This window comes from Mustelus asterias, chromosome 14 (genome assembly GCF_964213995.1).
Source record: "Mustelus asterias chromosome 14, sMusAst1.hap1.1, whole genome shotgun sequence".
NCBI lineage: Eukaryota > Metazoa > Chordata > Chondrichthyes > Carcharhiniformes > Triakidae > Mustelus > Mustelus asterias.
Window position 1 is genome coordinate 81,757,148 of NC_135814.1, and position 509,041 is coordinate 82,266,188.

The 509,041-nt window shown below is 43.7% G+C and overlaps 1 protein-coding gene across 1 annotated transcript; it reads right to left on the reverse strand.

Moving 5' to 3' along the window:
• Window positions 1-443: 443 nt before the first annotated feature.
• On the reverse strand, window positions 444-358,636 carry LOC144503408 (microtubule-associated protein 2-like). The gene is made up of 22 exons (XM_078227719.1): window positions 358,587-358,636; window positions 296,691-296,773; window positions 224,209-224,257; window positions 100,448-100,724; window positions 87,480-87,524; window positions 77,976-78,043; window positions 54,891-54,909; window positions 49,873-49,947; window positions 46,263-46,505; window positions 42,342-42,590; window positions 36,307-40,671; window positions 35,903-36,106; window positions 35,503-35,634; window positions 34,839-34,915; window positions 22,652-22,825; window positions 20,347-20,494; window positions 15,537-15,608; window positions 14,648-14,976; window positions 10,995-11,087; window positions 3,800-3,881; window positions 3,584-3,696; window positions 444-2,708 (listed from the first exon to the last, which is right to left on the reverse strand). The coding sequence occupies exons 4-22, from the start codon at window positions 100,701-100,703 to the stop codon at window positions 2,493-2,495; spliced, it is 6,960 nt and encodes a 2,319-aa protein (XP_078083845.1). The 5' UTR covers window positions 100,704-100,724; window positions 224,209-224,257; window positions 296,691-296,773; window positions 358,587-358,636; the 3' UTR covers window positions 444-2,492.
• Between the last annotated feature and the right edge of the window lie 150,405 nt (window positions 358,637-509,041).

Here is a 509,041-nt window from a genome sequence, read left to right on the forward strand (position 1 = left end):
CAGAATGTAGTGTTAAAGTCATAGCTAGGGTGTCTGTTGTCTCCTGTCTGTTTATAAATGCAAGGAGTGCCAGAGTGTGCAAGTTAACGCTTTGCAATACCTGGGAGGAAGAGAAGCTAGAATGCAAATATGAAATGAAAAATCTCATTATAAAGTCACCAACGTACTGTAAGCAACTTTGACTTATTTATTTAACTGAACTTTGATTCAATTATCTCTCATAAAAAAATACATTTTGTCAAATGTATTTGTGAAAGTAAACTCTAATCTTGGCCTTATAATTTTTTTCTGGATGGAACATTCTGAACTAGTTTGAACTGCTGGATGTTTGAGATGAACCTGCGACCGGCTGCCTGATTTCAAGCAATATCCACAAATTCCCCAGTTTCAAAATAAGCAACACAGAATTTTATTAGTGTCAGATGAGAAGCAGTTTATTCTAGAATCACTCTACAGCAACAAACACAAGTGCAAATTTGACTTAAAAACATTTACAAGCTAACACTAGCCAATCCCAAAATATCATTCTGTTTTAACAGACTCCAGAATGACAGGACATGAAACACCTTCTCTAAAGCACATTAAAATTCCACAGCATATACCAGGACATAGTATCTTATTTTGCCCTATTTTTCCCTCGTCTATTGTAAAAAGTTGAAGTAATTTTTTTTTCAAAACTTTGTTGGAGTTTTGTGGCAGGAAATTAAAATCATAACCTCAGACCTTCATTTAATACCTGACTTTCACAAAGTTCCCACTAATTCCTGTTACACAGTATCCTGTATTGTTCATTACAAGTTGTATTTTTAAAATAAAAAAATATGTTTTCAACATATTCAGATAATCTTAAAATACATAATTGTTTTCTACAGCAAAAGATTAATTTACTTTCCAATGCATTTTTACAGGCTAGTGAAAAAGATGATCTAATTTGTTTAATATTTTGTTAACAACATTGTCCAGTTTGAGTATATTAATAAACATCTGCATATGCCCTTGGCAGCAGACTGCAACATTGACCATTATTGCAGATACAAATTTTGTCAGCTTTGATATAGTTTATTCAGCTCTGTGAAACAAGGTACTGCCTCTCTACAACCTTAGATTGTATTCTAAACTTCTATCATTCCGTCTTCATTTAAATATGATTTTTTAGATATTAATTTTAACTAAAAACTGAGGATAAAATCCATTGAGATGACTTGAGTTCAGAGAAATATCCTGTATGACTACAGTAATTCTGAACTGAAGTCAACAAATCTGAACAAAAAATACTCCAACTATATGTTATATGACATATATATTATAATATACAAATATATATTATAATATATATTTTTAAAAAAGAACTTTCTTTCATATGCCCCTATTACTTAAATAGGCTTGCCAAATGAAGTAAACAGAAAACAGCGCACACCAAATGCTATTGTGACCCCCTCAGTACATCAAAACTCTACTAAGCGATTGTTTGAAATCTTTTACCTAGCAATACATCAACAAACTTGCATGTGGCACTAAAACAAGGTCATAGCTTTTGGATGTTACAGTAAGCTCTTCATGCTAAATCTTTTGAGAGATAAATCTAACAAGTATAACTGCTAACAGCTACCGTATCCTAAACAGTAACACCAAGAGGTGCAGAAACACAGATACTGTGAATAAAAGCAGAACTTTCAAGTATATAAGGGATAACACAACTTGCCACATAGGATATCTATTATACTGTATCAAACAGCTGGTAAAACAGAATATGAAAAGTAGGCATATATAGAAATCTAGCAATGAACTGACACATTCTAATCAGATGCAAATCCTCAGCATAGGAAATGCATCCTATTTAAAGTAGCTGCATGATAGTTTTGAGCAACCTCATTCCCATTTTTGTTGCAACTTATACTGTAAAAATGCCAACCACCACGACCTTGTGAACGGGCACAATAACATTGTGTTCATACCACGTTTTGACATTAATACTTCTGCTGCTCAACTTACTAGACTGCTTCTTTCCCGAACTTGAAATCCAGGGATTCTTTACATATATTATTAGTTTCTGGACTTAAATTTTATTCCCATGTAACACAAGTATGCAATAATTTATTCATCCTGCAATAAATATTAAGAATAGATGCCTTCCCTCACCTACGAGGAAAAAGACGCTCAATATTGAATGAGTAACTGGGAATAAAGCATTTCAACTGCTTTCAGAGTACCGATTCATTTCAACAGTGCCTTTAGGCATTAAACATTGTATTTATCATCAGTCCATGCAAGCAGAGCTGAGAAACAACATTTGCTATGTGTGATGTACAGCAGTTGTACCCATTTAAAGCCAGAAACCTGGCATCAATGGAAACAAGATTTTGTTTTTATTCACTACAGTCTCAGGACATGATCAATATTTAATTGAAAGGAATAAACACAATCCCTCTTTGAGCTTGTGATGGCTCAAAGCACATGCTACGAACAAACAGTTAAAATTCTTGACAGCAAAATCACAATCCTTGCTTGGCTAATGCAGCAGTAACATCATCAGCAAGTGTGGCAAGTTGTGGCGATTCCATTAAATTGATGCTTCCAGAAGATGAGACATTGCTCAGCCTATGAGGAGTTGTGGCACCAGATCGTCCAGGAGACTGAGTGACTATATCTGCTCCATGGTCCACACGAGCCTTGGCATTCTCACGGAAGCTAAGCTTATGACTTTCAATCTGGTTAGAAAATAAAGAGAATATGCAGATGACTGGTGGAGACAATGGTAGCCAATTATAACTGGTGATAATCCATGATATCATAGAATCCCTGCAGTGCAGAAGGAGGCCATTCGGCCCTTCAAGCCTCCTCCACCCTATCACCATAACCCATGCATTTACCATGGCCTGCACATCTTTGGACTGTGGGAGGAAACTGGAGCACCCGGAGCAAACCCATGCAGACACAGGGAGAATGTGCAAACTACACACAGTCACCTAAGGCCAGGATCAAAGCTGGGTCTCTGGCGCTGTGAGGCAGCAGTGCTAACCACTGTGCCGCCCTGGTATGTTATATATTCAAGTTTTTCATTTCAGTATAATACACCATCACCACAGGATAAAGTTATTTTCCAGGTTTCCCACAGATCATCACATGTTGGGGGTGCAGTTCAATTACCCAGGTGGATCCCTGGCATGCATTAAAGATTAGGATGTATGCCCATGTTTGAATATCAATGCACCAGAGTTCCATCAAGGAATTAGAAGAAACAGTATGACAGCTAATGACTTTGGATATTGCTATGCTCACTTTGTGGACCTCAAGTTTCAAGTGACAGCCAATAATATATAGAGAAACATAATGTATTATCTGATGTTACATATACTTTTACCAGAGGTTGACCAAAGCACGTTCTGGTGGATGTAAAGTAGTGGGAGAAAACTGGGGTGCTTTACATTCACAGAAGATAAATGAAAGAAAATATGAAGTTGCTCGGGACAGAAGTAGGCAGAAGAAACTAACCGACTGAAGCCATTTTATAAAATATTAATTCCATCGAGCAATAATTGAATTGTCTTTGAGTATATTCTTGTTTGCCCATTTCCATTCATACCTTTATATTTCCACCTCCTGGAGTGTGACGTGTATTGTCAAATGAGCCAACCTTTGATTGAGCCTTTTCTTTAAAATCCAGTTTCTGACTTTCAATTCGAATGTGTCCTCCACCTACACAGTTAATAGATCATATTTTGAAATGCATTTTAAATAAACAGAAGGGTAATGCTTGTATCCAAGGTCAGACAAGTAGTAACATGCAATGGCACTGTACCTGGTCTATAGTGGATATTACTGAAAGAGCCACATTTTGATGTGATGTGACTCACATCTATTTTCTTAGTAACTATTTGTACCTGAAGAACATGAGAGCAATGTTTTAGTATCAACAGAAAACCATAAATTAATCTTAGAAGACGGCAATCAAATTTTGAAATATAAGATGACCATCTTTTTGATTTATTGAAAAATCCTTTTAAAAAAAATTCTGCAGTTACTTATACTTTAGTTGCATTTGATAATTTATGTGGTTATAAAATTTGATTCTTGTACTTTTAAAGGCACAGGACTTTCAGTACTTAACAGGATAATACATGATCAAAACAGTTCTGTCAGGTTAAAACATATATTTTTGTCATAGTTATTTCTCAAAAATGAAGATATTTCTGATTATTGTTTGGTAGTACAGAACTTGAAATATTGCTTAAGAGATATGGGCCAGAATTCTTGCCCACCACAAGAATCAGAGTGGACGAGGGGTGGAGCATGGAAAGGTCTGTTGACCTCGGCTGGGATTTTACAGTTTTGGGATGAGCAAGGCCGTAAAATCTCGCCCATGCTGTCAAAACTTTTCATTTTGCACTCATCAGGACAGATGCAAGAATACCAAATTTCAAAGGGAGCAATGCAATATACTGCTCAAGAAAACAATGCTAATTCATTGACAAGTTGACTCTGGTTGAGCTGCTGCCATGAATTATTTTTAAATCACTTTTTTGTGAGAGAAAACAGTTTGGCAACATTCTGTACAGTTGCCATGCCAAACATTCTGAGAATGGGCATTATTCAAATTAAAAGCAATGCTGGGCTCTCTACATTGCTTCAATAAGAATGTCCTTGAACCAAGTGATATATTCTCTCCATTCAATTTGCAGCTTCTCAATGTGGTCAAATTTAAAAAAATCATGTGCTTAAGCACCATATTGTAACAGCTAAATATATATTTTTTAACAACCAGTGATCTACAGTAGGGAGGGGAAATCGTCTTTGTGAGATAGATTAGCTTCACTGTTCAGATGAAAAGAACAGTAAAATTCTAAGGAATTTGTGCGAATCTCTCATTACTTCAAAGAAAAATAATTGATGGTGCTACATACAGTTAAAACACAAATTGTAAAGGAGTTTAGAATTAAATTGTATTAACAGCACAAGACAAAACAATAGTGTGGATTAGTTATTTATCTTCTGTGCGAGTGTGTAGAGTGTGGAAAGAGGGTAGATGATGTTTTGGACACATTTAAGATTGCTGTAATTCAACAATTTAAGGTATTGTTTTAGTCCAATTTTGAAAATCTAGGCGAGAATTTTCCCGTTCCAGCGCCACGGGAATCACAGCTGGCGAGGGGTGGACCATTGAAAGGTCCGTTGACCTCAGGCAGTATTTTCCAGTTTTGGGGTAAATCTGGCTGGAAAATCCTGCCCCGAGAATTGTTATTTCATTCTATATGCATTAAAAGTAATATATTCCTGATATTACACTCCCTAACTCCTGAAATTCTTTCTCGGACATCTAAAATAAAAAAAGGACAGATTACAATCACCATCGCTTTATTTTCGGATTAATATTTTTATCAGCTAGTTTAAATAGTCAGTAAATTTAAAAAACAAAATCAGCATTTTTGATTCATTACATGTTTTGTTGACTGATTCTGATTTCTGACCATTTGGCATGCAATGGAGACAGAAAAGCTAATTTCTCTGTTAAAACAAAACTTAATTATTCATTTAAAGATTTGGCTCATTGATACTGCAACCAGCCTTCTGTTTTGTCCTGACAGATTCAACATTCAGCATTTGGCTTTTATAGTATTCAATAAACATCTGATCTCGACAAAACTCATTAAACGATCATGTTTTGTTGAAAGGACTAATAGGGTGATGTTATAGTTAAATAACAAGGTCAGTTATTGAGTTTTCCCACAGCAAATGTGTAGCTACACAATAATTTCATAAGGATGGGACTAATGGAGGTGCTTACACCGACTGTAAGATTACTTGCTGAGATTATTAGCATCTTCAGGAAAGAGATTCGCTATTTCTGGAAAGTACATTTTCATTTGTCACAATGTTAAATGCAGTTAAGGTCCGTTGACCTCAGGCAGTATTTTCCAGTTTTGGGGTAAATATGGCTGGAAAATCCTGCCCCTAGCATTGTTATTTCATTCTATACGCATTAAAAGTAATATATTCCTGATATTACACTCCCTAACTAATTTTTTGAGGAGGTAACTAAGTGTGTTGATGAAGGTAGGGCAGTTGATGTCATATACATGGATTTTAGTAAGGCGTTTGATAAGGTCCCCCATGGTCGGCTTATAATGAAAGTGAGGAGGTGTGGGATAGAGGGAAAGTTGGCCGATTGGATAGGTAACTGGCTGTCTGATCGAAGACAGAGTGTGGTGGTGGATGGAAAATTTTTGGATTGGAGGCAGGTTGCTAGCAGAGTGCCACAGGGATCAGTGCTTGGTCCTCTGCTCTTTGTGATTTTTATTAATGACTTAGAGGAGGGGGCTAAAGGGTGGATCAGTAAATTTGCTGATGACACCAAGATTGGTGGAGTAGTGGATGAGGTGGAGGGCTGTTGTAGGCTACAAAGAGACATAGATAGGATGCAAAGCTGGGCTGAAAAATGGCAAATGGAGTTTAACCCTGATAAATGTGAGGTGATTCATTTCGGTAGGAGTAATTTAAATGTGGATTACAGGGTCAAAGGTAGGGTTCTGAAGACTGTGGAGGAACAGAGAGATCTTGGGGTCCATATCCACAGATCTCTAAAGGTTGCCACTCAAGTGGATAGAGCTGTGAAGAAGGCCTATAGTGTGTTAGCTTTTATTAACAGGGGGTTGGAGTTTAAGAGCCGTGGGGTTATGCTGCAACTGTACAGGACCTTGGTGAGACCACATTTGGAATATTGTGTGCAGTTCTGGTCACCTCACTATAAGAAGGATGTGGAAGCGCTGGAAAGGGTGCAGAGGAGATTTACCAGGATGCTGCCTGGTTTGGAAGGTAGATCTTATGAGGAAAGGTTGAGAGAGCTAGGGCTGTTCTCTCTGGAGCGGAGGAGGCTGAGGGGAGACTTAGAACATAGAACGGTACAGCACAGAATAGGCCCTTCGGCCCACGATGTTGTGCCGAGCTTTATCTGAAACCAAGATCAAGCTATCCCACTCCCTATCATCCTGGTGTGCTCCATGTGCCTATCCAATAACCGCTTAAATGTTCCTAAAGTGTCTGACTCCACTATCACTGCAGGCAGTCCATTCCACACCCCAACCACTCTCTGCGTAAAGAACCTACCTCTGATATCCTTCCTGTATCTCCCACCACGAACCCTATAGTTATGCCCCCTTGTAATAGCTCCATCCACCCGAGGAAATAGTCTTAATAGAGGTTTATAAAATGATGAAGGGGATAGATAGAGTGAACGTTCAAAGACTATTTCCTCGGGTGGATGGAGCTATTACAAGGGGGCATAACTAAAGGGTTCGTGGTGGGAGATATAGGAAGGATATCAGAGGTAGGTTCTTTACTCAGAGAGTGGCTGGGGTGTGGAATGGACTGCCTGCAGTGATAGTGGAGTCAGACACTTTAGGAACATTTAAGCAGTTATTGGATAGGCACATGGAGCACACCAGGATGATAGGGAGTGGGATAGCTTGATCTTGGTTTCAGATAAAGCTCGGCACAACATCGTGGGCCGAAGGGCCTGTTCTGTGCTGTACCGTTCTATGTTCTATATGTTCTATGTAACTCCTGAAATTCTTTCTCGGACATCTAAAATAAAAAAAGGACAGATTACAATCACCATCGCTTTATTTTCGGATTAATATTTTTATCAGCTAGTTTAAATATTGTTTAATGAGTTTTGTCGAGATCAGATGTTTATTGAATACTATAAAAGCCAAATGCTGAATGTTGAATCTGTCAGGCCAAAACAGAAGGCTGGTTGCAGTATCAATGAGCCAAATCTTTAAATGAATAATGAAAATTAGAGACAAACTCATGTTTAAGCGGCAGTTATTTCAACACTGCAATCCCTATGATTTATTTTAGAGAAACAATTTTTTTTGCATGCCCTCTACATCACATATCAAGGAGGAAAGGTAGGCAATTCTCTCAATGCTACTGGAAGCCACACCATCCCTTTCACTTAGGATGGGTATACCTATGATTAGCAATGAAGCATGTAGAAAATTGTGACCATTAAACCTTGTCCTACCACTAGATGTTACAGGAGATATCAACAGGACCCACATTCAAAATCTACACCTGGAACACTGGAGGCCATTTGGCCCATTCATTTTGTACTGGCTGTTTTGAAGAACAATCTAATTAGTCCCACTTGCCAGCTCATTCTGTGAACTTTCTTTTTCAGGCATTTATCTGATTCCCTATTAAATCCTTACCCATCACCGTATCAGGTAATGCATTTCAAATCCTAACCAAGGCACTAACCAAGTGCCATCAATAATTGCATGATGAGTTTTCTTCCTCACATCACTTCCAGTCCTTCTGCCGTAACCCAAAATCTCAGCCTTCTCATCATCAACACTTCCGACATTGGAAACAGATTTTCTTTATTTGCCATATCTAAACCTTCAAGATCTTAAACATAATGCATCATTATTCAGCTTACGGAAAGGATGATGAACTCCCCAGAGCCAATATTAATAGCATTTTATTACAGGTCGTTGGGAGACACAATCCAAATAAGGTGGATTTGTTAACTCCTCCATCTGCCTTGATGTGCAAAAGGTCTACTAAGGACTGCCTAGCTAATGCAACTGACATGAGAATAATATGCAGAGTGGAGCCTTAAACATCTGACGATAGTCATGGACCTGAAATCTAATGTTATTTATCTCTCCGCATATGCTGGACTTTTTTCCACCATTTTCTATCTTCTTCCTAATCTCCCTCCTTCATTACTCAAAATGAGTTTTTTTTTTAACCTATCCTTCCCTCCATTTCAGCAGAACCTTTTTTTCCCCTTTCTTCCAATGGTTGTTGCTCAACCCGGTCTGGTCCTTCCACCCACCTCAGTAGGTTTTATTCTGCTTGTTCAGCATCTGTATTCTTCCCTTCAATTTGGTCATCGTAAGAAACCAACTCCTTCCTTTACTATGGTGGTCTAAATGTTCCAATCAGTGGCAATGCTGGCCACATTGCTACTGTCCATGTCTCAAGTCTTTCAATAAGCAAGCAGTTGAGTGGGTGACTGAGTGAGTGGGTGATCAGGTTGTGGATGATTAGATTGGGGATGGGGTAGTTGGGTTGGAGGGGGCAGCCAGGCCAGGAGCGTTTTGGGGGAGGGGTGGGGGGGTGTCACTGGGTTAGGTCAGGGAAGATCGCGAGGTTGAGTTACAGGAGGCCTTGTAGGGTCAAGTTGTGGGTGGGGGGAGGGGGATTATTGGCTCAAATTGGGGAGGGAAGGGGCTGGGTACGAGTTATGGTGTCAGCTCAGTTTGGCTGATTAGTCTCAGAGTTGTACCTGAAATTAAACCGTGTCACATTTCCAGGATAAGTATCCAGGTAAGTCCTGTGTAACTGGCCCAAGTCTCTGACTCTTGAGTTTAATGTCTTGCATCTTGTGCACCAGGATCTCTGCAGGGTCCTGATGCAGAACACAGACTTAAGTCCAGACTTCATCTCGCTGGACGTTGGAAGATTCAAGCCATAGTGTCTTTCTCTCTCTCTCCTCATGTTCTGGCATTGTTATAATATGCTGCCTGATATTCAGGATGCTTTCAGTTATACCTTTAAAGTCATTTATTAAAAGTAGCCAAATGTAATTCAGCCATTCATTTTAGTAATTAATATCAGATACATTATGTCATGTGTTACTTAAGGAAAGAAACTTGATTTAACTGTGGTCTTATTCTGATGTTATTCTATTTTCTAATTTTTGTAATAGTTTCTCTCGGATTCCCATGTCCTGTGATTTATATTTTCTTTCCTTCCTCCTTCTCCATTTCGATCATTATATAATTCTTGCCCTGTTTTTCTCCAATGCATCAGATTTATTTTATTTCTATCCTCTCTCTGCGCTTTCGGGAATATTTTCTTCCTCAGGGTCTCTCGTTCTGGATCTTAATCTCTCTCTTCCTGCAGTTTGTTATAATTCCTGTCTCCCATTTCTCTGCTTTTGTTAATCTTTAAAGCCAAGAATCAAGATTATTTATCCCTGTTTCCATTTCTCCTCTGTTTAATCTTGGTTCTGCCAGACTCCAATGCTCAGGTGCATATTAGAATCAAACAGGAAAACCTCATGGTGCCAACTATATGTCCAACTGACACTGTTCCAGGTGAATGGATAGATTTTCAGTCAACTATCCAAGGCTCTGTCCATCATCCACCTGAAACAAAACTGGCAGGTCTTTCATTGAAGATGAGGATGTTTAGAAATAAGTGATGCTTGGGGGAAATTCTCACTTAGTGGATTTATGGAAGATGTTAAAAGAAAAAACCCACAAAACTGAACTTTTTAAATGGGTTCAAGAGAAATCCATGGATTCTAGAAAAAAAAGTTGAGTGACTTGATGTACAAATCTGTAAAGAAAAAAAAAATCCCTTTTTAAAATTCTGATGTACTGAGAATTTATACTGCCACTTCTGAAGAATCAATAAAGAAATTGGAAATGAGGCTATGGGTGACTAAACTATGCAAGTCTAAAGTGTGCAAAACATTTTTAACCCATTCTTGTGTATATTATACCTAATCAGATATATGTCTCATAAATACAGTTTAATGCCATCTTTTTGAAAATTATAAGCATTTACAATATCGGATCTGCTAACAGGGAAATAATAAATAGAGTGGATAATGCAAAAGCAGGTCGAAGTTGCTATCGCTGCTGAAAACAAACATTCCTTTCCGAGCATTGCTTCTGCAAATGTCGATCTCTTTTGTTACTGCCTCTTAAAATAAAACAATCAGAATGTAATTAAACACAGCTACATTCAATGTGGACAACATAAAATACATGGGCACCCATCTATTGTTTTTAATAGTCAAATAATAGCCCACAGTAACATCTCAAGTATGAAATGATGCAAAGAAAAAAGGCATTTTTTTGATCAAAAAAGCAAGCAAGCAATATCATATTTGTTGTCTTAAGCATTTTATACAGTAATTACAGAATGTATTTGTCAAATAAATTGCTAATTTTAAAAGTAAGGAAGTGACTCACGTTTCCAACCAGGGGAGAATAACGTACGTTGTCCAGCGAGCCACATTTTGGCTGAATATGGCTAAAATCAGGTTTTACATTTGCTATATGTACCTGGAAATGATAGGCACTTTACCAATCAATATCTACACACTGGTCATTCAGTGAGAAGATGCCCACTGCATATTATTATTAGAAACACACTGTTAAACATTGCTTATAAAAAGGAATTTTATTTCCAATTTTCTATTAAAGGCTTGAATCTGAATTGGGCTGAGAAAATGAAAAGCCATCAGTAATTGGCAAGTGTCTTTGATTGATGGTTTCTGTAGTTCAAACAAAAACCTTTATTGGAATAAAATTATTTCAAGGTGGTGAAATTACCATTCCTCAAATATGGTTTGAGTCAAAATTCCTGTTTAAAGATCACTACGTATATAATGAATTTGTTCACATTTACACTGCAATGAATTTTCTGATAAATGAGATGATAAATTAGCAGTACAGATTTTTAAATATCTCACCTTGATTTTCAACATACATTTCTGCAAGTAATTGGTTTTAGCCATGAAACCGACATAAACAGCTTGTTCATTGGTGTTGTAAAAGTCAAATTAAAATATAAAATAAAAAATGCAGCATAACAAGCTTCATGTGCAAATATAACACAGCAATTAAGCCATCAAATAGATATACATAAACATACATACACATACATACTTATACCATGTCAAACTGTGTCATAGAACATAGAACATTACAGCGCAGTACAGTCCCTTCGGCCCTCGATGTTGTGCCGACCAGTGAAACCAATCTAAAGCCCCTCTAATCTACGCTATTCCAATATCATCCATATGTTTATCCAATAACCATTTGAATGCTCTTAAGTCTCACTTAAGCCTCACCTCTGTCTTAAACGAGTTACCCTTAATTTTTAAACAGTGATCCCTCGTTCTAGATTCTTCCACAAGAGTAAATGCCATAATTTATTTGCAACATGGAAACAGGGTATTTATAAAATCATAATATGATGCATTGTCAACATGGATTTATAAGGGTAAATGGTTTTAATTAAATTTGTTTTCTGAGCTTGTAACTACCAGGGTAGCTAAAGGATAACCAATAGATGTAGTGTATGTTTATTTCCAAAAAGCATTCGGTAAAGTACTACACAAGGGGTTATCACACAAAATTATATCATCATGGGTTAGGGATTGGTTAATGGACAAAAAAGTGAGAATAGGAAACATTGGGTCATTTGCAAGTTTGTGAGCTTTTCTGAGCCTCAGCTATTTATGATTTATATCAATGACTTAAATGAGGTAACCAAGTGTAATGTATCCAAGTTTACTAATTATACAAAGCTATGTGGGAAATTAAGCTTTGAGGACGATAAAGGAGGTTGAAAAAGGGATATAAACAGGTTAAGTGTATGGACTAGAATGCAGCAGTTCGAATATTATATAGAGAAATGTGAAGTTATCCACTTTGAGGGGAAAAATAGAATTGAAATGGTGTTTCATTTTGAAAATGGTGAGATAGTGGGAAATGTTGGTATTCAGAACAACCTTGGGGGCCTCATACACAATTAACAGTTAACGGGGCAGGATCCTCCAATTTTGTCTGTGTCTGCCCCGCTGCAAGTGAGAACGGAGAATTTGGCGTTCCAGCCAAAACTCCATTCACCTTCAGTGGCGCCGGAGAATCCTAGCCGCAAACGAGGACACAAACTAATGGTATATTAATAAATACAAGGTGATTGGGGAAGAGTAGTAAATAAGTATTGCTGCAATTTATAGAGCATTGCTGATCACAGGATTACTGTGTACATTTTATCTAAGATGGAATATACTTGTTTTAGAGGGTATGCAACAAAGGTTCACTAGACTGATTCCTGGGATAAGGGGATTGTCCTATGAGGGTTTGCCAGACAAGGCCAAAATTCCCCAGAGTTGAGAAGAATATGAGGTGATCTCACTGAAACATGAAATTCTTAAGAGGCTTGACAGGCTAAATGCTGGGAGGGTGTTTTCCTTGGTTTAAGCTTCAGGTTGTGAATCTTTGGAAATTTCTATCGCAGAGAGCAGTAAATGCTCAGTTATTGAGCATGTTTAACACAAAGATTCATAGATGTTTGGATACTGAAGGAATCAAGAGATATTGAGATAGCAAGGAAAGATAGTTGAGATAGATTAGCCACGATCTTGTTGAATGACTGAGCAGGCTCAAACAGGCAGATGGTTTACTCCTGTTCCTATTTCTTATGCCCTTATGAAATCCATCTCCCACAGTTTCACCCACTCACTTAATCTATCAATGTCTCTTTATAATTTTATGCTTCCATCGATGGTACCTATACTATCAATTTTGCTGATGTCAGTAAACTATAATGCATGGTACTTATCTAAGTCATTAACAAATGTAGTGAATAGAGATTCCAGTACAGATTCTGTGGAATGTTGATTTGAGTACTGCCTAACCAATCTCCTTACCATAATTTGCCTTCAATTTCATGATCTTTAATTTTAGCTAACAGTCTCTTGCACAAAACTTTAATGAATGCCTTCTGGAAGTTCATATAAATGACATCCATAGATATTCATCAGACATGACCTACACTTTGCAATAAATACTGGCTCTCTCTCATCCGCTTAGCATTGATACCAAGGTTTGTAAGCTACAGCTTGAATAAATGTTCTGAGGTGCTACAAAAGAGCTGTTGGTTTTCAAGGGCTTACTGTGAGTCAACACTAAAAATGCAATGTGGTTGATTGGTGACAATTATGGTATGTCACCTTGATCCATGGCACTATTGGGCCATCTTACCAGTATCTGGTCCTTGGAGACCTCTTCACCATGTTCCCAGATCCTGCAGGAACCTAATGCAGAGCTAAGCACAGCTACTGTTTCCTTCTAGTAATGGTTTAGTTATCTTGTATGGAGGGTACTCTGAAGTAGCAAGCAGCCCTTGTATCCACCTCACAAAGCAGGATATTAATTTCTCAAACAATAAAACAAAAAGTTGGGAGCCATACAAATCTGCCACTTATCCATAGGTTCTCTTTTGTACCTCCATATTGGGCTAGCTTACGCTTAATTTTCACCCACAACTTCTTGTCTCCTCTCATCCATGCAGATTTTAGAAAAGTAACAAATATTAAGGAACTATTTTGATTTCTTCTAAGGTTCCAAAATATTGCTTCTCTATGTGGCTACTTATTTTATTACATGTTAATTACATTCCATGAACTATAGTGTTGCAATACTGACTGACTGCAGAATCTCCATGTGTCATGCACTTAAAGAAGTCACAATTTTAAACCAAGGCATTGCAACACTAAATTAAACTGCAGCAAATTACGAGGTCCCTTTGTTTTACTTATCATGAGGGTCTTAAGCTACACGTTCAGCTTCAAAACTCAAAAGTTCAATTCCAGTTCAACCTCTTCCCCCATCTCATATCTAGATATGTAATGGTGAGTCCAGTACTAATATTATAATGTACAACTATTTAAAATTAAAGGATACAGATATTAGAAATAGAAACAATGTAGTGTTGTCAATTTAAAGTTCATATTCTGATATACTTTTTTTCAAATAAAGCTTTGTATGGATACTGCCATAATTTCTATCAAATGACACAGCTTTATGGAAGTAATATTCTCGGCTCATACCTGCCCTCCTCTGGGTTGATGCTTTAGGTTGTCAATAGATCCAATTTTCGATTTGATATTTTTCAGATCTGGCATTGGTTGGTTGATCACTCGGAGCTGCTTTGGAGTAAGGGGAGATTTTGGAGGAGTGCGGATAATTGCCACTTTCCGTTCTGTGGGTACAAGAATGGGAGATTTGTGTGTACCGGGAGTGCCGGGTGTGCGAGGGGTCCTGGTACCTGGCGTGCGGGAATAGCTGGGAGGTGTGCCAGGTGTGACTGCAGTTGATCCAGGAGTTGATGGTGTGGCAGTGCCACTTCTTGCTGACCTGGTGCGAGTTGATTCAGATCCTTTAAACATATATAAAATGTTTTTTTTATTTAAGGAAATAGTATAGTCTTTATATATACCCAAATATTTTTATATATACCTAACACTACATTCTGTACCCTCTCCTTTCCTTCTCCCCAATGTACTCTATGAATGGTATATTTTGTCTGTCTCGTGCGCAAGAAACAATACTTTTCACTGTATCCAAATACATGTGACAAATCAAATCAGATCATATCTTTGCTTCATTCTTTTACATATGCTGGATAATATTTATGTATATAGGTTTGTAACTCATAATGCAACAGAATTTATTTTGGAACATTGTCTGATTAATTGAATAAGCATTTTCCACTCCCACATATAGCTTGAAATAGAAAAACACTTTTAGTCCACAAGATATTTGTGGCTCAATTATTGAAAGTCTTCCCATGCTTTGCCAAATTTGAACTTTTATTATCCATCTAATCATTATTCCAAATGTTCCACTTGAGCTACATCAACTTTGTCATGCAGAAAATGGTTAATAAATTTTATGAAGCATTCAATAGGAGCAGAGCCACCATTGACTGCAGGCTACCTGTACTAGTATGTCCTCGTGATCTGGTCATTCCTTGGCTCCTTTGATCATTTCTTGGTTCAGTCCTTATAGCTGCAGGGGAGACAGAGGAGATACACAGGGTATGGATAAGGATATTCATTTGAGGTAAGCCAGTGAAAAAAAAGTATTAGATTTTCAAAATATTTTGATGAAAATGGTCTTTACGCTTGTAAGATGTGTACCATGTGTTATTTGCAATACATTTTTTGAACTAAAGTAAAAAAGACACAAACATTGTGTTAAAAATATGTTTAACGTACAATATACTTTTTCAGTTAATTCAAATTAAGTATCCATTAATTTACTGGAAATAGCACCATCATTTAAATATAAATTGGAGGGTCACAATAAATCTTAATACATGGCAACAATGATATACTGAATCATGTCTCTGAACTGTATTACCTACCGTTTTACCCCTAACAAAATTCAATATCAATGAGTGAAAATCAGATTAATATGTTCTAGCTCTATAAGAGTGCAGGAACTAGAGTAGTACTATTCAGTTTAGCACTAGTTTGAGCCTACTCTGACTTCATGGCAACTGCTTACAGTAAAATTCAAAACAACATAGGTATTTAAAGGAACTCATATTACAAAAACAAAACTAACATTCATTATCAGGTTTTAATTCTACGCTTTTATAGGCCATCCCATGTGTTGGCTGCTTGAGCAATCCAGATTTTACTCACCCATATTCCCTACATTTCTCTGCCTTTTAAGACATCGTTTAAAACCTACTTTCTTGACCAAACATTTATTCATCTAGTCTATAAAATTGCCTATTTGGCTCAGTGTCATACCTTGTTTCATAATGCTCATGTGAAGCTCTTTGGGATTTTTATTATGTTAAAGGTGCTGATTAAATATAAATCGGTGTTTTTTTTAAAACTGTAAAAATGCTTTGTATGCATTTGTGTGACCTGAAATGATGTGCTTCACATACATCTTTGTTTCTGTACAATCCAGGTTATATGCCTCAAATTGTTTATAATGCATATAAACATCTTGAAAAATTAACATTTTAAAAATAGCAAAAGCTGTTGACTCTGCAAAATGTTTGAATCTGGGCCATGAAATCTACCTGATAATAGTCTTGGAGTAGTTGAAACAAAAAATAAATCACGCCTGCACTCTAGCCTGCAGTAACTTCTGCAAATCATTTTGTATGCGTCTATTTCTCTAATTGAGATCAATGATGGTCTAATTATCATTGATGTGAGTTGACTCCTGAACAATTGGTGGCCGCTAAAACCGAAGTCTTGATTTTACACACAGGGCTTTTCCTAGATGGAAAATCACCATGTCAACCCAGAAGAGGTTCATTGGGTTAGTGCAATGGCTTTCTGACATTATTCAGGTACAACATTAGGCAAATTCACAAAATAATTATCTGCTGTTTAGGAGGTTGTCACAAAAAATTTTACAAAAATTCCTTTGCCTGATTTGAATAAGCTATTGGCACATCGAAACAGAGGGGGCAATCTTACCAAAAAAGTACCAAACAAGCATGAAAACAGGAGAAATTCACCTCTTTTTTTTGGGCAACTTAAAAATCGAATCTTACCTGACTCTGGCAAAAGAAATCAGGCAAAACTTGAAATCCGCCAGTAGGGGGAGTGGGTGGGGCCTAAATCACCAGAAAGCTGGCTGATAGCGGCAGAGGGCACAATTGCGCATGTGCAGGTTTCTGTGCTCTGATAGCAGGGCTCCGTGGCCGATCGCGCACGAAGCTGATCTCGCCAGATATCTGATGCAGGTAAGATCGTGAGAGTCAAAAAATTGGGTGCGAACCTAATTTTCCCGCTCTCACACTCTTACCGGCTCGCCCTGCCCATCGGCAATGGTAAGATCACGGTCAGAGAGTTTTAATTGAAGGAGCACAGTGGTTAGCACTGCTGCTTCACAGCTCCAGGGTCCCGGGTTCGATTCCCGGCTCGGGTCACTGTCTGTGTAGAGTTTGCACATTCTCCTCGTGTCTGCGTGGGTTTCCTCCGGGTGCTCCGGTTTCCTCCCACAGTCCAAAGATGTGCGGGTTAGGATGATTGGCTAGGTTAAAAATTGTCCCTTAGAGTCCTGGGATGCGTAGGTTAGAGGGATTAGCGGGTAAAATATGTGGGGGTAGGGCCTGGGTGGGATTGTGGTTGGTGCAGACTCGATGGGCCGAATGGCCTCCTTCTGCACTGTAGGGTTTCTATGATATAAAACCTAACGTGAAAGAATTTTGTATAGATTGTAGTTAAATTGGCCTGTCAATATTGAAGAGAAATAAATAATTGTTCATCGCGATTTAGCAGAAACATATGGACAACTCTGTTCGTTTTGATGCTGAAGAGGTGGAAGTCCTGCTGCAGGGAATGTACTGGATTAGTATAGTCATACCTGGGGCTTAAGACCCCCCAAACAAGAAAAGCAAAAATGCTAGATGGAAAGAAGCTCTAGAGTAAACCAATGCAATTACTTGGAACTTTCATACCTGGTTACAAATGAGGAAGAAGTTGGTCATCAGCAGCAGCAAGAAAAGGGCCTCAACTGTTAAACACATTTTCTTTGAAACCATCAAACATGATGTGGTTCTTAGATGGAAACTTTATCATCCTCGTAATAATAATCACTGTCCTTTTGCATACAAGCTCAAGCTAAAAAGCAAGACAGTCGACTGGAAATGATGGAGACCAAACAGATTGTGAGGCTTCCATCCCAAGGTTGTTAAGGGGCTTCTCAGTGAGGAGAGCAACCATCAATACAGAAATTAGGCCTCGTCTCTCCAGGACCATCCCACCTGCTGTTTTGTCCTCTTCAAAATTTCAGGCACTGTTGGATAATAAAAGCATCATAGCCGCTTCTAGGCAATGATCTCTGACATGGATAATAAATTTGGGGGAGGAACTGAAAGTCTAAAAATACCAGGCTATGATGCAATAAAAAACACACAGCTTAAAAAACAGCAATTACTGAAAGCAAAAGGTGGCAGGCAGTGGCATAGTGGTATTGTCACTAGACTGGTAAATTGTCACTAGACCAGGGCAAGATCTGGGGACCCGGGTTCAAATTCCACCACGGCAGATGGTGGAATTTGAATTCAAAATCTGGAATTAAAGGTTTAATAATGATCATGAAACTACTGTTGATTATCGTAGAAACCCATCTGGTTCACCAATGTCCTTTAGGGAAGGTAATCTGCCATCCTTACCTGGTCTGGCCTACATGTGGCTCCAGATCCACAGCAATGTGTGTAGTTGACTCTCAAATGCTCCGAAACGGAGAGCAGTTAGGGACGGGCAATAAATACTGGTCCAACCAGCAACACCCACATCCCGTGAATGAATTAAAAAAATTAAATACTTTTACCTACTTTAAAAATCATACATGGGCCAGTCCGAATCCAGGATTTTCAACGTGCCACCAAGGTACATGTCAGTGAGGTTTCACTGAAGTCGAATATTCATGTTAATAAGGCCCTCATAGTCTTATGCCTTGATATAGCATTGATATTAACTGCCACAATGGATGGGAAAAGGTATATTAAAATTTCAAATGAACTGCTGATTCCACAAGGAAAGTGCCTTTCCCAGAAACTCCATGTGGGGTAGGAGGGCAGCAAGGTATTCTTTTTAACCCTTCCTGCATCCTGTCGTGGTCTCCAATCCTCCTCCTATTTCCCACCCACCAGAATGTCCTCTCTTCTCCACCCCAATCACCTACCTTCCCCCTCTCCCCCCACCAAATTGCTGGGTTCCATCCCCAAGCGTCCCTAGTTGCATGATCCTGCCACCTGGTTTCTGGCAGGCTACTGGTCAGCTGCTAGGTGGAAAACTGGTCTAAAAATGATAATGAGATTCTACTGTTCAATTCAACCTTGTGCCCAACCGCAACTCCTCCCTTCCAAAATTCACCCTCATATCCATCAATGTAAATATTGAAGTCTGTGTGTCCCCTAAATCACTTTAAAAATGTGTTTTGCAGTCAAATATTCTGACTTAATTTGAACTTGATTTGCTATTGCAATGATCAAATTCCACCATAGCTAAGCTAAAGATTAGCACATTCTACTGATGAAATCACACCAACATGAAAACCCATTTTTAAGCAACATTTAGCAAATAGTAATATTTCCCGGCGGCACGGTAGCACAGTGGTTAGCACTGCTGCTTCACAGCTCCAGGGTCCCGGGTTCGATTCCCGGCTCGGATCACTGTCTGTGTGGAGTTTGCACATTCTCCTCGTGTCTGCGTGGGTTTCCTCCGGGTGCTCCGGTTTCCTCCCACAGTCCAAAGATGTGCGGGTTAGGTTGATTGGCTAGGTTAAAAATTGTCCCTGAGATGCGTAGTTAGAGGGATTAGCGGGTAAATATGTGGGTGGGATTGTGGTTGGTGCAGACTCGATGGGCCGAATGGCCTCCTTCTGCACTGTAGGGTTTCTATGATGATATTTTATACTTTTGTATTTGCATCATTATTAAAAGCTTGAATAACCATAAATATCCAAATGACTATGCAAGGAGATAAACATTATATTCTGGTTAGATCTTGAAAATTAAATACCACTATTTTTAGTTTTCCTTGACATGAATTACCTACATACAAGTGTATTAAAAATACTTTGCATGTTGCATGCCATAAATCATTGATTAATTAGTACAAAGTGCACACATGGCAAATACACCGGTAATGTTTTATGGTTTTCCTGTATAATACTTGCATCTCATGTTTCGAAAGCTCTCTATTATGGGGCATACTGTTAAAAAGAGTTTATTCTTAAGGTTTCAAAATTCAACTCAAAAACTTACTTGTTGGTCGTCTTGGTGCAGGATAAACTGGGCTTGTAGCAGGAATAAAATGTGCATCTTTTTCTTCTGGTGGAGCCCGGCGAGTGGACAGGATCGAAGAAGGTCTGGGTAGGGCAGAACGCTTCTCTGGGCTCCTCATCGCAGCATCCTACCGAGAGCAAATTGTGCTATTAGCTTCTTTCAATAATAGTGATCTGAATCAGAAACAAACATCTATGCATTTGAAAATTAAATGTAAAACTGCTCAATTAAAGAGAAATTAAACATTCAGCTTTTCCTCCAAGAATAAATAATTACTCTGCAAGCAACACCACCCTCACCCCAGCCCCCCCCGCAAAAAAAAACCCACCACCACCCTCAGCCTGTAATATTTTGTGATTTTAGGGTGTCATGAGCCTTCTTAGTTCCAGCAGGTTTTAAAGCTCACTGGTAAGGCGTAACTGGAAAACTCCACAGTAAATTTCTGAAAGCTCACTTGCAGCTGCAGGGACCTGGATCTAAAAGTATAAGGGGAGAATATCACTATTCAGCGCCATGCAGTACTGTCTGAACTCTCACATGAACTTAGATAGTTTCATGTCAGTTTAGCATTAATTATTGATACTAGCATCATATGCGTAAGGTAATGTATTCTATTATTGGCTCCTGAGATATAACAGCCACTAAATATTGCCCAGCCATATCATGTATTTATGGAGAATTAAGGCTCATAGTTTGCAGAGAAATCTGCAATACAGCAGTAAACAAAAAGTCTCTGCACAGTACTGAAAAAAATTGCAATTATCACGTTTCACCATTAGTTTATTGGAAGAGTGATGTTATTGGTATTCAATAAGGGACCCAATGAGAGTTTCTCAAAAACCGGCATTGCAAAACCACAAAACAGATTTAGTGGTTTAGTTTGATCAAAACGTGCACAATACAAATGTTACATTTTTCACAAAAATAATAAACAATACTGTTGCAGATATTCTTGAACGAATACTTAGTAGATTTCTATCACAGAATTGTCACAGCCATTCTACCTGACTTGTCTGTGCTGGCTCTCGTAAGAGCAATCTGCCTTTTTTTACACTGTCCAGACCCCTCATGATTTTGAATACCTCTGTCAAATCTTCTTTCAACCTTCTCCAAAGAAAACAGTCCCAACTTCTCCAATCTATACACACAGTTGAAGTTCTTCATTCCTGAGACCATTCTTGTGAATCTTTTTTGCACTCTCTCTCGTGCCTTCACATATTTCTTAAAGTATGGTGCCCAGAACTGGACACACAACTTCAGCCGAGGCTGAGCCAGTGTTCTATACACGTTTAATATAACTGCTTTGATTTTTTAACTCTATGCCCTATTAATAAAGCCTAGCATGCTTTATTCACCACTCCTCAACCAATCCTGTACCTCAAATGATTTCTGCACATACCCCCACCTGGATCCCTCTGTTCCTGCATCCTCTTTAGAATTGTACCCATTATTTTGTATGGTCTTTTCGTGTTCTTCCTACCAAAACAAATCACTTCAGACTTCTATACATTAACGTTCACCTGCCCCTCCTCCGCCGATTCCACCAACCTGTCTATGACCTCTTGGAATTCTACATTATCCTCCCCACAGTTCTCAATGCTTCCAAGTTTTGTAATGTTTGCAAACATGCATCAGTTTAGCAGAGGTACTGATCCATCCAAAATATACCAAAAGGTATCAGCATTGACAAGTGGACAAAAGAATGCAGATGTGAATTCATATCATTTTACTTGCCATATCACCAGTAGCAAATCTTTAGGTCAGTAGATTACCTGTCTGATCTGATAAGACTGTTATGGTTGAATGAGAAAATAGAGCAATTTTATGAAGAAAATAAAATGTTTCCTAAATTTCTCCCAGCATTAATGTACTGTTTTGTTTTCTTTGTAATGATTGGATATCTTTGTGCACCTATACACCACTGTTCACTTCATATAAAAATTTTCCTTCATTAGTTAATAGAATCTTCCCCAATGAGGGAATCTGTTACATTAAATGCACGCCAGAGTTAAAATATCAGGCAAGATTTCAAGGAAACTTTTGTCATCTTAATTAATGGTCAGCAGCAACACGAGATTAACAATCAGCAAAAATGATGTGTGCAGTTTTAACAACTGGATGAATACCGAACATGCAAAAAGCTAAATATTTCACCCTCTTTTTAACCATAACAGATAATTATACAACAATAATGAAATTACCATTATTGTAATTTTTATTCCAAGTTGAAATTCAAAAATGTAAGAAACAAGACCACCTGTCATGGACCATTTCTTCATCTTACCTTTCTTATGGGTTGCTCAGTCAATGAGTCCCTAGGGCCAGCAGATGAGGGTCGTGTGGGATAATAATCTAGGTCAATAAAGGCTTTTCTAGCAGCAGAACAAGTAGAATTGGGTCTTTCAGGGAGGAGGGAAGATAATTTTGAGGTAGGAATCTTTGTTAGTGCAGATGAATTCTTTTCATGAGAAAACATAAAGTAAATTTAAAAAATGATAAGACAATGAACATAAAATGAATCAAAACACAATTTAAATTAGTAACATGTATAGACATGCCCCAATATTTTAATGAATATATCTAAAATCTCTATGTTGGTAAAATCTCTATGTTACCAGTAACAACCACATTAAAGGCACGATGATTATCTGCTAAATTTCAGCTAATTACGATTCTGATAATTGAAGAGCATGGGTTTTTTCCTATAGGCTCTGTATTATTTAATATATTCTGCAAACAATGATGCAAATTTTCAGAATTAAATTGAAATGACTACAAATTGTTATAACAATGATGGCAATTTTATTAATTATGTTTAAAAGCACTTCTGTTCTGGATAATCTGCTCAAAAAAAAACTCTGCAATACCACACATTTTAACAGAGCACATACTGAGAGTTTTATACTTATTCAATTCAGCGATTTAAACAATTTTGTCAGGGATTAATAAAATTTGATCTCAGTTACATGAGAAAGCTCCCTATTTTGCATATTGTGCTCACACTGTGTCTGTTTAGGGTCCAATTGTGTTATCAATGGAAGTTTTGTCACTATAGTTTACAGTAATAATGTAAGTGTCTATAACTATGATAAAGTGTTTTGATTTGCTTTAGATGATGCACCATATGGTGGGCTATATATTAATAGTTATTCGATGCTAATACTTCTATATCCTGCTACTGACATCTTATCAAGGTGAGAAAACAAGGTGAACAAAATAGATCAATACTATGGTGAGTTAACTCTATGTTAGGGACATGTACTTTTCCTTTACAATAAATGAAAACAAAATGCTTTTGAAAGAAGACGACTACTCAGAAAATCAAAATGAAAAATAAGGGTAATGTACTAAAATGTAAAATATGTGTTGTTATTTTCTTCAGTTTGTTCAATGTCATTGAACAAAATTCAAAAGTTATAATTTGGGAAGGTATGAAAATCCTGTCTTTGGAAGCTTACATTAAAACACTTCAAAAGCACCATTTTTGTAGTTTTGTTTAAATTAAGGTTATCATGAGAAATAGCTTTCATGCACGAACATCATTTTTAAAACAGTAGTCATATAATATATGTCACTGGATTTCCAATAATACTACATTGGTTCTAAACTTCTATCACCTAGCTTATCATATAATAAGCTGACCCACAGGACTTACCACTAACCTGACCTTCCCACTCAATAGACAACATTAGGCAACTGTGTACCAAAAACTATTAATTCGCAGTAACGATGTACGCCTGCAATAGGAGTAACTCCAAGTCAAGAGTTGCCAGGTCACATGGACCACTACTTTTTATGATACAATAAAATTGCAGTTGATTCCTTTACAATTGATACAAACTCTTCAAAGTTTCTTTCAAGCATTTTAAAAAATGATTGCAGATTCCACAGACATTTAAAATAAATTACGTTTTCCTTACTGTAGTGCTTCTGGGTTAAAGGTCATCACAATATGCATTAGCCTATTTTCCAGATTGGGATAAAAATGCTCCTCTGCATTCAAAACCAATGAAAACAATGCTGAAGTTTTTTTAGTGCAATAATCTGAACTGATTTAAAGACCCAAAGCCCTTTTAAATTGAAATAAACCTTTAACAGCTTCCACTGAGAGAGAAGTAAAATAGACACTTATTTCTGCACTGCTTTTACTGACAGGACATCTAGTGTAGCTTAGAAAAAGGACCATCTCGTCTCAACAATTTACTCCATTGTTTACATTTTGCAAGATTTGTTATTACAGCTGAGCCCACTTAGAACATTTGTCTAAGTTTCAAAAGCTACAGAACCACTGGGGCTGTGTAAACCTTTAACTGACAGTTTTAAGATGCTATTAAAGGATTAGCCTTCTTCAATGTGGTTAGTGAAGTGGATGTTTGCTTGTTTTTTTTAAAACAGAATGAACACTTCAGGACATTTTTAGAATGTTGCTGAGAAAGAGAAATGCATTTGAAGTTTTACATCTTGCATTTATCAGGACAGATGCCAAATTTCAGAGGGAACAATGATTTTCATCCTGCAGAGAAAAGGATGCTGATTCGTAAACAAGTCAGCTCTGTTGAGTTGTTGCCATGGAGAATGCACAAGAAAGTCACTGTCCCACATACGTTTGTTTAATTTAAACAAGTTGCAATGCCTGGATGTATTCCTTTTACCTGCAGAAGACAGATCCCTGTATATGAATTTATGTAGCTTACGGTGAGCATTAAGTGAGCAATGTTGTGAGCCTGACTGATAATCCTAAATTGGTTGTTGGTATAATTCTTCTCGTGTAATTTTGTGAGAGGGAAAACCGGGGAGGGGAAGGAATAATAAGTGGCGAGTACAATATGAGGGAGCAATGAGTGGACATAGGAGTGAGGAATCATGGAGGACACATGAAAGGGCCGTGTGTTTGGTGAGAGTGAGGTTTTTTAAAGTTTTTTTAGTTTATTTATTAGTATCACAAGTAAACTTACATTAACACTGCAATGATGTTACTGTGAAAATCCCTTAGTCGCCACACTCCAGCGGGAGTGTTCGGGTACACTGAGGGAGAATTTAGCATGGCCAATGCAACTGACCAGCACGTCTTTTGGACTGTGGGAGGAAACCGGAGCATCCGGAGAAAACCCACGCAGACACGGGGAGAATGTGCAGACTCTGCACAGACAGTGACCCAAGCTGCGAATCGAACCTGGGTCCCTGGCGCTGAGGCAGCAGCGCTAACCACTGTGCCACTGTGTCGCCCATACCGTGGGGTGAGAGGTAACAGTTTGAGGGTCTAACGATTATCATTAAAACTGGGCCATGTCCCAATAAATCAAAAATGGTGTTTCTACTCTGCTGACCCGGCTATCCACCTGCTTTTGTTATTACTTCAGGCCCACCTCTGGAGGCAACAGGCGTGACCCCATTCTACACCCGTTTTCTGAAACAAAAATATAGATGGGGACCTTTTTAAAGGAGACGATCATTGATTGGATTTGATCAGTTGGTTATGGGATTGCTTACTCTCTATGTAGCATGCTGCATCCATTTCCCAACTCTACCTACCCACCTCCTCCAGGAAAATCCAGCCCATTACCTGAGCTGTTGTGAATCACAATGAACACTGCAATCATCAGGACATTACACAGCCCTTATGTTCTGTACTCCCAGCCGGAGGAAACAACCTATTAGGTTCCACCCTTGTCAAGCGCTTTCAGAATCCTGTACATACTGGAAGGATACGATTGCCTGAGTTATACGGAGCAGTTGGCCAGGCAAGGGCTTTATTCCTTGGAATGTCGGAGAATGAAGGGTGATCTTATTGAAGTGTATAAAATCATGAGGGGCACAGATAGGATGAACACACAGTCTTTTTCCCAGGGAAGGGGAATTGAAAACTAGAGGGCATAGATTTAAGGTGAGAGGGGAAAGACTTAAAAGGAACCTGAGGGGCAACTTCTTCATGCAGGGGGTGATGCGTATCTGGAATGAACTGCCAGAGAAAGTGGTTGAGGCAAGTTCAAAGAATATTACAGCACAGGAACAGGCCCTTTGGTCCTCCAAGTCTGCACCGACCATGCTGCCCGACTTAACTAAAACCCCCTACCCTTCTGGGGACCATATCGCTCCATTCCCATCCTATTCTTGTATTTGTCAAGACGCTCCTTAAAAGTCATTATCATATCTGCTTCCACTAACTCCCCCAGCAGCCACCACCCTCTGTGCAAAAGATTTACCTCGTACATCTCCTTTAAACCTTGCCCCTCGCACCTTAAACCTCTATGCCCCCTAGTAATTGACTCTTCCACCCTGGGAAAAAGCTTCTGACCATCCACTCTGTCCATGCACCTCATAATCTTGTAGACTTCTATTGGGTTGTTCCTCAACTCCATCGTTCCAGTGAGAATAAACCACGTTTCTCCAACCCGCCTCATAGCTAATGCCCTCCATACCAGGCGACATCCTGGTAAATCTTTTCTGTACCCTCTCCAAAGCCTCCACATCTATCTGGTAGTGTGGCGACCAGAATTGAACACTATATTCCAAGTGCGGCCTAACTAAGGTTCTATAAAACTGCAACATAGAACCATAGAAAATTACAGCTCAGAAACAGGCCTTTTGGCCCTTCTTGTCTGTGCCAAACCATTTTTTGCCTAGTCCCACTAACCTACACTTGGACCATATCCCTCCACACCCCTCTCATCCATGAACCCGTCCAAGATTTTCTTAAATGTTAAAAGTGACTCCGCATTTACCACTTTATCCGGCAGCGCATTCCACACTCCCACCACTCTCTGCGTGAAGAAGCCCCCACTAATATTCCCTTTAAACTTTTCTCCTTTCACCCTTAACCCATGCCCTCTGGTTTTTTTCTCCCCTAGCCTCAGCGGAAAAAGTCTGCTTGCATTCACTCTATCTATACCCATCAAAATCTTATACACCTCTATCAAATCTCCCCTCAATCTTCTACGCTCCAGGGAATAAAGTCCCAACCTATTCAATCTCTCTCTGTAACTCAGCTTCTCAAGTCCCGGCAACATCCTTGTGAATCTTCTCTGCACTCTTTCAACCTTATTTACATCCTTCCTATAACTAGGTGACCAAAACTGTACACAATACTCCAAATTCGGCAATGCCTTATATAACCTTACCATAACACTCCAACTTTTATACTCGATACTCCGATTTATAAAGGCCAATGTACCAAAGGCACTCTTTACGACCCTATCCACCTGTGACGTCACTTTTAGGGAATTCTGTACCTGTATTCCAAGATCCCTCTGTTCAACTGCACTCTTCAGAGTCCTACCATTTACCCTGTACGTTCTACTTTGGTTTGTCCTTCCAATGTGCAATATCTCACACTTGTCTGCGTTAAATTCCATTTGCCATTTTTTAGCCCATTTGTCTAGTTGGTCCAAATCCCTCTGCAAGCTTTGAAAACCTTCCTCACTGTCCACTACACCTCCAATCTTTGTATCATCAGCAAACTTGCTGATCCAATTGACCACATTATCATCCAGATCATTGATATAGATGACAAACAACAATGGACCCAACACCGATCCCTGCGGCACACCACTAGTCACAGGCCTCCACTCAGAGAAGCAATCCTCCACAACCACTCTCTGGCTTCTTCCATTGAGCCAGTGTCTAATCCAATTTACTACCTCCCCATGTATACCTAGCGACTGAACCTTCCTAACTAACCTCCCATGAGGGACCTTGTCAAAGGCCTTGCTGAAATCCAGGTAGACAACATCCACCGCCTTCCCTTCATCCACTTTCCTGGTAACCTCCTCGAAAAACTCTAATAGATTGGTCAAACATGACCTACCACGCACAAAGCCATGTTGACTCTCCCTAATAAGTCCCTGTCTATCCAAATATTTGTAGATCCTATCCCTTATTACACCTTCCAATAACTTGCCCACCACCGACGTCAAACTTACTGGCCTATAATTTCCTGGATTTCTTTTGGAGCCTTTTTTAAACAACGGAACAACATGAGCCACCCCCCAATCATCCGGTACCTCCCCCGTGAATACTGACATTTTAAATATGTCTGCCAGGGCCCCTGCAAGTTCAACACTAGCTTCCCTCAAGGTCCGTGGGAATACCCTGTCTGGTCCTGGGGATTTATCCACTCTGATTTGCCTCCTCCCCTTTAATCTGTAAAGGTTCCATGACCTCCCTACCTGTTTGCCATGACAACATGACTTGTTCATTTTTAAACTCAATGCCCCGGCCGATGAAGGCAAGCATGCCGCATGCCTTCTTGACTACCTTCTCCATCTGCGTTGCCACTTTGTGACCTGCGTACCTGTACACCCAGATCCCTCTGCCTATCGATACTCTTAAGGGTTTTGCCATTTACTGTACATTTCCTATCTGTATTAGATCTTCCAAAATGCATTACCTCACATTTGTCCGGATTAAACTCCATCTGCCATCTCTCCGCCCAAGTCTCCAACCGACCTATATACTGCTGTATCCTCTGACAGTCCTCATCGCTATCCGCAAATCCACCAACCTTTGTGTCATCCACAAATTTACTAATTAAACCGATTACATTTTCCTCCAAATCATTTATATATACTACAAACAGCAAAGGTCCTCGCACTGATCCCTGAGGAACGCCATTTGTCGCAGCCCTCCATTCAGAAATGCACCCGTCCACTGCTATCCTCTGTGTTCCATGACCAAGCCAGTTCTGTATCCACCTTGCCAGCTCACCTCTGATCCCATGCAACCTCACCTTCTGCACCAGTCTGCCATGAGGGACCTTTTCAAAGGCCTTACTGAAGTCCATGTAGACAACATCCACTGCCCTGCCCTCATCAATCATCTTCATCACTTCCTCGAAAAACTCAATCAAGCTCGTGAAACACGACATCCCCTTCACAAAACCATGTTGCCTCTCGTTAATACGTCACTCATTTCCAAGTGGGAGTCAATCCTGTCTCGAAGAATCCTCTCCAATAATTTCTCTACCACTGACGTAAGGCTCACCGGCCTGTAATTACCTGGATTATTCTTGCTACCCTTCTTAAACAAAGGAACAACACTAGCTATTCTCCAATCCTCTGGGAACCTCCCTGTAGCCAGTGAGGATACAAAGACTTCTCTCAAGGCCCCAGCCATTTCCTCCCTTGCCTCTTTCAGTATTCTGGGGTATATCCCATCAGCCCTGGGGACTTGTCTATCTTAATGTTTCTCAAGAACCCCAATACTTCCTCCTTTTTGATCTCAACATGATTCAAACTATCTACAAACCCTTCCCCAGACTCATCATCCACCTTCTCTTTGGTGAATATTGACGCAAAGTACTCATTAAATACCTCGCCCATTTCCTCAGGCTCCACGCATAGACTCCCTCCCCTGTCCTTGAGTGGGCCAACCCTCTCCCTGGCTACCCTCTTGCTCTTTATATATGTATAAAAGCCTTGGGATTTTCCTTAATCCTGTTGGCCAATTACTTTTTGTGACTCCTTTTAGCCTTCCTTATTCCTTGCTTAAGTTTCTTTCTACTTTTCTTGTTTCGTGTGTTCCCAGCCTCCTAGCCTTGACAAATGCTTCCTTTTTCTCTTTGACTAGGCTCACAATATCTCTCGTTATCCAAGGTCCCCAAAACTTGCCATACTTATCCTTCATCGTTACGGGAATGTGCCGGTCCTGAATCCCTATCAACTTACACTTGAAAGCCTCCCACATGCCAGATTTTGATGTGCCCTCAAACTCTGCCCCCAATCTACATTCTTCAGCTCCTGCCTAATATTGCTGTAATTAGCCTTCCCCTAATTTAGTACCTTCACTTGAGGACAACACTTACCTTTATCCATTAGTACCGCAAAGCTTTCTGAATTGTGATTACTGTTCCCGAACTGCTCCCCAATACCAGGTCCAGTACAGTCCCTTCCCTAGTTGGACTATCTACATGCTGTTTCAAGAAGCCCTCCTGGATGCTCCTTACAAACTCTGCCCATCCACGCCCCTACTACGAAGTGAGTCCCAGTCAATATAGGGGAAGTTAAAATTTCCCACCACAACAACCCTGTCACTTTTACATCTTGCCAAAATCTGCCTACATATCTGTTCTTCTATATCCCGCTGGCTGTTGGGCGGCCGATAGTAAACTTCCAACATTGTGACTACACCCTTCCTATTCCTGAGCTCTACCCCATATTGCCTCACTGTATGAGCCCTCCGAAGTGACCTCCCTCATTAACCAGTAGTACAACTCCCCCACTCTTTTTACATCCCCGTCTATCCCACCTGAAACATCTATATCCTGGAAGCTACCGATCCTGTCCTTCCCTTAACCAAATCTCTGTAATGGCAACGTCATAGTTCCAAGTACTAATCCAAGCTCTTAAGTTTATCTGCCTGTTACACTTCTCACATTGAAACAAATGTTCAATGACAACATTTAAAAATCATTTGGATAAGTACATGGATAGGAAAGGATTAGAGGGATATGGGCCAAACACAGGCAATTGGGACTAGCTGGGACGGCACCATAGTCAGTTGGGCCAAAGGGCCTGTTTCCGTGCTGTATGACTCTGTACTCCGTGCTATGACTCTGTACTCAATGATGCAACATCCACAACCCTCTGGGGTTGGGAATTCTGTAGATACACAACCTGCTGAGTGAAGAAATTATTTTTATTTCAGTCCTAAACGATTGGTAATTTCTCCCCTGAGCTTAAGCCCCTGTGTTCTGTGCTCTCAGCCAGAGGAAACAACCTTTCAAAATCTTGTATGTACCAGAAGGACATGATTGCACTGGAGAGGGTGCAGAGGAGATTCACCAGGATGTTGCCTGGATAGAAAGTTTCAACTATGAGGAGAGACTGGGTTTGTTTCCCCTGGAACAGAGGAGGCTGAGGGGTGATCTGATAGAGGTGTACAAATTGAGAGGCATAGAGAGGGTAGACTGTAAGAAACTTTTCCCTATGAGACCAGAGGGCATAGGTTTAAAGTAAAGAGTAAATGGTTTAGAGGGGACCTGAGGAAAAGTTGTTTTCACCCAGAGGGCGATGGAAAAATGGAATGTGCTGCCTGAGGTGGTGGTGGAAGCAGGCACTCTCGTAACATTTAAGCATCTGGACGAGCACTTAAATCGCCAAGGCATAGTAGGTTATGGACCAAGTGCTGGTAAATGGGATTAGTATTTGATGTTCAGCATAGACATGGTGGGCTGAAGGCCTGTTTCTGTGCTGCATGTCTGTTTTCATCAGGTCACCTCTCATTCTTCTAAACTGCAGAGAGTATACGTATAGCTCAATTTACTCAGCTTCTCATCATAGGACAAGCCTCTCATCCCAGGGACCAACTTAGTGAACATTTCCTGTACTACCTCCCGGGGAATATATCTTTCCATCATGTGGAGGCTAAAACTACACACAGTACTCCATGTGTGGTTTCACCAAAGCCCAGTACAATTGCAGCAAGACTTCCTTATTCCTGTACTCCATTCCCCTCACAATAAAGGCCAATGTGTCATTTGCCTTCATAATTGCTAACTGTTTTTGTATGTTAATTTTCTGCATTCTTTGTAAGAATACATCCAGATTTCTCTGAACATCAACATCTAGAAGTTTTAAGCCTCATTAAAGTTATTCTATTTTTCTGTTCTTACCATCAAAGTTTATAATCTCACATTTCCCAATTATACACCATCTGCCTTTTTGTTGCACATTTACATCTCATTATGGCTTCGTGTGTTTTTTACAGCTTACATTCCCACCTTGCTTTGTAAGGTCAGAAAACATAAAAGGTCAGATTAATTACTCTCAGTTTCTTCATCTAAGTAATTAATATAGTTAGTCTCATAACACTAGGTTAAAGTCCAACAGGCTTATTTGGTAGCACGAGCTTTCGGAGCATTGCCCCTTCACCTGATGAAGGGGCAGTGCTCCGAAAGCTCATGCTATCAAATAAACCTGTTGGACTTTAACCTGGTGTTGTAAGACTACGTACTGTGCCAACTGCAGTCCAACGCCAGCAATTCCACATCATGAGTAATTAATATAAATTGTAAGTAACTCAGGATCCAGCCCTAAACCTTTCAGCATACGACTTACAATTGCAAGCTGACAACTTGAAAATGCCTGGTTAATTCCTACTGTCTGCTACCAATCCCTTACATTCTTGTTCGATGCTAAATTGAGCAGAGTGGATCAATGAAGCCATGTAGAGCCCATAGCAAACAGAGTTCATATCACACACAAGAAAGAGAAAGGAGATAATGCAGTGAGGTAGAGACTGAAATAAAGAAGGGGAGTAATTACTAGCTGATGATTTAAACAAATTTATTAGTGTTAAAAGTAGGCTTACATTAACACTCATGTTACTGTGAAAATCCCCTATTCGCCACACTCCGCACCTGTCCGGGAGAATTTAGCATGGCCAGTGCACCTAACCAGCATGTCTTTTGGACTGTGGGAGGAAACTGGAACACCCGGAGCAAACCAGCGCAGACAAGGGGAGAACGTGCAGACTCCACACAGACAGTGACCCAAGCCGGGAATCGAACCCGCATCCCTGGTGCTGTGAGGCAGCAATGCCAACCACTGTTGCACACTGACACCAAGACTATGGGCAGGATTTTACCGCTGCTTTATGCCCATTTTGCAACGGGAAAATGCCGTAAAATCGGGCATAAAGCGGCTGGCACGAATGGCGCTGGTTTTCGCAACCGGCGGGATTTTACGACACCCAGATTTCCACGTGATCAGCCTCTCACCGGAAATGGATGAGAGGCTGGTTAATTTATTTAAATATTTGTGTTTAGTGAGTCCGGCGCTCAATCATCTGGGCTTGCTAGCTTTTATGGACTCACCGGGTGAGATTTTCTCCGCCGAGGAAAACACCTGCTCCCCATGAACGGGGAACAGTGCAGTCGTGTTGACCTCGCCAATGGAAGCAAAGGCCATTGAAGCCCCCCAGGGGTGCCCCTTGGGCAGTGTCAGACAGGCAGTGCCAAACTGGCACTTTGGCAATGCCCATGGGACAGTGCCAGGGAGCAAGGTGAATGGGGAGCGGGGCCTGTGGAGGACAGTGCCAGGGGTGGGGCCTGTGGGGGAGGAACCAATAGGGGTGGAGGGGTCAGCTACCACTCTGCACGTGGGGCAGGGAGGAGGGCCGTGGTCAGTGGGGGAGGGAGGGGGGCCATGATCTGTGTGGGAGGGAGGGGGTCCACGATTTGTGAGGGAGGGATGGGGGGGGGCCGCAATCGGTCTGGGTGCAGAGGAGGGGGGTTGCATCTCAGACTGCAGGTCCCCGCGATTGCTGAGGGTGGGTGGGGGGTGTGGCTATTTGAGGCTGCCTGCAGTGGCAGGGGCCTGACAGCTCTGTCTTTGTTTGTCAGATCCCTGCTGCTGTTAATGCGCATGTACGCATCAGAGGTCTGCACATGTGCACTACCTCCCTCTTCAGGCTGTTTGGCGAGTTAAGCCCTGCCCACAACCTCTCTGGCCAGAAACAGACTAGTCCAAAGTTTCAGAGACAGAATGCATAAGATTGGGCCTGAAAACTCACTCAAAAACGGATCTGGAACTCTCCCAATTTCACACCCACCTGACACTTAGAAAAACTCTTGTAAAATTCCGCCCTATAAGTGTTTGAGGATCATATGAAAACTAAGAAAGAAATAAGGATACAAACGCAGAGCAAGGTAAATAGAAAGTGAAAAGAAAACAAAGTCGAAACAATCAAGGGAAGAGAAAGGATTCTTTTGACTGTGAGCAACAACCAATTGACTGAATAACACCATTTTCAGAATTTTAATGCTGAAATCCCAACAAACATTACCACATTGTGACAAATATAAATTTATACTGATAATGAAAAGATTGCTAATTTTGTTAGGTGTCCTGATGGTTTATGATTATTGTGATGGGCAGAGGCAGAATGGATTTGCATGATTTCACATAGAACAATAGAAACTATTGAATAGTTACAGCACAGATGGAGGCCATTCGGCCCATCTTGTTCATGCCATAGAGAAGTTACTCATAGAACCTCACAGCATTTTGTATATTCTGATCTCACAAAATTGATATTTTTTTAAAGTATATTGCTCCATACCTGTTATGTAAGCTTTACAGAAAATGACAACATTAGCCAGATGCAAGTATTCACAAATTTTTTTTGATGTTAAATAGCAGCAAAATCCATCTAGCAGAATTTACTAGTTTTAGCAGAGTGCTTCTGTGCACGTGTGTACAATACGTCACACATCTACACCTATGAAGTAGAAGCGACTCAAAATTACCCGAAGACTAGAAAAAAAGCAAAACGCATGCAAAGGTAATCTTTCCAGAAGATGGGTCATGAATATGGATTGTACTGGACATTTTAAGAAACATTTGTCACTTTGACATAAACATATTTCAAAAAAGTGATTATTTTTAGTAAAGAAATGAAAACTTCAAACGTTGTAAAAATTGTCCCAACGACCATACCTCACGGAGGGTGTATGTATCGGGTAATTTACTTACTGTTATTCTCTCCTTGGGTTGCCTAGCAACAGAGAATTTCTGGTCTATGACATAGGCACCTTCAACACTTCCAGGAGCTGAGCAAAAAGAGTATTAATATTAGAATACAACAGTCCAGACCTCAAAAATTACAGTCAGATACAAATCAAGATGCGTATGAAAGCAGACATTTAAAATTAGTGTTGTTGTAAAAGATGGAAAGCAAAGTAATGAAGTACAAATTGTCCAAAATAATTTTAAAAAGCTCCTTGTACATAAATGACTTTTAATAAACTAAATCACTTTTAAACAATATAAATTTAAAACACAAGTCGCATGTAAAGCAAGTTATACCTAAATATCTCTAAACACAAGAGAAATTAATGTGAATGGATATCATGATGCAGGCTGCAACACTTTCCCACCAGCACACAGCAATCTATGCAAACTTCCACAATAAGAATTATGCCACCACTTCAAGGTTAAGACCACGGTACTTGCAAGCTTGTGCACGACAAGCATGTGTGATCATGACTGCTGTAGAAAAAAAAATGAAAAGCGCTGAATACAGATAAACTTGCAACAGCCCAGTGGCTGAAAGAAAGAAAGTGACGCAGTAAAAAAAAAGCCAGTATAGCAATGAAGTCCATGTTTGCCAGCCACATTGCAGTGTTTACACAGTCACCTGTCTGCTTCCGTTTAGTACAAGGAACGTGAGCTGGTCTATGATATCTTACAGCTGGTTTTAAAATGATTTTCCTGGAAGGAGATCGGGTCTGAATTTCTGACTTTTTAGCAAGTTCAGACTTCTTATAGGCTGTTAGAGAGGAAAAACAAGAGCAAATATATGAGGACAGGAACAAAGAGGTAGTCAGGTGGAATGCTCAATATCCACTTTTCATTAAAGAATTTAATAGAGAACAATTTAGGAAATTAGATATTACTACTTCTTGTTATTCTTTATTCTCTAAAATTTCCACAACCAAATCTCACAGAGAACATAATATGGTTACATCGGCACAGTACAAACACCTCACATCACAAAAATGCAACAAGAAAATAAAAATTGCTTCTTTTGTATGAACCTTTTCTCTTCTTTTTGTCTTCTTTGGAGACTGCACTGATATCTTTTTTAATTATTTTTCTCTCAGGTGTGGAAACTCTGTTTTTTCCGGTTTTTAATACCTTCCCTTTCCTATGTTTATCCAAAGACAGGCTGCTGAATTCCTTCTCTGTTTTCTCCTGTTTAGTAGCAGCAGCTGGCTGTGTTACTATGATACTGTCTTCATCTGCAGAATTAGAGTGCAAGAAATCACTTTAATAGCAACAGGGATATAACACCAAAGATAAAGCACAAACCAAATTCATGTTACTTTTTAAAAACTCAGTAAAGTTAAAGAATACAGTGTAGTGTAACACAGCACTTATTTATTTTTTAACAGAGATTTTACCATCTCATCATGGCTGATAGTTAAGTCTTTATAGGCACCTTGAGTATCCATCCAGAGGCTGTCTGTGTCCATTACTGATTCATCAATACTCTCATCTTCTTTCAAGTCCGTAGGGATCTCAATCTTCTCCGGAATAAGTGCAATTTGGACAGCTTTTTCAGGTAGTTCATGAATTTGTTCTTCCGTTGACTGGATTTGTTCACCTGGGGTAAAAACGTCCTCAACATCACCATCATCAGGCATGGCAAATCTCACATTGTGGCCTATGTCCTTTCCTCCTTCTAACGTGGTCTGAACAACTGTAATTATGTCATCTTCTACTGTAATAACAGATTCTACAATTCCTCTCTCTTCATCAGTTTCTTCCACAGGAACAACATGCTCAGATACTTCATAGTCAGCAGTGTCTGTTTGTAAAACTATTTCTGGCACAGTAACCTCAAATGGTAAATTTGACTTAGCTTCCTCTTTCATGGTTTTCTGGGCTTCAGCAGGTTCTTGCACAGGGACAGTTTCCTCAAAGATTTGATGATCACCAGAGCCCATTGTTGAAACTTCTGGTGCAATAACTTCACTGGGTGTAGCTCTAGTTTCATTTTCCATGATTTTCGTAGGTTGATCTATTGTGCACTCAGCAACATCGCTGGGAACACGAGGTGTAGTTGCATCTTTCATTGTGTTCTCAGTTTGAATAATTTCTTGCACAGGACCAGATTTCTCAATTATTTTGTGATCAAAATGCACAGATTCTAAATCATCTTTTAGTGCAATAATCTCACTGGACAGAACAGGCTTAGCATCATCCTTCCTAATGTTATTAGTTTGAGCTGATTCTGGAGCAGGGACAACTTCCATGGACACTTGATCAATTTGCTCCATTTTTAAACTTATTTCAGATACTATAACCTCATCAGGCAAATTAGGCTCAGTGGAATCCAACATAATTTTCTCAAGTGGAGTAGTTTTTTGTGTAGGCACAATGTTGTCAGATATTTTATGATCAACAATCTCAGTCTTTATACATGCTTCTGATAAGACAGCCTTATTGGGCGAACTAGACTTAGCTTCCACAATCGCTTGAAGTTGAGGTGTTTCTTTAGTAGGAGAAGCTGTCTCAGGCACTGCCTGAGAAACAGATTCTGGTACAATTACCTCACTGGGCAAAGGTTCATCTTCTAAGACTTTCTTAGGTGGAATTGATTCTTGAATAGGAGAATCTTTCTTAAAAATTGTGTGATCCAAGCTGTCTATTTCTATATCTACATCCAGCACGTTGTCCTGTCTGGGCAAAATAGGCCTTGGTTTGTCTTCCAAGAATTTCTTGGGATGAGCTAGTTCTTGAACAGAAGCACTTTTCTCGGACTGTTTGTGATCTGTAGCCTTTGGTTCAAAACCTATTTGCGACAGAGTAACTTTGTTGGGCAAACTAGACCTTCGTTTATCTTCCAAGCGTTCCCTGGGTTGAACTGGTTCCCAAACAGAAGTCTCTTTCTCGGCCAGTTTGTGATCAACACACTTAATTTTCAAAGATAGTTCTGATACTGTAACTGTACTACGTAAACCAGACAAATTTTCATGATTTGGAAGCTTCTTTGGAGAAAAGTTGTTTGCAGTTCTCTGAGTGTCGATGCTGATGGTTGTATTTTGATTGTTAGATTCTTTCAGTGCAAATTCATCAGACAATTGGACTGGCACAGATTCTGTCTCAGTAACCTGGCTTGAAAAACTTGACAAAAATGATTCATCAGATTTCATTTCTGACTGTGCTTCTAAAATAGTAGCTATTTTTAATTCCCTGTCTTCTGACAGGGTGCTAATTCTAAAATGTGAATCTTCTTTCTGCTTATTTACATCTATTTGCCTCCTGATACTTTCCTCATCGATTGTCTGTGAAGCAGTGCGGATCTGGTGAAGGAAAATGCTGCCATCTTCTAGAGGACTTTTAACTTCCTCAGGAGTTGGTAAGGGAGCCGAGTATTCAAAAACGCAGTAGCCCATTTCCTCTGCTTGACTAACATTTTTAATAATTAATTTGATGCTTTCGGTTAAAGCCTCTGAACCAGAAGCAATATTTTCAGTGGCAGATTCTCCAGGCATGGATGCTTTTCGAACCACTTCTGTTTCTGTGCCCTCAGAGCTCAGTCTCGTTCTTGTAATTCCTAAATCCAACATTTCAGGTAAGTCAGGAACCACGACAGTGTCATTTTTGTAGTCATCCTTCAAAGCACGGGGGTAAGCATATTGTGAATCTAACTGCAGGCTTTCATCAGCTGATTTCTCATTATAGCCATCTTTACCCACTTCAACAGGAAAATAAACATGCTTCTCCTCAGCAGGTGTAGGTACTGGGAAAAAGTCTGCCGACTCCTCTAAGCTCATTCCTCTGGTACAGGCAAGAATATCAGAGGCCAACGGAGACAGGGATTCTGGGGGACCTTGGCTCTCTGTTTCCACCTCCAGTGCCATTGAATCTAAAGGTGTTGTCGGTAAATTCAGAACTAGCTTTTGTAGTTCTTTACTGATACTTGCATCAGCACTAGAATCAGGTTGTTGGGATATGGCTCTGGAGTCGTCCTCTTTCACCGGATGCTGAGTAAGTAAATTAATTTCATTTCCCGTAGTGGATTTAGTCTGTATATCAGCAGGCAGAGTTGTCTGTGCAAGTGTACTATAATCAATTCTTTGTGCTGATACATTATTTTCAACTTTGTGGGCATCTGCTTTTGATTTTTCATGTGGGACTTCAGAGAGCTGTGATATAATATGAGGAAGTCTTGAATTGTTTTCATTTGTGATGGTCATTTCATAATAACCATCTTCAGGTTGCTTGGTACTTTTTTCCCCATTGTCTTTCAAAATAAACGTTTCAAAATACTTTGACATTTCTGGTTGATCCACATCTGTCTTGTCTTTTACACTCACATTAAAGGTGTCAGTCATTTTGTTCTGCACCATTGGACTAATTGAACTCTCTGCACCTTTATCAGATGAAACACTGGTATCAGTCAAGGTGTGCTCACCTTGTGCTTCCAATTCTTTCTCCTTAGCAGGTACCTGTTGCGTGCTTCTCTCTTCAGTTTTTGTAGGTGTATCATGAATGTTTTTGATATCCACAACACATGGCTCGCGTTTAATCATCTCAAGTGTAGAGTCACTACTTAAAGCGTCAGCTCCGTCACTTGTGGTGGGTTGCAAGTCATGTTTTACACTTCGATTAGATTCTTCCACATGTGACTGAGCAGTTACAACTTCTGCTACGTTAAGATTGGCTTCATCCATTTCCTTCAATGGAAGGTTGGTTGTTAGTTGTTCAGGCACATGTTTAGGTAATTCAGTTTGTAATAAGTTGGTGGGACTGGACATTGTCTCTTCTGCTGCTGTCTTCCCGTTCAAATGTTTTAAATAATGCTGTGCACTTTCTGTGGAGCTGTATTCAATAGTTTCTGATCTGTCTTCTGGCATTGAAAATACGTCCTCTATGTGTTCAACCAGTTTTATTGTATCTAGTGTCTCTTTCCTTTTATTACTCGAGTCTTCTGAAGCTATAGTTTTGTCTTTAACTGCACTAGATGCAATTACAGGTATTTTGTCTTTAAGCACTCCTGGCTTTTCCTGAAGAACATGTTGTTTTGTGTCTTCAGTGACTGAAGTGATGATTGCAACTGAATCTATTCCTATTTCCTGCTGATGTAACGCATATTTGTCTTCAGTACCTGTGGTTCCAACAACCAACTGCTCTTTTTGTGAAGCTGCTTCACTATCCTTCAATGAATCTTTAACAGGAGCTGTTTTGACAGGTGAAATGTCCTTTTCTTCATAGAAATCTGTGTCTGAAATCTCTGTATTGGATTGTTTTGATGAATCTTGAATGTCAGAACTATCAAGAGGTTTTTTACTTTCATCTAAAACAGATTTGCTGGGCAATGTTTTTATCAGAGTATTTTGCGCTTTCATGATTTCATCTGCTTTCTTGTCAGAGCTTGGTTGCATATGGCCAACTATATTCTCTGCTGCCACCATAGAGATGCATTCATCTTCATTAACACCAGATTGTAATGAACTTACATGGTGGCTGGTTATAGTTTCAATGCTAGAAGCAGCTAAGTCTTCTGGACATGGTTCATTCTTTAATGATACAAGATCAGGTTTGGTCTGCAAAGCATCTGTTGAAAATGAATACTGCTTCTTGGAAGCTTCCTCTGGTATTTGGTTGACAGAATCACTACCTTTATCCAATGTAGGAGGAGGAGACGGCAAATCAGATTTTTGCTGCACTGTATGTTCGACAATATTATTTTTCAATTCTGCTACTGGCACTTCTTGCAACGATGGTCTTCCCCCACTTGTAACAGAGGGTTCTCCACATGTTGACAGCTTGTCCATCTTCGTGGCTGTAAGCAGATCTAAAGGAGTTTGTTGCATGCATATAGTTAACTGTTATTGATAGGCAAAACTATCCCACACATTATCCTTTTGTCCCCTGCCAAAAAGGTGTGTGTTGAATAAAAATGAAATGTGTGCAAATTTGCCTAACTCCTGTAGCATAATATTTAGGGTGGATGAAAAAAAATTAGTTATAATTTTGGACCTAAACTGTATTCATACACAAAACTGCCACTGACTCTCAGACTTAGCAGTTATGTTAAAAATAAGCTGATACCACTTTTTATCCAAGTTAATGATATATTAATATATATCAATATATATTAATTCTGCAAAATATGGACAAATTCTAAGCTTGCTAAAATGCAAATTTCTGTATTTACTTGCATGATACTAACAAAACCACACTGGATATATTAGTTGAGTACAGTAAGAAGTCTCACAACACCAGGTTAAAGTCCAACAGGTTTATTTAACCTGGTGTTGTGAGACTTCTTACTGTGCTTACCCCAGTCCAACGCCGGCATCTCCACATCATATATTAGTTGATCCACTGTATTTTAACTGGAGGATTAAAAATAATGCTTCCTCTCTGTTTATCTTTCTAGATCCTTCTCTCAGCTTTCTCAGAGATGGGTGAGGAAATGTAATGAATCTTGTTTGTCGCTTTCTCATTCTGTCTCTCCTTTCATTCTGTATGTATGTGGCTGTCATACAAGTATGACAATAATGTATAATATAATCTTTGCCTGATTTACTTTCTTCTTTATGAATATCTCCTTGCCTTCTGTTTCCTCTTTCTAGGCATTATCTACTCTATTTACACCTCAGGTAATTTGTCTTGCACTGTTTCTCATCTCCTTTGGAGGTGTGGATGCAGCCTCGGGATTTTAGGCAGAGAAATTATTTGGCCTCTTCCTGGATACGAATAGGCTGCAGGATGTTGAGGTGTGCGGCCTGGGGGGAATAGTGGGAGAGAGGGAGAGGAAGCAGGGATGCACTTCAACTACATAATAAATAATCTTTCTATCATCATTTGGTTGGACTGAACTTTATACAGATAGATACAGATAGATCCTTATGATAATTTTGATTAAGTTCTATTCATGTCTCAAACTGTACATTTAATTAAAATAATTTCTCACTATAATCAATTTCATCCTTACCCATGATCTGCCCATCTTTTGAAAACAGAAGTGATTTATCAATAATAAGCACTTGCAATAGCCTGATTAAAATAATAAATGCAAGATGCCAGCATTAAAACATGAAGCAAAGCAATTCATTTTAAAATAATCTCCAATGTCGGCTAAAAATACAGAAACGCAACTTAAAAAATCTTCTGATCACAATTAAGTCTACTGATTAGAAAGCAGGTGAACCAACACTGAAAGAATACTTATCAGCAATGTAACTGGCAAACATTAAGGCAATGAAAAGCCTCATGTGCTTTAAAAAAAGATCAACTCAGCTGCAAAGCATGACATCATGGAAACAAAATAACTCAAATGTCAGCAGCAGTGGTGGGAAATCGTTGTTGCTCCTGAAGCCAGCATCAGATCAGCTAAAAGCAATTAATGCACAATAATTAAATTATCCTTTAAGCAAAATATCTACAAGCAAACACTTGAAAGAAATAAGATATTCAAAAGGCATTTGTTGTCTTGTGGAAGTTAACAGGAAGACACACCTTCTACAGAAGGTGGCATTTCTTCCAGGGACTCAACTTCCTTAAGAGTCATTCCCTTTCCATTGGGAATCTCAGCTGGCACACTGTCTTCATTGGATGATGTGACCTCCACAGATTTGGTATCCCAAGCCTGGGCTACAGCTTCTGCCTGCACTAAATGCTCAGCAGACCAGTGCTCTTGAACATGCTCTTGCTTAAGAGCTATTGCTGGCTCCTCTTCATCAGGTGCTGGACTCTCAACAACTTCTTCTACTCAAAGGAAGAAGTGGACATGTCAGGACAAAAGACAACACAGATGCTGTAACACAACAGTTTTAATGGGACACTTTCAGCTCTGTTTTGTATAAACAACAATTTAAATAATTAAAAAATGATATGGATATATAGATACAATTATAAATAATTGTATAAAAATAATAGAGTGGGGGGAGGGGGAGGAGAGAGAGAATTTTGTGAAATAGTATGATTAGGGTCTGGAATTCACTGCCTAGAAGTAATTTTCAAGAGGGAGCTGGATGCATATTTGAAAGGGAACATTTTATCAAGACGGTGGAGGAAGAGAAGGACAGTGGGGTCAATTAGATAACTCTAAAAGAGGTTTCATAGCTTAATGGGTCAAATGGCCTCCTTTTCTGTGTTTTAAGATTGTGTGATTCCATGCATATATTTTCATTATAGTAAATAGGAATAGTATATATCTTCTAACCAAATATAGGCTGGAATTTTACCAACACGCCGACACCGATTCCAGGGCGGACGAGCCTCGGAGAACGGCATTCTCCGTTGGCCTCAGGCGGGATCGTACAAAACTCGGGCGGACATGCCAGTAAAATTCCGCCCATAATCCAGTTACAATTTTTTTGTTTCTTATTTGTTTTGTTGCCAATTGCTATTGTCAATTTATTTGTGGATGTGAATGTTAAAGTGTGCCAAAATTCCCCATTACATAATAATGGCTTAGGATTGCCATACTTAGTTCATTATACATTATTAAATAATGGGTAAACTCCTCCAGATTCAGATTTATGAAGCATACTTTTGGTGCTTTCAGTAATTTATGTATATTACTACTTTCAGTAGGATAAGATAGTTACAGATCAGAGTAACATATTTTAAACAATATCTGACCAGATTTTACAAATCACAATATCACATTCAGCTTGCTAGCATCAATGATGCAAAAAGATAAAACCAACATGGTATATACACAAGGAAGGGCTTTCACAAGATAGTTTTCCTGGTTTGCAAGCAATTGGTCAACTTCCACAAATGCAAAGCATAATGTTTCTTTCAGATGAGATATATACATGTCCTCAGCATGTTGAACTTTATGTAACTTTTAGTGGACATGCTGACAAGTGTACAGATTACTGAGCAGAACATACGGTCATGGGTATGTGGTCATAATACTGCAACATTCATCGTGTTTCAGTGCCTGAAACAAACTTGATTGGCAATTGTGAAGACGACATTTCTGTCAATAATTCATTTCTGTATGTTCTAACTGCACTTTAAATCTAATTTTTGTGCAGATTAGGACCAAAACCCAGCTAAAAATCATGAAATTTGAATTGTGGGGGCTGCAGGGGTTCTCAATGTGTGTTTTGAAAGGAGGAATTCTAAGCACTGTATCTACTGACCTGTAATGCTTGTTCTGTAGTTTTACTCAATGTATGTCAAATTTCAAGCATCTTCCATCGCCTTTTTTAGAAATGCTTATGGCTTATTTAATAATTGTACCTTTTTTAAAGTGGTGCGAATAGATTTGAAACGAAACATCACAATAGTTTAAATAGTCTTGCTTTACACCATCAAAAAACTGCACAAATGAAAAACATACATTTGACTTGTAGTTTCTGATATTATAGTGAATTAGTACAAGCTGACACTTTCTTTCGTAACATGGTGCTTTGACAGCTCAACACTGCAAATAAATTAGTGTCACAGGCCAAGAGCTGAAAGTGTTTCAGTGATTTACATTGTTACTGGAATGAGTATAATTTGGCATGCCAAAACTGAAAGTTATGTGGAGCACTCACACAACTTAGTGCAGTATTAGGTGAAAGACGTTGTGAATAAAATAACAGTGAAGTGCACTGAATTCATGATTCATGCACTGTTTTATCCAATGTAGGAAGTCCCCAGCTTAGTTCTAGTCACATGTATATTTGAGAGCAGATATCCACTCCATCTGACGAAGGAGCAGCGCTCCAAAAGCGAATGGCATTTGCTACCAAATAAACCTGTTGGACTTTAACCTGGTGTTGTTAAAACTCTTACTGTAATTTTGTTAATGCCAGAATGTTTGTCTGGATAATTGTTTTAAGTATGTTGGTTGTTCTTAGATACAGTAGAAGTGTGATTTTAAATTCAACATCATTTATACTGACTCAAATGGGTCATCATGGTTATTACAGATATTTTCTTTTTGATTTTCTTGAATTATTTGACAGTTTTGTGCTCATCAAAATGTCACAGCAAGAGAATGGAACATGATTTAACGTTATTTCACAGAGTTTTTACATCAAGACAGGTTGGATGCAAAGTTCAACTTCCTTCCACACTATCCTGATATGCGACTTAATTGTGAACTTGATTTTCCATATAAAAGGAACTTTAGAGGCAACACTGTATCATCAGTTACCTCTCACTAAGAACTAGGGTGAGATGTCTAAACTAATTTCATACAAGGGATCGCCTGGAATGGTCACAATTTTGATGCAATAATGTAATAATGGGCCGCATAGTGGTTAGCACTACTGTCTCACAGCACCAGGAATCCGGTTTTGATTCTGGCCTTGTGTGACTGACTGTGAGGAGTTTGCACGTTCTCCCCGTATCCGGTGCTCCGATTCCTTCCCACAGTCCAAAGATGTATAGGTTAGGTTGATTGGCAATGCTAAATTGCCCCTTAGTGTCCCAAACAGCAGGGTAAATATTGGGATACGGGGATAGGGCCTGGGAAGACGCTCTCTCGGAGAGTCAGTGCAGACTCAACGAGCCGAATGGCCTCCTTCTGCACTGTAGGGATTCTATTCTATTCAATAGTGCACTCAAGACCAGAAACTTCCAGTTTCCTAAATTGGATACTTTAGCAAATTTTCCGCAAGAAGCAATTAAATGGAGCTGTCTAATAATCTACTGTCTTAGATTAATGGAACTCCTTACCTACTTGTTATCAAGTCTTCAGATATATAAACTTGTATGTGGACTTTGCAAAACTTGTATGTCTCCATTATAAGGAGAAACATTTTCTAAAATACGCAAAAAAACTCATCATGAAAACATTAGGATGCAATATTAAGAAATTTTGTAAAATGTAATACTTTGTCTATAAAATGGAGATTTGCAGGTTTTCTGTTTTTTTTGGTTGCTTTCAGTGCAAGCAATTTCTATCTTACCTTGATATATAGGCTATGGTTTTGTTTCTGCACTAATCAGCCCGAGATGTTCTACCAACATTAATGGGTGAGGGAAGAGAATCATGGGGTGACAAACACAAAATTGGAAGAGCAGAAAGTCCAACTCTTTCAATATTAATAAAATACATATGGTTTAAAAATACATATGGTTTAAATTTCACTGTGATAATCTCAATACCTATTTATTTCACACATTATATTAGTGTTCTTTAAAAATCTAGCATTCCCCATATGTGATACGAAGGTGAATCAAAATTTAGTTTAGTTCAGTGGGTAGCTACATAATGGCTGATGTGCCTGCATAGGACCTTTCATATGAGATGATTTGGAATTTTGCCTGATGCTGTCTCAAAAATTGGTCCTATTTGAAATGCTTTTTGAATAAGTGCACAGGGGACTTCACTTCCATGTGGAACAAAACAATAGGAACTGGTGAATGCATGCAAGACAAAAACAAAGGGAGGGAGAATAAGAAAAAAAGGAACCATGCTTGGTTCACCTTTGTCCTGACTACACAACTCATCTGCCTGTTGAACTGTGGCACTGGGGAGTGTACTAGTGGCAGTCCATTGTGAACTGAATAAAGGATGCTCATAGTACTCCTCATCAGAATTGTAAGGCTCTTCGTCGTGAACAGAAACAGAAATGGAGGGGGCTAGGAGTTTGCGCTTCTCCTGAGTGGTGGCAGGCTGATAGCTTGAGCACCTTTGGAGAGGTTTTGCCTTAACCTCAATCCCTAAATCTACAAATAGACACAGGGATAATTCGACAAACAGACACAGGCCCACAACAAATACATCAGTTATTCAAGTGCGATGAAACCAGCCATGAGCATATATTTAAGTTCGCTTGAAATATGCATAGCAAATATCCCCAGTGAACATCCATATTAGAAAATTAACACTGACATTTTGCAATAAAAAGTTCAAGCTTTTCATAAGTCATAAATAAACTTTGGCCAGAATAACAAAGTTTGAACAATTTTTAAAGTCCCCTAAACCTCAAGCTATCCATAAGTACAGAACAATGGGAAACTGCTGATGCTAAATTTGAAAATATTGTGTACTTTGAGGAGGATAGACATGGACAGGCTGCTGGTATGAGCAGACATGTGCCAGCTGAAATTCAGTGCAAAGAAGTATGAGATTATATATTTTGGTGGGAAGAATGAGAAGAGGCAATATAAAATGCAGGTTACAATTCTAAAAGTGCTGAAGGGGGAGAACGATCACTGAAGGCAGCAGGGTGGGAACAGAACGTGGTTAATAAGGCATATGGGATCCTGGGTTTTACAAATAAAGGCACAGGGCAGCATTTTACTGTGAGCTTTGGGACCCCAACATTGGGATGAAATGGGGGTCTTGACTCCACACTAGTTAACAGTGGGACTCACTCAGCAATTTTACAGGAAGCATCCTCTGCGATCACTGTCAAATTAAGGGGGTGGACTCTGAAGAGGTGAGCCCTGTAAAAACAGCTCAGGTATTGAGATGGTATCTTAACATGAAGGCACCTTCGGAGAGATAGGTAGAAGATTATAAATCAGAGGGGCTAAACAGGTAGGAGCCCCAGGTGGTCCACAGGGGCCATGATAGGCAGTATTCCTTGCCTGTGGCCTACTCTCTAGAGCATGGAGCCTGCAGTTCTAATGACACTGCATGGCTGGAAAGCAGCATCCCTAAATATATTAATTGGCTACCCACCTTGGTTCAGTACAAAGCTGCTCTGTATCCAGTCCCACTGCTGGGAAACCTTCTGGCTCCGGGACTGCATCAGGGAACAGTCCCAACTCAGATCCCAGCTATTTTCCAGCACCCTCCATACCCCAACTCACTGTCTTCCAGAGGCTGGGAAAACTGTGCTCATAGAGCACAAAAGCAAGGGGGTTATGGTGAACCTTTATAAAACACTGGCTTGGCCTCAACGGGAAAGGTAGAGAAAAGAATGAGAATGATTTTCAACGGCATGAGAGGTCTAGAAAGTGTTGATAAAGAGAATCTATTCTCATTGGCAGCAAGGTATGAACCAGAGGACACTGATTTAAGGGACGGAATTCTCCCATCCAGAACTAAGTCCTGTAGCGGGGATGGAGAATGATTCCCACTGCTGAGGCTGACAGGAAACCATGCCATATCTCCCACCCCCAGAATATTTAATTATGCATCTGGGGATTTTGCACTGACTTCCGTGGCAGGGCGGGCTTGATGGCACACAGCATGCCTTGATATCTAATAAGTGCCATATTAAAAAGGCACCCAACATCAATGACCCACCATTGAAGGAAGACAATCCTGAAAAAAGAAGAATGATCTCCAGGAATATTCTGAAACTAGAAAATGGACCTCCATGGAAACATTGAAGCTGGAAGGTCCATCTAATAGATGCTCCCCCCACTACTACTGTGGTGTTTCAGGGCCCCTGGCAGCCTCCACCCCTGACTCTGGAGGCAGTCCCAGGCCTTCTTCAAGTAAGTCCTGACTTCTGCACGTCATGTTGGTCCAGACCAGTTCTGGATTGGTGTGTTTTCCCACTGGCATTGCAGATAATTGGACATTGGGAAGGATGTAAATCAGTTTCATGCCAGCCTCCAGCGGGATTCCCAATCTGCCATGTTGGGTAGCACCAGAAGATCCTGCTGCGATTTTTGGCCTCCTGCTGAATTCGCCCACCCCTCCCTCCCATTGGTGGGGGCTTGGGAGAATTCTGCCCAAGGAGTTTGAGAAAAGAAAAAACGGTGACATGAGGAAAAATCTAATTACACAGCGAGTGCTCACGATCTGGAATCTGGAGAAGCGTGGTGGAGACAGCTTCAACCATAGCTTTGAAAAGGGAATTGGAAAATTTTCTGAAGAGAAAAAAAACGGTGGGACACAGGGAAAGGACAGGGAAGTGGGACCAGCTGAATAGTCCCAGCAGAGAGACGGCAAAAAACAGAAGTGTCAAACATGCTGTAACTTGTAACCATTCTACGCTTCAACTAAGGGCTGAATTTTACAAGAGGGCATGGAACTCAGAAATGGATGCTCCTGGGATGGTTAGCTGTCCCATGAAGATTGATGGCACCTGGACCTCAGTAACTACTACCTGGCTTTCTAAATGGGGAGGGATTGAGGATGAGGAGAGGTCGGAGTTTGGAGCCAGGCGGGGAGACACTAAGCTGATGGGGGGGGGGGGGGGGGGGGGGGCTGCCCTGATTTGGCACTCCTCCAAGTGACATATCCTCAACCTTCACATTAATTGGCCATCTAAGAACCTCAAAAATAGGCCGAGGGCTGGGTGCTTTATCCATCCCTGTACTATGGAGACAAGATTGGGGGCTAGTGGGAAGGCTACCCCACTTGTCATATTTGACATGGAACGCCCCACCCAGCCCCACCACCCAAAACATGCCTGGTATGAAACACAGTTCTAAACTGCTCATTTTCGAGCATAAAGTTATGTATAAAGTCCTGTACATGTAAAACATTAATTATCTTCACAAAAGTTGCTTGTTTCCTGTTTTGCTTTTGCTGCAGAATTCAAAGTGCTGTTTAATTGCATATCTGAAGTAGTTGCCTTCCCATTTTGTACAGTGATCAGATGATTTAACATCATTGTACACAAAGCCTGATGTAGATGGTCTAAAATACTGCCTCCATCATTTAACTTTAAAAATAAATTAAAATCCATTCACTTTAATCGACTTTTTTCTACCAGTGAAGAAAACTAAAAGATGACAGCTTAAAATGTGAATAAAATAAATAACCATTCTAACAGGATTCAAAATACTTGCATAGTCTTTCCACTCCCCAACAAAGTGCATCCTCGGCACTGTTATTATATAATGATTGCATGGCCAGTTTCATCCACTGATGTAATTTAAACACCACCAATATGTTCAATCCTCACAAATCTTCCAAACGCTTCAAAGCAAATATGGAAGCATTGAACAGTTCAGTACCAATAAACAAGCGCACTAGCACACACACAATTTATTTTAAAATTGGATTAGAATTCCTTCTAATCACCAATTTATATACATTCATGCCTAAATACAGCTACATATACATACAGTCAAGCAGAATTATTAATTTCAGTGTCTAAAGGTAGAAACCAGCTCATTTTCTTACCTTTCTGTGTTGGGCCAAAGTGTTCTGATGCTGGAGATGGGGGTGGAGAAGGTGGTAGATTGGTTGAGTCCTCCACTGCATTTAAAAACAATGAAATACAGCAGTTTAATAGGAACTCAGCAATAATGTGAACACTACTAATTATTTTAACCACGTGACAGAACTCTTCAGTAAAATGCTAGAAACTATTCTGAAAGATTTGATAACTGGGCACTTAGAAAATAATAGTGAGATTGGGCAGTGTCAAAATGGATTTAAGAAGAGGAAACTAGAGTTGGAGTTTTTTGAGGATGTTATGGACAGAATAGACAAAGGAGAATGAGTGAATGTGGTGTATTTAGATTATTAGAACGCTTTAGATAAGGTCCCACACAGGTTAGCAAAATTAGAGCTCGTGGAATTCGGGGAAATATACTGGCATGGATTGAGGATTGGTTAATGGACAGAAAATATAGAGTAGGGATAAGAGGATCATTCTCAGGTTGGCAGCCTGCAACTAGTGGGGTGCTGCAAGGAGGGATGCTTGCACCCCAGCTATTCACAATCTATTCACAATCTTACCGGCACGGTAGCAGGGCGGCACGGTAGCACAGTGGTTAGCACTGCTGCTTCACAGCTCCAGGGTTCGATTCCCGGCTCGGGTCACTGTCTGTGTGGAGTTTGCACATTCTCCTCGTGTCTGCGTGGGTTTCCTCCGGGTGCTCCGGTTTCCTCCCACAGTCCAAAGATGTGCGGGTTAGGTTGATTGGCCAGGTTAAAAAATTGCCCCTTAGAGTCCTGGGATGTGTAGGTTAGAGGGATTAGCGGGTAAAATGTGTGGGGGTGGGGCCTGGGTGGGATTGTGGTCGGTGCAGACTCGATGGGCCGAATGGCCTCCTTCTGCACTGTAGGGTTTCTATGTTTCTATGTCAATGATTTGGATGTGGGACCAAATGTAATATTATCACATTAGCTAATGACACAAAGCTTGGTGGGAATGAGAGTTGTGAAGAGGTGGGAATGTGAATTGTGAAGAGGATGCAAAGAGGCTTCATGGGGATTTAGACTGACTGAGTGGGCAAGAATATGGCAAAATGGAATATAAGGTGAAAAAATGTGAAGTTGTTCACTTTGGTAGGAAAAACGAAAATGCAGAATATTTTTCAAATGGGGAGAGACTGGGGATGTTGCTGTCCAAGACACCTGGATGTTTGTGCACATAAGTGACTGAAAGCTAACATGGAACATTGAAAAAATACAGCACAAACAGGCCCTTCAGCCCACAAGTTGCGCTGGTCATGTCCCTACCTACCTAGGCTTATATATAGGCTTACCCTATAACCCTCAATTCTATTAAGTCCCATGTACTCATCCAGAAGTCTCTGAAAAGACCCTATCGAGTTTGCCTCCACCACCAGGGGGACCAATATCTTGGCGGGAAGGTTGGCTAAGGCTACTGGGGAGAGTTTAAACTAGATAGGTTGGGGTGAGGGGATCGAGACGAGGTGACTGGGAGTGAGGAAGTTAGCTCGCAAACCGAGAAGGGTTATAGACAGTGCAAGAGGGAGGATGGACGGGGGATAGAGAAGGGGAGAGCTCAGACAGAAGGATTGAGATGTGTTTACTTTAATGCCAGGAGTATAGTGAATAAAGGGGATGAGCTCAGAGCATGGATCGCTGCCTGGAAGTGTGATGTGGTGGCCATTACGGAGACTTGGATGTCTCAGGGACAGGACTGGACACTCCAGATGCCGGGATTCAGATGTTTCAGGAAGGACAGGGAGGGAGGCAAGAGAGGGGGTGGAGTGGCACTGCTGATCAGGGATAGTGTCACAGCTGTAGAGAAGGTGTATGCTGTGGAGGGATTGTCTACAGAGTCTCTGTGGGTGGAAGTTCGGAGTGGGAAGGGGTCGATCACTTTGCTGGGAGTTTTCAATAGGTCGCCCAATAGTAACAGGGAGGTGGAGGAGCAGATAGGGAAATAGATCCTGGAGAGTTGTAATAATAGCAGAGTTGCTGTGATGGGAGACTTTAATTTCCCAAACATAGATTGGAATATTCCTAGGGTAAAGGGATTGGATGGGGAGGAGTTCGTTAGGTGTGTTCAGGAGGGTTCCCTGACACAGCATGTGGACAAGCCTACAAGAGGAGAGGCTGTACTTGATCTGATACTGACCAATGAACCTGGACAGGTGTCAGATCTCTCGGTGGGAGAGCATCTTGGGGATAACGATCATAACTCTATCTCCTTTATGCTTGCATTGGAAAAAGAGAGGATCAGGCAAGCTAGGAAAGCGTTTATATGGAGTAAGGGGAAATATGAAGACATAAGGCAGCAAATTAGAGGAGTAAATTTCGGTAGCACAGTGGTTAGCACTGCTGCTTCACAGCTCCAGGGTCCCGGGTTCGATTCCCGGCTCGGGTCACTGTCTGTGTGGAGTTTGCACATTCTCCTCGTGTCTGCGTGGGTTTCCTCCGGGTGCTCCGGTTTCCTCCCACAGTCCAAAGATGTGCGGGTTAGGTTGATTGGCCAGGTTAAAAAATTGCCCCTTAAAGTCCTGGGATGTGTAGGTTAGAGGGATTAGCGGGTAAAATATGTGGGGGTAGGGCCTGGGTGGGATTGTGGTCGGTGCAGACTCGATGGGCCGAATGGCCTCCTTCTGCACTGTAGGGTTTCTATGATTTCTATGAAATTGGAAGGAGGTATTCTCGGGGAAATGTATTGAAGAGAGGTGGCAGTTTTTCAAGGAATGTCTGTCTAGAGTTGTACAGGACAATGTTCCGAGCAGACAGGGAGGAGTTGGTAGGTTAAAGGAACCGTGGTGCACGAAAGCTGTGCGGGACCTCGAGAAGTCGAGAAGAAAAGGAAAGCGTACAAAAGGTTCAGAGAGCTTGGCGAAGATAGGGATCTAGATGAGTATACGGCTTGTAGGAAGGGACTAAAGAAGGAAATTAGGAGAGCCAGAAGGGGTCATGAGAAGGCTTTGGCAAGTAGAATTAAGGAAAACCCGAAGGCGTTCTATAAATATGTGAAGAGTAAAAGGATGAGACATGAAGGAATAGGGCCTATAAAAGGTGAAGGCGGGAAAATCTGTACGGAACCAGTAGAAATGGCAGAGGTGCTTAATGAGTATTTTGCCTCGGTTTTCACAGAGGAGAAGGACCTGGGTGGATGTACTGCGGGCTTGCGGTGGACTGAAAAGATTGAGTATGTGGACTTTAAGAAAGAGGTTGTGCTGGAATCTTTGAATGGCATCAAGATAGATAAGTCGCCGGGTCCGGATGGGATGTACCCCAGGTTACTGTGGGAGGCGAGGGAAGAGATTGCAGAGCCTCTGGCAATGATCTTTGCGTCGTCGATGGAGACGGGAGAGGTGCCGGAGGATTGGAGGATTGCGGATGTGGTTCCTATTTTCAAGAAGGGGAATAGGGATAGCCCAGGAAATTACCGACCGGTGAGTCTAACCTCAGTGGTTGGTAAGCTGATGGAGAAGATCCTGAGGGACAAGATTTATGAGCATTTAGAGAGGTTTAGTATGCTCAAGAATACTCAGCATGGTTTTGTCAAAGGCAGATCGTGCCTTACGAGCCTGGTGGAGTTCTTCGAAAATGTGACTAAACACATTGACGAAGGGAAAGCGGTAGATGTGGTTTATATGGATTTTAGCAAGGCGTTTGATAAGGTTCCCCCATGCAAGGCTTCTCGAAAAAGAGAGAGGGCATGGGATCCAAGGTGCTGCTGCCCTGTGGATCCAGAACTGGCTTGCCCAAAGGAGGCAGAGAGTGTGTATAGATGGGTCTTTTTGTAAATGGAGGTCGGTCACCAGTGGTGTGCCCCAGGGATCTGTTCTGGGACCCTTGCTGTTTGTCATTTTCATAAATGACCTGGATGAGGAAGTGGAGGGTTGGGTTTGTAAGTTTGCCGACGACATCAAGGTTGGTGGGGTTGTGGATAGTCTGGAGGGATGTCATAAGTTACAGAGGGACATAGATAGGATGCAAGACTGGGCGGAGAAATGGCAGATGGACTTCAACCCAGATAAATGCGTAGTGGTCCATTTTGGCAGGTCAAATGGGATGAAGGAGTACAATATAAAGGGAAAGACTCTTGGCACTGTAGAGGATCAGAAGGACCTTGGGGTCCGGGTCCATAGGCCCCACAGGTGGAGGAGGTGGTTAAGAAGGCGTATGGTGTGCTGGCCTTTATCAATCGAGGGATTGAGTTTAGGAGTCCGGGGATAATGATGCAGCTATATAAGACCCTCGTCAGACCCTATTTGGAGTACTGTGCTCAGTTCTGGTCGCCTCATTACAGGAAGGATGTGGAAAAGATTGAAAGGGTGCAGAGGTGATTTACAAGGATGTTGCCTGGATTGAGTGGCATGCTTTATGAGGATAGGCTGAGGGAGCTCGGTCTTTTCTCCTTGGAGAGACGTAGGATGAGAGGAGACCTAATAGAGGTATATAAGATGTTGAGAGGCATAGATTGGGTGGACTCTCAGAGGCTTTTCCCCAGGGTGGAAATGGCTGCTACGAGAGGACACAGGTTTAAGGTGCTGGGGGGTAGGTACAGGGGAAATGTTAGGGGGACGTTTTTCACACAGAGGGTGGTGGGCGAGTGGAATCGGCTGCCGTCAGTGGTGGTGGAGGCAAACTCAATAGGGTCTTTTAAGAGACTCCTGGATGAGTACATGGGACTTAATAGGATGGAGGGTTATAGGTAGGCCTAAAAGGTAGGGATATGTTCGGCACAACTTGTGGGGCCGAAGGGCCTGTTTTGTGCTGTAGTTTTTCTATGTTTCTACCACTGACGGCAGCCGATTCCACTCACCCACCACCCTGAGTGAAAAACTTACCCCTGACATCTCCTCTGTACCTACTCCCCAGCACCTTAAACCCGTGTCCTCTCGTAGCAGGTGCAACAAGCAATTAGAAAGACAAATGGTATGTTAGCCTTTATTGCAAGAGGATTTCAGTACAAGAGTAAAGCAGTCTTGCTGCAGTTGTATAGAGCCTTGGTAAGACCACATCCGGAGAACGGTGGCAAATTTTGGTCTCCTTACCGAAGGAGCCATGGAGAAAGTGCAATAATGGTTCACTAGACTAATCCTTGGGATGGCGGTATTGTCCTATGAGGTAAAATTGAGGAGATCCAGCCTGTATACTTTACCGTTTAGAAGGAGGACTGAGATTTGGAAGAATTTCTTCAGTCAGAGGGTGGTGAATTTTTGGAATTCTCTACACCTTCGAGGACTGTTTAAAGTTCAGTCATTGACAAAGTTCAAAGCAGAGTCGACAGATTCCTAGATCCCAATGACATGAAGGGATACGGGGATAGTGCAGGAAGATGGTGTTGAGGTAGAGGATCAGCTATGATCTTGTGAAATGGCAGAGCAGGCTTGAGGGGTCAAATGGCCTGATCATGTTCCCACATTCCAATGTTTTCTGGTGCATTCTCTATGGCAATGCATCTACCAATTAGTGTCCACTAGTGTCCACTAGCCAACATCCTTTTCTCATGCAGTATAAATTGTTATTCCTTTTGAGATTTGGTATTCTCATGTTTGCTCTGATGAGTGCAAGATGACAAGCTTTGACAGCATGACTCTTTTTTCAGAAATGCTCATGTTCTACACTACCAAGTGACTATTGCTATGGAATTACTCATGGCTGATAGGCAGGGGTGGGAATAAAATTGGTAAACTTTGTTGTTCTGCTCATCAACTGTTCACAGCTTTTTTTATTGAAACTTTAATTGACTGTTTAATTAATACTTCTGTAGGGTTGCAGGAACATTAAAAATATAAGAATGGGTGCTTTGCTACTAAACAGTTTCTCACATGCCATTGTTACTATTGGGTTGTTTCTGTACTGTGTATATTGGGTGAATGAGCATGGAAGTGCCATGAATTGTCATGGAGGAGACATGGGTAAGACCTTTGACCTTTTCAAAAGATACCCGAATCCAAACTATGGTTCAAAACTCATCTGAAATTTGTGAATTAAGATTCATGAAGAGGTTGACCTGAATTCACGGAAGGTGCTGAGGGCTAGGAGGTGCCAACCCCCACAATGATGTCAGGCAGGTTGGAAATGGTGCTGGTTGAACCCTTATGCCATTCCAGTAAAAACTGGAGGTGATAGGAATGAGGGCATTCCTGGAATTGGGTCCTGCCTGTTATTTTTAAATGGTCTGGAGCCTTTTTGACTGTAAAAGCCTGGCCTGTACTGTATTTTTTGTGCAAACTGTATTTTTTGGTCATTGATATGCAAACCATATTTTTAAACACCATTTTAAATGTGTAGACCTTTGAGGAACATAGGTATATTGAAGACAAACGTAGTAATAGCTAGCTCGTGAAATATTCCAACTCTATCATCAAATTTGACTGATAAGCACACTTCCATTCCACTTACATAAGAAACAAAACATATTTAGAAGCATACAGAACACAAGTAGGGTCAGATAGAATAATAGGATAGTACAACACAAGAGGAGGGCATTTTGTCCCATTAAATTTGTGCTGACTTTTTTGACGAGAAAACCAATTAGTCCTACCAACACTCCACCATCCTGCCATCCATCTCTGCCCACGCTTACTCATATCTTGCCATTTTTCATTTTTTCCCAAGGGAATGCAAAGCTCTTCCATTGTAACAGTAACAGGGTCGTCAGAGGAGTGGTAGGGCCAATTAGGAACAAAATGGAGATCTATTAGCTAACTGAGTATTTTGCATTAGTGTTTACAAAGGAAGAGAATATTACCAGGGCTATTGTAAACAGGGAGCTTGTGGGATAACCGATTAGAGAAAAATAGATAAAGAGGACATACTAGAAAGTTTGCAGTACATTGCATGGATAAGTAGCCCGATCTTGATGGGATGCAGTCTAAGTTGCTGAGGGAAGTAAGGGTAGAAATTGCAGAGGTGTTGGCCCTGTAATACGATAAACACTATTCCTGAGAGACTCACCCAATGTTACATTCGCTACTCATTTCATTTTGTTGGACTAGATCCAGCAATGCCTCCTTCCTAATTGAGCAGGAAAAATGCTGATTCAAGAGAGTTTTCCTGAACACCATAAGATGAATCATCCCTTTCTCTGTCCTCAGCACTGTCCCCTTCAATATTGGAGAAGTTAAAGTCTCTCATTAACATTAGGTTATAGTTCTTACACTTCTCAGTAATTTATTTTCAAATTTGTTCCACTATTTCCTTCCCGTTATTTGGTGACCTTTCAAATACAACAAAAGATGTAATAAATGCTTTGTTTTTCTTTTTTTCAACCAGCACTAATTAACCTGCTCATTAGGATATTGATTGTAAGTCAGCTCTGGTGTGACTGTTCATCTAAAACAGGTTTCTCTTCACACAGAACTGGTCTCAAAATCGTAGGAACCTGTAACCCTCTCTCCTGCTCGGAGTCTCTCGCCATGCATCAACCTGACATATTCTTCCTTTTGTATTCTCATTAGCATGTGGCTCTAGGGGAATTCAGAGATCACTCTCTGAAGTCTTGCTTCTTCCTTTGCAGCTTAAACTCTGACCTGCAGGATGCCCACCCTCTTCATTTCTATGTATTTAGTTACAAGATCTTTTACAGGCCATGGGGGTGATTCTCTAATCCCTTCAGACAGCGGACGGGAATCCCGGTGCCCCAGTGAATGGGGTGTCGGCTGAAGGTCGGGATTCGGAATCCCGATGGGCACAGAAATATAGAAAATAGGTACAGGAGTAGACCATTTGGCCCTTCGAGCCTACACCATTATTCAATATGATCATGGTTGATCATGCACTTTCAGTATCCCACTCCTGCTTTCTCTCCATACCCTTTGATCCCTTTAGCCACAAGGGCCACATCCAGCTCCCTCTTTAACAAACTGACCCCAACAGCTTTCTGTGGTAGAGAATTTTCCAGGTTCACAACTCTCTGAGTGAAGAAGTTCTTCCTCACCTCAGTCCTGAATGGCTTACCCCTTATTCTTAGACTGTGACCCCTATTTCTGGACTTTCCCAAATTGGGAACATTCTTCCTTTATCTAGCCTGTCCAGTCCCATCAGGATTTTATGTTTCTATGAGATCCCCTCTCATTCTTCTAAATTCCAGTAAGTACAAGCCCAATCGATCTAGTCTCCCTTCATAAGTCAGTCCTGCCATTCCAGGAATCAGTCTGGTGAACCTTCGCCGGATTCCCTCAATAGCAAGAATATCCTTTCTCAGACTAGGAGACCAAAACTGCACACAATACTCAGGATGTGGCCTCACCAAGGCCCTGTATAACTGCAGCAAGACATCTTTACTCATATACTCAAATCCTCTAGCTATGAAGGCCAGAATGCCATTAGCTTTCCTCACCACCTACTGTATCTGCATGCCAACCTTCAGCGACTGTTCCACCATGACACCCAAGTCATGTTGCACTTCCCCTTTTCCTGAACTGTCACCATTCAGATAATAATTTTCCTTCCTGTTTTTGCCACCAAAGTGGAAAACCTCACATTTATCCACTTTATATTAAATTTGCCAAGTATTTGCCCACTCAGCCAGCCTGTCCAAGTCACTCTGCAGCCTCTTAGATTCCTCCTCACAGGACACACTGCCACTCAGCTTAGTGTCGTCTGCAAATTTGGAGATATTGCTTTCAATCCCTTTGTCCAAATCATTTATATTGTGAATAGCTGGGGTCCCAGTACTGAATCCTGTGGTACCCCACTAGTCATTGCCTACCACTCTGAAAAGGACCCGTTCATTCCCACTCTCTGCTTCCTGTCTGCCAACCAGTTCTCTATCCACATCACTACATTACCCCCAATACCATGAGCTTTAATTTGGCTCACTAATCTCTTGTGCGAGACCTTGTCACAAGGTTTTTGAGGGCTCAGTTCCTCTTTTGCAAACCACTATCGCTTTGAAGAAATCACAGGCTGTCAATCAGGCTGAGACCCTGTCAACATTGCAGTCAGGATCAATGAGGTACTTGAGGTGCATTTAAGTGTGATGGGAAATGAAAATAAACACAGGTGGCTGGAGGATAATAGAAATATTGAGCTGTCAATGGAAGCCTTTGTGTATACATTGGGGTTAAGTGCACAGCTGTGCAGAATAACCATCCCCCGCCCCCACCCAGGCGAAATTGACATCTCCTCTCTGTCAGAAGACTTCAAAGGGGTCTGTTCTCACCTGCAGCTTCTGACAGGGAGAAAGGAAAATCCCTGCTGCAGAATGGTGCTGCAGTGATTTAAAATCCTGCCAGGTGACCGGAGGCATGGAGGTGAAAGATACCTGGCAACTTCAGAATTTTCATAGCTGATAGGCAGGAATGCAAATGTTGATCACAGTGCTTCCTGAAATCACAATGTCAGGGGTAATTTTCAGGTCTGCCAGGGCTAGAATGGGTAGTCCAACCACGACACTCCCATCCCGGGGGAGAGTGCCGAGGTCAACCCCTTGCCCTCAGCCTGAGCCCACCCAACCTCTAGGGCCCGAGAGACCCTTACTCTGCAGCATGGCAGCAGCAGTGGGGCAAATGACCAATGGACTGAGCACGGAGATCGGGGAGTGATCTAAAAATTGCAACCTGGTCTCGGAACAGCGGGGTTGTTCAAAATGACCTCAACTGCATCTTTCAGGTGGGTGTCCCAGGGACCTGGGTTCAATTCGAGCCTCGGGTGACTGTGTGGAGTTTGCACGTTCTCCCTATGTCTGTGTGGGTATCTTCGGGGTGCTCCGGTTTCCTCCCACACTCCAAAGATGTGCAGGTTAGGTTGATTGGCCATGCTCAATTGCCCCTTAGTGTCAAGGGGACTAGCAGGGTAAATATGTGGGGTTACAGGGATAGGGCCTGGGTGGGATTGTTGTCGGTGCAGGCTTGATGAGCCAAATGGCGTCCTTCTGCGCTGTAGGGATTCTATGATTCTTGGACAAAAGCATTATCTACACACAATTCCAATTTGTTCTGGAGAAACACATTCTTATTATGAAAAATATTCACCATATCTGTAGCAATTCTGTTTCACAATCTGCAGGTTCAAGGTGCTGCCCCATGTCAATTCAACTGTGCTAAAATCCTCATCGAGGCCATTGTTTACTCTGAAACTAAATATTCCAATGGTCTCTAAGTGAACCTTTCATCTCCCATTCCCCAGAAACATGAGCTCACCCAAAACAATGTTCATTTCATAACTCACCCATCACCCCTGTGCTCACTGACAAACATTGGCTCTCAGTCCTGCAATGCCTTGGGTTTAAAAACCTTACCTTGGTTTTAAATGTCTCCATGGCCTAGCCCCTTTCGATGATTGTAAGCTCCTCATTCACCACAATCCTCTGAGATCTCTGCACTTCTTGAAGTCTGGCCTTTTGCACATCACTAATGTTCATCTCTCCATCACTGACAGCTGTTCTTTCAGCTGACTAGACCCCAAGCCCTGGAATATCTTCCTTAAATATTCCCATCTCTTCATCTCTCTCCTCCTTTAAGATGCTCCTTAAAAAGATGCTATATACATACAAGTTTTTGTTGTTCTTACAATCATGTTTATTTAGTAGCAACTAACTAGTTGACATTCTCCTAACTACAGACCTATCATCAGCAGGGCCTCTGATGATGGATTAGTAGGGTCATAGAACACTCTTGTCCAAAGAATGAAGACCCTACTTATTTATTTTACTTTTGTTTCTTCCATTCAAACTTCAGAGGAGAGAAACCACCAAATATACTACCTTATATAGTTGACAGGTCCAATGAGTAATCTTTAGAAATGTGCAGGTTGTTTCATCTGGTAACCTTGTACACTTTATCAAACCAATAGATGTCCAAGAAAACATCATGGAACAAGTCAAACGACCCTTCACAGGATTCCCTAACAGCAACATGATAACATTGCAAAATGCTGTTACAAAAACAAAATACTACAGATGCTGGAAATCTGAAATAGACACAGGAAATGCTGGAAATACCTGACGAAAGACCATCAACCTGAAACGCAAACTCTGTTTTCTCTATCCATAGATGCTGCCAAACGTGCTGTGAATTTCCAGTGTTTTCTGTTTTAACTGGTTCACTCTGTGTCCTATGGTGCTACTGAAAATGGTGATTCTGCTCTGTATGTTTAACATTCAGACAATGAAATTGATACTACAATTCTGACTGATTGGGTAACTGATAAACAGATGCAACAATCTCTCATCTCAGAAAATCAAATAAGCAACATAATGGTAAACTGTTACTTAAGCAGGAAAGGGCTGGCTTGTGATCCCTCTGCCTTGAGACAGTCTGTCTACTCACTGAGCAAGGAAGCATTACACTGAGCTCAACAGCTCATGAAACATAGGGGCCCATAACTTCCTCGGAGTAGCGATCTCCGGCAGATTGCCACCTGGATGGACTTGCACTGAAATTCCAAAGCCCCTGTCTTGCCCAACCTTCCTCCCTCAGGCTGAGTAAGACAGAAGCAGCGAAGCAACACCCCCAGGTACATCAACACAGAGTAACTGGGGCGGAGAAGAAAGGAATGCACGCTTTTTATGGCACGAGCTGCTGTAAAGAAGGTATTCAAAGGGACAATTTAAAGGATGAAGATAAGTGGTGGTTCAGACATTGGGGGGGGGGAGACCCGGTTTTGGGGGGGGGGGGGGGTGTGAGGTATGTCGGACTGGGAGAGGGGGGCAGCAGTCAGACTGGGAGAGAGAGCTCCAGGGATGGACCAGGAGATGGTCGGATCGGTGGGGAGGGTGTGTCCAGTGTCAGGTCGGGGTGTGTGCTTATTTGGAATGACATATGGTTCCACTGGATTTCAGGGGGTAGGGGTGGTGTAGTGGGCGCCGGGGATGGGGGGGGTCTTTAGGGGATTGTGCATGTCTGTTGTCCCTTGTGGGGCCAGTCTGGATTTTTAAAGTAGTTTCTCTGGAGCTGTTACTCTTTCAGAGTAACTACCAGGGCAAAACTGGCAGAACCATCTGAAGTTCGTGATTTAAGTCACTTTGCCGGTTGGTTCCCAGCCCAGCGCAATTGTCCCGGGGAAGTTAGCTCTTCTGGACATTTGCCAGGTAAACCCTTATACAGGACTTCCAAGAGCGATTCCCCAGTGCATCATCACTGCATGGAAATGCAACGCTGGGGAACCAGGAAGTTATGGGCCATGAAATACTTTCTTTCCTCTTGTTGGAAGGGTCGTTGAAAACAATATTCTAACCAGGTTTTACTTTATAAATCAGTAATCAAACCTGTATTTTGCACATCTTGCAGTCAGGGCCAGGAATTGAAGTGAATGATGTGAGAAGCAACAAACTGACTGATGTATTTCTATGAGATGGAAACAGAAGAGTTGACACTGTTACAGATGACAATAATGAAGACGACCTAACTGTGAAGTTGTGAGAAAAATGTGGAATGAAGAAAAACCTAGGACATTAGTTTCCAGATTACGCAGACTGAGGTCAGAGCACTCAGTCATCATTTCTCATTTATCTGTAAATTTGACAAATTTATTACACATTGTACTTTTAGGGTTGCTGAGCTGGAGTCCAAGCTGTAGACATTGCAGGACATTGGGGAGGGGGGTCATTACCACTACTTGTATAAAAATCTTCTTCCTTACATTCCACTGCATTTCTTATCTAAAATCTTAAACCCGTGTTCCCAATATCCTTCTACCTACCATCAGCTAAATGGGAAGAGTTTTTCCCTATCCACCTTATCTAAGCCTGACATAACCTTGTTGTCATCTACAGTCCCTCAATTCGAGGATAACATCTATTCAGGATTGAGCGTTTCTACCATGGGTCTTCAAGTGACTGAACAGTCCAATTCTTGCCCTATAAATGGGCTTATGGGGAAGAATGTCCCACAAGGTAAGGATCTTGAGCACAGGATTTGTTTCATTTTCTTTCTTTTTCTGCCATGGCTCTGCTTCATCATTAAGAGGCTGGAACTCGAAGCATAATGCATCTTGATGGACAAGTTGGCACCATTCTGAACAGCTGGCAGCAAGCTCTTCCAATTCATTAATGACAATGCTGTGCACTTCAAGGAGAAATTCAGAGTGTCTTTGAAGCATTTTATTGGTCCTACCCTGGAACTTTGGAAATTCAAGAGTTGACAAAATAGGACATGGAAGGAAAGGAGGTTGTTGGGTATCCAGCCCATTGCAGTTGATTTTGTTACCTAAATGCTGGTTAAGAAGGATGCTAGCATTTGCTTTATAGTCCTCCCAAAGGATATCATAGAATCATAGAGTCCCTACAGTGCAGAAGGAGGCCATTCGACCCATCGAACCTGCACCAACAAAGACCCTAACCCGTAAACCCATGGATTTACCCTGCCAGTCCTCCTGACACTAAGGGGCAATTTAGCATGGTCAATAAACTAACCTGCACATCTTTGGACTGTGGGAGGAAACTGGAGCACCCGGAGGAAACCCACGCAGACACGGGGAGAATGTAGAAACTCTACACAGACAGTGACCCAAGGCCAGAATTGAACCCGAGTCCCTGGCACTGTAAGACAGCAGTGCTAACCACTCTGCCACCTGTTTGACACAGCCGACTGAGGTTAAAGAGTTTCCCATTTAATATTAACACCAGAGGACAGTTGCTCTTTGATGAGGTGAATAACCATTGTCAGGAAAATTATAAATAGTATTGAGGGAATCATACAGCCTTGCTTAAACCCAATCGGGATTACGAAAACATCTATTTTGGATCTCCCACTCAAGAGAGTCTTGTACACCTCTATCAAATCTCCCCTCAATCACCTTTGTTCCAAGGACAGTAACTCCAGCCCTTCCAACCTAACATTTTAAGTAACTAAAACTTCCCATCTGTGGAACCACACTGATAAATCTCCTTCTCACCCTTTCGATGACATTCTGAAAGTGTGACGACCAGAACATGCTGTAGAAATTTAGTTGAGAAACAACCAGAACTTTATAAAGGTTTAGCATAATTTCCCTGCTTTTGTACTTAACATCTTAAGAAGCCCAGGAACTCTTATGCTTTGCGAGCCACTCTCAATGTGTCCTGACATCTTTGAACATGAACCTAGCCCCCACAGGTCCCTCTTTCCTTGTACAGTTTTTGAACTAAGTCTACATTGCCTCTCCCCATCCTATCTGCCAAAATACATTACGTTGTACTTAACTATATTGAATTCTATCTGTCATTTGTCTATTAGCCTATCTATATCCTTTTGCACTCGATTCATGTTGTGCTCACTGTTTGATATTCCTCCATTTTTGGTATCAACAAAGTTTGAAATTTGACTCTGCGTCCCAAGATGCAAGTCATTTATATATAGCCAAAAAATATAATGGTCTTAGCACTGAACATTGGGACAACACCATCGTCTACTACCCTCCAGTCCGAAAAACAACCATTGCTTTTTTCTCTCATTAAGCCAACTTTTTACCCCATTGGATATTGACCCTCCTATTCATGACCATCAATTTTTTGGTCTTGTATGCGGTACCTTGTCAAACTGTTTCTTAAAATCCATATAAATGGTATCCAAATCCATCCACTATATCCTCTTCATCCACCTTCTCTGTTACTTCATCAAGAAAATTAATCAGGTTAGTCAAAGATGATCTGCCCTTCACAAAGCCATTCCAACTATCCTTAATTAGCTCGTATCCGTCCCTGTGTATACATTCCAAAACCTTACTCACCACCAATGTTAAACTAACTGTCCTGTAGTTGCTAAGACTGTCCTTACATTGTTTCTTATTTAAAGATACCACGTTTGCCTTACGGCCTACATCTTAAGAGTTCACAAAGAGGTAGCTGCAGACAGAGTGGATGCACTGGTTATAATTTTCCAAAATGTTCTAGATTCTAGAATGGTCCAGTGGATTGGGGATGAGCAAATGTAATACTGTTATTCAAGAAAGGAAGAAGAAACAGTGCAGGGAAATACAGGTCTGTTAGCCTGACATCAGGAAAATGTTGAATATATTAAGAGAGTCTTAATGAAGCATTCAGAAAATCATATTTTGATCAGACAATGTCACTGCAATTTACATGAGGGAAATTGTATTTGAAAAAAATAATTTTTTGAGAATTGCATTATTAGATTATGTCCCTGTTTTAAGTTGCCCCATTTCCATCCAAAGGTGTATGGGTTAGGTTGATTGGTCATGTTAAATTGCCCCTTAGTGTCTTGGGTTAGAGGGATTAGCGGGGTAAATATGTGGGGCTTCGGGGATAGGGCCTGAGTGGAATTGTTGTCGGTGCAGACTCGATGGGCCGAATGGCCTCCTTCTGCACTGTCGGGTTTCTATGATTTAGGATGGTTTTGTATTAACATCAGTCATTTAATGGGTCCTGTATTCTTGTTTAGCACCATGAGATTTGTTTTAAAGTTGTTTTGCGCCAGCCTTTTGACCCAATCGGCACCATTTTGGAGCAGCCTCTCCTGCTTCCTAACCCAACCTCTTGTTGCTGACCCTCCACCGCTCCCTTTCTCACAGTCGACCCTCTGGCTCATGACATAACTTCTGCAAGTCGAAGCTACTCCTCCTGCCTCTCAGTACTCATCTCCAGAGCCCTCACTCACAGCAATGTTTGAGCAGAGAGAAGCAGAGAGCAGGAGAGTTAGGGAGCAGAAGGTTTGGCAAGAGGAAAGCTTGGTGAGAAGGGAGGCTCAAGGAGCAGCACAAGTCACAAATCTGGAATGTCGACAGCAAGAAAGTAGGTCAAAGTGTAGCAGAGACCAGGAGCCCAAAGGATATGTGGCCAGAGGATGTGGCAGAAAGTGGCAAAGATCACAAATTGGATGGTCACAAGCGAGGAGGTTGACTAAGAGAACAGGATGTGTGGTGAGCAGAAGGTTCAGGAAGCAGGATCAGCAGCAAGCAGGTGCTAAGTAAAAAGTTACCATATTTCTTTTATGTTTTTTTAATTTATTTTTGAAATGTTGTTTCCTTTTCCTTTACCAATGCAGAATTTAACAATGTAAGGTATTTCAATTTGGAATTTTCCCAAAAAGTTTCAAGTGTCATAACGGCGTGAAAATAGGAGTGATCTGCGCCAGTCTCTCAGGTGCGTTCCGCATCACAATCTTTTAGACTGTCACATTTTTGGAGAGTTGGGAGCTTGCCGCCAGTATAGTGGAGTGGTGGGGGGGGGGGGGAGAGAGAGAAACCGGCTTCCGAGTGCTCGACCCCATTTTGCAAGGGCGTCCCAAACTCGAGGTACACTGGGAGACCCCCCTCTCAACCCCTAGAGATATTGGACCCCCCCTCCTTTATTGGTGGCATGTTTCCCCTCCCCCCTCACACCAATACAGGTCGCTCTCGTTGGGGCTCTCCCGATGGGTCCCCTGGCCTACCCCTGACATGCCCCCCCCCTTCACAACCCTTCCCCCATAGCCCCAGTGCACGACCCCCTTGCATAACCTCACTGTACAGCCCCGCTGCATAGCGCCCCCGCCCCCACATTCCCAATCATTGCCCCCACCCTTGCTCCAATCCCCGACATTGCCCCAGGCACGCAGGCAGTGCCTGATGGGGCACTGCCACATGGGAAGTACCCGATGGGCATTGTCTGGCCAAGAGGTACTTCCCAAGGCTTTGATGGCCTCCGAGCCCCCCGGCATGACCAATTTGCCATGTGTGTGCTAGTGCAGACCAGTAGTGATTCGCGTGACGGCTCGCCAGAGAGGTGGAAAGAATCTAGGAAGGGGTAAGCACGCATGCAGAAATCCCTAATGATATTGAAATCCAGTCATTCTCATGCTAATAAGTTTTGTGCCCTTTCTGGGTGTGAAGGGGTTTGTGTAATTAAAACGGGGCTGGGAAGAAAACAAACTGTTTGGTGCCAGGTGCGAATCAGATTTTTAGCTTCACACTGTATTTTCCCAGCTCACCACACTGATTGCTGGGCGCAGCAAGGTAATAAAATCACTCCCATAATGTTTTAATGTTTTTGGTCTGATAAGAAGTGACAGCTTTTACATTAGTTTTATTGGGAAAATTTGACTAGGGGACATAGGTTTAAGGTGCATGGGGAAAAGTTTAGAGGAGATGTGCGAGGCAAGTTTTTTTTTACACAGAGGGTGATGAATGTCTGGAACGCGCTGCACCCAGGGAGGTGGTGGGAGCAGATTTGATAGCGGCATTTAAGAGGCAAATGGACAAATATACCAATAGGATGGGAATGGAAGGATACAGACTCCATAATTGCATACAGTATTAGTTTCGGCAGGCATCAAGATCAGCGCAGGCTTGGAGGGTCGAAGGGCCTGTTCCTGTGCTGTACTGTTCTTTGTTCTTGCCTAGCCCTAGTTGCCCTCAAGTAGTGATGAGCAGCCTTCCTTAACTGCTGCAGTCCCTGAGGTGTAGGTACACCCACAGTGCTGTTAGGGAGGGAATTGCAAGATTTTGACCCAGCAACTGGTGGGTCAAAGGAATGGTGATATATTTCCAAGTCAGGATGGTGAGTGTCTTGGAGGGGAAATTCCACTTGTTAGTCTTCCCATGTATCTGCTGCTCTTGTCCTTCTAGGCAGTAGTGGTCGTAGGTTTGGAAGGTGCTGCCTTGGCGAGTTCCTGCAATGCATCGTGTAGATGGTACACACAGCTGCCACTGTTCATCAGTGGTGGAGGGATCGAATATTTGGGGAAGGGTAGCAATCAAGGGGGTTGCTTTGTCTGGGACGGTGTTGAGCTTCTTGAGTGTTTTCGGAACCGCACTTATTTAGGCAAGTGGAGAGTATTCCATTACACTCCTGACTTGCGCCTTGGTAGACAGGCTGAGTTACTCATAGAGTCATAGAGTTTTACAGCATGGAAACAGGCCCTTCGGCCCAACTTGTCCATGCTGCCCTTTTTTTTTTAAACCCCCTAAACTAATCCCAATTGCCCGCATTCGGCCCATATCCCTCTATACCCATCATACCCATGTAACTATCTAAATGTTTTTTAAAAGACAAAATTGTACCTGCCTCTACTACTACCTCTGGCAATTTGTTCCAGACACTCACCACGCTCTGTGTGAAAAAATTGCCCCTCTGGACACTGTTGTATCTCTCCCTTCTCACCTTAAACCTATGCCCTCTAGTTTTAGATTCCCCTACCTTTGGGAAAATATATTGACTATCTAGCTGATCTGTGCCCCTCATTATTATATAGACTTCCATAAGATCACCCCTCAGCCTCCTACTCTCCAGAGAAAAAAGTCCCAGTCTATCCAGCCTCTCCTTATAACTCAATCCATCAAGTCCCGGTAGCATCCTAGTAAATCTTTTCTGCACTCTTTCTAGTTTAATAATATCCTTCCTATAATAGGGTGACCAGAATTGCACACAGTATTCCAAGTGCGGCCTTACCAATGTCTTGTACAACTTCAACAAGACATTCCAACTCTTGTATTCAATGTTCTGACCGATGAAACCAAGCATGCCGAATGCCTTCTTCACCACTCTGTCCACCTGTGACTCCACTTTCAAGGAGCTATGAACATGTACCCCTCGATCTCTTTGTTCTGTAACTCTCTCCAACACCCTAACATTAACTGAGTAAGTCCTGCCCTGGTTCAATCACACTAAAATGCATCACTTTGCATTTGTCTAAATTAAACTCCATCTGCCATTCGTCAGCCCACTGGCCCAATTGATCAAGATCCCGTTGCAATTGGAGATAACCTTCTTCACTGTCCACTATGCCACCAATCTTAGTGTCATCTGCAAACTTATTAACCATGCCTCCTATATTCTCATCCAAATCATTAATATAAATGACAAATAACAGTGGACCCAGCATTGATCCCTGAGGCACACCGCTGGTCACAGGCCTCCAGTTTGAAAAACAACTCTACAGCCACCCTCTGGCTTCTGTCAAGAAGCCAATTTTGTATCCATTTAGATACCTCACCCTGTATCCCGTGAGATTTAACCTTATGCAACAACCTACCATGCGGTACCTTGCCAAAGGTCTTGCTAAAGTCCATGTAGACAACATCAACTGCACTGCCCTCATCTACCTTCTTGGTTACCCCTTCAAAAAACTCAATTAAATTTGTGAGACATGATTTTCCACTCACAAAGCCATGCTGACTGTCCCTAATCAGTCCTTGCATCTCTAAATACCTGTAGATCCTGTCTCTCAAAATACCTTCCAACAATTTACCCACCACAGATGTGAGGCTCACTGGCCTGTAGTTCCCAGGCTTTTCCCTGCAGCCCTTTTTAAACAAAGGCACAACATTTGCCACTCTCCAATCTTCAGGCACCTCACCCGTGACTATCGATGATTCAAATATCTGTGCTGGGGACCCGCAATTTCCTCCCTAGCCTCCCACAATGTCCTGGAATACACTTCATCAGGTCACTGCAGGATTCCTCGCCATTGACCTGCTCTTGTAGCCACAGTGTTTATATATTTAGTCTAGTTCAGTTTCTGGTTATTGGTAATGCCAGGATGTTGATCATGGGCATTCAGCAACAGTAATGCTATGGGGTGATGGTTATATCCCCTCTTGTTGGAGATGGTCATTGCCTGGCACTTGTGTAGCTCAAATGTTAGTTGCCACTTGTCAGCCCAAGCCTAGATATTGTCCAGGTCTTACTGCATTTGGATATAAACTGCTTCAGTATCGAGGAGTTGAGAATGGTGCTGAACATTGCACAGTCTTCCACAAATATCCCCACTTCTGACCTTAAGATGGAAGGAAGGTCATAAATGAAGCAGTTGAAGATGGTTGGGCCTTGGACACTACCCTGCGGACCTACTGTAGTGGAGCTGAGATATTTGACCTCCAACCACAACAACCATCTTCCTTTGTCCCAGGCATGACTCCAATCAATGGAGAATTTTCCCGCTGATTCCAGTTTTGCTCGGGCTCCTTAATTCCATACTCAGTCAAAGCTGTCTTGATATCAAGGGCAGTCATTCTCACCTCACTTCTGGAATTCAGTTCTTTTATCCATGTTTGAACCAAGATTGTAATAAGGTCAGGAGTTGAATTACCCTGGCAGAACGCAAACTGAGTGTCCATGAGCAGGTTATTGCTGTGTAAGCGCCACTTGATAGTGCTGTTGATGACCCCTTCCATCACTTTGCTGATGATCGAGAGTAGATTGATGGGGTGGCAATTGGATGGGTTGGATTTATCTTGTCTCTTTGCAAAGGACATACCCAGTCAATTTTCCACATTTCCGGGTCGATGTCCATTGTTGCACCTGTACTTGAACAGCTTTGTTATGGACGCAGCGATTTCTGGAACAAAACTCTGTGGCACATTGGTTAACACTGCTGCCTCACATGGCCATGGACCCGGGTTCAATTCCAGCCTCAGGTGACTGTCTGTGTGCAGTTTGCACGTTCTCCCCATGTCTGCGTGGGTTTCCTCCAGGTGCTCTGGTTCCCTCCCACACTCCAAAAATGTGCAGGTAAGGTTGATTGGCCACGCTAAATTGACCATTAGAGTCAGGGAGATTAGCGGGGTAAACATGTGAGGCTGCAAGGATAGGGCCTGAGTGGGATTGTTATCGGTGCAGACTTGATTGGCTGAATGGCCTCCTTCTGCAATGTGGCGATCCTATGATTTAGTACTAGTGCTGGAATATTGCCATAGCTTTTGCAGCATCCAGTACCTTCAGCCATTTCTTGATGTCACGTAGAGTTAATTGAACTGACTGAAGACTAATATCTGTGGTGCTGGAAACCTCCAAAGGAGGCCAAGATGGATCATGCCCCCTCCACACAAGAGACAGGTGGCACCGTGCGCATCCCTCCCCCCAATAAACATCAGAGCAGCCTCATTAGCATCAGAACACTCTCCCCACGCCCTATGAGCAGAGGGACATCCCCCCCCCCCCCCATCCCACAAGCATCAGGCTCCTCCCATCTCAGGTTGGCACTACCAGCATACCAGGGTGCAGTGCCAGGACAGACATCCGGACACGTCCCTCTCCAACCCACATGCTGTACTTACCTTGGTGTCCTGGGTGGGTTCCCCTCAACTGCTTCAAGTTTTTAGACACCTGCTGTAAGCCTCGCTGAGATATTCCCTCGCAGGGAAGCCTTATGGTGATGTTTAAATTTATTATAATTTATTGAAATGAGGTTGCCACCCAGATACGGGCAAGGAACATGGAAAATCAAGAAAGAGTCAGGGAGATTAACGGGGTAAACATGAGAGGCTGCGGGGATAGGGCCTGAGTGGGATTGTTATTGGTGCAGACTTGATTGGCTGAATGGCCTCCTTCTGCAATGTGGCGATTCTATGATTAGTAATGGTCAATTTAGCGTGGCCAATCAACCTTACCTGCACATTTTTGGAGTGTGGGAGGAAACCAGAGCACTTGGAGGAAACCCACGCAGACATGGGGAGAACGTGCAAACTCCACACAGACAGTCACCCGAGGCTAGAATTGAACCCAGGTCCATGACTATGTGAGGCAGCAGTGCTAACCAATGTGCCATCTCATTTTCTGACTTTCGCAAGGTTTTGGGCCTTTTTCGCCATTTACGTTGACGGCTTAAAATCACTCCCATTATTTGTAAGGTACATTTCCGTGACTATGATTATATTAAGCTGTTACTTGTCTGTGAGACAGTTATCTCAATTTTGGCAAACGCCCCCAGATGTTAATAAGGGGGCTTTGCAGGGTTAACCACAGCTGCTTTCCACTACGACTCTCACCAACATTTACAGATGCACCATAGGAGCATTCTTTCTGGTTGCATCACAGCTTGGTATGGCTCCTGCTCTATACAAGACCACAAGAAACTACAAAGGGTCGTGAATGAAGCCCAGTCCATCATGCAAACCAGCCTCTCATCTATTGACTCTGTCTACACTTCCGCTGCCTCAGAAAAGCAACCAGCATAATCATGAATCCCAAGCACTCCGGACCCCATACTCTCTTCCACCTTCTCCCACCAGGAAAAAGATACAAAAGTCTGAGGACACGTATCAACCAACACAAGAACAGCTTCTTCCCTGCTGCCATCGGACATTTGAATGGACCTACGTCATATTAAGGTCATATTACGTCATACCAGGGCGGCACGGTAGCACAGTGGTTAGCACTGCTGCTTCACAGCTCCAGGGTCCCGGGTTCGATTCCCGGCTCGGGTCACTGTCTGTGTGGAGTTTGCACATTCTCCTCGTGTCTGCGTGGGTTTCCTCCGGGTGCTCCGGTTTCCTCCCACAGTCCAAAGATGTGCGGGTTAGGTTGATTGGCCAGGTTAAAAATTGTCCCTGAGATGTGTAGTTAGAGGGATTAGCGGGTAAATATGTGGAGGTAGGGCCTGGGTGGGATTGTGGTCGGTGCAGACTCGATGGGCCTAATGGCCTCCTTCTGCACTGTAGGGTTTCTATGATTCTATGATTAAGTTGATCTTTCTCTACACCCTAGCTATGACTGTAACACTATGGACCCTATTTTACCATTTTGATTTTAAGTGCTGGGCGGACTTGAAACTGGGAGCATTTCAGATCCAACTTTTAGACCCGTTCTCAGGTACCCCCATACGCACTTTGCCTGCAAAAATATCAGCGATTCCGAATCGCGCTGCAGAAGCCTGTGGGCAGGGCTTAGCGTGCCCGAAATCCTGCAGATCTGATCAGCACCTCCAACTGCGCATGCGAAGAAAAAAAAAGATAGAATGTGGCTCCCCTGCCACATCGCTCCAGGGCCAGATAATGCCTCCCGCTGGCCCCCACAGACATTGCCCCACCCCCACAACATTACTGACCGGGGGTGGCACAGTGGCTAGCACTGCTGCTTCACAGCTCCAGGGACCTGGGTTCGATTCCCGGCTTGTGTCACTGTCTGTGTGGAGTTTGCACATTCTCTCCTTGTCTGCATGGGTTTCCTCCGGTTTCCTCCCACAGTCCAAAGATGTGCGGATTAGGTGGATTGGCCATGCTAAATTGCCCCTTAGTGTCAGGGGGACTAGCTGGGCTAAATGCATGAGGTTATAGGGATAGGGCCTGGGTGGGGTTGTGATCGGTGCAGACTCGATGGGCTGAATGGCCTCCTGCACTGTAGAGATTCTATGATTCTATTCTATGACCCCCTTATCCCCCCACCCCCTCCGCCACCCAGACCAATCGTGGGCCCCTCCCCCTCCTTCGCCCCCATCGATCTCAGGTAGAGTGGCAACGGACCCCCTTCTCCCCACTGATCTCAGGCAGAGTGGCAGAGGACCCCTCACTGATCACAGGCAGAGACCATCGGACGCTGGGCACTTACCTCTTCACAAACTGGAGTGTCCAAATTGGGTTTTTGTATAGAAAATGTCTGTTTCCCGCCGATTCTGGATGGGCGAACGTGGTGGTAAAGGGGAAAGTGCCGGTAAGGTTGGGCGTGCAGCCCATTAAGTCAAGTTAAATGCATGCCAATGCATTTAAATGGCCATCGCGCCCATTTGGGGCACGGTCTTGATTGCAGCCATTTTCAGGTCTTGGTAAAGGTGGAACCAGTGCGAAGGTGGGCATGGATCGCACTGCTCGCCTCATGCCCGACTTTACCAAGTTTTTACGCCCGAAAACGGGCGCAACTTGATGGTAAAATCGGGCCCTACATTCTGCAGTCTCGCATTTCTTTCCCTATGTATGGTATGTTTTGTAGCGTGCAAGAAACAATACTTTTCACTGTATACTAATACTTGTGACAATAATAAATCAAATCAAACCAAATCATTATTGTTTCCAGGGCATAGATCAATGTTGACTTGTCCATCCAGTTTCATTCCTTTTTGTTTTCCTTGCCATAATTGAATATAATTGCGTAGCTCACTGGGCCATTTCAAAGGGCATTTAGCAGTCAACCACATTCCTGTGGCTCTGGAGTCACATGTAGGCCAGACCAGATAAGGATGGCAGGTTTCCTTCCTTAGAGGACATTAGTGAACCAGATGGGTTTTACCACAAATCAACAATCATTGTTTTGACTTTTTATTGAATTTAAATTCCACCAACTGCTTTGGTGGGATGTAAACCTCAGTCATAGAGTCATAGCATTGTACAGCACAGAAAAGACCTTTCAGCCCATCGAGCCTGCACCGACAATAACAACCACTAAAGTCACGGTGATCCCATTTTTTGCATTTGTCCCATATCCCCGAATATTATGATGTTTCAAGTGCTCATCCAAATACGTTTTAAAGGTTGTAAGGTTTCCGGCCTCGACTACCTTCCCAGGCAGTGCATTCCAGATTCACACCACCTTCAGTGAAAAAATGTTTTCTCAAATCTCCTCTGAATCTCCTGCCCCTCACCCCAAAACTACGCCTCCTTATGATTAACCCCTCAACCAAGATGAACAACTGTTTTCTATTCACCCTGTCCATACCCCTCATAATCTTATACATCGGAACGATGAACCCCGCCGTCTTCTCTACCCTAAAGAAATCCAAGCCTATCCAGTCTCTCCTTACAGCTCAAATGCTCCATCCCAGCAACATCCTTGTGAATTTCCTCTGTACCCTCTCTCGTGCAATCCTTCCTATAGTGAGGTGACCAGAATTACACAGAGTACTCCAGCTGTGGCCTAACCAACCTTCTGTACATCTCCAACATTACCGACTTGCCCTTAAACACTATGCCACGACTGCAAATGTCTCATATGCTTCTTAACCATCTTATTCACCTGCTCCACCTCCATAAGGGATCTGTCAACAAGTACCCCAAAATCTATCTGTCCCTCTGAGCTACCGAGTGTCCTGCCATTCATTTAATACTCCCTTGTCTTGTTAATTCTTCCAAAATACATCACCTCATACTTATCAGGGTTAAATACCATCTGCCACTGCTCTGCCCATCTATATCTTCCTGTAACCTACGACATTTTTCTTCACTATTAACCATCCAACAAATCTTGGCATCATCTGCAAATTTGCTTATTCTTCCCCCACATTATCATCTATATCATTTATGTATACAACAAACAAAAATGGATCCAGCACTGAACTTTGTGGTACACCACTGGACACCAGCCTCCAGTCACTCAAATGGCCTCCTACCACCGCCCTTTGTGTTCCCAAAAGATTACCCTGGGTTTCTGGATTACTAGTCCAGTGACAATACCACTGCAACATTGCCTCCCAGATGTGGTCAGAAATGCAAATACAATTTTAAGTGAAGATTTACTGTGATAGGATGAATAATAGGGAACCAGTAAATGTTGTATACTTGTTTTTCCAAAAGGCATTGAATAAGATACCACATAAAGGCTAATTTGCAGATCAAGGGCACATGGAATTGGGGGTAATATGTTAACATGATAAGTGGATTACTAAATGGACGGGAAGCATGAAGTAGGAGTAAATGGTCCTTTTTTAAGTTGGTAAGCTATGATGAATGGAGTGCCGTGAGGATATTTACAATTTATATTAATCTTAGATGAAAAGACTAAGAGTAATCTGCCCAAGAAGGTTGACAATACAAAATCAAGTGGGAATGTAAGCTGTGAGGATGACACAAAGAGGTGCAAGGATATATAGACAGGTTAAGTAAATAGACAACAAGGAGGCAGATGAAGTATAATGTGGAAAAACATGAAGTCATTCACTTTGCTTGTTAAAAAATAGAAAGGCTGAATATTATTTAAAAAGGGGATTAAACCTGTAAATGTTCATGTTCAGAAAGATTTTGATGTACTTGCACAAACACAAAGTTAGCATGCAGGTACAACAAGTAATTATGAAGGCAAATGGCACGTTGACCTTTATTGCAAGGGTGTTGGAGCACTGGTAACTCTTGGTACAGTTGCACAGAACTTTGGTGAAACCACACCTGGAACAATGTGTTAAGTTTTGGTCTCCATGTTAAAAGAAGAATATATTTGCACTGGAGGATGTACTGTGAAAGTTCAATGGGTCGGTTTCTAGGAAGAGTCGGCTGTCCGATAATGAAAATTGATGTAAACTGATCCTATACTCTCTGGAGTTCAGAAGAATGAAAAGTGATATCATTGAGACATGCAAGATTCTGAAGTGGCTTGACAGGGTAGACATTGAGGCTGTTTCCATTGGCTTGGGAATCTAGAACTCAGAAGCACAGTCTCAGGATAAAAGGCCAATCATTTAGAACAGAGTCAAGGAAAAATGTCTTCATTAAAAGGTGTATCTTTGGACTTCTCTACCCCGGGAGCTCTGGATGCCATATTTTTGGTCTCTGAGGGAATTAAGGTAAAGGAGATGGGTGGGAATGTGCAGTTGAGGCAGAAGATCTGTCATTATCTTACTGAACGGCAGAGCAGGCTTAAGGAGCCAAATAGTTACTCCTACTTCTTATGCCCCTATGTCTTCATGTAGGCTAGATATTCCAGCATGTTCTATAAACACATCAACTGATTAAGTACCAACCTTTTGGCAAATCTGTTCTACTGATATTCTCAGTAGAGAACCACCCTCCCCAACAATCTTCCCAACCTCTGCCAGTAATTAAGTTATGATGCGGAGATGCCAGCGTTGGACTGGGGTAAACACAGTAAGAAGTCTCACAACACCAGGTTAAAGTCCAACAGGTTTATTTGGTAGCAAAAGCCACTAGCTTTCGGAGTGCTGCCCCTTCATCAGGTGAGTGGGAGTTCTGTTCACAAACAGGGCATATAAAGACGTAAACTCAATTTACAAAATAATGGTTGGAATACGAGTCTTTACAGGTAATCAAGTCTTAAAGGTACAGACAATGTGAGTGGAGAGAGGGTTAAGCACAGGTTGAAGAGATGTGTATCATCTCCAGCCAGGACAGTTAGTGAGATTTTGCAAGCCCAGGCAAGTCGTGGGGGTTACAGATAGTGTGACACTATCGCAAAGACACCTCCAGACGCTGAAAGATGCCCTCATAAGGACAGGATATGGCGCTCGACTCATCGATCGACAGTTCCGACGCGCCACAGCGAAAAACCGCACCGACCTCCTCAGAAGACAAACACGGGACACGGCGGACAGAATACCCTTTGTTGTCCAGTACTTCCCTGGAGCGGAGAAGCTACGACACTTTCTCCGGAGCCTTCAACATGTCATTGATGAAGACGAACATCTCGCCAAGGCATTCCCCACACCCCCACTTTTTGCCTTCAAACAACCGCACAACCTCAAACAGACCATTGTTCGCAGCAAACTACCCAGCCTTCAGGAGAACAGTGACCACGACACCACACAACCCTGCCACAGTAACCTCTGCAAGACGTGCCGGATCATCGACACGGATGCCATCATCTCCCGTGAGAACACTATCCACCAGGTACATGGTACATACACTTGCAACTCGGCCAACATTGTCTACCTGATACGCTGCAAGAAAGGATGTCCCGAGGCATGGTACATTGGGGAGATCATACAGACACTACGACAACGGGTGAATGAATACCGCTCGACACAAACCAGGCAAGAGTGTTCTCTTCCTGTTGGGGAACACTTCAGCGGTCACGGGCATTCTGCCTCTGATCTTCGGGTAAGCGTTCTCCAAGGCGGCCTTCACGACACACCACAGTGCAGAGTCACTGAGCAGAGACTGATAGCCAAGTTCCACACACAAGGACGGCCTCAACCGGGATCTTGGGCTCATGTCACACTATCTGTAACCCCCATGACTTGCCTGGGCTTGCAAAATCTCACTAACTGTCCTGGCTGGAGACAATACACATCTCTTGAACCTGTGCTTAACCCTCTCTCCATTCACATTGTCTGTACCTTTAAGACTTGATTACCTGTAAAGACTCGCATTCCAATCATTACTTTGTAAATTGAGTTTGTGTCTTTATATGTCCTGTTTGTGAACAGAACTCCCACTCACCTGATGAAGGGGCAGCGTTCCGAAAGCTAGTGGCTTTTGCTACCAAATAAACCTGTTGGACTTTAACCTGGTGTTGTGAGACTTCTTACAGTAATTAACCAGTTTCAAACTTATCTTCTTTAGGGTTTTCTGGCTATCAGGGTAAGTTTCAACCTTATCAATCCAGACCAAATCAAAAGTAAAAAGATTAAGTACTCAATCACTTAGAACAATAGATACTCTACATATTGGGGATTTGGTTTGCAGTTTTCAAATGCAGGAGGAGGCTTCAAGAGGCATTTCAGCAAGTAAACATCACTCCATCTCATTATAAATATCAAGGATATAGCTTCTATACCTGCAGAAGGCTGCTCTCTCGGTACAGTATCTTTCACTTGTTCTCCTTTGAGCACTGCCACTGCCTCAGCTGTGACCTCCTGTACAATCCTGGCAGAGATCACTTCTGCTGAACAGATATGAGGAAGGTTAGTCAGTTTTTGAATGTGATCAGTTTTGTTTTGATACTTGAGCCTCCAAAATAAAAATTAATAAAAAGAAAATTAGCCCAGATAAGTCAATGAAAATTCAGTGTGATCAGCAGAGTAAGATCATAAGAAATAGGAGCAGGATTCGGCCATTCAGCCCATCGAATCTTCTCTGCCATTAAATAAGATTAAGGCTGATCTGATTATGGCCTTAACTCCACTTTTCCTGCCCACCATCCTTTAACCCTTGATTCATTTATAAATCAAAATTTCTCTTAAGTCAACCTTAAATATAGTCACTGACCCAGCCTCCAGAGAATTTCAAAGACTCACGGCCCTCTGAGAGAAGAAATTCCTCCTCATCTGTCTTAAACGTGTGACCTCTTATTTTTAGACTGTGCCTCATAGTTCTAGATGTTTTATAGCTTGATACACTATATTTGAAACTTAAATGCCCTACTTTACAGTAGCAATACAATTTGAGGAAACCATATTTTATTCTGCTTAAGTTATTCCATTCATTTAAGTGAACCAGCTGCTCTGCCTTTGTGTTGTGTTTAAGTTGTTCACAATAGTGATGCTTAATTGCTACTTTGGAGTTTTGTTTACTCTGTCCTATTCCTTTTAAATTACTGGGATCAAATACTGGCTGTGGTAAAATGGGGTTAAATAGGAACATCTTTGTCAATTAGAGACTAATTGCTGCCCCTGCTCTTGGGGAAATACTAGGTTATCAACCAACAGTAAAAGGAAATATTGTTTTTCTTTTTTGAATTGACACTTCAACATATATAGATGGGTTTCTTCATGGCTAGTGAGCAGAAAGACTATTTTATATTGACTGGATTAGAATATCATGCAATGTATTATTAGAATACAGTTTACCTCATAGCAACTAAAACTTGTGTTTTCTTCTGGTTTAAATTAGATGAAAAGGAAACATGACTAGATAAACTGGAAGGAAAAGTTGGAAAATAGGACAGTGCTCAAGTCAATCGTGAGATGATTTGGACACAGAGACCCAGCGGGATGTTACGACCTCGTTCAAGCGAGACCTGAAATTCCTGCCCGAGGTCAATGGATATTTCTGTTGTTCGCCCCTCGCTCACTCTGATTCCGTGGTGGGCAGGGCGGTAGAATTCGGCACTATTCTCAGAAGAAATAAAGATAGTGCAGGAAAAAAAACTTGAGTTCCATAGATTCAACGAGGATTTAAAATTAAAATAAGACTTAAATTTTTTAAATCTAGGATTAAGAATGCAAAAAATGTCAAAAATACAAAACAGGAACAATAAAAACAGGGAAAAGAAAAACTAGTGCGAAAAATGAAGGACAATAATGAAAACAATTATAAACATTAAAAGCATACTGTTTATTACAAATGAAAATTGGAAATCATATGGAGAATAAGGAAGGATGAATACTGCATTAGTACATCACCTCTATTTACACATGTTGTGGAAATAAAAGGGCGGCACGATAGCACAGTGGTTAGCACTGCTGCCTCACAGCGCCAGGGACCTGGATTCGATTCCAGATTTGGGTCACTGTCTGTGTGGAGTTTGTACATCCTCCCCGTGTTTGCGTGGGTTTGCTCCAGGTGCTCTGGTTTTTTCCCCACAGTCCAAAGATGTGGATTGGCCATGCTAAACTGCCCCTTAGTGTCAGGGGGACTAGCTAGGGTAAATGCATGGGGTTGTGGGATGGGGCCTGGATGGGACTGTGGTTAGTGCAGATTCGATGGGCCGAATGGCCTCCTTCTGCACTGTAGGATTCTATGAGAAAGGTATGGGAGGAGATGGGGGGTAGAACAATTAGATAAATCTTTGCAAAATATCTCTGCATGACCTCAGTTTGTTTTTGTTCAAACAGTGTGTCAAGAACAATTTTGAGTTTCGAGGTAGCTGCAGATGATTTGGAAAAATACAAAAGTAATGTCAGCTGTGAGTACAAAGTAAAGCAAAACTTTTAATAATTTCTGATGGATTCACATGATGAAATTAGGGCAAACTTTCAGAAATTGCTGGAATTTTCATGATGCATTAATGACATCTGCTATTATTAACTTATCAATCCAGCAGCTTGCCGCATAGAAGGAACAAGTCAGCAGTCTTATTCCCTGCACAGTGCTGGACAATTTACACCACTCCTATGTTAAGCCTTAGCAAGAGCCAATAAAATATCTTCCCTTTATGAGGCTCCCCATTTAAATTAATCGCACATCACAAAGCTGTTGGATTTACGATGTTAACATAAATTATTCCCACATCAATTTAGGGCTGGCAATAATGTCTGCAACACACTGTTAATGATGTGATTTATGGGCTTGTCATGGTACTCAACTTTGATAGAAAATTTTAGGCCAGGCTCATCATACACATTCTTGTTAGCCGCGGAAGGCAATGACATTCAGAACACAAAGCGATTTTGACATTTGAACATTAAAATCAGACAGAATTATTACAGGAAGTAACATTTTGAGACACAGTATATAAATAATTTGAGACGCGATTTGCTAAGTGCACCATTCTTGGGATGGAAGAGATGATTTTGGACCAAGGTTTCCAAAGCTGTCCATCAATGGGGTTTTTGACATCACTTTGAATTCTCTTGTGGGCTAATTGATTGTGATTAATTGCTATGTTTAGTCAACAACTTCATTATCATATCATATAATTATCAGGAATGGTAGAGGATGAACTAGATGGACCTTGACTCATTTGAAAGCAGTACCATGAAATATCCATGGAGTGTTGCACTGTTCCTCCTGATCATGATGGACAGAAGTGATATGCTTCAAATAGCAAGAATATTTTCACATTTAGCATACTTGTATTACCATTAACTTCTCAATGCAAGAATTCTGAAAATCAATTGGGTTACAATACCTTCTTCTGGTTTCTCTTTTTAGATTTCTGTCTTTCCTTGTCTCATTCTCTCTCCCCAATTTACTCTCTCAGTCCATCTTTGTATTTTTCTTTGTCTCTGAACCTACTTCCTTCTGTCACTTGAACAGTTTCTTTCTCTACTTATCTTTCATTGGTTAAGGGATAATCTATAGAGCATGGTGTTCTTTCGGACTCAGATGCAACATTGACATTGTCAATGATCCCAATACTGTTCCAGCAATTTGTGTTGTGGAAAAAAAAAGTCATAATCCAATTAATGTCATTTGCCATTGTAGCAATTTCATGCATTTCCTTCTGTTGTCTGATGTGATCTCCTACATTCTCAGTATGGAGTTCAGGAATAACTCCAAATAGTCAATAAAAAGGCAGGGGTAAAACAATGAATATAATGGAGAAACAAATTTACAAAAAGGGACAGAGAAAAATTGGAGCAAGAGAACAGAAAAAAAGACTGAAGAGCAAAGTGCAAAAATTACACAAATTACACAAAAATTGCATTTCTCTTCAGAAAATATAAGAACCCAATAATTAAATACACAAAAAGGGATATTCCATTTTAGTAGAAAGAAGCAACATTAAAAATTGAAATACATACAAATATATCTCAGACTTTACTCAATAACAACTTTGTGATAATCAGAATTTATATAAATTAATAAAATACAAAACACTTCATTATAATTTTATTCACATTCTATCATAACAGTAAAAGCCAAATACCTTAGTGGAATATCTAATGTTCCTGATATACAGTCAGATATAAATGGTTGTTTGTTCTCTCTCAAACTCACAACAACTAAAAGGAACTCTAATAAACATAATTCATGCTTGTCATGAAATTCAACACTATCTCATTAAAACCATTATCAAAATCCCTTACGGGGTAACTATAGTTGAACGATTAATGACAATATGTTTTACTGAGTAGTGAATTAGCAATATTCTGTTAACTTTGGTGACAATATTTCATCCCTGCTAATGCGTGTGATTTGGAAATATAAAGCACTGGCTTGACTCAAACAGTGAATTAAGAGTATTGTACTCAGCCCTTCTTTTTCCCACTGGGGTTCAATCAAAGTTCAAGAGTGGAAAAGGATGAAGTCATGAGAACCAAGAACAGTCCAGAATAAAACAGGTTTGTTTTTTAGAAAAAGATCACTGTGGACAAGTCTTACATTTATTATCTACCGCTCATAATCGAGTCATTTATTTGGCTATTTCAGTGAGAGACTGGAGTTACATATAGGCCATACGAGACAAGAACAGCGGGTTCTATCCCTTATGAATCAGTTGGGTTTTCATGACATTTTGACAACTTCATAGTCACTTTTATGAATGCCAGATTTATTTGGAGGATATTTATTTTAAATTCAATTAAGTTCTCAAACTGCCTTGGCAGGATTTGAACTCTCACACTCTGAATTATTAGTCCAGACATATAGAACAGAATTTACTGCCCCCCACCCCACAGGTGGTGAGCTCAGAAGCAGGGGAAGTTAATGAGTTGGGAGGGTACTGGTTGGGGACCCCACCACCGTTCTGCCATTATGTCCAGTGCCGGAAGGCATGTGGATGGTCTTCTTGTCCAATTAATTGAGGATCCTCAGCGGGCAATTAATGCCCACAAAAGAGAACAACCCGCTATTGCTGGTATTCAAACAAAGGCAGGTGCAGTGGGGTTGCAACATCGAGAGCCTCATCTTTTGGGGCTGGGTTGGGTGGGTGGTGGGAGTCTTGCATTAAAGGCCTCATCTAGCAACCTGGCATTGGGATGGCGGTCAATTGACAGCCAACTGACCCCACTCTCTCCTCTTCCATGACAGCCTCTCCCAAGACCGCCACCCTGCCCTCATTTTGGTCTGGAGTCCCTTATTGATTCTGGTCCTTTGATGGGTGCACTGCCGGCTTCCGACTGAGGGGGCAAGAGTTTCATCCTTTGGGTCCTTAATCTTGGGCAAGGACTGACGCTGGCCACTTAAGTGCCTGCAGCACACTAAATCCCACTGGGTCTTCTCCAACAGAGGCTATTGAGGGCTCCTGCCAGTTCTCCAGCCAATGGGCAATACCCCCATTGTAAACATCAAATTCTACCCATGACCACTACACTACCATACTCAATGACACTTTAATGCCTATTAGAGGTTCAGTCAAAAATCTCAAGTCAAAACATGAATTGAGTAAAAAATGCAAGTATCAGAATGGGACTTTTCATTAACAGCACTACTCAGTATCTTGTTTCTATACGAAAGTCAGTTAACGTCATTATAGTCCGTCATCAGTATCACTTGAAGGCAAGGGAGTGTAAATTTGTAAAGAAATTTCTGAGCTTAAAATCAGAATTCATATTAGCTAAAAATCAAGGCTATTTTTAAATAACAGTGTTTTAATTTTTTTCAAAGTATTCTTCAGAGTTGTACAGAACAATTTAATTCACATATTCTTAGCAGCATCAATCATCCAGGTTAAGTACAGTACAGAGCGTGATCTCATAGATTATCTTCCATATATAGATTATAGACTACAGAAGCAAAATCACAGTCAGCATTGCCGCTATATTGTGAAACCATAGGTGGAATTTTCTCCCAAAAAATCTCAATCTTATTGGTGTCGCGAGCCAGCGAGATTGCATGTGGAATGAAAAACTGGGTTCGCAGCCAGTTTCTCACTGCACACAAAGTTGCCAGCACTGTTTTTCCAGCAGGATCAGCTTTGTGCCCAAAAAGGGCGCAAAGTTGATTTACATATTAATGACTTCTTAGCATGATATTAATACCAGTTGGCATGGAGTCGTCCAGTCTCACTTTTACCCACCTCCTCACTGTTCAGTCCTCACATCGACAAGAATTACATCACGAGTGGAGACCAGACGTGATGGCCTCACCAGGGGTGGGGGGGGGGTGGTGTGGAAGTCGGAGGCTATTGACACACGCAGATGGTCAGGGGCGTGCCCAGGCAGTGCCCATGAGGCATTGCCAGCCTAGCAGTGCCAATTGGCACCCTGGCACTGCCCACAGGGCACAACTGTACCAGGGCACTGCCAAGGGGGAGGGGTCTGATTGGAGTGTGCAGGAAATCTTCCCGTTCACTTGGAAATTGGGGCGCCTGTGCATTGGCACTCTAAGCAGTTTCCAGCCAGCTTCATTGGTGAACTTAGGCTCTGCCCCCACCCCCCATAACTAGTGAGAATCGCCCTTCTGTCCAGAAAAGTGACGGAGTGTCATAAGATTTCATTTTCAAACCCGCCCAAAAAAACAGGTCTGAAACAGGTCCCGTTTCCTTGCTTTTTTTTGTAAGATTGTCACCTAAGTATTACAACGGTGCAAAAACTGGAGTGATCCATGCTGATCGCTCAGGCACGCTCCACACCGCAATCGTTCCATTCAAGTCACTTTGTAGGAGGGGCGAGTTGATTTATAACCACAAACCTCATGTAATAAAAGTACATGGCTGCTGCATAGTGTTTTAACTGGATATGTCCAAACTTTCTGTCTTCATGGGTCACAGAAATGTGTGTATTAGAGAGATCAAAAAAGAAGTTTAAATCCTTGATCACAAGTTGCTGTCACTAACAGCCCTTGATGTTTGCTCCATTAGCAGATAAATCATAAATCCAATGTTAAAAATGGTCATTTCCAAATGGTCACAAAATCCAAACAGGATTACAGAACAAGAAAGAAATAATTGCTTGGACTTTGAAGTGAAAGGTTAACGTCTCAGTTATGGTACCATGGTATTCCCATCTCCACTGGTGATGTAATTCTCGCCAATGTGAGGACCGAACAGCGGGGAGGTAAGTGCAGGTGAGGCTGGATGACACCATGCCAACTGCATTAATGCCATGCTAAGCATGTCATTCTCATTTATGTTGTTGCCCCTTTGAAACTTAAAAAATACAAGTTTCTGTGTGTCTGCTGTTATAATCCAGCATCGTCTCACCATCATATTAAATTCTTACCACCTCTGTTCTGTATGATTGCAAGACCAACATCAAGTCATCGATAAGTCTGAATGTCCTTTGTGGCCAAACGGGCCATCTAAAATGGCGATTTGTAAAGCACTCTGGGACAATTGGGCAAGAACTAAAACGACAGGCTGCAGCCTAAACGACAGAGATAAACAGGCTGCAACCCGGATGTGTGAATCCACAGGATATGTTTCATCTCCAGGATGAGAGAGACTTTCTGGTCACACTGGGTTGTGTACCAGACATCAGGGCACCATGGCCCCTTGTTTGGGGGGGGAAGGTGTGAACTCTATGTGCCTCCAGCACCTACAGGCATGGCTGTTGGGTACACATGATGTGGAGATGCCGGCGTTGGACTGGGGTGAACATAGTAAGAGTTTTAACAACACCAGGTTAAAGTCCAAGTTCAGTTTCTGCTCAGCGACTCTGCGCTGTCGTGTGTCGTGAAGGCCGCCTTGGAGAATGCTTACCTGAAGATCCAAGGCTGAACTGTTCCGACGCGCCACAGCGAAAAACCGCACCGACCTCCTCAGAAGACAAAAATGGGACACGGTGGACAGAGTACCCTTCGTCATCCAGTACTTCCCCGGAGCGGAGAAGCTACGGCATCTCCTCCGCAGCCTTCAACATGTCATTGATGAAGACGAACATCTCGCCAAGGCCATCCCCACACCCCACTTCTTGCCTTCAAACAACCGCGCAACCTCAAACAGACCATTGTCCGCAGTAAATTACCCAGCCTTCAGGAGAACAGTGACCACGACACCACACAACCCTGCCACAGCAACCTCTGCAAGACGTGCCGGATCATCGACACGGATGCCATCATCTCACGTGAGAACACCATCTACCAGGTACACGGTACCTACTCTTGCAACTCGGCCAACATTGTCTACCTGATACGCTGCAGGAAAGGATGTCCCGAGGCATGGTACATTGGGGAAACCATGCAGACACTACGACAACGGATGAATGAACACCGCTCGACAATCACCAGGCAAGACTGTTCTCTTCCTGTGGGGGAGCACTTCAGCAGTCACGGGCATTCAGCCGTGGATCTTCAGGTAAACGTTCTCCAAGGCGGCCTTCACGGCACATGACAGCGCAGAGTCGCTGAGCAGAAACTGATAGCCAAGTTCCGCACACATGAGGACGGCCTAAACCGGGATGTTGGATTTATGTCACATTATCAGTAACCCCCACAGCTTGCCTCCTGGACTTGCAGGCTGTCCTGTCTGGAGACAATACACATCTCTTTAACCTGTGCTTAATGCTCCCTCCACCCACATTGTCTGTATCTTTAAGACCTGGCTGGTTGTAGGGATTCGCATTCTAATCAGTATTCTGTAACTTGATTTTGTGTCTCTGTGCATTGTTTGAGAGCACATTTCCACTCCATCTGACGAAGGAGTAGCGCTCCGAAAGCTTATGGTATTTGCTACCAAATAAACCTGTTGGACTTTAACCTGGTGTTGTTAAAACTCTTACTGTGTTGGGTACACACCCAGAGCTCGGTGTGGCAGCACCTGATTGGACTTTTATCGATCAGGGTGATCAAGCCCTGATCGATTGACAAGAATCAGGAGACCGCCCAAAAGGACACAAAACCAGGGAGGGATAAAAGCTCATGCACAACAGAAGAAGCTCTCTCTCTCGCTCTCTGTCTCGCTCTGACCCCATGAACAGGCTACAACAACGGTGACCATCGCCAGCGACGACCAGCACGAGGAGAGCCACCACACCCGAGAAGGAAGGAAGGAAGACCAGAGCCAGAGTGCCAGACCAGACCAAAGGACCAGACTACGCAGACGACTACCGAGACCAGCGCACAGATAAAGGCCAATATCTGCTTGGGTACTTGCCAGTCACGCAAAGTTAAGTCAAGGTCTTGTATTGGACTTGAACTTTAGTATTTTCCTGTAAGATAACTTAGCGTTGGTTGGGTGGGTGATTATTGATTGTGCTGGTTTAAATAAATATTGGTTGTACTAATAAGACGTCTACTCGTAGTTATTTGCCCACCGTATAAGGGTTAAATAGGAAAGGCCGATAATGCCTAGCTTGGCTTCAGCCAAATTCTACAGACTACTGACTTGGCATTCATCCTGACTGCTTTCTGAATCTGAACTGCAGCAGCCTAACTGACCCTACCTTGAGCATCACACTGCATGCATCTTATCCATTATACAGATTTCTCCTTCTGCCTCTGTAAAAATCATCTGTCTTCATTTTAAGCTCACTTTGACTGCTGTAAAGACTCTCAGCTTCACTTGATTACATCCAGACTCAATTTTTCTAACATAGCCTTTTCAAATTTACCCTTCAGAAAGTTCACTCATGCAAAACTCTGCCCATCATGTTGTCTCCTACATATATTAAGATCATCCTAGTGGACGCAAAACAAAAATAATGCCTGTTCTAAAGCCTTAGAATACATTAGTTATTGACTTGTGGATATAGCATTGGAACAATCTGAATCTACTTTTTTTATTTGAGCAATGTATCAATGGTGGTGAACATAATGTAAGCCAGATATCTTACCTTCTGGTGCCGGAACTGGTTTAATGTCAAAACTTCTTCCTGATGCTGCAACAAAAAATGGGAAGGAGATAAAGGAACCAAAAAAAAGGTTGAGTTTAAGGCACATGGACATCATCCGGAGAACAAAATTAAACCTTACACATATAGTGCTGATTTTAAGAATTTCTCTTTTTGTATAGTGAGTGCAAAAATACATAGCATTCTGGAGCATACCTTAACAACACTGTCACAATCAACAAATACACAGAAAATAGTGCTCTATGAGAGCACATTGTTTTTTGGTTATATTAGTTAGCAAATTATTTAACAACACAATTGGACATGAAGATTACAACACACATGTATTGCTAGTCAAATCAAGAGAACTACCTAATCTTTTACAGGTTAGCACATTCTTTGATACATTGTAAGCAAAGCCATCAAAGATTTGATGGTATTATAACAAAGATAGGCAAGTAGTATCCCAGTTTATCTTGTTATAACCAAGTATGTAACATATATAATGGATGTTGACACATCATTACCAGCAAACTCATGGAGTATCATAAATACCCTGCCAACACTAGGCTAGTTTCCAGTATGATTTTAATGCCAACTTGTATCCTTTCATTCCCCAATGTTATTCTTTAATCAATTCTAGGCATACTACACTACAAGATCACAACTCTCAGCAATTATTCTGCTTATCCCGTGTTAAATTTGGCACAGGCTGAGTTCCAGTCTACATGCTTTCCCAGAAACAAAAATGTAATGATGCTACGGTGTTTCTCATAATATCCCATAGGCCGATGTTGCTCACTAATTACTGAAACAGAATACCACAATTAGGGAGAAGATATTCTAGTGATGATAAAGAAAGATAAATACAGATGATGATTCTGAATGCAAGAATGGTGATGGCCCAAAGACTCTAATGATCCCCCCATTGTTGCATCTAATTATTACTTAAATAACATCAAGATTTCACCTAAGAATTCAATAAACAGTACGACACATCAAGGCTGATCAGGAATACATTTTTTCCACATCCAGGTTCAATGAGTAAAATCTCAATTAAGACAGAAGTCAAAAACAGAATATGACTTAAAAAGACAACATCAAAAGTTAAAACTGACAATAATCCCTTAAGAGGAGTTTCAGCATTTGAGATGATGTCTTTCTGATCATGAGCAGGAAGTTCAAGTCAAATGAAACAGGAGCTATTAGTGATGTAGGTAAGTTTGTTTTTGAATCCAGCTTTGCATTTTACATACAAACACGCAAACAAGGAGCAGGAGCCCCTTGAGCCTGTTCCCACCATTAAATAAGAACATGGCTGATCTGATAGCAACTTCAAATTTGCATCCCGCCTATCCCCGATAACCTTAAAAGAATCTCAGTCTGAGATCTTCCCTGCCCCCCCCTAGCAGTGTAATCAGGTTCACACCCAGTGCATTTAAATACATCAAAACAGCTTAACACCGTATCTTCCAGGAATGTCATATGTTCCTATCTGCTGGCGTGACATAACATCAGCAGGAATCACTACTGGTCTCCAAAAACAGACAAGTTCAACATAATCTCTTTGCGCTTGTAATTGTTGCCCCTTCTAATAAAGCTTGGGATGCTGTATACTTTATTAACTGCTCTCTCAATCTGTCTGACCATCTTCAATGACTAATGTCCGCCCACATCCCTCTGCTCCTGCATCATCTTCCGAGTTGCATCCTTTATTTAATATTGTCTCTCCATGTTCTTCCTGGGGAAAGGAATCATTTCACATTGCTCCACATTGAACTTCATCTGCCACCTTTCTGCTCATTCCACCAGTTTATCCATGTTCTTTTGAAGTTCCATTTGTCCATGTGACTCAATTTTGTCCTGAATTATTGTTTCTCGATGTTTGCCAACAACTGAAGTTAAACTGACGGGCCTATAGTTGCTGGGCTCAGCTTTACAGCCTTGTTTTTGAACAACATTTGCAATTCTGCAGTTGTCTGGCATCACCCCAGAGTCTAAAGAAGATTGGAAAATACTGGCCAATGACTTTATAATTTCCACACTCACTTCCCTCAGTTAACTATACTGAGCAATGGAATTGTACCTTTCTTTGTTCTTTAGCTCGAGCCAAATAAGATTGTGTCCTTGACCCTTCTGCACTGCACCCAACTCTGACACCTTGATGAAAATCTGAGCCACAGATTGGAATCATCAACCTCCTTTATACAGCTTTTTTTCTAAACAAAAATGCAGAGTTTAGTTTTACCGGAAACAAATTTAAAACCACGATTCCATAACAACAATAACCTCATCAAAATCATTGCTTTCAGACCTGGATGGTCTCTGACAGACCCTGGGAATCCATCAGTGAGCTAAAACTTTCATTCTACCTCCAGCTCCCCAACCCACAATCCTGCCAAGCTCTGAACTTGACCTCCACATAATGCTGGCAACCCAAAGGAGGCTCCATAATGCTAAACTCCAGAAGCCTATTGTTGTGCTACTAAATCCCAGCATGTACTCCCAGTGATATCCTAAACTCACAGAACAGTGTTTGCTGTTGAAATGCTAAAATGGTTTACACACTCGTGACTGTGATGCTTTATCTTCTGACCAAATACAACTTTTTTTTTACAATTCCTCTTGGAGAAAAAGTGCAACACTGCCTCCGCCAACTTGCTGTGATCAATAGCACAGGAGATTTGCTAATTCAGTTAAAAGCGAAATACATATAAGCGGTGACTTTTGCCCTAAGATTTGTTATATTCCATTATATTGAACAGTTATCTGAATCAATTCTTTCTCCAATGACAAGGTCATAAAAATGCAAGGTTAATAGCGGTAAACGTTTCTAAACCTACAGCTAATAGGTTCAATAAAAGGCCATCACTTTACAAATGCCTGTGGAAAGCTGCAAAATAGTATCCTGATGGAAGGCAGTGATCAGCAAAATGACATTCATTCATAAATTAATGCTGCAGTTTTAGAATGTTTGAAATACATTACCAGCCCACCTTCAGATCACCTTCGGATGAAACTGATGGGCTGACATAGTGAATTTGCCAATAGTGAATTGTTATAGGCGTGAACACCGGCTTTTGCATGTTGTAAAATTATAATTATTTTAAAGGCTTCTTACTTTAGATTTATTTAGCCAAGGACAAAGTCACACTTGTTTTAGCACCCAAAACAATTGATGCATATACCAAATGTTATGTTCTTTGTCTTCATTGAAGAAAACGTGATAATTATGTTAGTATGCATCACTAAGTTCCCACTCCTCCCTACATCATTTAAAGTTAAGTTAATATTAATGGAAGCTGGTTAACTATTTTGGAATACAAATTAAGACAAAAAATTGCAACACATGGCTCTAAGAAAATGAATACTAATAAACTGTGCGCCTTGGATAACATCAAAGAATTTCTCTTACAACCAGGGTTTGTGTCTACGCTTATTTTAAGATCTGAGGCAGCTATGATGAAGCTATCCTTAACTTGATTTTTGTACAAAATTAAGTGTCACAATTAACTTCTTGAAATGTGAAAAATTAGGACTCAATTAATTTGTTCCTCAGATTGAACTGCAACCATTTTTCCTGTGTGTTGTGGACAACAACTTGTGGGAAATTTCTAGAATTTTGACCATCTTAGATTCTTTCAATAACAGGTTCATTATACATGGCAAAATTTAAACTTAATTAAGGAATGGCACATGTCCATGTGCTTCCATCATAAAGGGTAGGCTGCTAAATAAAGGCTGTTTTTGATGTGAAGTTTCAAAAGCTGTACAGATAGATAACCTTGAAATTCCTAACAACACTGTGGACCGTATTGTTGAGAAAATTCTGTGAGGGGGAAGAACAAGATCCTGGGTGCGCCATCAACATTTATGATTTGGAGAGGGGAAATTATCCTGCACTAGGAAATATTCAGCATTCTGATTCAAATCGGAGACTCCAGATGGTTCCAACTCTTTTGGCAGAATTGTTACCCAGGAAAAGTTAGAAGGACTAAAACCACTTCAAACATTTGGGCGATGGTACTAACCCAATCACCCAACTACCTCCCTTCCATCCATCTCCTACTATTTCCCACCCTCCCAACTACACCACCGACTATCTTCCCACTCCCCGACTTTCTTCCAGATGCCCCGAATATCCTCCCAACCCTCACTATCCCCCCACTCTGACCCATCCTAAGCCCACGCTTCCAACCACCCTACCACCACTTAACTTACACACTTGCCTTCTCCTTAGCTTCTCAAACTTCCCTGGTTGATGTCAGCTGGTAGTTCACTTGCCCCAACGCTGCTGCCTGCACTGGAGGGCCAGCTGTGTTGCATATTTCTCACTAGGCCTGGGTAAGAGGAGCAGGCGAGAGGTATGCAGCTCCCAACAAAGTAAAGCAAAAAGTTACAATCTGACTTTGATTGCCATTCCTCGGAAGTTCTGACCCAATCTCCAGATTTGTCTCCAATCTAATTAGTTTCCTTCTTAGAGTACAAGTAAGTTTTGAACTTTGCTACCAAATATTAACTCTTAGTACAATTGCAATATTTGTGGACCAAAATGAGTATTTAACAAGTGGAATTTCATTCTATTAGAAAGCGTCAATGAAACTGGATAGATGGGATCTTTAGCCCACACTCTCCATGGCTCAAAATCGGAAAATGTAAATCATGGCGATCACGTAATCAGCTTCATGCTCTTGTGGCTATTTTAATATATTTTAATAAATAGTTAATGTATTAAAATTTATTTATTAGTATCACAAGTAGGCTTATATTAACACTCCAATGACGTTACTGTGAAAATTCCCGAGTCGTCACACTCCGCGCCCCTGTTTGGGTACACAGAGGGAGAATTTAGCATGGCCAATGCACTTAACCATAGATCATAGAATCATAGAAACCCTACAGTACAGAAAGAGGCCATTCGGCCCATCGAGTCTGCACCGACCATAATCCGACCCAGGCCCTAACCCCATATCCCTGCATATTTTACCCGCTAATCCCTCTAATCTACGCATCCCAGGACACTAAGGGGCAATTTTTAGCATGGCCAATCAACCTACCCCGCACATCTTTGGACTGTGGGAGGAAACCGGAGCACCCGGAGGAAACCCACGCACACACGAGGAGAACGTGCAAACTCCACACAGACAGTGACCCAAGCCGGGAATCAAACCCAGGTCCCTGGAGCTGTGAAGCAGCAGTGCTAACCACTGTGCTACCGTGCCGCCCCAGCACTTCTTTCGGACTGTGGGAGCACCCAGAGGAAACCATGCAGACATAGGGAGAACGTGCAGGCTCTGCACAGAGAGTGACCTAAGCCGGGAATCAAAACTGGGTCCCTGGTGCTGTGAGACAGCAGTGCTAACCACTGCGCCACCCTAATGCTGGTTATGATCGGGGTTGAGGGCGGGTGGGGGTTGCAGATGGGAATGGTTGATGTCAGTGCTGATCGTGGGGACAGGTGAGAGGGGGATATGCCGGTGGGGATCATGGTGATAATCATGAGTGGTGGTGGGGAGGAGGCGGGTGTGTGTGGAGGCAGAAGAGCGATGCAGTGGGAATGGTTGATGTTGGTGAAGATCGTGGTTGGGGGTGGTTCAAAAAGGGAGACTTAGTAAGGGGACTAAGCTTTGAGATTAGGGCGCCCCGAGTTTCAGACATGTTTCTGGGCGAGATTGAAAGTGCAATCTTATGACACTATGTCACTTTTATGGCCAGAGTTTGATTCTCACCAGTACCGAGGGCTTGGTGGTGGTCAGAACCTATGCTCGCTGGTGTAGCCGGCTGCAGACTGCTTGGTGCGCCATTGCACAGGTGTCCCGATCTCCCAGTGAACTGGGAGACCTCCTGCTAGCCCACCCCCCCCACCTCATTGGTGGCAATGTAATATACCTCTGGCACACAGGTTGCTGGCATCGGGATCCTCCTGATGAATCCCCCGTCACGGACCCCTCTGAAATCCACCTGCATGCCCGAACCTTTGCTGGTCTCCACCACGTGCCCCCCCCCACTCTGATCACTCCCCGTGCCGGTTCATCCACTGATGATTCCCTGAGCCAGTTTCCCCCCCACCAATCACCCCTGTTGCATACAAATGGCATTTGCTACCAAATAAATCTGTTGGACTTTAACCTGGTGTTGTTAAAACTCTTACTGTGCATACTCCACCCAGCCGATCACATCACCTTGCATATCCCTCTGCCAATCACCCCCCCTTGCACAACCCCTGCCAATTATTCGTGGGGTTATGCTGCAACTGTACAGGACCTTGGTGAGACCATATTTGGAATAGTGTGTGCAGTTCTGGTTACCTCACTATAAGAAGGATGTGGAAGCGCTGGAAAGAGTGCAGAGAAGATTTACCAGGATGCTGCCTGGTTTGGAGGGTAGGTCTTATGAGGAAAGGTTGAGGGAGCTAGGGCTGTTCTCTCTGGAGCGGAGGAGGCTGAGGGGAGACTTAATAGAGGTTTATAAAATGATGAAGGGGATAGATAGAGTGAACGTTCAAAGACTATTTCCTCGGGTGGATGGAGCTACTACAAGGGGGCATAACTATAGGGTTCATGGTGGGAGATACAGGAAGGATATCAGAGGTTGGTTCTTTATGCAGAGAATGGTTGGGGTGTGGAATGGGCTGCCTGCAGTGATAGTGGAGTCAGACACTTTAGGAACATTTAAGCGGTTATTGGATAGGCACATGGAGCACACCAGGATGATAGGGAGTGGGATAGCTTGATCTTGGTTTCAGATAAAGCTCAGCACAACATTGTGGGCTGAAGGGCCTGTTCTGTACTGTACTGTTCTATGTTCTATTACCCCCCTTGCACAACCCCTGCCAATTACCCCCCCCCCCCTTGCACAACCCCTACTAATCACCCCCCCTTGCATTGTCCCCTGCCAATCATCCCCCATCTGCAGAGCCACAAACCTGCAGAGTTCCCACCTCCTGTTGCAGAGCTGGTCTCCCCCGTCATAGCCAAACCCCCATGCAGACCACCCCCTTGGCACTACCCAACACAGATATGGTGAGCAGTGCCCAGTGGGCAATGCCAGGCTAGCACTGTCCAAGGACACTGCCGATCATGCCCTTGACCACCTGGGGGCTTCAATATGGCCTCCGATTCCACTGGCGAGGCCACCACATCTGGTTTCCTCTGATGTCATTAATATTTAACGCCCAAAATTGGCACAAAGCCGATCTCGCTGGGAAAAACAGTGCCGGTAACAGAGTGTGGCAATAAAACGGGTGTGAACCCAATTTTGCGGTCAATCGGTGCAGTGAGCCAGTAAGATCGCGCCTATGTGTCACAAAACTCTGAAAACGGGGGTGTTTCACACCCATTTTTTTGGGCAAGTTTGCACTGCAATCTTCCCACACACAGTCAGTTGTTTTGACAGCTGGGAGCTTTGTGGTGGTAGGAGGGGCATGAAGCCTAAGCACACCAAGGAAGCTGGCTACAGAGTGCTTGGGAACCATTGGGCAGGGCGCCTTGACAGTGGACCAGAAGACCTCCTCCCCTTCCCCCATCATCATTTGGTGTCATGTTCTCCCACCCACCCCTCTGACCAACATGGGTCACCGGCATCAAGGGCCTCCCAATGAATCGTTCCCCCCCACCTCCCCCAATCAGCCCCCTTGCATAGCCTGTCCCCCGACCCTAGTCCTCCACCCCCCTCACATAGTTCTCCTCTTCATATCCCATCGTCCCGCCCCAAACCCCACTCAGGCTCCATCCCCTCGGCACTGCCCCAGCACACATGAATGGGCACTGTCAAGGGGCCAGGTGGGCATTGCCAAAATACCAGGTGGGCACTGCCAGGCTGGCACTGCCCGGCCATGTCCCTGACCATGCGGGGGTTTCAATGGCCTCCGATCTCCCTGGCATGGCCATGGTGCCTGGACCCTGCTAGTGCAGAGCAGAAGTGATTCTCACTGACATGGTGTCTCACTGGCAAGGGCAGCAGCATCCGGGAGGTGGTAAGCAGCCGTGCCGAACTCGCTAGCTAGATGCAAATGTAGTTAATTCTGTGCAAATAGGCTTTGCATCCTTTTCTGGGCGTGAACCCATTTACGCTGGCAGAACAGGGCCAGGAAGATAACAAACCCGGCATGGACCTGATTTTTAGCCTCTTCTGCTATCTTCCCAGCTCGCCATGCTGATTGACCGGCGCGATGAGCCGGTAAGTTCATGCACCTTGTCTCGCCAGAGTGTGGCGTTAACCACGCCTGCTCTTTTTTTCCCCAAGACTTCAAGGCTCAAAATCTGGAGAGAAGACTGGCCAGTGAAGCTGGGGAGCTTGACACCAGATTTCCTTCCAGAACTGACACTGCCAAATTCTGGTAAGATCGTCCCCGATGTTTCTCTATATTCATTTCACTCAACAAAATTACACCTCTCTCTATGTATTAACACTACATGTACGCAACAAAACCATCTGTGTAGATTTTATAGACAGTGTAACTAGCATTTGGCACACAAGGCACTTAATTTCATTTCCCTATGGGTTATAATTAGAGCTCTATTCAAAAGAGAATTTGAAGAAAAATATTAAGGGTGCATAAAGAGAAGGGATTAGATTAGATAGCTCTCAACCACAACTCATACATGAACAGTCATGATGGGTCACATGGCCTGCTTCCATACGGAAATGTCTCATTCATTTTCATTGTCTGCACTAATCCTTAATTTAACTTGTGATGCATTTTCTTCACACAAAATGTATGAGCAACGTCCAACCAAACAAAGCATTCAATCATCAAGCATATAGCTTTATTTTCGAAAGATTATTGGCTGAAGAATGATTCTGTTTTTTTAGGACAAGTACACAATATACAAATTTGAAGCGATTGAGGTTTAAAAAATACATATTTTTGAAAGGTTTTGAAATGCTGGTTTAAATGAGCTTACAGATATTAGATCAAAGATTATTTTGCTGCAAATCCTGAGAAATTTTAAAAAAGAGATGTTGTTATACATTCTAAAAATATCCTTGCAGCAATAATGACACAATAAAGCATGCAGCTCCCAATACAAAGCAAAAGAACATATTTTACTTACGTTGTACAATACGGCTAAAATGCAGTGAATAAAGAGAAATCAACAGCTGCACAGGCAGATGCAGCAGTTGATGAAACTCACAAGGACGCCACTGTAATGGATGATCTCAATAAAGGAAGACTCGGGGTTGCTTCGTACATACAATAACCTGAATATTAATGAGTCTATCCAAGTATGCTTTCTTTCTCTTCGCCCTAGCGTAGCTGTGCCAAGAATTTGCAATATATGCAGTATGCTGTAGTCATGGAAACACCGAGGCAGAACTGAATAAAAATATTACAGTACCAACTGAGCTAGCGCTGCAACAAATAGCTTCCTTATTCCCAATTAACAAATTTGCATTGACTGTTCATAGAACTCTACAACACTGAAGGAGATCATTAGGTTGATTGTGCGGGTGTCAATTCTTTGTTAGAGCTATCCTCTTCATCCCACCCCTTCTGCTCTTTCCCAATAGCCCTGCAACTCCTTCGTTTTCAGCTATTTATCCAATTTCCGACTAAGTGATGATCAAATCTTCATCTGCTCATATTTCATGCAGTGCATTCCAGCTCATAACACATACATATCCTACACCATTTGGCCATTCTTTCAACCAATGGTGAAAATCCATCAGAATGAAGAAAGCCCTGGCTAAGTATTTTTTTTAATTGTCCACTGTGATAATTAGACTAGATCTTATTTCTTCTCTCAATGTTCTTGAGTTGTTAAGCCTGCATCAGGTTCAGGAGAGGATGGAATTATTTTCACCATGCATTTCTTCAGTGCTGCTTCAAATTCGGTCATTTATATAGTGCTTATGATGTATTAAAATGTTGCGACACACTTCACAGGAGCTTGAAGTAGATTTTAAGAAGCGTCTTAAAAGGTGAAAGGGGAGAGGTTTTTGGAGGAAATTACAGCATTTAGGGACATAGACATTGAATGAAAGGATGCTAGTGGTAGAGTGAAGAAAACTGGAGATGTGGAAGAGGTCAGAATCCGAGGAACACATACATTTTGAAGGTTTGTAGAGCTGCAGAGACAGGTGAGGCTTTGGAGTGACTTGAAAACAAAAGCAGAATTGAAACTGGTAAGTTAACCTACGTAACAGATAGTCATTGATTGTGTAGCTATGACTGTAACACTACATTCTGCACCCTCTCCTTTCTTTCTCCCCTGTGTACTCTATGAATGGTATGCTTTGTCTGTATAGCACATAAGAAACAATACTTTTCACTGTGTCCCAATATACATCACAGTAATAAATCAAATGAGTTCACAATGGTTCAAGGGTAAAGGTTACATTTTGTACATTCATATTTTGCTAAATCCATTAATACCCCACTCATTTACTGTTGAAACTTAATGGAATAAGTTCCACTTTCAGTACTGCAGTAAATCCAAGACTCTAGTCCCAGTGGACATCATGCTGAATGGTCAGAAATTGCCCAACTAACAAACACTCTAAAGGGATGAACAAGACTTGGCAGCAAAAAAATTATGAGCTCCTCAAAGATTACTTTCAATGACAACGTTAACATACAAGGAAAAGCATTAGTCCCATGCAAAGGGGGAAGTAGGACATGTCTTCAGCAGTTGAGGCCACAGAGGAAGAGTAGGAAACTTGAATTGAACTATATAATTTCAGTGGTTTAGATTTATGCAATACTTTGATGTTAAAATAAGATTTTACATTAGTTCCTTTTAACACATAGAAAAATGTATTATTTGGCACACATGGAATTATAATTACCAACTGATATTTTTTCCCTTGCATAATTAATATGTGGTGCCCATTCACAATGAAAGACTTGTGAAGAATTATTTTTACATTTGGAGTATAACAAGAATTCAGAGTTTTTTAAAAAAACTTACACATGTATAAAGCACAACATCACATTTCAAGGCACTTCACTAAATAAGTTATTTTTTGAAATTTAGTGAATGTATAGACAGCTGAAAAAAATATCTTTCAGGATGAAGACAAATTTGCTGCTGGAATCTTTTATGGCACTAGGACATGAATGCCTCTTTGCCAAGAGTCGTGTCCAAACAGGCACAATTAGCATGGTTTTGTAAAGTGAGCAAACTGTTCCTTTTTTCTTATATAGTCTGTACCAAATTAAAAATTACACCTGTGCTATCTAGACCCACGTGTAATTTGCTACACGTTTAACCACACAAGAATGTTCAGACACATAAGAACTCAACATCATTATTTTGATGGGAATGAAAATAGGAAGGAAACTAATCAATGACATCCCAGTGTTATAACTGAACTAGTGGCCCCAGAGAAACAGATGACACTCACAAAAACAGATGAGGCAACAACAACTTGTACATGTACAGCACCTTTACCATAATACAATATCCCAAGGTCTTTCACAGGAACACTGTAACATTAAAGTGACACTGAACATATAAAACAAAATTAGGGCAAATGACCAAAAAGATAGATTTTAAAGAATGTCTTAAAGGGAAAAAAGACAGATAGAGGGATGGAGAGAGGAAGGGAGGGAATTCCAAAGCTTAGGATCTTGGCAGCTGAAGGTATGGGCAACATTGATGGTGGGATTAAAATCAGCGATGTTCAGGTTGGCCGGAATGAGAGCAGCACAGGTATCTCAGATGGCTGTATGGTTGCAGGAGATTACAGAAATAGAGAGTACAAGGCTATGGAGGGATTAGAAAACAATGAGGAGAATTTTAAAACCAAGATGTTGTCTAATGGAGAGCCAGTTATAGATCAGCGAGCACAGATATAGTAGGTAAACAGGAGCTGGTGCGGGTCAGAACACAAACAGCAGAGTTTTGGTTGATCTCAAGTTCACAGAGGGTAAAACAAGCCAGGATTGAATTGGACTAATCAAGTAGAAGACTCACTAAAACATAGAACATAAGAACTAGGAGCAGGAGTAGGCCATCTGGCCCCTCGAGCCTGCTCCGCCATTCAATAAGATAATGGCTGATCATTTTGTGGACTCAGCTCCACTTACCCGCCCGCTCACCATAACACTTAATTCCTTTACTGTTCAGTAAAGGCATAGGCAACAAAACAAATATGCCAACAGGCAGAAGGATGAAGTAGCAGCATCCTAGTCAGGGTTGTTACTATCAGTATTCTTGAGGCTGCAGGAGGCAAACAGCTCAAGCTGACTATAGAAATATACAGATTGATGCTGAAGTAAAAGGTAAAGTCTCCATAGTCCCAAATGACCATAGGCTGCTCTCCACTTTGAGGGGGAGAGCTGACTGGTGGTGATTTTAACATGAGGATCCCTAGGCAGGGGGCAAGGTTGAGAAGGTGGGCCTTCGTGAATAACCTTAGCCAGTACGGGAACTGAACCAGCACTGTTGACGTTGCTCTGAATCAGCTGTCCGGCCAACGAGTTAGTAATTGGATTTTTATATTTCCTTATAAAGTGGGTAGCAAGGGATAGAGGAGAGAAAGAAAATAATTTCACAAATACAAATGAAACAATAGGTAACATTTGAACTAAGACTTACTTGAAGAAGAACCATGATGGTTAACAGAATCTCTACCAGTTTTCACCAATCTGGGGTTCAGGAGCTTTTGAAACTCCATCTACTGGTACCACTTCAGACATAACTCAGTTATTGGTTGTGACAACCAATAACTACTCACCCCAATCAGAAACCCTGTTGAACTGCCATCTAGAGGTCTGGCAAAACAGCCAAGTAAAAATACTAATGTGAATATGTGTCCCAATATACTGCAATAACTTCAGATTATAAGTTTCATACTCCAAAATCTGATGTGCATGTAATTTGTTCGGTTAGGTAATGCTTGTAACTTCCAGTTAAGAACTCCGTACCACAGCAAGAAATACAAAGACACTCTTCATGGTTTCTATAACTGAATAGATCGCTCCCTGTTAAATATTACTGCAGATAAGAGGAGAAACATTTTACCTGCTGTTGCTCCGTCTCTAGCAGTGATTTTCCCATTGATCCCATTTGCTTGTGTCACTGTGTAGGCTGCTTGGCTTCCATCCTGTGCCTCTGCTTGGTTCTCTCTGAATGAGTAGCCATTCTCAGTCCTGGATATACGTTCATCTGAAGCACTCTGCTCTTTAAAATCTGCAGCAAACTGATGTGAAGGAGCCTCGAGAACTGTGCTCGAGGCCCACTGTGGTGCGTTTGGCTCAGACTTCCTGTCATCTGCCATTCTTCTTTGTTTAACGCTCAGCTGTAATTAGAATAATTGCCCCAGTTATTGACGGCTAACCACACAAACCACAACACTCCTTCTCACTCAATTTCACTTTCAGACAATTTACTGTAACTAGTTTAATGACAAATGTCAAAAGATCAAAAAAAGAGAAAGCCTTTTGTGACAGTTTAGCCACCAGTACCACAGGCTGTTCTCCACTACACTGGAAACACATTGGGTGGAATTGTCCCATCTTACCCGCTGTGAGAATTGTAGCAGGCGGGACATTTAATTTGTTGCACCATTTAAAGGTCTGTTGACTTCGGGCTGGAATTTCCAGTCTTGGGGTGCGTGCGGCTGGAAAATCCCACCCAACATTTCTGTGATTTCACTGTCAACGACACACTCTTATTTTATATCCATGTTGTGTTGAAGTTTGCAGATTTTAGGTATGGTATTGTCTATCTAACATGATCTTTCGCTAGACAATAATTAATTAAATTCAGTATTGATTTGGGCCGTATTGTAATCAGCAGCTCATCCCATTTTCCCCTTCCCATCGCTGGCTTACCAAGACAATATGTACCAAAGTACTAGAACTGTACATTTGTACATCTACAACCATTGCCATGCGTATAAGACAGATATTTGTAACATAGGTAATTTGGATGTTATGCACTTATTCCCATTTCTCTTGTTTTCTGTACGAACATGCAGTATGCATAAAACTAGAGGCAAGGGGGCTGTATCTGAAATCGAGTCAGGGGCTGTATCTGAAATCGAGTCAGGGGCCGTATCTGAAATCGAGTCAGGGGCTGTATCTGAAATCGAGTCAGGGGCCGCATCTGAAATTGAGTCAGGGGCCGTATCTGAAATCGAGTCAGGGGCCGTATCTGAAATCGAGTCAGGGGCCGCATCTGAAATTGAGTCAGGGGCCGCATCTGAAATTGAGTCAGGGGCCGTATCTGAAATCGAGTCAGGGGCCGTATCTGAAATCGAGTCAGGGGCTGTATCTGAAATCGAGTCAGGGGCCGCATCTGAAATTGAGTCAGAATACTTTTAGTAAAAACCAAATAAAATCAGAAAAAACTGGAAACAACCATGTCGAGGCAGCATCGGTTTTTATCTCAGACTTCCAGGATTTTGCTTTTGTTTTTCATGACACAGGTTAGTGTACCCTCCTTTGTATGAAATTTATGTACACCATGAAGATTATTTGGTTACACGTGGTAATTTTGTAACTGCATTGGTGGCGTTCTCATAATGAGAATTTCCATCCTTTGAAATTAACTTCTTTCAACAAATGGCTTCAGAAGACTTTCCACATAAATTCCTAGGGTTATTTATCCCAAATAAATTTACAATGTTATTATTCCTTTATTTCAGATAATCTGAAGCTGAATTCCCCCAAGAAATCCCATTTTTGTAAAAAAATAGGAGCCAACTTCTTACTCCTTAGCTTTTTCAATAATTGAAGGTAGAGGCTCAGCTCTGTTGTGTGGTGCATATGAACAAGGTTGAGAATGAAACCTGTCATTACACTTTATTTTGTCTGTAAGAGGCTGGAGGGAAGCCACAGGAGATGATGCTGCAGGAGCAGATTTTGTTGAAACAGGAAATGCAGTCAGCTAGACCTGTTGTAATATGGTATAATTCTTCATTAAGATGGAGAGTGCCACAGTTAAGTCTGAAACTAGGGTCCTGAACTTAGAGTCATAGAGGTTTACAGCATGGAAACAGGCCCTTTGGCCCAACTTGTCCATGCCGCCCTTTTTTTTTTAAAACCCCTAAACTAATCCCAATTCCCCACATTTGGCCCATATCCCTCTATACCCATAATACCCATCGTACCCATGTAACTATCTAAATGCTTTTTAAAAGATTGATTTAACTTGAGGAAAGCTAACTTTGATGATGAGACGTGCATTGGCTAGGATAAACTGGCAAAGGATATTTGAGGGGCTAACAGTGGATAGGTAATGGCAGACATTTAAAGAACACGTGGATGAACTTCAACTGTCTGCCATAAGAGTAAAATGGGGATGGTGGCTCATCCATGGCTAACAACGGAAATCAGGGATAGTGCTAAAGCCAAAGAGGAGGCATATAAATTGGCAAGAAAAAGCAACAAACCCAAGGGCTGGGAGAAATTTAAAATCCAACAGAGGAAGACAAAGGGTTTAACTTGGAAGGGGAAAATAGAATATAAGGGTAGGCTTGCAGAAAACATAAAAACTGACTGCAAAAGTTTCTACAGATACGTGAAAAGAAAAAGACTGGTGAAGACAAATGTAGGTCCCTTACAGTTAGAATCAGGTGAATTCATAACGGGCAACAGAGATGGCAGGCTAGTTGAACAAATACTTTGGATCTGTCTTCACTAAGGAGGACACAAATAATCTTCCAGAAATACTAGGAGACATAGGTCTAGCATGAAGGAGAAACTAAAATAAATCCTTATTAGTCAGGAAATTGTATTGGAGAAATTGCTAGGATTAAAACCTGCTAAATCCCTAGGGCTTAATGCTCTGCATCCAGAGTACTCAAGGAAGTGGCCCTAGAAATAGCGGGCACATTGGTGATCATTTTCCAGCATTCTATAGACTCTGGAAGAGTTCCAGTGGATCGGAGGGTAGCAAATGTGACCTCACTTTATAAAAAAGGAGAGAAAACCGGGAATTATAGACCGGTTATCTGACATTGATGGTGGGGAAAATGCTGGAATCAATCATTAAGGATGCAATAACTGAGCACTTGGAAAGCGGTGACAAGATCGGTCCAAGTCAGCATGGATGCTTAACAAATCATCTGGAATTTTTTTGAGGATGTAACTAGTAGAGTGGACAAGGGTGAACCGTGGTTGTTGTGCATCTAGACTTTCAAAAGGCTTTTGACAAGGTCTCACACAAGAGATTCGTGAGAAAAATTAAAGCTCATGATATTGGGGGCAATGTATAGAGAACTGGTTGGCAGATAGGAAGCAGAGAGTGTGAATAAACAGGTCCTTTTCAGAGTGGCAGGCAGTGGCTAGTGGGTACTACAAGGTTCAATGCTGGGACCCCCCAGCTATTCACAATATACATTAATGATTTGGACGAAGGAATTGAATACAGTATGTCCTAATTTGCAGACAACACTAAGCTGAGTGGCAGTGTGTGCTGTAAGGAGGATGCTAAGAAGCTGCAGGGTGGTTTGGACAGGCTGACTGAGTGGGCAAATACTTGGCAAATGCAAATATAATGTGGATAAATGTGAAGTTATCCACTTTGGTGGCAAAAAACAGGAAGATTATCTGAATGGTGGCAGTTTATGAAAAGGAGAAGTGTAACGTTACCTGGATGTCATTGTGGAACAGTCACTGAAGGTTGGCATGCAGGTACAGTAGGCGGCGAGGAAAGCTAATGGCATGCTGGCTTTCAAAGCAAGAGGATTTGAGTATTGGAGTAAAGGCGTCTTGCTGCAGTTATACAGGGCCTTGGTGAGGCCATAACTTGAGCATTGTGCGCAGTTTTGCTTAGTCTGAGGGATTCTTGCTATCGGGGGAGTCCAGCGAAGATTCACCAGACTGATTCCTGGAATGGCAGGACTGACGTATGGTGAGAGACTGGATCAACTGGGCTTGTACTCACTAGAATTTAGAAGAAGGAGAGGAGATCTCATAGAAACATTTACAATCCTGATGGGACAGGACAGGCTAGATATAGGAAGAATGTTCCTGATGTTGGGGGAGTCCTGAACTAGGAGTCACAGTCTAAGAATAAAGGGTAAGCCATTCAGGACTGAGACGAAGAACAACTTCTTCTCTCAGAGAGTTGTGAACCTGTGGAATTCTCTACCACAGAAAACTGTTGGGGCCAGTTTGTTAAATATGTTCAAGAGGGAACTGGACGTGGCCCTTGTGGCTAAAGGGATCAAGGGGTATGGCAAGAAAGTGGGAGTAGGGTACTGAAAGTGCACGATCGATCATGATCATATTGAATGGTGGTGGAGGTTCGAAGGGCCGAATGGCCTACTCCTGCACTTATTTTCTATGTTTACTATCACACCATCATCCACCCTACTGACATAGAGAAAAGAGACAGAGAAAAAGTAAGAAAAAAATTTAAATTTAAAAAGTGACTTTTTAAAGTTTAAGAAATTCATAACCTGAAGACGTGAAACGTCACGCTTATATTTGTTAACTTTCTAGGCAGGAAACTTTGTTTGGCATTCATTAACAGTTATCATATCATTAAAAGGCTGCTGCATTTAATTATTGGACTTAACTTCCATATTTAATGGGCAATTAATGTGTAAATGCAGTAATTTCGTGGAAATCACAGCGAGAGATGTTTTCAAGAAGTTAATGGCAAATTGGCATAAATCGGCCAGCAAATTGTGGTGATTTGCAATTTATGGGGTAGCTCCTTCTTACTGCACATTGCTAAGCTCATCTGCAAGGTCATTTTTTCAGTAAAATCTTTTTAAAGATTTTTTAAAATTGATGTATAACATATCACCATCTGCTGGTGGGAAACATTACCGCAATAGTTCAATTTATTGCAAAAATAGAACATGATAATAAAATGTTGAAGATAAAAGACAAATTTCAGCAACACTCCTGGCCCAAATTTAGTGGGGGAATTTGCAGGGGGAATTTTTTCTATTATTCATTCGTGGGACATGGGCGTTGCTAGCTGGCCAGCATTTATTGATGTGGAGATGCAGGCGTTGGACTGGGGTAAACGCAGTAAGAGTTTTAACAACACCAGGTTAAAGTCCAACAGGTTTATTTGGTAGCAAATGCCATTAGCTTTCGGAGTGCTGCTCCTTCGTCAGATGGAGTGGATATCTGCTCTCAAACAGGGCATACAGAGAGACAAAATCAAGTTATTGAATACTGATTAGAATGCGAATCTTTACAGCTGATCAGGTCTTAAAGATACAGACAATGTCTGTATCACATTGTCTGTATCTTTAAGACCTGATCAGCTGTAAAGATTCGCATTCGAATCAGTATTCAATAACTTGATTTTGTCTCTCTGTATGCCCTGTTTGAGAGCAGATATCCACTCCATCTGACGAAGGAGCAGCACTCCGAAAGCTAATGGCATTTGCTACCAAATAAACCTGTTGGACTTTAACCTGGTGTTGTTAAAACTTTTACAGCATTTATTGCCCAACCCTATCTGCTCGAGGGCAGTTGATGGTCAACCACATTGCTGTGGTGCTGGAGTCACATGTAGGCCAGACCAGTTAAGGACGGCAGATTTCCTTCCCTAAAGGACATTTGTAAACCAGATCGGTTTTTCTGACAATCGACAATGGTTTCATGGTCATCAGTAGACTCTTTATTGAATTCAAATTCCATCATCTGCCGTGGCGGGATTTGAACCCGTGCCCCGAGAACATTAGCTGAGTTTCTAGATTAATAGTCCAGCGATAATATCGCTAGGTCATCACCTCCCCTCAATGTGTTGACAGATAGAGTACAAAATGAATATATCCCAAAAAGTAAAAAGGTAAGACTATAATCATAGAAACCCTACAGTGCAGAAGGAGGCTAGGCCTGTATCTGCTGGAGTTTAGAAGTTTCGACTTGATTGAAACCAACAGGATTTTGAGGGGACTTGACAGTGTGGAAGTGGAGAGGATGTTCCTCTTGTGGGAGAATCTAGAACCTGGGGCCACTGATTAAAAATAAGGAGTCATCCATTTAAGACAGAGGTGAGGATTTTTTTTCTCTGAGGGTTGTGAAATTCTCTTCCTCAAAAGTTGGTTGAGGCAGAGTCTTTGGATATCTTTAAGGCAGAAGTGGATAGATTCTTGGTAAGCAAAGGAGTGAAAGGTTATTGGGGGTAGGGAGTAATGTGATGGTTAAAATTAAACTCATGATCTAATTGAATGGTGGAGCAGGCTCGCGGGATCAAGTGGTAATTTGTATGCATGTTTGTATGTGTGCAAATGAGAATGGAGGTGTACTAAAGGAAGATATGGAAATTGTTAGTTTTACTTTAGAAAAGAACTGAAATGCTTCTTAAAAACAGAGCATAACACATGATGGATGTGTCACCCAGCAGGTGTGCTCGGCTGTTGAAAGCAGTCCGAGAGGATATAAAGGTCAACAATTTTCAATTCTCTTTAAATACATCAAATGTATCACTGGACTTGAAAGTATCCAAGGTAACAATTTTTGTTTAAGGAAGGAGAGAAAACAAAACTGGGTATCTGCAGATCAGTTATTCAAAATGGGGTAGTCGTGACCAACTATTAGAATCAGCAGGTCATCCTAACTCAAAGAGTTACATCTCCCACACATATTTTGAGAGCGAGTGAAAATGAGCGACAGAATTTTTTCCTTCCCTTGTTCCTTTTGTTCCATTCCTTCTTAAATACAGTTCATCAATAATTATTTTCGTTCTGATGAGGGGTCTATAGCTGACGGTGAAAGAGCAAAGGCAGATGGGTGTTCCTCGAATTAGAGAGTTTCTGAAATGCAGTACTCCAAGATTTAGTGCTGTGCCACTTACCTTCTCAGCATGTTAATGATTTGGACTTTGACAGTTGGTAAATCACACTAAAGAATTGTGAATGGGGGCAGGGGAGCAAATCTATTAACATAAGTTGAAAAGGACCTTGGCAGAATTCTCCCAAGCCCCTGTTGGCCTGTTTGACATCAGGCATGGTGGAAGAATATGGCAGGAGGCCAAGAAAATGGTTTCATGCCTACGTGAATTTACAATGGATCTCCCGCTGGTACCCGTCATGGTCCAAAAACCCACCAAAAGCAAGTATGAACCTCATTTGCATCCAATTAATCTATCTTCATGAGATCCACTTTCTTTCTTCAATAGTGGGTCAGTGATGTTGGCTGCCTTTTCAAGATGGCACCCGGCACGATGGCAGACTACATGCCATCCAGGCCTACCTCGCTACTGAATATGGTGTGGAACACCCAGGTGCACAATTAATTCGGTCAGGACCTGAATTTGGCATGTTTTCCCACCTGCTGCAGCAGCGGGAAAACACGCCAAAATTGCACCCGCTACAGCAATCAGTCTCAAAATGGGAGAATTCTGCCCCTTATGTTTGGCGCTGAAGGTTTGGCTACTCCCAATAAAGTATATAATCTCCAAGTAGATAGGTTTTGCCCTGACATCAATTGTAGGATTAGTCATTTGGGGAGAAGGTGGCTTTATGGTAATGTTACTGGACTAGTAATCCGAGGCCCAGGCTCGTGCACTGGGGAACATGGTTTCAAATCCCACGACGTCAGCTGGTGAAATGTAAGTTCAATTAAGAAATTGCAGCATTGTTACAGAGCAAAAGGAGGCCATTTGGCCCATCATTGCTGTACCGGCTCTCCAAACAAGCATCATGACTTGGTGCCACTCCCCTGTCTTTTCCCCATACCCTGCACATGATTTCTATTCAAATAATCATCAAATGCCCTCATGAATGCCTTGATTGAACCTGCCTCCACCACACTTCCAGGCAGTGTATTCCAAGCTCAAGCCACTCGTTGTGTGAAAAAGCTTTTTCTCACATCACATATGCTTCTTTTGCAAATAATTTTAAATCTGCCCTTTCCTTCCTGATTCTTTTATGAGCAGGAACAGTTTCTCGCTATCTACTCTGTCCAGCTCCTTCGTGATTTTGAGCATCTCTATCAAATCTCATGTTTGCTTTCTTCTCTCCAAAGAGAACAGTCCCAACCTCTCCAATCTATCCTCATAACTGAAGTTTCTCATCCCTCGACCCAATTCTGGAATATGAAGCTATTTTCAGTAATGACAGCTGTCATCAACCATGACAACTATCATCAATTGTAAAAATTCATCTGGTTCACTAATGTCCTTCAGAGAAGCCAGACCTTATCTGGTCTGGCCTACATGCGACTCCAGAACGACAACAAACTGCCCTCTGAAATGGTCCAGCAAGTCACTCAGTTCAAGGGCAATTAGGAATGGACAACAAATTCTGGCCTTGCCAGCAACGCCCAGATCCCATGAAAGGACTTTAAAATCATGTTCTACATACATAGCCAGTAGCCTAACATCATGAGTGCCAAAACAGCTGATGAGTTCTGTCTCCATACAGTGAAAAAAATTTGACTTTTCTCAATGACTGGATGCACCAGCATCATTAATCATATACAACATTCTACAGTGGTTTCAAAGCCCTATGGCTTCAGGAGATATCCAAACTGCAACAGAAAAGGCAGAACTGATAGCTATTATTAATCCACAATAAAAGTGCCATTAGGCATCATCAAAACTAGTGCACAAGATATACGTGCGTGAATGCACTTGTGACTTTAGGGCACAACTTTTGTAAGTCACAAATTCAGTGTAACGTTTGGTGACAATTATACTTTTATAACACTGATTGTAAAAACTGCTATAAACCTGTGTTCACCTTAGTTGTCTTTAGTTACTGAACTGCAGTCAACATTGTTCATCAATAAATCTAGTTCATTGCCAAATGTGATTTGGTTATAAAACCTCAATGGTTCAGTCAACAACGTTAAATGAAATACTAGAACCAGAGTAATTTGTGTCAGAGCCTAGAAACATGAGCCAAAAATGGTATTTTAAAATGTCTAGTAAATATTTTCATCACATACTATAAAATGTGTACCATCATATAGGTAGGTCAACTTTTGATGCTTAATTTAGGCATCAAAAGAAGATACTTCATCAGACTGGAACTGGCAATCCAGTACGCTCAACTCCATTAATTTTGAATGAAAAACAACACTGGTGACAATGAAACCTACTCTGCTGGTATATAGGAGGGTGATAATGTGGAACTACTGAACATGCAGGAAGGGGACGAGAAAAGCACTGAAATTAGTTACTGTCCTCATATAAAATCAACCAGCATCTTTGTGAGAAGTTGTATCAGGTTTAATGATCATGAAAATTTTCATTTATAAATAAAACATCTCACAAATTAAGAGCACTGTTACTTGAATTGCATTGACATTGGGCTTAATGCATCGGATAAAACATATACATGTCCTTTGGGACATGATGTGCCTCAGACGCTGTTCCATTTTAAACAGCTGCTGCACACTGAAAGAAAAGAAGCGTTTAGGCAAAATTGGTGTATAATTTCAAGAACTCTGGCAAGAAACGATTGGCCAAAAGAGTGTTCATCGATCTAGGGAACAAAGAGCAATTACATCCAGTGTAATTAACTATCAGCGCAGCTCCAAGATGCAATCTGTCTGTTCAAATGTAATAAAAGTAAAATTGCTTCAATATGGATTATACCGGAATGGGTTTGGAGCCCGTTCTTTCCTGTGTGATGCTGTTTGCCAATTCTGTGATAGCACTTGCAGACCCAACTGTGATACAGCGTTTGATGGCTGATGTTTTAACTTCCATTGCAGCACAAGGAAAAACCATCCAAAGTCTGACTACAGCTGTGAAAATTCTGACTGAGATCATGAGCCTATTGCCTTGCAAACTCAGATGATTGCCATCATGGCTACGGATACCAATGTTCAGTGCTAATTGCATATTAATTGTATTTGTGCGCCGGTAGTGGACATTATCTGTAAATAGATGGTTATAAAAGTATTTAAAAACTGGCTCCAATTGGAGTAAATGGAGCGCAGTGAAGGAGGATATGCCTCCTTTTTATGGTAAGAAGTTTAACAACACCAGGTTAAAGTCCAACAGGTTTATTTGGTAGCAAAAGCCACACAAGCTTTCGAGGCTCTGAGCCCCTTCTTCAGGTGAGTGGGAATTCTGTTCACAAACAGAACTTATAAGACACAGACTCAATTTACATGAATAATGGTTGGAATGCGAATACTTACAACTAATCCAGTCTTTAAGAAACAAAACAATGGGAGTGGAGAGAGCATCAAGACAGGCTAAAAAGATGTGTATTGTCTCCAGACAAGACAGCCAGTGAAACTCTGCAGGTCCACGCAACTGTGGGAGTTACAAATAGTGTGACATAAATTCTGATTCTAGGATCGCATGATAAAGACTCAGGAGGAAAAAAGCAGAAATATTTATGTGAAATAGTGTGACATAAACCCAATATCCCGGTTGAGGCCGTCCTTGTGTGTGCGGAACCTGGCTATCAGTTTCTGCTCCGCGACTCTGCGCTGTCGTGTGTCGCGAAGGCCGCCTTGGAGAACGCTTACCCGAATATCAGAGGCCGAATGCCCGTGACCGCTGAAGTGCTCCCCAACAGGAAGAGAACAGTCTTGCCTGGTGATTGTCGAGCGGTGTTCATTCATCCGTTGTCGCAGCGTCTGCATAGTTTCCCCAATGTACCATGCCTCGGGACATCCTTTCTTGCAGCGTATCAGGTAGACAACGTTGGCCGAGTTGCAACGGCCAACGTTGTCTACCTGATACGCTGCAAGAAAGGATGTCCCGAGGCATGGTACATTGGGGAAACTATGCAGACGCTGCGACAACGGATGAATGAACACCGCTCGACAATCACCAGGCAAGACTGTTCTCTTCCTGTTGGGGAGCACTTCAGCGGTCACGGGCATTCGGCCTCTGATATTCGGGTAAGCGTTCTCCAAGGCGGCCTTCGCGACACACGACAGCGCAGAGTCGCGGAGCAGAAACTGATAGCCAGGTTCCGCACACACAAGGACGGCCTCAACCGGGATATTGGGTTTATGTCACACTATTTCACATAAATATTTCTGCTTTTTTCCTCCTGAGTCTTTATCATGCGATCCTAGAATCAGAATTTATGTCACACTATTTGTAACTCCCACAGTTGCGTGGACCTGCAGAGTTTCACTGGCTGTCTTGTCTGGAGACAATACACATCTTTTTAGCCTGTCTTGATGCTCTCTCCACTCCCATTGTTTTGTTTCTTAAAGACTGGATTAGTTGTAAGTATTCGCATTCCAACCATTATTCATGTAAATTGAGTCTGTGTCTTATAAGTTCTGTTTGTGAACAGAATTCCCACTCACCTGAAGAAGGGGCTCAGAGCCTCGAAAGCTTGTGTGGCTTTTGCTACCAAATAAACCTGTTGGACTTTAACCTGGTGTTGTTAAACTTCTTACTGTGTTTACCCCAGTCCAACGCCGGCATCTCCACATCCTTTTTATGGCACAGGAGTTGAGTCGGAATCAGATCTGGACTGGGGGTTGGGGCTCAGAGACGATGATGGAGCCGGACCAGGGGGTGGAATGGAGTCAGACCTGGACTAGGGGCAGGGTTGGCGATGGGGATGGTGTGGCACGTCCCCTTGGGGGGTGTTTGGGGAATGCCTTGGGAGATTGGAGGGGGGGGCGGTGAGGGGGGTGAACCATGCAGGGCTCAGTCTGGGCATTTTGTTATAACTCTTTCAGAGTAACAACGAGTGTAAAACTGGCAGAACCATTCAAAGTGATTCAAGTTGCTTTGTTGGATGATTCCCAGCCCAGTGCAATTGCCCAGGGGTGATAGCGCTTTTGGACAATTGCTGGGAAACCCTTACCTGGAAACTTCCAAGAGGGATCCCCAGCACACTGTTAGGTATTCCCCCAAATCTGACAGTAGGGAGCCAGGAAGCCATGGCCTTTCAGCTCTAAGATAAACAAATAGGGTTTTGTGTGGAATTGAACATGGTTATTGAAGTAAAAACAGAAAATGCTGGAAAACCTCAGCAGCTCTGACAGCATCTGTGGAGAGGAAATAGAGGGAAATGTTATGAGGGATTCTGACAAAGGGTCATCTAGACTCAAAACATTGGCTCTATTCTCTCCCCACAGACGCTGTCAGACCTGCTGAGATTTTCCAGCATTTTCTGTTTTTGTTTCTGATTCCAGAATCCACAGTATTCTGCTTTAATGGTTATTGTAGTGCAACAAAACCACATCATTGGGCTTTCTATAAATCACTTTGAGATATTGCTTCCACAAAAACTCAGAGGGGTTGATCCAGTTGAATTCATATTGATTACTAATTACATCATTGCACAGACAGTTCCCATATTTACATCTAACAATCAATTATATTGTTTTGCATGGAAATGCAGTCGCTTCCTGCGTCTACATTTTAATTCTTTCTGAAAATCTGCAACACACTAGTCATTCGATCTGTGCCTTTCCAGTGAAATCCTTTCTATCGATTAAAGACTCACTAAGATCTGCCAATGTCTCTTAGTAGTTTAGGATTAAAAACCAACAATCCCTGGGGAGCTTTTGAGTCCTTTTTAGGAATTTCATTTCATTTTGTGGCACAGGAGGTCTTTGGGTTCATGCCAGCTCTCACAGTCAGCGTCAGTTTGAATTGATTTTCACCACAATCTGAAACCTCGTCCCTCAGCATATCCTCACTCTACCATTACCATAAAGCAAGGGAACAACCCTCTTTTACTGAGGTTTTTAGGAGAGCAGGGGAACGTTAGATATACGTAAAAATGGGATTCCATTCTGATGCAGCCATGATACCACACTGCAAACAACAAGAGCAGTATGCAATGGACATGGCAAAGTAATCGCAGAACCAAGGGATCCGATCAAAGCTCTGCAGTCCTGTCACATCCAGTCGTGAATGACTGTGTAAAATTAAACATTTCACTGGAGGAGGTTGCTCAACGAACATCCCCATTCTCAATGATGGCAGAGCCAAACACAACAATGCAAAAGACAAGGCTGAACTGCTTGCAATTAGCTTCGGTCGTAAGTGCTAAGCGGATGATCCATCCCGGCCCCCTCCTGAGGTCCCTAGCATCACAGATGCCAGTCTGCACTTGATTCACTTCACTCCACATGGTTTCATGAAAAATGTTACTGAGTGCACAGGATACAGCAAAGGCCATGGACCCTAACAATATCACAGTTGTAGTGCTGAAGACCTGTGCTCCAGGAGAAGCCACACCCTGAGCTAAACAAAGAAACATAGAAAAGAAACATAGAAAAACTACAGCACAAACAGGCCCTTCGGCCCACAAGTTGTGCCGAACACATCCCTTCCTTCTCGACCTACCTATAACTGTCCATCCTATTAAGCTCCATGTACTCATCCAGGAGTCTCTTAAAAGACCCTATTGAGTTCGCCTCCACCACCACTGACGGCAGCCGATTCCACTCGCCCACCACCCTCTGTGTGAAAAACTTCCCCCTAACATCTCCCCTGTACCTACCCCCCAGCACCTTAAACCTGTGTCCTCTCGTAGCAGACATTTCCACCCTGGGAAAAAGCCTCAGAGTCCACCCGATCTATGCCTCTCAACATCTTATATACCTCTATTAGGTCTCCTCTCATCCTTCGTCTCTCCAAGGAGAAAAGACCGAGCTCCCTCAGCCTATCCTCATAAGGCATGCCACTCAATCCAGACAACATCCTTGTAAATCTCCTCTGCACCCTTTCAATCTTTTCCACATCCTTCCTATAGTGAGGCGACCAGAACTGAGCACAGTACTCCAAGTGGGGTCTGACGAGGGTCTTATATAGCTGTATCATTATCCCCGGACTCCTAAACTCAATCCCTCGATTGATAAAGGCCAGCACACCATACGCCTTCTTAACCACCTCCTCCACCTGCGGGGCCGATTTTAGAGTCCTATGGACCCGGACCCCAAGGTCCTTCTGATCCTCTACAGTACTAAGAGTCTTTCCCTTTGTATTGTACTCCTTCATCCCATTTGACCTACCAAAATGGACCACGACGCATTTATCTGGGTTGAAGTCCATCTGCCACTTCTCCGCCCAATCTTGCATCCTATCTATGTCCCTCTGTAACTTCTGACATCCCTCCAGACTATCCACAACCCCACCAACCTTCGTGTCGTCGGCAAACTTACCAACCCATCCCTCCGCTTCCTTATCCAGGTCATTTATGAAAATGACAAACAGCAAGGGTCCCAGAACAGATCCCTGGGGCACACCACTGGTGACCGACCTCCATTTACAAAAAGACCCATCTATATCCACTCTCTGCCTTCTTTGGGCAATCATGATGTGGAGATGCCGGCGTTGGACTGGGGTAAGCACAGTAAGAAGTCTCACAACACCAGGTTAAAGTCCAACAGGTTTATTTGGTAGCAAATACCATAAGCTTTCGGAGCAATGCTCCTTCGTCAGATGGAGTGGTCTCTGTTCTCAAACAGGGCACAGACACAGAAATCAAATTACAGAATACTGATTAGAATGCAAATCTCTACAGCCAGCCAGGTCTTAAATGCACAGACAATGTGGGTGGAGGGAGCATTCAACACAGGTTAAAGAGATGTGTATTGTCTCCAGACAGTACAGCTTGTGAAATTGTGCAAGTCCAGGAGTCAAGCTGTGGGGGTTACTGATAATGTGACATAAATCCAACATCCCGGTTTAGACCGTCCTCATGTGTGCGGAACTTGGCTGTCAGTTTCTGCTCAGTGACTCTGCGCTGTCGTGTGTCGTGAAGGCCGCCTTGGAGAACGCTTACCTGAAGATCCAAGGCTGAATGCCCGTGACTGCTGAAGTGCTCCCCCACAGGAAGAGAACAGTCTTGCCTGGTGATTGTCGAGCGGTGTTCATTCATCCGTTGTCGTAGCGTCTGCATGGTTTCCCCAATGTACCATGCCTCGGGACATCCTTTCTTGCAGCGTATCAGGTAGACAACGTTGGCCGAGTTGCAAGAGTAGGTACCATGTACCTGGTAGATGGTGTTCTCACGTGAGATGATGGCATCCGTGTTGATGATCCGGCACGTCTTGCAGAGGTTGCTGTGGCAACATTGTCTACCTGATACGCTGCAAGAAAGGATGTCCCGAGGCATGGTACATTGGGGAAACCATGCAGACGCTACGACAACGGATGAATGAACACCGTTCGACAATCACCAGGCAAGACTGTTCTCTTCCTGTGGGGGAGCACTTCAGCAGTCACGGGCATTCAGCCGTGGATCTTCAGGTAAGCTTTCTCCAAGGCGGCCTTCACGACACACGACAGCGCAGAGTCACTGAGCAGAAACTGATAGCCAAGTTCCGCACACATGAGGACGGTCTAAACTGGGATGTTGGATTTATGTCACATTATCAGTAACCCCCACAGCTTGACTCCTGGACTTGCACAATTTCACAAGCTGTACTGTCTGGAGACAATACACATCTCTTTAACCTGTGTTGAATGCTCCCTCCACCCACATTGTCTGTGCATTTAAGACCTGGCTGGCTGTAGAGATTTGCATTCTAATCAGTATTCTGTAATTTGATTTCTGTGTCTGTGCCCTGTTTGAGAACAGAGACCACTCCATCTGACGAAGGAGCATTGCTCCGAAAGCTTATGGTATTTGCTACCAAATAAACCTGTTGGACTTTAACCTGGTGTTGTGAGACTCCTTACTGTTCTTTGGGCAAGCCAGTTCTGGATCCACAGGGCAGCAGCCCCTTGGATCCCATGCCCTCTCACTTTTTCTAGAAGCCTTGCATGGGGGACCTTATCCAGCGCCTTGCTAAAATCCATATAAACCACATCTACCGCTTTCCCTTCGTCAATGTGTTTAGTCACATTTTCGAAGAACTCCACCAGGCTCGTAAGGCACGATCTGCCCTTGACAAAGCCATGCTGAGTATTCTTGAGCATACTAAACCTCTCTAAATGCTCATATATCCTGTCCCTCAGGATTTTCTCCATCAGTTTACCAACCACTGAGGTTAGACTCACCGGTCGGTAATTACCTGGGCTATCCCTATTCCCCTTCTTGAAAATAGGAACCACATCCGCAATCCTCCGGCACCTCTCCCGTCTCCATCGACGATGCAAAGATCATCGCCCGAGGCTCTGCAATCTCTTCCCTCGCCTCCCACAGTAACCTGGGGTACATCCCATCCGGACCCGGCGACTTATCTTGATGCCATTCAAAGATTCCAGCACAACCTCTTTCTTAAAGTCCACATACTCAATCCTTTCAGTCCACCGCACACCCGCAGTACATCCACCCAGGTCCTTCTCCTCTGTGAAAACCGAGGCAAAATACTCATTGAGCACCTCTGCCATTTCTACTGGTTCCATACAGACTTTCCCGCCTTCACCTTTTAAAGGCCCTATTCCGTCATGTCCCATCCTTTTACTCTTCACATATTTATAGAATGCCTTAGGGTTCTCCTTAATCCTACCTGCCAGAGCCTTCTCGTGACCCCTTCTGGCTCTCCTAATTTCCTTCTTTAGTCCCTTCCTACAAGCCATATAGTCTTTTAAATCCCTACCTTCGCCAAGCTCTGAGCCTTTTGTACGCTTTCCTTTTCTTCTCGACTAGGTCCCGCACAGCTTTCGTGCACCACGGTTCCTTTAACCGACCAACACCTCCCTGTCTGCTCGGAACGTTGTCCTGTACCAGTACAGTTACAGCACTTACATCCACCAGACAATGTACAAATTTTCACAGTTGTGTGCTGTACACAAACAACAGGACAAATCTAATCCAATCAATTACTGGCCCATTGGCCAGCTTTCAATCATCAACAGAGTAACGGCAGTCCTCTCCAATAGGCACTTACTCAGCAATAGCCTCCTCACTGAGGCCTGGTTTCAAGACCACTTGGCTCCAGACCTCACCAAACATGAACTAAAGAGCTGAATTCTAGAGATGAGGTAAGGATACCCATCAAGCCAGCAACCGATGGAGTGTGGCATCAGGCTCTCGTAAAATTAATGTCAATGAAAATCAGAGGTATAACTGTCTAGCGGTTGAAATCACATCTACCACAAAGAAAGATGGTTGAAGATGTTGGAGACCATACATCTCAGCCCTAGGACATCACTGCAGGATAGTGTCTGAGGCCTAACCAGCATCAGCTGCTTAATCCTTCCCTCCATCATAAGGTCAGATGTGATCATGTTTGTACAGTTTTGCTTCCATTCAAAAGTACTAAAGCAGCCCATGCCTGCATGTAACAAGAACTGCACAATATTCAAGCGTAAGTGGTGAGAAACATTAGCAAGTGCCTCACCATGACCATCTCCAATGAGAGAGAATCCAACCAAATACCCTTGACATTCAACAATGTTACCATTGTAGAATCTCCACCATCAACACTCCGTGGGTTACCATTCACCAAAAACTTAACTGGACAAGTCATATAAATATTATGCCCACAAGAGCAGGTCAGAGGTTAGGAATGCTGCAGAGTGTATCTCATTCCCTGACTCCCCAAAACCTGCCCACTACCTACAATACACAAGTCAGGAATGTGATGGAATACTCCCTGCTTGCCTGGATGTGTACAGCTCCAACAACAGTCAAAAATCTCAACACTATCCCAAACAAAGCAGCCTGCCTGATGAGCACTCCAAACACTACCTTAAACATTTATCCCCTCTACGGCAGGTGCATCTTGGCCGGTGCGCACTATCTACAAGATGAACTGCAGGAACTTGCCAAGACTCCTTTGGCAGCACCTTCTGAACCTGTGACTTCCACTGCCTAGAGAAACAAGGAGCTAGGCGCATGAGAACACCACCACTGCAGGTTCCCCTCCAAGTCACCCATCATCCCCACTTGGAAATACATCGCCGTTTTTTCACTGTCATTGGGTCAAAGTCCTGGAACTTCCTCCCCAATAACGCTGTGGTTCCAACAGGCATCTCACCACCTTCTCAAGGGCAATTATGAATGAGCAATAAATCCTAGCCGAGCCAGTAACATCCACTTTCCATGCACAAATTTTTTAAAAAGTATTTCATACAATCTGCAACAGAGAAATAGGTCTTTGTGCCCAATCTATGTCAGTGTTTCTATTCCACTTGAGCTTTTTCCCAACATTCCTTATCTAACTGTACTTACATAACCCTCTAATTACTTTTCCTTCAAATGTTGCCTCACTTCTCCTCCATGCATTTATATTAATCACCTCAACTATCCTTTATGGTAGTGTGTTCCATGTTCTAATCATTCCTTTGGCCTGAATGGCCAGGCTGTAATTTTAAGGTTGCGGTACCTTATTCTGGATATTCCTGCCAGAGGAAATAGCTTCCCTTTATCTACATGCATAAATCCCTTAATCATCTTAAACACTTCAATTAGCTCATTCCTTAATCTTCTGTACTCAGGGGAATGCAAGTCTAGTCTATGCAATCTGTCCTCATAATTTAACCCTTTTGGCTTCATTATTCTGGTGAATCTAATGGCACCCCCTCCCAAAGGCACTGCTCCTTTCCGTGGTGTGATAGTGAGAACTGAATGCAGTATTTGAATGGGGTCTAACAAGAAATTTACATAAGTGTTGCAAAACTTTGTTAATCCTTTGGTGTTCCAGCCCCATGAGAAAAAGTCCAACATTATTGGTCTTTATTTTTTTTGTAGCTGTCCACTAGCTCTAGAGGTGTTCCACCTGTCCTTAGCTGACGTGTTATTAGACAAATCCCAATTAACTTGTTTAAACTGTATTTTCTGAGGTTCGTGCTTCTAAAATTATACAGCTGATGGTCAACCATCAGAACAACAATCCTCAACCCGCAACCTTTACCCTGAATTTATGACTTAAACTATTATAATTAAATTCATCCGCAAAACTACAATTAAAATCTTAAACTCAGGGTTAAATGTGTATAAAGTGCTTTCTGAAATTGATTTAGAAAATTATAAAATCAAGAAGCCAAGAATCTTGTTGGAAATTCTACCTGTGGGAAATGAATGTTTCGTTCTGATTCATCTATATTGTGCAACTAAGTAAAGTATTTTTATATCACTGCTAAGCATAATGTCATAAATACGCCACAGTGAATTCTTCATGGTGCTTTAATTGGTAATCAAACTTCGAGTTTCCTGCCAAACTTCTGGCAAATTCAAAAGCGCAATTCACATTCATGAGTTAGCAGAATACTGGTGTAATTTTAACCTGGTTTACAATTTCAGCTGTTTCTAATACCATTTATTTCAATTCAAAACAAAGATCAACAGCCACTGGCAGTCATATACTTCCTACGAAACACAACCTTTATAAGCAACTAGTAGCACAGGACAAACAATGAATCCTTTTACCATTGAGATAAGTACAAGAAATAATACAGGATACGCCATGCAGTCCCCAACTCTCCGACCGGTCAAAAAGAAAAGTTATCACAGCAGATTTCGATAAATGACAGAAGTTCATGAGCTGTACACTCCTTAAAACAATAAAATTCCAATACTAAGCAGTTCTCTTCTGTGTTTGGACCATCTGAGACGGTTGGTTTTCATACGATTGGATCTGCAATGAGTACCATACCAGCTTAGGTCCTGTGTGAAAAAGATTACAGAGTACAGTGAACTAGCCTGTTTATATATTTCTCTTTCCCTTATTGTGCAAGTAAGCACAAAAATAAAAAAAATGGAGCAATTAAAACTGCCAAGCAGCACAAACTTCAAAAACAGCTTGGATGGAACTGCCTCAAAAAAATCACAGATCCTCAAGGCAAAAATTAAACACATCTGGTTTTCTGAGTTCACCTACTGAAATAGACATTCTTCATCTTGATTCCCTTCCTACATCTAGAGACTCATGAGGTTGACAAAATACATGCTTATGTATGGGCGGCACGGTAGCACAGTGGTTAGCATTGCTGCTTCACAGCTCCAGGGACCTGGGTTCGATTCCCGGCTTGGGTCACTGTCTGTGTGGCGTTTGCACATTCTCCTCGTGCCTGCGTGGGTTTCCTCCGGGTGCTCCGGTTTCCTCCCACAGTCCAAAGATGTGCGGGTTAGGTTGATTGGCTGAAATTGCCCCTTAGTGTCCTGGGATGCGTAGATTAGAGGGATTAGCAGGTAAAATATGTAGGCATATGGGGGTAGGGCCTGAGTGGGATTGTGGTCGGTGCAGACTCGATGGGCTGAATGGCCTCTTTCTGCACTGTAGGGTTTCTATGATTCTATGTTTCTATGTATGTTCCTGTAGCTAAGTTTTCCTGGAACAGATTGCTAGTGTCTTAAGCTTGAGGGGCACCATTCCATTTCAAGCCTGGAGACTCTCCTGCTTTTATCGCTTGCCATAGGAGTACCAGAAGCATTTACATGCTGAAAAGCAACCTGTATGGCTCCAATATAACTACATGTTCCGTGGCTATCAAGTACTGGGGTGGGGCTTGAACCTGAAGGCAGATACAGTAACCTTTGCACCACAAGGTCTTCTATTAAATAGCCATTTGTGCTCAATAATAACTGAAATTTCAATCTCCATTACTTCTATCAGCTGGCTAGGCTGTGTACCTTACAGCACTTGTTGACCAAGCAACATGAACACTGATGAATCATTCTTTGTTGAGTAGCTCATTCCAAACAGGCAAAAGCAAAAAATGAATGCTTTTTTGTTTTGTTCATTCATGGGACATGGGCGTCGCTGGCTGGTCAGAATTCATTGCATAGTAAGAAGTCTCACAACACCAGGTTAAAGTCCAACAGGTTATGTGCTACCAAATAAACCTGTTGGACTTTAACCTGGTGTTGTGAGACTTCTTACTGTGCTAACGCAGTCCAACGCCAGCATCTCCACATCAGAATTTATTGTCCATCCCTAGTTGCCCTTGAAACTGAGTGCCTTAGTAGGCCATTTCAGAAGGCAGTTGAGAGTCAACCACATTGTTGTGGCTCTGGAGTCACATGTAAGCCAGACCAGGTAAGGATGGCAGATTTCCTTCCCTAACGGACATTAGTGAACCAGGTGGGTTTTTACAACAATTGACAATGATTTCATGGTCATTAGCAGATTCTTAATTCCAGATTTTGTTTTTTAATTGAATTCAAATTCCACCATCTGCCATGGTGGGATTTGAACCCGCATCCCCAGAACATTAGCTGAGTTTCTGGATTTCTAGCGATAATATCACTAGGCCACCACCTCCCCCCCCAAAATCTGAAATAAAAATAGCAAATGTTGGAAGTACTCAGCAGGTCAGACAGCATTTGTGAAGTGAGAATCAGTGTTAACATTTCAGATCAATGTCCTTTTCTCAGAACTGGAAAAAGGACTGAGGCAGGGAAAAGGGGAAGAAGGAACTAAAGGGAAGGGCTCTGATTGGATGGAAGGCATGATAATGACCTAAACCTTGGAGTACAGGACACAGTTTCAATATTTGAAGACAACATAAAACTTGAAAGAATAGTAAACTGTGAGGAGGACAATGTAGAATTTCAAAAGGACATAAACAGGCTGGTGGAATGAGCGGACAGTGGCTGATGATACTTAATTCAGAGAAATGTGAAGTGATTCATTTTGAAAGGAAGTACATGGACAGACAATTTAAAATTAAAGGTACAATTCAAAAGGGGGTGCAGGAGCCGAGGGACCTGAGCGTACATGTGCATAAATCATTCAAGGTAACAGGGCAGGTTGAGAGTGTGGTTAATAAAGCATACAGGCTTTATTAACAGGTGCATAGAACACAAAATAAAGGAAATTATATTAAACCTGTATGGTTTGGTCTCACCTGGAGTAATGCGTCCAGTTCTGGGGCACCACAAGTTGGCAAGAATGTGAAGACATTAACAAGAGAGCAGAAAAGATCAATGAGAGTGGTTCCTGAGACGAGGAACTTCAGTTATGTAGATAGGTTGGAGAAGGAGGGACTGTTGTCTGTAAAGAAGCTAAAGTTGAGAGAATATTTGATAGAGGTATTCAAAATCATGAGGGGACTGTAACTAGGACTACTCTCCTGGGAAAAGAAGGGGTTAGGAGGTAAGAGGTAAACTTCAAATTCATGTTTAGACAGAGTAAATACGGAGAAACTGTTCACATTGGTAAAAGGTTCAAGAACCACAGGGCACGGATTTAAAGTGATTGTCAAAAGGAGCAATGGTGATATGAAAAACAACTTTCTTGTGCAGCGAATGGTGAGGATATGTCATGAACTGACTGCGGTGGAGACAGGTTCAATCAAGGCATTCAAAAGAGAAGTGGATCACTATCTGAAAAGGAAAAATGTGCAGGGCTATGGGGAAAATGAAGGGGAATTGCATGAAGTGAATTGCTCCTGCAGGAGACCAGCATGGACATTTTGGATCAAAGACATTCTTCCGTGCTGTAACCATTCTGAATTAAAGTTTAAAACTTTTAAAGTTTATTTATTAGTGTCACAGTAGGCTTACATTAGCACCACAATCAAGTTACTGTGAAAATCCCCCAGTCGCCACACTCAGGCACCTGTTTGGATACACTGAGTGAGAATTTAGCATGGCCAATGCACCTATCCAGCACATCTTTCGAACTGTGGGAGGAAACCGGAGCACCCGGGGGAAACCCACGCAGACATGGGGAGAATATGCAGACTCCGCACAGACAGTGACCCAAGCTGGGAATCGAACCCGGGCCCTGGCGCTGTGAGGCAGCAGTGCTGACCACTGTGCCTGATCATATTTCAATGATCATATAAGGAAAACGATATGAAGTCTAGTGCAGAAACAAAGGATGGGTCCAAATGAACTGGGCATGGCAACGGCAGAACCATTATCAGTCTCTGTTGTATAAAGAAGTGGCAGTAGTCATGACGATCTGAAATGTTTGACCTTAATGTTCAGTCAAGGAGATAGCAAAGTGTCAAGTTATTGCTCGTCAAGCTTCCAAATAGTTCCACAATCTTCATAAAACTTAAAAAGGACTTGAATATGCACTTGAAGAGCCATAACCTACAAAACTACAGGTCAAACCTGGAAAATGCGATTTGGCTAGATAGCTCCTTGTTGATCAATGAGACACAATAGGTCAAGCAGTCTTCTTCCATGCTGTAAGTTTCTATGATTCATTAAAATAGTGTTTAAGAAGAAGGCCAGCGCAAGTACGACAGAGAATTAAAATAATCGGGAAACAGATGCTCAGGGGCATTCTTGCAGACTGAATAGATATGTTCAGAAAGACATCACCGCATCTGCATTTGGGCTTCCAATGTAGATGAGACGACATCCCGAGTAGCCAATGAAATAAGCCATGCCTGTCGCGGTAAACTGTGGCAGCTGCATTTGATTATAGATCACTAACTTAATGTTAAATGGAACTTCTCTGGCGCATCTATACCTAATGGTGTTTCCATGCCCATGTCCCTCTAGGTGGCAGAGGTTAGGAGTTTAGAAGGTGCTGTTGAAGAAGCCTTGATGAGTTATTGCAGTGGGTCATGTAGATAACTAATCTGCTTCCACTGCTGCTGAAGGAGGAAGGGAATATTTAAGATAGTGGATGGAGTGCTGATCAAGAGAGCTGTTTGTATTGGAGGATGTCAAGCTTCTTGAGTGTTTTTGGAACTGTACCCACCCAGATCAGTGATTTTTGCCTTGTAGATGGTATAAAAGTTAAGTAGACCCAGCAGCTCAGTTAGTTACAACAGAATCTCCGGGATTAGTGCGATCTACTCATGGCATGGCAAGGTCGGAGAATCGCCCCCCCCCCCGATATTTGTATGATGCTGTACCACGTGAAAGTTGCAAAATTTCTATCCTTCTTTAGCTGTCCAAGTAACCAGCTGCTTTACATGCAAGTTAAGACCAAAGTCATTAAGTTGATATTGGGATCTGGTTGTCTTGTTATGCTTCCTAACTCTCCACACAATACTGTGCACAACCATAGATGATCTTTTGTTCTGGGTTTGTGATTGAAAATTGACGGTTGCCTTAAATGCTGGTCACCATGTGTGCCATCGAACCATGAGCAATTGATTGTCCAAAAATGAGGGGCGGAGTGGCAGAACTGCCTGTGTGGGGTTCAGGGGTGTGAAGAAAGTCCTGTAAGGAGGCGCGAGGGGGGGGTCAGTCGATCAGTCTGGATCTTAACAACAGTAACTATTAACGGGACCATCCGATGTTTATGATTTAAATTGCTTTTTCGATGGTGCACAGCACAGGGCAATTGCCCAGAGGAAGTTAGCACTTCTGGGCAATTATCCCACAAATACTTACTTGGGGAGTTCCGAAAGGGATTCTCCAGCGCATCTTTGGCCCATGTGAAAGAATGATGGACTTTTAATCTTCTTAAATTAAGATAACTCACTGACAGACTCTGTAAGTTTATAAAAGGGCACCTCCTTCATTGAAGAATGGCAATCTTTGTTCAATCAATGTAATGACATAAGTAACCGTATCCCTGCCATATATAAACTTCAGTACATTATTCAAATGTGAAATCATTGTTAGGTATAGAAATATTCAGTCTTCAGTAGAAAAGATGGTACTGCCTCAATTTTATCAAAAAAAAGTATTGTTAGCAATAAGGATTAAGGCTGGGCATACCTATCAGTTTGCACCTATTATTTTTAAAAACACATTTGCTATCTAAAATATGTAGGAACATTAAGTAGGAACAAGAACACAGCAGCATTGAATAATGTTTAACTCGCACCTAAATTTAACTTTGCCCCTGAATGTTAGACATTTTGGCAAGATATTGGAGGTATGACGGTGACTATTAAAGGTCAGCTTCCATAGAGGCAGGGAAAATACACATTCTTTTATATTTCATATCAAATAATGCAATGATTATAAGAGGTTATGTCATATTCTAATGTTAGAAATTAGGATCCCTCTAAAATATATTTCAACTACTTACTCGCTTCCCCTCTTCAGAAAGTACCCGAACTGTGCTTCAAATTGACCAAAAGGTTCTCAGTTCAACATTACGACCATACTTCAGACCATGGACTGCCCATGAATGACGCCACTGGGGAATAGTTAGTATTGTAAAGAAAACAGTATGCCCACGCCACTAAATTATATTTTCAATATTCAATTAGTGGGCGGATTTGACTTGGAAAGTAGAAGTGAATATAAATTATTCTTTAATGAATGGACTTTGTACAACCTTTTGGTAGAAAAACATCATGGCTCCTCATTAATGATTGAAGCTATTTAAATTTTGAAAGAATATTCATCAGATGTCATGCTGATTCATTCTCTCACAAGGGTGATGGAGTTGCCACGACACTGCTTAATACAGTTCAGTGCTCAGGTGAAAAAAAAATTGTAAAAGCATTTGAACAGTAAAAAAAATGAACTCCTGTAAAAAAAAAATAGGTCAGCTACTAGAACTTTTTTAAAAATTATATATCATTTGTTATAAAAGAAAAGGGCGGCACGGTAGCACAGTGGTTAGCTCTGCTGCTTCACAGCTCCAGGGACCTGGGTTCGATTCCCGGCTTGGGTCACTGTCTGTGTGGAGTTTGCACATTCTCCTCGTGCCTGCGTGGGTTTCCTCCGGGTGCTCCGGTTTCCTCCCACAGTCCAAAGATGTGCGGGTTAGGTTGATTGGCCATGCTAAAATTGCCCCTTAGTGTCCTGAGATGCGTAGGTTAGAGGGATTAGTGGGTATAATATGTAGGGATATGGGGGTAGGGCCTGGGTGGGATTGTGGTCAGTGCAGACTCGATGGGCTGAATGGCCTCTTTCTGTACTGTAGGGATTCTATGATTCTATGAAAATCTCCCTAATCCAACCTCATGAGTACTTTTATATGTACAACCACACCTAAGAATGAAATTCAGTTTTGTTTTCAATACAAGGAAAGACAAGACACCAATAATTTCCAAGGGATTTAACAGGACCTCTCACAGCAACTTAATTAGAAACACATTAATGCTACTTCTCCAGGTTTCGCCAACGTTCCTTAGAGGTTAGAATGGTAAATCAGGGTACCCGAACAGAAATTCGACCACTTTGAAGTTTACAATAATATTTGGAGGGTGGAAATTATTTCTGATGCTAATAAGATCTGTGCATATTTACCAATAGGTAGATGACTAAAATAATGGTTTTGGCTTTTACTCCGGCAATTTACGTGATTTATATCTTACTTAATTGGGCTAAATATTTTTAGTTTCATGATTACGTTTACCTTCGCAATGGAAAGGGATAGGTATATACCAAAGGGTAAGAGTTATAGCTGGGGGAAAGGAAATTATGATGCAATTAGGCGAGGTTTAGGTGGCATAGGTTGGGGAAGGAAACTGCAGGGGATGGGCACAATTGTAATGTGGAGCTTGTTCAAGGAACAGCTACTACGCGTCCTCGATAAATATGTACCTGTCAGGCAGGGAGGAAGCAGTCGTGTGAGGGAACCGTGGTTTACTAAGGAGGTCGAATCTCTTGGGAAGAGGAAGAAGGAGACTTATTTTAAGATGAGATGTGAAGGCTCAGTTAGGGCACTTGAGAGTTACAAGTTAGCCAGGAAGGACCTAAAGAAAGAGTTAAGAAGAGCCAGGAGGGGACATGAGAAGTCTTTGGCAGGTAGGATCAAGGAAAACCCTAAAGCTTTCTATTGGTATGTCAGGAGTAAAAGAATGACTAGGGTAAGATTAGGGCCAGTCAAGGACAGGAGTGGGAAGTTGTGCGTGGAGTCTGAAGAGATAGGAGAGGCACTAAATGAATATTTTTCGTCGCTATTCACACAGGAGAGGGACAGTGTTGTCGAGGGGAGTACTGAGATGCAGGCTGTTGGACTGGACGGGATTGAGGTTCATAAGGAGGAGGTGTTAGCAATTCTGGAAAGGGTAAAAATAGATAAGTCCCCTGGACTGGATGGGATTTATTCTAGGATTCTCTGGGAGGCTAGAGAGGAGATTGCAGAGCCTTTGGCTTTGATCTTTGTGTCGTCATTGTCTACAGGAACAGTGCCAGAAGACTGGAGGATAGCAAATGTTGTCCCCTTGTTCAAAAAGGGGAGTAGGGACAACCCTGGTAATTATAGACCGGTGAGCCTTACTTCTGTTGTGGGCAAAGTTTTGGAAAGGATTATAAGAGATAGGATTTATAATCATCCAGAAAGGAATAATTTGATTAGGGATAGTCAGCACGGATTTGTGGAGGGTAGGTCGTGCCTCACAAACCTTATTGAGTTCTTTTGAGAAGGTGACCAAAGTGGTGGATGAGGGTAAAGCAGTTGATGTGGTGTATATGGATTTCAGCAAAGCGTTTGATAAGGTTCCCCATGGTAAGCTATTGCAGGAAATACGGACACATGGGATTAAGGGTGATTTAGTGGTTTGGATCAGGAATCGGCTAGCTGTAAGAAAACAGAGGGGGGTAGTTGATGGGAAATATTCATCCTGGAGTTCAGTTACTAGTGGTGTACCACAAGGATCTCTTTTGGGGCCACTGCTGTTTGTCATTTTTATAAATGGCCTGGATGAGAGCGTAGAAGGATGGATTAGTAAATTTGCGGATGAGACTATAGTCGGTGGAGTTGTAGACAGTGCGGAGGGAAGTGGCAGGTTACAGAGGGACATAGATAAGCTGCAGAGCTGGGCTGAGAGGTGGCAAATGGAGTTTAATGCGGAAAAGTGTGAGGTGATTCACTTTGGAAGGAGTAACAGGAATACAGAGTACTGGGCTAATGGTAAGATACTTGGTAGTGTGGATGAACAGAGGGATCTGGGTGTCCATGTGCATAGATCCCTGAAAGTTGGCACCCAGGTTGATAGGGTTGTTGAGAAGGCATACGATGTGTTAGCTTTTATTGGTAGAGGGATTGAGTTTCGAAGCCATGAGGTCATGCTGCAACTGTACAAACCTCTGGCGCGGCCGCATTTGGAGTATTGCATACAGTTCTGGTCGCTGCATTATAGGAGAGATGTGGAAGCGTTGGAAAGGGTGCAGAGGAGATTTACCAGGATGTTGCCTGGTATGGTGGGAAGATCGTATGAGGAAAGGCTGAGGGGTTTGAGGTTGTTTTCGTTAGAGAGAAGGTTAAGAGGTGACTTAATAGAGGCATACAAGATGATCAGAGGATTAGATAGGGTGGATAGTGAGAGCCTTTTTCCTTGGATGGTGATGGCTAACACGAGGGGACATAGCTTTAAATTAAGGGGTGAGAGATATAGGACAGACGTTAGAGTAGGTTCTTTATTCAGAGAGTAGTAAGGGCGTGGAATGCCCTGCCTGCAGCAGTAGTGGACTCATCGACATTAAGAGCATTCAAATGGTTATTGGATAAACATATGCATGATATTGGAATAGTTGAGATTAGAAGGGCTTTAGATTGGTTTCACTGGTCGGCGCAACATCGAGGGCTGAAGGGCCTGTACTGCGCTGTAATGTTCTATGTCCTCTGTTCTAAAAGCTGTCAATTTAACTAATTGTTACATGACAACTTAATTTAAATCCAGAGTCAACTTAATCAGCTTTCGCAAATAAACATAAAAGATCCCAAGGGGTTTTGGCAGGGTGGATGTGGATAGGATGTTTCTTTCCTCTTGGTGGGGAATCTAGAATTAGGGGTCACCCATTTAAGACAGAATTTTTTTTTCTCTCAGAGGGTAGTGAGTCTTTGGCGCTCTCTTCTGCAAAAGGTAATTGAAGGGGGCGATCTTACCAAACAGGGTATAAGTGCTGAACAAGCATGAAAACAGGAGTGAATCACGGCCATTTTTTGGGGGGAGCTCCCAGATGCAATTGTATGGCACATAGAAAAAAAGTGAAGCGCAATGCAATTCTCGCCAGTAGGGGGAGTGGGTGGAGCGTTTCACGCGGGGAAGCTGACTGTTGGCCTTTAGGGGTACCATTGCACAGATGCCCCTGTTTCCAGACGTGAGGCTGATTTCGCCGGCAGATCAGGACCAGTAACATCACAAAACGTGAGAACCCCAATTTTTCACCCTGGCCCAATCTTACCAGCTTGCCACACCAATTGATGGCGTGACAAGCAGGTGTGATCACCTCCAGGGTTTTTGAACATTTTTAGAGCTCGATAGATTACTGATAAGTAAGGGGGTGAAAGGTTACCAACAACTGGTGGGAATTGGAGTTGAAGTTACAATCAGATCAACCCTGATCCTATTGAGTGGCGGAGCAGGCTCGAGGGGCCAGGTGGCCTGCTCCCAATTCATATGTTCATGTCCACAACTAAACCATTGTAACACAAGCAGTATTTATATCTACTTGGGAGTAAAACAAAACAAAACAGGAATTCTGCCAGTGTGCTCTTGTTATCTTATGGCATGCCATTGATTAAAAAAAAATCCCAGGCTGTTCACTCCCAAGGAGGATCACACGATACCGTATATATATACAAATTGAATAATTCATACAGGGTTGGGACTTCTGAAGATCAATGCAAGCAAGTAAACTCAGTAAGCGTTGCATAGGTCTGATTTCAGTCAGATCACCCTAATTTCCTTTGAAAACTAAGAAATTTGAATTTCTATTCCTGCCACAGGATCCTTCCAAACTCCTTCCCTGAATTATACTGGTATGCATGGAGCATAATATCCAGTTGTGTGAACGCAATAGTCAAAGTAGATTACAAACACTACAACCAATGTGCACACCAAGAAATAGGCATCTTGTGAATGCTATTAGCTATACAACTGGGAAGATTTCATTACCTAAATAAATATTGGTGAAATTCCTTGCTCTGATGCTTAAGGAGGCTAATCATATACAAGGATGGCTTTGGGTGAGTATAATTACTTTTTGTACTGAGGTTGAACAAAATTCAGTTACAGAGAACATAGGGTTGGATTTTCCAGCTACTGCTGATGGCAAGATCTTCTGGTCCCACTGACAGTGATGCCTCACCACCGATTCCTCGATGGCAGAGGACATGAGCAATGGGAAATCCCCTTGACAGTGACAAGAACCAGAAGATCCTCCCACTAGCCAATGGCAGGCCACATACGCCACTGCAAAAGACACGCAGGGGGAGCTGAAAATTTGCACAAAGAGTTTCAACAGCTTGTCCAGGGTGGCAGTGGCAAAGCAGTGACATATTGCAAAGTTCTCCTGACAATAAATTGCACCTCTGAAAAACTATTATTCTTGTATTACTTACTAAAAATGTATGTTCATAATGATATGTGGTGAATATAATAGTAATTTTTGTCTTTAATTTCTTGGATTCACTCATGCTGAATACAGCATACACAATGTTAATCCCCGTGCAGATTCTGAAATTTACATGAATATGAATGAAAGGTTTGCTGTTTTTCATATCTTAGAAACATGAATAGTTCAGCAAGGCATTGTTTTGTGTGGTATTGAATTATCAATTGACTTGAATAGGATCACGTTTAAGAGTACAGCCTTGAATTTTTAAGAAAATATCTCAAGGGATGTGGCAAGGCCAACATTCGTTGCTCATTTCTAATTACCCTGACTGACAGAAAGCAAAGGGTCAGGATAAATGGGTCCTTCTCTGGCTGGCCAAATGTAACTAGTGGGATGCTGCAGGGTTCAGTCCTCGAATCTCAACTGTTTACAATCTATATAAATTATCTGCAAGCAGGGACAGTGTGTAACAGCAAAATTTGCAGATTATACTAAAATAGGTGGGAAAGCAGGCAGCGAAGTGGATATAAAGATTTTACAGTCAGACATAGATAGGCTAGGAGAATAGGCCAATTTGGCAGATGGAATTTAATATGGATAAGTGTGAGGTTATCCACTTTGACAGAAAAAATAGAAAGGCAAGTTATTACCCAAGGAGAAAGCAGATTCAAAATGCATCTGAGCAGAGGGATCTGGGCGTCTATGTTCATGAATCACAGAAAGTCGGTATGCAGGTGCAGCATGTAATAAAAAAGGCAAATGGAATGTTGGCATTTATTATAAAGGGACTAAAGTATAAAAGTAGATAAGTGTTGTTGCAATTGTGTAGAGTGTTGGTGAGACCACATCTGGAGTATTGTGTCCAGTTTTGGTTTCCTTAGTTGAGGAAGGATGTGCTGGCATTGGAGACAGTTCAAAAGAGGTTCACCAGATTGATTCCGGGGATGAAGGGGTTAACGTATGAGAAGACATTAAACTGTTTGGGCTTATACTTACTGGTGTGTAGAAGAATGAGAGGGGATCTGATCGAGATATATAAAATTTTAAAAAGGGATTGATAAAGTAAATGTAGACCAAATGTTTCCTCTTATGGGGCAATCTCAAACAAGAGGTCACAGATATAGGTTGAGAGGCAGTAAATTTAAAACTGAGATGAGGAGGAACTACTTCTCACAGAGGGTGGTGAATTTGTGGAACTCGCTGCCACATAGCACAGTGGAGTCTGAATCGTTGAATAGATTCAAGAAGGGGATAGATATATTTCTAATAAAAAAGAGATAAGGGGCTACGGGGAACAGGTGGGGAGGTGGATTTGAGACCAGAGAGAGATCAGCCATGATCTAATTGAATGGCGGAGTAGGCTCAAAGGGCAGAATTTGTGTACTTCTGCTCCTAATTTCTATGTTTCTATGTACCCGTGAACTGACTAGCTTGCTAGGCATTTAGAGATCAGTTAAAAGCCAACCACATCTGAATCTGGAGTCACATGTAGATCAGATCAGGTAAGGATGGCAAATTTCCTTCCCTAAAGGACATGGGTGAACCAGATTTGTTTTTACAATGAATGCTGATAATTTCAAAGCACCAGAACTGAGATTGGTTTCAATTCCAGATTTAAAATAAATTCCAGGACCAGTTCATTCAAATATACCCAAGACCATCTCAGGAACACTGAGCCAACTGTATACTTTGTCAAAATACTACTTATAAAAGGAAGATATAGAGCAGATTGTTGCACAGACATAGCTTATACTCACTCTCACATCAAACAGTACACTTCATTCATAAAACTTGCAATATACCCATTGGTTCCTGTGGCTGTAGTATATTCACCAATGTTTGTTTTAGTTACTCACTTCCTTTATATATACTTGTAGAAACATAACAAATAGGTGCAGGAGTAGGCTGTTCGGCCCTTCAAACCTGCATCACCATTATATACGAGCATGGCTGATCATGTACTCTCAAAATCTCCATATCCCTTTAGCCGCAAGGGCCACTCCCGCTTGAACATATCCAACAGACTGGCCTCAACAGCTTCCTGTGGTAGAGTCTGAGTGAAGAAGTTCTTCCTCATCTCAGTCCTGAAGTTCTGATCAGATTTTATAATCCTTGCTAGCTTGCTCTCATATTCTAATTTCTCCATTTTTATTATTCTTGTTTTTTACATTTTCCAAATCTTCTGGCCTACCACCAACTTTGTAACATTGTAAGCCTTTACTTTCAATTGGATGTAATCCTTAACTTTAGTTAGCCAGGAATAGTGCATCCTTCTTGTGGAGCCTTTCTTTTTCTCTAAATAATGTATCTTCATTCAAGAGTTATGAAATATCTCCCTAAGTATCTACTGCTGCTTATCCACCATGTAGAAGTTCCAGCAACAATGCACCCTTCCCCGATGAGCTCAATGCATTCTATACCTGTTTTGAGCAAGGAGCCAGAAAGAGTACCCCCTCTGCCCCGGTTGAACCGGATCTGAGGTCACCATTGCAGACGTCAGATCAGCCTTCTCGAAAGTCAACCCACGGAAAGCAACTGGCCCAGATGGGGTACCTGGACGAGCACTCAGATCCTGTGCAGGCCAGCCAGCGGGAGTATTCGCAGACATAGAATCATAGAATCCTACAGTGCAGAAAGAGGCCATTCGGCCCATCGAGTCTGCACCGACCACAATCCCACCCAGGCTCTATCCACATATCCCTACATATTTACCCACTAACCCCTCTAACCTATGCATCCCATTCTAAAGGGCAATTTAGAATGGCCAATCAACCTAGCCCGCACATCTTTGGACTGTGGGAGGAAACCGGAGCACCCGGAGGAAACCCACGCAGACACAGGGAGAATGTGCAAACTCCACACAGACAGCGACCTGAGCCGGGATTCGAATCCAGGTCCCTGGAGCTGTGAAGCAGCAGTGCTAACCACTGTGCTACCGTGCCGCCTGTGACATCTTTAACTTCTCTTTACACCAATCTGAGATCCCTATCTGCTTCAGGAAGACGACCATCATCCTGATACCAAAGAAAAGCCAGGCAGCGTGCCTTAATGACTATCGTCTGATGGCGCTGACATAAGAACATAAGAAATAGGAGCAGGAGTAGGCCATCTAGCCCCTCGAGCCTGCCCCGCCATTCAATAAGATCATGGCTGATCTGAAGTGGATCAGTTCCACTTACCCGCCTGATCCCTATAACCCCTAATTCCCTTACCGATCAGGAAACCATCTATCCGTGATTTAAACATATTCAACGTGGTAGCCTCCACCACTTCAGTGGGCAGAGAATTCCAGAGATTCACCACCCTCAGAGAAGAAGTTCCTCCTCAACTCTGTCCTAAACTGACCCCCCTTTATTTTGAGGCTGTACTTCATTATGAAGTGCTGTGAAAGGATAGTCATGGCATGGATCAATTCCAGCCTCCCAGATTGCCTGTTGATGCAGCAGGTCCACAACAGACGCCCTCTCCCTCTTCCAATCCATTGGAACCTTTCCCATGTCCAGGGAAGTTTGGAATATTAAAACCAATGGATCCACTATCACCGCCACCACTTCCTTTAATACCCTAGGATGTAGGCCATCAGGCCCAGGGGACTTGTCTGCCCTCAATCCTAACAGTTTGTTGAGTATCTTTTCCCTATCAATGTTGATTGTTCTAAGTTCTCCTCTTTCTATTACCTCTGATTTGCCCGTTCCTATAGGAATGGTACTAGTGTCCTCCACTGTGAAAACTGAGGCAAAGTATTGATTTAGCATCTTTGCCATTTCAGTGTTTCCCACTATTAACTCTCCGGTTTCATCTTCCACGGGACTAACATTCACCTTCGCGATTCTCTTCCCTTTTATATACCTGTAGAAGCTTTTGCTATCCTTCTTGATATTTTGCGCTAGTTTTCTTTCATAATTTATCTTAGTTCTTTTTATTTTTTTTTTGAGTATCCCTTTGTTTATGTTTGAAGTTTCCCAATCTTCCAGCCTGCCACTGGCCTTTGCAAAATGGTACACCTTAGTTTTTGTCTTTATGTTGTCCTTGACCGCCATGTTTAGCCATGGATGTTTTTACCCCCTTTACCATCGTTCTTCCTCACTGGGATATATTTTAGTTGTGAGGAATTGAGTATCTCCTTAAAAAACTGCCACTGCTCATCCACTGTCCTACCTTTTAGCCTTCCTGCCCACTTTACTCAGGCCAAATCTATCCTCACACCTATGTAATTTCCTTTGTTTAATTCCAGAATGCTAGTGTGGGGCTCCACTTTCTCACCCCCAAACTGAATTTTGAATTCTATCATACTATGGTCCTCCCTAGAGGATCCTTAACTATGAAGTCAGCAATTAATCCCTCCTCATTACACATTACCAAATCCAGAGTAGCCTGCTGCCTGGTTGATTCCACAACATATTGTTTCAAGACACAATCTCTAATATACTCAATGAACTCTGCCTCCAGGCTACCCTTGCCAATTTGATTCTTCCAATCTACGTGCATATAAAAACCACCCATGATTATTGCTGTACCTTTCTTGCAAGCCCTCAGTATTTCCTGATTTATGCTGTGCCCCACTGTGGAATATTGCTTGGGGACCTATAGATTACTCCTACCAAGTACTTCTCCCCTTTGCTATTTCTAATTTCTACCCAGACTGATTCCACATCTTGATCTCTTGTCATTTCTCATTACAGCACTGATCCCTTTCTTCACTAGCAAAGCTACACCACCTCCTTTTCCTTTCAGTCTATCTCTCTGAAATGCTGAGTACCCTTGGAGATTCCCAGACCTGGTCTCCTTGTAACCATGTCTCAGTAATCACCACCAAATCATACCCTTTTGTTTCTATTTGCGCCATTGTTCTGAGTGCTTCGTGCATTTAGGTACAAAGCTTTTAAATTTGTTCTACTGGTAAATTTCCCTACTCTTTTATAGTTCCTTCGTGCATAAAGATATTCACCCATTCTGTCCCTCGCCTTTATTGTCTGGTAACCATCTGCCACATCACTGATCTGCACTCTTACCTCCTCCTTTAACTCAACTCTGGAACACCTGGATAACAAAGGCACTTATATCAGACACCTATCTATTGAATACAGCTCAGCCTTCAACACCATTATCCCTACAAAACCCATCTCCAAACTCCTTGGCCTAGGGCTCAGCTCTTCCCTCTGCAACTGGATCCTCGACTTCCTAACCCACAGACCGCAATCAGTAAGGATAGACAACACCACCTCCACAATCATCCTCAACACCAGTGCCCCACAAGGCTGTGTCCTCAGCCCCTTACTATGCTCCTTATATATCTATGACCGTGTGGCCAAATTCCCCTCTGACTCAATTTTCAAGTTTGCTGATGACACCACCGTGTGACTCCAGACTTACAGCGATGTAGTTGACTCTTAACTGCCCTCTAAAATGGCTGACAAAGTCACTCAGTTTAAAGGCAATTAGGATTGAGCAACAAATGCTGGCCTTGCCAGCAACACCGACCTCCCATGAAAAAATAAAGAAACCAAAATGCTTGCTTCGCAAGACAGCTTCATGATTGGTTGTGGATTGGTAAATGCATGAATGCTGATTGCAATGTGACATGATAAACTATTTTTCCTACCCAAGCACAGACAGTTAACTAATTACATCTAATGATCCAGAAAGACCTGGTGGTAGAAATCCTTTTTGACAGACTTTAGGGAGTTTGTATCTCTTATTCAGTTAGATACCAACAGGAGTTGGCTGGAACTCCAGAGTTGAGGTGAGAAGCTTACTAATTGTTAGAAGAGACACTCATCAACTTCACTGGTCCGTTTTGAATAAAGCAGATAGGCAATTCAAACCAAACCTGGTCTCATCCAGTGCTAACTTGTTCTCCTCCACATTGAAAGAACGTTCATGTGTTAGACATGAGAATTTGGCCCAGATGAAAGGAGACTTACAATCCTGTACCCTACAAGCACACATGTAAAAATAAGGCAGTGGGAGTCAACTTTGTTAAATAGTACCACTTAAAGGAACAACTGACACTACGATACCTGGCAAGACCAGGGTTCATATAAACTCCCTTCTGTTCCTTTCTCAACTATTGACTGTTATATGTTAGGGACTGATCGATGGGGAAAAACATACCTGTGTGACAACTGAGGTAATCCTGTCATTTAATATTTATCCCAAACATTCATTACTGAAAGGATTTTGCAGTTGAACAGGGAAAATGAGTTTCAAAAATCACAGAGTTTTGGTAGCCATAAATATGCAAACCTCACGTTCACTTTTTCTGCTAAGGTAAGAAATTTGTCTTCCTACATTCAAAATCAATATAACTCACTCTGTTATCTGATTCTGGCCCTGTGCTTCCCAGTTGGGTTTATGGGACACAGTTGCTGTCAGTTGAGTAGTTCCAGCAATTTCTATTTTATTTCAGATTTCCAGCATCTGCAGTATTTTTGTGTTTACCTGTGCCAAGGAGTAGTGCCAAACCACTGCCCCCAGGGAGACCCCCCCCCCCACACACACCCACACACACACACACACAACGGATTCCCGTTTAAATGAACCTGTTGTAAATGGCATCAGCATGACATCATGTTAATGCCTGCTGGATATTTGGTGAGGAGGAGGGAAGTCCCAGAGAGAGTGCTCGCTAATGACATGTTAATGTATTAAAATGTACTTCCTGGGATCCTGCAGCGTGTTTCACTCTGCTCCGCCAACAAGGGGCTGAATGATTGGAACTCGGAAACTTGCCACCCCTCCTTTCCTCCTCCTCCATTACTTGCAACACCCCTCTGTCTCCCTCCCTCGCTATATTCTCCCCTCCCATTCGTTTCTGTCTGCTTCTCCCTCAAGTTCAGCCGCTCCTCTCCCCCTTTTATAAAAAAAACACCAAGTTTGTTCATCACGGACATGGAGCGGAACCCAGCAGAATATTAAACTTTTAGTCATTTTCTATTCATCTGAACCACTGGGATGTTTTGATCCCGAAAGGTCTTTTAAAGTTCATTACGTAAGGGTACACTATTTTTACATACATACAAAAATACCTGTTCTAATTCAACTGAAGTTTTGAACCAGATGTGCATGTGCTGATGAATAGACATATTTTCCACCAATGCTGTTATTAGGCTTTGTTGAATCAGAAGTAGCTGATCCAAATTCAGAGTAAGTGCTCCCTCTGACGGTCCCAGTAGAGTACTTGGAATTTTCCAAGTCATAAGGAACTCATGAGGAAAGGGTTAGAGCTTGACTTTGGAGGTTTGTTTACTCATCCTGCAGACTTCTGCCAAAAGTGTAAGCTTAGTATTCAAGTGGACTCCAATTCTTCCACCAACTATAACAAGGTCACTTTGTATCATAGCTCCCAGGATTCCTTTATTGACAATGCTGCTGAAATAAATGTAAGAATTGCTAATGTATTAACACATCTAGTCTCCTAAATTTCACATTATTTCCAATCATCTTTCAGTGCCTTAGGGAAGTTGTTGCAGTGGGTAAATGTCATTTCACTGTCAGAGGGTTCAATGTGAGTTTTGGTCAGGAGTCAGTCCACAGCTTAATTCTTTCATAACATTACTTGAAACATTCATCCCCATACCATCCCAAGATAAAACTGCAGCATCTTAAACAGCAAAGCTACCCCTCTCTGGTGGAGGAATTCAAGATCAGATTCAAACTTGCTTAAGTTCACGGTGACACAATGATTAGCACTGCTGCCTCACAGCGCCAGGGACTCGGGTTTGATTCCCGGTTTGGTTCACTGCCTGTGCAGAGTCTGCACGTTCTCCCCGCGTGTGTGTAGATTTCCTCCGGGTGCTCCGGTTTTCTCCCACAGTCGGAAAGAAGTGCTGGTTAGGTGCATTGGCCATGCTAAATTCTCCCTCTGTGTACCCGAACAGATGCTGGAGTGTGGCAACTAGGGGATTTTCACAGTAACTTCATTGTAGTGTTAATGTGAGTCACCCTGTGACGCGAATAAATCAATTTTATATTATCATCAGAGGCTCTCCTGGTGGATTTATTGCCCACTATTTCACTTGAGAGATACTGAATATCTTCAATGACCATGTTATGAAAACTAAAATATTATACTGGGGGCTTGAAATACCTGGGCCTCAAGTTGCTACCAGTTTGATTCTTTATTTATTGCGCTTTCACCCTAAATCGGCCAAGCCAGTGCAGAAGGTTCAGAAATTTCAAGCACAAAGCACATCCAATTATTTTTTTTGCACTGATTCATAACAAGTGCAATTCTCAAAACTGGTCACACTCCTAGTTCCAATCCACATGCCATTGCAAGTCTCCAGATACTGCGTCAATTTGTCTGCTTTCAAGGAGACTTGAAATAAAGGGGTTTTATTTAGGCACAAGAGTACTAATCAGCAACTTTTCAAGCTTCTAAATAGTCCAAGTTACTTCCTGGTGGAATGGCAGGTACTGATCAAAATGTTAAAATTTTCTGATAAACCAATTAGTCAAACTGCATCAAAACATTAGTCTTAAATATATCAAGGAATAATTTCAATGTAAAAAAAATTACATTGTTAAAGCTTGTACCAAAGTATATTTAACAGATGTGAGGGTGCAACAGTACTATGCATCTCAGAAACTGAATTATTTAAGGTGTATTGCACTCTGGAAGGAATCCTCACAATTCTTTAAACTTAAACAGGGAACCTAGTGGCAGAATCATCATACCATTAATACTTTATATCAACCACCAAATGGAATTTATGTAGGTACCCAGATAATTTCTTCAGACATCACTAAACATATAACTCTGAAGTTATACACAGAGGGTGAAATCTTACCAAAAAATGGCAGAGTGCTGGTTCCGGCGTGAGAAACAGAGTGTTTCCCGCCAACGGCGCTGGCATGTTTTTGTGAGAATCTTATGTCTCATAAGCGATACTTTTTATGCTCATGAGTTTCATGTTGCCCCAGTGGCAGTTGTTCCCTCTGATTCACCTGCCCCACAATGATTTAACTGGTGCAAGCAATGAGGGGCTCCATATAAACAGCTCCCCAGCAATTGTTCCACGATGACTGTAAGGGGATGGCAGACAAGAAGGCAGCAACATGCTTTTCAGCGGGATTCTCACAAGGACGCTGGATGGAGTGGGGCAGAGCTGGGAAACACTCTACCCCCACTCTTGGAGACGGCCTTCCAGCAGGGTTACCCACCCCGCCTGGGATCAGTGGCAGCCTTGGTCAGTGCAAGCGCACATCAGAAGAGGACGGGGCATCAATGTCGGAAGATGATGAATGATCTTCTTCACTCAGCCAGGATAAGTGAACCACCCACAGTCTCCCGCTGAACCCGCTCACACACCCCTTGCATCCCCAACCCTTTCACTCACTCAGCCACCTTGGTCTATGCCAACACCAGGCGCCCCCCTCCCTCCCACAATCACCATGTTCCCCCCGTAGCTGCTATGCTCCTCACACTCCAGCTCCCACTCAAGCCCCACGTCTGCCATACATAGGGACATAGGAATTAGCAGAAGTCAGCAAATTCAGCCCTTTGAGCCTGCTCCGCCATTCAATCAGTTCATGGCTGATCTCTCTCTGGATTCAAATCCACCTCCCCACCTGTTCTCCATATTCCCTTATCCCATTTTATTAGAAAACTTGATCAACATCTTAAATATCAACATTCCCACCTACACTCTTCCTCTTTGTGTCACTGCAGGACAAACGCTACCATAACAGGAGTCAGTGGGCACAGTCAGCTGGAGTCATGCCTGAGCTGAGACCCCTCACAAGTTTTGAGGAGCAAGTCCTCGACCTGGCCGGGAGGAAGAAGAACGTGCCTGTGCTGCTGATGGTGGGGGCAGCAGAGGAACATGAGAATCCTCAACACACATTCCTCAAGTCATTCATCAATGTTCCCTCCATAGAAACATAGAAAAACTACAGCACAAAAACAGTCCCTTCGGCCCCACAAGTTGTGCCGAACATATCCCTACCTTTTAGGCCTACCTATAACCTTCCATCCTATTAAGTCCCATGTACTCATCCAGGAGTCTCTTAAAAGACTCTATTGAGTTTGCCTCCACCACCACTGATGGCAGCCGATTCCACTCGCCCACCACCCTCTGTGTGAAAAACTTCCCCCTAACATCTCCCCTGTACCTACCCCTCAGCACCTTAAACCTGTGTCCTCTCGTAGCAGCCATTTCCACCCTGGGAAAAAGCCTCTGAGAGTCCACCCGATCGATAACCCTTCATCCTATTAAGTCCCATGTACTCATCCATAGAAACATATTCCCTGTAATACACTGATGCCATCTCCCTTCTCTTGCAGACTGACCAGCAGAACAGGCCAGACCATTCTTGCACCCCCGGGTGCCACTGGACTTCAGCAGTTGGGAGGGAGAAGTCCCCCTCTGCACTGGGAGGTCGGGGATGGTGGAGTGCCCCTTGGGCAGTGCCAGCCTGGCACCCTGGCACTGTCCACTGGGCATCCTGGCAGTACCCACTGGGCAGCGCCAAGGGGGGGGGCTGACCTAGGGCAGGGTCAATTAATGGTAGTAGTGGGGGAGGTCCACTGCACACCCTGTAATGGGATCAGTGAGGGCATGAGGGAGGAGATGATAGGGGCCGCACATAGTGGATGGGGGTGGGGCGGGGGGGGAGAATTACGACTGCGCATGAAGGGAGTGTCTAGGCTCAGGTAGGTTGGCAATCGGGGAGGGGGGGGGGGGGGGGGGCGGCAGGGAAGCCAACGATCGGGGGCAGTGGGTAGGGAGCTGGGAAGCCGGCGCTCAGGAGTCAAGAGAGGGTGGGGGCCTGGGAAGAAATCGGAAAACGGAGATCGGGAGGCGAACAAGTGCACATGCTCCAATCATCTCACTGGCAGATGCATGCGCAGTGGCCCCCTCAGCACGCTGATGCCGGTCTCTTGGGCGGGGTAAGGTCCCGCTCCCTATTTACCAGAGTGAATCCCCCGAGACACTCCGTGGAGTTGATGTCAAAAATGTATAAACTACAAAGATGATCTCTCTTTTCATCCCAAAGGCAAAGCACTTACACAAAGCTGGAATGAATTCCATTATTTGGAAGCATTACTAATTGTTATATTAATGACATGTGCTTATAAACTTCACAACAAGTTCCTGGAAATTCAAGCTGCGAGGTATCGATGTACAATCATTGTGCTTGCAGCATATATCTAATGTACAATTTAACAAGTTATGAATTTCCATTTGAACGTTGCTGAGAAGAGAGACATGAGACAGAGTACAGGAAAGAGATAGAGAATCTGGGGAACTGGTATGATGACAATAACCTCTCCCTCAATGTCAGTAAAATAAATAGTCATTGACTTCATAGAACATTACAGCGCAGTACAGGCCCTTCGGCCCGCGATGTTGCGCCGACCAGTGAAACCAATCTAAAGCCCCTCTAATATACACTATTCCAATATCATCCATATGTTTATCCAATAACCATTTGAATGCTCTTAATGTTGACGAGTCCACTACTGCTGCAGGCAGGGCATTCCACGCCCTTACTACTCTCTCAGTAAAGAACCTACCTCTGGCACTTGTCCTATATCTCTCACCCCTCAATTTAAAGCTATGTCCCCTCGTGTTAGCCATCACCATCCGAGGAAAAAGGCTCTCACTGTCCACCCTATCTAATCCTCTGATCATCTTGTATGCCTCTATTAAGTCACCTCTTAACATTCTTCTCTCTAACGAAAACAACCTCAAGCCCCTCAGCCTTTCCTCATACGATTTTCCCACCATATCAGGCAACATCCTGGTAAATCTCCCCTGCACCCTTTCCAACACTTCCACATCTTTCCTATAATGCGGCGACCAGAACTTTACGCAATACTCCAAGTGCGGCCGCACCAGAGTTTTGTACAGTTGCAGCATGACCTCATGGCTCTGAAACTCAATCCCTCTACCAATAAAAGCTAACACACCGTACGCCTTCTTAACAACCCTATCAACCTGGGTGCCAACTTTCAGGGATCTATGCACATGGACACCCAGATCCCTCTGTTCATCCACACTACCAAGTATCTTACCATTGGCCCAGTACTCTGTATTCCTGTTACTCCTTCCAAAGTGAATCACCTCACACTTTTCCGCATTAAACTCCATTTGCCACCTCTTAGCCCAACTCTGCAGCTTATCTATGTCCCTCTGTAACCTGCCACTTCCCTCCGCACTGTCTACAATTCCACCGACTATAGTGTCATCCGCAAATTTACTAATCCATCCTTCTACGCCCTCATCCAGGTCATTAATAAAAATGACAGACAGCAGTGGCCCCAAAACAGATCCTTGAGGTACACCACTAGTAACTGAACTCCAGGATGAATATTTCCCATCAACCACCACCCTCTGTTTTCTTACAGCTAGCCAATTCCTGATCCAAACCACTAAATCACCCTCAATCCCATGTGTCCGTATTTTCTGCAAAAGCTTACCATAGGGAACCTTATCAAATGCTTTGCTGAAATCCATATACACCACATCAACCGCTTTACCCTCATCCACCTCTTTGGTCACCTTCTCAAAGAACTCAATAAGGTTTGTGAGGCACGACCTACCCTTCACAAAACCGTGCTGACTATCCCTAATCAAATTATTCCTTTCGAGAGGATTATAAATCCTATCCCTTATAATCCTTTCCAAAACTTTGCCCACAACAGAAGTAAGGCTCACTGGTCTATAATTACCAGGGTTGTCCCTACTCCCTTTCTTGAACAAGGGGACAACATTTGCTATCCTCCAGTCTTCTGGCACTGTTCCTGTAGACAATAACGACACAAAGATCAAAGCCAAAGGCTCTTCAATCTCCTCTCTAGCCTCCCAGAGAATCCTAGGATAAATCCCATCCGGCCCAGGGGAATTGCTAACACCTCCTCCTTATGAACCTCAATCCCGTCCAGTCCAACAGCCTGCATCTCAGTACTCCCCTCGACAACACTGTCCCTCTCCTGTGTGAATACCGACGAAAAATATTCATTTAGTGCCCCTCCTATCTCTTCAGACTCCACGCACAACTTCCCACTACTGTGCTTAACTGGCTCTAATCTTACCCTAGTCATTCTTTTACTCCTGACATACCTATAGAAAGCTTTAGGGTTTTCCTTGATCCTACCTGCCAAAGACTTCTCATGTCCCCTCCTGGCTCTTCTTAACTCTTTCTTTAGGTCCTTCCTGGCTAACTTGTAACTCTCAAGTGCCCTAACTGAGCCTTCACGTCTCATCTTACAAAACTCCAAATCTAACACCTGGCCTGGTTCATTACCCAGTACCAAATCCAATGTGACCTCACCTCTTGTTGGTCTATCTACATACTGTGTCTGGAAGCCTTCCTGCACACATTGGACAAAAACTGACCCCTCTAAAGTACTCGAACTATAGCTTTTCCAGTCAATATTTGTAAAGTTAAAGTCCCCCAGAACAACTACCCTGTTACTTTCACTCCTATCCAGAATCATCTTTGCAATCTTTTCCTCTACATCTCTGGAACTTTTCGGAGGTCTATAAAAAACTCCCAATAGGGTGACCACTCCTTTCCTGTTTCTAACCTCAGCCCAAACTACCTCAGTAGATGAGTCCTCATCAAATGTCCTTTCTGCCACCGTAATACTGTCCTTGACTAACAATGCCACACCTCCCCCTCTTTTACCACCTTCCCTACATTTACTGAAACATCTAAACCCTGGAACCTGCAACAACCATTCCTGTCCCTGCTCTATGCATGTCTCCGAGATGGCCACAACATCGAAATCCCAGGTACCAACCCATGCTGCAAGTTCACCCACCTTATTCCGGATGCTCCTGGCATTGAAGTATACACACTTCAAACCACCTTCCTGCCTGCCAGTACACTCCTGCGACCCTGAAACCTCATCCATGACCTCACTACTCTCAACCTCCCGTACACCGGAGCTACAATTCAGGTATCCATCCCCCTGCTGAATTAGTTTAAACCCTCCCGAAGAGCATTAACAAATTTCCCCCCCCAAGATATTGGTACCCCTCTGGTTCAGGTGCAGACCATCCTGTTTGTAGAGGTCCCACCTACCCCAGAAAGAACCCCAATTGTCCAGGTATCTGAAACCTTCCCTCCTGCACCATCCCTGTAGCCACGTGTTCAACTGCTCTCTCTCCCTATTCCTCTCCTCACTATCAGGTGGCACGGGTAACAAACCAGAGATAACAACTTTGTTTGTTCTAGCCCTAAGTTTCCACCCTAACTCCCTGAATTTCTGCCTTACATCCCCATCCCTTTTCCTACCTATGTCTTGAGTGCCTCGGTGAACCACAACTTGGGGCTGGTCCCCCTCTCCCTTAAGGATTTCGAAAACACGATCCGAGACATCATGGACTCTGGCTCCTGGGAGGCAACACACCAACCATGAGTCTCTCTCGTTCCCACAGAATCTCCTATCCGTCCCTTTAACTATGGAGTCCCCAATGACTAATCCTCTACTCGTCTCCCCCCTTCCCTTCTGAGCCACAAGGACAGACTCTGAGCCAGTGACCTGTACACTATGGCTTACCCCTGCTAAGTCATCCCCCCCAACAGCATCCAAAAGTGTACTGCCCCCAATTTCTACTACATTTCTTGTTTCTCTCCCCCAACTTGAACGGCTCCCTGTACCTTGGTGCTGTGGTCAGTTTGCTCATCCTCCCTTTCCCTACCTCTCTGAGCTGCCGGGCTGGACTCTGCGCCAGAGGCAGGGCCACTGCTGCTTCCCCCAGGTAGGCTGCTCCTCCCAACAGCACTCAAACAGGAGTACTTATTTTTAAGGGGCACAGCCACTGGGGTACTCTCTAGTACCTGACCCTTCCCCTTCCCATTCCTAACCGTGACCCACTTGTCTGTCTCCCATGGCCCCAGTGTGACCACCTGCGTGAAACTCCTATCTATCACCTCCTCATTCTCCCTGACCAGACGAAGGTCATCGAGCTGCAGTTCCAGTTCCCTAACGTGGTCCCTTAGGAGCTGCAGCTTGACGCACCTGGCGCAGATATGGACGTCCGGGAGGCTAGCTGACTCCAGGACGTCCCACATCCGACACTGAGAACAACAAACTGGCCTCACACTCATAATTCCCCCTTTCTTCCAATGACACAGGAAAAACTATCTAAACCTACCCTGCCTCTGCCTGTTTACGCCGAAGCCCGATGAGCCAAAGCCCTTTAGCTCTCACTCTGCTCCCTGCTCACTCAGCTGCCCGCTAATGACACTGCCTGCTGGATATTGCGGCCTCCCCTTTAAACCTCCCGTGCGCTAAAAGAAAATTTAAAAACCCTTCCCACAACACCCCGCGCGCGGCCTACTTCCAGTCTAGACTTTAAAAGTTTGAAAATAAATAAATAAACCAAGCCCGTGAAAAGGTGATTTAAAAGTCAATCTCTTACCCCAGCACTCCTGTAACAAATCGCTCCTCCTTGCCTCTCTCAGGAAGCGTAGTGGAGGACACACCCCTGTCTTCATGAATGGGGATGAAGTGGAAATGGTCAAGAGCTTCAAGTTTCTAGGTGTCTGGATCACCAACAACCTTTCCTGGTCCCTCCACCCTGACGCTATAGTTAAGAAAGCCCATCAATGTCTCTACTCTCTCAGGAGGCTAAGGAAATTCAGCATGTCTGCTACGATTCTCACCAACTTTTACAGATGCATAGAAAGCATCCTTTCTGGATGTATCACAGCTTGGTATGGCTCCTGCTCTGACCAAGATCACAAGAAATTACAAAGGGTCGTGAACAAAGGCCAGTCCGTCATGCAAACCAACCTCCCATCTATTGACTGTCTACACTTCCCGCTGCCTTGGAAAAGCAGCCAGCATAATCAAAGGTCATTCTCCCTTCCACCTTCCGTCGGGAAAAAGACACAAAAGTCTGAGGTCACATACCAACCGACTAAAGAACAGCTTCTTCCCTGCTGCCATCAGACTTTTGAATGGACCTCCTTATATTAAGTTGATCTTTCTCTATACCCTAGCTCTGACTGTAACACTACATTCTGCACCCTCTCCTTTCCTTCTCTATGAACAGTATGCTTTGTCTGTTTAGCATGCAAGAAACAATACTTTTCACTGTATACTAATAAATCAAATCAAATCAAATCAAAACATGTTGTTGAAGCTTTTTTTCTTGCACTGTTCAGGACAAATGCAAAAATGCCAAATTTCAAATGATCACAATTTATACCACAAGAGAAAAAGGTGCTGATTGATTAGCAAGTTGACTCTGATTGGCTAGTGTTGCTATGGAGGACTGTCTTCAGAACTTCAAATACAAGTTGGTATAGTTGTAAATAACAGTAATGCTTTATCATACGTTTGATCATTAGAATCTTAAGCTATTGGTTTAAATATTCCCTACCCCTTCCATCACTGCATGCATTTACTTGTCAGTTCAGGTCAAGTCTTCCGCACTATTTGGAGCATTGACTTGATCCCATATAAATGCCTAGTTCTATTAGCAAAATGTCTCTTAACATCATCTTTCCTGGGCCAGTCAAAGCAGAATATGATGTTGTATTTAATTATACATTACAACACGTTAAAAATGAATGATTGAATTGTTAGAAACTGGAGAACAGGGACAGGAGGTCGCAGCAGGGCTCATGGTCAGCAGGTTGGATGAAAGAACAGACATAAGGACTGACAAACAGCATATAGGTGAGCAGTGTGAGGTCAAGAATGGCAGGAAATCATTATTTTCAATGAGGCAGAAGCAGAATAGGCAAGTCAGAGTTTAAAACAAGGCTGATAGCAGAGAGGCAGTGTAGACCAGATTGGGGAACTGGGAACTTTGGATCATTGTAGTGTGGGGAAAGGACTATCAGAGCTGAGGGAGATTGCTTGCAAATAGAGGCACAAAGGAGGAATCAGTTTTTAGTGGAATATCTAACATACATAGCTTACACATAAGGAAAATTTCCCAGGTCTTTCCAGTAAAGGTGCTTTCCCTCATCTGAAAAAAATAAACCTTACTCCTATTTATACCACTCAAAAGGCCAATCCTTTTATTTTTTTCCTCTTGTACTAAATGTATAATCTCACACAGAAGATGAAAGACTTCAGTTAAAATTAAATACTGGGTGCAGATTTGGAGGTGTCAATATCAGTGAACTCTGAAACCACAGCTCCTGGGGAGCCCATGCATCTTAAAATGCGAAAGTAGCAACATGCCTGAGAAGGCTCAGAGGGAGCTTACGCTGATGGTTCTACAGAGACCTGTCAGCCTGAATCTCAGTATCTGTGTTGATGTATTTTGGTCTGCTGCCAGCAGGCTCAAGAATGAAGTCTTTCAAATCAACAGGAGCATGAAGCCACTCCTGCACCCCAGCACCACATCCTCTTTTCTCCCAGTACAACACCCCTCACCCCCAAAAACACCCAGAACCACTCCCAATCTGAAAACTTCATTTGAAAAATACGCTTTGATCCATTTCACGTCATCCATCCAGAATACCAATGGGATCATCCTTTTGCTATAGTCTCCAGTCATTTCTTACGAGTCCCATGTCTTGCAGGATGTTACCAAGACATATTGATACAATATGGAAAATACAGACAACTTTGCTATACATTGGCAAAATTGGCAATAATCTTTAAAACCATGATTCACAATCCCTGCTCCTGAGTTACACCAATTTACTTGATAATACTTTAAATTTACAGGTATAGTTTCAAATATCATAGATTGTCAAGCAGGATTTTAATGAAAACATTTCCTACTGTCCCATAATCTAGCGTTAAGACTACATTTTCTCCCATCTCTTTCACAGAGATAAAATATATGTTTATAAATCACAATTGTACTGCACCAGTATTTTTTTCATGTAAAAAACTAAATAACATGATGTGCAATAAGTAACATCATTCAGGATATACACACGCTCTTTGGTCACGACTAACAGTTTTGTGCTTTATAAAAGCTGGAACAAAGATAAATGTTCCAGATAAGATAATTTGAAAATTTTCTCTAGGCCAATGTATAAAGGGTGTTGTGGATTTACACCGATACCATTCATTTTTGTCGATGTAGTTCAGAAAAAAAAACTTATCTTGTTCAAACACACCTGCAATTTATCATCTTTCATAAGCCTCACATACATGTTTCAGATGGCAGATTGGAGTTGCTTGGAAGCCAGGTTTGGACGGGAGTGGGGGAACCATGAAGCCATTGTCGATTGTCGTAAAAGCCAATCTGGTTCACTAATGCCCTTTAGGAAAGGCAATCTGCCACACTCACTGGCCTGGCCTATATGACTCCAGACCCACTTCAATGAGCTAGCAACACTGACATCCTTGAATGAATTTAAAAAATGCCCTGGTGCCCTGGCCAATTTTTATCCCTCAAACAACAACAAAATAGATTAAGTGGTTATGCAAATTGACAGTGGTAGTCTCATCACCTGTCAATTTGTTACATTGTAGCAGAAGTACTTCTTAAAACATCTTGGGATGTACAGAAGTCTTGAATGGCATGTTATAAATACAAGTTTGTTATTTTCTAAATTAGCACAAATATTTTTGCATCATATTAAAAAAGTCAATCCTGCTTTTACATTAAATTAATTCTCAGCTAAAAGCTTAGTTGAGTGGCTTATTGTTAAAATCAAAAACTTTCATTGGCGCTCTTTCTTTTTGAACTACAAGAGCAATTTGTATTCGTTGTGCCTTTGACACAGTAAAATTCCCCACGGCACTGCACAGGAGATACAAAAGAAATTTGGCACCGAGCCACATTTGAGATTGAAGGGCAGACTATCCAATAACTTGACCAAAACGGTCAGTTTTTAGGAGCATCCTAAAGGAAGAAAGAAGGTCGAAAGGTGATGATATTTAAGGAGGCAATTCCAGAGCGTAGGTCCTGAACAGCTGAAGTGACATCCATCTACAATGAAGCAATATCAAGAATGCTGAAGACGCCAGAAGGAGAAACAGTATTTTGAGACAAAGTTAATCATCACATGGACAAATGTGGGTTAATCAAGGAAAGCCAGCATGGAGTTCTTAATGCACCTAACCAGCACGTCTTTCAGACGATGGGAAGAAACCGGAGCACCCGGAGGAAACCCACGCAGACACAGGGGGAACAAGCTGGGAATCGAACTCGGGTCCCTGGGACTGTGAGGCAGCAGTGCTAACCACTGTGTCACCTTAAAATCATGTTTGACTAACTTGCTGGAGCTCATTAAGGAGATAATGGAAAGGATTGATGAGGGCAATGCTATTGATTGTGTGCTGATACTGTGCTACTTTGATGTATTTTAGGTTTAAGGTGGGGCTGCTTTAAGAAACAGTATTTTGTTACAGGAGTCGATTTATCTGGGAAAACATGCAGCTCAAATGCTGAGAATAAAGGATAACTGATTTTAGCTCAGAATGTCTTACTTCGTAGAGTCAATGGACCTTTTGCTCATTTATGTTCTCTTGGGATTTTAGGCCAGGTATGCAGAGTCATATGAGTTTTAATTAGGTTGTCTGACAGGGGCAGAGTCATGGGGTTAATGGGAAGAGTTAAGCTTGCCCAGAGCTGGTGCAGGAAAGAAGTGTCACACTGTCTCTCTCCAGAGGCTTTCTGAAAGTTCCAAAACTGATAACCTAAGCCACAAGCAAGCGTGCCTGTGTTTTCCGAACTAATTTTAAAGTGTGGTTTAATTCTATGGAGAAATATTGCTTGATTGGAACTAATAGTGATAGGTTAGGAGTTAAGAATTGTATCTTGTCATGTTTAAATATTGTTCAATTGTTAAAAATTAAGGTAATTCATCTGTTATCATTAAACTGTGTTGTTAAATAATGTTTATTTTGTCAGCAGAATCACGCCTGCATTGGAACAACCTATCTTCACATTAATGCCAAAATAGCAAATAATTGGGGTCTAGTCTTGCTTCACAATATACCTTGCGGCTTCTGATCTGGTATCCTAACAATGGACTTCCAAAAGGTGCTTGATACAATGGCACACAATTAGATTCGTGAGCAAAGTTATAGCTCATGCAATAAGAGGGACAGTAGCAACATACATACAGCACTGGTTGAATGGCAGGAACAGTAAGAAGTCTCACAACACCAGGTTAAAGTCCAACAGGTTTATTTGGTAGCAAATACCATAAGCTTTCGGAGCAGAGCTCCTTCGTCAGATGGAGTGGATATCTGTTCTCAAACAGGGCACAGACACAGAAATCAAATGGCAGGAAACAGGGTAGTGGTTAATGGGTGGATGTTATTCCTGATTGAGAAAGGTTGGTAGTGGAGTTCCCCAAAGGCTAATGCTAGAACTCCTGTTTTTGATGTATATTAATGACCTAGATCTTATTGTACAAGGTCCAATTTCAAAGTTTGCAAATGAAACAAAACTCGGGAGCATTGTGAACTGTGAAGATAATGTGCAACTTCAAAAGGGACATAGACAAGTTGGTGGAACGGGCAGACAAGTGACAGATGAAGTTCAATGTAGAGAAATGGTAGGTGATTCCTTTTGGTAGAAAGAATATGGAGAGACAGTATAAAATAGGGATTAAAACTTTAAAGAGGGTGCAAGCAGAGGGACCTTGGTGTATATGTGCATAAATCATTGAAGGTGCAGGACAGATCGATAGAGCAACTAATAAAACAAACAGTCTCCTGGGCTTTATTAATAGGGGCATAAAGTACAAGAGCAAGGAGTAATGTTGAATTTGAATAAGTCAATATTTCAGTTTCAGCTGGAGTACTACATCCAGTTCTGAGGGCTGCACTTTAGGAAGGATATGAAGGCATTAGAAGGGGTGCAGAAAGGATTAATAGAAAGTTTCCAGGATGAGGAACTCCAGTTACGAAGACAGATTGGACAAGTTAGGACTATTTTCCTGAGAGAAAAGAATGTTGAGTGGAGAGGGCGGCACGGTAGCACAGTGGTTAGCACTGCTGCTTCACAGCTCCAGGGTCCCGGGTTCAATTCCCGGCTCGGGTCACTGTCTGTGTGGAGTTTGCACATTCTCCTCGTGTCTGCGTGGGTTTCCTCCGGGTGCTCCGGTTTCCTCCCACAGTCCAAAGATGTGCAGGTTAGGTTGATTGGCCAGGTTAAAAATTGCCCCTTAGAGTCCTGAGATGCGTAGGTTAGAGGGATTAGCGGGTAAATATGTGGGGGTAGGGCCTGGGTGGGATTGTGGTCGGTGCAGACTCGATGGGCCGAATGGCCTCCTTCTGCACTGTAGGGTTTCTATGATTTGATGGAGGTATTCAAAATCATGACGGATCTGAACAGAGTAGCTAAGATGAAATTTATCCGACTTGTGAAAGGATTGATAATGAGAGAGCACATTTTTAAAGTGATCAGTAGTGCGTCATCTTCAAGAAAAGCCTTGCAAACAGAACAAGGACCTCGAAATGGAGTACACTGAACATGACCTTTGACACAGTAAACCATGAAGGCCTGTGGAAGTTTCTGTACAAATATAGCTGCCCAGAAAAGATATCAGGGTCATCCGTTAATTTCATGATGGCCAATATGATGCAGAATGATGCCTTTCCTGTCAGCAATTGTACAAAGCAAGGTGACGTGATGGCTCTAATCATTAAAGGTTCAAAGCTCGCGCAAAGATCATAGAATAGCTACCAAGTGAACTCATATTTGCCTACAACTGTGCACAAATTCCAGAGGACAAGCAGTTGCTTGTTTACGGATTTGCCCAAATCTCAGAACACTTTGTCTGATAAGGACAGATCTTCTACTAACCTGCCCTGGGCACAAACTCCAAGACCCCATAGTCACCATCAACAATGCACCCCTTCAACTCATTCCAGAAATTCTACTCACTTGGGAATATCTTCTTCTACAACACCATGTTGAATGATGAAATCAGCTGGGCCTGGCAAAAACAAGTTCAGCAATCCGTAGGCTCAGGCACAAGCTTTGGAGGCTGCATGGAGTTTGTCACAAAACAAGGATTGAAGTATATTAGGCAGTGGTTCTTACAACACCTCTCTACAGTTATGAGGGATGGACAACCTCATGACATCCTATAAAGTAACTATAGATGCATTCCACCTTGGCTGCTTGAGATCGATCTTCAACATCAATTGACAGACCAAAATCCCTAACACTGACGTTCTTGCAAAGTGCCAAATATCAGGCATCAAAACCGTGTTCATTAGAGCTCAGCCTCACTGGGTTACTATGTGATTCATGATGTGGAGGCAAGGCAAGACTGTTCTCTTCCTGTGAGGGAGCACTCCCGCGGTCACGGGCATTCAGCCTCTGATCTTCGGGTAAGCGTTCTCCAAGGCGGCCTTCACGACACACGACAGCGCAGAGTCGCTGAGCAGAAACTGATAGCCAGGTTCCACACACGAGGACAGCCTAAACCAGGATCTTGTGTTCATGTCATACTATCGTTAACCACCACAGCTTGCCTCCTGGACTTGCAGAATCTCACTGGCTGTTCTGTCTGGAGACAATACACATTTCTTTAACCTGTGCCTAATGCTCCCTCCGCACACATTGTCTGTATCTTTAAGACCTGATTAGCTGTAAAGATTTGCATTCTAATCAGTGTTCTGTAACTTGATTTTTTGTCTCTGTATGCCCTGTTTGAGAGCAGATATCCACTCCAACTGACGAAGGAGCAGCACTCTGAAATCTAATGGCATTTGCTACCAAATAAACCTGTTGGACTTTAACCTGGTGTTGTTAAAACTCTTACTATGTGATTCACATGTAGGATTCCCACATTCTAAAGGTGATATTCTACAATCAGCCGAGAAAGTAAGCCAGGAGATCACAGACATAGATAAAAAGACATTCTGAAGCCAATCCCAAGTTGGACATGGGTAAGAAAACAACTCTGGACGGATTGAAGTGGAGAAGTCTCTGTCATCAAGCAATCTCAATGTTTGAGGAGAATAGAGTAAAGTTCCTACAGGACAGGTGAGCTTGCCACAAAGCCAGTGTCTTCACTCACTGCTCCAACAGTGACTTAATGCATACTATTTGCAATCGATCTGCAAATCAAAACTTGGTTTAACACCACGTGAACAACATCAATCAAGACAACGAGTCTCCTTGCTGAACACCTCTCCGTCAAAGCGACATGAGACTTCATCAATGGCTAGACTTCCATATGAAGACAAAACAGTCACTGATTCCAGTGAGGAATCAATGCTGATAAATTAAAACATTACTCCAATCTTCAACTTGAGAATTATCAATCAGTTAAGTAAACAAGCATGATAGTTTTGTATTAGCATGAAATTAATTTTAAGGGCCAGTAATTTACAAGATTGAAAAATAATTTAATTAATTTGACAGTAGTCACATTCTGCTGCAAGAAGTACCATTCCAAACACCATTGCTCTAACTGCTGGTAAACTAAGGTGCTTGGGGCAATAGTTTGACTGTGAAGCAGCCTTGCACTATGGACTATGTCCTTTCTCAATAGTCTCTATCGACCATTTAGAAAGATGCAGCTTAATCCGGGATAGTCAGCACGGATTTGTGAAGGGCAAGTCTTGCCTCACAAATTTGAAAGAATTTTTTGAAGAAGTAACTAAGTATGAAGATGAAGGTAGTGCAGTTGATGTCATATACATGGATTTTAGTAAGGCGTTTGATAAAGTCCCCCATGGTCGGCTTATGAAGAAAGTAAGGATGTGTGGGATAGAGGGAAGTTTGGCCGAATGGATAGGTAACTGGCTATTTAACAGAAGACAGAGGGTGGTGGTGGATGGAAAATTTTCGGACTGGAAACCGGTTACCAGCGGAGTGCCACAGGGATCAGTGCTTGGTCCTCTGCTATTTGTCATTTTTATAAATGACTTGGAGGAGGGGGCTGAAGGGTGGATCAGTAAATTTGCTGATGACACCAAGATTGGTGGAGCAGTGGATGAGGTGGAGGGCTGTTGTAGGCTGCAAAGAGATATAGATGAGATGCAGAGTTGGGCTGAAAAATGGCAAATGGAGTTTAACCCTGACAAATGCGAGGTGATTCATTTTGGTAGGACAAATTTAAATGTGAATTACAGGGTCAAAGGTAGGGTTCTGAAGAATGTGGAGGAACAGAGAGATCTTGCGGTTCATGTCCATAAATCTCTGAAGGTTGCCACTCAAGTGGATAGAGCCGTGAAGAAGGCCTATAGTGTGTTAGTGTTCATTATCAGGGGGTTTGAGTTTAAGAGCCGTGGGGTTATGCTGCAACTGCACAGGACCTTGGTGAGACCACATTTGGAATATTGTGTGCAGTTCTGGTCACCTCACTATAAGAAGGATGTGGAGACACTGGAAAGAGTGCAGAGGAGATTTACCAGGATGCTGCCTGGTTTGGAGGGTAGGTCTTATGAGGAAAGGTTGAGGGAACTTGGGCTTTTCTCTTTGGAGTGGAGGAGGTTGAGAGGAGACTTGATAGAGGTTTATAAGATGATGAGGGGGATAGATAGAGTGAACGTTCAAAGACTATTTCCTCGGGTGAATGGAGTGGTAACTAGGGGGCATAACTATAGGGTTCATGGTGGGAGATATAGGAAGGATGTCCGAGGTAGGTTTTTTACTCAGAGAGTGGTTGGGGTGTGGAATAGACTGCCTGCAGGGATAGTGGAGTCAGAAACTTTAGGAACATTTAAGAAGGGGGGGGGGATAGTGTGCAAAAATTTTACATGTTGAAAAGTCTTTCGGATGGAGAGGAGTATGAGTCCCATGGCTCCAAAGGATGGAGGTGAACAGAAATGGTATTGAGATTTTTAAAAAATTGAATTTTTGCATTTTGGTCCAAAACAGGGTACAAGCAAAAGATTTTAAAATGTTACAACATCTTCCCCACCATTTGACAATGAAGACTGTTTTAGGTTGTTCACGAAGAATTATAGACATAGGCTGGAATTTCACTGCCCCACCAGTCACGGGAATCAGAGCAAGTGAAGGGCGGACAAAGAGAATGTCCATTGACCTCGGGTGAGATTTTACGGCTTCGGGACAAGCAAGGCCATAAAATCCCACCCATTGCCTCCTAAATTTTAACTTTAGCTGAAATTTAGACTCCAGAGCAAAATTACAGACTGAACTTTATCTTCTCTGATTAGCTTCTAATGTCACCATCTGTATCATCAGAAACACAAAGAGATTTCACAGATCTCGTAGGCAAGTTATAAAAGCTCATCTTTAGTCTATTACCTATGAAACACTAAGGGGAAAATACAAGGAGAGCACACTTTAAAATGGCTGCCTGGCACATAAAGAGTTAACTGGGAAAGGAGCCAAAAAGCAGACACCAGCTCCCACTTATCAGAACTCACTTTAAATCAAAACCTAACAGACAAGCCATTTCTAAATCACAGACAGTGACTCAAAGTAAAACAAACACCTCAGGAAGCCAAGCCGAGGGTCGAGGCATCTTTTAAGATAAGGAAAACCCGAAACAAAGGGAATAGATTAGCCATAGGAAGGGTGGGAAAATATGAATGCGAGGAAAAGAATTAACACCTGAATGAGCCGAAACCAACCATTGACAGATACAGCCATAAGGAAATGTACCCATTCATAAGAACAATACTATGTTAAATGTCTATATCTGTTTGTACCTGCCTAAACGATGTGATAATGTTCGAATCACTGGTCCATCCATTGTGTCAAGCGTATAAAGATGGACCGCTCCTGACATTTTACCGAGAGAAGGTCTATTACAGACATGTGCCTTGTCTCCACGGAGCTCCGTTAAATAAATCGTATTTTCTGAATCTCGAAGTCTGACTACTAGTGGATTTTTCCCACAACAAGCACTACAAAATATTTGAAACTTCTATATTTGGTGGTTTCTAGTTCTCTATCTTCTCATCATGCTCTTCTTTCTACCCCTAGCATTGCCGTGGATCTCCCCACTTTGTCCTTCAGAAGTGTCTCTAACCCTTCTAATCTCATCATTGTCTATCAGCCCAATATGTTTCCACATTTTGATTTCACAACTTCTGTCTTTCATATTAAAGCTACTGGTCTACTATAGAATCACAGAATCACTACAGAGCAGAAGGAACCATTCGGTCCATTGAGTATGTACCAACTCTCCAGCAGAGCATTTTACCCAGGCTCACTCCTCGCCCTATCCCTGTAACCCCATGCATTTACCTGGCTAATCCACTTAACCTACACATCTTGGGACAATTTACATGACCAATTCACCTAACCTGCACTTCTTTGAACTGTGGGAGAAAACTTGAGCACCTGGAAAAAAACCACGCAGACATGGGGAGAACATGCAAACTCCACACAGACAGTCACCCAGAGATGGAATGAACCCGGATCCCTGACTCTGTGAGGCACAGTAAGAAGTCTCACAACACCAGGTTAAAGTCCAACAGGTTTATTTGGTAGCAAATACCATAAGCTTTCGGAGCACAGCTCCTTCGTCAGATGACGAATTAACAATAACATTTCACTCTTGGTAGCTTTGACTTTAACACAAATCAGAATTCACTTAAATTAAACATGAACTTACAAGCAAATTATGGCTGGTATGAGCCATAAACTACAAATGGAATAGCAGATACAACAAAGACTATCTCAAGATTACAATCTTTTGATATTTTCCACAGAAATGTGGCACCACATGTAATCTCCCAGTCTTTCCAACTTGATCTCCAGAATGTATGACCTCTCACATTTTTCACTCAAAGAATTTGGTCCTTGAGTCACCTGCAATGGCAGCTCCACCCCATCTGAGTTCCCCGGAGACAGTCATCACCTAAATGGCACACTCCTGCAGAATCTCCTGAACGAGGTTCATGACTGTCTCAATGGTACTTCAGACAACTTCAGACACTCCTTTATCTGACTCCTTTAATAAACCTCTTAAACGGTCTTGTCAGCTCAGGCAAAACTGAAGCATAGCAGCTAACCTTGACTTCAACTTTCTGCACATTTTAACTGCATTGCACACACAGCCCCTTGTAAATGTGCCTCTTCTGATCTTTCCCTGAAGCAGCTCTTCTTTGTCTCTGTCCATACAGCTTCTGTATCTTAATATCCTTCCTATTCATATTGTATTTGGGTCAAGGGTCAACAGGTCCCACAGACTACTCCTAATAGAATAGAATCATAGAATCCCTACAGTGCAGAAGAAGGGCATTCGACCCAGGTGGAACAGGGCGGCAGGGTGGCACAGTGGTTAGCACTGCTGCCTCACAGCGCCAGGGACCCGGGTTCAATTCTGGCCTCGGGTTACTCTCGGTGTGGAGTTTGCACATTTTGAGGGCGGCACGGTGGCACAGTGGTTAGCACTGCTGCTTCACAGCTCCAGGGACCTGGGTTCAATTCCTGGCTTGGGTCACTGTCTGTGTGGAGTTTGCTCATTCTCCTCATGTCTGCGTGGGTTTCCTCCGGGTGCTCCGGTTTCCTCCCACAGTCCAAAGATGTGCGTGTTAGGTTGATTGGCCATGCTAAAAACTGCCCCTAGTGTCCTGAGATGCGTAGGTTAGAGGGATTAGTGGGTAAAAATATGAGGGGATATGGGGGTAGGGTCTGGGTGGGATTGTGGTCGGTGCAGACTCGATGGGCTGAATGGCCTCTTTCTGTACTGTAGGGTTTCTATGATTTCTATGATTTTATTGAGTCTGCATCGACCACAATCCCACCCAGGCCCTATTTCCGTAACCCCACATATTTACACTGCTAATCCCCCCGACACTAGGGTCAATTTAGCATGGCCAATCAACCTAACCCGCACATCTTTGGACTGTGGGAGGAAACCGCTGCACTCAGGGGAAACCCACGCAGACACGGGGAGAATGTGCAAACTCCACAGACAGTGACCCGAGGCTGGAATTGAACCTGGGTCCCTAGTGCTGTGAGGCAGCAGTGCTAACCACTGTGCCACCGTGCTTCTTTTATCCAAGAAAATTACAGTTAATTACTTAATTAATGTAATCACTTAAAAGTCTTTTTCAAACATTCTTGAAGACAATTACAGATTCCCTAGACATATTAAAGAAATTACAAAACTTCTGGGTTACAGGTCTTCTTACTTTGTTCATCTCTCTGAGCTTGGAGACTCAATTCCACCTCTACACAAGTCTTTGGTGTTAATTGGTGGAAAACCAAAAGCACAAAAATGCATTATTTCAGAAGTAATATGCACAGCTATCAATTTAACCAATGAATGAAACAAAAAATAAAACAAGTGGTATTTTCATTCAAACAGAATGTATATACTATGAAAAAAATAGCTTAATTCCTTATCAGAAGAGGTTGTTTAAAGATTACATATTCCCTTCTGCATTCCACAGACTAACATTTTTTGTATGTTCAGAGGAGTCCACATGTCCAGAACTCTGCTTTGATGTCGGGTTCATGCCCTTTACATCTAAACAAATTAAAACAACAGCCAGATTTGACATTTTTCAACATCCAATGGAACATTATTTGATGCAAGCCCAGAACGTTAGCAGTCTGATTGCTTTTGGTACCTTTAATCTGTATGGGGGGTGGGACGGGTCTCCTCGGTTAATAATCAAAACATTGCATCACAGTATGATTTGATATGATTGCTATGATTTGTGCTTGAAATGTATCGTAAATGAACCAGGTTAAAAACAACAGACTTTCGCTTTTAGTAATCAAAAAAGTTTTCTCTGCCTTTTGACATTACTTTAAGCCATTTACCCCCAAATTATTTACTCTGCCAGATCAAATTCCCTCTGACTTAATGCTTTCAAAGAAACTGCATTGTGCAGTGCTTTAAATTACAGCTAAAAACAAAAATCTACCACGTACCAATTCATAATCCTATTTAAAAATAAATTGCGTTATTTGACATAGTGGGCAGAATTTTCCCATCCCACCCACCACGGGAATTGTAGCAGTCGGTGGGGGGGGGGGTGTTTTAGACCATGCAAAGGTCCGTTGACTTCAGGCAGGGTTTTCCACTCCTGGGCGAGCATGGCAGAAAAACCTGGCCCAATATCTGAAAGGCTGAAAATGAACTTCAAAAAACATAATTTTTAAAAGCAGCTTTCAAATAACAGACATTGCTGTAATGTTTTTGTGCTTATAAAGCTGGATGAAGTTCAATGGGGTACTGCAGCTTTCATCACCAAATAGCATAACTTCAGTGGTAAAATTAGGCATACAGGTTTAATCCTTAAGTGCTGTTCAGACTCAGCCAGTATGGAAGCATCAATGATGTGAGAAATAAAGTTAAAAGTTCAGTCTGTGACCCTTCATCATAACCAGTTTTGATAACTACCATAGTCACCTGTGACACATTTATTTCAATGATGTGAAAAAGGGAACTGATGAGAAGGAAGAATGATAGAATCCCTACAGTGCAGAAAGCCATTCGGCCCATCAAGTCTGCAGCGACTCTCTAATAGCATATCTTACCCAAGCCCTTTCCCAAACTCTCCCCCTATAACCTGACACATTTACCATAGCTAATCCATCTAACCTACACACATTGGGACACTAAAGGGCAATTTCAGTTTTCTTCAGGGTAACGTACCAGGGTGCATTTTGTTAAGACACATCTACACGATACACATTGTGGCATCTCGTACTGTCAGTGCTTTCATGCTTTAATACTGGGAGCTTGAACCGAACTTCGAATAATTCCCAACCAGTTTATTACTTCAATTAGTCTGTTTTCTGTGATTTTGTATATTTGAAGTGAACATAAATCTCAAAATAAGTTGCTTGTGGTTTTTAGTCACCTTTGTGCTTATAAACAAGTTCACAGACTTTTTCAGTGGTAGCTTAATGAAGGAATTAAACATTTCTACCAAACCTTTGACAATTTGATTTGATCTATTATTGTCATACGTATTGGGCTACAGTGAAAAGTATTGTTTCTTGTGCGATACAGACAAAACATATTATTCATAGAGTACAGATGGGAGAGGAAAGGGGAGGGTGCAGAATATAGTGTTACAGTCAAAGCTAGGATGTTGCGAAAGATCAGCTTAATAAATGGTAAGTTCATTCAAGAGTCCAAAAATGTGCGGGTTAGGTTGACTGACCATGCTAGATTGACCCTAGTGTCAGGGGATTAGCAGGGTAAATATGTGGGGTTGTGGGAGCAGGGCCTGGGTGGGATTGTGGTTGGTGTAGACTCAATAGGCCGAATGGCCTCCTTCTGCACTGTAGGGATTCTATGATTCCAAGTCTGATGGCAGCAAAGAAGAAGCTGTTCTTGAGTCGGTTGGTACGTGAACTCACTTTTGTGCCTTTTTCCGAATGGAAGAAGGTGAAAGAGTATGTCCATGGTGTGTGTGGTCCTTGATTATGCTGGCTTTATTTGCATTCAGTATGCAACACATGTTCTCATTTGAGATCATCAGTCACTCATCTGAGATCATCTGCCACTCATCATTCAGCCATTATCTGACACCCCAAATGTGATCAACTTAGACTTAGACTTAGAACAGTACAGCACAGAACAGGCCCTTCAGCCCACGGTGTTGTGCCAAGCTTTATCTGAAACCAAGATCAAGCTATCCCATTCCCTGTCATCCTGGTGTGCTCCATGTGCCTATCCAATAACCGCTTAAATGTTCCTAAAGTGTCTGACTCCACTATCACTGCAGGCAGTCCATTCCACACCCCAACCACTCTCTGCGTAAAGAACCTACCTCTGATATCCTTCCTATATCTCCCACCATGAACCCTATAGTTATGCCCCCTTGTAATTGCTCCATCCACCCGAGGAAATAGTCTTTGAAAGTTCACTCTATCTATTCCCTTCATCATTTTATAAACCTCTATTAAGTCTCCCCTCAACCTCCTCCGCTCCAGAGAGAACAGCCCTAGCTCCCTCAACCTTTCCTCATAAGACATACCCTCCAAACCAGGCAGCATCCTGGTAAATCTCCTCTGCACTCTTTCCAGCGCTTCCACATCCTTCTTATAGTGAGGTGACCAGAACTGCACACAATATTCCAAATGTGGTCACATCAAGGTCCTGTACAGTTGCAGCATAACCCCACGGCTCTTAAACTCCAAGCCCCTGTTAATATAAGCTAACACACTATAGACCTTCTTCACAGCTCTATCCACTTGAGTGGCAACCTTCAGAGATCTGTGGATATGGACCCCAAGATCTCTCTGTTCCTCCAGTCTTCAGAATCCTACCTTTGACCCTGTAATCCACATTTAAATTAGTCCTACCAAAATGAATCACCTCACATTTATCAGGGTTAAACTCCATCTACCATTTTTCAGCCCAGCTTTGCATTCTATCTATGTCTCTTTGCAGCCTACAACAGCCCCCCACCTCATCCACTGCTCCACCAATCTTGGGGTCATCAGCAAATTTACTGATCCACCCTCCAGCCCCCCCCCCCCCAAGTCATTAATAAAAATCACAAATAGCAGAGGACCAAGCACTGATCCCTGTGGCACTCCGCTAGCAACCTGCCTCCAGTCCGAACATTTTCCATCCACCACCACCCTCTGTCTTCGATCAGATACAGTAAGAGTTTTAACAACACCAGGTTAAAGTCCAACAGGTTTATTTGGTAGCAAATACCATAAGCTTTCGGAGCGCTGCTCCTTCGTCAGATGGAGTGGAAATGTGCTCTCAAACAGTGCACAGAGACACAAAATCAAGTTACAGAATACTGATTAGAATGCGAATCCCTACAGCCAGCCAGGTCTTAAAGATACAGACAATGTGGGTGGCATCTCCACATCATGACTTCGATCAGATAGCCAGTTACCTGTCCAATCGGCTAACCTTCCCTCTATCGCACACCTCCTTACTTTCATCGTAAGCCGACCATGGGGGACCTTATCAAACGCCTTACTAAAATGCATGTGGATGACATCAACTGCCATGTATATGGCATCAACTGATGCCATTAGTCATCAAATGAAATCGCACAGTGCTCAAACATTTAATGTTCCACAGTCAAGCTTGCAAAGTTGCTCCCTTCCTCAAAAGAAGCCAAAAATCCAATATCGAAATGTTATTTTTTTTCACATTTGTCCAGTTACTTTTCCTTCCACAATATTTCCATCAGTCCCCAAAAGAGAAAACACTGGAAAATCTCAGCAGGTCTGGCAGCATCTGTAAGGAGAGAAAAGAGCTGACGTTTCGAGTCCAGATGACCCTTTGTCAAAGCTAAAAGGCATAGAAAGTGGGAGGTATTTATACTGCAGGGTGAGGGAATGAAAGATGATTCATAGCCATAGAAACCAAGAGAAAAGACTGCTAATGGCTGTCCCCAGAGAGAATAAAGGGTGTGAATGGCCAAATGGCAGAGAAGCTGTAAGCTGTGCCAGATGGAGATGTTGCGGGGGGAGGGGGGGGATGAGACAGAGGTAGAATGTAGGAGGGGGGGGCAACTCAAAAAGAGACCATAAAGAAATAAAAGGTACAGAACAGGCTTTCTATCAGTTCATCAACCATTGGAATGCTTACCAATTTGGAAAATGCCATTATGAAGCACAATCACAAATAACTGGATTTTATTCTTCAACTTCCACTTAAAAAGAGAAAACCTGCTGGAAACACTGGACTTCAGAAACTGATGCCTGATTGCACTGTTGGCAAGCTGTAGCCATGAATATGCTATGGTTCATGGTTACCCAAGAACAATACAGTTTACATAAAAACTCACTGCACTTCAAACAAGTTTATTGTATGAAGTGTATTGAGACTTTTAATAAAATCTCAAATGACCCAAATTTCATGGACAGTGCTCAGCAGTTATTTTACTGCTTCAAGGCTAACATCACTGTGCTGGAACCAGTCATTGAAGCCAAGTGGTCCACTCTCATTAATTACAAGATCTGAGTGAGAATACTCTGAATGCAACTCAAAATCAAATCCAACAGACTGCTAGGCAGTGCACCAATGATGACTTATTACAACTTTGCCAGCATATCCAGGTGTTCATTGACATGGGGAATGTCGGGGGCATATATGAAGGGATCAAAAAGGAAACAAACACATCAGCAAAGATAGTAACTTAATTAAAAACAAAGGCAGGGAAAGTAATCACCGACTGTCATAAACAGTTGGCAATTTAAGTGGAACAATACCTTGAGTTGTACTTTAGGGAGAATGCAGTCATCAAAGAAGCTCTGGATACCATAGAGAGCATATGTATGATACCAGAGCTGGATATAAAACCCACAGTAAAGAAGCTTAGCAAATCTACTGATTCACTTTCTATGGACAAAACTCCAGGTGTTAATGCTGTATCACCTGAACTCATCAAACACAATAAACCATCACTCACATAGCATCTGTACAAACCTGTGTCTCTCTGCCAGAGGAAGCGGACTGTGCCTCAGGATTTGCGCAATGCAAAGACTGTGACCATGTACAAGAGTACGGGTAAATGCAGCAATTGCAACAATAATCGAGGCATTGATGGATAAGGTATTTGCCCATGTTGCCTTTGTTAGACTGCAGTTCCTGGTTGAATGCATTTATCCCAAATCCCAGAGAGTTCAGAACTGGAAAATCTACAACTGGCATGATCTTCTCGGTTTGTCAACTGTAACAGAAGTGCTATGAATAAAGGAGACCACTATATGTTGCCTTCATCATTCTCACCAAGACATTCAACCATGTGAACAGAGGTGGTCTATTTATTTAAGCAGCTGGAGAAAACTGGCTACCTATTGACATATCAGAACTGATGAATAGTTGTTCAATCTTACTCACTGAGATCAAAGGTCAAGATGTGTCAACTCCTCATAAGAGAGTGGCTCTACACTCAGGATGCCAGACTAGCATTCCAGATGGAGGAACATCTGCAGCTGCAAATGAACAGAGTGTCTCATGCCTGTAAAAAGTTTAGTTTGACTATCAGCATTAAGATGATAAATATCATGGTCCAGGATGTTACCACACTGCCATCATTGACAATGAGATGTTGGAGGTTGTTGATAGCTTCACACACTTGGGCTCCACAATCCCTGGAAATCTGTTACTTGATGCCAAATTCAATACGAACATCGCAAAGGCTACAGCTGTTACATCCAAGCTGAGTGAGAGTGCAGAACAATGGCAACTTGACAGAGAATACCAAGCCTGCATCCTCAGCGCACTCCCCTAAAGTGATGAGACCTGGACAACATCGGCTTGCCAGGAGATAAGGCTGAACAGTTTCCACTTTTGTTGTTTCAAACAGATCCTCAGCATTTCTTAGCAGGACAAAGTCACCAACACAAAGGTCCTGCAGCATGTTAATTCCATCAGCATTTATCAACATTAAAACCAACAACATCTGTGCTAGCTTGGCCATGTTCATTGGATGGATGATGGCCAAAGACCTTCTGTATGGTGAACTGGGCACTGGGCCATGACTTCCTGGGGTTCTGTTACAAGGACATCTGCAAGTAAGTTATGAAGATGGCAGACATCGACATTTGGCTAGTGGTATTGGCAAGGTATCTAGAGGGGATGGGTGTGAAGGCAGTGCAATGTTCCTCTTGCAGTATCATACAATCATAGAAACCCTACAGTACAGAAAGAGGCCATTTGGCCCATCGAGTCTGCACCGACCACAGTCCCACCCAGGCCCTACCCCCATATCCCTACATATTTACCCACTAATGCCTCTAACCTACATATCTCAGGACACTAAGGGCAATTTTTAGCATGGCCAATCAACCTAACCCGCACATCTTTGGACTGTGGGAGGAAACCGGAGAACCCGGAGGAAACCCACGCAGACATGAGGAGAATGTGCAAACTCCACACAGACAGTGACCCAAGCAAGTATGGTTGAGGTGAGGGACGTTGTCAGTGTCCCTGCTGATTACACCTGTGGGAAGTGCACCCATCTGCAGCTCCTCCAAAACCGTGTTAGGAAACAGGAGCTGGAGTTGGATGAACTTAGGATCATTAGGGAGGCAGAGGTGGCCATAGACAGAAGCTTCATGGATATAGTTACTCCAGGAAAAGAAAATAGATGGGTGACAGTGAGAGGGGCTGGGAGGAAGCAGTCAGGGCAGGGATCCCCTCTCGTCGTTCCCCTTAGCAACAAGTATTCCACTTTGGATGCAGTTGAGGGGGACGACATACCAGTGGTGAGCCGCAGTGAGCGGATCTCCAGCACCGAGTCCGACCCTGTGGCTCGGGAGGGTAAGGGGGAGAGCGGGAGGGCAATAGTTATTCTATGGATTATATAGTCTATTATATAGACTCATTAGTAAGAGGGATAGATAGGAGGTTCTGTGGCAGCAAAAGAGACTCACGGATGGTATGTTGCCTACCAGATGCCAGGTTCTGTGACGTCTCGGACCGTGTTTTCTGGATTCTGAAGGGGGAGGGGGAACAGTCACAAGTCGTGGTACACATTGGTACCAACGACATAGGTAAGAGAAGGGACGGGGATTTAAAACAGGAATTTAGAGAGCTGGGCTGGAAGCAGAGAGCCAAGACAAAACATGTGGTCATCTCTGGTACGTTGCCGGTGCCACGTGATAGCGAGTTGAGGAACAGGGAGAGTGTGCAGTTAAACATGTGGTTGCAGGGATGGTGTAGGAGGGAGGGTTTCAGCTACGTGGATAATTGGAACACATTCTGGGGAAGGTGGGACCTGTACAAACAGGACGGGGTGCACCTGAACCAGAGGGGCACCAATGTCCTGGGAGGGAAATTTGTTACGACTCTTCAGGGGGGTTTAAACTAATTTGCCAGGGGGGTGGGAAAAGGAGTTGTAGTCCGGAAGTCAGTGTTGAGGGTAGTGAGGTATTGGGGAAGGTATCAAGATCAAGGGTGGGTACCAGTAGACAGGAAGGTGGGTTGAAGTGTGTCTACTTCAATGCAAGGAGCATCCGGAACAAGGTAGATGAACTTGGCACGCGGATTGGTACTTGGGACTACGATGTTGTGGCCATTACGGAGACATGGGTAGAACAAGGACAGGAATGGTTGTTGGACGTTCCGGGGTATAGATGTTTCAGTAAATGTAGGGAAGCTGGCAAAAGAGGTGGAGGAGTAGCATTGTTAATCAAGGATAGTTTAACGGCTGCGGAAAGGCACTTCGAGGGGGATCTGCACACTGAGGTAATATGGGCTGAAGTTAGAAATAAGAAAGGAGCGGTCACGTTGTTCGGAGTTTACTATAGGCCCCCAAATAGTAATAGAGATGTGGAGGAAGAAATTGCTAAGCAGATTATGGATAGGTGTAGGGGTCACAGGGTAGTTGTTATGGGGTCTTTAACTTTCCAAATATTGATTGGAACCCCGAATAGTTCGGATGGGGCAGTTTTTTTGCAGTGTGTGCAAGAGGGTTTCCTGTCACAATATGTGGATAGGCCAACAAGAGGTGGGGCCACATTGGATTTGGTACTGGGAAATGAACCGGGCCAAGTGTTAGATTTGGTTGTGGGAGAGCACTTTGGAGATAGTGACCACAATTCGGTGTCTTTTGTTATTGCAATGGAGAGGGATAGGGCCGTACGGCAGGGCAAGGTTTATAATTGGGGGAAGAGGTAATTATGATGCGATTAGGCAAGAATTAGGGGCATAAGATGGGAACAGAAACTGTCAGGGAAAGGCACCAATGAAAAGTCGAACTTTTTAAAGGAACAAATACTGTGTGTCCTTGATAGGTATGCCCCTGTCAGGCAGGGAGGAAATGGCCGAGTGAGGGAACCATGGTTCACAAAAGAGGTGGAATGTCTTGTAAAAAAGAGGGAAGCTTATGTCGGGATGAGGAAACAAGGTTCAGATGGCTTGATTGAGGGTTACAAGTTAGCAAGGAATGAGCTGAAAAAGGGGCTTAGGAGAGCGAGAAGTCCTTGGCGGGTCGGATCAAGGAAAACCCCAAGGCTTTTTACTCTTATGTGAGGAATAAAAGAATGACCAGGGTGAGGTTAGGGCCGGTCAAGGACAGTAGTGGGAACTTGTGTATGGAGTCAGTAGAGATAGGAGAGGTGGTGAATGAATACTTTTCTTCAGTGTTCACCAAGGAGAGGGGCCATGTTTTTGAGGAAGAGAAGGTGTTCCAGGCTAATAGGCTGGAGGAAATAGATGTTCGGAGGGAGGATGTACTAGCAGTTTTGAATAAACTGAAGGTCGATAAGTCCCCTGGGCCTGATGAAATATATCCTAGGATTCTTTGGGAGGCAAGGGATGAGATTGCAGAGCCTTTGGCTTTGATCTTTGGGTCCTTGCTGTCCACGGGGATGGTGCCAGAGGACTGGCGAGTGGCGAATGTTGTTCCTCTGTTTAAGAAAGGGAATAGAAATGACCCTGGTAATTATAGACCGGTTAGTCTTCGGTGGTTGGTAAATTGATGGAAAAGGTCCTTAGGGATGGGATTTACGACCATTTAGAAAGATGCGGATTAATCCGGGATAGTCAGCACGGATTCGTGAAGGGCAAGTCGTGCCTCACAAATTTGATAGAATTTTTTGAGGAGGTAACTGAGTATGTAGAGAGTGGTTGGGGTGTGGAACGGACTGCCTGCAGTGATAGTGGAGTCAGACACTTTAGGAACATTTAAGCGGTTATTGGATAGGCACATGGAGCACACCAGGATGATAGGGAGTGGGATAGCTTGATCTTGGTTTCAGATAAAGCTCGGCACAACATCGTGGGCTGAAGGGCCTGTTCTGTGCTGTACTGTTCTATGTTCTATGACATGATAACTGGAAGTCAGTTGTTCATGGCCGTGACCTCTGGAGACCAGCTAATTGGAAGGGCATTGGAAGAGGGAAGCAGAAATGAAAAGCTCAGCTGGATGAAAAGAGGACCCAGGAGAAACAGAGGCCAGTGTATTGTGCACCTTCTCAGCCACTGTCTTCCTCTGCAGCAATGCAGCAGAGACTGTCATGCCAGAGTGGGGCTCCTGAGCCATACCAGGGTGATGTTTAGCACAGGGTTGACCACCACAGCACCAACTATTGTCTTATAAGTGGAATGCTACCACTTTGTAACAACGTAACTATTACATTTTGTATGACAGGTAAGAAACAAATAAGCAATAGTTGCTAGCCACCCAAATTCACAACAAGAGAAATTTGTATAGATTACCTTTAAAGTAATAAAGCATCTAAAGGTGCATCACAGGAACATTATCAAACAAAATGTGACACCAAGCTACATAGAAAGAGTGGAGCAGTTGATCAAAGACGCAAGTATCAAGGAATATCTTAACGGTGGAAATACCGGTAGAGAGGTGGAGATGTTTGTGACGAAATTTCAGCGCTTAAAGGCTTGGCAGCTAAAGGCATGGCAACCAATAATGGGGTCATTAAAACCAGTACGCTCAAGAGGTTAGAATTAGATGAGGATTATCTAAGAGGTGGGGCAGGGGTTAAGACAGGTAGTCGGGGGTTAGTCAGGTGGTCAAGTTTAGTTTGGGGTAGTTAGGCTGGGATGATCGTCAGATCATTGGGGGTAGTCAAATGGGTTATAGAATCATACAGTGCAGAAAGAGGCCATTCAGCCCACCGAGTCTGCACCAACCACAATCCCACCCAGACCCTATCCCCATATCCCTACATATTTACCCAATAATCCCTCTAACCTATGCATCCCGGGACACTAAGGGGCAATTTAGAATGGCCAACCAACCTAGCCCGCGCATCTTTGGACTGTGGGAGGAAAACGGAGCACCCGGAGGAAACCCACGCAGACACAGGGAGAATGTTGGGTCAATGAGTTGTTGGGTATTGGAAGGTGATTGGATGGTCGAGGGATAGTGAAGTCAGGTCAATTGAGAGGGGGGGAGGGGGGGTGATAAGTTGGGTGGTAGCCAGATTAATTAAGTCGGGGGGGTGGGCGGGGGGTGTGGTGGTTGTCAGGTAGAGCACAGTCCGGTAGGATCGAAGCATAGCTGGGTGTTTTGAGGACAATCAAGTGGTCTGGGATAGTTGGGTGGGTCGTCTTGTTGAATTGAGAGGCAATCAGGTGAAGAGAGGTTGTTTGATCGAGGAGGGACAGGATGGTAGGAAGTTCGGGTGGTTAGTTGAGTGAGCTTCGAGAGGTGATAGGGAATTAGGGAGAAGGTTGTGGGAAAGGGTATGTAGATAGTTTGAGATCAAAAAGGTGGTGGTTTCTTGAGAAACATTAAGGTAGACAAGTCCCCAGGGCCTGATAGGATATACCCCAAAATACTAAGAGAGACAAGGGTAGATTGCTAGAGTCTTGAGAGAAATCTTTGTATCCTCACTGGATACAGGGGAGGTCCCAGAGGATTGGTGAATAGTCAATGCTGTTCCTTTGTTTAAGAAGGGTAGCAAGAATAATCCAGGTAATTACAGGCCAGTGAGCCTTACGTCAGTGGTAGGGAAATTATTGGAGAGGATTCTTCGAGACAGGATTTACTCCCACCTGGAAATACGTGGACATATTAGCGGGAGGCAACATGGTTTTGTGAAGGGGAGGTCATGTCTCACTAACTTGATCGAGTTTTTTGAGGAAGTGACGAAGATGATTGATGAGGGTAGGGCAGTGGATGTTGTTTACATGGATTTCCGTAAGGCCTTTGACAAGGTGCCTCATGACAGACTGGTGCAGAAGGCGAAATCGCACGAGATCAGAGGTGAGCTGGCAAGGTGGATACAGAACTGGCTCGGTCATAGAAGACAGAGGGTAGCAGTGGAAGGGTGCGTTTCTGAATGGAGGGCTGTGACAAGTGGCGTTCCTCAGGGATCAGTGCTGGGACCTTTGCTGTTTGTAATATAAATGATTTGGAGGAAAATGTAACTGGTTTGATTAGTAAGTTTGCGGGTGACACAAAGGTTGGTGGATTTGTGGATAGCGATGAGGACCATCAGAGGATACAGCAGGATATAAATCGGTTGGAGGCTTGGGCAGAGAGATGGCAGATGGAGTTTAATCTGGACAAATGTGAGGTAATGCATTGTGGAAGCTCTAATACAGATGGGAAATATACAGTAAATGGCAGAACTTTAAGTGTATTGATAGGCAGAGGGATTTTGGTGTACAGGCACACAGGTCACTGAAAGTGGCAATGCAGATGGAGAAGGTAGTCAAGAAGATATACGGCATGCTTGCCTTCATTGGCCAGGGCATTGAGTTTACAAATTGGCAAGTCATGTTGCAGCTTTATAGAATCTTCGTTAGGCCGCACTTGGAATATAGTGTTCAATTCTGGTCGCCACACTATCAGAAAGATGTGGAGGCTTTGGAGAGGGTACAGAAAAGATTTACCAGGATGTTGCCTGGTATGGAGAGCATTAGCTATAGGAGGGGTTGGAGAAACTTGGTTTGTTCTCACTGGAATGACGGAGGTTGAGGGGCAACCTGATAGAAGTCTACAAGATTATGAGGGGCATGGACAGAGTGGATAGTCAGAAGCTTTTTCCCAGGGTGGAAGAGTCAATTACTAGGGGGCATAGGTTTAAGGTGCAAGGGGCAAAGTTTAAAGGAGATGTACGGGGCAAGTGTTTTTACACAGAGGGTGATGTGTGCCTGGAACTCGCTGCCAGGGGAGGTAATTGAAGCAGATACGATAGTGAGTTTTAAGAGGCGTCTGGACAAATTCATGAATCGGATGGTAATAGAAGGATATCCCGGATGGGCAGGGGGTTTGTTCAGTCGGGCAGCATGGTCAGTGCAGGCTTGGAGGGCCGAAGGGCCTGTGCCTGTGCTGTAATTTTCTTTGTTCTTCGTTGTCCAGTTATGATACTCAGTTGAGCCAGTTATGTTGGCTAATCTCGGAATTAGATCAGGTATTAATCCAGGGTAAGTGTGCAGGTTAAGTGTCATCTATCTGGCCCAATCTCTGACCCTGAGTTCAGTGTAGAGACTTTTGTGGAGGAAATCAGCCCATTGGAAGTCTGTACTCCATAGGCAATCTCAACATGTATGCGCGCCATGGGTCCTAATGTACAACTCCCAACTTAGAATCCAGATACTGAAAGATCTGGGCCGAAATTCTACAAATAAAAATGATCTTAGCTATTTGAATTGTATTTAGAAGATGATGTACAACAAGCCAACTTTACTCAATTTGTTTTCCTGGTACACCAATATCAAGTGCATTTGTCAGATTTATAAAAATTGGATTTCTGTAATGTTTGTTCTGCACAAGATAGCAATTGAACGATCAAAGAATAATGCACATCAAGCTGGAACAAAAATAGGAGGATATAAGGGGGTAATTGTCTGGCCTCGCTGCGCCTGGCGCAGATCGTGCTAATCTTGGAAAATAGCATGCAGCACTAAAAATGGGTTTTGTGCCCAGTGCCAAACAGTTTGCAATCATCCCAGTCCCTTTCTACTGGCACAACCAGAAAGAGCGCGAGACCAATTAGCAAATTCAATGTAGTATTTAAATACGCTGAGCCCATTCCACACTGGATTCTCCCAGCTCCTGGGATCTTCTGACTCTTGGGCGCAGCATGAACCTGGCGAGAGTTGCTACTCATCTCCACTAGCGGAGACCAGGTGTATGGCCACGCTGGGGGGGGGTTTGGAGGCCATTGAAGCTCCTGAGTGGTCGGGGACATGGCTAGGCAGTGCCCATCGAGGAGTGGCCACCTGGTGGGCACTGCAAGTGCCAGGGCAGTGCCAAGGGGGTGTGGCCTGAGTGGGGCCTGGGTTATGAATGGGAACCCAATGGGAGGGTGCCAACGCTCCGATGATGGTGATCTGTGTTGTGGAGGGGGTGGGGAAATATGCCTCCTATCCAGGAGGGGGTGGGTCTTCCAGTGCAGTGCGAAATTGGGGCCTCCTTTCAGAATGGTATCTGTTCGCTTTGTAGCCAGGCTCACCAGTGTGTTTAGGTCCCATCCCCCCCGAACCGGCGCACAACTCACCACTCTCCCAAAAAATAACTAGTGTGGAAACAATTGCAGTCCATATTATGCCGATTGCTTCGGTTTGCCCTCGTTATGAACACTTAGTCAATTTTGAGAAAATTCCACCCAAGGTATTTGGTGCAGGGAGTGAAGTGTCTTCGAATATTAAATCCAAGAAGGAATTTAGGAGAAAAGTTTTACTCAAGAGTGTGGTTAGAATATGGAACTTAGTATCACATGGAATTGATAACACAAATAGCATAGATGCATGAGGTGATGATTGACAGGGAAGTCAAGGGTCATGGGATGCAGGCAGGACCATGAAGTTGAGGACACATTCAGATCAGCCATGATCTTATTGAGCAGCAAACTAGACTCTAGGGGTCAAATGGTGTTACTAACTGAATAGAATTTTTTGAGGAAGTAACAAAGAGGATTGATGAGGGTCGTAAAGTGGTTATTGTCTACGTAGATTTCAAGGCTAACTTAGTAAATATATTTAGCTGGATGAGCTATATAAACACTGTGACTGCAAGAGTAATCAGAAGTTTAGAATTTTGCGACGAGTAACTCTCCTCCTGACTCCCCAGAGCCTGTTCACCAACTACAAGGCTCAAAGTTAAGAATGTAATGGAATACTCTCCATTTTTCTGAATGTGTGCAGCTGCAACAGCACTTAAGATGCTCAACACAAAGCAACCTATTTGATTCACCACCACTTAAATATTTTATTCTTTCCACCACTTGGTAGTCGTGTGTACAATTACAAGATGGACTGCAATAACTTGTCAAAGTTACTCTGACACACCTAGAACATAGAACATAGAACATAACAGCGCAGAACAGGCCCTTCGGCCCACGATGTTGCACCGACCAGTTAAAAAAAAAAAAAACTGTGACCCTCCAACCTAAACCAATTTCTTTTCGTCCATGAACCTATCTACGGATCTCTTAAACGCCCCCAAACTAGGCGCATTTACTACTGATGCTGGCAGGGCATTCCAATCCCTCACCACCCTCTGGGTAAAGAACCTACCCCTGACATCGGTTCTATAACTACCCCCCCTCAATTTAAAGCCATGCCCCCTCGTGCTGGATTTCTCCATCAGAGGAAAAAGGCTATCACTATCCACCCTATCTAAACCTCTAATCATCTTATATGTTTCAATAAGATCCCCTCTTAGCCGCCGCCTTTCCAGCGAAAACAATCCCAAATCCCTCAGCCTCTCCTCATAGGATCTCCCCTCCATACCAGGCAACATCCTGGTAAACCTCCTCTGCACCCTCTCCAAAGCCTCCACATCCTTCCTGTAATGTGGGGACCAGAACTGCACACAGTACTCCAAGTGCGGCCGCACCAGAGTTGTGTACAGTTGCAACATAACGCTACGACTCCTAAATTCAATCCCCCTACCAATAAACGCCAAGACACCATATGCCTTCTTAACAACCTTATCTACTTGATTCCCAACTTTCAGGGATCTATGCACACATACACCTAGATCCCTCTGCTCCTCCACACTATTCAAAGTCCTCCCGTTAGCCCTATACTCAACACATCTGTTATTCCTACCAAAGTGAATTACCTCACACTTCTCCGCATTAAACTCCATCCGCCACCTCTCGGCCCAACTTTGCAACCTGTCTAAGTCTTCCTGCAAACTACGACACCCTTCCTCACTGTCTACCACACCACCGACTTTGGTGTCATCAGCAAATTTGCTAATCCACCCAACTATACCCTCATCCAGATCATTAATAAATATTACAAACAGCAGTGGCCCCAAAACAGATCCCTGAGGTACACCACTTGTAACCGCACTCCATGATGAATATTTACTATCAACCACCACCCTCTGTTTCCTATCCGCTAGCCAATTCCTGATCCAATTTCCTAGATCACCCCCAATCCCATACATCTGCATTTTCTGCAGAAGCCTACCATGGTGAACCTTATCAAACGCCTTACTAAAATCCATATATACCACGTCCACTGCCTTGCCCCCATCCACCTCCTTGGTCACTTTCTCAAAAAACTCAATAAGGTTAGTAAGGCACGACCTACCTGCCACAAAACCATGCTGACTATCACCTATCAATTCATTACTCTCCAAATAACTATAAATCCTATCCCTTATAATTTTTTCCAACATCTTGCCAACAACAGAAGTGAGACTCACCGGTCTATAATTCCCGGGGAAGTCTCTGTTCCCCTTCTTAAACAATGGGACAACATTCGCTAACCTCCAATCTTCTGGTACTATACCAGAGGCCAACGACGACCTGAAGATCAGAGCCAGAGGCTCTGCAATCACTTCTCTTGCCTCCCAGAGAATCCTTGGATAAATCCCATCCGGACCAGGGGATTTATCTATTTTCAGACCCTCCAGAATATCCTGCACATCCTCCTTATCAACTGTAATACTGTCTATTCTACTCCCTTGCAACCTCTACCACCTCGAGGGCAGCAGGTGGAAGGGATTACTAAGCTTTCCTCCAATCATACACCATCCTGACTCTCAAATACATCACTGCTCCTTCATCAATTCTGGGTCAAGATCCTGGAACTCCCTTCCTAACAGCACTCTGGGTGTACCGACAACACAACGACGGCAGCGGTTCAAGAACAATGTTCACCACCACCTTCTCGAGGGCAATTAAAGATGGTCAATAAAGATTGACCTTGTCAGTGAGACCTTCAACAATGAATAAAAAGCATATTGGCTGAAAATCTGTCCTTTTTAAAGCCGACTTGGAACTGGATATATGAGGTCATCATTTCTAAAGTAGTCATGAATTTGGCAATGTTTAAAATGCCTGCAGTTCAGAATTCAGTTCCTGTGATATATCTGTAATGAAATGCAGTCTTAAAACTAAATCATTCCTAACAATTCAGTTTTATCAATTCCTGAGGTTTTGCAGTGAAATATTTCATTGGCATAAATAGGACACCATGACATTTTGTAAAATGTTAGCTGAAATGAGAAATGTTGATAGAATTTTAATCTGGAGGTCCTGTTATTGTGACCTTCTTGCTCAAAGGGATCACTGCGAAGGTGACTAAAGCAAAAGATGGTTTAAAAGAAAGTTTAGTTTAACAGTAAGGACAAATTGATCCACAGTATAGGATTTAATGTAACGACCTTTACCTTTGACATCATTACCTGCAGGAGCAGAATTTATTTTTGCAAGTATGCGTTTCTTTAAAGCAAGTTGGAAAAATCTGACAATTCAAGTAGTAACAAATACAGAAGGGCTATTAAACAAATAGAATAAAAGGGAAAATCAAAACAAATAAAATACAACTTGCAATGTAGGAAAAATCCTTCTTTATCTTTCCAATTACATAAGAACATAAGAAATAGGAGCAGGAGTAGGCCATCTAGCCCCTCGAGCCTGCCCCGCCATTCAATAAGATCATGGCTGATCTGATGTGGATCAGTACCACTTACCCGCCTGATCCCCATAACCCTTAATTCCCTTACCGCTCAGGAATCCATCCATTCGCGCTTTAAACATATTCAGCGAGGTAGCCTCCACCACCTCAGTGGGCAGAGAATTCCAGAGATTCACCACCCTCTGGGAGAAGTTGTTCCTCCTCAACTCTGTCTTAAACCGACCCCCCTTTATTTTGAGGCTGTGTCCTCTAGTTTTAACTTCCTTACTAAGTGGAAAGAATCTCTCCGCCTCCACCCTATCCAGCCCCCGCATTATCTTATAAGTCTCCATAAGATCCCCCCTCATCCTTCTAAACTCCAACGAGTACAAACCCAATCTCCTCAGCCTCTCCTCATAATCCAAACCCCTCATCTCCGGTATCAACCTGGTGAACCTTCTCTGCACTCCCTCCAATGCCAATATATCCTTCCTCATATAAGGGGACCAATACTGCACACAGTATTCCAGCTGCGGCCTCACCAATGCCCTGTACAGGTGCATCAAGACATCCCTGCTTTTATATTCTATCCCCCTCGCAATATAGGCCAACATCCCATTTGCCTTCTTGATCACCTGTTGTACCTGCAGACTGGGCTTTTGCGTCTCATGCACAAGGACCCCCAGGTCCCTTTGCACGGTAGCATGTTTTAATTTGTTTCCATTGAGATAGTAATCCCATTTGTTATTATTTCCTCCAAAGTGTATAACCTCGCATTTATCAACGTTATACTCCATTTGCCATATCCTCGCCCACTCACTCAGCCTGTCCAAATCTCTCTGCAGATCTTCTCCGTCCTCCACACGATTCACTTTTCCACTTATCTTTGTGTCGTCTGCAAACTTCGTTACCCTACACTCCGTCCCCTCCTCCAGATCATCTATATAAATGGTAAACAGTTGCGGCCCGAGTACCGATCCCTGCGGCACGCCACTAGTTACCTTCCTCCAACCGGAAAAACACCCATTTATTCCGACTCTTTGCTTCCTGTCGGATAGCCAGTCCCCAATCCACTTTAACACACTACCCCCAACTCCGTGTGCCCTAATCTTCTTCAGCAGCCTTTTATGGGGCACCTTATCAAACGCCTTTTGGAAATCCAAAAACACCGCATCCACCGGTTCTCCTCCATCAACCGCCCTCGTCACATCTTCATAAAAATCCAACATGTTCGTCAAGCACGACTTTCCCCTCATGAATCCATGCTGCGTCTGATTGATTGAACCATTTCTATCCAGATGCCCTGCTATCTCCTCTTTAATAATGGATTCCAGCATTTTCCCTACTACAGACGTTAAGCTGACCGGCCTATAGTTACCCGCCTTTTGTCTCCTTCCTTTTTTAAACAGCGGCGTAACATTAGCCGTTTTCCAATCAACCGGCACTACCCCAGAATGCAACGAGTTTTGATAAATAATCACTAACGCATCCACTATTACCTCTGACATTTCTTTCAATACCCTGGGATGCATTCCATCCGGACCCGGGGACTTGTCCACCTTCAGTCCCATTAGTCTACCCAGCACTGCCTCTCTGGTAACATTAATCGTATTAAGTATTTCTCCTGCTGCCAACCCTCTATCGTTAATATTTGGCAAACTATTTGTGTCCTCCACCGTGAAGACCGACACAAAAAACTTATTTAAAGACTCAGCCGTATCCTCATTTCCCACTATTAACTCCCCCCTCTCGTCCTCCAAGGGTCCAACATTCACTCTAGCCACTCTATTCCTTTTTATATATTTATAAAAACTTTTACTATCATTTTTTATATTAATTGCTAGCCTAGCTTCATAGTCTATCCTTCCTTTCTTTATCGCTTTCTTAGTCTCTCTTTGTTGTTTCTTAAATTTTTCCCAATCACTTGTTTCTCCACTATTTTTGGCCACTCTGTACGCAGCTGTTTTTATTTTAATACTCTCCTTTATTTCCTTCGTTATCCACGGCTGGTTCTCCCTTTTCTTACAATCCTTGTTTTTTGCTGGAATATACTTTTGCTGAGAACTGAAAAGGATCTCCTTTTGATAACATGTTTGTTATCAGAAGTCTCAGTAACATGTTAGACATTGTGAAATAGGAGGTAATTGAGACGCTGGATTGATATAAATTGATAAAGAGCAGGTATTAGAAAGTGTGATGATACTATGCTATTTTGATATATTTTATGTTTAAGATGGGGTTGTTTAAAGAAGTGTTTTGGTAAAAGAGTCGATTGGCCTAATAAATATGCAGCATATGCTAAGAATGCAAGCATATACAGGATTTTAGCTTGGAATGTGTTACTTTGCAGAGTTAATGGACCTTTTGTTTATTTCGGTTCACCTGGGATTTTAGACGAGGTATGCAGAGTCATGAGAGTTTTGATCAGGTTGATTGGCAGGGACAGTGTCATATGATTGATGGGAGTAGCTAAGCTTGCAGAAAAGACTAGTTTCATTTTCATTTTAAAATACAAACAGTTGCTGCTTGGACCTGCTTTAAGAAATAAGTGTTTCTCTGTCTCTCTCTCTCCAGAGGCTTTCTGAAAGTTCCAAGACTAGTAACCTAAATCACAAACAAGTATGGCTGTGTTTTGTTCACTAAGTTTAAAGAGCGGTTTAAGTCTATAAGAGAAATATTGCTGATTGGAACTTATAGGGACAGGTTCGCAGTTAAGAATTGTATCTTGTCATGATTAAGCGTGATTCAATTGTTAAAAGTTAAGCTAATTCATTTGTTATAATTAAACTGTGTTGTTAAATAAAGTTTGTTTTGATAAAACCTTCCTAGTGTGGCAGCAGAATCATGCCTGGAGTGAAACATCTTAACGTTACACAAATGCCAAAATAGAAAATTGTTGGAGTCTAGTCTAGCTTCATAATATACCTTGGGGTTTCTGATCTGGTACCCTAACAAAATATGTCTGTAATTAAAATTGAATATCACCAGCTCTGGATGTGATGCATTAAAGGAATGAAGAAAGGAAATTGCAGTCTTCCAATCCTCCTTAGATACAGGTGTGGTGCTAGAGGACTGGAAAATTGCAAATGTTACATCCTTGTTCCAAAAAGGATGCAAGGATAAACCTAACAATACAAGCTAGTCACAAACTTGGTGGAGGAAAGCCTTTCAGAAATGATTATCCGGGGCAAGATTTGGACAAACATGGATTAATTAAGGAACACCAACACAGATTTGGTAAAAGCAAATCATGTTGAATTAATTTGATTGAGTCTCTTCATGAGCTAACATAGAGGATTGATGAGGGTAATGTGGTTGATGTGGATACAGACTTCCAAAAGACACCTGAAAAAGTGCTACATAATAGACTTGCCAAAAAAGTTGAAGCCCACGGAATAACTGGGAGGGTGACATCATTGATACAAAATTGGCTGAGTGACTGGAAACAGAGGACAGTGATGGATTGTGACTTTTCGTACTAGAGAAAGATATATAGATATAGGATTCCTCAGGGTTGATAGGAGGACCATTAATTATTTTGATCTGTATTAAGGACCTAGACTTCGGCGTGCAGGGCAGCATTTCAAAATTTGTAGATGAAACAAAGCCTGGAAAGATTGAGGGGATAGTGATAAACTTCAACAGACATAAAAAGGCTGAAAAGGCATAAAATTTAATGCAGAAAAGTGAGAGTGAATTGATTCATTTTGGTAGGAAGAATGGGGAGAGGCAAAACAAAATAAAGGGCACAATTATAAAGAAGATGCAGAAGTAAAGGGAGCACACATCATTGAAGGTGGCATGGTAGAAAGGTGAGAACATGGTTTAAAAGACATACAGGATACTAAGCTACAGAGAGCAAAAGCAAGGAAGCTACGATAAACCTTTATCAAACATTGGTTCAGCCTCAACTGGAGAATTTTTATCCTGGAGGCAGGTTTGAAGGCAGGAATTCCAGTAATTTCTGGCTACCTGCTAGTGTGTCAACATTGTTCCTCCATCCAGTCTATTTTCAGGTAGCTGCTTCTGAAGGGTAACCCCCCCTCCGAACCCCACCCCCTCTCCCACCTCCAATGGCAGATAACCCATTAGGACAGTATTCACATGCCTCCAGATACCCCCGACATCATTAGAACTTGTATTAGCCTCTCAGTGGTGAGGATAGAGTCAGAGGTGCATCCTGAAAAGCAGTCCAGTATGGACACATGGGCTGAAGTGCCACAGGCGCAGGCCATGACATGCTGGGGTTCCTCCTCCCCAATGCTGGAAGAGCAGCTGTGGTCACAGCATAAATTTGCAACATTTTCATGTCCTCAGAGGGAACATCTATCCTGAGGCATCCCATTCCCCGCCTAGGAGTTGCAATGCCCCCTTCTACTGATGAAACTGCCAACGACCCACTGCTCCCTAGACTAGCACTCACGCCTGCAGAGCCCACCCACTGTCCTTAATTGTATGGGCTCCTGTTATGTTTAATGTGGAGACATGACAACAATGGGCTCACCTGTGCCTGCCATATGAGGTCTATTTTAGAGCAAGTTAAATAACCAATTAAAATAAATTAAACAAACTGAGGATGGAGCTCCAGATGGTGATATCCAAATTGGCTGCCCACTTGATAAACTCATCCAGGATCCCACCACTGCCACATCTGGGTACCCAACCCAGAATGAAGACCGGCATTAGGATCTGGACCCTGGAACTTTAAATCAGCCCATTGTGTCCAATCATGGCTTTCAAAAAGGAATTGGATAAGTAGCTATCTGAAGAGAGAAAAATAAATGCAGGACTATGAGGAAAGGGGGTGGTCACAGAACTAGCTGAGATTTCTTGCAGAGAGGTGACACGATCTCCTTCAATCATTTTATATTTCTAAGTACAAATAAGGAACAGCAAAAGTTTGTCAAGGTATACTCAAATTATTTTTCAGCTAAACCAATATTAAAATAAAAACTCTCATCAACATGAACGACTGAATTCTAATCAGGTGAGCTAAGATAAATTTCCTATTGTAGCGACATTTCTGAGAATGGGATGACATAATATTTATTCAAAAACAATTCTTGCTGATGGAGAAGCAAAGCTCAGCATCTCACCTAATTTCATTGAAAACAGTTGAATCTTCAACTGCTGTTCATGATTGCATAATAATTTGAAAAGACTAAAATAAGTGTATTAGGAAACAGAATGTATTACCACCCTCATTTTGCAAAAGTGCAATAAGCAGTATCATCTTATACCTTTGCAAAACTACCATTAAGGAATGAGCATTAATCAAGCAATGTACCTATATTCCATATTCAAATTTCTATTACTAAGTATCATATTCTTCAGTTCTACAACATTTGCACTGACCACGTCACTGCACAGAAACATACCATTCCCCACTTTGAAAAGGCATGCTGGTAAATCTTGAAATTATTCATTTTTTTGTGCTTTTAAAGAAATATATTTAATTTTAGCTACTGATGTGATTCATCAAAATTACAGACCATTATATAAAATACACAATTACACAAACATTATGCCATTCACTTTGTTATAGGATCTGTTCATTATGTAACTGGCACAACGCATCAGACTGATGCGGTGTCCTTTCTTATAACTATAAAACTGGCTCTTGTTGAGAGCAATGAACTGCTCAACGTGGACTGCATGGCCAGCATTAGATTATCATGAAAATAAAGTATCAGGATTTTGCTCTCCACTATCCACCAGCTGCTATCACCATTCCCTGGAGGTACCTGCTCAGATCTGAATCAGAAAACAGTTTTAATCAAAGAAATCACTGAATATGGATGAGACTGCAAACTCATTTTTTATCCTCATAACCCTGTGCACATCCAGTGATTCAAATCTAAAGGGCTCAGGATCCTGTCACAGTCAGGATCATGAAGTCAGTGGCTGACTGCAGCATATTACTTCTCGTTTTATGGTGCTAAACCATCAGATGAAAATGTAATGGAAGCCACACAACATCTTTAAACTTCTTATATGACTCCATCTATTAATTTTAGCAGAAATATCATCTCATATTTGCCCAGTAAACATAAATAGGGGACTGCAGATTATATTGACCCATAGTTATAAGTGACAGTAGTAGTCTAACATAAGCGTGTTATTGTTTTGCACTGAGCATTTAGCTTACAATAATAGGTCATCACAACATCCATTACCAACATTATACTCTTGTTCTGTAACACATTTTCTCTCTAGTTCCAGCCATTTCCCATTTCGTTCTTTCTTTGCAATTCCCCATACAGTGATTTGATAAGCTCGGGAGTGGCATCAGGATAATATTTTGTGTACAAATAATACTGTCATTTATTAAGTTCAAATCAGAACAAAAGCTTGACAGACAGCTGTAAGACAAAGTGGTACCATAACTGGCAATATATTATTTGTTGCTTACTTAAATTCAGTAGAAAGCATTAACTGAAAAAAAGATTCATTCATTAGTGTCCAGATTGGCCACTTAAAGAACTAGACTATTGGCCTCAAAATCCAAATGCACGTGGCGAGCATGGGCTTCCTCACAGACCAACAACAGGAACATCAAGAGGTAGGTCACCTTGGGTTACTGCACGATCTTCCAGCAGCTGTCACAAGTGAATAATTAAATGTTGTGGAGCATGTCTGCCTTTCTCAGCCAGCAGACTATGCATAGAATCTGAACATCGTTACATGTTGGAGAAAAATAAATCAGGAGGAAACGACTTCCTTTAAAAAAGAAGTTGCATTAAAAAGTCCTGAAGCTTAAAGGAAGGAGATATGTAAAGAATAGACTTACAGACATTTGCTTTCAGTTCCTTTCAACAAGAAATAAAATGGAGCTTAAATGGAATGTGACAATATGGTGCTTTAAGAAATGTATTTGTGTCATGTTTCTTCTGAAGGGACTGTTTTATACTTCAACTCTCATTATGATGCCAAATTGTCTACAATTGGCAGCTCACGTGTTGATACTGCAGAAGGTTAATTGCTCCTAATTTTTGGAGTGTTTGTTTTAATCTGGGCGAATGCAATTTTGTTGTTAGAGTTGTCCCTTGGGGTTTTCAGAGTAGGGTTTGATTAGGTTGATTGGCAAGAAGAAAACCCTGAGTGGGTGGAGCTAGGCTCACAAAGAGAGAAAAAAGCAGTTGCAGTTTGAATTTGAAAAGGAACAGCATCTCTTCTCTCTCTGAAAATTGAAGTCTGGGACCTGCTAGAAAATAGATATCGCTCTTCAAGAGGTGTGGTTTTTTTTAATCTGTCTCTGGAGTTAAGCTGTTTGCGAAGACAGGTGTCTCTCTGTGCCTCTGTCCAGAGGCCTGTGTATCTTTCTAACTGATTCTGAAGAGGAGTTAATGTCTGTGGTGATATTGCTTAAACTAGAACTAACAGAAATAGTTAGCAGTTAAGAATTATACCTTGTATTGTTTAAGTATTTCAATCAGTAAAAGTTATACTAATTCATTTTGTTATATTTTAACTGTCAAATAAAGTTTGTTTTAATAAAAGCTTCCTAGTAGGCCAATAGAATGACACCTGAAGCAGAACACCTTATGCTCACACTAATTCCAAAATCAAAAATAGCTGGGGTCTAGACTAACTTCATAATATACCTTGGAGTTTCTGAACTGATCCCAAACAGAAATAATAATAAAAATTGCTGTAAAATCTCAGCTGGTCTGGCAGTATCAGTGGAGGAAGAAACAGAATTAGCATTTCAAGTTTAAGAAAGGGAATAGAAATGACCCTGGTAATTATAGGCCGGTTAGTCTTACTTCGGTGGTCCGTAAATTGGTGGAAAAGGTCCTTAGGGATAGGATTTACAACCATTTAGAAAGATGCAGCTTAATCCAGGATAGTCAGCACGGATTTGTGAAGGGCAAGTCTTGCCTCACAAATTTGATAGAATTTTTGAGGAGGTAACTAAGTGTGTAGATGAAGGTAGTGCAGTTGATGTCATATACATGGATTTTAGTAAGGCGTTTGATAAAGTCCCCCACGGTCGGCTTATGAAGAAAGTAAGGATGTGTGGGATAGAGGGAAGTTTGGCCGATTGGATAGGTAACTGGCTATCTAACGACTGTTCTCTTCCTGTGGGGGAGCACTTCAGCAGTCAGGGGCATTCAGCCTTGGATCTTCAGGTAAGCGTTCTCCAAGGTGGCCTTCACGACACACGACAGTGCAGAGTCGCTGAGCAGAAACTGATAGCCAAGTTCCGCACACATGAGGGCGGCCTAAACCGGGATGTTGGATTTATGTCACATTATCAGTAACCCCCACAGCTTTCCCCCTGATCTTGCAGAATCTCACTAGCTGTTCTGTCTGGAGACAGTACACATCTCTTTAACCTGTGTTGAATGCTCCCTCCACCCACATTATCTGTACCTTTAAGACCTGGCTGGCTGTAGAGATTTGCATTCTAATTAGTATTCTGTAACTTGATTTCTGTCTCTGTGCACTGCTGGAGAACAGATATCCACTCCATCTGACGAAGGGGCATTGCTCCGAAAGCTTATGGTATTTGCTACCAAATAAACCTGTTGGACTTTAACCTGGTGTTGTGAGACTTCTTACTGTATCTAACAGAAGACAGAGGGTGGTGGTGGATGGAAAATTTTCGGACTGGAAACCGGTTACCAGCGGAGTGCCACAGGGATCAGTGCTTGGTCCTCTGCTATTTGTCATTTTTATTAATGACTTGGAGGAGGGGGCTGGAGGGTGGATCAGTAAATTTGCTGATGACACCAAGATTGGTGGAGTAGTGGATGAGATGGAGGGCTGTTGTAGGCTGCAAAGAGACATTGATAGGATGCAGAGCTGGGCCAAAAAATGGCAGATGGAGTTTAACCCTGATAAGTGCGAGGTGATTCATTTTGGGAGGACAAATTTAAATGTGGATTACAGGGTCAAAGGTAGGGTTCTGAAGAATGTGGAGGAACAGAGAGATCTTGGGGTTCATATCCATAGATCTCTGAAGGTTGCCACTCAAGTGGATAGAGCCGTGAAGAAAGCCTATAGTGTGTTGGCGTTCATTAACAGGGGGTTTGAGTTTAAGAGCCGTGGGGTTATGCTGCAACTGTACAGGACCTTGGTGAGACCACATTTGGAATATTGTGTGCAGTTCTGGTCACCTCACTATAAGAAGGATGTGGAGACACTGGAAAGAGTGCAAAGGAGATTTACCAGGATGCTGCCTGGTTTGGAGGGTAGGTCTTATGAGGAAAGGTTGAGGGAACTTGGGCTTTTCTCTTTGGAGCGGAGGAGGTTGAGAGGAGACTTGATAGAGGTTTATAAGATGATGAGGGGGATAGATAGAGTGAACGTTCAAAGACTATTTCCTCGGGTGAATGGAGCGGTAACTAGGGGGCATAACTATAGGGTTCATGGTGGGAGATATAGGAAGGATGTCCAAGGTAGGTTTTTTACTCAGAGAGTGGTTGGGGTGTGGAATGGACTGCCTGCAGGGATAGTGGAGTCAGAAACTTTAGGAACATTTAAGAAGCTATTGGATAGGCACATGGAGTACTTCGGGATGATAGGGAGGAAATAGCTTGATCTGGGTTTCAGACAAAGCTCGGCACAACATCGTGGGCCGAAGGGCCTGTTCTGTGCTGTACTGTTCTATGTTCTAAGTTTGTATCAGAATGCAAACATTAACTATGGTTCTCCCAGCACAGATGCTGCCAGACCTGCTGGGTTTTCCCAGAATTTTCTGTTCTTATTTCAGATCAGTTGGCAGCACAGTAGCTAGCACTGCTGTTTCACAGCACCAGGGACCTGGGTTCAATACCTGGCTTGGGTCACTGTGTGGAGTTTGCATGCTCTCCCCCTGTCTGCGTGGGTTTCCTCCAGGTGCTGTGGTTTCCTCCCACATTCTGAAAGACAGGCTGGTTAGGTTCATTGACCCGAATAGGCGCCGGATTGTGGCGACTAGGGGAATTTCACAGTAACTTCATTGCAGTGTTACTTGTGACTAATAAATAAACTTTATTTTAGATTTCCAGATTCTACAGTATTTTGCTTTAATTTGGGCAGAACTGGACCTTGTTTACTCTGGCAGGTTTGTTTTCATCTCAGTTTTCAAAACTGAGCTGTAAAAGCTTGCAGGACATTGATTTGTCACCCATTTACGAACAGATGTACCACAGATGCTAATCCAACAGTTGGCATTAGAGCTTTGAAGCCAAATATTTAAATAATTAATTCAAAAGCAAGATGTTGAGGCCTTCATTTCAGCTCACTTACATTCCAGTTGCACACAAGTAGATTCAGTACAAGTGCCCTGTTTACATGAACATTCTTGGATCAAACCTGGGTATGCACAAGTTTCAATTTTCAAGTTGTCTGTTGCATGGTGCATAATTGTGTGAACAGGTTTTAAACTGGCAAATTGAAAATTATATGCATTAAGCCAAACAAGGACATGAAGATAGACCAACAACAACTTGCATCAACATTGTGTCTTCAACGTGAAATCTAAGGTGCTTCAAAAAAGTGCAAGGAAAAGATGTATACACTGAGCTCACTAAGGAGATAGAAGGGGTGACTAAACACTTAGTCAAAGAGTTAGTTTTATGCTGAGTCTTACGGTGCGAGAAATAGTGCAGATGATATCCTTTTCCAACCTAAAGCACACCACTACATGGGACCAGATTTTAATTAATTCATAAACCACCCGCTTACACAAAATTAAAAAGGTTTCAGTGACTCTGGCACTCATTCAAACTGCTACTATTTACAGTAGCAAACAGTTCAGATTGAATCCATACCCAGTATTGCCACTGTTGGGAAGTTTAATCTTACATTTTCAAAATGCGCTCGCAACTGTTTCCTCTACTTTATGTTGCAATCCTGAAATATGCCATGGTAGAGTATACAGGCAAAATTAAATAAAAATGTGAAATTCAAAGTAGCTTTAATAAATTATTTTACACAAACACACATACACAGAAATTTTTATTACACTCAATCCTTGCAATATAATCTTGACATAGGCTGGGATTTTCCTTGTCAGTGGCGAGCTATGTATTTTGTCGTTCAACATCGGGCACCTCATTGTAAAGAATTGGCATATCATTATTGGGCCCGTATGTTGCAATCATACCCCCAGGTCAAAAAATGCATCCACGTCAGGGAGATGTTAGAACAGCGCAAAGCACAACTGGTCTCAAAAGACATAGAACATAGAACATAGAACATTACAGCGCAGAACAGGCCCTTCGGCCCACGATGTTGCACCGACCAGTTAAAAAAAAACTGTGACCCTCCAACCTAAACCAATTTCTTTTCGTCCATGAACCTATCTACGGATCTCTTAAACGCCCCCAAACTAGGCGCATTTACTACTGATGCTGGCAGGGCATTCCAATCCCTCACCACCCTCTGGGTAAAGAACCTACCCCTGACATCGGTTCTATAACTACCCCCCCTCAATTTAAAGCCATGCCCCCTCGTGCTGGATTTCTCCATCAGAGGAAAAAGGCTATCACTATGCACCCTATCTAAACCTCTAATCATCTTATATGTTTCAATAAGATCCCCTCTTAGCCGCCGCCTTTCCAGCGAAAACAATCCCAAATCCCTCAGCCTCTCCTCATAGGATCTCCCCTCCATACCAGGCAACATCCTGGTAAACCTCCTCTGCACCCTCTCCAAAGCCTCCACATCCTTCCTGTAATGTGGGGACCAGAACTGCACACAGTACTCCAAGTGCGGCCGCACCAGAGTTGTGTACAGTTGCAACTGGCGAGAAGTACTCCATGAGGAACTTCTAGATGAGCACAGCACTTAAGTGGGGGGAAGGGGGAAGTGAGAGAAATCAAGCCAGGTAATGCCGGGGGTGCCAGGGTAATGTCAAGTTTTGCAGGGGTGCCAGTTTGATGCCTGTTTAAATCCCGAAAATGCCAGGGGTGTCAGTGGGATGCTAGGGTTGTGGCAAGATGTGTACCTGAGTGAAGACTGTTTCCTGGTGTGCTTGCTGTGTGCGGGGATGGCCTTTAAAAATGTCGTCCGGATCATCAAAGCACTGAGGTGATGGCGGTACGAGCGAATCAGAGGCCATCTGCCAGAAATCCGCCATGGAACCCCTGCCTGCATCCTTTTTCTTCTAAGGGACGCAATATATGTCGTGTGTGGGCTTAATGCTGCTTTTCCCGCCCAATACGAGACTTGCTGAATATCAGAGAAAATCTCGTCCATAGTAAATTTTCACCCTCAATTAACATTAACGTGAAATTTCACCCCTGGATCTGCCAGTTCAATGTGTTAGCATTTTTCTTGCATTAACATGTAGAATCAAATGAATTTTTCAAACTGATATCTTGATATTTAATGGCAAATACAGCTTCTCCCTGCAGACTAACCAATTCCACATGGTGCAGAGAGACAAAGAGAAGGTGCTTGCTACTGAATGTATCCCTTTTGCTTTCCTTTAACTTGGTTTAAATAATTCTTTTATATATTTGATCCTCATTTCTAAAAAGAAAATAGAGATTCTTTTAGGGGATGTGTAATTCCACTGGACCCAATTGCTGGAATATTGAGGAATAGTCAGCTGAAAACTAAACTAACATGGCCAATGTAAAATAATTAACTTTAATGAACACCTAGATTAGTATCCAATTCTAAACGAAATTCTTAAGTAGGCAAATTACATATCATAGTGCATATCATTGCTCATATCCACATTAAGAAGTCTCACAACACCAGGTTAAAGTCCAACAGGTTTATTTGGCAGCAAAAGCCACTAGCTTTCGGAGCGCTGCCCCTTCTTCAGGTGAGTGGGAGTTCTATTTAACAAACTTGAGAAGCATTTCATTTATCTGGATAGATTTGTTCATTTATTATACAAGAGAGTAAGCTTCCTCTCTATTCCCCAGTTTCCTCGAGTTAACTTTGGTTGAGCGGTTAATTTGATTAAAGCTTCTAGCAATGCTGGTCTGAACTAGTTGCTAAGATGTGGGTGAGGTTAGCCCAGAATTTACTCTGAGTTTGATTTTCATGGAGGTGGCAGCAAGATCAAGTCAGGAAATTTCTCAACCGGCAGATGTTTCCTTTAAAAGGCCGGCCCGACATGTTTTCATTTCGGTGAGGTGGGGCAGGTAGAAAGCTGGCTCATTGACTCCAGAGGCATGGCCAAGGTGGCAACTGAGGCAGGTTAGAGCTTAGAGCACTTGCTTCCATTTAATATCCATAAAATGCAGAATAGCATGACTTCAAATCCTCACCCTCCAGCCAACCCACATGCCCCCTTATACTCGCTTATATTTCTCATGTCTCCTCCATGCCTCCTCATTTCCCCATTGCCCCTCCATGCCCCTTATTTCCCCATAGCCAATCACCCAGTAGCTACTGTGGGCAGATCTCAGAAACCATGTCTATAGGAAGTAAACTTCTCACAATCTAGAACGCTCACTGAAAAACAAGTCATACTGAAATAAACTCACTCATAAAAGCCATATACAAACATTTAAATTCCCCACTAGTAGTCAAGATGTTGCATAGACAAACATCTATTTCACCAACAACAAAATCATCTAATATTTTAATAACTTCTTAAAACTATCAACCAAAATGTCCACACAGCCTTCTACTGAGATAAGTTATTTTGGACGTTTGGAAACTCAGCCAACCATTCATAATCGACTCAATCAAACTAGTCCAAGTGCAAATGGGAGGCTTTGTTTTCTCAAGTAAAAGCTGCAGAAGGTATTTCATTTCAATTTACAAGGGCTCTGGGTATTTAAATTATTAAGTTAAAATATTACACTTGAGATCACAAGCAGTGTTTTGCTCAGTTCTGAATTCATTTTCCCAAGGTGAAAAGTACTCGACTGCATCAAAACACGTGCGCAATACTGACCAATGTAATGGTCAACTTACTTATGCAGGGCAGAGCCCAATAATCAAGCACTACAGTAAAATCACATATAAAACTTACAATATATCAACTAATTATTGAAACTGGAAGAATGTTTATTATTGTACTCTGGTCAATAGAATAATCCCGGGAGCATGTAGCTAAGCTGGGGTATTCCTGTGGTTCACACCTCCTCAGAGAGGATGCGAATCCTACCTACATATGGAAGGGGCCCAACTCCATTATAATTGCAGGCGTTTTAAACTGCCTACCCCTGCGATGGAGCCAGCAAGAGAGGAATTGCTGTATATGGGCTAACTGCCAATACCCCTTATCCTGGGGCCGGGAATCCCAGAATCAAGTCCCGTGTATCATTTTTAAAGAGTCTCAAGTTGGTACGACCTTGCAAAAATTCCAGCCTTTATCTCTGTAAGGAAGCTGTCCCCCCTCCATTCAATGGGCATGATTTTCCGCCCCTCTTGCCCTGCGGTGTGTTTCACACTGGCAGCCCACCATTGGCCAGTTACGTGATCTTCTGGTCCTGCGGCTGTCAATGGGGTTTTCCTGTCGTTTGCACTCTCCCCTGCTGGGGAAGCCATGGCAGTGGGGTCACCATCAGCAGGACCAGAAGATCCCACCGGCGGAAATGGCTCAAAAATCCTGCCCAATACGTTCACAAATGTAAAATAATGGTGTATTTAAAAATCAGTACTTTCCAAACGAGTTAAAATACTGAGTGACAGCAAGAATAAGGTTCCTCCAACAGGCTGTTGTTGCTTCTGCCAGTGAAAACCAATTCAAAGAAACTAAAACATTGCAAAATTTAATATGACAAGGCCATTTTCACATTCTCCAACAATAGTAAGTTAGAATCATAGAAACCCTACAATGCAGAAGGAGGCCATTCATCCCATCGAGTCTGCACCGACCACAATCCTACCCAGGCCCAATTTCCGTAACCCCACATATTACCCTGCTAATCCCTTAACACTAGGGTCAATTTAGCATGGCCAATCAACTTAAACCACACATCTTTGGAGTGTGGGAGGAAACCAGAGCACCCGGAGGAAACCCACGCAGACACGGGGAGAACATGCATACTCCACACAGACAGTGATCCGAGGCCGGAATTGAACCCGGGTCCCTGGCGCTGTGAGGCAGCAGTGCTAACCACCATGCCACCGCGCCACCTGTTGCTAGACTAGAAAGAGCAACCAGAAATGCTAGTCCCATCAGTCGCTTAATACTGAAATATTCTAAATCAATTTACGACTGAATCTTCAGTTAAACGGAAAAAACATAGGGCAGGATTTTCCAGGCCCTCCCACCAGTGAGATCTGCCGGTCCCGCCGAAGTCAACGAAGATTTGACTGGCTTGTCAAATTCGCTGTGGGAGAACCCACCGCGATGGGGCTGGATCTGGCTGCTGTGGAAACTGCCATGCAATATAAAAAATAGCTGACCCAATATTATTCCTCAAATTCCTTAAAACTAATTTAAATATATTTTTAGAGATAATGAGATAGTGATATCAAGTGAAATCTATTTCCCGAAGCACAATCCACTCAATATAAGTCTATGTGAGGGCATCCATTTTAGATCTGAAAGGTAAAGATCAGGATGCTTTCTAAGTGGTGTATAGTTAAAAACAGTAGCATGCCAAAAGGACTCGAGGGCCCAGGCACACAGATCATTAAAATGTCATGAACAAGTACAGAAAATAATAAAAAATACTCATGAAATGTTGGTCTTTATCAATTCCACCAATCAGTTCTATATAATTTGAGATAGTTGCAATTCTTCCTGAGTTTTCGAGCTCCTCACAGAGCACTTAAATAGTATAATATTTGACTTCGATTCAAAGCAATGACGCACACCAAAATCACTTAAAGCCGATTGTGGTGAAACATATTGATTCAATGCGAAATCAATAAGCTCTACTCTCAGAATATGGATTTTCCCGACCCACAGTTGAACTTCTGACATGGAGACTGATAGAAACTTGAACCACAAGCCTCCTTTGAAGTTTTATAAATAAGGGCAGCAGCAGTATTGCACAATTGTTTTATGGCTGCAATACATTAAAGAGTAGCACAGTATGGGTTTCCCCCTCAACAAGCTTCCACTTTGAGCCAAGGAGGAAGTGAAAAGCATTCTGGGAGTCAATCACGTGTGTCCATTCTTGTACAAAACCTGGCATCCAGTTAGAGGAACATTTTTGGAGGTCGAGGAGCATTTCAACTGAATGTTGCATAGAACAGGGGGGTGTGAGAAAAGGGATCAAGCAGAAATATAAATTACAGAACGGCTAGGAATTAGTACATGAATTTTGAAGGAGCTACTCAACATACTGCTGACTGCTACTCTCTATTAATCAAGATGACAGCGCCAGCCTGGATTGCTGGGCTGCCAATTCATGCCTTAGAGGGTCCAATTCTCAAAGATAAATAATTTGATGAGCATTGGCTGTTTACAACTCTTTCAGGTTTATCAATTGGTTAACTGAATTTTTGCAATTTTTATGTCATTATTCATTGAGAAAATAGCTATTAAAATTTTATAGTAAAAAAATTGACAATTTTATTCCTATTTAGGTCTGCTTCATGTTTTCACTGGGCAGATATCAATACATGCTGAGTGGTGTTTAAGTGAGATAAATATGATAAGTTGTTTTATCTTTCCGAATTTGTACGCAGCTTGAAAGAGATAGCTGGGGAGGGTTGAATATTTGAATCATTTTCTTGAGTTTGTACTGAGATCTTTCCTTTTTGTCTGGTTGTGTTAAAAGCTCATCAGCAGACTCCTGTGAATTAGTTTAGTAACTTTCCTCTATGGTTTCTAAAAGGTTAGCACCTATTAAGCCAGGTTTCACTCTGAGGCACAGTGGTTAGCATTGCTGCCTCACAGTGCCAGGGATCCAGGTTCCATTCCCAGCTTGGGATACTGTCTGTGTGGAATCTACACGTTCTCCCGGTGCCAGCATGGGTTTCCTCCGGGTGCCCCGGTTTCCTCCCACAGTCTGAAAGACATGTTGGTCAGGTGCATTAGCAATGCTAATTCTCCCTCAGTGTACCTCAACAGGCGCCGGAGTGTGGTGACATGGGGATTTTTCCACAGTAACTTCATTGCAGTGTTAATGTCAGCCTACTTGTGACACTAATAAATAAACTTTAACTTTAACCTTAGCCAGGATTGTAACATAATCTATTATCAATGATTTGGTTGTGGGGACCAAATGCAATATTTCCAAGATTGTGGATGACACAAAGGTACTGTGATAATACAAGGTGGGAATGCGTTGAGAGGAAGAGGCAAAGTAGCTTCAAGGGGATTTGGACAGACTTAGTGAGTGGGTAAGAAGGTAGGTGGAATAGAATAAGGAAAAAGTGAGTTATCCATTTTTGTATGAGGAACAATGGGCAGAATTGTTATGGTGTAGGAGGTAGCCACTCTCCAGTCGAGCATCATAACTTGGTGCCATTCCCCTGCCCTTTCTCTGTACCCCTACACATGATTATATGAATAAAAACAATCTAATGCCCTCGTGAATGCCTCAACTGAAACTGCCTCCACACATTTCCAGGCAGTGCATTCCAGACCCAAACCACTCAGTGTGAAAAAGTTTTTTCTCACATCAAACTTGCTTCTTTTGCAAATCACTTTAAATCTGCAGCCTCTCATTCCTTGATCCTTTTATGAGCGGGACCAGTTTCTCCCTATCTACTCTCTCCAGCCCCCTCATGATTTTGAATATCTCTATCAAATCTCCTCTTAGCCTTCCTCTCTCCAAGAAGAACAGCCCAAGCTCCACAATCTATCCTCGTAACTGAAGTTTCGAGCATTCATGATCAATCGTGGAAGAGCAGTTACTGAAATTACATTTTTATTTCACATCAAATCAAGCCATGCAACTTCTCTTATACATTATGTTAATACCGTCATTGTTTTAAGCATCAAATAGTAACCTTCTTAATGCTTTGCAGCATGTGCAAGCTCCCCTTACTATACAATCAAACTGACCCATTCGTAAATGTAACACAGGAAGCACACAATTTACTTCACAGTTGAGAAACACCGAGAAACATCTTTCCATTGAATGCCTTGTTTACTGTCCATCATTCATTGCTTACATTATGTGCACTGCAGATAATTCTGATTACCATTAAACAAATTCTTATTACATATTCTTAGTGAGTGTTGTGTGAGGATGTTTATTCTGAGTCAGAGAAAACACTATTATCACAGTGCCATATCATTTATCAGGGCCACTGGTGACTAAAAGTAAAATTCTGCTTTTATTTCATAATCCAAGTATTCTTATTGGTGCTTTGACAATTACATCCTAACATTTTCTCCATGCTTACATGCTAAGTGAGTGGTCTTGATTATTATTAGTAGCAGTGGCTTATCCACCTTTGCATTGCACACGAAGTGTGACAAGTGGGTAAAGCACTGTTAGGTAGTGGCAAAATAACTGGATCCAGGCAAAAAAGAGGCAGGTAAAGAGGGGAGGAAAGAAGGCAGCAGAGAGGTCAAGGAGAAGGTTGGAAATAAAGTCAGAGACAGGGATGAAGAGGGAGGGGAAGAGAGAGGAGGAGAGAGGAAATGAGATAATAAAGGATGATACTAGAAGCAAAGCATGGAGCAGAAAGCTGAAGGGAAACAGGTGCAGTAGGCACTGGAAGAGCAAGGGAACACGGTCAATGGAGATATGAAGGTGGAAAATTTGACAATGGTGGTGAAAGGAATTGATGCGAGCCCTCTTTCTCTTCTCCAAGTCTAGAGGTTTTTTTTCTCTGCCAGTGGGGCACAGGGCTAGGTTTGTGAAAAAGTAGTCAATCTTCAGAAAACCTTCCTGTGCAAATAAGTCCCAAAAAGAAACATGGGACTTCAGGCCAAACCAACAGGCAGAAAGACGAGTTTAATATTATTTGTTGAGTAATAGTTGACCTGCAAATGTCGAATTGTGAAACCTTGGTGCTGACACCAACAAAGACAACAGAGCCTCTCCCAAAAGTAGTGGTCTACACACAACAGCATCTGCACTCTCCATGAAAGGACACCACAGCTCCTCGACAAATGGAATTTGAAGGACAAACCAGCATGTGACTGTGGTCACCCAGATTAAACTGTTGGCTACATTGTGATCCATGGAAATATTCTGCAAGATTCAAGGCAATTTATTTAACAAAACCATCAAGACCTTATACACAAGAAGAATACTATTTTGCCTAAGTAAATAATAAAATAGGAAAATCATAGGTTAAAATAATCCCCACCACTTAGTTTAACACACGCAGGTGCCTCTAAAAGGTAAATAGCACTAAACAATGGCCATTACCATAGGAGTCAATTACAAAAACATAATTTATAATTATGCATAGCGATTATTAGTTCAATTAGTAGTGCTTAACTAATGTAAACTTTAAAATTTCTGCTGATTTCAGGCAAATTCCTTAATAGCCAATAAGGGAATTAAGGGTTATGGGGAGCGGGCGGGTAAGTGGAACTGAACTCACTATCAGATCAGCCATGATCTTATTGAATGGCGGAGCAGGATTGAGGGGCCAGATGGCCTACTCCTGCTTCTATTTCTTATGTTCTTATGTTAAATTCAGATATTCAAGAATTAGCTATTTGTTTCAATTAAAACCATGAATTGTGCTTGCTTTGGAAAGCTCTTGAAACGCTCTGGGTGGCACTGTGGTTAGCACTGCTGCCTCACAGCGCCAAGGACCCGAGTTCGATTTCCGATTGGGTCGCTGTCTGTGCAGAGTCTGCACGTTCCCTCTGTCTGCATGGGTTTCCTCCAGGTGCTCCGGTTTCCTCCCACAGTCCAAAGATGTGTGTGTTAGGTTGACTGGCCATGCTAAATTGCCCCTTAGTGTCAGGGGGGCTAGCTAGAGTAAATACATGGGGTTATGGGGATAGGGCCTGGGTGGGATTGGAGTCGGTGCAGACTCGATAGACTGAATGGCCTCCATCTGCAGTGTAGGATTCTATGATTCTACTGATTTGTTCCTTTACCTGGGTATTTCACTCATTGGCTGGAACTCTACCACCTCGTCCGCTACAGAATCGGCGTGGGCAAAGGTCCAACAACAGAAATCTCTGTTGACCTCGGGCAGGAATTTCCAGCCTCACCCGCACAATGCCGTAAAATCCCACCCATTATGTTTTACCCTTTTAAAGGCCAGAATGCACAGAAGGATACAGAGGCATAGAGGTTTACAACATGGAAACTGACCCTTCAGCCCAACTTGTCCATGCCACTCTTTTTTAAACCCCTAAGCTAGTCCCAATTGCCCACATTTCGCTCATATCCCTCTATACCCATCTTACCCATGGTGATGGACAAAATCTGAGGTAGATTTGTGATAATATTGGAGGTGGGGGAATAGGTAACCCAGTAAAATATAATGTAACAAAAGCTGGTTTTTAAGTAAAATTTAGTGTTTGTTTATTTGTCAATAGTAAGTGCACAGGGAGCAATTAAAAATTTGAAAATGGAACTGAGGTGGACCCGATCAGAAACACCGTGTCAGGAAAGTTCCATTGCCAGGAAATGTGCACTATCTACAAGATTGAATTACTACAGATCCCATGATACTGCTTCGGTAAGTTGGAGGCTACATTTTGTCTGTTAACATTGTATTATCTTTGTATATTTTTTCTTCCCATTTTTCTCTACTTTTCAATTCTGTCTCTTCTATGCTTTTAGGTAGAAGATTGTGAGTGAGGCCAATGTGAGTTCAGGTGGCATTTTACAGTCAGTGAGTGCAGGGAACTAATGTGCTTCACATGTCAGTGGGTGGATTTTGGGCAGCAGGTGATATTTGGAGGAGTGCAATGGAGCATGAAATTCTTCTTTGATTTAGTAATGAGTCATTAGTTGGGAGGACCTCCACCTGTCCCCTGAAGCACTAAATGATCCCTGGGAATCAAAACTAAATTAGTCTCAACACCTAGACCAGTATTGCAAGTACAGCCATGACAAGTTAGCTGGATGTCACCTACAAGCACCTTGCTTTATTAGATAGTCAGCCATAACTCAGTGAGTAACATTCTTGCTGCTAAGTCGTAAATGTTTTGGTTCATGTCCCATTCCTGGGACTTGAGAACATAAATCAAAGCTCGTGCTTGCAGTGCTGAGAGTGTATTGCACTGCCAGAAGTGCCTTACTTCAGATGAGACATTAAACCAGCTACAATATTGGCATCTACCCAGCAATGCGGAAAACTGCCCAGGTACTTTCTGTATACAAGAAAGGGGACAAATCCAACCCCGTCAATTATCACTCCATCAGAACACCCTTGATCATCAGTAAAGTGATGGAAGGGGTCATCAACATTATCAAGTGGCACTTACTCAGCAATTTGCTCACACTCAGTTTGGGTTCCAACAAAGTCACTCAGCTCCTGACCTCATTACATCCTTTGGGTCAAAATGGACTAAAATGTTGAATGCCAGAGGTGTGGTGAGAGTGACTGCCCTTGACATCAAGGCAGCATTTGACCAGGTATGGCATCAAAGAGTTCTAGCAAAAAACAGGAACCAATGGGAATCAGGGGGGAAACCCTCTGCTGGTTGGAGTCATACATCACACAAAGGACAATGGTTGTGGGGATTGGAGCTCAATCATTTCAGCTCCAGAACATCACTGCAGGAGTTCCTTGGGGTAGTATCCTAGGCCAAACCATTTTCAGCTGCTTCACCAATTACTTTGCTTCCATCATAAGGTCAGAAGTGGGGATGTTCGCTGATGATTGCACAATGTTCAGTTTCATTGGGACTCCTTAGGTAGTGAAGCAGTCCATGTCTAAATGCAGCAAGACCTGGATAATATCCAGGCTTGGCTGACAAGTGACAAGTTACATTCGTGCCATACAAGTGCCAGGCAATGACCATCTCCAACAAGGCAAGATCTAACCATCACCCCAAGACATTCAATGACATTACCATTGAGGGATCTCCCACTATAAACATCCTGGGGGTTGCCATTGACCAGACTAGCCATATAAACACTGTGGCTACCAGAACATGTCAAAGACAAGGAATCCTGTAGCGAGTAACTCACCTCCTGACTCCCTAAAGCCTGTCCACCATCTACAAGGCACAAGTTAGGAGTGTAATGGAATACCCTCCACTTGCCTGGATGGGTGCAGCTCCAATAACACATAAATGAATAAAACCAAGGCTCCAGCTGCTTTCAAAGGTGAACTTAAAGATCCCATGGTTATTTTAAAAAACTAAGTTTTTCCAATCTGCTGGCTAATATTTATTTATCCCTTAATCAACATCACAAAACAGATTATCTGGTCATTATAACATTGCTATTTATGGGGCCTTGCTGAACGCAAATTGACTGCCATGTTTTCTACGTTACAAGAGCAATTACAGTTCAAAAGTCTGTCATTGGCTGTCAAGTACTCTGGAAGAACCTGCTGTCATGAAAGGTGCTATATAAATGCAAGTTTTGCGTTTTTAAAATATGTAAATGAGACCATACTACAGAGAATACAAAAATTTCTCCTACAGGAAGGAAAGTAAATCTATACATGAAATGGGAGCCTTAAGTGAAATTATTAGATAGCTTTAATGGACAGGCTGATTAATGGTTTAACTTGTGGTATCACAAAACACTGAAATGTAGAATTGATGCCCAGGGCCTCTGGAGGTATAATGGGGACCAGGTATCTTCCTGCTCAGAGGAGGAAAGTTCAGTTGGGTGGATTACAATCTTGAGCCTTCAGCTAAATGGCTGAGAAGAAAGTGACCACTGCCTGCCATGAGCATATCAGTAAGAGAAGTTAAGTTCTGTATACATACTTGAAAAAGTGGTTGGCACTGCCATGAGTTCATTTGTATCATTATGCCTTTTCTATGGATAAATATCCAATCCAATTATTTGTTTGTAGAATTGTTAGAATAAATAAAGATAAACCGAATAGTAAACTTCAGCAAAAAACAAAATTACTTTGGGCTAATGTGATATTGATAGTATTTTGATGGTCACAAATCAAACAGGCATTGCTTCTGGCCTTGTTGCTGAATGCAGACCCTATTTTAGCTTTGTGAATTCTTGCGCTAGGAAAATGTTGGCTATTGAGCACAAGACTTTGAGGTGCATCAATGGAGGAAAATCATTTTACCATTCCCTATCCATACAAGCAGCTGATGTATGAAAATGTATAAAAACAGCAACTGATAAAAGTGGACGAATGGATCAAAGGCACTGGAAATATTTGGTGCTTTTTTATAAAAAGTGGGCAGGAGAATTTCATACAATGTCAGAAATGAATTTATTTTAAATATATCACAGTCCCAGAAAATAGCTATATTCACCAACAATGTGGAAAGCCTCAATGTTCTCATTCTGAAGTAAAATGCTACTCGGTTCTCTGCCAGTACTTCTTTGAATCAGGAACTATCAAGCACTCAGCTGGCTGAATTATATACAATTCTTTTTAACACTCTTCTTAGGCTCAGTGGCTCCAAGAATGGATCATAAAATCGGGAGCTTGTCAAATAAGGCAGGACTGGTGTTCAACTACTGTTGACACAATATGTCACTGACCCAGCACATAGGGTGGAATTCTCCCATTTAGGATTAAAAAGTCCCATGGTGGGGACAATAATGTGGCTGGCAGGAAAACATGCCACATCTTCTGGCCACAACCTCATTAATAATGCAACTGGGTGTTCTGTGCCTGAGGCAGGCCTGATGGCCCATAGTCCGCCATTGAATCCAAGCACCTTGAAAAGGTGCCCAACATCACTCACCCACTCCAGAAATCAGAAGATGGGTCTCCTGAAAATGAAGATGGACCTCCTCAATGACATTTAAGCTGGAAGATTCATCTGCAGAAGCTCTCCCCATCTACTGCGGTGGTGTTCTGGGGTCCTGGGGTGGTGGTGGACTCCATTTTGAACTCTGGAGGCAGTGCCAGGCATGGTTTAGATGAATTCCGACATGTGCACGCCATGTTGTTGCAGGCGTGCTTTGCATTGCCATTTTTTTTCACTGGCGTTGCAGAGAATAAGGCCGACGGGGGGAGGATTCCAGTCAAGTGTTCATCTGCATCCCATTAGCAGGATGCAAATCAGTTTCACAACAACCTCCAGCGGATTTCCGAATCCACAATATTGGGCCCCAGCGGAATATACCGCGGGAAATTCGCATTGGACATGAAATTGATTGTGGGCCTCCAAACCTAATTTCTTCCCCCTGCCCGGCTGCCATTAAGAGCAGGGGAGAAATCCACCCAGAGTGCTGCCAGCTCCAGGAGCTTCAGTACAACTGATGGGGGCAGGGGGAGAAAATCAAACAAAAACTTCAAAGGTCTTTATGACAATTTATCTACTGAAAACCACTTTTTTTAATAAGAGGTTACGGTAACTTTAATTACACATGGAACAAAAGAGCAAAATAAATTAAGCAGCTCCAGGCTGTCTGTGGTGGGGAGGAAGCAGCAAGCATCTGTTGATGATGACCTTAACAGCAATTAAATTGCAGGATTAGGAAGTAAGAAACAAAAATAAATACTGGTTGATTATAGAGAGAATAAAAAGAGAAAAAAAAAACAGGTGCAGTAATGTTGATTAAATGAAAAGTAACAGCCTTCAAGAGGATTGGATGCTGTCTGTAATCCACGTCAGCGAAACAAAAGTGGTTCACATGCTCCTCCAAACATTACACCGATGTTACAACTGTGAACATATTTGCATTCCTTTTCTTAAAAGTATTCCATGCCATTGGTCACAAACAAAACGTTTACAATATTTTGACACACGTCCTGGGCTCTAACAGGGTCAGCTGATGAGGAACGGACATTTTTACGCAGCACTTTACATTTCTTCTCCGAGATAAAAGTCGAAGGATGACACTCATACAAAAAATAATAGAAGCTTGTAAAAAAAAAGATAAAGCAATAGTCACAGGGAACTTTAACCTTCATGTAGACTGGATAAATCCAAAGATGTGCAGGTTAGTTGGATTGGCCATGCTGAATTGCCCCTTGGTGTCCACGGATGTGTAGGTTGGATGGATTAGCCATGGTAATCGTGTGGGGTGTCGATGGTGTTTGTAGAAACTTGATGTCCGTGTCGATATGCGCGATCTTCTTGGAGATCCTCTCCACTCCTCGTGTGGGGTCACAGGGATAGGACGAGGGAGGGGGCCTGGGTAAGATACTCTGTCAGACAATACTTTCCAATGCATCGGAAATAAAAAATAGTCCCTTGTTCTTGATGTAAAAAGAATACTCACCAATGACATCTCTTGTTGGTTAAGTGGATAACAAAATGGTTGTAATAGCCACTGCCTATCATCGTCATCATGCTGATTGGCTCAGATATTCCATTGATGGAATTCAAATATCTCACCAGACAGACAATGTTATCATCAGCATTCAGTATGTAATGTCACAGCAGATAAATCACTCCTTCATTGCAAAGGTGGTTAGTTTTGTTTAAATGGATTTGCAGTGCAGTCTTCACCACTTAAAATTATGTTAATAATTCATTGAGGCGTTCAAAAAAAGAGCAAGTGAGTTCTCTAGATGTCCTCACCAACATTCATCCCTCAGTAAATATCTGAAACAGTTAGATTGGACATTCATCTAATTGCTGTTTGTGGGATCTTTCAAATTGCCTGCCTTAATGCAAAGTTTTATCATGAACTTACTTCCCACAAAGTTGATCAACCCCTTAATTATGGAACACAATTTTCATTCTATTAGCCAAATAAACAGTTTTGGTAATTATCTCTATATAGTAACATTCTGCTCAGCAGCAGCTAATTTAAACATATTTGAATTGTTCCTGTATCATTTGGCATAGTGCCATTCTCTGTTGTTTAACTGTAGCCAAGCCTGGAAGTAGACTGTGGGCCAGTGTTTTGATAGAGTATTGGGTGTAACATACAAAGAGGGGAGTTGGATACTCAGATGAGGAATTTTAACTCCTAAAATATACCAGTCCTGCAATGGTTTAAAATGGGTCAAATTAATTGCATAATTATTGCTGTAAGTGTTAAAATTAGCAGATAGATATCAGTCACCATATCTGTAGAGCAAATGGATAAAAACAAACTCTTGAATGCCCCCGATAGCAAAACCCTATTGCGCGTTTCTTAGCGGCAGAGTAGTCGTGCGTGTGTGTGTGTGTGTGTGTGTGTGTGTGTGTGTGTGTGCAGACTCCATGGGCCGAATGGCCTCTACTGCACACTCCATGGGCCGAATGGCCTCTACTGCACTGTCGGGGCTTCTATGATTCCATGAAATCAAATTGGTAGCCTGGAAGATGAATTAGTAGAATGATTTTGCAACAGCTTCCTAGAACAACATTGTGGAACCACCAAGACACTGGAGATCTAGTATTAGGCAGGGCTAATTAGCAATCTCATAGTAAAAGTTCATGTGGAGAAAAGACATCATAATTGAACTGAATTCCACATTTATTTTGAGATTGCCATATTTGAGTCCAAAACAAGAATCTTAAACTAAGTCAAATACATAGGTGGCTAAGGTTGATTGGGTAAATGAATATGGTAGTAAAGACATTTAAAGAAATGATTCAAAATATTCAACAAAAATACATTCCATTAAAAAACAAAAACTCAGCGAGAAAGACCCATTTGTGGCTTACTGTGGAAGTTACGGATAGTATAAAAGTAGAGGCTTATAATGTGGCAGGAAAGCCTCAGGACTGGGAGAGTTTTAGAAACTAGCAAAGGGTGACCAAAATTTTGATGAAACACAAAATAAATGAAATAGAATCACCCAAGAAGGTACCTGAAAACAGATGGAAAGAGTTTTTACAAATATAAAAAGAGCAGTTAAAATATACAATGAAATAAAAGCAAAATATTTCAGATGCCGGAGATCTAAAATAAAAACCAAAAGTGCTGAAAAAACTCAGGTCTGCCAGCATCGATGGAGAGGAAACAGAGTTAATGGTCGAAATCTTACCAAAAGATGGCAGAGTATATTTCGTGTGCCAGCGTGTTTTCGGGAGAGTCAGGGGAAGGGGTCAGACATCAGGGAGATTGTGAGGGAGGTCAGACATTGGGGGAGTGTGAAGGGGGGATGTTGAGGGGGGGAGGTAATCTCACTGTTGGGAGTGGGGGGGAATAGATTCAGGGGAATTTCCTGAGGGGATGGGATGCGTAGGGAGTCCCATGCTGGGAGCGGTCAGGGTCTTATATTGTTATACAGAGGTTAAAAAAGATTTTATTTCTTCTAACTTTTTCTGAGTATCTATTAGCATAACCCTGGCAGAACCATCCAATGTTTGTGATTCAAATCGCTTTTTCAGCTGGTTCCCAGCACAGCACAATTGCCCAGAGGAAGTTAATACATCTGGGCAATTACCACATAAAGCCTCACCTGGGAACTTCCTGGAGGGATTCCCCAACACATCTGTGGTGTACCGCCCAAACCCAATGCTGGGGCACACGAAGTTACAACACTCCATCGTTCAAGGATCAGTTCATATGTAATTGCCAACATAAGCAAAACACTATAGATGCTGGAAATCTGAAAAGACAAATATTCTGGAAAACTCAGCAGGTGGTATCTATTGGAAGAGAAAAAGAGTGTTAATATTTCAGGTCACTGACCTTTCATCAGAACTGGGAAAAGTTGGAGATATAATCGGGTTTCAGCCAGGGATGGCATGGATCGAGGACAAAAGAAGTTTGCACCCATCCCTTGCTCAAATCCTATCACATGTCTAAGTTTTCCCAATTCTGATAAAAGATCATTGACCTGGAACATTAAGTCTGTTTCTCCCCACAGATGCTGCCTGACCTGTGAAATTTTCTAGCACTGTTTTTTTTAAAATATAAAATTGCCATTGGGTAGCGGTTCTGTTGCTATTAATTCCAATGTACAATGAGTTCATCATCTCTGGACATGGTTTCAGATGTCAAACTGCAGAGATCAGATACTGACCACAGGTACTCAGTGCAGAACAGAGTCAGTGTTAATGTTTGACAGGCTTTATGGCAGAAGAGCACTTTAATGAGGCTATTGCCTGCAGGACATTTGAAGTCTCCAACTGAATGTTGTTAGTGTTTGACTTTGACTTGAAAGCCACTGTTGTGCTTGTAGTGGTTGACATGATTGAAAAGAAAATCCAGACCCACGTTGCAGGATGTTTTAGCAGAGTGCTAATTATGTCAGCTACAATTTGCTGAGCATGCTGTAAATTAACATAAGCTAAACTTGATTGGTGAAAGAATTGCTTTTGGCTTTTTTGAACAGCATTAGTTTGAATTAAAAATACATGAGCAAAAAGAAAGCATTTTTGTTTCTTCCTGAAATTAACAGAGCACTGAGACGCCATATCCGGCAACTCTGAAAGTGACATTAATGAAAATGGATGATGGTTATCGCTCTCTGGCCATAAAAAACGACTGCCTGTTTTAATTGGGGACATTTTAAGTGACGGAGACTGCACTGCACATCCATTTAAACAAAACTAACCACCTTTGCAATGAAGGAGTGATTTATCTGCTGAGACATTACACACTGAATGCTGATAAGATGATTGTCTGGTGAGATATTTGAATTCCGTCAATGGAATATCTGAGCCAATCAGCATGATGACGATGATAGGCAGTGGCTATTACAGCCATTTTGTTATCCACTTAACCAACAAGAGATGTTATTGGTGAGTGTTCTTTTTACATCAGGAACAAGGGACTATTCTTTATTTCCTGTGCATTGGAAAGTTTTGTTCTATTTATGACTACAAAATGGTATGTTTTCTCTAACAAGTATGCATATTCATTATTTTCCACCAGTTTAGTGCATTCATAAGGGAGAAAGCATATTTAAACAAGACAAAATTGTACAATATTCCACACACATTATGATTCAAAACCTAAAAAACTTGCTTATACTGTAATAAAAAGTAGTCAATATTCAGTGTTATATTGAACTTTAAATGTCCAAGAAACATCAAAAAACAAAATCAGCTATTCCTTCATTTTAATTGCAACCTCTAAAAAAAGTGTAGTCTAGTTTACCGCTGTACCAACCATTATATAATTTCTAGAACTTTCTTAAGTTTCCTTTAGAAACTGGAAAATATTGCTGACATTTGGTGAAGAAGTGGTAATCACAGTCTGCCACTCCCTGCTAGATAAAATGTAATTTCAGCCGATTGCAAGGTAAAAAAATAATGAGTAGCTCGGGAGAGAATTTGGCATCTGGTAATTTCCAATATCTCCTCAGTAAGGCATTCAAGAGTTTGTTTTCATCCATTTGCTCTACAGATATGGTGACTGATATCTATCTGCTAATTTTAACACTTACATACAGCAATAATTATGCAATTAATTGGACCCATTTTAAACCATTGCAGGACTGGTATATTTTAGGAATTAAAATTCCTCATCTGAGTATCCAACTCTCCTGCTTTTATGCTACACCCAATACTCTCAGAACACTGGCCCACAATCTACTTCCAGGCCTGGCTACAGTTAAACAACAGAGAATTTGGCACTATGCCAAATGATACAGGAACAATTCAAATATGTTTAAATTAGCTGCTGCTGAGCAGAATCTTACTATATAGAGATAATTACCAAAACTGTTTATTTGGGTAAGAGAATGAAAATTGTGTTCCATAATTAAGGGGTTGATGCACTATCAATCACGATACGAGGACTCCAGCGAGTGAGTGAATTAACAGGCTTTTATTCACAAAGAACATGAGCACACCCTTCTAGCTGACCTGGCCCAGACTGAGGCAAGGAGGAGAAACCATCGCCTTTATACCTCGCTCTGGTGGAAAGGGAGGAGCCTCGGGCCAGGTGCAGCATGGGTGTGTCCAGGCATACACATGTAGTTACAGTGGTTCACCACAGGGGTTGATCAACTTTGTGGGAAGTTAAGTTCACGATAAAACTTTGCATTAAGGCAGACAATTTGAAGACTCTGTAGAAATGATGCAACCACCAAAAAAGGGACAGTTGAGACATAAGGTGGCCTTTCTGTATTCTCTCCACATACTTTGCTAATGGGAGACTAGACACAATTTGCAAACATCTTTGACTAAACCAGTAGGTTTCTGGTAGAGTCAGCTTCTCAAATAGAGCATCACATTTATTCTAAACGAAAGAGATGGAGCAGAACAGCCTTCAGCTTCTTCCCTCTGCTGAAAGCTTTCTGAACACTGTGTCACATGCAATCTCTCTCTAGTGGCTCGACAGCCTTGCCTTGAAACGCTTCACAAATCATTTATTTCCAAGGAGTTTTGCAAGTGTCTCTACGGCAGCCATCGTTTCATGAGCAGTACTTTGCATTTTTAACGTTGCTTCCTCAGTTATGAGTTTCAATGGGTGTCTGGATCATAGGAAATGTCACACTTCACACTCCGCTGATGGTTATTCGTTTCTCACCATCACCTTGGAATGTGGCAATGCATTTTGTAGCCATTTGATCCGACTCAGTTTAAATTGCAAAATATCCCGTGAGTTGAAAATTGAAAAAAATCATATTTTCAAAGATTAAAGGGGTATAGTCTCATGACACAGATTACCACTGAAATGCACATTTTCCACTGCTTCCAAAGATTGCATTGTAAAGATTTGACAAAGATGTCATCGGCACAGGACAAAGGGAATGTTAATGGTATTGTTAAAGACTAAAGATGATGCTGATAATGGCATAAAAGCAGGATAGCAGAATGTATTAATAGCAAAACAAGGGTCAGTGCTCTGTGAAAGCAGGGAGGTATTGTGACCAAAAAATTAGATTAAAAAGTGGAGTCAAAATAGAGGACAGGGTTTATGGTTTGAAGTTGTTGAACTCAATGTTAAGTCCAGAAGACTGTAAAGTGCCTAATCAGGATATATTCTTCCAGTTTGCGTTGGGCTTCACTGGAACATTGAAGCAGACCAAGGTTGGACATGTGGGCAAGAGAGCAAGAAGCTGAGTTGAAATGGCAAGTGACAGAAAAGCTGAGGTCGTACTCGCAGGCTGAGCAAAGGTGTTCAAATTCAACACCTTCAATTCAAACACAGGTTGCTAAAGAAATTGTAAAATCAAAGTTGCCCAATGGTTCTATGGCTAAAGTTAACATGCAGTATAGCATTGATCCGTACAAATCCAGTTCACTCCCTGATCTTTGCAGGCTTAGTTAATCTGAGCTAGAGCAGCAGTAACCACGTTAAGAGCATGGCTGATGGTAACCGACAGATTATTCAAAATCTCAGAAGGGAAATGGGAAACAACTGCCCACAACTATGATAAAAGCAAAATGCTGCGGATGCTGGAATCTGAAACAAAAACAGAAAATGCTGAAAATCTCAGCAGGTCTAACAGCATCTTTAGGGAGAGAATAGAGCCAACGTTTAGAGTCCAGATGACCCTTGCCCGCAATTTGATATAATGTGAGGAATGATTTGAAAAGCAGAAAATGATGTCCTGGATATTTTGTGATGATCTTAAACAACAAAATAAAAACAATAAACTCAACTGGAAATACACTTAAGTCAATCAATGGCTATCCACAGTATCCCTCACCTTATCCAGTTCCCAATACCTTAATTTTTCTACCCTCAGAGCCAATTTTCCACAGTCAACATAATATAGGTTTTTAACACCAATAAACAAAATCCATTAACATTTACCACACCAGGCAGTTAAATCTTTTGGGGTTGCTTCTCATGTAGGACAAAGCAACTGATTGTTCAAGGCAGGCTTTCTTCACAGACATAGCTTGCTGGGAATCTAAACAGCTCCTCTTGCAGAGATTGAATTGCCTCTGATCTCCCCGTATCGGAATTAACCTCTTCAGAAGTCAAACTTTCTTTGTGCGTCTTCCTTTTACAATATAAAAGCAGAGTTCACACCTAGTCTCTTCCTTTGAATCTGAGATCATTTGCAAACCTTTGATATTCTATTCCATATTGTTACCAACTTGCCTTAGGTAAATATCTATTTGCAGTGTTGCGAGGGCCACCAACATATCAAAGCACCAGTTCTACTACCCTTATCGCTGCCGTTAAGCAGTTCCATTTTAAATAGTTTTTAAATATGTAACCAGCAGAAAACATTCCAATTTGCTGCAAAGAACAAAGAAAATTACAGCACAGGAACAGGCCCTTCGGCGCTTCAAGCCTTCACCGACCATGCTGCCCGACTGAATTAAAATCCCCTACCCTTCCGGGGACCATATCCCTCTATTCTCATCCTATTCATGTACTTGTCAAGACCCCCCTTAAAAGTCACTACCGTATCCACTTCCACTACCTCCCCCGGCAACGAGTTCCAGGCACCCACCACCCTCGTACATCTCCTTTAAACCTTGCCCCTCACACCTTAAACCTATGCCCCCTAGTAATTGACTCTTCCACCTTGGGAAAAAGCTTCTGACTATCCACTCTGTCCATGCCCCTCATAATCTTGCAGACTTCTATCAGGTCGCCCCTCAACCTCTGTCGTTCCAGTGAGAACAAACCAAGTTTCTCCAACCTCTCCTCATAGCTAATACCCTCCATACCAGGCAACATCCTGCTAAATATTTTCTGTACCCTCTCCAAAGCCTCCACATCTTTCTGATAGTGTGGCGACCAGAATTGAACACTATATTCTAAGTGCAGCCTAACTAAGGTTTTATAAAGCTGCAACATGACTTGCTAATTTTTAAACACAGTGTCCTGGCTGATGAAGGGAAGCATGCCCTATGCCTGCTTGACTGCCTTCTCTACCTGTGTTGTCACTTTCAGTGAGCTGTGTACCTGTACACCCAGATCCCTTTGCCTATCAATACTCTTAAGGGTCCTGCCATTTACTATATATTTCCTATCTGCATTAGACCTTCCAAAATGCATTACCTCACATTTGTCCCGCTTAAACTCCATCTGCCATCTCTCCGCCCAAGTCTCCAACTGATCTATATCTTGCTGTATCCTCTGATGGTCCTCGTCGCTATCTGTAAATCCACCAACCTTTGTGTAATCCGCAAACTTACTAATCAAACCAGTTACATTTTCCTCCAAATCATTTATATATATATATATATTACAAACAGCAAAGGTCCCAGCACTGATCCCTGAGGAATGCCACTTGTCACAGCCCTCCATTCAGAAACACACCCTTCCACTGCTACCCTCCGTCTTCTATGACCGAGCCAGTTCTGTATCCACCTTGCCAGCTCACCTCTGATCCCATGCGACTTCACCTTGTGCATCAGTCAGCGGTGAAGGACTCGTCAAAGGCCTTACCGAAGTCCATGTAGACAACATCCATTGCCCTACCCTCATCAATCATCTTAGTCACTTCCTCAAAAAACTCGATCAAGTTAGTGAGACACGACTTCCCCTTCACAAAACCATGTTGCCTCTCGCTAATACATATTTTCAAGTGGAAGTAAATCCTGTTTCAAAGAATCCTCTCCAATAATTTCTCTACCACTGACATAAGGCTCACCGACCTGTAATTAGCTGGATTATTCTTGCTACCCTTCTTAAACAAAGGAACAGCATTGGCTATTCTCCAGTCCTCTGGGACCTCCCCTGTTGCCAGTGAGGATACAAAGATTTCTCTCAAGGCCCCAGCAATTTCCTCCTTTGCCTCTCTCAATATTCTGGGGTATATCCCATCAGGCCCTGGGGACTTGTCTACCTTAATGTTTCTCAAGAACCCCAATACCTCCTCCTTTTTGATCTCAACATGACTCAAACTATCTACACAATCTTTCCCAGATTCATCATCCAAAAGGTCCTTCTCTTTGGTGAATACTGACGCAAAGTACTCATTTAATGCCTCGCCCATTTCCTCTGGCTCCATGCATAGATTCCCTCCCCTGTCCTTGAGTGGGCCAACCCTCTCCTTGGCTACCCTCTTGCTCTTTATATATGTATAAAAAGCCTTAGGATTTTCCTTAATCCTGCTGGCCAATGACTTTTCGTGACCCCTTTTCGCCCTCCTTACTCGATGTTTAAGTTTCTTTCTACTTTCCTTGTATTCCACACTTGCTTCATGTGTTCCCAGCCTCCTAGCCTTGACAAATGCTTGCTTTTTCTCTTTGACGAGGAAAAGGTTGAGAAAGTGCCTTGAATAATTTCAGTTGGTGTGGGATTTGAACCCGCGCTGTTGACATCGCTCAGCATCACAGACCAGCCCTCTAACCAACTGAGCTAAACCGACCCCCACATTTCTCTGATTGCTCGGATTTCCCATGTCATCATGATTTTTCATATTACACTCAATCACAGAATTGTTACAGTACAGAAGGGGGCCATTTAGCCTATTGTGTCTATACCAGCTCTCCAAACAAGCATCGTGACTTAGTGCCATTCCCCTGCACATTGTTTTTATTCAAATAATCATGTAATGCCCTCTTGAATGCCTCAATTGAACCTTCCTCTACCACACTTCCATACAGTGCATTCCAGTCCTGAACCACTCATCGTGTGAAAAAGTTTTTTATCGCATCACATTTGCTTCATTTGTAAATTGCTTTAAATCTGTATCCTCTCATTTGTGATGTTTTTATGAGTGGGAACAGTTTCTCCCCATCTAGTCTGTCTAGCCCTCACAATATTTTAACCATTTTTATCAAACCTCTTAGCCTTCATCTCTCAAAGGAGAATAGTCGCAAACAATCTATCCTCGTAACTGAAGTTTCTCATCTCTGAAACCATTGTTGTCAACCTCTTCTGCACTCACTCCAATGCATTCACGTTCTTCCTATAGTGTGGTGCCCAGAATGGTACATAATATTCCAGCTGAAATTTAACTAGATTCAATATAACCCCCTTGCTCTTGTACTCTAAAGCCCAGAATACTATATGCTTCATTAACTTCTCTGTCCACCTGTACTGCCACCTTCAATGATCTATGCACATATATATCCAATCCCTCTGTTCCTGTATCCCTTTTAAGAACTTAACCTCTCACTTTATATCATCCTTCCATGCTCTTCCTACCAAAATGCATCACCTCACACTTCTCCACATTGAATTTCATCTGCCACCTATCTGTCCACCCTACCAACTTGTCTCTGTCCTTTTCAAATTCTACACAGTTCTCCTCAACTGTTTATAATGCTTAAAATATATGTAATATATATATTGTAGATATAATACTGAAATTGTCATACCTCCATCACTACCAACTCCTCATACCCTTCATACAGCACCTTCCTATGCAATTGCAGAAGGTGCAACACCAGCCCCTTTAGCTCATCCTTCCTCACCATCCAAGGCCCCAAACACTCCTTTCAGGTGAAGCAGTCTTTCACTCCTTCAATTTGCTCAACTATATTTGATGTTCCAATCCTGTGTCTCCTGCATGTTAGGGAGACTAAACATAAACTGGATAACGCTTTGCAGAACACCTTTGCTCAGTGTGCAAGCATGGCCCTGACCTTCCTGTTGCTTGCCATTTCAACTCATCATCTTGCTCTCATGCCCAAGGATGTCCATCCTTGGCCTGCTGCAATGCTTCAGGGAAGCCCAACACAACCTGGAGGAACAGTACCTCATCTTCCAATCAGGAACTTTACAGCCTCCTGGAATTAACATTGAGTTCAACAACTTCAGGCCATGAACTCTGTCCTCCATCTTAGACCATAAGACCAGAAGATATAAGAGCAGAATAAGGCCATTCAGCCCATCGAGTCTGCTGCGCTATTCAATTATGGCTGATAAGTTTCTCAACGCCATTTCTCCTGCCATTTCCCCGTAACCTTTGATCCTTTTACGAATCAAGAACATATCTATCTCTGTCTTAAATACACACAATGACCTGGCTTCCACAGCCTTCTGTGGTAATGAATTCCATAGATTCATCACCCTCTGGCTGAAGAAATTCCTCCTCATCTCAGTTCTAAAGAGACATCCTTTTACTCTGAGGATGTGCTCTCAGATCCTAGTCTCTCCTACTAATGGAAACATCTTCCCCATGTCTACTCTATCCAGGCCTTTCAGTATTCTGTAAGTTTCGATGAGATCTCCCCATATCCTTCTAACCTCCATCAAGTACAGACGCAGCTTCCTGAAATGCTCCTCATATGTCAAGCTTTTCATTCCGTGATCATTCTCGTGAACCTCCTCTGGAAACTCTCCAAGGCACATCCTTCCTTAGAAATGGAGCCCAAAGTTGACTCCCTTTTAATCCAATTTGTTTTGGCCCAACACTCCCTCCCCCACAGGGTCATCTGCCACTTGTTTTGAGGTTTTGCTTTCACAGAGTGTCGACCCTTGTTTTCCTATTAACACAGTTACTTTTCCTTTATGACACAATCAGTACCATCTTTAATGTTTACCAATACCAACGTAACTTCCTTTGTCTTGTGCACATTATCTCTGTCAAATCTCTCCTAGCTTCCACCGACCCCATATCTTCTATTTTGCTCCACCTCCTCTACCTCATTAAACAGAATAAAATCCATCATATTTCTCTCTTTAGCTCTGAAGAGAGTCATACGATCTCGAAACATTAACTCTGTTTCCCTCTCCACAGATGCTGTCAGACCATTGCTGTCAGGAGTTATTCCAGCAACATGGAATCTTATTCAAACACATTTAGAAAATTAGCAATAGTGTCAAGCTATAGCATCAATATCATCATAACTGGCAAATTAGTGGAGAAAAAATGTGAAGAATACTTTTGTTTGGTTTCTCCATAATTCACTGCTATACCAATGCTGAAAAAGGTGAAAGGTTAGATCACATGGAATTAGGGGTAATTTATTAGCTTGGATAGATGACTGGCTGATGGACAGAAGACAGAGTGTCAGGATAACTTTTTTTTCTGGATGGCAAAAAGTAACTTGTGGGATGCCACAGGGTTCGGTCCTTGGGCCCCAGCTATTCACAATCTATACTAATGACTTGGATACAGGGATAGAAGGCTCTATAGCCAAATTTGCAGATGACACAAAAATAGGCGGGACAGTAAGTTGCAATGAGGAAATAAGAACCTCAAATGGATATAGATAGGTTAGGAGAATGGGCCAAAATGTGGCAGATGGAGTTCAACGTGAATAAGTGTGAGGTCATGCATTTTGGTCGGAAAAATGGGAAGGCGATCTATTATCTAAATGGGGAGAGACGTTGGGGTGCTCCGGTGCAAAGGGATCTGGGTGACCTCATTCATGAGTCACAGAAAACTAGCATGCAGGTACAGCAGATAATAAAGGAAGCAAATGGAATGTTGGCATTTATAGCTGAAAGAATTGAATATAAAGGTAAGGAAGTGTTGTTGCAACTATTGGTGAGACTGCACCTGGAATATTGTCCACAGTTTTGGTCCGCTTATTTGAGGAAAGATGTAATGGCATTTGAGGCAGTTCAGAGGAGATTCACTAGATTGATTTGAGAGATGAGATTGGACAGTTTAGGCCCATACTTTCTGGAATTTAGAAGAATGAGGGGAGATCAAATTGAGGTATACAAGATGATAAAAGGTATGGATAAAGGAGACATGGAGCAGATGCTTCCTCTTGTGGGACATTCTAGGACGAGAGGTCATCGTCTTCGGATAAGGGGTAGCAAATTTAAAACAGAACTGAGGAGAAGCTGCTTCTTCCAAAGGGTTGTGTATCTGTGAAATTTGTTACACCAAAGTGTGATGGATGCTGGGGCAGTGAGTAAATTTGAGGAGTTAGACAGATTTTTAATTGGTAATGGGTGAAGGGTTATGGGAAGAAAGAAGGAAAATGGGAATGAGGAGCATATCAGCCATGATCGAATGGTGGAACAGACTCAATGGGCTGAATGGCATAATTCTGCTTCTATGTCTTATGAACGTATGAGCATAGCCAGTGAATATTACCTTGAAGGATTGAATTTGACCAACTCCAGTAAACAGTCCTTCAGCTCAAATGCAATCACAACTAAGAGTTGCCATTCTCCTTGAACTGCAGATTGGAATATTTATCTAATCTCAAACAGCCAGATCCACTGCCAATTATATTGTACTAATTAATATATACAGGAACACAGAATGAGGAATACACAGATACAACCATACAAATTAGGAGTAGGCCACTAGGCCCTTCAAACTTGCTCTGCCATTCAATAAGACCATGGCTGGTCCACATTCCTGCCTACCCCAATAATCTTTTACCCCGTTGCATATCAATAATCTATTTTTATTTTATTTATTGTCACAAGTAAGACTTATATTAACACTGCAATGAAGTTACTGTGAAATTCCCCCAGTTGCCACACTCCGGTGCGTGTTCGGGTAAGCTGGGGGAGAATTTAGCATGGCCAATGCACCTAACCAGCTCCTCCTTCAGACTGTGGGAGGAAACCGGAGCACCCGGAAGAAATGCACGCAGACACAGGGAGAACGTGCAAACTCCACACAGACAGTGAATTGAACACACAAGCCGGGAATTGAACCCAGGTCCCTGGAGCTGTGAGACGGCAGTGCTAACCATTGTGCCACTGTGCCGCCCCTAGCTAACTATCTAGCTATGCCTTAAACCTTTTCAAAGACGCTGCCTCCACTGCCTTTTGAGAAAGAAAGTTTCAAAGGCTCATTACCCTCTGAGAAGAAATAAAATTATCCTCATGTCTGTCTTACATGAGTGATCCCTGTTTTGTTAAACAGTGACCTCTAGTTATAGATTCTCTAACAAGTGGAAACATCAGCTGAAATTTTCTAGCCTTTTTCACTCGTGCGACCATCTGTTCCCGCCGATGGCACGCTTCCTGGCAGAGGAGGGTGCGGGCATGCAAAATCCATAGACATCGGTTGGAAGTGCTACTGGCAGCTGCCTCCATCACCGGAAAATATGCCACGGGGGAGCCAGAAAATTCCGCGCATCCTTCATACATCAACTCTGTCAAGACCTCTCAAGATCTGAAAGGTTTCAATCAAGTCGCCTCTTACTCTTCTAAATTTCTTAGATGTGGCATCTTATCAGAAACCTTCTGGAAGCCTAAGTAAAGTACATCCACCGATTCCCCTTTATCCGCAGCACGTGACACCTTCAAAGAACTCCAAAAAATCTGTTAAACATGATTTCCCTTTCACAAAGCCAAGCTGACTCTGGCTAATTGCCTTGATTTTTTTTCTAAATGTCCCACTATAACAAGTTTAATAACAGCTTCTAACATTTTCCCTATGACAGATGTTAAGCTAATTGGCTTGCAGATTCACGCTCTCTGTCTCCCTCCCTTTCTGAATAAAGGAGTTACCTTTGCTATTTTGCAATCTAATGGAACCTTCTCAAACCTAGGGAATTTTGGAAAATTAAAACTAATTCATCAATTATCTCCTTAGCCACTTCGTTCAAGACCCTAGGATGATCAGGGCCTCAGTGTTTGTCAGCCCACAAATCCAACAATTTGCTAATATCACTTCTCTGGTGATTGTAATTTTCCTGAGTTCATCCCTCTCTTCCATTTCCTGGTTTATAGTTGCTTCTGGGTTGATACTTGTGTCCTCTATAGTGAAGACAGATTAAATTTATCTGCCAGCTCCGTACTTTTCATTATCAATCCCTCAGACGTACTTATCAACGCTCACTTTGTTTGTTAACACTGCTAATTTAAATATCTATTAAAAACTCTTATTATCCATCTTTATATTTCTAGCTGTTTTCTCTCATATTCTATTTTTTTCCCTGTATTAATCTTCCTGTCATTATTTGCCGTTCTTTACATTCTTTCTAATCTTCTGACTTGCCACCCGACTTTGTGCTAATATTGTTTGATACTGGACAGACTGTTCCCAAAAATCTGACGTGCTACATGGCGCGAATCGGATGTCCCACATAAAATAAGTCTTTATAGAACATAGAACAGTACAGCACAGAACAGGCCCTTCGGCCCACAATGTTGTGCCGTGCTTTATCTGAAACCAAGATCAAGCTATCCCACTCCCTATCATCCTGGTGTGCTCCATGTGCCTATCCAATAACCGCTTAAATGTTCCTAAAGTGTCTGACTCCATTATCACTGCAGGCAGTCCATTCCACACCCCAACCACTCTGCGTAAAGAACCTACCTCTGATATCCTTCCTGTATCTCCCACCACGAACCCTATAGTTATGCCCCCTTGTAATAGCTCCATCCACCCGAGGAAATAGTCTTTGAAAGTTCACTCTATCTATCCCCTTCATCATTTTATAAACCTCTATTAAGTCTCCCCTCAGCCTCCTCCGCTCCAGAGAGAACAGCCCTAGCTCCCTCAACCTTTCCTCATAAGACCTACCCTCCAAACCAGGCAGCGTCCTGGTAAATCTCCTCTGCACTCTTTCCAGCGCTTCCACATCCTTCTTATAGTGAGGTGACCAGAACTGCACACAATATTCCAAATGTGGTCTCACCAAGGTCCTGTACAGTTTCAGCATAACCCCACGGCTCTTATACTCCAACCCCCTGTTAATAAAAGCTAACACACTATAGGCCTTCTTCACAGCTCTATCCACTTGAGTGGCAACCTTTAGAGATCTGTGGATATGGACCCCAAGATCTCTCTGCTCCTCCACAGTCTTCAGAACCGTACCTTTGACCCTGTAATCCACATTTAAATTACTCCTACCAAAATGAATCACCTCACATTTACCAGGGTTAAACTCCATTTGCCATTTTTCAGCCCAGCTTTGCATCCTATCTATGTCTCTTTGCAGCCTACAACAGTCCTCCACCTCATCCACTACTCCACCAATCTTGGTGTCATCAGCAAATTTACTGATCCACCCTTCAGCCCCCTCCTCTAAGTCATTAATAAAAATCACAAAGAGCAGAGGACCAAGCACTGATCCTTGTGGCACTCCGCTAGCAACCTGCCTCCAATCCGAAAATTTTCCATCCACCACCACCCTCTGTCTTCGATCAGACAGCCAGTTACCTATCCAATCGGCCAACTTTCCCTCTATCCCACACCTCCTCACTTTCATCATAAGCCGACCATGGGGGACCTTATCAAACGCCTTACTAAAATCCATGTATATGACATCAACTGCCCTACCTTCATCAACACACTTAGTTACCTCCTCAAAAAATTCTATCAAATTTGTGAGGCACGACTTGCCCTTCACGAATCCGTGCTGACTGTCCCGGATTAATCCGCATCTTTCTAAATGGTCGTAAATCCCATCTCTAAGGACCTTCTCCATCAATTTACCAACCACCGAAGTAAGACTAACCGGTCTATAATTACCAGGGTCATTTCTATTCCCTTTCTTAAACAGAGGAACAACATTCGCCATTCTCCAGTCCTCTGGCACTATCCCCGTGGACAGCAAGGACCCAAAGATCAAAGCCAAAGGCTCTGCAATCTCATCCCTTGCCTCCCAAAGAATCCTAGAATATATTTCATCAGGCCCAGGGGACTTATCGACCTTCAGTTTATTCAAAACTGCCAGGACATCCTCCCTCCGAACATCTATTTCCTCCAACCTATTAGCCTGTAACACCTTCTCTTCCTCAAAAACATGGCCCCTCTCCTTGGTGAACACTGAAGAAAAGTATTCATTCATCACCTCGCCTATCTCTACTGACTCCATACACAAGTTCCCATTAGTGTCCTTGACCGGCCCTAACCTCACCCTGGTCATTCTTTTATTCCTCACCTAAGAGTAAAAAGCTTTGGGGTTTTCCTTGATTCAACCCGCCAAGGACTTCTCGTGTCCCCTCCTTGCTCTCCTAAGCCCCTTTTTCAGCTCATTCCTTGCTAACTTGTAACCCTCAATTGAGCCATCTGAACCTTGTTTCCTCATCCCGACATAAGCTTCCCTCTTCCTTTTCACAAGACATTCCACCTCTTTCGTGAACCATGGTTCCCTCACTCGGCCATTTCCTCCCTGCCTGACAGGGACATACCTATCAAGGACACCCAGTATTTGTTCCTTGAAAAAGTTCCACTTTTCATTAGTTCCTTTCTCTGACAGTTTCTGATCCCAACTTATGCCCCTAATTCTTGCCTAATCGCATCATAATTACCTCTCCCCCAATTATAAACCTTGCCCTGCCGTACGGCCCTATCCCTCTCCATTGCAATAACAAAAGACACCGAATTGTGGTCACTATCTCCAAAGTGCTCTCCCACAAACAAATCTAACACTTGGCGCGGTTCATTTCCCAGTACCAAATCCAATGTGGCCTCACCTCTTGTCGGCCTACCCATATATTGTGTCAGGAAACCCTCCTGCACACATTGCACAAAAACTGCCCCATCCGAACTATTTGACCTACAAAGGTTCCAATCAATATTTGGAAAGTTAAAGTCCCCCATGACAACTGCTCTGTGACCCCCACACATATCCATAATCTGCTTAGCAATTTCTTCCTCCACATCTCTATTACTATTTGGGGGCCTATAGTAAACTCCTAACAACGTGACCGCTCCTTTCCTATTTCTAACTTCAGCCCATATTACCTCAGTATGCAGATCCCCCTCGAAGTGCCTTTCCGCAGCTGTTAAACTATCCTTGATTAACAATGCCACTCCTCCACCTCTTTTACCAGCTTCCCTACACTTAGTGAAACATCTATACCCCGGAACGTCCAACAACTATTCCTGTCCTTGTTCTACCCACGTCTCCGTAATGGCCACAACATCGTAGTCCCAAGTACCAATCCACGCCCCAAGTTCATCTACCTTGTTCCGGATGCTCCTTGCATTGAAGTAGACACACTTCAACCCACCTTCCTGTCTACCGGTACCCACCCTTGACCCTGATACCTTTCCCAATACCTCACCACCCTCACTGACTTCTGGACTACAACTCCTTTTCCCACTCCCCTGACAAATTAGTTTAAACCCCCCTGAAGAGCCGTAACAAATTTCCCTCCTAGGATATTGGTGCCCCTCTGGTTCAGGTGCACCCCGTCCTGTTTGTACAGGTCCCACCTTCCCCAGAATGTGTTCCAATTATCCACGTATCTGAAACCCTCCCTCCTACACCATCCCTGCAACCACATGTTTAACTGCACTCTCTCCCTGTTCCTCAACTCGCTATCACGTGGCACCGGCAACGTACCAGAGATGACCACATGTTTTGTCTTGGCTCTCAGCTTCCAGCCCAGCTCCAGAAATTCCTGCTTTAAATCCCCGTCCCTTCTCTTACCTATGTCATTGGTACCAATGTGTACCATGACTTGTGACTGTTTCCCCTCCCCCTTCAGAATCCGGAAAACACGGTCTGAGACGTCACGGACCTTGGCATCCAGTAGGCAACTTACCATCCGTGAGTCTCTTTTGCTGCCACAGAACCTCCTATCTATCCCTCTAACTAACGAGTCCCCAATAACTATTGCCCTCCCGCTCTGCCCCTTACCCTCCCGAGCCACAGAGACGGACACAGTGCTGGAGATCCTCTCACTGCGGCTCACCACTGGTATGTCATTCCCCCTCAACCGTATCCAAAGCGGAATACTTGTTGCTAAGGGGAACGACGATCGGGGATCCCTGCACTGACTGCTTCCTCCCAGCCCCTCTCACCGTCACCCATCTGTTTTCATTCCTCTGAGTAACTGTATTCCTAAAGCTTCTGTCTGTGGCCACCTCTGCGTCCCTAATGATCCTAAGTTCATCCAACTCCAGCTCCAGTTCCCTAACACGGTTTTGGAGGAGCTGCAGATGGGTGCACTTCCCACAGATGTAATCAGCAGGGACACTATCGTCGTCCCTCACCTCAAACATAGTGCAAGAGGAACATAGCACTGCCTGCACACCCATCCCCTCTAGATACCTTGTCAGATATCTTTGACGCACTTTTCTCCTCTTGAAACTGAATATAAAATTCAGTCATATTATGATCACTGCTGCCTAGAGTCGACTTCACTATGGGGTTATCAATTAATCCTATCTCATTGTACTATAACAGGTCTAGTAGAGTTGCACTCTGGTTGGCCCCAGAACGTGTTGTTGTAAGAAACTGTTCTGAATATATTCTATAAACTCCAATATCCTAATATACTGATACACAGATATACAAGATTAACTTTCTGTTAAAAGTAGGCCATAAAGATTTTAGGATTGAATGATAGATGTGTCTTTGACTACTTGGATTTGACTTTGTGACAGAGGCGGTGGTTGCAGTTGCCCAACATTTATGTGCAGCCGAATGTCATCAAAACACAATACAACTTCAAGAATTCGAAGTAAGAAGCAAGGACTCTTGGACAGGAAGGCAATCTATTCAGTAATTCTCTTGTTTGTTTCCTGGATGAACTCCAGGGAGTTTATATAGCTGAATGAAGGGGATGTAGTACATCAGCCATGAGTGAAGTTCCGATGAACTACCAGGGCGACACGGTGGCACAGTGGTTAGCACTGCTGCCTCACAGTGCCAGGGACCCAGGTTCAATTCTGACCTCGGGTGACAGTCTGTGCGGAGTTTGCACGTTCTCCCCGTGTCTGTGTGAGTTTCCTCCACAATCCAAAGATGTGTGAATTAGGTTGACTGGCTATGCTAAATTGCCCCTTCGTGTCAGGGGGACTAGCAGGGTAAATACATGGAATTATGGGGATAAGGCCTGGATGGGACTGTTGTCGGTGCAGGCTCGATGGGCCAAATGGCCTCCTTCTGCACTATAGGGATTCTATGAATAGGAAGAATCCCACTGATTATAATATTGCCAATATATCTGATTGCCGTATTTCTCATCAAAACAGACTCAATCTTCATAGATGGGCATGGTAAAGTCATCCCAATGATGCCATGAGTGGTCAACAGATTAGTTAACTCTGATGGGTCTAGATAAATAATTTTCCTCAGCATTTGGTTCCAACTTTCATGTGGATTTGAGAGAAGTAAAATAAATCCATTATTGCTTAGCTGTAGAAGATATCCACAGTTTTTGTTTAGGATTCTTAATTTTCATCAGCAAAATAAATTACCATAATACCACTAAAGTACTCATTTCTGGAATTTTAAACAAATGCCAAAATGGTTTATCATTTGTGTTGAGAAAAAAAAATCAGCGTAAATATTTTCTTGTATAATATATTCCTTTGATGAATTAAACCATTGAAAACCATTTACAGAACAGAATGCATCATAAACAGAATGCAAAAGTTAGGAACTTGGTGCAAGTGGAACTCTCCACTATAGGTACGAGGTTGGGAGCATCTAACTGAAATTTAGCGTAACTTATCAGTTATTAATTTAACTTTGTGAAATGAAATGAAAGCTTGAAAATCTGTAAAAGATTAGTTGGCACTTAACAGAAAGTGCTTGTCAGTGGCTGAGCAGACACAAACTGCTGGAAGCAGGAACCTGGATCAGCAGCTGGAATTTAGATGTGGATCGAGAAAGTGTGCAGAAGTAGCCATTATCTTCAATGGATAGAGAACAGAATGCAAATGTTGATAATTTGGTGCACACTGAAAGACAGTTTAGAGAGTATCTCGAGCTACAATGCTGTATACTGTTAGATGTGATTCTTTGATTCAGCAGTACTTGTCAAATAATCCTGAGTGTGCTCGCAGCTACACTAACAACCAATTTAAGATAATCAATCAAGCTTGCTATGTGACTCATTGATGCTTGCTAGAAATGACAGGCATTTACTGACAGGGACCAGTTTTCTGCACCTTCTTTGAATTATCCAGGAACTTGGGATGGTTATGGTTTCTCCATTGCTTTCTCCATGGCAGTGCCTTGGCCAGAATTGACTTGCCAACCAATCAGCACCCTTTTCTCCTATTGTGTAAATTTGTGTGATCGTATGAAATTTGGCATTTTTGTATTTGTCCTGATGAGTGCAAGATGAAAAGCTTCACCAACTTGTCTCTTTTTTCAGCAAAAATAGGAATTTGAGGGACCTTGAGACTATGTTTCCCCTCATGGGGGAATGCAGTGTGACCTTGCTTTAAGTCACCCACTTAACTTTATTTAGTATTAAAGCTTGATTTGATTTGTCACATGTATTAGTATCCAGTGAAAAATATTGTTTCTTGCATGCTATACAAAGTATACCATTCATAGAGAAGGAGAGAATGCAGAATGTAGTGTTACAGTCATAGCTAGGGTGTAGAGAAAGATCAACTTAGTGCGAGGTAGATCCATTCAAAAGTCTGATGGCAGCAGCCTGTTTCACCAAATGATGTCATAATTTCCGTTTTCATGCTGTTACCACATTTTGTGCAGCATCATCACCATCAGCAGACTGTGCAGGATGTCAGAAACTTAGAGAAAAAAGGTTCAAGAAGAAGAATGTTCCTGGATTCAGTTACCCTCCCCTCAGGCCCATCACCTGTGAGGCCCATGCCCCACTTGGACGTCTACCCACTGCTTCGAGTCTTTGTGCATCCCCTTCCTTATTATCATGCAGCTATGTTGGAGTCCAGCTTCCCTCCAGCAGTTTCATTTCTTCTCCCTGCCTTCCATTGTCCATCTTCTTCGTCCACCTCCTTGCCTCCTCTGTCTGAGCCCTCACTCTTCTCCCTGCTCCTTGCGCAGCCCTCCTTCCAAATTGTCCCCCTTTGTCTTCATCAGGGAACCTCCCCATCCACCCTCACCTCACACTCTAACCCTGGTTGAATTTCGAACATTTTTTGCAGTGGCTACATGAGTACCACAGCACAGTCCTGCCCAGGTAGACACTGGTGTGTGGCATCAGGGGGAAGGAGAGCCCTGTACTCGCCAACCCCAGGTACGGGTACTGATCTGAGATAGGCACACAACAGGAGCCAGACCTTTCAGAAGAGAAATTAGGATACACTACTACATGCGTTAGATTTGTTATGAGATCATCATGAACGTGACAACATTTCTGGTAAAGGTGCTGACTGGATCAACTTTGATGCTTAAAAATTAGACTGTCAATATTAATGAATTAATTCTTAACATGTTTGCCCACTATTTTAATGCAACCAAGATAGATTCACAAAAAATTCTTCTATTTTCTGTTTTAAAGATTGTACAGAAGAACATAAGAAATAGGAGCAAGAATAGTCCATTCAACCTAGCGAGCATGCTCTGCCATTCAGTGAGATCATAGAATTATAGAATCCTACAGTGCAGAAGGAGGCCATTCGGCCCTTCGAGTCTGCACTGACCACAATCTCACCCAGGCTCTAACCCCATGCATTTACCCTAGCTAGTCTCCCTGACACTAAGGGGCAATTTAGCATGGTCAATCCACCTAACTCGCACATCTTTGGACTGTGGGAGGAAACCGGAGCACCTGGAGGAAACCCACGCAGACACGGGGAGAATGTGCGAACTCCACACAGACTGTGACCCAAGCTGGGAATCAAACCCGGGTCCCTGGCGCTGTGAGGTAGCAGTGCTAACCACTGTGCCACCGTGCTGCCCCAATGGCTGATCTTCTACTTCAACACCATTTTCCTGTACTACCCCCGATGTTTCTATTATGTAGAAATCTATCGATCTCAGTCTTGAACATACTCAATGGCGTATCTTCAACAGCAGTGGTGGGCAACCTGCAGCTCGGGGGCCACATGTGGCCCATCTGGTTTCTGAGCATGGCCCACGAGACATTTTGCTGACCATTGCCCACGCAGTGTTGCCACATTCTGCTGATTTCCAGCCACTTCGTTTTTTTTCCTACTGGTATGACTGAAGTGATATGCACATAAAGCAAGGGCAAGTAAACTGAGGTGCAGGCTGATCGCACACAACATTGATTGTGAGAGCTGTGTGCTCCCTTTGCATCCAATCAATGCATAAATATCTATTTTGTTTTTACCATTTGAGGTTGATGACAGTTCTATTAATATATGAATGATTATGCATTTTTTATAAATGGTTATGAAATATTTGGCCAGTATTAAATGTATTCAATCTTTTTCAAGGATCATAATAAGTCTGATTTCAATCTTGCAACCCACCTTGATGAAGGAGGGCCACTCATGCAGCCCACTCACTAGCCTACTGCCCATCACTGCTCCACAGCCCTCTGGGACAGAGAATTCCAATGATTCACCACCCTCAGTGAAAAAATTTCTCCTCATCTGAGTCCCATTTGCATGCCCCTAACGATGGAATTGCGTCCGTTGGTTCTAGAACTGTCTGGGCAATACTAACAATAATTTCTAGGTAGTTTATTACATGCAGTTAAATCCATCAGTACAAAATTCAATTTACCCCTCCCCACTATTGTACACTCTTCTCCCAAAAATGCTGATTCACTCAACGGTAACAGTTTCAAACAATCCTTTTTAGCTTGCCAATATGGTCATTTTCCAAATACAAGTGTAGCCTGCCACTGATGACAGTGTCTGATTAAAAGATCATCATAACTGATCTCAATTTGGTTCTCACCTGAACATGTACCATAAGAGAGGCCCAGCTACATTTAGTAGGACACCTTGAAAATGGACTGCGTGAAGGGAAAGAGGTCAAAAGACATACAAAAACTTGAGGGAAAGTGGGCCAAGAAGAGAAAGATTCCCAACCCTCAGAATTTGGCACAAATGAGCAAAGCTTTTATACCAATTACATAGGAAAACATTCCCATCAAGAAGCAGAGGCTTCAACTGATCAATGGAAAGTAATGTGAAGTCAAATATTTTGCAATTAGAGAAAACAAGGCCCTTCTGATGCAGGCAATTTAATATAAGTTAGCTTAATGTTCTAGTAATTCACTTAGACAAAAATTACATAAAACAAATTTAAAACACTCATATTACAATCCAAAATTTTAATTGAATTATAATATTATGGTTTGATAAGACATTTGAAATACCTAAATGGCAGAAAAAGGAAACAACTTTGTAATCAGCACACAATACCCAGTTAACCATGCTGTGTCCCATGTCCATTGTCACAATATTCACTCTGTCACTATTAGCAGCGTGAAACTGACAAAATAATATAATGAGGATTAGATTCACTTCTCTCTAAATAAAGAGTCTTCCAGATTTGAAAATGCAATCACAGGCATATTCACCACTAAATACAAACTGTTGTAAAATGAACAACTAAATAAATAATACTTCATTTATAAATGGTAGTGAATGATATCGCAATTGCTTTCCATTAATGCTGTACAGAAAGGGTTGAAAAACATACCTTTCAAGCAGATCTGTCACGTTTTTTAATTTGAAAAATCAACTGTATTCTGAAAAATAAATTGCATCAGTCAGTTACAGTCTAAAAATGCAATTCATCATCATACCCCAAGATGGTTCTTTTTTAAACATTATTAATATTCTAACTGGTCTTTCTAATTCTGAAATTGCATGTCCTAATAATCTTACCAGCTGATACACTGACCTGCATAATTTGTAGTCTTAAAAGACTGCATGGTAATGTGGCCTGATTTAGTCCTCTCTCATTTACATGCACACGACACAGCACACACACAAACACACAAGAAAAAGCCCAACTGACTGCTGGATCAGAAGCTACTGCTTCTGAAAATGTTCTTGCAGCAGTGTTAGAGCAGCTCAGCAACATCAGAAATATTGAAGGCTGGGTGGGTGGATGGATGGGGGGTGGTAGATGGAAGCAGTCGTTGGACAGTCATGAGAAACAGAAAAGATGCTGCTGCATTCTCATCTGTTTAAGGGCATGTCGGGAGTTGGCCACAACCCTCCCTGACAAGGATTTTAATTGCAACCAGTGAAGCATTTCCCTTGAATCGAAGCCCTAATCCTTCACAATGTCATGCCAGGAGACCAAGGAGTACAAGCTCAGCAATTCAGGCTAACAAAACACCCAATTGTTTCTCTAAGATCTCAGCAATCTTTTTTTAACTTGTATATTTCACTAGAAATATTATACAACATAGTCTGGGAGAGAAAAAAAGAATAATTAGATCTTTAGATGGTGTTTTGGAAGCAGTAAATAACTTCACTACTTGCCATGAAGGAATTGCAAACAGCAGAATAACTACTTGGCTACACATTTGGCACCTTAAGAAACTAATACGTGACACAAATAGATGGTTTTGATTAAAGATTAAAAGTGGCAATGGTCATACCCAGGCACACCCTCTGCCCTATCCCCATAATGCATGTGTATGACAGCTAAAATGGCACAGAATTTAGTACATCAGGTATGACAAAGTAAATTTAAAAAAATATTCTGTAACATCAGTGATCAGGCAAAGTATCATGCAGGATAAATAAGTTTAATGAGGTCAAAAAGCAAATTTTACATTATCTATCATCTTTATTAAGATTATTGATGATTAGAATCATCACACTGCGGAAACAACCAAAATTTTGATCATTATAGTTTTGGTTTGGTTTGGGAGGTACAAAGCATGAGAGGACTGAAACAGGCAGATTTTAATCACACCAGTGGCAGTTTTGGCACGTAATGAAGCCAAGTACTCAAGCACTCACTGGTGAGGGAATCGGAGATTATTGGCATTAAATTGCCTCCAGGCCAGCTCTCATTTTTCTACTAAATGATCTTTTCTAATAAATTAAACTCTATTGGAAGTGAAAAAGAGCATTAGCTCCAGCAGCAGGAGTTGGAAGAATCGCAGAATCTTTACAGTGCAGGATCTTATAGATTCTGCACTGGCTCTCTGAAAGGGAGTTCTACCCAGTCCCCTGCCTTATCCCAGCGATCTTGCCCATTCTTTCTTTTCAAACAACAATCCAATTCCCCTTTGAATACTTCGATTGAAGCTGCCCCCACCACCCTCACAGGAAATTCATTCCAGACTCGCTCTGGATGAATTATGTTTCACACGTCACTTTTGCTTTTTTGCCAATTATTATGAACTTATTATTATGAAGTCAAACTGACAAGTCTGTAGCCAAGTAAAGTTGCCGACTTTATCATAGAATCCCTACAGTGCAGAAGGCTATCATTTGGCCCATTGAGTTTGCACAGACTTTCCAATAGAACACCATACCCAGGCACACCCTCAGCCCTATCCCCATAATGTCACATATTTACCCTGTTAATCCCCCTAAACTACACATCTTTGGATACTGAAGGGCTAATCAACCTAACCTGCTCATCTATGGACTGCGGGAGGAATGATGTGGAGATGCCGTCTCACAACACCAGGTTAAAGTCCAACAGGTTTATTTGGTAGCAAATATATAGCAGATATCCACTCCATCTGACGAAGGAGCTCTGCTCCGAAAGCTTATGGTATTTGCTACCAAATAAACCTGTTGGACTTTAACCTGGTGTTGTGAGACTTCTTACTGCGGGAGGAAAACAGAGCATCTGGAGGAAACTCACGCAGACACAGGGAAAATGTGCAAACACAGTCACCCTAAGCTGGATACGAACCTTGGTCCCTGACATTGTGAGGTGGCAGTGCTAATCACTATCCTTGCACCCTTCTTTGAACCAGGGTGTAACATTTTTAATTCTCTAGTTAATTCTGGCACCACCCATGTGTCTAAGGAAGCCTGGAAGATTATTACTCATGCCTCTGCAATTCCCACTCTCACCTTCCTCAGTATCCTTGATTACAGCTCATTGGTGCCAGATCAAGTTTAAGCAAAGATAACCTTTCTAACACCACTGCTTTCTCCATTGTAAGTTCGTCGAGTGTACCAGTTATCTCCTCTTTCATCTCAGCCTGGACAGCATCTTCTTCCCTTGTAAAGACAGCTGCAAAGTACACTTTTAATACCTTCGCTATGTCTCCTGCCTCCACATGCAAGTCCCCATTTTTTACCCCTAATCAGCCCTATTCTTTCTTTTATCACTCTTTTATGATACATTTGTACAAGATCTTGGGATTCCCTTTCTCGGTTAGCTTCCAGTCTCTTTTCATGCTCCTTCCTTGCTTTTCTTATTAGTTTGTTCACTTTCCCTCTGGTCGTTCTAGTCCAGCCTGATTCGCCATTATATTTACAATCTGACATCTGTCGTATGCGCACTTCTTTCTTTTCATCTTCACCACTACCTTTCTCGTCAACCAGGGTGCTCTGGATTTACTTGTCCTACCTTTTCCCTTCCAAGGGAATATACTTTGGCATTGCCTGCAATACTTTTTCTTTAAAGGTGGTCCATCTTTCAGCCACTGTCTTTTCTGACAACATTTGATTCCAACTCACTTGACTCAGATACATTCTCATACCATTAAAGTTGTCTTTCCCCCAATTAATTATCCCTGCTCTGGGTTGTTCTTCATCCTCTTCCATAACCAACCAAAACCTTACAATACAATGGCCACTATCCTCTAAATGCTCACCCACAGTTATTTGAACCACTTGAATCTGTCCATGGCTATCAGTGAGAGTGACCACCATACAGTGCTTGTGGAGACAAAGGCCCGCTTTCACACAGAACAATCTTCATTGTGTTGTGTGGCACTAGCACTGTGCTAAATGGGACAGATTTCAAACAGATCTAACAACTCAAGACTGGGCATCCAGGAGGCGCTGTGGGCCATCAGCAGCAGCAGAACTGTACTCCAGCACAATCTGCAATCAGTAAGGAGAGGCAACAACACTTGCCGCACGATCATCCTCAACATCGGTGCCCCACAAAGCTGTGTTCTCGGCCCCCAACTATACTTCTTATAACACCTATGACTGTTTGGCCAAATTCTCCTCCAATTCGATTTTCAAGTTTGCTGACGATATTACCGTAGTGGGTCGGATCTCAAACAATGACAAGACAGAGTACAGGAATGAGATAGAGAATCTGGTGAACTGGTCCGTCGACAATAATCTCTCCCTGATTTCAGGAAACGTAGAGGAGAACATGCCTCTGTCTACATCAACGGGGATGAAGTAGAAAAGGTCGAGAGCTTCAAGTTTTTAGGTGTCCAGATCACCAACAACCTGTCCTAATCCCCCCATGCTGACACTATAGTTAAGAAAGCCCACCAACGCCTCTACATTCTCAGAAGACAAAGGAAATTGGCATGTCAGCTACAATTCTCACCGACTTTTACAGATGCACCATAGAAAGCATTCGTTCTTGGTATGGCTCCTGCTCTGCCCAAGACCGCAAGAAACTACAAAAGGTCATAAAAGTAGCCCAATCCATCACGCAAACCAGCCTCCCATCCATTGATTCTGTCTACACTTCCTACTGCCTCGGCAAAGCATCCAGCATAATTAAGGACCCACGCACCCCGGACATTCTCTCTTCCACCTTCTTCCGTCAGGAAAAAGATACAAAAGTCTGAGGTCACATAGCAACCGACTCAAGAACAGCTTCTTCGCTGCTGCCATCAGACTTTTGAATGGACCTACCTTGCACCAAGTTGATCTTTCGCCACACCCTAGCTATGACTGTAACACTACATTCTACAATCTCTCGTTTCCTTCTCTGTGAATGGTATGCTCTGTCTGTATTGCACGCGAGAAACAATCCTTTTCACTGTATGCTAATACGTGTGACAATAATAAATCAAATCAAATCAAAATCAAATCATGGCCTGGCATATGCCCTACTGAACCATGACCATCAAGCCAGGGGATCAACCCTGGTTCAATTGAGAGTACAATAGTGCCTGCTCTCACACTTAACATACTGCTGTAGAAAATTATCTTGAACACACTCCAGTAACTCTGGGCCCTCTTGTCAGTTTGAACAATTCCTATCCCAGTTTACATTCGGATAAATGAAGTCCTCCATTACAACTACACTCTCGATGTGGAGATGCCAGTGTTGGACTGGGGTAAGCACAGTAAGAAGTCTCACAACACCAGGTTAAAGTCCAACAGGTTTATTTGGTAACACGAGATTTCGGAGCGTTGCTCCTTCATCAGGTGAGTGAACAGTTGGGTTCACAAACAGGGCATATATAGGCACAGACTCAATTTACAAGATAATAGTTGGAATGTGAGTCTTAACAAGTAATCAGGTCTTTACAGGTGCAGACAATGCGAGTGGAGAGAGGGTTCAGCACAGGTTAGAGGTGTAAATTGTCTCAAGTCAGGACAGATAGTTAGATTTTGCAAGCCCAGGCAAGTCGTGGATGTTACAGAAAGTGTGACATGAACCCAAGATCCTCGTTGAGGCCGTCTTCATGTGTACGGAACTTGGCTATCAGTTTCTGCTCAGCAATTCTGCGTTGTCGTGTGTCGTGAAGGCCGCCTTGGAGAACGCTTACCCGAAGATCAGAGGCTGAATGTCCTTGACTGCTGAAGTGCTCCCCGACAGGAAGGGTACACTCCTGCCGAGTGATTGTCGAGCGGTGTCCATTCATCCGTTGTCGATGCTATGACAATTTACTATAGCCAGTCAACCTAACCTGCAATTCTTTGGAGTGTGGAAGGAAACCGGAATATTGGGAGCAAACTCACGCTGTCATGGGGAGAACGTGCAAACTCCACACAGTGACCTGAGACTGGAATTGAACCCTGGTCCCTGGCACTGAGAGGCAACAGTACTAACCACGACACCACCATGCCGCCCATAGGTCCGACAAAGATTGGCTAATCCAGCTGGGAATCCTGAGTGGCCCCCTGCTTTTACTGTACTGTCCAACTGCCTGTTAAGAACCTGGTCAATGGGCCAAAACTTTCTGCATCACTATGCCAGCAAGACAAATAGCCAGAAACTTTGCCCCAAAGGCTCCCATTCTATCATAACAGCAAAATACTGCAGATGCTGGAATCTGAAACAAAAACAGAAAATGCTGCTAATAGTGTCCATTAAGTGATTGGAATGTGTGAATGGCAGAACAGAGGTGAGGATTGTTCAGGGATTACTTGAGAAATGTGGCAGTTGCCCTGGAGAGCGAGATTGGAGCAGTGGAAAAATGGAAAAAAGAATGAAAGGTGATTAAAATTGTTGAATGAGATGAAAAGAAATGAAATAAAATAAATGGGGTGAAGGTGGAGGTGAGAGTTCATGCTCTGAAGTTGTTGAACTCGATATTCAGTTCGAAAGAATATAAAGTGCCCAATCGGAAGATGAGGTGCTGCTCCTCCAGTTTGAGTTGGAGTTTGCTAGAACATTGCAAAAGATCAATGATGGACATGTGGACAGGAAAGCAGGGCAGTGTGTTGAAGTGGCAAGTGACAGGAAGGTCTGGGTCCTGCTTGCGGACAGACCGAGGGTGTTCTTCAAAACAGTCACCAGTCTGCTCAATAATGAAACTCATATTCCATGGGGAGATCTATTAATGAAGTCCTGTGTCCTTCATGACCACCACCCCCACTGCACCCCCCCCCCCCCCCACCGCTCCCCACCCCCCATCACCCCTCCCACCCACCATAAACTCCCAGGTCCACCTGTACCCCCGCTGGGAAGGAGTTCTTTTTGCCGCTTGGCAACCGGTTTAACGACTGCCAGAGGTGGCGTCAGATCTGGAGGCATGCGTCTAACCGGGGGACTTCTTTTTCAGAGGGAATGCTGAAGTGTCACTGATGCGGGTTATTCTTCAGGGTTTGTTTTGCTTGAGGCACCTGTTTCCTCAACTTCTATCTCAGAGCCTAGTTCTTCGTCATCTGGAAGAGCAGGCCCTGGGTAAGCCTCGGGCTATTGTCCTGTACTGATGCTGGCCTTTCCTACAACTAGAAGCAAAGCCTTTTCTAGGGCGGATTCCCTGCTCCTGAGTTGGTCTCGATGATTTCTTGCAACCTTGTTCTGGACCTTCACCCTGTAGGACCTTGGCCCCCTCTGCTTCTCCCAGCAGAACCTGCATTCAGCATACCCCTGAATTCTGGAAAAACCCTTTGAAATCCATTTTGCAGTGCCATATCCCTCCCACTTTCAAAATGCAGCACAAATTATCCCTTCAACCATATTTTGGTCACCTCGCTGGTTTTCGTTTTAAAATCCAGCTCAGTGTTTCGATCTGTCATACTTTTACTATGAACTATAAACGCAACTCCTAAATGTTCCTGATGTTCCCAATTCTGCACTTAAATTTTTCCTTAGTAAAACCTCTTGTACCACAATAATCATCATGAAAAAGACTAAAGACTGGAATGACTCATTGCTGAGAATATAAACTGTCAACATTCGTTCCAAATTATAAAAATTGATATCATGTGGGCCAAGTCATATAATGTCACAAGCCAGTCTATTACTGCCATAAAATTTACCATCTTTACTGTCCCGTCTTAAAAATCTAACCCGCGACTTTTCTATCTTCACGAGCCATCATTCCACCCGGAGTCTTTCCTTCCTCATCAAGGTCCTTGAAAGTGTTATAATCTCCCAGATCCACCAGCATCCTCCAGCATCCACCCTACAACTCACTATTTAAATCCCTTCAATTGGGTTTCCATCTCTCACAGAGAATCAAAACAATCCTGCACTCTCTGTGACTGTGAAGCTCAGCAGCACTTTGCAACCAATCTAAACCTGCACGACAAAACTTGTTTGATTTTCCCTAAAGGGTGGCATGGCAGCACAGTGGTTAGCACCGCTGCCTCACAGCATCAGGGATCCAGGTTCAATTCCGGCTTGGCTGTCAGTGTGGAGTTTGCACATTCTCCCAGTGTCTGCATGGGTTTCCTCTGGGTGCTCTAGTTTCCTCTTACAGTCCAAAGATGTGCGGGTTGGGGGATAGGCTATGCTAAATTGCCCTTTGGTTTCCAGGGATGTGTTGGTTGGGTTGATTAGTCCTGGTAAATGCGTGGGGTTGTGGGGATAGGGCAGAGGGGAGGGCCTGGGTGGTATGCTCTTTCGGAGAGTTGATGCAGACTTGATGGACCAAATGGTCTCTTTCTGCAACCAACACACTTTTTTGCCTTCTGAAATGCACACCTGACCATGTGTGGCTTTGCCTGTGATTGTTGTCCATTTCACACAGGGGTCAGATTCACAGTGCATTTTGTAAACTGCAATGGATTGTGGTAGGGCAGGCAGCTAGCAGGCCCGCCTCGGTTCTTGGAGAAAGCAGCACAACTCTTAACCTTTTCTAAAGGCCCCCTAATCTTCACCCACTTTCCATGTCATCCCATGCCCACTAAGGTCACCCATGCTGCCCCAAGCCACTCCATTTCCCCTCAGATCATCATGTCCCAAGTATCTTCCATTGCTACCCACCCCGTACCCACTACATGCAGTCCTCAGGCACCATAGAAAGCAAAGGGAATTGTTTGAAATGCAGTTTAAAATTAACCCATGACAATCTAATAAACTCTCATTCAGACACACTTCCATTGACAACAGAAAACTACAAGTATAATGCACCTATTTAAGAAAGGAGCTAAAGAACGTAAGTACTAGGAGCAGTAGTAGGTACTTTGGCTATTGAGCATGCTCTGCCATTCAATAAGATCATGGCTGATCTTTTTGTTGACTCAGCTCCACTTACCCACCCGCTCAGCATAAACCTTAAAGTTTTTAAAGTTTATTTATTACTGTCACAAGTGGGCTTACATTAACACTGCAATGACGTTACTGTGAAAATCCCCTAGCCGTCACACTCCAGCGCCTGTTCGGGTACACTGAGGGAGAGTTTAGCATGGCCAATGCGCCTAACCAGCACATCTTTCGGACAGTGGGAGGAAACCGGAGCACGCGGAGGAAACCCACACAGACACAGGTAAAACGTGCAGACTCGATTCCAAGCCGGAATCGAACCCAGGTCCCTGGCACTGTGAGGCAGCAGCGTAAACTAAAATGTTGAGCATTTTCAGCATTTTCTGTTTTTATTTCAGATTTGCATTATCTGCAGTATTTTACTTTTATATTAGGCTGCAGGCTTTCTGGCTGTGGGAGCTTTCTCAGTAAAGGGAAGGTTAGTGCAACCTGGTAGCTGAAGCTTTCAACTACACAAGCCTGAGTAAGGTACTTTGCAATATGGTAAAGATGTAACAGACTGTTTAAGTGAAGTGCAACAGGCATAATTTATTTCAAGATTCAGAATCCAAGACACATGAAACACTAATTGTTGCATTGATGGAACATTATGCAATCACATTGGTCTGAGTTGAATATCTCAATGATTGCTCAGATAAGCACAAATAAGCTTGCACATCTTTTCACAATACACAGCAATGACTTGGTCTGCTTTTACATCAATGACTTTCTCACTGTAAACTGTTCTGCTCTGTCTAGTCTCCAATTGACCCAGTGAACTGTTCAGTGACAGATTCACATTGTACCCTCCAGGCAAGTAGGAAGGTGCTGCAAATTGCCCATGTAGAATTCCAGTTCCATTAAAATACTCCGCTTTTTTGGTCTTCCACAAACAGCAAAAATAAATGTGCACAAAACCCAAAATCTGAAACAAGGGAGATAATGCTCATCTGGCAGCGTAATGACTCATAAAAGATTCAATTCAATTATTGATCAGTCACATCTAACTAAAATCAACATCAACGAAGGGGTGGCACAGTGGCAAGCATTGCTGCCTCACAGTGCCAGGGACCCGGGTTCAATTCCCAGCTTTGGTGACTGTCTGTGTGGAGTTTGCACATTCTCCCCATGTATTGTGGGTTTCACGCAGGTGCTCCAGTTTACTCCCACACTCCAACGATGATGTGCACGTTAGGTTGATTGGCCATACTAAATTGCTCTGTAGTGTTAGGGGGATGTCAAGGAGATTAGCAGGGTAAATATGTGGGATTATGGGGATAGGGTCTGGGTGGGATTGTTGTCGGTGCGGGCTCAATGGGCTGAATGCCCTCCTTCTGCACTGTAGGTATTCTAATCTATTCTAACTAAGCCAAAGTTCAGCATCCAATCTACTTGACGGACAATGATTCCTTTCCTAAAAAAACATTTCTGTTAATCTTATATAATGATGTAATAATAATGATGGAAGCCACACTGGCAAGTTGTATCAATGATGTGGAAATGCCAGCATCAGACTGGGGTAAACACAGTAAGAAGTCTCACAACGCCAGGTTAAAGTCCAACAGGTTTATTTGGTAGCACAAGCCACTAGCTTTCGGAGCGCTGCCCCTTCATCAGGTGAGTGGGATTTCAGTTCACAAACAGGGCATATAAAGACACAAACTCAATTTACAAAATAATGGTTGGAATGCGAGTCTTTACAGGTAATCAAGACTTAAAGGTACAGCCAATGCGAGTGGAGAGAGGGTTAAGCACAGGTTAAAGAGATGTGTATTGTCTCCAGCCAGGACAGTTAGTGAGATTTTGCAAGCCCAGGCAAGTCGTGGGGGTTACAGATAGTGTGAAATGAACCCAAGATCCAGGTTGAGGCTGTCCTCATGTGTGCGGAACTTGGCTATCAGTTTCTGCTCAGCGACTCTGCATTGTCGTGGGTCGTGAAGGCCATCTTGGAGAACGCTTACCTGAAGATCAGAGGCTGAATGCCCTCCTTCTGCACCATAACCTTTCCATGGTTCTACAAATTGTATGTTGACCAGTTTTTGCAATTTATTTTTATAAATACGATTTGTTTCACAATAAATCATTACTGTGAATTTATTGAAAGAAGCCTGGTAAGCCTCTTTTATTCTGAGTCAAGCAACGTTGAAAGTGAGTGAATTTTGCTGAGTGAATTGAACATTTATACTTATGGTGTGGCCTGTGGAGTAGTGGAGCTGGAGAAACTCCTATTGACCCGGTGTAACAACATATTCAACACAGGAGGTGGAGAGAGCAATAAATTAGTGGAATCTAAACAAGAAAAACGATCACAAGCAGCACCATTGTGTTTTCTTGCAAATCACAGCTCTTTCTGCAGCCACTTGGTACCGCACAACAAAACATGACTGCCACAGGGAAAATGCAGATCTGCAGACAAAACATGGTTCAGGTCCACAATGTAATCTGATTATTACGGAATGAAAACTATTACATCTGGTTCACGATCTCTGAACTGTCCAAAAATCTAAGTATGTTAAACTAATATATATATATATAAAATTGTTTAGTTTGATGAATCTTAGAGTGGTGCAACAATTGCAAAGGAAGCATTGTTTTAAATTATTTACACTTAATATTCCATATATTTAGACAGGTTGGATAAATCAGGACCCTACCAAATTGTGCAGGAGGAAATTGCTGTCACCCTGCTTTCTAATTTCCATGGTAATGATGCACAGCAACAGTCTAAATAAATCCATAAAACATAAAAATCTACTCTCCAACTCTTGCCATCTCAGCCTGCAGTGCAAGGTATCTGAAGGAGGCTTGTGCCCGGGGAACCAGCAGGAGTCAATTCCTTCAGGAGGACAGGAAGGAAAGATGGGGAAAGGTTTGCCAAAAAAAAAGTGAATGCAGATTCAAGTTTCCCCTGAACCATTGGCTGGCTCCAACATTGCAAACTGACAGCTCTGTCAGTTCAACCAGCAAGAGCTGGGGACTGCCTCCAGCCATCTGGAGTCTGGGAAGCCTGGACACAGCCAATCACATGTCTAGTGCAATACAGAATTGACAGATTGGATACAGATTTGGAACTGAACCATAAAAGGCTCAACTTCCACATGGGAAAAGAATTCTGTGCAATGGAAAAAATACTGCGTCTTTGCACAATAAAAAGCTTAAAAGAAAATCAACTGCAGATCATTCAAAAGATGCAAATTTAAACACTGGTCTTTTGCCAATAAAAGCTCTTTTGGATAATTCAGGAAGCTTTTTTTGGTCTGTGTGATTTTCAGATTTCTCCTACCTACAGGAATATACAGGGCTACAGCAGGAATTATGTCGGACTCTTCATATAAGTGAATCAAGTCTTTCCCATTCATACACCAGTACAAACACAACTAAAGTGGTAATGTGAGTGCCGATTGTCACCATTTGCAATCATTGATCTTACTGTGCATTAACATGGGTCTTCATTTTAACTCCCTCTGCCAGGCAGAAAAGCTTGGCTGAGCAATTTAAAGAAAGTGAAGGATTAACCCACTCCTTCACCACCCAAGAATCATAGAATCCTACAGCACAGAAGTAAGCCATTCAGCCCATCGAGTCTGCACTGACTCTGATCTGACCGATTGAATTGCAGCCCAAAGAGACACTAGGAGCTAGTGGATACCTCTTTAAATATACAGCTCACACTCCAATTATCTCATTGCTCGATCTGTGATTTTACCCAGTGTTGAGCAGGGAGGAGTAGTGGTGTCTTCACCAGGTCGAACCTGCCAGGAATGGAACCAGTGCCAGAAGAGGCTCATTCAGAAAATTAAAAAATAAATTCTTACAGGTAACTTCAAGCCCACCACTTCAAGATTCTGATCCCTCAGCCGAGTTGTCTAACACACCAATCCTTCCCCCTCCAGACCCTACCCCACCTCTCCATGCCTATCCACTTGCCATCATGCCAGGGATCACTTGCTCTGATTCCCAGCCTGCACAATATTAACAGCTGTTTTTGCAAGGGGCCCCAATATTTACAGATAGGTGGAGAGGGTGGGGTTGAGACTGAAGAACGCTGAATGTCTTGCAAATATTAACAGCAGAACCTGATGGACAAGCTAGCGAGCAGAAGGCCACAACTGGCAACCCTTGGGAACTGATGCCAGCAATCAAGGGGGATAAGTTTGGCTGAAGGCTTCTTTGAGAATCTGCAAAGCTAAAAAGGCACTTACTATATGGAGACAACACTCCGATCTGTGTTTTATGTCCATCTTCCGCATCCCCTGGGAAACTCACACAGCAGCACTGAATTTTAAATCAGGCTCTTATTCGCATTATAAATCAGGCTCTTATTCGCATTATAGAAGCCTGATTAAATATGGTAATTAATGTCCTGCTTCTCCACTGCAAGATACACAGCGTGATATCCACCATCATCACCTTGATATCTACCGACACTAGAAAGATGGTCAGTGCATGTGTGAAAAATTGAGATTGTATTCCCCGCATTTCAATCTTTAACCACCCCTGATCACACTGACACCGTAATGTTCTCCAAGCAGAAAATGAAACAGCAATTACATTTTAAGTCTTCAATACTTAATAAAACATATGGAAGTTTTCCAGTTATTTCCATCATCCTTGGTGCTTCTTTCTGATCATGAAAATAAAGGCAGACAGCATCAGGATGGCTCCCTGAATTCTTCCCGCCCAGGGAGAATTTCCCACGGGAGGGCTGGGAACAAAGTTGGGAGTTCATTCACAAAGGCAGGCAGCCAATTAAAAACAACTACGGCCTTACTGAGGGGTTATTTTCCAAATAGAACAGTAGTATCCTGCTGTCAGAGCAACCCTCCCCCATCCCCCCACCACTGTGGATGGAGCCAAGGACTGTACAGTCTTTGGAAAAGGACTCTTGATAGGACGTTTACAGCCCACCACTGTGTATTAAATGGCTACATCAGGAAGCCTGCAAGCTTCAGATGGGCACAGGAGTGGCCATAATCATCCTTTTGAATAATGGCAGCATGGTGGCACAGTGGTTAGTGTGGTGAACCATAGATGGTTACCACTATGGGTACTTGTATATATGTTACTCTCGTTGCTGTTGGGGTTAGGGTTGTTGGGTGTTCCACCTGTTATTACTGTTTATGTGGTTCACTCCGCTCAGCTCCGCCCAGGACTCTGCCTTTTTACAGGAGTATAAAGGTCACTGCTACTTCCTAGTAGTCTTTAGTCTGAAACATAGAAACATAGAAACCCTACAGTGCAGAAGGAGGTCATTCGGCCCATCGAGTCTGCACCGACCACAATCCCACCAAGGCCCTACCCCCACATATTTTACCCGCTAATCCCTCTAACCTACACATCCCAGGACTCTAAGGGGCAATTTTTAACCTGGCCAATCAACCTATCCCGCACATCTTTGGACTGTGGGAGGAAACCGGAGCACCCGGAGGAAACCCACGCAGACACGAGGAGAATGTGCAAACTCCACACAGACAGTGACCCGAGCCGGGAATCGAACTCAGGACCCTGGAGCTGTGAAGCAGCGGTGCTAACCACTGTGCTACCGTGCCGCCCTACCGCGTCTGGGATAATATTGTTGAGTAGTGTGCTCATATTTGTAGTGAATAAAAGCCTTTATTCCCGGGTACGTTCTAGCCTCCCGTGTGAATCAATCGCGCATCAATTTTATTCACTACAATTGCTGAAAATTTTGTTCGAACAAAATGGAGTAGATGCTAAAGCCCGATCGGCTAACCTTGGATCCGCGTGCCGCTGGGGCATCGAACACTTTCGACCATTGGTTAAAGTGCTTCGAGGATTACGTTGAGGCCTCGGCAGCAGTCCAGTCCGACGCCGACAGATTGCGGGTCCTCCACGCCAGGGTAAGCGACACTGTGTATGCAACAATTCGCGATTCCCAAAATTATAAAGACGCTATCGACTTGCTCAAGGGGCTGTATAACAAACAGCCGAACGAAATTCATGCTCGTCACCTATTAGCCACTCGACGGCGGCAGCCCGGCGAAACTACGGGACAGTACCTGCGCGAACTTCAACAGCTAGCCAGAGCCTGCAACTGCAAGGCGGTGTTGGCTACTCAATGCACCAACGACCTCATTCGGGACACTTTCGTGACTGGAATCGGCTCGTCCTATATCCGCCTGCAGCTGCTAGAGCAGGGTAACCTGGACCTGGCTAAGACGGTAGAATTGGCCGACGCATTGGAGACAGCCTCCAGAAATCTCGAAGCCTACCCCACCGACCACGTGGGAACAGCGTGGCAAGCACAGCCGCCACCTCAGCTGTACTCGGCAGCTCCTCGGAACTGCGCGATGATGCTCCCAACTTCGGACCCGACGGCTGCGGCAGCTCCTGGAGGCCCACGGTGCTACTTCTGCGGTTTGGCGAAGCATCCTCGCCAAAGATGTCCGGCCAGGGCGGTGTTTTGCTCCGCCTGTGGAAAGAAAGGGCACTATGCTAAGGTGTGCCGAGCGAAGACCCCTTCCAGGCCCAGCAGTGCTGCGTGCGACTCTCCAGGATTCATCTCCTCGTCTCCAGCCTCGTCGATGTCTTCAGCCACGTGCAATCCACAGGCGCCGACATTTCCTATGACGACGACGCCAGCCACATGCGTCCTGCGGGTGCCGCCATTTTCAACATCCTCGACCGCGTGCGATTCATGGGCGCAGCCATTTTGGTTGACATCGGCCGCAGGAGACCAGCAGGGGTCGTCGTCATCGGCTATCTCAACTGCCTGCAGTTACGCTCGGGATCCAACAGTGGCGTCAATCATCCTGAACCAGGCCAAGCCTCACAGACTCGACAAGTCCATGATGGACATAGAGGTAAACGGGCGCCTGGAGCATTGCCTGTTTGACAGCGGGAGCACGGAGAGCTTCATCCATCTGGATACAGTAAAACGTTGCGCTCTCCGTGTGCAAGCTGTCAGGTAGACAATCTCCATGGCGTCGAGGTCCCGACCTGTCCACGTTCTCGGGAGCTGTGTGGGAACCTTAACGGTGCGGGGCACAGTCTACGAGAACTTCAGGCTCCTCGTGCTACCGCACCTTTGCGCCCCGGTACTCCTGGGGTTAGACTTTATGGTCCACCTGAGGAGTGTGACCCTGCAGTACGATGGGCCACTCCCTCCATTTTCAGTGGGAGAACAGCAGCCTCCAAATTGTCCAGCGCGCTCCACATGCAGCCTCTCAACACTCAAAATTACCCCGCCTTCCCTGTTCGAAAATCTCATGCCAGGCTGCAAGCCCATCGCGACTAAAAGCAGGCGTTACAGCGCTGAGGATCGGATCTTTATTAGATCTGAGGTTCAGCGGCTCCTCAGGGAAGGGGTCATTCAACCTAGCACTAGCCCATGGAGAGCACAAGTCGGGGTGGTCAAGATTGGAGACAAGTCCCTACAAAAGCAGGGATGTACTTCTGAGGCTTTATAAAGCACTGGTTAGGCCCCATTTGGAGTACTGTGAGCAATTTTGGGCCCCACACCTCAGGAAGGACATACTGGCACTGGAGCGGGTCCAGCGGAGATTCACACGGATGATCCCAGGAATGGTAGGCCTGACATACGATGAACGTCTGAGGATCGTGGGATTATATTCATTGGAGTTTAGGAGGTTGAGGGGAGATCTGATAGAAACTTACAAGATAATGAACGGCTTAGATAGGATGGACGTAGGGAAGTTGTTTCCATTAACAGGGGAGACTAGGACGCGGGGGCACAGCCTTAGAATAAAAGGGAGTCACTTTAGAACAGAGATGAGGAGAAATTTCTTCAGCCAGAGAGTGGTGGGTCTGTGGAATTCATTGCCACAGAGGGCTGTGGAGGCCGAGACGTTGAGCGTCTTCAAGACAGAAATTGATAAATTCTTGATTTCTCGAGGAATTAAGGGCTATGGGGAGAGAGCGGGTAAATGGAGTTGAAATCAACCATGATTGAATGGTGGAGTGGACTCGATGGGCCGAATGGCCTTACTTCCGCTCCTATGTCTTATGGTCTTATGGTCTTATGGTCGTAGACTATAGTCAGACCATTAATAGGTACACGCAGCTGGACACGTATCCTCTCCCGCGCATATCTGACATGGTCAACCAGATTGCGCAGTGACCCTTTCGGTGTCACTAATGGGGTCTCAGACTTCCAGCATGAGTTGGACCGAACGGTGGACCAAAACAGGCTACGGGCTACCTTCCCGTACCTGGACAACGTCACTACCTGTGGCCATGACCAGCAGGACCACGACGCCAACCTCCACAAGTTTTTACGCACTGCGGCTCTCCTGAACCTGACCTATAACAAGGAGAAGTGCGTATTCAGCAAGCACCGTCTAGCAATCCTCGGATACGTGGTGGAAAACGGGGTCATCGGCCCCGATCCAGACCATATGCATCCCCTCCTTGAACTTCCCCTACCCACTAGCATAAAAGCACTGAGAAGATGCTTAGGCTTCTTCTCGTACTATGCACAGTGGGTCCCCAATCACGCGGACAAAGCCCGTCCGCTCACAAAATCTACCTCTTTTCCCCTGGCAGCAGAGGCTCGCCTAGCCTTTGAAAGGATAAAAGCCAACATCGTGAAAGCCACGATGCACGCTATCGATGAATCCATCCCCTTTCACGTGGAGAGTGATGCATTTGATTTCGCCCTGGCCGCCACACTTAGCCAGGCGGGCAGGCCCGTCGCCTTTTTCTCTCGCACCCTCCAAGGCCCTGAAATTCGGCACTCATCTGTGGAGAAAGAGGCTCAGGCCATTGTGGAGGCCGTGCGGCATTGGTGCTATTATTTGGCTGGCAAACGGTTTACCCTGCTCACGGACCAAAGGTCCGTGGCCTTTATGTTCAACAACACGTTAAAGGGAAAAATTAAGAATGATAAAATCTTGAGGTGGAGAATCGAACTCTCCACCTACAACTATGATATCATGTACCGTCCGGGGAAGCTCAATGAGCCCTCAGATGCCCTGTCGCGTGGAACATGTGCCAGTGTGCAGGAGGACCGGTTACAGGCCCTCCACAATGATCTCTGCCATCCGGGGATCACTCGGCTCTTCCATTTTGTAAAGGCTCGGAATCTGCCCTATTCCATAGGGGATGTCAGGTCGATAACTCGAAGCTGCCAGGTATGTGCAGAGTGCAAGCCGCACTTCTACCGGCCTGACAGAGCACACCTCATTAAAGCCACTCGCCCTTTTGAACGACTGAGTGTCGACTTCAAGGAGCCCCTCCCTTCGACGGATCGGAACGTGTATTTCCTCAACGTTGTTGACGAATACTCCCGATTCCCCTTTGCCATCCTCTGTTCTGTCTGACATGTCCTCTGCCACGGTCATCAAGGCCCTGCGGAGTCTTTTCACCCTGTTCGGCTACCCCAGTTATATCCACAGTGATAGGGGTTCGTCGTTTATGAGCGACGACTTGAGGCAATACCTGCTCTCTAAGGGAATTGCCTCAAGTAGGACTACAAGTTACAACCCCAGGGGTAACGGACAAGTCGAAAGAGAAAATGCTACAGTCTGGAAGGCTGTTTTGCTAGCGCTACGGTCTAGGGGTCTTCCAGTCTCCCGTTGGCAAGAGGTACTTCCTGATGCGCTCCATTCGATCCGGTCCTTCCTGTGTATGGCAACCAACACTACCCCACATGAGCGGATGTTTGTCTTCCCTAGGAAGTCTTCCTCTGGGACCTCACTGCCGACTTGGTTGACGTACTCAGGACCTGTTCTCCTGCGGCGGCATGTCAGGGCCCGCAAGTCCGACCCTTTGGTTGAACAGGTCCATCTCCTCCACGCCAACCCTCAATATGCCTATGTGGCATATCCTGATGGGCGAGAGGACACGGTCTCAATCAGAGATCTGGCACCTGCAGGGGACCTGGAAGCCCCCATCACTCCCGCACCCTTGGTTAGGATTCCTTTGCCCATTCTCTCCCTTCCTGACACGGCGCGGGCAGCATCGGGACCTCAACTTGATCCTCTTACTCCCGTGTTCAGCTTGCCTGAGTCCAGGGGATTGTCGCCATCTCGAGGTCGGCGGTCGGGAGAGGAACTGGAGGAGTCAGTGGACACCACCTCGGAGAGAGGGTTGTCACCACGGTCACCAGAACAGAGACGGTGCGGACCTCCGGTTCGGCTGAACTTGTAAATATGTGGACAGTTCTTATTGTTTTTTTACCCCACCTGTCTTTGTTTTTTAAAGGAGGGGTGAATGTGGTGAACCATAGATGGTTACCACTATGGGTACTTGTATATATGTTACTCTCGTTGCTGTTGGGGTTAGGGTTGTTGGGTGTTCCACCTGTTATTACTGTTTATGTGGTACACTCCGTTCGGCTCCGCCCAGAACTCCGCCTTCTTACAGGAGTATAAAGGTCACTGCTACTTCCTAGTAGTCTTTAGTCTGGAATAATATTGTTGAGTAGTGTGCTCCTATTTGTAGTGAATAAAAGCCTTTATTCCCGGGTACGTTCTAGCCTCCCGTGTGAATCAATCGCGCATCAGTTAGCACTGCTGCCTCACAGGCCAGGGACGATTTCTGGCTTGGGTCACTATCTGCGCAGAGTCTGCACCTTCTCCCTGTATCTGCGTGGGTTTCCTCTAGGTGCTCCAGTTTTGTCCCGCAGTCTGAAAGACGTGCTAGTTAGGTGCATTGGCCATGCTAAATTCTCCCACAGTGGACCCGAACAGATGTCGGAGTGTGGCGCCTAGGGGATTTTCACAGTAACTTCATTGCAGTGTTAATGTAAGCCTACTTGTGACACTAATAAACTTTTAATCTTGAATAGGTTATTCCTCCACTGAGGACCTTACTGTGCTGTGCATTGTTATTTTTCAGCTAAAGGGGACCTTGCTGAGTGCTAACATTTTGTGACACTCTTTAGGTCTCCATCTTTTCCAATAGCACTCAACACTCTTATTGGAGCTGCTGGCTGGACATTGCTCTCGGCTTCTATGGAGCGTCAGTACTACCCTGCTCCACGTGCCATTCTTAACTGAACAGGGCTCCCAAAAGTGGCTTTTTATTTGCTGTTTCTAGGAAGATCGCGACTGACATCCTGCCACAGCCACTTCCAGCTACTAACCTGAAATTGAGGATATCAAGAACAAGCCCATAATGTTACATTTAAATCCAGTTTATGGTCTGGAATTTGAGCCTACCCTTGGTCACAGTGAAGGTGTAAAGATTATGGGCGAAAGTGATCAGTCTCGAGCCCCTGGGGTCAGTGGTAGCAGAAGATGGAAGTATAGAAATGGGAATTAAGCAACAGATTAGCTCCGGTGGGACAACTGGAAGAAATGCAGTGGAATGCTATGAGATAGAAAAGTATCGCTGAAACTGAAAGGAAGAATCTACAGTTTCTAACTACAGGCATTGTTACATAGTGAAGAAAGCTGGGCAACATCAAAAAGAGCTTTACAACTGGAGACTGATGAGATGCTTTGATGGACTTGTGGAGTAATGGGAAAGGACAAAATGAGAAACCAGTACATCCAGCAGACAATGAGGATTGTGGTGGCAGCATTGAAGAAAGTAGCCAAGAGGAGACTGAAACGGTATGGTCATCTGCTGCAAAGCGAGAGGGGAAATGTGGTAACACAAGTGATAGGAACATTGGAACAAGAGTGGGCTATTCAGCCCATCGAGCCTGCTCCACCATTTAATATAATTGTGGCTGATCAGACACTTAAATGCTCTTCATATGTATTATCCCCAAACACTTTACGTAATTGTTAGTCAGAAATCTATCAATCTCTGCTTTAAACATACTTAATGACTGAGCTTCCACAGCCCTCTGGGGTAGAGAATTCCAAGATTCACAATTATCTGTATGAAGAAGTTTCTCCTCATCTTGGTCCTAAGTGGCATCCCCCTTATTTTGAAATTGTGGCCCCTGATTCCAGACTCCCCAACCAACAGAAACATCTTACCTGCACCTATCCTGTGTATTCCTTTAAGAATGTTGTAGATTTCAATGAGATCATCCCTCATTCTTCAAATCTCTAGAGAATACAGCTCAGTTTGCCCAATCTCTCTTTGTAAGATAGTACCACTGTCCCTGGAACAAGTCTGGTGAATCTTTGCTCCACTCCCTCTATGGCATTAATATTCTTTGTGCGGTAAGGGTACGAAAATTGTTCACAGTAATCCAAGTGCAATCTAACCAAACTCCTATACAATTGAAGCAAGACTTCATTAATCCTGTACTCAAATCCTCTGGCGATGAAGGCTAACATTCCATTAGCCTTCCTAATAGCTTGCTGCATCTACATGCTAGACTTCAATTAATTTGGACAAGGACACTCAGATTCCTTTGTACATCTAGACTTTCTAATCTCTTACCATTTAGGAAATACTCTGCAGATCTGCTCTTTCTGTCAAATGGATAAACTCACATTTTTCCATGTTATGTTCTATTTACCATATTCTTGCCCACTCACTAAGTCGGTCCAAATCTTCTTGCAGCCACTTTACATCTCCCTCAGAACACACATTACTCCTGTTGGAGCTGAGACTACCAGGAGACCTAACACCGGATGGAAAGATGTGGTGGCAAAATGCAGCGGGAAGAGATGGAGAAGGGTGATCAGCATTGTAGCAATCCCAAATAAAATGGGAGAAGCCATAACAAGAAGATTGTTGAATTTAACTCCATATAGGTATATGGAATCATAGATTCCCTACAGTGCAGAAGGAAGCAATTCGGCCCATCAAGTCTGCACCAACCATAATCCCACCCAGGCCCTATTCCCGTAACCCCTCATATTTACCCTGCTACTCCCTCTGACACCAGAGTTAATTTAGCATGGCCAATCAACCTAATCCACACATCTTTGGACTGTGGAAGGAAACCAGAGCATCTGGAGGAAACCCATGTGGACACCAGGAGAATGTGCAAACTCCACAGTCAGTGACCCGAGGCCGGAATTGAATCCGAGTCCATGGCGCTGTGAGGCAGAAATGCTAACCACTGTGCTGTAATGGTCACAGCAGCAAAATGCATACTTCACATCACTGGCTTCACTGCAATTCCTTACATTCTTCAAAAACAGATTTGAATGGATTCAGACTCAAAAATATGTTAGTTCTCTCTGTATTAACTACTTTTATTCCCCAACTTTAGGACTTAAATATTCCAAGAATGCTGTTAAATAGGCTTTCTTAAATCATCGTTGGACAGCAATTCATTTTTTACAACTTGCTTCGTTGCAAGTTGCAAAAAAAATCAATGTGAGACTAACTGAATCTTATAGAATCATGAGGAAAGAAAGGAAATATATCGGATAATGTATGACACAATAAAATTAATAAAGCCTCTCATGTCTGCTGTATAACCCAAACCAATGAATGATGTGAAAGAGGAAAGATGCACCAATTTATAAAATTGAGTATTTCCCGACTCACTAAAGCAATGCCACAAGAGCCTTGTTAATTATTATTCTGTAATTCTATCTCAAACTTTAATTAAAGACAAAATTTAATTGTCATTGTTTAAGTTTTGAACTGGATGAAGGTAGAAAGGAAACATGTTCAGTCATGGGTCAAATCTGATATTAAATGATATGTTGAGTTAATCGTAGCATTTATTTGAATAAATCTCCATCATAGCACAGCAAGCATCATTTATGAAACTTTTGCCCTAATTTTAAACAAAGCCAAACAAATTGCTTTTGACACTACTTCCTGCCCAAATGAACATGTCATTTACAAACTAGACCTGCATGAAGCTGCCATTTTTGAGAACAGCAACGCAGACCAAACATTTGGCCTTCTGCCCACATTGTACCATGCAAATGGCACAAATAAACCGATGATGTGGAGATGCCGGCGTTGGACTGGGGTAAGCACAGTAAGAGGTCTCACAACACCAGGTTAAAGTCCAACAGGTTTATTTGGTAGCAAATGCCATCAGCTTTCGGAGCGCTGCTCCTTCGTCAGATGGAGTGGACCGAAGATGGAGTGACGAAGGAGCAGCGCTCCGAAAGCTAATGGCATTTGCTACCAAATAAACCTGTTGGACTTTGACCTGGTGTTGTTAAAACTCTTACTGTGTTTACCCCAGTCCAACGCCGGCATCTCCACATCACAAATAAACCGACCAGGGTTGCAACCAGAGATGGCACCCTCCAGGATAAAGTTGCCATATGAGGATGGGCACCTTGTTGTCAGGAACCTTTGAAACCACAAAAATAGCCAATGACCACCTACAACCTTGACCATCAGGTTGCATCTGGATAAATGGAATAGGAAAAAAAGGAACATTCAAATAAAAAAATTGACGTGTGGGGAAAGAGTAAAAAAGCACATACTCACTTTAAGTTTGTTTGAGAATGTACATTCATTTTGGTGCGCCTTTGTTGATAGATGTTAGTCACACAGGAAAGATTGTGCTTGTCTGCTTATTTAATCACATTATTGGGATTTGTAGGTCAAGGAAGCAGTGTTTTAGGGTGGGTAAATTGTTTGATTTATTATTTACTCATGGATTGTGCCGATCGATAGTGACAAATGGAGACTGTGTTAAACAGATAAGACTTCATTGTTAAGTTTGAATTGTGAGCCATTGAGGATTATTCTAACGACAATGTTCAACATGTTCAATCCCCCATTCTTCTGCCTGCAATTCAACGTGAAGTATATCACTCCTTGGTTACTGTTTTTACAACTCTTAGTGGGACCACAATCCATGCCAGCACAAGGAGTTTTATTGAAGAGAACTGATGATCCCTAATTGAAAGTATTTTCATGCTCAATTGATCAGAATGGTAAATGTTGAATTTATGGGCCTATAATAGTAGTGATATCAATATAGATTACAGATATATGTGTGTACACACACACACACAGGGAGAGAGGGGGAGATGGAGACCAAAACCATTGGCTTTACCCACAAGCTATTCATACATTCTTTGTAAACAAATTTGCATTAGAATCAGGCTCAACAATCTTTAATTCCCCAACCTCTTCTTGAATATTCAACAGTTACCCACAAAGTCACACATTCACTGAACGGTCTTCCTTCCATGACTCAGTTGGGAACACTCTCAATGGAATGCGAATGGTGTTGATTCAAGTCTCACTCCAGTCCCTTCAGCACAAAAATCTAGGCCGACACTGTAAAGCAGTACTTGAGGGTGTGTTGTACTCTTGAACTGTCTTTCTGAGGAGAAAACTGAGACCTTGTCTTCTCTCTCAGGTGGGTATGAAAGATCCTATGACACTTTTGCAAAAAGCTGAGGAGGTATTTCCAATATTTATCTCCCGAATTAACATTACAAAAACAGATTATATGGTCACCAACACATTGAAGTTTGTGGGAGCCTGTGCTTAAGCTGGCTGCCATGCTTTCTATATTACAACAATAACTACACCTCTAGACATTATAATGTGTCTTGGGACATAAATGCAAGTTTTTTTCTTGAAAAGCAAAGGTAGGCAGCTACATCAAAAAATCTGGCAATGTGTGAAAGATTCTTTGTAAATGACTACAGATTATCTGAACATTCAAAAGATATTGAAATATAGGTATGATTCTACAACCGGATTAAGATTAGGACCCATATTAGGATAAAATGCAACAGTAACATGCCATCTGAAGTGTCCTACACTTTTGGGAGTCCAGTAACACAACAAACTGGTTGACTCCCAACAAGCTTGAGGTTTGCTGACAGCTGTATGAATTCTCCAGCTATCGTTAAAAAGACATCAGTGACAAATGTATGCCCAGATGTTACACTGAGTGATATTATACTGATCCCTCACAGCTGCTTGACATTATAGCATGAGAACTGAGTGCAGACATAACTTTCACAGCCAGAAGCAGAGATGGCTGGATAGATAATCATGCAAGTCTTCAAGTAATAACCAGAACAGTTCCCTTATTGTCAATTTGATTGCATCCTTCTCACACAGAGCACCTCACCAGGATCTTCACATGAATTGTGTGGCTTGCAAACCTTTGGCGATGGCTCATATTTTGTACACATTTCTCCCCCCCCCCCCTTTCATCTTTTACTGTTCCATTAAAAAAACAAAGGAATGCCCACTTTAAATGCTACTCTTGATTACCTGACACTCTTGCTGGGGGCAAGGAGCCAATTACCCCGAGTGTTTTCACAGGCCCTCAGCAACCAGAGGCAAGTCCAGTTCAACATGTTGTCAAATTCCTTTTGATCTGCCTCTAATGTTTCTTTAAGTTTCTGACTCCAAAATGAAGTACTTCTGCCAGTCTTTGATTTGTACACTGGGGGTGCAAGTCAGAGGTTTTCAGAGCTTCAATACCAATAATTCTCATTTAAGTCTACGTAAATGACCTCCGGCAGAATTGGCTCACCCCTTATGGAAATGGAAATGGAGCACAACTTTCTTAAGAACTTAGGCCACCCCTATTCAGAGAAGTGGTATCGTCATCGCAGTTCTGGATATTGCACAGAATTCTTTTCAGGGCCAATGTCTTCTCAAAATTACCCACAGCTTGACCGAAGTTCAAACAACATACTGGATCTGACACCGGAACCAAAGAGTTTAAGTATGGCATAAACCATACTGTTTTTGTGCCAGTCATATTTCCAGTTGTTCCCATGGAATTTGACAATATGAAAAAAGGAATGAGACAAATGAGTCCAAATGATCAAACTTGGATACCAATTAATTTAATGATAGAACAATCACTTGAGAAAACACAAGTTATTAGTACTCGACCATGAAGATTTTTTGTTTAAAAATTGCTCGTGTCTCTTAATCATATGTAAATCCACAATATTCGACTGAATGCTCGACTCAGATCCATTCCTAAGGCATATTACATGACTGATTAATTCAGTAAACCTCCCATCAGCAGCTCTGCAGACAGCTCAACAGGACTGAGATGTGAAGCAAATGTTTACTGACAGCTTTCAGTTTTCAACAAGCATACAATTTTATGAATGACCTTGAATCAGAGGCGGACTTGCAATGAAACACAATGTGCCTCGGCACAGGGTTCCACCAATAGGGGGGCCCCATGCTGGCCAGTGGCTATGGGGGCACCAATCAGAGCCTGGTAGCTCTGCAGAGGGTCCATTAGTCCTCTCGATTAGAGACGCATTTTACTCAATCCCCAGTTAAAACCCTGGGGCTTGGATCACAATGTGCACTGGCAACAGATGGAAGGTATGGAATTTGCAACATCCGGCGAGATTTCAGAAGGGCAATTCAGCAACCCAGGTGGCAAAAAGGTGCCCCTGTCCAGCCTTTGAGCTGTTCTGGCCAGCTCTCGGTCCATCCTGTGCCACCCTGTCTCCCTGAGTCACCGAGACGGGATTTTGATTTGATTTATTGTCACGTGTTAGTATACAGTGAAAAATATTATTTCTTGCATGCTATACAGCCAAAGCATATCGTACATAGGGAAAGAAAGGAGAGAGTGCAGAATGTAGTGTGACAAGTCATAGCTAGGGTGTCGAGAAAGATCAACTTAATGTGAGGTAGGTCCATTCAATAGTCTGCTGGCAGCAGGGAAGAAGCTGTTTTTCAGACAATTGGTACGTGATCTCAGATTTTTGTATCATTTCCCGACAGAAGGAGGCGGAAGAGAGTATGTCTGGGGTGCATGGGGTACTTGATTATGCTGGCTCCTTTTCCGATGCAGCGGGAAGTGTAGACAGTGTCAATGGATGGGAGGCTGGTTTGAGCGATGGACTGGGCTTCATTCACAACCCATTGTAGTTTCTTGTGGTCTTGGACAGAACAGGAGCAAGACCAAGCTGTTGTACAACCAAAAGGAATGCTTTCTATGGTGCATGGCCATGAATGTCCAGCTCAGCTCAGCCTCGACTCCCAGCCCAGCATGGCCGAGCATGATGACAAGAGCCTTGACGATTTCTTCACCAAAAGAGGCAAGAAGAAGAACAAGAAAGATGAACCAAAGTGGCCAAGGCATGCCTCCCACCGGCTGGCCAAAGCGGGGGTGTCAACTGAAGCCCTGCCCTTGCCCTGGCTCCAGACCCACCACCACCTGCCGCCGTCTCCTTCATGCCAATAGCAATGGCTCCCTCTGAAGCTGCACCAATATCGGTCCCCAGAGTGGTCAAGAAAGTGAAGAAGGGGAAGCAGCAGGTGGGGAAGAGCGAGTGCCAGGATCCCCAATGGGAGCGGGTCAGGAAGAAAGAAGAATGGAAGGAGTTTTACTTGAGCAAAAGGAAGTTGAATTGGAGCAGTTCATCAAACAGGGAGTCGGGGCTAGGTTGAAGCTGGACCCACACAGCCATCCCGGATCGATGACTCTGGGGGACAGGGTGGCGCAGGAGGGACCAGGAGCCGGCCAAAGCTGCCCGGAAGTTGATTACAGTGGCGTACGAATCCATGTCTTACAAATCAGTGGTGGAAGAGAGAAAGAAGACGATGTGAAGAATTAAAGAAGATAAAGGTGAGGATGGTGGGGAATATCTTGTAGCGAGGAGGAGACAAGACAGTCGAGCCCTGGAACAAGATTCACAGTGATGCACAGTTTCCATTCCTACAAGCTTCTGCAAAGCATGTAGAAATCAGAAATGATAACGAAATGGAACAGAGCTTTGAGATGGTGAAATGCAAAACCAGAGACAGAGAGGACGGTTCTAAAAATCAGTCCGTTCAGCTAGAACTTGGCAACCAGTTTGCTCTTGAGGAGCAATAAAGATTGGTGCGCATTTTACAGACTGGTGCTCTGTGTTCCATCCCAAGTAATGAATCTCCAAGGAACCTATCCATCTTCATCCCACAGTGCCGGAAAGATTTTAAACGTGGCTGCTTCTATCAACCAGCACTAATTTATAAAGGAAGAGGTGAGCAGGATACCAGTCAGAGAGGGCAAGATCTAATGGACCCTCTTCATCCCACCAGCTAAGGCCTAATTTTCAATTTAACATCAACTTTATTCTGCGTTTTCCTCACCATATGCTTTCTCGTACTATTGATATCTAAACACTGGGCAGTGCCCTAACACTGTGTGAATACAAAGTGCTCAGATCCAATCATTCCAAATAATCTGTCTTCGCTCAACAAAATTCCTTTCTATAAAAAACCTCTTCAAAAAATGAAGGTTCATACTACTTTTGCTTTTGGAAAGAATATTTAAATAATTATATTTAAAGTAGGAAACAACAGAATTTGAGTTTGGAGATTTCACATTGTTAACACAATATTAAATGGATTTTAACTGTTTATGAAACCTTATATTGTAGCCTGGCTTGAATTTACACACCACCAAGTTTCTACCAACACAATTACTTTTTAGGAAGCATTTCAAACTACATGTTTCCATTGTCACTGTAGGGATTCTATAACAGCTCCTCAAAGTGAAAGTAACACTGGCATTAAAAAAAGGAAGTCCATTAAGTTTCCTGACCCCCTTCCCATTGCTATTTGAATGCATGGGTGGATCCAGGCAAGCGATGACCCTCAGAGGGACAGAAGGAAGAAAAGTCTAAATTAAGATGAACCTTGTCATCTGATTTATTTCACTGCTTCTGTTCCAATTCCAGCCGATTTTAGGAACATAGGATGACTTTAAACTTTGCATCTCATGTGTTAATATTACTGAATATACTATTAACTGGAGCCAGTAACTTCTCATTTTTAAACAAAAAAAAAAATCACCCCCAGCCTTTATTTTCATTAACGACTGACCACAGCTTAGACTTAGCAAACTAAAGACTATTCTTGTTAATTCAAAGTTAACTTCACTTTTCATAAATGTTAATTATCTAGTATCTTGAAGTAATTGCATAAAGTCGTACAAGAAGATTTCTTAGTGCTATTTTAATTCAAATTAACTAGTTATTTCGTGACCTACACTCCTATTTTCTTTAAAATCTTTTCTTTGAACCTATTTTCTGTCTTCTGAATTTGGCCACCCGCATCTATACTTTGCCAGAGTTAGGAAAGCAGGGCAGCACGATGATACAATGGTTAGCACTGTTGCCTCAAAAGCACCAGGTTCAAGCCAGTCTGTGTGGAGTTCACACGTTCTCCTTGTGTCTGTGTAGGTTTTCTCCGGGTACTCCAGTTTCCGCCCAGAGTCCAAAGATGTGCAGGTTAGGTGGATTGGCCATGTTAAATTTCCCCTTCGTGTCCAAAGGTGTGTAGGTTATGCACGGGGTTAGGGGAATAGGTGGGGAGGCCTGGGTAAGTCGGTAAGTTTGGAGAGTCGGTGCAGAATTGATGAGCCGACTTACCCCTCTCTGCACTTTAGGAATTCTATGGTTCTAGGACATCTGAACTCATTGGTCTCTTCAGACATGATCCATGCTATGTTTTAATCATGTACAAGTACATATGAATAGTGCAGGAAATGGCCAACATCGAATCATTTTAGCATCACTCTCCAAACAATTGTGCCATGATAGGGGAACTTTGACCTTCTGAAGAACAGGGTATAAATGTCAAACACTGGGACCTGCTTTATTGTAGTTGTCTAGGTAAGAGTTTTACAATGTATTGATTTTAACACAACTATTTGGGGAGAAATAATGCTTCAATGGACAATGTAGCTTTCAGGTTTGAATCCAGGTCTTTTGCAAAAACATGGTGCAGTGAAATCCAATATTGAAGAATAGAAGCAGAAAAATCGAGATCTCACATTTCAGGAAAGTCAACAGTGCATGAATTATTCAGTTATTGGTCCACTGCATTAAACATTATTGGTGCATTTTGGTGCTTTTTTAAAAAATCCGGACCTTTCATTGAGCCTGACAAGGAATATCACGTACCAATGCAGTTAATACATTTTTTGAGTAGCATGAAAAAAAAATGTTCTTCGTCCTCCTACATGTGGTGTAGATTAAAAGTTGCACAATCAATTTGAAGTGGGATAGGCATCAACACTATAATTTATTCTTAACATACCAGGGAAACTTGCTCAAGACCCTCCAATTAATTTTCTCCATTAGTTTTTTCTTCTCTTTCCACTTCTGATGATATTTATTTAACGGTAGTAAAGCACATGCACTGGAAACACTGCCATACCATGTTTCATTCAACAATCTGGACAGTGCCCACCGCTGCCATTCCAATGCAGAGGGATAACAGGATAGTGATGCATTCGGCCCAACTTTTCCTTTCCTGCGTAACAGCCAATTGTCACATCCACACATGCATTTTGATTGAGATAATTCAGTTCAGCACAGGTCAGGTAGGGTGTACAAGATCTTTCTGATCTGCACAGTTTAGTTCTGAAGAAGAGTCATATGGACTCAAAACTCTGGGGGTGATTTTCCAACCTTGCCGCACCTGGCGCAGATCGTGTTGATCTCGGAAAATAGCATGCAGGCCTAAAAATCAGTTCCACACCTAGTCCCACTCTAATGGCATAAAACTGGATCACACCCTTTCTGGACGTGAGGCCTATTAGCATATTTAAAGTAGTATTAAGATATGCATAGCCCATTCAACACCTAGCTCCCGGGATCTTCCAACCTTTGCGCGCAGAGCAAGAATGGCGAGAATCATTACGGGTGTCCACCAGCGGAGACCAGGCATGATGGTCATGCCAGTGGGCTGAGAGGCCATTGAAGCCCCTGGGTGGTTGGGAGCAGGGCTGGGCAGTGCCCATCGGGAAGTGCCTACCTGACACCCTGGTAATGCCAGTGTGCTAGCAGCAGCACCAAGGGGGTGGGGCATAGCCATGTGTGGCTATACTTTGTGCTGCATTTGGTCTGAGCTTATTCTGAATTGACGGTTTTTATTTTTTAGACTATTATGTTGTTTGTATTATCCCTGAATAACAGACAATAAGGTGGGTTAGAAAGTATCATGGCCACAGTACTTCAAGGTTTTTCGTCCTGAATTGTAATTGGATACAACCTTTGGTAGAGTGAGAGTTGGAAGTGAAAGGCTTTGCTTCGTATGGTGAACAAATAACAAACCTAAAAATATCCAACAAAGAATAAAAGCACAAATGTAAATACCCGACCAATAAGGATAAACAAAAAACGAACTGAAGTTCAACACACAGTGCTGTTTTTTCCAGGCAAAAAAAGTTGATGGGTATAAATTGAGAGAAGAATCAAAAATATGTGGTTGAACAAAGATTTGCTGAGTTTCAGTCCCATTAACAAAAGCACAGGAAATACTCATTACAAGATGGAGGAGAGAATCAGCTGATCCAATACATACTCCTTCAGCGCTTTCAATGGGTTAGGGGCCTCTAGTGAAGTTTTCTGGCCACCTGTGTAATCCTCCCCGATTTGCTCAATAGCCTACTGGTTCATGTAGGTTCCAATCTGGACCATAGTGGGCCCCCATGTAGTAAAAAGCAATCAATCCTAACAGAGTCACATGTAAATGAACTCAAGGCTTTAGCAGCATGGAACCCGAAGCCGCTCCAACCTCTGCAAGGAGTGTTCCATTATTTCAAAATGTAGTGTCTTTCCTTAATATTTAAAATGACCCCATCCCTGGATTATGTAATAAAGTTGTGGCCAACCCAGACAGTGAGCAGTTCTACCCTGCTACATTTCCAGCAGGGCAATGATATCATGCAACTCTCAACTATATATTTTTTTCTTTAATCCTTGGAACAAAACTACTCTCAACATTCCTTCCCCCTCATATTATCTTATTCCATTTTTATTATTCTGAAGTACCAGCTAATACCCAAACTCCCGCATAGCTACACTGAAGAGTAGCTCAGTCTTATCTTAGATGCAATACTGTACAGCTGACTACATCATGCCAAATGTTTCAAGAAAAGACAGCGAGCAGTGTAAACATTTTCTACATGATGACCAGTTACAGCATAAAATGATGTCTAGGTCGGTGAAAAGAAAGCTCTTTCATTCACCTAAGGCCTCCACCTAATGCAAAATGATGAAACATAGAAATGTACAGTAACCTTATCACTGCAACATTTACATTGATTCTAAGTTAATCAACAATTTGTCCAAATAATTCATTGAGCATTTGGATTTTGATCTGATCCTTCACCAACTATACTGCAGCTTAAACTCCATTAAATGTAAACAGAAGTCCAGACCATGAATGAGATACAGTTAACTGATATTACAAATGTTAAGAACACAATTTGAGAAGAAGGTGCTGATTGGTGTTGCTATGGTGACTGCACCAGTTAGTGATGGCCATTTGCTGATTCATTCCACAGCGTAATGCCTTGACCAGAGTCAAGGTGCCTGCATTAAATGTCAAACCATGCTTGGCAGTTAACTGTCAGTCACCATCAACTGGTACATTTGCCAAGGCAATTCCTCTACCAAGCAGAGTCCACTTGCCAACCAATCAGCACCCTCTTCTCATACAGTACAAAACTGTTGTTTCCCCTGACATAGGTATTCGTGAGGTTGTCCTGAGTGCAGATGAAAACCTTTGACAAAATTTCTTTTTTCAGCAATTCTAATTATCTATTAGACTTCACTATATATTTTTTTAAATCACAAAAGCTCATGCAGTCATTTAAATCCCCTCAAGCACTAAATCCCTGATAAAAATAAACTCTGTTCACAAAACAGCTAATCCTTCAATAACCTATTTAAGCTGTCAGTCAAATATGAATTTACAGCCCCCACTGAGATAATGATAAATTACTGAAAGCAGTCAAGCATTAATAATACCATAATGATAGAACTTAGGGTTATGTCATCAAAGAACGATTGGAACTGCTAGATTTTTTCAATTCTCCAGCACAAGCAGGCAGATTGTTTTTCTGATTTTAAAGGGCTGGCCATTTGGATAACCCACAGCTCTACATCGACCATTCAAGAGCATTTGGATCTATTTTCAAAATCTGCAACCCTCTTACTGTAAGATAATAGAATTGGTTTGAACTCAGCACCGAATTCAAAGGGGCCCATAGAGTTCAAGTTTCCACATGGGAGTCACTACCCTCCCCGAATTCCCCACCACTGGCAAAAATGGTTTCTGTCAAATTTGAGGGGGCACAAGACTTCTGGATCTGGGATCCATCTGTCATTTTGGATATGCGTGGACTCATAGAAATCATAGAAACCCTACAGTACAGAAAGAGGCCATTCGGCCCTTCGAGTCTGCACCGACCACAATCCCACCCAGGCCCTGACCCCATATCCCTACATATTTACCCACTAATCCCTCTAACCTACGCATCTCAGGACACTAAGGGCAATTTTTAGCATAGTCAATCAACCTACCCGCACATCTTTGGACTGTGGGAGGAAACCGGAGCACCCGGAGGAAACCCACGCAGACACGAGGAGAATGTGCAAACTCCACACAGACAGTGACCCAAGCCGGGAATCGAACCCAGGTCTCTGGAGCTGTGAAGCAGCAGTGCTAACCACTGTGCTACCGTGCCGCCCCAAGACTCTCCATGATTCTACAGAAAGCCAGGCCTTAGTGCCACAATACTCAAAATGTCATTTATGGCTGATGGCGAACATTAAACCAAATCATCAAACCAAGTTTGGGATCAAAACAGTATTAGTGCAGGCTTTTTTTCATCCAAACCCTGCCATCTAATTTAAAGTATTTCCAATTAATTCAAGTAACGATTTTCTTTTTGAATTAATCCCCAACAAACATGTGCTCCTCTGCACCTCGTTGCATACTACTTAAATTACACTGATTAAATTAAAATGCAGGTATGCCATAACAATTTTCCTCAAGTACTCTGCATTGTTTGTATATGAAATTGGGGTCATTTATTCTTAGTGTTTAGCTCCCATTAAAGCACAAGGCTGATGTTTTTCAGTCACACAGGAAATACCTCACTAGTAAAGTATGCATGTCCAGAGCCAATCCAGTTGAACATTAAAGTCTTACTGTATCAACTTAAACCCTATGAATTTTGGGTCTATTTTTGCCACATTAACTATATATTATAAAGTCTCCTACAAAAGCAACAAAAATGCACAACTTGTACACATTTAGAAACTGTCTGCTGGGCTGTAAAACAGCACCAATACTATTTTTGTATATGTAGTTTTTAAGCTGAATTTTTGGCTTTATTAATGCACTCCAGCATATTAAAGAAAACTATGCGTGTTAGATTCGATAGCCCATGAAAATGTGTTCAGGGATTGCAATGCACGATTAATCCACACCCGTTGATTGCACCACAGACAGCACACAACTTCCAGCAGCCTGCTCATTTCAATGATGTAACTGAGCAGCCAACATTAGCCACGCTGTTGATGAGTTGGATGACTGCATAGGGAGGCCCATATCATGAGTCATTTAAAGCGAGCTTGCACCTCTTAAAAGGGGAATTGCATCTTAGCTATTGCAAGCAATTATGCAGAAATTGATTCTAACTAGGGAAACATTGAATAATGACATAACATGGAGAGTGAGTGAGTGAGCTCCAAGATTTTTGCATGTTGCTTTGAGGTCTTGATGGTGGAGGAGGAAAGGAAAAATGACCTGCATCCACAGTGGATCAGGAAGACAGCCTATCACATGGTCAAAAGACAATGAGAGGAGATAGCCATGTAATGCCAGGTGTCAAGCACCGAGGACCTAGATTCAGAGCTGCAGGAAGTTGAATGACCACACACAAGTGGTCAAGGTCAATGAAATGCATGCCACATGCTACAAACTATATCAGTAGTCTCACAGACTACTCGATCAATCACACTTAATCACTCATTTACCAACAAATCTCTATCAACCAGGACCTGTCTGATATTCATCGGTTTAGCACGCCCTCACAGAACTAGCACTGCTGCAAGCCACACATTCAGATCTAAAAGCTTGCATACACCACTCAACCATGACATCTGGAAAGGCGTGCCTTTTGGTGGACATTGTACTCAATAAACGTAGGTGGAGTAAAGCTGCTGTTGGATGGGTCTTTGTGCCTAACCCCCAAACAAGTGAAGGAAATTAAACTATACCTGAGAAAGACTGAAGTTTGAGGGAAGTTTGACTGAAGTTTGAGAGAACAGTGATAGTGGAGTCAGACACTTTAGGAACATTTAAGCGGTTATTGGATAGGCACATGGAGCACACCAGGATGATAGGGAGTGGGATAGCTTGATCTTGGTTTCAGATAAAGCTCGGCACAACATCGTGGGCCGAAGGGCCTGTTCTGTGTTCTATGAATCTGACTGAGATTAATGCCACTTATGCTGAAGAGATCTGAGAGATCTTGGTTGGATCTGTTATTTAAAATGCAATTCATAATTTCGGCTGAATACAATTTGCCTATGAATTCATGTTTAATTTATATTGGTTTTGATTTGGTTGTTACAGTCAAAATTTTGAAAGGTGAAATCATGTCCATCGTTTTTTTCCCAGTCTGGTACGAGAGAATGAAGCCCCTTGGTATGGATGGATTGAATCCACTTTTTTTTTTAAAAAAGTGAAAATATAGTATAAGCATCTCCACAGAGACAATTTGAACTTCCAGTTGATGGCTGAAAGGATGACATGACAAGATATCATGTTGTAAGACTTTTACTGTAACAAAAAGACCAAAAGCACGACTAACTAAACATTACTGTTGTAAGTGACATATACCTTAAACTACAGAACTCTCCCCTTTTCGTTTAATACATCCAAAACACGCACTTCACAGGAATACTTTACACTGTCCCTTCAGTATTTATTAGATTCCCCAGAAACAGTCCAATTGATTCTTGGGGTTTACTCCCATTCCTTTCCTTCCCAGGCTGGGAACATTAACCCCAAAACTGTCTTTCACACTCAGGGTTTATTTTACTGGGAATTCTCTCTCATAGAAATCATAGAAACCCTACAGTGCAGAAGGAGGCCATTCGGCCCATCGAGTCTGCACCGACCACAATCCCACCCAGGCCCCACCCCCACATACCTTACCCACTAATCCCTCTAACCTACACATCCCAGGACTCGAAGGGGCAATTTTTTTTAGCCTGGCCAATCAACCTAACCCGCACATCTTTGGACTGTGGGAGGAAACCGGAGCACCCGGAGGAAACCCACGCAGACACGAGGAGAATGTGCAAACTCCACACAGACAGTGACCCGAGCCGGGAATCGAACCCGGGACCCTGGAGCTGTGAAGCAGCAGTGCTAACCCATAAGCTAAGTAAATCTTCCAACCTCATTTCAAATCCTCTTGAATTTTGTCTTTGCAATCTATGTGGGACTTCCACAAGGATCAGTGCATGTTGGAACTACTATCAATATTCAACTATGAAATAAAAGTCTGGCAAAGAGGCCATCAGAGAATAACTTTGCTGCTAGCATAACCTTGAACAAACAATACACTTGTAGGAATGCATGAGACAAGAGAAATATGAGAGACACAGACACAGTGACAAAGTTGGATATAAAGCGAGTACAATTGAATTATCAGTTTGTAACAATCCTGTCAACAACCACAATAATGAGCTACATGACAACATTTCATACATAGTACACTAGCAAAGGAGAATGTCAACGACCTGAAGTTTGCTCTCAGGACTGAAGATACAGCTTTGCCATTCATGGAATCTCAAAATTGGAGGAATGGCCATTCGTCCCTTTAAGCCAGCTCCACTGTCATTCATTATGATCATGGCTCATCACCCATTTTAGTAACCTGTTCCTGCTTTCTTTCCCCCCATGCCTCTGATGCCTTTGGCTCCAAAGGCTATATCTAATTCAATTTTGTAAACATACAATGTTTTGGCCTCAACTGCTTTCTGTGGTAGAGATGTGCGGGTTAGGTTGATTGGCCAAGCTAAATTGCCCTTAGTGTCCTGGGATGCGTAGGTTAGAGGGATTAGTGGGTAAATATGTAGGGATATGGGGGTAGGGCCTGGGTGGGATTGTGGTCGGTGCAGACTCGATGGGCCGAATGGCCTCTTTCTGTGCTGTAGGGTTTCTAAGATTTCTAAGAATGTTACATGCACACCACTGTCTAGGTGAAGAAATTTCCCCAAATCTCAGTCCTAAATTCTTTACAACCTAGACTGCGATCCTTAGTTCTGGACTCCCCAGCCATCGGGAACATCCTTCCTGTATCTGCCCTGTCTAGTCTGGTAGAATTTTATAGGTTTCTATGAGATGCCCCCCTCATTCTTCTAAACATCTGTGAATATAATCCTAACTGACTCAATTTCTCTTCATTCGTTAGTCCTGCCATCCCAGGAATCAGTCTGGTGAATCTTCGCTGCATTCCCTCTATAGCAAGAACATCTTTCCTCAGATAAGGACACCAAAACTGCACAAAATATTCCAAGTGTGGCCTCACCAAGGCCCTGTATAATTACAGCAAGACAACCCTGCACCTGTACTGAAAACCTCTCCCTATGAAGTCCTGCATACATTTTGCCTTCTTTAGCGCCTGCCTCACCTGCTTGCTTACCTTCAGCAACTGGTGTACAAGGACACCCAGGTGTCCTTGCACATTCCAAATCACATTGAAGCATCTCTGAATTCTCCTCACAGCTCACCCTCCCACCCAGTTTTGTATCATCTGCAAATAGGAGATTTAAATTTAGTTCCCTCATCTAAATCATTAACATAGTGAGTAGCTGGGTCCTGGCACTGATCCCTGCAGTACCAACTAATTACTGCCTGCCATTTGGAAAAAGACCCATTTATTCCGACTCTTTGTTTCCTGACTGCCAACCAGTTACCTATCCACCTCAAAACTCTATCCCTAATCCCATGCACTTTAACTTTACACGCTAATCTCTTATGCAGGACCTTGTCGAAAGCCTCTGAAAGTTCAAATAAACCACATCCATTGGCTCCCCTCATCAACTCAATGAATTCCAGTAGGTTTGTCAAGCATGATACCCCTTTCATAAATCCATGCTGACTCTGACTAATCCTGCAGTTTTCTAAGTGCCTGTTATTAAATCTTTTATAATGGACTCTGGCATTTTCCCCACTACTTTACATTGCGCACACACACTTTTACAGGATAGTCAGAGGAGAATTGCATTAATCAGGCATCTGATCTACCGTGGCACCCTCTACAGAGCATTTCTTTGAATAAGGTTCTTCAACCAATCAGACTAAAGTATCCTCATAAGACAGAATGAAAACCAGGAAGTAAAACACAGGAAATATAAGTTACATATGAACTATTCTATGGGAAGCAAAATGAGCATTGTGCAATACAGATGGAATTAAGAGAGAAGAGAGACAGAAATACAGAAGTATTTATATATTATACAAAATTTATAATACTAATTTATTTGAGAGTCCACACTTATAAAAGTAGTTTTTTGGGGCCACAGAGATATTTTCTGTTGTAATTATCAAATATTATACAATTAATAACCAGCTTACTCTTAAATGCACTGGACTTACTTTCTTAATCTATCTTTATTATGGAACTAGAGGGTAAATACCACACATTCACACCATAAGAGTAATTTCAAGTTTAAATTTAAAATTTACATCTTGTAAAATTACACTCAGCACATCAGATGTACAAGTTTCAAGTTTCATTTCAAACATTATACAAGTTCAAGGTATCCCAAAGCAGTCAACTTTTTTTTATAGTGTATCTACTAGCACTCAACACAGTGGACGACTTACTCCACTGTTTCTGTTTATTACGAGTCCACCATCAAGTACTGCAACGATGATGACTAAGGAAGAGTTGTGTATCTATTAGCATCTTCCAACTTCTACCTTTAACTGCATAAATACGACACAAGACTTGCTATCAGATTTATCCCTTAACAACAAGTGCAGTTAGCCTCATCATTATTATTACAACAGAAAGTGGGCTATTAAATGAGAAATAAGAACCTGTGACTCTGTCAGTATTGAATTTCTTTTACTTTTCTCAAAGCTTTGAAAGGTTGTGCTTACCTAATCCCGAATATACATAAAGATCATTTATGCGTCAGACCACACTTAAACAATAATTCAGCATGATTCTGTGGAGGTACAGCTTCGATGGGGTTGAGAATGCATACAGATAACTGCACGCAGTTTGTACTGCTCCACAGATCAAACACTGGTAGCATTAATGATCTGTGTGAACCTCATTTGATTTTCAAAGCAATAATTAAATTGGTCCCACATGGAATTCAACGGCTGGGATTCTCCCAAAACAAAACTAAGTGCTCAACAGGCAAGAAATACTTCCGTTTTCCTGCCCATCTTTTGGAGGTACTTGTCAGAACAAATCTCTGACACTCTGCAATGCAGACTGCCTCAGCGTGATTTCCTCCGGTAAGTAGTGGGCGGGATCTATTCCCACCTGAGAGGCGACAGGATAGTGCTGAGCAGGCCACTGTGCATGCACTGATCTGTCAGTGTGGAGATTGGTGCATGTGCACTGGCCCCCATCGCTGGCCTATCTTGTAAACCCCCGATCATTGGCCTTCCAGATCCACCCACCCCTGATCGCTGGCCTCCCCGACTTCCCCTGGCCAGCCCCAATCTCTCCCACCCCCACCCAACCCTCCCCTGGCCAATCCCGATCTCCAAATCTCCCCACACCACCCCCCACCCACTGGCCAGCCCTGATGTACCCCCCCCCCCCCCCCCCACCCCCCAACACCAGGCATCAGGCAGTGCCAAGATGGTGGGACTGGCTGTTGGGGAGGGTGATCCTCACCCTCCCCAACAACCAGTCCCGATGTCTCTCCACCCCCCCCCCCCCCCCCCCCCGATGACTGGGTCTAAAATCCCACCCCGGCAAGCCCCAATCACCTCCTCCCTCTCCCACAGTCTAGGGAGACCTGCTGCTATTCTGATCCTGATTGCAGAATAGCAGCAGGTCTCCCCAGCCTCCACCGTTCTATCCCCAATAGGCCCCCCTAGTATGCACACCCCCCCCCCCCCTCGCCCCACCATCTTGGCACTGCCTGATGCCTGATGGGCAGTGCCACATTGCCAGGCTGGCACTGCCCATGGGGCACCTTCCTTTGTCCCTGACCTCCCAGGGGGGCCTCAATGGCTTCTGGCCCCACCAATGGGGTCAGGATGCCTGTTCCCTGTTAGTGGGGAGCAGTCGTAAACCCTGCTGGAAGGGACCACTGCCGGCAGGGGGTGGCAGTTAGGGACAGATGTTAGCGGATCCGGACAATACCATCCCGGGCGCACTAATCATATGGAAACTCAAATTTCATATGATAATCAGCTGATTGCGCTTAAAAATGCACTTGGGAAGTTCACGAACCTCGCTAAAGGCTCTATCATTTAAATTACAGTAATAGGATTCCTGACCTTTCATGGTGGGATCCCCATTATGTTATTGGCAGTGGATGGGGACTATCACAACAGGAAACCCTGCTAGTGTTGGTGTCTCGAGTAGGGCAGTGGGCCGGGAGAATCCTGGCCAATTACTTTGCACTCTTTATGATAGCACTATATGCCCATTCAAAATGGATGCATGAGTGACAGCCTGACCCATGAGTAGACTTTTTAAAAGGTAACACTTAGGAATTTTTTGAATATTCAACATTTTCTTGCTCACTGAATGGTTTAAACTGCATTTCCTTTCATTATTGTTGTTACTTTTGCCTAATCTTTTTGCATTGTAAGCTTTTATTTCCACAATCACTGAATGTGTCATATCAGACATGTCTTTCCCAGATGAGTCATCAGGCACTAGGCAGATAGATCTTATTCTCCCTTAAACTGTAACTGACCAGTCAGGGTGAAAGAGAACAAGACTATTTAATAAAAGCCCATTATTTATGTCCTAATTCAGCACAATTTAAAAAATACAATATATAGCAGCAGTGAAGTATATAAAAGTACTGAGTAGGGAAAAAGGCAAGAAAGACATAAAACACCAAGGATGAAACAACTGTTTCATATAAAGACTGTGGAATTGGCAGAGGTTGTCAAATGCAATTCCGCAGTAATGGTTCACAAGGGCTGTAAATTTCCACATGTAATCTCCTGGTTAACGCAACTAAAATAAATAAAGTATTTTGGGCAAAGCTTTCAAAGGGGAAGGAGCTGATTGATGAACATAGAACATAGAACATTACAGCGCAGAACAGGCCCTTCGGCCCACGATGTTGCACCGACCAGTTAAAAAAAAAACTGTGACCCTCCAACCTAAACCAATTTCTTTTCGTCCATGAACCTATCTACGGATCTCTTAAACGCCCCCAAACTAGGCGCATTTACTACTGATGCTGGCAGGGCATTCCAATCCCTCACCACCCTCTGGGTAAAGAACCTACCCCTGACATCGGTTCTATAACTACCCCCCCTCAATTTAAAGCCATGCCCCCTCGTGCTGGATTTCTCCATCAGAGGAAAAAGGCTATCACTATCCACCCTATCTAAACCTCTAATCATCTTATATGTTTCAATAAGATCCCCTCTTAGCCGCCGCCTTTCCAGCGAAAACAATCCCAAATCCCTCAGCCTCTCCTCATAGGATCTCCCCTCCATACCAGGCAACATCCTGGTAAACCTCCTCTGCACCCTCTCCAAAGCCTCCACATCCTTCCTGTAATGTGGGGACCAGAACTGCACACAGTACTCCAAGTGCGGCCGCACCAGAGTTGTGTACAGTTGCAACATAACGCTACGACTCCTAAATTCAATCCCCCTACCAATAAACGCCAAGACACCATATGCCTTCTTAACAACCTTATCTACTTGATTCCCAACTTTCAGGGATCTATGCACACATACACCTAGATCCCTCTGCTCCTCCACACTATTCAAAGTCCTCCCGTTAGCCCTATACTCAACACATCTGTTATTCCTACCAAAGTGAATTACCTCACACTTCTCCGCATTAAACTCCATCCGCCACCTCTCGGCCCAACTTTGCAACCTGTCTAAGTCTTCCTGCAAACTACGACACCCTTCCTCACTGTCTACCACACCACCGACTTTGGTGTCATCAGCAAATTTGCTAATCCACCCAACTATACCCTCATCCAGATCATTAATAAATATTACAAACAGCAGTGGCCCCAAAACAGATCCCTGATGAGTAGCTGTGTTTTTTTTAAAATCAGATCAGGGACAGGTTTTACCTTTGTTTCTGGTAAATGCAGCGAGTAATTTAATAGAGGCACAGCTGGTGGTGATTTAACCTGAGGATCACCACACCTGAGGTGAGGGGCAAGTTGAGAAGGCGGGCCTGCATGAATAACCAAATGGCACGGGAATTGAACCCATGCTGTCCGGCCGACTGAGCTAAACCGACCCTCCTTAACCTAAATCTAGAGTCTCAGTCGCTGTTTCATGTTTCTTCCTTTCAAACATTAATTTAAACTTGATTCACATTATGATTACTATTAAATAAATGTTTGTTGTAATCCAGGTCAGAAACGCCAACATTTTTTATGAAGTCAGCCTAGACCATGGCCGGAATTTTACCATCCCGCCTGCCACAGGAATCGTAGTGGGCGAGGGACAGACATGGAACGGTCCATTGATCTCGGGCGAAATGTTATGGTTTCAGGACGAGTGAGGCCATAAAATCCCGCCCCATAAGTTTTGAACTTTGGCATGGGTAAGCACAAGATGGTTCACTCCAGGTATGATTCAAGTGACCCACTAGGAGGTTTTATCAAACAAAGTTTATTTAAGAGTACAGTTAACATATAAGACAATTAGCAATAACTTATACCAATTACAAACAAGAAAAAAAACACGATATTGTATCTCCCTTAACAGCTAAGTGAACTGTTCCAACCAAACAAAACCTACAAACACATTCCCGCCCTAGGTTTAGCACAGAAAATCAGTATGCTCACGTGATGCTGGATTTTGCAGCTTTGCAACCCCTGCTGTGGTTCACTCCTTTGGATGTTGAGTTGAAAATACTGAGGCCTTCCGGCCCTGGAGCTTTCAGCACACTTTGAGAGACAGAGGCACTCCTTGACTCTAGCTACTAGCTACCCAGCCACCAAGAGCTAAATTTCCAATACCAGGGAGACAGACAGAAACACACTGCATTCTGGAATCCTAACAGCTTCTACCAAACTGATATAACTCTTGAATTTCCCTGGGAAGGAACCACCTGACCTTGACCTGTTAATCAGTCGCAAACCAGACAATTCAAAAGGGTAGTAAAACCCCAAGACATTGCAGTAGGCCCAGATTAAAAATAAACAAAAGGCCCATTATATGACTTTTCAACAATAAAAGGACATTGGCACAGACAGCTCAGTGCCCCTATAAAAATAAAACTAGGCCTGCTCATAACTGCAGAGAACATGCTGAAAATACATTTCTTAAAGGCACAGTAGTGTCAAATGTTCACACATTATACTGTTAGCTAAATCTGCCTCGTCACTGATTAGAGAAATGTCCTGCAATTTCCACATGGCACATGATGTGCACTTGATAGGACTGTCATTTGTGACTATGAGGACTTTACCTTTACCGAGTGGGCAAACTAACAAAAGATCAGAAGGAGATGTTCTAAAGCATAAACCAAAAATGTACAGGTCCAAAAAAGCGACAACATAAAATTAAGGGAAAAAAGCAAAGAAAAATGCAAACTATACACCAGACCCTATTCAATGGGAAAGCTACAAAGAAGAGGAAAGGATGACAAGAGCTATATATTAAGAGCTATTATAAAATACAAAAAGAAAATTGCAAGGGACATGAAAATTAACACAAAAGATTTTAACAATTGTATTAAGAAAGAGGGTGGACAGGAACAATAATACCCCCATCAGTTAGGTAAGGAAATGGAGGAGAAGTTGAATAATTATTTTGTATCAGTATTTACAGCTGAGAAAGAAATCCACCTGTGGAAGATCTCAAAGAAATTAATATTGAATCAGCGAGAAGGAGTCAACAAAATTATTGCAATCAAAGCAACAGAATTGAAGAATATATTGGCACAAAAGCATGAGAAATCCCCAAGATCAAGTACTTTTTATCCCAGTGTTTAAAAGAAGTAAAAGCATTTCAGATAACTGCACCATAATCTTCCAACGTTCTCTCAATTCAGGAACTGCTCCTTTACATTGGAAAATTATCTGTCACTCCACTACTTAAGAGGGAAACTACGTAATTGCAGATCAGTTAGCCTAATATCCCTTGTTGGGAGTCTCTAATTAAGGATAGGGCGACAGGATATCGTGACCATTTTCAGCTTATCGAAGAGAATGAATGAATTGTTGAACTTGACAGAAGCTAACTAGCCAATGGCAGAAGGAAACGGCTACATCACTCGTGGGCAAGCGTGTGCCACCATGGCAATCAGTGGCTAAACTGGCTTGGCAACAGGCATCACTAACAACCCACAGTAACCACTTCACAAGCATCGCTTGTGGCAAAGCCTGCCTCTCATGGATTGGTCTCTTCAGTCATCAGCAACAGTGTGCCATACAAAGCTATCTCATCACCCATGGATGTGATTGGCTGCACCTCAAACATCTTACCTAGATGGAAGGATGCTGATTTTTTAACACAAAGTTAAAAAAAACACAACTCTCGCAGCACTTCTCGAATGGATGGGGGGGGGGGGGGGGGTGATTAAAAATTTGTTTTACTTCACTGGAAAATGTTCTGTTTTTAATTGTACTGCATAAGTATGCCGTAAGTAATGCAATGAATTAATCAGAAACATGTAAGAAGAAGTACACAATAATGCATAATAGACCACAGTACACAGCATCTGCATGGCCTAAAGGCTCCTAAATTAAATAAACTGTGACCAGTATTTTTCAGTTCTCCAGCACTCAGCTCTTCAAATACTAAACAGGTCACACATAAAGTTACGCTACAGAGAGGGTATTTCTTTGGCTGGATACTCCTGTTAACTAGAACATTATGTAACAGGGCTCTTTGCACAGTACCGGAAGGACAATCATCCTATTCATTCAAAAACTGACATCAGTGGAGCCCAGAGTTTTTTAATCTGAACTCTGGTCAGAAGAGGAAATAAGGTTGGAGAAGGCATACCATCAACAAGCTTTTCCTCATTAAGAAAAATCTGATGCTACGTAAATCTGAAGTCTTCAAAATAAATCAGTGACAGATACTTCAGAATATTTAAAATAAAAACTCACACGGAATCATTCACCAATTTTTTTAAAAATCCAGTTTCTGTTACTTTCCTAAAGGAGAAAGTACTATGGGTGGTTTCACCTATAAACCAGATTGATTGCTTAATGTCAACTAAAATACAAAATATGCTTTCAACCATTTAAATAGAGTTTTCAAAGCATAGATTGAGGTATATTTTTCTCACCGCCCTATTCACACATGCAATGGCAGAAGTCAAATTCAGGAGGATCAGTTAACTTGGGCAGAATTTTCCCAAAAATATAAGTATCACAACAAGACGACCAGAGTGACGACGGCACAGACCGGACCACAATCGTCCCACACTTACTCATTTGTTGGGAGAGTGGCGAGTTGCGCACTGGTTCTGGGAGGGTGCCCTGCACTTGCACTAAACACACAGGTGAGCACGGCTGAAAAGCAATTGGCCCCATTTTGAAAGGGTACCCTGAACTCTCATCATACTGGAAGACCATAACGCCGCCCCCCCCCCCCCACCCCGCCCCCCCCCCCCCACAGACATTGAGCTCCCCCTCCCACCCTCTCCAGACATGGATCCCCGGCTTTGGGGCCTGCCCAATGGATCTCCCAGTCTGCCAGGTGGGCATTGAGTGCGAGAGGTGGGCATTGAGTGCGACAGATGGGCATTGCTAGATGGGCACTCTCAGCCATGTTCTTGGGCGGCCTCCATGACACACAACGCAGGATCACCAAGCAGAAACTGATAGCCAAGTTCCGCAAACATGAAGACAGCCTCAACCGGGATCTTGGGTTCATGTCATACTATCTGTAACCCCCACGACTTGCCTGGCTTGCAAAATCTCACTAACTGCCCTGGCTTGAGACAATTCACACCTCTTTAACCTGTACTTAACCCTCTCTCCACTTGCATTGTCTGCACCTGCAAAGACTTGATTATCTGTGAAGACTCGCATTACAACCATTATCTTGTAAATTGAGTCTGTCTATATATGCCCTGTTTGTGAACCCAATCCTCCACTCACCTGATGAAGGGGCAGTGCTCCGAAAGCTTGTGCTACCAAATAAACCTGTTGGACTTTAACCTGATGTTGTGAGACTTCTTACTGTGCTTTAAATATGCTAACCAGTCTCATGCCCTTTCTGGGCAAGATCTGGTTTGTGCCGGCGCAAAACCCATTTTTAGGGCCTGACTCAATTTTCCAGGATTGGCGCAATCTATACCAGGCACGACAAGGCCAGAAAACCTTGTCTCAGAGGTTTTGAGTTCTTTTCACCACGAGCACTTCTCATTTATTAGTCCATATATGAAACTGGAAATCAACTGCAACATGGGAACGAGTGGAACTGTTACCCTCGCACTGAAATTCCATTCAATATTTCTATCCCAACTTAAACTGCCAGCAGAATTTGATGCCCTCCCCCATCATCCATTCCTATCTCCAAGTGAAGGTATTTCACAAGCTCTTAGCTGATTAATTCAGCTTGTTGGATGCTTTATTTTAGAATTTTATTTAACCTTTCCCTGTTGAAAGTCAACAGATGTGAATATCCTGCGAAGAATAGGAAGCAGTAGATTCTGGAGGAGCGTTCAAGAAAAAAAATAACAGAGTAAAATACGTTTCACTCATTTAATGTATAGCCAGATTCATGTGGGAGGATAATTTACACTTTGAGCATAAGCAGAAAACTGCCAAGTGCGGATTAGCTACCCATTATATGTTCACCTAAATTTCCTTTTTATTGACATCTGTTGAATGGAAAAGCAGCAGGCCCCGTAACAGGCAGCCAAGGCTGATTCCAAACCCATGCCCAATCTGTAAATCCCCACCCCTGGCCACATTGTTCTTATTATGTTACTGATAAGAACACAGGCACCTCTCCATGTAGACTGAAATCACACTTCCTGACAACATGACTTCCATCTACACTGAGCAATATGTCAGGGAAGAAAAAAGACAATAGTGAAATAATTTGCCAACTTCATTTTCCCATACTCAGCATACACAATCAATCGCTCGATTCCTGCAACATGGATCAATATTGCTTGGTACATCTGAAAATCCACACCAAACAGCGGCAGTTTTGAGAATAACATGCTTACACACTTATTTTTAGAGACACTTTCAATGATAAACATAGATGAAGGCACAGTGTCCATGTCCAAGATTAAAAAGAGTAAAAGAAAATACAAGATATATCTGCTTATGTGAGTTTAATGTTGCAGTGATAAAACACAATCAATTATTATTTTAGTTTTGGAATTTTTACAGACAGGCAATTAATGATATTTTTTACAAAAATACTGTATTTCAATGCAAGATTATTTCAATTTAGCAAAACTAATTTTGGCTTCTTCTATTGTTAAGGTGCCAGATCAGAAACTCCAAAGTATGTTATGAAATCCGACTTAACCCCAACAGTTTTTCTATGCTGGCATTAATGTAGGGATAAGGTGTTTCACTCCAGGTGTGATTCTATGGACACACGAGGAAGCTTTTATCAAAACAAATTTTATTTTAACAATATGGTTTAACTATAACAAAAGAATTTGCTTAACTTTTACCAATTGAAATACTTAAACATGTCAAGATACAATTCTAACCTATCTCTATTATTTCCAATTCAAGCAATATTCCTTTAATAGACAAACTCCTCTTCAAAATCACTTAGTAACACACAGGTTTATGTGCCTGTACTTATTAACAGTCTTAGAGCCTTTTGAATACCTCTGGAGAGAGAGAGATATCTGTCTTCTGACAGCCCCAAATAGCAGCCTCCAGAGAGACAGAGAGAAAGACACCTCTTGCGTCTTTCAGAACCAGGTAGTAACTGATTGTTTTAAAATAAAAGAACTGTGTGTTTTCCCTACAAGTTTACCTCCACCATTCACATGACCCAGCTTCTGTCAGTCAATAGTTTCTAGGTGTCCAGATCACAAACAACCTATACTAGTCTCTCCATGCTGATACTGTAGTTAAGAAAGTCCACCAACATCTCAGCTTTCTCAGGAGGCTAAGGAAATTTGGCATGTCTGCTATGACTCTCACCAACGTTTACTGATGCAGCATTGAAAGCATTTTCTCCGATTGTATCACAGCTTGAGATGGCTCCTGCCCTGCCAAGACCACAAAAAACTACAAAGAGTCGTGAACAAAGCTCAGTCCATCATACAAACCAGCTTCCCACCCATTGACTGTCTACACTTCCTGCTGCCTTGGCAAAGCAGCCAGCATAATCAAGGACCCCATGAACCCTGGACATACTCTCTTCCACCTTCTTTCATCAGGAAAATGATACAAAAGTCTGAGGATACCCACCAAACGACTCAAGAACAGCCTCTTCCCTGCTGCCATCAGACTTTTGAATGAACCTACCTCGTATTAATTTTTCTCTACACCCTAGCTATGACTGTAACACTACATTCTGCACTCTCTCCTTTCCTAAGTATGGTATGCTTTGTTTGTATAGCGGGCAAGAAACAATACTTTTCACTGTATACTAATACATGTGGCAATAATAGATCAAATCAAATCAAAATCAACCTGCTGTGAAAACCTTACTTTGATACCCCAGGGGGAAAACCAAAATAAACAAAAATGCATTAACTCAGATTAAAATAAACACCTCCTGAGCTAAAATCAATAATTAGCCTGCATTCTCCGCATCTGAGCTGCCTGGTGCAAATCACCATATAAAACAGCTAAATTTTAAACATACCTCTCACAAGAAATATGATATAAATACATTTCTTAAAGGCACATTATGATCACACTATGTAGAAATCATAGAATCTCTACAGTGCAGAAAGAGGCCATTTGATCCATCAAGCCTGCACCGACAACAATCCCACCCAAGCCCTTCCCCCGTAACCCAACATATTTACCCTGATAGTCCCCCTGACACTAAGGGTCAATTTAGCATGGCCAAACCATCTAACCTGCACATCTTTGGAGTGTGGGAGGAAACTGGAGCACCAGGAGGAAATCGACACAAAGAAGGGAAGAACATGACTCCTCAGTCACCCAAGGCTGGCATTGAACCCGGGTCCCTGGCGCTATTTGAATGCAAAGGGTATGTTAATGGAAAGTAACTTTTGGATGATGAATTTTTTCGGCAATCAAATCAATATCTATTATATTTGTTAGACCATCTGCCATTACAATCACTAACACATTAGTCAGTGCAGACAGAATTCATAATACTTGCACTGTACTTTATGTACCAGGGGCTAGTTAGCTCAGTTGGCTGGTTCGTGATGCAGGTCAATACCAATTGCACAATTATCATACCGGTTGAAGTTATTCATAAAGACTCTGCTTTCTCAACCTTGTCCCTCGTCTGAGGTGTAGTGATCCTCAAGTTAAATCACCACTCTCTCCCCTCAAAGGAGAGAGCAACCTATGGCCATCTGGGACTTTACTTACTTTTACTTTACATAATGCACTTTTGGTGCTTGGTGCAGAACCTGGCTTAACTAGATCAAGAAGTCTCACAATACCAGGTTAAAGTCCAACAGGTTTATTTGGTAGCACGAATTTTCGGTGCGCTGCTCCTTCATCAAGTGCAGGATTTGTTTCACAAACAGGGCATATATAGACACAAACACAATTACAAGATAATGGTTGGAATGCAAGTCTAAACAGATAATCAAGTCTTTACAGGTGCAGACAATGCGAGTGGAGAGAAGGCCAAGCACAGGTTAAAGAGGTGCGAATTGTCTCCAGCCAAGACAGTTAGTGAGGTTTTGCAAGTCCAGGCAAGTGGTGGGGGTTACAGGTAGTGTAACATGAACCCAAGATCCCGGTTGAGGCCGTCCTCATGTGTGCGGAACTTGGCCAGCAGTTTCTGCTCAGCGATTCTGCGTTGTAGTGTGTCTTGAAGGCCGTCCTGGAGAATGCTTACCCAAAGATCAGAGGCTGAATGCTCTGTTCCCCGACAGGAAGGGAACACTCCTGCTTGGTGATTGTCGAGCAGTGTCCAATTTGATTTGGTAACTCATGCTACCAAATAAACCTGTTGGACTTTAACCTGGTGTTGTGAGACTATTTACTGGGCCTACCCCAGTCCAACACCAGCTACTCCACATCATAACTAGATCAAGCAATCTTATGACAGTTGTCTCAAATGTCACAACTTATCCACATACATTTTAACCTAATGTGTTTAGCAACTGATACTACATCAATAATGTGTGCTGTCCCCACAAACTGAATTGCCAAAGTAGCAGCTAACATCCTTTAACATCAAATCAGTATTCAAATCTTGCAGTCACATTGTTGGCCTCAAAATAAAGGTTAGGCTAGAAGTTGTAAAAATAATTTAGGAAATTACATATTTGACACACAAAAAGCAATGTAAATTTAACCAAAAAAAAAACAAAAAGGGAGCAGAAATTGAGAACTTTCAAATAGAATGGACACGATAAACAAAAAGGACATTTTTTCTTTAAAAAATTATAGTGGTTCCAGTAATCTTTGTGAAAAAAGCATTATCTTATTATGGAATATTTCTAATCTACAATGACTCTTTCCAGCTCATTCCCAGATCAATTTAAATATACTGAAAAAATGTAATTTAAAAAATAGGAATTTTGGAATGTGCAGGGCTAGAAAAGATTATGGATCACATGACCATTTCCCAAGTTTAGAAATTCCCTGCAAAACCACTCATATTTTTTAATCTATTCTTTTACCAGAATCTATCCACCTCCCTCTTGAATTTTCTGACAACACCTTGTCCCCACTTCAATGACTGATGAAGGAAGTATCTCAATTTGCAGTGGAAAGTACCAGACCAGAATAATGCCATCATATTATTGTAATGAAAACAGTGGTTTCCTTGCAGATTTGTTCCTCTATCCTTATCTTACTACTTGAAGGCTGATAGTGTACCCCTTACCCGCCCTCTCCCCTCCCCCTCACTTAAGGGGGGTAATTCCTATTCTAACACTAGGATGTCATCCCTAGCCAGTACTGTTACTCTATCTCCTTTTATCCATAGATATGATCAATGAAAATGAATCTTGATATCGACAAGAAAGCAAACCTTTATACTAGGAAGTATTTGAAGTTGAAATATATCTGCATGAATTAACAACCATAAATTTTGACAATAAAAATTTCATGTAGGCAGCACTTTGATAGCCTAGAATTAAATCCTACATCAGTGATGTTATTATGCATGGTCATTGCAGGGTTTGAGTAGATTTCCCAGAACATTCAGTTTCAGCTCTGTTCCCATTGAGTTCTGTAAGATAATGTCCTTGGCCCAACTATCTTCAGCTGCTTGATCAATGACCTTCCCTTCAACATAAAGTCAGAAGGGGGGGATGTTTGCTGATGAGCGTGACTCCTCAGATGCTGAGGCAGTTCATGTCCCTATGCAGGAAGACCTGGAAAACATGCAGGCTTAGGCCACTAAGTGGCAAGTAATATTTGCACCTCTTAACTGCCAAGGTCATCTCCAACGAGGCAAAATCTAACCAAATTCTCTTGGCATTTAATCTGTTTGCCGAACCATCACTGAATCCCCCACTATCAACATCCCGGGGGTTGCCGTTGTCCAGAAACATAACTGGAACAGTTATAGAAATAGTGGCTACACAAAAGCAGGTCAGAGGTTGAGAATTCTGCAGCAAGTAACTCCCGTCCTGACTCTCAAAGCCTGTCTGTCAAGCGACCCCAAGGAATGTGATGGAATAATCTCCACTTGCCTGGATGATTGCAACTCCAACAACACTCAAGAAGTTCAACAAACTCCAGGACAAAGCAGCACGTTTAATTGACACACCATCTACCACCTCAAACATCGACTCTTTCCAGCGCCAGCAGTGATAACAGAGTGTACCATTTACAAATGCACTGCACCAAATCTCCAAGGCTCCTTCACCAGCAACTTCCAAACCCATGTCGTCTATCAAAAGTACAAGTGCAAGCAATGAATGGGAGTACAAATAACAAAGAACAATACAGCACAGGAACAGGCCCTTCGCCCCTTCAAGCCTGCGCCGCTCATGTGCCCACGGGACCATTCTTTTGTATCCCTCTATTCCCAGTCTGTTCATGTGGTTATCTAGATAAGTCTTAAACGATCCCAGCGTGTCCGCCTCAATCACCTTGCTTGGCAGTGCATTCCAGGCCCCCACCACCCTCTGTGTAAAATACGTCCCCCTGACATCTGTGTTGAACCTTGAACCCGTGACCCCTTGTGTTTGTCACCTCCGACCTGGGAAAAAGCTTCCCAATGTTCACTCTATGCCCTTCATAATTTTATACACCTCTATTAGGTCGCCCCTCATCCTCCGTCTTTCCAGTGAGAACAACCCCAGTTTACCCAATCTCTCCTCATAGCTAAGACCCTCCATACCAGGCAACATCCTGGTAAACCTTCTCTGTACTCTCTCCAAAGCCTCCACGTCCTCCTGGTAGTGTGGCGACCAGAACTGGATGCAGTATTCCAAATGTGGCCTAACCATCGTTTTATACAGCTGCAACATCATATGCCAACTTTTATATTCTATGCCCCGCCCAATAAAGGCAAGCATGCCATATGCCTTCTTCACCACCCTCTCCACCTGTGCTGCCACCTTTAAGGATCTGTGGACTTGCACACCCAGGTCCCTCTGTGTGACTATACTCCTGATGGTTCTGCCATTTATTGTATAGCTCCCCCTTACATTAGATCTACCGAAATGCATCACTTCGCATTTATCTGGATTAAATTCCATCTGCCATTTCTCCGCCCAATGTTCCGGCCTATCTATATCCTGCTGTATTCTCTGACAATGTTCATCACTATCCGCAGACTCCAGCAATCTTTGTGTTGTCCGCAAACTTACTGATCACACCAGCTACATCTTCCTCCAAATCATTTATATATATCACAAACAGCAGAGGTCCCAGTACAGAGCCCTGCGGAACACCACTAGTCACAGACCCCCAACCAGAAAAAGACCCCTCCACTGCTACCCTCTGTCTTCTATGGCTAAGCCAGTTCTCCACCCATCTAGCTAGCTCACCTTTTATCCCGTGAGATTTAACCTTTTGCACCAGCCTGCCACACAAGGTCCCCTTCAAATTACACATCATCCCAACTTGGAAATTTATCACCGATTCTTCTTGTTGGGTCAAAATCCTGGAACTCTCTTTTCAACAGTAGTGGCTGTACCTACACCACATGGACTGCAGCACTTCAAGAAGGTAGCTAATCACCACCTTCTCAAGAACAATTAGGATGGGTAATATCTGCTGGCCTTGCTAGCGATGTTCACATTCTAACAATGAACATAAAGAGAGACAAAGCAAAGAACTGGCTAAGTGGCACTAAACTTTGATTACAAAAGCAAGGTTATAATACTGAGAAAGACACGCAGTGCCACACTTATAATATGCTGAGAAAGAATGCTTTAAAGGAGGAGACAGTATAATGAATATTGAACTTAAAACACAGTGGCAAAAATGCTCAACTCAAACTGTTCCTGTCATCAGGTCGATGTAAACAATCCCATAACACTATTTTGTGAAGAGCAAGGAGTTCCAGTATACCAGCCAACATTCCTATAGAACAACATCACAAAAAAGACTGCTCATTTATCTCACTTGTTTTTGCAAGATCTTGCCGTACATAAATTGGCTACTGATTTAACCATTTAACACCAGGAGCTGCACTTCTAAAATAATTAATTAGACCTCAGGTGCTTTGAGAGGTCATGAGGGATGTTTTATGGTGCTATAAACAGGATCATTCTTTCTTCTCATTTAGAGATTAAAAGGAATGTGAGATGAAAGTTCGGAGAAGCAACGACCAAAATAATACGGTAAAATCAGAGACAGGAAATATGATGATGGAGAGAGAGAGATATCAACATAAAGACATTGAGAATAAGAGTAATCTGATAAGAGAAAAATCACATCAGACAACAAAGCTTTTACTACATCCTGTCCAGGAGAAAGGGAAGTGCTCGAATAGAACATGCAGATACAAATTAAATATCTGAGTCTTGGACAGATGTGAGAGTTATTTGTGCATATGAGAAAACAGGCCACATTGACAGCTTAACTTTAGAAAACGGTGGATCACAAATGGCAATGCATTCAGAAGGTTGGAGGCAGGAAAAAATTAGAAGTCATGAGTTGAGCTTGGTTTCATTAAGTAAGTGAGGTCACTTTAATAAAGACAGATTTAGTTCACAGAGGTAGTTTCCTCTAAACAACCTTACAACATTTGGGTGCAGGGCATTGCAGTGGAGGGAACGGAGGGGAGACAGAGGATAGTGCCCAGGTGTAGGCCGAGCATCCTGGGTGTGGTGGTAAAGTTGTGTAGATTGAGCAGGGATAGGTGAAGCGCCTACAGGGCAGGGTTGTGCTATCAATGGTAGGGTCCAAAGTATCAAATTGAAGTGCTGGAAGGCAGAGGGAATAGTCACATTCAAAGGGGGGAGTTGTATTTGGCATGAGAACAGGTGCAGAGACAGGCAAGCATTGGAAGGTCTCATGGGATGGGTCACAGGCACGGACAAATGGATGGAGGAGGGTAACAGGAGATTTAAAGGTCAGAGTGGGCACTGGGATGCTCACAATAAGGCAAGGGGTTGAGGGGGGAGGGAGGAGAGGTAAGATTGCATGTGCCAGGAAATGGTGATAGGATCCAGGATGTCAGTGGTGGAAGGGTCAAGGGTAACAGAAGGGGGAGGAGAGGTTATATTGGGTGGGTCAAGAGTGATGGGGCAAGTGTGAGGGTGACGGGGCATGGTATAAGGGACAGAAATGGGTCTCAAAAAGTCATACGCACCTTAGGTTCAGAGTCTAGAGTCAAATGCAGCTTCTCTGATTGTAAGCTCAACTGAAATGGGTGTAGGATCATTTTGGGTAAGTGGAATTCATGTGGCACAGTTGGCCAAGTAAAGTGACTCCCTAAACATTAGCTAAATGATTAAGAACCATGGATGAATTTGCTCTCACATGTATGTTTGCCCTCTTCACATCACAACCATGGGGCTCAATGATTTTCCTGCAACCTTGGGAGCATGAGAAGTGGATGCTCTTGTTGCTCAATAAAGGAGGCCACAAGGCCAACAGCAGGCAGCTCCAGAGAGGGAGGGTGGTCCCAACACAGAATTGGTGAAGATCACCATTGGCACCTCAGTGCATCCAGAGGACAAGAACAAACTACCGCCAGGTGTTAGAGAAATGATGACCGAGACATCTGAGGATGTCCTGGGAACTGGTCACTGAGATATGTTAGTTTGTTCATCAGGACATGCAGCCTCGTAGATTTGGTGGTAACCCCATGCCAGTGATATTCACAGTTGCAGCGGCACTCAATTTTGATGCCAGCAGTGGCTTCTAGGGTGCAACAGTTGATATATGTAGTATCTCACAGGCTGCCACACATAGCTGCATAAAGGAGAAGCATGATGCCATACTTAATCATGCCAATGATATTCCTCGGGAGCTACCATGATGCATACATCCTGCACAACTCACAGTCCCAGAGCTTTTGACACCCGAGCACAAGTTTATGGATGGATCCTCGGCAACAAGGGTGTGTGCACATATCTACATGGCTGATGACACCCCTGAGGCATCACCAGGCTGAGGCAGGGAAGCGCTACAGTCAAGTTCATGCATTCACCAGAGCAATCATCAAGAACACCACTTGGCTTCTTAAAATCTGCTTCCCCTGCTTTGACCGATTTGGAGGAGGTTTACATTACCAAAGGATGTTGCCAGTATTACTGGTCTGCTGTGCACTGCATAACCTGGAGCGGAGCTGCACACAGATGTTGCAAGCTAAAGAGCACAATGAAGATCAGCCCTCCTCAGCTGGCAAGGATTTGTCAGATGACAAGGATTTGTTGGAGCATAAATAGGAGCCCATAAATCCAAATTAGCCTTCCATTGTGAATGAATAACTGATCTACATAAAGTTTACAAAACAATTATGCCTCTGCACAATGGACCATCAATCCATTGCCAGGTCTCCATCACCCTCCAGGGTGAGTTTTTGGAAATGGTAAAAATTCACCCCTTTTATTGGCTATAAGTGCAAATCTTCCCTTGTCGAGTAAACTATAAACCTGCATCCTCAGCCACCTAGATTAGAACGGGTAATGGAGCTTTGTGTAAGATTTTAATAATTCTGCTATTTTTTAGAATGTGTAGAATCATTGGATTTTATTCTGTAACCACAGTTTAAGTTAAATGGTTCGGTTTGAATGTCTGCTTGTTGGAATGCTTAACAGGAGGGCTCTTGTTTGTGAAGAAAAAAACTGTTTTATGGTTTTATGACTAAGTTCCTTAAGTTGAAGCAGCTTAATGTGTCTTAATGGCCTCCAATACACTAGAGTTTGAAAAATTGGTTAAAAACAATGCGAACTAGAATGATACCATGGGCAGAATCTTACGAGAAAAATTCCAAGTGTCCAGTTAGAGCAAAAATGGGAGAGTTGCAGATCCATTTTTGGGTGAGTTTTTACACCCAATTTTGTGCACATAATGCATGAAAAAATAGGCTAGACTGTTTCCAGCTACTACAAGTAATGGGAGGGGCTTAATTCACCAGCTAGCAGCAGAGGGGGCTATTGCACATGTGCAGATCTCTATGTCTACACATGCATAATTCCAACAGCCGAGGCCTGACAGAGAGAGAGAGAGGGAGAGACAGCTGTCAGGCTTCTACTGTTGCAGACAGCCTCAACACAGCCATCCACCCCTGCTGCGATCGTGAGCCCCCCACCCCGCCGTCCAGACCAATGATGCCCTCCTCCCCCCACCGGTCTCCTGTAGAGTGACAGTGGGCCCCTCCTCTCTCCCCCCCCCCCCCAAATACTGTTCGCAACTGCACAGTGGGGCCCTACACACCCCTCCACCACCGATCTGATGCAGAGTGCGCAACAACCCCAGGCCGCCTCAGCCTGGACCCGCCGCTCCAGGCCCTGCCCCCTTTAGCCCCATAGGCCCCGCACCCATAGGTCATGCTCCCTGGCATTGCCCAGTGGGCAGTACCTGGGTGCCCAGTGGACATTTTTAAGGTGCCAGGCTGACACTGCCCAAAGAGCACTCTGCTTGCCCTCAGCCTCCCCGGGGGTTCTACCAGCGAGCCCAACACTACTGTTTCCCCGTTCATGGGGAGCAGATGTTTTCCTCACCGGAGGGAACCTCTCCCAACGAGGCCGAAAAGGCAAGTGAGCGCAGACAACTGAGCACCAGACTCGCTAATGCCACGGAAATCAGCATTATAATATATTTTAATAATTTATTCAGCCTTTCGCTGGAAATGGAGAGGCTAACCTTGCCAGAAATCGGTTCTGGTAAGATAGCAAGAGCTGAGAAATTGGGCGCGATCCTGATTTCTCTGCTCTCGCATGATTTAACCGGCTCGTTCCATCCATCACTGGATGGGACGGACCAGTAAAATTCCACCCCTTATGTTGAAACAAACCATGCATTGCTTTAATTGATCTGTACTCGGGGGAACCTTTATTTTCTGATATCTGTGGGGCTTGGATTAAAATATGTTGACAAGAGAATGGCTTTGTTGTATCTGGAAGGAAGTGTGAATTCATTTGCAATGGCATGTAAACTCTGAGGGATGCTGGAAAAAAAGGATGAACACTTGTCTTTAGTCTTTATGGCTCTAGTTACAGAGGTGGGTGACACAAGATGGATTTGCACTTATAGCCAATAAAAGGGGTGAATTTTTACCATTTCCAAAAAATAAAGGAGGGAGAAGATTAAGGAACAAAAACTGGAGAATTAGTGTCTTTGTTGGCACCATGTTACCATGGCTTTGAGTGTGACTCTTCTGGATACAGTTCAACATCCCTTCAAAGAAAAAGGAGAGAGAGGCATCGACTGTGTTGACAACACCAAGAGCTCCTGGGATCTTGAGAGATCAGAAATGTCTATGTTGCCTTCACTGCTTCTGGTTACATTTTTGTAAAATCTTGCTTAATCAATTCTAGTTGATTTATAAATACTAGTTATTTGTACCTTATAAGTCGAGCACAACTGAGGACCCTAGTGCCAGAAATTAAAAATTCAGACCTTTTGAGATTTTTGCTAAAGTCTGCTGATATCATGGACATCTTAGGAGTACGTGGACATCCATATAACAGCCTGCCATACTCAAATATTGTGATCCAGCATCAACTTTGAATTGCTTTAAATAAAACTGCACCTATCTCATTTATACCACTGTAGAGTGAACAGGGCCATTATCCTCTGGACTGTATACATGGGGGGTCAGCTGAGCCTGTTTTTAAGCCATGTTCCACAGAACGGTCATCACAGAAGTAACAATTTAAATGAACAGTAAAGAATGCACAAAAATGCAACATACATCATTCAGGAATAATGTCTGTGTCCCTGTCTCCTCTCAAGCCAGCATATTATGAGAAACATTGGGTGAGTCATGACCATTACATCTGCTGTATGACAATCCAAACAAGTCTCAATAATTACGAATGATTACAGAAATCAAATTTAATTGTGAGTATTTTAACAAGCGAGACAGAAATGGAAAAATCACCCATGCTGCTTTAGTGTCATGTTCCATTGCCTTAAATGACTATGGCGGACATCCTCTGAAGGCATGGGCCTTGTAGGCTCCAGTCTACTGGGGGACCCCAGCATTGATGCAAGGAACCCCCTTGACCTCATCTGTTGACACTGTTGGGATAAATGTGGAGAATGTGAAGAGACACCACTAAACCTGGGATTGCCCTGAGACCAACCATAGAACCACTACTGTGCAGAAAGATGCCATTCAGCCCATCGACTATCTAAAAGCATCCCACTCAGGCCCTCCCCTCCACTCTATCCCTGTAACCCTGTGCATTTACCATGGTTAATCCACCTAACCCACATATCTTTGGACTGTGGGAGGAAACCTGGACACCCAGAGGAAACCAATGCAGACACGGGAGAACATGCAAACTCCACACAGACAGTCACCCAAGGCCGGAATTGAACCTGGGTCCCTGGTGCTGCGAGGTAGCAATGCTAACCACAGTACAACCATGTCACCCTAAGGACCCGAGGCAACTGGTACAGGTTTCTCCTCCACTGAGGGCATGAGCGCATCTCCCTGAGGGGAAGGGGCTCCTGGACAGAGGTTCAAGTGCCTTGCCCCTTCTCATCTGGCCACTGCTGCACCGAGTCCATGGAATGTAGATCAGAGTGCATATGGATCAAATGCTCAACTTGGCAGTCTATGGGAGTCACCACACTCTCCATGGATGAAGCCATGCAAAACTGCAAAGAATCCTTGGCATCTTCCCCCATATTTCCCCCTAGCTTTTGCAGCACATCAGCAGGCTTTTCTCGTGGTCTGTCATGTGGGGCTCAGCTGGGGCCTGGACCCGAGCAGTCCTCCGCTATTTGGGGAAATTGGCTGCCACATTTTCCCTCAGCTTTTGGGATGTGACTGTGGTATGCTCACTAGATTGTGTATTAAATCCATGCGCAAACTGTCCATGGACTGCGTGGTGTAACTGTGCTGGCAGAAATGGATGATGAGGCAGATGACAGTGCATCCTCTGGGGCACTAGCTTCTTTGGCCCCAGAGGTGGAACCTTCTAGTATCTGTCTTGTCCTGTGGCCTTGTCCTTGGATAATGATAACCTGTAGTGGAAAACAAAAAGACTTGCGTTAAGAATCATCAGTTTGAGCACTTCATATTTCATCACATCCATCCTGTGTGTCCATTTGTCATCAAACCTTACTCTTGGCCAGTCCAGCCTCACCATCCGCCATCAATCACGTATGTTCCTTCCTCACCAGCAATTTCCATTGTTGCCTCCTCAGCTGCTGTGAGGAGTATTAGGTCAGGGACTCTTTCTCCTGTGCATCTCCATTCTCTGGCATTGTGATTCTGTTTGTCTTGCATGACAAAAGAGTTGGTCATGGATTTCTCAATTACCACCCAGATGTCAGTAAACACTGAGCCAGCCAATCTCATTGAAACTCTGTCTTTCTCATAACGGATTACGAAGATCTTGCCTTGAAATACTCTCCAAAGGTTGCTCCAACTCAGACTGCCTCAATGACAGCACCTTTCCCAGGGTTTCAGTCTCATCTCATGGATTCCCAAGTATACACTCACGCACAAACTCACAAGCACAACTTCAACTCTTCAGACACACTGAGCAAAATATTACAGCTCTAAAGGGGTACCTTTCCCCAACAGCGCACAGCACGGTGTCACTGACTCTGCTGATTTCTTCAATCGTCAGGCTTCTCCTGAAGTCTTTTTGATTACCAGATTTTCTCTTCAGCCTCTTCAATCGTCAGAGCTTCTCCTGGACTTTCTTATTCCCAATGCTTCTTTTGAGTCTTCAACATTTAATGTCTGCCACTCGCAGCCCTTTTTCTGCTTTAACTTTCTTTCTCTGCCCCTTTTTCTTAACTTAACTGGGACCTCTCCCTATTCCTTAGCTCAGACACTTCTTCGCTAATAGTGCTCTGCTCCTAGTCACAGAATCTGGGTTATCATGCCGTTTTTTTCTCGTTTTTTAGACAAACACACTGCTGTTAGGATGACCAAAAGCTTTAGCTTCCAGATTGCACATACATTGCCCAATTCTGGCCTGTGTGTGAACAATCCCCCCCTCCCCCCACCTACCCACCCAAAGGCTTGTCAGGAAAGCTTCCCAGCTGCTAAATCTCATCCATTTAGCATGCACACTTAGCATTTTAATAAGAATTGCTTGGGAAAAGGCAATAATAGAGATCAGGGAAGTGGTGATCAGTTCTGGTTATGACATCGTGAATGATACACAGTTGACAAAATCCCAGCCAACGTGTAAGTTTACTGCAAGAGATTTTTGCCCTACCACACAGTGGGCAATGAGTTCAGGACACTGCTTCCAGGGTCAACAACTGCCCTGCAGCAATTTCAAGTCCCACCATTTAATTTTGTTTATTTCTATTCAGCATGGCAGATGTAACACAGACTTTGCAACCCAAATTTCGCAGCTTTGGCCACGCAATCAAATCTCATGCCTCAGCTACAAATAGCAGATGGCTATGTATTAACATTTAAAACAGGGATTTCCTCTGCCTAATGCCACTAGGTTTCAAGCAGCTGGCAAGACATGGAGAATACTAAATCTGTCATTCTACAATCTATTCTGCACTAAGCGTACTACTTTCAAAGCAATAACTATAACCAGCCACTCTCTAGTTCCTCCATTGCTTCAGTTAAAAGATATCCAGATGGTTTGATTATTTTGGTACATGGCTGTGTAGAGCTCTCAAGGAACAAAGTCACTTTCTTCCAACAGACAAAAAAAAGTGTGATCTGGTAACATTTCCTTCTTTAAACTAAAATGTGAGGGAGAGGATTCATTTGAGAAAAAAATTACAAGCCTAAAAAGAAAAGTTGAGACCACAGAACAATGTAATATTTTGAGTAAGATAAATAGAGTATGACAAGAAGGGACAACAAGGTTAACAGCAATAGCACAACAATGAATAAGGCAAATGGAAATAGGGGTAAAAAATTAAAATGAACAGACATTCTATCTGAACAAGACAAACAAACCAATTTCACTAAATGGAGATAACTGTGATAGTGATGAAGGTACAGTGACCAAGGTTGGGAACTAAATATTCCAGGGTACTTCATGTTTCAAAAGAATACACAAAATAGAAGATTTTTTTTAAAGATGGGGCATGGTTAGGTAACACTAGTAACAAAGGCAAGCAGAATGACAGTAGCGTGGAACAATATGTTCTGGGCCTAGCCAAACTTACAAATCCAAGCAACAAGCAATTGAAGGGGTTGTCCAACCCGCCTCCACCCATGGCTATATTCACAGCCAGGTGTCCATAGACAGGGAGCATACGATGTTCTCTGGTACCATCAAGGAATTCCATGCTCAGTGGGCACCACAGAGATTGGGGTACCTTATCGATCCCTTTAATGACATGTTAGTTTGATGTTTTAAGTTTAATTTGTGACTATTTTTGTGAAAGCAGTATCCCTTTAAGGGGCTTCCCTTTTTACCTTGTCCCTCAGTTTGTTTGATTTGGTTGAATTGATTTATACAAAAGAGTTGGAATTCCAAAGGCCTGATTCAGACTCTACTAACTAGGGAACCAGTTCTAATTAGCTACTCAACTAACTATAAAGCTACCAGTAGCCATTTATTTACCACAGACTAAGATTGGAAGAAATTACAAGTTCATATTAAAGTTAAATAAAAAGCTTAATGCAAAACTTTACGAGATTGTTTAAAAAACAATCAACTCTTAAAACATTTAGAATCCTTCATTCACCAATTCCCTAGTTCAGTATTCCATTGAACTAGCCTCTATGCTACTTGGAAAGAAGAAATTTTTGACGGTATAGCTAGCAGGGTAGTTAAGAGAAATCCATATATGCAAAATATTTGGATTTTTAAAAGGCATTCAATAAGATGTTGCATATATGGCTGTTGCGCAAGATAAGGGATCATGGGGTTGGGCATATTCTATTAACAAGGATAAAGGGTTGGTTAAAGGACAGGGTCATTTTCAGCTTAGTAGGCTATGACTAATGGTGTGCCACAAGGTTCAATGCTGAGGCCTCAGTAACTTACATTGATTACTTAGCTGAAGAGTTAGAATGTAATATACCCAAGCTAAGTCAGAATGTAAGCTGTGAGGAGGACACAGAGTAGGCAAAGAGATATAGTTATATTAAGTGAGTGGGCAAGAAAGTGGCAGATTGAGTATAATGTGTTAAAATGTGAAGTTATTCACTTACATAGTAAAAATAGAACTTTGAATATGTTGAAAAGGTGAGAAACTATTATTGTTTAGAGAAATCTAGGTGTCATTGTACAAGTCATATAAAATTAACATGGAGGTACAAAAAGAAATTAGAAAGGCAAGTCACTTTCATTGGGAGAGGGTAAGAGGACAGGAGAAAGAAAATTTTGCTACAATTGTATAGGGCTTTGGTGAGACCACACCTGTGTACAGTTTTGGCCTCCATGCCAGGTAGGCAGAGAGGCTGTTTTCCCCTGGTTGGAGAGTCTAAGTGCGAGTGGTCTTGATCTCATGAAGGGATAGCCAATTCAAACTGAGATGAGGAGAAATTTCTTCATCAAAAGGTTCTGAATCTTTGGCATCTTCTTCCCTGGAAGACTGTGGATGCTCAGTGGAGTATATTCCAATGCTAAGATCAACAGATTTTGGTCTGTCAGGGAATCAAGGGCTATGGAGATCAGGTGGGAAAGTGGGAGTTAAGTCCAGGATCAGCCATGACCTTATTAATTAATGGTGCGGGCTAGAGGGGGTCTTACTTATGTTCTTTCTTTCCACTTCCATAACATGGGCTTGACGTTTTCCAATTAGATTATCAATGATTGAAGGTATTTTATTAACTTACAAAAAATAATTGTTTTTGTCTGAATATTAATAACTTTTTTTTAGAACTCTGCTTGAATACACATTACTTATCATTTTTATCAATCTTAAAAATCTCAATTCTGGAAATTAAAACTCTTATGTTTATTGCATTATGCTGATCACAGATATTGTGAAAACAAAATCTTCTTGTTGCTGCACGCAGAACTGTAGTTTCCTAAAAAGGAAGTGGACATGCATGGGTTGTGAACCTTTCAAAGCTGTGCTCTGCTTGGAAACCTTTGGGTTAATGGAAAACAAAAGCACCAGAACTCAGCAAGATTCTATAATAGTGACAGACAAAATGGAGGAAATTGTCAAGACTCTAGAGATATTTCAAAGCTGCATTGAACGTGAATCAATGCCAGCGGACTGAAAAATGACCCACGTAATACATGTGCTCAAAGAGGAAAACAGCTAATCTGAATAATTACATGCCATTTAGTTTGACATCTGTGGTAGGGTTTTTAATTAGGGATGAAATTACCACATGGCCAGATAGAAAAAATAGTTATAAGTGGGAAGCATGGATTTCAAAAGGAATGATCATGCTTCGTAAACTTCAAATTTCTTTGAGGAGGAAACATGGGTCATTTTTAGAATGACAAACTGTAACTACTGGTCAGTACTGGAGCCTCAACCATTTAAAACCTATATTAATGACTTGGATGAAGAGACCGCCTCTACTGCAGCCAAGTTTGCCGACAAAACGATGAGGTGTAGGAAAGCAAGTTATGAAGAAGCTACCAAGATTCTGCAAAAGGATATAAATCAGTTAGTTAATTGACCAGGCAAAATTTTGGCAGATATAATGTGGGGAAAATGCAAGGTTGCCCACTTCGAAGGGAAACAGAAAAGCAGAATTTAGTTTAAATGGAGAGAGACTGCACAATTCTGAGGTACAAAAGGATCTGGCTGTTCTTGTACATGAATCACAAAAAGAGTGCTGGTACAGAAAGTGATTGAGATGGCAAATGGATTGTTCGCCTTTATTGCAATAGGGATGGAGTATGAAAGTAGGAAAGTCTTGTTACAAGTTTTGTCCTGTTCGCATGGTGCTTTCTCTGGGCTCCCACCCTCCCTGGGTTCCCGCTCTCTCCAGGGCTCCCCCCTCCCTCTGGAATTCCGCCCTCCCCAGGCTCCTGCTTTCTCCGGGCTACTGCCCTCGCTTTCTCCAAGCCCCCGCCACAGATAAGACAGATTCTGAAGTGGGAAGCAGGCACACCCATCTCACCAACACCTATAAGAAAATACCTGTTTTCTTAAAAGATGTAATAAAACATTCATTTAAACACCCTCATATTAGCCATATGTAGTATTATAATTTAGATGGGGGTCAATGGCACCAATCCAGCTGAAAAGGGCTCCTTCAGCCAATAAAGTTTAGGAACCAGCGTGCTAATGCTCAATTCAGAAGCAATCAACACTTGTATTAATAAATACTTCATGGTATTTCTTACACCTGCCCCTTGGTTGGATAACTGAAACCTCTCCACCATTTGGTGGCCTCTACACCTATTTGAGAATGCATAGAGGTATGAAAGAATTGGGGCCATCCTCAAGGACTGCAAATTTCTCTGATGGTTTTGTCCAGTCAGAGTGCTCTGCTGCAGTACACAACCATAGCCACATGAGTTAAGGTGGTGATTGTTGAAATGGTTTTCAGCAGCGAAGTCAATTACACCAATATTAACATAACAAGCATAAAAGATCCTGGGTAGTTCAAGTATCATAAAATTTAGACGGTGTAGTGCCTTAGATTTCAAATGAAAATTGAAACACTATTGGCTGAATCTTCCAAGCAGTGGAAATCACTGTCACTCCATTCCTTTTTTAATTACCTTCTCAGCTGAACTTCTGAATAGGGGGCTCAGAGGAAGTTGAAGGTTTACCAGTGTTATCTAGGAGTTAGAATTGGTTTCATCCTTCTTACTTTTCCTGGGTAATTATTCTGCTAAGTGAGTCGGAGCCATCCAAAGTCTCTGACTTTAGTCAGAGTTTCAGAGGATCCAGATGCAAAGGAATTGCCCAATAAAGTGGAACCTTCCTGGAAATTCCCATGTAGTCAGTGCATGGAAACTCCTGAAAGGTTCCCAAGTGCACCTTCCGGGGTACCTTCGGTGTACGACCTGGAGCTGTGAAGCAGCAGTGGTTAGCACTGCTGCTTCACAGCTCCAGGGTCCCGGGTTCGATTCCCGGCTCGGGTCACTGTCTGTGTGGAGTTTGCACATTCTCCTCGTGTTTGCGTGGGTTTCCTCCGGGTGCTCCGGTTTCCTCCCACAGTCCAAAGATGTGCGGGTTAGGTTGATTGGCCAGGTTAAAATTGCCCCTGAGATGCGTAGGTTAGAGGGATTAGTGGGTAAATATGTGGGGGTAGGGCCTGGGTGGGATTGTGGTCGGTGCAGACTCGATGGGCCGAATGGCCTCCTTCTGCACTGTAGGGTTTCTATGATTTCTTCTATGATCTGGAGGCTGGATCATCTGTGCCAATGTCACTAAGAGTCAAACAAATGTTTTAAATACTTTATCACATGTCAGTGAAAGCAAGCATTCAATTTAAGCAGTGAGGCAACCTGATTTATACATATCCACTTCCTATAAATTGTCACAAATCAGTACTAGGATTGACACCAATCTGTCACCATTCTAGAAGCTAACTCATTAAATGTAGGCCATGATGTGGAGATGCCAATGTTGAACCAGGGTGGACAAGATGAAAGGTCACACGACATCAGGTTAGAGTCAAACAGATTTATTTGAAATCACAAGCTTTCGGAGCGTTCCGAAAGCTTGTGATTTCAAATAAACCTGTTGGACTATAATCTGGTGTCAGGTGACCTCTCATTAAATGTACACTCCCAAGTTTCAGCAGAGAACAATCTCCAATAACAAAAACAACTCAATAGTCTAACAAATTTAACTGCAGCCAGATCATCGAGAGGTGCGTTGCTAAGTACAAGAGAGGTTCCCAGGCTAAATTTGGAAAAAATATGGCTGCTTTGTTTGACCCACCTTGGCTACCGCGCCTGTGAAAAGCTGGCAGAGAACTTACATAAGTAAATTTATGGCCAAAATATCCCCTGAAATGTATGCCTTCATTTGTATTCGTGTGCTTATCAATTCATGAAAATATACTTGTGTTGGAACAAATTGCCGGTTATCAGTTTCAGAGGCATCTTGCCAACAAGTGTTCTTCTAGCTCATTATCAAGAAAAATTCACTGTAGCAACAGTTTTAAATTTGAACATTGTATTAAAATCATTCTGTGATTGTTTGCATTTTCTTATTACTCAAAAAAATTTCTTAGAGGAAGAAAAAACTCATTACAATTCTACTCTAACTCAACTTAAGGTCCAATGAAGAAATCTCACTGGAAATAAAGCAATCTTTTCCATCACTTGAGCTGTTCTGACAGAGGCCGTTATTAATAACTTCCAACAACAACTGATCTTTCAAGCTGCTTCAAGCTTTTCGCATAACCGAATTCCATGTGATGCAGTCAAACTATTTTACATCTGCAACCGTTAGACAAATCTGAATTGCTACATATAAACAACAGCTGTCAGAAATAATTGAATAGAAGCCAATGGATATTTGTATGCAAATCAGTGCAGGAAAAATAGAAAGTATATCAGACTGCTTGCTGGCTATTTAGCATTTAACTTTGTTGAGATTTACTTCCTCCGTGCTTAATAAGGAATAGTATTCAAAATAAATAGTTTCTATTTTCCGTACTACTGCAGCCTTTACATTACTACAGGAATGAAACCATCAACAAAGGAATAACAAAAACTGTTGCAGCTAACTCTTACACATCTGCCAAATCAAATATGATGTTGCTTTACACAGAACCAAAATGAGGCAATTGTACCTATACCATTTAATAAAGGCTCAGTCCCTGGAAATGCCTGTAGGAAGTAGTCACAGTTAAAGCATAGCTGAATATTCAGAATTATTCCATTTCGATCAAGCTAAAATTTCACATTTTCTCCACCGCTTGTGTTGTCACCCTGTTTGCTCAAAACTAGTGTTGGATGGAATGCAATTTTTCAGACATTAGGAAGACCAAAGCCATTGTAGCTGGCCCAGGGCCTCGCACCCCATGCACTCTCTCCCATCCACTTGTCTCAAATGTTTTCAACCTCTATTTGCCCATGATCTGAATTTCTAACCCATGTTTACTCCATTGCAAATCCCGCCTACTTCCGTCTCCACAATGTCAGCTGCCTGTTGCCATTTCTAAAATCTCTCTTTCCATCTTGTTTCACACCCCCAACCCTCCACCACCTCACTGGGGCCATCTGCCACATTCCTACACAATGCCTTTGTTCTGCCATTTACACATTCCAATCTCTTAATGGACATTATTAATAATATTCCTAACCTTTATTATTACCATTTACATTCCCTTTGTCTTTCCCCCCTCCCCCCACTATTACAGTATAAATCACGTCCTATTTTCCTTGTCTTCAGCTCCGACAAAGGGTCACCCTGACTCGAAATGTTGGCTCTAGTCTCTCTCCGCAGATGCTGTCAGACTTGCTGAGATTTTCCAGCATTTTCTGTTTTTATTGAAAATGTGTGTCTCTTTTCAAACTTTGGAGGTATTGAGTTCTATCTCCCAATAGAAGAATCTTTTTCTACTGTCAAATGGAATCGTAAATAAACTATCCTTGGATAAGACTGGAATTCGGAATTTAACTACTTTCATTGTAGCAAGTAGAAAATGCAACAGGATCTGAGAGCTAAGAAAAATGCATAATTTTAAGTATCTGGATACAACATTTCTCATCCGTAAAGAAAACTACAACTTTTTACATGCATGTTGAAGCCTTGGTTTATTGAACTCAATGCATAATACTACTGCCTACCATGTTAAACGTGTAATAAAACTCCAAAACCCAATGCTTTGCATGCACAGTGATATTTTTATATTTGTATTTTGAATGTATTTTGATTCCCCTAGGAAACTTGCAATTTATTGTTCATAGTGGGGATGTTTAAGTTCAGTGCTTGGTACTGCACAATGTAGTCTACAGCAAACTTCTGCTAATATCCGTATTTTGCAACAGAAGAACTAATGCCAAATTAAGCAAAGGGATCCAAATGAAAAAAAAATCTCAAACAAGAGTACAATGATAAAAATATACTCATGTCTACATTCCTCTGAAGTGCCTTGGGATGTTTTCCTACATTACAGTTGCTAAATAAATGCAAGTTGTTATTGATCAATTCAGCAAATGCCTGGACTAACTTTGTACATGTCTTGGGAATGCAAACCATTTTATTCAGAAGTTTGTTTTACAGATGAGTAACTACATTCTGGAAATTGTGTTTTCATATGTCTTTGGCTTAGTGCAGGAACATTGTTCCTGCATGACTTATACAATCCGCAGCACTTTTAAGAAGCATTATACACCAACCTTTAGGGAGTAGTGTAAATATAGATACTATTTCACCAGTGCATTGTGTTAAAATCAACTGTTAGCATTTCATTTATTCACATGTTTTAATCACAATGCAATAAACATATTCCCAATAACAAAGAGAAACACATCTGACTATCTAGTATCTGATTCAAATCTATAAAGGTTGCTACACTCTACTCATGTTTGATCACATGCAACACAGTGGGAATTATTAATTAAAGACTCCCAGTGGCAAACAGCAAATGCAATGGAGAGAAAGTACCAATCACAAAAAACTTCAATTAAAAGGGATACATCTTATCATGTCACAATGATCAAGCTTCCTTACATTTACTGTATCCTGAGACTATCAGTGGGCTGGAACCTTGGAAAATAATAGTGTGGTAACATGCCATTACGAATGTTTGCAAATTCAAGATTAAGTATTCATAGAATAGAGAGGGGAGGGGGGGGGGGTGGTGTGAGGAGGAGGGGGTGAGGAGGAGGAGGGGGTGAGGAGGAGGAGGGTGAGGAGGGGAGGGGTGAGGAGGGGAGGGGCGGTGAGGAGGAATGGGGGGGATCCATTGAGCCTGCATCGACAACAATCCCACCCGGACCCTATCCCCACATATTTTGGCAATTTAGTATGGCCAATCAACCTAACCCACACATCTTTGGACTGTGGGAGGAAACCGGAGCACCCGGAGGAAACCCATGCAGACACTGGGACAACGCGCAAACTCCACACAGATAGTCACTCAAGGCTGGAATTGAATCCGGGTCCCTGGCGCTGTGATGCAGCAGTGCTAACCACTGTGCTCAATCATCTCAAATAACTTGCTGGTTGATTTATGTCATTTCGCCATTTTTTTCACACAGACATCTTATATTGGATTTGCACTTAAGTCTGCTAATTGTTAATCCAATCTTAACCCACCCTCTCTGGAAAGTGAACAATTTAAACACAGGAGTGCGGTTCCTTTAATTAATGAATTATTCTTCGAGATTTTAAAAAGTCAAATCTTAAACATATTTTTTTCTTACACTTCTGTTTTTCTTTTCTCCTTCACAATCCAATATTTTTTTTCCTCTCTATATTTCTCTTCGACACCTGATTGGACTCGAATTCACCCTTTTTCTCCTTTGTTTTCAGTTTCTCTCTGAACCATCAATTTTTATTGGTTAAGGATACAGACAGTTGATCTCATAACTCGCCACGGTCACAGGTGACTTGTTATAAGGGTTGCACACTTCCAGCAAGTTACTGTGCTAAATGTCTTGAGCTAAAAGCTGCAGAGAAAGTGTGCAGTGAAATGCCCCTTTCCAGCAATTTTCAACCCAGTGCTTACTGGAGGCAGAAGGCACAGCAGTAAGTGTGCGTTCAGTCTCTTATAAGGGAAACGCTATTCATAGAAAGATACCACTACACAGCACCAGAACTTTCTAGAGTAGGAGAAATCACACACAAACTGAATTTGGGCAAGTTATCCTATGACTAGTAAATTAGATTTCCTTTACATCTGATTCCACTTCTCTTTCAGTTCACCCTCACTATCCTTCTTGCCACCACCCATTCTTCCTCACACCCCACCAAATTAATCAACCTCCCCGAAAGCTAAAAATAATGCTTTGATACACTTTCTGCATGTATCGAGTGGCTTGCAACGTGCATTGTATTATCGGTCAGCTAAGATAATACCCAGATGTTGTTTGAACGGGGAGGCTTTCAGCAAGCCCTATTCATCTTGTTTGGATGCATCTAGGTTTTAAAAATCCATTGAATCCCTACAGTGATGAAGGAGGCCATTCAATCCATTGAGACTGCACCGACCACAATCCCACCCTATTCCTATAACCCCACTTAATTTCTCTGCTAATCCCCGACACTAGGGTCAATTTAGCATGGCCAATCAACCTAACCAGTACTTCTTTGGACTATGGGAGGAAACCGTAGCAACCGGAGGAAACCCACGCAGAGACAGGGACAATGTGCAAACTCCACACAGACAGTGACCTGAGGCTGGAATTGAAACCCGGTCCCTGGTGCTGAGAGGCAGCAGTGCTAACCACTGTGCCACCATGCCGCCCTGTTGCCGACAAAGTCACTGAAAGTAGCACAATGAGAGAATCAGGGTACTTGAGACCTTAAGTGAAGAATAGAACAAGTTAACAAATAATGTACCTCACCCATAGCATTGAGAACAAAGGTGAAAAACGTAGGCGATTTCAATGTTAAATGAGGTAATGAAAGAGAAACAGAAACCTTTCTTTTTCCTCTCTCAATCTAATCATGGTAGTCGGGCATCCCCTGAACAAATCAATGTTAATTAAACCATGCCCTTTTATCCAGTCACAGAATTTTTCCAACAGTTTTCCCATCACCAAGGTTCAGTTGACTGGCCGATAATTACCTTTCTCCCTTTTTAAACAATGTGAAACAATATTAGCTGTCCTCCGGTCCTCTGGTGTCATGCATCTCCACATCATCATTCATCGAACCAGAAAGGATTGGAAATATGATGATAGCCTCCACTATTCTTTCCCTCGTTTCCCTTAACAGCAGAACACAGATTTCATTCCAGCCAGGGGATTTATTCACTTTCCACCCCTTAATGCTTCCCCTCTGGCTATACTGATTTCATCTAATCTCACACAACACCCTCTCTTTTGTGAAAACAGATGCAAGGTATTCAAAGGATCATGTCAACACTTTTCACCTGAACACACAAGTTATCTTTGTGATCCCTAACAGGCACTACTCTTTCTGAGTTAATCTCTTGCTCTTTATGTATTTATTTTAAAAAGCTTTAGATTTTCCTTGATTTACTTGCCAATATTTTTTCATGTCTTCACTTTGTTTTCCTAATTTCCTTTTTATACACTTCTTATATTCCATCAGTTTTTCTGCTGTATGTCCTTTCTTTTCTTTATTGTCTCCTTCAAGCCCCTTGACAGCCAAGGGTTTTGAATTTCTTAGCTCCATGCTTTTTGTTTAAAGGAACATACTTAATCTGAAATCACTATCATTCCTTTGAAAGCCTCCCACTGATCTGGCACTGGTTTACCTTTAAATAATACTTTCCAGGCCATGTTAGCTCAATCACATTTCAGCTGACTAAAATCCCCAATTGAGAACTTTTTATACTTGGTCTATCTTTCTCCTTTTACACAACTACGATAAATCTAACTGAATTATGATCACTTCCACCAAAGTGCTCTTCAAATGATAGCCCCTGCTCACCCATCCAGCTTCATTCTCAAAGACTAAATCCAGAACCACCCCCCTTCTTGTTGGGCTTACTACATATTGGCTAAAAAAATGTTCTCCAGTTTGTATTTTAAGTAATCTGCTCTCTCTATGCCTTTTACACTAATTCTATCACAGTTAATATGACAGCATTTGAAATATCCCACCAGTACTATTGTTTTTGCATGCCTCAGCGATGTGCCTGCATATTTGCTCTTCTATCTTTGTCTCAATGGAGAACACAGTATTGTGATTGCCCCTTTTTTGTTCTTCACTTCAAACCATGTCACTTGATGATCGCTCTGCCATATCATCTCTTCTCACAGCTACAATTGTTTCTTTAATCAATACTGCCACCCCATTCCTTTTTTTAATCCCCCAAAATCTCATCTGAAAACCCTGCCATCAGGAATGTTATGTTCCAAATCCTGCTTCTTCGAGCCAACTCTCGATAATAACTATAAAACCATACTCCTACTTGTCAATCTGGGCAGCACGGTGGCACAGTGGGTAACACTGCTGCCTCACAGCGCCCAGGGGCCCGAGTTCAATTCCAGTCTTGAGTGGCTGTGTGGGGTTTGCACGTTCTCTCCATGTCTGCATGCGTTTCCTCTCGGTTCTCCAGTTTCCTCCCACAGTCGAAAGATGTGCAGGTTAAGTAGGTTGGCCTTGTTAAATTGCCTCTTAAGAGTCTAAAGATATTTTGGTTAGGGGGAATTAGCGAGGTAAATACATGGGGTTATGGGAATAGTGCCTGGGTAAGTTGCTCTGTTGGAGAGTCAGTGCAGACACGTTGAGCTTAAAGGCCTCTTTCTGCACTGTAGGGATTCTATGGTTTGTTTGATGGAGTGCGAGTGTGTGACTTCTGTATTAAAGGGCGAGGTACAAGAACATTTGGGAATTAAGGTTTTTTATGAGGTGGGGTGGCGTGAGCTACAAGTGAGATTTTATTTGGTATCTAAACTATTATTTCATGAAAATATTGCACAAGTTATAAGTTTCTGCCTTGTTTCTCTACCTACAGGCTTATGTTTCATCTCCTCTACTTCCTGTGCACCCTCTTTCTTTTTCATCATGATTGGTTTAAAACATCTAGGATGGCAGCACAATACCAAATTAAATGAGTCACACATCATTAGACTTGAAATCTCTTGCTGTAACTTCATACATCTAATGCAGTGATACATTTAACAATTTACGAGACTGCAGCATTCATATATCACTAGAATCCAAATGTTCAGCTTTTGAAGGGTATGAGTCATTGGTGCAGATAAGTGGATGAACATAGTTAAGTAAATTTTCTTGAGCATCTTGACCTTTTGCTTTGTTCACATCAATTTTTTGAGGGGATGAATTGAAGAATATTTTCTAAAAATGTCATACATAAATGCTAGTCTTACCAGCAACACCCACGTTCAGAGCAAGATTTTTTTTAAAAACTGTACTTACCTCAAAAGCAGAGGATCCAACTTTTTCTCTGTTGACTCAATAGCTGATCTTCCAAAGTATTTATTCCTCTATGCAACGGCTATCTATGTTAAAATAAAATGATCAAGGTGTAAAACACGCTCAACTTCACACAGTTAAAATAAAAAGTAGGACACACAAACATCTTTGTCGCTAAGCCTGAGACCATCTTTTCAGCTTCCGTTTCCCCTTACCCACAAAACCAAACTTCTGCAAGGCTATCCCAAAATACCAAACATTTTCTCATTTTTCATTGATCCACATGCCCTCTCTGAGCTCATCTTATCCCAAGTCCCACTTTCTGTTCTCTTGACCCCCATTTCCACTAATTGATGAGCACCCACCATCCCTCCGACGCTACCATGCCATCTGGCATTACAAAACAGTTCCATCTCCCCAACTAAGTCCCCAAGGGACTGATACATGAGGAGAAATTGACTAGGTTAGAATTGTTTTTGTTGGAGTTCAGACGAATGAGGGGGGGGGGGAATCTCATAGAGACTTATAAAATTCTAACAGGGCTAGCCAGGGTAGATGCAAGAAGGATGTTCTCGATGGTGGGGGTGCCCAGAACCAGGGGTCACAGTCTGAGGATACAGGGTAGACCATTTAGGACAGAAATGGGGAGACATTTCTTCACCCAAAGAGTGATGAGCCTGTGTTGATGTAGTTGATGCCAAAACATTGAATGTATTTAAGAGGCAGCTCGATATAACACTTGGGGCGAACGGGATCAAAGGTCATGGGGAGAAAGCAGGATTAGGCGATTGAGTTGGACGATCAGTCATAATCATGATGAATGGCTAAGCAGGCTTGAAGGGCCGAATGGCCTCCTCCTGCTCCTATCTTCTATGTTTCTATGTTGCCCCTATCTTTCAATGCCAAAGTTCTTGAATGTGTTCTCCTCCACGCCTCGCACCCCTCCGCCTCCCCCCCAAACCAACAACCCCCTACCACAATGTTGCAACTCCATAATTCAATCTCTATCAGGTTGGCAAAATTGGCTTGATGACAGAAGCTAGAGGGTGGTTGTAGAGGATTGTTTTTCAAACTGGAGACCTGTGACCAGCGGTGTGCCTCAGGGATCAGTGCTGGGTCCACTGTTATTTGTCATTTATACAACCATAGAAAATTACAGCTCAGAAACAGGCCTTTTGGCCCTTCTTGTCTGTGCCAAACCATTTTTTGCCTAGTCCCACAGACCTGCACTTGGACCATATCCCTCCACACCTCTCTCATCCATGAACCCGTCCAAGTTTTTCTTAAATGTTAAAAGTGACCACGCATTTACCACTTTATCCAGTAGCTCATTCCACACTCCTATCACTCTCTGCGTGAAGAAGTCCCCCCTAATATTCCCTTTAAGCTTTTCTCCTTTCACCCTTAACCCATGCCCTCTGGTTTTTTTCTCCCCTAGCCTCAGTGGAAAAAGCCTGCTTGCATTCACTCCATCTATACCCATCAAAATCTTGTACACCTCTATCAAATCTCCCCTCATTCTTCTACGCTCCAGGGAATAAAGTCCCAACCTATTCAATCTCTCTCTGTAACTCAGCTTCTCAAGTCCCTGCAACATCCTTGTGAACCTTCTCTGCAATCTTTCAACCTTATTTACATCCTTCCTGTAACTAGGTGACCAAAACTGTACACAATACTCTAAATTCGGCCTCACCAATGCCTTATATAACCTTACCATAACACTCCAACTTTTATACTCGATACTCTGATGTATATAAAGGCCTATGTACCAAAGGCACTCTTTGACGTCACTTTTAGGGAATTCTGTACCTGTATTCCCTGATTCCTCTGTTCAACTGCACTCTTCAGAGTCCTACCATTTACCCTGTACGTTCTTCTTTGGTTTGTCCTTCCAAAGTGCAATATCTCACACTTGTCTGCGTTAAATTCCATTTGCCATTTTTCAGCCCATTTTTCTAGCTGGTCCAAATCCCTCTGCAAGCTTTGAAAACCTTCCCCTCTGTCCCCTACACCTCCAATCTTTGTATCATCAGCAAAATTGCTGATCCAATGTACCACATTATCATCCAGATCATTGATATAGATGACAAACAGCAATGGACCCAACACCGATCCCTGCAGCACACCACTAGTCACAGGACTCCACTCTGAGAAGCAATCCTCCACAACCACTCTCTGGCTTCTTCCATTGAGCCAATGTCTAATCCAATTTACTACCTCCCCATGTACACCTAGCGACTGACCCTTCCTAACTAACCTCCCATGAGGGACCTTGTCAAAGGCCTTGCTGAAATCCAGGTAGACAACATCCACCGCCTTCCCTTCATCCAATTTCCTGCTAACCTCCTCGAAAAACTCTAATAGATTGGTTAAACATTACCTACCATGCACAAAGCCATGTTGACTCTCCCTAATAAGTCCCTGTCTATCCAAATATTTGTAGATCCTATCCCTTTTCACACCTTCCAATAACCTGTCCACCACCGACGTCAAACTTACTGGCCTATAATTTCCCAGATTTCTTTAGGAATCGTTTTTAAACAACAGAACAACATGAGCCACCCTCCAATCATCCGACAATTCCCCCGTGAATACTGACATTTTAAATATGTCTGCCAGGGCCCCTGCTAGTTCAACACTAGCTTCCCTCAAGGTCTGTGGGAATGCCCTGTCCGGTCCTGGGGATTTATCCACTCTGATTTGCCTCAAGACAGCGCCTCCTCCCCTTTAACCTGTAAAGGTTCCATGACCTCCCGACCTGTTCCATGACCTCCCGACCTGTTTCCATAGACTCCATGCCCATTTCCTCAGTAAATACGGATGCAAAAAAACCATTTAGTATCTCCCCCATCTCTTTTGGTTCCATACACAGTCTACCACTCTGGTCTTCAAGAGGACCAATTTTATCCCTCACTATCCTTTTGCTCCTAACATACCTATAGAAGCTCTTTGGATTTTCCTTCACTCTGTCTGCCAAAGCAACCTCATGTCTTCTTTTAGCCCTCCTGATTTCCCTCTTAAGTAGCTTCTTGTACTTTTTATACTCCTCGAGCATCTGATCTGCTCCTTGCTGCCTGTACATTTCATACAACTCTCTCTTCCTCTTAGTCAGTGTTACAATCTCCCTCGAGAACCAAGGTTCCTTATTCCTATTTACTTTGCCTTTAATCCTGACAGGAACATACAAACTCTGCACTCTCAAAATTTCTCCTTTGAAGGCCTCCCACTTTCTATTTACATCCTTACCAGAGAACAGCCTGTGCCAATCCACACTTCCCAGATCCCTTCTCATTTAATCAAATTTGGCCTTTTTCCAGTTCAGAACTTCAACCCGAGGACCAGATCTATCCTTATCCATGATCAGATTGAAACTAATGGCATTATGATTACTGGATCCAAAGTGTTCCCTCACACTCTCATCCATCACCTGCCCCAACTCATTTCCCAATAGGAGATCCAATATCGCATCCTCTCTGGTTGGCACCTCTATATAGAAAATTTTCCTGAACACATTTTACAAACTCTACCCCGTCTAAACCTTTAACAGTATGCGAGTCCCAATCTATATGTGAAAATTAAAATCCCCTACTATCACAACTTTGTGTTTCTTGCAGTTGTCACAGCTATCTCTCTGCTGATTTGCTCCTCCAATTCTCGCTGACTATTGGGTGGTCTATAATACAACCCCATTAATGTGGTCGTACCTTTCCTGTTTCTCAGCTCCACCCATAGGGCCTCTGTAGACAAGCTCCCTAGTCTATTCTGCCTGAGTACTGCTGTAACATTTTCCCTGACCAACAATGCCACCCCCCCCTCCCCCCCCACCTTTTATCCCTCTGCCTCTATCCCGCCTGAAACATTGGAACCCTGGAACATTGAGCTGCCAGTCCTGCCCCTCCTGTAGCCAAGTTTCACTAATGGCTATAATGTCATATTTCCATGTGTCATTATATTAATGATTTGGGTGAAAATCATTATATTAATGATTTGGGTGAAAATATAGGAGGCATGGTTAGTAAGTTTGCAGATGACACCAAGATTGGTGGCATAGTGGACAGTGAAGAAGGTTATCTCGGATGCAGCGGGATCTTGATCAATTGGGCCAGTGGGCTGACGAATGGCAGATGGAATTTAATTTAGATAAATGCAAGGTGATGCATTTTGGTAGATTGAACCAGGGCAGGATTTACTCAGTTAATGGTCGGACGTTGGGGAGAGTTACAGAACAAAGAGATCTAGGGGTACAGGTTCATAGTTCCTTGAAAGTGGAGTCACAGATGGATAGAGTGGTAAAGATGGCATTCAGCATGCTTGGTTTCATTGGTCAGAACATTGAATACAGGAGTTGGGACATCTTGTTGAAGTTGTACAAGATATTGGTACGGCCACACTTGGAATACTGTGTACAGTTCTGGTCACCCTGTTATAGAAAGGATATTATTAAACTAGAAAGAGTGCAGAAGAGATTTACTAGGATGTTACCAGGACTTGATGGTTTGAGTTATAAGGAGAGGCTGGATAGACTGGAATTTTTTCCTCTGGAGCGTAGAAGGCTGAGGGGTGATTTTATAGAGGTTTAGAAAATAATGAGGGGCATAGATCAGCTAGATAGGCAATATCTTTTCCCAAAGGTAGGAGAGTTTAAAATTAGAGGGCATAGGTTTAAGGTGAGAGGGGAGAGATACAAAAGAGGAGCAATTTTTTCACACAGAGGGTGGTGAGTGTCTGGAACAAGCTGCCAGAGGTAGTAGGAAAGGCCGGTACAATTTTGTCTTTTAAAAAGCGTTTGGACAGTTACATGGGTAAGATGGGTATGGCGGGACATGGGCCAAATGCGGGCAATTGGGACTAGTTTAGGAGTTTTTTTTTAAGAAGTGCAACATGGACAAGTTGGGCCAAAGGGCCTGTTTCCATGCTGTAAACCTCCCTGACACTGAGGTTTCCGCAATCTGTTGAAACAATCTGAACCAAAGTCACAGGTAAGATCCTCTGTAACCATGATCTCTTATCCCTCCTCATCCTTCCCAAATTTTGCAGTCTCTGACATATCCAACCACACCGTCCTCTTATTGTCAAGCTCAGTAAAAAAGCCCTCACTTGGGACCAGAGTTTCGCCTCTGTGTGGAAGTGCATTTTGGTGCATGAATGGCCATACTTTGTTTTTTTTTGGGAGGAAACTCAATTTTCCGTTGCATTCGCAACCCCTCGCCATTTTCCTCACTGGCTTTTCTTAACCAATTGCACATATGCCATCATTTCTCCACTCACCAATGCCAGGTTTCACATTTCAAATGAAGGATGACCACTCTCATGCACACCATTTTTGTTGGTGGTGCAGGGTTTTGGAAGCCCATTTAAAGCATGTCAGGCTTGATACTGTGTAAAGAAAATGGAAAGCCTGCTGAGGAGACAGGAACATTCTGAAAGAGTGAATTCACATCTTCAAGTGTAGTCTGTTTTTACTGCAGTGATTCATCTTAGATATCTGTCCTTTAAAGTTGACTCTTATATTGACCAGCTTTGTGTGTCTGTTCACAAGCAGCACAAGGCTTTTCCAATGTAGAAAGCACCATCTTGCTGTGAAAAATATTACAATATTTCTGGCTACCATTACTTACTTGAAAAAAATGCTAACCACTTGCTTCATTATATTGATTGACAGGCTTTAAAATTGAAATGAGAACCTGTTACCCTTTCTTTCACAGAGAATAGACTATTGTTTGGACCACTTGTGATATTGTCAATGCTTGGCTGAGTTTCAGCACAATAAGTGTTCTATTCATCTGAGAATGAATGAGTTTCAAGTTTTAATAGATTGTCACTTTGATGCAGTTTTGGTTTGTTGACAAGTTAATAGGATTATAAGTATTGCAATATTTTTTCATGTGGGAGAACATATTTTTTTCTGAGAAGTAATGATATAGAGACTTATGTTGAATAGTAAGCAATTTATTTTTTCCCCAAAGAATGCAAGATATTTTCCATTGATATTGCCTGGAATCTATGGACTCCGTATGGTTTGGTAAATGGCAATGCAAGTTAAATGGAGGACATAGAGATGACATGGGTGATCTGAGGGGGGGGGGTAGGAGCAGAGGTCACAGGGTGATCTGAGGGAGGCATGGACTCGAATGAGAGGTATGTGGAGGAGTGATGGAGTTGATGGACAATGTTTAGCAGGCCTTTAAACACTGTTGGGAGCTAGGATACTGTGTTGGAGAACGGAGATGGGCCTTCTGCCTCTGCATCCACACTCCTCAATACTCCAGCTTAGCTTGCAGACAGTATTGTGAACCCAACTCTGGTGTGCTGTTTAAGAATCACAAAGGTGCACGGGTTGGGTTTTCCAGAGCCCAGAGAAAGACTCAACTTTTGGACTTTTACCTAATTAATTGAAGCCAGTGCCTCTTTAAACCATCCCGCCTCCTTCCGGTCCTTTAAGACCCTCCTTAAAACACATTTTAGACCATAAGACATAGGAGCAGAATTAGGCCACTCGGCCCATCGAGCCTGCTCGATGGCTGATTATTTTTCTCATCCCCATTCTCCTGCCTTTATGAGAAGTCACATTTTGTTCAGCAAGCTTTCAGTCACCCCTTCTAATCTCTTTTTTCTTGACTCAATGACAAGTAATTTACCATTGCAGGTTGAAATCTTGCACCACAAGCTAGAAGATGAAATTAGTGATACATAATTTACACAAAGAATTTAACAAGCTTTTATTCTACTCTGTGAAAAACTGGTTCTCTGGTACAGTCCAGGCTAATACTTAACTCATGCTAAAAAATAGAGGGGCAAGGACAATCTAAGTGTTAAAGCATCGAGTTACAAGTTAAAATTAGAAAGCTCAGCCACTTCAGCCATTTGCAACTAAGTGTAAATTTGGCATCAATATTGGGATTCCACCTTTGAATCAAAAATCCTTTAATCCACAGATTCCCAACAGCGCAGAAGGCAGCCATTCAGCCCATCGAGTCTGCACCGACTCTCTGAAACAGCATCTTACCCAGGTTCCCCCTCCCCACCCTATCCTTGTAACTCCTGGGAGGGTGGTTCAACAACACTTTAATTAAGAAAATGTGAAACATCATTTTAAGTTTAATGTTGATGTTTCAGTTGAGAAGGGATGGAAAATAAATAAATATCTACATTACCCAGACTACTCAAACTACTAAAAGGCTTTCCACGACCAGCTGTGACTCATGCCAGAGGAATTTCTAATCTTCAAGAAATGAGCAAGGAGCTCATTATTTTTCAAAGATGCGCGAATGCCTCTTGGCTCCCACAGAAATTTCTGTGGAATTCCACAGAAATAGACCAAGCCTTTTCCCATTTGAAAGGCAGAGCCCCAGCCCTGGAGCTGATGGGTGAGATTTTCCATCCGCATTCGTCCTGAAACCAGAAACTCCTGCCTGAGGTCAGCAGACATTTCCATGGTCTGCCCCTTGCCTGCTACAATTCCTGTGGTGGGCGGAACAGGAAAATTTGCCCCAATATGTCTGCCCCAGCCAGTAATGGACAAATGTAGCTATTTGTGACTCCTAATATTCCAAGGTGGTGTTAATGGGCCAACCTTCACCTGCCCCCAAATGCAATGAGCAGAGTTTTCTCAAAATAATTCTCAGTGTATAACAGGTGAGAAAACGGTAGGTTTTTTGCTGGCAAGATCACGAGAGGTGAAAAATGGGGTTTCATCCTATCTTACCAGCACAACACGCCGATTGATTGACAAGACGAGCCAGTAAGATCCCGCCCAATGGGTTTCAACCAAGGGCCTCATTAGTTGTCCAAAACATGCTGTCATGTAACTGAGACTTGAGCTGTCTGAATTCCTCTACTACAATGTTGGAACCTGCAATCGCTGTTTGGCCTCTGAAGGGAACAGTAACTCTAACAGTCTGCACTGTCCGCCATCTTACCATCCAACAGGTAGCAGCAGAAAGAGTTCTGTCCAGGTACAAATGCTTGGCCCTCACCTACACTGTGAACTACTGGAACATTGGAACCAGTGCCTTCAAACATAATTAAACTCAGTGCGCCTTCCTCCCTTGTGGAAGCCTCACTTCTGGAAAGACACTGGAACCGTCAATCAACATACCCTCGAAAGAAGCCTTCCATTAGACTTTGATCCTGGATTCTAGATTCATGTAAAACCATAACTTGTATTTTTATCATGGTCTAGTTGCTCTTGTTGCTGTGGAGAAAGGCAGAGCTGTGACTGGTGACAGGATTTTTGGGGTAAGAATTAGTTTTAAGTACTTTTCCGCGGGTGTTATTTATTTATTTAATTTAGTTTTAAATTTTGGCGCGCAACCGGCAGTGGCCGCGGGGTTTACTGGGAAGGGTCTCTTGAGTTTTTTTTTTAGTGCACAGGAGGTTTAAAAGGCAGGTCCCACTATCTAGCGGGCAGCGTTGGGAGCGGGCAGCGGAGTGAGACGGAGCTGAGTGAGAACTGAGGGGCTTTGGCTCATCGGGCTTAGGCAGAAAGGGCGAGCAGGGGTGAGTTTCTTATTTTTAAAAAAATTTTATTTATAAGTTACTTTTCTCCGGGTACCTTGGTAGAAATAATTTGGAACAGAGAGGAATATTCTTCATTCACTTTTTTCCCTGTGTTTAAAAGGGCAATTATGACTGTCAGGCCAGTATGTTGTTCCCAATGTAGGATGTGGGAGGTCCTGGAGGCTCCTAGCCTCCCGGACGACCATATCTGTGCTGGGTGTGTTGAGCTGCGGTTCCTAAGGGACCATGTTAGGGAACTGGAATTGCAGCTCGAGGAGCTTCGCCGGGTTAGGGATAGTGAGGAGGTCATTGACAGGAGCTATCGGCAGGTGGTCACACCGGGACCACGGGAGGAGGGTAACTGGGTAACAGTGAGGAAGGAGAAAGCTCGGGTGATGGTGAGCACCCCGGTGGATGTGCCCCTTAATAATAAGTACTCCTGTCTGAGTACTACTGGGGTGGACAGCCCACCTGGGGGAAGCAGCGGTGGCAGTGTCTCTGGAGCTGAGCCTGGCCCAGTAGTGCAAAGGGGTAAGGAAAGGAGGGTAGTGCTAATTGGGGACTCTACGGTGAGAGGGTCAGATAGGCGTTTTTGCGGACACAGACGGGACTCTCGGATGGTGGTTTGCCTCCCTGGTGCAGGGGTCCGGGATGTCTCTGGTCGAGTCCCAGAAATCCTGAAGGGGGAGGGAGAGGAGCCCAAGGTCGTGATGCATATAGGTACTGCTGACATCGGTAGGAAGAGGGAAGGGGTCATGAAAAGAGAATATAGGGAGTTGGGTAGACAGCTGAGAAAGAGGAATGCAAAGGTAGTAATCTCGGGATTGCTGCCTGTGCCGCGGGAGAGTGAGAACAGGAATCGGTGGAGAATTAATGCGTGGCTGAGGGACTGGAGCAAGGGACAAGGATTTGGGTACTTGGATCATTGGGACCTCTTTAGGGGCAGGTGTGACCTGTTTAAAAAAGACGGGTGGCACTTGAATCCCAGGGGGACCAATATCCTGGCGGGAAGGTTGGCTAAGGCTACTGGTGAGACTTTAAACAAGAAAGGTTGGGGGGAGGGAATCGAAATGAGGGGACTGAGAGCGAGGAGGTTAGCTCGCAAATAGATAAGGAATGTAGACAGGGTAAGAGGGAGGTTAGACGAGTGAGGGAGAAGGGAAGTGCTCAGGCTGAAGGTCTGAGATGTGTCTATTTTAATGCCAGGAGTGTAGTGAATAAAGTGGATGAGCTTGGAGCGTGGATTGCTGCTTCGAATTGTGATGTGGTGGCCATTACGGAGACTTGGATGTCTCAGGGACAGGACTGGGTGCTTCAGGTGCCGGGTTTTAGATGTTTCAGGAAGGACAGGGAGGGAGGCAAGAGAGGGGGGGGAGTGGCACTGTTGATCAGGGATAGTGTCACGGCTGTAGAGAAGGTGGACGCCGTGGAGGGACTGACTACGGAATCTCTGTGGGTGGAGGTTAGGAACAGGAAGGGGTCGGTAACTTTGCTGGGTGTTTTCTATAGGCCGCCCAATAGTAACAGAGATGTTGAGGAGCAGATGGGGAAACAGATCCTGGAGAGATGTAGGAATAACAGAGTTGTCGTGATGGGAGATTTTAATTTCCCAAACATAGATTGGAATATCCCTAGGGCTAGGGGTTTGGATGGAGAGGAGTTTGTTAGGTGTGTCCAGGAGAGTTTCCTGACACAGTATGTGGATAAGCCTACTAGAGGAGAGGCTGTTCTTGATCTGGTGCTGGCTAATGAACCTGGACAGGTGGAGGATCTCTCGGTGGGTGAGCATCTTGGGGATAGCGATCATAATTCTATCTCCTTCACGATAGCATTGGAAAGAGATAGGGTCAGGCAGGCTAGGAAAGTGTTTCTCTGGAGTAAAGGGAAATACAGTGTCATCAGGGAGGAAATTAGACGGGTAAATTGGAAGGAGGCATTCTTGGGGAAAAGTGCCGAAGGAAAGTGGAGGATTTTCAAGGAATGTTTGTCTGGAGCTCTGCATGACAACGTTCCGATGAGACAGGGGGGTGTTGGTAGGGTACGGGAACCGTGGTGCACGAAGGTTGTGATGAACCTGGTAAATAAGAAAAGAGAGGCGTACAGAAGGTTCAGAGAGCTAGGAGGTGTTAAGGATTTAGAGGAGTATACGCGATGTAGGAAGGAGCTTAAGAAGGAAATTAGGAGAGCGAGAAGGGGTCATGAGAAGACCTTGGCGGGTAAGATTAAGGAGAATCCCAAGGCTTTCTACAAATATGTCAAGAGTAAAAGGATGAGATGTGAAGGCATAGGACCCTTAAAAGGTGAAGGGGGAAAAGTTTGTGCGGAACCGTTAGAAATGGCGGAGGTGCTTAATGAATACTTTACCTCGGTATTCACGGTGGAAAGGGATCTGGGTGGTTGTACTGCTGGATTGCGGAGGACAGAAAGGATCGAGCATGTGGACATAAAGAAAGAGGATGTGTTGGAACTATTGAATGGCATCAAGGTTGGTAAGTCGCCGGGACCGGATGGGATGTACCCCAGGTTACTGTGGGAGGCGAGGGAGGAGATTGCGGAGCCTTTGGCGATGATCTTTGCATCGCGATGGAGACGGGAGAGGTTCCGGAGGATTGGAGGATTGCGGATGTGGTCCCTATATTCAAGAAAGGGAACAGGGACAGCCCGGGAAATTACCGACCGGTGAGTCTAACCTCAGTGGTTGGTAAGTTGATGGAGAGGATCCTGAGAGACAGGATTTATGATCATCTAGAGAAGTTTAGTATGATCAAAAGTAGTCAGCACGGCTTTGTCAGGGGCAGGTCGTGCCTTACGAGCCTGGTTGAGTTCTTTGAAAATGTGACCAAGCACATTGACGAAGGAAGAGCGGTGGATGTGGTCTATATGGACTTCAGCAAAGCGTTCGATAAGGTCCCCCATGCAAGACTTCTTGAGAAAGTGAGAGGGCATGGGATCCAAGGGGCTGTTGCCTTGTGGATCCAGAACTGGCTTGCCTGCAGAAGGCAGAGAGTGGCTGTGGAGGGGTCTTTCTCTGCATGGAGGTCAGTGACCAGTGGAGTGCCCCAGGGATCTGTTCTGGGACCCTTGCTGTTTGTCATTTTCATAAATGACCTGGATGAGGAAGTGGAGGGATGGGTTGGTAAGTTTGCTGACGACACCAAGGTAGGTGGTGTTGTGGATAGTTTGGAGGGATGTCAGAAGTTGCAGCGAGACATAGATAGAATGCAGGACTGGGCGGAGAAGTGGCAGATGGACTTCAACCCGGATAAGTGTGTGGTGATCCATTTTGGCAGATCCAATGGGATGGAGCAGCAGTATAAAATGAAGGGTACCATTCTTAGCAGTGTAGAGGATCAGAGGGACCTTGGGGTCCGGGTCCATAGGACTCTTAAATCGGCCTCGCAGGTGGAGGATGCGGTCAAGAAGGCGTATGGCGTACTAGCCTTCATTAATCGAGGGATTGAGTTTAGGAGTCGGGAGATAATGCTGCAGCTTTATAGGACCCTGGTTAGACCCCACTTGGAGTACTGCGCGCAGTTCTGGTCACCTCATTACAGGAAAGATGTTGAAGCCATTGAAAGGGTGCAGAGGAGATTTACAAGGATGTTGCCTGGATTGGGGGGCATGCCTTATGAGGATAGGTTGAGGGAGCTTGGTCTCTTCTCCCTGGAGAGACGAAGGATGAGAGGTGACCTGATAGAGGTTTACAAGATGTTGAGGGGTCTGGATAGGGTGGACTCTCAGAGGCTATTTCCAAGGGCTGAAATGGTTGCTACGAGAGGACACAGGTTTAAGGTGCTGGGGGGTAGGTACAGGGGGGATGTCAGGGGTAAGTTTTTCACTCAGAGGGTGGTGGGTGAGTGGAATCGGCTGACGTCGGTGGTGGTGGAGGCAAACTCGTTGGGGTCTTTTAAGAGACTTCTGGATGAGTACATGGGATTTAATGGGATTGAGGGCTATAGATAGGCCTAGAGGTGGGGATGTGATCGGCGCAACTTGTGGGCCGAAGGGCCTGTTTGTGCTGTGGCTTTCTATGTTCTATGTTCTATGTTCTAGTCCTAAACTCCTTTGTTTCCCTTATCCCACTTTCCTTGTATGAGTACAAAAGGGGTGGATGTTGCAAAAGCTTTTTTCCGATGTTTTGTGTGTATGTGAAATAGACCAACCCCTTATTTTATATTATTTCAAGTTTGCTGTGCAAGTTATTCAGAGAGAATTGGCACACTCCAAATTTAGAGGCTGGGGAAGATACACCACCACTTATAAAGAGGAAAGCAAAAATCAGCAAAGTCCTTTTTCTTTACGGATGGGTAGTGAGAGGAGAAATCAGGGCATTTAAATTAATTCCCCCCCCACCATGTCTGCAACACTGAACACAATTTTCAGATAAATGTGAGTAAGCACAATCTGAATTGATTAGAATAGTCAATTAAATGTAGCTTCATTGAACTTGATTTGAATTGAAATTGTGTTTTATTAAAATAGTTTAATTCATATTTCAGAATCATTTCAAATCAAGCAAAAGGTGACTTTCCTCAGATTTAACAAGAGTATCAAAAGTAATTTGTCACAAGTAAATTTAAGATGACAAATTATCTCTACAAATCCTGCACAAGGACAGGAAACGCAAAACCACATTAAGCAACCAGTTAACTGGGCAAAGGGATTTGGAAAAAAGAACCTATTCACACATAATGGTAAGACACTCTTTGAACACTTCAGCAGTACAACAGTCATCAAAGAACAAGGACAACTCAGGATACAAACAGGGCCATAATAGAGAATGAGCAAAATATAGTTAATGATCTGAATGATTAGATCTCCAGTGAATGAATGAGCAACGTATATTCCTGAAGCCCAAGTAGCATTAAGTATTTCTAGACAAGTATACCAGTAGAAATGGCAGAGGTACTCAATGAGTATTTTGCCTCGGTTTTCACAGAGGAGAAGGACCTGGGTGGATGTACTGCGGGCGTGCGGTGGACTGAAAGGATCGAGTATGTGGACTTTAAGAGGTTGTGCTGGAATCTTTGAATGGCATCAAGATAGATAAGTCGCCGGGTCCGGATGGGATGTACCCCAGGTTACTGTGAGAGGCGAGGGAAGAGATTGCAGAGCCTCTGGTGATGATCTTTGCGTCGTGGATGGAGACGGGAGAGGTGCCGGAGGATTGCAGATGTGGTTCCTATTTTCAAGAAGGTAGCCCAGGTAATTACCGACCGATGAGTCTAACCTCAGTGGTTGGTAAACTGATGGAGAAGATCCTGAGGGACAGGATATATGAGCATTTAGAGAGATTTAATATGATCAAGAATACTCAGCATGGCTTTGTCAAGGGCAGATCATGCCTTACGAGCCTGGTGGAGTTCTTCGAAAATGTGACTAAACACATTGACGAAGGGAAAGCGGTAGATGTGGTTTATATGGATTTTAGCAAGGCGTTCGATAAGGTCCCCCATGCAAGGCTTCTAGAAAAAGTGAGAGGGCATGGGATCCAAGGGGCTGCTGCCCGGTGGATCCAGAACTGGCTTGCCCAAAGGAGGCAAAGAGTGGGTATAGATGGGTCTTTTTCTAAATGGAGGTCGGTCACCAGTGGTGTGCCCCTGGGATCTGTTGTGGGACCCTTGCTGTTTGTCATTTTCATAAATGACCTGGATGAGGAAGTGGAGGGATGGGTTGGTAAGTTTGCCGATGACACGAAGGTTGGTGGGATTGTGGATAGTCTGGAGGGATGTCAGAAGTTACAGAGCGACATAGATAGGATGCAAGACTGGGCGGAGAAGTGGCAGACGGACTTCAACCCAGATAAATGCGTCGTGGTCCATTTTGGTAGGTCAAATGGGATGAAGGAGTACAATATAAAGGGAAAGACTCTTAGTACTGTAGAGGATCAGAAGGTCCTTGGGGTCCGGGTCCATAGGGCTCTAAAATCAGCACCGCAGGTGGAGGAGGTGGTTAAGAAGGCGTATGGTGTGCTGGCCTTTATCAATCGAGGGATTGAGTTTAGGAGTCCGGGGATAATGATGCAGCGATATAAGACCCTCGTCAGACCCTACGTGGAGTACTGTGCTCAGTTCTGGTCGTCTCACTATAGGAAAGATGTGGAAAAGATTGAAAGGGTGCAGAGGAGATTTACAAGGATGTTGCCTGGATTGAGTGGCATGCCTTAAGAGGATAGGCTGAGGGAGCTCGGTCTTTTCTCCTTGGAGAGACGAAGGATGAGAGGAGACCTAATAGAGGTGTATAAGATGTTGAGAGGCATAGAGGACTCTCAGAGGCTTTTTCCCAGGGTGGAAATGTCTGCTACGAGAGGACACAGGTTTAGGGTGCTGGGGAGTAGGTACAGGGGAGATGTTAGGGATAAGTCTTTCACACAGAAGGTGGTGGGCGAGTGGAATCGGCTGCCGTCAGTGGTGGTGGAGGCGAACTCAATAGGGTCTTTTAAGAGACTCCTGGATGAGTACATGGAGCTTAATAGGATGGAGGGTTATAGGTAGGTCTAGAAGGTAGGGATGTGTTCGGCACAACTTGTGGGCCGAAGGGCCTGTTTGTGCTGTAGTTTTTCTATGTTTCTAAAATAAAAGTCCTCATCTCAGTTACAAGGGCTAAAAAGAAAACAATCCAAGGAATAAATGATTTATCCCAGAGCACTGATGGAGACATGAGGTAAGATCTGAAAGACACCGAGGATCATTATGCAGAAACTGTTCAGTACTATGTACCAATAGCCTGGAAACAAGCCCTTCTTAATAAAACAATTCAGAGAACTTCAATTCCCATTCACCTTTAAATATAGTATGAAATAATTTAATTGGTGTAAAGTTGAGGGTTACCTTTACAATGAGAATTTAAGTAAAAACAAGAAATAAAGATTCAGCACAGAAGATCCGCATCATTATTTCTGACAAGGTGACATTCGAAATTGACTGCCGCAGCATGATGTACTTTGTTACAAAACGCACTTTTGAAGTGCTGTGTAAAAATATAATAGCTTAAACTCAAAGACATGCAGACCTGGGAGAAACCTGGTAAACATAAACAAAATTTTCAGTTTGGTAGAAAACAACGAATACAATGATGCATCTACAAGTTACGTTGCGGTAACTCACCAATGCTCCTTTGACTGCACCTTCCAAACCCGTCACCTCGATCTAGATATGGAAATCCCACCACCTGCAAATTCCTCACCAAGTCACACACAACTTTGACATGGAAATATGTTGCTTAATCTTCATTGTCCCAGAGTTAAAATCCTGAACTCCCTTGCTACACCACATGGACTGCAATGGTTCAAAAATATAAGAACAGAAAAAACAGAAGCAGGAGAATAACATATAGCCTCTTAAGCCTGTTCTGTAATTCAATATGATCATGGCTAAACTCCATTTTCTCGACTGCTCCCTATATCTCTTGATTCCATACACACCAGAATCTCTCTCTCACAGCCTTAGGCATATTTAATCAACAAGCCTCCGGGTAGAGAATTCCAAAGATATCCAAGTGAAGCATCTCATTATCTTATTCTTAAATTATTGACACCTTATGCTGAGACTGTGTCTGCACATTCTAGATTTCCCAGCCAAAGAAAACAATCTCTCAGCGAATCCCCTGTTAACCCCCTTCAGAATCCTCAATGTTCCAATGAAATCACCTTCTATTCTAAATGCCAGTGGATATAGGCCCAATTTACCATGGAAAAGTTACAGCACAGCAGGAGACCATTTGACCTATCTTGTCCATGCCAGCCCGAGGACACCCAGGGGCCCTTTCGAATCCCACCTTCCTGCACCTCGCCCATAGCTCTGCACCTTACAGCACTTGAGTTTACAGTCTCTGCCTCCGCTACCAACTTGGGCAGCAAATTCCAAACATCCACTATCCTCTGCATAAAAACAGCTCTTCCTTATGTCCCTCTACACTTTCTGCCATTTACCTTGAATCTATGTCCCCTGGTTCTAGCATTCTCCGCCAAGGGAAACAATTTTATCCCGTCCACTCTCTCTTCTTTTCATCATTTTGTACAGCTCAATCAAGTCACCCGCATCCTTCTTTGTTCCAAGGAAAATACCCCCAACCTATCCAATCTCTCCTCATAGCTACACTTTTCTAGCCCTGGCAACATTCTTGTAAACCTCCTCTGCACTCCCTCCAGAGCAACTACATGCTTCCTGTAATGCGGTGACCAGAACTGCACACAATACCTCTCTTGTGGTCTCACCAGTGTTTTATACAATTCCAACCTTATATCCTTACTTTTACACTTCTATCAATGAAGGAGAGCATTCCATATGCCTTCTTTACAAACTTGTCTACTTGGGCCTGTCTTTAGGGACCTGTGTACTTGTGCACTAAGATTTCTCACTTCATCTACCCCTTAGTACATTACCATTTATTATGTATTCCCTAAAAATTATTTTACCTCCCTAAGTGCATTACCTCACACTTCTCTATGTTAAAATCTACTTTACTGCCCATTCCACCAACCCATCTATATCATTCTGTAGATTTTAGCTATGTTCTACACTATCTACTGCTCGGTCAATCTTTGTGTTGTCTGCATATTTCCCAATTATGCCCTCCACGTTCACATCAAAATCATTAATATATAACACAAACAGCAAGGGTCCCAATACCGAGCCCTGTAGAACTCCACTTGAAACAACTTTCCATTCACAAGGACATCCATTATCCTTTGTTTCCTGCTACTATGGCAAATTTTTAATCCAGGTTACCACATTACCTTCTATCCCATGGACTTTTACTTATTTGATCAATCTGCCATGTGGGACCTTGTCAAACACCTTGCTAAAATCCTTGTACACAACATCCACTGCGCTACCTTCATCAACCCTTCTTATTGTCACTTCCTCAAAGAATTTAATCAAATTTGTTAGGCATTACCTTCCTTTAATAAATCCATGCTGACCATCCCTGACAAAGCCATGCCTTTCTACGTGACAGTTACTCCTATCCCTCAGGATTTATTCTACTAATTTGCCCACCACTAATGTAAGACTAACTGGCTTATAATTGTTTAGCATTTCCTTCAATCTCTTTTTAAACAATGGAACTAATTTGCACTTCTCTAGTCCTCCGGTACCTCCCCTGTATCTTTCTCCCTGACCTCCTTCAGCTGTCTCAGAAACAATCCATCTGGCCCTGGTGACTTATCAACTTTCAAGGATTCCAACCCTTCAAGTACTTCCTCTCTCTATGATTATCCCATCCAATATCTCACTGTATTCCTCCTGGACTACTATATCCGCATCATCCCTTTCTTTTGTAAACACTGAGACAAAGTTAAAACTCTTCCCATGGCCTTTGTATCTACACACAAGTTCCTTCTTCATCTTTGATATGTCCCACTTTTTCTTTAACTAACCTTTTACCGTTAATATATTGGTAAAGCATCTTGGGGTTTTCTTTAACTTTACTTCCTAATCTTTTTTCATGCCCTCTCCGATTTCCTTTTTTACTTTGCTCCTGCACTTCCTATATTCATCTAGCTATCTGCAGTGTTTAGTTCTTTGTGCCTATTGTATGTTTTCTTTTTCTGTTTGGTTTGGGGGGGGGGGTCCTATATTTTATTTTTGGCTGGGATATGTCTACTTTATACATTTAGGATCTCGCTTTTTAGTGCTTCCCACTGGTTTTCCACTGATCCATCCCCTAACAGTGCTGTCCAGTTCACCTCAACTAAGTCCCTTCTCATTCCTGCAAACTTTGCCTTTCCTTAGTTCAAAACTTTAATCCTACTTTATCTTTGTCCTTTTCTATAGTAATGCTAAATCTAACTGAATTGTGATCGTTATCCCTGATACGGTTGCCAACTATCATTTCACCCATTTGCTCTTCTTCGTTCCCCAAGATTAGGAGATTGCATCTCCTCTCATTGGGTTTGTCACTAATTGGTTAACAAAATTTTCCATGCATGAATTTTTCTCCCTCAGTGCCCCTTATGTTGTTTGAATCGCAGTTGATATCCGGATCGTTAAAGTCTCCTATATCATAGAAATCATAGAAACCCTACAGTGCAGAAGGAGGCCATTCGGCCCATCGAGTCTGCACCGACCACAATCCCACCCAGGCCCCACCCCCACATATTTTACCCGCTAATCCCTCTAACCTACACATCCCAGGACTCTAAGGGACAATTTTTAACCTGGCCAATCAACCTAACCCGCACATCTTTGGACTGTGGGAGAAAACCGGAGCACCCGGAGGAAACCCACGCAGACACGAGGAGAATGTGCAAACTCCACACAGACAGTGACCCGAGCCGGGAATCGAACCCGGGACCCTGGAGCTGTGAAGCAGCAGTGCTAACCACTGTGCTACCGTGCCGCCTCCTACCAAATAAAAACGATCACAATTCAGTTAGATTTAGCATTACTATAGAAAAGGACAAAGATAAAGTAGGATTAAAGTTTTGAACTAAGGAACAAAGAACAAAGAACAAAGAACAGTACAGCACAGGAAACAGGCCCTTCGGCCCTCCAAGCCTGTGCCGCTCCTTGGTCCAACTAGACCAATCGTTTGTATCCCTCCATTCCCAGGCTGCTCATGTGACTATCCAGGTAAGTCTTAAACGATGTCAGCGTGCCTGCCTCCACCACCCTACTTGGCAGCGCATTCCAGGCCCCCACCACCCTCTGTGTAAAAAACGTCCCTCTGATGTCTGAGTTATACTTCGCCCCTCTCAGCTTGAGCCCGTGACCCCTCGTGATCGTCACCTCCGACCTGGGAAAAAGCTTCACACTGTTCACCCTATCTATACCCTTCATAATCTTGTATACCTCTATTAGATCTCCCCTCATTCTCCGTCTTTCCAAGGAGAACAACCCCAGTTTACCCAATCTCTCCTCATAGATAAGACCCTCCATACCAGGCAACATCCTGGTAAACCTTCTCTGCACTCTCTCCAATGCCTCCACGTCCTTCTGGTAGTGCGGCGACCAGAACTGGACGCAGTACTCCAAATGTGGCCTAACCAGCGTTCTATACAGCTGCATCATCAGACTCCAGCTTTTATACTCTATACCCCGTCCTATAAAGGCAAGCATACCATATGCCTTCTTCACCACCTTCTCCACCTGTGTTGCCACCTTCAAGGATTTGTGGACTTGCACACCTAGGTCCCTCTGTGTTTCTATACTCCTGATGACTCTGCCATTTATTGTATAACTCCTCCCTACATTATTTCTTCCAAAATGCATCACTTCGCATTTATCCGGATTAAATTCCATCTGCCACCTCTCCGCCCAATTTTCCAGCCTATCTATATCCTGCTGTATTGCCCGACAATGCTCTTCGCTATCCGCAATTCCAGCCATCTTCGTGTCATCCGCAAACTTGCTGATTACACCAGTTACACCTTCTTCCAAATCATTTATATATATCACAAATAGCAGAGGTCCCAGTACAGAGCCCTGCGGAACACCACTGGTCACAGACCTCCAGCCGGAAAAAGACCCTTCGACCACTACCCTCTGTCTCCTATGGCCAAGCCAGTTCTCCACCCATCGAGCCACTTCTCCTTGTATCCCATGAGCCTTAACCTTCTTAACCAACCTGCCATGTGGGACTTTGTCAAATGCCTTACTGAAATCCATATAGACGACATCCACGGCCCTTCCTTCATCAACCGTTTTTGTCACTTCCTCAAAAAACTCCACCAAATTTGTAAGGCACGACCTCCCTCTTACAAAACCATACTGTCTGTCACTAATGAGATTGTTCCGTTCTAAATGCACATACATCCTGTCTCTAAGAATCCTCTCCAACAACTTCCCTACCACGGACGTCAAGCTCACCGGCCTATAATTTCCTGGGTTATCCTGGGTTATCCCTGCTACCCAAACCAAAGTTTGCAGGAATGAGAAGGGACTTAGTTGAGGTGAACTGGACAGCACTGTTAGGGGATGGATCAGTGGAAAACCAGTGGGAAGCACTAAAAAGCGAGATCCTAAATGTATAAAGTAGACATATCCCAGCCAAAAATAAAATATAGGACCCCCCCCAAACCAAACAGAAAAAGAAAACATACAATAGGCACAAAGAACTAAACACTGCAGATAGCTAGATGAATATAGGAAGTGCAGGAGCAAAGTAAAAAAGGAAATCAGAGAGGGCATGAAAAAAGATTAGGAAGTAAAGTTAAAGAAAACCCCAAGATGCTTTACCAATATATTAACGGTAAAAGGTTAGTTAAAGAAAAAGTGGGACATATCAAAGATGAAGAAGGAACTTGTGTGTAGATACAAAGGCCATGGGAAGAGTTTTAACTTTGTTGCCCTCTTGTTCTTACAGATAGAAATTTGCTGACATATCTGTTCTTCTCCCTTTCACTATTTGGGGGTCTGTAATATATACTCTGAATAGAGTACTGCCCCTTCTTTATTTCTGAGCTCAACCCATAAACCTTCGTTTGTTGACCCGTTTAGTGTATTATCCCTTCTCACAACTGGAACTGATTCTTTAATCATTCGTGCTACTCCCCCTCATTTTCTATCTCCCACTCTATCGTGTCTGACAACTCTATAACCAGGGATATCGAGCTTCCAATTTTGCCCCTCTTTCAGCCAGGTTTCCGTTAAAGCAATGATATCCTGCTCCCATGTGCCCTTAACTGATCTACCTTGTTTGAAATACTCCTTGTATTGAAGTATAACAGTTTAACCCCGTCAGTTTCTCTTGTTGAACACTTCTTAAACTTTGCTTCTCTTGTAATTCTAAATCTATCATTAGCAAATGCTCTACCTCAATTTTCCTGATCTGAATCTGACCTTTCTGATCCTACTCCTGGGATCCCATTCCCTTGCCACGCTAGTTTAAACACTCGCCAACAGGACTAGGCCCAGTTTGCTCAGCCTCTCAACACAGGACAACCTTCTCATGTCAAAAAATAATCTAGTGAACCTTTGCTCTTCTACCTGTAATTCGAGTATATCCATCCTTGGGTATGGAGACCAAAGCTGAGCCCTGTACTCCACGTGTTGCTTCACCAAAGCCTTCCTTACTCTTTTACTCCAATCCTCTTACAATAAAGGCCAACATGTCATTTACCTTCCTAATTGCTTGTTATACCTACATGCTAACTCTGTTCTCGGTACAAGTACAGCTAAATCTCCCTAAACATCAATATTTAGATGTTTCTTATCTTTTTAAAAATATTCTACTGTTCAATTACTACCAAATTGAATAACTTCCCACTTACTATACTCCCATCTGCCATCTTTTCGCCCACTCACTTAATCTGTCTATATCACTTTGCGTCCACCTCACAACTTACATTCCAACTTACATTACAGCAAAACATGGATATATTACTCTTGATCTCTTAATCAAAGTCATTATTGTAAACTGTGAAAAGCTGAGGCCCCGGTCTGATTTTTGCGGCACTCCATTAGTTACAACCTGACAACATGGAAATGCTACATTTATCCTTGTTTTCTACGTCCTGTCTGTTAATCAATCTTTCATTTATGTCAATATGTTAACCTCAATTCAATGGAAGTGTTTCGTTAGCTGTCAACGAGTGGTGTTCTTCAAGGAGGAATTTGAGTCATTCCTCACGTTCCACTGTAGGCCAAATGGCTACATTCTCCCTGCTTTCCGTGCAGACATCAGGAAGTTCAATATATGTGAGCGCAGAAAGCCATTTAAGCAGTGTTAGTCTCGACATTCCAGAAATAATCCACATGTCTCCTCCGAGATGGATGACTACCACATTTGAGTGGCAGCTCCTAAGGTTGAATAAGAGTACTCTGCAGTTGGGTAGACCAGGGTGATTGAAGCAAAGCGTAGTGTTGGCCCTACTGCCAAGAGGTACACTTGAGGAATACTTCCATTGAAACAGGATGTCAAAAACAAACCACACACACCTGAAATCCCATAGCCTACTGGAACACACTTCACAACCCACAAACCGACGACAACCCCAACAACACCTAGCTGACTGCAAACATAACCAGGAAATTGGCTTGAGTGATGACACCCCATATTTCAACTTCCACAGAAAGCAGAGAGAATGTGGCCATTTTGCCCACAGTGAAACATAAGCAATGACTCAAATTGTGACTGTCATCATCCAAGTCAGACCATTATTCACAAAATGAACTTCCACCCTGAGAAATCCATTCCTGGTGAATGGATTGATAACCTCAACATCAACAACAGCTGCTTCCCCAACCATACAGATAAAAAGACTCAATTCATGAGCATGCTTTCGTGTAGTATCTCACGAATGCCATTTAGAAATCCAAGTATACTATATTTATTAATTCCCCTTTATCTACCACACTAATTACATTCTCAAAAATATTTGAAAAACCATGCTGACACTGTCCTATGATTTTCTAAGTGCATTCTAATACTTTATTAGGAATAGATTCTAGCATCTTCCCAATGACTGTCAGGCTAACTGACCTACAGTTCCTGTGTTTCTCTCTCAATCCTTTTTTGAATAGTGGTGTTACCTTTGGTAACTTCTAATCTACTGGGATCATTCTGGAATATGGGGAACTTTGGAAAGTTGTAACCAATGATCCACTCTTTCTGCAGAGACCTCTTTTAGAATCCTGGGATATATGCCATCAGGACGGGGATCTGTAAAGACTTTAGCCCCTTAAGTTTCTCTAATACTTTAAGTTGCCCCGTTCTATTAGCCCCTTAGCAAACCTCCATTTCTGCTATTTAATTTGTGTCTTCTGCTGTGAAGACAATTTTAAAATATTTGTTTAATGCCTGCCATTTCTTCATTCCCCATGATGATTTTTCCTGTTATTGCCTCTACGGGGCCAACACTTACTTTAGCTACTCTCCTCCTTTCTATATACCGGTGAAAGAAAACTCACAATCCGTCTTTATATTCTTGGTAAGCTTTATTGTCATATTCTATTTTTCCATTTTTTAAAATCACACTTTTGTCACTGTTTTCCGCTTTCTAAAGTTCTGCCAATTTTCAGACTTGTTACTATTCTTCGTAATATAATATGATTCTTCTTTCATTCTGACACGAGCCGAGTAAGCTGCAAATGGATCCTTGCTCAAGTTTTATTTTTTAATGCAAGTATTTTGGGAGAACATTTTTGATAAATTTTTTTAATGTTTATTTACCACCTGTTCTTTTGGTCCTTTTACCTAATCATCCTTCACCATCTCTTCCCTCATCCCTATGAACTTGGTTTTGTTTACATTTTGGAGAACCATGACCTTATCAAGCACAATCAGGGATACTTTACAAATGCTTGCCAAACAAGTGATCCCCACATTCTGTGGATGAATGAAAACAAACCAGATTTGGGGAGAAAAAGGGGAGTGCTAAGTACACTGCACTATATGAATCAAAATTGCAGAAACTCAGCACACAGCAGTTAAATACAGAGTTTGCAAATTGTGCTCCAAATAGCAGGATCCTTCTCCTGACGGGGGGTGTGTGGCACAGTTAGGTCTGCCACTGCTGAACATTGATCAAAGGTGGCCATGGGGGCTACCTAGTGCCAAGGGTAGGCTGGTTAAATGGCCCACTTTAGTTGTCTGGGCTTGTGCCCAAAGTCCTCAGCCCTCCTTCCACCTCACTCCCCATGCCCCATCCATGCCAACCCGATGCCTCTCCATCCAACCCAATGACCCCTCATACCCTCCATGCCACCCATGCCCTCCACTGATTCCCAAAATCCTTTATAGCTCCTATGACAACAGCGCCAACTCTTGCCAACCCATTTCCCCCACTCACTACCCTTTGCCCTTATGTCCTCCATGCCAACTTACTCATTGGGAGAATAGTGTGGGTTAGATGGGCTTTAGATTGGTTTCACTGGTCGGCGCAACATCGAGGGCCGAAGGGCCTGTACTGCGCTGTAATGTTCTATGTTCAGCAGACATGCTCAAATGAAATAAAGTTCTACCTATCAATTGAAGACTTTACAATGACAAAACTCAAACCCATCCAATACATTCAAAACACCCCCCCCCCCGCCAATGCTGAATCCCTTACAAAAACAAACATTTGCATTCGTAATCCCAAAATGTTAGCTAGCACTTTAATAACACCTTTAACTCCTGAATCAAACTGTGAACTAACAGCCCCCAACTATGATAATGATAGATTGTGGAAGCAGTCAAACAGCAAGTGTTATAATGATCACACTTTGGGTTATGTCAACAAACATCTATTGAAACGGTGAGCAAAGATGTTTTTCAATTTAAATGCAAGCAGGTTGTTTATCCCCCAAAGTTTAAAGGACAGGGGAGTTAAATAACTTGGCAATTCCACAGGCCCTTATGTGCCCTTTACAAACATTTGCATCTATTCTAAAAATTTGTAACTCGCAGCGAGTTCAAATGGTACTGCAGAGATTAGGTTTCTCCTATGCGTGAATCACATCCCACCATCTTTTCCCAAGGGCGTATACAGACTCTGTCAGAAATAGAGGCAGACTTCTGGATCTGGGTCGTCAGCACCATCCTGGATAAGCCGTGGAGGCTCCACGATGTTGCGAAAACCAAGGCCACAATCCATTCTGAGGAGTTAACTCAGGGAATGGGGGCAACACATCATACTCCATGAATAATTTTGGAGTAGTTAAGAGTGTCATAGAAAAAGATCTACAATGCTCTCAAGTTTAATGTTCAAATGTCTGACTATTGCAGCAAAATAAACCTACATACTAAACAGCATGTTAATCAACATAGGCAAAAAGCATAGACAGCAAAACTGTACAGCACAATTTGTGGAAGCAATACTCAAAACTTCTAGTTGTCTGATTACACCACACCTCAGATACTGTGTCCAGTTCTAGCCGCTGAGGCATGAGCGATATCAAATCATTGGATAAATTGAGAAAGGGCCACAAGATTAATCTGTATCACCACATTAGTGATATAATTAAAGGTGTGGGAATCCTGGGCTTTTTGGCATCAAAAGGAGGAACTTTATAAAAACATACTGTAGTTAACAGTTTGGAAAAGATCACAAAATCTATGTTTTAAGAGTAAAACAAATTAACCATAAATTTATGGCTGATTTCAGATGTTTTTTTCACAAAGCAAAATCATGGAATGGGCACTCAAGAGTAAACAAGGCAAAAAATCTCAGGAGCGGCACGGTGGCACAAAGATCGTAAGACCATAAGACATAGGAGCAGAATTAGGCCACTCGGCCCATCGAGTCTGTTCTGCCATTCAATCATGGTTGATTTTTTTCTCATCCTCATTCTCCTGCCTTTTTCCCATAACCCCTGATCCCCTTATTAATCAAGAACCTATCCGTCTTAAAGACACTCAATGACCGGGCCTCCACAACCTTCTGCGGCAAAGAGTTCCACAGATTTGCCACTCTCTGGCTGAAGAAAATCCTCCTCACCTCTGTTCTGGCGGCACGGTAGCACAGTGGTTAGCACTGCTGCTTCACAGCTCCAGGGACCTGGGTTCGATTCCCGGCTTGGGTCACTGTCTGTGTGGAGTTTGCATATTCTCCTCGTGTCTGCGTGGGTTTCCTCCGGGTGCTCCAGTTTCCTCCCACAGTCCAAAGATGTGCGAGTTAGGTTGATTGGCCCATGCTAAAAATTACTCTTAGTGTCCTGAGATGCGTAGGTTAGAGGGATTAGTGGGTAAATATGGAGGGATATGGGGGTAGGGCCTGGGTGGGTTTGTGGTCGGTGCAGACTCGATGGGCCGAATGGCCTCTTTCTGTACTGTAGGGTTTCTATGATTCTATGATTTCTATGAAGGATCGTCCCTTTAGCCTGAGGTTGTGCCTCCAGTTCTTGTTTTTCCTACTAAAGGAAACAACCTCTCCACATCCATTTTATCCAGGCCAGGCAGTATTCCGTAAGTTTCAATAAGATCCCTCCTCATCCTTCTGAACTCCAATGAGTATAGACCCAGCGTCCTCAACCATTCCTCATACGACAAGCTCTTCATTCTAGGGTTCATTCTTGTGAATCTCCCCTGGACCTTTTCCAAAGCCAGCACATCCTTTCTCAGATTATGGGGTTCAAAACTGCTCACAATATTCCAAATAGGGTCTGACCAGAGCCTTATACAGCCTCAGAAGTACATCCCTACTCTTGTATTCTAGCCCTCTCGACATGAATGCTAACATTGCATTTGCCTTCCTAACTGCCAACTGAACCTGCACGTTAACCTTAAGAGAATCTTGAACAATGACTCCCAAGTCCCTTTGTGTTTCTGATTTTCTAAGCATTTTCCCATTTAGAAAATAGTCTATGCCTCCATTCCTCCTACCAGAGTGCATAACCTCTCACTTTTCCCACTGTATTCCATCTGTCACTTCTTTGCCTACTCTCCTAAGCTATCCAAGTCTTTCTGCAGCCCCCCGATTCCTCAATACTACCTGTCCCTCTACATATCTTTATCAATGGCTACATATCAACGGCTAAGACTGCTACCTCACAGTGCCAGGACCCGGGTTCGATTCCAGCCTTGGGTGACCGTCTGTGTGGAGTTTGCATGCCCCGTGCCTGCGTGGGTTTCCTCCGGGTGCTCCGGTTTCCTCCCACAGTCCAAAGATGTGCAGGTTAAGTGGATTGGCCATGCTGAATTGTCCCAAGATGTGTAGGTTAGGGGGAATAGTGGGACAACGAGGATAGGGCCTTGGTGGGATGCTCTGTCAGAAAGATAGTGAAGATTTGATGGGACGAATGGCATCTTTCTACACTAGGAATTCTATGATTCTATGAAAATAAAAGCAAATTACTGCGGATGCTGGAATCTGAAACAAAAACAGAAAATGCTGGAAAATCTCAGCAGGTCTGACAGCATCTGTGGATTGAGAACAGAGCTAATGTTTCAAGTCTGGATGACCCTTTGTCAAAATTATAGGAATTGTTTCAGAAATGTCTCCTCAGAACTTAAGTTAAGGTGGAAGGGGATAAGATGAGCAGAAACTGTGCAATGAATGAACCGGAATAAGCTGTATCCCTTCACCTCCCATATTCATCATGCAATCTTTCAAATAGACCATAAAACGACTTGTGCCACATCAGTGTGAAATATATGACTTATTTTAAGTCAAGGTAAAGTAATATAGTGACCAAAGGGAATACCAGGAATTGACAGGATTGTTACATAATTGTTTCATGCACAACAGAACTACAAGGTGCTTTGCAACCAAACACTCAAACCGAATTATTTCAAGTTCCAAATAATAAGACAACAGTTTGCTACAACAGTGAAGACCGCAACATAAATGCAAACTATATCACTTCAGATCACTGAAAATCACCAGAGTAAAACGTGCTTTGAAGCCACAGATTTTTGCAAATTTTTGTAAATTAAAATTTGAGACAGAGAATACAAAGTGAACAATCCAACCAATTAAAAATCTAAAATAAAAACAAAAAATGTTGCAAATACTCAGTAGGTCTGACAGCATTTCTGAAGGAAGAGAGAGAATGAATATTTTAGATCTTTCGTCAAATACTGTTAGGCCTATTGCGTTATTGCCTATATTTTCTGTCTTTAGTTCACATTTCCAGCATCTGCAGTAATTTGCTTTTGTGTATTAGAAAATCTGCTTGAATCAAATTTCATTTTTAGTAGACCAACGTGATGTTTAGGCCAGTATAATAGTCTTCGCATATGCCCGAATGTTGAAACATGGCTTTAATGTATAGTCTATTTTCATTCGTTTGTTAGATTTTTAGAGCATGGTTTTTTTAAGAAAGGACCATTGGCTGATATAACAATTCATATTAAGGAGGTACATTCATTAAATGTTTTAATTATGTATTTGATTGCCTAAATAACACACACACACATCTTGTTATGGCTGCCCTCATGATTTAAGTTAATGACATCATTATGAATGTAGTTATGTTCATATTTTGATGGCTGCAGCTCACCTTCAACGTTTGCCCTGCGGGAACCAACAGAACATTGTTTGTTGATGCATGTTCCACTGGGAGGAACGGTGAATATTTCTACTCTACTGCAAGACAATTCTTCATATGCAACTGTTCCTTTTTCAAAACTATATTGTACAAAAATTGCCCCAAGGTCATTAACATTAAACACACAGGATCAAAGAGTAAAATATCCTGAGGAATACGTTAAAGTTAAAGCTACATTTGATATTGGCTAATGTTCTATTTAGAACCATAGAACATTACAGAACAGAAACAGGCCTTTTGGCCCTTCTTGCCTGTGCCGAACCATTTTTGTGCCTCGTCCCACTGACCTGCACCTGGACCATATCCCCCTACACCCCTCTCATCCATGTACCTGTCCAAGTTTTTCTTAAATGTTAAAAGTGACCCCGCATTCACCACCTCATTCCAAACTCCCACCACTCTCTGTGTGAAGAAGGCCCCCCTAATATTCCCTTTAAACTTTTCCCCCCTCAACCTAAACCCATGTCCTCTAGTTTTTTTCTCCCCTGGCCTCAGTGGAAAAAGCCTGCTTGCATTCACTCTATCTCTCCCCATCAAAATCTTATACACCTCTATCAAATCTCCCCTCAATCTTCTACGCTCCAGGGAATAAAGTCCCAACCTATTCAATCTTTCTCTGTAACTCAGTTTCTCAAGTCCTGGCAACATCCTTGTAAACCTTCTCTGCACTCTTTCAACCTTATTAATATCCTTCCTGTAATTAGGTGACCAAAACTGCACACAATACTCTAAATTTGGCCTCACCAATGTCTTATACAACCTCACCATAACATTCCAACTCCTATACTCAATACTTTGATTTATAAAGGCCAATGTACCAAAGGCACTCTTTACGACCCTATCTACCTGTGATGCCATTTTTAGGGAATTATGTATCTGTATTCCCAGATCCCTCTTCTACTGCATTCTTCAGTGTCCTACCATTTACCTTGTATGTTCTACCTTGGTTTGTCCTTCCAAAGTGCAATACCTCACACTTGTCTGCATTAAACTCCATCTGCCATTTTTCAGCCCATTTTACTAGCTGGTCCAAATCCCTCTCCAAGCTTTGAAAACCTTCCTCACTGTCCACGACACCTCCAATCTTTGTATCATCAGCAAACATGCTGATCCAATTTACCACATTATCATCCAGATCATTGATATAGATGACAAACAACAATGGACCCAGCACTGATCCCTGTGGCACACCACGAGTCACAGGCCTCCACTCAGAGAAGCAATCCTCCACTACCACTCTCTGGCTTCTTCCATTGAGCCAATGTCTAATCCAATTTACTACCTCTCCATGTATACCTAGCAACTGAACCTTCCTGACTAATCTCCCGTGCGGGACCTTGTCAAAGGCCTTACTGAAGTCCATGTAGACAACATCCACAGCCTTCCCTTCATCCACTTTCCTGGTAACCTCCTCGAAAAACTCTAATAGATTGGTTAAACATGACCTACCACGCACAAAGCCATGTTGACTCTCCCTCATAAGTCCCTGTCTATCCAAATATTTGTAGATCCTATCTCTTAATACTCCTTCCAATAATTTACCTACTACTGACGTCAAACTTACCGGCCTATAATTTCCCGCATTACTTTTTGAGCCTTTTTTAAACAACGGAACAACATGAGCTATCTTCCAATCATCCGGCACCTCACCCGTAGATACCGACATTTAAAATATATCCGCCAGGGCCCCTGCAATTTCAACACTAGTCTCCTTCAAGGTCCGAGGGAATACCCTGTCCGGTCCTGGGGATTTATCTACTCTGATTTGCCTCAAGACAGCAAGCACCTCCTCCCCTTTAATCTGTATAGGTTCCATGACCTCCCTACTTGTTTGCCTTATTTCCATAGACTCCATGCCAGTTTCCTTAGTAAACACAGATGCAAAAAACCCATTTAATATCGCCCCCATTTCTTTTGGTTCCATACATAGCTGACCACTCTGATCTTCAAGAGGACCAATTTTATCCCTTACTATCCTTTTGCTCTTAATATACCTGTAGAAGCTCTTAGGATTATCCTTCACCTTGGCTGCCAAAGCAACCTCATGTCTCCTTTTAGCCCTCCTGATTTCTTTCTTAAGTAGTTTCTTGCACTTTTTATACTCCTCAAGCATCTTATTTGCTCCCTGTTGTCTATACATGCCATTAAAATTAAAATCCCTTACTATCACAACTTTATGTTTCCTGCAGTTGTCTGCTATCTCTCTGCAGATTTGCTCCTCCAATTCTCGCTGACTATTGGGTGGTCTATAATACAACCCCATTAATGTGGTCATACCTTTCCTGTTTCTCAGCTTCACCCATATGGCCTCGGTAGACAAGCCCTCTAATCTGTCCTGCCTGAGCACTGCTGTAACATTTTCCCTGACTAGCAATGCCACCCCCCCACCCTTCATCTCTCTGCCTCTATCACGTCTGAAACATTGGAACATTGAGCTGCCAGTCCTGCCCCTCCTGTAGCCAAGTTTCACTAATGGCTATAATGTCTTCATTCCATGTGTCGATCCGCGCCCTCAGCTCGTCTGCCTTCCCCACAATACTCCTGGCATTAAAATAGACACACCTCAGAAGATTATTACCACCACACACAACCCTTTTATTTGTGATTTTGAATGAACTATTATCATTTATTTTCACCCCCGCTCCACTATCTGCTCTGGCACTCTGGTTCCCATCCCCCTGCAAATCTAGTTTAAACCCTCCCCAATAACACTAGCAAACCTCCCTGCAAGTATATTGGTCCCCTTGTAGTTCAGGTGCTTTTAGATGTCTTGTTTAAGCATGCACGTTTAACTGATGCTACATGTTCTTTGACTTTTCATTGAACTCCTCACAATGTGATGAATGCACCTAAGTTATGGCAGATAAGGAATAGGGGATCTGTCAACAGACCTCCACATTAAATTCATTAGAGAAAGTTGGAAAGCAATTTATTTTTCATCTGGAAGCTTCTACTTTCCTTTCAGGGAGAAATTACTTCCTTCTCACATGTGAATAACTTCAGTGATTGGAACTTGGCTAACTATGTTTACATGAAGTTTGCCCATTTGCCACAAGCTAAACTAATGTTTCGTTTTTATTCCCAGCCTTTCTCACGGAATGATATAAAACCAAACATTAGTGCAGAAAATATATACTGGACTCCAAGTAAGTAGCTTCCTATGTCTATTTCCCTGGTCTTCAGGATGAACAAGTGCTGATCAAAGGAGAAATTATACAGCTATTTGAATTTGTGGCTGCAAAATTGGGCATGTATTTCAAGGACTACGGGTTCATTTCTTGCTCCAAAATGGCACCACTCCATGTGCATACAGTTCTGTTGTCAGCTCTATTGGATGCCATTTTGAGCAGGTGGGTAATGTAAGCATTAGGATCAAGCACCAAAAGTATGCAGAGTAGGCATTTCCTGACATCAGTGTGTAATATTTATTTGACTCCAAAGGTGCCACTTTCCACTGCTGTAAAGGTTGTTTAGTGTTTCACATAGAGGTCTGGAGACTTGAATGGTTGAACATAAAACATTTGTTGTTAATCCATAGCTATATACAGGTCCAAGACATGGGTGCTGTATCCATGCTGGCTTCTTCCAGATTCCACTCTGCACAGTTTAGCATCATGTGACTCCCACAGTGATTGTCCCAATACTATTTTACTGAAGTATTGATTTTTAAAAGAGTCTGTCAGGGCAGCGACTTCTCAGAGTACATTTTCTGCCTGCTGTTCTGCCTGGCTCTACTTCTGGTGAGGTTCCTTCAACTCAGCTTTGATACAAACATTCTCCTGTGTAATAGTTTTGTTTTCTTTTTGGGTTAAGATAATTTTCCTTCATTCACAACCAGCTGTTTGCTCTGCTCTGCCAACTGCTGCTGCAGTTTGGATAATGCCTCGTCATTTCCATAAAACAATATATTTAAGCCTTTCAGCTGCTTCTCAGTTTCTTCTGTGGTAAACCCTTCGGTTTATGCACTTTATTGCGCTGACATGGTCTGCGACCATCTTGTGTTTTGCCTGTCACCCTCGGCCTCGGGTCTGTTAATTCCAATAGCTGTATGTTGAGGAAAAATGAATATGAAGCTCGCCTCCATCATAACTAGGAGCAGGAGTAGGCCATCTGGCCCCTCGAGCCTGCCCTGCCTTTCAATAAGATCATGGACTCAGCTCCACTTACCCACCCGCTCACCATAACCATTAATTCCTTTACTGTTCAAAAATTTATCTATCCTTGCCTTAAAAACATTCAATAGGTAGTCTCAACTGCTTCACTGGGCAGGGAATTCCACAGATTCACAACCCTTTGTGTGAAGAAGTTCCTCCTCAACTCAGTCCTAAATCTGCTTCCCTTTATTTTGAGACTATGCCCCCTAGTTCTAGTTTCACCTGCCAGTGGAAACAACTTCCCTGCTTCTATCTATTCATAATTTTATATGTTTCTATAAGATCTCCCCTCATTCTTCTGAATTCCAATGAGTATAGCCCCAGTCTACTCAGTCTCTCCTCATAAGCCAACCCTCTCAACTCCGGAATCAACCTAGTGAATCTCCTCTGTACCCCCTCCAGTGCCAGTATAGCCTTTCTCAAGTAAGGAGACCAAAACTGTACACAGTACTCCAGGTGTGGCCTCACCAGCACCTTTTCCAGCTGCAACTTAACCTCATTTTTGAAGTTTTTGAACTTCATCCCTCGAGCAATGAAGGACAAAATTCCATTCGCCTTCTTAATTACCTGCTGCACCTACAAACTAACTTTTTGTGACACCTGCACAAGGACACCCAGGTCCCTCTGTACAGAGCATGCTGCAATTTTTTACCATTTACATAATAGTCCATTTTGCTGTTATTCCTACCAAAATGGATGACCTCACATTTACCAACATTGTACTCCATCTGCCAGACCCTCGCCCACTCATTTAGACTATCTATATCCCTTTGCAGACTTTCAGCGTCCTCTGCACACTTTGCTCTACCACTCATCTTAGTATCATCTGCAAATTTTGACACACTACACCTGGTCCCCAACTCCAAATCATCTATGTAAGTTGTAAACAAGTGCATTCCCAACACTGATGCCTGAGGCAGTAAATCAGGTTTATTCCCAAGACAGCAAAGTCAAAGCATTTCCCAGACATCCAGAGTGGTTTATATATTCATGTGATATTCCTCATCCTTCCCCAATTGATAACAACTGTGCTTAATTACCAGCTTAAGCATGGATTATTTTACAGTACAATTTCAACATTGACAAGATCTCCTATCTCCCTGACCTCAGGGCTACTGCCTCACTTGTTCTGAGGGTCTTTTAGGTGCTATTCACTCAGGTAAGGCTTCACTTTCTTTAGTTTTTCATGCTTTGCAGTTCTGGGTTCCTTCTCCAGCTTCTTTGGGATTTTGAAGTCCATCCCAACACTGCCACTATGTTGTAAAGGTTGTTTGGTGTTTCACAGAGGTCTGGAGCCTTGTATGGTTGAACATAAACTCTACTGTTAACCCCTAACTACATACATATCCAAAGTACTGCCACTTATGGGTGCAGTCTCCATGCTCCTGGCTCCTTCCAGATTCTACTCCACACAGTATGTCATGTGACTCTCGATCACTATGCGGACGGTACTGTTCTCCTATCCCACATTAACCCTTACTCTGTCGACCACCATTATATTACATCTACATTAAAGCCTGATCTCTATTAATTCTGCACAGCCAAATATGTACAGTATTCAGCAGCTGGAAAAACCAGTGCTATTTAAAGGGATCATCAATAACTTCCAGGTTGGTTCTTGATTGATTTCTACTGCTTGCTGCCGAGTTAAGAACCAAGTATTTGGTGGCTTGTACTGTGATTGAAAGCTGCTGAAGTTTACAGGGAAGTGGTTTGGCACGTTGTGAAGACATTGATTTTCACTTCTAGTGTTCTGCTCAGGTCATTTGCTCCCAATCATGGGTGCAGTAGTTTGCATTCCATTGTGGAACCTATTAGTCCATTGGAGAAATTCATCATGGCGTAATAGCATGGGGGGCCCTTTTTTTAAATGGCACTAGCTGCCATACATTTAAATGTGCAATGTGAATGTTAGTAATTGGGTGAATGGACAGGGTGGTGGGGTGTGTAGGTGGCTGAGACAAATGGGTGGTGTGGCAGGTGAGTGAATAGGTAAGTGGCCTGGGGGTTAGCCGGGTGTTGGGTAGTAGTCAAATTTGGTTGGGGGTAGCTATGTCTGGTTGGGGGAGATAGCTGAATCAGGGGGGGTTGGGAGTCAGTGGGAAATTTGCAAGAAGGGTCAATGCGAGTGATTGGGAGATCAGTGTAGTTACCCAGGAATTAGAATAGGATTTTGCTGTCTAACATTCCCTGAGAAACTATTCAAGCTCCGTCCGAAGTCTCCAACTCAGAGTTGGAGACTTCCGCAGAGGATTCCAAGGAGCAGGGGAATGGTCCATTGGAAGTTCAAGCTCTATGGGCAATTCCCACTGAGCTCAGCTCATCAGGACTTGTGTGGGATCCCGATGATCCAGGCCAGTGTTCAATATAGCTCCCTGCCAATCAGAGCAGTTCTGTGCTGGAGATGGGGTCCGTTGTCTTTTTCAATAGAATTTGTAGACTCAAAGAAGCTCAGTACTAATTTCTTCTTTTTTGTCTTGTCCGCATAATATGTAGTGTGTGGATGAATATTAAAGGAGCGCATTTCAAAATATAACAGGATGTGTGTGGAGTCAGTAAGGCACCAGTGAATAATCAGCTCTGAATAACTGCTGCATGATAGCATTGTCGATGATATCTTCCAGCACTGTTTACATTGTGAGTAGATGAATGAGAAGGGAGGTGACCAGACTGGATTTGTGCTGCTTTTCATGGAGATGGCAAAACTGGACATTGTTTCAGATTGACTCATCTGATGAAGGAGCAGTGCTCCGAAAGCTCTTGCTACCAAATAAACCCGTTGGACTTTAATCTGGTGTTGTGAGACTTCTTACTATAAATATCTCCCACTTTCTGTGCCTTTTAGCTTTGACAAAGGGTCATCTGGATTCAAAACATAGAACATAGAAAAAATACAGCACAAACAGGCCCTTCGGCCCACAAGTTGCGCCGGTCATGTCACTACCTACCTCGGCTTATATATAGGCTTACCGATAACCCTCAATCCTAGTAAGTTCCATGTACTCATCCAGAAGTCTCTTAAAAGACCCTATCGAGTTTGCCTCCACCACCACTGACGGCAGCCGATTCCGCTCAACCCCACCACCCTCTGAGTGAAAAACTTACCCCTGACGTCTCCTCTGTACCTACTCCCCAGCACCTTAAACCTGTGTCCTCTCGTAGCAGCCATTTCAGCCCTGGGAAAAAGCCTCCGAGAATCCACCCGATCTATACCTCTCAACATCTTGTACACCTCTATCAGGTCACCTCTCATCCTTCGTCTCTCCAAGGAAAAAAGACCGAGCTTCCTCAACCTATCCTCATAAGGCATGCCAACCAATCCAGGCAACATCCTTGTAAATCTTCTCTGCACCCTTTCAATAATTTCCACATCCCTCCTGTAATGAGGCGACCAGAACTGAGCACAATACTCCAAGTGGGGTCTGACGAGGGTCTTATAAAGCTGCATTATTATCTCCCGACTCCTAAACTCAATCCCTCGATTGATGAAGGCCAGTACACCATACGCCTTCTTAACCACCTCCTCTACCTGAGAGGCCGATTTAAGAGCCCTATGGACCCGGACCCTGAGGTCCTTCTGATCCTCTACACTGCTAAGAGTCTTACCCTTGATATTATACTCCTTCATCCCATTTGACCTGCCAAAATGGACCACTACACATTTATCCGGGTTGAAGTCCATCTGCCACTTCTCCGCCCAGTCTTGCATCCTATCTATGTCACGCTGCAGCTTCTGACATCCCTCCAAACTATCCACAACACCACCAACCTTCGTGTCGGCAAACTTACCAACCCATCCCTCCACTTCCTCATCCAGGTCATTTATGAAAATGACAAACAGCAAGGGTCCCAGATCCCTGGGGCACTCCATTGGTGACCGAGCTCCATTTAGAAAAAGATCCATCTACAACCACACTCTGCCTTCTGCAGGCGAGCCAGTTCTGGATCCACAAGGCAAACAGCCCCTTGGATCCCATGCCCTCTCACTTTCTCGAGAAGTCTTGCTTGGGGGACCTTATCGAACGCCTTGCTGAAGTCCATATAAACCACATCTACCGCTTTCCCTTCGTCAATGTGTTTAGTCACATTTTCGAAGAACTCCACCAGACTCGTAAGGCACGATCTGCCTTTGACAAAGCCATGCTGAGTATTCTTCAACATGCTAAACTTCTCTAAAAATGTTCATAAATCCTGTCCCTCAGGATCTTCTCCATCAACTTACCAACCACTGAGGTTAGACTCACCGGTCGGTAATTTCCTGGGCTATCCTTATTCCCTTTCTTGAATATAGGAACCACATCCACAATCCTCCAATCCTCCGGAACCTCTCCCGTCTCCATCGACGACGCAAAGATCATCGCCAAAGGCTCTGCAATCTCTTCCCTCGCCTCCCACAGTAAAACGTCAGCTCTTTTCTCTCAGTACAGATGCTACTAGACTTGCTGAGATATTCTAGCATTTTCTCTTTTGTCTAGGAGTATGGGTGGTTCTGGAGCATAAGTCTTCAGTACTACAGCCCACAACGTTTGCATATGCGATGCCTTCAACCATTTTGTGATTTCATATATCTGAAGGAAGAAAGACACATGGGTATGGCTGTGATGAGGTGGAGGGGGGGATGGTGAAGGGAGAGGGAAGCGAGGAGCAGCCTCATTAACCATCTGCAAACGTATAATTTCGACGAGTTTGTGGGCTGAGGGGAAATGAAATGTGAGAAGGAAGTTTCGGTATTAGCATATCGTCTTCAATTTTTTTCAATCTGGTCATTGTCCATAGTCTTCATCTTGGCCACTCCAATGATGGCAAACAGTGGGGTGAGGACATGGGTCAAATACTGTCTGCACTGAGGAACATTTATCAGTGAGTGGTTTGTAATGTCTGGCTGATGTACTTGTCATGGATGAACAGCTAACTGTTTGCACATTGTGAAATGTGAGTGTGTCTTGGCTAAGTGTGCGAGGGTGAGATGGTACTATGAATTTGAGGTGCGAATGGTATTTGATAGTATCACTGATGAGTGAGTAAAGGGGTGGTGATGAATTGCGCAGTGTTGCGAGGTTAGTTTTCGTTACAAGGATATAGCACTTGAGGGTGAATTGACTGGCCTTGACCAGTCGAGAGGTAATTCAACTTCTTCCTGCACAGTCGGTGAGACTTGTATTAACAACAACAGCTATTAAGTCTCGCTGCATTTCCAGAGTTTGTTTGGTGGGTCTCCTAGCCCGATGCAGCCAGAATGCATCTCCTACTTCTGTAAAGAATCTTGTCTTGCACAAACCTCCTGCCCTTTTGCTGGATCACTATCATTTAGGTGAACAGGAAGTTTGTGCAATGCTTCCATTTCAAGGAATGTGCCTGTGTCAATCCTGCAGCACGGTGGCACAGTGGTTAGCTTAGGTCACTGTCTGTGTGGAGTTTGCATGGGGAGTTCTCAGTGTGTCTGCATGGGTTTCCTCCGGGTGCTCCACTTTCTCCCCCACAGTCCAAATGATGTGCTGGTTAGGTGCATTAGCTATGCAAAATTCTCCCGAACAGGCACTGGAGTCCGACAACTAGGGGATTTTCACAGAAACTTAATTGCAGTGTTAATGTACGCACACTTATGACACTAATAAATTTTAAAAATTGCATTGCAAACCCCATGCCTGCTCTTAGTGGTTGTCAGACTTTGCTTCCTATATGTGGTAGGAAAGGTTTTGGGAAAAAGTTGACGGAATTTTATCAAATTGTTTTTTTAATTCAATTATGGGATGCAGGCATTGCTGACTCGGCCAGTATTTGTTGCTCTTCCCTAATCGCATTTGAGAAGGTGATGGTGAGCTACCTTTTTGAATGCTTCAGTCCATATGGTGTAGGTACACCCATAGTGCTGTTAGGAAGGGGGTTCCAAGATTTTCACCCAGCGATAGTGAAGGAAAGTCAATATATTTCCAAGTCAGGAGGGTGAATGGCTTGGAAGAGAATTTCCAGGTGGTGGTGTTTCTGTGTGTCTGCTGCACTTGTCCTTCTAGATGGTAGTGGTTGTGTGTTTGGAGGGTGCAACCTAAGGAACTTTGGTGAATCTCTGCAGTGCATCTTGTAGATGGTACATACTGCTGCCAATGTTTGTTGGTGGTGGAGGGAGTGAATGTCTATGAAAATGGTGACAATTAAGTGGGCTGCTTTGCCCTGGATGGTGACAAGCTGGAGTGTTGTCATCCAGGCAAATGGAGAGCATTCCATCACACTCCTGACTTGTGCTTTGTAAATGGCGGACAGGCTTTGGGGAGTCAGCAGGTGAGTTACACACCACAAAGTTTCCTAGCCTCTGACCTACTCACGTAGCTATACTATTTACATGGTTCATCCAGTTCAGCTCTTGGTTAATTGTAACTTCCATGGGATGTTAATAGTTTGGATTCAGCAATGATAATACCATTGAATGTCAAGGTGGTGATTGTGGATTTTCAAAATTATCTTTCAAAAGGATGCTCACAGTTTATAGATTCAGGAGAAATTAGATACATGATGTAACTATGAAATCTGAGAGACATCAAAGTCTGTTCTCTTACAGTTGATGAAGTCAAGAAATTGAATATTCTGACAGGCATTAGTAAGTGATGAATGCCTGGTAACTATATGAAGAGTAAGAAGTCTCACAACACCAGGTTAAAGTCCAACAGGTTTATTGGGTAGCAAATACCATAAGCTTTCGGAGCAATGCTCCTTCGTCAGATGGAGTGGTCTCTGTTCTCAAACAGGGCTCAGACACAGAAATCAAATTACAGAATACTGATTAGAATGCAAATCTCTACAGCCAGCCAGGTCTTAAATGCACAGACAATGTGGGTGGAGGGAGCATTCAACACAGGTTAAAGAGATGTGTATTGTCTCCAGACAGTACAGCTTGTGAAATTGTGCAAGTCCAGGAGTCAAGCTGTGGGGGTTACTGATAATGTGACATATGTCACATTATCAGTAACCCCCACAGCTTGACTCCTGGACTTGCACAATTTCACAAGCTGTACTGTCTGGAGACAATACACATCTCTTTAACCTGTGTTGAATGCTCCCTGCACCCACATTGTCTGTGCATTTAAGACCTGGCTGGCTGTAGAGATTTGCATTCTAATCAGTATTCTGTAATTTGATTTCTGTGTCTGAGCCCTGTTTGAGAACAGAGACCACTCCATCTGACGAAGGAGCATTGCTCCGAAAGCTTATGGTATTTGCTACCAAATAAACCTGTTGGACTTTAACCTGGTGTTGTGAGACTTCTTACTGTGCTTACCCCAGTCCAACGCCAGCATCTCCACTCATAACTATATGAAGAGCATTTCTCAGACTGGGAGATCAGAGACACTAGTTTACAAGTACATGGGCTAGCTTTTGCAACAGGAAAGATACTGGTTGCAGAAATGCAGAAGAATCTCTGACCCTACTTATCATTTGGAGAGCCCACCCATGCATGGACTGAGTCAAATCATAAGACTTACCTTAAATAAATAGGTCTATAAATAGGCTAACCAAAAGTTGACTTCGAATTTTTGAAATACTATGAGCAAATAAGCACAGTACTAATCTTTATTGCAATATTTTACATTCTTCTTTATCATAAGTTTCTATAACTCAATATCTATTTTCTGCTGTGCCTTTTCCTCATGTTTGTGTTTCTGAAAATTCAATGAAATATTTTATTATAGAAACATAGAAGATAGGAACAGGAGGCGACCATTTGGCCCTTCGAGCCTGCTCCGCCATTTATTACAATCATAGCTGATCATCCAACTCAATAGCCTAATCCTGTTTTCTCCCCATAACCTTTAATCCCATTCGCCCCAAGTGTTATATCCAGCCGCCTCTTGAATACATTCAATGTTTTGGCCTCAACTACTCCTGTGGTAATGAATTCCACAGGCTCATCACTCTTTGGGTGAAGAAACGTCTCCTCACTTCCGTCCTAAAATCTTGAATCCTCAGACTGTGACCCCTGGTTCTGGACTCACCCACCATCGGGAATATCCTCCCTGCATCCAACCTGTCTAGTCCTGTTAGAATTTTTTAAGTCTCTATGATACCCCTCATTCGTCTGAACTCCAGCGAAATCTCTCCTCATACATCAGCCTGGTAAACCTTTGCTGCACTCCCTCGAGAGCAAGAACATCCTTCCTCAGAAAAGGAGACCAAAACTGCACACAATACTCTAGGTGTGACCTCACCAAGGCCCTGTATAATTGCAACAATGATGTGGAGATGCCGTTATCCATTCTGTTCAGTATGACGATAACTCGGCCAACATTGTCTACCTGATACGCTGCAGGAAAGTATGTCCCAAGGCATGGTACATTGGGGAAACCATGCAGACATTACGACAACGGGTGAATGAACACCGCTCGACAATCACCAGGCAAGACTGTTCTCTTCCTGTGGGGGAGCACTTCAGCAGTCACAGGCGTTCAGCCTTGGATCTTCAGGTAAGCGTTCTCCAAGGCGGCCTTCACGACACACGACAGCGCAGAGTCGCTGAGCAGAAACTGATAGCCAAGTTCCGCACACGAGGACGGCCTAAACCGGGATGTTGGATTTATGTCACATTATCAGTAATCCCCACAGCTTGCCTCCTGGGCTTGTAGAATCTCACTAGCTGTTCTGTCTGGAGACAATACACATTTCTTTAACCTGTGTTTAATGTTCCCTCCACCCACATTGTCTGTACCTTTAAGACCTGGCTGGCTGTAGGATTCGCATTCTAATCAGTATTCAGCAACTTGATTTTGTCTGTTTGCACTGTTTGAGAGCACATTTCCACTCCATCTGACGAAGGAGCAGTGCTCCGAAAGCTTATGGTATTTGCTACCAAATAAACCTGTTGGACTTTAACCTGGTGTTGTGAGACTTCTTAACTAATTGCAACAATATATCCCTGCTCCTGTACTCAAAACCTCTCGCAATGAAGGCCAACATGCCATTTTCCTTCTTTACCACCTGCATGCTTACCTTCAGTGACTGGTGCACAAGGACACCCAGGTCCCTCCGCACACTCCCCTCTCCCAATTTACAGCCATTCAGATAGTAATCTGCCGTCTTGTTTTTGTTTCCAAAGTGAGTAACCTCACATTCATCCAAATTATACTGCATCTGCCTTTGATTTGCCCACTCATCCTGTGCAGTTCATTCTAAAGGATCTCTGCATCTGCGTCACAGTTCACCCTCCCACTCAACTTGGTATCATCTGCAAACTTTGAGATGTTACATTTTGTTCCCTCATCCAAATCATTAATATATATTGCGAATAGCTGGGGTCCCAGCACCAATCCCTACGGCACCCCACTAATTATAAATTTATAAATACATTAAATTCCTCATTCAATAAATTAAAAACATTTAAGCAGTTTTCAAACAAGTTACCACTTATAATTTGGTGCCCCATTTTGCAACTATATCAGTCAAAACAATTCCGTACCGGGCGGCATGGTAGCACAGTGGTTAGCACTGCTGCTTCACAGCTCCAGGGACCTGGGTTCGATTCCCGGCTTGGGTCACTGTCTGTGTGGAGTTTGCACATTCTTCTCGTGTCTGCGTGGGTTTCCTCCGGGTGCTCCGGTTTCCTCCCACAGTCTAAAGATGTGCAAGTTAGGTTGCTTGGCCATGCTAAAATTGCCCCTTAGTGTCCTGAGATGCGTAGGTTAGAGGGATTAGTGGGTAGAATATGTAGGGATATGGGGGTAGGGCCTGGGTGGGATTGTGGTCGGTGCAGACACGATGGGCTGAATGGCCTCTTTCTGTACTGTAGGGTTTCTTTTCTATTCTATTTCTATTTAATTCCTTTTAAACAAATATGCAAAGCGACAAATTATATTCTAGGAAATGTACAGTGCATTAATTTCAATGCAAGAAGTATTAATTATGGTTGGGGTCTCAGAATAGACGACTGTGGTATTAGAAATGAATATACATGCAGGAGAAAGAGAAATGAAGAGGGATAAGAGGAATGAAGGAGTCAGGAAGGGATAAGCGCTAAGATTTTAGCTTTATAAGCCCTGTAAAACTTTCTGCCCCAAGCAAGACCTTTGGAGTAAAATACTAAACCCAAGTGAAAATGCAAAACACATTAACCATTTCTTGAAATAAAAACAGTAATTTATTATTTTTTGCATCTTAAATCAGTTTTCCTAACTGATATCATTATGGCAACATTAAAATAGGTAAAAATATCCAGTACCAAGTTCAAAAATTCATTACGTTTCAAACAAGACAATAGATTTGTTCCTTAATCAACAAAACAGAATTTTGATTCTTGAGAAATAACTAACCAAGATATAAGTACATCATAATATTCAAAACTGGTATTTTCTTCTCAAAGACGTTCCTTCAGATCTTGGCCAAAAAACAGCAACTGAACAATGGTGCTTAAGTATTTATTTCTTTAAAAATAAGCCAGTTTATCATGCACAAGTATATCAAGCTCTCCTGTGTCGCGGTGAGTTGGAGATTACTTTTTATTTTAACTGTTACCTTTTTGTCACTGATTCTTTCTCATTATCTTCAGCCTTTCACGTGGGATGTGATCAGTGATGTTGTCTGTTGGTGATGACAGTGATGATTAATGCGAGGCACCAATTGGGCGAGGCAACCAGTAGGCCAGAAGACTGTGGTGGCTTTTGGGTTACATTTGGTGACATGGAAGCCCATTTTATGTGAAAGATACATGAACGCCCTATAAGAATCCAGTACGAGAGACTCCAAGCTGCCAGCCCAAGGTATCATTACCCACTGCAATCCCCACAAGAATTTCATGCCCTTAACAATTCCTCCACGGGCACTGAGCATCGTACTCCAGAACACAACACTTATTTGGGTCCCAAAGTGCCAAGGCTTGAACTATCACCAGAAATAAATCCCTACATGCTACTGAAGTCATGATGGGCCCAAGACCCATATTGATATCTTCACACTCTGGTCCAATTATCTCTGCACTTTTCTCTACTTTATCCAGCTTTGAATACAATGCCAAAAGAGATCAAGGCATACATGTCCGATTTGGCCCATCAAGCCTGCACTGACAACAATCCCACCCAGGCCCTATCCCCGTAACCCCACATATTTACCCTGCTAATCCTCCAGGCACTCAGGGGAATTTTCTTTTAGCAAATTCACCTAACCTTTGGACTGTGGCAGAAAACCAGAACACCTATAGGAAAACCACGCAGACACAGGGAGACTGTGCAAATTCCATACAGTCACCCGAAGCCAGAATTGGACCCGAGTCCCTGGGGCTGTGGGCAGCAGTGCTAACCACTGTGCTGCATAAGACATAGGAACAGAATTAGGCCATTTGCCCATCGAGTCTGCTCCACCATTCAATCATGGCTGATATTTTTCTCATCCCCATTCTCCTGCCTTTTCCCCATAACCCCTGATCCCCTTATTAATCAAGAACCTGTCAATCTCTGTCTTAAAGACACTCAATGACCTGGCCTCCACAGCCTTCTGCGGCAAAGAGTTCCACAGGTTCACCACTCTCTGGCTGAAGAAATTCCTCATGTCTGGCTTTTGGGTTACATTTGGTGACTTGCTAACGTGTGTGACGTGGAAGCCCATTTTATATGAAAGATACATGAACGCCCTACAAGAATCTCTGGCTGAAGAAATTCCTCCTCATCTCTGTTTTGAAGGATCGTCCCTTTAGCCTGAGGTTGTGCCCTCTGGATCTTGTTTTTCCTACTCAAGGAAACATCCTCTCCATGTTCACTCTATCCAGACCTCGCAGTATCCTGTAAGTTTCAATAAGATCTCCCCTCATCCTTCTAAACTCCAACAAGTACAGACCCTCATACGACAAGCTCTTCATTTCAGGGATCATTCTTGTGAACCTCCTCTGGACCCTTTCTAAGGCCAACATATCCTTCCTTCGATACGGGGCCCAAAACTGCTCACAATACTCCAAATGGGGTCTGACCAAAGCCTTATACCGCCTCAGGGGCACATCCTTACTCTTGTATTCCAGCCCTCTCGACACGAATGCTAACATTGCATTTGCCTTCCTAACTGCCGATTGAACCTGCACGCTAACCTTAAGAGAATCTTCAACAAGGACTCCCAAGTCCCTTAGTGTTTCTGATTTCCTAGGCATTTCCCCATTTAGAAAATAGTCTATGCCTCCATTCCTCCTTCCAAAGTGCACAAACTCGCACTTTTCCACATTGTATTCCATCTTCTTTGCCCACTTTCCTAACCTGTCCAAGTCCTTCTGCAGCCCCCCTGCTTCCTCAACCTGTCCCTCTACATATCTTTGTATCATCTGCAAACTTAGCAACAGTACCTTCAGTTCCTCCTTCCAAATCGTTAATGTATATTGTGAAAAGTTGTGGTCCCAGCACCGATCCCTGAGGCACACCACTAGTCACCGGCTGCCATCCTGAGAGAGACCCCTTTATCCCCACTCTCTACTTCTGCCAGTCAGCCAATCCTCTATCCATGCCAGGATCTTACCCTTAACACCATGGGCTCTTAACTTATTTAACAGTCTCCTCTGCGGCACCTTGTCAAAGGCCTTTTGGAAATCTAAATAAATCACATCCACTGTTTCTCCTTTACCTCCTCAAAGAACTAACAGATTTGTCAGATATGACCTCCCATTGATGAAGCCATGCTGACTCAGTCCTATTTTATCATGTACTTCCAAGTACTCCGCGATCTCATCTTTAATAATGGACTCTAAAATCCTGGCAATGACCGAAGTCAGGCTAACCGGCCTATAATTTCCCATCTGCTGCCTCCCTCCCTTCTTAAACGGTGGTTTAAGTCATGCCTCGCTGCAGCAGCCTTCCATACTCAAGTTAAAATTCAGCTCACTACAAATTATTAGAATGAAGCTGCACATCCTTTGTGTTTCTGTTTTTGCTGCTCAGTTTGGATCTTTGTACAAGAGTGAATGAGGTCTTCTGGCGCAGTGGGTAGCATCCCTGCCTCTGAGTCGGAAGCTCCGGTTTCAAGTCCCACCCCAAGACTCAATGGCCAAGGAAGGTGCACTCATAATGCAGCCAAACAGGTTGTGTATCAATCTGCAAATCCTCCCAACACAGGCCAATGGCAGGCAGTAAGAGTGGAAGATATTCCTGGTCAGCCATATGATGCAAAGCCTTAGCTCTAGGCTACAATATAAATGTAAAAGCGCATGTTACCACAGCCATTTAAACTCCCCGAGTGAACTATAACACATGACACCCTCCCCCCCGCCAGAGGAAACAACATCCCTGGATCCATTCTGGTCCAGCCCTGTCAAAATCAATTAGGTCCCCACTCATTCTTCTAAATTCCAGTGAATAGAGACCCCGTCGACTCAATCTCTCCACATATGACAATCCTGCCATCCCAGGAATCAGTCTGGTCAACCTTTAATTCATTCCCTCTATGGCACAAATATCCTTTCTTAAATAAGGGGACCGAAATTGCACATGACACTCCACGTGTCGTCTCACTAAGGCCCAATACAGGTGCAGAATGACATCCTTGCTCCTGTACTCCAGCCTTCTTGTAATGAAGGCCAACATACCATTTGCCTTCCTAAGGCCTTGGAAAGGGTCCAGAAGAGGTTCACAAGAATGATCACTGGAATGAAGAGCCTGTCGTATGTGGAACGGTTGAGGACTCTGGGTCTGTCCTCATTGGAGTTTAGAAGGATGAGGGGGGGATCTTATTGAAACTTACAGGATACAGCGAGGCCAGGATAGAGTGGACATGGAGAGGATGTTTCCACTAGTAGGAAAAACTAGAGCCAGAGGGCACAACCTCAGGCTAAACGGACGATCCTTTAAAACAGAGATGAGAAAGAATTTCTTCAGCCAGAGAGTGGTGAATCTTTGGAACTCTTTGCCGCAGAAGGCTGTGGAGGCCAGGTCATTGAGTGTCTTTAAGACAGAGATAGATAGGTTCTTGATTAATAAGGGGATCAGGGGTTATGGGGAAAAGGCAGGAGAATGGGGATGAGAAAAATGTCAGCCTTGATTGAATGGTGGAGCAGACTCAATGGGCCGAGTGGCCTAATTCAGCGCCTATGTCTTATGGTCCAAGTGCTTGCTGTAGGCCCACACTTGCTTTCAGTGACTAGTCTACTAGCACACCCAAGTCCCTTTATATGTTAACCTTTTCCAATCTATCAACATTTAAATAATACTCTGCCATTTTCTTTCTCCGTCTAAAGTGGAAAACTTCACTTTTATCCATGTTATACTGCATTTGCCATGTATTTTTTGATTTGATTTATTGTCACATGTATTAGCATACAGTGAAAAGTATCGTTTCTTGCGTACTATACAGACAAAACATACCATACATAGAGAAGGAATGGCGAAGATGCAGAATGTGTATTACAGTCATAGCTAGGATGTAGAGAAAGATCAACTTAATATGGGGTAGGTCCATTCAAAACTCTGATGGCAGCAGGGAAGAAGCTGTTCTTGAGTCGGTTGGTACTTGACCTCAGACTTGTGTATTTTTTTCCTAATGGAAGATGTCCGGATGGGTGGGGTCCTTGATTATGCTGGCTGCTTTTCTGAGGCAGCGAGAAGTGTAGATGGAGTCAACGGGTGGGAGACTGGTTTGCATGATGCCCACTCACTCAACTTGTCTAAATCACCTTGAAGAACCTTAACATCCTCCTTACCATTCATCTTCCCACCAAGTTTTGGCTGATCAGCAAACTTGGAAATATTACATTTGGTTCCCTCATCCAAATCCTTGATGTATATTATGAATAGCTGGGGCCTAAGCACTGATCCCTGGAGACCCCACTAGTCACCGGCTGCCACTTCAAATAAGATCCATTTATTCCCATGCCAATATATTACCCCCAATACCACGTACTTCAATTGTGCACATTAACCTCTTATGTGAGACTTCATCGAAAGCTTTCTAAAAATCCAAATACACCACATCCACCCTTTTCTATTTTACTATTTACTGCCTCAAAAAAGCCAAGTAGGTTTGTCAAACATAACTTCCCTTTCATAAATCCATGCTGACTCTGTATGATCCCATTGATATCCAAGTGTCCTGCTATCACATCCTTTATAATTGACTCCAGCAAGATGTTAGTCTTATAATTCCCTGTTTTCACCTTCCCTCCATTTTTTAAATCGCAGGGTTATATTTGCCACCCTTTGCAAATCTACAGAATTTAGGAAGGTGAAAACCAACACATTCACTATTTCTACGGTCACCTCTTTAGCACTCTGGCATGTAGATTATCAGGCCCTTGGGATTTTTCAGCTTTCAGTCTCATTAATTTCTCCAGTACTCATTTTTTAGTAATACTAATTTTCTTTGATTCCTCCTTCTCCTAAGAGCCTTGGTTCCTTAACATTTCTGGGAAGTTATCTGCATCTTCCTCCATGAAGACAGAACTAAAGTAGTTTAATTGCTCTGCCCATTTCCTTGTTCTCTATTATAAATACTCCCATTTCGGACTATCTTCACTCACCTTTTTCTTTTAAGCTTTTACAGTCATAATCTATTTATCCCATCTCAATCAATCTCTGGATTACTTACATCCTATTGATTGTTCATTATATGGGGAAACAGCAAAGATCCAGAGTGAACCAAACAATAACAGATTGTAATCTAATTAACACAAGCTAGAGTTGGTTGGTTTATGATAGTATAGGAGTCATGATTTAGATCATTCCACTGAAGATTAGTGGCAAGGCAATCACGGACCCATATCCCTTTTTGGCATTTACATTATAATTCTGTCACCGAGTATATATTGGATACACTAGTTCAAAAATGTGATTCTTCATAGCTGAACCATAATAATTAACAAAGTCCTATATGAGACACACAATGTAGGTACTCAGGAACCTGTGTTATTTTAAGCTAACCACAATTGTACTGAAGAAAATGGAAAATCATGTATGTGGGCAAAGAGGGTCTGGAGGGATTTACTTACGAGAGGAAATTGAGTAGGTTGGGACTGTCTTCATTGGAGTTCAGAAGAATGAGGTGTGACCTTCATGAGACATATAGAATTCTCAGAGGGATTGACAGGGTAGATGCTGAGAGGTTGCTTCTCCATGTGAGAGAGTTTAGGACCAGAGGGCATATTCTCAGAATAAGGGGTCACCCAGTTAAGACCAAGATGAGGATGAGTTTCTTTTCTCAGAGTGTCATGAATCTGTGGAATTCTTTACCGCAGAGAGCTGTAGAGACTGGGTCATTAAGTATGTACAAGGCTGAGACAGATTTTTAATCAGTAACGGAATCAAGGGTTATGGGTATAAGGCGAGAAAGTGAAACTTGGGATTATCACATCAGTTGAATCATAATGTCAGACTGGGAAAAGTGTCCTGCAGTCCGTTCTTGTTGAAAAAAAGTGACATCACAGGAAAATGGTAAGTTCATTGGTTGGTAAGAGACTGTTGTTAGGGGCTGTCTACAAATTTCTGTAAATTAGGAAAGCATATATACTTTAAACAAGTATCTGTACCAAAATCTAATTGAAAAAATTAGATCAGGAACTGTGTCCAAGTTCAGCTATTTTCTAACTGCACTTCTGAGCTGGAGAAGTAGGTAAACTCTTTGGACAGCATCCGTGATGTTAAAATAGCATGGGCAGTACATTCAGAGAGGTGGCCACACCACAGGTAAAGAGTGAACAAGCAGATAGGGGATTTTGTGACCACCAGGCAGAGTAGAGAACGGCAGGAAGTACAAGAGACCACCGTGGCAATCCCCCTCTCTATGCACTGTTTTAGATACTGTTTAGAGCGGCACAGTGGTTAGCACTGCTGCTTCATAGCTCCAGGGTTCAATTCCCAGCTTGGGTCACTGTCTGTGGGGAGTTTGCACATCTCCTCGTGTCTGCGTGGGTTTCCTCCGGGTGCTCCGGTTTCTTCCCACAGTCCAAAGATGTGCGGGTTAGGTTGATTGGCCATGCTAAAAATTGCCCCTTAGAGTCCTGAGATGCATAGGTTAGAGGGATTGGCGGGTAAATATGTAGGGATATGGGGGTAGGGCCTGAGTGGGATTGTGGTCAGTGCAGACTCGATGGGCCGAATGGCTTCTTTCTGCACTGTCGGGTTTCTATGATTCTTTCTATGACACTGTAGTTGAAGGAGGAAGGGAGGCGAGGTTCTCAGGGGTAGCAATGGAAGCCAAGACCTTGGCACTATGGGTGGCTCTGATACACAAAAGGGGAGGAAGAACAATGGCAGCTCTAAAGTGATAGGGGATTTAATAGTAAGAGGAACAGACAGGTGCTTCTGTGGCCGCAAAAGAGATTGCAGGATGGTGTGTTGCCTGCCTGGTACCAGGATCAAGGATGTCTCAGAGCAGCTGCAGGGCATTCTGAAGGGGAAGGATGAATAGCAAGTGCTTTTTAAAATTCATTTGTGAGCCATGGGCTAGCTGGCCAGAATTTATTGCCCATCCCTGTTGCCCATGGAGGACAGTTGAGAGTCAACCACATTGCTGGGCCCTGGAGTCACGTGTAGGCCAGGCTGGGTAAGGATGGCAGATTTCTTTCCCGAAAGAACATTAGTGAGCCAGATGGGTTTTTCCAACAATCGACAATGGTTTCATGGTCATCAGTAGATTCGTAATTCCAGATTTTTCTTTTTATTGAATTCAAATTCCACCATCTGCCGTGGCGGGAATCGAACCTTGTTCCCCCAGAACATTAGCTGAGTTTCTGGATTAATAGTCTTGCGATAATTTCACTAGGCCATCGCTTCCCCGGGTACATTTCAGTACTATCGACCAATTTAAGAATGGATGAGGTCGTGCAAGCAGAATGTAGGGAATTAGGATGTAATTAAAATGTGGGATCTCAAAGGTAGTAATCTTAGGATTATTGCCAAAAATAAAGCTAAGGTGACTAACAAGGTTAAAAAGTCAAGTTTAAAGGCTTTGTGTCTTAATGTGGGGAGCATTCACACTAAGGCAGATGTATTCACAGGGTAAATAGATATAAACTATATATAGTTGCAATTACAGAGACATGGCTGCAGGGCTACCAAGGATCGGAACTGAACATCCAGGGGTATTCATTATTTAGGAAGGACAGATGAAAAGGTGGTGGGGTAGCATTGTTAGTAAAAGAGGTAATAAATGCAATAGTGAGGAAGGATATTTGCTCAGAAAATCGTGAAAATCGGTATGGACGGAGATAAGAAACACCAAGCAGCAGAAACTTTGTTGGGGTTGTCTATTGGCCCCCAAACAGTAGAGGAGATGTAAAGGCAGGTATTAAACAAGATATAAGAGATGCATGCAATTAGCATAAAGCTGTAATCATGGGTAATTTACATATAGATTGGACAAACCAAACAAATAATGGTATAGTGCCGGATGAGTTTCTGAGTTTTTAGACCAATACATTGAAACCAACCAGAGAACAGGCTATTCTAGACTTGGTAGTGTGCAATTAACAATCTTGGGGAAGAGTGACGATAATATTATAGAATTCATTAAGATCGAGAATGAAGTAGTTGAATCCAAAACCAGGGTTTGGAATCTAAATAAAAGGGAACAAGGAGTCTGAGGTATGAATTGAGAAGGACAGATTGGAGAACCTTACTAAAGGGGTTGACATTGGATAGGAAACGGTTCATTTTAAAGAACATGTGCATGAATTACAACAATTATTCATGCCTGGCTGGCGCAAAAATAAAAGAGAAAAGGTGACTCAACCACAGCCTTCAAAAGAATCAGGGATAATATGAAATCTAAAGAGTAGACATTTAAATTTCCTGGAAAGAGCAATAAGCCTAAGGATTGGGAGCAATTTAGAATTCAGCAAAACAGGGCAATAAATTTGATCAAGAGGGGAAAAATAGAGTATGAGATTAAAATGGCAGGGAACATAGACAGTGGCTGCAAAAGCTTCTATAAAAATTTGAAGAGAAAAAGATTAGTAAGGACAAATGTTACAATCAGAAGCCAAGCAAATTATAATGGGGAACAAAGAAATTGAACACCTGTTTTGTTTCTAACTTCACAAAAGAGGGCACAAATAACTTCTCAGAAATGTTAGGGAACCAAGCGTCTAGTGGAATAAAAGGAAATCAGTATTTGTAAGAAAATGGTGCTGGTGAAAATGGAAATGAATGGGGTTAAAGGTGAACTGCAACGAGTGTTTATTCAATTGTTTTTTTCCTGTCTGGCACCAAAGTTAAACAGGAAAAGTGGCCAAACCATGATTTTCAAGGGAAAGTAGAGACAGTATTAGAGCCAAGAAAGAGGCATACAAATTGGCCAGAAAAAATAGCAAACCTGAGCATTGGGAGCAGTTTAAAATTCAGCAAAGGAGGATCAAGGGATTGAAGAAGGGGAAAACAAAGAACAAGAGTAAGCTTGTGGGAAACATAAGAACCAACTGTAAAAGTTATTATTGGTGCATGAAGAGAAAAAGATTGAAGACGACAAATGTCAGTCCCTTACAGTCAAAATCAGGGAAATTTATAATGGGGATAAAAAAATGGTTGACCAACTAAATACATATCTTGGTTCTGTCTTCACAATAGAGGACACAAATAGCATACCAAAAATTTTGGGGAACACAAGGTTTAGAGAGAGGGAGGAACTAAAGGAAATCAATATTAGTAGAGAAATGGTGTTGGGGAAATTGATGGAACTCAAGGCCAATAAATCCCCAGAGCCTGATAATCTACACTCCAGAGTGTGTAAGGAAGTGGCCCTAGAAATAGTGGATGCATAGGTGGTCATCTTCCAAGACTCCATAGACTTTGGAACTGTTCCTACAGATAGGAGAGTAGCTAATGTAATCCTACTATTTAAAAAGGGAGATAGAGCGAAAACAGGAAATTATAGACCAGTCAGTCTGATGTCAGGAGTGGAAAAAATGCTAGAATCCATTATCAAGGATTTTATACCAGACCACTTGGAAAACAATGGCAGGATCAGACAGAGTTAGTATGGATTGACGAAAGGGAAATTTATGCTTGGCAAATCTACTGGAATTCTTCAAGGATGTAACTAGTAGAATTGATGTTGGTTTCAAGTACAGGAGCAGGAATAACTTGCTGCAGGGCCTTGGTGGTGGCATGGTGGTTAGCACTGCTGCCTCATAGTGCCAGGGACCCAAGTTTGGGTCACTGTCTATGTGGAGTCAGCACGGGTTTCCTCCAGGTGCTCTAGTTTCCTCCCACAGAATTGGTTTGTTTGGACCATATGCAGGGTTATCCACTGGTAGCAAAAACAAGAAGGCAGATTACCTGAATAGTTATAAATTGAGGGGAATGTGCAACGAGACCTGATGTCCTCTTACACCAGTTTCTGAAGGTAAATAAGCAGGTGCAGCAAGTGGTGAATAAGGTAAGTGGTAAGTTGTCCGTCCTTCTTAGCGAGAGGATTCAAATACAGGAGCAGGAATAACTTGCTGCAGGGCCTTGTTAGCAGCACGGTGGCACAGTGGTTAGCACTGCTGCCTCACAGCACTAGGGACCCGGGTTTGATTCCCAGCTTGTGTCACTGTCTGTGTGGAGTCTGCACATTCTCCTCTTGTCTGCGTGGGTTTCCTCTGGGTGCTTTGGTTTTCTCCCACAGTCCGAAAGACGCACTGGTTAGGTGGCCATGCTAAATTCTCCCTCAGTGTACCCGAACAGGCGCGGAATGTGACAACTATGGGATTTTCACAGTAACTTCATTGCAGTGTTAATGTAAGCCAACTTGTGACACCAATAAAAAAATAAACTTTACCTTGGTGAGACCACACCTGGAATACTGTGTGCAGTTTTGGTTTCCTTCTCTGAGGAAAGATGTTCTTGTTATAGAGGGAATGCAGTGAAGGTTTACCAGCCTGGGATGGTGGGACTAACATATGAGGAGAGACTTTGAGTCAGTTAGGATTGTGCTCGCTCTGGTTCAAAGAAATGAGGGGGGATCGCATAGAACCCATAAAATTCTAACAGGACTGGCCAGGGTAGATTCAGGAAGAATGTCCCCGATGGTGGGGGTGTCCAGAACCAGAAGTCATAGAAATGGGGTAAAACTTTTGGGGCTGAGATGAAGAGAAATTTCTTCACCCAAAGAGCGGTGAGCTTGTGAAATTCACTACCACAGAAAGCAGTTGAAGTCAAAACATTGCTTGCTGGTTATGTTGGCCTTCATTGCAAGAAGATTTGAATTCTGAAGTAGAGTTGCCTTACTGCAGTATACATGGCTTTGGTGAGACCACAGCTGGAGTATTGCATGCAGTTTTGGTCTCCCTTGCCAGAGAAGGGGAGAGCTGAGATTCACTGGGCTGGCACTGGGGTTGAGAGGACCTGTAAGGAGAGACTGGTTCAACTGGGCTTGTGTTCACTCGAGTTTAGAAGGATGAGAGGAGATCTGAATGAAATGTATAAAATTTTAACAGGGCTAGGCAGAATAATTGCAGGGAGGATGTGTTCTCTAGCTGTGCAATCTAGAACCAATGGACATTGTCTCAGGATACGGGGAAGACTATTTAGGACTGAAATGAGGAAATATTTCTTCACTCAAAAGAGTAGTGAACCTGTGGAATTCTTTATCACAGAAGGCTGTGGAAGCCAAGACACAGAATGCATTCAAAAAAGAGGGAGATATTTTTTTAGATTTTAATGGTATCAAGGAGTATGGGGAGAAAGTGAGCATGTGGAATTGTGACCAAGGATCAGCCATGATCATATTGAATGGCAGAGCAGGCTCAAAGGACCAAATGGCCAACTCCTGTTCTGAGTTTCTATGAATGATGGAGTAAACTCATTGGGCCGAATGGCCTACTTCTGCTCCTATGCCAAATAGCATTGTAAATATAAAGAATGTTTTAAGCAATTCTGAATGCTTTATTTTAAAGCTATTCATTGAGATGCATTCAACAGAATCTTCATTTCCTCCTATCAATCACAAAACGTCAGAAGTAGATGCTGGGCTTAACTACAAAAAGCTCAAAGCCCATTGGTCGAAGACACCCAATATCGGCTTTTTACACAATATCTTCAGAAAAAGTAGAATTTCAATGGATTCAAATTTTAAATTAATTACTCTAGTCTTGGCTAAGTATGTGCGAGTGCAGAAGGAGGCCATTCGGCCCATTGAGACGGCTCCGTCATTCAATATGATTAAGTCATTGCTTTAAATCATTTCATAGAATCATAGAAGGTTTACGGCCCAGGAGGAGATCAATTGGCCCATTGTGTCTGTGCCAGCTGAAAAACAAACCACCCTTCCTAATCCCAATTTCCAGCATTTAATCCATAGCCCTGCAGCTTCTGACACTTCAGGTGAACATCCAGACACCCATCTGCCTCTACTACCCTTTCAAACAGTGAGTGCCAGACTCCCACAACCTTTGGGGTGAAAAGATTTTCCTCATCTCCCTTCTAATCTTTCTATCAATCACTTTCAATTTATGCCCCCTAGTCACTAACCTCTCTGCTAAAGTAAATAGGCCTTTCCCATCCAATTTAGCCAGGCTCCTAACAATTTTGTACATCTCAATCAAATCTCCCCTCAGCCTCCTCGGTTCTAAGGAGGATAATCCCAGCCTATCCAATCTTTCCCCATAGCTGCAATTTTCCAGTCCTGACAACATCCTTGTAAATCTCCTCTGTACCCTCTCTAATGCAACTGTGTCCTCTCTAATGCAATTCCATACTTTCTGTAATGAGGTGACTGGAATTGCACACAGTACTCACATTGAGGCCTAACTAATGTTTTATATAGTTCCAGTATAACCTTCCTGCTCTTACAATCTAAGCCTAGGCTACTAAATTAAAGGATTCCATATGCCATTTTATCAACCTGTCCTGCTACCCTCAGGGATCTGTGGACATTCACTCCCAAGGTCCCACACTTTCTTCTGTCCTCCCATTTATAGTGTAAACTTGTTACTTGCTGGATTGAAAGTGAACATATTTCCTTATTATTTAAGTACAATTTTATAATTTTACTCGCCCATGCTAATACTGAACCTAATGATGTCAAATGTTGAACTAAGCAGAGCACGATTTTGAAGGGGCTTTTTAAAAAAATGGATACGAATGGAAGAAAATGTGCGATGTGCTTACTAGTTCTCACATTAACCTGTTGGAGAGTATATTGGCCTCAGTACAAACTTTTATCAGCAAAACCATGAATTGCCAGCTCAACTAAAGAAAAAAAAACACCATATATTTATTTTCTTACTAACTGCCAAATGACAAGTGGCCAAAGTTGGCTCAGTTTAACTTGCTTTTCAATAACAGCTGAAACTTTGTTTTTCTAAATATACGCTTGGCTCCTAAAATGCTTCTGGGAAAAATCTGTGACTCAGAAGACTTGGTGACCTAAACTTAACTAAAAATACCACTTTTCCTTCAGTACAATTTCTGATTCGGAAACTTACCAAATGCACTGGTGTCACTGATTAATAGGTGTTCAGAATCTCCAATCGTCAAAATATATTGCTGCAATAAATGAAACCTCCACAGCATCCTTGCCAGAATACAGCTACTTGGAAGTGCTAAGTGCGGAATAAAAATATCCACCCATCTGCCAACAGTAAAAGTAATTTTTTTACATTTTGACACTCAAATAATTATAGCTTTATGTTCACAAAAAGTCAGTTTTCAGAACAACGTAAAGTGCAATGAAATTTGCTGCATGTATTGACAACTCCACTTAGTACCAATAATACGTCATTCCCGATCTTGTAACAAACACCACGCATGTTTCCATTGAAGAAGTCGATGGACGCACTAGTTGCATCACATGATGATGCTTTCACTGAGTTCCAAATGGTACACACCAGGAGAGGAATTCACATTTTTCCATACGGGTGAAAACAAAATTCTATGCTTTTCTCACCCTGGGTTGCTCCAATGCACCGCCAAGTGGCCAAAGAGAAACACTGGGAGTTACTTAACCTGCCTGCTTTATTTTGAGATGTTTCCACCATTGATCATCATCTTTTTCCTTTGTATATGTATGCAAGCCAAAACACTTTGGGTACAGGAACGCAAATGCATTGGTAAACTGTGATATGCCTAATATTTAACTGTATTAGAATATAAACAGGAAAAGAAAATGTTTGGCTTTAATGACTTTGCTGTGCAAATATTATTAACAGTAGCAAGAACCTGTATCATGCAATACACAATAAACATACATTCCATGTTTATTTTTGCCATCAGCATTCACTATTTAAACATCAAAAGTCATGGCTCAGTGTTAATATTCAGTGTCACATTGATTTCCAATCATTAACCTATGTGGCTTCAGAAATTAAATCAATTAACATTGATCAATTCATTGCCCTCACACTGGGTTTCATTATCTCTCCTACCTTCTTGTTCAGCAATGTCATCAGCAACTCACTGGCTTTTTAAAAAATGATGTGGCGATGCCGGCGTTGGACTGGGGTAAACACAGTAAGAAGTTTCACAACACCAGGTTGGTAGCAAAAACTACTAGCTTTTGGAGCGCTGCTCCTTCGTCAGGTGAGTGGGCTTTCAGTTCACAAACAGGGCATATAAAGACACAAACTCAATTTACAAAATCATGGTTGGAACGCGAGTCTTTACAGGTAATCAAGTCTTAAAGGTACAGACAAAGTGAGTGGAGAGAGGGTTAAACACAGGTTAAAGAGATGTGTATTGTCTCCAGCCGGGACAGTTAGAGAGATTTTGCAAGCCCAGGCAAGTCGTGAGCATCGTGAGGGTTACAGATAGTGTGACATGAACCCAAGATCCCGGTTGAGGCCGTCCTCATGTGTGCGGAACTTGGCTATCAGTCTCTGCTCAGCGACTCTGCGTTGTCGTATGTCCTGAAGCCCGCCTTGGAGAACGCTTAGCCGAAGATCAGAGGCCGAATGCCCATGACCGCTGAAGTGTTCTCCAACAGGAAGAGAACACTCTTGCCTGGTGATTGTCAAGCAGTGTTCATTCATCCGTTGTTGTAGCGTCTGCATGGTCTCCCCAATGTACCATGCCTTGGGCATCCTTTCCTGTAGCGTATCAGGTAGACAACATTGGCCGAGTTGCAAGAGTGGTGGATGGTGTTCTCACATGAGATGATGGCATCCATGTCGATGATCTGGCACATTTTGCAGAGGTTGTTGTGGCAGGGTTGTGTGGTATCGTGGTCACTGTTCTCCTGAAGGCCGGATAGTTTGCTGCGGACAATGGTCTGTTTGAGGTTGTGCAGGAAAGGATGTCCCGAGATATGGTACATTGGAGAGACCATGCAGACGCTACGACAACGGATGAATGAACACCGCTCGACAATCACCAGGCAAGAGTGTTCTCTTCCTGTTGGGGAACACTTCAGCGGTCACGGGCATTCGGCCTCTGATCTTCGGCTAAGCGGCCAAAGCGAGCTTCACGGCACACGACAACGCAGAGTCGCTGAACAGAGACTGATAGCCAAGTTCCGCACACATGAGGATGGCCTCAACCGGGATCTTGGGTTCATGTCACACTATCTGTAACCCTCACGATGCTCACGACTTGCCTGGGCTTGCAAAATCTCTCTAACTGTCCCGGCTGGAGACAATACACATCTCTTTAACCCTCTCTCCACTCACATTGTCTGTACCTTTAAGACTTGATTACCTGTAAAGACTCGCATTCCAACCATTATTTTGTAAATTGAGTTTGTATCTTTATATGCCCTGTTTGTGAACAGAACTCCCACTCACCTGACGAAGGAGCAGCGCTCTGAAAGCTAGTGGCTTTTGCTACCGAATAAACCTGTTGGACTTTAACCTGGTGTTGTGAGACTTCTTACTTTAAAAAAATGAACAGAACTGGAAGAAAATAAAAGTAAACGAAAGGGCGTGTACCACAGTTAATCGTAATTTGGGAAGCTCCACAGCATATACAGCACCACAAATAGCAGAAAAGCCCCATTGTCGTAGTTAGAACAATAAGAAAGGACATTACAACTGGCCTCAGAGTAACCAGGCTGGAGAAGATAAAAATTTCATACTCCTGGTTGCCATCCACTGATTTCTGAAAGTGAATCCGCATGGGTGATAAATGACAACATATCAGGCAACGTCCAATCCCCCAGTCAGCAAGCGTACTGCTGATTACTGTCTAGACATATCAAAATACTTAGGTGAGGTATCAGAGGACTGCTGATATTTGTGAAGGAATACCACAGAATGAACTGCCATCTTACATACAGGGAGGGAAAATATATTTGTAAAGTAGGTTTAGTGATGAAATTCACTTTATAATTATATATGTCCAATAGATGCTAAAGAAATGAGATAGGATCAACAAAAAAGATCACCTGAAATATAGAATCATAGAATCCCTTCAGTGCAGAAAGGGATCATTCAGCCCATCAAGCTGCGTCAATAACAATCCCACACAGGTCCTATTCCCATAATCTCACGTATTTATCCTGCTAATCTCCCTGACACTAGGGGGCAATTGAGCATGGCCAATCAACCTAATCCGGACACCTTTAGACTGTGGGAAGAAACCAGAGCACCGGGAGGAAACCCACGCAGACACGGGGAGAATGCATAAACTTCACGCAGACAGTTATTCAAGGTCGTAACTGAACCCGAGTCCCTGGTGCTATGAGGCAGCAGTGCCAACCACTATGCCACCCTAAATTTTTAATCAGACTTTTTTTTTTGCTGCTGCCATGCATCAATCTGCCAACATGGGAAATGCCCACAAATGGTTGGGGAAAAATAAAACAAAAAGGCCACTATTATGTAAACTCCAGAGGACCTAAAATAATGCTACAGGCTGAAACCCAAGATGGCATTCACAAACCATTCAGCTGGATTCCTGTGATTTATGGCTTCACTGGAACGCTTCCAGTCGATCACTCCCAAGGGCCTTATTCTATGTACACAGAGCAATGATCTCTTGCACATTTACCTTTTAAACAGATATGAAGAAATGAAGAACAATTGGCCCAAGTTTTCCTTCAGTATCCTTAATAGTTGGGAGTGCCACCAATAACCCAGTGCTAAACTGTTGCCCCCCCCCCCACCCCCCACCGAGTCCAGCCATTCATAAACTCAGAACAAAAGCCCTTTTTTTCCCTCCAACCATCATTCCCCCATGTTTTGAACCTTAATCATTTTACAAGTTGTATCCAGCAGTTCCCTACAATCTTGCTGTCATACTTCCAAGTATACACAAAAGGGTTCATTAATGATCAAATCCTAGATCAAATTTTCCAAAACTGTTTCAAATTGCCTTTTTTTTTTAAACGAAAAACTGAAATTGCTTTGTATACAAGTCATAGAGTCATACAGTGCAGAAAAGGCTCTTTGGCCCATTGAGTGTGGATCATAGAATCCCTACAGTGCAGAAGGAGGCCATTTGGTCCATCGAACCTGCACCGACAACAATCCTACCCAGGCTGAATCCCTGTAACCCCACATATTTACCTTGCTAACCTCCTTGACACTAAGGGGCAATTAAGCATGGCCAATCAACCTGACCCCGCACATCTTCATGATTGTGGGAAGAAACGCACACTGACATGGAGAACATGCAAACCCCAGACATACAGTCACCTGAAGCCAGAATTGAACCAGGTCCCTAGCGCTGTGAGGCAGCAGTGCTAAACACTGTGCCACCGACAATATCTACTGCTAAAGGTGCACTAATCCCATTTTCCTGCACTTGTCCCATATCCTTGAATATGATATATTTCAAGTGCTCATCCAAATATTTTTTTAAAAGGTATTAAAAGCATTGGGCACTCAAACGGCCAGTGAAATTTAAAATACAAACTTCAGAACAAATTTAAGGTTCATTTATTCGTGTCACATGTAGGCTTACATTAACACTGCAATGAAGTTACTGTGAAAATCCCCTAGTTGCCGCATTCCGGCATTTGTTCAGGTACACTGAGGGAAAATTTAGCATGGCCAATGCCCCTAGCCAGCACGTCTTTCAGATTGTGGGAGGAAACCAGAGCACCCAGAGGAAATCCACACAGACACAGGGAGAACATGCAAACTCCGCACAGTGACCCGAGCCGGGAATCGAACCCTGGTCCCTGGCGGTAAGGCAGCAGTGCTAACCATTGCACTACCCCGTGTGAGGCCTTGTACGGCTAAACAAAGGAATGAAATCAGTCATTCAAGCAACTGGCTTTTGAGTAAATTGGTTACTCTGTAGAAATAAATGTCACTTGAAGTGTAAAGAGCAGAGTTGGGCAACTTGGCTCCCAGCACCATCTGGCAGGCAGGTGGCTTTTGCTGCAGCTCTTCCCTTTGTGACTATGAGTGTTTTGTCAGGGAACTGGGCTAAGGCGCAAGCGCACTCTTGTAGCTGGGAACATCCCCCTTCCCCAACCCTCCCCTCCCTCTTAATCCTCTTTAATACAGAGAGCTGAAAGCCACTGCAGCACACACACCAATCCCTTCCACTGTGCTGCCTGAGGGTGGAGGCAGCTCACACTGCAATGTGTGCGCTCTGGAACATTCAGTCAGAGGTAATCTTCAGCAATTCGCCATCAGTACCTGGCATTGTCAACAGCACACTACAATGGGGATGAAAGCAAATGCCACATAAAAATGCACTTCAACCAGGGCAGAAAACGAACACACCTTCTCCAAAGAGACAGGAACAATATTTTTTCCTCATGTATTTCTCGTAAAAAAAAATGTTATTTGTCCCAATCGACGACGATGGCAATTTAAATTACCCTTTGCACCTATTCTGATCTATAAATGTGAATGGGAATGGGAGCTTAATTCACAAGTCAATCACTAAATGCTGGGAAGAGAACAAAAGAGACTGTTCAGTCAGTCACTCCCCCCCCCCGCCGCCCCGCCATCAGCTGCAGCTCAGAATGAGGGAGGCACAAATTTCCAAATTTCCATGCAGACAAAGAAAGACGTGTCAGCAATTATTTTAACCCAATTTAAATGCTGCAAAAAAAAAGAAAATCCAGCTCCGCCATAATAAATATAGATATCTCTTGTGTGGGGGTGGGGGAGATTTTCGTCCCCCTGGTGTTTGCAGACAGACAGCCCCATTGCCAAGAATGGATGACAGTGCTGAAAAGGACAGAGTGACGGTCCAGCCGCCCCCCCCCCCCAAAAATAAATTAGAGCATTTGTGGGGATTTTAAGCCAAACGCGATGCATCAAGTTGCAGCAGGAGAGAAAAACAAGGAGAGCCCAACTGCAGCAATTGTGTAGCAACAACCACTGTCAATGTTGTCCATCCATCGTGGACCACAGAAGCCCTCAAACACGTCCCCTTTACCCCGGGTTTACAGACAACACAAACCCCCCCCCCCCCCCCCGCTCTTCCCGCCTGCTATTGTGTGGAACCGGCCTCAGGCTGCCCACTCCAAAGCTGCGCCAGCCTTTGTGTGTATGTGCGTGTGGCTGAGCTCGCACCTACCTGAGCTGCTCCGCTGTTCCTCTCGCCGGCTCAGCACTGACGGACTGAGAGTCAGACACAGGGAAGAGGGAGGGGCCGCGCTCAGGGGCGCGGAGTGGGGGCGCGTTCCCGCCCTCGCGAGCGTGCAGGGGGCGCGCGAATCCCCCCCGCGCTTCCATGCCAACAGCTTTGGCCAAAGGGTCTTCTTCAGCGCAACTTTTCCAGCGACCTGTTAACACTTTCCAGCGAGTGAACAATGGAGCAAGCCTTCTTTCCACAAACGCAAGGCAAGCGAGAGAGAACCCACCATCACCACAACATTAAATGTTACAAAAAAATAGGGCACTTACATCGGGCGGCACAGTCGTTAGTACTGCTGCCTCACAACACCAGGGAGCCGGGTTCAATTTCCGGCCTCAGGTGACTTCTGTACGGAGTTTGCATGTTTTCCCTGTGTCTGGGTAAGATTTCCTCCAGGTGCTCAGGTTTCCTCCCACAGTCCAAAGATGTGCAGGTTAGGTGGCTTGGCCATGTTAAAATTGCCCCTTGGTATCAGGGCTATTAACAGGGCAAATACGTGGGGTTATGGGGATAGGGCCTGGGTGGGATTGTTGTTGATGCAGACTCGATGGGCCGAATGGTCTCCTTTTGCACTGTCGGGATCTGTGAAATCATGCACTGCCTTACTTCTAATACACTGCTACCTCACGATACCAGCTTGGGTCACTGTGCAGAGTCTGCACGTTCTCCCAGTGTCTGTGTGGGTTTCGTCCAGGTCCTCCGGTTTCCCCCCACAGTCCGAAAAACGTGTTGGTTCGGTGCATTGGCCACACTAAATTCTCTTTCAGTGTACCCAAACAGGTGCCGGGTGTGGCAACTAGGGGATTTTCACAGTAATTTCATTGCAGTGTTAATGTAAGTCTACTTGTGACACTAATAAATAAATTTTTACTCTGACATTTTGGAATTGGGAAGGATTTAAAATGGGCTTTTTGTGTTTTTTTAAAAACAAACAGCAGTGGCACCTTGTGATTCTGTCTGCTTAAGGTGAAATATCTATCTAGTTCCAGTCACTGGACTGTGCATAGTTTGTCTTGTTACAAAGGTTAGCTGCAGCCAGAAGTTAAATAATGCTGAAATAAATTTTTCATTTTTTTATTAAGTTGGAAGGGTGGAACCATACGAAGTAGGTAGCATTGGAGGAGTGTCCGCCCTTGCATTTGTCACACTGATCATTGCATGCTATGTGAGTGAGAACAAGGATTGCAGAGAGGATAAACAAACTAACCACAGCACTGTGGGAACATTCACATTGGAAGAGGTAAATGAATGTAGTCGTGCTTAGGGACGTCCATAAGACCATAAGACATAGGAGCAGAATTAGGCCACTTGACCCATCGAGTCTGCTCCGCCATTCAATCATGGCTGATTTTTTTCTCATATACATTCTCCTGCCTTTTCCCCATAACCGCTGATCTCCATATTAATCAAGAACCTACCTATCTCTGTCTTAAAGATACTCAAAATCCTGGCCTCCACAGCCTTCTGCAGCAAAGAATTCCACAGATTCACCACTCTCTGGCTGAAGAAATTCCTCCTCATCTCTGTTTTAAAGGATCGTCCCTTTAGCCTGAGATTGTGCCCTCTAGTTCTAGTTTTTCCTGCTAGTGGAAACATCCTCTCCACATCCACTATATCCAGGCCTCACAGTATCCTGTAAGTTTCAATAAGATCCCCCCTCATCCTTCTAAACTCCAACGAGTCCAGACCTAGAGTCCTCAACTATTCCTCATACGACAAACTCTTCATTCCAGGGATCATTCTTATGAACCTCTTCTGGACCCTTTCCAAGGCCAGCACATCCTTAGATATGGGGTCCAAAACTGCTCACAATACTCCAAATAGGGTCTGACCAGAGTCTTATACAGCCTCAGAAGTACACCCCTGCTCTTGTATTCTAGCTCACTCGACATGAATGCTAACATTTCATTTGCCTTCCTAACTGCTGACTGAACCTGCACGTTAACCTTAAGAGAATCTTGAACAATGACTCCCAAGTCCCTTTGTATTTCTGATTTCCTAAGCATTTCCCCATTTAGAAAATAGTCTATGCCTCCATTCCTCCTTCCAAAGTGCATAACCTCACATTTTTCCACATTGTAATCCATCTGCCACTTCTTTGCCCACACTCCTAACCTGTCCAAGTGCTTCTGCAGCCCCCCTGCTTCCTCAATACTATCCCCTCTACACATCTTTGTACCATCTGCAAACTTAGCAACAGTGCCTTCAATTCCGTCCTCCAAATCGTTAATGCATATTGTGAAAAGTTGTGGTCCCAGCACTGACCCCTGAGGCACACCACTAGTCACCGGCTGCCAACCTGAGAAAAACCCCTTTATCCCCACTCTCTGCCTTCTGCCAGTCAACTAATCCTCTATCCATTGCCAGGATCTTACCCTTAACACCATGGGCAATTATTTAACAGTCTCCTATGCAGCACCTTGCCAAAGGCCTTCTGGAAATCTAAATAAATCACGTCCACTGGCTCTCCTTTATCTAACTTCCTTGTTACCTCCTCAAAGAGCTCTTAACAGATTTGTCAGACATGACCTCCCCTTGACTCAGTCCTACTTTATCATGTACTTCCAAGTACTCAGCGATCTCATCTTTAATAATGGACTCTAAAATCTTGTCAATGACTGAGGTCAGGCTAACTGGCCTATAATTTCCCGTCTGCTGCCTCCCTCCCTTCTTAAATAGCGGTGTTACATTCGCTACTTTCCAGTCTTCTGGTGCCCTCCCTGCCTCCAGTGATTCCTGAAACATCACCACCAATTTCCTCAGCTATCTCTTTTAGAACTCTGGGGTGTAGACCCTCCAGTCCAGGTGATGTATCCACCTTTAGACCTTTCAGTTTCCCCAGAACCTTTTCCTGAGTGATGGCCACTACACTCTCCTTTGCCCCCTGACTCTTCTGGAGCTCTGGCAGACTGGTGTCTTCCACCGTGAAGACTGATGCAAAGTAACGATTCAGTTCCTCTGCCATTGCTTTGTTTCCTATTATTACTTCTCCAGCCTAATTTTCCAGTGGTCCGGTGGCTATGTTTCCTCTCTCTTATCTTTTATATATTGAAAAAAAATCTTCCTATCTTCTTCTATATTGCGAGCTAGCTTACACTCAAATTTCATCTTCTACCCTCTTATTGCTTTTTTAATTGTCCTCTGCTCGCTTTTAAAGGCTTCCCACTAACCCTTGCCACTTTGTATGCTTTTTCTTTTGCTTTTATGCTGTCCTGACTTCCCTCGTCAGCCATAGATGCCTCGTCCTCCCCTTAGATGTTTCCTCCTCCTTGGGATGAATTTCTGTTGTACCTCCCGAATAACTCTCAAAAACTCTGCCATTGCTGTTCAGCTGTCTTCCCTGCTAGGCTCCTTTTCCAATTAACTCTGGCCAGCTGCTCCATCATGTCTTTGTAATTACCTTTATTTAATTGTATTACCATTACATCTGACTCCAGCTTCTCCCTCTCAAACTGCAGGGTAAATTCTATCATATTGTGGTCACTATTCCCTAAGGGTTCCTTCATCTTAAGTTCACCCTCATCAAGTCTGCCTCATTACACATCACCAAATCCAGAATTCTCTGTTCCCTAGTAGGCTCTGTCACAAGCTGCTCCAAAAAACCATTTCTTAGACATTCCACAAATTCCTTTTCTTGGGATCCACTACCGACCTGATTTTCCCAGTCCACCTGCATATTGAAGTCCCCCATGATTATTGTAATATTGCCTTTTTTATATGACTTTTCTATCTCCTGATTTATTTTCTGCCCCACATCCTGACTACTGCTAAGGGGGCCTGTACATAACTCCCATCAGGGTCTTTTTACCTTTGTGATTCCTCAACTCTACCCGCAGAGATTCTATGCCTTCTGATCTTATATCACTTCTTGCTGTCGATTTAACTTCATTCCTTACTAACAATGCAACCTTTGCCCATCTGCCTGTCTTTCCGATATAACACATATCCTTGGATATTTAGATCCCAGCCCTGATCCCCTTGCAGCCACGCCTCTGTGATGCCCACAACATAGTACCGCCCAATTTCAGTGTGCACAGTAAGCTCATTTACCTTATTCCGTATACTGTGCGCATTTAGGTACAACACCCTCAGTCCTGCATTGACCTCCTCCCTTCTCATACTTGTCACCAATTTTGCTCTGCCTGAGGTTAGATTCCTGTCACCTTTTGTACTCTCTGTTCTATTATGTGGTCTGGAAACTTTACTAACCTCTCCTGAGCCCTCAGCTCCATTAACCTGCACTTCTACCCTCTCTAACTTTGATTTTCTAATTCTTCATACAACTGAACCCTCCCCCCCACTATTTAGTTTAAAGCCCTATCTACAGCCGTAGTTATACGATTCGCCAGGACTCCCAGCACGATTCAGATGAAGACCATCCCATCGGAACAGGTCCCCTCTTCCCCAATACTGGTGCCAATGTCCCATGAATTCAAACCCATTCCTCCCACACCAATCATTGAGCCACGCATTTACCTCCCTAATCTTATTGATCCTGTGCCAATTAGCTTCTGGCACAGGTAGTAATCCAGAGATTATTACCTTTTTGCTTCTGCTTTTTAATTTAGCTCCTAGCTGTTCATACTCCCTTAGCAGAAACTTTGGTCCTGTTCTACCTATGTCATTGGTACCTACGTGGACCACGACGACTAGGTCTTTACCCTTCCACTCCAAGTCCTCTGCAGCCCAGATGAGATATCCCGAACCCAAGCACCAGGCAGGCAACACAACCTTCAGGATTCTTGATCCTGGTCACAGAGAACAGTGTCAATGCCCCTAACTATACTATCCCCAATTACGACTACATTTCTTTTTTCTCCCCCCACTTGAATGGCTCCCTGTACCACAGTGCCGTGGTCAGTTTGCTCATCCTCCCTGCCGTACCCATTCCCGTCCACACAGGGAGCAAGAATCTCGAACCTGTTGGACAAGTTCAGGGACTGAGGCTCCTGCAACCCTACCTCCTGGATCCCTCTACCTGCTGGATCCCTCTACCTGTCTCACTCGCAGCCACACTGTCCTGTCCCTGGCCACTGGCCGAATTCAAGGTATTTAATCTAAGGGATGTGACTGCCTCCTGGAGCACAGTGTCCAGGTATCTCTCCCCTTCCCTGATGTGTCGCAGCGTCTGAAGCTCAGAATCCAGCTCATCCACTCTGAGCTGGAGTTCCTCAAGCAGCCAACACTTACTACAGACATGCTCACTGGGAACCACAATGGGGTCCACCAGCTTCCACATCATGCATAAACAACACATCACCTGACCCTCCATCCCTATTTTATTTAATTAGTTTTAATCCATCATAAAGTCAGAAGTGGGGATGTTCACTGACCATTGCACAGTGTTCAGTTTCATCTCCACCTCCTCAGATAATGAAGTAGTCCATGTCCACATTGAGCAAGACCTGAACAGCATTCAGGGTTGGACTGATAAGTGGCAAATAACATGTGATCAGACATATGCCAGATAACGACCATTTAGAAACATAGAAACATAGAAAACTACAGCACAAAACAGGCCCTTCGGCCCCACAAGTTGTGCCGAACATATCCCTACCTTCTAGGCCTGCCTATAACCCTCCATCCTATTAAGTCCCATGTACTCATCCAGGAGTCTCTTAAAAGACTCTATTGAGTTTGCCTCCACCACCACTGATGGCAGCCGATTCCACTCGCCCACCACCCTCTGTGTGAAAAACTTCCCCCTAACATCTCCCCTGTACCTACCCCCCAGCACCTTAAACCTGTGTCCTCTCGTAGCAGCCATTTCCACCCTGGGAAAAAGCCTCTGAGAGTCCACCCGATCGATGCCTCTCAACATCTTATATACCTCTATTAGGTCTCCTCTCATCCTACGTCTCTCCAAGGAGAAAAGACCGAGCTCCCTCAGCCTATCCTCATAAGGCATGCCACTCAATCCAGGCAACATCCTTGTAAATCTCCTCTGCACCCTTTCAATCATTTCCACATCCTTCCTGTAATGAGGCGACCAGAACTGAGCACAGTACTCCAAGTGGGGTCTGACGAGGGTCTTATATAGCTGCATCATTATCCCCGGACTCCTAAACTCAATCCCTCGATTGATAAAGGCCAGCACACCATACGCCTTCTTAACCACCTCCTCCACCTGCGGGGCCGATTTTAGAGTCCTATGGACCCGGACCCCAAGGACCTTCTGATCCTCTACCGTACTAAGAGTCTTTCCCTTTATATTGTACTCCTTCATCCCGTTTGACCTGCCAAAATGGACCACTACGCATTTATCTGGGTTGAAGTCCATCTGCCACTTCTCCGCCCAGTCTTGCATCCTATCTATGTCCCTCTGTAACTTCTGACATCCCTCCAGACTATCTACCACCCCACCAACCTTCGTGTCATCGGCAAACTTACCAACCCATCCCTCCACTTCCTCATCCAGGTCATTTATGAAAATGACAAACAGCAAGGGTCCCAGAACAGATCCCTGGGGCACACCGCTGGTGACCGACCTCCAATTAGAAAAAGACCCATCTATACACACTCTCTGCCTCCTTTGGGCAATAGACACCGCAAACTGCCGGCTCCAAGTGGAGAGGATCTCCAAGAAGATCGCGCATATCGACATAGACATCAAGTTTCTACAAAGATGCAAGAAAGCAGACAAATGAAGAAGGGGCTTGCAGCTCCGAAAGCTTGTGTGGCTTTTGCTACCAAATAAACCTGTTGGACTTTAACCTGGTGTTGTTAAACTTCTTCCTTTGGGCAAGCCAGTTCTGGATCCACAGGGCAGCAGCTCCTTGGATCCCATGCCCTCTCACTTTTTCTAGAAGCCTTGCATGGGGGACCTTATCGAACGCCTTGCTAAAATCCATATAAACCACATCTACCGCTTTCCCTTCATCAATGTGTTTAGTCACATTTTCGAAGAACTCCACCAGGCTTGTAAGGCACGATCTGCCTTTGACAAAGCCATGCTGAGTATTCTTGAGCATGCTAAACCTCTCTAAATGCTCATAAATCCTGTCCCTCAGGATATTCTCCATCAGCTTACCAACCACTGAGGTTAGACTCACCGGTCGGTAATTTCCTGGGCTATCCCTATTCCCCTTCTTGAAAATAGGAACCACATCCGCAATTCCTCCAATCCTCCGGCACCTCTCCCGTCTCCATTGACGACGCAAAGATCATCGCCAGAGGCTCTGCAATCTCTTCCCTCGTCTCCCACAGTAACCTGGGGTACATCCCATCCGGACCCGGCGACTTATCTATCTTGATAGCATTCAAAGATTCCAGCACAACCTCTTTGTTAAAGTCCACATACTCAATCTTTTCAGTCCACCGCAAGCCCACAGTACATCCACCCATGTCTTTCTCCACTGTGAAAACCGAGACAAAATACTCATTAAGCACCTCTCCCCACAAGAAATGAACTAATCATGAGGGGCATAGACAAGGTTGATAGGGTGCAGCTGTTCCCCTTAGTTGAAGGGTCAGTTATGAAGGGATACAAGTGAGAAGTGAGAGGTTTGGGGGGATTTGAGGAAAAGCCTTTTTAACTAGAGGGTGGTGACGGTCTGGAATGCACTTCCTGGGAGGGTGGTGGAGGCGAGATGTCTCACATCCTTTAAAAAGTACCTGAATGAGTACTTGGCATGCCATAACATTTAAGGGTATGAGTCAAGTGCCGACAAGTGGGATTAGGTGAGTCGGTCAGGACCTTTCATGCATCGGTGCAGACTCGAAGGGCAGAAGGGCCTCTACTGCACTGTAGTATTCTGTGATTCCCCTTGACATTCAATGGCATTTCTGTTGCTGAATTCCCCCATCATCAACATCCTGGGAGTTACCATTGACCAGAAATTTAACTGAAAAAGGCTATATCTGGCTGTCCTGCTACAGGAAGGGTGTTTTTAAAATGGAAAGGGTGCAAAAAAGATTTACAAGGATGTTAGCGGGTCTGGAAGGTTTGAATTCTAAGGAGAGACTGGATAGGCTGGGACTTGTTTCCCTGGATCGTAGAAGGATGAGGGGTGACCTTATAGAGGTTTATAAAATCATAAGGGGCACAGATAAGGTGATTAGCCAAGGCCTTTCCCCAGGGTAGTGGAGTCCAAAACTATAAGGCATAGGTTTAAGGTGAGTCGGGAAAGATTTAAAAGGGACTTGAGGGGCAACTTTTTCCACACAGAGGGTGGTGCGTCTGTGGAATGAGCTGCCAGAGGAGATGGTAGAGGCGGGTACAATTAGAACATTTAAAATACATTTGGATAGGCACATTAATGGGAAAGGTTTAGAGGGGTATGGGCCAAACACAGACAAATGGGACTAGTTCAGTTTAGGAAACATGGTCAGCATGGACGAGTTGGGCCGAAGGGCTTGTTTCTATGCTGTATATCTCTATGACTCTTATATAAACACTGTAGCTGTAAGAGTAGGTCAGAGGCTTGGAATTCTGCAGTGAATAACTTCCCTCCTGACTGCTCGAAGCCTGGCCATAATCTATCAGACACAAGTCAAGAGTGTAATGGAATACTCTCCACTTCCCTGGATGAGTGCAGGTCCAACAACAGTCAAGGTGCTCAACACCAACCAGGATAAGGCAACCCACTTGATCAGCATCCGATCCATCACCTTAAACTTTCACTCTCTTTATCATCAGCGCACAATGGCAGCAGTGTGCACCATCTACAAGATGCACTGCAGCAACTCACCAAGCCTCCTGACCCCTTCCACTGAGAAGGACAAGGACAGCAGATGCACAGGTACATCTTCACCTCTGCAGGTTTCACTCCAAGCCACACACCATCCTGATTTGGAAAAATATTACCATTCCTTCACTGTTGGTGGGTCAAAGTCCTACAATTCCCTTCCTAGCAACACTATGGATGTACCTACACCAGATGGACAGCAATGGTGCAAGAAGGCAGCTTATCTGTACCTGTTAAAGAGCAATTGGCCTTGCCAGCGATGCTCACATCCTATGAAAGTGTTGTTTCAATGTATAGGAATGTCTTGTTAAATGGGATGTATACTGATCTCCACAGCCAAGAATTAATTGTTATGGTCCAGGTCAGTACTAATGACAGAGTGTGAAATGACTTATTGAAAATTGAGGATAAACAATGGGCCTGATTTTACCATTTTGAGTCGAAGTGCCGAATCTGGGCGTCAAATAGATCGGCGCCTGGAATCCTCTTTCCAGCGCGCCCATACACATTTTGCCGGCCCCGGTCCGATTCGTGCTGTGGGCGGGGCTTAGCGCTGGCGGACCAATCGGAGTCCTGAACTGCGCATGCGCAGTTCGAAAAAAATCTGACAGAGCGCGCCCGGGCACGAAAGAAAAAAAAAGCAGAGAGAGCGGCTCTCTGACAGTCATCCTCTGGGGTGGGGGGGCGGGGGCGGGGGGGGGGGGGGGGGGGGGGTGGAAGGTGGGAGGAGGAGGGGAAGGGGGGACCCAGATCATCCTACCTGGTCGGGGGCGGGGGGGGGGGGGGGGGGTTCCGCTGCCAGTCTGCGGCCGATCGGTGGGGAGGGAGGGGAAGGGGGCGGGGGGTCCGCCGCCACTCTGCAGGTGATCCCTCCTCCCCACCGGAGGAACAAATCCCTCCTGCCGGAGTGGACGTGTGGCCGTGCCATCCCACAAAACCTTCAGGATGAAGCGATTCCTCGCTAAGAAGATGAAGCAGAACCAGCCGATTCCACAGTGGATCCGCATGAAAACTGGCAACAAGATCAGTACAAGTCCAAGAGGAGACACTGGAGAAGGATCAAGCTGGGTCTGTAAAGGGATATACCATCACTGGTCCACTACCAGCCACAGATTACACTTCCCTGCAGGGGCAAGAGAGCGGGAGAGATGGCTGTGGCTGGTAGTGTACCAGTGATGGATCAAGTGCATTTAAATCGTCGGGCCGCTCAAGTCGGGCGCGGTCCGAATCGGGTGCCGGTAAAGCCGCGATCTGCTCGGAATCGGGTGCAGATCGCGGTATAGGCCCGACGCCCAACTTTACCGCGATTTCGCGCCCGAAAACGGGCGTGAAGTTTTGGTAAAATCGGGCCCAATATAAAACAAAGGACTTGATTCTGAAGGGCAAGCAGGAGCAGAAGGACCTGAGGGCTAGGTTTGCATAAATCATTGAAGTGGCAAAGCAGTTTGAGAATGTGCTTGATTAAACACACAGGATCCTGGGCTTTATAAATACCAACATAGTGCACAAAATCAAGGATGTTATGATGAACCTTTATAAAACACAATGTTTAATTAAGTATTGTGTCCAAATCTTGTCACCACATTTTAGGAAGGATGTAAATGCATTAGATGCAGAAAAGATTTATGAGTTGACAGAGTCACCGAGACTCGAAACAATAGCTCTGTTCCCTCTTCACGGATGCTGTCAGAGCTGCTGAGATTTTCCTGCGTTTTCTGTTTTTGTTTCAGAAAGTTCACTCAATTGTTTCCTGTCATATAAGGAAAGGTTGAGAACACTGAGCCTATATTCATTGGAGTTTGGAAGAATGAGAGGTAATCATATTGAAACATAGCATCTACCCTGTCAAGCCTGTTCAGAATCAAAGCGGGTTTTCCCCTCATGGGGGAATCTAGAATTTGGGTGCACAGATACAAAATAAGGCATCACCCATTTAAGATGGAGATAGGTAGGAATTTCATTTCTGAGGGTCATGAATTTTTAGAATTCTCTACCAGAGAGGGTTGCAAAGGTTGAGTCACTGAACATATTCAAGGTTGAGAGACAGATTCTTAAAATATAGGGAAGTCAATAATTATGAGAAACACGCACGAAAGGGGAGGTTTGGCCTGTTATAACAGCTGGGGGGGATCGACAATAGATCTCCCCCTGGGCCTTGTAGAATATGAGGTCCCCAATTAGGCAGGTGGAGACTCATCCAATAGGGAAGGAGCAGCAAGGGGTTTGCCTCCACTCAGTTGAAAGACTTCGGGGCTGACCTGTACACTAGCCACTGAGCAGCACTTTGACCACGTTGTGAATAAAGAATGATGGTGACAGAAGACTGGCCTCGGCAAGATTATTACATTGGTGAGAGGACTAAAGTGATTTTTTTTCTTCCCCTTGGACAATCTTTACTCTTAAGACAAGTAATCCTCCAGTAAGAAAATGCCTCTTTTTGGTAAACTTGAAGCCTATGATAACAAGCATAGAAGACTGGACCCAATACACAGAGTGCATGCATTATTTTTTTTCAGGCCAACAATATTGAGGGAATGAGAAGCAGAAAGTGGTCTTGTTGATGGCATGTGGGGTCCTCCCCTTCAGTGTAATCAAAAGCCTGACCTACCCAGATGCTCCTGACTCCAAAACCTTTAATGAATTGGTGGACTTGGTTAAAGGCTATTATGACCCAAAACTCTTTGTAATACTCCAGCGATACTGCTTTAACACTGATAACAGAGCAAACCCCAGGAAATTCTGTCACCAAATTTCAGACCCGGTTACGAAAATTAGGAGAACACCTGAACGGCATATTGTGAGATAGGCTGGCCTGTGGAATCAACAGTTTAAAAAAAATATTGGCAGAACACACATTGAGATAGGTCTATCATTGGAGAATGCAGAGAAAGGAGCTCAGGAACTACAGGAGACGTCAGACAGCAGTGTCCTCCGATTGGGATGGGGCCTCAAGCAACGTTCATCCCTCAATGAGAGTGATGCTATCAGTAAAATATCACAGAATCCCTTACAGCGGCGGAACCCAAATCGCATCATCAGACAGTCAAGGAAGGGCAGGGACTGCCTTCAGACCCATAGGGAGCATATTCCAAAAGGTTGTAGATTCCATAGAAACCCTACAGTGCAGAAAGAGGCCATTTGGCCCATCGAGCCTGCACCGACAACAATCCCACCCAGGCCATATCCCTACATATTTACCTGCCAATCCCTCTAACCCTCATATTTACCCGCTAATCCCTCTAATCTACGCATCCCGGGACACTAAGGGGCAATTGAGTTTGGCCAATCAACCTAACCCGTACATCTTTGGATTGTGGGAGGAAACTGGAGCACCCGGAGGAAACCCACGCAGACACGGGGAGAATGTGCAAACTCCGCACAGACAGTGACCCGATCCGGGAATCGAACCCAGGTTCCTGGAGCTGTGACTATTGACCGTGGACTATTGCAAGTACTGCAGAAGCCCACAGCCGAGGCAAAGATATATGGACAGTCAAAACACGTGCTATTTTGAAAAGGCCAAGGCCAGTACTGGGCATACATAGAAATATACATAGGAAATAAAATCAGAAGTAGGTCACTTGGCACTTCGAGCCATTCATTATGTTCAAAGTTTTTTTTATAGTTTATTTATTAGTGTCACAAGTAGGTTTACATTAACACTGCAACCAAGCTACTGTGAAAATCCCCTAGTCACCACAGATGGCTGATCATCAAATTTAATACCCTGATCCCACTCTCCCCCCCATCCCTTGATCCTTTTCACCTCAAGAGCTATAGCTGATTCTTTCTTGAAATCACATGTTTTGACCCCAACTACTTTCTGTGCTAATGAATTCCACAAATTCACAATTTTCTGAGTGAAGAAATTTCTCCTCACCCCCATCCTAAACGTTTATCCTCTTATCCTCAAACTAAAACCCCTAGTTCTGGACTCCCCCGCCATTGGGAACATTCTTTCTGAGTCTATCCTGTCTAATCCTGTTAGAATTTTATAAGTTTCTCTCTCACTCATTCTTCTAAACTCCAATGAATATAATCCTATCTTTCTTCATATGACAGTTCTGCCATCCCAGGAATCAGCCTGGCAAACCATCTGCAAATTTGGAGATAATACATTTAGTTCCCTCATCCAAATCATTAATATATAATGTAAACAGTTGCGGTCCTAGCACAATCATTGCGGCATCTCATTGGTCACTGCCTGCCATTCAGAAAAAGACAGTAAGAAGTCTCACAACACCAGGTTAAAGTCCAACAGGTTTATTTGGTAGCAAACGCCACTAGCATTCGGAGCGCTGCTCCTTCATCAGGTAAGTGGGAGTTCTGTTCACAAACAGGGCATATAAAGACACAAACTCAATTTACAAAATAATGGTTGGAATGCGAGTCTTTACAGGTAATCAAGTCTTAAAGGTGCAGACAATGTGAGTGGAGAGGGGGTTAAGCACAGGTTAAAGAGATGTATATTGTCTCCAGCCAGGACAGTTAGTGAGATTTTGCAAGCCCAGGCAAGTCGTGGGGGTTACAGATAGTGTGACATGAACCCAAGATCCCGATTGAGGCCGTCCTCATGTGTGCAGAGCTTGGCTATCAGTCCCTGCTCAGCAACTCTGCGTTGTCGTGTGTCGTGAAGGCCGCCTTGGAGAACGCTTACCCGAAGATCAGAGGCCGAATGCCTGTGACCGCTGAAGTGTTCCCCAACAGGAAGAGAACACTCCTGCCTGGTGATTGTCAAGTGGTGTTCATTCATCCATTGTCATAGTGTCTGCGTGGTCTCCCCAATGTACCATATCTCGGGACATCATGTCCTGCAGCGTATCAGGTGGACAACGTTGGCCGACTGCTTCCTCCCTGCCTGACAGGTACATATTTATCGAGGACGCGTCGTAGCTGTTCCTTGAACAAGCTCCACATTACAATTGTGCCCATCCCCTGCAGTTTCCTTCCCCAACCTCTGCCACCTAAATCTTGCCTAATCGCATCATAATTTCCTTTCCCCCAGCTATAACTCTTGCCCTCTGGTATATACCTATCCCTTTCCATTGCTAAGGTAAACGTAATCAAATTGTGGTCACTATCACCAAAGTGCTCACCTACCTCCAAATCTAACACCTGGCCTGGTTCATTACCCAGTACCAAATCCCATGTGGCCTCGCCGCTTGTTGGTCTATCTACGTATTGTGTCAGGAAGCCTTCCTGCACACATTGGACAAAAACTGACCCCTCTAAAGTACTCGAACTATAGCTTTTCCAGTCAATATTTGTAAAGTTAAAGTCCCCCATAACAACTACCCTGTTACTTTCACTCCTATCCAGAATCATCTTTGCAATCCTTTCCTCTACATGTCTGGAACTTTTTGGAGGTTTATAATAAACTCCCAACAGGGTGACCTCTCCTTTCCTGTTTCTAACCTCAGCCCAAACTACCTCAGTAGATGAGTCCTCATCAAATGTCCTTTCTGCCACCGTAATACTGTCCTTGACTAACAATGCCACACCTCCCCCTCTCTTACCACCTTCCCTGCACTTACTGAAACATCTAAACCCTGGAACCTGCAACAACCATTCCTGTCCCTGCTCTATCCATGTCTCCAAGATGGCCAGAACATCGAAATCCCAGGTACCAACCCATGCTGCAAGCTCACCACCTTATTCCGGATCCTCCTGGCGTTGAAGTGTACACACTTCAAACCACCTTCCTGCCTGCCAGTACATTCTGCGACCCTGAAACCTCATCCATGACCTCACCATGATCTCAACCTCCTGTACACCGGAGTTACAATTCAGGTACCCACCCCCCTGTTGAATTAGTTTAAACCCTCCCGAAGAGCATTAGCAAATTTCCCCCCCAAGGTATTGATACCCCTCTGGTTCAGGTGCAGACCTGAATAAAGCACAGCATAAATCCATGCTGATTTTGTCTGATTATATTCCTGCTTTCCAAATGCTGTGCTATGAAATCCTTGATAATGGATTCTAGCAACTTCCCTTCTCCTGATGTTAGGCTCACTGATCTATAGTTCCATGTTTTCTCTCTACTTCCCTTTTTGAATAGCGGGCTTATGTTAGCTACACAGAACTCTGTAGGAACCATTCCAGAGTCTAAAGAATTTTGGAAAATGACCACCGATGGATCTATTATTTCTCGGGTCTCTTCCTTAAGTACTGTGGAATGAAGATTATCAGGCCCTGGAGATTTAGCTGCCTTCAATCCCATTAATTTCCCCAAAACCATTTCTCTGTTAATACTGATTTTCTTCAGCTCCTCAGTAAAACCTGTGTTTCTCAGGAATTCCAGTACCTTATTCATGTCTTCTTTTTTGAAGGCAGAAGCAAAGTATGAATTTAGTTCCTCAGCCATTTCTTTGTTCCCTGTTATGAATTCCTGTACCTTGCAGGAATGCCACAACCAGGAACAGGGACAATACAATTAAAATCACATCTCCATGACAAAGGTTGCCCCATAATAGTGGAATTTTTAGTAAATGGCCACCCATTAAAAATGGAGGTGGATATAGAGGGTGCGGTCTCCGTTATCGAGGAGCAGACTTATGATTGCCTCCAAGTTGGTATTCAGTTCCTGAACTTATAAAACACAAAGGCCAGGCTGGCCACCTACACAGGGGAACCATTGCAGATAAAGAACACCACAGCAACCGTAGTGACTTACAAGCAACAGTAAGTTTGGCTCCTACTCATCATTATACGGGGACAAGGACCTAGCCTCATGGGGAGAGATTGGCTCCAATACGTCAGACTGAACTGGCTGGAGATCTTCAGGCTGGGCACGGGGGAAGTGTACAAGTCATCAATAAATACCCCAAAGTTTTCCTGGAAGGGCTTGGAAAAATAAGGGAAGCCAAAGCTAAGATCTACGTCAACCCCGATGCTACGCTCAAGTAGTTTAGACCGCGGCCAGTTCCATAATCCCTATTGGAAAAAGTAGAGTTGGAACTGGAACACCTGGAAAATTGTGCACAATATGACCTAGACAATTTACAGAGTGGGCCACATCTGTTGTTCCTGCCCTTACGCCAGACAGGTTGGTCCCACTTTGTGGATTACTGTCAATAGGATTTCCAAACTTGGTATCCCGATACCCCCAAACTCCAGATTGAAGACCTGCCGGGTTAACTGGGGGCCAAGTATTTTTGAAATTGGGCATGAGCCATGCGTATCTCCAACTTGAATTGGACGAGCCTTCCCAGAAGTATGTGACAAATGAGTACACTCACCTGCCCTTTGGGGTCTCGTCTGTATGCTCCATTTTTCAACGGGTCATGAAGAACATACTCCAAGAGGTAGCGGTGCACCTGGACGATGTCTTGGCCACAGGAACATTGGAATGCGAACACCTAGCAAACCTGGAAGAGGTCTTACGGTGATCCCCGAGGTCAGAGTACATCTGAAAGGGAAAGATGTGTCTTCCAAGCAAATGCAGTGACCTATTTGGCCAATAGGTGGATGGCAAGGGCCTTCATCCAGTGGTAGACAAGGTGAGAGCCATTATGGAGGTGCTAACCCCATTGAATTAAAATCCTTCCTGGGGTTAGTGAATTATTACAGGCAGTTTATTCCAAATTTAAGTTCTTTACTGGCCTGCTTGAATGCCCTGCTACGTAACATCAAAGGTAATTATGGGGTGGGGGGAGGGGGGAGGCCCACAGCTGGAGGCTTTCAACAGCATTAAACAGAAACTTTCATCTTCAAATTTATTGGCCAATTTTGATCCCAAAAATGACATGATGTCTCCCCCTCAGAGGTTGGGCTGGTACGGGTGCACTGCTGGAAAGATGGAACAGAGAAGTCGATCGCATTCACAGCTTGGACCCTCTCAGGCGTTGGTGGGAGGTATTCCCAGATATTGTCTTTGGCGTTAAAAAGTTCCATCAGTACATCTATGGGAGAAGCTTTTTCTAGTGACTGATCATAAACTCCTGCTGGGACTTTTTAAAGAAGACAAGGCAATATCTTCCATTGCCTTCACCCGGATACAGCATTGGGCCTTGTTACTAGTGGCTTATGAGTAGCTCCTACAGCATCATCCCAGGACCCGGATAGCTAACGCCGATGCATTGAGTTAACTGCCATTGCTCATAAGCCTGGCTCCATTACCAGCTGCGGGAGAAGTTATGCTGACCTGCAATTCTTTGGACACCTTGTCAATGCCTGCAGGCAAATCAAGGCCTGGACGCAAAAAGAACCCAGTCCTGTCTTAATAAAGAAACATAATATTATATGGGGAATTCAGAGGACAGCCCTCATATGAAATGAAACAGTACTTGAAGAAATACAAGCTCAAATGTTGAGGATGGCATCATCCCCTCGGGTTCCCGTGTAGTTGTCTCTCGCCCAGGGTAATGTCCAATTCTTATGGAATTATACCATGGCTACCCTGGGGTTTCGAAGATAAAAATGCTAATCAGGAGCTATGTGGCCTGGTCTTGATGCAGACATTACCGAACTGATCATACACTGTGAGCCATGCCAAGAGAATCAAAAACTGCCTCCCACCCCTGTCAACCTCCTTGCACCCATGGGAATGGCCTGGGTGCAAGTGCATGTTGAATTCGCTGGGCCCTTTTTAGGCTGCATATTCCTGATTATGGTCGATGAGCACTCCAAATGGATGGAGATACATTGCATGAGCTCCACCACTTTCCATGCTACCATTGAAAAACTACGATAAAATTGCTGCATGCATGGGATGCCCAAAGTCCTGGTCTTTGATAATGGCACTGCCTTTGCAAGTACTGAGTTTCAGACCTTCATGCTTTCCAATGAAATCAAACACATCAGGACAGCACCATATCACCCATTATCGAATGTGTTGGCTGACAGGATGGTGCAGACTTCTAAGCTTGGCATGAAGAAACAACCCACAGTATCCATAGAAACAGAACTGATGTGATTTTTATTCGACTTTGGATTACTCCTCACAATGACAAGAATTGCCCCAGTAGAATTGTTAATGGGACAAGATTAAGCATACTGTTCCCAAACCTTGAGGGCAGGGTCGAGTCCCAACAAGAGAACCAGAAGAAGAGCTATGATTCTGCAAGAACAGAAAGAACATTCAAAACCAGCGACTTGGTCCATGTGAGGAACTTTGGGGATGGCCTCATTTGGGTCCCTGGGATCATAATGTAAAAAACGGGGCCCATGTCTTATGAGGTCCAAGTGCAGGGGAACATTTTCAGGAAGTACCTGGACCATCTCAGAAGTAGGGAGCCCCTGTCACTGCAGGCCTCATTACCAGCCATGGGGACAACCACTGCCAACGTTGAGCTATGACGAGGAGTCGACCCCGGCCTGCCCCTCCAGGTGATGAGGTCATGGATCCCACGATGGAAGTGGAAGAGACTGGTGCCCCAACTGAAGCAAGTCCTCAGGAAGAACCAGTGTCAGTGCTTTTACGACATCCCTTCAGAAGTGAAGGTCTCCAATCCACTTCACACCCCCTGATCTGGTCCTGCCTCCAATCAATCCCAGGCCAATTGCTGAACAATGGCAAAAACCCTCCAGTGGCGAGGGTGTTGGGGAAAAAACAGACTTGAAGGAGGAGGGATGTTATGATGGTCACAGGGGATCATCAATAGATCTCCTCATGGGTCTCGTAGAATATGAGAAGCAATGAAGGGTTTAAAACCAGCCGATTCCACTCAGGCCAGCAGTCGAAAGACTTCGGGGCTTGACCGAGTAACTGTGGCCACTGAGCGGCACTTTAACCACGTTGTGAATAAAGAGTGATGGTGATGAAATACAGGCCTCGGTAAGATTATTATTTGGCCAAAATCAGATCAACCACGATCTTATTGAATGGCAGAACAGGCTCAAGGGACCCAATGGCCTACTCCTGTTTTTACTTCTTTTGTTCTTTGGTTTTTGTTAAAATCAAACACTTTGCCTTGATTAGTAATGATTTTGTAATGTTTTTGATCTAAAATCCAACTATTTCTCATTCTACCGTCTAACATTTTGGTAATGTGCTCACTCATTTCATCATTTTCTTTTTAACTGTGATCATGCAATTGTTTTTATAACTTTTTTGTTTCTCATACTAATTATTCCAACTGAACTTCAGTTTTTAAAAAGTAAATTACTTCAACCTTTTTTGTAACCCATTAAAATGAGACAGCACCAAAATGGTTTCTTAAAAATTTGTAAACATACGTTCAATTGCTACATAGGTGAAAATGATATTTTGTATGTGATGCTCCCAAAATAGACCAACTGATGTGATAGAATCATAGAATCCCTACAGTGCAAGAAGAGGCCATTCAGCCTATCAAGTCTGCACTGACCACAATCCCACCCAGACCCTATCCCCATAACCCCATGCATTTACCCTAGCTAGTCCCACTGACACTAAGGGGAAATTTAGCATGGCCAATCCACCTAACCAAAGAATTGGTCAAAAATAAATTCACCGTTATAATTTTCATGTTACATGGAGAAGAATAAACTTGCATTTACTTAGCTCCTTCCAGGACCTCAGGTCATCCATAGTGTTTTAGAGCTGATGTGTTTTCCAGAACATTGGTGCATAAACATTCATGATTTTAAAGATACTGTTTGAGTGGAAAGGCAGATAGAGAGAGAGACCCTAAGCTCTAAGCATCGATTAAAGCAGGTCGACCTGGCAGGCCAGCACTTTATTTGTCTGGGGCTGTCCAACTGGAAGTGAGCTGAGGCTGACCAGTGGGACAATGTGGTCCCTTCCTCTGTCGGAGAAAGCCCTCAAGATCTGCTGTTCCTATAGCACCTATTCTTGATGCCAATCAAATTGAGCATATCACTCGTACACCCATGCGTGTTAGTGTTCTGCAATGAAACCAAAGTGTCCTCTCCAGAGTGAAAACCCGGATGAATTTAAGAGGACCTTCTGCACTGTGGGGATTCTGTGGACGCTGAGCTGCGCAAATGTCAAAGTCCCTCAATCAATCTCTCTGGTTGGGTCCAACCAAATGCAAAGCATTGGCTTGGCACCAGCTTGGTTGCATGAGTGTCCAGAAATTCAGACATCAGTTCCCCTTTGGGTTTCAAAAGTGACACTGTATGAATGAGCTGCAAACAAACACAGCTCATTCATACTGTAAAAATATATTCATTTGCTCCAAAGCTTCATAGAACATAGAACATTACAGTGCAGTACAGGCCCATCGGCCCTCGATGTTGCGCCGAGCTGTGAAACCAATCTAAAGCCCATCTAATCTACACTATTCCAATATCATCCATGTGTTTATCCAATGACCGTTTAAATGCCCTTAATGTTGGCGAGTCCACTACTGTTGCAGGCAGGGCATTCCACACCCTTACTACTCTCTGAGTAAAGAACCTACCTCTGACATCTGTCCTATATCAATCACCCCTCAATTTAAAGCTATGTCCCCTCGTGCTAGCCATCACCATCCGAGGAAAAAGGCTCTCACTGTCCACCCTATCTAATCCTCTGATCATCTTGTATGCCTCTATTAAGTCACCTCTTAACCTTCTTCTCTCTAACGAAAACAGCCTCAAGTCCCTCAGCCTTTCCTCATACGATTTTCCCACCATACCAGGCAACATCCTGGTAAATCTCCTCTGCACCCTTTCCAATGCTTCCACATCCTTCCTATAATGCGGCGACCAGAACTGTATGCAATACTCCAAGTGCGGCCGCACCAGAGTTTTGTACAGCTGCAACATGACCTCATGGCTCCGAAACTCAACACCTCTACTAATAAAAGCTAACACACCGTATGCCTTCTTAACAACCCTATCAACCTGGGTGCCAACTTTCAGGGATCTATGCACATGGACACCGAGATCTCTCTGCTCATCCACACTACCAAGTATCTTACCATTAGCCCAGTACTCTGTATTCCTGTTACTCCTTCCAAAGTGAATCACCTCACACTTTTCCGCATTAAACTCCATTTGCCACCTCTCAGCCCAGCTCTGCAGCTTATCTATGTCCCTCTGTAACCTGCAACATCCTTCCGCACTGTCCACAACTCCACCGACTTTAGTGTCGTCCGCAAATTTACGAACCCATCCTTCTACGCCCTCATCCAGGTCATTTATAAAAATGACAAACAGCAGAGGCCCCAAAACAGATCCTTGCGGTACACCACTAGTAACTGAACTCCAGGATGAACATTTCCCATCAACCACCACCCTCTGTCTTCTTACAGCTCGCCAATTCCTGATCCAAACCGCAAAATCACCCTCAATCCCATGCGTCCGTATTTTCTGCAATAGCTTACCATGGGGAACCTTATCAAACGCTTTACTGAAATCCATATACACCACATCAACTGCTTTACCCTCATCCACCTGTTTGGTCACCTTCTCAAAGAACTCAATAAGATTTGTGAGGCACGACCTACCCTTCACAAAACCGTGTTGACTATCCCTAATCAAATTATTCCTTTCTAGATGCTTATAAATCCTATCTCTTATAATCCTTTCCAAAACTTTGTCCACAACAGAAGTAAGGCTCACTGGTCTATAATTACCAGGGTTGTCTCTACTCCCCTTCTTTAACAAGGGGACAACATTTGCTATCCTTCAGTCTTCTGGCACTATTCCTGTAGACAATGACGACATAAAGATCAAAGCCAAAGGCTCTGCAATCTCCTCCCTAGCCTCCCAGAGAATCCTGGGATAAATCCCATCCGGCCCAGGGGACTTAACTATTTTCACACTTTCCAGAATTGCTAACGCCTCCTCCTTATGAACCTCAATCCCGTCTAGTCTAATAGCCTGTATCTCAGTACTCTCCTCGACAACATAGTCTTTTTCCTGTGTGAATACTGACGAAAAATATTCATTTAGCGCCTCTCCTATCTCTTTGGACTCCACGCACAACTTCCCACTACTGTCCTTGACTGGCCCTAATCTTACCCTAGTCATTCTTTTACTCCTGACATACCGATAGAAAGCTTTAGGGTTTACCTTGATCCTACCTGCCAAAGACTTCTCATGTCCCCTCCTGGCTCTTCTTAGCTCTCTCTTTAGGTCCTTCCTGGCTAACTTGCAATTCTCAAGCACCCTAACTGAGCCTTCACGTCTCATCTTTACATAAGTCTCCTTCTTCCTCTTCACAAGAGATTCAACTTCTTTAGTAAACCACGGTTCCCTTGCTCGACCACTTCCTCCCTGCCTGACAGGTACATATTAAGGACACGCAGTAGCTGTTCCTTGAATAAGCTCCACATTTTAATTGTGCCCATCCCCTGCAGTTTCCTTCCCCATCCTATGCATCCTAAATCTCGCCTAATTGCATCATAATTTCCTTTCCCCAGCTATAACTCTTGCCCTGCGGTATATACCTATCCTTTTCCATCGCTAAAGTAAACGTAACTGAATTGTGGTCACTATCACCAAAGTGCTCACCTACCTCCAAATCTAACACCTGGCCTGGTTCATCGGGCGGCACGGTAGCACAGTGGTTAGCACTGCTGCTTCACAGCTCCAGGGTCCCGGGTTCGATTCCCGGCTCGGGTCACTGTCTGTGTGGAGTTCGCACATTCTCCTCGTGTCTGCGTGGGTTTCCTCCGGGTGCTCCGGTTTCCTCCCACAGTCCAAAGATGTGCAGGTTAGGTTGATTGGCCAGGTTAAAAATTGCCCCTTAGAGTCCTGAGATGCGTAGGTTAGTGGGATTAGCGGGTAAATATGTGAGGGTAGGGCCTGGGTGGGATTGTGGTCGGTGCAGACTCGATGGGCCGAATGGCCTCCTTCCGCACTGTAGGGTTTCTATGATTCTATGATTCTATGATTCATTACCCAGTACCAAATCCCATGTGGCCTCGCCTCTTGTTGGTCTATCTACATACTGTGTCAGGAAACCCTCCTGCACACATTGGACAAAAACTGACCCCTCTAAAGTACTCGAACTATAGCGTTTCCAGTCAATATTTGTAAAGTTAAAGTCCCCCATAACAACTACCCTGTTACTTTCGCTCCTATCCAGAACCATCTTTGCAATCCTTTCCTCTACATCTCTGGAACTTTTCGGAGGCCTATAGAAAACTCCCAACAGGGTGACCTCTCCTTTCCTGTTTCTAACCTCAGCCCATACTACCTCAGTAGACGAGTCCTCATCAAACGTCCTTTCTGCCACCGTAATACTGGCCTTGACTAACAATGCCACACCTCCCCCTCTTTTACCATCTTCCCTGATTTTACTGAAACATCTAAACCCCGGAACCTGCAACAACCATTCAGGATGTTGCTTAACAACATTGGACACAACCCCCTCTGTCATGATCTAACAATCTTGTGGGGTCCTTTAAAGCAGGCCGCACCTACAATCCTACCTTTTCCCTTCCTCCATTTCTATTAAAATGCTGTTCATTTTTTTCAGTTCCAGTGATGACTGTACATTTGGAATATTAACTGTCAACAGATTCTGACTGACCCATGTTATCTTCTAGAAATTTCTTTTTAGTTTATACCTCAGGCCATCTTAGTGCTTTGTCAGATAATTTTATTCGTTCTGTGACCAAATTACACAGTCAACTGCAATATTGTCAGCTCTCTCGGGAGAGGGGTGTTAATGGGCCAACGTAGCCATAACCATGGAAGGAGACAAGATCTGTGGGAAAAATACAAATGAATGATAAAAACAATGAAAGCATCTCATTCACCTGAACAGGCCACAGCATTAGTTGAGGCAACAGAGAGTAAAAAGCCATATTGTTCATTGTCAGATTTTAAAGTTTATTTATTAGTGTCACAAGTAGGCTTACGTTAACACTGCAATGAAGTTACTGTGAAAATCCTCTGGTTGCCACACTCCAGCACCTTTTTGGGTACACTGAAGGAGAATTTTGCATGGTCAATGCATCTAACTAGCATGTCATTCAGACTGTGGGAGGAAACCAGAGCACCCAGAGGAAACCCACACAGACACGGGGAGAATGTGCAGACTCCGCAGAGACAGTGACCCAAGCCAGGAATCGAACCTGGGTTTCTGGCGCTGTGAGGCAGCAGTGCTAACCACCATGCCACCCTATTTGCTGGGGTACTCTATCTTTGCGTAGTGAGGGAAGGTGAAGCATTTAGATTTTACTTGCAACGGCTTTACTGGGGACATGGCACATAGACTTTTGCGAGCCCATTTTCCTGACTCAACCAAGATTAATGGGATTGATGTTGTAAACGGGTTTAACATTGCATTGTTCAGTATTCGAAGGCTACCTTCAATTCGCCATTAAATTGATCTCAAATATACCTTATGGAAGGAAGAATCAAAGGTTGCTAAACTGGCATAGAAGTGCAACTGCTCAGAACCTGGGCCCAATGCATATTTTTGTAACAGTACAGAAATGATGCAACTGTGCTGTCCTTGACGTGGAAGTGTTTGATGCTGCTGCTGACCTGAAAAACAAGTTCAACTTTCACAAGAATTAAAATGTCACAATAAAAGCAAAATACTGTGGATGTTGGAACCTGAAATAAAAATAAAAAATGCTGGATAAACTCAGCAGGAGTGGCAGCATCTGTAGAGAGGGCAACAGTGTTAACATTTTGAGTCCATAACAGTCGAAACGATCTCTGAAGAAGTCATATGGACTCTATGTTAGCTCTCTCCACAGACGCTGCCGGACTTGCCAACATTTTCCATTTTAATAATTAAAGTACTGTGTTTAGTCTGAAACCTCTAACATTTTCTGGGTAGGTTTATGAAACTTACAGTCTAGCACTCGGAATGTATTTACCCTCATGATGAGGATGCTCTTACATGAATCCTTTCTCTGTCCAATAATTACATAATGTCTCATAATTCCAGAGACTAGTTGAAAAGACTGTCCTTGTAAACAATGTACACATTTATTTCGCAATACAATATGATGGATCAGTCATAGAATCCGTTCAGTGCAGAAGGAGGCCATTTGGCCCATCGAGTCTGCACCGACAACAATCCCACCTAGGCCCTACCCCCGTAACCCCACATATTTACCCCTCTAATCCCTCTAACTTATGCATCTTGGGACACTAAGGGGCAATTTAGCATGGCCAATCAACCTAACCGGCACATCTTTGGACTGTGGGAGGAAACCGGAGAACCCGGAGGAAATCCACGCAGACACGAGGAGAACTCCACACAGACAGTGACCCAAACCAAGAATCAAACCCAGGTCCCTGGCGTGGCAGCAGTGCAAACCACAGTGCCACTGTGCCGCCCAGTATTTAAACTTCTTATTTTTTGTGAAAATGAGAAATTCTTCAATTTCATGCAGACTTCTTCTGATATGCTGGAAAATTCTACTTTAGCTTAGTCCATGCTCGAACAATCTGTGACTGTAAAGGGAGGGAGGGACCAGTTCCAAATCTCCTCCAAAGCTGTTCTGAAGCAGTTATAAAATATCATGCAAGAGCATCTTAGAAATAATTATCTCTTCAATTTTTCCTATGTCATAGGTTTACAGCATGGAAACAGGCCCTTCGACCCAACTTGTCCATGATGCCCTTTTTTTTAAACCATTAACTAGTCTCAATTGCCTGCATTTGGCCCATATCCCTCCATATCTGTTTTAAATATCCCACGGTAAAGTGGGATTTGGGGTAGGGTTGGGTTCATTAAGTCGATTTAAATGCATGCAAATTTAACGCCCAACTTTACCACGCGAGCGCGAAGTTTTGGTAAAATCGGGCCCTTAATCTGCAAAGTCACTTTACCAGATTGCTATCCCCAAAACATAACTCACAAAATGTTAGTATAATGAGAAATACGACATACAAAAATTAAGTACAATTAGAAAAAGTGACAACGTGTTCTTTATTTCCTTTCGCACTGATGTATTAATTTGACATTGACTATGTTCTGAATGACTAGCCTGGCAGGTCGTGAGCTTGTACCTATGCACTACTGCCAGGTTACTAACACCAGCTTAGACTATTTGAGTCTTTTTCTTTCTCTGTAGCTATTAATCAGCTTTGTCTTGATTTGGCACCAACCAATATTTGCTATGGGGCGCCTGACGGTGTTAAATGTCTCAACTCTTGCCCTGTCAAGTCGCTGAGGTGGTTGTCGATGCCTGCATGCCTTAGCATAAGTTCCTCATTTGCGTGGAGGGGTAATTAAGCTATTTGATCACTGTCAGTTGCCTGTTTAAACTTGAATTTCAGTGAGTCTGAACGCATAGTAAATACAACCTAAGCATATTGCAATAAAATCATGACAATTGTGCCAAAAAAATGTAACAGAATAAAATACTCGTTTCCAACCTAACAAAAATCGTTTGACTTGTCCGGTCATACAAATGGTACACAGAATGTCAGTGCATGCGTACGAACGTGCTGGTGTGATTGTGAAGTTGAAACAGAAGTTGTAAAGGAGAAATTAGGTGTCAATTTATAAACGTTGTAAGAGCCTCTATCGTAACTTGAACATCATAAATTTGAGGACTGCCTGCAGTTCATTGTATATGAAGCTGAATGGAGAAGAAAAAGAAAAATAGAAGTTCATAAACAAAACTGGATAATAAGAGAGAGGCAGAGATCTATCCCTATCAATCTGTTTCATCACGCATGTATTATAGATCAAGAACATAATGCAAGGGATGAGTTAAGTTATGAGGAGTGACTTGAGACAATAGATATATATTGAGAGGCCTATTAGGATATTTAATAAATGTTTTTAAACTTGTGAAGTTTTGAAAAAGTTAATAAAGAGAAAAAATATTGCCATTATTTGGAAGGTTGCTGTCAAAGAATCATCGAGTTATAAATCCTTCCCACCATCCTCCTAACACACGCACGTGGACAGGTTTTCTAGAGTACTTAGTGATCATCTGGATGTTAATCCTCTGGATCTTGATAATCTAATTTGATCTCACATTTAGATTCATTTAGAAATATGGTATGAAGGGCCAAACAAGACTGAGGAAAGTGCTAATGAGTAAGGGCAATCAAAGAATTTACAATTGAGAAATGTTAGGCTATTTTTACTTAAAATAGATGAAATGAACCGGATGAGATGCATCCAAGGGTACTGAGGGAAGTGAGAGTGGAAATTGCAGAGGCACTGGTGATAGTTTTCCAGTCTTTCTTGAACACAGGTGTGGTACCAGAGGGCCGGAAAATTGTGCAGATTACACACTTGTTCAAAAAGGGGTGCAAGGATAAATCTAGCAACTCCCGACCAGTCAGTTTGATTTCAGTGTAAGGAAACTTCTGGAATCTATAGTTCAGGACAAAATGAATAGTCACTTCAACAAGCGCAAGATAATTAAGCAAATTGAAGAAGGTCATTCAGGGAAAATCATGTTCAACTAAGTTGCTAGTGTGTTTTGAGCAGGTAACAGAGAAGGTTGATAAAAGCAACACTGTTCATATGGTGCATATGTCTTTTCAAAAGACATTTTGATACAGTGCCATACAACATGCTTGTGAGTAAAATGCTATCTTATGGAATAAAAGAGAAAGTAGGCATTTGGTTAAGTAATTGGCTGAGTGACAGGAAATAGAGTGTGGTAAATGATTGTTTTTCAGATTGGAGGAAGGTTTGTAAAGGAGTTACACAGCTTTTGTGTTGGAACCCTTGCTCTTCTTGATGTATATTAATAACTTAGACTGTGATGACTGAGCAAAATTTTGCAGCTTATCCAAAGATTGGAAATGTTGTCAACTGTGATGAGGATAGTCTTGAACTTCAAAAAGACATAGACATATTGGTGGAGTGGGCAGAAGAAGTTCAATGCATAGAAGTGTGAGGTGATTCATTTTGGCAGGAAGAATATGGGGAGACAGTACAAAATAAAGAGAGAAACTCTAAAGGAGGTGCGGGAAGAGAGTGACCTCAGTGTATACATACATAAGTCATTGAAGATGGCAGGACAGGTTGAGAGAGCAGTTGATAAAGCATATTGCATCTTAGGCTTTATTAATAAGGACTTTCAGTACAAGAGTAAGGAAGTCATGTTGAACTTGTGTAAGACACTAGTTAGGTCTCACCAGTTCTGGGTACCATATTTGAGGAAGGATGTGAAGGTATTGAACATAAGAACAAGGAGGAGTAGGCAGTTTAGCCCCTTGAGCCTCGTCTCCAACTTCCTGCCCACTCTCCATAACCCTTCATCATCCTACTAATTAAAAAACTTTTCTATCTCCTCTTTAAATTTGTTTAGTGTTCCGGCGTCCACTGCACTTGGGATTGAGAATTCCACAGATTAACAAACCATTGAGTGAAGTAATTCCTCCTCATTTCTGTTTTAAATCTGTCACCCTTTAGCCTAAAGCTGTGGCCTGTTGGAGAGAATACAGAGGAAATACACAAAAATGATTCCAGGTATAAAGATCTGTAACTATGAAGATAGGTTTGAGAAGTTGGGACTGTTTTCCTTGGAGAAAAGAAAGCTGAGAGGAGACTTGATAGAGGTGTTCAAGATCCTGAGGGATACCGAATTGGAAAACAGTGAGAAACTGTTCCCCTTCAAGAGAGTATCATGATTGAGAGGGCACAGATTCAACATAAATGGCAAAAGGAGAAAAAGTGATGTGAGAAAATGTTTTTCACCCAGAGGGTTGTTGGAGTCTGGAACAAACTTCCTGAGAAGGTGGGAGAGGCAGGTTCAAGTGAGGTGTTCAAAAGGAATTAGATTGCTATCTGAAAATAAAGAATGTGTAATATTACAAGGATAATACAGAGGAGAGGGATTAGGCAGGGTGCTCTTTCAGAGAGCCAGTGCACACTTGATGGGCTGAACAGTTTTCTTCTTCGCTATAATGATCCTGTGATTATGTGAAACAGCAATGGATGGGCGGTGGGGCCAAAGCACCATTTTACTTTAGGAAGCACTTCTAGTGGTAAATGCTCTGCAGGTACGGGATGTCTGAGCAATAACTTGATACAGCTGGAGGGAAACAAGTGTAACTAACTCACCGAGTGCAGGAAAAGTGGGTGGTCATGCAGTTGAGCCAGGAAGGGAGTGGCAGTTTCAAACTTATGCTCCTGGAAGCAGAGGATGGGCATAAATGGTACATTTTCAAATTGGAAAGTAATGGGTAATGGAGTATCACAAAGAGCAGTGCCTGGGCCTCAGCTATTTATAATCTATTGTTATGAAGCGGATTTTGATCATCCCTCTGAGAACTAACACCGAAACACCCAAAGAGGAGTACCTCACCTCATAATCTGTAAAAAAGTGTGCGTGAAGTGGTGTGACCTGTTCTTCAGCCACTTCTAGTGGTTAAATAAAAAATAAATACCTGACACTCACTCTAAAATCACCACGTAACAATTTATTTATCTAATTAACAGGGAGCAAATTAACTAAACTAGTAACAAATTGAAGAAATCCCTCCGAACTATTAACTATTCCCAAATAAAACACAATTCTAATGGAATATTGTTCAGATAAATACAATTCCCACTGATTAGCAAAATAGAATTTAGTCACTCTCTAAATTACAACCAGGTTTTGTGTCTTCTAGAATATTCTGGACCTTCTCTGTTGATTCTTCTTTCTGGAACTTCTTTCTTCTTTGGTACGTTTGCTATTTAGATGGTGCTTTCTCTTAACATAGATGAAGCTATGAGAGCCAGTGATTCTCTCTTTCTCTAGAGCTGTTATCTCTGGCAGGTGGCAGTTGCTCTCTCCTCTTTGTTGGCAGGATGGCGGGACTGATGTATGAGGAGAGATTGACTAGGTTAGGATTGTTTTTGCTGGAGCTCAGACGAATGAGGGGGGGGGGGGGGGATCTCATAGAGACTGATAAAATTCTAACCGGACTAGACAGGGTAGATGCAGGGAGAATATTCCCAATGGTGTGGGAGTCCAGAACCAGGGGTCACAGTCTGAGGATTCATGGTAGACCATTTAGGACGGAGGTGAGGAGACATTTCTCTATCCAAAGAGTGGTGAGCCTGTGGAATTCATTTCTACAGGAGAAGTAGTTGATGCCAAAGCATTGAATGTATTCAAGAGGGGGCTGGATATAGCACTTGGGAACAATGGGATCACATGTTATGGGGCAAAAACAGGATTAGGCTATTGAGTTGGATGATCAGCCATGATTGTAATAAATGGTAGAGCAGGCTCGAAGGGCCAAATGGTCTCCTCCTGCAGAATATGGGGAGCTTGGCTGAAACCTACACATATAATCACCTTTTTGCAAAGTACTTTAAAAATGCAGATTTCATATTTATATATTGATCTATAATGCACAAACTTTAATGATTATATATTGAATGTTACCATGTTATGTTGTTTTTCCTGGCATTTGGGGTCACATTAATTTTCAAGTGATAAAATGGGGTCATGTTGGAAAATAGTTTGGGAAATTCTGCATGGAGTATGGTTGCAAGAGAGACCATTGTACCTTAATTAGATAAGTATTAAATTAGAAGGAGATTCAGAACTGTGGAAACAGAGCAGGGGAATGCTTTTCGTTATAAGTAGCTCCAGCACAATGTCTGTACAGACATTTACGCAATTGTCTAAATGGTGCCGTAAACTTCTTTGGCATGAAGAGTCAAGTGAATACAATGAGGGAGAATTAAATATGATATTTGAATGCATATAAAAGCTTTTTGTTCATTTTCTTTGGCCATGAAATGCTTTTGAAAACATACACGTAGCCAAAGCTGAGGCAGGCATATTAATGATGTTATCCGCTGGTGTTAATTCAACTCCCTGATGCTGTCACAATCAGTAAATCCTCCAAGTCAGTGGCCCAATAATGTCATCAGGACTCCTTACATAATTTAAAATATAGTCAGAAATACTTGATGGAACGGACAGAAAAGAAATCAAACAAATGTGGTTTAATTATAGTTCCTAGTAAAATGTTGGAATTTTTTTAAAGTTACCTTGACAATGAAATATTATTTCCACACGCACTGTAATGAACCAGTTCAGTACGTTCAGATTGCCAGCTGAGTGGATGCCTAATCTCATCTCCACATACAGAAGTGTAATCCAATTATAGTTGCTCATAACGTCCTTAGGTTTCCAGTTTCCTCGCTGTTATTGCCTGTTGCTGAGAAAGAACATGCATTACGCTACTCATTGATACATTACACCTCTCATCATTTTTATGCTTGGAGAATTGTGTCATGCCAAGAAGACATGAATGAAAGAATATCTATATCATCCTGGCTACTTTGTAAAATTAACTATCAAAATATAATGGACTTTACACTGACTGAAGCCATGACTGGCTACGACTCACACCAAAGGAATTCCTAACTCTAAGAAAACCACAGCAACCCCATTATCTCCAAAGATTTGCTAATGCCCCCTGTGAGTGCAGAAATTAAATTCCAAGGAAATGCACAAAGGCCCCTTTACATTTCGAAGGCAAAGCCCTGGCCAACAGAGACGATCCATCTGTGAGGCCAAAGAACCCCAAAACCTCAGGTAAATGTATTAATGGATGAAACATTAACCATCTCAAAGCATCCAGACCAGGAATATACATTGTTCATTCAAACTAAGGGGGGAAAGTGGGAGTTATATCGCATGACACCATCTCCTACCCCCCCCATCCCCAACCACTGACTCCTCAACTCCCAAAAGAAGCTCGAACCTGAAATATTGCCTTGTAAAGCTAAAAGAGGCAGTCTGCCATCTTCCATCAACAAAACAGCAGATGAACTAGAGCTCTGTGAAGGGTTAGATTGCCTGGACCTCATCTACACTGTTTTTACTGGAATGTCTGACCTTCTATACCAGTGTCTACTGCAAGACTAATTCATCTCTACATGCTTCTCCGAACATGGAAGTCAGCGCTACTGGAAAAGTGGATTACCCCACATCAGCTTCCACCTGTTAACCTCTTCGAAGGAATACATCATTAGACTTTTGATTCTGGACTCAAGATTCATGTGAAATAATAATTCTTAATTTGCCTGTAGTATTTGCCCTGAATCTCTTTTTTTCCTGATCCTTTTTTAATTATATGAATGTCCTGGGGATTATGTAGAGACACCCCATCTCTGTGTTTTGAGTATGTATAAAATAAACGAACCTGCTGATTTTAGCCTGCCAGAGTTTGCTGAGGAGTTATTAATAGAGAATTGGATCACGTCTAAAGTGAGGGCCTGGGGAAAATACGTCACCATTTATAAAGGGGGAAATCAGAAATCATAATCAGCTTTCTGCTTATGGAGGGGAAAATCAGGGCAATTTTAAATTCAACAGCCTCCTGTCTGAAAAATTTTAACAAAACGTTTGATATTATGTGCGGTAACTTGTCAAAGGTAAGCAAATGCATTTTGATGATGCTTAATCTTCTTTACTTACAAAAATATAAAATAACCAGTCCAACATGGACACAGAACCTGCTGGCAGCTATGCACAGATCCTTGCAGTTACAATAACGTGTGAGCCAGCGCACCAATGACGTTACTCACACATGCTCACACTTACTAAAGACATCAGTATACATATTCAAATAGGAAAATGCTTAGTGTACTCACTGTAACATCCTATAAAGCTTCTCCCCCCCGCCACCGCTTAATTTCAATCCCTCTTAAGGAAATAAACATAATGAAACTCATGTCTCAACTATATGTCAAACTTTGCGACTACGCTGTGACCTGCACAGTACCACTGATGACTCAGTAGAATTGGTGATTCCTGTTTCTGTGGAGCTAGATTTGTGAACGCAGGGATAGGTTGGGTGTTTGTGAATGAATGTCCCTCACCTCTCCTGGAGCAGAGTCCACTGCATGTCCTGGTACATCAAAAACCATTTCCTGACAAGTTTCCACAGCAACATTTCTGCTGTGTGTTCTGGAAACTTGGTTGTCTCAGAGTCCTGGTACAAATGAATGTGATCCCTGGTGTTTGTGGATGACTCTTCCGTTAGTTAGTTTCACCTCTAAGGATACTGGACCACTTTGGTTGAGAATGACACCAGGCAGCCAACCTTCGTTACTGTTGAAATTCCTTACAGAGACACAGTCTTCCGGATTGAAACGTCTCTCCATCTGCTTTTCCTGTCTCCTTCCTACTGTCGCTTTGACATTTGGATGTAGCACATCCAGGTGAGACTTTGGCTTCCTACCCATCAGTAATTCAGCTGCTGAGAGTCCTGTTGTTGTTTGTGGTGTGATACAATATTGGAACACGAACCGTGAGAGTTTAGTTCCCAAAGTATCCTCTGTCGTTGTCCTCAATCCTTCTTTCAGTGTCTGCACATCTCACTCGGCTAAACCATTTGAAGCTGTGTGAACAGGAGCAGTCCGCACATGGCATACCCCACTTCTCTGCATGAACTCTTGGAACAAATCACTTGTAAATGTTATCAGAGACAAGAGAATCCGGTAAGCCATGAGTTGCAAAAACTTGATACATCTCTATCGTAATGGGAGCTATAATGTTGCTCATGATGTGTTCTTCTAACCACTTGGAATGTGCATCCACAATGACGAGGAACATATGACCCATAAAAGACCCTGAAAACTCCATGTGAAACCTGGACTAGGGACGGTCAGGCCATTCCCTAGGATGTAGTGGTGCTGGTGGTACCATTTTCTGGTTGACATGCAGAACAGGGTTTCACCTTGTTCTCCAAGTCTTGATCCAATCTAGACCACAAAACGTTAGATAACCTTGTTAAACTTTTCATTTGGAAGGCACCCAGGTGAGCTTCATGGACTTCATCCAAGATTTGGGAATGTCTGGGGAAGTAACCTCCCTGGACCACAAAGAATGCAACCATCCTGCACATTCAGCTCATCTTTCTGCTTTGCATATGCTCTCAGTTCAGCATTCCCTCTAACAGCCAATGTTGCATAAGGAATCTCTTCACCTGGGATGGAACAGAGTCTCAGTCTGTTCACTGATTAACCTGTATGGCATTCACAGAATTTGGAAGTCTCTTGAGCAAGAAAATTGTCTCCGAAGGGAATGATGTACTGGTGGCAAGTCCAGCAAAGTGAAACGACTCAGCATGTCTACATTTCCATTGTCCTTCCCTGCCCTGTGCACAGTGTTATAGTGGTAAACTGACAATGTGAGTGCCTAGCACTGTATTCTCGCCAAGGCCATTGGAGGAATGCACTTGGCTTCACTAAAAAGGATCATCAGTGGCTCATGGTCTGTACACATAGTGAATGAAAGACCTTAAAGTTACTGATGAAACCGTTTCACAGCAAAGATGAAGGCTTGACCTTCCATGCCTAACTATGAATAGCCCTTCTCAGCTGTTGTCAATATGTGTGATGCAAACCCAATGAGTTTTTCTGACCCATCCTCCATAAGATGAGAGAGCCCTCCCCCCTCCCCCCACACCATAGGACGAGGCATCGCAAGACAGAATGAATTCTCTGTCCTGATCAAAGTGAACGGTAGATTAGTTGATTGTAGCAGCACTTTCACATCCTTGAAAGCTTTCTTTTATGCTGGTCTCCACTTCCATTTGGTCTCTTTGTGGAGCATCAGATACAGTGAACCAACACTGTTGAAAGGTGAAACTTCCCATAGTAATTTACCATACCCAGAAATGACCTGAGCTCGGACACACTCCTGGGACTTGGAGCTTCTTTGATAGCCCTCACTGTGTCTTCCACGGGACAGACCCTGCACTGCAATTTTGTGACCCAGATATTCCACAATCTGTGCCTGTAAGAAGATTTGCTATGCTTCAGGTGCAGTCCTACTCTGAAAATCTCTTTGACACTTGATCCAGGTTGCCGAGGTTCTCTTCCTCCTCTGTTTTCCGTGATCAGAATGTTGTCCATGCACACTGCTACCTGAAGAATCCCCTGTCCATTGTCCTCTGGAAAATTGCTGGACTGGAGGACACCCCGAAAACTAGGCAGTTGTATTTGAATAAACCTTTGTGAATGTTGATGGTGACACTCTGTTTTGAGTTCACCTCTAACAAAATCTGCTGATAGGCCTAGCTCACATCAAGTTTTGAGAATGACTTGCCTCCTTCTAGGGTTGAAAACCAGATCTTCTACCCGTGGCAATGGATAAGCTTCCAGCTTGGAGGCCTGATTAATGGTAAGGTTTTAATTCCCCCATATGCAAACAGTACCATCAGATTTAAGAACAGGAACAATTGGAGCTGCCCAAAGTGAGAACTGAATGGGCTCAATGATTCCAAACCTCTGCAACGGCTCCAACTCCTCCACTTGCCTTTCATGGTGTAGAACACTGTCCTGGGCTTGTAAAAGCAAGGAGTAGCCTGAGGATATATGAAGTCCCTGTTCTCTTCCACAAAGTCACTGATAGTCCCGAACATAGTCATGGTGCTGCTAACTTGTCTTTGTTTGTGAACTCATGAACCTACTGGTCAGCACACTCGACCGGCAAACTACTCACTATGTAAAACTTTGTGTCACCATGCTGAAACTCAGGAACGGATATGTAAGGAGATTCTGGACAGGTGCAGAAAAAATAGGGTTGCTGTAATGGGAGACTTTAATTTCCCTTGTATAGACTGGATATCGCTTAGGGCTGGGGGCCTGGACGGGGAAGAATTTATAAAATGCGTACAGGAAGGTTCTTTGGAACAATATGTTGACAGTCCAACTAGAGAGGGGGCTATACTGGACCTAGTACTGGGGAATGAGCTCGGTCAGGTCATCAAATTTTCAGTAGGGAAACATGGGGCAAATAGTGACCACAATTCTGTAAACTTTAGGATAGTAATGGAAAAAGATGAGTGTTGGCCTATGGGTAAGGTGCTGAATTGGGGCAAGGCTAACTACAGCCGGATTAGGCAGGATTTGGTGGCTGTTGATTGGGAGAGGCTGTTCGAGGGTAAATACACATTTGGCATGTGGGAGTCTTTTAAGGAGCAGTTGATAGGACTGCAGGACAGGCATGTGCCTGTAAAGAGGAAGGATAGGAAAGGTAGGATTCGGGAGCCGTGGATAACCAGTGAAATTGTGGGTCAAATCAAAAAGAAAAAAGAGGCATACATGAGGTCCAGGCAGCTAAAAACAGATGGAGCACTGGAGGAATACAGAGAAAGTAGAAAATAACTCAAACAGGGAGTTAGAAGGGCAAAAAGGGGTCACAAAATGTCCTTGGCAGACAGGATTAAGGAGAATCCTAAGGCATTTTATACATACGTTAGGAACAAGGGGGTTGTTAGGGAAAGAATCGGATCTCTCAGCGACAAAGGAGGGGAATTATGCTTAGAACCAAAGGAAGTCGGAGAGATCCTAAATGAATACTGTGCATCCGTATTCACAAAGGAGAGGGACATGAGGGATACAAACGAATGGTCTAGTTGGGCACATGCGCGGCGCAGGCCTGGAGGGCCGAAGGGCCTGTTCCTGTGCTGTATTGTTCTTTGTTCTCTTTGTTCTTTGTTCTTTATTCTCAATTTTCTTTCTTTTGGTTTTCTTTTGTTTTTCTCTTCGTCACCAAATTGACAAATGTAAACAAACATGTTTCGATGCTTAATCTTCTTTACTTACAAAAATATTAAATAAACAATACAGCATGGAAACAGAACCTGGCAGCAGTTATGCACAGGTCCCATACAGCTACAATAATCCGCATAAGACCACGTTACCATTGATGTTACTCACACATACTCACATTTACTAAAGGTATCTGTATACATATTCAAATAGGAAAATGCTTAGTGTACCCACTATAACACTCTACAACATTATGGAAGGAGTTGAGGACATAGACACAAAGGAAGGAAAACAAGAGTCAAAGTTTAGTTGTTGCATTTTTGATTGTTCATATTTCTAAATGGTCTCAACTATTTAATACATATTTGAAAATAATATTTATTTCACTTCCCTCCCCTCTGCATCTCTCTCCAATCCATCTCCTCACCCCACCCTCCTGTTAATTACTGATTCATACCACCAACACACAGAAGTGTTCAACAGCTTCTTTTACAAAGAGGGTGGTGGGGGCCTGGAATGCACTGCCAAGCAAGGTGATTGAGGCGGACACGCTGGGATCGTTTAAGACTTATCTAGATAGCCACATGATTTGCATTTGCATTTATATAACACCTTCAGTGGAAGAAAAGTTTAAAATTTATTTATTAGTGTCACAAGTAGGCTTACATTAACACTGCAATGAAGTTACTGTGAAAATCCCCCAGTCACCACACTCCAGCGCCCGTTCAGGTACACTGAGGGAGAATTTAGCACGGCCAATGCACCTAATCATTGTAAAAAGACAGAGTTTGAAGGGCGTATTAAGAAGTGTGACTAAAAACTTGGTCAAAGAAGCAAGTTTTAAGGAGGGTATTTATGAAGTAGGGGTAGTTTGACAAGTATATTCCAGCATCTTGCCTCCAAAGAACTGAAAGCACAGCTGCCTGTGGTGGAACAAAAGGAAGTGGACATAAGAAGGAATTGCTTTCCCTCCTCCAATCAGCTTGGCTCATGTAGATCAGGCCCAGGACAGGGTAAATGGTCGCTTGCCCTGTCTTGCCAGCCTGGATCGGAAATGTCTCAACTTGTTGAGACTCTGAATTGGACTTGATTTGATTGAATTGGAAAAGTATATAAAAAAACAGGCTAGGATCAGGGCAATATAAATTACTGCGATAGGTAATTGTGGGGCTGAAGCAGGTTACAGTTATAAATAGGTGTCAGGCCATTGAGAAATTTGAATAGGAGAATGAGAACTTCAAATATGTTTAAAATCATTGTTGTTTCAGTAAATCAACTGTATCATTTTATGTTTTGTGCCCCCCACCCCTTCTCTTATCAAACTCTCAAAGAGCAGTTGATAACCTAGCACTAATTTATCAAAATATTAATCACCTTCCCGAGTTCTAATGAGCAGCTGTAAGCTATCAATTCTTCCTTTAAAAAACAGCTATTAGATTGGAGAATGCTTAATTGCCAAAGCAGATGCTGCTGCTTCCAAACTCATTGATTTGTCATTGTAGCAATTAGCTTAAATTTAAAAACTTAAATTTAAAACACGCCTGGTCAATCAGAATTATACGGTGGAATAAATAGATTTACATAAACATAAGTACTTCAATTGTTCACCCCTAAATATTACTGTTTATTAACATTACTATCTGTCCTCATAAATACTTTGAATTCCTAGGAAAATGCCTCATTGTTCTATTTTGTTGCTACTGAAGGTTTTCCTTCCATTCTTGACATCTGCCTCTTTTAGTTAAGTCAAAGTCTATTTGATATGGTACACTTGCTGCTTAACATGTGTGATCCACTAACTAAGTTGCAATTTATAGGAAATCCAATTAACATCATTCAGCTATTTTCATTAGAGGCCAAATAAAATATCTGCGGTTGAAGAAGACTTGTGTTTACACAGTACCTTTCATGACCTTAGGATGTCCCAAAGTGCTTGACAGCTAGTGGCATACTTTTGAAATGGAGTCACTGTTATAATCGTAATATAAAGAGTTAACAAAATGATATGCTAATCTATAAGGTACATAATGATGTAGCACTGATATCAGGCTGTCGCATGCTAGGTATTCAGGTTAAATCACCACCAGTCAGCTCTCCCCCTCAAAGGGGCCATCTGAGACTATATGACCTTCACTTTTGCTTTAGACAGCAGACAGGCAGCTCAGGATGTACATACTGTAAATGAAATAGTTCTTAAGTAAATACCCTGATATGCCGACAGCTCTTCCTTGATAGAACCCAGACTTAGCACAATCTACAACGGCAATGTAGGAAAGCTGGAAGGTCAACTTACACAGAGCAACTTCCCACAAAATGGAGAAAAATTTTCTTATTTTATAGGCTGTCTAGTGTAAATGGTGCTCCACAAACCATGGGGAGAAAAATGCAGTTTCATGCATTTCACATGTATTGTGCTCCCATCACATCTTGGATGACAGGTCTAGTCACAGGACCCTGCCTGATCTGGGAAAATCTTAACCACATGGTGCAATAGTAGCTCATTAACCCATTTTCCCAGAAGATGAATTGCTTACTGTAAGGTGAAAGAGCTTAAAAGAATGGTTAACACAAGCAACAGAAATGTATTTAATTTCATAGGTATGCCAACTGTCATTGGGGGGAGAAATACCCAGAGTGTAATGATGAGGCGAATTGTTTCCTCTCTCTGCTCCATTTTTCCACCAAGAGCAGTGAGTTTAGAATATTGAAGGGACACTGCAAAAAGATACAAATACAAACTGCACCATCTAGTGGAATAAAAAGAGCAGCTTGAAACAAATAGAACATGAACACCAGGTCCATCAGGAATGCAGCAAAACACTGAGAGCTTTCACTATTGTGCACATCAGAAACAAAAGATTTTATACACTGCAGATTTTACTATTGAAAACCTTCCCAACAGATTCTTGAACATCTTGATCGGGAGTTCCAAAGATTGCCACCTGCCAGTGCCAGGGTCAAGGAGGCCTCCTCATGGCTGATGATGAACTTAGAGTGGATGGGGGGGGATCCCATTGTCGTGGTCCACATAGGAACCAATGACCGAGGTAGAAGCAATGATGTTCCCTTGAGAGTTTGAGAAGTTAGGGTCCAAATTAAAATGCTGAACCACGACAGTAATAATCTCTGGTTTATTAATCAAGCACCAACTGACACTGGGCCAAGCAGCTAAGAGACTTAAACATGTGCCTCAAAGAATGGTGTGGGAAGGGAGAGTTTCTATTCATGGAGCATTGGATCCAGTACAGTGGAAAGAGGGAAATATTCCATTGGAGTTGGCTCCATTTAAACTGGACTGAAATTAATGTCCTGGGGAATTTTACGACTAGTGCTTTGGGGGGGCCTTTAAATCAGAAGTGGGGGGAGGAGGAGGGTGGGGGCTGTGGGAGTCTGCATTCAGGTCAAGCAAGATTTAGAAATTTGAAGAGAAATATGGGGTGGAATTTTCCCAAGAAATGACAAAGTGACAAGAAAATCAGCGTGTATTCCGTTGGCCCCAGTCAGTTCTCATTAAACGTTATTACCAGTACAGGCAACAGACTGACACAGTGTTATCACAACTTTACTAACAGCTTAACTCTTTTCAACTTTCACTGGAGGCATTTGTGACAGGTATTGTTAAAAATATTTTCAGAATAATTTGCACATTTGGAAGGTTGGCTGCAAACTATCACATATAAGTTTATGCAAATCAGCTGGTCATCTCAAAGCACAGAGCTCATCATTATCCATGAAATGAATGAATTGTTTCACTTCATCTTCAAAAAGATTTGTGTCTATGTCCTTCTGGTAGAATTCACACTGCAGTGGCTTTTAGCATTTCCATCCAAACTTCTGTCAAAAAGCACAGAAAATAATTCTACTGTTTTCAACAGACAATCACTTCTACTTTGCAAATGCATCATAATGGTGTCACAAAGAACACTGACAGTCTCAATGATGATCTTCTCTTCCCCTTTTGAAGTGATTTAATTGTCTCTAGTTTCATCAAAAAATAACTTCCTGCGTCTTTTACGCTTCTCATCATCAGAGGGACCTGTATTTTTTGCGAATATACGTGCCTCTGCTTCCACTGAGATATAGTCATTTTGAACTTCCATAACAAAACTTCTAACTGAGGCTAACGATTATGCTGCTTCAATAAAGTATCAACATTTTACAGCAATTTGCTGATGACATTAATTCTTTGAAGTAAACGATTGCACAAAAAGTGAAAAGAGCAATATTCTACTTTTCAAAATTCTCTGCTAAGGATTTTGTTTCCGCTTTCACACGTGGGTTTTCTGAATTTGATGCAGCTACGTCTAATAAGGTTTCCTTTATATCAGCAAAGTTCATTTTCAAAGCCAAAACAGCAGCTGCACTCGAGGACCACCTAGTGTCACAAATGATTTTGACTGTCAAATGTTATCTATTTGCCCGCTGAAGGTGTGATTGCAATTTAGCCCACCGATGCATGGAAACTGAAAAAAGGGCATACATGTTTTGAACAAAATCAAAAAATGTACAGCTCACTTATAGGATTCAGCTGCAGCATTACATGCTAAATTCAAGGAGTGACTGGAACATGGGATGAATAATACACAGGGGTTGCATTGTTCAATCATGCTTGTGGACCTGAATATATTCCTGCCATATTTGTGGCATTATCAAAGCTCTGCCCACAACAATGTTTGGTGTCCAAACCTAAATTTGCAATGATTTCCAAAACAGTTGTCTCCAGACACTCAAAAATGTGGAATTGTAGCTGGACAAAGCCGAGAAATTGCTCTACAATTTCACCATCGCTGGTAACATTAAAATTAATGTTAATTGGCTTACATGACTCACATCTGAGGCACAATTTCCCTGAAAAGAACTAAATGCCCAACGGGCGACGATACAGCTGAGCCCGACCCCCCCCAAAACCACCACCTCCCCCCGCCCCCCGATTGCCGACCCTCCGCCCCCCCCCCCGCCCCCCACCCAATTGCCTGGCCCTCCCTCCTACCCAATGGCCGGCCTCCTGATGGCCAGACCCAGCCTCCAATCCCTGACTCCACCACTAGTCCCCAGCTCCCATTTCCTCCCTTCCTACCTTCCCCAACTCTGCTCTGGCTCTGCCCACATCTGGCCCCATCCCCCCTTGGCACTGTCTGGTGCCCAATGTGCACTGTCAGTGTGCCAGGCTGGCAGTGCCAGGGTGCCCAGTGGGCAGTGACAGTGTGCCAGGCTGGCACTGCCAGGTTGGCATTGCACAAGGGGCAACCCCTCCAATCTCCTGGGGGGCATCAATGGAGTCTGGTACCACTAGTGAGGCCATCAGACCTGATTTCCATTGATGGGGATCATATGTGATCCCTGCTGGTGTGGACCCCCACCGCCGGAGTCAAAACCATGAGTGAGCCCAGACAATTGAGTCCCGGGCTCGCAAAATGGATGCTAATCTGGTTTAACATTTTGTAATCTGCCTTGCGCTGTTCCCCAGCACGAGGTTGATTACGTTTAAAAAAATGTTCTGGAAGATCGCGATTGGCCAGAAGCCAGTCACGATTCCCGTTTTTGGCCATCTGCTTATATTTCCTGTTCCGCTGTGGTACTCAAGCAATGTAGCGGGCCAGGAAAATCACTCCACTGGTCTTGAATCAATTATTATGGAATAGTATTTGCCATCTTTTACTTCTTTGGTGAATTGATTTCTGAGCCACTGTGCCATTATAGTGATGATGTCATGGTCGGTCTGCTGTGTTAAAAAGTTGATCTTCCCTGGGCCACAATACTGATTGCTTTGCAAATGCTCATTGAGAAGCTCATCAAATTCACTGAGCTATTCAAGAAAGGCTAAAAAATTACCTCTTCCAGTTGACAGTGATGACTCATCATGTATTTTCAGAGGTAGTCCCAAAGAAGGCAGCATTCTGACTGTGGCAACATAACATCTCAGCACTTTCTTCCAAAAAGAACATACTTCTTCCAACTGAGTCAATCATGCAGAATCAATTCTTCCAGGTAATTTATATCTTTGAACAAACACACACATAGCTCTAATATGAGCTTTGGGAGATTCATGAGGGTGAGAGCTAAAACAGATCCCTGGGAAGCCTGTTGGAAGGTTTCCTCCAGGCACTTATCTCATACCCATGTGCACCCTGAACCGTTGATCTCAGAGTTACAGTTCAATTGCATCAGTAACCCATGGAGAAAGGACTCTTGAGATTTTGATAAGGAGACCAGTGTGCTTGATCATGTCATTTGCTGCAATGAGATTGAGAAAGACAGCGCCTGTTTTGAGGCTATTTTCAATGAAGGTGTGGTGAACCATAGATGGTTACCACTATGGGTACTTGTACATAGGTTACTCTTGTTACTGTTGGGGTTAGGGTTGGGGTGTTCCACCTGTTAGCATTGTTCTGTGGTACACTCCGTTTGGCTCCGCCTTCTTACAGGAGTATAAAGGTCACTGCTACTTCCTAGTGGCCCTTAGTCTGGGATAGTATTGTTAAGCAGTATGCTCTATTCTTGTTGTGAATAAAAGCCTTTATTCCCGGGTATGTCCTAGCCTCCCGAGTGAATTAATCGCGCATCAATTTTATTCACAACAAAATACCGAAAATTTTGTTCGAAGAAAAATGGAGCAGATGCTGAAACCCGATCGGCTAACCTTGGATCCGCGTGCCGCGGGAGCGTCGAATACTTTTGACCATTGGTTGAAGTGTTTCCAGGATTACATCGACGCCTCGACAGCAGTCCAGACCGACGCCGACAGATTGCGGGTCCTCCACGCAAGGGTGAGCGACACTGTGTATGCAACAATCCGTGATTCCCAAGATTACAAAGAGGCCATCGAATTACTCAAGAAGCTGTACCATAAACAGCCGAACAAAATTCATGCTCGTCACCTATTAGCCACTTGACGGCGGCAGCCCGGCGAAACGACGGGACAGTACCTGCGCGAACTTCAACAGCTAGCCAGAGCCTGCAATTGCAAGGAGGTGTCGGCTACTCAATACACCAACAATCTGATCCGAGATGCGTTCGTGGCGGGAATCGGCTCATCCTATATTCGCCTGCGGCTGCTAGAGCAGGGTAACTTGGACCTGGCTAAGACGGTAGAATTGGCCGATGCAATGGAAACGGCCTCCAGAAGTCTTGAAACCTACCCCACTGATCACGTGGGAACATCGTGGCAAGGACAGCCACCGCCTCAACTGTACCCGGCAGCTCCTCGGAACTGCGCGATAATGCTCTCAACTTCAGATCTGACGGCTGCGGCAGCTCCTGGAGGCCCACGGTGCTATTTCTGTGGATTGGCGAAGCATCCTCGTCAGAGATGTCCGGCCAGGACGGTGTTTTGCTCCGCCTGTGGGAAGAAAGGGCACTATGCAAAAGTGTGCCGAGCAAAGACCCTTTCCAAGCCCAGCAGTGCTGCGTGTGACTCCCCAGGATCCATCTCCTCGTCTCCGGCCTCGTCGATGTCTTCAGCCACGTGCGATTCACGGGCGCCGCCATTTCCTATGATGACGATGCAAGCCACGTGCGACCTGCGGGTGCCGCCGCTTTCAACATCATCGACCACGTGCGATTCGTGGGCGCAGCCATTTTGGTCGACACCGGCCGCAGAAGACCAGCAGGGGTCCTCGTCGTCGGCTATCTCAGCTGCCTGCAGTCACACTCGGGATCCTACAGTGGCGTCAATCATCCTGGACCAGGCCAAGCCTCACAGACTCGACAAGTCCATGATGGACATAGAGGTAAATGGGCGCCTGAAACATTGCCTGTTTGACAGCGGGAGCACGGAGAGTTTCATCCATCCGGATATAGTGAAATGGTGCGCTCTCCGTGTGCAAACTGTCAGGCAGACAATCTCCATGGTGTCGAGGTCCCGATCTGTTATCGTTCTTGGGAGCTGTGTGGTAACCTTAACGGTGCGGGGCACAGTTTACAAGAACTTCAGGCTCCTCGTGTTACCGCACCTTTGCGCTCCGGTACTCCTGGGGCTAGACTTTATGGTCCACCTGGAGAGTGTGACCCTGCAGTATGATGGGCCACTCCCTCCACTTTCAGTGGGAGAACAGCAGCCTCCAAATTGTCCAGCGCGCTCCACATGCAGTCTCTCGACACTCAAAATTACCCCGCCTTCCCTATTTGAAAATCTCGTGCCAGGCTGCAAGCCCATCGCAACTAAGAGCAGGCGTTACAGCGCTGAGGATCGGATCTTTATTAGATCTGAGGTTCAGCGGCTCCTCAGGGAAGGGGTCATTCAACCTAGCACTAGCCCATGGAGAGCACAAGTCGTGGTGGTCAAGACTGGCGACAAGCCCCGGATGGTCATAGACTATAGTCAGACCATTAATAGGTACACGCAGCTGGATGCGTACCCTCTCCCGCGCATATCTGACATGGTCAACCAGATTGCGCAGTACCGGGTGTTCTCCACCATCGACTTGAAGTCAGCCTACCACCAGCTCCCCATTCGCCCAGAGGACCGCAAATACACGGCCTTTGAGGCGGATGGCCGTCTCTACCACTTTTTAAGAGTCCCTTTCGGGGTCACTAATGGGGTCTCGGTCTTCCAGCGTGAGATGGACCGAATGGTGGACCAAAACGGGCTACCTTCCCGTACCTGAATAATGTCACTATCTGCGGCCATGACCAGCAGGACCACGACACCAACCTCCAGAAGTTTTTACGCACTGCGTCTTTCCTGAACCTGACCTATAACAGGGAGAAGTGCGTATTTAGCAAGCGCCGCCTAGCAATCCTCGGATACGTGGTGGAAAACGGGGTCATCGGCCCCGATCCAGACCGTATGTGTCCCCTCCTTGAACTCCCCCTACCCACTAGCATCAAAGCACTGAGAAGATGCTTAGGCTTCTTCTCGTACTATGCACAGTGGGTCCCCAATTACGTGGACAAAGCCCGTCCGCTCATAAAATCTACCTCTTTTCCCCTGACAGCAGAGGCTCGCCTAGCCTTTGAAGGGATAAAAGCCGACATCGCGAAAGCCACGATGCACGCTGTCGACGAGTCCATCCCCTTTCAGGTGGAGAATGATGCATCTGATTTCGCCCTGGCCGCCTCACTTAACCAGGCAGGCAGGCCCGTCACCTTTTTCTCTCGCACCCTCCAAGGCCCTGAAATTCGGCACTCCTCTGTGGAAAAAGAGGCTCAGGCCATTGTGGAGGCCGTACGGCATTGGCGCCATTATTTGGCTGGCAAACGATTTACCCTGCTCACGGACCAGCGGTCCGTGGCCTTCATGTTCAACAACACGTTAAGGGGAAAAATTAAGAATGATAAAATCTTGAGGTGGAGAATCAAACTCTCCACCTACAACTATGATATCATGTACCGTCCGGGGAAGCTCAATGAGCCCTCAGATGCCCTGTCGCGTGGAACATGTGCCAGTGTGCAGGAGGACCGGCTACAGGCCCTCCACAATGATCTCTGCCATCCGGGGATCACTCGGCTCTTCCATTTTGTAAAGGCCCGGAATCTGCCCTACTCCATAGAGGATGTCAGGTCGATAACTCGAAGCTGCCAGGTATGTGCAGAGTGCAAGCCGCACTTCTACCGGCCTGACAGGGCACATCTTATTAAAGCCACTCGCCCTTTTGAACGACTGAGTGTCGATTTCAAGGGCCCCCTTCCTTCGACAGATCGGAATGTGTATTTCCTCAACGTGGTTGACGAGTACTCCCGATTCCCCTTTGCCATCCTCTGTTCGGACATGACCGCTGCCACGGTCATCAAAGCCTTGCGGAGCCTTTTTACCCTGTTCGGCTACCCAAGTTATATCCACAGTGATAGGGGTTTGTCGTTCATGAGCGATGACTTGAGGCAATACCTGCTCTCTAAAGGAATTGCCTCAAGTAGGACTACGAGTTACAACCCCAGGGGTAACGGACAGGTCGAGAGAGAAAACGCTACAGTCTGGAAGGCTGTTTTACTGGCGTTAAGGTCTAGGGGTCTTCCAGTCTCCCGTTGGCAAGAGGTACTTTCTGATGCGCTCCATTCAATCCGGTCCCTACTGTGTACGGCAACCAACGCTACCCTGCATGAGCGGATGTTTACCTTCCCCAGGAAGTCTTCCTCTGGGACCTCACTGCTGTCTTGGTTGACGTACTCAGGACCTGTCCTCCTGCGGCGGCATGTCAGGGCCTGCAAGTCCGACCCTTTGGTTGAACAGGTCCATCTCCTCCACGCCAACCCTCAATATGCCTATGTGGCATATCCTGGCGGGCGAGAGGACACGGTCTCTATCAGAGATCTGGCACCTGCAGGGGACCTGGAAACCCCCGCCACTCCCGCACCCCTGGTTAGGATTCCTTTGCCCATTCTCTCCCCTCCTGACACGGCGTGGGCAGCATCGGGACCTCCACTGAATCCTCTTACTCCCGTGTACAGCTTGCCTGAGTCCAGGAGATTGTCGCCACCTCAAGGTCCACAGGTGAGTGAGGAACTGGAGGAGTCACTGGACACCACCTCGGAGAGAGGGTCATTACCACGGTCACCAGAACTGGCACTGGAGCCAGTGCTGCGGAGGTCGCAGAGACGGTGCGGACCTCCGATACGACTGAACTTGTGAACATATGGACAGTTCGTATCGTCTCCTTACCCCACCGGCCTTTGTTTTTAAAGGAGGGGTGAATGTGGTGAACCATAGATGGTTACCACTATGGGTACTTGTACATAGGTTACTCTTGTTACTGTTGGGGTTAGGGTTGGGGTGTTCCACCTGTTAGCATTGTTCTGTGGTACACTCCGTTTGGCTCCGCCTTCTTACAGGAGTATAAAGGTCACTGCTACTTCCTAGTGGCCCTTAGTCTGGGATAGTATTGTTAAGCAGTATGCTCTATTCTTGTTGTGAATAAAAGCCTTTATTCCCGGGTACGTCCTAGCCTCCCGAGTGAATTAATCGCGCATCAGAAGGTGGTTAGGGCAAGGCCCAGATCCCATGCAGTTCTCCCTTGCCAAAAGTCAGCTTTCAAGATTTTCTCCATCTCTGGCTCTATCCGCTGTAAAATTAAATGCTCTATGACCTTGCAGTACACAAAGAACAGAAATTCTGGTCGGTAATTTGAAGGTAAGTTTGGATCTTTGCCTGGTTTTAGGAGACTGAATGATTTTGGACATGCACCAGGGTTTAGGCAACCTTCCTCACAGATAACGCTGTGAGGAGCTGAATCAACCAGCAGGGGACACGTGAGCCAAGATGTTTGAGGAACTCAGGAGGAATGTTGTCAGAGACGGCAGCAATGCCAGGCTTGGTTTTTTGTAGCATGTTGTCCAACTCCACTGGAGTGAAGGGTTCAGGGCTTGATCTGAAGTTGTAATGACTTTGAAAGCTCTCTGTTCAGTCTTTATTTGTTTTTTCACTTCTTTCTCTAAAGGCATCTTTCCCATCTGAAGGAGATGGGTCATTACTTTGTTGGCATTTACAGATGGTTGGCTTGGTGTTAGTGGTTGCTGGGCTGCCCCAAGGTGGTGTAGGAAATGAGGTTTGCAGATCATAGAATCATAGAAACCCTACAGTACAGAAAGAGGCCATTCGGCCCACCGACCACAATCCCACCCAGGCCCTACCCCCATATCCACCCACTAATCCCTCTAACCTACACATCTCAGGACACTAAGGGCAATTTTTAGCATGGCCAATCAACCTAACCCGCACATCTTTGGACTTTGAATTTTGATTCAATTGCCTGGCAACAGGGATGAATTTTGTGTTTACCCAGCTGATAGCTAATGGACCTGAGCATGTTGTGAACCGTGGCTCCTGCACCCATATATTGAGGCAAATGAAACTTGCACCTCCTCAGTTTAAATTGCAATAGTAGTTTTGTTTTGCTAGTGCAGACCTCCCTCCATACTGTAAGATTACATTCCTCTGTTGAGTGTTGCAGTCGCCTGTTTAAGACCCCTTATAACAGGGGGCAGTTAGCAAGCCTGTTAATCAAACATTTGCTTGATATTCCAGCTCCTTCCAGTCACTGTTTTGTTCGAAAACAAAATTTGCTTGCATTTCCATCTTGTAGTTTAAGTAGTATATTCCAGCAGATGGTGCTCTGAGACTTTGGAAATTGTTAAAGCTGTCACAAAAATTACAAGATGAATAATGAACGGGACAACAACTTCACATCGTGAGTTGCACTGCATTCTCCATAACAGAGAGCAATCTTTCTTTCATTAAATAAAAAGGAAAAAAAAAACTTGGATTTATATAACTTTTGACATCCTCACAGTCAATATATCTTAATATGGTCACAAAGCGTAGGCAACCATGGCAGCCAATTTGCACACAGTTTTAGTGATTTTGATTTGATTTAATGTGATTTGACTTGATTTATTATTGTTACATGTATTAATATACAATGAAAAGTATTGTTTCTTGCATGCTATACAGACAAAGTATACCGTACATAGAGCAGGAAGGGAGAGAGCGCAGAATGTTGTATTACAGTCATAGCTAGGGTGAAGAGAAATATCAACTTAATGTGAGGTAGGTCCATTCAAAAGTCTGATGGCAACAGGGATGAGTGTTCACCTGCTCGGGATATCAGCACAATCCTCTGCTCTTCTTCAAATAGTGACAAGGGATCTTTTATATCCCTGCTCACCTGAGAGTGAGCACACTTGTTTTGGTGTCTCATTTGAAAGATGACATCTCAGGTAGAGTCCCACACCCCCCCGACCCCCAGCATTACAATGAGGAGTTCACCTCAGTTTTATGTGTAAGTTCATGGAATGGAGGTTGAACACGTGATCTGACTCTGAGCCAGGAATGCAACAAAGAAGACTGACATATTAATATTTATTTCTTCTATCACTTGAAAGTGGTTATGTTTTTCAAATAAGGAGACCAAAACTGTACACAGTACCCAAGATGTGGTCTCCCCGAGGCCCTATATAGCTGCAGCAAAACTTACTGACTTTTATAGTCCCCTTGCAATAATTACCAACATTCCATTTTCCATCCTAATCACTCGTCGTATCTGCCTCCTACTTTTTTGTGATTCATATACTAGAATACTCAGATCTGTCAGTCCTGCAATTTTTCGCAATTTAAATAATATACTGCATATCTACTCCTCCTGCCAAAGTGGTGAAGTTTACATTTACCCATGCCATATTTTTGTCTACTCACTTAACCTCTCTTTACAGACTCTCTGCCTCCTCTTGACAATTTACTTTCCTATCTATCCTGGTGCCACCAGCAGATTTAGCTAGTTACATTGTGTCCCTTCATCCATTGATGTAGATTTTAAAAATTAAGGACTCAACACTGTTCTCTGTGACACTCCACTAGTTACAGCGTGCCAATCTGAAAAAAACCATTTATTTCTACTCTCTGCTTCCTATTAGCTAGCCAATGTTATGTCCATGTTATACCACCTATGGCATGTTCTTATCAAACCTTATCTTATCAAACGCTTTTGGAAATCCAAGTACACCACATCTACCCATTCCCCTTTATCCATCTTGAATGTTATTTTGTCAACAAACTCTAATGGATTCATTAAATGCAATTTCTCTTTCATAAATCTTCACTCTGTCTGATCAGATCATGACTTTCTAAGTAATAATGGATTCTAGCACTTTCCCTATGTCATATTTAAGGCTAACTGGCCTATAGTTTGCTATAGGAAACAGGAAGCTTATTCCTTTCTTGAATCAATCAAGAAATTGATTCTTGTTCCTTTCTTGAATCAATCTCTCTCTCTCAACCTTTCCACAACTGGATAGTCCATAGGTCAGACTTTTGACTGTTACTGCAGCTAATTATTCTTGGAAAGACCGCTAGTCTGTCGCCAGGGACTGATAGCTTGAGAGGCATTACACAACATCCATTTTTTGAATAAAGGTGTTGTATTAAATGCTTTCCAATCTGCAGGGACTGTTCCAGAATCGAGGGAATTTTATGAGATTATAACCAATGCATTTACTCTCTGTGCTGCCACTTCTTTTAAGACCCTGGGATGCAGGCCATCTGGTCCATAAGACCATAAGATATAAGAGCAGAATTAGGCTATTCAGCCCATCAAGTCTGCTCCACCATTCGATCATGGCTTATAAGTTTCTCAACCCATTCTCCTGCCTTTTCCCTGTAACCTTTGATCTCCTTACCAATCAAGAACCTATTTATCTCTGTCTTAAATATACTCAATGACCTGGCCTCCACAGCCCTCAGTGGCAATTAATTCCATCGATTCACCACCCTCCGGCTGAAGAAATTCCTCCTCATCTTGGTTCTAAAGAAATTCCTCCTCATCTTGTGTTCCGCAGGGCTCTGTACTGGGACCTCTGCTATTGTGTTCCGCAGGGCTCTGTACTCTGTACTGGGACCTCTGCTATTTGTGATATATATAAATGATTTGGAAGAAGGTGTAACTGGTGTAATCAGCAAGTTTGCGGATGACACGAAGATGGCTGGACTTGTGGATAGCGAAGAGCATTGTCGGGCAATACAGCAGGATATAGATAGGCTGGAAAATTGGGCGGAGAGGTGGCAGATGGAGTTTAATCCGGATAAATGCGAAGTGATGCATTTTGGAAGAAATAATGTAGGGAGGAGTTATACAATAAATGGCAGAGTCATCAGGAGTATAGAAACACAGAGGGACCTAGGTGTGCAAGTCCACAAATCCTTGAAGGTGGCAACACAGGTGGAGAAGGTGGTGAAGAAGGCATATGGTATGCTTGCCTTTATAGGACGGGGTATAGAGTATAAAAGCTGGAGTCTGATGATGCAGCTGTATAGAACGCTGGTTAGGCCACATTTGGAGTACTGCGTCCAGTTCTGGTCGCTGCACTACCAGAAGGACGTGGAGGCGTTAGAGAGAGTGCAGAGAAGGTTTACCAGGATGTTGCCTGGTATGGAGGGTCTTAGCTATGAGGAGAGATTGGGTAAACTGGGGTTGTTCTCCCTGGAAAGACGGAGAATGAGGGGAGATCTAATAGAGGTGTACAAGATTATGAAGGGGATAGATAGGGTGAATAGTGGGAAGCTTTTTCCCAGATCAGAAGTGACGTTCACGAGGGGTCACGGGCTCAAGGTGAGAGGGGCGAAGTATAACTCAGATATCAGAGGGATGTTTTTTACACAGAGGGTGGTGGGGCCTGGAATGCGCTGCCAAGTAGGGTGGTGGAGGCAGGCACGCTGACATCGTTTAAGACTTACCTGGATAGTCACATGAGCAGCCTGGGAATGGAGGGATACAAACGATTGGTCTAGTTGGACCAAGGAGCGGCACGGGCTTGGAGGGCCGAAGGGCCTATTTCCTGTGCTGTACTGTTCTTTGTTCTTTAAAGGGTCGTCCCTTTCTTCTGAGGCTGTGCCGTTGGATCCTAGTCTCTCCTACGAATGGAAACATCTTCCCCACGTCCACTCTATCCAGGCCTTTCAGCATTTTGTAAATTTCAATGAGATTCCCCCCTCATCCTTCTAAACTTCATCGAATACAGACCCAGAGTCCTCATTGCTCCTCATGCATTAAGCTTTTCATTCCTGGAATCAGTCTCGTGAACCTCCTCTGGATTCTCTGCCATTTCATTGTTTTCCCTTATCAGTTCCACAGATGCACTTAGAGGATCAATTCTAGCTTTAGTTCTCTCTCCTATTCAAATACAGATGGAAACTTTTACGATCTGTTTTTATAATATTAGCCATCTTTCTCTCATACACTTTGTTCTGTCACTTTTAGCCATTCTTTGTTGGTTCTTAAAATCTGTCCAATCCTTTGACCTTTGCTAACCTTTGCAGAGTACAGTGTTTCTTTTAATTTAATATTATCCTTAACTTTCTTACTTAACCGTGGATGATGCATCTTTCTCAAAGTACCTGGTCGCCTCATTACAGGAAGGATGTGGAAAAGATTGAAAGGGTGCAGAGGAGATTTACAAGGATGTTGCCTGGATTGAGTGCCATGCCTTATGAGGATAGGCTGAGGGAGCTCGGTCTTTTCTCCTTGGAGAGACATAGGATGAGAGGAGACCTGATAGAGGTATATAAGATGTTGAGAGGCATAGATCGGGTGGACTCTCAGAGGCTTTTTCCCAGGGTGGAAATGGCTGCTATGAGAGGACACAGGTTTAAGGTGCTGGGGGTAGGTACAGGGGAAATGTTAAGGGGAAGTTTTTCACACAGAGGGTGGTGGGCGAGTCAGTGGTGGTGGAGGCAAACTCAATAGGGTCTTTTAAGAGACTCCTGGATGAGTACATGGGACTTAATAGGATGGAAGGTTATAGGTAGGCCTAAAAGGTAGGGATATGTTCGGCACAACTTGTGGGGCCGAAGGGCCTGTTTTGTGCTGTAGTTTTCTATTTTTTTTTGTTTCTATGTACCTTTTCTCTCACTGGGATAAACCTTTACTGAGAGCTATTAGATATTTGTTCAAAGGTTTTACGCTGCAACTCTACTGTCCTAACTTTTAACTTAGCATCCTCATTCACCTTAGCCAGCTCTGCTTTCATGCACTCATAGTTACATTGATATAAGTTTAAAACACCTAGTCATGGACACACACTTCTCCCTCTCAAACTGAACATGAAATTCCAAGATGTTGTGTTTGCTATCACCTACTGGCTTCTTTACCATGAGGATATTCATGAATCCCGTCTCATTGTACATTACCAGGTCTAGGATTGCCTGTTCCCTGATTGGCTCCAGAACACACTGTTCTAAGAAATTGTCCCATAAACACTCTAAGGGCTCATTTTCCAGGCTATCTGTACCAGATGTGAAATTTGTTTGTAAATCCCAATGCAGTTTCTGAGGGGCTTGACCGACAGCACAGATCTATTCGTAACTGACCCAGTAATTGTTATTCTCACATAAAGAGGATGTAGGAAAGCTGTGGCTTTTCTACAATAGGGTTGCTGCAGGGCATGACTTTGGCACACCCATATGACTCTATTTCTAACCAACTCAGGTTTCCACAAAAGGGGCTCAGCAGTTATGCAGGACAAGATGGGCGATAGAGATTACAGTGTAACTGATTAGGAGGACTTAGGTTTTTCACTGAGTAGGTCAACTTGATCAAAGGAGGGGTTCCAAGCATTTCTCAATGAACTCCTGGAAGCCAAGTATTGAGTTGAGATAGTCATTGCAGCCACCACAACTTGAAGAATTGTGACACATTGCTGCTTGGTTAGATAACCCCACCTACTTAGTCAAGCTAAGAAAAGACTTTGTTCTCCATTCACACTGTAATAATTATGGATAGGCTTGTCTTTTTGACCTGCTATTCCCTCTCTGTTTCATTTACAAGGTGAAAGAAAACCTGCACAATTTTTGCAAGGAACTTCACCCATCTTCTTATCTTAAACGTCACTGTCTGAATGTAAACTGCCGAACAGGAGGGAGCAGTGTAGCTCTAGATAGAATATTTAGAGAGAGCCAGCATCTTCAAGCAACTGGATGGGTTCAGAAAATTTGGTTGAAAAGAAATGAGAGTGATAATAAGATTCCTCTAATGTTTGCTTTTCAAAGTGGAATTAGCTGGAACATAACCATGCCAAAGAATTGTAGTTTTCTGAAAACTTTGACTGAGGAACCTTTGTGACTCATATGTCAACAGAGAGGAAAGGCTGTACAAAATGGGGAAACAGGAGGTGTGATATGCATAATTTGGGAGAAGATTCCAAGACATGTTCTTTGAGAGCAGAGACTGGAAACCCTCACATGAAAGGTAGAGTTCCAGTGAGACCAGTTGGCTCGCTGTGTGACAAGTGTCTAGGGAGGATTGATCAGAAAGCCATGGATATTGGTTGGGTGGCATCTGCCACTTGATTTCAGAGTGTGGTGTGTTAGACCACAGGTTGCCTACTTGTTTGCATGGATTGTCTACTTACTGTGAACCTTTTTGTCCTTTAGTTTGGGACTGCTCTCTGCCTTCATGTCCTGCCTTCATGTCCTGCCTGTGAAAAACTGCTCCCAAGTGGGTTACCTTCTTTTAACTGAACAAAAACTGCATTTGCTGTCACTGTGGCCCCATGATTCCGAGGCATTGTTTTCCCCTACTTTAGAGTCATAAAGCCTCATTAAAATGCAGGAATCTTTTAAAGTGAAATTAAAACTCAAATCCCGTCAACACACAACTGCAGAAATATAAATTAAGCTTAAACTTAAGGCTATACATTATTCCAAAGTCACATAAATACAAATATGAATGACTTGGAATGATTTCCATTCTCTAACAATAGCTTTAGTCAAGCAAACATTCCAAGAAATGTCAGAAAAGTTCTTGAGTAAAAACCTTCTAAAAAAATATTTTTGTGGACTTCACTTAGAAAACACAAACTGAGTACCAGCTTCAGGAATACTGCTTTGTTGCTTGTCTATCACTTTCTGATTCCCTCTCTGGAAGATTGGGATCTGGATGCAACTTAGAGGCAATGCTGTGGTCATGCTCACACATCTTCATCTACACGTGGCAGGGCAGATTTAGGCAGGCAGAAAACTAATGTGCAATCCCACTGGGGAAACATTCTGAATGCCACTTTTTTGTATGGGATCCTGGGAGCAAGCTATATCAGCTCATTTTATGCCTCAGCGCCTCCTGAAAAAGCAGAATACTGCAATACTTGTAATCTGAAATAAAAGCAGAACTAGCTGAGAATTTGCAACAGGCCAATAGCATCTGTGGAGAAAACCAGAGTTTTCATCAATCCAATACTTCGGGTTGATGAACTTCTGTCAGAACTGGAAAAATGATTGACATGTAACAGTTTTTAAGCAAGTACAGAAGTAAAGAAAGGGAAGGGAAAGGGAAAGAACAAAAGGAGATGTCTATGATAGGGTGGAGGGGTGAGAGAATAGAAGACAAAAGAGTTGATGGTGCAAGACAAAAGGAAATGGCAATCGCACGAATAAAGAAGCAGAAGTTAGATTTAGAGATGTGGTAAATGGGGGATATCACCAACAGCAGCCGTCCAAAAACATGGGGGAGAAGATTATGATCCGAAACTGTTGAACTCAATGTTGAATATGGACAGCAAGAAAATGCCTAATTGAAAGATGCAGGATTGATCCTAGAGCTTACAGAGGCCGCTGTTAATGTTGCAATCATGTCACAATAAAGTGCATGCTTTAGTTGCAGGCTGTTACTAATTGGGGAAAGGCGAGGGTATTATTCTTAAATATACATAAGAACTGATTTCCACCCGGAGACAGGGAGAAGAAGGTCATGGAGGGGAAGGGTGCCTGTGTCCATGCCCTGGGTTTTGTGAATAAACCTGTGTTAAGGAAAGAAAGGCTCTAGATTTCTCCTTTAGTGAGTGAATGAGCAACTTTTTATAACAGTTGGGAATCCTGCAATGAGCAACTCTCTTCCTGACTCCCCAGAGACTGTCCACCATCTGCCAGGTCAGGAGTGTGATGGAATATATCTTTTCCCAAAGGTAGGGGATTCTAAAACTAGAGGGCATAGGTTTAAGGTGAGAGGGGGGAGATACAAAAGGGTCCAGAGAGGCAATTCTTTCACATAGAGGGTGGGGAGTGTCTGGAACAAGCTGTCAGAGGTAGTAGTAGAGACAGGTACAATTTTGTCTTTTAAAAAGCTTTTAGACATTTACATGGGTAAGATGGGTATAGAGGGATATGGGCCAAATGCGGGCAGTTAGCTCTAGCTTAGGGGTTTAAAACAAGGGGTGGGCCGAAGGGCCTGTTTCCATGCTGTAAACTTTTATGACTCTATGAGTGCAGCTTTAAAAATGCTTGAGAAGCTCGACAAAGCAGCCACTTCATTGGTACCTCTTCCACCACCTTGAACATTGACCCTTTCCACCACTAACGCACAGTGGCAGCAGTGTGTATCATCTTGAATATGCAATTTGCTCAATTTGCCTAGGCTCCTTCATTAGGACCTTTTCAAAGGCATGAGCTCAACTATCAAAACCAAAGGCGGCAGATGCATTGGAATGCCACCACTTCTTCCTAGCCACACTACATCTTGACTTGGAACTATATTGCAAGAACTCCCTTCCCAAATGCAATGGGTGTGTACCTACACCACAAGTACTGTGGCGGTTCAAGGTGGTGGCTCACCATTATTTCTCAAGGGCAATTACAGAGAAGTAAAATACCAAGCAGTTGGGAGCACAGGATCACATTAAGACCATAAGGCCATAAGACATAGGAGCAGAATTAGGCCACTCGGCCCATCGAGTTTGCTCCGCCATTCAATCATGGCTGATATTTTTCTCATACCCATTCTCCTGCCTTTTTCCCATAATCCCTGGTCCCCTTATTAATCAAGAACCTATCTATCTCTGTCTTAAAGACTCTCAATGATCTTGCCTCCACAGCCTTCTGCGGCAAAGAGTTCCACAGATTCGCCACTCTTTGGCTGAAGAAATTTCTCCTCATCTTTGTTTTAAAGGATCATCCCTTTAGCCTGCGATTGTGCCCTCTGGTTCTACTTTTTCCGACTAGTGGAAACCTCCTCTCCATGTCCACTCAATCCAGGCCTCGCAGTACCCTGTAAGTTTCAATAAGATCCCCCCTCATCCCTCGAGACTGCAATGAGTACAGTCCCAAAGTCTTCAACCGTTCCTCATATAAGCCCTTCATTCCAGGGATCATTCTTGTGAACCTCCTCTGGACCCTTTCCAAGGCCAGCACATCCTTCCTTAGATATGGGGTCCAAAACTGCTCACAATACTCCAAACGGGGTCTGACCAGAGCCTTATACAGCCTCAGAAGCACATCCCTATGCTTGTATTCTAGCCCTCTTGACATGAATGCTAACATAGCATTTGCTTTCCTAACTGCCAACTGAACCTGCACGTTAACCTTAAGAGAATCTGAACAAGTCCCTTTGAGTTTCTGATTTCCTAAGCATTTCCCCATTTAGAAAATAGTTGATGCCTCCATTCCTCCTTCCAAAGTGCATAACCTCACACTTTTCCACATTGTATTCCATCTGCCACTTCTTTGCCCACTCTCCTAGCCTGTCCAAGTCCCTCTGCAGCCCTCCTGATTCCTCAATACTACATGTCCCTCTACATACCTTTGTATCATCTGCAAACCTAGCAACAGTACCTTCAGTTCCTTCCTCCAAATCGTTAATGTATCTTCTGAAAAGTTGTGGTCCTAGCACCGACCCCTGAGGCACACCACTAGTCACCGGCTGCCAACCCGAAAAAGATCCCTTTATCCCCACTCTCTGCCTTCTGCCAGTCAGCCAATCCTCTATCCATGCCAGGATCTTACCCTTAACACCATGGGCTCTTATTTAACAGTCTCCTATGCAGCACCTTGTCAAAGACCTTTTGGAAATCCAAATAAATCACATCCATTGGTTCTCCTTTATCTAACTTCCTTGTTACCTCCTCAAAGAACTCTAACAGATTTGTCAGACATGACTTCCCCTTGAGAAAGCTATGCTGACTCAGTCCTATTTTATCATGCACTTCCAAGTACTCCGCGATCTCATCTTTAATAATGGACTCTAAAATCTTGCCAATGACCGAAGTCAGGCTAACCGGTCTATAATTTCCTGTCTGCTGCCTCCCTCCCTTCTTAAACTGCGGTGTTACATTAGCTACTTTCCAGTCCTCTGGGACCCTCCCTGCCTCCAGTGATTCCTGAAAGATCACCACCAATGCCTCCACCATTTCCTCAGCTATCTCTTTTAGAACCCTGGGGTGTAGTCCATCCGATCCAGGTGATTTATCCACCTTCAGACCTTTTAGTTTCTCCAGAAACGTCTCCTTAGTGATGCCATTACACTTACCCGTGCCCCCTGATTCGCCTGGAGCCCTAGTATCCCACTGGTGTCTTCCACCATGACCACCCAAGTAACTATTTAGTTCCTCTGCCAGTTCTTTGTTTCCTATTATTACTTCTCCAGCCTCATTTTCCAGTGGTCCAATTTCTATTTTTGCCTCTCTATTGCCTTTTATATATTGAAAAAACTCTTCCTGTCTTCTTTTATATTACTAGCTAGCTTACACTCAGATTTCATCTTCTCCCCCCTTATTGCTTTTTTAATTGTCCTCTGGTTGCTTTTAAAGGCTTCCTAATCCTCTGGCTTCCCACTAATCGTTGGCACTTTGTATGCTTTTTCTTTTGCTTTTATACTGTCCATGACTTCCCTCATCAGCCATGGATGCCTCGTCCTCCCCTTAGCATGTCTCCTCCTCCTTGGGATGAATTTCTGTTGTGCCTCCAGAATAACCTCCAAACATTCCTGCCATTACTGTTCTACTGTCTTACCTGCTAGGCTCCCTTTCCAATCAACCAGCTCCTCCCTCATGTCTTTGTAGTTCACAGACTGAATGGAGGTGTTGGATGAGCAGTCACCCAATCGGCATTTGGTCTCCTCAATGCACAGGGGCATTATGAGCAGCAAACAGAGTATACTAGGGTGAACGGAACACAAGTATTTTTCTGATTCATCTGTAAGGAGTGTTTGGGACCCTGAATGGTGAGAAGGGAGGAGGTAAAAGGGCAGATGTTGAGCATCCTGCTCTTGTTTGGGAAGGTGCATGGCAAAGGAAAGGATTGGAGGGGGAATTGAGGAATGAGCTAGTGCGTTGGAGAGGGAATGGTCCCTTTAGAATGCTGAAAAGGGAGGGGAGGGAGAGATATTTCTGGTGTTGGTATCGTACTGGAGGTGAGATGAATGGTGCAGAATGACCCACTAAATGTTAAGGTGAGGACTAAGGGAACTGTACCATCGTTCTCACACCTCTGCTCTCACTCCTTCTCCTCCCTTTCAGATCTCTCCTGCCTTTCAAACTATTACACACCTTTCTGACCCAACCTTATTTCTGCTTCTGTATTTGCTTACAAACTGGTCATCTTTAACTTTTTTCAGTTCTGGCAGAAGATTATTGACCCAAAACTATTTCCAGCACTGTCTGTTTTATTCCAGGCCTCCAGCATTTGCAATATTTTGCTTTCAAGTTTGTGTTGAATTCCCTGCTACTTCTCTTTCCAGAACGGTCACCTTGAAGAAGCTCAGCTCATTCTCTCTGACAGGATTTCCATTTGCCTTATGAGATGAGTTTGACGGTGGCATGGCAGGTCGAGTACTTGGTTAAAAAGTCATTCTACATCCTGGGATTTATAAATAGAGACCAATGGTGGAATTTTCTTATCCTGCCCACCATGGGAATCGTAGTGGGCGGGACGGACCATGCAGGTCCATTGACCTCGGGTGGGAATTTCCAGCTTCGGGGTGAGCGCGGCAGGAAAATCCCACCTGTAGAGCTGAATTTTCCAACAAGCAGCAATCAGTGTTGGATTGCCACTCGACAGCCACTTACCTATCTTGCACTGGAGCTTTGCATTTCTCACCATAATTTCTGACCCAAGCCTCGGTTAGGAGTATGGAGTCTATGGGGGCGATTCTTCCGAAAAAACTAAACGCCCAATGGGGTGCTCCTCCCACACTCCAAAGATGTGCAAGTTAGATTGATTGGCAATGCTGCATTGCCCCTTCATGTCAGGGGATTAGCAAGGTAAATAAGTGAGGTTATGGGGATAAGGTCTGGGTGGGATTGTGGTCGGTGCAGGCTCGATGAGCCAAATGGCCTCCTTCTGCACTGTAGGGATTCTATGTGTAACCCCCTGCTGACCACTATATGGGGCTACTATTTAAATATTCAATCAACAGGATCCCGAATTCCTAGCGGTTGATGTTGATTTGGCTAATTCCCTGTTTACCCATAAATGTCAGTACTGTAATCGGAATATCAAAAATAAATTTAATAACAAACATACTTAACAGACATAAAACAGTGAGCTCTGATCTATAACCGTTGGGGCACATCCGTTGGTGCACACATGGAGAAACTCATCCTCAGTAACACATTTGTAGATACTGTTCCAGTTGGATTGTATAGTCCCCACCAGTTACTTACGACACACACACACAGTCCAGAAGAGACACACGTGTGGAAGATGATGCCGCAGGAGGCAGAGGTGCCGCGAGCTATCCATGCAGCAACGTAGGTCGAGTGCGCTGAAGGCTGTCCTCCTCGGCAGTAATGAAAAGAACAGGCAGGGGAACGCCTGGCTGCCTCTCACTCCAAACCGAATTCTCCCTCCCTGGGAAAAGCTCTCTCTCTGCACACTCCCTCTTCAGCTCTGCAGCTGCTTCACTTCCTGGTGCCTTTTTTTCCTCCCGCCCCCAGAGCAATCCCATTGGCCCAGCCCACATCACTCAACCAACAGCATCCTGTTCACAGCACCCGCCCGGCAAACAGGACACTGAAACCCACAAGGGACAAAGAACACTGGTAAATGTCTTCCCCACAAATTTTCCTCAGTCCCTTACATATGATTGGCAATAATAAATAAAATATTGAAACAGATCAGCTGGCCAATTGGCACATTGTCATTTGTCGGACCTTTCTCTGGACAAACTATCACATCCTGAGGACAGGATTTCAGTTTAGTTTATTAATTTGTGTTACAAGTAGGCTTACATTAACACTGCAATGAAGTTAATGTGAAAATCCCCTAGTTGCCACACTACTGCGCCTGTTTGGGTACACTGAGGGAGAATTTAGCATGGTCAATGCACCTAATCAGCACATCTTTCAGACTGTGGGAGGAAACCGGAGCACCCAGAGGAAATCCACACAGACACAGGGAGAACGTCCAAACTCCACACAGACAGTGACCCAAGCCGGAAATCAAATCTGCGTCTCTGGCACTGTGAGGCAGCAGTGCTAACCACTATGCCACCATGCCACCCATTCTAAGGAAAGGGGCTACAAAAATTAAGTCTCTTTTCTTGTTATAAAATCATCTCCTCAAAAGGAAATAATAACTTTTCCTCATCTCCAGGCTAAACTATCACATGTTTTTAATTTTCAGAATAAGTTATTTTCTTCTGATAACCTAACCCATGGCAGGAGCAAATTTGTTCAATCTAATCTTGCCTCTGGTGTCAAGCTGATTCTTCAATTTGAATGATTCCTAACCCTATATATTTGGCCAATATTTGTGGATTTGGGTAACTGTCAGTGTAATTATGTTTCAATTTTTTAAATTGGCTCAATTCTCAAGCTTGTATCCTTGGAGAAAGCTCGACAAATCATTCCACTATCAATATTGATTAAGTCTGGGGATGAAATATTGAATTTTTAATGGAATTCTGGTACTGTAATTGAATGGTAACTTAACCAGCATTGAACTCAAGCTGGACTAATACTTTTTGATTGTTGTCCTAAGACACGCATGAAGCTATTGCACAGATTAGCTGAGAAAATCATATCAAAGTATGCTTGGAGGTTTCTCCACAGTGCAGCTAACAAATATCCCTGTGCATGTAATTTCCAAAGACTGCAGTGTAGTAGTTCTGGGAATATTAACCTGATCCTGTTATGATGTATGCTTTAGAGAAATTGAGGCCCTGAAGTAAAACTATTCGTAAAAAGACTCAAAAGGCAATTTCATTGCTAAATGATAGACATGAAATATATACTTACTCTGTCACAAATTTTATTTTGAACAATTCTGCTCAGTGACTGCAACTAACGTAATGTGAAAAGCTGCTGAAAAATCTTTTCACCAACTTGAAAAATAATGCGATGCTGGAAATCTGAAATAAAAACAGGAAATGTTGGAACAAGTCCAGGTGTCTGGCAGCAAGAAAGAAACAGAAAGAAACAGTTCACGAATCAAGCCATGACTCTTCACCAGAAAAGTTAGTAAAATTATAGTTTTTAAGGAGGTGAAATAGGGGGAGGGTGGAAAAGGTATTAGGGAGAAAGCCTATGATAGGCGGAAGAGGGGAGACCTTAAGTGAGAAAAGAATTGGTAAGGCAGAACTAAAGGAAATGTTAATGGGTTCAAGTGAAGCAGCAACCTACCTGTGCTTCTTTCAATTTAGTGTTTGCTGTTCACAACATGGTCTCCTCTCCATTGTGGACATCAAATGCAGTTTGATTGATGGCTTTGTAGAGCACATCTATTCAGTCCACAAACATGACTATGATATTTAAATGTCTTGCCATTTTAAAGCTCCACCTTGCTCTCACATAGAATCATAGAAACCCTCCAGTACAGAAGGAGACCATTCGACCTATTGAGCTTGAACTGACAACAGTCCCACCCAGGTCTGTAACCTCAGGCAGGATTTAACGGCCTCACTCGGGTGAGACTGGAAATTCCCACCCAAGGTAAATGGAGATTTCCGTTGTCGGACCCTCACCCGCTCCGATTCTGGGAAAGGTGGTAGAGTTCCGGCTCCCATGTATTTACCATGTCAATCCCCCTGACACTAATGGGCAATTTTGTACAGCCAATCAACCTAACCTGTACACCTTTGAACTGTAGGAGGAAACTGGAGCACCCGGAGGAAACCCATGCAGACTCAGGGAGAAAGTACAAACTCCACACAGTCACCTTAAGTCAGAATTGAGCCCTGGTCCCTAGAGCTGTGAGGCAGCAGTGCTATGTCACTATGTCACCATGCCGCCATCTCTGTTCTCTGCCTACTGCAGTGTTCCAGTGAAGCTCAATGCCGGCTCGAGGAACAGCACCTCCCATTTCGATCAAGCACAGACAACATGAAGTTCAACAATTTCAGATCATAAACTCCCCACTCCACAACCCCAACCCCGATCCCCACGCCCCTCAATTTGACTCCTTTTCTTTGCAGGTTTCACCTTTCAGATGGAATCTGATCATTGTTCTGACATTCAAACCTCCTCTGGGCCCATCTTTTGTGTTACTTGTACCAATACCACCCTCTTCGCTCACCCCACCAACAGCTTTCTCATTTCATTTCTCGTGTCTTCTGCAGACTCTCCATTTTGTTTCTTTTTCCACCTTCTCTTATTTCACCTTCTTAAAAGCCATAACTTTTCCAGACTCTTGCCACGTTATTATAATGCCGCAAAATTGCTTTATTTACTGTACAAGACATAAGGCACCAATCACTCATAAGAGATTGGGTAAACATGCTGTTGGTTCATTTATTAAGGCTAGGCATGTGAGAAAATTATACAGATATAAAGCTCGAAGGCATCAATACTATGTGTGTGTGTGTGCTCTGCTCAAAGCAAAAGTGAAACTAAGACTGGACCCTCGAGTGATATCATGGATAGAGGATTGGCTGACTGGCAGAAGGCAGAGAGTGGGGATAAAGGGGTCTTTTTCAGGATGGCAGCCGGTGACTAGTCGTGTGCCTCAGGGGTCAGTGCTGGGACCACAACTTTTCACAATATACATTAATGATTTGGAGGAAGGAACTGAAGGCACTGTTGCTAAGTTTGCAGATGACACAAAGATATGTAGAGGGACAGGTAGTATTGAGGAAGCGGGGGCTGCAGAGGGACTTGGACAGGTTAGGAGAGTGGGCAAAGAAGTGGCAGATCCGCTGCCTCAGCAAAGCAGCCAGCATAATTAAGGACCCCACGCACCCTGGACATTCTCTCCTCCACCTTCTTCCTTCGGGAAAAAGATACAAATGTCTGAGGTCACGTACCAACCGACTCAAGAATAGCTTCTTCCCTGCTGCTGTCAGACTTTTGAATGGACTTACCTTGCATTAAGTTGATCTTTCTCTACACCCTAACTCTGACTGTAACACTACATTCTGCATTCTCTCGTTTCCTTCTCTATGAACGGTATGTTTTGGCTGTATAAGCGCGCAAGAAACAATACTTTTCACTGTATGTTAATACATGTGACAATAATAAACCAAATCAAATCAAATCAAATCAAATTATGCACTTTGGAAGGAGGAATGGAGGCACAGACTATTTTCTAAATGGGAAAATGCTTAGGAAATCAGAAACACAAAGGGACTTGGGAGTCCTTGTTCAAGATTCTCTTAAGGTTAACGTGCAGGTTCATTTGACATTTAGGAAGGCAAATGCAACGTTAGCATTCATGTCAAGAGGGCTAGAATACAAGAGCAGGGATGTACTTCTGAGGCTGTATAAGGCTCTGGTAAGACCCCATTTGGAGTACTGTGAACAGTTGTGGGCCCCATATCTAAGGAAGGATGTGCTGGCTTTGAAAAGGATCCAGAAGAGGTTCACAAGAATGATCTTTGGAATGAAGAGCTTGTCGTATGAGGGACAGTTGAGGACTCTGGGTCTGTACTTGCTGCAGTTTAGAAAGATATGGGGGGATCTTATTGAAACTTATAGGATACTACGAGGCCTGGATAGAGTGTACGTGGAGAGGATGTTTCCACTAGTAGGAAAAACTAGAACCAGAGGGCACAACCTCAGGCTAAAGGGACGATCCTTTAAAACAAAGATGAGGAGGAATTTCTTCAGCCAGAGAATGGTGAATCTGTGGAAGTCTTTGCCGCAGAAGGCTGTGGAGGCCAGGTCATTGAGTGTCTTTAAGACAGAGATAGATAGGTTCTTGATTAATAAGGGGTCAGGGGTTATGGGGAAAAGGCAGGAGAATGGGGATGAGAAAAATATCAGCCATGATTGAATGACGGAGCAGACTCGATGGGCCGAGTGGCCTAATTCTGATCCTATTTCTTATGGTCTTATGTTCTCATCCCTTAAAGGCATATCACAACAGTTCTGATGAAAGGTCACAACCTGAAACTTTAATCCTGTTTCTCTCTCCGCAGCTGCTGCCAGACCTGCTGAGCATTTCCAGCAGTTTCGAGTTTTATTCTTGAACAACTTGATTGAGTAAGCTTGTGCTTTTCCTATGCATAGACTTTCCCAACAGTTCAAAAAGCAACACACAAAAAAAATGAAAATAATGTCACTTCATTGTTCCACAGGACCAGGCTGAGGAGAAGGCAGTTGGTGTGTTCACTACATTTATTTATTTATTTTAAGTTAAATTTGTGTAAAAAAATCGGAGGTTTTTTTTTTAAAAACAGGAAGTGGGCCCAGCAGGAGTCTGGGAAGGTTTTTGGAGGGTTTAAAAGTGCTTAACTTGCAGTTTTCAGCCTCATTGTTCCACAGGACCAGGCTGAGGAGAAGGCAGTTTGTTTGTTCACTACATTTATTTATTGATTTTAAGTTAAATTTGTGTAAAAAAATCGGAGGTTTTTTTCAAAACAGGAAGTGGGCCCAGCAGGAGTCTGGGAAGGTTTTGGAGGGTTTAAAAGTAGGCCGCACTTTTGAGCGGGCAGCGTCGTTAGCGGGCAGCAGAGTGAGCAGGAGGCAGAGTGAAAGCTGTAGGGCTTTGGCTCACAGGGCTTGAGTGAGCAGGAGGCAGAGTGAAAGCTGTAGGGCTTTGGCTCACAGGGCTTGAGTGAGCAGGAGGCAGAGTGAAAGCTGTAGGGCTTTGGCTCACAGGGCTTGAGTGAGCAGGAGGCAGAGTGAAAGCTGTAGGGCTTTGGCTCACAGGGCTTGAGTGAGCAGGAGGCAGAGTGAAAGCTGTAGGGCTTTGGCTCACAGGGCTTGAGTGAGCAGGAGGCAGAGTGAAAGCTGTAGGGCTTTGGCTCACAGGGCTTGAGTGAGCAGGAGGCAGAGTGAAAGCTGTAGGGCTTTGGCTCACAGGGCTTGAGTGAGCAGGAGGCAGAGTGAAAGCTGTAGGGCTTTGGCTCACAGGGCTTGAGTGAGCAGGAGGCAGAGTGAAAGCTGTAGGGCTTTGGCTCACAGGGCTTGAGTGAGCAGGAGGCAGAGTGAAAGCTGTAGGGCTTTGGCTCACAGGGCTTGAGTGAGCAGGAGGCAGAGTGAAAGCTGTAGGGCTTTGGCTCACAGGGCTTGGGCAGAAAGGGTGAGCAGGGGTGAGTTAATTCATTTTTTGCTGTTTCTACCTGGTACTGGCAAGGTATCTAGAGAGGATGGGTGTGAAGGCAGTGCAATGTTCCTCTTGCATTATGTTCGAGGTGAGGGACGACGTCAGTGTCCCTGCTGATTATACCTGTGAGAAGTGCATCCATCTGCAGCTCCTCCAAAACCGTGTAAGGGAACTGGAGCTGGAGTTGGAGGAACTTAGGATCATTAGGGATGCAGAGATGGCCATAGACAGAAGCTTCAGGGATACAGTTACTCCGCGGAATGAAAATAGATGGGTGACGGTGAGAGGGGCTGGGAAGAAGCAGTCGGTGCAGGGATCCCCTGTGGTCGTTCCCCTTAGCAATAAGTATTCCGCTTTGGATACGGTTGAGGGGGACGACATACCAGTGGTGAGCCGCAGTGAGAGGATCTCCGGCACTGAGTCCGTCCCTGTGGCTCAGGAGGGTAAGGAGGAGAGCGGGAGGGCAATAGTTATTGGGGACTCGTTAGTTAGAGGGATAGATAGGAGGTTCTGTGGCAGCAAAAGAGACTCGAGGATGGTTTGTTGCCTACCGGATGCCAGGGTCCGTGACGTCTCGGACCGTGTTTTCCGGATTCTTAAGGGGGAGGGGAAACAGTCACAAGTCGTGGTACACATTGGTACCAACGACATAGGTAGGAGAGGGGACGGGGATTTAAAACAGGAATTTCGGGAGCTGGGCTGGAAGCTGAGAGCAAAGACAAAACATGTGGTCATCTCTGGTACGCTACCGGTGCCACGTGATAGCGAGTTGAGGAACAGGGAGAGAGTGCACTTAAACATGTGGTTGCAGGGATGGTGCAGGAGGGAGGGTTTCAGATACGTGGATAATTGGAACACGTTCTGGGGAAGGTGGGACCTCTACAAACAGGACGGGGTGCACCTGAACCAGAGGGGCACCAATATCCTGGGAGGGAAATTTGCTACGCCTCTTCAGGGGGATTTAAACTAATTTGTCAGGGGAGTGGGAAAAGGAGTTGTAGTCCGGAAGTCAGTGTTGAGGGTGGTGAGGTATTGGGGAAGGTATCAAGGTCAAGGGTGGGTACCGGTAGACAGGAAGGTGGGTTGAAGTGTGTCTACTTCAATGCAAGGAGCATCCGGAACAAGGTGGATGAACTTGGGGCGTGGATTGCTACTTGGGACTACGATGTTGTGGCCATTACGGAGACGTGGGTAGAACAAGGACAGGAATGGTTGTTGGACGTTCCGGGGTATAGATGTTTCAGTAAGTGTAGGGAAGCTGGTAAAAGAGGTGGAGGAGTAGCATTGTTAATCAAGGATAGTTTAACGGCTGCGGAAAAGCACTTTGAGGGGGATATGCACACTGAGGTAATATGGGCTGCAGTTAGAAACAGGAAAGGAGCGGTTACGTTGTTAGGAGTTTACTATAGGCCCCCAAATAGTAATAGAGATGTGGAGGAAGAAATTGCTAAGCAGATTATGGATACGTGTGGGGGTCACAGGGTAGTTGTCATGGGGGACTTTAACTTTCCAAATATTGATTGGAACCTTTGTAGGTCAAATAGTTTGGATGGGGCACTTTTTGTGCAGTGTGTGCAGGAGGGTTTCCTGACACAATATGTGGATAGGCCGACAAGGGGTGAGGCCACATTGGATTTGGTACTGGGAAATGAACCGGGCCAAGTGTTAGATTTGGTTGTGGGAGAGAACTTTGGAGATAGTGACCACAATTCGGTGTCTTTTGTTATTGCAATGGAGAGGGATAGGGCCGGACGGCAGGGCAAGACTTACAATTGGGGGAGAGGTAATTATGATGCGATTAGGCAAGAATTAGGGGGCATAAGATGGGAACAGAAACTGTCAGGGAAAGGCACTGATGAAAAGTGGAACTTTTTCAAGGAACAAATACTGGGTGTCCTTGATAGGTATGTCCCTGTCAGGCAGGGAGGAAATGGCTGAGTGAGGGAACCGTGGTTCACAAAAGAGGTGGAATGTCTTGTGAAAAGGAAGAGGGAAGCTTATGTAGGGATGAGGAAACAAGGTTCAGATGGCTCGACTGAGGGTTACAAGTTAGCAAGGAATGAGCTGAAAAAGGGGCTGAGGAGAGCTAGGAGGGGACATGAGAAGTCCTTGGCGGGTCGGATCAAGGAAAACCCCAAGGCTTTTTACTCTTATGTGAGGAATAAAAGAATGACCAGGGTGAGGATAGGGCCGGTCAAGGACAGTGGTGGGAACTTGTGTATGGAATCAGTAGAGATAGGCGAGGTGATGAATGAATACTTTTCTTCAGTGTTCACCAAGGAGAGGGGCCATGTTTTTCAGGAAGAGAAGGTGTTACAGGCTAATAGGCTGGAGGAAATAGATGTTCGGAGGGAGGATGTATTGGCAGTTTTGAATAAACTGAAGGTCGATAAGTCCCCTGGGCCTGATGAAATGTATCCTAGGATTCTTTGGGAGGTGAGGGATGAGATTGCAGAGCCTTTGGCTTTGATCTTTGGGTCCTCGCTGTCCACGGGGATGGTGCCAGAGGACTGGAGAGTGGCAAATGTTGTTCCTCTGTTTAAGAAAGGGAATAGAAATGACCCTGGTAATTATAGACCGGTTAGCCTGACTTCGGTGGTTGGTAAATTGATGGAAAAGGTCCTTAGGGATGGGATTTACGACCATTTAGAAAGATGCGGATTAATCCGGGATAGTCAGCACGGATTTGTGAAGGGCAAATCGTGCCTCACAAATTTGATAGAATTTTTTGAGGAGGTAACTAGGTGTGTTGATGAAGGTAGGGCGGTTGATGTCATATACATGGATTTTAGTAAGGCGTTTGATAAGGTCCCCCATGGTCGGCGTATGATGAAAGTAAGGAGGTGTGGGATAGAGGGAAAGTTGGCCGATTGGATAGGTAACTGGCTATCTGATCGAAGACAGAGGGTGGTGGTGGATGGAAAATTTTCGGACTGGAGGCAGGTTGCTAGCGGAGTGCCGCAGGGATCGGTGCTTGGTCCTCTGCTCTTTGTGATTTTTATTAATGACTTAGAGGAAGGGGCTGAAGGGTGGATCAGTAAATTTGCTGATGACACCAAGATTGGTGGAGTAGTGGATGAGGTGGAGGGGTGTTGTAGGCTGCAAAGAGACATAGATAGGATGCAAAGCTGGGCTGAAAAATGGCAAATGGAGTTTAACCCTGATAAATGTGAGGTGATTCATTTTGGTCGGACTAATTTAAATGTGGATTACAGGGTCAAAGGTAGGGTTCTGAAGACTGTGGAGGAGCAGAGAGATCTTGGGGTCCATATCCACAGATCTCTAAAGGTTGCCACTCAAGTGGATAGAGCTGTGAAGAAGGCATATAGTGTGTTAGCTTTTATTAACAGGGGGTTGGAGTTTAAGAGCCGTGGGGTTATGCTGCAACTGTACAGGACCTTGGTGAGACCGCATTTGGAATATTGCATGCAGTTCTGGTCACCTCACTATAAGAAGGATGTGGAAGCGCTGGAGAGAGTGCAGAGGAGATTTACCAGGATGCTGCCTGGTTTGGAGTGTCGGTCTTATGAGGAAAGGTTGAGGGAGCTGGGGCTGTTCTCTCTGGAGCGGAGGAGATTGAGGGGAGACTTAATAGAGGTTTATAAAATGATGAAGGGGATAGATCGAGTGAACGTTCAAAGACTATTTCCTCGGGTGGATGGAGCTATTACAAGGGGGCATAACTATAGGGTTCATGGTGGGAGATATAGGAAGGATATCAGAGGTAGGTTCTTCACGCAGAGAGTGGTTGGGGTGTGGAATGGACTGCCTGCAGTGATAGTGGAGTCAGACACTTTAGGAACATTTAAGCGGTTATTGGATAGGCACATGGAGCACACCAGGATGGTAGGGAGTGGGATAGCTTGATCTTGGTTTCAGATGAAGGTCGGCACAACATCGTGGGCCGAAGGGCCTGTTCTGTGCTGTACTGTTCTATGTTCTATGTTCTATGTTCATAGGCAATATCATTATTTTTTGTTATTCATTCGTGGGACATGAGCGTCGCTGGTTGGCCAGCATTTATTGCCCATCCGTAATTGCCCTTGGCTTGCTGGGCCATTTCAGAGGGCAGTTCCGAGTCAACCACATTGCTGTGGCTCTGGAGTCAAATGTGGGCCAGACCAGGTAAGGATGGCAGATTTCCTTCCCTAAAGGACATTAAAGTTTATTTATTAGTGTAATAAATAGGCTACCATCTGCAATGAAGTTACTGTAAAAATCCCTGAGTTGACATACTGCAGCAGCTGGTCGGGTGCATTGAGGGAGAATTTAGCAGAGCCAGTGCACCTAACCAGCACATCTTGCAGACTGTGGGAGGAAACCGGAGCACCCAGAGGAAACCCACGCAGACATGGGGGGCCCGATTTTACCATCAAGTTGCGCCGTTTTTGGGAGTGAAAACTTGGTAAGTTCGGGCGTGAGGCGAGTAGCGTAATCCGCGCCTGCCTCCGTGCCAGGCCCTCCTTTATTAAATGGCCTCCGTCAGGACCGTAGCCGAAACAGGCACGGCGACCATTTACATGCATTTGCATGCATTTAAATTGACTTAATGGGCTGCACGCCCAACCTTACCGGCACCTCCCCCTTTACCACCGCGTTCGCCCACCCAGAATCAGCGTGAAATGGACATGCTCCATCAAAGTCCAATTCAGGCTCTCCAGTTAGTGAGGAGGTAAGTGCCAAGTGTCCAACGGCTCTCTGCTTGAGATTGGGGTGGGGAGATGATGAATTCAATGGCTCTCTGCTTGAGATCGGTGGGGAGGAAGGGGGGTCTGCTGCCACTCTGCCTGAGATCCGTGAGGGGGAGGGGGAAGGGGCCCGCGATCGATCTGTGTGGCAGAGGGAATGGGGAGATAAGAGGGTCGGTAATGTTGGGGTGTGGGGCAATGTCTGTGGGGGCCAGGGGAGGCATTATCCGGCCCAGGAGTGATGTGACAGGGGAGCCGCATTTTATCTTTTTTTTGTCTATGCATGCGCAGTTGGAGGCGCCAATCGGAGCTGCAGGATTTTGGGCGCATTAAGCCCCGCCCACAGGCTTCTGCAGCGCGATTCACAATCGCTGATATTTTTGCAGGCAGAGTGCATATGGGGTGCCTCAGAACGGGTCTAAAAGTCGGATCTGAAACACTCCCAGTTTCAAGTCCGCTCAGCACTTAGGATCAAAATGGTAAAATAGGACCCAGGGAGAATGTGCAGACTCCGCACAGTGACCCAAGCCAGGAATCAAACCCGGGTCACTGGCGCTGTAAGGCAGCAGTGCTAACCACTGTGCCACCGTGCCACCCCTAATTAGTGAACCAGATGGTATTTCTGACAATTGATTCATGGTCATTAGTAGATTCTTAAGTCGAGATTTTTTTATTGAATTAAAATTCCATCATCTGCTGTGGCAGGATTTGAACCCAATTCCCCAGAACACTAGCTGAGTTTTTGAATTAAAAGTCGAGCAATAATATCACTAAGCCATTGCCTCCCATTACAGCTTAGTTATCTAAAGTGGATTCTAAAATAATGGCCCATATGATTCATTTTATTAAGGTTCTGTACTTCTTATGAACTCAAGCAGAAAGAAAAAGTGACGATCCAAATAATTTGGAAATTGACCCAGGTTCAATCATTCCTGCTGATTGCCAGAGGTGTCTTATTATTTTCATAAATTGCATTCAGACTCACTGTGAAAACAACAATACCTACCTTTTAAAGGAAAACAGTAGTTGGCAATTAATCAAAGCCTGGATTATTTCAAGATAAATCACATTCAAACAACCACAGCTAACTAGAAAGGAAATGTTAGAATTAAAATTCTCAGCTGGTTTTCGTTCTTACTTTATTTCTCTGCTCTCAAGAGGAAAGCAATTTTCACCCAGAATATATTCATTTACATGGATACTTCTTAAAGAATAAAAGATTAAAGGATTCAATTCTTTGCTTTCAAATGAATTCAATCATGGACAAACTCAAACTGTTTTTTAATAATTTTCCTGAGTGTAACTTGCATTTGGAAAAACGTATTTATTGTCCAGTGACACCCCATGTCGCACAGCTGTAGAACTGTCCTGGACAAACGATCAGGACTAAATTTGTTGGGATACCTCAGCTTATCTTCCCTCCATGGAGCAATCTTCCAGTCAAACATATAATCACCGATCATATCGTCCATACATCTATATGGCTCTGTTTTGTTTTGTTACAAACAACCAAGGCATTTCAGCATAGATTTGCCTGCATGCTGTTACAGCATTAGAAACTTGGAATGAGAAAAGATCATTGTCTTGGCCACTATCCCAACTATTTCATCTCTTGGGGAAAGTTAATAAAATTACTCTCTGATTCTCAAAGTTAATCAGGAGGACTTTAAAATATATTGAGTATCTATTTCACTACAGTTTACTGGACAGAAACAGCTCAGAATTATTACTGCATGGCACAAGGCAGAATATTCTATGTCAAACACTGAGAAAGGTCCCGGGCCCGCTAATCATATGGAAAGGGCCACTGGCCACTGGCCCGTGAGAGAGAAAAGGCAGATAAAAAAGGCAATATTACAATAATCATGGTGGATTTCAATATGCAGGTGGACTGGGAAAATCAGGTAGGTAGTGGATCCCAAGAAGAGGAATCTGTGGAATGTCTAAGAGATGGTTTTTGGGAGCAGCTTGTGACAGAGCCTACAAGGGGACAGAGAATTCTGGATTTGGTGATGTGTAATGAGGCAGACTTGATTAGGGAACTTAAGGTGAAGGAGCCCTTGGGGAGCAGTGACCACCATATGATAGAATTTACCCTGCAGTTTGAGAGGGAGAAGGTAGAATCAGATGTAACGGCATTACAATTAAATAAAGGTAACTACAAAGACATGAGGGAGGAGCTGGCCAGAGTTGTTTGGAAAGGGAGCCGAGCAGGAAAGACAGTGGAACAGCAAAGGCAGGAGTTTTTGGGGGTTATTCAGGAGGCACAACAGAAATTCATCCCAAGGAGGAGGAAACATGCTAAGGGGAGGACGAGGCATCCGTGGCTGATGAGGGAAGTCAAGGACAGCATAAAAGCAAAAGAAAAAGCATACAAAGTGGCAAGGATTAGTGGGAAGCCAGAGGATTGGGAAGCCTTTAAAAGCGAGCAAAGGACAACTAAAAAAGCAATAAGGAGGGAGAAAATGAAATATGAGTATAAGCTAGCTAGTAATATAAAAGAAAATAGGGAGAGTTTTTTTCAATATATAAAAGGTAAGAGAGAGGCAAAAATAGACATTGGACCACTGGAAAATGAGGCTGGAGAAATAATAATAGGAAACAAAAAATGGCAGAGGTACTAAATAGTTACTTTGCATCAGTCTTCATGGCGGAAGACACCAGTGGGATGCCAGAGCTCCAGGAGAATCAGGGGGCACAGGAGAAGGTTCCAGGGAAACTGAAAGGTCTGAAGATGGACAAATCACCTGGACCGGATTGTCTATACCCCAAGGTTCTAAATGAGATAACTGAGGAAATGGTGGAGGCATTGGTGTTGATCTTTCAGGAATCACTGGAGGCAGGGAGGGTCCCAGAGGACTGGAAAGTAGCTAATGCAACACCGCTGTTTAAGAAGGGAGGGAGGCAGCAGATGAAAAATTATAGGCTGGTTAACCTGACTTCGGTCATTGGCATGATTTCAGAATCCGTTATTAAAGATGAGACTGCGGAATACGTGGAAGTGCATGATAAAATAGGACTGAGTCAGCACAGCTTCGTCAAGGGGAAGTCATGTCTGACAAATCTGTTAGAGTTCTTTGAGGAGGTAACAAGGAAGTTAAATAAACGAGAACCAGTGGACGTGATTTATTTAGTTTTCCAAAAGGCCTTTGACAAGGTGCCACAGAGGAGACTGTTAAATAAGTTAAGAGCTCATGGTGTTAAGGGTAAGATCCTGGCATGGATAGAGGATTGGCAGAAGGCAGAGAGTGGGGATAAAGGGGTATTTTTCAGGATGGCAGCCACTGATTAGTGGTGTGCCTCAGAGGTCGGTGCTGGGACCACAACTTTTCACAAGATACATCAACAATTTGGAAGAAGAAACTGAAGACACTGTTGCTAAGTTTGCAGATGATACAAAGATATATAGAGGGGCATGTAGTATTGAGGGACTTGGGAGTCCTTGTTCAGGATTCTCTCAAGGCTAATGTGTAGGTTCAGTCGGCAGTTGGGAAGGCAAATGCAATGTTAGTATTCATGTCGAGAGGGCTAGAATACAAGAGCAGAGATGTGCTTCTGAGGCTGCATAAGGCTCTGGTCAGACCCCATTTTTAGTATTGTGAGCAGTCTTGGGCTCCGTATCTAAGGAAGGATGTGCTGGCCTTGGAAAGGTTTCAGAGGAGGTTCACAAAAATGATCCCTGGAATGATGAGCTTGTCGTATGAGGAACGGTTGAGCACTCTGGGTCTGTACTCGTTGGAGTTTAGAAGGATGAGGGGGGATCTTATTGAAACTTACAGGATACTGTGAGGCCTGGATAGCGTGGACGTGGAGAGGATGTTTCCACTGGTAGGAAAAACTAGAACCAGAGGGCACAATCGCAGGCTAAAGGGACGATCCTTTAAAACAGAGCTGAGGAGGAATTTCTTCAGCCAGAGAGTGGTGAATCTGTGGAACTCTATGCCGCAGAAGGCTGTGGAGGCCAGGTCATTGAGTGTCTTTAAGACAGAGATAGATAGGTTCTTGATTAATATGGGGATCAGGGGTTATGGGGAAAAGGCAGGAGAATGGGGATGAGAAAAATATCAGCCATGATTGAATGGCGGAGCAGACCCGATGGGTCGAGTGGCCTAATTCTGCTCCTATGTCTTATGGTCTTATGGAAATGAAAAGGCACAAGAGCAAAGGTTGATGCAGCTATAAAGGAGCCCTGTGCTCATCCAAACCGACCATTTACAATGGATACTTTCAAGCAATAATCATGGCCATCTGTTATCCTGTCAGAAATATATACATGAAATCTTTGACAAGAAAAAAATGACAATGATGTGCACAATGAGGTGGTGAGTGATGAATATGTTTCACACCGTCAATCTTGTGGAAAACATAGATAGCATCACACCATCTGAGGTGCTTGCCAAGTTTCAAATGATCTTCTCTCAGAAAGTTGGTAATTCTTTATTGGTCAAGATTGACATGGGGCAGGTGCTAATATATTACCGTGAATTTTGATGTGGAGACTTGTTGGATCTGTTGGACTTTAATCTGGTGTTGTGAGACTTCTTCCTGTGAATTTTATAAGACAATTACCCACAGATATGGAAGACCATGATGAAAACTACTGCTGTACAAGTTTTACCATACAATGGTTCACTGATTCCATGCACAGGATACATATTCTTGGAGTGTAAGCACGGTAAATTCCCCTGCATGTTACAGATATCCCTCACCATGGAGACTAAAGGCCTGGAAGTTGCATGTCTACCGGCATTTCATGACCTCCCACTAGTGACAATCTATGGAAGCAGTCAGTCCTCATATGGCAGATCAACCTCAGAAACTGTTCCTATCACCTCAGTTAATTACTCAACATCAAAATAACCAGAATATTTTGACAAAATTGGTAATTTCAAGGGATCTGCAATATTACACTTACAGGAGAATGCAAATATGTCAATTAAGCTGGTATAGATTTCACACGGCAAATGCCAAAAGCTACAAGAATAAATCACAAAAGATTCACAGTTCAGAGACTGTGGAAAACCATCATTGAGGGATGTTTTGATTCAATTCAGCATGTCCATGGACATGTGAGTCCATTTTGGTCTTATCAGGATGAACTAAGTATCTCTCAGGGAGTCATTTTTAAAGGCATGAATATGGAATATTTGCGACCTGATGTTCCTCAACAACTTCATCACTCACACATGGGCATAGATCAGATAATAAGACTTGCAAGAGAGACAGTTAATTGACCAAGGATGAACAATGATATTGCAGTTATCATCAAGAAGTCATAGAGTCATCGATGTTTACAGCATGGAAACAGGCCCTTCGGCCCAACTTGTCCATGCCGCCCTTTTTTTATTTTAATCCCAATTGCCCGCATTTGGCCCATATCCCTCTATACCCATCGTACCCATGTAACTATCTAAATGCTTTTTAAAAGATAAAATTGTATCCGCCTCTACTACTACCTCTGGCAGCTTGTTCCAGACACTCACCACCCTCTGTGTGAAAAGTGTGAGACATGTTAAGGGCATTTGCCAAGTCAGCTCAACAAAATTGATTCCTCATGAAATTCCTACCCAGGCTTTGTCCAAAATTCCATTCAACCTCTTCCATGTCCATGGCACTGACTTCATAATGTGGAGATGCCGGCGTTGGACTGGAGTAAACACAGTAAGGAGTCTAACAACACCAGGTTAAAGTCCAACAGGTTTATTTGGTAGCAAATGCCACTAGCTTTCGGAGTGCTGCTCCTTCATCAGGTGAGTGGGAGTTCTGTCCAAATCTGTCCAGAACTCCCACTGCGTGGGAGCACCTGACGAAGGAGCAGCGCTCCGAAAGCTAGTGGCGTTTGCTACCAAATAAACCTGTTGGACTTTAACCTGGTGTTGTTAGACTCCTTACTGTCTTCATAGTCATTGTGGACTACTTCACCAAATACCCCATTATTGAACAACTGCATAAATACATCAAGCACCACTGGTGCACTCTCTAAGGGCCCGATTTTACCATTTGGAGTCTAAGGGCTGGATCCGGGCGTAAAGCAGATCCAAGCCCGGAATCCTCTTTGCAGCGTGCCCATATGCTTTTTGCCGGCTCCAGTCCAATCCGCGCAGTGGGCGGGGCTTAGCATTGCCGGAACGATCGGAGCTCTGAACTGCGCATGCGCAGTTTGAAACAAAATCTGAAGCAGCGCGCCCGGGCGCGAAAGAAAAAGACAGCAGAGAGAGCAGAAGGGGGGTGGATGGACTTGGGAGAGTCTTGCAAACTGAAAATAATGGAGCATCTTCTTTGTGCTGCCTAATTATCTATGGGAAAGGTAATTAAACTACAGTGTCCTAGTGAGCAATTAGTGACCTGTATAATACATTTGTGATCTGTAACTGGATTGTTGATGTCCCTGTAGCCATGAGCCAGGTGCTCAAATGTTCAGAGTCATGTGGTAAACTTGGAAGAATTGTCCCCGTGGTGGAACTTGGTTGGAAATATGATTCAAGGAGATTACTAAATCTGGGAAATCAACCATAGTGAAAAGAAGTTTGTATTGGCAACTCTTCTCTCACATTCCATGGCAGACGTGCCCCTACTTATGAATGTGAGTTGCATGGGCAACGTTGGGTGCAGCTAATCTGCCTCTGGAGCAGCCTTGGATCCTTTCTGTCATCTTGTTTTCATCTGAACATTGCACAGAATTAGAGGAATTCCCTTTGGAAGATAATGTCAAAATTATCATCGCAGGAACAAAAAACCTGACAGTCAAAAATTTGGGAAAATATTTCAAAATGTGGATGGGGGGATATATATTTAGAAATATTTTCCCAAATTTTTGACTGTCAGGTTTTTAGTTCCTGCGATGATAATTTTGACATTATCTTCCAAAGGGAATTCCTCTAATTCTGTGCAATGTTCAGATGAAAACAAGATTTAGTAATCTCCTTGAATCTTATTTCCAACCAAGTTCCACCACGGGGACAATTCTTCCAAGTTCACCACAGGACTCTGAACATTTGAGCATCAACAATCCAGTTACAGATCACAAATGTATTATACAGGTCACTAATTGCTCACTAGGACACTGTAGTTTAATTACCTTTCCCATAGATAATTAGGCAGCACAAAGACGATGCTACATTATTTGCAGTTTGCAAAATTCTCCCATGTCCATCCTCCGCCCCCCCCCAACCAGAGATCCATCTGAGCCCGCCCCCCCCTCCGGCGGACACCAGCAGAAGGCCAGGAAGGTGCTGCAGGCTCTCGAAGGACTGCAGGTCGGAAGGATGGTGGAGGGAGACCAGTGATCGAGGTAGGTTGGGGGTGTGCTCTGCCGAGGGGGGCCTGCCTCCCAGGGGTGTCCGATCCCCGGCGGTTGAGGGGGGGGTCTGCTGGGGTGGTTAGTGGGGTGGTCTGCGAAGGATGGTCGGGGAGGATGGGCTTCGGAGATTCCCCTGCAGAATAGAAATCTGCTTTGGACTTTTATTCTGCAGTTCGCTAAAAACACGGATCCGGATTGGGCCGCGCAGTGGCAAAGTGGGATTTGGTGGTAGAGTTGGGCGCGCGGTTCATTAAATCGATTTAAATGCATGCAAACTTTACCACCTTTCGGGCGTGAAGTTTTGGTAAAATCGGGCCCCATGTCTGTGTTGTGTGGGGTCCTTGGTTATGCTGGCTGCTTTTCCAAGGCAGTGGGAAATTGGTTAAACATGAGGAACATAGGATAACATTGCAGGAACAATGGCCCTGAACTCATTGAAACGAATCATCTGCTCATGTGAGCCATTCAATCGATTTTTCCTGTACCCTTCAGGTCAAAAAGGTTTGCATTAGAAATTGCTGAAACTATAAATTAATAATGATGCAACAAGCTCAAAACAGCATCTGGGATTTTGGTGAACAGCAGGATTAATTGTCTCTCTTAATCAATTAAATTTAAGAAACGAATGAGAAACGGGGAATGACAAAAAAGCAAATAACCAGAATTACAGTTGAATTAGAAGCAGAAAAAGACAAAAAGATTTAAAGAGAAAAAAAATACAAAATGGAAAAGTATGTGGGGCTGGCCCCACTTCAGCCCCCACACCCTGGTGCAGAGTTCCTTCCTTCCCTCCCCTACGCTGGTCGAGTCGTGTAGCGGGGCGGGAAAACTGCGCCCCATTACCTTACACTTCATTGGACTGAATTTCAGTTGCCAATTTTCTGCCCACCCAACTAGCCCATTAATATCTTCCTGCTGTTTTCCATTTTCTTCCTCACTATCAGTCTCACAGCTAATTTTTGTGCCATTTACAAACTTCTTAATCATGGCTCCTGCATTTAAGTGTAAATCATTGATGTATACTGTGAGTATGGGAGCTACTGAACCCCATGGAATTCCACTGCAAATATTCTTCCAGTCAAAATGAACAGCCACCAACCTTTACCCTCTGCCTCCTGACACTGAAACAATTTGGAGTCCAGAGAGAAACAGGGTTAACATTTCGAGACCTTATAAATCTTCAGAGCTGAAGAGAGATAGAAATATGATGGGATTTATTCTGTGCAAGATAGAAGGTCAGGGATAGCTGGGAGTTCAGGAGAGATTTGACAAAGATGTATTGGATAGGCAGGCGCACCTAACTTCATTGACACCTTCTCGAGTTTGTTAGACATGACCTTTGATAACATGGACACATGGACACAGGATGGTCTGAGGACTCCACTTCTTCATGAACAGAGGATGAACAATCTCCATCTACCACCGCCCCCTTATGCCTGTCTGAACTTGTTCTGCCACTGAACAATTTCTCTTTTAACTTCCTCTAAATAAAAGATGTGGCCAGGGGTATCATGGGGCATGGACCCCAGTTACCCCTATCTGTTGTTGGGTGTGTGGAACATTCTTTGTCACAGTCCTACTCCAATCCCTCCCACAACTCAGTTTTCCATGGCATCAATGACTATATAAGTGCCTCTTCATGCTCTTGTCTGGACCTGGAAAAATGTATCGATTTTGCTTCCAATTTTCACCCCGTTTCACCTTCACATTGTCCATCGTTGATTCTTCCCTTCACTTCCTTGACTTCTCTGCCTCCATTTTGGTGGATAAAATGACCACCAATATTCATTACAAATCCACCGACTTCCACAGCTACCTCGATTACAGCTCCTCACTCCCCACTTCCAATGGGGACCATTCCCTCCATGATACCCTGGTCCATTCCTCCATCACCCCGAATGCATGAGTCAGCATGGAGATGTGGAAGACAGCCATGAGCTGAGGTGCATCTGTAAATTAAGCCCAGGGATTGCAGTGTGGTTTGAGTCAGCATGGAGTTGTGCGAAACAGTCATGGGCTGAGGGGCACATCATTTCACCAGATCAGCTGCTGTGGGGAAAAAAGCAACTGTGGCTGTACAGTAAATTAGTAAGCTAATTGGCCAATAAGTGCCCTGTGTAAGGGGCAGTGTTGAATAGCCAGTGTCTGGAATAAGGGACGGTTAGGACCATAATACAAAAAGGTAAAGTAATCCAAAGTAGAGTAAATTTAATATAAGTGAAGTCAAGTTAAGACATGGCAGGACAATTCAGTCGAGTGGAATGCATGTCCTGTAACATGTGCAAAGTCGTGGAGGCTACCAGTGCCCTAGATGACTAAATGTGCAGGAAATGGCACCAGCTGCAGAAACTTGAGCTCTAGGTTTTGGAACTTGAACAGCATCTGCAGTCACTGTGGAGCATCCGCAAGGCTGAGAGTTGCATGGATAACACATTCAGAGAGGTGATCACACCACAGCTTGAAGGACTGGAGGCAGGAAGGAAATGGATGGCCACCAGGCAGTGCAAGAGAACTCGGCAGGTAGGACAGGAGTCTCCTGCGGTCCTGCTCAGCTGTCGGTTTTCTGTTTTGGAAACTGGTGAGAGCACTGGTTTCTCAGAGGAGTGCAGTCAGAGACAAGTTTCTGGCACCATTAGTGGCTCAACTGTACAGAAGAGGAGGAAGAAGCAAGAAAGAGCAATTGTGATAGGAGATTCATTGCTTAGGGGAAGAGACAGGCATTTCTGAGGCGTAAATGTGACTCCAGGGTGGTATGTTGCCTTCCCTGTACCAAGGTCAAGGATGTCTCACAGCGGCTGTAGGACATTCTTCTGGAGGAGAGTGAATAGCCAGAAGTTGTGGTCCACACTGGTACCAATGACTTCGGTAGGAAAGGGGATGAGGGCCCTGAATTTAGAGAGCTCGGCAGAAAATTATTAATCAGGGCCTCAAATGTAGTAATCTCTGAATTATTCCTAGTGCCATGTGAAAATGAGTACAGAAATAGGAGGATAAGGCAGATGAGTGTGTAGCTGGAAAGGTGGTGCAGGAGGGAGGGGTTTAGATTCTTGGGAAACTTGCACTGGCTCTGGGGGAGATGGCACCTCTACAAGCCGGGCACGGGTGGCACCTGATTTGAGCTGGGACTGAGTTCCTTGCACTTTGTCAGTACTGTTGGGAGGGCTTTAAACTAATTCGGCAGGGGCGTGGGAACCAAGGGGAAATATTACAGAGAATGCAAAAAATACTGAGAGAGACAGATAAGCACCAGTATAGAGAATAGTAAGTTAATAGGTAGAGTCAGAGTAAGGGAGAAAGTAGGGTGGCACAGTGGCACAATGGTTAGCACTGTTGCTTCACAATGCCAGGGACCCAGGTTCGACTCCTGGCTTGGCTCACTGTTTGTGCAGAGTCTGCACGTTCTCCCCGTGTCTGCGTGGGTTTCCTCTGGGTGCTCTGGTTTCTTTCCACAGTCCGAAAGATGTGCTGGTTAGGTGCATTGGCCATGCTAAATTCTTCCTCAGTGTACCCGAACAGGTGCCAGAGTGTGACGACTTGGAGATTTTCACAGTAACTTCATTGCAGTGTTAATGTAAGCCTACTCGTGACACTAATAAAAAAAAACTTGAAATTTGAAAAAAACTAAATCAGGGTTACTGTGCATGTATGTGAATGCACAAAGTATAGTAAATAAGATTGGGGAGTTACAGACACATATTGCACTGTGGAAAAATGATGTGGTGATAACAGAGACCTGGCTCAAGGAAGGGCAAGACTGGATGTGAAATATACCTGAGTACAAGGTGTACAGAAAAGATAGGAAAGGAGGTCAGATGGCAGTATTGGTTAAGGAGAGCACTACAGTGCTGGAGGGACGATTGTCCCAGAGGATTCAAGGACAGAATCAATTTGGCTTGAGTTAAGGAACAAAAAAGTGCCATTACATTGCTTGGTGTGGTCTATAGATTGCCAACTAGTGAGAAGAATGTCAAAGAATAAATCAGCAAGGAAATTAGGGAGATTATAGATTACATTATAGCGCCGTCATAATGGGGGAACTTTAATTATTCAACTATAGACTGGGAAAGTGGTAGTGTAAAGGGCAAAGTAGAGAAGATATCCCTAGATTGTTTTCACAACAATTTTCTACAGTATGTGTCCAGTTCAACAAGAAAGAATGCATTGTTGGACTTAGTTTCTGGAAATGAAGTGGGTCAGGTACATCAGGTATCAGTGGAGGAACATTTAGCAGACAGTGACCATTGTGTCATAAGGTTTATGATGATGATATCAAAGGGCAATGGGCAATCCAGAGTTAAACTAATTAACTGGGGCGAGCTGACTTCAATGGGACAAGAACGGAGCTGGGCCAGTTAGACTGGGATGAAAGGTTGGTGGATAAAACTGTAGCTGAACAATGCCTAAAACGGTAACCTTGAAAACAGAAATGGTCCGGACATGGTCACGTTATATTCCCTTAAAAGGGAAAAATAGTTTCAACAAATCTAGAGCTCCCTGGATGGAAAAGGAGATAGAAATTAAAATAAGGAAGAAAAGATGCTAGTGACAGGTGTTAGATGCTTATCACAGCTGAGAACTAAGAAAATCAGAAGGTTCAGAGGGGAGGTGTAAAAGCGCATCAGAGAAACAAAATGGGATTACGAGAGAAGGCCGGCAGACAACATAAATGGGAGTCCATTTAGTCTTCTATAAGCACGTAAATAGTAAAAGGGGGAATAGGCCAAATTAGGGGCTAAATAGGGATTTACACTTGGAGGTTGGAGGCATGACTGAGGTATTAAATGACTACCTTGCATTCGTATTCACTAGGAGGTAGATGCTACCCAGGACATGGTGACAGATGAGGAAACTCTGTCCCTAGAAGGGTTCACAATTCATAAGGAGGAAGTGTTAAATAGACTGTCAGTACTGAAAGTTGACAAGGCACTGGGACTAGGTGAGATGCATCCAATGATATTTAAGGAAGTGGGAATGGAAATTGCAGGGGGTGTGGGACATAATTTTCCAATCGTCTCTAGACTCAAGGGAGGTGCCAGAGGACTGGAGAATTGCAAATTTTACACCCCTGTCCAAAAAGGGTTGTAAAGATAGCCTCAGCAATTACATGTCAGTTAGTTTAGCATCAGCGGTGGGTAAGCTTCTGGAAACAATTATTTAGGATAGAATTAGTTGTCACATGGGGAAAAAAATCTGGATTAATTTGAAAGAGTCAGCATGGACTTCTAAAGGGGAAATCATGTTGAATTAACTTGCTGGAGTTTTTTGAGGAGATAACAGAAAGGGAATAATGCTAAAGATGAGAGTAATGCTGGTGGTGTGCTGTACTTGGGATGTTTAGAAGGCATTTAATACAGTGCCACACAACAAAACTTGTGAGAAAGTTTATAGCTTATCGAGTAAAAGTGACAGTAGCAGTGGGAGTACAAAATTGACTGAATAATAGGAAGAAGAGAGTAATGGTCAATGGATATTTTTCAAGCACGGGAAAGATTTGTAGCAGTGTTCCCCAGGGGTCGGTATTTGGACCCTTGCTTTTCCTGATTATATATTAATGACCTAGATCTTGTTGTCCAGGAGACAATTTCAAAGTTGGCAGATGAGATAAAACTTGGAATTATTGTAAACTGAGGGCATTGTCGAATTTCAAAAGGCTGGAGATGGCGGATTAAATTCAATGCAGAGAAGTGTAAGGTGATGCATTTTGGTAGGAAGAACATGGAGAGACAATATAAAATAAAGGGCAAAATTCTTAAGGGAGTGCAGGAGCAGTGGGACCTGGGAGTAGATGTGCATGAAGGTGGCGGACAGGTAGAATTAGAACTCAGCTAGAATATTGTGTACAGTTCTGAGTGCCACACTATAGGAAGGCATGCATAGAAAGGGATGCACTGGGTAGAATGCAGAAGAGGATTCTTTCCCAAGCCTGTAACTTGTTCTTATGTTTCGCTTATAGAGAGCTCTGACCTTTGTTCTGCTATTAATGCATTCTGCCATGGACCTTAGGCCAGCTATTAGCACCTTTCTTAATCTTTAACAGTATCTTTGTCTTGTGTCCATGATACCTTTGTCAAATTTCTCCTGATCTCCCACATATCCCTCACCTATTTTGTTCCACTTCTTCCACAGTATAAAACCCATCACATTTGTACCTCTCTTCAGCTCTCAAAAGGTCTTAGTGACTCAAAATGTTAACTCTGTTTCTGTCTCCACAGATGCTGCCAGACCTCCTGCGTTTTTCCAACACTTTCTATTTTTATTTCATATTTCCCGAATCTGCAATAATTTGCTTTTATTCCAATCTTGAATCCAACTTGTCAATTTCCTATGGATCCCATGGGCTGTTACTTTTCTGACCATCCACATTTGCGACCTTGTCGAAAACCTGACTAAGATCCGTTCAGACTACATACCCTCATCGAGTTTCACTGTCACCTCCTCAAGTTTGTTAGACATGACTTTGGTGTTTTGATAGAGTGGTACAGAGAGAATGGGCCCAATCACGTTGCGCCCGTTTTCGAGCGCGGAAACTTGGTAAAGTCGGGCATGAGGCGAGTAGCGTGTCCCACGCTAAAGGTTCCCCCTTTACCAAGGCCCGAAAATGGCCGCAATCGCAACCATGCCCAAAACAGGCACGACGGCCATTTAAATGCATTTGCATGCATTAAAATTGTCTTAATGGGCTGCACGCCCAACCTTACCGGCACTTCCCCCTTTACCACCACATTCGCCCATCCAGATTCAATGTGAACCAGACATGCTCTACAAAAGTCCAATTCAGGCGCTCCAGCTAGTTAGGAGGTAGGTGGCGAGCATCCGACGGCTCTCTGCTTGAGATCGGTGGCGGGGTGGGCGGGGGGGGGGGGGGGGGGGGGGAAGGGGTCCGCTGCCACTTGCCTGTGATCAGTGAGGGGGAAGGTGGGTCTGCTGCCACTCTGCCTGTGATCAGTGAGGGGGAAGGGGGCCGCGATTGGTCTGGGTGGCGGGCGGTGAGGGGATAAGGCAGTCAGTAATGTTGTGGGGGTGGGGCAATGTCTGTGGGGGCCAGGGGGAAGCATTACCCAGCCCAGGAGGGATGTGGCAGGGAAGCCGCATTCTATCACTTTTTTTTCTGCGCATGTGCAGTTGGAGGCAGCGATCAGAGCTGCATAATTTCAGGTGTGTTAAGCCCCACCCAAAAGCTTCTGCAGCACGATTCGGAATCACGGATATTTTTTCAGGCAGAGTGCTTTTGGGGGCACCTGAGAATGGGTCTAAAAGTTGGATTTGAAACACTCCCAGTTTCAAGTCTGTTCAGCACTTAGAATTAAAGTGGTAAAATAGGGCCCAGTGTTTCAACTTGTGGGAAAAACATAGCCAGAGACCATCAATGTTAGTCAGCAAAAAATCATTAAGGATTTCAGAAGAATCATTTTTACTCAAATTGTGATAAGAAAATGAAGGAACAGGGTATGGTTAAAGTGGATGCTTTTAAGAGAAAGCCAGACATGTATGTGAAGTAAAAGATAGTTGCAATGGTGGATTTGGATGAAGAGGCTCAAGTGGACATAAATACCAGCATGGATGATTGGGCCAAATGGCCGGTTTCTGTGCCATATATCTGGGCACAGGTGGCACGGTGGCACAGTGGTTCCCACTGCTACCTCACAGTGCCAGGGACCCAGGTTCAATTCCGGCCTTGGGTGACTGTGTGGAGTCTGCATGTTCTCCCCATGTCTGCATGGGTTTCCGCCGGGTGCTCTGGTTTGCTCCCATACTCCAAAGATGTGCAGGTTAAGTGGATTGGCCATGATAAATTGCCCCTTGGTGCCCCAAGACATGTAGGTTAGGGGGGTTAGCAGGGTAAATGTGTGGGGTTACAGGGATAGGGCAAGGGGATGGGCCTGTGCAAGATACTCTGTCAGAAAGTTGGTGCAGATGGGCTGAATGGCCTCCTTCTGCACTGTAAGGATACTATACTATGATTCTATGATTTCTATGATCCAATGGAATAACAAAATAGTGGGACCTGCACCTACATAACCTATTTATTTTGCATGATATTGATGAAGTGTTAGCTTCAGTTTAGAAAGATTTAATCTCCAGCAGGATATTTTGAACTTAATGTTTGCTGTATTTTGGATGTTAACTAGGAAACAGTGGGCAGTCATTGTCTACTGCAGTTTCTAGCCTTGGGGCTTGGCAGATTTTTGGATGCATTCACTTTTCATTCACGATTCACAGCTCAATGAACCAATCCTTGTCAACCATATTTCAAATATGACCATTGAATAGTTTTTGTTTCTTCCCTCTCTGTGGGAAGTCTTAAACGTGAAGCAACCTCTCTTTATAGTCAGTCAGTCAGAAAGATCTGGGCTAGGTATGAACAAGTTTGCGGACGACACAAAGGTTGGTGGATTTGCGGATAGCGATGAGGACCATCAGAGGATACAGCAGGATATAGATCAGTTGGAGACTTGGGCGGAGATGGAGTTTAGTCCAGACAAATGTGAGGTAATACATTTTGGAAGATCTAATACAAATAGGAAATATACAGTAAATGGCAGAACCCTTAAGAGTATTGATAGGCAAAGGGATCTGGGTTTGCAGATACACAGGTCACTGAAAGTGGCAATGCAGGTGGAGAAGGTAATTAAGAAGGCATATGGCATGTTTGCCTTCATCGGCCGGGCTATTGAGTTTAAAAATTGGCAAGTCATGTTGCAGCTTTATAGAACCTTAGTTAGGCCGCACTTGGAATATAGTGTTCAATTCTGGTCGCCACACTACCAGAAGGATATGGAGGCTTTGGAGAGGGTACAGAAAAGATTTACCAGGATGTTGCGTGGTATGGAGGGCATTAGCTATGAGGAGAGGTTGGAGAAACTTGGTTTGTTCTCACTGGAGCGACGGAGGTTGAGGGGCGATAGAAGTCTACAAGATTATGAGGGGCATGGACAGAGTGGATAGTCAGAAGTTTTTTCCCAGGGTGGAAGAGTCAATTACTAGGGGGCATAGGTTTAAGGTGCGAGGGGCAAGATTTAAAGGAGATGTACGAGGCAGATTTTTTACACAGAGAGTAGTGGGTGCCTGGAACCCGTTGCCGGGGGAGGTAGTGGAAGCGGATATGGTAGTGACTTTTAAGGGGCGTCTTGACAAGTACATGAATAGGATGGGAATAAAGGGATATGATCCCTGGAAGGGTAGGGGGTTTTAGTTAAGTCGGGCAGCATGGTCAGTGCAGGCTTGGAGGGCCGAAGGGCCTGTTCCTGTGCTGTAATTTTCTTTGTTCTTTGTTATATGCAGCCTATAAGAAAGATAGTCAGGTGCTGGTTAACTTGGTAACAGTTAATTGTAAGTGAATTTGGAGGAGGTGTGGGGGTGTGGTGGTTAGGTGACTGTGGAGTGGGGGTGGTGGGGAAGAGTTAATCTCCACCAGAAACAACAATGAAGTGACAATAATCATGTAAATTGCATCTTGGCTTAATAGCAGTGAGCTGTGGATTCCCATCAAACAGATCCTTCTTCGCCTCTCTCTGTCATTGTGAAATTGACATCACGTTGGGGCGGCACGGTAGCACAGTGGTTAGCACTGCTGCTTCACAGCTCCAGGGACCTGGGTTCGATTCCCGGCTTGGGTCACTGTCTGTGTGGAGTTTGCACATTCTCCTCGTGTCTGCGTGGGTTTCCTCCGGGTGATCCGGTTCCTCCCACAGTCCAAAGATGTGCGGGTTAGGTTGATTGGCCATGCTAAAATTGCCCCTTAATGTCCTGGGATGCGTAGATTAGAGGGATTAGTGGGTAAAATATGTAGGAATATGGGGGTAGGGCCTGGGTGGGATTGTGGTCGGTGCAGACTCGATGGGCCGAATGGCCTCTTTCTGTACTGTAGGGTTTCTATGATTCTATGATTTCTATGAAAACTGGTTCAACAAGTGCTAGGATTACAAAAGCAAAAACTGCCATTTATCACTGTGAGATTCAGGAATGAAGAGGTATTGAATTTTTAGTAGATTGGGAGCAGCTTGCTAACCATGTTGAACAGGCTGCACAGGCTGCAACATCAGTCTGTGCTGGAGATGGTAAGAAGCTCACTGAGACTTTGTGCTTTCATAGAGATGCAGTCTGCCCACAGCTCACCTACTCTACAATTTCAAACACCATCTAAATTGTAACCTATGAAACCTCTCCAATGATACTCATTATTCATTGATTTCATAATACTGGAAGCTAAAAATTGGATAGTCTGTGTAAACGGGATGGGGATTTAAATACATGATTAACCTAGACCCGCTCAATGCAATTGAGGGATGCATTGCTGAGGCTTTATAGGGCTCTGGTCGGACCACATTTGGAGTTATGTGAGCAATTTTGGGCCCCGTATCTAAGGAAGGACGTGCTGGTCCTGGAGAGGGTCCAGAGAAAGTTCACGAGAATGATCCCAGGCATAAAAAGCTTAATGTATGAGGAGCGTTTGAGGACTCTGGGTCTGTACTCAATGGAGTTTAAAAGGATGAGGGGGGATCTCATTGAAATTTACAGAATACTGAAAGACCTGGATAGAGTAGATGTGGGGGAGATGTTTCTATTAGTAGGAGAGACCGGGGCAACCTGGTGGCAAAGTAGTTAGCACTGCTGCCTCACAGAGCCAGGGACCTGGGTTCAATTCTGGCCACGGTCACCGTCTGTGTGGAGTTTGTACATTCTCCCTGTGTCTGCGTGGATTTCCTCCAGGTGCTTCAGTTTCCAGTCCAAAGATGTGTGGGTTAGGTTGATTGGCCGTGCTAAATTAACCCTAGTGTCAGGGGGATTAGCAGGGTAAATATGAGGGGTTGCAGGAATGGGGCCTGGGTGGGATTGTGATTGGTGCAGACTCAATGGGCCGAATGGCTTCCTCCTGCACTGTAGGGATTCTATGATGATTCTATGATTAGGATCTGAGGGCACAGCATCAAAATAAAGGAATAAAGAAGAGGAGGAATTTCTTCAGCAAGAGGGCAGTGAATCTGTGGAATTCATTGCCACAGAAGGCTGTGGTGGCCTGGTTATTGAGTATATTTAAAACAAAGATAGCTAGGTTCTTGATTGGTAAGGGGTTCAAAGGTTACGGGGAAAAGGCGGGAAAATGGGGTGGAGAAATTTATGATTGAATAGCAGAGCAGACTCAATGGTCCAAATGGCCTAATTCTGCTCCTTTATCTTATGGGTGGTACGGTAGTACTGTGGTCAGCATTGCTGCCTCACAGCGCCAGGGGCCCGGGTTCGATTCCCGGCTTGGGTGGCTGTGCGGAGTCTGCACATTCTCCCTGTGTCTGCGTGGGTTTCCTCCAGGTGCTCCAGTTTCCTCCCACAGTCTGAAAGATGTGCTGGTTAGGTGCATTAGCCATGCTAAATTCTCCCTCAATGTACCTGAACAGGCGCCAGAGTGTGACGACTAGGGGATTTTCACAGTAACTTCATTGCAGTGTTAATGTAAGCCTACTTGTGACACTAATAAATAAACTTTAAACTTATGGTCTTATGGCATCACACAAACGTCAAACTGCTTGCTAACTATAATGATTGTGGCATGCAGCCCAGCATAAAACTCTATTGATTGGCTGCATATCACAGCAGGGGGCCCAAGTTCATTCAAGGCTAGCACTAATTAAAGCTAGCCTGCATAATTTAAAATTGTCATGAACGTATTCAAGGGGATCATAATGATCATCATGATCATAATGCCATTAGTTTCAACCTGATCTTGGATAAGGATAGATCTGGTCCTCAGGTTGAAGTTCTGAACTGGAAAAAGGCCAAATTTGATGAAATGAGAAGGGATCTGGGAAGTGTGGATTGGCACAGGCTGTTCTCTGGTAAGGATGTAAATGGAAAGTGGGAGGCCTTCAAAGGAGAAATTTTGAGAGTGCAGAGTTTGTATGTTCCTGTCAGGATTAAAGACAAAGTAAATAGGAATAAGAAACCTTGGTTCTCGAGGGAGATTGTAACACTGATTAAGAGGAAGAGAGAGTCGTATGAAATGTACAGGCAGCAAGGAGCAGATCAGATGCTCGAGGAGTATAAAAAGTACAAGAAGCTACTTAAGAGGGAAATCAGGAGGGCTAAAAGAAGACATGAGGTTGCTTTGGCAGACAGAGTGAAGGAAAATCCAAAGAGCTTCTATAGGTATGTTAGGAGCAAAAGGATAGTGAGGGATAAAATTGGTCCTCTTGAAGACCAGAGTGGTAGACTGTGTATGGAACCAAAAGAGATGGGGGAGATACTAAATGGTTTTTTTGCATCCGTATTTACTGAGGAAACGGGCATGGAGTCTACGGAAATAGGGCAAACAGGTAGGGAGGTCATGGAACCTTTACCGATTAAAGGATAGGTGTTCGCTGTCTTGAGGCAAATCAGAGTGGATAAATCCCCAGGACCGGACAGGGTATTCCCACGGACCTTGAGGGAAGCTAGTGTTGAACTTGCAGGGGCCCTGGCAGACATATTTAAAATGTCAGTATTCACGGGGGAGGTGCCGGATGATTGGGGGGTGGCTCATGTTGTTCCATTGTTTAAAAAAGGTTCCAAAAGAAATCGGGAAATTATAGGCCAGTAAGTTTGACGTCGGTGGTGGGCAAGTTATTGGAAGGTGTGATAAGGGATAGGATCTACAAATATTTGGATAGACAGAGACTTTTAGGGAGAGTCAACATGACTTTGTGCGTGGTAGGTCACTGTTTGACCAATCTATTAGAGTTTTTCGAGGAGGTTACCAGGAAAGTGGATGAAGGGAAGGCGGTGGATGCTGTCTACCTGGATTTCAGCAAGGCCTTTGACAAGGTCCCTCATGGGAGGTTAGTTAGGAAGGTTCAGTCGCTAGCTATACATGGGGAGGTAGTAAATTGGATTAGACACTGGCTCAATGGAAGAAGCCAGAGAGTGGTTGTGGAGGATTGCTTCTCTGAGTGGAGGCCTGTGACTAGTGGTGTGCTGCAGGGATCGGTGTTGGGTCCATTGTTATCTATATCAATGATCTGGATGATAATGTGGTAAATTGGATCAGCAGATTTGCTGATGATACAAAGATTGGAGGTGTAGTGGACAGTGAGGAAGGTTTTCAAAGCTTGCAGAGGGATTTGGACCAACTAGAAAAATGGGCTGAAAAATGGCAAATGGAATTTAATGCAGACAAGTGTGAGATATTGCACTTTGGAAGGACAAACCAAAGAAGAACGTACAGGGTAAATGGTAGGACTCTGAAGAGTGCAGTTGAACAGAGGGATCTGGGAATACAGGTACAGAATTCCCTAAAAGTGACGTCACAGGTGGATAGGGTTGTAAAGAGTGCCTTTGGTACATTGGCCTTTATAAATCGGAGTATTGAGTATAAAAGTTGGAGTGTTATGGTAAGGTTATATAAGGCATTGGTGAGGCCGAATTTAGAGTATTGTGTACAGTTTTGGTCACCTAGTTACAGGAAGGATGTAAATAAAGTTGAAAGAGTGCAGAGAAGGTTCACAAGGATGTTGCCGGGACTTGAGAAGATGAGTTACAGAGAGAGATTGAATAGGTTGGGACTTTATTCCCTGGAGTGTAGAAGAATGAGGGGAGATTTGATAGAGGTGTACAAGATTTTGATGGGTATAGATAGAGTGAATGCAAGCAGGCTTTTTCCACTGAGGCTAGGGGAGAAAAAAACCAGAGGGCATGGGTTAAGGGTGAAAGGAGAAAAGTTTAAAGGGAATATTAGGGGGGGGCTTCTTCACGCAGAGAGTGGTCGGAGTGTGGAATGAGCTACCGGATAAAGTGGTAAATGCACTTTTAACATTTAAGAAAAACTTGGACGAGTTCATGGATGAGAGGGGTGTGGAGAGATATGGTCCAAGTGCAGGTCAGTGGGACTAGGCAAAAAATGGTTTGGCACAGACAAGGAGGGCCAAAAGGCCTGTTTCTGAGCTGTAATTTTCTATGGTTCTATGGTTCTATGGTTCTATGGGAGGGCAGCCTTCTGGCTGCAACTGGCATTAGAAACCATTGTAGAAGAGGGTGTGATCAACAGGAAGAATAAAATGATACAACATGGCAGACAACAGGATGCAGTACCAAGGTCCAAGTGCAGCATGTGGACAGAATGAGAGGGGTTCTCTCTGTAGAATGGGTGAGCGTGGTCTTCCAAAAAGGAAAGAAACAGATAACCATGGGAGCCAGTGAAAACAGTATCAGCCCAAGTCTGCGAGGATTTGAAAGAGGTTTAATCAGCTCATACTTGTGGTCAGTGTCAATGAATTCATCTTCAAATGCCAGATTCTTACATCTGAACCATTAGTCTCACACACTGCTCAGTTCACTTTATCTTCACTCACCCACCAATATTCTCTATCACTCACGACTCTTGCCTGACTCTCATAGCTCCTCCTCATCTTTACACAATTAATATTGCTACATGCCTCATACACGCCTTTCACAGTTTACACACTGCCAGCAATTTAAACACAACAGCCACATCACCCATACTCCACACTTAATGGCAAACATCTCTCTCTCTCTCTTGCAAAATAAGGTGGCTTAATGTATTCAGCTTCCTTGGACTCAAAGAACTCAATTTCCAGCCAGATTTCAGGAAAATGCAGGTTTTTCATTTATTACGTCTTGCAGGCTTCACACTCCAGCTCCACTGCCACAAGCAGATTTTAAGATGCCCAGTATGGTCAGAAGACTTGCTCCCTTAAAGGGCTATGCACCTCACATACATTGAATCATAGAATCTATGGCACGGAGACAGACCCTTTGGCCTAAACTGGTCATGCTGACCAAAATGCCCATCTAAGCTAACCCATATCCCTCTAAACCTATAGAAAATATAACTGAAGGCAGCACATTTAACCATGGAGGAGACAGTGGTTGCCACAATTAGAATGACAGTCAATGAGGCTGAGGCCAGTGGTGACATGGAGACTATCAAAACTACAATAAATCCCTTCCTAATCCAAAATCTCACACCTAATTTCCCCCTCATCACACAATGTTTTCTGATATTCAAACTATAGGTGGCGTTATGGGCAGTCAGGAGAGAACTGAAGATTTGATCATTTTCCCCTACTGTCCATAATCAGAGTGGTTTTGGAAAGGAACAGGTGCTTGTTTCTTGGCCCCCAGAGAGTGTGTGATCAATTTAAATAACAGCAGCAAGTTTTTGTGGGTTTAAATAAAGAGAATTATTTATTTACACATTCATCCCAAAAATCAAAACACTGCATCACTTACATATGAGAAAGATACGATTCAAAAGTCAAGTGCACTTTTGCAAATTATAAACAAAAAAAAGTTCACATTTCACATGTTTGGCTCACTGTAGGATAAAGTCATTGTCGGACCGGCAAATGTGACATTTTCATTCTGCATGAGTAGCGTAGGTCGGTTCATCAGATGGATACATATATCAAGATTATTGAAGGATTTCTTCAAAGAGGTGAATGTTCAGCAGTGAGCTACTTGTAGTTTTCTTACCAGGTTCTCTGCATGATTTGAGAAAGGAAAAGATTAGGGAGACTTTTAAGAAGTAGCAGTTTCCAAGTTAAGAAAAAAGGCAAAAGCCTTATTCTGCAGCTGGTAATGTGCAGTGAATGTTCTTTTCAGCATGCCTAGATTCTCTTTGTGTAATGTCCTAACTATGTGGGGTTGTGGGTTTTAAACAAAAAAGAAAAGATGTGGGGGGCTATTCTCCCAAAACAACCAAATGCGCAATGGGTGGAAAAACGAGAGAACTTCTCACCCATTTTTTGTCTGTAAGTAATTTCATGAATCTCCAGCACTTTGTTCTGCGCAGAGTGCCTCAGGGGGATTCATGCCGGTAAGTGCAGGAACAGAATTGGAGAGGCTGACAGCATAGTGCTCAGTGGGGCAATGCACATGCGCCGATCTGTCAGTGGGGAGATCGGCGCATGCACACTGCCCTCCACACACCCCCCCCCCACCCCCCACCCCCTGCCCCCCCCACCCCCTGCCCCCCCCCACCCCCTGCCCCCCCCCTGCCCCCCCCACCCCTGCCCCCCCCCCACCCCCCCACCCCCTGCCCCCCCCACCCCCCCACCCCCTGCCCCCCCCCACCGCCTGCCCCCCCCACCCCCTCCCCCCCCCACCCCCCCCCCACCCCCTCCCCCCCCACCCCCTCCCCCCACCCCCCCACCCCCTCCCCCCCCACCCCCACCCCCACCCCCCCACACCCTCCCCCCCCACCCCCTCCCCCCCACCCCCCCCACCCCCCACCCCCCCCACCCCCCACCCCCCCCACCCCCCACCCCCCACCCCCCACCCCCCACCCCTGTTGCCAACCTCCCGATTTGTTTTGCAGGTCCTTCCTGAGAACTTGAGAACTTTCCAGAGACAGTTTCAGATACGAGTTAAACCTTTGTCTGTGAAGAAATTGCAAAAGTCACCTGACCCTTGGCAACCATTTTAGTAGCTTTTTCAGTGTCACTGTTTTAAATAAAAGCAATTCCAGAAAATTAGATACTGAATGCAGTCTATATTTAACATTATAGAAACATAGAAAACAGCATACAGCACAAAACAGGCCCTTCGGCCCCACAAGTTGTGCCGAACATATCCCAACCTTTTAGGCCTACCTATAACCCTTCATCCTATTAAGTCCCATGTACTCATCCAGGAGTCTCTTAAAAGACCCTATTGAGTTTGCCTCCACCACCACTGACGGCAGCCGATTCCACTCGTCCACTACCCTCTGTGTGAAAAACTTCCCCCTAACATTTCTCCTGTACCTACCCCCTGGCACCTTAAACCTGTGTCCTCTCGTAGCAGCCATTTTCACCCTGGGAAAAAGCCTCTGAGAGTCCACCCGATCATCAACATCTTATATACCTCTATTAGGTCTCCTTTCATCCTTCGTCTCTCCAAGGAAAAAAGACCGAGCTCCCTCAGCCTATCCTCATAAGGCATGCCACTCAATCCAGGCAACATCCTTGTAAATCGCCTCTGCACCCTTTCAATCTTTTCCACATCCTTCCTGTAATGAGGCGACCAGAACTGAGCACAGTACTCCAAGTGGGGTCTGATGAGGGTCTTGTATAGCTGCATCAATATCCTCGGACTCCTAAACTCAATCCCTCGATTGATAAAGGCCAGCACACCATACGACTTCTTAACCACCTCCTCCACCTGCGGGGCCGATTTTAGAGTCCTATGGACGCAGACCCCAAGGTCCTTCTGATCCTCTACCGTACTAAGAGACTGTATAGGACATGCTGTCACTGGGCATGACAATAGTGTCAGCACACATCACTTACTGCCCCTCCCTTCACCACAACATTATCTTCATGTCTTTCTCCTTTCAGATAGAACTAGTGTCTGGCCAGGCATTGGTGTAGGAAAGTGAAAGCCAAAGGAACAGGCCATTGATAATGAAGAAACTTTTCAATTTGGCATTCACACCCACCAGCTCAAATGCTGGCACTGGGCATACTTCAGAGGATGGCACGGAGGGGGGATCTGCATGTGCTGATTCATAGTAACAGAGAATGCTTACAGTACAGAAGGAGACCATTTGGTCCACTGTGTACATGCTGCTCTCTCCAAGAACACAGCAAATCCCAATGCTCAAGCCTTTCCCCCATAGTCCAGCATTTATTCTTGATAATCATTTAATTCTGTTTTGAAATCAATGATTGAATCTCCCTCTAAAACATTCAGGCAGCACATTTCAGAGCTTAGCCGCTCACTCTATTTGATTGTTTTTCACAATTGGTGCTTTGCTATTCGCCATAAATCAGTGCCTTTTCGTTCTTCTCCCGTTTGCCATGGGAAGTTTCTCCGTATCTACTTAAGGGGGCGATTGTCCCAGCCCGCTGTGCCGCTTGAATAGCGCCGTCGGCCAGATACATCAGCGGCGGCCAATTTGTGGGCTTCCCGCTGAGCGGCATGGCCTCTACGTGTCTCTCAGCCTCCGTGTGTCTCCCAGCCTATTTTTTAGTGCCAACCGATTCGCACTGAAAATCAACGTGGTGCCGATTTACATATGTTACCATAACTTTACATATAATTAACGGGTCCATGACTGCATTCTCCCCCCCAACCGCTAGCGTCAACCCAACTTCCCCAGAGTGACATCATGCTGGCGGGGTTTACAACTGCTCTATAAAAGTCACGCCCTGACGTGGCACTGCTGACGAGGAGCAAGGAGGTAAGTGTCACGGTGCTGCAGCCCCTGGAGTGTAGGGGAGGATGGAGGCAGGGCTGGAAACTTACTGGATGGGGTAGGTGAAGTTCATTGAGTGCTGGATGTGCTGTCCCAGGCCCAGGGATGTTCCATTGTTGTCTTTGTGGGCTGGGCTGGCGGACTTACTGAGTGCTGCTGTTTCCAAACACAGTTCCAATGTTCTGGCTGTGGAGTGGGATGGGAGGCTTTAATGAGTGCTGGAGTTATACCAGGTTAAACCAGCCTCCCATCCATTGACTCTGTCTACACTTCTCCATTGACTCTGTCTACACTTCCTGCTACCTCAGCAAAGCAGCCAGCATAGTTAAGGACCCCACGCACCCCGCGGGGATATTCTCTCTTCCACCTTCATCCTTCGGGGAAAAGATACAAAAGTCTGAGGTCACGTACCAACCGACTCAAGAACAGCTTCTACCCTGCTGTTGTCAGACTTTTGAATGGACTTACCTTGCATTAAGTTGATCTTTCTCTTCACCCTAGCTATGACTGTAACACTACATTCTGCACTCTCTCATTTCCTTCTCTATGAACGGTATGTTTTGTCTGCATAGCACACAAGAAACAATCCTTTTCACTGTATGTTAATACATGTGACAATAATAAATCAAATCAAAATATAAGGAAGTGGTGCCATGTGCTGCCAGAAGGCTCATCAAGTCAGGCAGCTGGCACTCCAAGCAGGGGAGCTCATGTTAACACAGACACTCAAACTGCATGGACTCTGCAGTGATTGGGAACCCACATTGTGATGATCACCAGACTGCCCCTGCTCTGTGTGCCTGATCTGCAACACAGGCCTGGAAGGGAATGCAGAGTAGCACTCATGACAATGGCTCAATGGTGTGCAATGGCCATGGCTGCACACTAACCTGTATGCTCTCCCTGCCTGCCAACGCCAGGCAACCTATTCAGGTGACACATGGCACCGTGGAATGTGTTGTGTTGCCAGCATCCACAAGAGGGAGCACTGGTCCCAGTGAAGGATTGGGGGGTTGCTGGGATAATTGATGCGCGACAATCAAGCACGAGGTACAAGGCTTCAGCGATTGCAGGCTTTTATTGACAAACAATGGAACTATCTAACACGAGTACACCAATCCAGACTGGAGGGGTCCCGCCTGAGCAGAGGGTCTTATACCTCTCCCCAGGAGGCGGGGCCCGACCGGGATGTGCCATAACAACATCTACCACAGGTATATTAATCCCACAGTGTAAACACCCTAACCCAACAACATTATAACAACCCCCACAGTGGCAACACCCGAACCCAACAGTAACATTGGAATAACCCCACAGTGGTAACCAACGATGGTTCACCACATTCACCCCTCCTTTAAAAACAAAGGCCGGCGGGGTGCGAAAACAGGTCACATATATACAAAATTCACAAGTCCAGACGGTCTGGAGGACCGCACCGTCGCTGTGATCTCCTCAACACCGGTTGCGACACCGGAGCAGGTGCTTGCGGTGGCGTTCTCTCCAAAACAGCGTCCGGCTGTCCCCTCGAGGACTCCCGGGCCGGTTGACCCTGGTGAGGCGATGGTGCAGGGGATCCTGGAACCTTCTGTGGTGGCGCCGATCTCCGAGTCTCAGGCAAGCTGTACATGGGAGTATAACTGTTATGCACTGGTCCCGGTGCTGACCGCGCCACGTCTGGGGAAGAAAGAAGTGAAAGGGGGTTCGTGACAGGGGGTATAGGAGCGACAGGAGTTGCTACGTCCCCTGCGGGCGCCAGGTCTCGAATCGAGACTGTGTCCTCTCGCCCGTCAGGATATGCCACATAGGCATACTGAGGGTTGGCGTGGAGGAGTTGGACCGATTCGACCAAGGGGTCGGACTTGCGGGCTCTCACATGTCGCCGCAGAAGGACGGGTCCTGGGTACGTCAACCAGGCTGGTAAGGAGATCCCCGAGGACGACTTCCGAGGGAATGAGAACATCCTCTCGTGGGGAGTAGCATTGGTTGCCGTACACAGGAGGGAGCGAATGGAATGAAGCGCATTTGGAAGGACCTCCTGCCAACGGGAGACTGGAAGGCCCCTGGATTTCAGCGCCAATAGGACAGCCTTCCAGACTGTAGCATTCTCCCTCTCCACCTATACCCCCTGTCACGAACCCCCTTTCACTTCTTTCTTCCCCAGACGTGGCGCGGTCAGCACCGGGACCAGTGCATAACAGTTATACTCCCATGTACAGCTTGCCTGAGACTCGGAGATCGGCGCCACCACAGAAGGTTCCAGGATCCCCTGCACCATCGCCTCACCAGGGTCAACCGGCCCGGGAGTCCTCGAGGGGACAGCCGGACGCTGTTTTGGAGAGAACGCCACCGCAAGCACCTGCTCCGGTGTCGCAACCGGTGTTGAGGAGATCACAGCGACGGTGCGGTCCTCCAGACCGTCTGGACTTGTGAATTTTGTATATATGTGACCTGTTTTCGCACCCCGCCGGCCTTTGTTTTTAAAGGAGGGGTGAATGTGGTGAACCATCGTTGGTTACCACTGTGGGGTTATTCCAATGTTACTGTTGGGTTCGGGTGTTGCCACTGTGGGGGTTGTTATAATGTTGTTGGGTTAGGGTGTTTACACTGTGGGATTAATATACCTGTGGTAGATGTTGTTATGGCACATCCCGGTCGGGCCCCGCCTCCTGGGGAGAGGTATAAGACCCTCTGCTCAGGCGGGACCCCTCCAGTCTGGATTGGTGTACTCGTGTTAGATAGTTCCATTGTTTGTCAATAAAAGCCTGCAATCGCTGAAGCCTTGTACCTCGTGCTTGATTGTCGCGCATCAATTATCCCAGCAACCCCCCAATCCTTCACTGGGACCAGTGCTCCCTCTTGTGGATGCTGGCAACACAACACATTCCACGGTGCCATGTGTCACCTGAATAGGTTGCCTGGCGTTGGCAGGCAGGGAGAGCATACAGGTTAGTGTGCAGCCATGGCCATTGCACACCATTGAGCCATTGTCATGAGTGCTACTCTGCATTCCCTTCCAGGCCTGTGTTGCAGATCAGGCACACAGAGCAGGGGCAGTCTGGTGATCATCACAATGTGGGTTCCCAATCACTGCAGAGTCCATGCAGTTTGAGTGTCTGTGTTAACATGAGCTCCCCTGCTTGGAGTGCCAGCTGCCTGACTTGATGAGCCTTCTGGCAGCACATGGCACCACTTCCTTATATTTTGATTTGATTTATTATTGTCACATGTATTAACATACAGTGAAAAGGATTGTTTCTTGCGTGCTATGCAGACAAAACATACCGTTCATAGAGAAGGAAATGAGAGAGTGCAGATGTAGTGTTACAGTCATAGCTGGGGTGAAGAGAAAGATCAACTTAATGCAAGGTAAGTCCATTCAAAAGTCTGACAACAGCAGGGTAGAAGCTGTTCTTGAGTCGGTTGGTACGTGACCTCAGACTTTTGTATCTTTTCCCCGAAGGATGAAGGTGGAAGAGAGAATATCCCCGCGGGGTGCGTGGGGTCCTTAACTATGCTGGCTGCTTTGCTGAGGTAGCAGGAAGTGTAGACAGAGTCAATGGAGAAGTGTAGACAGAGTCAATGGATGGGAGGCTGGTTTAACCTGGTATAACTCCAGCACTCATTAAAGCCTCCCATCCCACTCCACAGCCAGAACATTGGAACTGTGTTTGGAAACAGCAGCACTCAGTAAGTCCGCCAGCCCAGCCCACAGAGACAACAATGGAACATCCCTGGGCCTGTGACAGCACATCCAGCACTCAATGGACTTCACCTACCCCATCCAGTAAGTTTCCAGCCCTGCCTCCATCCTCCCCTACACTCCAGGGGCTGCAGCACCGTGACACTTACCTCCTTGCTCCTCGTCAGCAGTGCCACGTCAGGGCGTGACTTTTATAGAGCAGTTGTAAACCCCGCCAGCATGATGTCACTCTGGGGAAGTTGGGTTGACGCTAGCGGTTGGGGGGGAGAATGCAGTCATGGACCCGTTAATTATATGTAAAGTTATGGTAACATATGTAAATCGGCACCACGTTGATTTTCAGTGCGAATCGGTTGGCACTAAAAAATAGGCTGGGAGACACACGGAGGCTGAGAGACACGTAGAGGCCATGCCGCTCAGCGGGAAGCCCACAAATTGGCCGCCGCTGATGTATCTGGCCGACGGCGCTATTCAAGCGGCACAGCGGGCTGGGACAATCGCCCCCTTAAGTAGATACGGAGAAACTTCCCATGGCAAACGGGAGAAGAACGAAAAGGCACTGATTTATGGCGAATAGCAAAGCACCAATTGTGAAAAACAATCAAATAGAGTGAGCGGCTAAGCTCTGAAATGTGCTGCCTGAATGTTTTAGAGGGAGATTCAATCATTGATTTCAAAACAGAATTAAATGATTATCAAGAATAAATGCTGGACTATGGGGGAAAGGCTTGAGCATTGGGATTTGCTGTGTTCTTGGAGAGAGCAGCATGTACACAGTGGACCAAATGGTCTCCTTCTGTACTGTAAGCATTCTCTGTTACTATGAATCAGCACATGCAGATCCCCCCTCCGTGCCATCCTCTGAAGTATGCCCAGTGCCAGCATTTGAGCTGGTGGGTGTGAATGCCAAATTGAAAAGTTTCTTCATTATCAATGGCCTGTTCCTTTGGCTTTCACTTTCCTACACCAATGCCTGGCCAGACACTAGTTCTATCTGAAAGGAGAAAGACATGAAGATAATGTTGTGGTGAAGGGAGGGGCAGTAAGTGATGTGTGCTGACACTATTGTCATGCCCAGTGACAGCATGTCCTATACAGTCTCTTAGTACGGTAGAGGATCAGAAGGACCTTGGGGTCTGCGTCCATAGGACTCTAAAATCGGCCCCGCAGGTGGAGGAGGTGGTTAAGAAGTCGTATGGTGTGCTGGCCTTTATCAATCGAGGGATTGAGTTTAGGAGTCCGAGGATATTGATGCAGCTATATAAGACCCTCGTCAGACCCCACTTGGAGTACTGTGCTCAGTTCTGGTCGCCTCATTACAGGAAGGATGTGGAAAAGATTGAAAGGGTGCAGAGGCGATTTACAAGGATGTTGCCTGGATTGAGTGGCATGCCTTATGAGGATAGGCTGAGGGAGCTCGGTCTTTTTTCCTTGGAGAGACGAAGGATGAAAGGAGACCTAATAGAGGTATATAAGATGTTGATGATCGGGTGGACTCTCAGAGGCTTTTTCCCAGGGTGAAAATGGCTGCTACGAGAGGACACAGGTTTAAGGTGCCAGGGGGTAGGTACAGGAGAAATGTTAGGGGGAAGTTTTTCACACAGAGGGTAGTGGACGAGTGGAATCGGCTGCCGTCAGTGGTGGTGGAGGCAAACTCAATAGGGTCTTTTAAGAGACTCCTGGATGAGTACATGGGACTTAATAGGATGAAGGGTTATAGGTAGACCTAAAAGGTTGGGATATGTTCGGCACAACTTGTGGGGCAGGGGGTGGGGGGGGGGGGCAGGGGGTGGGGGGGTGGGGGGGGGGGTGGGTGTGTGGAGGGCAGTGTGCATGCGCCGATCTCCCCACTGACAGATCAGCGCATGTGCATTGCCCCACTGAGCACTATGCTGTCAGCCTCTCCAATTCTGTTCCTGCACTTACCGGCATGAATCCCCCTGAGGCACTCTGCGCAGAACAAAGTGCTGGAGATTCATGAAATTACTTACAGACAAAAAATGGGTGAGAAGTTCTCTCGTTTTTCCACCCATTGCGCATTTGGTTGTTTTGGGAGAATAGCCCCCCACATCTTTTTCTTTTTTGTTTAAAACCCACAACCCCACATAGTTAGGACATTACACAAAGAGAATCTAGGCATGCTGAAAAGAACATTCACTGCACATTACCAGCTGCAGAATAAGGCTTTTGCCTTTTTTCTTAACTTGGAAACTGCTACTTCTTAAAAGTCTCCCTAATCTTTTCCTTTCTCAAATCATGCAGAGAACCTGGTAAGAAAACTACAAGTAGCTCACTGCTGAACATTCACCTCTTTGAAGAAATCCTTCAATAATCTTGATATATGTATCCATCTGATGAACCGACCTACGCTACCCACGCAGAATGAAAATGTCACATTTGCCGGTCCGACAATGACTTTATCCTACAGTGAGCCAAACATGTGAAATGTGAACTTTTTTTTGTTTATAATTTGCAAAAGTGCACTTGACTTTTGAATCGTATCTTTCTCATATGTAAGTGATGCAGTGTTTTGATTTTTGGGATGAATGTGTAAATAAATAATTCTCTTTATTTAAACCCACAAAAACTTGCTGCTGTTATTTAAATTGATCACACACTCTCTGGGGGCCAAGAAACAAGCACCTGTTCCTTTCCAAAACCACTCTGATTATGGACAGTAAGGGAAAATGATCAAATCTTCAGTTCTCTCCTGACTGCCCATAACGCCACCTATAGTTTGAATATCAGAAAACATTGTGTGATGAGGGGGAAATTAGGTGTGAGATTTTGGATTAGGAAGGGATTTATTGTAGTTTTGATAGTCTCCATGTCACCACTGGCCTCAGCCTCATTGACTGTCATTCTAATTGTGGCAACCACTGTCTCCTCCATGGTTAAATGTGCTGCCTTCAGTTATATTTTTTATAGGTTTAGAGGGATATGGGTTAGCTTAGATGGGCATTTTGGTCGGCATGACCAGTTTAGGCCAAAGGGTCTGTCTTCGTGCCATAGATTCTATGATTCAATGTATGTGAGGTGCATAGCCCTTTAAGGGAGCAAGTCTTCTGACCATACTGGGCATCTTAAAATCTGCTTGTGGCAGTGGAGCTGGAGTGTGAAGCCTGCAAGACGTAATAAATGAAAAACCTGCATTTTCCTGAAATCTGGCTGGAAATTGAGTTCTTTGAGTCCAAGGAAGCTGAATACATTAAGCCACCTTATTTTGCAAGAGAGAGAGAGAGATGTTTGCCATTAAGTGTGGAGTGTGGGTGATGTGGCTGTTGTGTTTAAATTGCTGGCAGTGTGTAAACTGTGAAAGGCGTGTATGAGGCATGTAGCAATATTAATTGTGTAAAGATGAGGAGGAGCTATGAGAGTCAGGCAAGAGTCGTGAGTGATAGAGAATATTGGTGGGTGAGTGAAGATAAAGTGAACTGAGCAGTGTGTGAGACTAATGGTTCAGATGTAAGAATCTGGCATTTGAAGATGAATTCATTGACACTGACCACAAGTATGAGCTGATTAAACCTCTTTCAAATCCTCGCAGACTTGGGCTGATACTGTTTTCACTGGCTCCCATGGTTATCTGTTTCTTTCCTTTTTGGAAGACCACGCTCACCCATTCTACAGAGAGAACCCCTCTCATTCTGTCCACATGCTGCACTTGGACCTTGGTACTGCATCCTGTTGTCTGCCATGTTGTATCATTTTATTCTTCCTGTTGATCACACCCTCTTCTACAATGGTTTCTAATGCCAGTTGCAGCCAGAAGGCTGCCCTCCCATAGAACCATAGAACCATAGAAAATTACAGCTCAGAAACAGGCCTTTTGGCCCTCCTTGTCTGTGCCAAACCATTTTTTGCCTAGTCCCACTGACCTGCACTTGGACCATATCTCTCCACACCCCTCTCATCCATGAACTCGTCCAAGTTTTTCTTAAATGTTAAAAGTGCATTTACCACTTTATCCGGTAGCTCATTCCACACTCCGACCACTCTCTGCGTGAAGAAGCCCCCCCCTAATATTCCCTTTAAACTTTTCTCCTTTCACCCTTAACCCATGCCCTCTGGTTTTTTTCTCCCCTAGCCTCAGTGGAAAAAGCCTGCTTGCATTCACTCTATCTATACCCATCAAAATCTTGTACACCTCTATCAAATCTCCCCTCATTCTTCTACACTCCAGGGAATAAAGTCCCAACCTATTCAATCTCTCTCTGTAACTCATCTTCTCAAGTCCCGGCAACATCCTTGTGAACCTTCTCTGCACTCTTTCAACTTTATTTACATCCTTCCTGTAACTAGGTGACCAAAACTGTACACAATACTCTAAATTCGGCCTCACCAATGCCTTATATAACCTTACCATAACACTCCAACTTTTATACTCAATACTCCGATTTATAAAGGCCAATGTACCAAAGGCACTCTTTACAACCCTATCCACCTGTGACGTCACTTTTAGGGAATTCTGTACCTGTATTCCCAGATCCCTCTGTTCAACTGCACTCTTCAGAGTCCTACCATTTACCCTGTACGTTCTTCTTTGGTTTGTCCTTCCAAAGTGCAATATCTCACACTTGTCTGCGTTAAATTCCATTTGCCATTTTTCAGCCCATTTTTCTAGCTGGTCCAAATCCCTCTGCAAGCTTTGAAAACCTTCCTCACTGTCCACTACACCTCCAATCTTTGTATCATCAGCAAATCTGCTGATCCAATTTACCACATTATCATCCAGATCATTGATATAGATAACAATGGACCCAACACCGATCCCTGCAGCACACCACTAGTCACAGGCCTCCACTCAGAGAAGCAATCCTCCACAACCACTCTCTCGCTTCTTCCATTGAGCCAGTGTCTAATCCAATTTACTACCTCCCCATGTATAGCTAGCGACTGAACCTTCCTAACTAACCTCCCATGAGGGACCTTGTCAAAGGCCTTGCTGAAATCCAGGTAGACAGCATCCACCGCCTTCCCTTCATCCACTTTCCTGGTAACCTCCTCGAAAAACTCTAATAGATTGGTCAAACAGTGACCTACCACGCACAAAGTCATGTTGACTCTCCCTAAAAGTCTCTGTCTATCCAAATATTTGTAGATCCTATCCCTTATCACACCTTCCAATAACTTGCCCACCACCGACGTCAAACTTACTGGCCTATAATTTCCCGATTTCTTTTGGAACCTTTTTTAAACAATGGAACAACATGAGCCACCCCCCAATCATCCGGCACCTCCCCCGTGAATACTGACATTTTAAATATGTCTGCCAGGGCCCCTGCAAGTTCAACACTAGCTTCCCTCAAGGTCCGTGGGAATACCCTGTCCAGTCCTGGGGATTTATCCACTCTGATTTGCCTCAAGACAGCGAACACCTATCCTTTAATCGGTAAAGGTTCCATGACCTCCCTACCTGTTTGCCCTATTTCCGTAGACTCCATGCCCGTTTCCTCAGTAAATACGGATGCAAAAAAACCATTTAGTATCTCCCCCATCTCTTTTGGTTCCATACACAGTCTACCACTCTGGTCTTCAAGAGGACCAATTTTATCCCTCACTATCCTTTTGCTCCTAACATACCTATAGAAGCTCTTTGGATTTTCCTTCACTCTGTCTGCCAAAGCAACCTCATGTCTTCTTTTAGCCCTCCTGATTTCCCTCTTAAGTAGCTTCTTGTACTTTTTATACTCCTCGAGCATCTGATCTGCTCCTTGCTGCCTGTACATTTCATACGACTCTCTCTTCCTCTTAATCAGTGTTACAATCTCCCTCGAGAACCAAGGTTTCTTATTCCTATTTACTTTGTCTTTAATCCTGACAGGAACATACAAACTCTGCACTCTCAAAATTTCTCCTTTGAAGGCCTCCCACTTTCCATTTACATCCTTACCAGAGAACAGCCTGTGCCAATCCACACTTCCCAGATCCCTTCTCATTTCATCAAATTTGGCCTTTTTCCAGTTCAGAACTTCAACCTGAGGACCAGATCTATCCTTATCCAAGATCAGGTTGAAACTAATGGCATTATGATCTTGATGATCATTATGATCCCCTTGAATACGTTCATGACAATTTTAAATTATGCAGGCTAGCTTTAATTAGTGCTAGCCTTGAATGAACTTGGGCCCCCTGCTGTGATATGCAGCCAATCAATAGAGTTTTATGCTGGGCTGCATGCCACAATCATTATAGTTAGCAAGCAGTTTGACGTTTGTGTGATGCCATAAGACCATAAGTTTAAAGTTTATTTATTAGTGTCACAAGTAGGCTTACATTAACACTGCAATGAAGTTACTGTGAAAATCCCCTAGTCGTCACACTCTGGCGCCTGTTCAGGTACATTGAGGGAGAATTTAGCATGGCTAATGCACCTAACCAGCACATCTTTCAGACTGTGGGAGGAAACTGGAGCACCTGGAGGAAACCCACGCAGACACAGGGAGAATGTGCAGACTCCGCACAGCCACCCAAGCCGGGAATCGAACCCGGGCCCCTGGCGCTGTGAGGCAGCAATGCTGACCACAGTACTACCGTACCACCCATAAGATAAAGGAGCAGAATTAGGCCATTTGGACCATTGAGTCTGCTCTGCTATTCAATCATAAATTTCTCCACCCCATTTTCCCGCCTTTTCCCCGTAACCTTTGAACCCCTTACCAATCAAGAACCTAGCTATCTTTGTTTTAAATATACTCAAGAACCAGGCCACCACAGCCTTCTGTGGCAATGAATTCCACAGATTCACTGCCCTCTTGCTGAAGAAATTCCTCCTCTTCTTTATTCCTTTATTTTGATGCTGTGCCCTCAGATCCTAATCATAGAATCATCATAGAATCCCTACAGTGCAGAAGGAAGCCATTCGGCCCATTGAGTCTGCACCAATCACAATCCCACCCAGGCCCCATTCCTGCAACCCCTCATATTTACCCTGCTAATCCCCCTGACACTAGGGTTAATTTAGCACGGCCAATCAACCTAACCCACACATCTTTGGACTGGAAACTGAAGCACCTGGAGGAAATCCACGCAGACACAGGGAGAATGTACAAACTCCACACAGACGGTGACCGTGGCCAGAATTGAACCCAGGTCCCTGGCTCTGTGAGGCAGCAGTGCTAACTACTTTGCCACCAGGTTGCCCCGGTCTCTCCTACTAATAGAAACATCTCCCCCACATCTACTCTATCCAGGTCTTTCAGTATTCTGTAAATTTCAATGAGATCCCCCCTCATCCTTTTAAACTCCATTGAGTACAGACCCAGAGTCCTCAAACGCTCCTCATACATTAAGCTTTTTATGCCTGGGATCATTCTCGTGAACTTTCTCTGGACCCTCTCCAGGACCAGCACGTCCTTCCTTAGATACGGGGCCCAAAATTGCTCACATAACTCCAAATGTGGTCCGACCAGAGCCCTATAAAGCCTCAGCAATGCATCCCTCAATTGCATTGAGCGGGTCTAGGTTAATCATGTATTTAAATCCCCATCCCGTTTACACAGACTATCCAATTTTTAGCTTCCAGTATTATGAAATCAATGAATAATGAGTATCATTGGAGAGGTTTCATAGGTTACAATTTAGATGGTGTTTGAAATTGTAGAGTAGGTGAGCTGTGGGCAGACTGCATCTCTATGAAAGCACAAAGTCTCAGTGAGCTTCTTACCATCTCCAGCACAGACTGATGTTGCAGCCTGTGCAGCCTGTTCAACATGGTTAGCAAGCTGCTCCCAATCTACTAAAAATTCAATACCTCTTCATTCCTGAATCTCACAGTGATAAATGGCAGTTTTTGCTTTTGTAATCCTAGCACTTGTTGAACCAGTTTTCATAGAAATCATAGAATCATAGAAACCCTACAGTACAGAAAGAGGCCATTCGGCCCATCGAGTCTGCACCGACCACAATCCCACCCAGGCCCTACCCCCATATTCCTACATATTTTACCCACTAATCCCTCTAATCTACGCATCCCAGGACATTAAGGGGCAATTTTAGCATGGCCAATCAACCTAACCCGCACATCTTTGGACTGTGGGAGGAACCGGATCACCCGGAGGAAACCCACGCAGACACGAGGAGAATGTGCAAACTCCACACAGACAGTGACCCAAGCCGGGAATCGAACCCAGGTCCCTGGAGCTGTGAAGCAGTAGTGCTAACCACTGTGCTACCGTGCCGCCCCAACGTGATGTCAATTTCACAATGACAGAGAGAGGCGAAGAAGGATCTGTTTGATGGGAATCCACAGCTCACTGCTATTAAGCCAAGATGCAATTTACATGATTATTGTCACTTCATTGTTGTTTCTGGTGGAGATTAACTCTTCCCCACCACCCCCACTCCACAGTCACCTAACCACCACACCCCCACACCTCCTCCAAATTCACTTACAATTAACTGTTACCAAGTTAACCAGCACCTGACTATCTTTCTTATAGGCTGCATATAACAAAGAACAAAGAAAATTACAGCACAGGAACAGGCCCTTCGGCCCTCCAAGCCTGCACTGACCATGCTGCCCGACTTAACCAAAACCCCCTACCCTTCCAGGGATCATATCCCTTTATTCCCATCCTATTCATGTACTTGTCAAGACGCCCCTTAAAAGTCACTACCATATCCGCTTCCACTACCTCCCCCGGCAACGGGTTCCAGGCACCCACTACTCTCTGTGTAAAAAATCTGCCTCGTACATCTCCTTTAAATCTTGCCCCTCGCACCTTAAACCTATGCCCCCTAGTAATTGACTCTTCCACCCTGGGAAAAAACTTCTGACTATCCACTCTGTCCATGCCCCTCATAATCTTGTAGACTTCTATCGCCCCTCAACCTCCGTCGCTCCAGTGAGAACAAACCAAGTTTCTCCAACCTCTCCTCATAGCTAATGCCCTCCATACCACGCAACATCCTGGTAAATCTTTTCTGTACCCTCTCCAAAGCCTCCATATCCTTCTGGTAGTGTGGCGACCAGAATTGAACACTATATTCCAAGTGCGGCCTAACTAAGGTTCTATAAAGCTGCAACATGACTTGCCAATTTTTAAACTCAATAGCCCGGCCGATGAAGGCAAACATGCCATATGCCTTCTTAATTACCTTCTCCACCTGCATTGCCACTTTCAGTGACCTGTGTATCTGCAAACCCAGATCCCTTTGCCTATCAATACTCTTAAGGGTTCTGCCATTTACTGTATATTTCCTATTTGTATTAGATCTTCCAAAATGTATTACCTCACATTTGTCTGGACTAAACTCCATCTCCGCCCAAGTCTCCAACTGATCTATATCCTGCTGTATCCTCTGATGGTCCTCATCGCTATCCGCAAATCCACCAACCTTTGTGTCGTCCGCAAACTTGTTCATACCTAGCCCAGATCTTTCTGACTGACTGACTATAAAGAGAGGTTGCTTCACGTTTAAGACTTCCCACAGAGAGGGAAGAAACAAAAACTATTCAATGGTCATATTTGAAATATGGTTGACAAGGATTGGTTCATTGAGCTGTGAATCGTGAATGAAAAGTGAATGCATCCAAAAATCTGCCAAGCCCCAAGGCTAGAAACTGCAGTAGACAATGACTGCCCACTGTTTCCTAGTTAACATCCAAAATACAGCAAACATTAAGTTCAAAATATCCTGCTGGAGATTAAATCTTTCTAAACTGAAGCTAACACTTCATCAATATCATGCAAAATAAATAGGTTATGTAGGTGCAGGTCCCACTATTTTGTTATTACATTGGATCATAGAAATCATAGAATCATAGTATAGTATCCTTACAGTGCAGAAGGAGGCCATTCAGCCCATCTGCACCAACTTTCTGACAGAGTATCTTGCACAGGCCCATCCCCTTGCCCTATCCCTGTAACCCCACACATTTACCCTGCTAACCCCCCTAACCTACATGTCTTGGGGCACCAAGGGGCAATTTATCATGGCCAATCCACTTAACCTGCACATCTTTGGAGTATGGGAGCAAACCAGAGCACCCGGCGGAAACCCATGCAGACATGGGGAGAACATGCAGACTCCACACAGTCACCCAAGGCCGGAATTGAACCTGGGTCCCTGGCACTGTGAGGTAGCAGTGGGAACCACTGTGCCACCGTGCCACCTGTGCCCAGATATATGGCACAGAAACCGGCCATTTGGCCCAATCATCCATGCTGGTATTTATGTCCACTTGAGCCTCTTCATCCAAATCCACCATTGCAACTATCTTTTACTTCACATACATGTCTGGCTTTCTCTTAAAAGCATCCACTTTAACCATACCCTGTTCCTTCATTTTCTTATCACAATTTGAGTAAAAATGATTCTTCTGAAATCCTTAATGATTTTTTGCTGACTAACATTGATGGTCTCTGGCTATGTTTTTCCCACAAGTTGAAACACTGGGCCCTATTTTACCACTTTAATTCTAAGTGCTGAACAGACTTGAAACTGGGAGTGTTTCAAATCCAACTTTTAGACCCATTCTCAGGTGCCCCCAAAAGCACTCTGCCTGAAAAAATATCCGTGATTCCGAATCGTGCTGCAGAAGCTTTTGGGTGGGGCTTAACACACCTGAAATTATGCAGCTCTGATCGCTGCCTCCAACTGCACATGCGCAGAAAAAAAAGTGATAGAATGCGGCTTCCCTGCCACATCCCTCCTGGGCTGGGTAATGCTTCCCCCTGGCCCCCACAGACATTGCCCCACCCCCACAACATTACTGACTGCCTTATCCCCTCACCGCCCGCCACCCAGACCAATCGCGGCCCCCTTCCCCCTCACTGATCACAGGCAGAGTGGCAGCAGACCCACCTTCCCCCTCACTGATCACAGGCAAGTGGCAGCGGACCCCTTCCCCCCCCCCCCCCCCCCCGCCCACCCCGCCACCGATCTCAAGCAGAGAGCCGTCGGATGCTCGCCACCTACCTCCTAACTAGCTGGAGCGCCTGAATTGGACTTTTGTAGAGCATGTCTGGTTCACATTGAATCTGGATGGGCGAATGTGGTGGTAAAGGGGGAAGTGCCGGTAAGGTTGGGCGTGCAGCCCATTAAGACAATTTTAATGCATGCAAATGCATTTAAATGGCCGTCGTGCCTGTTTTGGGCATGGTTGCGATTGCGGCCATTTTCGGGCCTTGGTAAAGGGGGAACCTTTAGCGTGGGACACGCTACTCGCCTCATGCCCGACTTTACCAAGTTTCCGCGCTCGAAAACGGGCGCAACGTGATTGGGCCCATTCTCTCTGTACCACTCTATCAAAACACCAAAGTCATGTCTAACAAACTTGAGGAGGTGACAGTGAAACTCGATGAGGGTATGTAGTCTGAACGGATCTTAGTCAGGTTTTCGACAAGGTCGCAAATGTGGATGGTCAGAAAAGTAACAGCCCATGGGATCCATAGGAAATTGACAAGTTGGATTCAAGATTGGAATAAAAGCAAATTATTGCAGATTCGGGAAATATGAAATAAAAATAGAAAGTGTTGGAAAAACGCAGGAGGTCTGGCAGCATCTGTGGAGACAGAAACAGAGTTAACATTTTGAGTCACTAAGACCTTTTGAGAGCTGAAGAGAGGTACAAATGTGATGGGTTTTATACTGTGGAAGAAGTGGAACAAAATAGGTGAGGGATATGTGGGAGATCAGGAGAAATTTGACAAAGGTATCATGGACACAAGACAAAGATACTGTTAAAGATTAAGAAAGGTGCTAATAGCTGGCCTAAGGTCCATGGCAGAATGCATTAATAGCAGAACAAAGGTCAGAGCTCTCTATAAGCGAAACATAAGAACAAGTTACAGGCTTGGGAAAGAATCCTCTTCTGCATTCTACCCAGTGCATCCCTTTCTATGCATGCCTTCCTATAGTGTGGCACTCAGAACTGTACACAATATTCTAGCTGAGTTCTAATTCTACCTGTCCGCCACCTTCATGCACATCTACTCCCAGGTCCCACTGCTCCTGCACTCCCTTAAGAATTTTGCCCTTTATTTTATATTGTCTCTCCATGTTCTTCCTACCAAAATGCATCACCTTACACTTCTCTGCATTGAATTTAATCCGCCATCTCCAGCCTTTTGAAATTCGACAATGCCCTCAGTTTACAATAATTCCAAGTTTTATCTCATCTGCCAACTTTGAAATTGTCTCCTGGACAACAAGATCTAGGTCATTAATATATAATCAGGAAAAGCAAGGGTCCAAATACCGACCCCTGGGGAACACTGCTACAAATCTTTCCCGTGCTTGAAAAATATCCATTGACCATTACTCTCTTCTTCCTATTATTCAGTCAATTTTGTACTCCCACTGCTACTGTCACTTTTACTCGATAAGCTATAAACTTTCTCACAAGTTTTGTTGTGTGGCACTGTATTAAATGCCTTCTAAACATCCCAAGTACAGCACACCACCAGCATTACTCTCATCTTTAGCATTATTCCCTTTCTGTTATCTCCTCAAAAAACTCCAGCAAGTTAATTCAACATGATTTCCCCTTTAGAAGTCCATGCTGACTCTTTCAAATTAATCCAGATTTTTTTCCCCATGTGACAACTAATTCTATCCTAAATAATTGTTTCCAGAAGCTTACCCACCGCTGATGCTAAACTAACTGACATGTAATTGCTGAGGCTATCTTTACAACCTTTTTTGGACAGGGGTGTAAAATTTGCAATTCTCTAGTCCTCTGGCACCTCCCTTGAGTCTAGAGACGATTGGAAAATTATGTCCCACACCCCCTGCAATTTCCATTCCCACTTCCTTAAATATCATTGGATGCATCTCACCTAGTCCCAGTGCCTTGTCAACTTTCAGTACTGACAGTCTATTTAACACTTCCTCCTTATGAATTGTGAACCCTTCTAGGGACAGAGTTTCCTCATCTGTCACCATGTCCTGGGTAGCATCTACCTCCTAGTGAATACGAATGCAAGGTAGTCATTTAATACCTCAGTCATGCCTCCAACCTCCAAGTGTAAATCCCTATTTAGCCCCTAATTTGGTCTATTCCCCCTTTTACTATTTACGTGCTTATAGAAGACTAAATGGACTCCCATTTATGTTGTCTGCCGGCCTTCTCTCGTAATCCCATTTTGTTTCTCGGATGTGCTTTTTCACCTCCCCTCTGAACCTTCTGATTTTCTTAGTTCTCAGCTGTGATAAGCATCTAACACCTGTCACTAGCATCTTTTCTTCCTTATTTTAATTTCTATCTCCTTTTCCATCCAGGGAGCTCTAGATTTGTTGAAACTATTTTTCCCTTTTAAGGGAATATAACTTGACCATGTCCGGACCATTTCTGTTTTCGAGGTTACCGTTTTAGGCATTGTTCAGCTACAGTTTTATCCACCAACCTTTCATCCCAGTCTAACTGGCCCAGCTCCGTTCTTGTCCCATTGAAGTCAGCTCGCCCCAGTTAATTAGTTTTACTCTGGATTGCCCATTGCCCTTTGATATCATCATCATAAACCTTATGATACAATGGTCACTGTCTGCTAAATGTTCCTCCACTGATACCTGATGTACCTGATCCACTTCATTTCCAGAAACTAAGTCCAACAATGCATTCTTTCTTGTTGAACTGGACACATACTGTAGAAAATTGTTGTGAAAACAATCTAGGGATATCTTCTCTACTTTGCCCTTTACACTACCACTTTCCCAGTCTATAGTTGAATAATTAAAGTTCCCCCATTATGACGGCGCTATAATGTAATCTATAATCTCCCTAATTTCCTTGCTGATTTATTCTTTGACATTCTTCTCACTAGTTGGCAATCTATAGACCACACCAAGCAATGTAATGGCACTTTTTTGTTCCTTAACTCAAGCCAAATTGATTCTGTCCTTGAATCCTCTGGGACAATCGTCCCTCCAGCACTGTAGTGCTCTCCTTAACCAATACTGCCATCTGACCTCCTTTCCTATCTTTTCTGTACACCTTGTACTCAGGTATATTTCACATCCAGTCTTGCCCTTCCTTGAGCCAGGTCTCTGTTATCACCACATCATTTTTCCACATTGCAATATGTGTCTGTAACTCCCCAATCTCATTTTTCTATACTTTGTGCATTCACATACATGCACAGTAACCCTGATTTAGTTTTTTTCAAATTTCAAGTTTTTTTTTATTAGTGTCACGAGTAGGCTTACATTAACACTGCAATGAAGTTACTGTGAAAATCTCCAAGTCGCCACACGCTGGCACCTGTTCGGATATACTGAGGAAGAATTTAGCATGGCCAATGCACCTAACAGCACATCTTTCGGACTGTGGGAAGAAACCAGAGCACCCAGAGGAAACCCACGCAGACACGGGGAGAACGTGCAGACTCTGCACAAACAGTGAGCCACGCCAGGAATCGAACCTGGGTCCCTGGCATTGTGAAGCAACAGTGCTCACCATTGTGCCACCCTACTTTCTCCCTTACTCTGACTCTACCTTATTAACTTACTATTCTCTATACTGGTGCTTATCTGTCTCTCTCAGTATTTTTTGCATTCTCTGTAATATTTCCCCTTGGTTCCCACACCCCTGCCGAATTAGTTTAAAGCCCTCCCAACAGTACTGACAAAGTGCAAGGAACTCAGTCCCAGCTCAAATCAGGTGCCACCCGTCCCCGGCTTGTAGAGGTGCCATCTCCCCCAGAGCCAGTGCAAGTTTCCCAAGAATCTAAACCCCTCCCTCCTGCACCACCTTTCCAGCTACACACTCATCTGCCTTATCCTCCTATTTCTGTACTCATTTTCACATGGCACTAGGAATAATTCAGAGATCACTACATTTGAAGCCCTGATTAATAATTTCTGCCGAGCTCTCTAAATTCAGGGCCCTCATTCCCTTTCCTACCGAAGTCATTGGTACCAGTGTGGACCACAACTTCTGGCTATTCACTCTCCTCCAGAAGAATGTCCTACAACTGCTGTGTGACATCCTTGACCTTGGTACAGGGAAGGCAACATACCATCCTGGAGTCACATTTACACCACAGAAATGCCTGTCTCTTCCCCTAAGCAATGAATCTCCTATCACAATTGCTCTTTCTTGCTTCTTCCTCCTCTTCTGTACAGTTGAGCCACTAATGGTGCCAGAAGCCTGTCTCTGACTGCACTCCTCTGAGAAACCAGTGCTCTCACCAGTTTCCAAAACAGAAAACCGACAGCTGAGCAGGACCGCAGGAGACTCCTGTCCTACCTGCCGAGTTCTCTTGCACTGCCTGGTGGCCATCCATTTCCTTTCTGCCTCCAGTCCTTCAAGCTGTGGTGTGATCACCTCTCTGAATGTGTTATCCATGCAACTCTCAGCCTTGCGGATGCTCCACAGTGACTGCAGATGCTGTTCAAGTTCCAAAACCTAGAGCTCAAGTTTCTGCAGCTGGTGCCATTTCCTGCACATTTAGTCATCTAGGGCACTGGTAGCCTCCACGACTTTGCACATGTTACAGGACATGCATTCCACTCGACTGAATTGTCCTGCCATGTCTTAACTTGACTTCACTTATATTAAATTTACTCTACTTTGGATTACTTTACCTTTTTGTATTATGGTCCTAACCATCCCTTATTCCAGACACTGGCTATTCAACACTGCCCCTTACACAGGGCACTTATTGGCCAATTAGCTTACTAATTTACTGTACAGTCACAGTTGCTTTTTTCCCCACAGCAGCTGATCTGGTGAAATGATGTGCCCCTCAGCCCATGACTGTTTCGCACAACTCCATGCTGACTCAAACCACACTGCAATCCCTGGGCTTAATTTACAGATGCTCCTCCGCTCATGGCTGTCTTCCACATCTCCATGCTGACTCATGCATTCGGGGTGATGGAGGAATGGACCAGGGTATCATGGAGGGAATGGTCCCCATTGGAAGTGGGGAGTGAGGAGCTGTAATCGAGGTAGCTGTGGAAGTCGGTGGATTTGTAATGAATATTGGTGGTCATTTTATCCACCAAAATGGAGGCAGAGAAGTCAAGGAAGTGAAGGGAAGAATCAACGATGGACAATGTGAAGGTGAAACGGGGTGAAAATTGGAAGCAAAATCGATACATTTTTCCAGGTCCAGACAAGAGCATGAAGAGGCACTTATATAGTCATTGATGCCATGGAAAACTGAGTTGTGGGAGGGATTGGAGTAGGACTGTGACAAAGAATGTTCCACATACCCAACAACAGATAGGAGTAACTGGGGTCCATGCCCCATGATACCCCTGGCCACATCTTTTATTTAGAGGAAGTTAAAAGAGAAATTGTTCAGTGGCAGAACAAGTTCAGACAGGCATAAGGGGGCGGTGGTAGATGGAGATTGTTCATCCTCTGTTCATGAAGAAGTGGAGTCCTCAGACCATCCTGTGTCCATGTGTCCATGTTATCAAAGGTCATGTCTAACAAACTCGAGAAGGTGTCAATGAAGTTAGGTGCGCCTGCCTATCCAATACATCTTTGTCAAATCTCTCCTGAACTCCCAGCTATCCCTGACCTTCTATCTTGCACAGAATAAATCCCATCATATTTCTATCTCTCTTCAGCTCTGAAGATTTATAAGGTCTCGAAATGTTAACCCTGTTTCTCTCTGGACTCCAAATTGTTTCAGTGTCAGGAGGCAGAGGGTAACGGTTGGTGGCTGTTCATTTTGACTGGAAGATTATTTGCAGTGGAATTCCATGGGGTTCAGTAGCTCCCATACTCACAGTATACAAAGAACAAAAAACAAAGAACAATACAGCACCGGAACAGGCCCTTCGGCCCTCCAAGCCCGCGTTGCTCCCCGGTCCAGGATTGAATCCTGAATCCAGGATCCCCGCCCAATTTTCCAGCCTATCTACATACCAATATCCTATCCACCGAGCTGTCCCTCACAGCTACGATGCTTTGTTCATTACAACCTATTAACTCACCCCCACCCCCCCCATTCCCGACCATGTGATCTCCAGGGAGAGGCGAAAACCCAGAGTGAAAAACCCCAGGGCCAATATGGGGAAAAAAAATCTGGGAAATTCCTCTCCGACCCCCTGAGGCGATCGAAACGAGTCCAGGAGATCACAATGGCCCTGATCGGAAAATGCTTCCCAACCCTAGTCATTTCCACTTCCACGAACACCATATGAATTCCCTGCCCCCGAGACAGGTTCCCAACTATCCGCAGTCTCGCTCTGTACTGGCACCAGCAAGATGATCATAGAATGAAGCCATGAAACGAGAAACAAGGAACAATTAGCCCGCGCCGCTCCCTGGTCCAAACTAGACCACTCTTTTGTATCCCTCCATTCCCACTCCGTTCATATAGCTGTCTAGATAAGTCTTAAATGTTCCCAGTGTGTCCGCCTCCACCACCCTGCCCGGCAACACATTCCAGGCCCCCACGACCCTCTGTGTGAAATATGTCCTTCTGATATCTGTGTTAAACCTCCCCCCCTTCACCTTGAACCTATGACCCCTCGTGAATGTCACCACCGACCCGGGGAAAAGCTTCCCACCGTTCACCCTATCTATGCCTTTCATAATTTTATACACCTCTATTAAGTCTCCCCTCATCCTCCGTCTTTCCAAGGAGAACAACCCCAGTTTCCCCAATCTCTCCTCATAACCAAGCCCCTCCATACCAGGCAACATCCTGGTAAACCTCCTCTGTACTCTCTCCAAAGCCTCCACGTCCTTCTGGTAGTGTGGCGACCAGAACTGGACGCAGTATTCCAAATGCGGCCGAACCAACGTTCTATACATCTGCAACATCAGACCCCAACTTTTATACTCTATGCCCCGTCCTATAAAGGCAAGCATGCCATATGCCTTCTTCACCACCTTCTCCACCTGTGACGTCACCTTCAAAGATCTGTGGACTTGCACACCCAGGTCCCTCTGCGTCTCTACACCCTTTATGGTTCTTCCATTTATCGTGTTGCTCCTTCCTACATTATTCCCACCAAAATGCATCACTTCGCATTTATCAGGATTGAACTCCATCTGCCATTTCCTTGCCCAAATTTCCAGCCTATCTATATCCTTCTGTAGCCTCTGACAATGTTCCTCACTATCTGCAAGTCCTGCCAGTTTTGTGTCGTCCGCAAACTTACTGATCACCCCAGTTACTCCTTCTTCCAGATCATTTATATAAATCACAAACAGCAGAGGTCCCAATACAGAGCCCTGCGGTACACCACTAGTCACAGGCCTCCAGCCGGAAAAAGACCCTTCCACTACCACCCTCTGTCTTCTATGACCAAGCCAGTTCTCCACCCATCTAGCCACCTCCCCCTTTATCCCATGGGATCCAACCTTTTTCACTAGCCTACCATGAGGGACTTTGTCAAACGCTTTACTAAAGTCCATATAGACAACATCCACGGCCCTTCCTTCGTCAACCATTTTGGTCACTTCTTCAAAAAACACCACCAGGTTAGTGAGGCATGACCTCCCTCTCACAAAACCATGTTGACTATCGTTAATGAGTTTATTCCTTTCTAAATGCGCATACATCCTATCTTTATACATCAATGATTTACACTTAAATGCAGGAGCCATGATTAAGAAGTTTGTAAATGGCACAAAAATTAGCTGTGAGACTGATAGTGAGGAAGAAAATGGAAAACAGCAGGAAGATATTAATGGGCTAGTTGGGTGGGCAGAAAATTGGCAACTGAAATTCAGTCCAATGAAGTGTAAGGTAATGGGGCGCAGTTTTCCCATCCCGCTACACAACTCGACCAGCGTAGGGGAGGGAAGGAAGGAACTCTGCACCAGGGTGTGGGGGCTGAAGTGGGGCCAGCCCCACATACTTTTCCATTCTGTATTTTTTTTCTCTTTAAATCTTTTTGTCTTTTTCTGCTTCTAATTCAACTGTAATTCTTGTTATTTGCTTTTTTGTCATTCCCCGTTTCTCATTCCTTTCTTAAATTTAATTGATTAAGAGAGACAATTAATCCTGCTGTTCACCAAAATCCCAGATGCTGCTTTGAGCTTGTTGCATCATTATTAATTTATAGTTTCAGCAATTTCTAATGCAAACCTTTTTGACCTGAAGGGTACAGGAAAAATCGATTGAATGGCTCACATGAGCAGATGATTCGTTTCAATGAGTTCAGGGCCATTGTTCCTGCAATGTTATCCTATGTTCCTCATGTTTAACCAATTTCCCACTGCCTTGGAAAAGCAGCCAGCATAACCAAGGACCCCACACAACACAGACATAGGGCCCGATTTTACCAAAACTTCACGCCCGAAAGGTGGTAAAGTTGGACGTCGGGCCTATACCGCGATCTGCACCCGATTCCAAGCAGATCGCGGCTTTACCGACACCCGATTCGGGCGTGGGTCCAGCCCGCGCCCGAATCGGGCAGCTCGACGATTTAAATGCATTTGCATGCATTTAAATCGATTTAATGAACCGCGCGCCCAACTCTACCACCAAATCCCACTTTACCACTGCGCGGCCCAATCCGGATCCGTGTTTTTAGCGACCTGCAGAATAAAAGTCCGAAGCAGATTTCTATTCTGCAGGGGAATCTCCGAAGCCCATCCTCCCCGACCATCCTTCGCAGACCACCCCATTAACCACCCCAGCAGACCCCCCCCCTCAACCGCCGGGGATCGGACACCCCTGGGAGGCAGGCCCCCCTCGGCAGAGCACACCCCCAACCTACCTCGATCACTGGTCTCCCTCCACCATCCTTCCGACCTGCAGTCCTTCGAGAGCCTGCAGCACCTTCCTGGCCTTCTGCTGGTGTCCGCCGGAGGAGGGGGCCGGGCTCAGATGGATCTCTGGTTGCGGGGAGGGAGGATGGGGGGAGGATGGACTTGGGAGAATCTTGCAAACTGCAAATAATGTAGCATCGTCTTTGTGCTGCCTAATTATCTATGGGAAAGGTAATTAAACTACAGTGCCCAAGTGAGCAATTAGTGACCTGTATAATACATTTGTGATCTGTAACTGGATTGTTGATGCTCAAATGTTCAGAGTCCTGTGGTGAACTTGGAAGAATTGTCCCCGTGGTGGAACTTGGTTGGAAATAAGATTCAAGGAGATTACTAAATCTTGTTTTCATCTGAACATTGCACAGAATTAGAGGAATTCCCTTTGGAAGATAATGTCAAAATTATCATCGCAGGAACTAAAAACCTGACAGTCAAAAATTTGGGAAAATATTTCTAAATATATATCCCCCCATCCATATTTTGAAATATTTTCCCAAATTTTTGACTGTCAGGTTTTTAGTTCCTGCGATGATAATTTTGACATTATCTTCCAAAGGGAATTCCTCTAATTCTGTGCAATGTTCAGATGAAAACAAGATGACAGAAAGGATCCAAGGCTGCTCCAGAGGCAGATTAGCTGCACCCAACGTTGCCCATGCAACTCACATTCATAAGTAGGGGCATGTCTGCCATGGAATGTGAGAGAAGAGTTGCCAATACAAACTTCTTTTCACTATGGTTGATTTCCCAGATTTAGTAATCTCCTTGAATCATATTTCCAACCAAGTTCCACCACGGGGACAATTCTTCCAAGTTTACCACATGACTCTGAACATTGGCTCATGGCTACAGGGACATCAACAATCTAGTTACGGATCACAAATATATTATACAGGTCACTAATTGCTCACGAGGACACTGTAGTTTAATTACCTTTCCCATAGATAATTAGGCAGCACAAAGAAGATGCTACATTATTTTCAGTTTGCAAGACTCTCCCAAGTCCATCCACCCCCCTTCTGCTCTCTCTGCTGTCTTTTTCTTTCGCGCCCGGGCGCGCTGCTTCAGATTTTTTTTCAAACTGCGCATGCGCAGTTCAGAGCTCCGATCGGTCCGGCAGCGCTAAGCCCCGCCCACTGCGCGGATCAGACTGGAGCTGGCAAAAAGCATATGGGCGCGCTGCAAAGAGGATTCCGGGCTTGGATCTGCTTTACGCCCGGATCCAGCCCTTAGACTCCAAATGGTAAAATCGGGCCCTTAGAGAGTGCACCAGTGGTGCTTGATGTATTGTGCAGTTGTTCAATAATGGGGTATTTGGTGAAGTAGTCCACAATGACTATGAAGTCAGTAAGGAGTCTAACAACACCAGGTTAAAGTCCAACAGGTTTATTTGGTAGCAAACGCCACTAGCTTTCGGAGCGCTGCTCCTTCGTCAGGTGCTCCCACGCAGTGGGAGTTCTGGACAGATTTGGACAGAACTCCCACTCACCTGATGAAGGAGCAGCACTCCGAAAGCTAGTGGCATTTGCTACCAAATAAACCTGTTGGACTTTAACCTGGTGTTGTTTAGACTCCTTACTGTGTTTACTCCAGTCCAACGCCGGCATCTCCACATTATGAAGTCAGTGCCATGGACATGGAAGAGGTTGAATGGAATTTTGGACAAAGCCTGGGTAGGAATTTCATGAGGAATCAATTTTGTTGAGCTGACTTGGCAAATGCCCTTAACATGTCTCACACTTTTCACACAGAGGGTGGTGAGTGTCTGGAACAAGCTGCCAGAGGTAGTAGTAGAGGCGGATACAATTTTATCTTTTAAAAAGCATTTAGATAGTTACATGGGTACGATGGGTATAGAGGGATATGGGCCAAATGCGGGCAATTAGGATTAAAATAAAAAAAGGGCGGCATGGACAAGTTGGGCCGAAGGGCCTGTTTCCATGCTGTAAACATCGATGACTCTATGACTTCTTGATGATAACTGCAATATCATTGTTCATCCTTGGTCAATTAACTGTCTCTCTTGCAAGTCTTATTATCTGATCTATGCCCATGTGTGAGTGATGAAGTTGTTGAGGAACATCAGGTCGCAAATATTCCATATTCATGCCTTTAAAAATGACTCCCTGAGAGATACTTAGTTCACCCTGATAAGACCAAAATGGACTCACATGTCCATGGACATGCTGAATTGAATCAAAACATCCCTCAATGATGGTTTTCCACAGTCTCTGAACTGTGAATCTTTTGTGATTTATTCTTGTAGCTTTTGGCATTTGCAGTGTGAAATCTATACCAGCTTAATTGACATATTTGCATTCTCCTGTAAGTGTAATATTGCAGATCCCTTGAAATTACCAATTTTGTCAAAATATTCTGGTTATTTTGATGTTGAGTAATTAACTGAGGTGATAGGAACAGTTTCTGAGGTTGATCTGCCATATGAGGACTGACTGCTTCCATAGATTGTCACTAGTGGGAGGTCATGAAATGCCGGTCGACATGCAACTTCCAGGCCTTTAGTCTCCATGGTGAGGGATATCTGTAACACGCAGGGGAATTTACCGTGCTTACACTCCAAGAATATGTATCCTGTGCATGGAATCAGTGAACCATTGTATGGTAAAATTTGTACAGCAGTAGTTTTCATCATAGTCTTCCATATCTGTGGGTAATTGTCTTATAAAATTCACAGGAAGAAGTCTCACAACACCAGATTAAAGTCCAACAGATCCAACAAGTCTCCACATCAAAATTCACGGTAATATATTAGCACCTGCCCCATGTCAATCTTGACCCATAAAGAATTACCAACTTTCTGAGAGAAGATCATTTGAAACTTGGCAAGCACCTCAGATGGTGTGATGCTATCTATGTTTTCCACAGGATTGACGGTGTGAAACATATTCATCACTCACCACCTCATTGTGCACATCATTGTCATTTTCTTCTTGTCAAAGATTTCATGTATATATTTCTGACAGGATAACAGATGGCCATGCTTATTGCTTGAAAGTATCCATTGTAAATGGTCGGTTTGGATGAGCACAGGGCTCCTTTATAGCTGCATCAACCTTTGCTCTTGTGCCTTTTCATTGCCATAAGACCATAAGACATAGGAGCAGAATTAGGCCACTCGACCCATCGGGTCTGCTCCGCCATTCAATCATGGCTGATATTTTTCTCATCCCCATTCTCCTGCCTTTTCCCCATAACCCCTGATCCCCATATTAATCAAGAACCTATCTATCTCTGTCTTAAAGACACTCAATGACCTGGCCTCCACAGCCTTCTGCGGCATAGAGTTCCACAGATTCACCACTCTCTGGCTGAAGAAATACCTCCTCAGCTCTGTTTTAAAGGATCGTCCCTTTAGCCTGCGATTGTGCCCTCTGGTTCTAGTTTTTCCTACCAGTGGAAACATCCTCTCCACGTCCACGCTATCCAGGCCTCACAGTATCCTGTAAGTTTCAATAAGATCCCCCCTCATCCCTCTAAACTCCAACGAGTACAGACCCAGAGTGCTCAACCGTTCCTCATACGACAAGCTCATCATTCCAGGGATCATTTTTGTGAACCTCCTCTGAAACCTTTCCAAGGCCAGCACATCCTTCCTTAGATACGGAGCCCAAGACTGCTCACAATACTAAAAATGGGGTCTGACCAGAGCCTTATGCAGCCTCAGAAGCACATCTCTGCTCTTGTATTCTAGCCCTCTCGACATGAATGCGAACATTGCATTTGCCTTCCCAACTGCCGACTGAACCTACACATTAGCCTTGAGAGAATCTTGAACAAGGACTCCCAAGTCCCTCAATACTACATGCCCCTCTATATATCTTTGTATCATCTGCAAACTTAGCAACAGTGTCTTCAGTTTCTTCTTCCAAATTGTTGATGTATCTTGTGAAAAGTTGTGGTCCCAGCACCAACCTCTGAGGCACACCACTAATCAGTGGCTGCCATCCTGAAAAATACCCCTTTATCCCCACTCTCTGCCTTCTGCCAATCCTCTATCCATGCCAGGATCTTACCCTTAACACCATGAGCTCTTAACTTATTTAACAGTCTCCTCTGTGGCACCTTGTCAAAGGCCTTTTGGAAAACTAAATAAATCACGTCCACTGGTTCTCGTTTATTTAACTTCCTTGTTACCTCCTCAAAGAACTCTAACAGATTTGTCAGACATGACTTCCCCTTGACGAAGCTGTGCTGACTCAGTCCTATTTTATCATGCACTTCCAAGTATTCCGCGGTCTCATCTTTAATAACGGATTCTGAAATCATGCCAATGACCGAAGTCAGGTTAACCAGCCTATAATTTTTCATCTGCTGCCTCCCTCCCTTCTTAAACAGCGGTGTTGCATTAGCTACTTTCCAGTCCTCTGGTACCCTCCCTGCCTCCAGTGATTCCTGAAAGATCAACACCAATGCCTCCACCATTTCCTCAGTTATCTCATTTAGAACCTTGGGGTATAGTCCATCCGGTCCAGGTGATTTGTCCATCTTCAGACCTTTCAGTTTCCCTGGAACCTTCTCCTGTGCCCCCTGATTCTCCTGGAGCTCTGGCATCCCACTGGTGTCTTCCGCCATGAAGACTGATGCAAAGTAACTATTTAGTACCTCTGCCATTTTTTGTTTCCTATTATTATTTCTCCAGCCTCATTTTCCAGTGGTCCAATGTCTATTTTTGCCTCTCTCTTACCTTTTATATATTGAAAAAAACTCTCCCTATTTTCTTTTATATTACTAGCTAGCTTATACTCATATTTCATTTTCTCCCTCCTTATTGCTTTTTTAGTTGTCCTTTGCTCGCTTTTAAAGGCTTCCCAATCCTCTGGCTTCCCACTAATCCTTGCCACTTTGTATGCTTTTTCTTTTGCTTTTATGCTGTCCTTGACTTCCCTCATCAGCCACGGATGCCTCGTCCTCCCTTAGCATGTTTCCTCCTCCTTGGGATGAATTTCTGTTGTGCCTCTTGAATAACCCCCAAAAACTCCTGCCTTTGCTGTTCCACTGTCTTCCCTGCTAGTCTCCCTTTCCAAACAACTCTGGCCAGCTCCTCCCTCATGTTTTGTAGTTACCTTTATTTAATTGTAATGCCGTTACATCTGATTCTACCTTCTCCCTCTCAAACTGCAGGGTAAATTCTATCATATGGTGGTCACTGCTCCCCATGGGCTCCTTCACCTTAAGTTCCCTAATCAAGTCTGCCTCATTACACATCACCAAATCCAGAATTCTCTGTCCCCTTGTAGGCTCTGTCACAAGCTGCTCCCAAAAACCATCTCTTAGACATTCCACAGATTCCTCTTCTTGGGATCCACTACCTACCTGATTTTCCCATCGCTGGAATGCCTCATGTGCAGGGGGCTGTGTATGGGACTCATATTGCCCTGCGGTCCCCGCAAGGTGAGGGGCAACCTTTCATAAAGAGGATGGGCTTCCACTCCCTCAATGTCCAAATCGTCTCTGCCCACAGACTGATCATTATGCAGGTGTGTGTACAGCACCCAGGGAGTGTCCACGCCAGCTATGTCCTGAGGTGTTCGGACATCTCTGAGCTATTTGAAGACAAGCCCAGGCTGCCGGGATGGCTCGTGGGGGCAACAGCTACCTGCTGAGGTCTTGGCTGATGACACCAGTGCAGAGGCCCCAGACTGAGGCGGAGGCCCGTTATAATGAGGCCCACACTGCCACCTGGTCTGTTGTGGAGTGGTGCATAGGGTTGCTGAAAATGCGGTTCCGGTGCCTGGGCTGCTCTGGGGGTGCCCTCAAATACACTTCACTGATGCGGGCCTCCTGCATCATCATTGTGTGCTGCACTCTGCACAATATCCCGCAGTAGCGGAGAGACCAGCTGAAGGAGGAGGAGGAGGAAGAAGAGGAGGGTCGCCACCTGCAGCTATAGAGGAGGTGCCATATGAGGAGCCGGAGGATGGAGGATACTTTAATTGCAGCTTGATTCACCTAGATGCTGCCATGCAGTGTGACGGCTGCTACCACTACCCTCCACCACAGGAGACACTGCAGCTGCAGCCAACACCACCCCCCACCCCCGCAACCCCAAGCTGCCCCCCCTCAACCTCCCAACTCTTCTGCCGCCGCACCCTCTTTCACCCCCACCCACCTTCCCCTTCCTCACCCTCTTTCATCCCCCGGTTCCAAGTCAGATCAAACAGTGTAATGAGCCTGGGCTGGCCGTGCTACCGAGGCTTCAGTCAAAGCTGGAGGGTGATGACGATGAGGGATCCTGCCCCTGCTGCCACACAAGTCTGACTCCTACCCTGATCTCCGACTGCATACTGGCACCTGGGCCCTTGTAGCGCTAAGGGTTTAGACCTCAAGCGTGAGGGCCAATGGGCCAGGGGATTAGTGCCGGGGGGGGGGGGGGGGGGGGATGGGGTAGGGGGGGGAAGAAAAATGGGGGGGAAGGGGGGCTGCTGGCGACAGGGGATGCAGATGCCAGGGCGTGGTTTTTGATAAAGGGTCCGGTGGATGCTGGGGAAAGCAGGGCAGGCAGTCTGCAACACTTGGCCGAGGGGCCGTATGGCGCAGCCCAGCAGTCTGTGCCTCGATGCGTGGGATTGGGGTACACTCATCCCTGTGGGGGAAGGATCAGAGACAGACTAGTCACAGCTGTGAGGTGCAAAAAACATTTAGTTGTTATCTTAACAGTGACTAAAACCTGACTACTGCTGAGCTTTAGGGCAGTTCCCTCCTTTTGGGAGTTGCCCCTTTAAATTTGTCTCCTAATTAATTTAATTTAGTTTAATGTGTTAGCCAAAAAGATTGACTACTGCTGACCTTCACCCATGCCCCTACAACTTTCTAATCTTACGTGGCCTACTGCTTCGTCTAGGTAGTCTCTCAGGATGCATATCATAGGTGGAGGTGCCCAGCTATAATCCATGCCCCGTTGTCTGTGATGCATTTGGCGGCCATCCCCGGGAGGCTGAAACCTGGAGGGCCGCGGCCGACTTGTGGATGACACTGATGCTTCTGTGCCACCCTGTTCATCCAGCTGGCCCTGAGATGCCCCAGTGTGAGGAAGGGGGGGATTTGGAAGGTCTAGGGACGGTCGGAGTCTCCTGGGTGGACGGCCCTGGCATGGGCTCTAGCCCTTCCTCCTCCCTCAGGGTACCCATTGGTCCCGGGGACACTCCATGGGATGTCAGGGCATCTGGACTGAACTCCACAAGCCTCAGCGTCACCTGGCTCTACCAGTCCTGGAGACCCAGATGCATCTGCCCCATGGTGTGAGATCCCTCAGCGTTGGACCTCTGATACTCGGCCAAGCTCTGGAGACCCTCCGCTACAGCATCCTGCGAGAGAGCCAGGCTCTGGAGCCCCTTCACATTAGCCCTGTGAGACCGGGCTAAGTTGTCCAGGCCCACAGCTTGGGCCTGCTGTGTCTCCAGAATCCCTGCGAGAGCCCCAGCCATGGCCAGCTGTGTCTCCAACATGCCCCCGACACCTGTGGCCATGGCCCGATGTGCCTCCAGAATGCCAGCGACACCCTTGGATGAGACCCGCTGTGACTCTGCCATGGCCCGATGTGTCTCCAGAATGGCCTGCACCCTGTCACTCATGAGACCAAGTCCCTGAGCCAGACCTTCCGCTGCAGTCGCCATCCTTGCAGTGTTGGCCTGGTTCGCACGCTGTGTCAGCACCACCTCCTGCAACAGCAGTCTGACTCCTCAAAACACCCTTGCAGTCGCAGCATGGTTGCTGACAGTTCATCCACAACTACCCGAGTTTGCTGATGCATCTCCACCAGCTTCGGGATGACCGATCCCAGAGGCCTGGCAGCTGGTTCAGAACCAGCTGAATCCTTGCCTCCGGCAGACTTCCGTGTGCCTGAGCCCTCGGATCTCCCTGCCTCCACCAGGTGTGCATCAGCGGCTGTGACGTGCTCACCAGTAAGTGATCCAGAAACCTCACTACTTATATGCCCCACTATTGTGATACTTGTGTTGGTGGGTTGTGTTGTTGATACCTGTGCCAATTCATTGATGCTGTCCTCAGAGGATTCCTCAGGGCTTCCCTCCGAGGGTTATCCGGGGTATCCCAGCAGCAGCGCACTTACTTCAAAGGAGACCTTAGGAATAGGGTCCAGCAGTTGCTCATTTGCATGCTGGACACTGACCTGGCTGTCGGTGACCATTCTCTGTTCCACTTCCCTGCCAGATCCAGGGTGCGTTACTCAAACCCCGTGCAGCTCGGGTACTCCACCACCAGATTTCTCTCTCTCTTGGTGGTTATGTGCAGTTTGTGGGGACATAAGGAGGATTGAAAGCATATTCTATGGAAGGGCATACATAGAGTGCAATGTGTGTCGGGGGTGAGGGCGCTCGGGTGGGCCATTTCAGTGCAATGCCTCCCCATTGTGGGGTGCTGATTGGGAGGGTGAAACAGGGGTTGGAGGCAGTGCTGGGGGGAGGGGGTGTGGTTGGTGTCTGCTCTTTGGATGTCTGGGGATGGGTTTCACATTGTAAGCACAGCACATGTACTGGTTTCAGAATGGGATCACGCTCACCCTTGCTGTCTGAAGTAGGTTGTTCATCTTTTTGCAGCACTTCTCCGGAACGACGTGCCAGTGAATGCACACTTACAGCTGCAGCCATAGCCTCCCAGGTAGCATTTGCTGCGTGACCCTTGGGCAAGGACCTTCAGTGGGAAGAGCATCTCATGCCTCTCCTCCACTGCATCCAGCAGGCGGGCCTGCTCAACCTCTGAAAATCTGGCTGGACTTCTCCTCTGTGCCATCTTCCTGGTGTGACTGCCTGTGTGTCCATTATTGCAGCTTATATACAGCTCTGCCTTGTAAGGGAGTCCAGGTGCAGTCAGTTTGGGCCACTCATGGGACCGTTAGTTAAATTTAATTGGGAATAATGTCCAGGCAACCTGGTTTCAATAGTGGGTGAGCCATCTCCAAAGGTGCTGATTGGGTTAACTCAACAGGGTATTGTGTCCAGGGGGTGGGGGATGGTGCAATGCTCAAGGGTCTCACTCATGAGAATGCCCGCAGGCAGGAGGTGTGCATGGCAGTCCAGTGCTCTTTGTGTGAAAGGCAGCAGTGAGGCCAGGGCTCTGTGGGTGAATGGGGGGGCGGGCAGTGCACTGGCAATGTGGGCGAATGGGAGAGGCCCAGTGCACTGTGGGTGAATGAGGGTGGGCGGGAGCACATTGACACTGTGGGTGACCGGGATTGTTGGGGGGGGGGCGGAAATGGGGAGTCCAGCGATGTCCGGGTCAGTGGGAGATGGGGAGGACAGTGATGTCTGAATCAGTGGGGGTTAGGGAGGCCAGGAGGCCAGCAATATCTGTGTTATGGGGTGGTGAGAGGCCAGCGAAGAGGCCAGCGAAGTCCATAGTGGGTGAGAGGCAAACGATGTCTGTTTGGGGAGTGAGTGGCCAGCAATATCAAAGAACAAAGAACAAAGAACAAAGAACAATACAGCACAGGAACAGGCCCTTCGGCCCTCCAAGCCCGCGCCGCTCCCCAGTCCAGGATTGAATCCTGAATCCAGGATCCCCACCCAATTTTCCAGCCTATCTACATACCAATATCCTATCCACCGAGCTGTCCCTCACAGCTACGATGCTTTGTTCATTACAACCTATTAACTTACCCCCACCCCCCCATTCCAGACCATGTGATCTCCAGGGAGAGGCGAAAACCCAGAGTGAAAAACCCCAGGGCCAATATGGGGAAAAACAAATCTGGGAAATTCCTCTCCGACCCCCTGAGGCGATCGAAACGAGTCCAGGAGATCACAATGGCCCCGATCGGAAAATGCTTCCCAACCCTAGTCATTTCCACTTCCACGAACACCATATGAATCCCCTGCCCCCGAGACAGGTTCCCAACTATCCGCAGTATCACTCTGTACTGGCACCAGCAAGATGATCGTAGAATGAAGCCTTGAAACGAGAAACCAGGAACAATTAGCCCGCGCCGCTCCCTGGTCCAAACTAGATCACTCTTTTGTATCCCTCCATTCCCACTCCGTTCATATAGCTGTCTAGATAAGTCTTAAACGTTCCCAGTGTGTCCGCCTCCACCACCTTGCCCGGCAACACATTCCAGGCCCCCACGACCCTCTGTGTGAAATATGTCCTTCTGATATCTGTGTTAAACCTCCCCCCCTTCACCTTGAACCTATGACCCCTCGTGAACGTCACCACCGACCCGGGGAAAAGCTTCCCACCGTTCACCCTATCTATGCCTTTCATAATTTTATACACCTCTATTAAGTCTCCCCTCATCCTCCGTCTTTCCAAGGAGAACAACCCCAGTTTCCCCAATCTCTCCTCATAACCAAGCCCCTCCATACCAGGCAACATCCTGGTAAACCTCCTCTGTACTCTCTCCAAAGCCTCCACGTCCTTCTGGTAGTGTGGCGACCAGAACTGGACGCAGTATTCCAAATGCGGCCGAACCAACGTTCTATACATCTGCAACATCAGACCCCAACTTTTATACTCTATGCCCCGTCCTATAAAGGCAAGCATGCCATATGCCTTCTTCACCACCTTCTCCACCTGTGACGTCACCTTCAAAGATCTGTGGACTTGCACACCCAGGTCCCTCTGCGTCTCTACACCCTTTATGGTTCTTCCATTTATCGTGTAGCTCCTCCCTACATTATTCCCACCAAAATGCATCACTTCGCATTTATCAGGATTGAACTCCATCTGCCATTTCCTTGCCCAAATTTCCAGCCTATCTATATCCTTCTGTAGCCTCTGACAATGTTCCTCACTATCTGCAAGTCCTGCCAGTTTTGTGTCGTCCGCAAACTTACTGATCACCCCAGTTACTCCTTCTTCCAGATCATTTATATAAATCACAAACAGCAGAGGTCCCAATACAGAGCCCTGCGGTACACCACTAGTCACAGGCCTCCAGCCGGAAAAAGACCCTTCCACTACCACCCTCTGTCTTCTATGACCAAGCCAATTCTCCACCCATCTAGCCACCTCCCCCTTTATCCCATGGGATCCAACCTTTTTCACTAGCCTACCATGAGGGACTTTGTCAAACGCTTTACTAAAGTCCATATAGACAACATCCACGGCCCTTCCTTCGTCAACCATTTTGGTCACTTCTTCAAAAAACACCACCAGGTTCGTGAGGCATGACCTCCCTCTCACAAAACCATGTTGACTATCGTTAATGAGTTTATTCCTTTCTAAATGCGCATACATCCTATCTTTAAGAATCTTCTCCAACAACTTCCCCACCACGGACGTCAAGCTCACCGGCCTATAATTACCCGGGTTATCCTTCCTACCCTTCTTAAATAACGGGACCACATTGGCTATCCTCCAATCCTCTGGGACCTCACCTGTGTCCAGTGACGAGACAAAGATTTGCGTCAGAGGCCCAACTATTTCACCTCTCGTCTCCCTGAGCAGCCTTGGATAGATTCCATCAGGCCCTGGGGATTTGTCAGTCTTTATATTCTCTAACAAACCTAACACTTCCTCCTTTGTAATGGAGATTTTCTCCAACGGTTCAACACTCCCCTCCGAGACACTCCCAGTCAACACATCCCTCTCCTTAGTGAATACCGACGCAAAGTATTCATTTAGGATCTCCCCTACCTCTTTGGGCTCCAAGCATAAGTCCCCACTTTTGTCCCTGAGAGGTCCGATTTTTTCCCTTACAACCCTTTTGTTCCTAACGTATGAATAAAATGCCTTGGGATTCTCCTTAATCCTGTCTGCCAAGAACATTTCGTGACCCCTTTTTGCTCTTCTAATTCCCCGTTTGAGTATTTTCCTACTTTCATTATACTCTTCCAGAGCTCCCTCCGTTTTTAGTTGCTTGGACCTAACATACGCCTCTCTTTTCCTTTTGACCAGTCCCTCAATTTCCCTGGTTATCCACGGTTCTCTAATCCTACCCTTCCTATCCTTCTTTTTTACAGGCACATGCTTGTCCTGTAGCCCTAACAACCATTCCTTAAAAGACTGCCACATACCAGATGTGGATTTACCCTCAAACAGCCTCTCCCAATCAAGAGCTGCCAATTTCTGCCTGATCCCAATAAAGTTAGCCTTCCCCCAATCCAACACCTTACCCTTGGGACACCACTCATCCTTTTCCATCACTATCCTAAAGCTAACAGAATTGTGGTCACTATTTGCCACATGTTCCCCGACCAAAACTTTGAAGACCTGACCGGGTTCATTCCCCAGCACCAGGTCCAGTATAGCCCCCTCTCTAGTTGGGCTGTCCACATATTGTTCCAACGAACCCTCCTGTACACATTTTACAAATGCCTCACCATCCAGAGTCCCTGCCCTCAGCGATTTCCAGTCTATACCAGGGAAATTGAAGTCTCCCACTACAACAACCCTATATTTCCTGCACCTATCCAGTATCTCCTGACATATCCATTCTTCCACTTCCCTTGGGCTGTTGGGGGGCCTGTAGTACACCCCCAACATAGTGACTGCGCCTTTCCTGTTTCTAAGCTCCACCCAGAGTGACTCGCTACACGACTCCTCCGAATTGTCCTCCCTCTGCACCGCTGTAATATGCTCTCCAACCAATACCGCTACTCCCCCACCTCTTTTGGCCCCTCCTCTGTCTCGCCTAAAACACTTGTACCCTGGAATATTCAGCTGCCAGTCCTGTCCCTCTTTCAACCAAGTCTCCGTCACCGCAACCACATCCAAATTCCTCGTGCGCATTAAGGCCCCAAGTTCGTCTGTTTTACCTGCTACGCTCCTTGCATTGAAGTATAAGCACTCCAGACCCCCAGGCTCAGTGAGGTCGTCCTCCCCCAGAGTGCTCTTCTTCTTTGCCAGCCTTGTCCCAGCCCCAAGCTCGTCCCCAGCCACCACACTTATAGACCTAATAGTTTGATCCCCACCCCCCTGCCACACTAGTTTAAACCCCCCCGAACTGCATTAGCAAAGCTCCCAGCCAGGATATTTGTGCCCTTCCAACTTAGTTGTGACCCCTCCCTCTTGTACAGGTGCCATCCTCTCCTGAAAACCTCCCATTGGTCTATGAAAATAAAGCCCTCCCTCCTGGACCAGTCCTTTAGCCAGGCATTCATTTGAACCAACTCCCTATTCTTATCTTCACTGGCACGAGGCATTGGGAGCAGCCCAGAGATGGCCACCCTAGTGACCCTACTTTTTAACCTATTTCCCAACTCCCTGAATTGCTCCCTTAGGACCCCCCTACTCTTCCTATCTACGTCATTTCCACCAATGTGTATAATGACATCCGTTTCTTTATCTTCCCCTTTTAAAATGCCTCCTATCCGCTCGGAGACATCCGTGACCCCAGCACCAGGTAGGCAGACTACCATCCTGGAGTCCCGTTCGCCCCCACAGAATCGCCTGTCTGTCCCTCTAACTGACGCATCCCCCACCACTATCGCTCTCCTAACCCCTCTCTTCCCTTTCCGGGCCACAGAGCCTGACTGTGTGCCAGTGACCTGGTCACTGTGTCTTACCCCTGGAGAGGCACACTCCTCCACACTATCTAAAACAATGTACCTGTTTTGGAGTGGGACAACCACAGGTGACCCTTCTTCTAACTGTCCACTCCCCTCCCCTCTCACACCTGTCACCAAGCCCTTCCTATTTTGAGACACCTCTGGAGACCTCCATGTGGGGAGTGGGAGGCCAGTGATGTCAATGCTGCGAGGATTTGTTTAGCGATCTCCCAGAGATCGGCACATGCGCGGTGGCCCGTTCAGCACACTGATTTCAGCCTCTTTAACGGGAATAGGCCTCACCCACCACTTTTCAGCGTGAATTACGCTAGTGCACTCTGCAGTGCTCAGAGTGTGGGAGATTCATTTTGACAATCCCGCTGAAAAAAATCGGTGGGAGTCATTCTAGTTTTTACACAAATTCCGCACTTAGAATTTTTTTGGGAGAATTCCGGCCAAGATTTTTCATATCATCAGGAAATCTCCTCTAAATTAATGAAGAAAATGAAGTGTTAACTAAATTAATAAAGTAAAGTTTAAACCATATTGTGCAGCATTTGATCCAGTGCCAAGAAACCAGTAAACATGACACGGCAAGTGTCGGAACTGATAAAAACCTTGGATGCCTTATTATTGGAAGGAAGTCAAACACCTATTCTGAAACCAGACTGTAAACATGACTCTCAAGGATTCACACAGTGAAAATATTTGCTTAGACTTACATTTTAAAAAAAAGTTTTGTCGAATACAATGAACAATGCACACTTGTGTAGTGAGCCACAGTAACAAGGTCCATATCTTTAAAAAGCCAATCCACTGACACAGATACAAGTTCCTTAGGATCCAAGTTTTCCCCACATCTGTGTGGGTTTCCACTCACACTCCACTCACACTCAAACTTAGGAGAATTTCCCTTAAAGCTGAGACCAAGACACTCCATACTATTAAGAAATTATATGGGATTGTAAGTATAATCTTCTTCAAATCAATATTTGTTTGACTATCCAAATTGTTTTTTTAAGATGAATTTAAACATTATATGTAATTTTAAATAGAATTAGTATGTTATAACTTGCCTTCATTAAGTTGTATTCTATGATATAGTGTTCATTACTATAATTTAATTGATAATTGATTCTTATAATAAATATTCATAAGCAAGTATAAAAGAGTTGTACATTGATGCGCGATATAACTCACGAGGCTAGAGGTACTCGGGGAAATAAAGGCTTTTATTGACTACAACAAGAGAGCTACCATATATAATACACGATCCCAGACTAAAGGGTCCCAGACAGAGCAGTGACCTTTATACCTCTCCCAGGAGGCGGAGCCCGACTGGGATGTACCATAAGAACTATATTACAGGTAGAACAGCCCAACCCAAACCCCAACAGTAACATGTAGAACAGCCCAACCCTAACCCCAACAGTAACATATATACAGACTCATAGTACTGGCCAGACCCTGGCTCAGCACTACCTGGTGGGAACCAACAATGGTTCACCACATTCACCCCTCCTTTGAAAACAAAGGCCGGCGGGGTACAAAACACAGAACAATTGTTCATCAGTCTATAAGTTCAGACGGTCTGGGGGACCGCACCGTCGTTGTGACCTCCTCAACACCGGCGATGACACCGGTATAGGCACTCGCGGTGGCGTTCTCCCCAAGGCGGTGTCCAACGGCTCCTCCAATGTCTCACGGGCCGGTAGTCCCCGAGGTGGTGACAATCTGCTGAACTCGGGCACGCCTTGAAGTGGCGACCATCTCCTGGACTCAGTCAAGCTGTACACGGGAGTAAAAGGGTTAAGCAATGGTCCCGATGCTGCCCGCGCCGTGTCAGGAGGGGAAACAATAGTTGGGGGGTCTCTAACAGGAGGTATGGGAGCGACAGGGGTTTCCAAGCCCCCTGCTGGCGCCAGGTCTCGAATCGAGACCGTGTCGTCTCGCCCGTCAGGGTGTGCCACATAGGCATACTGAGGGTTGGCGTGGAGGAGATGGACCTGTTCAACCAAAGGGTCGGACTTGCGGGTCCTAACATGTCGCCGCAGGAGGACAGGTCCTGAGTACGTCAACCAAGACGGTAATGAGGTCCCAGAGGAAGACTTCCGAGGGAATGAAAACAGCCTCTCACGGGGAGTAGCGTTGGTTGCCGTACACAGGAGTGAGCGTATGGAGTGGAGCGCATCAGGGAACACCTCTTGCCAAGGTGAGACTGGAAGGCCTTTAGACTTCAACGCCAGTAAGACAGCCTTCCAGACTGTAGCATTCTCACGTTCAACCTGTCCGTTACCCCTAGGGTTGTAGCTCGTGGTTCTACTAGAGGCAATTCCGTATGAGAGCAGGAATTGCCTCAAGTCATCGCTCATGAACGACGAGCCCCTATCGCTATGGATGTAACAGGAGTACCCGAACAGGGTGAAAAGACCACGAAATGCCTTGATAACCGTGGCAGCGGTCATATCGGAACAAGGAATGACAAAGGGGAATCGTGAGTACTCATCAACCACATTGAGGAAGTACACGTTCCGATCTGTTGAGGGAAGGGGGTCCTTAAAATCTACACTCAGTCTTTCGAATGGACGAGTGGCCTTAACGAGTTGTGCCCTGTCAGGTCGGTAGAAGTGTGGTTTGCATGCCGCGCATACCCGGCAGCTTCTGGTTATAGACCTGACATCCTCCACCGAGTAGGGTAGATTCCGGGCTTTTATGAAGTGGAAGAGCCGAGTGACCCCCGGATGGCAGAGGTCATTGTGGAGAGCCTGCAACCGATTCTCCTGCATACTAGCGCATGTTCCACACGACAGGGCATCCGAGGGTTCGTTGAGTTTCCCTGGACGATACATGATGTCGTAATTATAGGTGGAGAGTTCGATTCTCCACCTCAAGATCTTATCGTTCTTGATCTTGCCCCGTAACGTGTTATTGAACATGAACGCCACGGACAGCTGGTCCGTGAGCAGGGTGAACCGTTTTCCCGCCAAGTAATGGCGCCAATGCCGGACGGTCTCCACAATGGCCTGGGCCTCCTTTTCCACCGCCGAATGTCGAATTTCGGGGCCTTGGAGGGTGCGAGAGAAAAAGGTGACGGACCTGCCCGCCTGGTTAAGTGTGGCGGCCAGGGCGAAATCCGATGCATCACTCTCCACCTGGAAGGGGATGGACTCATCGATAGCGTGCATCGTGGCTTTGGCGATGTCGGCTTTTAGTTTTTCAAAGGCCAAACGAGCCTCTAGTGCTAGGGGAAAAGAGGTAGACTTGATGAGCGGATGGGCTTTGTCCGCGTAATTGGGAACACACTGTGCGTAGTAAGAGAAGAAGCCTAAGCATCTTCTCAGTGCTTTTGCGCTAGTGGGCAGGGGAAGTTCGAGGAGGGGACACATACGGTCTGGATCAGAGCCAATGACCCCGTTTTCCACCACGTATCCGAGGATAGCTAGGCAGCGCGTGCGAAATACACACTTCTCCCTGTTGTAGGTCAGATTCAGGCGAGATGCAGTGCGTAGGAATCTAAGAAGGTTGGCATCGTGGTCCTGCTGGTCATGGCCGCAGATGGTGACGTTATCCAGGTACGGGAAGGTAGCCCGCAGTCCGTTATGGTCCACCATTCGGTCCATAGCATGCTGGAAGACCGAGACCCCATTCGTGACACCGAAAGGAACCCTTAGAAAATGGTACAAGCGACCATCCGCCTCAAAAGCCATGTATTGTCGGTCCTCTGGGCGAATGGGGAGCTGGTGATAAGCAGACTTTAGGTCGATGGTGGAGAACACCCGGTACTGCGCAATCTGGTTGACCATGTCAGATATGCGCGGGAGGGGATACGCATCCAGCTGCGTGTATCTGTTAATGGTCTGACTATAGTCTATGACCATCCGGGGTTTGTTCCCACTCTTGACCACCACGACCTGCGCTCTCCAAGGACTAGCGCTAGGTTGTATGATCCCTTCCTTGAGGAGCCGCTGAACCTCAGATCGAATGAAGATCCGATCCTCAGCGCTGTAACGCCTGCTCTTAGTCGCGATGGGCTTGCAGCCTGGCACGAGATTCTGGAATAAAGAGGGTGTGGTAATCTTAAGCGTCGAGAGGCTACAGATGGAGCGCGTTGGGCAATTTAGAGGCTGCGAGTCTCCCACTGAAAGCGGAGGGAGTGGCCCACCGTACTGTAGGGTTACACTCTTCAAGTGGACCATGAAATTTAGTCCTAGGAGTATTGGCGCGCAAAGGTGCGGTAACACCAGGAGCTTGAAGCTCTCGTAAACCGTGCCCTGCACCGTCAGATTTACCACGCAACTCCCTAGCACGGTGACAGACCGGGACCTTGACGCCATCGAAATCGTCTGCTTGACAGGCTGAATCCGGAGGCCACACCGCTTCACGGCGTCTGGGTGAATGAAGCTCTCCGTGCTCCCGCTGTCAAACAGACAATAAATCGTGCGTTTGTTTACCTGTATGTCCATCATGGACTTGTCGAGTCTGTGAGGCTTTGCCTGGTCCAGGATGATCGACGCCACCGTTGGTTCATGGGCGCCACTCCAGGCAGCTGAGATGGATGATGACGACCCCTGCTGGTCATTCGCAGTCGGTGCCGACCAAAATGGCTGCCCCCATAGGTTGCACGTGGGCGATGGCGCCAAAACCAGCGGCCCCTGGTGGTCGAGCGTCTCTTGCGACTCCGTCGTCTGGAATGGCGACGTCCTGGCCTCGCACGTGGAAGAAGCCATTGACGATGCCGATGACGAGGAACCCGGCTCTGGGGAGTCACACGCTGCACTGCTGTTCCTGGATGGAAGTTTGGATCGGCATACCTTTGAATAATGCCCCTTCTTGCCGCAGGCGGAGCACAACACCGCTTTAGCTGGACATCGCTGCCGAGGGTGCTTCACTCCCCCACAGAAGTAACACCGCGGGCCGCCTGGAGCTGCTGCCGTCGTCAGGCCCGAGGCTGGGAACGCAATAGCGCAGTTTTTCGGTCCCGCTGAATGAAGTGGGGTCTGTGACTGCCCCTGCCACACTGTCTCCACGTGGTCGTCGGGGTACATCGCCAGACTTTTGGAGGACGTTTCTAGCGCATCCACTAGCTCTATGGACTTAGTGAGATCGAGGTTACCTTGCTCCAACAGCCGAAGGCGGATATAAGGCGATCCGATTCCCGCCACAAACTCATCTCGAGCGAGGTCGTTCATGTTCTGGTCTGCCGACACTGCTTTGCAGTTACAGCTCCTGGCTAGCTGTAGGAGCTCGCACGCGTACTGTTCCGTCGTTTCGCCGGGCTGCCGCCGTCGAGTGGCTAAGAGATATCGAGCATGCATCTCGTTCGGCGGTTTAATGTCACGCTTCTTAAGAAGCTCGAGGGCCCCTTTGTAGTCGGTGGCCCCACGGATCGCTAAATATACAGCGTCGCTTACCCTCGCATGGAGGACATGGAGTCTGTCGGCGTCAGTGGTGACCGCTGCGGAGGCGTCGAGGTAATCCTGAAAGCATTTCAACCAGTGGTCGAAGGTGTTCGAGGCGCCCGCCGCACGTGGATCCAACGTAAGCCGTTCGGGTTTAAGCATTTGCTCCATGTTCTCTGTGTCTTTTCTTTCAACGAAGAGAGTTCAATTGTAGTCAATAAAATTGATGCGCGATATAACTCACGAGGCTAGAGGTACTCGGGGAAATAAAGGCTTTTATTGACTACAACAATAGAGCTACCATATATAATACACGATCCCAGACTAAAGGGTCCCAGACAGAGCAGTGACCTTTATACCTCTCCCAGGAGGCGGAGCCCGACTGGGATGTACCATAAGAACTGTTGTACCATAAGATGTACCATAATAATGTTACAGGAAGGATGTAAATAAGGTTGAAAGAGTGCAGAGAAGGTTCACAAGGATGTTGCCGGGACTTGAGAAGCTGAGTTACAGAGAGAGATTGAATAGGTTGGGACTTTATTCCCTGGAGCGTAGAAGATTGAGGGGAGATTTGATAGAGGTGTATAAGATTTTGATGGGTATAGATAGAGTGAATGCAAGCAGGCTTTTTCCGCTGAGGCGAGGGGAGAAAAGAACCAGAGGGCATGGGTTAAGGGTGAAAGGAGAAAAGTTTAAAGGGAATATTAGGGGGGGCTTCTTCACGCAGAGAGTGGTGGGAGTGTGGAATGAGCTGCCGGATAAAGTGGTAAATGCGGGGTCACTTTTAACATTTAAGAAAAACTTGGACGGGTTCATGGATGAGAGGGGTGTGGAGGGATATGGTCCAAGTGCAGGTCAGTGGGACTAGGCATAAAATGGTTCGGCACAGACAAAAGGCCTGTTTCTGAGCTGTAATTTTCTATGGTTCTAACTATATTACAGGTAGAACAGCCCAACCCTAACCCCAACAGTAACATGTAGAACAGCCCAACCCTAACCCCAACAGTAACATATATACAGACTCATAGTACTGGCCAGACCCTGGCTCAGCACTACCTGGTGGGAACCAACAATGGTTCACCACATACATATATTCTCAAAAGCCCACGTATGGATAACAATTTCAAAGAACAAAGAAAATTGCAGCACAGGAACAGGCCCTTTGGCCCTCCAAGCGTGCACCGACCATGCTGCCCGACTGAACTAAAACCCCCTACCATATCCCATATCCTAGAATTCTTAAATTAGGATTCTAAGTGCTAATACTGGTAAACAAAAAATTGTTTTTTTTCTGTTATAATATATCTGCATATTCTATATTCTACCCTGAGATAATTTTGTTGCTTTGCAAACTCCAAGGTGGGAGAACGTTTCATTTTATGAGCCAGTCTATAGCTGGTAAAGCTGACTAAGTTCCATTAATTACTAAAATTTGCTTTCGTTAAGATTTTAAGCTAATATTAAGTTTGACTGAGTAGGTTTACCTTGGGAGCGAGGGGGTGTAGTTAAAGAAAATAAAACCAGTGTGACTGAAGACCATTATCCATAGAAACATTCTTGAAAATCTTTTCTGCACACGATCTTTAAAGCCTTCAAATCCTTCCTAAAGTAAATTGCCCAGAATTGCACACAATACTCCAGTTGATGTTGATCCAATATTTTATGATGGTCTATCATAATATTTTGTTTTTATCTTCAATGCCCCTAATGATAAAACGCAAACTCTCATGTACTGCATTAAATGTTTCTCAACCTCTCCTGCCACCTTCACTGATTTGTGCTCATATACCCTTAGACCGCTCAGGTGGCAGAGTGGTTAGCACTGCTACCTCACAACGCCAGGGACCCGGATTCATTCTGGTCTTGGATGGATGATTCTTTGTGTGGAGTTTGCATGTTTTCCCCACGTCTGTGTGGGTTTCCACTCACACTCCAAAGATGTGCGGGTTAGGTTGATTGGCCATGCTAAATTGCCCCATAATGTCAGGGGGAGTAGCTGGGTAAATGCATGGGGTTATGGGGATAGGACCTGGTGGGATTGTTGTTGGTGCAGACTCAATAGGCCAAATGGCCTCCTTTTGGACTGTAGGGATTCTATGAAATGGCCACTGGACTTGCCTTGAGGCCCAAGGAGCCAAGCCAGGGTATCAGTGCCAGGGTGCCAGAGGACAGTGCACCGTTGTCACTGCCAAGATGTATGGCCTGAAGGGGGACTGAGTGGGGCCTGAGAGGGGAAGGGTCAGATAGAGTCACCCTCATGCCTGTGTGGTGTGGGGGGTTGGTGATCCATTATATGAGTGTTGGCGGAGAGGATACCTCCCCTTTTCTGAGAAGTTGGTCGTGTTCCCCTGGACCATTGTGTTCCAGCCTGCCAGGCCCATGCTGCTCATTACCAGCACCAAAGATTGGCTGGTGCAATTCCCGCTGGGTGAATGGTTGGGGGTTGCCGGGGGCGGGGGGGGGGGGGGGGGGCGGGGGGCGGTGGTGCAGGTGGGCCGTTCAGTCAATGAACTGTCAGGGTTTGTTTAATAATCGGGTTGCTGCCCACTATGCATGGGAATTTATTTGGGGCTGATAGAGTGGTGAATCCCTAGAGTGAGTGAACTGCCCCATAGTTCTTGGGGCAAAGGGAATCCAAAGACATGGGAGGAAATTGGATGATCAGCCATGATCAAAATGAATGGTGGAGCAGGCTCGAAGGGCCGAATAGCCTACTCCTGCCCCTATTTTCAATGTTTCTAGGTGCCAGCTCCTCAGAGGGTGATGCCTCACATGAGTTCTGCTGCAACTCAGATGCTGACTTTGATGGAATGTTAAACAGCAGAAGGCAGTTAGATAGGCACACTGAGATACTTGGTTCATTGGCAGTCCTGCTAGAAAGCCTGCAGTCACTTTCAAGGATCATGTCGTTGTCTGGCCATAAATTGGTGCAGGGCTTTGTGCAGGACCTTATGCCCACCCTGGGCAGTATGAAAGTGGCAGTGAACACCATGAGAAAAATTGCAGATGGAGCAATGTTGACCATATCAGAGGGTGGTAAGGTGGTGTCTGTGTACAATGGAATTGGAGTCAGATATGGTGATCATGGATAGCCAGGCCGGCCTTCTCACTTTCTCCTCCTCTTCTTTCTCTTCCTCCTCCTCATGCTCCTCCTTCTCTTCCTCTTGCTCTTCCTCCTGAGGAGTTCGTTATATCCCAAGGGTTGTGTCTTCATAATGGTCAGGTTGTAAAGCATGTAACTACTCCAGTGAGTACTGGAGGACTCCTCCACAGCAGTGTGGACAGTGGAACTATTTCTTCCAACCCAAATGCTTTATGATGTTTCTGATGGAAACATGACTTTCATTTTATGTATGTTGACGACATATGGTTGCTTTGTGGAGTGGTTACATGAACCAGAAGTAAAGCCAGGAGTCACTGTGATTTGATATGGTACTACAGGATTGAGGGAACAGTGGACTGCCACAGAATGAAAGCATCACGATGGGTTCCATCATGACCAACATTCAGCCACACAATGTGCTGAACATGGCCACACACCAACTGCACACTAAGCAAATGGTCATCGATTCCCAGAGCCTCCCCCTTCTCTGGTGACCAGGACTTGGTGCTTAGCCTATGCCACTCTCTAGCTCTGCTTCTTAAGCGCAAAGGTAAAACACATTTTAATACTTAGCTCTGCTGCTTGTTACTTTTTAATGGTCATTTTTATTCATTATTCATTTTTAAATTTTTCAATTTATTGCTTCAACTTTTTTTTGCTCAGCAGGCCAAGTTTTCTTCATATATGAACTAATTATTTTGTTTGGAAATTTATGTTTAATGTTGTGCCAAACCAGATCTCAGGCAGCTGCTGCTGGGTTTCATGATGAAGGGGAATAAGTGGGGGGTCGCAAGGTTTTAGTTGCTTTTTGGAGGGCTGGCAACAGGGGCCATTTTTGCTTGGCTGAGCTAAGGAGTTGGGTTTAACTAATACTGACCTTGCATTCATTTCTGGTGGTGCACACATCCCGGCAGAACTCATCAACTTGAGGGTGAGGTGGGGGGTGGGGCAGGATGGTGGGCTTGGGGGGGGTGGGGTGTGGTAGGTGGTAATCAGCAGGAGCTTTCTTTGCACACTTGTATGGATAGAAATAGCAAGTGAATTGGTTGGTGCTAATTTACTGGAAGGTTTTACCATTTTTAAACCAGGAAGTGAAACCAGGAGTATTGCGTTAATTGAGTATGTCCCTGTGAGTTTGAGATACACTCATTTGTATATGGGATTGTTGTTTACGCGCTTGTGACATTCAGGTCTATTGGAGGTCACTGTCTGGAGATCCCATAGAGCCAGGCTCATTATTGTCACATGTATTAACATACAGTGAAAAGTATTGTTTCTTACGCGCTATACAGACAAAACATACCGTTCATAGAGAAGGAAACGAGAGAGTGCAGAATGTAGTGTTACAGTCATAGCTAGGGTGTAGAGAAAGATCAACTTAATGCAAGGTAAGTCCATTCAATAGTCTGACAGCAGCAGGGAAGAAGCTGTTCTTGAGTCGGTTGGTTTGTGACCTTAGACTTTTGTTTCTTTTTCCTGAAGGAAGAAGGTGGAAGAGAGAATGTCCGGAGTGTGTGGCGTTCTTAATTATGTTGGCTGCTTTGCCGAGGCAGTGGGAAGTGTGGACAGAGTCAATGGATGGGAGGCTGGTTTGTGTGATGGATTGGGCTACATTCATGACCTTTTGTAGTTCCTTGCAGTCTTAGGCAGAGCAGGAGCCATACCAAGCTGTGATACAACCAGAAAGAATGCTTTCTATGGTGCATCTGTAAAAGTTGGTGAGAGTCACAGTTGACATGCCAAATTTCCTTAGTCTTCTGAGAAAGTAGAGGCGTTGGTGGGCTTGCCTCACGTTAGTGTCAGTATGGGGGGGCCAGAACAGGTTGTTGGTGATCTGGACACCTAAAAACATGAAGCTCTCGACCCTTTCTACTTCGTTTCCATCGATGTAGACAGGGGCATGTTCTCCTTTACAAAGAACAAAGAACAAAGAACAGTACAGCACAGGAAACAGGCCCTTCGGCCCTCCAAGCCTGTGCTGCTCCTTGGTCCAACTAGACCAATCGTTTGTATCCCTCCATTCCCAGGCTGCTCATGTGACTATCCAAGTAAGTCTTAAACGATGTCAGCGTGCCTGCCTCCACCACCCTACTTGGCAGCGCATTCCAGGCCCCCACCACCCTCTGTGTAAAAAACGTCCCTCTGATGTCAGAGTTATACTTCGCCCCTCTCAGCTTGAGCCCGTGACCCCTCGTGATCGTCACCTCCGACCTGGGAAAAAGCTTCCCACTGTTCACCCTATCTATACCCTTCATAATCTTGTACACCTCTATTAGATCTCCCCTCATTCTCCGTCTTTCCAAGGAGAACAACCCCAGTCTACCCAATCTCTCCTCATAGCTAAGACCCTCCATACCAGGCAACATCCTGGTAAACCTTCTCTGCACTCTCTCTAACGCCTCCACGTCCTTCTGGTAGTGCGGCGACCAGAACTGGACGCAGTACTCCAAATGTGGCCTAACCAGCGTTCTATACAGCTGCATCATCAGACTCCAGCTTTTATACTCTATACCCCGTCCTATAAAGGCAAGCATACCATATGCCTTCTTCACCACCTTCTCCACCTGTGTTGCCACCTTCAAGGATTTGTGGACTTGCACACCTAGGTCCCTCTGTGTTTCTATACTCCTGATGACTCTGCCATTTATTGTATAACTCCTCCCTACATTATTTCTTCCAAAATGCATCACTTCGCATTTATCCGGATTAAACTCCATCTGCCACCTCTCCGCCCAATTTTCCAGCCTATCTATATCCTGCTGTATTGCCCGACAATGCTCTTCGCTATCCACAAGTCCAGCCATCTTCGTGTCATCCGCAAACTTGCTGATTACACCAGTTACACCTTCTTCCAAATCATTTATATATATCACAAATAGGAGAGGTCCCAGTACAGAGCCCTGCGGAACACCACTGGTCACAGACCTCCAGCCGGAAAAAGACCCTTCGACCACTACCCTCTGTCTCCTATGGCCAAGCCAGTTCTCCACCCATCTAGCCACTTCTCCTTGTATCCCATGAGCCTTAACCTTCTTAACCAACCTGCCATGTGGGACTTTGTCAAATGCCTTACTGAAATCCATATAGACGACATCCACGGCCCTTCCTTCATCAACCGTTTTTGTCACTTCCTCAAAAAACTCCACCAAATTTGTAAGGCACGACCTCCCTCTTACAAAACCATGCTGTCTGTCACTAATGAGATTGTTCCGTTCTAAATGCACATACATCCTGTCTCTAAGAATCCTCTCCAACAACTTCCCTACCACGGACGTCAAGCTCACCGGCCTATAATTTCCTGGGTTATCCCTGCTACCCTTCTTAAACAACGGGACCACATTCGCTATCCTCCAATCCTCAGGGACCTCACCCGTGTCCAAAGAAATGACAAATATTTCCGTCAGAGGCCCAGCAATTTCATCTCTCGTCTCCCTGAGCAGTCGAGGATAGATGCCATCAGGCCCTGGGGCTTTGTCAGTTTTAATGTTCCCTAAAAAACCTAACACTTCCTCTCTTGTAATGGAGATTTTCTCTAACGGGTCAACACCTCCCTCCGAGACACTCCCGGTTAACACGCCCCTCTCCTTCGTGAATACTGATGCAAAGTATTCATTTAGGATCTCCCCTATTCCCTTGGGTTCTAAGCATAATTCCCCTCCTTTGTCCCTGAGAGGTCCGATTTTCTCCCTGACAACTCTTTTGTTCCTAATGTATGAATAGAATGCCTTCGGATTCTCCTTAATCCTGCCTGCCAAGAACATCTCGTGACCTCTTTTTGCCCTTCTAACTCCCCGTTTGAGTTCTTTCCTACTCTCTCTGTATTCCTCCAGAGCTCCATCTGTTTTCAGTTGCCTGGACTTAACGTACGCCTCCCTTTTCATTTTAATCAGATCCTCAATTTCCCTGGTTATCCACGGCTCTCGAATCCTACCTTTCCTATCTTTCCTTTTTACAGGCACATGCCTATCCTGCAGCCTTATCAATAGTTCCTTAAAAGACTCCCACATGCCAGACGCGGACTTACCCTCGAACATCCTCTCCCAATCAACATCCACCAATTCCTGCCTAATCCGGCTATAGTCAGCCTCCCCCCAATTTAGCACCCTGCTCGTAGGACAGCACTCATCCTTGTCCATTACTATCCTAAAGTTAACAGAGTTGTGGTCACTATTTGCCACATGTTTCCCTACCGAAACTTTGACGACCTGACCGGGCTCATTTCCCAGAACTAGGTCCAGTATAGCCCCCTCTCTAGTCGGGCTATCTACATACTATTCCAAAGAACCTTCCAGTACGCATTTTACAAATTCCTCCCCGTCCAGACCCCCAGCTCTAAGCACTTTCCAGTCTGTGCCAGGGAAATTAAAGTCCCCCACTACAACAACCCTATTTTTTCTGCACCTATCCAGAATCTCCTGACATATCCTTTCCTCCACTTCCCGTGGGCTGTTGGGTGGTCTGTAGTACACCCCCAGCATATTGACTGCACCCTTCCTGTTTCTGAGTTCCACCCACAGCGACTCAGTACATGACCCCTCTAAGTTGTCTACCCTCTGCACCGCGGTAATATGCTCCTTAACTAATATCGCTACTCCCCCACCTTTTTTAGCCTCTCCTCTGTCTCGCCTAAAACACTTATACCTCGGAATATTCAGCTGCCAGTCCTGTCCTTCTTTTAACCAAGTTTCCGTCACCGCAACCACATCCAAATTCCGCATAAGCATTAAGGCCCTAAGTTCGTCTGTTTTACCCGTTACGCTCCTCGCATTGAAGCAGATGCACTCCAGACCTCCAGGCCCACTCAGGTCATCCTCCTCCAGAGTGCTCCTCTTCTTAGCTAGCCTTGCCCTGGCCCCCAGCTCAACCCCAGCCTCAGTATTTTTACGCTTCATGAAGTCGATGACAATCTCCTTCATTTTGTTGACATTGAGATTACTGTTGCCACACCAGTTCACCAGATTCTCTATCTCATTCCTGTACTCTGTCTCGTCATTGTTTGAGATCTAACCCACTATGGTGGTGTCATCAGCAAAATTGAAAATCTAATTGGAGGGAAATTTGGCCGCACAGTCATAGGTGTATAGTAGGGGGCTGAGAACACAGCCTTGTGGGGCACCGGTGTTGAGGATGATCGTGGAGGTGTTGTTGCCTATCCTTACTGATTGTGGTCCGTGAGTTTGGAAGTTCAGGGTCCAGTCGCAGAGGGAGGTGCCGAGGCCCAGGCCACAGAGTTTGGAGATAAGCTTTGTGGGAATAATTTAGGATCTCCCCTATTCCCTTGGGTTCTAAGCATAATTCCCCTCCTTTGTCCCTGAGAGGTGTTGAAGACTGAGCTGTAGTCAATAAATAGGAGTTTGATATAGGTGTCCTTGTTATCTAGGTGTTCCAGGGTTGAGTGCAGGGCCAGGGAAATGGCGTCCTCTGTGGACCTGTTGCGGCAGTAAGCAAACTGTAGTGGATCCAGGTAGTCCGGGAGGCTGGAATTGATTCGTGCCATGACTAACCTTTCGAAGCACTTCATAATGATGGATGTCAGAGCCACCGGCCGATAGTCATTAAGGCACACTGCTTGGTTTTTCTGAGGGACCGTGATGATGGTCGTCTTCTTGAAGCAGATAGAATCATAGAAATCATAGAAACCCTACAGTGCAGAAGGAGGCCATTCGGCCCATCGAGTCTGCACCGACCACAATCCCACCCCACATATTTACCCGCTAATCCCTCTAACCTACGCATCCCAGGACTCTAAGGGGCAATTTTTAATCTGGCCAATCAACCTAACCCGCACATCTTTGGACTGTGGGAGGAAACCGGAGCACCCGGAGGAAACCCACGCAGACACGAGAAGAATGTGCAAACTCCACACAGTGACCCGAGCCGGGAATCGAACCCGGGACCCTGGAGCTGTGAAGCAGCAGTGCTAACCACTGTGCTACCGTGCCGCCCATCTAGGGACCTCAGATTGTTGTAAAGAGAGGTTGAAGATGTCTGTGAATACCCTCGCCAGCTGATCCGCGCAGGATCTGAGTGCACATCCGGGTACCCTATCCGGGCCAGTTGCTTTCCGTGGGTTGACCTTCGAGAAAGCTGCTCTGACATCTGCAACGTTGACCCCAGATACAGGTTCATCCAGGACTTCCAGGGTGGAGGCCATGCTCTCGCTGACCTCTTGCTCAAAACGTGCATAGAATGCATTGAACTAATCAGGGAGGGGTGCTTTGGAGCCGACAATTTTACATGCCTTCATCTTGTAGCCTGTTATGTTTTGCAGACCTTGGGTGGTGTGGCTGGACTGGGACTCTAGCTTAGTCCGGTATTGTCTTTTGGCATCTTTGATGGATCTCCTTAGATCGTATCTGGCTTTCTTTATAGGTCAATGTCACCTGATTTGAACGCCTCAGACCTGGACTTCAGCAAGCAGCGGATATCCCTGTTCGTCCATGGTTTCCGTTTGGGGAACACACGGATTTGCTTCTTTGGCACACAGTCTGCTACACACTTACTAATGAAGTCAGTTACTGTTGTGGCGTACTCGTTCAGGCTGGTCGCAGAGTTTTTAAATACTGACCAGTCCACTGACTCCAAGCAGCCCTCAGATTCCTCAGATCAACATTGCATGACTTTCTTTGATGGATTCTCCCGCTTCAGTTTTTGCTTGTAAGCTGGGAGCAGGGGCACAGCCTTGTGGTCTGATTTGCCAAAGTGTGGGTGGGCGATAGAGCGGTAGGCATGTTTGATATTTGTGTAGCAATTGTCTAGGATGTTTGGGCCTCTGATGGAGCAGAAGACGTGTTGGTGGTAACTTGGTAGTACGCTATTGAGCTTGGCTTGATTGAAGTCCCCGGCCACGATGAACAAGGCCTCGGGATGTTTCATCTCAAGGCTATTCGTAGTGGTGTATATTTTTGTCCAGCGTGATCTTCATGTCCGCATGGGGTGGCATGTAAACTGCCATCAGGATAACGGAGGTAAACTCCCGCGGAAGGTAGTAGGGGCAGCATTTTAGCATCGGGTATTCTAGGTCTGGGGAGCAGAAAGTTCCGCACACATGAGGACGGCCTAAACCGGGATGTTGGATTTATGTCACATTATCAGTAACCCCCACAGCTTGCCTCCTGGACTTGCAGAATCTCACTAGCTGTTCTGTCTGGAGACAATACATATCTCTTTAACCTGTGTTTAATGCTCCCTCCACCCACATTGTCTGTACCTTTAAGACCTGGCTGGTTGTAGGGATTCGCATTCTAATCAGTATTCTGTAACTTGATTTTGTGCACTGTTTGAGAGCACATTTCCAATCCATCTGACGAAGGAGCAGCGCTCCGAAAGCTTATGGTATTTGCTACCAAATAAACCTGTTGGACTTTAACCTGGTGTTGTGAGACTTCTTACTGAGCAGAAAGTTGCCAGTGTTGCTACGTCTAGGCACCAACAGGTGTTGATTAGGAAGCAGACCCCACCTCCTTTATCCTTGCCTGAGGCCGCTGTACAGTCCGTTCGATTGAGAAGCCCTCTGGTTGTAGGGCACTGTCCGGTGAAGCAGGAATGAGCCATGTCTCTGTGAAACAGAGCACACAGCAGAACCTCAGTTCTCTTTGGAAAGTGAGTCTGGCTCTAAGTTCGTCTGGCTTGTTCTCCAGAGACTGGTCATTTGCAAGCAGTAAGCTGGGGAGAAGGGCCTTGGAACCGCGTTGTTTCACTCTCATCTGCAGGCCTGCATGTTTTCCACGTTTCCTGGAGTGTCTGCTTCTTTTTGAGCCTGGGAGACGGTGAGAGTGGTTTGCCTGGTGTTAAGGGTATAGTTGTGTCCAATGAGGTTCTTCGCTCTGGTCGGTGTGCGGATGGAGGATTAATTGCCTTGCTCGCAGTTTCTGCGTCGGTCGATGGGTCTGCACGCTTGGACATTCCGGATCGCTGTCGGGCTGCGTTTTGGCTTCGTCGGTCAGTGGATATCCAGACCACGCTCCGGCGTGGACGGGTCGAAGGCCAGGAAGTAGATTATGTCCCTGGGGTCATGGATGAGTCCCATGTATCAGGGTCCACCGGCTCACTGCCAGTTCAGGCTCTTCCTTCAGAGGTCGGAGTATCTTTACACCTGTGAGTGAATTGAAAAGAGTAGTGATTGAGAGGCTGTGAGAGTTTATTTTTAGGAGTGTGGGGCAACTGTAGAAGGGGGGGGGGGAGGGGAGGGATACATTATCATTACAGAATGTATAATATACATACATAATATACATATCCACATATATATATATATATACACACACACATATATATATATACACATACATACACATATACACATATATACATACATATATATACACATATATACATACATATATATATACACATATATACATACATATATATATACACATATATACATACATATATATATACACATATATACATACATATATATACACACATATATACATACATATATATATACATATACATGTACATATATATATATATATACATATACATGTACATAATATATATATACATATACATGTACATATATATATACATATATACATGTACATATATATATACATATATACATGTACATATATATATATACATATATACATGTACATATATATATATACATATATACATGTACATATATATATATACATATATACATGTACATATATATATACACATATATACATGTACATATATATATACATATATACATGTACATATATATATACATATATACATGTACATATATATATACATATATACATGTACATATATATATACATATATACATGTACATATATATATATACATATATACATGTACATATATATATACATATATACATGTACATATATATACATGTACATATATACATGTACATATATACATGTACATATATATATACATATATATATATATACATATATACATGTACATATATATACATGTACATATATATATATACATATATACATGTACATATATATACATATATACATGTACATATATATATATACATATATACATGTACATATATATACATGTACATATAATATACATATATATATACATATATACATGTACATATATATGTACATATATACATACATATATATATACATATATACGTACATATATATATACATATATATACATATATACGTACATATATATACATATATATATATATACATATATAC

Bases quoted from the DNA above. Each gene is read 5' to 3' on its own strand.
- LOC144503408 (XM_078227719.1), bottom strand. From the start codon at position 100,703: ATGGCAGATGACAGGAAGTCTGAGCCAAACGCACCACAGTGGGCCTCG. The intron at 78,044-87,479 runs GTAAGATATCTG...TCTGTTCAGCAG, and splicing joins ACCAGTTCCGGCACCAGAAG to AAGTGATCTCTGCCAGGATT. The intron at 15,609-20,346 runs GTAAGTTTTTGA...TCTCCCCTGCAG, and splicing joins TGCACCAAGACGACCAACAA to CTATAAGGACTGAACCAAGA.